Source organism: Lonchura striata, chromosome 3, assembly GCF_050655825.1.
Source record: "Lonchura striata isolate lonStrDom1 chromosome 3, ASM5065582v1, whole genome shotgun sequence".
In the NCBI taxonomy this organism is placed as follows: Eukaryota; Metazoa; Chordata; class Aves; order Passeriformes; family Estrildidae; genus Lonchura; species Lonchura striata.
The window spans coordinates 28,787,087-29,192,239 of NC_140705.1; the positions used below are offsets into that span (position 1 = coordinate 28,787,087).

Consider the following 405,153-nt stretch of genomic DNA (forward strand, 5'->3'; position numbering starts at 1 on the left):
ATCTCCAAGAAGCAATAAACACCTTGAAGGAAATTTCATTGAGATTTTGTTCTGAAAAAGGGCAAAATAAAATAAAGCTCTGAGAAGACAGGCTCATTGAGGTATCAGTGACATTATGAAAAGGAAGATATGAATTTGTTCTCTCACTGCAGCCTCACCTTAGTGAATAAGAATAAAACAACACAGGCAGGATGGGAAACACTCCAATTTTCCTTATCACACAGCTGAAACATAGGGCTGGGAGAGAGACTACCCTGAATCAAACCTACCTGCATATTATAAGGGACTGTATAATATGAAGACAGTAGGTTGAGTAAACATGGTTGGTTTTACAAACAAAAGAGGAAACACCCATGACTTCACCACACAAATCTACTCACACAGGACTGAGTAACTGATAGTTATGCCAAAACCCTACTTGGTTGCCTAAGTACCGTAAGGATAACAACTATGGAGAGCTAAAACTTCATGGACAGATTATTCTGGAAAAAACATCACATATTTGAAAAAAATCTGCAAGAAGAAACATTTCAAACAGATCTGCAAGAAGCCAGTCCAGCTTTACCCTATTTATTGCCAAGAGGCAAGCCTTTTAAGTAGTCAAAGACAATGAACACCTTATTCTCTGCCTCTGCACAAAACCAGTCGCTTGGGAAGCATCTTTGCATCAACAGGGAATGGCACTAGTAATGAAAGAGGTAAAAGAGCTCCAATAGAGCACACTCATATAGTAAAGCAGTTCAATAGGAAATTGACCTTTTCCTCATTGAACAACAGAGACAGCAAGAATGTGCATCCCAAATGCAGATATATGGCATTTAATGCCATTCATCTTTAAGAGGAAAAGGGGAAAAAAAAGACACATGGCATAAAATTTCTCCCTAGAAATCAAAAAGAACAGGGTCTGGAAAGGAAGTTGGAGGTCTAAGCAAGCACAAAGGAAGTGAAGAGAGATGGTCATCAAGCAAGTTCAGTTCTCAGCTGCTGTATGAAAAGGATTAAATGGCATCTCTTCAGCTCAGAGCAGCCATGCCTAGAACACCTGATTAGCCTGGCTGGAACAAACAGCATCCAAAAAGAGAAGTGATAAGGAAGAAGTCCTGCAGAAAAGAACTCGACACTGCATGCTCTATTCTTTCTTTTCTTGGATGCAGAGGCAGACTTGCCCTGTGAGAAATTTGACAAAATATAAAGGGCAACCTCTCCATGCTCAGGTAAAGTAGTAAAACATTTACTATGACATGAGTTCCTCTACTTCTGGCAGTCAAAGACCAGATCAATATCAGACTTCCATTGTAAGTAGCTCTAAGAATATGGCTCTTCTTTTAGAACACCATACATTTTAATTTTAAAAATTACACTTGTGGGTTATACCTGCTGTTTTAGGCTGAAGACATTAATGGATTTGTAAAGTTAATACTGAAGTTATGAACTACTTTAAAAATGGTGCAGCCATCTTCTAAAATGTTCATCCAAGTAATGTCTTTATTTATTGCTGTTGGTTAAGTTCTATAGTTCCTAAATTATTAAATCCTACAATTCTAAATTATTCCTTTGTCTAAATCACAGCCTAAAAGCCATTTTAATGTTCTCACATAAGTTTTAGGTGATCTTTCTCATACTCTTTCCTATTCAGATATGGTCTAATAGAGCATCCAAAAAGTAAGCAAACAACCCTCATAGAAAAAAATATTTATTACAGCTTTTTTTTTTTATATTTCTGTACAGATAGGAAAAATTTCTATTTTAGTTTTCAAAAAATATACTTAGTTGAAAGGAATTTTCTTTCTGTCACCTTCCTTATCTGCACTATCCAGGTATTCCTAAAATTTTACACACATGCAGACAAGCAAAGAAATTTTTTCTTTTGTATGTCAGTAAACAAAATGGTAAGACAGAAAAAGGAGATGAAGGAGGACTTATGACATGAGCTAAAAGGATGTGCAAACACTTCAGATCTTTCTGCTTTTGTACTTGTGAATAGGAATGGCTCTTAATGCTAGACTCTAAGTTGATGAGTTAGGGGACAAAGAGGAAGCATCCCAAGGTTGATAGCTTATAGTGATGGCATTACCTTTCTTCCTCGGGATAGCTCCAGTTGTGTGCCAGGGCTTGAATCTTCCCTCTAATTACTTCCTGACCCAGTGAACAAAACACATTGGTCACACATCCAAATCTTTCATGCTGTGATTTACTCTTCTTTGCAGCACTATGCTGGGCCATTAGACAAATCATCCATAGCACTCTCTGAGACCATGAGTCAATGAGTTGGAGTATTGCCAATTCACAAAAGTCCTGCTAAAACTAGCTGTTAAAAGTAATTCACCAGAGGTCCTGAATTTCTAAAATTATCGGAACCAGACTTTAAAGGTTCCACATAATTTGCAACGGCCTTTGCTACCCTTTGGAAAGCAATTTTAAAAATTACACTTTTTAAATAACCCTTTTAAAAAATGCCTGCTACAAATAAGGTATCTCCCTTTTCATGGGCCCCCAGCAGCCAGGAGAGCCAACCCTGTCCTGGGGGCATCAGGCTCAGCATCTCCAGCCGGGAAAGGGAGGGCATTGTCCTGCTCTGCTCTGCACTGGGGCGGCCTCACCTCGAGTGCTGGGGGCAGGTTTGGGCACCACAATGTAAGAAGACATTAAACTATTAGAGAGTGTCCAAGGAGGGCAACAAGGATGGTGAAGGGCCTTGAGGGGAGGTCATACAAGAAGGGTATGAGGGCACTGGGTCTGTTCAGCCTGGAGAAGAGGAGATTGAGGAGAGATCTCATTGCAGTTACAACTTCCTTGTGAGGGGAAGAGGAGCAGCCAACACTGATCTCTTCAGTAACCAGTGACAGGACCCAAGGGAATGGTCTGAAGTTGTGTCAGGGAAGATTTAGGTAGGATATCAAGAAAAGGGTCTTCATGAAGGGGGTGGCCAGGTGCTGGAACAGGCTCCCCAGGGCAGTGGCCACAGCCCCAAGCCTGGCAGAGCTCAAGAAGCGTTTGGACAGTGCACTCAGGCACAGAGTGTGGCTCTTGGGAATGGTCCTGCACAGGGTCAGAAGTTGGAGTCAATAATCCTTGTGAGTCCTTTCCAACTCAGCATATTCTGTGATTCATGACAAAAGTTACCATTTTTACTTGCAAACAAGACCATCTGCAACTCTAGATATAGCTAACCTTCACTTTTTTTGGCCTGTTTCATTGCCACTGGGGCAGGGAAGGAGACATGCCTGCATAATCTACTAAGGCTATAAAAGGAAATCTTGGTTCATTTACTGTGGCTTGATCCCTGCAAGTGTTCAAATAGTCTTTTGAAAAGAGAACTGATGAATTTGTTATACACATACCACTTATTGCAATCAAAAAAAAAAAAAAAAAAAGAATCCAGGCCTCCTAAAGTCTCATGTGGTATTCAGTAAAAGAGATTAATTCTCCAAAGTCAATACTATTCTTAACATTCAGAAGTTCTGCAATGATGTAGATACGAAGTATGGCTGTAGGCATAAAGAGCCAAATCTGTGATAGAAAAGCAAAACTAGGCTATTCTTTTTTTTTAATCTAAGCAGTAGTTTAGACTGAAATTATATTCTCAATAGAATTTAAATCAGTATTCAGGTGAAATTCTTCAGCACAACTATAATGCTTTCACACATGGCATCTAAGGAGATGTTACAAATAGATTTTTGCAAGGTACCACATTTTTGTATCACTTCTTCTGAATACCTTAAAAACCCAACTGTATCATTAATACCTCAGTCTAAAGCCTAAGATAATCTTTAACAATGACAGATATAAAGAAGGGAAGAAAAAAGTATTTAAAAAACAAATGTGTCATTTAGTAATGAGCAAACATATGGGGACTTCTGCTTAATTTCTACTTGAAAATACAAGTCCCCACAGTGTGAGACTGAGCAGTATTGGAGCAGAAAACATCTGTCTGTGCTACAGGTATCCCAGGCGATGTACATCATGATTGAACTCCATTATTGCTGACATTTAAAAGCCATTAAAGAGAGTGTTTTCATTCTTACCACTTACAGTCAACTATTGGCAAAGTCTAGCTAGGGTGAAGAGTACAAATTTGGAACAAGATGAGGACAGGAAGGTTATAAGGGCATTCGGGCCAACATGAAGCATTTGTAATGGCTAACAGAAACATGAATATGTCTATATGTATGTGTAAAGGCTATTACAGGCACACACAGGCATTGTGGCACTAGTCGTGATCACTCTACAGCGAGCCATGGGTTCCTCACTTTGAGTGTGAAGATGTTAGAACCTAAGGAGACTGTATCTTTAATTGATGACAAAACGTGAGACTGAACAGATGATGAATCAAGCCAAAAGTGAGAACTGACAGAATGTGAGCAGACAAAAGAAAGGCGTTTTCAAGAGCTTTACTGCAATGTAGAAAAGGGTAGGATACATTAAAAAAGTAATTTCCAGCTTGTGTCTACTGTCTCTAGTCTTGCCACTGGGCATCACTGGAAAGAGCCTCCCTCTGCCCTCTTTTGCAGCCTCCCTGTAGATATTTCTATATATTGATGAGATCCTCCTGAGCCTTCTCTTCTCCCAGCTCTGTCAGTCCTTTCTCATATGAAAAGCATCCCAGTCTCTTACAGATTTCTGTGGGCCTTTAGCCATGTGGCCACTTGAATCATTAGTGTTTCAGTTTTCCTGTACTCTTTTGCAAATACCAGGATCTTTGTCTCTATATCTTTTTGAAAACTGAAGATTTTAAGCCAGTGAAATTGCTACACTATTTTCCTGTTAGAAGATCAAGAAAAATTATCTTCAATTACAGATGTGCTGATGATTCTTGTGATGTACACCAGCCCTTCCCAAACAGATTTGAAATTGGCTAGAGAATACAATTATCCCACACTCTTCATACTTCAAAGCCTGTCCAAAGCCCAGTGTATACATAGGAGCTCAAGTACATTTGATTTCCTGATTCTATGAGGAAGAGCTGGGGTTTACTTTTGCATCTAGAAACTGAAGCACAAACAGCTGCTGGGAGTTGCGTTTCATTTGCAGCACATTCCTGCACAAACTCTGTGTAGAATAATGTTACATGACATTTTAAGATCAATGTTAATCTTTGAATCAGAGCAGAGCCTTCAGGAAAAGAACTGACACTCAGGAGACACAAAAGCCAGGCTTATATTCTCTTTTCCTAGTGATAATTTTGTATTGTCATTACACTTCTTAAGAGAAATGAAGCTGGCCTGTTTTCCTGACCCTTCAGACAATATTTTCTGGAGTCAAAACATTTGTTTTCTTCCTCTTTAAATAAAATGGGATTACAAAAAGAAGTGAAAGGTTTTTAGAATTATAAAGTAGTCTTCTGCTGCTCATGAATTCCTACAGTAACAGGAACTGAGCACATTTGACATATTTTCAGTATAATGTATTTCACTTGAGAGCAAAAATTTTAGTTATAACATCCCTTGAAACAAAGCAACTAACACTAGCCTTCACAGTGAATCATCATAGGGCAATAAGGAAAATGTAATGGGAATTTTATTAGTCATTCTGCACAAATACATCAAATGGCTCAAGGAAGACAAAATATAAAGAAGGTGCTGTGTATATGCCATTGGCTTGAAAGCAATATTGGATCTTCATTTGCAGTGATAAAACTCCATACAAATAGAAGAAATTATGACAAGTACTGTTTTTCACCCGTCATCACTTTAGCAACTCAGAACAGAGTTAAATTGCTCTGCAGCACTGAGCAGCATTTGAGACATAGGAATGGTCAGGCTGCTAGCAAAACAGGCTTTGTTTTATCTGGTGTTTGATTTCTGCATTGTTGGTCCTGACCCTTCAGTAAATTATGCTCTGAAATTAGTGCTGGGAGCTGCAACGAAAGGATGTGGCCACTCATCTGTTTCTTCACAAACTAGCAAAATCCTTAATGGTGCAGTACAGAGAATTAAGGCACTATATGCAAGCATTCCATCACCCAGTACCTGGTATGGATTTACACAGGCTTGAATTACATACTTTAGAACCCTGCAAAGCGAATAGGGGAAGTAAGTTAAGAGTGGAATACACAGCTGGATTGCTTTCTAATTAGGATCAAGGCAGGTATCCATAAGTAGTGACAAAGTCAATCATATACAATATATAATTTTTTCCTGAAATTTTAGGGTACCTGAAGGAAACAGTTTTAGAACCTGACACACTCTAAGACATATAAAAAGATTTTAGCCACAGCAACCTAGGGCAAAAGAAAAATTATTTGTGTCAGCATCATAAGGTAATAAATTAATTCAGGCAGGACACAGCAGACATGGTGTCAGTTCTTTCCTCAGACTTCTCCCACCTCCAGCAATTCTCCTCTCAGCTGTTCTCTAAGCACAGCACAACTGTGTAACTGTGGAAGGGCAAAGGGAAAAGCACTTTTTGTCCATCCTGTTAGCAGTAAGACACCACAAAGCAAGAAGTTACAATACAGAAAGCTAAAAAAAAAAACCAGCTAAAAGGCTCCTGTAAGCCTCACACATTCTCTCTGATCCCAGAGAATCTCAGAACAGTTCAAGCACTGTCCCACCCCACATGTGGAATGGCCAAGACAAGCTTTACTGCCAGCACGTTTTATCACGCAGCATTGCACAGTACATTCTATTGAAAGCCAGGTAAATATACTTGCACCAACACCAGCCCCTTTAAGGCTTTCACAGGTATCAGACCTCTCAGAAATGAGCATGTCACTTTTATCATTAATTTCAGAAATAAATGATGCAGATAGACTACTTTTCCAATTTGGACCTGAAGTACATGATCATTTGCATTTGTGACTTAAAGAGCCCAGATTACTCCCCTGTGCTGTGGCCGTGCTGTGCCATACTTGCAGAGCACCAAGGCTATCTCTGCTCCTCATGCTGCTCCCCACTGAGCAGGCTGGGGGTGAGGCAGGATTCCAGGAGGAGACAGGACAGCTGACCCCAACCGACCAAAGGGATATTCCATACGATATGACATTGGTATTAACAATAAAAACCTGGCCAAAGAGAAGGAGGTAGCAGGAATCAGGACACTCCTGGTTATGGCTTTTTTCTTTTCAAGTAACCATTACACATGATGGAGCTCTGCTGTCCATGAAATGCCTGAACATATGCCCGCTGATAGGAAAAAGTGAATAAATTCCTTATTTTGCTTTGCTGTGCAGATTGTTTCACTCTTTAAATTGTCTTTAACTCAAGCCACAAGTTTTCCTGGTTTTGCTCTTCTCCCCTCCATCCTGCTGTGGAGGGGAGGGGAGAGGGGGAAGAAAGAGAGCAGGCAACTGGGTGGGTGCTCAGCTGCTGACCCTGCTCAGCCCACTGAGGCTAGGCCAGAAAGACTGGTATTTACCTTCAGTAGCTATGGGCACTACTGAAACAAAAGAGTGTACACCTTTTTGTACACCTCTCCTTCAATAGCTATTGGCTTTGATACAGCTGAGTAACTTCAGATAGCAGAGGCTGAAACGCTGACTGAGACTGCCACCAGCCTGAAAGAGAGCACACAACTGGGGTAGCTGAGGACAAGGCTACAGTGACAGTAAGACCAAAAGGAAAGCCAAACCCAAATCTTCCAGGTAAGGTCTTCACCTACAGTCATACCCAATCGATATCACCATGCATCTTTCTCCAATTACTATTAGTCATGTCTAAGAAGTAGATGAATCTGTCTAGGCTGTAAACCAATTAAATATCAAACAGCTACATCGGATTGGCATTGTGTCCAAACCAATAAAACTAAAGGATGTGAAGGGAAGGAAAAGAAAAATCAAAAACCTGAGCTCTTCACCATGATATAGCGACTACTTTAGAGCACCAAACCATGAAGACCAGACAAGTCAAGGTTTTGGGGTTTTTTAATACCTATTGAAAAATTCTGAAGTACTCAACAGAGTGATACTTTAGTATCTAGATCTCCATTATGGAAACAATACACTACAATACAGATTCTTCAACAATGTCTTAGAGTAAAAAAATAGTGGACTACCTCTTCCAAGCTAGAGAAAAGAAAAATGTTTTCCTATAGTTCATTCATATAAATTAGAAGTTAGTTGAAAATATAACAGTAAAAGGCAAACCTGTACACAAGTGGCTGTGGAATGATACCAATGCATCTTTAGTTAGGCAACAAAAGAAGAGCACAGATTTTAAGAACATAGCTTTCAAGATAAATTTGCTGGCTAGGATAGCTAGGAGACAAGGATAGGGTGGGGTGGAAGGAGATTTTTCCAGTTACTACAGAATGATAGCAAAAACACAGGTAGAAAAAGAAAATAATCCTTTAGCAGACAAAGGATGAGAAATCATGAGCTGTTCAGCAGCCTGAAACTTGAAAAAAAACAGTACATGAAATAAAAATAGGTTCAAATTACCAAATGTAGAAGACTCAAATGACAAAGTCTGGGATAAAGTGAGAGACATGTTTCTTGATAATAATCACAAAAAAATTTCAGTACATGAGAGTTACTAGAGGAAGTGCAAAGAAAGTGAAAAGAGAAAGGAGACAAGAATTCTGTGTGGAAAAGGAGAGGGAAGGCAAAACCCAGCTGAATCAGTGGATATTGAGATGTTTTAGAAAGTATTAGACATTATTATCATCTCTGAGTTTTCAAAATTATGGCCTAGAAAAATATTTGGTGTGACCCACACTACAGCTCTCACCGTGTTCTTTACCTTTCTTTTGCATTAGAACTGATGAAAATCAGGGGCCTGAAGAAATTCCAGAAAATATGGAAAGTGTCATTATCTGCCTTTCACAGGGGTACAAAAAGGAGTCAAAAAAAAAAAAATACCTTGAACTCAATTCCCAAGAAAAGGCTGGAACATACAGTCAAGCCTATATTCAAGCAATGCACAGACAGGGAAGATTAATATTTAACCTGTCAAGAGTAAGTCATTGAATCAGTTGCATTTTCTTCCACAGCATTTTTCTGTACTTTTATTGTATACTTGGTTCTATGGATAACATCTTGCTATCTTAACTGAATAGCTCTTACTATCAGTGTTCTAATGTAAAAACAGGAACATGAGTGCTAATTAACAGGGGAGGGGAAGGGAGGGGGATGGTATACCTCTTAAGTGCAGCACATTATCACATTTTGACTTGCTCTACATTATTTGCTTAACTTTCAGAAATTCTGTCACAAAACAGCCTGTTTCCATGAGTAATTTTTTTGTCACTGAAACTGATTTACAGCTTTTCAAAGATTTATTTTTGCCCCAATTTATCTTGGCAGTCACCAGCAGTGGATATTCAGCCTTGCTTTTCCTTCTTAAAGATAAATCAGTGGAAGTCACAGTTGCAATCTTTTCTTCATTTGCTTCTAGAAAATATCTGGAAAAATGATAAATTTCTTGTTGAATAAAGCAGTAAAATGGGACATTAACATTAAATGGGCCACTTCTTTCTATAGTGTGAATTCAACCTCTGAAACATGCATAACCTATACACATATAAATGCTTTAAATCCCCATGAAAATACCACTAGGCTATAAAATATAGTCCAACTAACAATTATTGTCCAATCTCTTTTTGTCATGGTTTGACACTGGCCCAGCACCAGGCACCCACAAGAGATGCTTGCTCACCCTCCCCTGCCAAGCTGGGCAACAGAGGGAAACTCACTTCATGAGTGAGATAAGGACCATGAGAAATATTTCAAGGGCAAAACAGGTTCAACTTTAGTTGCAAAGTGAAATTTATTACTAACAGAGAGTCAGAGGAGGATAATGAGAAGTAAAATAAGCCCTTATAACACTTTCTTCTCCCCAGCCCCTCCCTCCTTCCTACCGACAGTGCAGGAAGACAGGGCATGGGGGATGGTCAGTTCATCACAGAGATTTTCTTCTGCTGCTCTGGGAGAAGAGTCCTTCCCCTGTGAGGCTGTGGGGTCCCTCCCACGGGAGGCAGCTCTCTGTAAGTTCTCCAGCATGGTCCATGAGCAGCAGCCAGATCTCACTTGCTGCAAACGTGAGTCCCTCCCACGGACACACAGTCCTCCCAAACCTGCTGTGACATGGGTCTCTCCTCCATGGGGTGCAGTCCTCCAAGGACAGGCTGCTCCAGCTTGGAAACAAAGGCCCTCTCTCTCCACTGGGTGTCCCACTGGACCACAGCCTCCTCCAGGCATCCACCTGCTCTGTCATGGGCACCTCCCCCACAGGCTGCGGGTGGATCTCTGCATCCCCTGTGCATCCCCTGGGCTGCGGGGGCACAGCTGCCTCACCATGGTCTCACCACAGCCTGCAGAGGAATCTCAGCTCTGGAGCATCTCCTCCCCTCCTTCTCCACTGGCCTTGGTGTCACAATGTTGTTCACCTCACATGTTGTCACCTTCTCCTCTTCTGACTAGAAGCAAAACCTATGACTTTTGTTTTGATTGTCTTCTTAAATATGTAATCACAGAAGCATTCCCAACCTTTCTCATTGGCTCAGCTTTGACCAGTAGCACGTCCGTCTTTAGTCATCAGGGATTTGCTCTGCCTGATGTGGTGGGAAGCTTCCAGCAGCTTCCCACAGGAGCCATCTTTGTGGCTCTGCTGCTACCAAAAACCAGGCCATGCCAAACCAATACACATTTACACTCTCACCTGTAAGGAGTAACAGAAAAGAGAGAGACTACCAGGAAATCTTAAACAGCAGGTTAGAAGCATTGTTCATGAAGAAGAGACCTTCACAAGACAGATGTTAGTTAGAGATACAGGCTGTGTGCTGTGCTGGTTAACATGTTTGCAAGACTGCCTTTAACAGCACAAGCATTTGGAAGCATAATGCAGGATTTTGCAGTACTTTGCAACAGGCACCTTTCTTCTAAAAAAAGCATAAGAACAGGTTAGACATAGAACATCCATGAAAAACTACATAACTTTCCTAAACAACATATTCCAAAAGTTCACAATTCTTGCCAAAGAGTTCACAGTTCTAGAACACTTATTCTAGAAGTTAATCCAGCCTGTGCCTCCAAGTCATGTCTTGACACCTAATCATTCCTGTTACCCTCGTCCCAAGAATTTTATCTGATTTGCTCTCAGGCTTCTTAAAGGCTGTACCAGAGCAGCAGGATGTATTCCTCCTGGTCAAGTCTTAACATTTTTAAGTGGAAAAATGATTTCGCAGTTCTTGAAGGTCAGCTACCCAGTTATGTGTTCCCATAAATTTTTTGCGGACTGAAAAAAACTGTAGCCACAAACCGTACTTGTTCATCTTGTAATGCACAGTAATTTTCAGAGAAATTTCTAAGCTAGACCTAGTAGCCATTTGTTCTTTATTTTGGCTCTGGTCACATCAACCATTCTTGTCATTTCTCAGAACTCCTAAAAATTTCATTGTCTGGTCACATCAACCATTCTTGTCATTTCTCAGAACTCCTAAAAATTCTTTTTTTTTTTTTTACTCCACAGCACTTGCATTCCTCCTCTAACTTAAACTATTTGCAGGTTTATTATATCTATTCTATAGTTCATCATCTTGGTCCAATTATAATGTTACTATAGTATAACACTGAATACAAGGAAGATGAAAATACCCAACCTAACACATTTTCCTGGGTTTATTAATGATCAGTTAATACTTTTTGAGTGCAGTTCTCCAATCACTTCTGCATTTAGGCTCTAAGAGGTTCCCTGAGATTGCTTATCAAAACACTATCAGGACTGTCAAAATACCTTTCCCTGTCCACAGTGCCCATACATTTCTCAGGGTAGGAAACTGATTTCAGTAAATCTATGGCAACTATTACTTATGTGCTGGCAAGCTTAGAGGTACCTATCAACTATTCAACTATTTTTTTCTTGGAAGCTGATGGGGCTGGCTTTTTCTGAATACTATTTTCAGCTCTACAAGTGAAAGAAACACTCAACTTGCTCTTTTTTTCAATGTCATGACACATCATCACTGACTTACCCAAAGGAGCTGAGAGAGTCTGACATTTTGTCAGCCTTTTTTTGGGCGGGAGGGGAGGTGGGACAGCTTTTGGGCAGGCAGCAGCAGAGGAATCTGGTCCATTTTAGAACAAATTCAACAGGCTTAACCCAAGTGGTAGTATTTTACTGAAGTACCTTCTTAGTATGTCCCATCTTTATACAAGGCTAAATTTTACCTTTTCATCATTAGATTAAGTCTTTTAGGCACCAGCACTCAGGAGTCAGCTAACTGACCCTTTCAGTGAAGACTGGCTCAACAAAACTGTAGTAAATCCTCTGATGGCCTTAGGCAATGTATGTTGAGATTCCTGAGTTACAGAGGAGTCCTTCCCCATTTTCTGATGTTCACAGGATTATCTTTTACTGTAATCAAAGCCCTTCCCTTTTAGTTTTGTCTCAAAGATGATTCTGAGCTCCCCCTTTAGGCATGTAATTGAGCCTGACTTATTCCATAATAAGTTCTGAGCTCACCTGCTCAAGCAGTGCAAACACACTAGAATTCTAAGGAACTGGCAGGCAATGACAAGTCAGCTCATCCATCTCATCAGCTCCTTGTGGACCCTCAAGGATCAAGTGTGCACTGCAGTGCTTCAGCACAACTCAAAAAGCCCTTTGTGGTGACCTGTCAAAAAAACCTGGCTTCTCTCTCTGCAAGTGACAGCTGTTCACTAGTCCATGCAAATCTGTTGCTCTCTGGATACCTGAACAGCATGGAAGGGATATGGGCATAGCCAAGGCATTGGCAGAGATCTGCTGCATCTTTGGGTGAAAAATGTCATGTTATCAACTTGCCATTTAGATCACGTTTATTTCAAGTCATCATATGGCAAAACATCCCAAAAATATTAAACAAAGAAAAGTAAAAAAGACACCATATATTAGCAATACAAATTATGTAAGACAACAGAATGATGACAGACAGAGATAGAGAGAGAAGGGGTAAGAAAATAAACCCTTGGCAACCAGATTTCCCTAGGACATAGGTCTCCCTTGGCTAGTGTGGCTAAGACAGCATCACATCCACCTTAATATCCAAGCCTGCTATCCTGATACAGACGTTTATCTTTGTCTGGTGGAACACCTTAGTTGTCCTTCTGGAGTCTTACACAGATGGAAAACCTTTCTTCAGGAGCCTTCCAATGTGATCACTTGCTGACTGTCCTGAGGTCAGTCACTATCCTTCCCCAGATCATCACCCCACTCCACTCACGCTGTAGCTCTCCCTCCTTCCTGCTCCCTAGCTTCTCTTTATTTTTGATATTACACTAGCAAAGTCAGGGAGCTCACAAACAGATTAAGCAAGCACTGCATGCTGCAAGAATATACAGAGACAGTCCCTTTTGGCAGCATGACTCAATTTCATATTCACCCTATTGTTTCCTTACATAAGGGACAATTTATGATTATTCTTAATAGAAATAGGTAGTTTCACTTCTGCATATATACTTTTGTATTTCACTAGTTAAAAAATTGATTCAAGAGTAAGTACTCTTTTTCATAACTGCCACTTCTGAGAATTCTGTATAAATACAACATAATTTACATTAAACTTCATATACTACACCAAACTATGCATTTTATTAATGTTACAGAAGTGTCCACATGATGCTTCACATTCTTATCTCTGGGACAAGATGAGATATAATGGAAGTTATTTTAATACCTTGGCACAACCACTCCCACCATAGGAACTTTTAAAAATTAAACTCCATTGCTGTAGAAGAGCATTTTTTATCACTAAGAACTAACCACATGAACATATAAGATGCAAACAATATGACTTATTATTTGCTCTTGGAGGAGAACAACTCTACAGCAAAGAACTAGAAGTGCTTTAAGGATAGTTAAAAACTGGCTATGACTTGCTGGAGCTGGGCAACTTCAGAGAGAATCTGACAAACTCCTGTGTGAAGCACATTAGAGAGTTTTATTTTTTCCTTCATATTGATGACTGCCACTGTAGATGACTGCAGAGCAGGATCCTCTTCAGCACAGCAGGAACAAGAGCAGCTAGCTGAATCCATTACAGTATGGAGAACAGCTCTCATCCATGCAATTTAACAGTCCAGGCAAATATGTAGTTTTATAACTGCAATGTTATAAAACTCACACAGGAGCACTACAGATTTAGGAGTACTGGCATATTTAAAAAAATAATGATGCTGTATGAGCTGTGATGAAATGTAAGGGAACTTTTTAAAAGTACATCTGTTAACTAGCAGCATAATCTTTGCAGTTAAAAAGCTCAGGATCTGCAAAAGACTCATCAGGAATGGTTTTGGAAAGAGTCCAAACAATACACAGAGAGCAACAATAGGGCATAAGGTACAGCCAGAACATATAGTTTCTTTTATCCGTGACTTAGGAGAATTCAACTAGATTATTTAAATGAAGCTCCAAAACTACTTGAGGATAAATTTTGCAATGTTATTACATAAAATGAGTGGATTCCTCAAGGCACTTAAAGATCATTTGCCCACAGGACTGAAGTCCTGAAAAACCATTTTAAAATATAGACTGAAAAACAAATGGAAAATCTTACATCAAAAAGCTTAAAAATTTGTTATTGGAGAATAGTGAGTTAAGTTTTACATTTAATTTAAGTGGAATAGGTAAATCTAAATAAGGCCTGTCAGAAACACATGGAATAAGACTAAAAGTAACACTATCAGGAGTGATATGCTACATTTTTTTTATGAGATGAGCTATTCAATTCAAAATATCCCCATCGTATCAGACACCTCAGAGTTGCTGCTACAAAGATTTTTTTCAGGCACTGGCCTAAAACAGGACACTAATATGAAAACATTTCTATTTCAGTACATTCCTTAAGACAGAAATCCACATGCATGAAGAGCAGCCCTTCTCCACATTATTCATCCAGCCCAATGATAGATTTGCCAAATCTGAATGACGTACTTATCCCTGTGTCTTTGGCATGGGACCTGGGAGCCTTACTGGGAACTGTGAACACACATCCAGCAAGCCTGTCAAAACAGGGCCTGTTCACACATTGCTAAGAGGATGAGACAGAACCATCCTCACATGATTTCTACCGTGGCACCGGAAATCTGTGGAAACAGTTGAAAGGCATTAAAACAGCTCCTTGCTCCACTGTAGGAGGATGCCAGCTTGTCAGGATGCTGATCTTGAGATTTTTCTGAAACAAAAAATAGACATGCTTCATCTGCAGAAGACAGGACTCCTCTTGGTAGGACGCGTATTTCTACTGTTACCACTTGGAACTGTCACCATTTGTCTGCTCAGCAAGCCTTGCGCATGAATGCTGGTTCCACACACCTCACGTGGTAGCACTAGTCCCACATAATGAAAAACCTTTTGTTCAGCAGGACAACATAGCTGGATGAGCAGTGAATGTACTTTTCAGTGGAACTATGTTACAATACAGCTTTTTTTTGAGCCTGGAGGACCAATCTAGCTACTCTTGGAATGCCTCCAAGACCAGAAAAATTATAATTTGGTGCCAGCCAGGTGTGCCACTCTCTAGTCAGACCACCACTGCCACCCTTGCCTTGTGGACACACCACAGAGCAATTTGTTATAGAAGCTGCTGCTTCTGCTTCCTTTTTTGATGCCAAGAGAAGTCTGCAATACATCCAACTAAACAGCAGGGACAAAGTTCTCCTGAGGATTCAAACAAAAGCTTGTTTCACCCAAATTGAGGACAGTGTAATGATCTAGCAGTACTGGGTAGGTATTGCAGCCAGCCTGAACAGAGTGTATTATCTGTATTGCAAACACATCAGATATTAGAATATCTGTAGAGAAGGACATCTCTGAATATACAAGGGACCTTAACTACAGATTATCTAGAAAATTTGGTAACCCAAACCATGAACTAAGTTTCAAAAATACCTGGAATAAATTTGTTCAAATTAAATGGCTCAGTTTTCAGATAGGACTTGCTCAGACTAAATTCTGCCCACATGTTTTAATCTACCTTTGCTATGAATGTGAAAGAACTAAAGTGGAAGGTCTAATCATCCAGGATCAACACCCACTCAGCTTCTACCAAATGTTCTTCTTTGCCACATTCCAAAATAGGTGATATAACTCTTGAGATCTAACTCATCAAGAATATGATTCTATGATTCCATGAAGAGAATCACATAATGGTTTGGATTAGAACAGAACTTAAATGTCATCTAAAGTCTAACCTCCGTTGTAATGAGCAGGGAATAACTTCAACTAGATCACCTGACCAGTGATGGACTAGAGAAATCCAATTCTCTGTCAGCAGTGAAAATCTTCCTATAGACCAAAATTTAGACACCTACAGACCAGGTTTAGGTCCTGCACACCTGTAAGCAGCAAGCTCTTGTCTCAGCACACAGCTTTGCTTTACACCATCCTGCAGCATAAATACTCCCCACAATGCAGATCAGCCTAGACTGAAGCAGCACTAAGCTGTTAGATAGCAGACTGTCTGAAGTATGGATCTCTGTGGTGTAAGCTTTAAATGTTGTGGATCTATGACATGTGAGAGTCTTTTCTCTCAACTTTTGTCTTCTCCATGAACAACTGCTTCCTACAGCTCTCAGCCCCTTCCAGAATATTGTCAGGTACCATCTGGATAACTTCTGAAGCAGGAGAGCACAAGACTAAGAGTCTGAAATTAAAAAGTCTCCATAAAAAGACCCCATTTTCTACTATTAAATCTCTTAACTCTATGCTCAAAGATAGTTCAGGAAAGATTACAATAATCTACAATCAGTTCTGACAGTACCCTTCTGCTGCCTCTCAGAACCAGTAGACCAAGTAAGTCTGAAACCTGTTCAACAATTACTAAATTAGTCAAATATTACCTTTTCAGAAATGCAATTTCAAATACCTAAAACTGATAGCATTTTAAACTCCATTCATTAAAAGTATGTTTTTAATATATTTAATTACTTTATGAACAGAAAGGAAAACAGTTGGATTTATATTTTCCCTAAGTACTTCAAGCACAAAGCAGCATGTTCCAAATCCCCTAGGATCTGAAACCCTTGATGTTTTCAGCAGGAGCTCCACTCAACATTTCTGAAAAATCATACCCTAGAATATTCTGATATCAGTCTCTGCACAACTAAAAAGGCATATTTCTAGAAAGGAAAATTAATAAAAATATTTCTTTGATACAAAATTCTGAAAAAATAAACTAGCTGCCTCATAGTTTGGAAAATCAGGAAACCTCTAGAGTTCATATTTTCCAGTTATGATTTTTTTTTCTCCATGCACTAGAAAGATACATCCATTGTTAAGAAAATAACTTCTATGTTTAAAAAAAAAAAGCTATTCTAGATTCAGGACTTTGCACCTCAAGATAGAACAAAACACTTTTTAAAATATACTGAAGTTTTCTTCATTAGCCCATTCCAAAAGAACATTCCATGCAAATCAGATATATTTGTCAACAGCATCTTATAATTTTTATTTGGAAAGATAGAAAAGTGCAAATCTATATAATTATTGTATGCTACCTTTGCAAACTTAAAAGTTTAAAGAAGACTAAGTAAAACTCAGAATTCAAAAACATGTAGATGTGGTACTTAGGGACATGGTTTACTGGTGGACTTGGCAGCATTAGATTTACTGTTGGATCTGATAATCTTATAAGACTTCTCCAAGTTTTCTAAATGATTCTATAATTCTGAACTTAGGATGCAAATGGTACCTTTAACTTATGTACTAAATGCCAGAATCAAATATATTTAAGTCCCAGGACACTCTTTCAAAAGCCTAATATAGTGATAAGTCCACAGGCTGTAAGTTTGGGAAGGGGCTTATGTGTGTGAGAAATACCACAGTCATTCACACCAAGTCCTTGTTGTCCTGACTCTGAAGTACCCTTGGCTGAAAAAATACTTACCACAAGTGGTAATATCAAATGTCATAATTAATGTTTAGGCAGTTTAGCAGAACCAGAGGTATTAACTCAAATCTATATTTTATTTCCTTGCAGGAATTTCAGTAGGAACTACACACTTGTTCAGCTTCACATCTGCTTAGAATGTCTCATAATCTCCATTTATATGCAAGACTTTTGGATTCTCATGATAATGATTTTGAAATTGTCCTTCAAAAATGCTCAAAAAAAATTAAGCTGTTTTATTTTATAGGCAACCTGCATTATTTCTGTGTGAAAAAACACAGATGTTTATAACATACAAAATAAGGATTTACCATCAATACAGGAGGATCACAAAACTTTCTACTTACTAGTCCTCTATAAATCCAAATTCTTCTGTCTGACCTCCTAAATACACTACACTTCTAGAGGTAAATCTGGAAGACAGCTGTAAATACAGCTCATTAAATGTGCTTAAATTGTCTGTTTATTTAAAAGAAATATCCCTCTTTAGAGCTATAAATTTGACTGAAGTGCTATCACTCATCCAACCTCTGAATAGAAGGAAGTTAAAAATAGTCCAGCTTCCAGAGAATTTCTGTAACAACCACATCTCACTAAAGCTGAAGAATTTCTGATCCATTTAATTATCCAGAATTGGCAAGTGTCTTAATTTAGAAGCAGAATTTGGTTTAGAATATTAATAGAAAATTATGTCTTGCCACAATCAAAACAAGGCTTTTACTTCTTTTGGGAAGTACATTCAAAATACACCTTTGTAGAAGAGATAGTGATTCTCAATTTAATTTCTTTGCTTTGCTGCAAGAAAAATGACCTTTAAGAAGGTTACAAGAAAATAGATCTATACAAATGTAGGAATTACTTTAATATGAACTATAATCTTTAACCTAAGATCCTGAAAAATGTTACAGCCTGAGTTTTTCAAATTATTTTGATAATTTTAGAAAGGGATAAATCTTTTTTCCTTTGATTTATCTCAGAAGCAAGGCTTTGTTTTCCTGCCCATGCCCAGAACTGTATGAGCACAGTCACAAGTCTGCTTACTTACTGGAAAAAAGTTACTTTCTACACTTCATCAGTTACCTCAAACACTTCAAATGTACCTCTGCTATACACAACAGCATTTAGCATTATTTTAGGATAAACCACATAATAGTTTCTACAAGGGGTAATGCTTTTCCAAGCTCTGTCAACACAAGTTTGAGTTGGCCTACAAGGCCAAATAACAGCTGAAAACCCAAGAAATACAGCAATAGAAGACATCTCAAAGAAACTGCATAGTTATGTCTACACTGATTATTCAGAAGCAAATCATAAGCATTGAAAAGGTTTATTAGCTTTCAGCTTAAATAGTCAAATTCTCTGAACATGCAATTACCATCCTTTGCAGCATGACTCTCGCACAGGTACACTCTACCCAGAAACATTAAAATTTTCACTGCAAAAATCTCAAGCCTATCCTGCAATCCTGAAAATTAAAGCAGAAATCCCTGAAATTAAAGCAGAAAACACAGTTAGCAGATATTTCTTTTCACGTTTACCAGGAAAGGCTTTTCACTTGTTTCTGACAATCAGCAGGATATCTGCAGCACACTTTCAGCTTCAGGTATGGAACAAGCAAATGATTACAGGCTTTATCGTACTTATGACCTAGAACTCTGGATAAACTAGCAATCACTGTAGTCCAAGCAGCAAGATGAGGAACTACTTGGCACATGTTGCTGAATTCTATCCAACATACTCCTAGTGATCTTAGTTTATTTGACATGTCAGCAAAATTTACATCTCTCTAGTTTCTAAATGGTTGTGAGCCTCCAACATGGTAGAATCTAACTCAAGAAGTGCAACAACAAAGGTAATAACTTAAGGCAGGTCTGACAAGAACAGTACAGAAGTTTTGAAATTTCACAATTCAGAGATGGATTTTAAATATTACTCATTTAAAGAAAGCAGTGAAAAAATTCCCATGCCTTTTAGTGACTTTAGTCCAGAAAACAAATCTCTGAAGAATCAGTTGAAGATAATAAATGTTTGCTTGCAAGGTAGAACACTATTGTAACATGTCTGCAAAGTTTAAATTAGCTCCCAAAACTGCAGAAAACTGGAATATCATTTCATATTTAACAGCTAAATGAGGTGAGATGTGCTGCTATAGCAGCACTGTAATTTTGCGGATGAAAAGTAATTAATTGTTTTATCTGCAAGCATTTAAGACTGCACAAGAGACAACTAGAATGAAAATATACTGGAAATTCTTGAAAGTTCCTGCAAGTATTGATCAAAGCCAAGTATTTTAAGTCACAGCTATCTTAAACTTCACTGCTAGTTTTCTTGACTTGGTGATAATGGATGCAGAAAAACAGAGTTCACACAGTAAACTTCTTCTAGTTTAACACCTCTAGGAAAACACCTCTAGTTCATTTTAAAGGCACAGTACAGCTAAAGTCGTCAAGTTTCCATCATATGAAGTATTTAGAAATGAATTCTTGACTGCATATTCATTACAATAACATTAGTGCATGGAAAATCCTTTAAAACCTTGTCAGTCAAATGGTTCATTGAACGCCTGAAAAATTTTAGTAAGGATGTGGCAGGTGATGAATAATTTTGATTATGAATGCTGGCAGTTATTTACTGCTTCTATGACAGAGAGTGACAGCAAGATGTCTGAAGTAACTTTTGAACTCTTCTAGAGAAGCCTGCTTCTTGATAGTTGCAATTAACAATGGTCTGCTTATAAATCTGATTAACACCTGGATTAAAAAAAAAAACTCGTACTTAGTGAGTCCTCCAATTAAAAAAAACAAAGTCACCATTTCAAAGGCAGATTGTTGTATTACTGTACATAGATTATTTAGACAGGAAACAGAACTGGACTGGGGAGAAATGAATTGAAATTAAGGAAATGCTAGAAACAGGAGAGATCTATAACAAAATGTACCTAGGCACTGGCCAGGCATCTTGGCCAGTGATCCTCTAGGCCTGCACACAGCACAAAGCAACTGCATGGCACCTTCCCAACAATCTTCCCCAGATGAACAGGGATTTCCCCAGGGCAAAGTTAGGGCAAAACAGATATAACTTTGTAAAACTGTGTTACAAACAAACCTGTAAGAGGAAGTGACAATTTTTGGTTAAAACTGCAGATGACAAATGAATAAAGCCCACAAAGAAAGGACATCTGAGCCATTAACTTTATTTAAATTAGCTCATATAAGTTTTCCACCAGGGCATCTGCAAGTAAGTATACTCCAAGTTCTTGCTATGCTCTGGATGCAGCTTCCAGACAGTCAACATCACATTCTACCTTCTGTTTGAATTACTTGAACTTCTTATAACTAATTCCTTGCAAGTTTCCCCAGTTGTCATATTTAAATAATGTTCAGCTAATTCTAGTCAGACAGCTAGTCAAATTTCAGTACATACTCTCAGTGTTTGAATACATTTCTCTTTCAAATGACACATTAGTAGCAAACAGACTGATAGATATCAGCTGAGCAGACCTGACTGCATATTTTCAGCTTATGAGCCACCTACAACAGCAAGAGATGGACTCAATGATCCATATGCATCCCCCTTCCAACTCATATTATTCTGTGTGTGATTCTTACACATTGCCACATCAATATTTGTATTGCTGAAGCAGTTGGCACAGAAGGTTTGTTAAAAGACATCAGGTTTTTTTGTTCCTATAGTCCAAACACCAGTTCCCTGTGTTCCTGCATGAACTACACAACTCACTAAGACCTCCTCCAATCCTGAAACTAAATTAGAATTCAGAAGTTCCTGAGAACCTGCTGTTCTGAAATACTGCAGAAATAGGCAGATTGTTCTTGAAATAACTTTAGTGTTTGCAAATATGAAAGTAGGATATAATATTAATAACTACCCTACATTCTAAAAGCCATTTAACAATTAGTCTTATAAAAAAGACTACCTAATAACCTTTCCATATGCTTGCATAGACTATAATGTCCCTCAGGTAGCAAGCTTAAAAAACTTGTCCTTGTAAACATCTTCTCTTTCAGAGTCTGTCAAAGGATATATGAAGATTTTTTTCATCCTTAGAAATATAACTCAGAAACTATATACCGAAAATAGCATTAATTTACAAAAACAACACAAATGACAAAAATATTTCTGCACTGTGTTTATATAAACATATTGGTTTGTAAACAAATTGACAATATTTACTTTAAATATTGAAAGAACTTCAAACCAGACAATTTGCATTGAGGAGAAAAATAAGTTAAAAATTAACCACATCTTAATTATTCCATTGGTTATGACTAGATCAGGCACCTGGAAGTTTCAGAACAGAACTGTACTAAGACATTGCAACAGTGCTGAATATAGTAATTTCACTAGGATTTCCTCGGAGAGAGCAAGAGCCACCTCATAGTTACCTAAGGATTTCCATGGTAACTTAGTTGAGATCAGAGTATGAAAATTACTTATTTTTCAAAGACTGGAAACTCACCATTTAAATTATATTTTTGGCATACTTTAATGGACAGTCTCTTGTTAGCTCTAGTTTTATATAGAAATACCAGCAAAACAAATGCAAAAGTTAAGTCAAGTCCGTCTAAGAGTGTAAACTTCATCCAAATCTTTCCTGCACTATTTGCACTGTTTTGCAGGATTTTAGTTGTATTTATGAATAAAAAAGTCCTACGAGTTAAACATTAAAGTATTTAAGAAAATCTAAAAAAAAAAAAGAAAAAGCATTGTAAATTACAAAATACATAATTACAAGTTACAACAGTTCATCAAATTATACATCATAAGTTTACACATATGGTTAATCATAAAACAGTATTTTCTATATATTAAAGTTAGCTTCAACATTTGTTCTCATTTAACAGTGATACTCAGTGACATTCAGGTTTTTTTATCGCTTTAAGTGAGTACACTCATTTCTTTTATTTTTACAGGTGCAAAGATGCTTGTCTGGATATGAGCTCCACATAGGCATGACTCTCAACATAATTTTACATTTTTCATTTTGAAGGCAAAAGGCTGTCAATGGTAATACACAGACAGTTCATCATCACTCATATCTGAATCGTCATCATCTACTTCACCTTCAATGACTGATTTCTTGCCTTTGCAGCATGAAACAATTAATCCAATTAAAAAGACCTGCAAATTTAAAGTAGAAAGTGTTACTGTTATTCAGTTCAGCGGCATATAAGGGTTATATAAGTAAAACAAATTGTAGTGTGGGGATGCAAATGATGCAAGGACAACTACTATAAATTACCCAACTCAATTCAGAGATCTCCGAAATGCAAGTACTTACTGCAATGAATGCCCAGTTCCCAAAGTAATAAGCTGCACTGAAGAACCAAAATTTATGAAGAAAGAGGTACGTCCGAGTGACAATACACTGATCTAAATTGAAAGGAAATAGTACTGATTAATGCAGAACAAAAAAAAAAAAAATTCAGCTAAATATCATATAGTAGGATCATATTTTAGCAATATTTAACTCTGCAGAACAATTATACTCTATTACATCTAATTTACTCTCCTACCAAGGAGAAGGAGAAGAATTTACTGTACTACCGAGAAGGTATACAAAAGGGACACTTGTTATGGGAGAGTGACTGTGACAGGTAACACAAAGCTACAAGTTATATATGTAACCCTATTACTACTGGGACCAATTTCTCAAGCAGGTGTGTAAATTATTAACTAGAATCTGTCCAAAAGGGAACTCATTTCCCATTTGATATAAACCACAGCCATACAAAGCAGGTTCTGGATTAAAACACATTTCAGAATTACAAAAAGCTGTGTACTGGGCCTTCTGCAACCCAGATAACAGAAGCCTTATTTGTACACAAGACTTGACCATACTGGTTAAACCTTAATCCTCTAACAACAAGAATATTGAAGTAGGATTTTCTGATGTGACTATATTTTTCTTCATTTCTAACTAGTAGATTTTAAAATTAAGAATCAAATTTCCAAGGAATTTTCAACAAGCAGATAAAGAGCATAAAGGCTTGTATAGAACACTGAACCTGTGGCGTTCAAGGGGTTAGGCTAGAGGATGGCCAGCAGGACACACAAGCCAGTTCATTAATCTCTCAAATGCAAGGAAGGGCATGTGCCAAGTTCATGCTAAGGTAAAATATTATTCCCTGGTTGGTCTTTTTTGGTTTTTTATGCTTCAAACCCCACCTAAAGCCCACTTCAGAGCAGGAACTGGTGTACAAACATGTTGAACACCAGAGAAGGTAAGCAACCCAGAAACTGTTTGTCCCTCAGTTGGGACCCCAGGTTGGAAATATTCCCCAGGTGCAGTTGAAATAAAGATCTGCCTTCTAAAACTGTGAGTGATACACTATTTACATAGTTACATAGCTCACTTTTAACAGCCATCTAAGAAATGCTGGTGAAGTGAAGCTACTTCAGAACTGCAGATAATATATCAGATAATATTGTCAATACCATCTGCAGCTCTCCAGCTGGTTACTTGAATTAAAAAACAACTGAAAGACTTTCAGATGGCACTTTATAATAATTGGATTAAATAGATGATGATAAATATTTTGGAATAGCTTGACCTTGCGAGAATATTTCTATGCAACATTACAAGAGCAGATAACTAAATTTTAGCTATTGTTTCTGAACAAATGTTACTTAATAGGCTGACATGACATTTTTCATCAACTGATTCTTCCATATGACTCAATTTAGAATAAGTTATAATGAATAGCCTGAATTAAGATAGCTACTTGCTATCCAGAATGATCAATGTGAATACTAGAGGTATCTTGATTATGTAGAACAAAAGTACACATGGAAAGCCACCAAGCCTTCAAAAGAAACCTGCCACCATTTAAAAAATGCAACGTATTCTATGTATCAAGGAACAAAGCTAAACAGCCAGGATTCAAGACAAAACAATTTTTAAAATAAAGAATGACAAGTACTAATAGTCATTACTACCAGAAGAGTCAACTATTTTTTTTGAGTCCACTAATGAAGTTTTTCATTATGGTACGAAATAGTTACACTTAATGTACTATTTTCAAATTTAGGCTTCTTCAGGAAGTGAATTAACTAGTTTATGATGAATTACAATGACAATTCAGTTCAAAGCCAAATATTAAAGCCTAAAACATGATTTTGTGCACTGAAAACTCAAATTATGAGAACTTATTGGTGAAGATTGTTTTTTATGCAGCTATAAACACAGTGATCTTTCACAAAAGCACATAGAAGGAAATAAGTTTCTTAGGAAAGAGTCACAAATTGTTGTGAACAATGTAATTTATAAGCACTGGCATTATTTGAAAATCAATACTGTACACTTGTTTTACCTCTTCATTGATCAACTAGACAATGAATCAGATTATACCCTCTGCACATCCATAGATCAAACTGGGGAGAAATAAAGAGGTCCAACACACTAGATGGTCAGATTTAAGAAAGGGTTATTTTCAAGCCCCTTGAAACAGTCCTCAAAGTTGAACAGAGACAGAAGCCCTGCATCTGGAACAAAGTGACACCATGCAATAGCACAGGCTCAGGGCTGGCTAGATAAAATTCAACTGTGCAGAAAGTGACCTCATCTCCCCGTAGACAAACAGAACACGTAGTTACTAGTGTTCATCTAGAACTCAGAAATGTAACTGAATATCAGGCTTCGCTATCGGGAATACAGCAAAAGTGCACAAAACTGAACAGTTCTTCCACTGTGACAAACTGCATGTGCAATGGTGCCATTTTGGGCTGCCCAGTACAAAAGCAGCACTGACTTATTGAAGCACATCTAGTGGAGAACCACTGCAACAGCTTAGAGCACACAGCTGCCAATTAAGATGTGTTCTTTCAGCTTGAAGTAAAGATGTTAGCACGTGTGTCTTACTGCTGCCTCAGCTATCTAGTGAGGGCTTACAAAGTATTGAGATTCCTCCTAGACCTGCATAACAACAGAACAACAGATGACAGAGCTGCAGCAAGAAATACACCTATTAAATAGGAGAGGCAATCAGCATAGGTAAACATTGAAGCAGGCTGTCCCTCAGAAATTCAAAGCTGGATGGACATGAGCAACCTGCTCTACTTGCCCCTTTCTGGGGGACTGGACCAGACTACCTCTTCAATTCTGTGTATGCTCAAAATCATTACATGAAGGTAGATATTGACACCACACAAATCTAAATAACAATGATATTTTTGGATGGAAAACCCCAAAGTGAGAATGTTATCCAAAGACAGATGAAGTCAATGTCCCCCTGTTTCAAGCAGTAACTAAGTTTTACTTCAGATATACTCAAAACTACTTCTAAAGAAAAAGTTGCATCCTCACTGTGCTTGAACACCTAAGCCCTGCAAAATTTCAGACCCTAGAAGTATTGAAGGCATAGCTTCAGGTATCTAAGAATACTTCTTTCATATAGCCTTGCTGCCAATGAATCAAAATCTGCACTGCAAAAAGCAGCTGCTGTTTGAAGTTTATAGGTATGGCTTTGGTGACAGACCAACTTGTTGAGACAACGCAAGCTTCAGGAGTTTCTACAGGAGGATATTAACAGGTACATTAAAATTTTCCCCATTTTGTACCTATCATCTCACAACTTAACATCTTGGTCAATATTTCATAGTGTTCAGGTTACTCCGGTGCTTCCAAAGTCGACAGAAGTTTGTTAAAAATTGTATTTCACATATCACTTCCACATTTCTCTGGAAACAGAGTTGTGGAATAGCAGCAACAGCTGTCCCAGCCACAAATACAGGATTTTTTTATTTTCTTGTTGGCTAAACAGCAAGAAGTGACTACATTCTTAATTGCCCCTTAGTCATTAGTTTCTACAAGTGTTTTTTAATATAGTATATGAACATATCCCCACTCACTCCATATTCTTATCTGCTGCAATATATATATATATATATACACACACACACATATACATACAGAATTAACAGTAGCCTCATTCAGCTGTTGGAGCCTTTCTTTGCACTTGACAATCCAGCCCCTCCACTGCTGCTACTTCTCTGGTTTCACAGACTAAAATTAATCACCTAAACAAAGCTTTTACAACTTTTGTTGTGGCATTCCATACCAGTTATCTTTCTCTTACCTAACTTGTCCCAGAAACTGCTTAAATTTCAATTCATCGCTCATTCAACTTTCACAATAATGCAAGCATTAAACAGCTTGAGCACCACTTGCTTCAAGGTTAACTCTGCCATTAAATTACACCTTTGATCCCATATCAGACTGAAAAGCATATTGGAACACATACTACTCACATATAGCAGAGATCTGAAAATAATTCCCAACTGGTTATATGTAGCTACATTAACTCCCCAGAGATGTGAATCACTAAGCTTCCAACACTTCAAGCTGATGGCACTTTGAAGTACTACAGAGCACAACAGAAGCATGAGTATCAAATCACTCAGATGTTTCAGATGTTAAACAGCAGTTTGCAGTTATCTAAAATCTAGGTCTAACATACAAGCAAAAAAAAGCTGCCTGCTATTTCATCCCAGTTATCTGGCTTTGGTGCAGGCTTTTTTATTTTTGCTTAGCTGGAAATGGTAATGGCACCTAAATGGCACCTAAAGTAGACCTGTAGGACTCCAAAGTCTAGCCAGATAAAGTCTAGTCCAAAAAGCTACCTTTTGGAATCAAACCCCAACAAAGGAAAAGATTTAGCAGGCTTAAGTAGAGCCAGAAACCTGGAAACCAGGAACTAATGAGGAGCCTGGAAAATCTATTTGGGACAAATTATTTAGAAAGAAAACTCTGGTGTTTTTAGAGTGCTTCAAGCTACAGGTACATTTGGTATGATACTTCTCATGGTCCATCTGCAAATCAAACACAACTTGATATAAAACTAGACAGACAAAAATTATGCAATCAATGTGAATTGGTCTGCTTTTATAACAAATACATCTGATTTTGTAACAAAAATTATAAGACTGAATAACCAATAGATATTTCCAGTTATTTTACAGTACGTGAGCAACTGCAGCAGGCACAAAATTTCTTGACGATAATTACTCATTATGAATGTTTATATTAAGTGGCTTGAGAATTTTCAAGTCCCATCAGTGCTAGCAGGGCTTTATAGCATAAGGAGGCTTCTATTAAGATCTTCCAAGATTCTGTGCTGAAAGAAGAAAAAAAACCACTAATCAAAGTTTCTTAATGTCAAATAATAAAAATAATGTCCTGTTGAGTGAAGTAGGTGTTACATTTCTTCCCCAAAAGCCAAATTTAAATGAAGTGACATGTAGGAACAGGATTTGCATTTATGTATGAATGAAGGATTTAGTTCTGGAAAGAAGATTCTGTATCTTACAACTACAAACAAACTTTAGCTAAACATAGCAAAAGTTTTCACTACTTCCCTCTATACATTCAGAGAGCCTGTCAGTCCTTTTTTGGCCATTTTAGATTTGGAGTTCATCCTAGCACAGTTATGGCATTATAATGCAAAATTTCACCCAGCTCTAAGGTTTCTATTTCACTTCGGTTACAGAGATTCTGTGAGGGTGCCAAGATCTGCATGTATTAACTAGGTGAAGAACATTTAAGGAGATTTGAAGAGCTAAACCTGATAATCTCAGTTTTTATAAGTTTAAAGGATGACTTGATTTTAATGTTTATTAAGTACTCTCAAGTGAGGAAAATACTAATGCTACAAGTGCATGTATAAAGTGAAAAGGTACAGCATTAACCAGAAGCTAAATCTGAAGCCGCTTTAATTCCAAAGAGAATGCCCAGTTTCTGCAGGGAAGCAATAAACCGCTGGATCAGCCTGCTGATGGAAAGAGTATTCTCAGTGCTTTTGTTGAAAGGAGATATCCTTTGAAACATTGTGTACAACTCAAGTTAATTACAAGCACTGGCCACATGGGTTTAAGGACAAACCGTAATGGTACTTCACACCTTTGAATTGCCACCTCAAACTTGAAGGTCTTCAAGAGGCATTTTCTGAGTCTCCCTTGAAAACCTTATTTTAACACAACTAGAGGCAAACAATTACTTTAAAGATATAGCGAGTGATAAACATCAAAGGACACACTCTAGGGACGAACAGAGATGTAAAACTCTACAAAGAAAGCAACAGACAGCATAACCTATTATTTTCATTCTTATCAAAACCTCTTCCTTTGGGAAAAATAATTGTGGGAATTGACATATCTAGACCTGCATATCAGTGAACAATGTATTGCTAAAAAGATATTTACAGCACACTTAGCTGTTCATATTGTTGACAGGTGACAAACAGGGCTTTCTGTGCTCAGACATGCACTACTGTGCTTTTCTATATGGAGTTCTTATGGTTATAGAGGACTTCAAAAGTTTTAGGTGTAAGTACAGATTCAGGGTAAAGTACTAGTGAGGTCATTCACAAAGCAACAGGAAAATGGAACGTACCCACTATAATCCTTACTTTTTTAAGCATTTTGTATCTTTTCAAATTAATTAATTTAAAACAATAGTTTGGAAGTGATAACCTACATTCATACATCTCTTCATACAAAATTACTAATACTGAGGGTTCTGAGCAACTTGCTTGTGGTTTCCCTTTCCATGCCTCCTGCATTTCCCTAGAAGAGAAATGCCTGTTTTGGCATTTGTATTTGGGCCTCCTTTCCAGGCTGAGTAATGTCTATATCTAGTCTTTATTCAAGCAAAAATAAAGCCTGAGGTCCTGAACATTTTGACTTCTAGCTAATAAGAGTGTCTTAGAAAAAAAATCTCATTTCTAAAGCTTTGAAATTACTTCATCTGTGCCACCTTCTTTCTCACTTCACATGTAGTTCCAGGTCAGCACAAGTCTATGAAAAAGGCCTAGCAGGAAGACTTTACCCAGCATGTAAGAGGCCTTGGGCAAGGCTCATTTCCTCAATGAAGGAAAAGAATCCAAGGGGGATTCAGAGCAAGTTATGCATTTAAAGTAAGTAATGCTTTTAAACTAGATCTTTTAATCTAGAAAGAGGCAGATCATGTTTATCAGATCTCATAGTTCAGGCTTGCAGCTGAGTCATTGCTCATTTACATTAAATCCCATTAACCTGTTAAGCTAAACCTATACCAAATTTTCAACACATTAGTCCAGCTGCAAGAGTTTTAATCAAATAATTGAACTTCTTTGCTTTACCTTATACTCAACTGAGTTGTGGACCCAACATTTCAGCTGTCATTAGCCTTGAAAACAGTCATCAAATGATATTTTTGCCCAACTCTATTGAACACTGAAAACTAAAGCTTATTTTGGCTATAACAAATATAACTCGTAACAAAAATAACTTGCTGCCCCCAAAAGACTACTTAAAAAGCCTTTTAAGTTAACTAGAACACAAACCTTTTGTGCAAGATGTTTAATTAAAAAAAAGTACTTTGACTTAAAAGATGTACCCTACTGTATTATTTTTTGTCTTCTATTCTGTTTCATGTAGTTACACTATTATGGCCCTTATCTGAGTATAAAACAGATTTACCGCCTGCATATCAGGAGTAAACAGAGACAAGCTTTGCTGAATGAAAGCAGATAACAATGCTACTATATATATATATAAAAAACTATAAATCCTCAATAATGTGTTTTCTGTAAGATTGCATTTTAATTGCCTTGTGTTTCTCCAGGAAGTGAAATTGTCCTTTGGACCAAGCAACGTTCGTTTGAAACAAATCTACAGGAAACACTGCCCAATGCAGCCTGAAGTATTAGCTACAGCTTGATCAGGTCTCTTCTACCATCTCAGAAAGAAAAAAATAATTTACTTAGTAACAGGAAATAGAGATCATATCTCCCAACATCTGAGCATTCAATAAGACAGCAGATGACTATAAGCTTATCTATCATCACAGCCATTAAAAGGTCATTGCTTGTTTTAAGGAAAAACACCTGTTAGAATTAAATCAGTTGAAGTGGAACAAAATTAATTTAGGAGACAAATCAATGTTTGCATTTAGTTACAGTTCACTGGTTTACACAAAACCCTAGTACCAAAGAAGGCAATTCAAACTGCAAGTACTTGACCAACCTTCCTTTATCTTAGTTATTTGCATCTCTTTTTGCTCATGTCTAATATCCTTAAAAACAAGAAATTGTATTTAAATGTTTAGTTCCTACCTTTGAAATAAACCTGCCTTGTCAAGATGCTCTGTCTGATCACAGAAAAAAGCAGCATCTATTTCTCATTAGTTTTGTTACCAGCTGTTAAAAATTGCAGGTATTCCAAGGTAAGGATTACATCTCCAGTTTCTAAAACTGACTGGATTAAACAATCATTGAAGTGTTATGACTGATGCAACTTTTAAGTTGATTGTTACAAAACAAACTTCTTTCAGTTATAAAAACACATGAATGGCCTGAATGTATTATCTACTGTTAACACAACACCACTTAAGCCTTTTGATCACACTGATATTCACATTTTAGAAATATCCATCCATCTTAGCTCAGCACAGGACAGCATATCAACCTCTTCTCCACCTCTTTGCTATTAAGAAAGGAGACTGATTCAGAGATAGCCACTGCAACAATATGATGATGATGACAAACCACAGCCATCATTTAACAGATCAATTAGTGTTCAACCCATCAGAAGACTAGTTTTAAGCATCAGCATATTAGTTCCATTGATAAAAGTAAACTAATAAAGAAAATCATGTGAAGTAGTAAAAGTATTCAAAAAATATAGTATGGGTGAAATTGAGTACATTTATTTAAATCCAATCCCACATTCTATAATTAAGCAAAGTCTGAGGAAATCAAACTATTTTAATTTCTCTCACAAAGGTCAAGCTAACCAGCTTATCAATGCCAGTGAGCTTTCAGCAGATACTGGCCAAGTCAAGAAGCTGCTTACAAGAAAAAAAGATCTGTACAATTTGGTCAAAAGTGATCTCTTTTTTAAAGGCAACACATTTGCTGTTCTACATTTTGCCAGAGTTTCTATTTTTAATTACAAAAAACAGGACAGCTTAAACATTATTTGAACAGTTATATTTGCCAAAATATCTAAATACTTGAAACTGCATTAAGTCTAAAAGCAGCCATCAAAAAATGGATTAATGATTTGAAGTATGGGAGAAAACAGGGGGTAAAAAAAAAAAAATCACCCTTGGGAAATGCTATGAACCACCAGGAACAACTAACACATACACTAAATTTGAAGATAAGTATAAATATAAGGCAACTGCCCTGCAGAAGAGACCTGCCTTGACAGACTCAGAACAAAGAACTAATGGTCCAGTTACCTCTACTAGTACCAAAATAAATTAATATTTTACAAGAACAAAAGTAGAGAAAAACTGAGTAGCTATTAAGAACTTCAAGAAACAGTCAAAAAATCAGGTGTTACAGAATACTGATAAGAGGAGAACACAGGACAACTATTTATCTTTTTTATGGATCAAATAACACTGTAAAGCATTTTCATAAGGATAGAAATGCACACAGAATACAATTGCTGCTCATACAGAGGAGCTAAATTTGGCCAGAGTAAAAACAATTGAAGGCTTGGGTTCAAAAAAGTCTGGACCATTCTGAAGGCTATAAATTTTATGCTGAGATCAGTGTTAGCAATCAATACGATAGTACTCTTTAAGGTCACAATCAGTATCGCAATGGCTTCTGCAATTCAAACTGTGAAAAAACTGTATATATGCAGAGGGAAAAGAAGTGTAAAGGAAGACTGCAAAAAATAAAACCAGCATGATTTCAATTAGCTTGGTTTTTTAATGAAACCAGGCTCAAAGTTATTCACAGCATTACTCAAGTTTCATAAAGGAATAAGCAGTAAAAATGTTACTAGTCTCTGTCAAAAAGAAAAAAAATCAACATAAAGGCCTGCAGAGATGGAAAATAAAGGAACATTCCAGCATTATCTATCTGCTTGCTAGTCACTACTCAACTCCATAACCATAAGACATCTTCTGCCCAAATAACAGTCAAAAAGGGGGCATTTAGTAATACAGCGGAGAAAATTTATCGTTTTCTATAATTTCCAGCATAACTCTAAGAGAATTAGAGAGAAATACTCTAAGATTTCTAGTTCTACTGGTATTGTTGCTCATAGAGGAGCCCACATTTACATCTCATTAAAAATTATGTTAATTCTCTTATCTGTAAGTTTCCACTGAGACTCAAGTTCCGTCTGAGAATCTCAAGGTCTGAGAAGCTCAGACCTTTGTTCTCTTGAGTATCTTAAACAAATACAATACTTACTTGTCTGCATGTCTGTACAATAAACAGAGGGAAGTGCACTTTCAATGCACCAGCTGGGGTTTATTTTTAAGATCTTCTACATACACATTAAAGCAAATGTGAGATTTTAAAGTTAACTGGAATGCTTTATTACCCATGGTTTCTACTAAAAATAGTTATTACTTCAAATGAATAAAGTAAGCTAACTATACATAAAAGCTTCATTTTAGGCAAATGAAAGCCATGAAGACATAGACATAGCTGCTTACCACAGCTGAGCATGCACCTATCACATTGGAAATACAAGGGACAAATTCATCTTACCTTCAGGTGCATCTGCATCACAGTCTTTAGACACAAGTGTCACATTCCTTGGCTGGCCATCAACTGTCTTATTACTCTGCATTATAAATACAGAAAATTAGTACACTAGTCTACCAGAAGTGGTCTTCCATAGACAATGCAGAAACCAAACATATTTTCCAGTGAATTAACTTCAAAAAACCTTAAATCTCTTAAACTATTCATAAGTATTATTTTTGAACAGCATAAACACAGTAAGCTGTGAGCAGTAAAACAAATCATCTCTAAGTATGATTTCATTAACAAAACAATTAATAGCTTGTGTTCTTTTTGAAAGCTTGTGAAAAATATACTTGAGCTCTAGAATTAAAAATTTTAACTGTGCATAAAATTAATTTGAAAATCAACTTTGGTGATGAAGACACCACAGAAGTGTTAGAATTCATAATGATAATGAATACAGTTTACTTCTGGTCTAAAAGCCAGATGGTAGCATGCAACATACTTGGGACTGCCAGAATGGAAGAAAAATTATGCTTAAGTGAACTATTGAAAATCCAAATGTACCTGCTTAAATGTCCCAAATCTTTGGAAAAATGACCCTTTCAGGGAACATGAACTCTGTGTTCCACATTTTTGAACAATCAGTGAATAATTTTAGCAGAGTCCAATGTAAATCCTTTGCACTACAGTGATTTTTAATACCCTGATTCACTTTAAAGGGTCACATAGCTACTTGTACTTACTTGCACCCTCATGATTTCCTAAACGGAAAATCCTCTAAAGGAATCAGTAAGAGTCAACACCTTTTCTTCAGACTGAAAGAAGTTCCTTAAAACATACCAGCAATCAGTACAAGCTGGCACATTAAACTAAGCTCTAACTTCTCTGAAGAAGTTTATCAATATTAAGCAAATTCAGCTTTCACTTTGAACAGTCAAGAGAAACAATTAAATGTCTATCCAAAAAAACAGCAATTTGTACATGCAGTTAATTTTGTTTTGTGCAAGGCCATGAAAGTGGGGAGACTGCCTTAAAAAATGGATCTAAAACAAATATGACTTAGTCACAGGGATCACAAACAAAATAGAATGGGTAGACAATCAACAGGATAAGAACAGAACACATGACATTTCAATCATTTAGTGTACATTTAGCAGTTTCCCATCTCCAGAATGTATTCCACCTGGCTGTCACTATTCCAGCTTACACTGCTCAGTCACAGCAAGCATTTTTTTCAAAAGAACAGTATCATACCTTGTAAAATTCTATGGTGTACACCAAAAGCACAAAACAATCACAACATAGCCATTTCAAAGTTTTGTCTTCCTTATCTTCATTCACTTTACTATATTAACATAATTTTAAACACAATAGCTAGACCTGTGGGCTTTCTTTGACAACATCTATGCTTTTTTCCAGGTCTTATATCACTGTTCTCCATGAACATTCCTATAATTTCAGACATTTTTAGTACAAGTATTACCAGAGTAAGCCTTCAGTTATCCCATCTACTCCAAAGCTGAAAGCAGGATGCCTCAAGGCCAAGGATGATGAAACTATGGACAGTAACTCAGTATGTATGCTTCAAGAGCTGAACACATTTTGGACACTTCAGAAAATAGGGTTAGGATACAGCCTGTTACACCTATATGATTAGTTTTCTTCTTATGTTAAGGATCAAGATCTTGAAAATATCTGCTTCCACACTTAGCCATCCAAGGGATGATACTTCTGGATTCCTGCTGCTGACAATGGAGACACTCTGGGTCCTGCAATTTAGTTCCACTCCTCCAAATTATCTATGGGATGACTGAAGAAAGAAAGTGATCATTGCTGTTCTGGTCCCCAATCAGGGAAAGGTATCCATGTTGCTTATGGCAAGTACTGGCTTTTTAATTCCTGTCTGGGTCAACCAAGTCTTAAAGGTCCACTGGGTACAAATATCAGCAGGCAGTGGTCTTTCTTTCAGACAAAGGCAAAATAGCCCTTGACCTTATTGAACAGAAATAGGAATTATACCTCAAGTACAGGCAAAGTTATGCCTTTATTAGAAAGTCAAGAAGGTGACCTGGATATAGATACAATTATTTCTTTGTGAAAGGTTTTAAAAAGACTCATTGCTGATTAATAAATAAGACAAATTGCTTCAAGAGGTGAAACTAAGCTACCCTTGATGTCTGAAGAGCTATGAAAGTTGAGCAAATTACTACAGAGGGATTCAGTTTGTATGGGCACAATATCCAGAAGAAATTTTCAAATGTTTCCTACAGACACCACAGCTGAAGACATTTTTGATGAATTGGGGTCACATACTTTAAATACACCAGTGCTCAGAGTTAATAAAGCAAGTAGCCCAGGTTTAGTTAATGTTAATTGCCTCACAAAAGCTCCACTTTCAAATATATATATTCAGTTAAAAGGAAAAGTTACCAGCACCTTCTAATTAAAAGCTCTTGCCAAGAGTAACAGTTTCCAAAGCAAACAGTCCACAATTCATATAGGAACCTAACCTATCCCATCCATTACTATAGATTGTGATAACAATTTATTCTGACACATTACTAGATTTGGGATTACTGTAGAGCAAAGCAGAGGGGGGAAGTGTTCCTTTTACACAGTCTATGAGCCACTAGACTGTCAAACTGCCATACATCCACTAATGCTTTCCTGGAATAATGCTCATTTATTGCTTGGTTCTTACACACTGTTGGTTTTCAGTGGTGTTATTCTAAAGGATTAAATCAACAACAGTGTGAGAGCACAATGAAAACTTTGCCTGTCAAAGTGAGCTGGTGCATAGGGTTCTCATCATCAGGAAGCTTGCTATGTATAAGTTCACTTGCCTTGCTCCTGGTTATGTTCCTGGACAGTCCTAAATCCATAATCACCAATTCCATAAGTCTAAAGAACATCTTCATTAGTACCTCCACAGAAAAATACCTTGCTTCTCTTCATTCCCAGACTCCATCTCTCCTCACTTCAAAATGTCAAAATTTAACATCCAACTTCCAAGATAGTCGGACAGAAAATACTTCTGGTACATTCTGAAATACTCAGAAAGGATGTTTTCAGAAAACATTGTACCTTTTTGGTATGCCAGAGAAGCCCAGATGTAATTTACCAGCATCTTTGCATCTCATGTTATTTTAACAATAAAACCAGTTTCTACTCAAATTAGATTATGCACTTTAAACACTGCTCTTTGAAATGAGACATAAGCTGAAGACCCAGGATGCCTATCTGGACCAGAACGCCTATCTGGACCAGAACATCTTGTAATCCTTTAAACAGAGAGCTGCAGCTTTACTCAGCCATTCTAGCTAATCCTTCTTGCAATGCTGGCGAGGATTACATTGCAATAGCTGCAAGAATGACAAGAGCCTTCCTAATGCTGTGCTCTATTCTCTTGACCCTTTTTTCTCAGAAATTATTAATTTATCTTCAGATAATTTTTGTCATAAATAGCTAACATACAAGTGTTTGTTAAGTCTCAATCCTTCTGCCTCCCTTAACAGACACACATTTTATTTAATTCATAAAGCAAAACAAGCAGCTAGCTACAGCTTTTATTATTTGTTTTTCTCTTCAAATATTCCATGCTATCTACAAACTTTATCACAAAGTTCTAGGTAAACACACCTAAACTGACTTTCATCTTAGCTTCATGCTACTATTACCCTAATTCTGACAAGTTGAGCCAATGCGCACCTAAGCATGTTTATTTTCTGCTAAGTATATTTAGCATAAAATCTCAAAAGCCATTCCACATTCTAAATACCAAATATTCATATTCCCTACAGTGAGTATATTACTGTGGCTGGATTGGTATCAGGATGACCAATTGCCCATTACCAGATCATTAAAACGTAAAGACAGCAGTAAAGTAGCATTTGCTGAGAGCTCCACTTCCTGCAGTGACAATCCTATCACACCCACACAGTTAAGTTCTCTAGCCTATTTAACACTAGTCCAATTTAAATTTCTCCATGTAATCCTTTTGGCCCCAAGAATTCTGTATCCACTGTTTAAACTAAGAGAACTGATAGTAATACATTACAAAAAATACTCATTTTTTGCAGCTGAAGGAAGTCAGGTGTTTTGTTTGTAAAGCAGGTGTGTTCTCCTCCCACAAGAACATCCTCACAGAGAATTACAGAGAGATTCCAGAAGCTCAAAGCAGCATCCAATCAAATCAATCTCATTTAAATCTTTTTTCGACCACTCCAGCTCAACTGTTTTGTCTTTGTGACATTTAAACTCAAACAGCACACCAAGGAATCTTGACTTCACTGTGCCTGAATAAGCAACCAGCTCATGACCTGGTTAGCTGTCTACATTTGCAAGATCAGATCCAATGAAGTCTATCGCTGTAAGATACCAGACCTTAATAAACAGCCATCCATGAAACCTCTCAAGATGCTTCTGATATCTAACCTTGAACTTCCCCACAAATACGCAGGCTGCCACTCAAACTAAGATGCAATACAATAATTTAATTCTTCAGGTACAGAAGATGAGAGACTTAAAAACTCAAAACCTTGAAATACACAAAAGTGCCAATAACAAAAGCAGAGATTAAATTTTAATTGCTTCATTCTGTAGAATATTTTACAGTGCAAGAACTGCATGGAGTTTCATGAAGTTGGACAGTCCAAGGTGCCTGAAATGTGATTAATCTGCATACACTTAGCTCCAGTCAGTTTATTATTTTCTACTGTACCAAGTTATCTTTGTCATAATAAATATCATGTGGAACAATACTGATTTCATTCTGTACTCAGCCTTACACATTCAAAATAAACCTCCCTGCAGTCACTCAGCAGCCTAAGCAGACCAGTACAAAATCCAGTGGAAGATAACAACTGTCTTTTCAGAAGGAGTAAAACAAACCTCAGCTTCACACTAAGTCTAGAAATGACCCAGAAATTCATTTGCATAATACATAGTGAAATCAGTTTCTGGCTTGTATATTACCAAGAGACCAACTAGTATTTTAAAAACTGCTTATCAAAGCCTCTTCAAAAACTGAAAATGCATCTGACTTTCAATGTTTCTGTAAACAGTACATTTTTAATGCAGAAAATTTAAACAAAAAAAAAAGCACCTCACCTGTACCAGGTATTTCTGGCTTCCATACATTACATACTGTGGGGCAAGACTGTAAATCATGTAACTTGTATGAAGAACTATCAACAGAAGTATCATACAGAGAAATAAGAGTGCTTGAGGTCGAGTTTTTCCTCGTCTGATTTTATAAAGCTACAATCAGAAAAACAAATATTAACACAATGAAATAGTTATTTTTTCTGAAGGCATTCAAAAACATCTTTAGTTGAAATAACTTTTAATTCTACTGACAGAAAGTGGGAGGTTGCTTAAATTATCTTCTGGCAACTTAATTCCAGTGGTTCAAAGTAGGTTTTCAGGTGTATTTACCTAAATTTCAAAGCACAGCTATTTAACCAAATTAAGTTCTATTTGTATTAATGGCCCAAAAGTCTGATAACTTGGTAAAATGAAACACCTTCCAAAAGCAGTGCAAATGGTACAATAGGCTTTTAACACTCATTAGGCATACAGACAATGCTATTGGCAACACCCCATATTTATGAAGCAATACAAAAAATCTTAAATACATTCAAGAGCACATTTTTTTAATATCTGAGTATTAGAAACTAAACTCTTAAATTACCCTTGTCCAGAAGAACCATATTCCCATATTTCGAATCCCTGCCATTGAAGTGAAGATAAAGTACATAACAATGGTTGTGATAAGAATATAATCAAGTGGAAAAACCTAAAACAAGAGCACACATAGTTAAAAAGACAAGGAAAAAAGCTCTTCTCCCACTCAAAACTAAGTAGCTTCTATAGCTTAGATCTGAAGTAGTCAGAGTCCCATTTTAAAGCTTTACATAGCTGACTTCAAATATAGCTAACATAGCTTGCTGCTAATAGAGCTTAGACAATTAGTTTGGAAAAGCATTAAGCATTTTTATTAATTTAAGACATGTTTTAATTTTGAAGGGTTATGTGTTTCAGACGAAGAAATACTTATTTTAAATACGCCCACAAATGACAAGTCCACAGTGACAACAATTATTTTAGGACTATTTTTCTGATCATACTCACATACAAAACTCATATTTACATTAATAAAAGCTTGAGATAATATTGCAGCTGAACACTACTTTTCTCAGTGAACTATAAGCTTAGATGTTCAATAGTTCTGAAAGCCATGGGGAAGCAATACACTGTGCTGACCCATTATACCAACAATATAGGAATACCTCAACTGGGAGGGGAATAAAGCACTAGCGTAATATTAAAGCTTTTATTTTCCTCAGTTTACTCCTCATATACTCAAATTCGTATGTGAACTTGGTGCCTTTCAGCTCCACTGAAATTAACTGATACATGTTTTTCATTGGGTTTGCTTCCAAGACTCATGCCTTACTATAATATAGCCAATGTTGCATATTTTTCAATGTGCAATATATTAAAAAGTGGGAAGCTACATTTACTTCACTAAAAAGGCCTAAGCTATCCAGAACACCAACTAGAATGTATGTAGAACATGGAACAAAGTTACTTTTATTCTGTGCACAGTAACTACAACTGCTGTCCATTCTCTGTTGCCACTGTATTCTCATCACATCAAAATCAGTTTCAAGCACCACCTTCCTTGCCCAAATTAGATTCCCTTCACCCAAGATTTTCATATCAGCACTAGAAACTAAAAATAAGGAAGTTGCTTTACTTTTATTGAACACATTTAAACAATGTTGTTATAATTAATTATTTGAGGAGAAGTTTAAAAGGAAATGGAAGAACATCTTTATATATGTACATCACCACTTCTTTACTTACTCTTTGAAGAACTGGTAACAGCATATTCAATGGGTTGGTCAGATTAGTTCCCAGAATTATAAATCCTGAGTCGAAGCCAGCTGAATGCAGAGCTTTGTCCAAACTGCAGTAATTAGAAACACTGGGTAAGTACTGTGGCTCTCACAGAGCCTTGTCTTTAATTTTAAACGGGCAACTCAAAAGAAAAAAAAAAAACAAAACAGAACCAATCCCAGAGAGTGACAGCTGTCTAACATCTATACAGACACATGCTTTACTTTACCACACTCACTGCACTTATTCTATGGAAGATATATTGATTTCTCCATCTCCTCAGCATTTTTGCTTTTCCCTAGTTTAGATCATAATGTTTATTTTCCCAGTTTAACATATCAAAAATGCTAATATTTGAGACCTTTGGTTAGTGTCAATCCACATTGAAATCTACCAGATTTGCAGCTGGCTATGTTGCTTTTGACACCATAAAACCATTCTGATGTAATGCACATCAAAATGGATTAAACATGTCATTTACTGCAAGATTAAGCACCTGTTACCCAGCCAAAGAAGTACCTGCAATAAGATTCATTCAAGCAAGCAGAATACCTCTATAATCTGAATTAAAACTTCCTGAACATATATGCCTAATTTCTCCACTGAATCAGAATGGTTTCCCACCTGAAACATGTTATTTCTTCCGTTTGTTTTGGTACATTTTGCTCCATTTCAATATATACTATTATAATGAGAAGTGCAGCTGTATTGACAGAAAAGTAACATTGAAAAGGAGGCTGAGAAAAACCATCCATATTTTTATATAAGAGCAGAAACTAGGTAGTTTAAATGGTCAAGGAAAAAGCTGAAATGCACTTACTTTGACAAGAACAGAGAGACAGTGAAGAGCAATGCCACAATGATGAAGAATACTCCCCACACAATCTACAAGTAAAAATTTGAAACAATTTAACTGAAAGTGTTTGCAGTTGATCCAAGAAGTGAACACTTGCCTTCCTTTCAATAATAAACTAATGATCATGGAGCACTTAAGAGCTTAAATACACTTGAAACAGTAACTTTTTGGTAAATACTTGAGAGAAGTACTCACAAAACTTTAAGTGTGTTAAACACATCACATGCTCCAGTGTAATACATAAATATCCCAATGTCAAAAGTGACATTAAGAGATGACACATTACATTTAATGAAAACAGCATTTAGCAGAATTTACAACCTGTATTCTCTATATTATGTGGAAAACCTTAACTATGTACATGCATTTATTTTTAATTAAAGAAATTAGAGATTGGTGCCTTGACCACCCCACCTGTGTGCTCACATTCCAACAGAAGGCAACCTGTGCATGGCTTACAAGGAACATCTCACCCTTCCTAAGTAAAAACTCCTTCTGTAGCACTGTTGTGAAACACACAATGACAAAGACACTCGGGAGAGATGAAAAACTCAACCAAGCCCAAATTCCAGCTCTTCGTTAAAACACAGTAAAGTGTTTTTATCAATACCATCCAAACACAGCACTTGAGCCAGGAATTGATTCTCCAAGCTGTCTGAACCACAACACCTCCTATTGTGTTTCTCAGGTTATCAGCTAGTTCAGGAAACTAATCTTCCTCCTTCTGACAGGTTTTCACCCTCACCATCTTTTCCCTGGGGAGTTTAGGGGATGATACACAAGAGATCCCAGATAGGAAACACATCCAGTTACAGTTCCAACAGTTTCACTGTATTTTCTTAGAAACCCTAGTCATGGAATGCAATCAGATAAGTGCACTGAACTTCCCAAAACAACATTTTCAGATTGCTAGACCTGAGACCTAGGTAGAGTTATTTAAAAATTCTATGCAGGTACACAATGCATGGTCTTCCACATGAGTGAGGGAGTTTCAGAGTTTTTATTAGCCTTAAAACTTGGCACACAATCATCATGAAAATGTTAAGAACATCTGCTCATTAAAGACTCTCAGAGATACAATCGTATTATTGTTCATTAAATTCTGAAGATAAACTTCCATCTGCAAACTCTAGCACAATATTAGAATATCACTTACAGAAAGACTCAAATTATGTAGGTCTTATTAGACATATTTAGAGATCAACATCAAGGTAAGTATTAAATTTTGCATTTCCACATAATTAGATGTGGAAATGCAAATTTTACCTCTCCACAGCAAACTCCTACTAGGTATTAGCTGTATGAGAAATAGATATGCAAAACCAATAGAGGCCAAGAGTCTGAATCTTGTAATTCTCCACTACCTTCTGCCAGCTATGGCCACTAGACACATTATTTGTACCTCCTCTGGAACATGCCTGTATTCTGAAGTGACATCTAACATACAGAAATGTTAGGGTTAGGGGTTTGCCTCCTATCCCTGCTCCCAGATCAGTCAAGCTAAGCTATTTCATCTGTGGATAACTCTGAAGTGTTACTAAGATAACAATGGAATTTCATACCTAATTTACTCGGAGCAGAAACAATCCACAAACAGTTGGTACTTGTTTGAAAGACCTCAAAAATAACTTCCAAAAATTGTTAATATTGCCCCTGTAGACAAGACACCAGGTTCAGCAAAAGAGGTACTGCTCCAGACAATGGAGCAAGACATTTCTACCCCAGCCTGTTAAGAGGACTATGCTGGAGCAGATAACCACACTTAGACCATGGAGACCCCAGATCAGAACAAGAGGATATTTTCTAAAGGAAGCTGCAGCCCACAGAGATCCCACATGTGCTTCTGAGAGGAACTACAGTTCATGGAGTTCACTAACACTGGAACAGAAATGAAGTATGAAGAGGAAGCAACAGCAGAATAGAAGTGTTATGGACTGATGGCAACTCCTTATTCCCCTCTCAAAAGGAGTTGAGTCTTGGAAAGAGTAGGTATCCCTGCTCATGGAGATCTCAAAACAGGGCAGTTGATTTCCTTATATTACCTTAGGTATTTCCAGTTTGCTCCCAACAGCTGTGAAAGTACACCATAAAAATACAGATGCAATACTGCCAAGTTATTTTTGTTGAGCAGACTTCCATGCTTCATATCCTATAGTCTTGTTCACATATAGAATACATATTCCAGAGTATGTTCAATGTACTATGTACTCTGGAGTTTGTTTTCCCTAAAAAGTTTTTTAAAAATTCCTACAATATACTACATTTCTCTTGTTGCTTAGAGTATCAGATGAAAGTGTTAAGAATCCATAAAAAAGGAAACATCACATTTTGTAGAAAGAAATTAAGACTAATTCAGTATTACTCAACAGTCTCACATTGGCCAATATTCAATACCCTGGAATCTTAAGATGTGCAGTTTTTGACTGAATTGAAAAACTAACAGCTTCATCTTTGAGCTAGCTTTGAGTAAAATAATCATCAAATGAGGCTTTTGACTTAAAGAAAAATGTTTTGCCATCAACAACAAATCACAAATTAATAGACACTTAGCAGTAATAAGCCAGTTAAAGCAAGAGCATTTGAACACACTATACAAAGACAATATGATCATAGAAGTTTGAATGTAGATACTATGCTAACACCATAAAAGACCTTGAAGATTAAGTGCAATTCCGGAACCTATTTTGTTCTGTTACTCCCAATAAGAGCCTGCAACTCCCATAAATTGATCATCCCAAATACAAAGCAGAAAAAGGATTCTCTATCTAGTACTTGCTTCACAGGAAATGGAATTTTTCTTGAAGTCCGAGAAGCAGCCACATAACTGAACAGTTAATATCCAAATTAAAGTCACTGAAGGTGAAAATGTTGTCAAACAGTAAGCAAAACTCCTACATACTTTCTGCACTTCTACATTGACCACAAGTACTACATATGGATAGCAAACAGATTTTTGCCTTTTCTTAAAGCTCAACTGAACAATTCACAAGTTATTATCTGCAAAGACATACCAAAGGTGCTTCAAGCAACACTAACAGTTCTGCGAGAGTTAACATGTAATTAAGTGATAGACATTACCACCTTCACAGGACAGCTCTAGTCAAAGTAAACAAGTTCTCTGACATGCTTCATAGCACACCCATAGTCTAAGAAAAATCTGTCAGGAAAAATTATCCACCTGCAACTCTGCTTTAGTCTGTGATTCATGAGTCAACAATTCACAGTGACTGTCACAGTAACTGAGCGAATACAAAGCTTTCAAACCACAAAAACAAGGAGACACTGGAATACCATCCAGACTGTAGGTGATAAGCTGTAACTAATGTAATTGTATGCCTTCCTGTGAGAACACAATGAAATGTTCATGTCCCAGAGACAAAATATGGCAAACATATTTCTCAAATTTGAGCTTTATGTGAAAAATTGTAGAAGCTTAATACTTAACACACAAGCTGTATTAAGTATTTTTAAATCAAAAGAAAGCCTCCAAACCGTTAACATGAATAGTTAGGGATATTTGTCCTTTCAAGGAAAGAGCTCAGTCTCTATTTGTAATGTATCATAGCAAGATAACTCCACTAAGAATTGCACACAGAAAGCTTTTGTTCAATGGCAATTTCAGCCTGTCACCTTCAGCACTCAGCATTAACAGTAGCAATGACAGAAGAAATTGTTTACAACCCACAACCCCAGCTTTTCCAAAAGCAGCCTATAGTTGAAAGTAATGCAGAAATGTCTTCCTACATCCAGTTGGCAAGAAATACTTTATTTGGCAATACTTTTCATAAAAGTACTAGTCTTCAAAGCCTACTGAAAATCAAAATCCTAAGATCAAAGAGACCAAGATAAAAGCTTTACCCTAGTAACCATCTCCTTCACATTGGTTAAGTATCATGACATTAAGTTCTATTCAGCTAGCTTACTATTTATCAAGTAATTCCTTGGCAAGATGCTTGTTCTAAATACATATATTAAAGTGTCATTTCTGCTGGACACATGTAATTTAGATTAACCTAAGCTAACAGACAGCTATAGAATTCTTCCTTCTCTTCTCATTTTCATATGTTTGATAAAAAAGTAAGATATTCAGATTTTCTATGGCAGTAGCACTAAAGTAAATCAGCAAGGATTTGTTCATTTTTAATCTTAATCAGAGCTGAGACAAAGTAGAAAGTTTTCCAACAGCTCAGAGTTCACTATATTGCGCAGTACTGGAGTAAATTTATAAAAAAGCGTTGATATTCAGGGTGGTAATTGATAAACTTGAACTGTGATTTATGTGGGGAAAAGGAAGTTTGAAGTTACATCAGTGTAAGTATCAAAGAGTGAGAAGTTTTACCTTTAGAGGTCGAATAGCTTCACAAGCTTTTGTCCACCAGCTTTTCTCAATAGACTCCAGATGCCTCTCTCTCCTTCGAAGTGTCCTTAATCTCTCTTCTAGTTGTTGTAAAGTCCGTCTATCCCTCGATGACAGAGGACGACCATCTCTGCACTGGTTACAAAAAGAGTGTAAAAGATCAAGAGTCACCAAATAAGAAAATAGACTTGACAGCTACCTAAATTATTTACACCAACTCTAAATAATTTCTAGTATATAATTCACACATGTATAATTTCTATGAATATCAAGAAGCTAAAGCACAAAAGTCACAAGCTGCAACAAGAGGAATTCCTATTTGGTGGCAGAAACCACTTTTCACAATAAAAATTTTCATAAACTTTTAACAGGGTGGATAGTCTCCATGGCTAGAAAAGGTTTAAAAGCATAGTCATCTAAATAACCTGAAAAAGGTTCATATTTTGTGTGGAGGGTTGAATACTGATTTTCAGGTCATTTCACGTTAATTTCCATGATTAAGCCTATATATCCAACTCAGCACTCCGTATTTCCCACATTCCACTTGATACTCAGCTATGTTACTTGAGCAAGAAATATAGGTCAAATAAGAAGTAAAATCACCCCAAGAACTAGTTGAATGTACCAGATAGTTTGATTATTATGTTTAAGAATGTATTTTAATTTTGAGCCTTTACACTGAGCAGGACCCACTATACTCTGCTGTAAAGTGAGTAGCATATCCACACTCGGTTATTTGCTATAAGCAAAAGCAACAAAATGGATATAAGGGAGCTAAACCAAAATTGTTTCTAACATTGATGCTTGCGTATCACAAACTCATATTTGGGGAAAAAAGATTCTTTTATAGTAGGAAATGCACTAAAACTGTATTTTAAAGCCTTGAAATTCCTTATTAATTTTCCTCATTTTAAAGGATCCTTCCTACAAATATCAGTTTTTATCACTGAAATTAAAAAAAATTAAATTTCTCAAAAAGACTATGACCACATTATAGGCATACATAACACTTAAACTGGAGATCACAATGTACTTTCAATAGGAACACATGCACTATACTGTATAGCACCTCTGCGACTTAAAAAGGACTTTTTGACAACAGTTCAAGCTCCCAATCTCAAAGTTCAACCTTCAATTATTTAAGACTAATAAAATAAATCTACCAGATATACTAACAGTACAAAAACATACTACATATTGAAGCTCAGTAGCATACCTTCATACTTTAGTTTTTACTGTATAGTAGTCTCAGTAACACTTTCTTCACAACTTAATGCACATATAACTGAAGATCTAAAACTTCCATTACAAAATGAGGCAGAATCCATAAACCAAGATCATATTAAAATATAAACATAAATTAAGAACTTCCTACTTTTTGAACCTAAAGTTTCACCAGCTGAACAATAAGACCAGTTGTATGCAAATTACCATAATCCAACAAGGTCTTCTGTAATAAGTAATGATCCATTTGTCACAACTTTCTCATACTGATTCCAGTAAGGGATGCCTCTGTTGCTGTAGTACTTTGTGCAAAACCAAAACATGATAATTTAAACAGACTACTTTTTAGATTTCTTTAGTCAACAAAATATCTTGAACACTGAAGATGCCTACACTGTAGAGGTAAGCCAAGTACCAAAGGAAGATTGTTGGAACTGCTTCAACATCTGAGGTCTACAATCACAGAGCCCAGAACAGCATGAACAGCACAGATGGACTGACAGGATGGAAGCGAGGCACCTCAATGTCACTTTTTCCAATAAAGGCTGTAAAAACACTGGATTCTGTTTCTGGTAGAAGACTAAGTGAGGTTAATATCTACAAAGCATCTCTTCCATCCAAGCAAGCCTGGAGAATCTTGAGTTTAATTTGTTAACACTTACTAGCTAAACAGAAATAACTACTGCTGCAAGACTAACAAAGAATGCAATCACTGCTACACGAGTGACCACACATGTTTCAAAGTAACTCAAATAACTGCAAGTTCTTAATTTCTGACTTGCTGTTCTTTCTGGAACAGACTCTAAAGCATGACCATGAACTAGTAAGCAAGGAAAACAATCATCAAGGAAGTGAGAACAATGAAGACTTTACCTTTGATTTAATCCTCAATAAATGTTGTTCCACTTCTTCAATATCTTCAGTGTTCTCCAAACGTTCGTAAGATGCACTGGTAGTTCCCTTGATCAAGTTTAGAGGCAAAGCTGACATACCATAAGCCTTAAATAAAAAGGAAACACATACTCAATTTTTCTGCCATATATTTTAATGTGATAAGGCTGCTCTATGTTGTAGCTATGAGGTAGCACAACTAGGTGTTTTTTTATCCCATCTCTAACTAAGGCATCCAATTCCTTTCCCGTTTTGAGCAAAACATAATCATGCTACTCAAATTCCAGCATCCCACATCATTCCAGTGGTACTTAAGTGTCTCATGACCACTCAGACATGAATTAAGATGTCACATAAGCACAGTACACTGATGAGTTATCAAACTAGCCCTTGTTTTTTGTAAATCACATAGCTTCCAGAAACCTTAACTTTCCCATTTTAGATCAAAATCAACATTTTGTGCAATACAGAAGTTTATAGAAATTGAACATTAGTAGTTTTAGAAGCAAAGTACATGCAATTTCTTTGCAGCCAGTAGTCTTCAAGTTGCTTTTTAATAAAATTGAGTTGAAACTACCTAATTTAGTAAAACTAAAATTCTGCAGAAAAAAAAGGCAGCAAAAGCTCTGTGAAGAACTGAACTCTGTTACATTCCAAGACTGCTTAGACACCCATTCACATTCATAAATTTTGTCAGAATTTATTCCTCATTACAAATTCTATGTAATTCAAAGTGTTTTGCCAGCTTCTACATCAACAGTACACCCAGATTTTTTCAAAATGAAGTCCATAAGCTTTCCATTAACATAGAAAAACATATTTGAGGCAAGGTAAACAAGAAAATTATACTACTTTCTCTCTGTTACCCTATGATTCTCATGGCTCAAGGCCAAGACTAGAAGTTACTCCAGGCAGTTTAGACATTAGCCATAAGCTTGTAATTTGTTTATTGTGGATGATATGTTGCTCTTAGCACAGAGTTCAGCAGGCAAGTTCTTTTCTCCCTCAGCAATTAACACATACAATTTTACTAGTCTTTGTTATCTGAACACTTGCTAACTTCAGATGAAGAATTGTTTAGGTTGAAAAAGACCTCTAAGATTACCCAGTTCAACCAGTAAACTAACACTACAAAGTCCACCACTAAACCATGTCCCTAAGAACCAAGTCTACAAGTCTTTTCAATACTTCCAGAAGTTTGAAGAGCAGTTTTCTAGATGCTCACAGAAATACCACTCCCTCCTTCAAGGACAGCTTTATATTTCCTACTGAGAATAGATCTAACACAAATGCTAGTGTGTTAAAAATGTCACCATACATGCTGTCATATGGGTTTTCTGTACACAAGACAAGATTTGACCTGCTTAGAAACCTACTTTGACGTACTGAAGTCTCATGCACTAAACCCAGAGCAAGGCACTGTCTGTTTTTTGATTGTATTTTTGAATATGCTATAACTTAGTCTAATGGGAGAGCTGACACACATTTATACACAGTCAGAGTCCGGGCTATCTCTTTTTAGATTGTTAAGCCACTTTGACACCCACAAGGCTGCAGATATTGTCTACCTAGATTTCAGCAAAGCCTTCAACACCATATCCCATAGCATTCTCTTTGAAAAGCCAGTTCTGCCTTGGACAGGAGCACTCTTTGCTGGGTTAAGAACTGACTAGATGGCCAGGCCCTGAGAGTGGTGAATGGTCCTGCATCCAGCTGGCAGCCAGTGGTGTCCACCAGGGATTTGTGCTGTCCCCAGTTCTATGTCTTTATTAATGATCTGGGTGAGGAGGGCTAGTCTACCATTAGCAAATTTACAGATGACAACTAGCCGGGGGAGAGCATTCTTCTGCTAGAGGGTAGGAAAGCACTGCAGAGGGACCTGGAAAGGCTGGATTGATGGGCCCAATCAAATGATACTAGGTTCCAGGTCCTGCACTTTGGCTACAACAAACCCCTGCAGTGCTACAGGCTGGGGCCAGAGTGATTGGACAGTGGCCAGGCAGAAAGGGACCTGGGGGTACTGATGGACAGCTGAACAGGAGCCAGTGTGTGCCCAAGTGGCCCAGAAAGCCAATGGCATCCTGGCCTGCATCAGCAAGTGTGGCCAGCAGGACCAGGGCTGTGATTCTTCCCCAGTACTCAGCAGTACCTTGAGTGCTGTGTCCAGTTCTGGGCCCCCAATTTGGGAAGGATGTTGAGGTGCTGGAGCAAGTCTTGGGGAGGGCAACAAGGCTAGTGAAGGGTCTAGAACATAAGTCTGATGAGGAGCATCTGAGGGAGCTGGGGTTGTTAGCCTGGAGAAAAGGAGATTAATGGGAGACCTTATCATCTCCCTCTACAACTCCATGAAAGGAGGCTGTAGCCAGGTTGGCCTCTTCTCCCAGGCCACCAGTGACAGGACAAGAGTACACTGTCAAACTACACCAGGAGAGGTTTAGTTTGGGCACAAGGAAGAAGTTCTTCACAGAAAGAATGACTGGGCCTTGGAACAGGCTGCCCAGGGAGGTGGTGGAGTGACCATGCCTGGTGGTGTTTAAGGAAAGACCAGATGTGGCACTTAGTGCCATGGTGTAGGTCAACAAGGCAGTGTCAGAGCATAGGTTAGACATGATCTCAAAGGTCTTGTCCAACCTAGCTGATTCTGTGATTCTGTAGAAAGCACTCTCCCACAATCTCTTCTCTAGGCCAAACAAAAAATTTGTTCAGCTTTTTTTTATGGATTGCTCTCCGCAACTTTGTAATCATGTCCACAAGCTTTCATTGGGGCCTCTATAGTTTACCCATTTCATGACTTAGGTGACCAAAAACAGAGGATTTCCAGATGTGGCTTTGGAAGTACCAATTACAATGGGAATGTCTATGCTCTTGCTGAGGCAAGCCCTGGACACTATTTCTGCTGCAAGACACACTGCTCTATCATAATCACCTTGCTGCCCACTAGGACCTCCAGGTAATTTCCAGCAGAACCATCTCCCAGCTGATCAGATCCCAGTACTAACAGTTACTTGCAATAAACCCATTGCAAGAAACTACCTTAATATCTACTAAACCTGACAATTCTCCCATCTGTCAATGTCTGTACAGTGGCTCTGTTCTGTTTTACCTACTTCTCCCAGTCTGACATATTTCTCAAACTATATAACCACTCAACCCCATCACCCAGATAATTTGTGAGGACTAAATAGTATTGGGCCCATATTGACCCCAACAAGCTCACTCAGGTCAGCTAGAAGCATAACTACAAAATTCAGGGGACATGTGAACACCATACAACATTGTCAACTAGAAGGTAGGTTGCAACTTATCTGAGGTCCCTCTCTGGAACACAAAACACTTCTAGCCAGTGCCAGTATGCAGGACCACGTAAGATTACTATGACAATGTGCCTAAACAACTTTACAAACCAGAGCTTAGAAGTAATTCAATTTTAACATCTGAGGTTTCCACCTGTTCTTCAAACAGCTAACAGATCAATTAACATAGCAAGTATTCACTCTATGAAACAGTTAAGAAATAAAATCCAGGGCTTTAAAGCTTAGTCTAAGTATCTACAAAGAAAACTACAACTCTCAAAGTGATGTATTGTTTTACTGGTTTTGAAAATGTGAACTACATACTTGAACATCAAACTTGCTCCAGTGACAAAGGCTGTCTAAGGTCCTTCCCCAAACACAAAAGATGCTAATAGATGATTATGCAAGTAAGGCTCCTATCATCAGTGTAAAAAAAGGACACATTGGTCCTTCAAGATAACAATATACAGAATGAAGGACAGAAAAATGAGTCATCTCATGTGATGTGTCACAGGTCTGAACAGAAGCTGTATTAGTTCATTTTCAGGGCTGCATTTCCCTCCAGGCTGATAAAGTTCAAAGATGCCCTGGACAAAGTTTTAATCCCCTGGTTAGTACAAGTGTTAAATTATTCAAGGGCTATTATTTTAGGCATCTGCAACTCAACAAGCAAACAGTGCATTGAGGATAGCAAAGGAAAACAGACCAAAGATGTACACTGCAGCCAAGAGAGGGATTAGTCCTGAAACAAACTGTGGGTTCAAAGTTTGGAATATTAATCAAAACATATAAAAAAGAACCTTTAAAGCAGTTAATACAAGTTAATTTATGTACATGAATTTATATAAAACAAGTAATTAATTTTTGACATATTTATACCACTGAATCAACAAATTCCATGACTTTTTTTAGACAATTTTTTGGTCTAGAATTGTTACATCAAATAAGAGACACTGTACCAAAGAGTAAAACCAGACATCCAAATGTAATAGTCAATTACAGTATACATGCAGTTTTGTAACATAGATTCTTCAAAATGAACTGAATCTGGTACTAAACATTAAGTGTTCAGGCTGGTATATGATAATAAATGTTGCAAGCATAGGTCTCTAAGGCCTTAGGCTCTATCTCTGCTTTTGCTTGGATGCCAGATCAGCTTCATTGAAACCACATTTTTAAGTAGAAAAAAAAATCTAAATTTATAGTTAAGTTTATTTATAGTTAAACCAACTTATTTTAGAGATGTCACTCTTCTCTTGAATCACCGCAAGTGATCAACACAAGAGATAACCACTATCTTTTAGCTTAAAGGCTGGAAAGCCAAATCCTAAGAGCTCACTACCTATTAACTACAAGTTAGAAGCATCATCCATGAGCAGCTGTCTTGTTCTCATTTGAGTTTCTGTCCACAGGCATCTCTGGATAGCTGAAGTTTTTACTTCTAGACTTTTTGAAGCATAAGACCTTCTATTCTAAAGGATAAGAAGAAAAACACAGAACAACTTACTGCAACAGAAAACCCAGCTTCCCAACCCTATTAGAACAGTCTAAACAAAGCTTTTGAGACTCCTATCTTATTTTTTACTCAAGGAAGCAGTAGTTCAGTCCGACAGTTTCTGAAAATAAATCCATCTAGAGCAGGAGCCTGTAACTCCCATGAATGCAACAAATAGATCAGTACCTTTATGTAGTACCAATTGACACTGAGGAGCAGGAAGAAACATGCTCTACCTGTTCTCTGAGCATGCCACTGAACTCCATGCTCCAGACAGAGCATTAAATACCTTATGAGAAACTACATAAGCATTGTGTCTAATTTGCTTAATCTCCACTTCTGCTGGGTCCCTTTCCTTCTCATCCTGCAGCAGATTCAGCCACTCGTGTCATTAACAGTTAGGGTTTAGAAGGAAGAGTTGCTGTTCTAATTCGTAGTCTCTTGCAGACTCAGCATGTTACAACACTCGAGACTTGCTATACTCACATAACCTATGGCCAGATAATGGAAGTCTTCCTTATTAGTTGCTTGCTATGCTGATAATAGTCACTCAGAAATAGAAGGCAGAACATAAGTAAAGCTGCAACAAGCTGTAAAATCATGTTTTACTGAAGTTGTTACATCAAGCAACTATTTCAGGGATAAACTCTTGAGTATTAAAAATATCCAGAAAGATTTTCCACTGGAAACCATATCCTCTAGTGTAAGATTTCTAAATTGCACAAACTATGAAAGAATATCACCTAAAGGGAGCATTAAGGTAGGAACACCTAATCAACCACATCAGCCATAAGTACATAGATCAGCTGAGAGGAAGACAGGAAACCCCATTAAAACTAAATACAGTAAATTACTTTAAAATACAGTTAAATTACTTTAAGCTGAACACCTACCACTAAAAGCCTGAAACCATTGGGCATTATAATTTAAGTGGAAGTTGTTTCACTTTCTAATCTGCTATGTTCAGCTAATAAGATATGATCAAATTATTAACCTGTAGCCCAAACAAGATAATCTCTCCTTGTTCGAGGAAGCACAGAACAAGTAAATTTTTTCTCATCAGCTTGGTGCATAACCAGAACTAAAAATGAAGATCGTTTAACAGCTTTTTCTGAAGAAATAAACTTGTGATTTCAATAAATTATCAAGAAGTACTTGTGTAGCATATCAGAAACACTTCCTACTCCATTTATTATTAGGGGTCTATATATCATGCAAGTGGCTTTAAAGTGGTTATCACAAGATATTTATCTAGTCTTGGGCAAGAAATGTAGAAATAAACATTGACAAACATTTCTTGCACAGCAGTGCCCTCTAGCGAAGTCACAAAAAAAAGCCAAATTAAAGAGAACTCTGATAACCACCATATAAAAGGCATCAGAAATGTTCTCAGCTTTAAAGATAAAAATATTCAAATTCCTATTTTCTTATAACAGCTTATTTCAATACCTCACCTCAAAGTGTGACCATGAAAGACAAAATGCTCAGTTCTACCAACTAGACTGACAAAATTGCATCTATTCAATTTAGAAACAGCTGAACTATTTCAATATATGCAGTATTTAAGAAATACAGTCAAGTATGAGAAAATTTTCTTCAATACAGACGCTCCAGTTAAAAATCCCCTCCATTTAAATAATTATCTGAGTATAGACAATGCTTTTATATAATAGTAGCCTAATTAGATTTTATTTGAATTATGCTCGAACCACAAGGGAAGTCACAGGACACCTTTTACCCTTCACAAAAATTGACACAATTCAGTTGCTTATATTGAACAGTTTCCTATGGATACAAGGCATTCTTGCCAGCATTGCTTCCAACTGAGCCCATTGGTCAGTCCAATTAAACAGCCTCAGGGGAGGTGCACTTTCAGGTGTCACACCAGCACAAGCAACACTGAATTTGTCTAAGAGGGACTCCACTTGGATTGAAACTGTACATTCTCTGTGCAGTTTGACTGTACAGTTATCCTGAAAAGTAATATGACCTCCCAAGGACTTATCACCTGCTTTCTTCTAAAGCCATGTCTCCTATCTCTGACTACCTATTCATACTACCATTCAGTTCATATATCTTCCCTTAAATTATGAGGGATAAAGGAGAAAACCTAATAAAAGCATCTGAAGATGGCAGACTCCCATTGACAGTTAGCTATAAAAAAAAAATCTAAAAAACTCATGCCATGCAGCCTCAAAAGTCATTCAACATATTATCTGGTGAAACTCCATTTTTTGTGGGAAGTTTTAGCACTCAGTCTTCAGTTGTTATGAGAGAACATAACTTTTGAATAACATTGTTATAAAAACATCTCAAAGCATGGAGCAGATTTACAAAACAGAACAGGTAGGTTCACTATGCCAATCCTTGTATGATCTGCAGTATTCAACATGAATCTTGCACTAAGCACCTGTTTCATCATTTCTCTGTCCTTAATCCTTACAGAAGCCTGCTATACATTCACCTCCATTTCTCACAATAGTGTTTTCTCTCCACCATACAGACTCATTATTTGTCAGTATTTAAGTGGACAAAAAAAAAGCTGTCATGGTTTCTAAGATACAGAAGCCAAATACAACAGGCTCTATACTACAGCTGTTCTGCTAGACACTGAACTTGTGCCTGCTGGACAAAACATCTGTAAAAGAGTTAACTCTGCTTCAGTTACAGCACTGACCATAATTATTTTACCTAGCTGTCATCTATACTGCTCAATCAGGCATAGAAAGGTATTAACAACCAAAAGATTAATCTACTTTCCAATTCTAAAATTTTAAAGTACAAAACTCTAATTTATCCACCAGTTTAATATCTGCAGTTCTACAACAGGGTAGTACAAATCAAGTGGTTAAAACAACCACCAAACTGGTTTGTTCTTTTGGTTATTTATTATTTCATAGTGAAGTGAACATAATGAATGAATTACATTTCTATTTCAGAATTGGCACTGAAGTGATTAAACAATAATACCATGAATGCTCCTAACATCTCAATTTCTCAATAACTGTTTGACATCTGCTTAAAAGAATAACACTAGTGAATGAGTGCTTTTAAGATTAGACAGATTTTAAAAGGTTTTAAGCTCTTTGGTTGTAAATAATGTCAACTGTGGAAAAGTAACTTATAATCAAGACAAAAATTAGGTGTGAAAAGGTCATTACACTTATGAGTAGACAAGCTAAGCTTTCTAACATTTCTTCTTTCAGGACAGAAAAAATTAGCATTTTATAGTTCCATAAGAAATCAAATAATGCTTATTAAATGTTTGAAAAAATTACAAAGCAAATTATAATCATCCTTCAAGGACATGCTAAGTGAGATGCACAACATCACTCAAAAATTAATCTGCCTATCATTGTATGAGCAACTCTTTATTCTGTCTCAAACTCAAATAGTAATCTCGAGCTGACTACAACTATTTTTTTAATACCTAAGGCCATGTAGAACCATTTCAGTGCAAAACACATTAATGAAAGAATAGATACAAACTACATCATCTGTGAAACTGCTTCAAACTCTTCCCCCAGCCAAAACCAGCATAGCACTGCAGGCCTAATTTATCATTTTCTTGTTACTATTCCATACTTAGAGACAAGGAAAGCTTTCAGTATAAATCACCAAGGTTATAGATTTGCAGAGACCCCCTGAAGATCACCTATTCACATGTCTTACAAAACAATTTTAAGTATCAAGCATTGTATTTCAGTACTATGCATTACATAATGCCAAAAAAGTAGACTTTGATAAAGCTTGACAAAAAAAGCAACTACCAATTAAGGATTATGTTGAGAATTGAGACACATCAAGACACAGGTCTAAGTAATGTTGTTCATTTAAACATAGTATGTACTTGAGAAAATGAAATATGTTTATGCTCTTGCCAGTAATATTAATGCATCAAGTGAACATTTGTAGACTTCATCTACATTATTCACCTACACTATTTTATTTTTTCCCCTTAAAAAGTTAAAAATTTAGCTTACACAAGTTGCATCTTTCTCGTCCCTTCCTAGTCTTCCAAATAGTCAATTAAAATCAAGAAAAGATTATTCTTCAATGTATTCAGGAGGGAAATCCAACAGTCAGTCAAAAGAAACATAACTGCAGCTTTTATGTTTTTACATCTATTTACAAAAGGAAACAACTTTGCTTTTTGTCCAACCAAGTTGCAAAGTTACAAAATAAAGGAAAAAGAAATTTGCATTACTTAGATTAAGAATAGGTATTAAAAGTTTGGCTGTTCCCTTACTCCGAATTGGCAGTCTCCCTTTCACTAACCCAATGAGCTTCTGAAAATTGCCACCTATCAAAGTACTTCACAGTTATTACTATCTTCTGACAGAATAATCTTGCACAAGCTAGAAGTTATTAAAACAAAACTAACTTTTTTTGACATTGTGTCGTTTTTCAGAGTGCCCAGTGCACTTTTTGAAACACTACCTGTACTGAGGTGAATAAATCATAGTAAGAATCTAATAAATATTTTCTTTTTTTTTCCCCACAAATTAACAGCTGTGATGGAATAAATAGTTGTCCAACATGAGCTAAATAAGGTTCTAACAGTAAAACCAGTATTGTAGAAAAAATTAATCCAATAAAGAACCAATCATATTGTCAGTCATTGTCACCTCAACTGTTTCATAGGCTAGACCCAAGCTTAAATAGAAGACATCTCACACCATGAGGTGTTGCAGATGATAGATAAATATGATTGTTCATAAATAATACAGTCAGGATGAGACCAGCTCTCCCAGCTAGCCAGATGACACCCCTGCCTTTGGATGGGTCCTGGGGTGAAATGGACTGTTCCATCCCACCCCCCAAAAGATGTGTGGTTCACCCCACACCTCTATCTCTCCCTTCAAACATCAAATTGTCTGTAACCCCCTTGGCCCATGCCTTATTCCAACCCACCTAGAAGCCCCTTGATAAGCTCTCTTGGAACCTCTTCCCCTCTCTTGGAACCTCCTTTTGTCTCTCTCCCCTTCCCCACCCTCTCAGGCCCAGCCACGTGCTGTGCCTGGGAGCACGAGACAGGACCTTCCTGCACCCCCAATAAACCTCTTTCCCCAAGAGCAAACTTCAGAGATCTCTGCCTCCATTCTTCAACACCGTGCAAGGAGCGTGCTATTTTCCTCAATGGGGTACAACACAGTGGGACCCATTGGTACCACTGTAAACCCTGCAGATCCACAAAGCAGAATGCCTGAGGTTTGGAGGGACTCTGGAGGTCAACCAGTCCAAAACCTCTGCCCAAGCATGGTCTCCAAGAGCTGCTTATCCAGGACTATGTACATATGGCTCCTGAGTATTTCCAAGGAGAAGTCTCCACAATCTCTCTAAGCAACCTGTGCCAGTGGTCAGACACCTTCACAGTGTTTCAGCTTGTGCCCTCTGCCTCTGGTCCCATTCCTAAGTACCAGTGAACACAGCCCAGCTTCCTTCTCTTCATACTGTTCCTTCAGATGTTTGTACATATTGGTAAGACTTCCCCTAAGTCGTCTTTTTGTGTTGGCTGACAGTCCTAGCTCCCAGCCCTTCTTCATAAGAGGAAAGTGCCTTGATTATCTTTGCAGGCCTTCACCAGTTCCCCTTCTATAGCACCATCTTTCTAGTACTGAGAAGACCAGAACTCCAGATATGGCTTCACCAAAGCTGAGAATAAAGGCAGAGTCATGAACAACCTGCTGGCAATACTACTCCTAGTGCACTTCAGGATACCTTCTCTGCAGCAAGAGGACATTCCTGGCTCACAGTTAACTTGGTGTCCACCCGAACTCCCAGGTCCTTCTCAGAGCTGCTTTTCTCCTGAGTAGTCCCCTTGGATATGCGCATATTTATACCTCCTCAGCTTTGCATGCTTCCTTGCTGAATTTGATTATGTTCCTGTCAGCCCATTTCCCCAGCCTAGCAAGGTCCTTCTGGATAGCTCCAATATAAACTCCAGAGGGTATTCTCCCAGCTCTGTATCAAGTTTGCTGAGGGCTATCCCCCATCATCCTGATCATTAAGGAAAAAGTTGAACAGGACTGGAACCAGTATCAATCCCTGGCATATTCCACAAGTGGCTGCCCTCCAACTAGACCTCATGCCACTGATCACCATCCAGTGGGTCTAGATATTCGGTCAATTTTAAATTCACTTGACTATCTGCTCATCCAGCCCTTATTTCACAAGACTTTCTATGAGGATCTTTTGGGAGAGGCTCAATGTGAACTAGATGTACATTTTCCAAACATGGCGAAGCCACATCACCAACAACGTATGTTAGCCTGTTACAGCAGTATAGTGTGAAGAGCTGAAGGCTGACATGGGAAGTATTACTCTGAAAATAGCTTAGCTCAAAAGTGTTCTTCAGAATAAACTTTTTGAAGCTTCAGAATTAAATGCTATGGAGATCTGTCCATAAACTTGCTTCCAGAATTTTGAATTATGTTTAAAAATTTACTGCAGAAATATGAATAAGATCTAGAAGCAGCAATAACTTAAAATGTTACATACAGTTAGAAAGAAGTCATGCTGTTGAAAAACACTCTGGTTGAGTATGCATCTAATTGATTTTTTGGTTTCTTTGGTCCTAACCTGTATGCTTGCTACAGTCAAAGCTTTTTGGAAATTTAGACAATTCAGTTCTGTGCCCACATCTTAAAAAGTAAGTACCTTAGGAAGAATAACTGCTCATTGGAATGACCACAAAAAAAAAACAAACAAACAAAAAAAAAAAAAAAAAAAAAAACCAAGAACCAAAAAAACCCAACCAAACAAACAAAATGCCCAAAGCTAAAAAAGCAAAAGTTTACAGGGCACATGTAAGGAAGCAACTTGAGAATTTACTGTTATGGACTTTTTAATAAGGTGAGACACTTGTCAAATACAACAAAGATGTCTGCTTTAATTCATTGTTACATACTACTGCCAAAATGTCTAGCCTCATGTAGACACCTCTGATCTGGCTTTGCAATCAAGTGGTAAAGAAGCTCTTTTTCCTGTAGAACGCCAACACTACTGGAAAAAGAATCTGACTCAAAAATCACACAGCTCACAGCCATTCATCTTTATAGCCTAGAGAAATCACTGTTTCCATATTCTGCAGGACTGTCCCAAATATCACCACATGGGAAACTAAACAGAACAAACCAATTTATGTTCCATTTAAAGTATGGAGTTAAAATCCTCTAAATATTCCTTTTATTTATGGAGTATTAAACTTCCTTGCAGCTCATCTTCTCATTTGAATGACATGGTGTTAAGAAATACCATAAAGCATTTACTTTGCTCCTTTAGTCAAATATTAGCTCTTGACTCCGGAAGATATTTCCTAGCAAGCATAAAACTTGAATTAAAATCTAATTCTTTTAAATAATTATTGCTTTTTAATTGGTACCAAGTACATACATAATCTTCTGTATTAAGTTATCAATGCAAATAGTTGTGAATTTTCTCACTGACCTTTTTTTCAAAAAGCAACTTTTGCACTAACTCCTTAAGCTGGTAATTTCCATGCTATTACCCTCCCCAGTGATTTAATTTAAGGGATTAGAAGATGCTTTCAGGATCAGTATTTATTACTAATACCTCCCAAAGCTTTTAACTAGTATTTCACAGAAATCGAGGAGATCAGGAACTTTTCATACCAAAGAAGTTTTATTTCTTTGGCAATTTCAGTTTTAGCAGTGTATTTCATCCTACCCCATTCAGATGCTGGGGAAAAGCTCGCAACTCAAAAGCAAAACTCTGCATTTTTCCTCAAACTGTATGACAAGCTCTTCTCTGTATGTATCACTTGATCAAATTTTCTGTGATTTTGATGTTTGAAGCCATAGAAAATAGAACCCAGCAATCTAATATAATGACAACCCCACTGAACTGTAGCATTACCTACGTATGTATCACGGCCAGTAACGCAAGTGCTCAGCTATCCACAAATCTGGTCCAGCATGATGCTTCCATTTATGTTGTCCCTCAACTGTCACCTTCACCCCAAATCCCAACATATCAAATGCTAAAACACAGTATGATCCGATAAGAATTCTGTTCTTCATTCCATTAACAGCTCACCATGTACTTCAGAGTAATGCCTCAAACCAATCAGGGCCTTGAAAGGCCCCAAACACTGGACTGATGCTTAAAAAATAGGTTTTAACTAGATTAGTCCATGGAGTACATTTGTTAGTTCCATAATTTAAACTGCAGCCATTTACAATCTCAATAGCACCACCCTGCTGTATCTCTCCTCCTGTGGAAGCAGGAGGATATGCTTTCCTGAAGGAAGGCTAGGCACACACACATGCTGAAGTGAGCTTTTGCTCTCTATTTCTACTCAAATTCAAGGCTATCTGCTGACAGTGCAAAAGCCTTTTCCTCCCAACTTCTCACATTATTGTATATTACCACAACACAAATTCAATTTTAAAACATCCATAATCTAATTCTTCATGCTGAAGGCCACAAAAACCAGTACTGTTAACATACACTTAACTAATTGTAGAATGGATAAATTGCACTGCCAGGGACTTTAATAAAATCACTTGATTCATCTCTTTCATAGTTTCATCCATAAATAACATTTTAAGATGAAATTGGTCAACTCCAGTCATAGCACTCCTATTTATTTTTATTGTTTTGCGTTATAGTAGGCATTCAATATAAAACCATTTTTAATTGGGTATGAAGGGATTTGCTAACATATTACTTATTACAATACAACCTTTATTAGATAAGCATTTAGCACAGATTTTTTTCTTTATAGTGAATGAGTAATAGAAGACCAGATATACCTGTTCTCAATTTCCCTTTAACAACAGAATAGCAAACTTTGGCACTGAAACAGGCTGAGGATATGCAAAAGTCAGGGGAAAATCAAAAATTTTCAGTTACATCTATACTACAAATCCTCAACTCTTCAATGTGTAAACCACATATCTGAGATCACCACCATTCAGAGACACAGGAACTCTGGTACCACACATGGTGTCCCCATTATTCTTTTTTTCCATCACCTACTAAGCATTTGTGGAAAATTTTGAAATAGGTGTCTTTGTTCTTGTGTCCACTCTTGCATAACAATATTCTCTTTCTGTGTGTAAAATCAACAACTAACACCAATGATCGAAGAGTGGTGTGATGACCAAACACAAAGATCTCCCACCTTTAGAAAAAGACAGAAACAATTCGATAGGCAGCAGAAGGCTGCCTGAAAAACAGACATGTCTGAACTCATGTCTGTCTCATCTAGAGGTGATTTTTTTTATAAAAGGTTAATACAGCAAAAAAACCAAAACACCCCATAATTCAAAGACATGGTAAACAACCACAATAAAACAGCCACTCCTTCCAGAATCGTGTTCTCCTACTCTGAAGTAGAGCAAGTGGAGTAACCCAAACTAGCAAAGACAGACTACATTCTGAGCCAACCTCTCCCTGAACTTTAGGCAAGTGCAACAGGCCAAAAACTTTTCATTACTGAAGCAATTTTTGCCACTGGGATCAGTCCAGCCCATGCTGCTGCAGGTGAAAATAGGTTAAATGTGGAAGCCTGACCATCACTGCTGGTGAGAAAGGTGTTTTGAATGCTCTAGAGCACAAAGAGAACACTGTTCCATCTTGGAGAACAGACCTTCTAATAGGTGTTTTTCACTGTCTGTGACACATTTGTACCTCAGTCCACTCATATATCAAAGCCAGCTCACTGTTTCAGCCTAAGAGTCTACAACTGCCTGCAAACAATGACAAAAAACTCACATCAGACATAGATAACAACCCACTCCTGTGTGAGCTCATGCCCAAAACTTCTATAAAATAGCTCCTCCATTTCTCCCACCCTCCTTAACACCTACTGTAAAACAGAACAGATAGTTCCAGAAGGATGAAATACAGCAGTTAAAAATAAAGGAAATCAATATCACACTTCAGGCATTTGCATAGACAGCTCAGTTGAAGTTTACAAAGCAACAAATTAGCCCAAAAGTCTTAGTAATTAAGGCATTCAGATAAGAGTTCTCATGCCTGATGTTTCACCTCATCATTCAATATTTGTATAAGTTGTAAATACAGTGACACTAAAGCAACAATATTGAAGATTTAGGCATTGTCTTCATCTGAGAAAACACAGACAACACAGGACACTGAAGTTATTGAACATGGATTTCCAGGTTCTACATATTTCCAGGTTCAGCTAGCGTTGAGGAGAGAAGCACACTGTGATACTCAGCTAAATGGTGCCTATAACCAGTATGGGTTCAAAAATAAGTAGGCAGTAACACTGGAAGTAGGAAATATGAACAGTAAATTGAAAAAATTCCAAGAATCACATAATCATTAAGGTTGGAAAAGACCTCCAAGATCATCAAGCCCAACTTTGATGGAATACCACCGTGCCCACTAAACCATATCACAAAGCACCACATCTGCTAAGGTTTTTGTTGTAAATTGTTTACATTTCAGTCAATAATAAAGTTGCTTTTTTTTTCATAATCTCACATTTTAAATGTTTACTAACAGTTCTAAAACCCATACTTCATTGTTTGAACAAAAAACTGATACTCTCCCAGCCAAGGAGTTTTTTCTTCTCCTAGTATCATGGCTAATAACACTATATGTGCTCACCAGCAATCTGAACAAGAAATTAATCTTTTCTTCCATAATTAAGGGAAACTAATTAAAATCTGGCACATTATTACAGGCTAAGTGGAGGTCTAGATCTTTTTTGACCATCACATGATCTAGATGTCAGCAAGCTAGCCTGAATAATTTAATGACCCATGCCACTTTAAGAAAAGGCTTAAAGTAATAAAATTTACCATCTTGGTCAGGTTAAAGCACTTTGTCAGTGAGGCTGAGAGCAATTCAGCTCACCTAAAATACCCACGAGTTGATCCACCCAGTTGCTCTCCTGTCTACTACACAGACCCTAATGACCACTAAGCAGTCAGGGTTCTGACAGATCTGTGAACCTGTACTGAACTGCCTTCCACAATTCTGCTCTAACTTACACCAGCTGGAGAGACAGAAAATCATTAGCTATACTTGTTACTCATTTGAGAGTCTAAAGGCAGTATTTCATAAGCACCTGACCCCCTTTACTTCTTTCTTAAGTCCTTTTCCAAGTTTTATACATTTATAGTTTGCCTGAAACAGACACCACCTTAGGTACCTATGCTTCAAAATAATTTACTACATAAGTTATTCCTACAAAGGCACTGAGAATTCACTAGCAAAGCTACATGGGAAGAACTATGTTAGAGCCAGGTTTCAATGGAAGAAAACATTATATTAGCAAGGACACGAACTTAAAGATAAAAGCCTGTCAGAAAACCAGTAATTTCTGAGAAACTTTAAAGCTTTGTCTGTCATCAGCCAGTTATCTTAAGCTTTTAAGCTTCTTCTTTGTTGCAAAATTTTACCTTGACAACAAATTTAAACATGTAGCATTACAAACACACTGATTATTCACTGAAAGAAGAAACAGAACAAATTGGGAAAGCAAATGACCACAAAAATTAAATGTCAGCCAAAATCAGTTAAAACAGTTCCTTTTCTTTGTATGTAAAAGCAAGAGTCAAGCAGTTAAACTAACAACCTTCATCATACCATTTACAATTGGTAACAGAATGAGCTCTTCCAAATCCCTCTCAGAAAGAACTGCAGTACTTGAGCTCCATATCAACTCTAGGTTATGCCACAGTTCAATGAATAAAAAAAGTGCAACATTTAATTCTCTGTATCAGGGTGGAGAAAAAGGCTTAAGAGCAAGTAAAGTCAGTGACTGTGTTACAAGTCATAAGTAATGTGGCATCCCCTTGCACAAACACATCAAAATTGAGTCTGATCTCTGCTTAGTACTAAAACAGTGGTCCTTAAATTTGCAGCATAAGGTTAGAATTTAGGATGAATATTTCAAACCATTAAAACCCAGACCTAAAGACACTGCTGAATCTTTTTAGGATGGCAAGTTTTCCACACAGGTAGAGCCAGTGATAACCACAAGTATCATGAAGGTAAAAATCTGAAAATGTTGCATAACTTACTGTGTAAGTGATAGCTGCCAACATTCCAATCACAGTCAAGGAGCTAATGGAAAATGAAAGTGCAGTCAAGCCATCTGCAAAAAAAAAAAAAATAAAATAACCTGTTGAAAATACAGTAGATGTATAAGAACATTTCTTCCTAAATTAGTTTCCAGAATATATTTAAGTTCCTGAGAAAGATGAAAAAGATTAAAACATAGTTACCAGTTACAATTCAAATGAAAAACTTACCTAAAAGAGCTTTTTGACCACAGCAGATCTTTATCCCGAACTGCAGGATCCAGGACTGACTTTTGTTGTTTTCACAAGCTCACAGAAGTTACATTGACCCAAATGGTTGAAAAGACACTAAAGAACTTTCTCCCACAACTGTCTAATAACTCTTCAAGACTTATTTCTGGCCTCCCCAGGGTGCTGTGGTAACTTGCACAACATTAATGTACATTCTGGTTTAGCATAATCCAGAATCAGACAAGCATGGATCCTTTAACCAATCAAAAAAATCCTCAGCTTCGCTCAATGTATATACAGAGCAACAAACTGGAAAAAGTTCAAGGGACTATAGAATTACTGTAGCCTCATAACTGTAGTAATTTAAAGAGATAGTAAGAGTGACCAAATAAAAAGGCATTTAACTCCCTAAAACCTTCCACATAATTCTTCAGAACAGGTCTGTCCCTACCACACAAGGCATCACAAGTGGTTTGGTTACTTAGTAACATTGAAACTTAAGTAAATTACAGAAATTAATCTTCAGCAAACAATTCCACATTTGTTCTCAGTCATAACCCAAGTTCACTGTTTTCCCTCATCTCCTCCCCTCTAGTTAATTCAAGAACTTACAGTAACTTTTATTTCTACTCACACAAATACACCAGCCTGTTTCCATTCATTAGCTCGTTTCCATTCTTACTGAACACAGCACTAAGTCACAAACTGAGAAATCATAACCTTCCTATGAGAAGCTGCACCACTCTTCTGACCAACCCTACAGGCCTCCTTCCAAAACCACCAAAAACTAACAGAATAGCACAACCAAATCCAACTTCACTGCTCAAATATCTCCTTTACTATTTTTGCTAGATAATATCAAACAACTTTGCTAGAGCTAAAAGCAATACACTCCTGTGTTTCAATTACTACACCTGTGTTTAAAACTTACTAAAAAAAAAGGAGAAACCCCACAAAAATAAACTTAGCACTATTTTCCCTTTAGTAGCTGTGAAAATTTGAGTTGTTTTTGAAGTTTAGGGAGAAAAAAAAGTCCACGAGTGGCCCCTATTTATAACATAACATAACACACAACGTACTTACACACCATATTTGATGATCCTCCTGTACAAGTATTTGAAACCAACATTCAATATCCACTTTAGAAGTCTGAACTGTGCTCAATGCAACATTAAGAAACTAACTGGCTGAAAAATTGATAATTGTATACCAGAAGTATATTTTGCCTCAGTGGATGAGTTTGCATTCCTTTCATAGCCCCACAACCAACTACCAAGTGATGATTGGATATTTGTTCTACGTCTCAAGCTCTTTGTATTTCTTGGGCCACTACAGACAAAGCAAAAGGGTAAAGTCATATAAAAACAGGACAATAGGTACAAGTAAAGACAATGGGCAAGCATTTTGTCCTTACTTCTCTAGCACCTGGAACACAAAAAGAACCTTTTGCAGAGTTGCTGTCCATGGAACAGCTCTATGAAAATACAAGGGACCTCTGTATGGGAGTCTTGGGAGGCAGCAATCTGAAGATAAGGCAGCAGCATGCCCTACCAGCATGGAAGTCCCATGGCATCCCAGGCTGTATCAACAGCAGCATGTCCATCTATTAAAGAAGGGACCATACAGTGCAACCAGTTCTGAGGCCTCTGCTACAGGTTAAGACTGATAAATCTGAGCAAGCTAAGGGAAGAACTACATTGGTTGGAAGCTGAGCAAATGCTGAGCAGAGCAGCTGAGGGAGTCAGGCTTGTTTGGCCTGGAACAGAGGTTTGGAGACACCCAATACAGCCTGTCTGCTTAGCAAACAGGTGGAGCCCAGGTTCTTCAGTAGTGCCTAGCTGTCAAGTGTGAGACAACTGGGTGACAGCAAGGATACCCACAACAGGTAAAAGGAGAGATTTTTCCACAATGAGCTCTCCAACCTTGGTGGGTTTTGAAGAGCTAGGTGATGAACCCCTGAGCAACCCAGTCTGATCTGACAGCTTTGTTCTTGGTGCAGACTTGAATAGATGACCTGAGGTCTCTTTAATCTGAATTACCCTATGAAATTACAAGTCTCAAGAGAATAATGCTAGAAAACAAAAATCAGACTTTCACATCCCAACCCAGCATCTTAATCAGTTTACTTTCCTAGAAATAACCATAGACTATACTGTATTTCATAGCCAAGATAGAGCCCAATACTTTGTTACACTCATATCAAAGTCACCTAGAAAAATTAGTTTACACCTCAGCTCAACCGTTATCACAACCTGTATAAACACTTTAAGCAGCAATTTTTCCTGAGCTGTTATAATCTTTGCAAAGCAAGAGAAACACCAACAAGCAGATAGCCACAACATTCAATAAACTATGGATTTGTCCTCCTCATCTCCTACACCTACAAGCACAGATTACAGCACAGAGCATATTATGATTAAAGACCCTGCAAGGACATCAAAGCAAACAAGAAGGGCTTTGAGTATTTAAGTGTCAAAAGGAAGAAGAGGCAAAATAAGGGATTGTTGATGAGTGGATCAGGGGACCTGGTGAGACAGGACTTTTCCATGACAAGTTAGAGCTACTGAATGCCTTCTTTGCCTTAGGTTTTTACTAGCAAGACTGTACATATAAAGTTGATGGGCCCTGAAGGGATTAGCCAGCTCTGTTAGTGTATGGTATATGTCATTGCAGGGAACTTTTACTCAGTACATTATTCCTAGAATAATGCAGAATATGACTAAAGGCTTGTATGATTATATCCTAAAACATTCACACAGAAGCCAATACTCTAATGCACATCAAGAAAGAAACAAAGTAATGGAGTACTTATGCATTGGGATGAATGTTTGTCAAACAACTTTTAGTTACCCTTTTTTGAATACATTTCAAAAGTGACATCAAGTTTGTCTTAGCTCACCTGTAAAACACTTCCTTAACACCTTTACCCTTAAAACATACCCTGAGCTAAGCACATGAGCTACATCACCTAAGCGTTAAATACTATTCCACAGTTTGGCATTCTCAACAGCTCTTTACAGCCCTAAAATACAACAAATGCAAACAACAATTTTAGAAGAGGTCAGTACTGTAAGAGCAAAGGGAAGAAGTTGTAACACCCACAGGACTTTCCAGTCTAAATAGACAGAACCACTCATCTCATTTTTACAGTGAACAGCAGTACTGCATTTCATCAGGTAAATGATTGAAGACTGTCACAACATGATACACACTCACCATACCCTGAAAGTCAGTGACTTCAGCTTCCAAGCAGCACTTAAGAGCTGAGTTAAGTGAAGACTATGGAAGAAAGCATCCTCCTCTCCCCACCATAAATGTCAGGAGACATAACACTGGAGTACCTGCTGTCAAATGGGGACTTGTATTTAAAGTACAGAGAGATATGCTGGCAGTATCTGCTTTCACAATAGTCCTAATTTTTGTTTTTCTCTGAACAAGAAGTCTTATTGTATAGACTTACTGTAGGTAAGCAGTCAGAGAAAAATTAGAAAACTCCCACCAAGGAAGTTAATTATCTTGCTCAGTCAATGAATGAGTGGCAGAGGTTAGTAGTGCAAAGCTCAGAACAAATCTCAAACTTACGACTACTTCCAAATTCTTCAAACAGGAGCTTCACTTTTTCCCACTCTGTGGAATTCTTCTTGTTGGGAATATCCAAAGGAACAAAAGCACTGTAATACAGAAAAAATATCTTTCTTACCCTAATTGGTGAAAAATAAGAAGAATTCTACTTCCAAATTAAGAAAATAGAAACCCATTCATTCCTGAAGAAAAGGAAGTGTTTCATTTTGTTCACATTATCTTCAAATGCTGCACTTAGATCAGCAGAGTACATGCATGTGTGTGTACAGTCAGGTCTGAGGTCAATGAAAAAGTGATTTTCTATTTGTCCATCCTAAAAGACACGAGGACTCCACACTCAAATATAATTAAAAGACATTAATATGATTTACTATCCTGATTTGACTCATATACAGAGGAGCAAATAAACTTTAAGCAGCAATTGAGACAAATTCTTGTATAAATACACACTTCTGAAAGACAAAATAAAAGAATTAATGATTTCTCAAACAAGCATTGCAATATAAAGGGAACTGTTTATCTTTCATTATTACAACTAAACACATCTTCTCCATTCCAGTCTTTGTTCTGTAGTTGGCCCAGAGAACTGAGATCCAGAGAAGTTCATTAAGATTTTTTTGTTCTTCCAATAAGCACACTAGAAAAGAATGCTCAGAGAATGATGTCAGGTAAAACAGTCCCCTAGCTGAAAGCTTCTTGTTGTCGGGGTCACCATCTAAAGTCAAATCATAAGAATAACTCTTTACCACCTGTACGGACAAAACAGCTGAATTTGTAATAGCTGGAAAAGCAGTGCCTCCATACCAAAAAAACACTGAAACCGTAGCTTTGAGACATGAAATAGAATGTCTACAAGTCACAGGGAAGACAGATTTTAAGAGAAACATTTTAGGCAAACAATGAAAGAACTCAAACTTAATTCCATAAAGAATGTTCACAAGTATCATTTGGACTTGTATGACAAATTGATATAATTAGTACCACATAATTAGACCCCTGCTTGAAGTCCCAAACAAATACATATATTCCAGGAGCAGTCTCAAAGTCCAAAGTATATTATTTTGTTTCAAAGGTTAAGGCTAAACCAACTGTGTGCACATATAATCATCACATCAAAACCAAACTGATACTCTGCCAAAAAAAAAAAAAAAATCAACATTTTAAGTCATTATTTGAATTTCTAATGATAATGTCTTGACTGTGCAAGAGGCAGACTGAGGGCTAGCATTTGCTTAAGCTGACATGGTTGTTGACTTAGGATTTATGCCTCTAGTAGTAATTCTTTCTGTACAACAGCATCCAGACAAAATGAAGACACAGTATTAAAATCAAGTTAGGCAACATTTCTACTTACAAATGATAAAAAGAAGTAACTGCAGGTTTATTTGCTAAAAATGGTTTAAGGAGACAGAATATAGCTCAAGTCCTTTTTATTTTTGCACAACTACAGATTTGCTATTTGTGGACCACACACAGGGAACAAACAAGATAGAAGAACATTTTAGGATATTTATAACTTGCTTCCTTTCTTTTTCCCCTGAGAAAATAGTCTCAGAAAAAAAAAAAAGAATCCTACCTACAACCAGCATGTCAAAGAACACTAATCAGAGCAGAGGCTACTGAATACATTATACTCTTCAATTAGTACTCAGATAAACTTTGACTGAAGGAGATGGACATCTGATTCTGCTCCTGCTCAAGTTCCATAGGCCCCAGAAAGGAACACAGGAGTTATAAATGCAGGTAATGCTAGCAAACAATACAGCTCAGCTCTGATGTCTGATACTTGGAGTTCTGGACACGAATCAAATTATTAACTGTGGTAATTTTAAGAATAGAAGCAAATAGCTATGCTGTTCAAAACACATCCTGGGTAAATTATGATTAAAATCTAGATCAATATCTAGACTGCAGAACAAAAAGTACATGCAAGACAAGCAGTTTAAAACTATTCACTCTCAGCAGGGCTAATACACAAGTGTAGATGGATAAAGTTTGATCCTTAAATCAAGAGTGCCATTAACTGTCATCCTTAGGAAATTATTTTTCAACATACCAGATTTAGACTCATTTCCTTAAGTGAGTTCTGCTGTAATATAATTTGCATAACTATTTATAGGATAATTAGATATATTCATAGCTTTTTAAGAGCTAACAGTTCTAGAAAATTTAAGGTACCCAGTTTAATTCTAAACACTGACAGCCAGAGAAGCATGCATTTTGGAACCAAATGTTAATTACCCTGAAACCCAGCCTTTTTTTCATACTAGACTGCTTCAGGGCTCCTTAATGTAGATTGCAGTATGTCAAGCTCCTTGACAAGCACATGACACTTAGAAGGAATAGAGGGAAAGTGCCTAACTTATAGGAAGGGAAAAGTATAAGTAAAAACTAGTTCAGAGCATCCCAGTATAAATTTGCCCTATACTCTGCTTTTCATGGTACTCTGCATCAAGTTATTTGTGTGCAGAGGATTTAAGTATTTCAGACATGCACAGTTTTGCCAGACAACTGTTTTGTAACAGACAAGTAAAGTAAGAGGTACAAACACTACTCTTTATAACAATTTGGACAATAACATCCTGCTCACTGAGCTGTTTTATCAAGTCAGGAAAACCTCCAAGACTATGTGGCACAAAACAGATTTGTTTCCCAAAATAGGCACAACCATATCTAGTGGAGGAAGGGCAACATCCCAGTAAGAAAAAGACACTCAAACTCTGAGTTTAATATAGCTTTTATAATTCATTTGAGGACAGATGACCAGGAAAGAGGCAAAAAACTTGCTTATGTAGACCTTTAAAACTATTTAATGATAAATTATTTACTGACCGCTTTTAATCATACAGATTACTTCCTAAACCAATCAGAATGGAGGCTGTCTGACTGAGACACTAGTGAGGTAAGCACAGGAAGAAAGACTATTCACTAGGCACTCACCAGGAAATATTCCTACCCCTCCTCACTCTCAACCTGTGTGCAGAAGCACTCTAGTCCATTAAGCCTAGACACCTAGAGTAAAACCCAGTACATAAAATTCCAGTCTATTTTAACATTACTCTGATCCTAACCACCAGTGTGAGAATCCTCTACTACTTCAAGACTAGTCTTCACTACCACATTCAGTCAAACCACTCAGAAACTTCAGCTCCAATGTGTTTATCTCTTTCTGATCACACTGGACTTCTGTGGCCACTCTCTGCCCCTGCTATGAAAAAAGCTGACTAAGAGAAGTAACTTCAGAAAAATCATACACATAAACACTGAGATATATGCTATTTCATTTATACAAAACAATACTGGAAATAGAATTCACATTTTTCTTCAGCATAGTCACCTCAGTTGCCTCTAAAACAGAGCCTTTTCTCCTTGAAGGGAGTCTTGCAGTTTCACTGAAAAGGGCAATACACATACTGGGAGGGAGGAATGAACATGCTTACACCTACTGAGGATTCAGCTGACACTTACTAGAGACACCATCAAGATTTCTAAACTGGATGTGTTTTGTATAGTATTCTATATATGTATTGTATAGATAAATGTATCTATACCTACAATGTGAGCTGACAGAAATAGCTTTTGCCATAAATTTTAGTAATATTTCTAGACAATGATTAAGGTAATAAACTCCTACAATATCTTATAAGAGCAAATACCTTACTTTCATTTAAAAGGACAAGACACTTGATAGAAGCATACCTTTTAACTTTTATCAAAACTGAAACACTATTCCAGTAAGATGGTATAAAACTGAAGTGTTAATTTCACTTTAGTTTCTACTTCACACTCCAGTACTTTGATATGGATCATTTTAGCACACATTTTGCAATTTTTACCAACTTGATTGCTGCAGTCAAAGTGCTAAAAAGTTTATGAAACATATCAGAAAGATTCAGTACTGGTGTGCATGTCATGCTTAATGGTGATCTGAAATCCATTTTCTCTGACTACTTTGAGATTCAGAACAACAGTACTTGCTACAAACAGATTACTCACTTCAGTAACATTTTCCTTTTAAACAGATGCCAGCAAAAGCATACATACAAGGCACAATTAAGTCAAATATAACATCACACTACACTTACATTCTTCAGACAACATTTCTGTTCAGGAAAGTATAAGCATATAACATCAAATAATTTTCCTAAGAAGCTGTTTTGCAATGTCCATTTCAGGAAAAGGACTTCAGAAAAGCAAAAAACTATTTGATAAACATAGATAAGGACAAATTTTTTACTACCTGTTGTACACTGAAGTATTAATGTAGTTGTGTCAAAGCCACCACATCCTTGATACCAATTCACACTGCAGGTTCAGTCAGCTTGGAAGCATAAGCATCCCCACAATTAAGGAAAGAATTTTATCTTCCAGTAAAACTCTTACTTTTCAGGCATATAATTCTCAGGATACTTAAACCCTATTAGTGATTAAGCTGATGTTGATTATACAGATCGAGCGTATCATAATTTACCTCTTAGAAACACAGAACTCTGATAAACAAATCTTGCATAGAACGGTGCTCAATACAAATACTTACCCAATTAACAGAAGAACTGCACAAATTGTGATGAATCCCAGAGTGTATTTGAGTGCAGTTTTAACCTGCTGAATATTAAAGACAAAGATAATACATTGACAAAAAATTAATAAAAAGGGATTTGTGCAAACTATGAAGAACTATACTTAGCATAACAGGTATTCTACAAAAAAAACTCCATAATGAGCATGACTAGTTAGATATCTAAGTTATAAGCACACATTCTTGAAGCATCCCATAGCTTGAGAACTGTCAACAAAGAATTCTATTTTCATCATAAGCTATGCATTTGAGCAGCTGTGGCTGGAAGCCTGCATATATTCAGTGCAAATACACTCAAAGAAAATACTACTAATACTTTCTATCACGGCTATTATTAAAAGTCTTCTTATGTTAAGGTTACAACTAAACAGAAGGGAAAACAATCATGATTAATTGATTAGAAGCTTCTTTAGAGAAGTATTTTCATTTGAAATGTAGCACCTTACTGGCATGCAGTTACTGTATTCCTTGGAAGATCTCAAGCCAGTGTATTACAAAAGTAAACACTTTTGTAATGCACTGGCTTGTAAACAAGTTTTTGTTAGCTTCAGGTAAATGACTACTGCCTACTTCAAGAAAAAAGCAAACACTAAAGTAGAAAGACACGAAATTTAAGTACCTATTTCAGAATCAGATCCATCTTCCTATTCTCTACTTTAAAAGCTGTCACTATATATGGCTTTTATTCCATGGAGTCTCCCATAAGAAGTTTTAACTTCCTGTGTATGACATCTTCCTCAAAAGATTTTTTTAGAAAGTTTAAAGACTTCATGAAGATGCAGACATTAATTACTTATCTCACTAAAGTTTCATTTCATGTGAGACCTCTGTGCTTAGACTAGATGATGTCAGACTATGTCTTACTAAGAGCTGCTCCAGGATTTTTATGAAACTATAGTAATAGACTTTATATATTACAATGTTAATGCCATTTCTAAGTTAAAAAAAAACATTTCTGGTTTCATGTTTTGGCTATATTAATTTGTCATTTCATTGCTTGGTGCATTTGCTAGAGTAAACTTACTGAGCATGTGTTGCCATCATCTTCTTCCTTCTCCTCATAATAGAAATAGACAAAGGGAATCCACAGAAAGACACAGAACAGAATGATCGAGTACAGAGCTAGGAGGAAGAATTAAATGAAGACAGTTACATTGGCAATTCATTTACTACACAGTAATTCAAAGGAAATAATAAAACATTCATTTCCTCTCATTCTAGCTCTTAATTTCAGGCATTGAAAACTTAGTAAGATTCACCAGCTAACATACAAACTATTACTGTTTTGTGAACTGCAAAGGATTTTAAAGTGAACCCTTTCAGACTAAGGATTTCAGCTCCATCTTCAATTCAGCAATAACAAAAGACTAAAAGTAATCAACTGTATGCAAGTGATATACAATACTAGCACACTACCTTAAAGCATAGTGAATAAAAGCAAGCTAAGCCACCCAATAGCATGTTGCTCAAAAAAATGCATATCAAATGGAATTAATTTAAAGCTATTTTCATCACTAGACTCAGTATCAGATTATCCTATTTAAAATAAGTACATCATGGGTGAAAGACATGGTTGTTATTGACCTCAATTCACAAAACAAAACAAGCTGTAGCAATGTAGTATCATCAATTCATGGTCCCTTTTTAAAAGAAGAACTAATTGGAGAATGCAAAAGGTATGTAACCACATAGCTACTAAACCAAGACAATCTTACTATCCTGACACTTTGATGCACAGGTGATCATAAGAAAATAAAAGGTTTAACATGTCTTAACAAATACTGTCAAGTTCTGAAGACATTAAGACAGCTGGCCAAAATCAATTGGAGTGACTAGCCAATGGTATGAAAAGAAAAGACCAATTTCAGGTAGAGAATTTCAAGTTTAAATCTTCAGCTCTCTATATTTTAAGTTGAACATGCTTTAGGACATGATTATTTAGTAGAAATCCTTTAGTACACCATATTATACGATGAACATTGCAGAAGTCCATTAGGCAATTAAAAACTGAAGCAGCATGTTACAGTATTTGCAACCTGCAAGAAAAGTATCCTGGAATAGTTTATTAAGCGTTCAAAATGTCAGAAGTGATAAACAATCAAGACTGCTTGTGTTGGAACAAAATTGCACCTTTAGGGAATTAATAAAAGTACTCAGGACCACATAAGTCCTGTAATCTTCATGTTTGCCTCATTTTACGTGACTAATCAACACCTTTCCATATACACATATATATGCCATTAAAGCCTTTCCATAAATACAATCATTCCCAACTTAAGTTTGTGACCTCTTATCTTGGCTAGTGCACTCCTCATAGTGCTCACGTGCCCCAAAGAAATCTACCTCAGTATTTTTTTCCTGAAGTTGCTATAGAAGCCAAATAAAGTATCAACACATAAAATCTAAATATGAATCACGAATTATATGTAAATAGAATTCATTCTTTGGAAAAATATTTCAAAGTGTTAAAGGTATCTACTGTTTAGCTTGAGTTAGTATGGCAATGCAAGAAGAGAAACAAGTTCTCAGTTCATGAACTCTCTCATTTGCCAAGAGCAAATTCAGTGCTCTTGAAACCTCAAACTCAAAAAAGAAGCCTTCCTAGACATTCTACAGCAGTAGTCATACTAGTTGACTATTGCGAATATGTGTGACTTTCAATTTATGTTCTAGCACATTGCTCCCAGAAAAATTACTCTAATCAGGAAAGTGTTTCTGTAGATCAACTCCACAGTATTTGTCAAGCACAGCTACAGATGTCTCATAGTACTGAGAAGGGCTTCCTCTAGAACTAGACCATAAAAACATGAAGTCATATTTAACTTACACTTAGTTCCTAGAAGCCCAAATTCTTGCGTTGATGACTTGGTGTCAATGACTTATCAAACATTTGCAGTAAGCAGACAAAACTCCATGTAAAAATCATCCAAGTAATACCACTTGCCCTTTTGGATAAATTCTTACTCTAAAAACTTCAACCTAAGAATGACTATACTTTTGCTGACTTAAAAAGGAAATGGAAAATCTAAAGCTCAGCATAAATCAAAGCACACATGAAGAGACCCCATAAAATTTAGCACACAGTCCTTGCCACACTGTAGCTGGGAGTCATCTAACACATGTAGGTCAAGATCTTGGTCTCTCTCACAAGAAGGTTAGAATCTATCAATAATACCCTTTTCACGATACACAAAATTTCATCAAAGGACACTGAACATCAAGGTGGCTCCAACAGGTAGTATTTACTCACTAAAAGAACTACACAACACCTCCAGGTTACTGTAAATTGTTTCAACCTCGTTCTTTGAGATACAAAGCAAACTGTGTTGGACAGTTTTCAATTATAACACTTTCTGAAAAGAGTTTTCCCTCCAAACTGACATGCTTATTTAGAGCATTTGCCAACCACTGATCATTGTTCAATCACTAAAGTATTGTGAGGCATGTTCTATTACATTTAGGCTTAGAAATAGTAACATACTAAGCCACTATGGCTTCAAAGCATTATTTGACTTGTTTCCTAAGAAAAACTTTTAGGCTGCTAAAATCCCACTTCAAGATACACAGAGGTACCTCATTTACCATTCTACCAACACAAACTCGTTCTATTTCTGTATTAGTCTAGCCAAGAAACCAGGTGGGTATGAGAAACAACACTTTTCATGGGGGCTAACAACTATGAAAAAAAGCAAAAAAGCTTTTCTATATTTAGTTACAGCTTTATCAGTAGAAAGCAATGCAAGTAGCAAAATTATTAATATTCTAAAAACAGTTAAATTCCAGTCTCCAAATTCTTGCCATAATTACAAGTAACCTGGATTGAAGGACAATGACCTAAGTGTACCAATTCTTAATACCATAAATTGTCAGTACACCTACACAAGTCAAGTAGGATCTATATAGGTATCTCCCCATTTTCAGGAGACACAAGAAAATATGGGTATTCATGCTCTTAAGTACAAAAGGGTACTATTCAGAAGTGAAGGTACTTCACTTCTGCTCATCCTGTCTGTTGAAAAAAAAAAAAAGCCACATTCAAATATTTTCTTAGGAAGACAGCAATAAAAGTGGAATAATATTACAATGGAAGAGTTGCTGAACTTTCTCCTCAGCAGTTATGTCACTATGCTGCAACAGCAGCAGTGCACTAGATGATGTAGGAGAGGCATTGTGTTCTATATATGATTTTTGGAGACTTCTGAAAAACAAGTTACTGTTGTTGTTCACTTCAGCACAGCTCTAGTTACAAAACCAGTTATGCAAAGGTGTATCTACTCAAGATGACAAGAGAAAAAAATTTAAAACCATGTTTAAATCTCTACCACCATCTGGAGGATATGCTATGAAATAAGACATTTTCCTACAGTATTTCAAGTAGACCTGTACAGAAAGGCCTAAAACAAAGGCGGTTTTCCCAATTTAAGTTTAAATATTTTTCAAAAATTAGTTCAAGATTGACCAAAACATTCAGCTAGCCCAAAACACCTTACAGAAATTCATCAGTCTCACAAATCTATAGCAAAAGTCCACAAAAGAACTTGATTATTCCACCTTATGAGCTGTGAAATATTTGGTCTGTTAAATAAGACTGTCAAACTACAAAGAAATCAAATATGAATCAATTCCACTATTATAAAGTAAAGACTCTGTGTTAAAAGTTCCTTTTTAAAAATGGAAGTCTTCTTACTACTTTTGACTTTATTCATTTTTATGCGGAGTCAAGCCAATTCTAGTTTGTCACTATCACTGGCATGCAATAATTAATCTGTAATTTAACAAAGTAAGTCCACTATTTTAAATCATTTCCTGATCTAAAAAATATTTTCAAAAGAACCACAATAATCTAAAAGAAAAAAATTCAAGTCTTTGGAAATGTGGCCAAAAGCAGGCAACCACCTCTGAGTTTGCACTATTAACTGAAACAAACATTTCACCCAAACTGTGCTGAGCACATTTTTATATTCACTACATATATTCAGTAGTAGTAAAACCTCTCACAAGTTTCATAAGGACCACTAAAAAACTGATATAAGACTACACAGAGGTTTGCTGAACAGTTATTTTATTTCAGTGACTTTTTAAAATATTAGTTCTATTCAGGATTACTACTTTTGAATCAACTCCTTTATGCTCCTCCACAGTAACTGTTACTTGGAACACAGTAGATGCTGAATCTGAACACTTAAAAGTGTTGCACTCACTGTTGCATTAACTTTATACATGGTGTAATATACATATATATATACAAGTTTCACACTGTTGCATATGTTAGGTGCTACAAAGGTTACAGCAGAACCATGCGTTTTTCCTTAATGGACCACTAAATACACACACAGGAAATATGTGAACCACAGATTATACAACAGAAACCTTAGCCTTTTCAGGAACTGCCTTCAGGATGTTTGCATTACTAGGGGACTCTTGAACAAGAGAAAAAATATTCTCTTAAGAGCACTAAGACTCATGTTTAACCAAAAAGGGATAACCCAATATGACCTCTAAAACTTCATTACTTCACTTAAAAGTCCTATTATTTGAAAAAAAAAAAAGCTAAAATACTTACTGTAATACCCATAAAGTACAGTGTCTTCTATTTGTCTTGAAACATTAGCATCAGCCCAAACCTAGCAAAAAAGGACAGAAGCATTATTATCAAATGTTGTAAAAAACTACATGAGAATCAACCACTCAAAGACACAAATAGAGGGAGAGTGTTAAAAATGCTACTTCTAAAGAATTCCATACTAGACTACTGCCAACTATGAAAACCACTGGGCGAACAGGAATAAGCAGAGAACGGTTTCACAAAAGGAAGGTTTTAGACCCAAATGAACATTAAGTAGTTTTGGCAGCTCCCATAGAGGTTCTGCTAATTCCCGGAGTATCTTTATAAGAGTCTCTGAAGATAATCATAGAATGGTCTGGGTTGAAAGGGATCTTCAAGGGATCACCTAGTCCATCCAGCCTGACACAGGCAGGAACACCAGGTTGCTCAAAGCTCCATTCAACCTGACCTTGGAATGCTTCTGGTGATAGGCATCCACAACTCCTCTAGGAATCCTGTTCCAGAGAACCATCAATGTCACGAACTTATTCTTTATAGCTAATTCTACACTCTCCATTTAAAGCTGTTGCATCTTCTTCTGCATCTACAGGCCCTGGTCAAAATTGCTTCTACATCTTTCTTATAAGCTGTCACTATACAGAAAGGCTGTAACACCTCCACAGTACCTTCTCTTCTCCATGCACAACCACCCCAGCTCTTTCAGACTGTCTTCACAGGAGAGGTGTTCCACATCTGATGGTTTTTGTGGCCTTGTTTTAACAGCTTTCTTGTGCCATGGCCACACAGTTGGAAAAAGTACACAATGACAACACTTCCATCACAGAATAGCTTTGTTTAAAATTTGCACATACAGATGCAACAATATTTAGGCATAAAAAAAACTTCTTATTATGCTCAGTTATATATAATTCATTAACTTTTATTTTTATTAGTTATTACATCAGTTTAAGCTATCATCTGCCATTTCAGAAGTACAAGACTTCACTTTTTTGTTTGACGAAGACTTGAATTACATGAATATTCAACTTGGAAATATCTAATTTTACAAGTCAAGTTCCAAGAGTACTTATATCCCTGATATGAACAAAAGCAGAAGTAACTGCACTACTTAGTCCTGGGGAATGATCCAGAGACTAGAAGCAATGAAAGTCAAACTGCAACTCTTAACTATGCTGGAAACTGCAGTCAGCCAGATGGCTGAAATCAAGTTCTTGTGCCCATTCCCTCTCCTCCAAGAGAGGAACTACTGGTTTAAGGAAGGTAATTATTTTATGACAATCGTTGGCAGACAAACTCAGGGACTGAATACAATGGTCCAATGCTGCCAGTATAGCTTAAACATATTTCAGAATTGTTCTAGTTTTGTGGGATCCAATCTATATGTGGTCAAGAGCAAGAAAGTAGTTACCCACAAGCAGAATTCTTTAAAAGCTAGAGAACACACTAACATAACTGAATTGGTGAAAAAAAAAAAATGCAGTACTGTCAAAGCCTTTTTCCTTTCTGTATCCAGGCTTTGTTTCTTCAAACTGATAAGATCAATCCCTTTTAGTTGTAAAGACACACACACTAACAGGGAGATATGAAAATGCAAATAAGCACACTACTTAAACATTGCTCCCATACAACATAAAGACACTTTGGCATTTGGTTTAGCAGTTCTCTCAGAATTGCATAAAGTAATCTGGCATATGGGCTTGATGACATATCAAGAACACATTTTCTATTACCTCAGAAAATCAGCACCAGTTTCCTTTTTCTTACTATATTAAGACTTCCAGTAGGTCAGTTTACATTAAGATTTTAAAATTCACTGTATGAACTAAATTAGATTATCATCCAGCCGGAATTTGAGCAGAACAGTACACATCCATTTTGACATCTAATGAGCAAAAAATAAAAATGAAAAATATTTTAGCAGAAGGGGCAGAAGCAACACCTGAAGTATCTGTGAGGTACAGAATAAGTTCAGTTTGTGAAGACTGCCAGGCTAACACCCAACAGCATTTTGAAAAAGAAATTTCTAGACATTTGGATTAAAATACACCACAAAAGAATTGATTACAATAAGTAAGGAACAGATACATTTAAGTTGCCTCATGTTAAATATTAAGAAAATGCTTTCTTTAATCAAGCCTAAGGGAAAACCAAAACTGAAATGGACTGTGCATTACTTGATTCCAAGTAGCTACCAGAAAAAAGATCTGTCCTATGAGCAATGGAAACATTTAAAATGCACAAAAACCAAGAACAAGCAAGAAAAGCAGCAGTGAGACCCAGAGTTTAAGAGGCACAGCCACTGTATAGAAGAGGTAGCTAGTAATAAATACAACACGGCTTAGCTGCCCAAGAACTGCTTCTCCTTCAGCTACAGAAAAGCACTTTTAACCCAATACAGATGTAGAACTTTAAACATTGCAATTGCTTTTTATTTTGCTTTTCAAATTAAGGTGCATACAGGATCCGAGTATTATACTAGGAAACATACACTACACCATATTAAAATAGTGAGCTGCTACATTACACTAAACAAACTCAAATTGCAAATGTGTGCATTTCACCATTACTTACATCTGCCTCAGAATATAAACTTTGCATTACTCTGCATAAGAAGGATTTGTAATGCAAGCAAATTCAATGGTATATCATAATTATTATGTCAGCTTTCAGTCAGCTGCTGAAGCCCCACACTTAAACAAACTAAAAAGCAAAATTCTAACTGGCAAATTATCCATATGCACACACCATCAGCAACTCAAAGGCAGTAACCAGTTCATCTGAGCTGTTTCAAAGGCTAGTGAGAGCAGCACTGCCTTGTCAAAAGCAAGTGCTGCTACCTAATGAGTATCAGAGCTCTGACAGTCTTAGCATCTCTGGCGACATACTAAGCTGCCAGGTATAAGAATTTACTCAACTAGCACATCAGGACTCAGCTGAGAACTCATTTGGACAGCATCCTAGAGCTAGTCTTTTTCTTTTCCATTAATTACAACCCAAGCTTACAGTATATACAGCAAATGGCTTAGAAGCACAATAGATTAGGGAGGTGAAAACTCATACTGCCTTCAACAAACAGTTTAAGGTGTGAAAATGGAACCATAAATTCTCTTAGGACCTGCAGAAATCAGGCATTCTGCACTGTTATGCTGTTCTTCATTTTGTTCCATGCAGTTTAGCAAACATGTAGCACCTTTAAAATACCTGTACCAATGCATTGAACTGAGAGACAAGGGAAACCACAAATTGCAATGATACATGCTATGAGCATGATGATCCAGGATTAAACTATTATGCTTGAGTATTTTGTAACCTAGATCACATTAATAAAACATGTAAAAAGTACATATGCTAGTAAAACGTTGCTATGTAAGTAAAGATGTAAAAAGCAGCTTAAGACACTTAAAGCTTACCTAAATGCTAAATCCAAAGCAAAGCTCCCTTAGAAGATTAATTTTATAATCAAATTCATGGAAAATTAGTTACAATGAGCACTTGCTCCTACATTAATCATTGAGTAGTCTTTCTTCTCCCAGCAACTCTGTCCAGTTAGTGACTCATGTTAACATATTTTAACAGAACAGTATTATTCAAAATATACCAATAACTTCCCCACATAAAACCATTGTAAATTAATCTGACTTTCCACAGTTTTTGGTGAGGAACAGCCATGAATTTCATTCTTTTTTCATTAAATTTGACATTTTTACTGTCACTGCTGTAAGACTTTCATGAGTACCCAGGGAAGCTAGCTCCCATTATCTACAAATGTCCCTTAAAGCTTAAAGTTATGCAACATTACAGGTCTCAGTATTTGTGATGTTTCATCAAATGTAGATGAAGCACTCATTCTGCTTAGCCTCTCCCAAAGCTTAGGCAACAAAAGGAAGATGCAGTATGAAAGACTGGAGTCATAGCATGGTTAGTTATGAAGAAATTTCCTATCCAGATCTCAGCTCTTCCAGCCTGTTACCTCCAAAATGGGACAGCACAAGGATTTTGACTACCAGTCGGAAAGTAGCATCCAGAAACATGCACATCTCAGCCCCATCTGCCTAGCAACAATGTTTTGGCCAAGTATTATTGCTTCATAAGTAGTAATTCTTACTCAGGAAGACTGCATGGTCTCAGTCAATAATAACTTCTCCATTAGCACCTTTCTGAAAATAAAAACCCTGGACATTTCTAGTGGTTTTGTATTCTGAACAGCTACATAATGAGTTGTTCCCCTCTTACCCTCCCAAGATGCAAAAAAACTTTAAATGGTCTGCAAAAAGTACCTCCCATTAAGCAGATGCTACTATTTGAATCATTAAGAGGACAACTGGCTTTTAACAGCTCATGCAGACACCCAAGGCTTGTGAGCATTCAATCTTAACCAGACTGAAAGAAATGCAGCTGGCTTTTAACTTAATATAGTAGCAAGAATTCATACATTTCAAAAAGAAAATGAAAGGTTTCATCACCTTCCCTGCCTTCTGCTAAAACAGTAGGAAAATGACAGTACAATGGATGTGAACACCCTTGTTTCAAGCAGTCTTCCTGCTGCAGGACTGCATCAGCTATGCTTTAAATATTTATGAGACTTGTAGGTCAAACTCAGAAAACTTGGGTTCCAGCAGCAACATTACGTTTTTAAGCTATGGCAAGGTTTTCTTTTCCTATGTGTTAGTTGTAAGTTTTCAGATCAAACAGATCAGATGCAACTGGAATCATTCGAAGTTCTTTGAAATAAACTAAAGCACTGACATTGCTCACAGTCAAAACCTTCAAGCTGCAGTGGTTCTGTTGAACATTATCAGGACTTCACTTGCAAGGTAATACTCAAGTTTTTTATTATCATTAAACCAAAATCCTCCTTTCCTACTTAACAGTACGAGGAATCAAAGTAATCCCACCCTCCAGAAAAGGTATTACAGTGAATTCTACTATGCAAAACTTACCAATACCAAACCTGCTCAATTCACTGAGTATAAAAACTTTAAGATAATATTTGGTAAGTTTTAAAATATGGTGAGATACACCATTATGTGCTAAATGCTACAAGCCACTTTTACCATAAATGATAATTTGTAGTAATTGAAAGATGTATGAACAGTATCTTAACAGTCCTGTTGAAATGAACAAAGCCTCAAGGTAACAAAGGCTGACTGAGACATAGCATACAGCCCTTGTCAAGGAAAGCACTTCAGAATACATCATGGAAAAGGGCTACACAACACTTTAAAGTGAATTCCTCCAGAAAGAAACATAATATTCACAAGCTTCAGAAAAAGATACTCTGCTTGGGTATTACAGTTTAGTCAATCTTTGTAGCCAGGACATACCATCTTCCCTTGTCACAGAACACACACAAAATTCACAATGAGAACATTGAACCATCAAAGCCTTCAATTTAACCTCTGCTGTTAGTGTAACGTGATTCTCCAGGTTTGCTACAAGCTTATTCACCTTGTATACCCTCAGCTATATTTACAAGTTGACAGTAGGGTCAGATACATTAAAAAATGAACTGAAAGTTCACATATAGTACCTCTTTCAAGTTGAGCACCCTTGTTTCTCATAACTTTTAACATTGATACCAGGAATTACAGCTGGGAAGTAGAAGAAAAAATTTTTTAATTAGAATCTGGGAAGTGCCACTACTCTTTTGGCATCAGCTCTGAAATCATCCAGTTGGAGTTTTTTTATTAACTACTAATTTATCTATAGAGAATAGCATCCACATCTGCTACCTGGATCTCCCTCAAAAAGTCACCAAGATTAAAGACTTAACTTACTCTGCCCATCCAAAGACACAAAGGTTTCTTGCCAGTCACAGTCCTTCAGACCCCAGCATCATTTATAGGATCTTGGAAGTGTTGGGCTTGAAAGAACGGTCCAGTAATCTTCAGGAAATATTCTAAACACAATTCAGTCTAGCCTACTTGCGAAGCAATGGCAGGAAAGAAGGACATGTTACCAAGGGCAGTTTAAAAGCTTTAACAACTCATGAAGACCACAGAATAATACAAAATACTGAATTGAAAGGGACCATCAGGATCCATCAGGACCACCACTCCCAGTCCTGTGCAGGACATCTTGTGTCTCATTTTAAGATGTTGTCAGCCTCCTACCTCAGCATTAGCCCTGAACTGAAATTACTGAATCCATAAAGCTGTTTTTACCTATAGGTTTGTAGGTGCTGACTGATTTCAAATTCACTCAACTTAGAAGGCCAAATTACTATTTCTATACTATAATTTCAACACCTATGTTTGGATCAAATGCATTAATGTCAGTAGATCTCATGTTATTTCTACAAAGCTGGAAACTCAATTCAGCTGAGACTTAAAAGACACAGAAGAATGCTTCTTTAAGGCAATATGGAGCAACTGTATTTCAACAAGCCATGAGAAGTATCTACAAACATTAGGATCTAAGCAGGACAAAGAAGCCTCAAAAGCATAGGCAAAAAAGTACTTGACAAAAAGTCTTTATCACAAGCATGAAGGTTTGCTCTCATTACAATTTTTAAATAGCATCTACCCACCGCCCCATATCACAGTATGTGTCCATTAACAAGGAGATCAGTTAATGAAAAACAGCATTATAAGTAGTTTTTCTTCTAGTAATTGTATTTCCTTAACTAAATTTGTAGTGACTGCATAACCACCTTTGATGACCTGTTCTCACAGGTTTGTTTCTAAACAGGCAAAGTATACATTAGCAAAAAGGTGTCCTTTGCAACAGTGAATTCTGCTTAGTCCCCCCCAATGTGCATTTTTCAGCTGGACCCCATTGCATCATGGTTATTTCTCTAGATACTTAGGCTCAATGTATTTAAGACTATTATTTTCATTGAATTGCTAGAACCCTGACATATGAAAGTTCTCTTCCATCTTCTATAATGACTTTAATTCCAAACAAGCAAGATCTAAAAAACACAAACTTCTCAGAATAACATTGAGCAACAGCTTAATTTATTAACCCTGAGCAATAAAGATGACAAAAAACACATCACAGCTCAATTCTAAAGGTTTCTCATTACTTGCATTTATATAAGCACCAACCAAAAAGCACTGCACTAGCTGCAAGCTAGTTTTGAAGCATTACACAGATCTGGCAAGACCTATATCTTCCTTTGGAAGTAGGGCTGGAAGGGAATACAGTCCGGTGTGCAGGCATTCACCCTTCTCCCACTCCATCATTTGTTTCAGGATCATAACTTTTACAAGAGATCCAGTTAACCTCCAAACCCAAGTAAGTTGCTACTCAAATTAACTACATGCTCCAGTATGACTTCTTGTTACACACAATGTCCCCACAAAGACGCAGAGCCAATACCTTCAAGAATTCTTCTTGAAAATTCAAGTAATATTTGAAGCATTGGGAAGATCTCTTCCAGAAATACTTAAGAGCAGATGACAGCAAACACTCATCTAATTAGGAACTCATTTTGCATAGCAACCCCCTACAGTTTATAAATGCAGTAATTCAGCTAAGGCTTTATCAGCCAAATAGAGATATTACTACTGCATTCCCCTCTGCCAAGAGTTTCTGCAGCTTTCAAAACGCTTGTTAATTCAGGCTTTACATTGCAGGTAGATTACCACAATAAATCTTTAAATGTTCCAGTACTAATTTTTCTTGCTGACAGAAAAGACAATTAAAATAATCCTAAATTACAAAGGGGCAATACAGTCTATTTTTGAACAAAAGGCAACAAATTTTATTCTACAATGCCCCATCATGATGAACTAAAAAGCAACACTTAAGCCATTTGTTTATATCTTCAGGACAGTACATTCACTCTTATGCACAAGAGAAGGAACAAGCACTTGGAAAAGAGTAGAACATCTGAGAACGCATAGAAGCCAAAACTAAAATCTAGTTCAAATACAAGATATGAGTGCTTTATGCACAGTACTTGTATGCAGTTTTGAGAAAACTCATGTCACTAAAACAGGTATTAGCACTGGTTTCAGACACTTTCACAACCCAGGAGCATCCTTTTGCAACACAAGTGCTTGTTCTGAAGAGGCAATTAACATTTTTTAAAGTCCATACCTTAAATGTACCATTTTGGTTTTTCATGTATGAGACCAAAAATATGTCCACTGGCAGGAGTGCTGATGTGATAAGAGCAACGGCCAAGGCAAAAATTGCTGTTATGGTAGAAATCACTTCACTTTCCCGCCGACTCTGATACTTGCGCACATAAATCCAGCAGAAAATTAAAATGGCCTGAAATACACGGGAAAAAATACTTAGGAGTTGTATATAGCAGTGTTAGCAAATAAGTACTGATGTTAGACCCTGTACGTACGACTGGTATAGCATATCTTTCACTTTAACACTCGGCACCAGGGTTATACTGACCACACAAAAGTCACTCTCCCTTAAGAGCTGCCCGAGCAACACGGCCAGCGCTCACACCCGGAGCACGCGGAAACACGAGCAGCGCGGCTCGCCGGGCAGAAGGACCCGGCAGCCCCCGCTCCCCGCTCCCCGCTCTGCCCCGCGGCCCCACCGCCGAGGCTCCCGCGGGAGCCGCAGGGCAGCACTCGCGGCGGGGCAGGCTCGGGGGCACGGGCGAGGAGACCGGAACAGCGAGCGGCCGAAAAGGACAGCAGCCGGCTCAGGGGAGGGGAGGCGTGAGGGCGCGCCGCAGGGCGGGAGAGCCGTCTCTCACCAGCAGCGCCAGGCCGAAGAGGCACCAGCCCGTCAGCAGGTCGGACGCCGCCGCCGCCATCTTCGCCTCCGTCAGCGGGAGCGCGGCCGGCCCGGCGAGGCGGCGCTTAAGGCGGGGCGGGCTCGCGTCACCGCGGCAACCGCCCGCGCGCGTGACGCCGCGCGCCCGCCGCGGCCCGCGCGGCGCCTGCGCTGCCGGCGGGAGAGCGGCGATTGCCGGGGCGGAAGTGACGGGAGCCGGCGGCCCCGGCCCGCGGCACAGCGCAGCCAACGGGGGCAGGGAGGGGGAATCGGGGCCATGAAGAGCTGTCCGCTCCTCTTGCTCCCGAGAAGGGTTTGCCTGTCCTTCCCTCCTGGGGCCGGGAGGCTGAGACAGGCCAGCTCTCGGTCTTGACCGAGGGACAGCGGGAGGGGGGGAAGGGGGTTTGAGGAAAGGCAAAAGGTGCGCTAAGAAGTATCAAGCACTTTCAGTCCTTTTGGTTTTGCTTCTTGCTGTAAAAGTACCTAAAGCAGGCGTGCGGGCGGTGCCGGCGGGCCGGGGCCGTCCCGCGGGGCTGCGGGGAGGATGTGCGGGAGCCCCGCACCTCGGTGCTCCCGAATAGTGCCGAACTTCGGCAGCATCGCGGCCCGGTGGGAAGCCTCGCTTCGGGACGCCTGCCCGGTGCCCGGCAGCCGTGGCCGGGAGGGGTGTGGGGCTAGGCGGTGCCTTGCGCAGCTCGCTCCCACGACTGGATTTGGTGGCACGGGGAGTGGGAGACCCTCATCTGCAAGGTGCTACCGCGTATCTTAGTCTCTACTTTGCTCTAAGTGCTGCATGCATGCAGTCATGGAGTCATCACGTGGGGAGAGACTTAAAGTGGCCGATTCCGACCGTCCACCCGGCACTTGCCGCTCTAACCCCTAAACCACGAAAGCGCATCACCCAGCACCACATCCGGACACGTCGTGTTGCATCCCCAGGGATGGGGACTCCACCACCTCCCTGGACAGCTTATTCCAATGCCTCACCACCCTAACAGTGAAATTTTTCCCCATATCTAATCTGAATCTCCCCCGTGTCAGTTTCGGGCTGTAAGTTTGGGTACAAAGGGGTTTGCCTGCCTGCAGGAGTGCCCAGGGACATCCCGGGGCTCTGTCCGGAGCGGGGGCTGCGGTGCCGGGTGTCTGCTGGGTGCGCAGGCAGCTCTGGGCTGGAAATGTCTAAGAGCCTTGCTCGTTCCTCAGCCTTGGTACAAGGGACCCAGAGACCTAAGCAGGCAGGGGTGGCCACATTCATGTCCTGAAACAGATTCGTTTCCTATGTTTCCATTTGCTGTGATAACAAGTGTACTCGTGCCAAGAAAGATGAGATTGAAATTCAGACTCTCTTGTTTGTAGCCTTGTGAGAAGAGACTGATTTGAGCAGGGCGAGCTCAGCCTGGGAGGAATGTACTTCCAGGTGCTGTGAGGTCAGTCAGGGTGATGGGAACTCCTGGTATCAACAGTGTTCATGAACCAAATGTGAGGTCAAGGTAAGTGGAAGGACTCCTTGTGGGCTCATAGCCTTGAGAGATCTGTTGATGAAAGGGCAGTGAAGAGCCTTACCCAGACTGGATTTTTCCCCTGCTAAGACTTTGTATGGGGGACCACTTATATGGGACAATAGTGTATGGTGGTGCTTGCAAGATGTATCTAGGGCATTTTAGACATGTGCTCAGTTGGACAAGTTCTGATGTGGTGGAATAGCTTTGTTACAAAGTGGCTGATAAGTTTTCTGGGCTTCAGTTTGTTCAGTGTTGTGACAGCATTCACAAGCTATGAGTGGGGTGACTGGGGCAGCAGGAGTTCGGATAGGCTTGCAGCTTTTGCAAGAAAGAGTCCTGTGTTTGGGAGGACAGGAGAATTGGAAGCTTTGGCTCAGAGAAGCGGATGCATGCTGTATTTCTTAATTTGTTTCCAGGGCAGTGTGAAAGGCACTGGCATGTGGCAGCATTCATTAAACAAGTGATAATGCAGCTGACGAGGGCTCTGGAGAGCTTGCAAACCTTGCAGGTAGCTACCTGCAGGGGCTGTGCTGACTCATGGAGGGAAATGTTGCTTGCAGGGGCAAATACCTGTGCCATATATTAAGTTACTGTGAGAACAGTGCAAGTGGCAGCAAAATGGATATTCACAAGGTGCTTGGATGGTTGGTTATGGGTGCAGTTTTTTAGGTGAGCTTGTAGCATTGCAAGGAAGGGTCTGCTGGTGGAGAAGTGGTATTTTTGGGAGGCTCATTCTGGAGGGGCAGGTGTTTGTGTCGTGTCTTGTTTGATGTGATGGAAGGCACAGTAAGCAGGTGGCTGTGCAGTGGCAATGAGCTAAGTGCATAGTTCATGACAATCCAGGTGACCTTGTAGTTTGATAAGAAAAGCAGCAGATACTATAAAACTATAATTAGTTACAGGTCAGTAAGCAGATTGTGTATGTCATTTTAGTTGTTGGAGGTTTAGATTTTTTTCTTTGTATATTTTACTATTAATGTGGGTGTATTATCTCTATCACAGAAAATATTTTCCTGGATGTCATTACTATTAAATATTTATGTTGTAATTCAAAATTGCCTAAGAACCCATGAAGAATTAAAACCCTCGAAGAACTACATTAAAATATACTATTCCCAAGAGGGAAGGGAAGTAACTTGCCCTTGGAGTATATAAAGTTTTTATGTTTTGTACAGCACACCTTTACCAATAAAATATTGATATACCAAACTTGTAACTCTTTAAGAATTAACGCTGCTGTTAAGATTAAAAAAAAAAAAAAAAGAAATAGCTCTATACTACCACAGTTCTTTTTGCTTTGACTCAAATGGTAACATGAATATTTAACTTGAGATAGTGAATAAGACTTAAGTGTACTTCAGCATGACCAAAAAAATCTTTTTAATTCTAAACAGCTGAATTAATATTGTTTAAAAAAGATTTTTAAAAATCACACAATATTATAGAGTTTCCACTAACAGAAAAATCCAATCTTTGAATCTTTTGCTAAAATCTTCCTATATTTTTGCAGTAAATGCTAATAATAAAGAAATTCTTATAATTCTGTCAGATCTATTCTTTTTTGGTAAATATGGTTGATAACCTAGTTTTAGTTGGGTAGTGGGCAAGGTTTTCAAGGTTTCAGTAAAAAGTGTCATGTCCCTGTGTGTAAAATGATTGCTGTAATTCATTGTTTAAAGGAAGAACTTCAGTTTTTATTGCAATAGAAGTAATGCTTTTAAGTACAGTGCAGGCAAAATTGAAGTTTTTCTTATGTTACCACTATGGTATCTGAATGTGTTTGTTTTTTTTTCAATATCATGTCACCACTAGCATTCTCAATGTTTTTGCTTATTCCATAAATTCAGGGTTTATAAATTCAAATTATTTTATCCCTTATTTCAATAAAATTAGCAAATTTTTATCTGAGGAGTTATCTACAAACAAAACTTAGAGGATCAATTTAATTTTTTTTACCATTGGGTGGGACACTGCAGATGTCAACTACACCAAAAAAAACCCTCCGTTTAATGGCAAAGTTAGTGTTTTTTCTTTAAATGTTCAAATAATGACCTTTTTCCGTACACATTGTGCCAACAAAAGTGCTATAAACGTAAGTCTTAAAAATTGTATTCAGTTGATGCGTTGGCTCTAGTGAGGAGGTGGAAATTTCACCCATTGTTACTGTTCTGTAACATGCCTGTATTCACACAGCTCTTTACGTAAAAGGGTGCTCATGGATAAATTGGAGATCAGATTCCTGAGTACTTACATTGTCTATTGACAGCACTTTGCTTGAAGATACATTGGTTAGATGTTTCTTGGCATATCAGTGTCACTGTTGAGTCAGGGATGGAAAGAAAGACTCCAGTCTTCAGAAGGTGAAAGAAGGCATTTAATAGAAAGTAGTGTGTCTTTTATAACTCAACTTGATAAGCTGAGACTTGATTGGTCTCAAAGTGAAAACCTCTCACACATTGGTGAACTATGAATAGCACACTCTGGAGAATCATATCTATAAACAACATGAGCAGAAAGAGAGATAATAATTGTTTTAATCATTTTCTTTAAGTTTCCCAGGCTCAGCCTGGGAGAAATTATCTCCTTTCTTTGACTGAACTGAGAATATCCACATATCAGGGCTGTGTTTGTGTTTCTCAGTTACTGTAGACAGTTTCTAGGGTGGCTGGATGTAGTGTCCCAAGTCTACCTGCATTTTACTCAATTGCAGTGTTATGTCATGGAGTGAAAATGAGCAAGGACAGAACAAAATTTCATAAGGCAGTGGGTCAGTAAGACTAATCAATGTGAGACCATGGGTCAAGAAATAAGAAATGAGACAACTGGTCACTACCACAGAATATTTCCACCCTATACTAATAGAAGAGCAGGTGAGAAGAACAAATGTACTTTTTTCTGCAGAAATTTAGTGCTTGAGAGAAGGTAGATGGTTGTGGTATGAGCCAGCTAGTGAAGTAGCATCATTAATACCAAAGTTATTGATCAACTACAAGCTGAAAGCTAGTGTGGTGGCACACTGAGTGCATGGGATCCTCATGATCAGCAGTGCTAGTGTTGGCTGCAGTGCTGTGCACCAGTGCTGTGTTTCCAACAGCCAGGTTAAGCTAGCGTGGTGTATAGAAAGATCTCAGTAGTTGTCCCTCTTGTGCTGTTCTCTCCTACACTTCAGTAGTGGATGTACCTCTTTTTGTGCCTACACATAGAAATTTGTATTGTGCTCTTTCACACTTCTTTGCTCTTGCTAATAAAAGCTTTTCATCAGGATGCCATCATGTGCAGCAAGATCAGTGAATGCACTAAAGAGTGGTAGTGGATAGAAGGACTTGTGTAGGGAATCATGTATGGAGTCAAGAGTGAGAAGAATTCAAAAAGTGATTTCTGTAAAGGTTTTCTGGGCATGTTTGTAGCAGGGGTTGATAACTGCAAGATAATAATGAACTGTCTCTTTAAAAATTTGTACTGTACATAAAAAAACGGGGAGGATTTTAGCAAGTCATTGAGATAATGTGTGAATGAAAATAGAATAAGTCTGAAGAGAATGCTATTTCTGTATTCCTCAACAAAACCTTATAGGCATTGTGGTGGTAGTAATCAGTGTGAAAAAATAAAGAATTATATCACCAGACTTCCCTAAACACCATTCTCCTTTCCCACACAGGATGGGTTATACAATTCCAAAAAAAAAAAAAAAAAAAAAAGGATTACAATAATTTTGTGTTATAAAGTACATAATTTTAAAATAAACTTTAATTATATTGTTTACAAAATAAAATCTTTGCCTAAACAGAACCATTATAGTAATTCTTACGTATATAGGAAATTAATCCAAACTATAGAAAATGTCTTAGGTGCTATTTAATAACTTGTGGAATTTACTTTTACTAAAGTATTCATATGGTAAAAAGACAGAAAAAGAAGATGATCGGTATTATAGAAATTAAAGTATATGAAACAAGACACCATCTTCATTTTGACGAGGACAAGGGATTAGAATCATGCTTGAGCTGGATAGTGTACATACCAACAGGGAGCAGGTGCTCCTTCTCGCTTGACTGAGCTGCTCGTGTCACCACTTGATAATCCCCCAAGTTTGAAGGGGGCTGGAAGTGTGTGGCCTAATGGCAATGCCATAATTTAAAGTTCCCTTATTAACTCTACTTTTTTTTTCTCATGTTAAAAGAGAAGATAGTGAAACTGGGTTTAGCAATATTTGACAAAACATATCATGTTCTTATACTTGAAGTTGTAATTATTCTTTATATTATGTGGCTGAATCCAGTAAAACCTGTAAACCTGATGGCACAGAACACATTGGACCTAGTACTCTCTAAGTACACACAATTAACCATTGAGAATAGTAAAAAAATTCTTTTAAGTGCTTCAACTTCTGTGAATAAAATTGACTGCAACTTCTTGAAATGTCTTTTGTTTGATGTGATGCTGTAGTTCATTTACCACTTCTGCAGACCAAGCTAGATTTCTGAGACTGGTGTGTCATGCACCTCTCTTCCATCACTGTACTTCAGTGCTTACTTAGTCTTACTTAACCAGTAGCACAGCTTTAGATTTCTTCATAAATGCCATTTATAGTTAATTTTCACTCTGTGAGTTTGATTTGCTGCTGTACCCACAAACTTGGGTGTCATTTATTGCTATTTTAATATAGAAAGAACAAAGTGATGCCATTTTCATATCTTTGCTGCTTGTATTGTTTCCTTATCCTAAAATTTTACCTTGTTTCACAGTCCTTAGTCATGACTATGTTTTCAGATTTCTTTGATTTAATGCAGTCTATATTTCTTTTTCACCAAGAGAAACCTCATTTTCCCTTTAAACATTTTAAATATCAGTAGTTTATACTTATATAAAAATATTAGTGGTTTTATCAGTGACTCAACATTTACATTAAAATAGGGACTCAACATTTACATTAAAATTTCAGTTTGACTTCTACTTGGTTTAAATTATCTCAGTTCTTATTTTGGGTAAAGATAGGGAAGAAAACAGTTTTCAAAAGAAGTAATGATGTCATGATGAGGAAAATAAATGGTTCCATTGGTTTGAGAATAAGGTTTTCTCAATATTTAGTGGAACTGAGGGGAAAAAATGCATGAAGTGGGTAGACATAAAGTGGTAGTCTCCCCAGCATACACATCAGCACTGGCACACGTTTTTTTGAGTGGCCCAAGTCAAAGGCTGAGTCACCATTTTTGGAGCCTAAAGATAGGCTTTCTTTAGTATCAGTTCACTTTTTCTGTCTATTTACCATGTCCTTTTCAACAACAGTTTTATAATAAATTCAATAAAATAATTTATATAAATAATTTTTATAACTTTGTGTAATCAATATATATATTAGTTGAAGTACTTAAAATGCAGACCAGTCCCTAAAACTTGTGACTTTCTAACGTGTAAAGAAAAAGCTGTCATAGTTTGGGACTAGTAAACTCTTAATGAAAGCCCAGAACTGTCACAAGGTGGAGAGCAATATAGCTAATCTGTGCACTAAGATGTGTGTGTATTTTCTTGTTGTGGTACTATTGAAGAAGCGTAAACGGGTTTTTTCTTTAAGTTTTTATTTATTTTGGAATAGAGGTCATCCTTCTAGAGATCACAACATGCAAATAAAAATAAGTTGAGTCAGAAATTTTGAATTAATCAATGGAAAAATTTAGAGTGGTTTTCTTTTCATGAATTACTAACAACTGCATGGTAATGTTTATGGAGGTTCTTTTTTTTTTATTCTTGGTTCCTTGGTTTCCTTACTTGAACAAAACCAGAATTTTAAAATAGGAGTCTGAAGGCAGAAGAGGTGATTAATTTTTCCAGGACATAGAGAGTGTAGGTTATTTTCTTTAAGAAGGGCTGTAAAAACAATTGAAGCCTTCAAGGCTTTCATTTTTTTTTTTTTCTGAACTCAATAATTAAGAGCTTTTCTGAATGTAAATTATAGTTCTGCATGAAGTGTTAAGAACAAAAGTAATGTGAATATCCACCACAGAAGTGTGTGAACATTCCCACAACAAAAATGAGTGTGAATGTTTTTTTTCCCCATGAAACTTTCAGCCTGCAGTTTTCAGAGGAAAAAAAAAGAATACCACAGCGTTTTTATCACAGCACTAATCAAACAATGAACTGACTCCTTTATCATATTAGAACACCTACAGTACTGTTTTCTGCATGTTTGTCTGAAATTATTAAAGATACTGCTAGTCTTTTGTACATGGGAAAACTGGAACCAAGGCATAAACTTGGAAGGAAAATATTTGGAGATCTTCCCAGGATGCACTGAAGAAATACAATGGAAAGTAAGCAAAACAGTAGATTAAATTCTGATCTGCTTAATTTAATGGAAAAGCTGTCACTAGGTTTAGCTAAGTATTGATACTGCTGGGAAAGGCATAGTGTAATCATCATTATGCTCCATGGACAGTGAGCTGCTTTGATGTCAGTGTCAAAAAGTTACACAGAATTTTTGATAGTTCAGGGAATGACAAGTGTGAGCAAAGTAAGGAGTACCTTCTTGTGCAAAGAAAAAAGTAAGTCATTTGGAATCACCACCTTGGAAAATATGCTGCTCAAGGAGAAGTGATAGAATTTTAAAGGTTCTGACTGGCACAAAGCACAGAGAATAGAAAACAATTAGCCATGTTCCTATCAAAAAAAAATGTGCACAAAATATATCAACAATCAGCAGACTTAAAAAGAGAGTGCTTCATAAAATTTAAACAAAAATATACTCTTAACATAAGATGATTTGAATACCAAGTATGCATGTGTTAAAATTTAATAGAGAAATTCATGGATGAGAGGTCTGTCAAGCAGTATTAAGCACTAGTACAGGGAAGCAGCTTCCAGCTCAGAAGGCCCCTAAGCAGGGGACTGCCAGAACAAACAGGATTTGTAAGGGAAGATTGTTAAGCTTTCCCTGTTTTCTAAAAGGTTTGCTGTTGACATTAAAATGTCAGTATAGGAAGCCATACGGTCTTTCAATCATTTCACCTACTATCTCTCAGATAGTTCAGCTCAGTATGCCTGTTCTAGGACATCAACAAAGGCTGGGGTTTGTCAGTTTGATGGAGTTAGATGGTAATCTTCATGATAAAGGTGAATTTCTTCTGGCTCAGAAGACTGATTCAAAGCCATCTACATTATTTAAACCCAACATATGGACTGCATAAAGAATACTGGGCATCAAGAGCTGTCTAGCAGCATAGAAGAGGTTATTTTTATAATGAACAGTACAAACAGGTGAGCCTCATCTCTCAAAATAGCCCTTAAGCCCAGGAGAACAAGAAGTTGCCTGTTATTTCAAAACAGGGAAAAAAGTAGGCTTAATGCTTCCATATGTAAAGAGACATTTGATGAATCTAATTTTCTCAGTTCAAGAAACAGACTGATAAACTGGAGTGGGTTCAGGGGAGGGTCATCAGGGTGTTGGACTGTGTAGTACTTGTTTTGTGTGGAGAGGGGAGGAAGCTGGGCTTGTTCAGCCCAAAGAAGAGGTGGCAGTGGGACCTGAACAGCAGGCTGGCAGGGAGGCTGGCCAGACAATGGAGTCAGTGGGGTACAGTAGGAGAAGTGACAGTGGACATACATTAAAATAGGAGGATCTGACTGAATATACAGGCAAACAAAGTGTAACGATAATTAACCAGAGGAGGGAATAGCCCGGATAGGATTTGCAACATCTATTCTTAAAGGTTTATAAAATTTGACTGATAAAACCTTGAGCAAGCTGGTCTGTATTCACTGTGACCCTATTCTGAGCATGAGGTTGGATGAGAAATGTGCTGAGAGCAATTTCTAACCTGAACACATAGTGATTAATGCCACTGCCACATCAACTGTATTTAGATAGAAGATAATATTTTGGAGAATGAAAAGGAAATCATTATCCTCAGCAATTACACAGGAGTTGGATAGCAGGGCAGTAGCACAAAGAAATATCCTAGAGAACAAGAATGGCATGGGATTATAGCTGCTGACTGTGAAGATTTATCATTAAGAACTTTTTGATCAATAGTGGCCTAGTAGTAGTTACCTCTGTAATTCTGACTTCACAGAAGAGCAAAATATTCTATTTTCTGCCATTTCTGTCCTATCTAAAATGTATGCTCCATAATGATGTGGATCATTTATCTCTTAGTTTTCAGTGAATATGGATGCAAACAAACACTGCCTGTAACCTGAGACAAAAAATTTAAATACATGGAGTCAAAAATAACTGATTCTGGCACTGGAACAGGTTTCCTAGAGAAGTTGTGGATGCCACAATGCTGGCAGTGCTCAAGACCAGGTTGGATGGAGCTTTGAGCAACCTGATCTAGTGCAAGGTGTCTCTGTTCATGGCAGGATGATGGGAGCTAGATGACCTCTAAGGTTCCTTCACACCTAAACCATTCTATGATTCTAAATCAGCTGTGCAGAGTCAGGCATGTGTATGTGCATAGTGAGGAGCAATCTCAGAGTCTCGATTCAGTATTGAAAGTTTTGGCTTGTATAATGTTTATTCCACAAGACCCAAAGGAATTCTAAGGTTTTAAACTACCACTAAGACTTAATGTTGCCTGTACCCTGTAAAGGAAACAGCAGAGATGGATGAATGTTACAGTAATACTTTTCCTTCTATGTTTTTGACAAGGATTTAGTTTAATGTGCTCTTCTTGTTTCATTATTTCCTGCAGGCAAACTGCTTTTCTCTTTAGGTTGCAGTTGAATAATCATTGAAGGATATAAGGGAAACAGACGATATTAATAGAAGAAGAGTGATATAGAAACTCACAATTTTTTAATCGGTGACTCAAATAAATAATTTAAAATCACTCTAGAATCAGGAAGCGCTGCGATTTCAGGTGTAAGAATCCCGTTAAAGTGGCAGAAGCCTTGCTGGGCGAGTCGGGGCATCTTCCGCTCTCGTCCAGCAGAGGGCGCGCGCGGTGCAGGTCTCCGGACCCGGTGAGCGTCACTCGGAGAATTTCCCATTTCCGCACAAGCTTTAGCGCAGCAAGAACTTCGGGACTTGGTGCGTAATAGATGAACTATTTATCTTTCTAAAGTTAACTATATAGCAGTTTTAAATCCAGTTTTTCAAAACTGAAATGGATTGTTCCAAATCTCGCTTTTTTTGTCAAGCTCTGTCACTATTGATGGCACCATTGCTTTCCAAAGCATTCAAGACTATGATTCAGTGCCATCATAAAAATTTCCATTACTGTAGATATGCACAGCTAGAGCTTACCTAAACTCTGCTATTTCTTCACTATAAATTCAAGAAATAATTATTTTCTATTAATGTATGACCAACTTACCTAAAATGTTCTTCCCAATATTTGTACCTATAGCATTTTCATTATGAATTCTGATTAACCTGGTAATTCAAGAACAGATGGAAAATCATAATAAGTATGGTCCTGTTGATCTTTTCATCTTCATCTTCCAGTTTCTGTTGGTCTCTTATTTGTTACATGACAGACATACCAATAGGAGTTTGTACAATCCTCTATCTCTTCTTCATATTGGCAGATCCCAGTGATTGTTCTCCCTCCCTTATTCCAGCAACTATTTTGCTTTGTCACAGAAGTGTTCAGTTCATTTGCCGGATTCTGTCCCTATTTTTTTGGTACAAAAAAAAGTGATACAGATAGTATTTTTCAGTGCAAAACACTAGAAATGTACATATTTTTTGTGAAATGATGCATGGCAGGTATTCACTTAAATGATTATGTGCCACTAAAATTGGACTAGTTTTGTAAGTAAAGCAGGTCTGCAAACAGGGTCTCAGCACACATGAGAGAAAGCAGCTCTGAATGATAGTAGCATACTATCCTACTTGATAGTAGTGACTAATCAAATATTTTTGAAAAATAAGCAGTTACAAGTTAGATGAGGCATTGCTAAGCAACTTCAAAATTTGTTTCAATCCTGCTTTTCCCATTCCAGTTTTCCAGCTGTCAGAAAAAGAATGCTCTCAACATGTACTTAGAACATTCCCTTAAAATTTGGAGATGGCTGGCTTGCTGCGAAACTATCACATTACTGCGAGATAAACATCATTAAACTGAGTGCAAGGCTTTGCTTTCCTCGGCTAGAAAACATTGTGAACAGCTTGCTGTTGACGTGAAAATGATTGAGTAGGAAATAATGGTATGTCCATTTTTGTAGGGCAGTTAAGATTGCCCAGGAAAAAGGTGATACAGTGAAATCAAATATAAGGTTTTATTTATGGGAGCAAATACTGCAGGGTTAACCTTACTGAGCAGCATACAGCATTTTGGGAAGTTGAAACTTTTTAAGGGAGGTAACAATAGTTTCACACACACTGGGATGGCTTAAAAAAAGTTGGGATTTAACAGAAAGAAATGGTAAGTAGCAGTAGTGTAGCTGCATTACTGCTTTATATGGTATTGATCGTGTAACTCTGCCATTGTGTTAGCTTCCACTGTCCAAGCATTCTGCTTGCTAATTGATGTCTATGAGCAGGAATGGTTCCAGAAAAAGACTCAAACCAACCAAACAAAAAGCCCACCTACCACAAAACCACAGTGCTTTGTAGCAAAAAAACAGATGAAATAAAACAAAAGCTCCTCAATCCTTCTTTGTTATTCAGAAAGAGTTGAGAATGGTCTAAGTTTGTACACAGAAATAAGATTTCTGATATCATAACACTATTTAACAGATAAAGGCATATCATAATCAAAGCAAGCAGTCTCTTTCTGATATATTTATTTCTTAATTGTGCTCCCTTCAAGGATGACAGGAAGCATTTGCCATACTTTCTGTTTAGAGTGAAATCCTGGCTTCACTGAGGTGTCCACCACTCCTAACTCACAGCTAATAGCTGCTAAGGGGAGGTCATAGAAGGCAGGTGTGACATTCTGGCCCAAATTAGTTTTATGCCAAATAATGCACTGACTTAGTGAATTCAAAATTTCAGTCTAAGTAAAAAAACCTACCAAACTTCCCATGGTCAGCAGCAAAACAGAGGTGTTTTATTTGCACTGACTTTCTAGTTCTCTCTTGCTCATTCTTTCCAGTGAGATCCTAGAGTGGAGGTATATAGCAGTGGCATCCTACAGGCAGCACAGGAGAGAACAACTATGTGCTAAATACGCAAATCTCACAGCAGAAGACAACGTCATTAATGGAACTGGGATCAGTACTGTGGGAGAAATTTTATTTCAGGAAAAACAGCAAGAAAAGGAATGCCAAATTTATTTTTACATAAGGATGTTTTTAATATTTTAAAAAATATTTTTGTTTTTAAATTAACCATGTTAACATTATTAAGTGTTATGTAAGCAGAAATTAAGTTGATGAAGCTATTTTCAGGGGGGGTTCTCATTGTACTATTTTAATAATGAAGGGTATTTCTTCTATTTTAATTTTTTCCTGACTTGTGTTCTTGTTCTTAATGCTAGTAGGTTTTCTGTAAATCATTGTCAAATGCACTTCTCAACTGTCAAAGTTATGAAGACATTTTAATACATATTTTAACTTCAGAGAAAAGAAGCTGAAATATAGGGAAAGATGGGGAAACTATGGTTCCGCATAATTATGGATTAAATATTTCTTAAGGCATCAAAAGCATACCCCTTGGCTGCATCAGAAAAGTGAAATCCAATCCTTAATTAAGTCTGGTTTATAGGGGTTTTTTTTTGTCCAGGCCCACTTACACATCTGGAATGAACCATATAATGATGCTTCACTCTTGTCTCCATTTACTAATAAACAGAAAAACTTACAGGACTCTAAAATTGAAAACATCTTAAAAAAGAACTGCCTTGCATAGTATTCTATGCTGAAAGAGGTTGAATAAATCTGATTGCATCAAGATTAGCTTGTGTTTCATTAACAAAGAGATGAAAAGGTATCTAGCCTAACCCATTTGGCTAACCTTTATCAAAGGATACCCTAGTATCTTAATTTTCACTTCTGTTTCTTTCTTTTTCTCTTATGGCCTCAGCTCCTGACTGTCAAACTGGTAAATAATTCAAAGATAGAGTAGGAAATCTGTAAATTATTCGATGCTTTATATTTTAGATATCTTAGTTTAATAGGTGAGCAGTGATAGCCTCCCATGTGCTAAATGTCATCCTGCCTTCTGCCCCATTTCCTTGTATAGTTTTCCTTGCCTCATCTCTCCAGTCTAGAGAGAGCTGTCATCATGCAGGCAAGACAGAGGACTGGGGAGTTTGATGGAACAGTTTTTGAACTCAAGGTGATGGCAGTGACATAGACTGAGAAGTATTTAATTCTTCTGAATAAACTTCTGACACAAGAAATTACAGTAAGGTAGGGATCTGAGCAGTTATGACTAGCTCTCAGTAGTGCCTGGATCTAAAATGCAAGTGGAGAATGCTCTTTTACAAATTTTAATCTTTAATACTCTGATAAAATTACAGAAGTGGAAGTCCTCCACTGAAAATACTACTTAATTTTTTATCGTCTCCTAGATAATAAAGTTAGATTATATTTAAAAAGGATATGCACCTTTGCTATAGGCCAAGGTAAGTCTGTGCTAATGAAACTCTTGAGGAGATCTGCTCCAAAAGTAAATGGAAGGCCTTTATGTAGATGTAACTGGAAATTCTTATTTAATCACGTCTTCTGCAGGCAATGCTTGTGGAATATTCATTTAAGTCCTCTGTACATAGAATATGACTCAGTTTATTAGTATCAGTCCAATTTACTTTGTGAAAAATGTACATAATTATAAAAATGTGTTGCAGAAGTATAGCTCATTTTTATAGTTAACTTTCAGCCACAAAGAGTATAAATATTTCTACATAAGACTACCTTATGTAAAGATATCTAAAATCATAAAGTTTATTTAAACTGCTTAAAAGTCCATAGATTATATAAAACCTTTAGTCACACCCAGATTCAGTTCAGAAACTAAGGTGTCATGTTGAATTTAAGAACACTGTCACTCTAAAATCAAGAGAGATACTTATAAAGAACAATTAACCCCAAATCTGTATTTTCCAAGGGAAATTATACCTTTAGTTTAGATATCTCAGGTGCCTCACATGACTTGCATTCAGGTTTCAGCCCACTTGTTTGCTTACACGTGTAGACAGAGGCATAGCTCACTTCTACAATTCCCTTGGCCTGAACTAACTGATAATGTTTAAAGCTAGATTTAAACTTGTGATTAAACTACTTTTTGTTTATGAACTCTGTGGTCTTTGCACCACAGGAGCACAGAAAATCAAGTGAATGTGTGTGTAATCCTTTGTCTTGCTGTAATTCAGAAGTACACTTGGATGTAGACAGCTTCTTTCTTTGTGCACGAGTAACACTTCTCCAGAGGTTTGCTGTATCCCAGGCAGACATGGGATACACTCAGACTCCCACTGATTTATGTAGCAAAGCTCAGTACTAGGGAGGACTCTGAAGGAGGCTTGCCAGATTTGTCATTTGGAACCAGGCTAGTCTAATTTGGCAGTCAAACACAGGATCTGATTGCAAGAAGTAATTCTGTGGGAATGATAAACCCTGTGTAACAACAAATGTGTGCCTCATTTTTGGTTATGTATTGTTCTTCTTACAGACCTTCTGTGGCTAGAGGTTTTTTTGGTTTTGCTTGTTTGATTTGTTTTTTTCTTTTTTTTTCCCACTCCTGCCATCAGGCTTAGTGTATTCTGTTTTAAGCTACTCTTTTTTTTTTTTTTTTTCTCATTTTATTCTTCAGGTGCCAAATTATCTCTTGAAGTAAACTTTAAAGTTCCCTAAAGACCAGTGAAGTATCTGTAACTTATTAACAGTTCCTTAAATAAGTAACCCCTATTCTAAGTCCTGGGAAATGGAACAATATTGAAATAGGAGAAACAAGCACAATGTCACTGATGAATCTTTGAGCAACTCAGTCCTAGAACAGTTTGTGCATTCTTACTTTTTAGCAAATCTGACCTTTTAGTTTAAACACACCAACCAGAATTACTTCTTCACAAATAGGTTTGAAAGCATGTCAAGCTATGATTATTCATACTAAAAAAAATTGGACAATTTTAATACAAAAAAAGATGTTTCTTTGTGAAAAGTGTCTTCCCTGTGTAGAAGACCAGAAGATAAAGAGCTGATGTGTATGTCTCATGCACTGATAAGGGTGGAGCCAACCCAGGATTGTTGGAAATAATATACTGTGAGAAAGAACAAGATATGGCTGGAGAAGAGGTGGGGGTGGGGCATATGGAGGTGAGGCAGCACTTTTCTGGGGAAAATGTCCTTGTTTCGGCTCCTGGAAATACATACCATGTAGTACAGCACTGGCACTGGAATGAGGTGAAGAAGCTGGCATGGACTGTAAGGGAGGATCAAAACCACCCAAAGTTACCTGAAGCCCTACAACCCATTTCCAGAAAGGCCTAGAAGAATGAATTACACATGCTAACTGATTTACTTAGAAAGAAAAAATCTTAACTCCAGGGCTACAAGGGCAACAAAAAAGTATCTCCACGAAGTCTTGGAGCGTCAGCTGGGTCAACACTGGAGCCAGGACTGGTGATCCCTACTTCCTTTCCTTCCTTTCCTTCCTTTCCTTCCTATCATGTTCTTACCCTAGGAGGTCAGGATGTGAAAATGTTTGTCATGTAAAAATATAATCTCACTAAACAGTTGCAGGATGCCAGTCTAAACTGTTTGAACATCGGTGGTTCCAGTGTTAATAATTGGTTCCAACACAATTAGTCCATGGCTAAGTTTACTAATAAGATTTAGCTGGATTCCCCTTACCAGGAAAGGGAAGAAACCAAAGCAGTTTGTAGCAACTCCAGGCTTCATCAAAATGGCATGTTCATGCTAAATCACTTGGCCTTGCTTCAAAATTAAATTTCTCCATTGTGTACAAACCAGTTCTGACATGCCAAAAAGAAACAATTTAAAGATTGAGGCAAATAGTACTCTTGATACATTACATGGCTACATTTGTTTTAAGAACCTTCCATTTATTTAAATAGTGGCCTTTCTAGGAGGTAGCTTCCTAGTAAACAGGAAAATTTATTTGAATTGCAGTGCATAAACACACAAATAGTCATGCAAACATGGTCTGATAGGACTTTGGGCTGTCATCTTCTATTAGTGCTGAAATCTTCAGCTCCCAAAAATACATAAATACACAGGGTGATACAGGATGTTGACTTGCAATATGTATAGGTCAGCAGGCTGGTTTAGAGGGCACATGACAGCCAGATCTTTTTTTTTCCTTTTCCATGTACTTCAGTCTTACTTCTAGCTGCAGTCTTTTAGACACTATTGAATTCAGGGTTCTTTTACATCAGAGACCATAACTAGATCACTCTAGGCTTACACATCAAGCTTGCATAAATCAACAAAACTACTTTCTTAAAAGTATAATGGTTAAACCCTGAGAACATTACTCCTAGATGCAAGACAAATAAAGTATATGAATGCAGAGATACAGATTAAATATGCACTTATTATGACTTTTTAGATTATTGTGCCTATTTATTCAGCAATAAATGTAAATAAAATACTTGTCATTTTAATATTTCATTTTTATGTTGCTTAACAGCACTGAAATAGCATAATAATAAATAGATCTGCATGAATTTAGAATCCTGGATGGGCAAATATAATTGTAGCTACTATGCTGATAAAACTGATGGTCACTATATATCAGTATGGCATATGCAAATTTAAAGAAGTTACTTTCTGAAACTATGAAACTCCTTATAACTGGACCTAAAAATTGATTATTTATTATAGTGGTATTCAATTTTTAAATACTATTAGGGCAAATTAGCTGGCTAGAAAGTACATAACAGTAAGAGACACTGGCTAACACTGAGACTTGAGAACTCTTGGACATGTTTGTTACAATTTAAAATCTATGCTTCATCATGTTGAAATTAAAAGAAAACAGGCACAGAGTATTCTCTGAGCTGAAATAATACTGCCCATTAAGCCTGCAGGTCTTACACAGCCTAGTCTATTTGTACGATCTTAAACTTTGCAGATACCTATTTTTTGCTCTTCACCTTCCTTTTTCTAATATTTGCATTATATAAATTTTAAATTAACACATTTTACTAATTTATAGATGCTTTAAGACTGTGTGTAGGATTTTACCACATTCATATAGAAATATTGGGCAAAAAGCTATACGTCCCAGCAAAGCTGCCTAAAAACCTGGCTATGACCTTTTCATTATGTGTAATGACTTTTAAAGACACATAGATACTTCAATTTAAAACAAGCCAGAAGATGTTCTTTGACTTGTTTTGGAAAGTCACCTTTCAGCTCTTGTCTTCCTTAATCAGATGTCTGGCAACTTTTTTCTTGTGCAATACAAAAGCCACCAAAATGTATGTATTTTCTGCTTTACAGGTAGGGCAGATTCTATTTGAAGGCAAGAAGAAGAAGAAGAAGAAGAAGAAGAACTGTGGTGAACTTTAATTTTTTTTATTGTGTATGTCTTTGGTTCATGAACCAATAAAGTTGTGGTAAGCTGTTTAGGATAAGGCTACGTATATATATACATATATATATATACACGTATATATATACACACACACACACATATATATATATATATATATATATGTATTTATCCATAGGAAGAAAAAGGAAACTGTGCCTTTCACAAGATCAGGAACATATTAATGCTATTAATCTTAGCATTGTTTCTCTAAGCCTGGACTGATATTTTACTGATTTCTACCAATCCAGAAGTTATTCAGGTTTGAATAACTTAGCATTTGAATTTTTGAACTAACATTTTAAAGAGTAGTATATACTGAAAAATGTATTTTTCTGGAATAACAATGAATACTGTTCAAAGCATATGATACAGATTTTGGCATGTTTGCATCTGGCAAATATAAGCAATATATGATGACATTGATTTTAAGACTAAACATTGTGAATTAATTTTTTTGAGATTGGGTTTATCACTGGCATTGGAATTCAAGATAAAGAATGTATCTTTTTTTTCTTTTTTTTTTTTTTTTGGTGGTTGCTGTACCATTAAATTTACTACCCATTGGTTATTTTAGGACATGTTGTAAAGTGTCAAGGAGTTGAGAAAATGCCTGAGCTAAGACAACAAATACCACAAAACTATGATGATAAATATTCTGTCTGTATTTTTTATTTTTGTTTTTTAGTTATTTTGGCCCCTCTACTGAAAATCTGAGTGCTGCTTAACTATGCAGTAGAAGTAGCAGTTGGGTTTTTTCTTTTTGTCTCCCATAGCAGAAATGAAGTGACATCCAGCTTTTCTGTTGGCTTTGCTGCTTAGGAGTGCTTAGTATGTGTGCACATGCATATAAATAATTCCCTCCTTATGTAGTTTTTGCCAAAGTGCCCTCATTTGAGTGACATTTTTGCTCCATTTACATCAATGTTAAAATTTCCATTAACTTCCCTAGGGCTGGGATTCCACCTGTTTTGTCTAAGTTCATCACAGTTCACCATGTATTTAAAAGCATTTATATTTTAATTGCTTCAGTGGAATGCAATTGTCGTGACCGGCAAATCTTGCAGAGGGCAGAAAGGATCATCTGGCAAGGAACAATGCCACATAAGGGCTTACTCAACAGAACAGAAATACTGAGCGCTACATTCAGCAAGAAATTGCGTGGTAAGGGGCATTACAAATTAATCTCCTTTTACAAAACTTTTTTCAAGTAGGATACTGCTGCTGCTTTTAAAGAGTTTTGTCCAAGTTTACAGCTTCATTCCTGCATATGTGTTGTTGTAAGCAACAGTTTAAAATGTGGGTCTAACAAGATGGAGAAAAATCTGTTAACACCACACAGAGAGCAAATTATGCAACTTGGCTGGTTTGGATGTCTAATCATGACAAAAAAAAGTAATAAAGGGTGAAAGTGAGTGTTAGCAATAAAGAAAAGTTTTCTACAAAAAAGTCAGTGCTTTAGCCCCCCAATTCTCTCACCTTTTCCCTCTGCATCTTGCCTGCAACTGCAGCTGTAGTAAAAGCTGTTCAGTGGAGCAGTTTCGCCTTGGCACAGGAGATGGAACGTTCTCTGCATGTCTGTGCTAAGTATGGCTTCAAACCTAAACTTCTCTACTTTCTGCTTCTTGGTGTATTTTCCTTGACTCTTTCCTGCATCCAGGTCTAATTCTGTCTTCTGCGTGCTTTAGCTAAACTCTGAGATAGATGGAAAAATATGTTGCTGCAAAGACAAGATGGGATATCATCCATTGGCTGCTGCTGCTTCAGCTTATCAGTTTTTTCAGTACTTCCCAAATTTAAAGCAGATAAGACAATGTATAGACATTTTCTCTGGAGTGCATCAGTAACTGCAGGTGAGGAAGTGTTTGGGATTCCTATGATGTTACTGGGAACAACAGATGTGTCACCAGCTGTGGCTTTGTTTCCTATATTATGGGAGGCAGAGAGAAACCATGTTTTGGAGGTCATGACAGAGGTTTTTAAACAGTAAGGTTTTTCTTTTTTCCAATTTTCATGTCACTAGTCATTCAAACTATTTTTAATAATGTGAACAGTGTTGTCCATAAATACGTATGACGGCAGTCCCTAATGTGGTGCTTCTCAACTAGTATAAATCCCTGTAATTCCTTTCATTTATGCAAACTGGAATAATCCTGTTAGGTTGAAGATCTGGCCCAGAGTACAGGAAGTGTATGTCTTAGTCAGGGAACATAGTAGCAGTTTCTAATTCTTCTACTTACTGCTTTCATGGAGATGTGAAGTGCTTTCTAAAGTTGACATGGTCCAAATAAGGTATTTAGTTTTCTATTTGTAGTGTCAATATTTTGCAAGGGGAGCAACATCCTTGCTTCACAGGAAATAAAGACTGTATTTGGGTCTGGACCTTGAAGCATTACTGAAATTATAAGAGGCAGAAATATTTCTTTAAAGGATAAACTGATTGTTTGTGCAAACTCTTATGCAATTAAAATGCTTAGCTACTTCAGAGCTTATATTTGATTGAAATTAATGAGACTGTTTATATTCATGTAAAGTAGATGAATCCAGGTATTTAGGACATGTAAAATGAAGTAAAAAAAAAATTAGAATTTTGTAGCTTGAAAGAGCAATGAGAAATGCAGTTCTTCTCAAATTTAAATAAAAAAGAAGATGATGCCTTTTATTATGGGCAGAGCTTTTACAAAGGGTCTTTCAACTGAGGATTTAACAACCCTTAAACATAGAATTAGGGCTCAACACTGAGGCCTTTATCAAATGAACAGTCTGAAGAAGAATGCTCCGATGATTTGTCAGCTGTGGGATTTGGCTCCTGCACCTCACCCTGAGAGGTAAGACAGCTTTACTTTCTATAATTTTCAGAATGAGCAAGCAAGAAGTGTGACTTGCCTAAAGTTACACCACAAGCCTGTGGCAAAGCCGTGGAATAAAACACCCCAGCAGATGTGTACGTAAGCTGCAATTTCATCTTTCTCTCATGATTCTAAGTTGGGAAGAACAACAACTGTTTTGAAATTCAAACCAGGAAGATAATCATGTCTTTCCATGTGATTTGTTGGTTATCCTGGCTAGTTATCCTGATTGAAATGAGGAAACACTGAGGAAACAAAATCTGCTGAGTGGGTGGGAGGATTTTGGGTATGGGAGCTGGGGGTAGAAGAAAGTTTACCCTATATATTTTCTGATCTGAAGATCAATTTGCTAAACTGATATTAAACTGATAAATTTTCAGATGACCACCTTCCTTTTTTTCTCCCATCAGAATAATTCAACTAGAAAAAGGGAAAATATGTCCTGGATATAAATAAATAAATAAATAAATAAAGAAATTATATACATAAGGTCTTCTCTCTGTGTTCTCTATATCTGTTTCTAGCTGGTTTACTTTTCTCTGTCCTATCTGGTTCACATCTTTAAAGTGCAATACAGAAAACTGCCACAAGCACACTTGGAGAACCTGACAAAAGTGCATTTTGGCAAATTCAGCTAAGAGCCAGTGGCAGTGCTTAGTCTCACCATTTCATCACTGACAGATGATATTACAAGTGCAAGAACATTCAGGTTTGTAAACAATAGATTTTAAAAGGCAAGACAAATTTCTGTAATTCACTGTGCATTATGGCATCAGTGCCATAAATAGGTGTACTCTCTTGGTTGCTTGCATGGTTGATTTTTAAATTTGTGATTAAGTATATAAAAGTATATAAAGTATGCTTACATTTAAAAGATAAAAGCTAGTTTCTGCCAATGTAATAATGTACATAAGTGGTTCTTCACAGCTAGAAAACAGATACTCTTTCATTCATGTATTCATACCATGGCTGTCTAATTTATGGAACTGTTGAGAGGGTGCTTTTAGAGAGGTAGGGGGTAGGAGAAAAAAAACACAAACATTTTTTACATTATTACCTGACTTGGGATGTACACGTATAATTATGTAAAATCTGTGCTGGGTGGCTGTTTGTTCTTTCTTGCAGAGTATTCTGCGCTCACTGAGTGGGAGGGTCACACTGTGAGACTAATAAGGACAGAGCTGCATCCCCCTCTACCACTCTTTGGAGACTCACTCCAGCAACTCCTCGGCACTACAGCAGCTTTGTACAGGCATTTTCAGTGCTTCTGGGGGACACACCAATAAAAAAAATAAAGGTAAGCCACTCACTATTTGTAGTCAGTTATCTAAACGTATTACGTGTGCACACTCACACACACTACACTAAGCCGGCTTGTTTTGTGGTGTTTTTGTTCAGGGGTTTTTGGTTTTGAGGTCCAACATTGTCATTTAAGCTTATCATTGCTAATATTAACTATGTCTTATATAAACATTATCTATACCGTAAGTTTTTAACGTACTGCATGCAATCAGCCTGTGCTATAGTATTCTGCTCATGATTGTGTAAATACGCTGTATATGCTAGTGGTTGACTATAGGTGCATGCCAAGATATGCAAATAAAAACAGCCCTGCTAAATGAGCAGTGATTCACAAAACTGATTAAACTGTTGCGAATTGCCACTATGCTGATTGTGCATATATTTACATGTAAAAACCTACCTCGCAATTCGCACGCGTGCCGGGCGGCCTGCGCGCAGTTGGTGGGAGCGCGCTGGTGAGCGAGCGGCGGCAGGGCGGGCAGCGCGCTGGGGAGGGGGCACGGCGCCGGCCGCGGCGCTCGGCCGGAGCGCGGGGGCGCCGCGGGCCCATCCCGGCCCGACGGCCGATCGCCGCCCCGGCCCGCGGCCGCCCCTCACCTGCCGCCCCGGCGCAGGTGCCCCGCGGCTCCGGGGCTGCCCCGCTCCGCCCGGGGCTGCGGAGGGAGCGGCGGCGGGCGCCCGCCCCTCGCTCGCTCTCCGGGCGCACCGGGCTCCCGGCGCCGCCGGCAGGGCCGGGGGCCGGGCGAGGCGCGGAGCCGGGACCGGAGAGCGGCTCCGGCCGCGGGGCGGGGGCGCTGCCCGGCGCCAGCCCCGCCGCGCCGGGCGCTGCCCGCCTGCCTTCCCGCCCGGCTGTTGAACGCTCCCTCCGGGAACGCGGCTCGATCCAAGGGAAGCGAGGCTGCCGGCACTGCCGCGTTAGCGTCCGTGCTGCCGAGGGCTCGGGTCGCTCCGGTGCGCGGCTGTGCGAGGGAGCGGCGCCTCCTGGAGCGGCCGGCGGGAGGGAACCCGAGCCCGGAGGTGCGGCGGCAGTGACCGGGTGGCGGTGTTGGTGATCAGAGCCCTTCAGAAAACCAGAGCTCCGGAGCGGCAGCCCTACTGAATTCCCGATGCCTGCTTGTAAAGCAGGTGCAGGAAATGAAATGATAATTTATTTGAACATGCATTCGCTTTGCTGCTGGTGGGAAGACTAGAAAAGTTAATCGTGATGTAGTTGCTATCAGTACGTTACAGAATAGCTTTGATGATGAATAAGGTGCCTTGCGAAAATAATTATAAAAATTGCATCTTAGATATGCGATTTCCTTTTCTTACAGAAGATGTGACTAGAAAAATAGTAGACATTTCCTGTGTTTCATTAAATTAGTGTGTATTTATACATTGCAGTTGGCTTGGAAATAAGCTTTTGTCTTCTAATGAGAGTACCAGTTTATGTTGTTGAAGCCTGTACTTTTGTGAGATTTAAACTAAAAATTCAATATAGGCTGCTCTAGACACTTTGCAAGGTGAAGAAACATTGTATTTTGGTTTCTTTTGTGGATGAATTAAAACAATTGCATGTTGCCTTTGTTCCATTTGAAGACTACTTCAGCAGTCACTGTAAGTGTTGTGATACCAAACAGTTTAGCTAATGTTGAATGAATGAATGTTGAAAAGTCATTTGGGGAGAAGTGTAAAAGACAATTAGTAACTACTAATGAAATGAACATTCAGTGCCTTTGCAGTAAATATCTCCAAGTTAGTATTTCTAAGGTGTTACTTCTGAGTTTATAATAAAGAACTAAAAAGGAGTATACTGATCATTTCTTTCCAAACTGGCATAAATCTTTTTTTGTAGAGCCTTAAACAGATAAATTATACATTTGCATATGACTAGCAATTTCCTCTTCACAGTTAAGAAGTTCTTGTTTGTAGTATTCTGACAAGGTGATAAGAATAATACAAGTGAGAAGAATAATACAAGATTGTTCTGAATATGCTTATTTTTTTGTTTCAGATTTATAGCTGTTTGTTCACATGTGTCCAGGAGGAGATGAAGTACATTGGATCCTGCATAGTTTGGCTTTGTATGGCAGTCTTCCTCCTTCCTGTTTCTACTTCTGTGGCTGTCAGTGACCAGACAGGTACTTCCATTTTTCATGCCCATCACAGACCAAAGGCGTAAATCTCAGTACTGAAAATTTTTTAGCAAATAACAAGAGCACATAGAAAATAAACAATATGAACAGATACAATTATACAAGGTTGTTTTAAATCTCTTTTCTGAAATGAACTAAGTTTGAAGCAGCTCCAGAGCAGCCTTTCTGCTTCCTGTGCATGGAAGATTCATGTTTGGTGGTAATTGTAGTTCCTAGGAGTATCATACAAAGCAAGATTATAAATCAGAGTTTGCAAAACTTTTGTGAACAAAATCATGTGGCTTCATTGCAGCAGAGCAGTTATCACATTGACCTAAACAATCTAATGCTCATGTTAACTGCATCTATACTTAATCCTAAACTGGGTCATATGTTTCACACAGAGTGAAAAAAAATCCCTTTTTCCTAAGAAAATGGGGGAAAGAAATAGGAGGATATTGTTTAACTTAAAAGCTGTTACCTGTCTTCTGCAAATTTTCTAATATTTCTCTATTTTCCTCTTTTTCTTACTTCCACATGTTATCTAGTGTTCTCACTTAAACTCTACATTAACCCTCCAGAATGTGGTAAATTCTGTCTGAAAGACACAACATATGTGCTTGTCAAATATGGAGCATCAGTTTTCTAGAATTTCTCAGCAAGTAGTTCAACTTATTATAATTTTCATACACCTATTAGCAAGGAAAACATGTTTATTGCTCTTTAAATTGAGTTGGTTTTTTTTTTCTTAAAAATAAAATTAACTCTTGGTAACATTGTTCCTTTCCAGAAATCTTATTAAAGATACTAAAAACTACAAACACACAACAACTTTGAATATTAGCAACTCGTTTGTAACTCAGGCCCAAGGAATTTAAAAGTCCATGACTAGGAAAATAATCGTTTTACTACCCCTGGAAAATATAAGCAGTAATAATGAATAAATAATAAGTGTAATGTGTGGGCTCTGAGGTAATAATAATGCATTGTGAAGAGCCAGAATTTAAGTCAAAGTCTTTTCCCCTTATATTTTTAGGGCAGTGAGGCTAAGTGCTCTGCTGATGAATTATTCTTAACCCCTCTGAGAGAGCAAGCCTACATCATTGCTGTGAAATCATTCTGTCTGAAAAAAGAAAAATAGGTTTTATTCTGTCATTGCTAGGTAGTGGGTTGCAGAAGAGAAGTTTTTAAAGTGCTAAAATGGTGCAAGTACAGAAGGTTCCTTAGCAATATAGATTGAAAAATGTTAAAATTCCAGGAAGTGTTGCTTCTTTTCTTTTATATTTTTTTCCTTATGAAATGATGCCTTAGTAAATGTTGGGCCAGCCACAGAAGATGTGGCAGATACACAGAACTGTGAATAAACAGTTTATCTGAACTGTGTATTGCGTTCTGTTAGAAGTTTGTAGCTAAGCAGCCAATGGTAAAGTTGCAGTTTTCCTTAGCATGATTGCCACAAATAGATCAAATATGGGTCCAATTGAGCTGCTAGGAAGAAAAGGAGAGGTTGAACCTCTCCTGTGAATAACTGAGGGTGTGCACTTGAAAGAGGCTTCTTTAGTTTGTGGAGTTACAGGCAGATGGTGAGGAATAACAAGCTGCTAGCTGCCAGCTTGAGCAGCTCTGCCAACAGCAGGTGTGTGAGTTAAGCCCAGATATAAACTCCAGTTGATAAGAGAAAAGAGACTCTACTAGACTTTGTAGGGATGGTTACCGTTGTAAAAAGAAATGCGAGTTATAGACCAGAAAGCAGGAGTTGGGAAAGAATGGACTCAGGAGCAGAGCAGTGGTAAAAGTGGTACAGATCCTTCTGCCAGCCGTTTGTTGCTTTGCTCTGTTCAGCTGAACCAAACCCTCCATGCAGCCAAGTTGTCTTGTTCCATTTTGTAATTTGTATGCAGGTGAATCTGTTACAAATTTGAAATCTGCTTGCTTCATGGAGAAAGCAATATCTAAAGGTTTTGGGGTTTATTTTTCCTATCTTGCATTCAGTTGTTCTTTCTGGGGCCTTTGTTCCCTCCCATGTACAAGTTCTGTTTAAATCAGCATCTGTGCTTCAATATCTGCCTAGACAATCTTTCTGGTTTTCTTCCTTCAACAGCATTTATTTCTCTGGGCTAATATTGAAGCTTTTCCAGCAATGCGTGTTTAGGTGGAATCTGAGATTAGTTTATTACATCTTAAAATTTCTCACCTACTTGAATCTAAAGGAATGGCCTCAAATACATAGAAAAGTGTAGACTAGAATTAATTTGAGGATAGTGAAAGAAAGACATGTTTTAGGGGAAGGATTGACTTGTGTGCATATGTAAGGGAAAGCTTTCTGAGCAGGCATGCTGAATATACTTTGACTTATTCATTGGGCCAATATTGTAGTAAATAAATACCAGTGTTGACAGAAGAGTCAGAGGCTGAGAGGGTATGCTGGATCTTCTTGGAGCAGTCATCCTTAGGCTCTGAGGTGCCAGTAAGCATTAGATTCACATAGAGGATTTCTTTCAGTTCTCATGTTTTGATATGATTAGTGTTCATGAGAAGGAAGCACTCTCTTCTCATGATGGAGTATAGCAAATCTGAGGGGAGGGATTTCAGGAGTTTTCCACAGGCACATTTTTGATCTCATTGCAAGCATACTTTCTTCATGTTGTCAACTTATTGGGAATATTGGGTTTGAGTGTGGACGTTAGCTCATCCTGTAGTGATACATGAAGTTCAAATTTTATCATTCCTGACAGCTTTATATTAAGAATATTACTATTCTGTCTCATTCCAGATCATTGCTTCTTTTTCAACTTTCTTTTACAATTAGAGCTTTTTAAAGCCACTTGCTGATCCATGAAAAGTGTAGTATAAACAAAGTGCTATCAGGGACTATCAAGCATGGTGAATTTTCCTTGTCTTTTGATATGGAATGTGCTGTGAAAAGTATTGGTTATGGATTGTGATTTTAGATAGACACTTTAGCCCAAATACAGTGAGTGATTTCAAGTATACAAATCAGTTCAGCTTTTTGATTTTAATCTTTTAGTGCAGCTAGATACTTCTCCAGATCAATATAATGACCCTACAGTATCTCTCATATACAATGTCTTCATATTCCTGATATTCCCATCTGACCTGGCCTTGAATGTTTCCAGGGATGGGTCATCTGCCACCTCTCTGGGCAACCTATTCCAATGTTTCACTGCCATTGTTGTAAAGTCTAGTCTAAATCTAACTTATTTTATTTAAAACCGTTACTCCTTGTCCTGTCACAACAGGTCCTGATGAAAACCCTAATTCTCAGGAGAGCTGCCCCAGTTCTCTGATTTTTTTTTTTTTTTTTTTTTGTGTGACCTTCTTTTGCATCTATTCCAGCAGGTCCACATCTTTCTTGTTTTGGAGCCCTTTCTTGTGTTGGAGTTGGATGCAGTAGTGAGGGTGGGGGTTTTTCATGAGAGCTGATGGGCAGAATCACTTCTCTTGATCTGCTAGCCATGCTTCTTTAGATGTAGCCCAGGAATATGACTGACTTTCTGGGATGTGAGCATGCATTGTTGGTTGATCTCCATATTTTCATCCATCAGTCCTCTCAAAGCCTTCTTGTCAGGGTTGCTCTCAATTCCTTCAACTCCCAGCCTGTTTTGATACTGAGCATTGCCCTGACCCTTGTGCAGCATCTCACGAGGTTGTTGAACCTCACAAGATTCCCATGAGCCCAATCTCAAGCTTGTCCAGGTCCCTCTGGATGACATCCTGTCCTTCAAGTGTGTCAACTGTACCACTCATCTTAGTGTCATCTACAAATGTGCTGAGGGTGCACTCAATCCCTTCATCTATGTCATTAATTAATTAAATAGCATTGATCCCAAATGGGACACTACTTACCACTGATTTCCATCTGGACATTGAGGAGCTGACCATTCCCCTCTAGATACGACTGTCCAAACAATTCGTCATTCTCTAAGCAGTCCACACATCAAATCCCAGCCTCTACAATTCAGAAAGATTGTGGGGACCATGTCAAAGGCCTTGCAGAAATCTGGATGACATCAACTTGTCCATTCCTTTGTCCACTGATGCAGTCAATCCATAGCCACTCAATGGCTCACAAGGTCACTGAGTGAGTCATGCAAGACTTGCCCTTGGTGAAGTGGCACTGGTTGTCCCATGTAATATGAAGTCCTGCTTGTTACTACTTACTCTTCTTCATGGGAGAATGTAGTTCTCCAGGGAGCCTAGCTTGAGTATCCTAATCCTTGAGATCTGTTGCTTGAATTTGTTATTTCTGCCTGCCAATGTTGCTACGTTACTTCATAACCATCTAAATAGTCACCAGACTTGAAGCTGACTTCTTTACTATATCATGTTTTCGTCATTCTTCCCACCCTTGTCTTAATTGACATATACATTGTAATGTAATATAATCTTCTTTACAGAGTAAAATAACAGAATACAAAAACATCACATCTTCTTTCCTGGTGCCTATATACTTGAGGCTACAGATATGTAAGAAATCTGAATTCTTGACCTTGAAAAGAAGCCAGCTGGATCTGCTTATCTTCATTAGGAATATGTGGTGGACTCACTGGATATCATTGCTGATATTTGCAAGTGTGTGGCTAGCTCTGAAGGAGTTGCCTATGTGTGTTTATGAAGCCTGATCCAGTAAGAGTATGAGAAAAATCTTGGGTAATATGTGTTTCTGCCTGAAGCTTGAATCAACACAGGATATGGGTATACATTAGGTTGGGCTTTGCTGTTTGACCATATTCATTGGGATGGTCATGGCAGTTTCAGTGCCTTTGCAATGTGCATGTCAGTGGTGGTAGATGGCAGCTAAAAACTTCACCTGAATGTGAAGTTTAATTATAAACATGGGTACTCATGAAGTGAATCTAGCCATTACAGGTTTCATTAATCTGCAGAAGCCAAGACTGCCCATTAGAAGTTACAGTTCCCACTCAGGAAGTGCACACAAGAGAAGTCTGTAAGAGGGAGACTGAAGCACATGCCATAGTCTCTTCTGTCCGCATTTGAATGGAATGGAAAGCTGAGCACAGTGCCTAGATGGAAGCTGCAGTGTGCTTCAACAGGTGTCCTGAGCATTCCAGGAATTTGGAACGTGCATGTTGCAACGATATGTTTAGATGCAATGCCTTTTTTTTTCTTTTTTTTTTTTTCATTATGTTATTAGAAAACAAAAAAAAATTTCTTACTAATCTTAGCAGTGAGAGAGAAGACAAGGATCTATGATGTACCTGCTTGGTCTGAATAAATTAATATTTTCAAGATTATTGGATTGATTTTATATCAATAAGCTCATAGCTAGAACTCATTGATTTATAAAGACCAAGGCCAAATTTTTTGCATAGGTAGACTCATTGATTTAAAGATGTTAACTTGACCTATGATACCACTGGTTTAATATGAATTTTTTTAGTTCAGTCCACACAGATATGCAGTCCACACATGTGCAGAGCAATCTAGTGTATGAATGTAAGCTTCTTCTTACTTTCATGAATTTTATAGTAATGTATTTTAACAGGCCAGATAGGTTCATGGTTTCCCACTGGATTAACAGTAAGGGTTTATCTTGTTCTTTTTCTTTCCTTAATATCTTCATGTAGACCTTGTCGTTCAGCTTCCAACATGTTGAATGGGCAAATTGCCTGTTTTGTCTCAGGCTAAAGAAAATTTAAGGATCTGCTAGCAGTCTAAAAATCGTGGAAGAGGTTAACTATACAAGCTGTAACTGCAGAAAGAATTTTCATCACTCTATAATAATGAAAGTTGTCAGTCCTGGTATGGAGAGAGTTTGGTCTTGTTATTTGAGAGTTTTCCCCTAGCTCTATGGTAAAAGGAATAGTGCTGAACTGAAGGAGTGCACCAGCAGCATGCAGTAGAAGATTCACTGTAACTCTTTCAGTCTATCTGAGGATGCGGAATACAAATAAATAACTAACACTTAAATGGCCTGTCTATGCTGTTACTGTTATGCCACTGATAAAAATAGGTCCAGTCTGTGGCATGTGAGGAATCATTGCTATCATCTGGATAACACAAAAATTAAGGCTTGAGTCTTTATTTAGACTTAGAAGAAAATGGCTGTGGGGAATAAACTCAAACTTTCTAGTCTTTCACTGCTTATGTAAGCTAATGCTGAAAAAAAAAGCACACTTGTGTCCCAGGCTCTCTACAGCTTACATCAGTTTAGGGTAAAATCAGCAATAAATGCTCTTTGTCTGTTCTTCTAAGTACTATCAAGAATTTAACCAAAAAGAGAATCTGCCTTGAAATTTATTGAATATTTTTGAAAAAGCCCTTTAGAAAACATGTAGATTTAAGAAAAAATATCTGTCCATATATGTCTGACATTCTTCTGTGACTTCAGCCATAAATGGCTTCCTTTACACCAGGTTATTTCTTACAGCTATAGCTATGTAAATGTTCCCTAACAACATTCATTGATTTAGAGTGGCTGTGTATAGAATTCTGTACTTTAATAATCTGTATTTGATTGAAAGTTGAGGTTTGTAAACTAAAGGGCATCTAAGGTGAGCCTGTTTCTGTCCCATGTGTGTATATATCAACTGGTGTATTGAAATTGCTATGTTACTGTGTAGTTCCAGCAAATGCTTTTCTCACTGTATAAAACTTCCTGCTAACCAAGAATGATGAAAGATTTCACTTCAGAGTTTTCAACATGAATATTCTTTACAGTTCAGCGTCTTTTCTGGGGAATGGGAATTTACAGTTTGTCATGCATATATTTAATCTCATTTACTATGAAACTCTATCTGTACAGGGAAAAACATGCATATCCATGTATTTATGGATCTATGTGAGGGGAAAAAAAATGTATTCTCTAAGACCCTTAGAAGTAAATTAATTTATCTGTGATGTTACTTGCAGTAGTCAATTGTTATTTTACATGCGAAGCACATGGAAATTAATGAATCTTAAAAAAAAAAAGGTATTTTGCCTGGTCTATTCTTTAAATATTTGACATAACTTACATTAACCATATTATCAGGAAGTGTCTTTATGTCTGTATTAGATGATATCATTTCACTTTTGCTAGTTATTTCCAATTAGCCATTCTTGGTCCAGATGAAATACTAAAATATATTTAATAACATTTAAGAGTTTTGAAGGATAATATGCTTTCTACATGACTACAGAATGAATGACAAATTTCATGTGCCTTAAGGTTACAAATATGGCTATTTTTAATAACAATGTTTGGTCTGGATGCTCTCATGAAACATTCAAATACAGATGATCTCCAGGTTAATGTTAGGACATTCCTTATTTTTTTCATTGAACTAATGGTTCAGAAAGTGCCTTGACCTTCACTGTTCAGCAGCTTCAGATACACTTTGGACATCTTCTCAGTTGCATCAGCTCACAAATCTCTGTGCTTGATAAATTGACAGGCCAAATATCATAACTTGGCATCTTTAATGTGCTAGGTTTTTTTTAGAATTTAGCAGGGCTATTTGCAAAACTTGTTAAATAGCAAGCCTTATTTCTGACCCCTGCACAAAAGTGATATTTTCCTGTATTTCCTTCTTAAAAGTGGGCATTCCTGTATATCTATTAAAAAAGAGCATAAAGGACTTAATGCAAGTAAGAAGTAATAATAATTAATATTGCATATTAATAATACAATGTCTTATCTAAGGGTTCATGTAGATTTAACTTCAGTTTACCATGTTCCAAATTTTAGAACATTCTGTTTGCTTACCAAAATACTTTGGTCCAGACTTACTCTCCTACTTAATTTTTGTGCTTTTTTTCCCCCAAAATACAATATTGTTTCATATTCATGAATGGGGGAAAGTATTTTCTAGTAATACAGTGAGAAATACTAAAAAAACTTGGAACAGATATTACTGCTTTATAGAGTGTTGTAAATGGAAACAGCATGGTAAAAAAAATTAATGGTTTTCTTCTGGCTATATTGTTTATATGAACTTTAACCACAAACAGTTGAATTAAAATGTGATGCAAAATCTATTTGCTTATATATTGGAAGTGTAGTATAAAATCTGCTCTTGTTTAAATTTTGTAATTTGGTTTATTGCTGCTTTTCATATCCTAAAGCAACAAAGAGAAACATTCCTGTCAATATTACCATAACTGCTATGATAGTTCTTTCAATTCCTCTTAGTTTGATAATATTTTACCATAGATGCTAAACTGTGTTCTCTTGAAGGTGCTGTGTGTCCTTTAATGAAAACAGCTGCCCATCATCTCAAACAAATCAACAGAGACAGTCGTGGTGTATCAGGTAAATGACCAAGCTAATATGGATATCTGTATTAATTAGCTGGTAATGATTCCTGGATGTAATTATAGTCTGACTGAAGCTGGCTTTCAAACTGAAAGATTAGGACAGAATTCCATCCCCAGGCACCAAAAGCTGCTGCTGCTCCCAGGAAGGTGGCATTAAAATCAGAACATGTTTTTCCTCGACAGTGTTGGTTCAAGTTTGGCAGCCACACTAATTTCCATGTTTTTTTCCAATCACCCTGCATTCTTGTCAATTCAGATGAAAAAAGGCAAATTAATTTTTCAGGTTTTAAAGTCATCTACCAAGTGACTTTTGTATGAATAGTTCTAATAAAATGAATATTGAAAGTTTCTCTGACTTAAAGTTCTACTTTTCAGAATAGCTTGTCAGTCTATATTCTAGAAATGCTAATATGTTTGTATTCAAGTATGCTAAAATAATTATTTACTTATGGTTTTTAAATTTCATTATAATTGTATCATATTGTGTTCTATTTTACAGGGTTTGATCTGGCAGAAAGCTTTTCTTTAAGGCAAACATCTTGTGGTGGGGAAAAGATTTGCTTTAAACTGGGAAGTGCACCTCTCATTAGAGATACAAGGTAAGATCCTATTTTCATGCTTAGCTTTTAAAAGATAGAGCTCAGACTCAATGCTACTAATTAACTGAATCACTGAACATATATCCAAAGAATGCCCCAGAAAGCAGTATGGCTGTGTTTAGACTTTTTAAAGGTTTTTTTCTGTGGGAAGCATTTTGATTTTAGTGTGCTTTCCTTCTGGAATCTGAGAATACCTAGATAGTAAGTTAATTGTGAATAGCACTTTCTCAAATCATGATTCTAATACTGAAAATTCTACTGTTAATGCATTAATATTTATAAACCAAAGGAAACATATAACTTTCACGGTATGACAGGAAGTATTATACTAATCTCCCCACAGTGAAGTTGTCTGTTCTCTCTCTCACTACTGCTGGCAAGATTAAAAAGAGAGAGAGTATCACCATTTACTTGAATGTTATTTTTTTTATTTTCCCTGTATTCACATTTTGTCTCTGAGCAGCAACAGAGTAGTGGGCACTCAGTGTAGAGGAGAAAGTAGGCAAAATCCTGTTCTGGCACAGGGTGGGATGAAAAGCAGAGACTGCATGAAAAATCAAAAGGACAGTGAAAGAGAGAAAGGCACAATTGGATTGGATGGACTTCAGTTTGCATAGGGACAAGGAAATGTCAAGAAGCAGTTAGGAATGTAGTTTCAAGTTCCCTGAGCTCAGTGGAGAGAGAGGATCATCTCAGAGCTTCTTGGTTGAGATGTGCTCTGAGTCATGGGACTGTGGTTTCTGTACAGCGTGTTCCTGCGATGATGAGAGAAGCAACTGTATTCCCATGTCTTCAGGTTGGGTATTTTCTGTTGCAAGAGGTCAGGCTCCAGCTTGCCTAGTAAAAAAGCACACCTGGTCCTTGGACTTCCCCTTTGCTTGGATCCTGGGCATAGCACAGAGGGCCTGTGAGTAGCATGAGGCCAGGGGGAAGGAAGAAGAGAGTTGGAGGCACCCAGACACAAAACAAAGGGGTCTTTGTGAGAGGAGTGTGACTATGGAAAAAATTTATCTAGCAATTCAGAACAATTAGGTTCTCAGAGTTTTTCTGATATATTAGATAGTGTAAGTGAAAAATTTTATGCTTGTGTAATTCTGCAAAATTAAACTAATAACTTTTTTTTTAAATACAATGGATGGTAGCTATTGAAGGAAAATTAAAATTGACTGGGCAAAATAACTTGACACAAAGAGTGCTCTTCCTTTGTTAGACCTTTCCAGTATTGGCCAGATTGTCTTTAGAAGATTAACAGGAGATAGTAGGTACCACCCATAAATGTCTTTACTAAAATTATTTTGAGACATTTTTAGTAAGAAAACTTCCCTTTAAGAAAATAATTTTCCCTTTTTTTTACAAGCTTTTTTTCCAATTTATGGGAATTTGAAAGAACCATGAGACCATAGAAAGGTAGAAAATCAAGGCAATAAAAAAAGTGGAGCAATTTTACTTTAGCAATAAGAAGTAATGCTAAGAAATGTATCTTACAAACTCTTTTTTTTGAAACTGTGAGAAAATCAGTGCCAAATTGGAGCAGAGAGGAGCTAGAAATTGCAAAAGGGTTAATTATTTAAAACTCATATTACATTGAATTAAAATTATTGATTTAAAGCAATGATTTCTAAGAATTTCTGACTGGTTTCAGAAGTGGTCTGAGAGGTCATGTTGACGTTGAAAAACATAAAGCTTTTTTTCATGGTTTTATTTAGTAGGCCTGAATACGAATGTCTTTTTTTCTTCTTCTTCTTTTGAAAACAGTTTATTAATGAAAGCAATAAAAATGGGAACTTCACACCATGGCTGATAGCTGTGAGCTAACAAAGCCCTAACTGTCAGCTATTGCCAGGAAATTCACAACAGTTGTTTTGCTTGGGTTTGTTTGGGGTTTTTTGGGTTTTTTTTGGTTTTGTTTTTTTGGTTTTTTTTTGTGCTATGTATTTTTTCCTATATTTTATGTCATCAGCTTTTTGAAAGGAGAGAAAAATTACTAGCTAGTTTTTCCTCGTTGTCAATGTAACTTGGGCAGGGGCTAAGGAGCTTCAGTAAGGATTAAACCTGGAAATGTGGTGGCTTGGCTTTTGTGGTCTCCTGGTTCTCATATTCCTCAGTGTCCCTGTTATTTTCTTCTGTGCATCCTCATTAAAGAAAAAAAACTAAAGAGAAAATCTTTCTAGTTTTCCATAGAAATATGCATCTCTAATGGATGAAAAATTTAGCTGGATGTAGCCACTGAGATGATGATTAATAAAATGCATATCAATGCTAATATATGAATAAAGTTAGGCAGAAAATTAATATCATGTTATTGATGATAACAAGGTACAAGATAAGATTTTCAGTCAGCTTGCAGTGCAAGTAAGTAGTACCTCATACATATATCTTCCTGAACAATACAAGGGTTAAAAGTATTTTCAATAACATTCAAGCACTGCAGAATTTCTAAAATTAAATCGTTGTTATTCAGGGCAATAATCTTGCTCGTCCTTTATTAACCTTTCTTCACACAAATGCATGTCATTAAAAGATGAATTCTATTCTTAATTATTTCAGTTTGTTGAATATAAAATGACTTTCTGATATTAGGAGAACACTTAGGACAAATAGATTTTTAAAATTTTGTTTTTAGTGTGTTGCTTTTTAAACTCTTCTGAAGTTTTATGATTTTTTTCTAAAATAAGGGCAGATGGCAGTGAGGAGCATAAGTTCAGGTTTTGGGTTTTTACATGGTAGGGTTACAATAAAGGATAGTCAGAAACTTGGGTATCCGTCATCATAACCTTATAATTTACTATCTCAGTTACCCATGTACAATATCTTTTAATTAATTATTTTTATTTAAACCTGCTTCTCTTACATTATGTTGCATTGTGTGGTTCCAGACTCTTTGTGTTATTAGATGGCTTTAGGGATCATTCTACCTCAGAAAATATTTCAGTAGACGTGGTGTACAGTAAGCAGCAGAACAGTGTTTGTTATCCATCCTGCAGGAAATTGAGAGTATCTGATTAAGCTGACTAGCAAGTATCAAGTAACTGGCACATCTCCTCTTGCATTTCATTCATTCAGTTGTAGTGTGGGTAATAGAAATCTATGCTGTGCCATTTTTCTTCTCTGATGCCATTTTGGTTTTTTCAATGGACCTGGAGTAGTGTTTCACCTATTTATATGTTGTAAATAATTTACAATGCACCGTCAGCTTGGGAAATTGATTCTGTTTATTTATGTTGGACTTCAGCTGTAGGTCTTTATCTCTTTTTGTGATGCAGTTCTGTATGTATTTTGTCTTGTGATAGCAGATGGATAGCTCTTATGCTTTATGTAAATGACTGTAAAATATTAATGTAATGCCAGTAATACTTTCCTTATTAAAACTGTGAATTGCTTATTGAAGTTCTTTGTGAACTTTAACACAAGTTATTCCTGGGGAAAGCAGTGTAACAGAGCTTTTGAGTTATAAACTCATAGCAAAGTACTTCTAGGCATACAGTCTAATTATATAGTCATAATCACACCACAGAGTCATAGAATAACAGTAACTATATAATGGTTTGGTTTTATCTCAACAAATACCTTATAGAGTCATATTTCTTTTCCAGACTTCAACATGTACTGCCCATGTAGTGTATTCCAGAATAGCACAAAGTTTGCTGACAAAGGAGAACAGGGCTCTGTGCTGGTAGTGCTCCTTTAGACCTGCCAGCAGTATTCAGTACTTCTGGACATGAAGCCTTTTAGGCTAATCTTTGTTCTTCAGTTGCCTTAGAGTAAATAGCCTTATGATGAATTAATTTCACTGTCTTTCTCTAAAGATGCATCAGACACCAGTTGTTCCTCATTTGCACTTTTCTGGGGTGCTGGTTTTTTTCCTCATTCGCACTTTTCTGGGGTGCTGGGCTGTTTTTCGTCTTCTGAAAGCACCAATAAAGGAGATAATAAGCTGATTTTGACTGAGTTTCAGAATGTTTTTGAAATTAATGTTCATGATTAGCAAATCTTCATGGCACAGTCACAGCTTTCTTATTTTGTAGTTTGTTTGGCTTGACAAACCATATTAATTTACTGAGGAGATTATCATAGCTGGCTGTTAAATGATCTGCGTTACAGCAGTTGGGATTACTCTCACGACTCTTTTAGGAATTCTGCCCCTTTCATTGTAAGATACTACGAAAGAGCTTGGATTTTTACTGTATTTGGACTACAAGCTCCACCAGCAAAGTTGTTACTCACTGCTGCCAGAAGAGCTGTGGCTTGGGCCATATTTCAGAGAAAGTGTTTCACCTCCTTGGGATGTCTATTTACTGGAGGAAGAAATACTGTTCCCACTTGCCTCAGTAAATTCCAGGCAGGAGGATTCTTTCTGCAAAGAACACAAATTGGTGATGAATAATATTTATGTGGGATTTTCTGTTTGTTTTTAGTGGTAACCTTTTTAATTGCAAAAAAAAAAGTGGAGGGAATTCCATTTTCCTAGAGCAGAGCTGGCATCAAGTGAGGGGGTTTCTGTGCTCCCTGTTAAAAGCCTTTTCATAGCTAGCAATTTTCTTTCTCAAAGCCACCTATCTCTACATGATTTTGTAACCATTTGCTTTGGTGTCTGTATCTGCTGAGACCACTCTCTTCACCAAACTAAAAAATACTGGCTTCCTTTCATAAACTTCCGCTCTCCATGAAGGTCCTCATGGGCGTGATTTATTATTATTTTTGTACATGGCATTTGTTTTGAACTGCAGAATTAGTTTCAACAGTCTTTTTGAAAAACGTTTTAGGAAGTTTTATACCTATTTCTTATAAATGGTATAGAATAGATACATGTGATAACCACTGGTTTCCAAAACAATTCACTGAAGACTTTTAAAGTATGACTGAAAATGGCAATGAGGTGTTATCCCAGTTTTGAGACAGTAGTTACAATTATTCAAACCAGCTTTTATCTGTGCTCACACAAAGTCCTGCTAGCTTTTGGTCTGTTAAAATATTAGATGGTTATGCAAGAAAACACCTCTCCTTTACTACATCACGTATTTATTTGAGGTCATTTCAGCAGTTGGAGCCAACAATGCTAAGACTGAAATGTCTGGTATTTTGGTTGCAGGGTATTTGTAAGAAAAAGGCCTTGCCTTTGGAATTTGCTTCCTGAGTGTGGGAGCCTGAATGTAGTACAAATTCTGATGTTTCTTCAGGTCTTTTAAAGTAATGGATCAGAAGCTGTAGGGATTTACACTTTCTTTTATAATGAAATGGTGGTTTTTGTGTTTATTTCCAGAAACTTAAATATTTAATCTATTTTAGAAATTAAAAAAAAAGGAGAAGACAGTGATTATTGTTGAAAGAAGAAATTGGTGTTGTACCCACCTCAAAAATACCAGTTATTTAATTTCACAACTAAGGAGAAGAATGGGGCTTCTTACCATGTAAAATGACAGACCAATGCTTCTTTTAAAGAATAATTACCTGTCTGTGTCTTTCTGCATTTTGGGGCTTGTTTCTACCTGAAAATTTACAAGAAATATGGCAATTTTTATAAAATTCAACATACAGCTATTAATGGATTCAATATTCAACATTCAGGTATTAATGGATTTTGATGTCCATATTGAGTTTGAATCATCCTACATTTAACATGTAATTTACTATGCAAAAAGAATTGGGAAAACAAAGGTAAAGACAGAGGTGATGGAGGGGAAGAGTACATTTAAAACTGTATAGCACTTACATTAAAAGCACACTGTGAGGGAGCAGAGAGTTAGAAAATCTTTTTTAATCAAGCTTCTGACTGTAACAAATTAGAATTCTTTGATCTGTAGTGTCTTCCCCTGAGACTGGAGCACTTAGTGGAGCAGTGTCATACCAGCTGAACTGGTAAAATACTGTTGGATGAAGCAGACTTCATCCTTTCCCTTTTATTTCGTAGTGATTATATTCTTGCTGTAAAGCACTTGCAAATAAAGGGAAGAGGCTTTTTGTGAGGTGTGTACTTGAAGGGCACTGCTCCACAACAAGAGTGTGCAGGAGACAAGCTGTGTTCTTGTGGAATCCCATGTGCCTCATAGCAGGCAATAAACAAATCCAAATAAACAAAGCCAAAAATATTATTTGGAAGAAAATAAAAATAGGAGCTTCCTTTCACAGCACTCATCTCTCAGCCTCATCTCACATCAGCATCAGCCTCTGTTCAGCAAGGCTGGCAGCTGATCCCTGTGGCTGTGTCACCTCAGGAACAAGATGGACTGCCCCCAACCCCAGAAGCACTGCCTTTAGCTAAAACAAACCCTGAAACTCTACCTCGAGTAGAGTTAACCTTAATGGTTTAACCTGCCCTGTGGAAAACAATCCAAGTGTTCCGATTAAAACAACAGCATCTGCAATTTCACTTTTGCTATGTATTCCTGTAGGGAATTCCTTTCTATTTTCATCTGATATGGACGCCAAAACTATTTTTCAGTTTTCTTGTTTAAGATAGCATAGATTTTCATAGATACTACAATTGCAAGACAAAGTTGTTGGGTTCTTAGAATTCTAGATTCAGCAGGAGAAATTTACCTAGATGCTTCTCAATGATCCTTGTTCAAAACCTTGGACACAAATTCTGAAGAAGGTTGTTCAATTTGCCAGTACATTAACTGAAGGAGCCTTAAGTAATTCTAGAGTGTGGGAACTTTCAGAAAAGTTTACACGCCTCTTACTACCTGCCAAATATGCAAATTTTTAAAATCTTTGCAGTGTTTTCTTGGTTTATCTTGGCCACCTTTTTTGAAGCACGATCTGTCAAAAAGGAGTACAAGGAGGATGCAGATATAAGTCTTTAACAAGGTCTGCATTTGACAGTCTTAGAACAGAAGTGCGGTTGCAAAATCGGTATAGATGAGGTTTTCTGGAAATGCAGAATAGCTGTGGGTATCTACAGCCATGCTGTGTGCAAGGCCCCAGAATTCAATGGTGAGTACTGGGCATAATGCACGCAGCTGAGGATACGCTGTAGCCCCATTATGCTGTATATAGAGACTGAAAGATCATTTCTCAGTTTTGCTGATTGAGCTGAGAGGATTCAAGTGTCTTTATAAAATGCATATAATTTTTCTAGCTGAAGCAATGGTGTCACATGCTTCAAAAGTAATTTATCAGCCATTAGGAAAAAAACCAAAATGCCAAACAACCATGTAATAAATCAGATCTTTCTTTTTCTGGCTTTTGTGATTTAACACTGTGTAATCTAGTTTGCTTTAGCTATGCTGTCAGGCATTTCTCCTCTTAACTAAAGTTGCACCGACAAAAATATGTTTGTGTTGATATATCTGTGCTTATACTGGGGCTTTTTGTTTAAACATGTCGTAGAGATACCATACCCTTCCCCCACCTTGCCTCTGAGTTTTTAGGTTTTATATCTAAAAATAGTTCATGGTCTGTCTCACAGTGAAACTGTCTGGTGTTTTTTCATTACCCTGATTTTCATTTATTTTCATTTGGTTCTGAAAGATTTTTGGCCTCTAGCATTTCTATGTGGTTAGCTCTTTGCAGTTTTTATCATCATGCTGTAAAGTTTTTTTTTTTGTTTCTGGAAATAAATTGACAAAATTTTAAAAATACTTCTTTGATTTTAAATGGACGGTATGGTCCCTGCTCTGCGTTTTTCACTTAGAGGTCTGGGTATCAATTTGAGTTCAGTCCTAAGTGTACAGAGTTTGCTGATTGCAGTCTTGCCTGTCTCAAGTGAATATTTGTCATGCCACAAACTCATTTCAAAACTTGGAATGATTTAATAAACTTCAACTTGAGGAACGATCTGTAATCTATACAAACAAGATGTACAGATATTGGTATATTAACAGAACCACATGCAAGAGATCATGTTATTTTTGGATTTAGTTAGTGTGACTAGTTCCAGTATCTCAAAATTCTATTTAAAAAAAAAATCCTAAAAATACTCTGGGATTGGGCATTACAATTTAGGCTTTGAATAACTTATTGATTACTGTTCCTAATATGGCATTGTGCTTCTAGTTTTCATAGGAAAATTCATGTATCTTTTATTTTAGGGATTAGACTACTAATTATTTATACACATAAAATTAAAAATATTAAGTTTGAAGTTCTTGATAAACTTTGATTTACCTCTTTGACTAAGTTTTCTTTGTGAACTCTGCTGGGAGTTCTGCTTAGATTAGATATTAGGAACTTTTTTTTACTGAAAGTTTTGTAAAGCATTGAAACAGACTGCCCAGGGATGTGGCGAAAGCCTTCTCCCTGGACGTGTACAAAGGCATATGGATATGGCACTTAAGAACATGGTTTATTGTGGACACAGTGGTGGTGCTAGGTTGGACTTGATGATCTTGAGGGTTTTTTCCAGCCTTAACAATTCCGTAAGTCTATGATTCTGTGAGAGTTTGGTAAGAAATGTGTATGCTTATAATCTGTGGTGAGCAGTATTGATTTACGCAAATACTTTTGAGTGCATATCCCAAAAATATCCATTGATTAAGGCATGTGGGGTTTGCTTTGACCACTCCTGAGTAGTGACAACACAAATAACATTATTGAGGGGCCATGACTCTACACACCTTTTTTTCCTGTTACTGGATCTGTCTCTTACATGAGCAGTTCAGAATGCTAGGTGACTGCCAGTTTAAATTAATCTATGAAATTATACAAAAAGTATAATAGCATTCACCAAGAGTGTATACAATAACAGGATCTGATTGCCAAGGCTGCAGGGAAAAAATGCCATTCTAGCCCAATTTTTGCGCTGAGGACACTCCGTGGTGGATGCACTTTCAAGTACAGCATGTGCAATTGCAGCATGAAATTCCTGCTCTTGCTCAGGATGGACATCTAGCAGTGACTTGTACAGAATTAGATAATGCTCACTCATTTTATGGGTAAAAGTGGTATTTGGAAACAGGGGGATTTGGGATGTGAATCTTCTCTTGCAGTAGTTTGACTTTTTTAATATCTCCTCGAGATTAAGTTGCTGAGAATTAGAATGTTATGCATATGGCATTATATTCTAATATGAACTGTGAACAATATATGATAAGGACAGTAACTAATAAGTTAATCATATGGACACAGACACTGAAAGAAAATGTGATACAAAAGGACTAAATATAAAATCTAAGTTCTAGCAGGACTTTAGTAATGAGGCTGTATATGATGACTTGAAGGTCTGAAAAGGAAATGCCATCAAATATCTGTTAAGTCAAAAAGGAGCATAAATGTTGACATTATTTCTTTTTTATTAGGCTATTTTTCTTTCCAGAGAACTTTTTTTAAAATTTAGAAAGAGATAAATAATTGCATTACTGTTAGCATGTGGAGACAGATACGCTATGCTACCAGGAAATTACATAAGCTTAAAATTGGTTTGTTGTGAAAGTGTTAGGAGGACTAAAAAAACACTTTGTGATTCAAGATAGCTGATATGATTTCATGGAAAGGAAAATCATGACTCATTAACCAATTAGAGTTCTTGAAAGATCAAAGAGTTATAACATAGCCTTGCTTCTTTTTTTCTCCTTAAAAATAAGAATTCATATTATGCCTAAGAATACATTTCTTACAGCATCCTAACTTTTTTAATCACAATTAAGTGTCATCTTTTTAAAAAGCTTATGCTGACTATGTTCTAACACACAGATAAATGTGTACTCCTACCCAGCCGGCTCTAGGTGATCCTGTGTGAGCAGGGAGCTTGGAACAGATGACCTTCAGAAGTTCCTTCCAACCTCAGCCATTCTGGCATTCTATGATTGTATTATAAGCTATTCTGTAAATAGTTTCTCTTCCTTAAGAATATAGTTTCCCATAATATTTGGTATGTAATTCCACTGTCAACCATGCAGATCATAGGGTAAGAGTGAATTCATCCAAATGTAGGTTTTGTAATGGAGTAATGAGGGAACCAAGTACTTCCTTTTTAAAATTTCCAAAATATTTTTTTCATCTCATGGCATGCTTAAATGTTACAATTTTATTTAATGAAAAATAATGATGATAATAGCAATATTTTTTTTACTGTTGTTACTTTTCTACTTTTTTGCCTACTAGTCTCATACATATGCTAGGTAATATAGTGTTCTTAGAATTTTCATCAGCAGTACAGATTCTAATCTCAGTTTTACTGTTGAAAAAGGTGATCATTGTTCATTCAATTTCTGTTATTTTGCATGAAAATTACATGGATGATTTCACGTCAAGTTGTTGTTGTTGATGCATTGGTTTAATGCAAAGCTTTTCTGCTGTGGAGCAGTGAGCTTTCCTCAGTGTTTTGAGGAAAGTTTGTGAATTCCTGCCATATCAAGCTTCCTTGCTTGGTTACAGACTTAGCCCAATTCCCCAGGCCGAGAAGGGCTCCCGGTCATATTCAGTGTTCTTTCAAGTTGGGTTTGATGTTTCATTTCTTTTGATGAAGCTTGGAATTTACCTAAATAAAATGTTTATTGACTTATCCATATCACTGCTTGAGGTATCCTCTCAACAACTCTGTCTTGAGCCAGATGCAAGACCGCATCTCTCATTTATAACTTTGGTTTTTGTTTCTCTCCTAGCACTTTAAAGGGAATACCTGGACCTCCTCAGCTGGATCTGATAGTAACAGGGTTAGCAAATCACAGGTCTTTGGTCCATTCTGTTAAATATAGTTATGACTCAGCAGATAGCAATGTGGGTATTTTTAAACTGCGTTTATTTTTAACCCCACTTAATCTGTAACTTAGAAAAACTAACATTGTTAGAGAAAATGTGAGAGCTCTAGGCTAAGCTGTACATACTCTTGGTTTGGTTTTTTTGTTTTTGTTTGGTTGGTTTTGGTTTTTTGAACTGGACATTAGTTATAGAGTCTAAGTCCTGAGACTTAATAAAAATAATTTCTAGTCTCTGAAAATGCTAGTAAGTTCTTCTGATGTGGTGCAAATAAGGTTCTTGATCATTTCCTTTCCATACTGATTCACTTAAAATTTGTGAATGTTCACAGTTTTTATATACTGTAAAAGAGCACCTTATTTATCTAATTATCCTTCTAAGTGTAAGCAGAGCACCAGGCTTAAATATGCACAGGCTAGTCGTGCTATGTGTAGGGGGTGTTAAAGCAAAAGCATGTTCTCTCTGTAGCTTCACTCTTGCAGCTGACAGCTACTTTTTCAGGTCTGACCCTGCTATCTGGTGTCATTAACCTTCCTTCTTACTCAGATCTCTTCTGTTGGTACTCAATCTTCACTACTTGCACCTTCTTTTTTGGGGAGATCAACTGGAGCCAAGGCAGGTAGATACACCCATTTATAAGAGAGTTGTAGGCTCTAGTGCCTTTGGTCTTGCCTGTGCTGTTTTTCTCAAGCACTTCTGCCTGCTTGAAACTTCAGCCAGGAATGAGTTTGTTTATTTATAGGCAGTCCTGCATGCTGAAGAGGAGGAGGCTAGTTATCCAGACAATTATTTAGGGTTAGCAAAAAAAAACACCCCTTAGTTTGGTGCAGCTGCACTCCAAACAGCTCCTAGCTCTCCCTTTCCACTGCCAGCCGTGCTGTTAGGTTCACTGTGAGTGCTCAGCATTTTCCTAAGAGGGATGCTGCCCTGTGAGGTGGTTTGCCCTTTACCATCAGCCAGGGTTGTCTAGGACGTGGCAGAATAGACCCGGGGAGGAAAGGGAGAGCCTTTCCAAGTTCCAAGTGTAATCAGCAGTTCACTTTGCTAGTACTTGTTCCTTTGGTTCATTGTAAAAAGCTACCAGACATTTGGGATGGGGTTAAAGGGAGACTAAACAGGAAGAAATTGAGTGTTCTATGGAAACAACATTTTTAAGTTGGGTAGCATGATGTCATGCAGGAACACACAAGGTGCCTTCCAAAACCCCAGTGTGAGAAGTAAAAGGGTGTGAGTGTCTCAGCATGAGGCTCTGCTGGAGCTGAGTCACCCTCCTCTGTATCAAGCTATGGAGACCATTGTGCAATCAGTTAGTGTCTCTATGTATCTGTAGAAATGTCTGAGGACAAATGGATGCTTAGATTTCTTCCTCCTACAGGGAAGATTATATGGATATATAAGCAAAGTAATTCCTGATGTCATCCCTCCTTTCCATAGTATGAAGTGCATTTTCTCTCTGTCTTCATGCCCTCCAATGGACAAATTGTCTGTTGTAGTTTGAATTTTCTTTATTTTTCCAGATAACAGCAACTACTTAAATATACAAATATTTAATACTGTACATATAGGTCTTGCTTCCTACAATAGGATAGGAAGCATATAAAAATGTATGCAGAGCATTTTTCTCTTTCAGTTGCCTGCCATAGGTAACCATAATTTTTTTCATTAACATCATCAGGTTTCTTGAGCAGCTGAATAATTTCATTCCACTGTAGATAATCATATTTAGCATAAGAACTTAATATCTCATTGACTTCAGAGTCTGACAAATAACAGACTAATAACTAGACCTGTTGTGTTTGTTCAGTTTCTGGGGGCTAACTGGAAGGATCATGTGAGATAGAAAACAGCTCCTAAAATGTCAAAATAAAAATATGGGTAGATGTTGAAAGAAATATCCAAAGTTCCTCTTAAACTATTTAAAATTTCATCCTCTTCTCTTGATGGTTGCTATCCACAGCTTGCTTTTAGGATGTTGAGAACAGAGAAGTGGCATTTTTGCATGATCTCTAAAGGCCAAATATCTTGATTCAATTCTTGAATGAGCTGAAGACAATTTAAATATCTGTCATTCTCTTAAGCACGTCCTAGTTTTACATTTTTTAATAGAGACTGTATCTTTGGAGACAATCACAAACCACTGAAGAAAAGGACAGATCATCACACTTCTCTGGATTCTGCCATTAATCTCCAAAGAGAAAATTTTGTTCTGTTGGTTTTTTTTTTTTGTGTATGCTGCTTGTGAGAAATGTCAGACTCTAAGTTAATTTTTCTTTAGGGGCAGTTGATTTACTAGTGTGGTTCTGAGTAAGAAAAGCACTGAAGGTTTCTGGGATGAAGGTTTCATGCTGAACAATAAGACCACGTTTTCATGAGTGCAGGATGGTTTCAGTCCCTATAGTGAATCACAGAAGTAGAAACCTATTACAAAACTGGAGATGGGGGATGCACGTGTCTGAAGTTCTACATGTCAGTACTAAAGGGAAAGCAGAATGAGGTATATATCTAGAAAGAGCATAATTCTCAACAGGAAATTATTGGAGTTCAAAATAGATTATTTTCTCTCATTTATTTTTATATTTTCAGTGTAAATGGATGTTGCCGCTACTTACACTGAACACAGATCTCGTGTTTGGAGTGTTTCTTTTGCTTAGATGGCCAGCGAACAAACAAATTGAGAGATGGGGAACAAAAAAAGAAAAACATGGGTCGCTAGTTTTTTCACACAGGTGAAAACATTTCCTCTCCATCTGCTTTCCCTGAATCATGGAATTGGACAACACTCTTTTTTTTTTTTATATCCCTCTGCCCCATGCTGCTCAAACTAGCAAGTGTGTAACTTCATCAAAAATGCTGAAAGCTGCCTTCCACAACATAAGACTCCAAAATTCTTTGTTGACCTGAAATTTCTAAAAGCATCATCAAAATTCAGCAGAATTCTACTTAGGAAAAAGAGAAAAAAAAATGTTGTATTTCCTATATCTGTTATTATATATTACTGCTTTTAATTGTCTTGTTCTTTTTATTGCTGATTTTTTTCCCCAGAAATTTAAAATACACAGAAATAGGCTAAACTTGGAAAGCAGACAGTTATTGTGATATCTTTAAAATGAAAGGAAGATTCACCTTTGACTTCTTTAGGGCCAGGAGTTCACCAATAATTCCTGTAAATAAGGATACAGAATACTACAAACCCTGGGGTAAAAGTACCTTTCACAGGCATCATGGTTTTGGTATTTCTGTGCCTCTTTCAAACCAATATTTTTTCAAATGCCCTTTAAAATTTTGATATCAATACAATTGACTTTCACTCCAAAATTCCTGAACAACCTGTACATTAAGAGTCAGCTAATCTATACCTGTTCTGTAAATGAAAGCAGTGACGTGCCGAAGTATATGAAATATTAGGTAAATCCCTCTTCTCAATGTTAAAATAATCTGCAGCTTTTCTTTCAGCAGTGCATTTCATGAGTGGGTTGAGCTCTCCCTAAGTAATTAATAACTCTTAAGCTGTCTGAATAGTTTCCCTTGAGTTGCATCATATAATGTGTCGTATGAAAACAACTTGAGGCCTAATGTAACATGAAACTATACAGTGCATCTTAAAGTGATTTGAGGAAGATGGATGGGAAGGAAATGATTTCTTATTCTGACAGAAAAGACAGCTGTTCTTAGCTTTTATTTGAAAAGAATTTGAAGTATATTTTCTAGTCAGGGATTGGTAAATTGTTCTAGTTAGTTGATTCCTGTTCTCCTGTTGTATCAATCAAGTTAGGTAAAAAACTGAGAATTAAAAATATACCAGTTTGTTGTAAAAATATGAATAATAATGTGGAGATTTTTTGTATTTGGTCCATCTGAGCTTTACTTTTTTATTCATAACAGATCTGAGTTTAAACCCTTTGCAAACATGAAAAAGTTGACACTTCAGTGTCTCCATCAATGAAGTATGAAATAAATCATTACCCAACACAGGAAAGTTTTTTAAACTAACTCCTTGAGCTCTGGTCACCAAATTATTGTAACATTGTCATGTTACAAGTGACATATACCAGGTAATTGTATATGTCAGCTGGAAAAGATATCTCTTGCCATAAACTCAAAACATCTCTCACTTCACTCTCAGGAAATGCAAGTTGGCTCATCTTTCTCTTCTTGGAAGATATACAGCAAGCTGGAGGCTTCATTGATACTTGTAAATACGGAAGTTTATCATATACTGTAGTGTATTCTCATTCGATATGGAACAATTGGAGTTCATAGGATTCAAAAATAGATACTGCTTTTCCATTAGTGCTTTTTTTAAAAATAAAAACAAAAGGTAAATAAAGGATTGCCTTACTAAATTTGATATGGGTAACTCAATGCTGCTTTACAAAGATAGAACTCAAACTGTTTATAGCATAGTGAATACACAGTTAATTCATTCATAATTACTTCTTTTAGTATGCTAGCACTAGAAGTTCCAGCTGGTATCTGCATTTCAGAACTTTTGAGGAAACAAATTAATAAAGAAAATACTTTACCAAAAATCATTCTATACTTAATCTTTATAAACAGTGGAAGGTATGCACAAATACAGTGGTAATATTCATGCAACATTCTTATAACTGCTCTTCTGGTAACTTCATAATGTACAGCCATAGTATACACCTGTTTTTAGGAAAAATTATGGCTACATTTGGTGCAGTAAAAAAGAAGAGAATGCAGAAAAGCCTTTGCAATTCTATGTATACATATGCTTTGACAGAGTGGCACACAGTTGTTGCAAGAACATGTGTGTTTGTTACCATTCTGGCTGCATCTGCCTCATGTTTCAACCAGTGAAACATTAAGACCTGAATGTATGGATTTGTAACATATCTATGTACAATCTAAAACCTTGTATTGTTGGGAATGTTCCTGCTGGCTATTGATGGTCTTCTCAATTTGCCAGCTGAGGCCTCTGTAATTTGCAGTACATCTCAGTCCAGCAGACCAGGGTGGTGTAAATTCAAACCTCTCTATTCAGTTCATGTGCTTCAATTCCTGCTATTGTTTTCAGTAGTTTCCACCAAGTGTGTGCTTTGCTTTGAGAACACAGCACTCCATTTGTCAACTTGAATTTTTTATTATATACTACTGACAATACGGATAGAGGGAGAGAATCAAACTGTCGAAATTCCACCTAAAGTATAATTTAATCAGACTCTGGGCGCCTGAGTCTGAGAATAATTCAAATTGCCCACTCTCAAGCACCACCCAACCCCTAGTGGCACCTAAAATGAATAATTTTGTACAACTGATTTCCCCTGGCATCTGGGCATAAATTCCAGGCATGCTTAGAAGCACCATGGCTTAAGCAGACAGGCATGTAACTCCCACCCAAGTTCCATTGTGACTGAAAGATGTGTGTAGAGATGCCAGAACGTTGCCCATGTCCCTAGGGGCACCTAAACCATTGACTGTGCTTCAATTACACACAGTAAGCTTGGACAGCATTGGATTCAACACAAACCACAGCAGTCAAGAGTGTTTTGAGTGTGGAAGAGGAAGAGAGCACCTTTTTAATAGCCTTAAAAGTTTGAGTAGTCATGTGGGAAGGATGCCTGGTTTGGTAAGGAAATTAAACAAGCATGTGAGAACTTAACTGTTGTTCCACTGAGAAGGATATTTGCTTTCCATGGAGAGTCAGATATTTTGCTCCCAACTCTGATGATGTAATCTTGTTCAGACACTGTTGTCCAAAAAGGCATCTGGTTGAGAGATCAGATGTCAAGGATACTCTCATCCGCTTGTCTGTGTTAATTTGTAAGTTTTTTTGTCTTTATGGATAAATTCGCCCACTTATCAGTTGCTACCCATATTTCTGTAACATCATAACTTGCTTAAAACCTATCTTCTCTCTTACTGCTTTTGGTGAGACATCATGATTTACTACCTTAAGTTCATGCTCTCTGTTTGTGCTGTTTGTACATCTGTAAACATTGAGGTGAGCTTGGTAGGTTTCCTTCACCCTTTCTGTCTCTTATTGTTTTTATACTGTGTCATGTGGAAAGGTTAAATACTCTGTGTTGAAGTACTTTTTGGGTTGTGGATGTGTGGAACAACTTGCTTTTGAATTTTTTATTAGTGTTTAATGTTGTTCCTTTATTGTTTTCACCTTCTACATAATAGCTCATAAGGTTTCTCAGGTTTTAAATGTTTGTAGATGTGATCAGATGAAGCAGTATAGTAAACATTCAAAGAACTTCTGAATTTCAAATTCAGTATTCAATGAAAATTTGGTTTGGCTTTTCTCATGTTCCAATGTGAGGTTTTATGTTAAATTTTTCTTTTTGGTGTTTTATTTTTCTCATCAAATATAATTATATTTATTTTTTAAAACATATACATACTCTACCTATTTTTGAGGATTTTTAACTGATTTAATACAGTAGAAGATGCCATGGCAATAATACTTAAATATCACTGAAGTATGTTATTAGTCATCTGTATCTAAGTCACTTCAATGCTCAATGCATGCTTTTATATTCTTTTACAGTCACTTTAAGCCATTCAGGGAGCAAGAGCATAGGGAAAATTCTATATGGTAGCAGATAGCCTGCTGGTTTTCTGGATATTTCATCCCATTATTTTGTTCTTTTTCATGTTCACCATCTAGGTAGAAGGGTTGACTGTCAAGTGTATACTTTAAAGTATCTGTTAACAATTTTTTGGTCAGTAGAGAATTTCATATAGGCACCAATGATAACTCTTGTCAAAATAAAGATACTGCTTCTGTTAGGTTATATTTCTGGTACATGGTAGTTGTATATTAAATTTGTGCTGTTTGTTGGCCAGATACTGGAATAAGTTTCCCAAAAAAGTTGTGGAATAATTTTCTTTCTAGATACTTCCAAAACTCAGCAGGACAGGACTTACAGTAACCTGATAAAATTTTCAGGTTGTCCCTACTTTAAGCCCAGGGTTAAATCCTCCAGAAGTACTTTCCTACCTAAGTTATTTTTGGAATCTAACTGAATTTATCCTTTGTCCAATTCTGTTTAAATCTTGCCTCTTTAGTTGACTTCACTGAAATTCCTTAGGAATTAATTTGATGTTGTCTGCTTTTTTCACTTCTCTCAATGCAGTTTTCTTTGTCAGCTCGAAGGTAAGGGAAGTTAGAGTGAACTCCTGCTGGTTTTTGTAATGCTGGCCCATACCCTAGCTCTTCTCTTATTTCCTGAACGATTTGGTAAATAGTTAAGGAAGGTGAATTTATATTACATGTACTCACACAACCAAGCTTATTTGAGAAAATTCTGCAAGAAACACAATTTTAGAAGACTTAATACTGTCATACATCTAGACGGCTGTGAAAGTGTTAGGAAGGCATGCAGTGAAAAGTGATGGAGTTGGTGGGTGGGTGTGGGTGTGTAGAAAATAGTGCCACCTTGCCCAAAGACTGCTTCTGCTTGACTTCCAGGCCTACAGTAAAAATCATGGTTTCCCCTCTTTTCATTTGATGAAGACAGTTACTGATAATTTCTTTTCCACAGTTGTCTGTCCTTTGTCCATTAATGTGAATTCTCCGGTGTCCCCAGTATGGAACCTAGCTGGGAATGTTAACTGATTTTGGAGAGCTAATCAAATGCTCCCATCCACATCAGGTGCCAGATATCCTGTCTAGCTTACAGCTGTAAGCCTGAGATACCATCTCAGCCTGACTGGAGTGCAGGAAATCATAGGGCCGATCCCACATCCAGATAGCTTATTGTTCTGCAGTCACACACTCATTCCCAGTGAAGGTATTTTTTTATATAAATCATGAAACATGTTCTTTATGCTATATTTGAAATAAAAAGTATGAAATCTAGGTCTAAGTACAGCCAAGCCTATTCTCTTTTGCCTTGCCTTTTGACATTCCAACATCTATAGCTGTACACCAGCATATAGGTCCACTAACAATGTGGGACAGCAGCCAATTTAGTTCGAGGATAAAACAGGAATCAGCTGTGGGAAATAAGCCAAAGAAGTGTGATTCCCACGTGAGGGACTTAAATAGGTGCTAGTCCATAAAGAAGCTCTTTGGCAGGATTTAGAGCAGGCTTCTCTGCACAGGAGGCATTTTTCCTGAGCTCCTAAACGCAACAATGTCCAGGAGGGTTGTGGGGCTATTGTTTCATCACCTGTAGTGCTCTGCTCTTTCTTTGCCCCCACCTTTGTTGTTTGTTTTATTTTGTTTTGTTTTTAAGAAAAGCTTTATAATACATTGCTGTATAATTGTAATCCCATCAGTATTTTTTTTAGAATTAAGCCATTTGCTTCATGTGACTGTGGGAAATAAAATGAAGGAAATTTTTCTGCTGCGTGGGGGGTCAGGTTTCCTGAACTCTGATCCAGGGAATGCTTTTTGCACCATGGCTAGCTGATTGCAAACAGCAATGTGAATGCTTTTGCTACTGCTGTGTTGTGTAGAGATCTCTGGTTAAAATTTTCTCACTTCTGTCTTAGAAAATAAATAATTTGAAATGCAGAACTTCAAATTAAATAAGTTGATTGTACCAACCTAATTTATTTATTACATAATTAGTGTATATTTAATAGTTACCAAAGTCTGTAGAGTTGAGGTACAGATTTCATTTTTTGTGAAATAAAAACTTTTCAAATGGTTCATGGAAGTGGTATTGAGGTGCATTCTGTGATAGGTCAGACTTTTTTGGAGGCATTGACGCATCTTAGGTGAGAAAGTAATAACAAAATCAAACAATAGTAAATCATTTGTTCTAAAATACATTCCTTATTTTTTTCAAGCTTGCTTAAGTCCAACTGTTCTGATGTTCAAGATGTCCGAGTCATTGCCCGTGGAGGTCACTGGATCAAATCCCTGCTCAAAGCAGGACGAACTTGAAAGTTAGATAAGGTTGTTATGAGCCCTATCCAGCTGTGTTTTGAAAGTCTCCAAGGATGGAGATTATTCCACAAATCCTCTACAAAACTTATTCAAGTATCCCAAGCAATAAACTGGGAAAGGACATATTTTAAAATACTTCCATGGGGGACATTCACTTTGCATCATTTCTTTTTAGGCTCCGATTTGTATTAATCACACATGTTAAAAAAAATAGAACGGAAACTAATTAAAAAACTTCCAGTCATTTATTCTTATAAAAAGATTAAATTGTACTTTTGAGAAGAAACACTTCTGAATGGTGAGGTCTGTGAAAATGTATGAGTGGGAGCAAGTGTTTGGCTTCTTGTTTTCACCAGGTATTATTTCTGTTCATTCCTTTTAAGCAGTGCTTGTTTATATAAGAATAACAAAAAATCTTTTTCCTCCCTCTTGTTCCAGGCAAGTATTTCCAAATGGGCTTCCTGAAGAATACTCTCTGGTTGCTACATTCCGTGTACGGCGAAATACCAAGAAAGAGCGTTGGTATATATGGCAAGTTTTAAATCAGTATGACACACCTGAGGTTAGAGTCATCTTTGATTTATTTCCTCAAAAAGTTTCTTTTTTCCTGCATGTAATATGGCACATGTAATAATGGATGTTCCATTAATGGATTTAGCTAAAGTTTATATGAAATAGACAGACTGCTCCAAATTAACTTATAATTTGTGGCAGGAATGACAGAAATTTAGCAAAATTTATTCAGTTTAGACTGCAAAATAGAATAAATGCATGCTTTGATTTATAGCTGATATGTATGTACCAAGTTCCATTGAAGAATGCTTCATAACATGATTCTTGCCCAGTGTATGTATTTAAAATATTTTTGTTATATATAGTTTATTTATTTGCTTCTTTCTTATAATTTTTAAATAACCACTGATTTTATTTTGTCTTGCTTTCAGATCTCTGTCCTCCTGGATGGTACAAAAAAGGTGGTGGAGTATATGACCAAATCCTCTCAGGGAAATATACTGCACTACACTTTTAAGAGTCGAGAAATTTATCCGTTGTTTGATCGGCAGTGGCATAAGCTTGGTATTAGCGTGCAGTCAGGGATCATTTCCCTCTATTTGGATTGTAATTTAATTGAGAGAAAGCAGACTGATGAAAAATTCACCATTGACTTGCAGGGAAGGACACTGATTGCTTCTCGTGCTGCAGATGATAAGCCTGTAGATGTGAGTAGAATGAAAGGAAAAACAGATAACTTGAAATAATGTTTTAGCCATGCTTTTACTAACACAGTTGTAAAGAATCACATAGATAAAATGTTCAAACCCAGTCATTATTTTTGAGTGTGTATTCTTAATTTGAAGTCCTTAAGTGTTTTTCTCTAAACATTATTCAGTGATGTAGCATCTGCTAAGAAAAAGCTGTTGCCAAAGTAACTGCATAGAACTCATTCCTGGTTTAAGGAGTCTGTTTTTCTGTATTTAATTGGGAAAAAGAGACACCTAATTACCACTGATATATAATTTCTATGTTTAAAGGTAACTCGCAGTCCTAATTATTTTCTTTCATTTTTGGTAAGATTTATTTGTAGATTTGTATCAGTCATCTGTTGCACTTTGATTTTGATAAAGGGAGGACACAAAATAATCAAGAATTACTTCTGAATTGATGTCTTCAAGGGTAATTCAGCTATGTAGAAACAGGGGCACATTGTTCACAATTGTCTCTCCCTTACCCAAAAGGGAAGGATTAGGAAGTGACCAGAGGTTGTTTCCTGCAGCCTTTGGTGCAAGAATTACACAATGAAACATCATAATATTCTGGGCTATTTTGTGTCCCAGGGATGCTCTCTTCTGTTTCCTCATGCAGGGAGGAAAGTAATTTGAAAGCAAGTAATTTGAAAGCACAGCAAGTAATTTGAAATCTTCAGGAAGTCTTAGTTGGTTTTAAGTACAGTGACATGCAGATACCAAGTTTAGAGCATCTGCCTTGGGGATTTTAGTGACCATCAGAAAGCTTCAGCCATGTTATGTACGCTGTAGGGTTCCAGAGGAAAATAGCACATTATAACTGCAAGCTAACATTGCAGGAGGAGACATTTTTGTGGGGCACTAAGTACTTTGGCCAGGACTCAGATCTCTTATTTCATGGAGCCAAGCTCATTCTTTGTTTTATTTTCTAAGACTTGAGTTTAACATTATTTGAAATGTGTCTACTGTCTTCTCATTTCCAACTGCAGCAGAAAAAGCATGTTTTTTCTGCTGGTTGCATGGTATGGACTGGATAATTCAGAGTGGAAGTTGTCAATTGGGATTTCCAAGTTTGCAGGAAAACATGGGCTTAAAGCTGATGAAGGCAGCAGAGCAGATCCAATTACAATGGTCACTTTTCTCAATACCAAGTGCAAGAGGGAGATTAAGAGGATATAAAACTGATGCAGAAAGAGAAATATGAGGACAAGAATAGCTAGTTAGAATTTTACTTACTTCTCATCATTTCAATCCACCCTGAGTCTCTGAAGCGAAAGCCTTATATACAGAATTTGTGATTTTTGCTCTTCAGGTGATTTAGTGGCAATGTCCAGGAAAAGTTCTGTCCAAAGGAATAGATGCATGTGATAGAGAGTTTATAAAATCTTTTTTTTTATTTTCCTGCAGAGGAAAGTTACATTCCTGAAGAGAAGTTTTGCAGAGGATGTCTAGAAGGCTAAAATGTCTGTGTAATATAGAAAATCAATAGAGATGGATGCAATTTAAATGAAAATAAATGAAATCTAAAATGTGATTTACATCAAAGTAATAAACTGCATAATTTGTTCCTTAAATGAGGAGCCATATAATTGTTTTGGATTTTCCTTTCTCTAGCATTTCAGAAATATGCAGTGTTTCAAAGAGAAGGTTTACTAGCCCAAGATAAGAAAAAGCTGCCACAATGCATAATTTTTTACACCTCATATTAATTTCTTTTTTATTCCTTAATAGATTGAACTTCACCACATAGCAGTTTATTGTAATTCACAACTTGCAACAGAAGATACATGTTGTGAAATATCTGCAGACTTGGTAAGTTATCGGTTAGAATTCAAATGTTAATACAAAAGAAATTGCTTTATTGTTTCTTGCTAAAGAAAATTTCAACAGAGGTGATAGTTTAATTACCTCCTAAAAATGAATTCCATATCTGCAGTCAAGATACATAGTTTTTTGCTGCCTAAATAAATGGTACAGTGGAACATCAGCAAAAGGCACTAGGTGCTGCTAGTGCTTTTTAAATGCATTCCTTAACATTTATTGTCTAATTAGTAACTGAAGAAGCCTCAGAGAGTAGGAAAGAAATCACTGTGATGGCTTGAGAATGGTTTCCAACAACAGAGGCCATTTCAGTAACAGTTGCGTCTTGTGAAGCTTTACAGATGATCTAAGCAAAGCCCATGAAAGAGTCTGCATGACAGTGGAACAGAAGGAAAATAGGATGGTGTTGACTTTTCTTTATTTTAGTACACTAAAATGGAGGAATGGGTGTTTAATAACTGGAAAGTTGTAGTGGTAGGTTGATGGTTGGACTTGATCCTACAGGTCTGTTCCAACATTGATGATTCTATGAAATACTTTCTTCTTTAGAATGCATATGCAGATGTGTATATATTATTTAACATGAGGAAAAACATTCATTTAAAGAGTTTACTTTTCCCTCTTGTTTTGATAGACAAGAATCAGTGTGAACTGGAAGACAGCAGAACCATAGCTTGAAGTTGTAGATGTAATTATTTTGCTCAATCTAACCCATTAAAAAAAAAAAAAAAAAAAAAACCAACCAAAACACAAATAGCCTCATAAAGACATTGTGTTTAATTATTGACCTGCTAGTTGTAAGTAGTCTGTAAGATCAGACTCCTCTGAAACAGTGGATAGTGCCATCACCACCAAGGTTGTAGTCAGCAAAAAAAAAAACCCAGAGCATGTAGGAGGACTGATTGATTACATCTACAAAGAGATAGGGGAAAGTGTACCTGAATGAGAGAGAAAAATCTGCCCAAGAACCAAAGAGCACAAGACTGCTTGGTGCCCAGACTCACGAAAGAAACATAGTCTAATTTCAGGGGGGAAATTTCAGTTTTAACAGTGATTAATAGTTCAACTGTATTTCTAAATATATCCTTGATAGTAATGCAGACTTTCTCTTGAATACACAACCTTACTCAAAATGGAATGAATGAAATTTCTCTATGTTCCACTTTGTGCTTGGAAATAGAATTTATTGAGTAATTACGACACAATAGTAAAACAAAACAAGAACAAAACAAACCTGAATTATATATGAACACAAAAAAGCTCAACAATAGGCTTTATCAATAGTATGTAGATATTCATGCATCTACGTAGCTGAAAGCACCACCAGTTTTGTTTGTATGTCTTATGTTTAAGATGTAAGAAATAGTGGACTACTTGTTAATGACTTTCATATTAAAACTAGCATTACATTTTCTGACTTTTTTTTTTTTTCACAACTTCCTTACCCACTATAACAGCTACATTTTGAGTAATTTAACGGAAGGAATTTATACTTGGATACAAAGTTCTATGCTAAGCAGAAAATCCTGTGGGAATTTCTCTGACAGAAGGCTCAAGAAAAAACTTCATTACATCTTAATGAGACTTAGACTTACTGAGATTTAGCAGATTCTGTTGGCTTGTCCTGTAGTATTTCTTCAGGTTGACTCAGTTCTTAGAGTCACAGACAGGTAAATCTTGGCTTCAGGGCTTTTTTGCTTGTTTCCAAACTATCTATGCCAGAAGTATTTAACTACCCCCCAAAAAAAAAAGTTTTTCTTAGCACTCCCTTTTTTTTTTTTGTTTCTCTTAGGGGCAGGGCAGAGAAGAGATTGAGACTATGCAGTACTATCTTTTTTCTTTCTCCCCATGGACATTTTCTGTTTCACTACTTCTAATTTTGGGAGATTTTATTCCTCTTTATTCCTCTGTAATTTGGAAGAACGAAGTGGGACAGTCATATCAGTTTTAACTGGCATCAATTTTAGTACAGAAGGATCTCAGTATCTAGAATTCATTTTTTACAGCTTTTTTCTCTGTTTGGAAATTGTCACTTTCTGTATATGGTTTGTACAGGAATATTAAAACAGAAGATAATGTAAAACAAGTGGTTGGATGGGGTATTTACCTGTTAACCAAAGTGGACCAAAAACCAGAAAATCTTTTCTTTTTTAGTGCCCCCATGAGGAGAGGTTACTAGCTACAACTTCGTCACCAGTGTCTGTTCATGCCAGCAAAATATACACGCTTCCAGGGATGCAGCAAGAATCTACACAGAGATGCTACTGCATTCCAAATAAAGTATAAGTTTTTGTGTTGCTATTTAGTGCATCATACTGTTTAATCCTGTTGGATATAAAAACAGTTGAGTTGGGGTTTTTTTTTACTTTTTTTTTTTTTTTTTTTCAGTCATGAAAAAATCTTACTGGTTTGTAGTATTGTAACATACTTACATTGTATTTCCCAGTTAAGAAACAGTACATTTTAGATTTAATTTCAAATTTAATGTCAAGTTAGAGATGTCAGTAAGGTTTAATTGTTTGAATATACACCCAAAAAAGTACCATGGTAAAACTAAGAATTATATTTAGGCATCATATTTAGTATAAATATTTTTACTTGAGAATGAATTATATTCTACATAATGTTTGTTTTAATTTAATACTTCTCCTGGGTGTTGCACTATATTTATTGAGTCATTTGCTTTTTTAGGCATTTGGGACAAAGACAGGAAACCTAACCAAATACATTTTAGATCTGCTTTGTTGACATTTTTATTTCTTTTAAAATCAGGGAGAAGCAGGATTGCCAGGAGTAGCTGGTTTGCCAGGCCACAAAGGAGAGAAAGGTGAAAAGGTAAAATATCACTTGAATTCTCTTTTTCAAGCCTTGTCATTGGCTTATCTTTCTGAAATAGGAATTATATGGATTCTGTTATTCCTGAAAGGAATCTGCCTGAACACAGAGTAGATCCTTTATCAGTCAGTGTCTGGCTCTGTGTGTGAGCTCCCTGCCAGGCATCTTACAGCTTCCCCACTTTGGGGTCACCTCATCAATTCTGGAGCACAGTTTACCTGCCTGGGAAGTACATTCCTCCCCAGCCCTGTCACTATGCCCTATACAGAAGGCATATATATAATATGACAAGAATTTTTCCATATCACATGTATACATCACTGCTGATGGACACAATACTGTGTGGTGGAATCATCTTTGCAATCATCAGTAGGAGGATATGAAATATGACCTCCGTATATTCTTTGACAACACTCATACCTGAAACTGTTAATTGTGAAGAGAGAAGAATCTGACATTGGCAAGTGTCTAGGACAGGCCAGTTGGTCCTTTCCTTGGGCCTTTTCTGAATTTTCCTGTAATGCTTACCATGATATTCTTATGCTATGTAGCTTGGAATTTCCTAATAATATAGGTCAACATATCAGATGATTTCCTTTCACACTCCATTCCTTAAGTTTTGTTGGGGGAATTAAGGAGGAATTTTGTTGGAGGAATTTTGTTGCTGAATTAAGACATGTCTGGGAATGTGTTTTCCATGTGCTATTAGAGGGGGAAAATTGAATAAACTATTGAAAATCTGCCACAAAGACAGTGAGGTAGGAATTGAGTTCAGAGAATGCAGTGTGTGAGGAAGATGCCTAGACTGTCCTAATCCAGAGGTTAGATGGAGGTATCATAACCCAACATCCTACCTTGCAGTACACCATTTAGTATGTGATTAAATTGTTTGGTAAGACAGCCAGGGCTGTTCCTGTAACTGTAGTATGTGGCTGAAAAGGGTCCAGTTCTATGAAGCCTTAACTAGACAGCTGGTTAAAATGAAAAACATTCCTGGACAGTATATTACCCCCCACCACAATTCCTCGCCTCCCGTATATATTTCACCTTTGACACAAGCTGTATTTTTAGGTGAAAAAAAAAGTTCAGTCACATTAGTTTTTATAGTCCAGATGAACCTAGAGGGACTGCTGTCAGTTTTCAGGCCTAATCACAAAGTTTTGATCTGGAGTGTATTAAGTAATTGTCAGTTTTTAGTTTTGCTTATGCTATCAGCATAGGGAGTTTCCTAGCATTTGTTTGGAAAACAGTTCTGCTCCTGACCTGATCCATTTAGATCATTACTGCTACTAAATTGGGAAAACAGACTTCACAAGTGTGATTTTTTTTTTTTTTTTTTTTTTTTTTCTATTTAATGTCCCAGCCAATTAGCAGTATTTACCATGCTAGGCATAATGCCTCTAAACAAAGCATGTAAGGTTCTGTTCTCCCACTTGTTTTACAAAAAGAGCCTCATTGCATGGATTCTCTGTGCATGGAACTATCTGAGAGTCAATGAACCCTGCTGCACCCAGAAGTTTAACCTAAAGAGGGTATATTGACATTTATAAATGTCCTTTCACAAAATTAAATGAATTAGCAGCTTAAAGTCAGGGGTAGTACACCAAACAGGCAGAAAGTTACTTAATTTGAACTTTTCTTATAATTGACCAGTACTTGTTACTTCCTAGCTTTGCAGTGGGTGGTTTTTTTTTCTTTTTTGGGGGATGGGGAAGGGGGGTTAGATGGAAGTCACAGTATGACTGTGATCAGGATTGGCTCACTGACCTTTGGGAGCAAACAAATCTTGTGTTAAATACTGCCTGCCATGATGGAGCTGAAAGCAACATTCTCTGAGATTTTAATACCATTTTTCTCATTGACTCTGCATTTACGCAAGTTTTCAGTAACACTCATTCTCAATGACGGCCTTGTTATATCAATAATTAGACCTGAAGAGGCAGAAAAGCTCCAGAACATTCCAGACATGTAGGATACATGACTTATTGTCAGATTATGTAAAGGAAATTAACAGACTCTGGCCGAGTGTCTTGTATTATATTATACACAAAATAGGCAGCTTCTTGATAACTTTGCTGGCCAGTTATGAAAAAAACAGGTCTTCTCTGAGTTGTGTGTGCTTCCTAAGCACATGTTTCCTCTTTTGCTTGTGCTCAGCTTCTTATTTTATTTTTTCTTTTGTTTCTAAATCATATTAGTATAGGCATCCAACTAACTATATTTAAATGTCTTTGCCATTGCAGTATCTAAGTGAAATGTTAATTTTTTACCTTCTTTAATGACAAATTTATATTTCTGTTGATATCATCTCCTTTTCAGCACAATAGTTCTTATTCTTTTATTTTGCTTTATCTCATTCCAATTTCCCATTCACCTTAATTAATTGTATGATTGAATTTGCATCTTTTTTGTTGCTATGGGATTGACAAGGAAGTCTCTACTGACAGAGATTGATATTAGGCTATATTCAAGCCCCTCAAAATTGCCCTTCTCTTCAGTTTAACATCATTGTTCCCTAAGGTCAGACTGTTCAGGAACATCTAAGCTATCACCAGTGTAAAGTATGATAACTTAGAAGAAATTTTAGACAATTTGAATTTAATTATTAGCCTATGTCCACTCCATTCTTGTACTCTTGGCTCATCTTAGCACCTCTGAACAGAGGTACTTTGGTCTGAGCCAGAATTCAAAGTATATTGCAGGCCAAAAGGACTGGAGTGCCATATTTAAACTGGAACAAGCATTCATGCAAATATTGATATATCCCTGGCAAGCTGTGCATCTGAATGCACAGTATCATCATTGATCCAAATTATGCCATTTGTGTGAATGACCTTCCTGTTTGTATACCTGGCCTTCCATTATGACTTCATGAGGACAGTTCTTCACTCAAAACTCTTATCTCGCATCCTTTGGGCATGAAATAGTTGATTTCTTCTGCAGGATATTTTTGCTCTGAGATCAGTTTCTGCAGCAAGGAACACCTCTTGTTCTTTAATTTCTCAGCTATTAAAATTGAAAAAATTGCCTGGACAAACTTTGTTTGCTACTTACTAAGTGTACAATTTGGACTATCCCTAAATAATATTCTCTATTATTCTCATGACAGCTCGATTATTAGTACAGTGTATTTCACAAGTTGCAAATGGACACAAATCAGGTGGAAGTCTCCTGTGATTTTAACATATTTTGATATCTGCTGTGGAGTTGGGTTTTCTCTTCTGCTGATCTCTGTGAGATGTTTACTGTGTTTTCTATTTGGTTGCAATTTGTACTACTTCAACATCATACTACTCAGAATCTTACAAACATATTTGTTGTTAGCAAATGTCTTTTGATAATGTTGTAAAAATCCTGTTTTGTCCTCAGTAGGTAGAAATTCTTCAGAAAGACAGAATATGGGTGACCATAATTGGAGTGATTGCATATATGCTGAATATACAAACTGATTTTCTCTCTCAAGGAGGCTAAGAAAATAATTGTGTTTTCTGCTTTTATTTCTTTTAAGCAGACTGTGCCCATGAAATATTTAAAATTGAGATCTAACATAACTAAGTATTTGTAAATAACATTAAATCAATGCTAGCTGTATTAATAGGTCATTGGTTAATACTGAAAGTGAAGTAGGGACCAAAAAGCCAGAGGCAGATTGCTTTCAAATATTAAAATGCCTGTTGATGCACACCATGGAGAAATTTATTGCTATTCAACTTCATTACTTTAAATTTTACTTAAGAAAAAAGACATTTGAAAGGCTATTTTGGGATTGGTAGAGATAGGTTTATGCAATATATTACTGCACTAGGAAAATATTTGTAATATAATGATATGAAAAAAGATCTCCTGGAGATCAAATGGAGTGTCTGAACTGTTCTTTCTGCCTATTTTCCTTGCTAGTCTTTCTTTCCTGCTACTCTGACTTTCCTCTTAAAATCCAGTCGACTTGATTCCACCTAAAGCACATCTATTGTACTATGCAGCCTTGAGAATGGTTCCAGTCTTTGTTGCTGAGGTTATTGATAGGGAACTAGAAGCTGGAATTCAAGAAAAAGAAGAAAAATGAGCAAAACATGGCTGGCTGTCAGTTATGACAAAGTCAGGAATTGCCAGTATACTTAGTAGAATAAAATCTTAAAATAAGCAGAATGAAAGACTTCATGTTTCATGAAACACTAAGAATTTATGGATAGTCACACTTATGTTTTACCATATAATCGCCCATGTTATCAAATTAAAAAGGGAAAATATCATTAGCAATGCAACAATTTTTTTCTTATAAAAAATTCTGAAATATGACTTGTCTTTGTTACCATATTTGCCATTCCAGTACTCATCTCAGTCCTGAGTTTGTCTTCCTGAGGAGTGGAGATGGTGGCAGCAAGTCCTCACCACTCTGAGGTGCTCAGAGGTGTGGGGGAAGGTCACGCTTCCCAGTGGGGCCATTCCAGAGCTGAAACAGGAGCAGGGGAGCCAGCAGTCACTGGCACTGGTGCAGTACTTAAACCAGTGACACCCAGCTCAGGCCTTGGTGAGGCTGAGCTCCAGCACTGATGGGACAGAACACAGCTGGGGGCTTCTGGTGGGAGTAGCAGGGATAATACTTCCTCGTCTATATACTCTCTGGAGGTCCCGCAGTATCAGGGAAACCCTGGAGTGATGCTGCCTTTGGGATGAGTTTTCTTTCTCCTAACATGTTCTCTGAATGTGAATTCATTTTTTGCTAATAGACAATTTTGTTTTCTGTTTGTTTGGGGGTTTTGTTTTTTGTTTGTTTGTTTTGTTTTGTTTTTTGTTTTGTTTTTTGTTAACCTGGATATTTCTGGTCATGTTGTGTCCTGGTTTTATTTGGGACAGAGTTCATTTTATTCACAGTAGCCAGTATGAGGATGTGTTTTGGATTTGTGTTAGAAACAGGGTTGATAACACAGGGTTGTTTTCATTATTGCCAAGCAGTGCTTGCACAGTTCAAGGCCTTTTCTGCTCCCTACTCCACCCTACCAGCAAGGGGCTGGGAGTGCACAAGGAGCTGGGAGAGCACCCAGCCTGGACAGGTGACCCCAGCTACCAAAGGAATATTCCATATCCTAGACATGGTGCCATGATCAGTGTATAAAGAAGTACATAAAGCAGTGGGAAGAAGGAGGAAGCAGGAGGACATGTGGAGTGACACCATTTATCTTCCCAAGTCACCACTATATATGATGGAGCTCTGCTTTCCTGGGGATGGCTGAGCAACGGCCCTCCCACAAGAAGCTCAGTTGAAAAGGACTTTCACTATCACCCTTAGTAAATCCTGACAGTACATTTACAGCTCATGGTTCTATCTTTGGCTGTTGTTGCACTGTGTGTACCTCATAACCTATAAATTCCAGCCTTGTACTACTACTGTTCACCACCTTACAAAGCTGTTTACCCAGCAACTTATCTTTCACTTCTGTGCAAGACTCTAAGACCTAAAGAAGGAAAAGAAAATACCATTAAAAATATAAAAATATTGAAAATGCATTTCCTATATTTTTTGTTTTAGTCTGTGGCACTGTTACTATGAATATTATTAGATATCTATAGTGTCAGATACTAATATTCATAAAAGCATGAAAAACTACCACCTTTCCTCATGTACTTATTAAAATCACAACTAGAAGATAGAAGCATAACTTGCAGATCTAATTTGCAGTGGAAAATAATTGTCTTCAAGTTGGGGAGTCTGTCTGCAGTTAGTGGAACAGAAGTGTAAACATACCTTGGCTAATTGGCTAGTAAGTTATACAGGCTAAAGGTTTCCTGGCATGTAGCAGGCTGTGTAAATTTAGACTACACAATGTATAAAAATACACCGCTGAAGGTAACAAAGTGGTACTGGTCTATTAAAATACTGGCAAGTGGCAGAAGGGAACAGAGGATGCATAGATAAGAGAATGACTCTGGGTGATGAGATAAGGTAACTTTTACCTCTCACAGTGCCAGTGGATTCATGCTATTCACACATACAGGATTCAGGATTTTGCTCTATTTTTGAGACAGAGCTGTTTAATATCTTTATCCATGGTCTGAGTGAGGGTTCAAGTGCCTGCTCAATGAGAACAAGTCCTATAAGGAGTGACTGAGGGAGCTGAGGGTATTTAGGCTGGAGAAAAGAATTCTCAGGTGTGACCTTAATGTTCTCTACAATTGCCTGAAAGGAGGTTGTAGGCAGGTGGGAGTCAGGCAGACAGCCAATGACAGGACAAGAAGAAATGGCCTCAAGCTGCGTGACAGAAGGTTCAAGCTGGACATCAGGAAGAATTTCTTCATTGAGCAGGTGGTCAGTCCTTGGAATGAGTTGCCCAGGGAAGTGGTGGAGTCACTCTCCCTGGAGGCATTCAAGAAACAACTGGACATGGCACTCAGTGCTATGGTTTCATTGACATGGTGGTGTTCAGGCAAAGGTTGGACTTGATCTTTGAGGGGTTTTATAACCTTTATGATTCTGATACGACTCTTGTTGTGGACTTCTGGCCAAACTTACTGCTCAACTTCAGAAAGGCTAATAATTCTTTCTCAACTTCAGAAAGGTTAATAACTTCATTTCAGACCAGAGTTGTAATGTTATTCTTGCTAGAGAATGTTCTTTTCTTGGTATAAGTAGGCACACCTAATGTTTCGTTTTGTTTTAAAATGAACAATACAAGGTTTCAGTGCTTTTGTTGTATTCCTCTGGAATCCACATTATTTTTATTTTAAATTTTCTAAACCTTACACTTTACATTATTTAGCAACATTTCTGTCATTTTTAAGACTTGATTTTCCATAACTTTCCTGACCAGTCAGTCATTTTTCTCTCAAAACTAAAATTTTCATATAGATTGCTTATGATTTGGGGTTTGGTTTCTCTAAAGGGGTAAAAGGGAGGGAGAGAGAAATTTAAACAATGCCTTTCAAAAATATTGAGAGCACATGGATTTGTACAATGTCACCATGTTACATGGTGAGCTTTCTCAGTGCAGAACTGGAAATGCACCCTCTTGGTTTCCATCTTCTATTGCAATGAATTCCTTTAAAATTAACAGATTTGCTTTTATGGAAATGTGGCTATGCAAGTATTTGTCTGATAAAGTACTTAATTGATGTTATAGGTGTTTAAAATGCATTTATTTTGCTAATTTTAGTGTTACATGTAAGGCATCCTCCCCCACAGTGGTTGCATTACTAAAAGTTAGGTAGAAGATGCTTTTCTATTGAGTCTGATGTGACCCGAGTAGTTGTTGTTAACCTCAGAAGTCTGTAGAGCTTCTAATTGATCAATTTTTTTTGTAGGGTGAGATGGGTGTGAAAGGACCAGACGGTGTTGCAGGTCTGCCTGGTGAAAAGGTATGTTTGTGTTTGTTGAGTTGTGATTTAACTCATGGGAAGTGTTCACTATGTCAGTGGCTTCTCTGCAGTTGTGTACAGAAATGGGAGGATAGAACATGTCTGTTAGAACCTTAATGTCTTACCTGCACGGCCGTGTTTTTGTAGCACACTGAAAAAGCTGTTCAGATCAATAGTATTCTCTGCAGATGTGCATGTTTGGTGGGGTTTTTCCCAAGAGGGGGTTATACACAGAGCTAAAGGAAACTACTTGTTCCACCTGCTCAATTTGTGGTCTGCAAGCTTAGATAAGAGCTCTTGTGCACTCAGCTGTAAGCTTGGTAGAGCTTGAGATAAACACCACTGACTTCTTAATCAAGAATAGTCATGGCTAAGAAGGCATGCCAGCCTACTGGTGTATTCAAGGATAAGATTCACTTAATTTCAGAATATTAGTGTACCAAATAAGACAATTGTATGCACTTATTGGGTTTGGTGCTACTTACCTGTATTAGACGAAGTTATAAGTCTAACATCTAGAATCTTCAGTATAGAGACAACCCTCATAACACTGAGGAAACAGCTTGTTGTTGTCAGGCTTAAAATCCATTAAAATCTGGATTTACATGACATAAAACTGTGAATTTGTCTTTTATTTTTACTTACTATTTCTGTCTCAAATTGTGTTTTTTTTTTAAAAAATGGGAAGATGTATATTAGCAAAGTTAAGAGTAAAAATCAGGGTATTTGTTGCTGATGTTAAGTTATATTGGTAGGCAAATGGAGAACAGGCTGCAAAGATGTTCAAAGGAATTTGCAACATTGAAGAACTGAATTGCCAAGTGGTATGTAAAATTCAGAGAAAGCAATAGGCAAGTGATGCAGATGAAGAGGAAAACAAAAGAAGCATTATGCATTTCATGCCAGACTGGACTATCTATTACTGTTCAGGAAGTGATTTGGAATTACAGAGCAAGGAAAACATGGACTCACTGTTTGGCACTAGTCAAATTACTAGGAAGAGAATAGAGAACAAAGCAAAAGACTTTTAATACCACCATTTTATACAGTTCCGGTTCTCACATCTCAGTGTGAATCTTATAATACCAGAAAAGATTCAGAGGTGTCAAGAGTGATGAAGAGTGCCAGACATCTTCCAATTTAAGTGTGACAATGTGGACTTCAATCTGAAAAAGGCACAATTAAGAAAAAACCTATCATGTTCTGTTCTCTGTACAGTCCTGAATGGAGCAGAAAATATTAATAGGGATTTATTTATTTATTTTATTCTTCATTGTGTGAATTAGACCTATCTGATAGCAGGTTCAAAAAGGATAGAAAGAAAAGATAGGCTCATTCTTCCTGCTCCAATATTACAGTTTGAACACTACTACAGAACTTGAAAAGTCTGAAAATGTATTAGAAAATTAGTGAAGTAAAATTCCACTGAGTGTGTCAGTCTGCTTGTACTTCAAGAAGCTGGAATCTGGGAAAGCCACAGGAGGAGTCTTTATGGCTGCCCTGTTATATTTTTCTGTAGACCTGTGTTGTTGCCATAATTGTAGTCCTGTAATTGATTGGAGAAACTTTTGTTTTGATCCAGATAGACAGTGTTTTACTTTACCGTGCTCCTAGATGTGAATTAATGGAAAGAGTTATTGTAAAGTGTTGTAGATTGAGATTGATCTAGAATGAAGCTGTGTTTTCCCTTGGCTCTTTCCATAGCTCCTACTCTGATGTTATCTTGCTATAAACTTACCAGGCTATGTTACGTTTCCAGTCCAAGTTATTATTATTACAGTTTCCATGGTTAATACTGTTTGGGTTTTTTTGCTAAGCGCCTTGCAAATTCATTGTCAGGCCAAATCCCAAAGCTCCTGTTAGTTTACATGAAGCTCAACAGTCAGATCTTATTTAATATCCAGACATTGTACTTTTTCTGAACATTACAAGTCTTTCAATTCAGCCTATATAAAATACGAATTCCAAATGAACTGCAAATTAAAAATGAACTACCATGAAATACAAAGCTGTCAAAGCTTAAAACTTCTAAAATAAAAAAAAAGAAAGCCAAGTATTTTGTACATGCATAGCTAGATGAAGAAGCTGAGACCCAGCTATCCAGGTTCTGCTCGCCAGAGTAGTCATGCTTGTGTGGAGTAGTGCAGTGCTGTGTACATTGGCTCCTTTCTGCAGCTAGAATTAATATTTTCCTCATGTTGTAAAGGTGCTAACATGTTCTCTCCCAGGTGATGCATCAAGAAACAAGAATATATACATTTGTAGAATCTTTTATTTTTGTGCTCCCTGAAGTGTGGTGTTCCAGATGCTGACATTGTACATAGAGTTAAAGATAATGAAGTGGGGAAGCAGCACCAAACCTGTCTGAGTTGAGGAAGCATTTGGACAAAACACCCCCAGGTGCAGGGTGGCATTCTTGGAGTGTTCTGTGCAAGGCCAGGAATTGGACTTGAAGATTCTGATGAGTCCCTTGCAACTCAGCATATTCTATGATAAAAATACCCTAAGTGCTGTTGTTTGCAAAGGCATCTCCTACATTTCAGGGTGTTGAGGTGCAGACTGTGCAGTGCTAGGAGGGCATTCTGAGGAGCTACTGCTGTTTATGTATCTCAAATACTTCAGCATGTTATCTATTGTTGGAGATGTTAAATTGCTTAGTATGGATTTTCTTATGTTTTTGCACTGTGTATTTCTGAGCTTTGCACAGGTATGCCCCTGAGTCAATAGCTAGAAACAAGAAGAAGGAAAAATAAATTATACTTTTTAAAAATTTAAGTGAAGATTGAGGCTTCAGAGAACAGAGATGCTTTTGATAATACTCCTAAAACCTATCCACTGCAGTATTCCTTTGCTTATACTTCATTCCCTGGGAAAAGGTACTGAAGCAATAGATTTTACTCATGTTTTTATGCACAAGCAACAATATCAATTCATTTGACCTATTTTAGATGTTTACCGTAGAATGAGATAAACTTGGCTGTTGAAAATCCTGTTTCTTTAGACTGATTATCTCAAATATACCTGATATAGTGAACACAAAACTTAGAATAATACTATACAATGGACTTTATTACTTCAGAGAATCTTAACAGGAGAATCTCCCAGAATGGTGCTTGATGCTCATATCCTTAATTTTCAAGATGTGGGTGAATGGTGAGACATCTGTGAGTCTTTATATATGGCTTTGACTTTCAAAGATCTTAAGTCTGAAAATTGTTCAGTCTGTCTTCATATGTGACACTTTGCCTTCTGTCACTTTCAAGACATACTGTCACTGACAACGTGATTTCCCATTCACTAAATGCTGCAGTGGTTTTGCCACAGTCTGCTGGCTGATAGGTGCACAAGTAAGTGGTGTAGACTTCTAGGAGGCTCTTGCCAGTTAATAGGTTGGATCTGCTGAAGGCTAATACAGAGAACAGAGTTTAAGGCTTGGTGACTCTAGGGTAACATAAGAATAGCCTTAACACCCTAAAGAAACCAGAGGAATGTTCTGGCCACAATTCAGCAGTTTTGTGGATTTTTCTGATGCAGTTCTTGTAAGCTGCCAATGTAAAAAATGAGGTTTTCATCAACTGGTGGCACACCACAAGATGCCTGTTGTCTCATCTGCCTTTGGGTTAAAAGAGGTCAGTGTCATGGTGCTTATGACCAATCTACAGAGTCAGGAATCTAACACAGACACTGCAGAGCCCTACCTCAGGCCCCAAAGTCACAACACAGTAGATAGCACCATTACCTATGTGACTGTCTATTTAATGTCCATCTATCTAGTTTCTTCTCCCCATCCTTTCTCAGGACACTGTCTTAAGAGATTTTTCTTTTAAATAGTAAAACCTACTTGGGGCAACAGGATAAACTCTTGAGATTATCTGAGGAAATAGTTCTGAGGCATTTGTTTATAATTTTAAAATCAGAGGGTAGTAGTCTTCCCTTGGAGGGAAATTTGCTTCCTTTGTAGACTATCAGAAGAGATGGAATACAGTGGCACGATCCCTTTCCTGCAATCAGGACTGATTTGTTGCTCAGCCTTCTAGGCACTCTTCTTCAATGTATCTGTCAAACTATGATACAAGAACAACTGGAAGTTGTGGTTAAGCAGACTCCCTATATATATATGAGACCTTAGGCTCTGTCGTTCTGGCAATGTTCAGCAAAGGCTGTGAGTACAGAAGAAATGTGTTGAAAAAGCACTGTGTTAGCCTACTTTTTGGTGATCAGCAAGTGAAACTGCCTCTGGATACACTTCTAAAGCCATTTAATGTAATGGGATTGTAGCCAGAGTGCTAGTTATGGCATGAGAAATTAAATCTGTCCCTGAAGTGGAGGTTTGAGGTGACTGGACTGCTTTAAGATATAATATGACAGTCACCTATCTGCTCCAGAAATCAACTAATCCTGATCTAGCAGTGAGACTCATTATGGCAACAAAAACTGATTGCTCAGCCATTAAGAATGGCCTTTACCTATCTCTGCTGTGTACAGGGTCACATCACTGGTGTAACCCGAGCAAGGTCAATACATCACTATAAAGTATTTTTTATAGAGTTTAATGATTTTTCTAGTGTTCCTGTACTACTGAAATGGAGAGGAAGCACTTTTGTTGGTGTGACTCACAGGCTTCTCCCTAACTGAAGTCATAATGTCATCTTACTTCCATACAAGTTGAATGTGTGCAGGTCCTTTCCATAGCACCCACTGGGGGATTGTTACAGACCTCCGTGACGTGTGTTTTGTGTTGGGTCTCTGCACAAAGTATATCATGTGATGGATCCTTCCACTACTTACAGGGGGGCTTATAAAAAAAGAGAGAGCTACCTTTTACAAGGGCAGATAATGATAGGACAAGGGGGGATGGGTTTAAACTGAAATATGAGAGTTCTAGATAGCATGTCAGGAAGAAATTCTTTACTCAGAGGGTGACAAGGCACTGGAACAGGTTGCCCAGAGAAGCTGTAAATGCCCCATTCCTGGAAGTGTTAAAGGTCAGGTTGCATGGGGTCCTGAGCAACCTGGTCTAATGGGTGGCATCCCTGCCCATGACAGAGGGGTAGGAGCTAGATGATTTTCAAGATCTGTTTCAACCCAAGCCTTTCTATGATTCTATGATCTTCCCAATAGGGTGTATTTCCAGGCTTTCCATACAGTCTGACAGCACTTTGAACCATGATTAGAAGATCAAGTCCTCAAGCCTTCAAAATGTGTTAGACATTTTCTGAGGATAGGGGGGAAAAAATATTCCACCAACCGTCTGATCCCAGTGTTCTCACTTACAGGAAGCTCATTTTTTACTTTCCTTCATAGCTTTTTGTAAACTTGAACAAGCTGGGTTTAATTTTCCTCTGTATAGTCGAGACTTTATTTTCCCTGCACTTCTTGTGACACTGATCCAAATAAGTTAAATCCTTTCCTTCTCTTTGCTTCTGGCTCCATAATGCCATGGCAACGAAGCTCCAAATTGAAAGTTTATTTAAGTTCTGGATGCTAAGTGATGGAGTCCTGTTTGGGTTACAGGGTTATTTTTTGCTGGTCTGTGATGCCTTGACAGGTGGTGAATTTCTCAAGCATTTTGGCATATACATTTTAGGGGGTAGACAATCTCCGTGTACTTGAACTTTAGCAGGAGAGTTCCTGGCTCTGAGAGATAAGCTTCCACCTGTGGCAGGTACTTTGTTACAAAGTATTAATCCTTTTGGGGAGCTGAGGACCTTATGGTTCCCTCCAAGTACCTGAGAGGAGATTGTAGTGAGTGTTGGCTTCTTCTCCCAGGTAACAAGAGACAGAGTAAGAGGAAATGGCCTCAAGTCACATATGGGGATGTTCAGATTTCATACTAGGAAATTTTTCGCCAAAAGTGTGATCAGGCACTGGAGTAGGCTGTCCAAGGAAGTGGTTTGAGACAATATCCCTCTGTGTTCCAAAAATGTGGCATTTGGTGACATGGTTTAGTGGTGGAGATATCAATGTTAGTTAATGGTTGGACTCAATCCTAGAGGTATTCTTCAACCTTAAGGATTCTGTGGCTTATGTGTGTTATGAGTTCTGACAACATGATGATGGCAATACGGCTCAAAGGACTCAAAGACTTAAAGGACTCAATGCTTTTCTGACTTTTCTATTATGAAAATATTTTTCTTCTTTATTAGTGACTACATTCTGAAAAATGAAATTGACGTACGCAGTAAGGTAATTAGAAAATTCAGATTTAACTAATTAAACTGGATTTGTCCATTCTCCTTTATCCAAACCTCTAGAGTAATTGCTTGCTCATGATACAATTAATAGTGATGGAAACCACAAGCTTCACTTTGTGAAATACTTGTGACAACATTCACTTTGAATATTTGACTTTCAAATTGCTTAACTTTATTGTCTTAATTTTTCACATAGATTTTTTGCAATCTATATTATGAACACTATTCTAAAATATTAAATACATTGAGTAAGCTTTTTAGAATAGCTGGTCTTGCATGTAAGCTTGAAGCAATGAGATATTCAATGGTGTGCATTTGCTACTACACTCTATAAATGCTCTTGCAGTATATTAATAAAATAGTTTAGACTAAAAAGATAAAGAAATGCTTATGTAAATTAAAAAGTGTTTATTTCTACCCAATTTAAATTTATATTCAGTATATTTACCAAATTAAACTGGTTTTGTCCATTCCCCTTTATCCAGACCTCTCTAGTAGTTACTTTCTTATGATTCATAGTATAAAATTCACAGTATACAACTCATAGTGACAGAGATTGTGTAAAATCACATGTAAAATGTGATGGAGATTGACGTCAGACCAGAAGAAAAAAAAAGTATACATTTCAAGAGCTCTACCAACTGTATGAGTGCTATTTGTACTTTGAGAATTGAAAATGAGATTTACACGAAATGAGTTTTACATGAAATTATTCAGCAGGCATCTGTAAAAAGATTACTTCATTTTTTTCAAGCACATGTATTTGTGATGATAAGCCAACAAAATGTACATGAAATCACATATTTTGTGAGCTAGAAGATAATAGTACTGGTATAAATAAAGCTGCTTGTAGTGTTGTTTTTCTTAATTTAACTGTGTCCTATGGTTATCTGGAACTTCAGTTTTCTTAAGTCCAATACCTGTGCTGTCTTCAGTTTTAGCTGACTTGGAAACCAGACACTGATGATTTCAGTTCTGATAAATTTGATTATCATTTTGGAATAGGGTTCTCTTTATATTTGGAACAGGTAAGGAAATAATTAGTAAAAGGCTACTCAAAATGTGATATAGATACCGTTTGTGGTATAAATGCTATCAAGATAGCTTCATGAACAGTCCACTTTGCATTGCCTGGTGGGAAGAGTTCTCCTTTCCCTTAGTGGTACCTGAGAAAATGAGTTTGAAAACAGCTGCATTATAAGATTTTTTTCAGTATAAAATGTAGCTTAGAAATGTCCTGTGCTTTGTTTTCCAATATGATTTAATTTGTATACATAAACTTAAAATTTTGAAAAAAAAACCAACATAATTCCATGCTAGTGTAGCATGTGACTTCAAATTGCTTTCAGAGATGTTTTTAATACACGTCTCCATCCTGAGTTACTACAGGGTCAAGGCTTCAGGGCTAGCTGCATCATGAAATCCACAACTGGAAACTTGTTAAATGTACATGCAAATAAAAACCTCATGAACATCCTTGTGACTATTGATCTGCTTTGTCCATTGTTCCAGCTAAACCTTATAAACTAGAATTTTCCAGGGCACATTTGACTTTGCAGAAGAGCCATGGATATTTGGCCTCTTGTGCCAGTTCAGCATATGCTTCTGGAGCATTAATCACTCATGTAAGTGTACAAATCTGTGGAGACATTGGTGTTGAGTTTTCAGTAATGCAGTCTTTTCCTAGCAGCTGTCTTGAAAGATCTCTGGACATACTGCCGTCCACATTTCATGTCCTGTACAGATCTTTGACAGGGATCAGGATACTTCTGAAGTAGCTCATCAGTATCTTTGAGAAAACTTGCAAAATGCATGTGGAGCACTGGATAGGTACTGCTTAAACCCATCTTACTCAGTTTATCTGTCTTTTATTCAGTGCTATCCAATTTATGAGCTCCCATCACTGCTAATCAGTTATATTTCAATATTCTGAGATCATGTATGAACATAAATTGTGTTAGTTATTCAACTTTTGAAAAATATTTGTGCTTCTTTGCTCTGGAGTCTCTAACATAAACAAAATAACGTAATCAGTAACAGAGGAAAAATATTCGACATCAGAAATCTTTTCAAAGTAAGGGTTGTGAGCTGTAAGAATGTGGTACAGTTAGAAGCTTTCTTACCACTGAGTTTAAAGCTTTCAGCTTGAGAATTGCTGATGAGGGTTGGTAAATCAGACAATTGGATGCCATCTATTACAGCAACAAATTCTCTACCAGTTTTGTATTCTTTTTGTGTTTTCAGTGATATCTTGGTGTAAAATTAGTATACATCTGATTTTAAGCGATGGATGCATATGAAAATAGTAGGTCCCGATATATTTGTGATAGGTATGATTAAAAATAAAATAAATTATCTTACTTGGAAATTACACTTTAGATCATTATGTTTTCCAAAACTTGTTTCATTGCTTCAGCAAGTATGGTTCTTGCCTGCTTGCTCTTGCTCTCTCTTTAGCATTACAAGAAAGTGTTTTGAATAGCCTTTGATCATAAATTTGATTCCAGAGAGCTGTCTGCTGTGCTGACTTATTTTTGCCTTATTAGGTGATTTTTGCAGTTCATAACTCCAGGAACTGTTGAGCTCCCGTTTTTCAATTCCTAAAGCTAAACGACAGCAGTTCAGTTCAGTTTAGTTCTCCAGAGAAAGCTCTGTGGAATCAAATTACCTGGCGTACAGTGACACTGCTTGGGTGATATTCCCATTCTGGAGGGAAGGGTGCTGGCGACTGCTGTAGGTGTTGGTGAGAAAAGACTTCATTTTTAATGAAAGAATCATTGCTTTTGAGGGAAAGAAAATATGCTTCAGTCCCATCTGAGGAAAGTTACAGCATTGTCTTCTGTGCTCTCATGGGTTCCCTCAAAATCAGATTAGTATGTCTCAGTAGAACAGAAGTACAAATGTGATTTTGGAGCCAGACATTGCTTGTATTGCTTGGCATCAAAGCTGTGTTCTCCTGCAGGCAAGTGACGCTGGTGAGATAAGAGTGGGAGGTATATATACCCTCTGGGATCTGCATTGCAACTGCAATAACCAGCAGAGCGTGCCTCGTCCTGGGGGCCTGGAGTGCAGCAGCTGCCTTTGTGCTGTGATGCGAGGTGTGGCCAAAGCAACCAAAGGTCACCATTCATTTTCGAGGGCTCTGGGATACAGGGAGCAAAGCAGAGCATGGCATAGTGCCATGCAGGGCAGGCCTTTGTTAGCCCCTTATATAACGTGGAAGTAAAACATAATGCAGTTGTTAAATAATGCAGTCATTAAATGCAGCCCTTTGTTCCTTAATCAGAGTCATGAATACTCTAGCTGAGTCTGCTTGGCTCTGGGGTTCTTAACTGTGTTTGAAAAGTTTCAGTCAGGACCTTATAGAGCTTAAAAGGGCAAGGGGAGGCTTGAGGATCCTTCTTCAATTGTTCATAAATTGTATTTATTGGATTCTTTCTGGAAGGTTTCTGTGTCACATAGATTTTAATCTTGTGTGTTTTTTCTCCTCATTTTTTGAGGGCGAGGGAAAGTAGGTTTTGAAACTGATATTCTGAACATTCCACATCTCATCAGAATGCAGAGCTTAAAGTACCCATTATTGCACTGTAAAAGTTGGCAGCCGTGTGTTGCAGGAAATGGGCTAACTGGGGAGGAAGGAACTTTCTCACTGTACTGCCACATTGTACATCTTGTCTGACACATTTTGCTTAGTTTTGTCTTCTTTTAAGGCACTAGGTATTGAACGTCACAGAATATTCAATTTTTTGATCTGATGAATCATTGATTTCTATTAGGATAATGATGGATAACTTGTATTTTTGTGCTTCTTTTAAACTATATACAAGAGTATTTTCTGCCTGGATAATAACTTCTATTATGAGTAGAACATTATTTTTTTTTAATTTTTTGTTTTATACAATAAAAAATTTATACATAGTACAAATTATACAGAGGTTGTACATAATACTGTTGGCTGCAGTTACCTGTGGCCTGTTAACTCTCCTTTTCCCCTTTTTTAGTGGGGAGTTACACTATTAAAATTTAAATAAATGCAGCTCATGTACATTTTTAATGTCAACGACTATATTTCTTGTCTCCAAACACACTAAAATGGTAGCACAGTTTTTATATTCCAAATTCAATGTAAATTGCCTTTTTAAATTCACAGGTACCAAATTGTTGGAAATAAAAATTCCATTTTATTATATAGTAAAATCGTTCACAGGTATTGCAAACCAGAATGTATTTTTGTTTTTTTAGTTCTCACTGCTAGCCCGTATTTATAAACACCTAAGATCCATACTGCATGTTTCAAGTCTAAACCGATTAAATTAATGTGACACGCTGAGACTGGGCCAAGACTTGTCTAATCAGCAGTCAGCACTGTTTCTCTGGCATGAGGCTCCCAAAAATAGAAACACAAGAAGTCAAACAAGTAAGTGGAAGGGCACTAAAAGAAAAAGTGCTGCTAATTCCACTGTTGACTTTTTGTCTAATGGATTCTTGTTCCCAGGCCACACTAAGTAAAGCAACTGGCACAGGGTGTGCTCCTGCAGATGGCTCAGCAGTGACACACGTGGCCCAGCTGGGTGACAGGTGTTTGGTTTGTGTTTAACAAGTACCTCACACAAGACAGACTTTTATTTTTTTTTTACAGATACTGAGAAGCTAATCAGATAATGCTTTTTCTTCAGAATTAACATCCCTTTCACTATGCTCCCTTTCTATTTTGTATGACAGCTCTGATTGTCTCACACACATGAAAAAAACATGATGTTACTTTGAAATAAGACTCTACATAGGAGAAATTATTTCATAATTAACTTCTTTTAATAGTTGTAACCTTTAGTTAGTTGTTACCTTTACACATGGAAGATTCACAGCATATTATTTGTAGCTATTGACAATAGTATCTCAAGAAATAATTATTTAGCTGTCCACCTTGCAGAATGAAAATTCACTTTAAAAGTATGAATGGAAGGAGAGTGCTAGGCTTCTGGGCTGTGGCCATATACTCTGTGTTGGTATGCCTTCCAATAACATAACAAGGTTTTGGGACTTTCTCAGACAAAGTAGCAGAAACCTGGAGTAAAATAAATTCCCTGTCCAGTGGAGCATAGAGTATTGATAGAGGTGCGCCCAAGGCCATGAGGGAAGAGCAAAGGTGGGAAACTATTTAACAGATGGGAATTGTCTACAATGTGGACAATGCTATTCCTTAATGAATTTTTGAAGCTTTGTTGTAAGCTGCATTACTGCACATTGCATAATTGGAGCAAGATTGTCTCAGTGGCAGCCTGGGGGGTGGGAAGGGATTGGTTTTGTTTTGATGAGAAGAAGGCATTTGTTAGTCAGTGCTATGATAGTAGCTCTGCTAGCAAAGGCAGCAATGAAAATAGAAGAGTAGCAGGATGATTTTGCCAATCACCTTTGATTAATGGGAACCTAAGTGGGTAGTAGAATATGTAATGTAAGAGTGGCTGTGGCCATTTTGTCTTCCCCACCCCATTTCTCCATACTTTGGTCTGAACATTTTTGTCTTCTGGTATAAAATCTATGAGTTGAAAAAAAGGTAATACTTCAGGATCTATTAAGAAAACTGTGTGACTCTCTGTGGTGACAGGGTTATACTGCCAGTGCAGTATAACCACTCTGTCAGTTTGTCACACTGTACTGACAATACTTCTGCTGAACGAGAATTGGAAAGGAATGCAGAGTAGTGTTGATTCTCTAAATAAACATTAGGCTTTAATGAGAGGATGGTTAAAAACTCATGCAAAAACTTGTGTCCCTCGAATAGCAGACAAGTTGCTTTCTGTTAGGCAACCTAGATGAAGTATGCAGAGTAGGCTAATAAGCTTCAAAGAGGTTAAGAAAAGGCCTGAAAGGGAAAATTACAACTCTGCTAGGCTGAGATGTCATCATTACCCATAGAGGTGGTCAGAACTTGTGAAAATGAAGACTTACCTTTAGGGACCAGCTCCTGGGCTCCCATGTTGACAGTAGATCTCCTGATCCCAGACTCCCAAGTTAGTCTAGATGAGTTTGAGTACTAGATATGTGGTTATCCTCTTAATCTGTCTCCAAAACACAGTAAATGTCAAAAGCATTGTTTTGGAAGTAAGGAGAGGCATTTATTGGAAAGGCTTAAAAATCTATGTGTAGGTGGAGACCTGGAAACTGTACTTTGAACTGCTTTATTTTTCAGTGGTTGAAAAGAGATTTGTGGCTATAAGCACACTAACAATATGGCATTTCAGGAAAAGTACTGATGTGATTTAGTTCTTAGATTAGAAATTTCAGTCTATATGCAGTTCTATTTGTTTCTGATTTGGCCTAAATTATTACTTTTTCTACTGCTTTTTTGCATTTCATATCTGTGTGGTTAAACATTGAAGTTAGTATTTAATGGTCTATGGGTCTGACTTTTTTAGCATAAACTTACATTTGTACCAGCTGAGATCTGCCTTCTGAATCTTCAGATTATGGGACTAGATACTGATGATGATGATGATGATGATGATGATAATAGTTCTCTTATAAAGAATAGCTTTTGAGATGTAAAAGGTTGACCTGTGCTGTTTACATTCCTAATATAAACCTGGAGTTCCAACTATTATGTTGAATATAATAGTCATAATACATTATATTATTTTTGAAATACCTCAGCAATGTGTTCATATCGAATAATACTTTTTAACATACATTTAGCATTATTACATTTCAAATATTATTTGAGCAAGGCCAATTAGATTACTTTCCAGTTCTGTTGAAACTTTAATAGGATTTGGATTTGCTTTAACACTATGTTATGGTTGGATTAGCAGTAAATTAATAGATGGTGTGTAGGTCAGGCAATTTTCCTTTTGACAGAGCTGCTGTAAGGGAAAAAACATAGTTGCAGTAAACTATCAGTTGTCCATAAGTATAATATCACTTCAAACTTTTTTAAACTGTATTGCCTCAGGTAATGGAAAAACTCAACTGGCTAGACTTAATTTTTAAACTGTTCATCTATAAGAACTTTTAAGTCTTTGAGAATTTTTTTCAGCCAGAAGCCTATTTGCATGTTCTCACTACTCTACAGGAAATGTTCTTGTGAATTTTATTTGGTTTTTTTTAATGTTCTGTGTATGATGTTGTAGGTCAAATGAACTGTATTGTTATCCAGCCCATGTTTAATTTGTGTCTGCACTGTATTTTTAAGTTGTCACCTCTTCAATGACATGCAATAGCAGTGAATACCATTTGTAATTGCCAAAGGCAGAAAGACCTGATGATAACAGAGGCTCTGCTTCTGCTGATACTTTTTTGATGGCACAGAAGCCATTCCTTGACATGCATCCCAAATACTTCAGTCTGTTTATTACCAAAATAAAAAATGGGGGGAAAAAAAGGCAGTATACCCGGCTGTAGCTGTGCATGTCAATAAATGGAGTGGTCCTTTCATGTTTGGTTTTCAGAGCAACTTCTCTGATTTCATCTTCTGGGTGGAAATAATCTGTGGGGGAAAATATAGGAACAAACTTTTGACTTATGTATGTACATTATGCATGAAAATATGTTTTATGTATTTGATTATAGATATTGTGTGATTTGCATGGTTTTTGAGACATTCTTATATCAAGAAAAAAAAAAAACCAAAAAAAACAATGCCAACTAAAGAGATCACAGTCTGGAGTAAGGAGCCCTGTGGCAATGTTCTCTGATGCTCTGAGGCTGCTTACAACTGATTCTTTAGTCTGAATATAAAGCATCAAAACCTAGATTTTCAAGTGACATTTAATTTAGAGTATATTAACATCGAATTGACTGAATGAATAGACAAGTTGGTCTTGTCCCAAAGATGGGTAAAAGGAAGGGATGGGAATGAGGAGGATTGGCACCTTCTGAACTCAGTCTATGTTATAATATGCAAATAAGATTAGTAGGGTTATTGCCATTTGCCTTTCTCTTGAGCAGTTACTTAACACGAGCCCTCTGACATGCCCTGACCCCCTTGGCCAAACATTGGTGCATCTGCTCCCCTGGAGCTACTGTGGAAGCAGGACAGAGCAAAGGAAACAAACTATTTACCTGTCACATCGGGTTATTTTAAGGAAGATCTTACTCTTGCTCACATGGATCAAGTTTGGAACAAGAACTCAGGAAGTGCTGCTAGCTCAGCAGTAACCAAGAGGGAATGAAAGGCTTGGTAGATGCAGTGAAGCCAAATTGTCATTATGTTCAGCAGAAACTTCTTGACACGACTAATCCAGGAAATTCACGGAGCAAATTTTAATAAATATATTTTGAATACATTTTTACATAACTTATATTCTATTGGATGATCCTAACCATTAACATGAGCCTGTTTAAATAAACAAGGAGATATTCCAGTAGGCTAAGAAAGGTGTCATATAATGGACTATAATTGATGTGAGATTTTTATCTGTTCAAGGCAATGCTCTGCCCCTGCTGGTGGCTGTGCACTGTCTGGGTACGTGCTCCACGGGGGAGGATGCTGCTCAAGCCCACTGACAGTAAATTGTTGAACATTCCGCTCCATTTCTGCAACTCTAAAAATAGTTGTCCTCATTTTAAAACACCAGGCTATTAGATTATTCCCAGGGTCTGGCATACTTAGACTAATGGAAGGCACATATCCATAAATTATCAAAACACTTAAGTAGTGTTTTAACGTGCTGATTTTGCTTCAGTTAAGAAGAGTTTCCTTGCTAGTAACCCTGGAGTATCAAACCTATTTAGTAAATAAAGCTACTGGCAGTGCCCCAGTAAATTTAAAAATAAAAATGTTAAGTTTTCATATTGAGAACAGAGAAGCATTTGATTGCTTCTTGGTGGTTTGCTTTTTTTTTTTTGGGGGGGGGGGGGGGGGGTTTCTTTATTTTTTTTTAATTTCATAGAACCATGTCTGAAAAATGCTTAAAATATTTTACAGTAATTGTTTCTCTTTCCCAGCCTTGAAGAGAATCTCATGAAGTTCCAGTATGTTTGCCATTATAAATCTTGTTAGTGCCTAAAATAGTCCAAATAGCAAAATGCTATTCCAAGTGATTGATAAAAGTTTCTTTCAACACTTGTTTTTTTTTGGTTCCATTTCTTTTGCTCTCTTTTTTTTTTTCTTGTGTGTGTGTTTATATAATATGATTCCTAATTCATCTTTTGCTCCGATATTATTTCACAGTACAGGTAATAAGGCTCCTGATAAAGTTCATATGCTTGTATGTTAAGATAGCCACTCCTTTTATTTTTTCAATTTTTCAGTCTGCAAGTCCTTTATTTGGAACGGAAAATAGCTAAATGTGGAAATCAAGGTATACAAACTGATGTAAATCCCTTCTAAGAATGATGGTATATATACACATACAAAGCATCTTACTCTACCATCAAAATTCTTCTCTAATTTTATAAGCTGTTGCAGTGCAATTATAAACTGAAAAACTCAATAAATTATAAGTATATTAAGGACCAAGTATATAAATACATTACATATTTCCAAAACAGGTAAAGCAATCGCAACATCAATCGTTTTAGATTTAATAAGAATCAATACTGATGATATTGATGTCAAAGTGTATTTTTGCATTGTAGTGTTAAAGAAATAGTAATCCGTAGAGCACTGATTAAACAATGCAAGACAAAAGACCTTGTCTTTGTAAAAAAAAGCTGTGATTGTGTTTTGGGGGTGTTTTTCTAGTTTACAGTGATCCAGTATAGCAGGGAAGATGAAATTTTATTATCTGGTAGCAGAATATGAAGAATTTTTCACAATCCATCCTGTAAATCTAGAGAAAATGAAGGGCTAATGATTACTTGTAATGAGTATTTAGACTTTTCCCCCAGTATGCTACCATGTATTGTTACAGACAGGAGCTGGAAAGAAGAACTCCACTGTACCATACGTGGAGTTACAAAAATTGCATTTTAGCAAGCTGTTTTAAATTTTATTTTAATTTTTGTATGTCATCAGGGCTTTGTATTTATTTGCTTAATTATTTATATCATTCTGATGAATAATCATTCTTTTATTGGCTCTTTGTTTTTAAGAGGGCCTGCAGTTTTTCTTTTGTCTTTGTTCTTTTTGTGTCTGTGAGGCATTTGTCTCCTACTTGGCTTGGAATTGAGCAAGGGAACTTTCAAAACTTTCTTTGGTTGGTGAATTTTGGCATGGACAAAAACCTCAACTGGGTGATTTACAAGTTACTAGGCCCAACTTCTGTCAAGAACATCAAATCCATGAATGGAATGGAGAAAGGATTTAATTTTAGATTCTTTTAATAAGACTTCTAAGCTCCTATTAGAAGCCATACGAGCAGAAATGAATTCTACCAGAATTCAGCTCAGTAACTATAGTTTAATTATGACAAAAAGTTAAATGTATTCATGGTGGTACATTTCATGAATCTGTAAATGGAGGGTGGTTCTTAGCTTTGAGTGGCAGAGCCAGGTTCTCACTAGGTCTGTAATTATTTAATACACCTTACTAAGAAAGAATGGAAAAGGCAATTACTGCAATTTTTAATATTTTAATTCCAAATGAGATACTACTAGGCTTTTAGCTATATATTTTCCTTGTAAAGCTATATATTAAATGCAGAATTGAATTGTCTAGCCCTCAACTCAAAGTTCTTGATTTATGGTTTTCTTTTGTTCAAATACTCCTATTCAAATATTGAGGAGAAAGTTTACTGTGTTGCTCAGCTTGAATAGTTGCCTTTTAAAAACATTTTTGATTAACAAGGCGTTTGGTTTTACTTGTGCTCGGTTTCTGTACGTAACATTTAAGCATTTGTTCCCTGAATGGAATTTGCAAATTCAAATAAGATCCTTAATTTCCATGGTCAGTGTAAGGAGAAAGTCATTTAGGAGCCAGGGGTGACAGTCAACTGTACAGATGGCGTACTTTGCTCTTGTTTTAAAACATCAGTTAGAGGGCACAGTAAATTAGCCCTCTATAAAACATATAAAACATTCACTTGGGAAGTAGGGCAAGCCTGCCAGGTTGCAGAGGTTCAAAATTTGCCTTTCTTCGTGCTGAGTAAGTTAGGCACTTGGAGATGAAGGAAAGATCTGAAATGGCCCTTTGAGCAGAGCCTAGAAACCAGCAGTCAGCCTTTTGCATACAGCTCCCTGTTGGACCTAATGGTTTGAGGGTAGGTCCCTGTGTGCTCAGTTGCCTGAGAGGTACTGGGCTGACAGTGAAAGCCGTGGGACACTTGTTGGGGTTTTAGCATGCAAATGCCTTCTGGACTGTCTTCTTCAGAATTTGGCCTGAAATGAAGATTGAGAAAGCTTTTTGTGTGATCAAAATTCTCTAAATTTTGTTGTCCAGTTGTCTGAAGCAACCTATGTCTGTATCTGCTACAGAATTAGGTAACCTGTAATTGTTAATGGCCTATTATTTTGAAAGTGAAAAACATATTAACCAAATACAAGGTAGGAGATAAATAACCCTAGAAATAATTCAGCTATTCCATAGAAAAGGAATGAGAAACAATACATGTCCAGATGCCTTTTTCTCTTAATTTGAGTTAGATCTGTAAAATGATGTCTCTGTACAGTTTGTTTCAGGGGGAAACTGGCTGAGTAGGTGCTCCTGGCAAACCCAGTACTACTGGCTCCAAGATAGAAGAGAAACCAAAAAAATACTCCCCAAAAAATAAAAAAAACTTTCATTCTAATCATTTGCAGTTTCAACATCCTTTTTGCCAGCTGTCCAGTATCTACATAACTGGTACTTGAATTACATATCCAGTTTCTGAGTTATATAATGTGACAGAGGAACTTCAGTATTGACTTCTCTTTCAAAAAATAAAGGACATGGGGGGCTGGGGTACAAACCTGCCCCACAATATTATTTTGAATTAAGACCAGTTGCCTAATTCTTCAAACTGTACAGATCTTTTCAATTACAAGATTACAGACTCAAAAAATTTAAATTTGAGAGTTTTGAGATCTCAGCAAAATGAGAGGAGGAGCAACACTTCTTCCACTTTTCCATTTTAATCTTTTGCTCCTTTCCAGAAGTGGAATATTTTAGGAAGGCCAGAACTTGCAAAAAGAGACATGTTTATTATGGACTGTGCTGGTAATACTTGTTAAAATTGCCTCTTTTCATGGTCAGATTTTTTGTTGATTGCAGGTGCTTTTAATGGCAAATATTTGGAATTAAATCTTAAAGCCTGTCCAGCTAATTCCTTTTAGAAAATTGTAGGGGAAATAGTTCTGCTGCTTCAACAAATTAAGAGACCACACAAAAAATTCCTAATTATTTTGTTATTATTAAAATTCTGAGAAAATGTTCTGCAACATGACCTTGGTGCAATTTGTGTATCTTTAGGGCAGACACTTCCTGTAATATAGCACAAGGGGAAGGAAGGAAGGAAGGAAGGAAGGAAGGAAGGAAGAAGCTTATTTTCTGCAGATAAGGTAGCCAGCATTTTGTTCGGTAGCAAGATTACCACAGTCTATCAGTTTCTACATTCAAAGCCAGGATCCCACTGACTTGTACTGCAGACATATTTAAAACACTAAAAATCAGATCAGCAATACTGCAGTGATATCAGGACAAGCAATCAATGATTGTCCATGAAAACTTGAAATGTTTTGCCTAACTTAATATGAGAATTTTGCTGCACAAAGGAGAATTTAAATTAGCCATACATGTGATACTTTTTAAATTTAACTTTTTTATTTCTGCAGCATTTGAATTATTTGAAGTTACTAGTGGCTAATACTGTTATATTTTTTATACTGTCAAGTGGAAATTTCCTAAAATTTATCTACATTTTGCTGACTTTGTTTCTTATTTTCTCTATTTTGGATTTTTTTAAATTTAAATATGTGAAAAAAAAAAAAATAAAGACCTGGGCTATTTCTGAACCATAAGGCATTGTTGATCACTAACATTGGTACAGGCAATAACTGACTTGTGGAACAGCAGCACTGATGAAAATAATGGGGATGTAGACATGAGACTCAATTATGAGCTAACAGCATTCCCCTACTGGAATAAAATAAACCACATATTGGACTATATAATTAGAATTGCACCTAGCAGATCAGGGGGTGATATTTTCACTTCTTTGCTTGGATGTGCTGCTGGTATGCTGGTATACTGAGTCATGTTTGAGGGAGTCCTCCACCCTCACTTCCACAAGAGATGTGGAGAAACCAGAGAGGGTCCAGCAGGGAATTAGTTTATGTTCAGGGGGCTAGAAAACAAGAGATCTGAGGAGAGTTTCAAGGAGAAAAAAATTTTGAGTTTGGCAAAGAGGAAGCCAAGGAATGATTGAAACTGTCCTGCAAATCTGAGGAGCCCAGCTGGTTAATCTTGGAGGACAGCTACCTAAACCCCAAGAACACTCCATGTTGTTATGCAGGGAGTTGAGTGGGTATGGCAGAAGGCCAGCATGGATGAACAAGATGCTTCTGGCTGACCTCAGACAGAAAAGAAAGTAAGCAGTGGAAGCACGGGTGAGCTACCCAGTAGGAACATAGAGACACTGCCAGAACATGTGGTGATGAAGTTAAGAAACTAGAAACTCATCTAGAATTGAAACTAGTAAGAGAGTTTTAAGGGCAGCATGGAGGGCTTCTATTAACTGTATCCATAGCAAAAACAAAACTGAAGGAAAGGTTGACCTGCTGCTTAATGGGTGGGAGATGTGGAAAAGGCTGAGAGTATCCAATTTTTTTTCACCTTGGTTTTTTCCCCTAATAAGTTTTGCCCTCAGGCCTCCCAGTTATGCATGTTAGCAGAGAGCGTGATGATGAACCACTGGCCACAGTAGACAGTGTTAAGGAGCACTTAAGCTACTTGGGTGCTTGCACAATACCAAACATTATGCATCCAGGAGTGATGTGAGTTCAGGGTTGCCTTCTGTCATTACCAAAAAGTTATGATTACTAGGGAAGGTCACTGATGACTAGAAACAAGCCAACCTCATCCATCTTCAAGAAGGATCCATTGAACTGCAGGCCAGTCACCTCCACCTCTGTCCCTGGAAAAATTATGTAGCAAATCCTGGAAGCCGTGTCTGAACAGAGGAAGGACTAAAAGGTCACTGCAAACATCCAGCATGGATTTACCAAGGATATATCACATTGACCAACCTGATTACCTACTCTGAAAAAATGACTGTCAGTGTGGATTAGGGAGGAGCAGTGGATGTTATATAGCTTGGTTCCAGCCAGGCTTTTGGCCTGGTCTTCAGACACATAATTGCACTAGAATCTGTGGGGTTCTAACTGGATAAATGAACAGCAGAGTGGGTGGAAGATTTGGGTCAAAGGTGGAATGATGTTAAGCAGTCTGACTGCTGCCTCATAATAATGTCAATTGCCATGAGGCAATACTGGATGTTATTTAAAGTCCTTATTAATAACATGCATGATAGGGTTCTCAGCAAGTTCGTGGATGCTATCAAATTCAGGGAAGTAGTCAGTGCACTAGAAGGTAGAGAAGGAACAATACTGAGAAATGAGCTGTCACAGAGCTCGTAAAGTTAAGCAAAGGAAAACACGTGGGCCTGCCTCTGAGAAGTCATGTCTGCCTGCCTCATGTCACAGTACAGGTCAGGTGCCAAATTTCTAGAAAGCAGCTCTACAGAAAGGGAGTTGGGAGTTCACTAACAAGTAAAGGATGCCCTTTGTTTGCATAAGGCCAAAGGCATATTGGGCTGCCTTAGCAGGTGTGAGTCCAGAAGACCAGGAAGAGTGATTGGTGAGTGCTTGTGTGACCACATGTGGAGTTCTGCATCCACTTTGGAGCTCCCTGGAGAGGGCAAAGAGCAGCTCCTTGGGGTGAGTCCAGCTGAGCTCCACCAAGACGGCCAGGGCTTAAAGCCCATGATGTAAGAGGGGAGGCTGAGGGACATGGGCTTGTTCAGCCTTAAGGTGAAAGGATTTGGAAAGTGGGGTGTGGTGGGTGATGTGCAGACTCATTGCTGTCTGTAAATACTGGGTAGGTGTGGAAAAGCCAGAGTCAGACTCCTGTCAGAGAGGCAATGAATACAACCTAAAACTAGAGAAATGTTGACTCTATCTTAGTATAATTTTCATGTAATGAATTTGGGATTGTGTAAAAACACAAATGAGAAAGTTAAACGAAGAAAACAGTTCCACAAATTTTTTAGAGTGTTTTTTAGAGTGTCCAGCTGTTGGGAAGAATGGGAATCATAGAACAACTCAGGTTGGAAGGGGCTTCAAAAGAATATGACACAATTTTTCGTAAAAAAAGGAAACTAGATTAACTGAACATAAATCATATATATTTGCAAATTGTTTAAGGAATTAGCCTCTTATTTTTAGGTGAGGACATACGAAAGTTTATTTCACTAGATACCATTTTCTATGCTTGTTCTTGGGCTTACTTCTAAAATTGAGCTGTTGATTGTATAAGCCACCCCCTCTAAAAGAAAAAAGTGAAAGGCAGCCACTGTAGGAAGTGATGAAAAGTCCAGAACTATTTGATAATTTATACTTCTTCACACCTCCAAATCTTTAAATTCAATTCCCAGATGTGTAGTACATGATCAGTACAAGATACGTTACTTGAAAGTTTTGACAAAATTCTGCTACAAATTTTGCAAGTTACAGCCAGCTGTTCTAGTTAACCTCACTTAAACCTTAGACTTCTATTTAAGGAGATTACACTTTCTGAAGGCTGAAAGCATGTTTAGACATTGCTCTATTTTTTTTTTTAAGGAACTTTAAAAACACCATCAGCTTTCATTTAGATATTTTCCACTCTTTTTGTCTACAGAATGTATAAAAATCGTGTGTGTTGTACTGAGGCCATGAGACAGAATTCTGGAGACTGGAAAAGACATGCAAACTATGTCCTTCTAGATGATTTGAGGGAAAAGTAAAAAGTTTTCATTTTTTTAATTAGGTAGTTTTTGTGCTGTCTGTATATAATTTTGCCCATCTGTCTTCTGTATGTCTCACAAAACATGCAAGTATACATTAATAAAAACCTAGAGCAGGTGATATTTTTGTGTAATATAGACAGACTGCAGATTGCATTTGATGAAGATGTTAACATAGTAACATTGTACACAGTGATCCTTTTCTGAGCTAAAAGTTAGGAAAATCAGAGCTGGAAAGAGTGTTATAATAGGCCTTTTTATTGAAATACCATCAAACAAAGAATTCAATCTGCTGAAATAACCTGAGCTTGAGTTGATAGTTTAAAACTCAACCTTCTGTGTTTTCTCTTTCTTTCTTTTTGTTTGTTTTTAATACTTGGGTAATTTGATATGCTTTTCAAAGTGAAATAAATTATTTTTCATAAATCATATCTGTATATTTTTTCAGTTGATCTGGGTAGGAGACCTTCACAGTTGACTAGTTATATTTAAAAATTAAAATGAAGGTATTAATAGGAATAAATGTATTAAAATTGGTTCTGCAGAAGAATAGAAGTACTTTAATAAGCAGATCTAGAGTCAATAAATAGTTCAGAATTTTAAATCTGAGAAAATCCCTTAGGATGAATGGAAAAATAAATTACTCTTATTAACTGAAAAAAACTATGGAAAGTCATATTATATTTTGTAGACATTTCACACCTTTTTGAATGAGAGACAATCAGCATCCAAATTACTTCATTTTTGTCTCATAATAAAAGTTCAGTGCAGTAAAATTATTTTTAAAAATACAATTACTTGAACAATGTTCGTTTGAGATTTGTATTTTATCCTTTTGTGTTCCAGGGTGAACGTGGCTTTCCAGGTAATAAAGGTGAAGAAGGTGAAAAGGTAAATTGTTCTGTCCATGTAATTTATTGGTTTAACTTCTTGGTTTAACAATATGGTATATGGCCAACCAGGTAGAGCTTTGTTCTGACTGTCTACCTTAACCCTTTAATTAATAAAATTCTTAAATTTTTGACATATAAATGCTTAAGAATGAGAAGTTCTTTATGCATTTGTTGAGTGCTATCGGGGCTTCATTTAGATTTTTTGCTCTAAGAAAATTTTTGGAGGAACCAACAGAGCCTCTTCGGTGGCATGAAATAGTTCAATAGCTTGTTCAATAAAATGGGAGCTAAACTGGCCTTGTGGAAGGCTGTCCTGGCTGATAGAATGCCAGCATTTGGCAGCATCAGATGATGCCACCCAGTCTTCTTGTGTTACTTTTGACAAGTAAGTCTTCCTAGGTCATCAAAGGCAAAAAAACTTGTGTTAAGGGACAAGTGGAAGGAAGAGCTGGACACTAGCTTGTCTAATAGGAATTAAAGTAACAGTGGTGATACTTTATGGTTGTAACTTCAGTGTCTGTTTAGTGGTTTCTCACTAATTTTGTCTGGTCTGGATTAGGCAACCTGAAATAAGAATATTTTCTTAAAACAGGTAGTTTCTCTGTGCTTCAGCCCACTGTCTAAAAAAGGGTGCAGAAGAGCATTTCTGCTGAATTTATATATCATAAAGATGAAGAATGACAGAAGCTGCTTTTCTGGCAATATTCAGACTGATGAAAATAGAGAGTAGGCGGCAGCTTCTGAATTTAAAAAGGTGTAATATATTTGTGAGTTAGGCTGCTTTGGACATGGATATATTCACTCACCCACCATACCTCTTCAGAAGTGTCAGACAGCTTTCCAGTGTTCATATTTTACAGAAAGCATGCTATGGATTAACAGAATTGAAACAGATTTAAAATGTGGAGTTTTTTTTAGGAAGAAGTATCCCAGTAACCAAGAAGGAAGAAGGATCAGAAGTAAAAACCTGCATCCATAGCAACTAACATATATAATGTGAGGATTCAGCCTCTGAAAAAACCCACTTGTTAAGCTTTAGTGTTTCTAACTCCAATGACAGATCTTATTTCCTTGGTAGTATCATCATTCATCAGTTTTGAAGGGTTTGTGGATTTTTTTTCTTTTTTTTTTTTCCTCCCCATAATTGCTCTGCAGCTGTGCTGTGCTCTCCTCAAGTTTTATGTATAAATTGTGCTTGAGCACAAGCATAAGGTTCCAGCTGTTGCTGCCACTCTCTTTGCTTTATTTCCCTTATTTTAAAGCAGAAATAAAATGGCCCAACCACTGGTAGTCACATTTTTCTGATGTGGAAGCTAAACAGCATGCTTAGACCATTTTTTTTCTTTCTGTCTCATAAATTCAGATGATAATTAAGAGGTCCCATTTAAAAATCCTTCCAGTATTTATTATTATGTTTACTATTATTACTTATTAATGCTGCATTCAACTGCCCTTCAAATCAAAGGAAATAAGAGTGGAAGGTTCTTTGTTTACCAGTGATCACTCAAAAATAATTTGGGCTAGTCTCATCAGCAGCTACACATGATATTTGTGTGGGAAGCATGTGTTTGAAAGCTATGGGAAGTAGGTCCTTAGCAGTTATTCAGTTCAGCTTTAATTCAAATAATTATTTAAGAATAGCAATGTAGAGTTTCAGCTACTAAACTGCAGTATAAAAAATTATCAACACATTTGCATTTTAACATAGCAGCACAAAATGAAACAGTTATACTACTTCGTGTGTAACAAACATGATTACAAAGCTTGAAATGGAAATTTTTCCTATTACCAAAAATTCTGCCAAATATTGCACATTAAGGAACAAAATTTTTGCACACACTATTTTGCATATCGCCTAGGGTGGGGCACAGCTACCTCAGTGCAGGGTATTTGCCATTCCAGTCTCCCTGCAGAAGTACATGGAAATGAGCCATCCTCTACTTTTGGTTTAGTGACCCTATAATTTCTTAGGATTGAATACTTGATACCAACTCAGCCTTATACCTCGTTTCATCAAATGAAAATAGTTGTTTTTTTGTATTAGGGTCTGCTTTGGCAGGGCAAGCCTTGTGGACACCACAGAGGCGGAGACAACTGAGGTGACAGCGTGTGATCATTTGTACATTACAGTTATGGGAAGCAGCTATAATGTAAATTATTGAGGGAGATTCCTTTATGCTGTTTAAGGGTTTCTCTGCCACACTTGGTTCTTCTTGAGGAATCCAAAAGTCTTGTTTTGCTTTTGGTCATGGCTGAACTTGGTTCTCTCTTAGAAAATCAAGTAGTGGTATGGGAAGTACAGACTGTGAAGGTGTTATGTTACAAGTTTTCCCTCCAAGGGAAATATACTCTCACTGTGAATTTATTTTAATTCTCCTTTGTATTCTGTTTTCTTTGTGTCTCATAATGACACTCTTATATGATAGTATTATAACTGCAACAAAAACATTGGTTTACCCTTTTATAGCATGACTGAAAAAGTATATGCTGAGAGAAGTTTTAATTGGTTTGCTGCCAAGTAGGCAAACTAATCATGGGGATGTGTTCTCCTTCTAATACTGCTTCAAATTTTAATTTTACAGTATGGGATAGAAAATATGACTATTACATTTCATGATGATAGGAAGTCAGAAGGTACTGATAATAACTAGAAAAAAGCTTTAAAATACAGAATGTTCTTGGTAAATCAAAGATGTAGCCTGAAAATAAAAATGAAATTGCAACTGAAAGACTAAGATGTTCCAAAGGAAGTATTGTCTGCAACACTAATTAAAAAATCCTATTAAAAAGTGATATTTGGTGTTGGCATGGCTTCAATTTTACAGATTTTGAAGTGCAAGTGCTGGGAATGACTGGTGCTCAGGAATACAGAACCTTTGAGCAAGGACTGCATGATTTGCTCTTAGTGTAGAGTCAGTTGAAAATATGTGAACAGTCTTCAAATACATAACATTGCTGCAAAGGAGGAAAGAAATGGTCTGTGTGTGTGTCTGTAGTGCATGCTGGGCAGTGGGCTGGAAATGCAGCAAGGAAGATGCTGTGTAGCCATTAGGAAAGGGTTTTTAATTTTAACACTATTTATTACAGAAGTCATTTCCTCTTGCAGTGGTATGCAGTTTTTATCCTGGTAACACAAAAGAGAATAAACTAAAGACTTGCTACATGAAAACACATGACATAAGATTATCTTAAATGACTGCAATTTTCACTTAATAACATCAAAATTATGCAAGGTGTCCCTTACATTTATTTCAAATTCAATAAGCACAGAGAACAGCAAGAACATTTCTTTTTGAACATACATACTTGTTTGTTTTTAATGTCCAGTTAATCATTTTCTGTGATAGGACTGTAAAGCTCTGGAACAAGTTGCCCAAAGTGGTTTTCTAGAAGCAAGTTTTCTCAGAGATTTTCAAGGCAAGCCCTGAGCAATCTGGCCTGATTACCAGATTTGGGTCTGGATTTCAAGATCTCAGACCTATCTTGAAACTTGCAGAGGTTAAAATCTTATTTATTATTACTTATTCTGATACTAGAAGTATGTACATAACTTGGTGGTTGGAACAGACCCAGTGCCTGTTAGCTAGGTGGAAAAAGTCCTATGACCTAACACTACCTTATTAACTGGACCATGGCAGTAAGTACCACATCCAGTCTTTTTTTAAACACTTCCCAGGACAGTGACTTTACCACCTCTCTAGACAGCCCATTCCAATGCCCAGTCACTCCTTCACTTCTGTGAAGTACTTGTCTAATGCCCACATTAAATACCCAAATTAGACAAATAACCTCTAAGATACCTTTTTCCTTTTTTAAATCTGCAAATAATTCTCTTTCCTCCTGGTTATTGCTTCCTTTGGTCACTCAAGTTGGTACTCTTTAACCAGGTCTCCCACTTTTTCTGTTGTCTATATTTCTGGTTAGAATATGTATTTTCCTTAGTACACTTTACAGATATGATTCTTTCTGTAAATGAGCTAGAACACTAAGAATTCAGTTTTCTGGGACACATGAAATGTGAACTCCATATATAATTTTCAATAACATTTAGCAGTCATTATATGTGGAACAAATCTGAATTTTATTTGAAATAGTGATGATGGAAAAGCCAACACATTTACATGTTGATTATATCTGGGCAAACATTACTTGATTGTCACTAATAGATATTAGTCATTTTACAGACCTGGGAATCCTAAATTATTTCCTTTGCTTAGTTTAGCTATTTCAAAATGCTGGTATAAAATCCCTCTTTGTGTTGTCAGAGAGGCAAGGTGTGCTGTTATATAACAAAATCACAGGAGGACTTTTTCCTTCATAAAGCATATTCCCTTTCTTTCACACTTGAAGTAGAGGATTTTAAAACTGGATGTCATTGGACCTGAGCTATGTTGCAGTTTGTGTGTTGTGATATGCACTTGTAAACACTTGATCTCTGGTAAAGTTAGTATTTTGCTATAATTCTGTGATTAATATTTCTCAGTAAAATTATATTAATTAAAAAGTTACATGTATTTGAATAAGGGAAACTTTGAGAATAAAACTATATTGATATTTATTATTCCAGAGTTTCATCCTTTTTACATTACACATTGTGTGTCTTAATTGTGATTTCACCTGTTTATACATATGAGAAGAGAGGAGGAGTCTGGGGCTTGTCCAGCCTAAATGTAGAAAAAAAATTCATTTGCCCAATTTTCTTCTAAACGCAGGATGTTCTTTGTATATATTTACTATTTTCTGAAGTACAATTTGAATTATCCCAGGAAATAGGGCTTCATCTATTTCCTTTAGAAGACAATTCCTAATAGATCTTAGTGTCAAGAAGATTTCCTGGAGGTTCAACATTTTCTACTTCATCCTATCACACCTAATAAAATACTCCTCTATCTACCTTCTATCCAACCAGAACACAGAGTGCTATAAACTTCCAGGGTGTCCCCAGGTGTAGTCTTTTTTTCAGTCTTCAATATGCTTTTCTTAAATATGCATCAGGAAATGAAGAAAGAATCACCTTTCCTAGATCTAACATGCTGGTTTGAAGGTAGTCATTATTTAGCGTTTCTAGTATTTTAATGTCTGTATCATAAATTTCAGTGGTAAAAACCAGACGACTCAAGTACTGGGGAAGCTTCCAATTTACTTGAAAAATAGAAGCTGTTTTGCGTATATGGAAGACAAAGGTTTATAATTATAAATACTAAAAAAACTACAATTAAAAGAAGCAGTTAGTAACACTGTGTATTAGTAGAGTACTTTTATTTATGAGATGTAGATTCTACTAGAAATGCTTCACTCTGAGCAAAAGGCTAGAAGAGTAAATTCCATAAACTGCAAATCTTCTTGTATCCACGGGCACTACCTGGTCCTAATGTCTTTGGAGTAATGGAAGAATGTGCAATTTGCATTATAGTCCTGTTCTCTTGCTTGTTTGGATGTGAGTGGAGTTTGTGCCACTGTACTTAAAATTTGTCTCTTACCTGTGTTAACTGAGTGCAGATACTTTATTGGGTCAGGGAGATGAATATTTGAAATCCTTGAAATCCTGTTTCATGCAGGTAAGACTGAATGCTTTAGCAGCTGGATATAAATGTAAACAGAGATTTTTCATATTTGTCTCCTAATGCTATAAAGAGAAATATACAAGTTTTCTCTTTCTCATCTTGTAACAATTTAGTCACCTCTTCGCCCCTTCTTTTATTTCTCTCCCTGAAATAATGCAGGCACGTTGGCATCCTAGTAAACTAAGATTACCAGGGTGTATCAGGTAGTTCTGTGATACTTGGCTTGATCTGTTCATATTCCTGTTGTTTAATGCTCTTGCCCTTTGAAACAGGCTTAATCAAAAGTGTCTGTTGGAAATAATCCCTAGCTTTTGAACTGTGCCTGGGAATTATATGAGGAAATGCTAATTGGATTAATTGAAATGTCTGAAAAAACCTTCACAGCTGGGGTCTATCAATTAAATGGTATAGATGACCAAGTTCCAACTCCCAAGATCTGTCACTGTTTAATTTACTTACACATGCCCATTTGGTCAGATTAAAGGTTCATCAGGCTCAGCATCCTGTTCTAATGATAACCTGAAGTGGTGCTCTGGGGACAAGTGTAAGGACAAAGTAAGTAAGTATAGTACTCTTCCAGACTTCAATGATTTGAGACTGCATCTCAGCAGATGTGTTTTCAGTGAATTTAGTAGTTTCCAATTGATTTTTCTTCCACTAGAAAGTACAGTTTTCTCCTGGATTCATGTAAACTTTGAGCATCTGCAATATCCTGTGGTGAGGAATTACACTGTTTATCTTTGTGTTTGAAGAAACACTTCCTTTTGTTTATTTGAAACGTGCTTCCTCTTAATTTGATTGTGTCTCCTACTTCTTTCAGAAGGTTCCTGTTCTCCTTTTCAGTATCAATCGAGAATCAATAAGCTTCTATTACACATTCCTGAGCTGTCTCTTTCAAATTGAAGAATATCAATTAGTGTCTCCTGCTATGAAATATGTTCTGTATTATCCTTACTAGTTGCTTCTGGATATTACTGAGTTCTGTTCCAGTATTTAAAGATGGAAAAGACAAGAACTTCAGTCTGTGTAATATCACAGTGAAATTCTTTGGTTTATTCTCTGTACCTTCTTGTCTCCCCACAGGCACTTTTCTATCCTCTCTTTAGCTTTGAGTTGGGTCTCAAGATCTCATTCTTGATCCTTTTGAACTAGTCATTAATAGTCACTCGATTTAGGAAGTTGTGTTTGTATTCACAGGTGTTATTGCTACATAGGGGATAAAAGGATTTTACAATCTTCATAATTTGATTTATATCTACACTGAAATTCATTTGTCCTTTTGCCATGTAATTTCATCTCATAATGACTCTATTGAGTTTTTCATAGTTCATCATCATTTGTTTTATCCTTTATAATTTAGTGTTTTGACTAGATTGTTGTGTTCTTCAAAACAGTTTTCTTTGAGTGTAAACACTTCAAGTCTTACTGAGAAAAAGATTAGCGGAAAACTGATTTTTGTAATATGTAAATGCTGTTGTGGACTCTCACCCTCTTTCTGCCTTGGTCTAGAAATGTAATATTTGACAGGTGTGGAGGGCTTTTGGCATTGAAAGGTATCTTTATCTTAAACTCTGAAAATGGTAATTTGCATATATTGAATACAATTGTTCAAAAGCAACTTGAGCCTGACAGAGTTCATACCTCTGATGATCCCTGTGAGTCCTTTCCAACTCAGTATATTCTGTGGTTCCGTAATTTACTTTGGACCACAAAGCTCTCCAAATTCCAATTGCACCCACAATGTAGGAAGCTTCTTGCATGGTAGGCCCAGATGTGGATTTCTGGGCAAGAGAGCTCACGTGTTACTCTGCAAAAACAGCCATGCCTGTTCTGATGAGCTATCTGGGGTATCAGAAGCATTGCAGCTTCCTTAGGGGGCATTCTGTTGAGATATGAGGTTTAACAACAATGTGAGCAAAGTGCTGAGTCCTTTGGATGTACTGCTTCCAGTAATGGTGCCTTCTGTGCCACTTTTGGAGATTTCTGTGAAGACAATCCAGAGATGGATGACTGGATGTTATTACAGCTGTAATAACATCAATTTCTCTAGAAAGTACTTGCTAGTTTGAAAATGAGACTGTAAGCTTTTTGACTGGTAGCTAATATATGGTAATTAATTTAAAATTAATGTAAAAATTCTTACTTGTAACACATGGTGCACATTTAGCAACTGAGAACTGTTGTAGAGGATTATTCTTTATAAAAAAGGCTGTACTGACAGGCATCTAATGAGAAGAAGAAATAGGATAATCTAATAAACGGTATTGATGCTGCAATATTTGAAAATAACATTTAACATAAATTGCATACATGCTTATGAAGCCTTGTAGCTCCTGTTTAGCCTGATACTTTGAGACCTCTTTAAAAATTCTTTTATTTAATATTTATAAAATAGGCATGAATGCAATGATGTGAATTTGGAGATGAAATTACAGAATCATGGAATGGTTCGATTTGGAAGGAGCCTTAAAGCTCATTTAGTTCCAATCTTCCTGCCACAGGCAGTGACATCTACTATACCAGGTTGCTCAAAGCCCCATTCAAACTGGCTTGGACACTTGCAGGGATTGGGCAACTTCTCTGGGCAGCCTGTTCCAGTCCCTCATTACCCTGACAGTAAACAATTTCTTTCTTTAATTTAATCTAAGTCTATCCTCTTTTTCTTAGCAAATTTAAGTCAATGGGCTCTGTATGTAAGCTTTTGCAACTTTGAGTGAGAATTGTTTTCAGTGAGGAAAAGGATTAGAATTCATGATGAAAGAAGAAAAAAATAGTTACAGACATTGGTCACTGTAGAAGAGGAGTTGACAGAAATGTTTTCATCAATATACTAAAAACAGAACTCAGTGTGTGCATATGAGGAGGGGAATCTTTCTCCAGCCACAAAGACAAATGTGGATGTTGCTACTGAAAAGTCAGCAATATACATCTTAAAGTATATTTAAGTTCCAAAGCACTTTTTTCCCCTCCACTTAGCAGTAGTTAATGTTTATTAACGTAATACTGTCAGTGATAAAAATGGTCTTCCTCCCAAACCTCCTCCTTTCCAGTTGCTTCTTCCTATCCCCAGTGTCCCTGTGCACTGCTATTGCAATTGTTTGTGTGATTCCTAGTAAAATAAACAAGTCAGGGAACTGTTTAGACAAAAAAAGTGCTTCTGTTTACTGGGTTTATATCCCAGCACATTCTGTTTCTCCAGACTGGTATGTGGCTATTCTTCAGCAACCAATGTAATTCAGAAGAATAGGCCTATTTAAGTGACTAAAAGGTTCTGCAGACCTATACAGATGACTTTTGGGGTTGGAGAACAACAGTATAATTCTTTTTGGATGAAGCTACACTGAAAGATGTACTTTGGGAACAAGCCTAAGGTGCTGCAATTTCTAATGGCTCTTGAATTAATGAAACCAGACTAGAGCTACTTCAGTGTAGGTTTGGAATAACTCCAACAAAATACAGTGTTAACATCTAGTAGTCTGTGCCATTTTCTCCATAAATCATCTCTTTTGTGCCACACTCTATGCTCATCTGGACATAAATGAAAAATATTTTGAAGAAGACCTGGCATAACATGGCATGGAAGTCAAGGGTATTAAGACTGTTATAAAGGACCTGCACAAAAGTTCAAGAATGATAAATTGTACAGAAGGATGTGCTAATGTAGCTAACCCAGTCAGCAGCTTTATGATGCTACTTTTTACAGTATGCATATTTATCACCTTTGTATATTGTTAAATTTTAGTTTAAGAGGCCAAAGAATTGGATTAGAAGAGCAGCTAATTTGCAACACCTGCTAAGACTTTCTGTCACAGCAGGTCAAAAGTAGGTGAAGACTGAGTTTTCCTAGATGCCTACAGGGAACATATCGCTGATCTTGGTATGCTGAGGCCAGTATATATTGTGCACAGATAAAGAAAAAAACTTTATCCTGGTAGCCTGTTAAGTTTTATGTACCTATTGAAGGCTAGCAGTAAGTTAAACTCCTGTTGTCAGTAGCTGGCCAGTGGATACAGTTCAGATTTTGCAGGATGGCCTTTCTAAAGATAATTCCTCCCATTCAGCAGCAGAATATTGTCCTGCCTATTTACTCTAGACCCATTGGTTTTTCACCCTTCACAGTGGTTTAACTAGAAGAGAAATGTAATTTTTTTCTATGGATGCTATCCATAGAACCTATATGGGCTAATTGTATGGACAGTTGCCAGGAAAGTGGGAGCTGCTTATTACAATCCTCTCAAAAAGGGAGAAAACTTCCTGAATTAAATCTCTGTTTACTAAGTTTTGCACAAAAGGCAGAAATTTTATATTTTTCTAATTACATTTTGAATTGACCTTAGTGAAGTCTGACTGAGCAAGGTGGGTGTATTTTGAACAGATCAAGTCTCCACCTCAGATAAATATCCATTAGGAGACTGAACATACCATGTCTTTTTATCAGGGTTTTTGTTAACTCTATTGAAACACCAGTTTCCTCTTATAAAGTGTGGATTTCTATGACCTTAATAAACTACTTACTGTAGTCTAAGAAAATAGAGATAACTGATACTGCTGTCTGTGTAGTCCTGATGAAGATGGTTAACAGCCACAGCTACAGACAAGGCTAATATTCTGGTTGTCACATGACACAAATAAAGCTAGAGGTGCAGTCTTTGGCAGAAAAGATGTAGCAGCCCATCAGCCTGTGCAAACACTCGATGTGGCTTTAACAATCTGCAGAACATCTTTTAGGTATAAATAACAATAGCGATGCTCTGCCAAAACCATGAAAGCATGTGTGTCTAAAAAATACTACTCTTCTGTGAAAGCAATACTATTTGTCAGCTGATGTCAAGAACAGATTGGCTTTCAGTTGCCTTAGGAGACAAGCCCTGAAAAGAAACTAGTTTATTCCTCCTACGGAAAAATCTTCATTCAACACTAACACCAACCCGGTATAAACAGAAACCTCCCCACTAAAAGGCAGATAGAATTTTAAACAATTGTAGCTGCAAGTCAAATCCATTTCTAGTATTTACTTAAGAAATGGAAAAATCATCTGCTCATTAAATGAGACGGTTTTTTTCTTTTTGAGGTTTTAATCTATTGATAGATACACAAGATACCTAAGGTTGAAATTACTGGGAAGATGAGTGAGGGGAAACAGAGCCAAATTCAGCTATTAGTTTTCTTCTTGAATAATATAAGAAAAAAACTGTAATAGCTCAGGGATTTGTGCAAGCTGAGACATGTATTATGATTCCCTTGTGTTAGGCAATGTACAAAGACAGAGTGGACCATTTATTTAATCCAAGGATTATTATAACTAAAATGTAACATTTAAGACAGAAGATGGATACCTGCAAAACAACCAGACCTGACTGGCTAATTCAGCAATTGATAATACAAAAAATGATGCTACATCTGTTGTGCAGATTTTGTGTTCATACACTAGAGGAATATTTAGTTGAAGGGTGTGGTTATTGCATGAAAATAGATGGTATGACCTTGTGTAAGCCTTGCACTGCCAAACTGTGCACTGAGTTTTACATTCAGATGTCCTGATATTTAAGTATGTGTGCATGAGAACCATCAAAGGAGAAGATAAATGGTGACTGGAGTTTTAACTATGACAATCCTAATGGGTAGGTGAGAACAGGATGAGGGAGTATTTGTGAAAATAGCCGGGATCAAAGTGGATGCTGTGTAGAGGGAGAAAAAACATTTTGCCTGTGGTGTGGATGTGGATTGTATCTGAGAGACTCACTTAAAGATAATTCCAGTTCTTGCTGACCAACAGAATCAGTGTTTTTTACAGTGATAAAAAGAGGAAGCTTCCTCGAGTAAAAAATGTTGAAAGTGATATTTAAAACAATTTAAACATAGATTAGATATGAGGTACTGGAAAGTTAAGACATGCTCTTGGCGAGGAGTAAAGTCTGGATGTAACTGATGACTCACAGAAATGATTGTTGATTTTATATTTGCAATGAGATTAGCCAGAGATGCTGTAGAAGGAGAGGAAGACTGGACCATGAGTATTCCCTTTATGGCCTCTGCATGGAAAGATGCATGTATGAGTTGTCTGACTGAATTCAGGAGTCTTTGTCGTTTGGAAAGCCTTTTGCTTTTGGATTATGAGGAAAGGTATAGCACAATAAATTATATGCAGTACATCTGTTTTTAAACTGAAATGGTATTCTGTGTGTAGAATTTATTGTAGAATTCAGCCAGATGGAGTGAGTAAAGAATAGAATATCCATTACTATTCAGAATGATGGGGTGGGTTTTTTTTAGTTTTTAAAACATATTCAGGGTCTTTCTGGGGAGTTAGACTACTGTTTATACCCACTAAAGTTTTTGCACAGAAGTACCAAGCAGGATTTGAACATGAAGATCACCATGAAAAAGCTTTGTGAATCTTCCTTATAAACATATTTTGCTAGACTGATGATACTTCCTGAAGAGTGTATTAATATATTCAAGTGAATGTTAAGAATACATATTATCTAGCAAACTGAAAGTCTGCTTTCAGATAGCTCATGCTTTAGGTTGTGGTATTTTTCTGATTTCTATGAATAAAGCTTTAATATTGGGTTAAGAACTTTTCTATCAAGTTAGGTCTGGGAATAGATGATCAAATAATCACCATAATGCATGGAGTTTTGATTGTTGATTTTGTTAATATTTTTCTCCTTGACACTGAAAGTTTTAAAGGAAAAGAAAAAAGAAATTGAAATGGTCATGACAGCATGAGCCATAGCAAGATAGCATACAAAGCAAAATTTGCAAAATGCAGTCTAAATTTCATGTGGCGGAAAGAAAAGTAGTGTGAGCATTTTAAGCATGATTAAGACTTTATGTTGGGATGTTTATTATTGAAAAACAAACAAAATGTGAGATTGTGATTAGATTTGCATATATTGTAGCAAGGAAGAATTAGCAAAACTCTCAGTATTTTTCTTCTTATGCTGCCTGATATCTATTACCCAGAAGGATCAATTTGTGTCTTTATATTTCTTTTATCTTAACAACTCTCTTAGATGAAAACGTGTTCTGTGTATCTTATCTTTTTGACTTATCACAGTACATCAGAATCCCTTTTATTATTCATTTAATTAATGATCTTTAATGATCTTTAATGTCTCTGGTCAACAGTGGGAAATGTTAGGCAATCTCTTAGATTTCCACAGGATGGGGTTATACTGAAGATAGTAACCAAGAAGAGATTCAGTAAGGAACACATTAAGAGATCATAGGAATCTTCACCTGTGTTTTCAATAAGGCATTACTGGTAGCCTTGCTGTGGCATTTTCTAGATGTGAAATAATAGAATCAGACGTTATTTAAGACTTGGTTCTCAATCATAGTTCTGTAGCTTATATTATAAGAGTTTTTAATAGGACTGTGACTGAGGACACTTTATTACCTGTCAAGGTGCCGTGGAATTTTTAGACTGTTTTAGAAATCAGTGTTTGTGGATGCTGCCATGGGAGTTGAACTTTCATAAAGAATGTATGAGAAAGAAATGTATGCCTAAGCTACCTGAGTGAATATGGATACAGTTCTTCAATCCAAAGAGATTGCTAGCTCTTCAGAATATGTTTATCAGTGTACTCCTGTTTTACCTGTGTTATTTGGTTTAATTTTTATTTTGCTGCTCTTTGTCTCTGAACTCATTCAATCATTGTGCTTGGCAATAATGGCACATGGACAGAGCAAACATCTCAGTCATATTGTTATTCTTTATATTGTTGGCATTTGTATTAATGTTTGTCTGTCTTTCAACACCTTCATGATAAAAGGAGTTTTGACTCCTTAAGACAGGTACCTTCAAACACTGTAATCTTTACTCAGCAAGGACATCATCCTAAAAAAAGTTAAAACTATTTTGATATGTGACTTTAACACATTTTTTAAGAGAGAGTGATCATAGCAGAACCCTGGAGCAGTGGGGAGGAGTGGGGAGGAAATGTAACCTGAAATTGTGTTCAGGGTTATATCTGCCTCACTCACAGGAAGACACACATACAATGGAGCATCGTCAAGTCTGCTTAGAGCATTCTCAAGCAAAATCTACAGTTAAGGCAAATTAATTCTAATCTTAGATCATTACAGTACTTCTCTGCCTTTTTAACACAAATTCCACACCTTGATGTCCCACTTCTAACATTTTTTCCCATATTTGAGATCCATCAGCATGTCCTGTGTTCATTCTTTCCTTCTAACTATTTTTCACACTTTCTGTCATTCTAGTTTGAAGAAGAGCAGAAAAATATGGTGCCCTGAACTAGCTGTTATTTCTTACTTTTCTCATCAGTGGCAAGGAATCCAGAATAGTTGGGGTTTTTTTTAGCTTGCATTTGACAAATGGAGAATGGAGTTTAGCCTTTTAAAAATGTTTTTGTATTTTTTTGCTTTTTCATTTTGCATTTCTATTTTAATTTTGCATTTTAAGGTTTTTCTACAAAGAATAAAAGTGGATGGCTGCCTCATTCCTGCTGACAAAATGAGGCAGTTCATTGGTGCAGCTTTGGAGCCTTGGGCTGGCCTGGATTCAGACTGTCCTGTGCCTAAGGTTTTGCCTTTAGTTGAGGTGGTGATTTGCCTTTATGTGGCCTCTCTGGATAGAAATGCTTAGAGCTTACTTAGGAGTGTGACATGTGACACCAAACAGTAGTTAGCCATTGTGAATATTTTCAGTATTGCTCAGTCTATGTAAAAAAAAGCAGGATGGAAAGATCTTTCTCCTGACATGGTATCCAGTATGTTCAGGCACAACACTTTTTAAGACTCTTTCACAAGACAGCAAAGGCACAGTTTGGAATCAGCTGATTTTTAGTCATTGTTTCTTGATAAGTGTGTCTAGTGAGCTGTCTGATTTCTTTAAAGCTTTGGGATCACCTGATTTATTGGTTTGTCTGAGAATCCTAAATATAGAGGCTGGGGAAGACACAGGCTTCAAGGTGACATCCTTCCTGACCATCTCTATTGATTTTTGTTTTCCATAATAGAAGTGTATTTCTGCAATGTATTATGCTGTCCCCTTCTGATCCTGCTTAGGAAATACTCCCATGTTACAGGTTACAGCCTGTTTGGAAATGAGCTTCATGTGTTACTCTTATGTTTCCTTGTATAGTACCTGCCAGTCTGGACTGAGTCAAAATCATTAGTTTGCCTTGTTTTCCACACCTTTTAAATGGTTCAATCTCTCAGCAGTCCTGAGGTGCTTCACCCTGTGTATTGCCACTTTCCTAAAGCATACTATCCCATATTTTGTGGAAGATTTATCCCATATACTGTGGAAGGTCAAGCAGTAAGAATATTATAGGGGTGGAGCTCTTCATAACCCCAGCTCTTCAGACATCTATCAGAAAATCAGAAAGAAACAAAGGTTGGGTTTTTTAACTGTAGATGTAAATTTTTTTCATTCATAACTTACTCAAGAAAAATCAACAAGCATTATTATGAGCTGAGATCAGTTTAAAAGAAGCTATGGAGAAGTGGTCACAAGAAAATAAAATTAATGTAGAACATTCTGCTGAGCCAGAGCTGTAACATAACAGGAACATAAGTATTAAAAAATTACAAGTCATAACTGTCTTAAAGATATGAAGGTAAAATCATGGAGTTTCAGAGGCTTAAAATTATAATGTGTCCACACTGATTTAGTGGAATTATATAGCTTGTGTACTCTGGAGAGTAATTGAGCAAGTGTTAATTAACAATGGCACTTTAAAATTCTTCCAAAAACTGACACCAGAAATTCCTTATTTGTATTATTAACAGGGCAGTGTTGCAGAAAAGTCTTTATCTGTTTAGTTCAATTTTTAGGTTGTGATGTATTATATTTCCAAATATATTACTTTGCCATTCTAACATGGGGGGAATAGTGTGCAAGGAAAATGAGGCAATCTTAAAGCAGACAAGTGAGTTGGAGGCTGGTACTCTTATTCTGCAGAGGCTGTGCAGGTACCCCTGGCCCTAAATAAAGAATGCTATAACTGAATTTAGTGCATCCACTATTACACACAGCAGACAGAGCCCCTCCCAGCAGTTGTTCTGGAGCAACCCCATCCGCTTGTTCCATCAGGGTAATGGAATGCAGAATTCACCCAAAGAAATACAAATATTTCAGTGTTACATCGGGTTAGTTTTAGTTAACTAATAAAAAAGGCTTGATGCTTTCAGAGTTTTGTCATCCTATTTTTGCAATAAATAGTCTTTAATTGTCTCATCTGAATGTAATATAAGCAGGCAGGAGCACTTCATATAAAGTGACATTAATGCATTTTTCTCTCTTTTTGTTATTCTATAAGGTACAAAGTCACAATGTTGATTATTAACAGCTTCCTCTACACTGCAGAGTAGCTTCAGCAACTCTGCAAATTGGCTAGACTTGAAGCTGTAAATTATGCAGTATAGTGTGCTTCATAAAGACAGAAATGAATATGACTTGGCTCAGTTCTTGTGAGAATAAATTGTAAAAATTGGGCCCCTGTTTGGTTTGAGTTCTGGCTTCATAGAGAACATCGTATGGACATTCCATATGATAGGCTTGGCAAGTACAAATTGTGTACTCCATTAAAAATTGGTATGTTCATGTAAAGTTGCTCGCCTGGCAGAAAGCCAGAGGCTCTGCAGAGGTCCAAGGCTCATTAACAGGGGGTGTTTTTTATCATTTTGTCAAAGAAACTGAGAAACATCTTATATCCAAATATTGTGTAAATCATAAGGAATGGGGGGTTTCTTTCCTCCTTGCACTCACCAGCTATGCTTCTATGTGTCTAGAGCTGCCTGGTGGCATTTTGAAATTACTGTCTGCCTGCTGGAGAGGAAAAGGCACGTTCACCAACATGTACTGCTCATCTCACAGCCAGGCAAATGATAAGTGGGGCTGAGAGGACAGGCATCTTTTATTTGGGCTCTCTGTTCAGCTTTTTATGGCAGTGTAGGTGTTGCATAAAAAATTATGACAAGATAGTTTTACCTTAGGTCTCCACCTGTGGGATGATTAGGCTCCTGCATCCACCTATACATCAAGGCATTTAAAGGATGCTACTACTTCTGAAGGAAATCTGTACATATTTGTATCATTTTTCTTAAAGTATGAAAGCAGATACACAAGCCATAGGAAAAAAAAAGAAAACCTGCTCCATAAATTGGAATGATTTGTAAATATTCTAGAAATATATTCAGATAAGGAAATATTATGTCAAATATATGAATTTACCTTTATAACTGTTGCAAGATTGCAGCAGTGTAATCTGATGCTAGTTGAAATATTCTGAAAGCAGTATTAAATGTTCAGTATGTCACAGTGATGAAAAGTATAATGTCATTTTTGCAGTTCTAAAAGTTTAAGTGAGCTATTTAAAAAGAACAGTACACCTGGGATTTCAACTGGGTTATTTTTTTAAACTGACAGTGAAAGAAAATTACTTTCTCAGCCAGCATCTTAATCCATAGAACAAAGGATTCTATAGCTTAAACACACTAAAATAATAAGTGTTAAATTCCTGTAGCTGTTTGGTGTTATTTGAACTTTGCAGTAAACCTCCACCAGATTTATCTGGTGGAGGTTTTTTTTGACCAGTAAGAAAGGGAATACTTGAGGGAAAACCTTAACTGTATAATTTAAACTAACATGTAGCATTACGTTTCTTATCAACAAGATGTATTAAAATGGAAAAAGTGAAGCAGCAAAGCCATCTTGGGAGTGGGATTATTAAATTCGCAGTTTGCTGCTGCTAATTTGTTAGTAGGCTTCAGTTGTTCAACAAAGCTCATGCACTCACTTTGCAAAACTGATTATTAGATGAAATGCCCTCTCTCATTGCCACGGGAGAAATAGCTCTGAATCAGGGCTGTGTCACAAATGCAGTTAGCTGAATAATCTCAGCTCAATGCCATTTACCTAACAGAATTATGAAGATGATGCTGATATAATGAATAGGCTTTGCTCAAACAAATGTAGTCCCCTGGAGATAATGGAAATTCAGTGAAGAGCCCTTTGTTTTTTTTTTGTTTATATGAAGAGCCTGGACTCTAATTAAGTCAGTCCTTGCACTACTATGAGAAGTATGTTACTTTATGGCTACTTATTATGATTTGACAAACTTCATTTGAGGGACAGAGATTCATTTATGGAGCTCTTCAAGCTTGTTGCTTCTGGAAGGTATTTTCTCTTAAATTATGCTTCTTTAGCATGTGTATTTTATTTGCTTTGATAAAATATGTCTTAACTAGAATAACATAGTTGTTAGAGTTAATATGAAACTGAATTCTTTCATGTATTCTACACAGATTATTGTGTTTTGTAGTCAGTGTTTCATGAGCAAACTCAGGAACCAGATATAGTCAATTTTGAAGGAAACTTCCTGCCATTTTTTTTCTTTTGATTAATGATGATGTGCATATTCATACTTATAAGAATTTTAAGAACAGACTTTTTTTCCATTTTTCAAATGCAAATACTGAATAATATACCATTATGGGTCAAAGACAAATGATAATACTGAGGACTTTGTAAATAAACATTTACTTTAAGCATCTGATAACAAAACTGAATCTCAGAATGAAAAAAAAATGCAATATTAAGATTATGATTTTCAATACAAAACTGTTCCCTGGTGTAAATTTCTGTTTCACTAAAATATTCTTGAAACACTACAAGAAACAAGAATGTTCTTCTGTGGTGAGTCTTTATGGATGTTCAATGACACAATGAAGTACAGAGAACTATACCTATCAGAGTGCTAGACATTTTTCAGGGACATCTATTTGGAAACAATTTCTGTTGGAATGTAAGAAATAGTTTTGGTTGTGAATTCAGAAATGTACATGTAGAACAGACCAGAATGATAAAATATTTTTGCTGTTAAAAGCATTGTGGGTTAGTATTTGTCATGAATATATATAATAAAATAAATATTAATTCTTTTAGGGTGAAAAAGGAGATAAAGGAGAACCAGGACCAGAAGGCCTTCCTGGAACAGAGGTAAATGGAACAATAATGAAAGAGTCAAGTTTAAAACTTCTGGATGAGTGGTTAAGAAATGCAATTCAGACTTTGTGTAAGCAGTGATGGATTTAGAAACTGGATCTCCCTGGAGATAAAGTTTGCTTTATACCCCCTTGTCCTTCTCACTCTTGCCCTTGATGGGGGTTACCCTGACTTTAGGTTTTAATGCTGGATACTCTTGCAAAGTATTGCTGTTGAAGACAGAGAGCATCTCCCAGATGGGGAATGACTGACATTAGGACTAGAATCCAGATACAGGACTTGGAAAAAACATTCAGTAATACTTTTTAAAGCATCTTTTCTGAAAGAATAAAAAGGTCAGCATTTAACACAAATATACTATGGCAGTGTGGCTGGGGCTACTGAAAATGCAGTAACACAGGCTACAAAATTATGACACGTTTTACATTACCTGGCTTTTTATGCACACAAAAAATATTTTTCCTGTTTTAGGTAATTATAATTTAATGCTGGGTAAATGAGGCTACTTTTAAGTAATAGTGGATATCCTTCAAGTGAGTCCTACATGCACTAAGCTGAAACTACATTTAGGTATTTGTAGAGGTATTCTCTTGTAGCCTGTCTGTCTGTAAAGGTGAACCGTATGAACTCTCATACATACATATATGCTGACAGCATGGAAAAAACACATCTGTGTTTCTTTCCATAGCTCTGGTGACATTTCTGTCTTGGTCTTACATGATCTTCTTTACTACATGAGATCTTGTTCCATCAACCTTTTAGGAAGAGTAAGGTATACCAAGTATCTGATTAACTCTAGGACATACTTACCATAGTGGCACTGTGAAAGTGAAAAATACTGAACACTTATATTTTTAAACATTTACTGAACTGTTGCAATGTGTCAGTAGATGGTAGATTATTATTAAGGGAACTGTCATTAAAACATTAAAATGGAAGTTAAACTGCATATGGCAGTATAGCATTGTATTATCTGAAACCATATATAATTCCTTTTTGCAACACTTAGATAAAATGCTTTGAACTCAATTATCACTTTGTATGGAGTTATCAGTCCTTAAATTTACAGGACTGTGTATCATTGACTCCTAGTTTCTATCAGGGTCTCTAACTTGCTCTGCAAGCAGAAATGTAACATCTGATATTTCTGCAATAATCAAGTTAATCTACTTACATTGGTGTAATCTGCACTGCTGTATAAAAACAGCCTGAAAACACTTAAAGCTGGTGGCATTGCCTTCTGGCAGGTGTTGCCTCTGCCTGGGGGAGTGAGGGTTTCCATCCTCACAAGAACTAGAAGATGATGACTGAACATTTTTTCTTGAACAAATGGTAGAAACATATTTGAATGTATTTTAATCAAAATCATAAAAGTAGGTGTCACAAAAAACTTTTGCTTGCTGTTGCTAACTTGTGTTTTCTTAGCTGTACAGAAAGTTCTTGCTAGAAAGAAGTAGCATGACAGAGGGGAAGCCAGACCTAGTTTGGAGACTAGGCTGTAGTGATGATATACCTAGAAAGTTTTAATTTCCTCTTCTCTCACTCGTGCTTACTGGCTCAGTTAATCTCATTGGGAACCAGGTTTCGAGGCGGGAACTGTGAATATGTCTAAATGTTTCACACATCTCCCAGTTTATCTCTCCAGTAATCTGAGCCAAGTTCTACTATGCTGTGTCCCAGCCTGGGATATTATTCAAAATACATCTGACAACATGAATACTTGCTATAAATACTACTACTGTGGTTGCCATTGTTTTTAGTTTCCTAAGGAGTAGTTATAAATAACTTAATATATTACTAATATAGCCCTCCTGTAGTACACGCTCATGTCTCTAAGCATGGTATTTGCTTTTATAGGTTGAACAGTCAGTTTGCTTGAATAGTATCTCTTTCATCCCTTGAGACTCTTTTAGCCACTTGACATAAAATGCAGGTGCCATATTGCTGCGACTAAAATCCTGTAATTTTTTTTAGATGTTGTTTCCCTTCACCATTCTTTTCGATATTTTGTTTTATATTGGGTGTGAGACCTATTTACTTTTGTAACTGAGAAGTTATGAGTTGTCTGGTCTAGTGGACAAGGTGGTTATCAGTGAGAGGTTGGACTCGATGATTTTAGAAGTCATTCCCAAGCTTAATGATTCTGTGATTCTCTAATAATTCTGTCATTTGTATCACTGTATCACTGTAACAAATGGAGCTTCATAGACACACTATCTGAAAAAAAAATGATAAAAACACTCATAGCCTGTGTGGAATAAGGACAAATTTGCAATGTGTATATATCTGTTGAATATGTTCTCTGTTATATCCTTATGTCTGCCTGTTGATCTGAAGTGAAAAGAAGATCTTTACCACTGAAACTTTTAGACTTTTTTTGAGTCATGTTGTTTTCTTGATCACTGGTGCAGGTAGGAATGAATGCCATGGGATACTGCCAATTACTATTTTCTGACTTAAATTAAATCCTTTGGCAAAAGTAAGTCAAAACAGCAAGTTTTATTATATCTGTCAGCATGTGTCATGCATAGCTGGTGGAGGAATAGTGTCTTTCTTGTAAGTGGGGAAAAAAAAAAAGTAAAACAAATCTGAAATTAAAATCTAGGATGTATATTAAACCAAGTGTTTTACTGGTTATTTTTATTTCTCTTACTGGGGGAAGTAATGCCATAAGTGACTTTTCTAAAACTTTTCTACATAAAATTTTATTCTTTATGCTCCTGGGATAGGATGGACCTCTTAAGTTCAGTAAGCAATAAAAGAATCCCAGGTTTTCAATGGAAAGATGGAAACCATAAGAGACCTTTTTATTTTGATGCTTGTTGGAAAAGGTAATCAGAAGTATGATAATTTTTAAAGGGATCCTGCGTCTTGTTATAATAGCAATAGTTGTTTATCTTCACGCCCTCAGGACCTGCCTGTCTAATCTTGCACTGTCTTAGTATTAGCATTGCAATACTAAGAGTCCAGTGAATTCTAGTACTATACCAGTTTGAAGTTTTTGGAATTCCATTAATGAGAAAACAGCAGTATCAGCATTTAAAAGTACCTGAGACATAAACTGAGAGAAAGTATATTGTTTGGAGCTATGAAAAAACTTTGCTAAATTAGAAAAGTTATCCCAGCATATCCAGGTTGGCATTGTACAACTGACTTTGAAGCTATTGTTGACTTAGATTTTAAGGTTGCTCTGTGAAGGAAATGTAGTACTGCTCTTAGTGGTTAGAGTATTCCCAAGCTCTGTTACTCAGTAGAGATAATTGATCTGATCTGTAATAATGGGGCTGCACATTGTTGGTTAGAGTGTTGAGTTGTGTATGTATTTCCAGTATAGTAGATAATATACATTGAACCAGATTACTCTAATGAAGGCCACAGGATTGAAAATAACAAATTACATTTTCCCCAAAAGGTATATTTTAGAGTTGAAAACCTGTTGTCCTGAATACATGATTGCAGTCTGACTGCATTTTCCATTGTCACGTGCGCAGCACAGTTTATGCTGTGCAAATAGATGCAATTCCTGTAGGCAACATTTGGCTCCTGCAAGGAGCTGCTGGAGTCTTCTGGTTTGGGTCCAGCTGATCTTTGCCATTTTTCATTGAGAACAGTACCTGGTGTCAGCTGGTGGTACATTTTACCTGTTTTATCTGTTTTTCATTCATTCCACCAGAAGTACCGGTCATCCCCTCCAAACAAAAACACTGCCTCTAATTTAATCTTTCCCTCATTGACCTCAGTTCACACTCTTACTGATATTTGTGATATACTTGTTCCAATAATTTCTCTGTTGGTTGGAAATTGCATTAAAGTTATCAGTCTTATTTTATGTATGTATATAGAACATTTCTCATTTTTGCTGTTTCCAGTATTATTATCTTGTTAGCTTTGAATTGGTCTTCTATATACATATTTTAATGCTTACTTTACATTTTGGTTTCCATAGAGGACCCATAATGTAAATTTATCATGACCTATAAAAAGACCAAGCTGTAGTCCTTTTAGAGAACAAAATGCTTCAGCTTAAGACTGTTCATGAACTCACAAATGTATATTATTATATTGGTCCTAAAAAGCTAGAATTAGACAGGGATAGAATTCAATACCCAATTAATTTACTCTCTCTTATAAGAACTGCTGAAATTTCTAATCTGTACCTGAATTTCTGGCAAAATTGGTAAAATATTCCTTAGATCAATAGAAATTCGTGTGTTTTCAGAGCTGACTTTATTCTCCTAAAATATTGCAGAAAATGAGCTTTTCTAACTTAAGGCTTGGTCTAAAATCATCCAAATTGTATCTGTTTAGATAACCACATTAATTTTACTGCAGCATCCTGTTCTGGTCTTTGCCAGAGACAGGATACCCTACTGTACTGTGCTAAAAGCAGATTTGACTTGGCACAGGAATTCTTTCTTCTTATGGCATTTCAGAGACAGTGAGCCAACAGCTAAACCTCTCAGCAGCTTCACAAAGGTCACTGTAGGGAAGGATAGGCATGGTGCATTCCCAGATGTGCTTTTTGCAAGCATTCACTATGTCTGAAATTTACTAAGATTATAATATTTTTAAATGCATAAATAATGTGTAGGCAAACTAGAAATTCTCATAATGAGTCTGTAACATTGGATCCTTTAAAATTCTCCTTCAAACACTATAAAGTTTCCTGTAAAGCATGTAGTTTCCCCTTGTCCTTTTTATTTGAGGTCAATTGCTATGGCCATCATCTCTGCAGTATCTCTCAGACTGCACACCTCACTGAGGTGCCCTTGCAGATAAAAGTTTTAAACACAGCAATTAGGAAAAAATAAGGTTTGTAGTTTGAAAGTGCGTGGCTGAGGCTCAGCATCTTTCATCTGCAGTTGCATTTTCTATTCAGTAGAGACACACAGATATATGTCACCATCTGTGAGTTGCACATTTTTTTTGCCTTATCTTTTATCTTCTGTAAACATACAGCCTAAGAGCTAATTCCTAAACTCATAACTATTGTTCCATGGCTGATTTGCTATTACTGATTTTGAACCAAATCCATACAGTTTGCATACCTGAAAAATCCTTAAAATGGCTTTAAGAGTATGGATTGGTTGTGTTTTATGCAGTCTTTCAGAAGGAGGCTGAAAGTAAAATGTAACAAATGGAGGCAATATTAAAGCTATGTCATAAATATGCAGATTGTAAAAAGAAAGCAATTTTTTGGCTTGGTTTTTGAATCCATCTGCCTATTACATTTTTTAAGTTCAAACAGCAAAACTACTTCTGATTTAACTATTACATATTTGGCAAGCCTAATAAAGAACAAATCAAAGCTAAATCAGGGGTATTTACAACAACCACAAATTTAATCCAAAGTGGGTACTTAAATGCTCATATAGTTCTAAATGATGTTCCTTCCAGATGGTGAATTAATGTAATTTTAGCAGGAAGTGAAGTTGCACAAATACGCAGTATTTAGAACACTCATTGATTTCATGTTTCTGTACCCACCAAGGCACAGATGTTAGTCACCATTTTCGTGCCAGTTGTCTCTATCTTCCTAATAATTGCAAACTGAGGAAGAGAGTTTGCAGGGACAAAAAAGGGAGTTGGGAAGAACTTTAGTTTGTAAGCCCTAGTTCAAATGTAAATTAATTTTTTCTACCCTTGACCTATTTAACCTCTAGAATAATAAAGATGGTGGTCTGCTTGTGGAGCATCTTATTATGATTATGATTGGGTCTCATATTGCCTCCATTGTTGCCGTTTCATTTTTAAGTAAAATCTTTTAACTTGTAGAGGTGTCTCTGACTTTCAATACACACAGTCTCTCATGCCACTAAAGCAGTAGTCAGAGGGAAGGCACAAGACAAATCTCTTGACTTAAATAAAAATGAATTTCTGGTAGGTTGGTCCAGCATGATAATTAAGTTCATTCATTGCTGTAGAATGGCTTGAATTTGCTAGGCATATTTTGAAACCATTCATTTTTCCATGTGTTTTGCAGCAAGGAGAAGACAACAAAGATTGTGTGCTGGGTACTATAGATATTTTATGGGGATTTTTTGGGTGCTTCTGGTGAGGACTTCTTAGTGGAAGAGTTGTATAACAGATATTGTAGAGGGTAGATTCAGATAGGTGTAAGTAGGAAACACTATATAATGAAAACAGTGAACACTGGAAAAGGTTTCTCAGAGAGGCTGTAGATATCCCATCCCTGCAAACATTAATTAATGGGTTGGATAGGCTCGGAGCAGCCTGATCCAGCTGGCAATGTCCCTGTTTGCTGCAGGGGAGGTTGAACCAGGTGATCTTGAGAGGTCCCTTCCAACCCAAACTACTCTGATCCTGCGATGTGAAATGGCTGTGTATGCAAAGTGTAGGCAGTACTAATTGCTTGTCCTGTTGAAGGCAGAACTAAAGAAGGAGGTGTGAAGGAAATAGATTATTTCTCTAACTGCCTTTGTGAATACCAGTGAAAATGAGTGTTGGAAGGTGTGCAGCAGCTCTGAGCTGTACCTTCCTGGAGCTCATCAGTTCAGCACTGCTACTTGAAACATAAAATCTGCAGTTCTCTGACCACCTCTGCCTCTTTTCCAATTTTAGCAGAGTTCAAGTGAATGTACTAGCACTCTCTCTAATGTTCTATTTTATCTTTTTTGGCCATGCAAGACTGCAAAAGAACTTTGCATTTCTACTCAGTACTTACCATAATGGGGCACAATAAAGTAGATGGCTTCGTATGTTTAATTATGTGTTGAAGACACATGTGGTTTTTGATAGATATGTGTCTGTTCACAAAATAATGAAAATAAAGAATTTTGAGATAGCACTAATAACATGATAGAATTTTAAGGTCTATTTGTTGAGTCTATACTACTTCACAGCGCTACAAGATTTTGTCCCAGAATTTTTCACAGATGACAACAAATATGCATTTCTCTTTTTGCCCAGGGACTAAAAGGCGACCCTGGTAGTCCTGGTGCAGATGGTCCAAAAGGAGAAAAGGTACCTTTTTAAATCTATTAAGTTGTATGTATATGTAAGTGTGCATGATATTCCTCAGTTTTGAACACGTTGCAGTAACTGTGTGTGGCAAACACCCACTGCTGCCATTTGTGCAACTTAAGGGTTAAAGTTACAGGTTAAAGCACAGGCTAACTGTAATGCAAAAGACACCATTACAATGAATTTTAAAAGGAGTTCTGAGCAGGAGGCTAAATTTGGTGTTCTGAATTGCTCTCTGGGTGCACTAATTTGCTCCCATGAACTAAGCCTGAAGGTCTCAGATGTGATTTGTACCTCGATGACCTAATTCTGTGAATATTCACAGTCAGATTTCTTTACATATGTGAGCTGTCACGCTGCCTTCAGCAGCCACCTTGTGCATGTAAGCTGCAGCTTGTAACTTGACATATGGAAATGTGTTTTGAAGGATTGCTTTTTTAAGCTATGATTCATTTATGCAGAGGCCTGGTGCTTTCTTTTCCCTTTAACCTGTGGTAAACTGTGTATATCTCTGCCATTGCTGGAGAAGAATATCACTTTATTCACATATTTCCATAATCAACATGCTTGATGATTGCAGTGAAATCACTTCTGCAGTGCTGCATGTTCTCTAAAAGGTCTAGAGGTTAAATATGTATAACTAAAGAGATTGTTGATTTACTTCCTCTCCTGTTTTAACTAGGGAGATGCAGGACCTCCAGGACCAGCCACCTTAAGTGTGAGTACATGTAAAGAAAAACAACCAAAAGAAAATCTCTAAGAAATGCTGCATGTTTTTAACTAATTTGCAATGTGAATACTCCCACTAATAAATCTAAAAGTCAAGTCCCTTTCTTCATAGTGCCTCTGCATTTTTTATATGAATTGTGAAGGGAATTCTATTAAAATAAAAAAATAAGCAGGTTTGAAACATCTTGCTCCTTCCAAATTCTAACAAGGATATTATCTTGTTTATTAGAGGTATAAATAGTACAGACTTGTTCAAGTGAAAGAATTCCTTTGTTATTTTAGAGAAAAGCATTTTTCAGTAAAAGCTTGCAAAAATGCTCAATGCTTTTAGGGTATGGTATTCTGGCTAGATACTACTGTATGGATGGTGGAAAATATTCCTAATTTCCTTGCAGTCCAGGCCCCAAGCATGTACAAAGCCTGAAGAAAACACTCCAGGGCATGCCTTGTTTACTTCATAAAAGTAATAAATCCTGTATGAAGTCTATGAATTCTAGTGGTTTTGCTCAAGAACTGAGATGAAAAATCCTTCCCTTCAGAACAGTCTATTTGGGCAAAAACAATTCAAAATGGTGCAAAAGAGTGTGGCAAAAATTAAAAAGAAAAAAAAAGAGAGAAAATCTTCCAAATTCCAGGCTGTACTTTCACAACATCAATAGCTCTTCTCCCAGATGCAGTATTATGAGCCACATCTATACTATTCATATTACCCATATAATCCTAAATAAACTTCAAAACAACTGTTATTCATAGCATAAATGATTATACATTGTGTTTTCCCTCCCTTAATTTCCAACACTGTAGCAGCAGGATCTCCATTAGAACTACAAACATTGAAGACCCATAACATAGAGATAAATTCCACTCTTCAGGTGTCAAAAATAAGTTGCCATGTTTTAGAATACTTGTTTTTTTGATTATGAATTTTAATATCCTGTATCTGTATTTCCTGGGAAGAAGCTAGTGTTTTGTCCCAAGATCAGTGACTTTTTGCTGCAGTTCATATCTTGCTGGAGGTAAACAGGTCCCTTTATCTCCTTTAGTTCTTGAGTATACAAACTGTGTTAAGAAGAGTTAATATTTTATTAAAATATTATTAGTAACCTGAAATTGTACTGTAGTAGATGCATTGGAGTATGTCTTGATTTAGATAGATTCTTACAGGACTTGAAGGGATCATAGGAATAGGAATCAGACATGTCTGAAGATAAGACAGGAAAAAACCTGAGGATATCTATTTTGTGTGTGTTCTAAGACCATAGAACAGTCTTTTTGAGAAATTTTTATGTAAATGATTGGGAAATTAGTATATCTGTTCTGATAGAAGTACCTGGATATGTTAAGTCTCTTTTTTTTTAATGTGTTCCTTGTCTTAAGTTGTGGACACTTAGCTTTCCTAAGAATCACACTCAGAGGTCAGTAGTATGATATCAAGAATCAGAGAATATGCTGAGCTGGAAGGGACCCACAGGTTGGAAGGGATTGTCAAGTCCAACTCCCTGCCCTGCACAAGACCATCCCCAAGAGTCACACTACATGCCTGAGAGTATTGTCTAAATGTTTCTTGAACTTTATCAGATTGGTGCTGTCCCCACTTCCCTGTGGAGCCTGTTCTAATGCTCAACCACCCTCTAGGTGAAGAATCTTTTTCTGATGCCCAAACTAAACCTCCCCTGACCCAGCTTCAGACCATTCCCTTGGGTCCTGTCACTTATCACCAGAAAGAGGAGATCAGTGCCTGCCCCTCCTCTTCCCCTCATTTGGAAGTTGTAACTGCAGTGAGGTTTCTCCTCAGTTTCTTCCAGGCTGAACAGACCAAGTGACCTCAGCTGCTCTTCCCTGCAAGGGCCTTTTTTCTCCTTGTGGCCCTCACTTGGACATCTCTAGGAACTTAACATTTTTTTATATTGCATTTCTTTGATTACAGAATGCTTTGGAAATGTTTCAGTTCATTGATTCCAGCACAACAAGGTGTCTGTGTGGTACATTTACTGATGGTCGCCTTTACACTTTTTAAAAGAAAAGGTTTGACTTTTAGGAAAGCAGACAGTCTTCAGAGGGATGTTAGTAACTGATGTAGACAAGAGTGAGTGTTATGGGTTTAGCAGTTTGAAGACAGATTACAGCAGAGTGGGAATACATGGCTCAGCAGGAAGGCTTTCTCTCTTGACCACTGTAAATCGTTGTGTGTTTCTCTTGGCAAGAGCTAAAAGAAGATTAATTACATGAGTGATGGTGGCTAAGGGAAAATTCTGTTTTCAGAGTAGTTTTATTTGTGTGACTTCTGTGTGGCTGTGATTCTTGAGATATATAATCATGAAAGGAAGATTCATATCATGCTGTGAATAAATAGTAGGTCAGATAATATCACAGTTCATATGTCACTTAATGAGAACTTACTATGTCAGAACCATTCATGCTGTTATAGCCAAAATATGATGTAAGTGTTTCATTTATGAGTCCTGTTAAAGTTTTAAAATGTTTCATTCATTTGGGATGAAGGCATAATATCATAAATTTATTCTCTGCTTCTAGTAATTGTTATTTTTTTCCTAGTGTGAAAATTATTTATTTTTATCTAAAAGATAAATGAATTTTGCTGGGGGGCAGGGAGAGAAGTGAAAATGATGACACACTGTTAGAACTAAGTCCTAAGTATGACTTTTGGGCAGTAAGGAAGGGAATATTAAAAGGGACCAGGTTTTGCTCAAACTAGACAACTGGGCCTGGGTCATCAACCTTCTGTCCCAGTGCAATTGCACACAGGTGGTAAATGATGGCATCATACAGAGCTCTACTGCCTTGTGCAATTTTCCATTCCTGTGTGTTTCCATAGATATCATACATCTGTGGAGTAAGCTGAATGAGGTCTATCATATATTCTTATTTCTGTATAAAGTAGACCATCAGTAGTGTTGTTCGGGGTCAGAATGTTCTCCCCATACACAGATCTGTACCATGCTTCCATCCTTAGCACAGGGAGGGTGAAGGCTGCAAAAGACTGAGGTTGCTTCACTGCAGCAGCTGGTTGATCCAGGGAGAATTGCCTGTAGGTAATCTATACAAGTATGTAACAGCATGCAGTAGAAGTTCTTGGGGGTTTTCTATTTTTGTTTTTTTTTTTGGGGTTTTTTTTTTTGTCTGTGCTACTGACATCTGCAAAAGTCTAAAAAGATGTCAGTGACTCTGTGTCTAAAAGTGTTTGTGCAACCCTTATGAGCAGGAATTCCACACAGCTCAGAAGTATGAGCAACATAGGAACATGAGAAAATACAGAAGAGAATGACGGGATTGGTACTTGGAGGGAAAAATATATTTTTAAGTGTCCAACTGACAGACACAGCCATTATAGTATGGAATGAGGGAAACTTCAAGGCAGTATGTATGGCAGAATTCATAAATACCCAACAGCTGTAGCAACCTATTAGGTAGATGAGCATATGCTAAATTGCAAAACAGGCAAAACAATAGCACTACTTTTTAAGATGCAAAAATTATTTTATGAGTTTGAAATTGAAATTTTATAGCTCAGAAAGTGCATCTGAAAAATAAATTAGAACTCTGGATCTTCCTGTCTGATGCAAGTTAACAGAAAATTTCACACTGTAATCCTAACAGTATTAACATTTAACAAAACTTCTTACTTGTAGCAATAGCAGAGAATTCAGAAAGAGATGGGATTAGAATCCCATGTGGTTTTGTGCATTTATTTAAGGTACATACATAAGTCTTGTTAATACAATTTTATCAATCATACATGAAGAATTAGAGAAAAGAAACAGCATTGTAATGCAAAATATGATAATCTGTAAGAAGAAATATGTCATAAATTTTATAGGATTTACATAGAACCCTACTGAAATTAGCCATTTCAGTAGTTCTAAGTATATTTGTTTGACTCAGGCATTATTCATGCAAATACATTTTATTGTAAATTTGACATATATATGGGTATATTTGATGCAAAGGATGCAAAGTTTTCCTGTGTTTCTGTGAATCAGTTAACACTCCCCAAGTCCAGGTATATGTATGTATTTTTCTTCTCATTTATGGTGGTAGTTTTATGGGAGTAGTCCAAAATCATGACTGATTCTCAGCCTTTTTTTGTACTGTCTCTAATTTCTCTGCTATGTTCTGAATTGCTCTGTAAGTAGTAGATGTCTCTTTAGTACCTTTCAGGTGTCTTATGAATAAATGCTGTGATTATATTTTGAACTTTTCTCCTGTATTACATGCACTTTATGAAGCAATATGGGAGATGTTTAAGGCTTAAGTTCCCTGATAAATTGTACTGTAGCTGATGAACCTTGAGAGAGTAAAAAGGAGGGATTGTATTGCTCTGTAGTGTGGTTTTGCCAAGATGTGGGATTTAGAGGCAGAAGCTGGGGACTGTGTTCTGCAGGGTCACAGCTGGCTCCGCAGCTTGCCTGATCTGGTATCCCCAGCTTAAGCCTGTGCGTGCTGTGTCAGAGAGTGACAGGTGAGGGAAGGTAGCACAGCCATCTCTTGTAAAATATACGATAACTATTCCTCTCGACACTCGATACACTGCTTTTAGTTCCTGGGGAAAATGAGCGTCCGTCCGTACGTTCCTGCGAACCTATCCCTTTCAGGAGTTATAAAATAGTCACCCAGATGGCACCAAGTGTTTACTCAGAAGCGAAGGCTTAAGTCAGTCACAGACAGAAGTCTCCAGGACTTGCTTACTAAACAGATATTTGGAATGTTGGCTCCTAGGTCTGGTTAAACCGATCCGAAGGAAGCCGGTGCACAAGTGCCGTGTGGAGGCGGCTGTGGGAGGAAGTTGCAGATTCAGGTCTGGGCAAGCTCCACTGTAACTTATGGCTCTCCCCTTCCTAAACAAACATCAGCTACAGATTGCACAGCTTTCTCCTCAGTTATTCATCAGAAGCCAAAAAAATGGACACACATTCTCCAGTAGTAAGCAACTCAAATAATATTACCTTCTCTTTCTTTCCACATCATGATGTGAAGGAAAGTAATCCTACTTAACTAAAGAAAGTATAGAATGTAAATTGAATTTTCATTCTAAATCTCTTATTTTCACACCTATACTTTAAGGAAAATCTGAATTTTATCTATCTGAGCTTTTTTAATGCAGGTGTATTAATTCCCTGGAAATACTAAACTGTTCAGTTGTTTTTCATTAAATATAGTGATCACTTAAGTTCCACAATATACCTTACAAATATTCTCTTCTTCAAAAAGCATTTTTTAATTATGGGAGCAGGTTCTATTAAGATTATCCCTTTGTTGAAATAGAAGATGATTTAGCAGTTACAGTGCAGTTTTTATCTTCTTTATGCAGTAATACTGATAGTAAAGGCACAAGTGAAGATCGAAGTCTTAACCTTACTTTTAATTTGTTTTTTACCCTGATAAATTGGCATGAATGTGATTTCTATGTCCTTCATTAGAATCATGATTTGAAAATTGTCCCATATGCAGTACACATCAATGTAATTAATAATTTTGATTTAGTCCTCAGGATTTTGATTATACTTTTTTGCTTAGCAAATAAACTTATGTTTATTAAAAGTACTAGGTTCATGAATGTAAACTTGTATGAAATTACCCTTCCAATTTCCCTTTCAAATTATTGTCTCTGAAGGAAAGTACATTTCAAGGTTAGTCAACAGAGAGAGCTAAAGAAATGGCCAAACCCAAAGAATGATGACATCAGTGAAGAATATATTTTCTGTTTGCTCCAGTAATAAATGATCAAGAAAATGTAGCTTGTCATGTTTTCTGGCAGACTGAAATACTTCTGCTAAATGCTGTCTCCTTTTCTCTAGAAGAAAATGGATTGAAAGCAGTTTAGCAAGAAAAGTGGTGTAACAACAGATCAGTATGGTCACTGCAGTAACTTTAAGGGCTCAAGCAGGTGTAGAAATCTTTCCAGTTGCTGTCTCAAGGTAACTTTTGTAATGATGTCACTGAGATCAGGTAGTGTTTGAAAATGCTTAAGATAGAGCTAGTCTAATTTCCCTCATAAATGGTAATACAACAGGAAATTAGTAATCCTTCTGTGATTTCCCTGTGCCGTTTTTCCCATTGTAATATATTTGTAACAGTGAGGCGTGTCTGCAAGCTCTGCAGGCTTCCGTGTGGGTGGTGATGGACAATCTTTTGGACAAGAAGAGGAAACTATGGTAATTGTATTTTAAGATTTCCCCCTTCCTCACCCTCCTGTTTGGGGTTCAAGATAGGACAGCATCACATAAACTGCCTTGAAGACACCTGAGAAACCAACACTTTGGCCATCTTGACTGGAGGGAAGTTATTAATATTTCAGTTCCTTTGCTTGCTGAGTGTGATAGTCTGTTTTTACCTGAGAGGAAGTCATTCATTTACACTCAATATGTAAAGGCCAAACACGAAAATATTCTCAAAATAAGGTAGAAGGATCACAATGACCTGCACAGTAAAACTTACTCTCTACAAACACCTCCAGATTAAGTGGATACCTTTAAGACCTATTGAACTGCATCTTGCTGCATCCTGTCTGGGATGATGTGCCACTCTTACATCAGTGCAGCCACAGCAGTACCATCCATCCCACAAGCAGTGTTTGGGTGGCTGGAGAGTGCTCCTTGAGTCAGTCATGCTGCAGTTCTTCACCCATTGTGTTATGTCAGGAATTTGGAAATCTGTGGTTACTTTCTACCTGACTCCTGATTACCATGATTCCATGATGCTCTACTTGTGGAGTTTACAGAGGGATCATTTAAAATGTAGTTCAATAATGTAACAGTTTTTTCTTTATCCTGAACAAGGACTGTGTTTTAAAGAACTACATCAATCACATGCAATAGGAACTGCGTGGCAGTCTGCTTTTTTAAATATTTCAGTGGTGGTGTTGTATCAGTGGAACTATACCTTTCTGTTTATAAACATAATGTTTTGAAATTGCTTGGCAAAATCATGTATGTTACAGCAGAGTCTTTTTGAAGTAGCAAATTTTATAATTCTAAAAGCTTCCATATTAAAATGATTAAAAAATCACCTATTCTTACATTATCACAAGGCATTTCTGCATACCTAATTTAGATTTTTTCTCTGTCTTTATTTAACTCATCTCACTAAATTACATACATTTTCTCCCTGTCTAATAGCATTTATTCTGTAAAAATTGAGGTCATGTGTTTGCTGGAATTCATAGTGAGGAAAGTAGTGAAAGTAGTGGGTGAAAATAGATTGTGTATAGAGCAGACAAACCAGTCTATAAATTAAATAAATTTTGTGGTTTAATTAGACCTCCATTATTATTACTAACATTTGTATTATACTTAATTTTTGTTGAGAATGAAATGTATTCCAGCTCAAAATGTATTCCAGCAACGCTACCTACAAGTACATAGGGCAGCAGTCTACCCTTCTGCCTCAAAAACTATCAGCTGTGTTTTGAAGCAACTTTCAGAATCCCAAAAATATATGTACTTGTCTAATATTTTGCTCTCTTGACATCAACCATAATCTTCTGTGAGAAGTAACATGGATAATAGCTTTAAGTAACCTCACTATTTCACTTTAGCTAGGTTTTTTCCTTTTTTTTTTTTTTACATTATTTTTTTCACCATGGGGTCACGATAAAAACTTTGGTTTTTTGAGAGTATGTTCTTAGGCACTTTCTCTGAGTTATTACATTTATGAACAATGCCTCCACCATGTCTCTGCAGATGCTTGTTGTGATGTATCTGGTATTTAAAAATGCTTTTGTACCTGCAGAGTCACATGACAGCCCTTCTACAGTAAGTGGCTTCTGATAGTACCACACTCATACACTTCAAATTAACAGCTTTTGAAACAAAACAGCTTAACTGGCAGAACTGATTACTGATTTTTCTGTAACTTCCTAATATATTTTTCTTCTACTGTCTTACTAGTTTTTATCTCCTGATACCTTCAAAAAATACTGGCTCTTAAAGTACTAAAATGTTATTCAATACAAATTCTTTTAAAAACTCACTTATTCTATTGCAGCATTTTTAAAACTTGTTGTTTTTTCCTAGTTTCTATCAACTTAGATTAAGTTTTGATGATATTTCATTTAAATATTTGTCTGCATGTTTTTCACAGTGTGGTTGCTTTTTCTGTTCTAGGTTCAAACCAGAATATTTTCCCTTGTCAATCCTTCCCTTTATGATTTACCTCTTATAAAGGGATTCACAAGTTTCTGCTCTTCATTTACAAGATTTTGTACAACCCTCTTGTGCCTACCAGTGCACCATGTATCATCTCACTTCATAGCCACCCTCACTCATTGTAGATGAGATGTAGATTCTCTAAGTTGCAGTTGCACTTAAGAATGTCTCCATTTTACTGGCTTTTCCCCAAGCTACGTGGTAATGTTTGAGACATTTCCACTTCATGTTTCTCAAGCTTCTTCAGGTACATTGCTCCAAGGGGCTTGCTTGGTCCATGACAGGAACAAGCTTTATAGACTGTGTATGTTGTTTTAATTCACTGTTCCAAGAAGTAGGTAGAGATCTGCCACTTTTCAGCCTCAAAGGTGGCCTGGCAAAGTCAGGAAAAGCCCATGTGTGTTAGGTCACCTCGAAGAATGCATCATATTTTCCTGCCAGCCTGATGTCACACAAATAGGCTGTTTTTATACCTCACAGTGCCTTGTGCTGTTCCTAGACATTGTTCTGCTCATTACCAGAGCCATGCTTTTGCCAGTTCAAATATACCAGAGTGACAGTGACACATAGTGAATGATTTCAATTGCCTTGCAATACTTGAAGGGCACCCATAAGAAAAGTGAGGACAGAATTTAGCTAAGCCTGTTGAGAGGACAAGGGATAAAACTGAAGGAGGTATTAAACTGAAGGAGGGTCAATTTAGATTAGATATAAGAACAAGTTTTTTTACAATGACGGTGATGAAACACTGGAACAGATTGCCCATAGAGTTGGTGATGCTCCATACCTGAAAACATTCAAGTCCAGATTGGTTACGACTCTGAGAAACCATTATGTGTTTCTATGATCTTAATGGCTTTGGCTGTTGTTTACCTGGGAGTTTGTACTTGTAGAATAGATTGTCTTCTGACGTAAATGTTTTGAACACAAACCACAGCATATCCCATATACCACTGGTAGACAGAGAGATGGATGGATGGGTGGATGGATGGATGGATGGATGGATAGATATAGATAGATAGATAGATAGATAGATAGATAGATAGATAGATAGATAGATAGATAGAGGTATGCATATTCAGTCTATATTCCATCCCTTTATCTGTGGTGGTGGGCTCCTCCAACCTACTATGCTATCCATGGCTGGAGGGAGCCAAATCTGATCTTTGATCTCCAAAGGAAGATCTCCAGAAATTAAATAGGAATGCGACCTAAATAGATATTACAAACATGTATTTCTATTCATTGCCAAGTTCTATAGGAGTTCAATGGTAGATGTTTTATTCCTCCGTTTAGACAGAATACACTGTAGAATGTTTCTTTTTTTTATTTCTCCCACAGGTTTCTTCTGCAGTTATTTTTTCATTATCTCTTTCAGTGAATGTTGAGCAAAGATAGCATTGCTACGTCATTACTTTGGCCAAGTTACTACAGTTTTAGAGCTGTGTTAGTTAACATGGCCTCTGTTGTCCTATCAATTTTTAAACGGAAGATCCCACTGAGGTTGGTGTGAACTTTTACCTCAGTTTCAATATCAGGATGTGGCTCCTTGTACAGGGGAGTCCTCCCTGCCTAGTTACCAATTGTACACAGCTCTCCTCCCTTTCCTTGAAGATAAATCTCCTTATCTGGTTCCTTTTTCTTGACAATAATATTGTAAAGAGAAGAAAAAGAATAAAAGTACTCCTTGGATAAAAAATGTTGGCTATTAATTATCACTATTGTGCAGTTGCATTCTTGTGTAATTCTTGTCCCCTTGGAGCCTTATTATACAGATATGTGAGGCTAAGTATTTCCTCTCCATAAAACGGACATTACAGGTTTTCATCTCATTCCCTTGCATAAAGTTGTCACTAAAATTAACAAAACAAAATTCCATCTCTTCCTGAATTCTCAGAATTTCTTCACAGAATTAGAATATTGTGAACAATTAGACAGAACACAACAAGTTCCACACTACCTAGATGAGAAAGTAAAGAAGCTTTACAGAGATCACATTGATGTGCTACTTTATGGGTTTGTATATGCATAAGCTACGTACCTTGCCCTGTAATTAACTTACCATTATATTATTTTTTGGACACATATTCTCATGCATATTTTAGTTCCATAAACTTATGGTGAAATACGGAAAGGTTGTGTATCAGTTTTGCAAAAGATCCTACACCTTATCCTGTTTACATTATAAACTGAAATGATAGGAGAAATATCCTATAATGAAATACTGCCTGAGATATATTTTTAGCTTCAGTATTTGAAAGTGGAGAAATGGTAGCAGTGAAAAAGCTCTTGAAATGATCTATTCTTTTTAAAATTGAAGTCAGACTACATTCTAATCAACTTAAAACTTTACTTGAAGATATAATGAGCTAGTAGCTTTGGAATGCCTACTTACTTTCTCAAGTTTATATTGGGAATTAGAGATCCTAAATGAACTTCTTAAATTCATTTCTAGAAATCTGCATACTTTAAAAAAATCATGATTTTCAGGATGCCTCAGTTGGTCCTTATTGGTTCAATAAATATGTGTAATTGATTCTAAGTAAAGTGTTTGAATTTGACTAAAGATACAATTCATGCTGAAGCAATACATAAAGCTGAGTAATTTTAAAGATTTTAAAATTTTAATATTTCAAATTCTTAAATAAACAAAATGTAAGTTCTCTGTGTGACATCTCTCTCTAAAAGTATGCAATATAACATGCAAGGCTTTTTTTTTAATTATACAATGCAGAACTGTTACATATTCTTTGCTTATTACATTGAAAATTATTTCACATTTCTTGTTGCTATAATGGAAATTGCATTGCTTCCTCAAAGTAATTTTTTAAATTGTGTTCCAAGGTGACTCATGGAAAAAGCGGGGAGTGAGGGGAATGACTGTTTAAGTTGTTCTGAGATGTTATTTGAAGGCTTTATGATTATATTGTACAATAATCAGAGATAAAATTAAAGCCCCAAAGCATCAGAAGTGGTCTGTGATTCGGTCTCTGACTGAAAAAGGCAGATCCTTGCACTGAATTCAGACAGAAGGCTCACAGGTCAAGGGTATATTCAAAACATTCAAAGCTCTGGTGCCTGTTCAGGGGAGACAGGGAGAGAGAAAAGAGACACTAAAGTGTTTTGAAAAGCCAAGCCAGAACTGCAGAGGAAGAAGCACAGGGCTGGTTCTTAGGATCCAGAGAGCATAAGGCCTTCTGCTATATTTAGTTCCCTTTCCTTGCCTTCCCCTCCCCCTTCAGTGCCTATATTTGAATTTGAGTTGTAGAGTAAGTTGTCTATCATTTAAAATAACTTTTTTTGTCAATTTTTTATGGCATCCTAACTTAACAAGATAAATCACTTTTCAATTAATATTGTACTTAAATATAGCTGTGCTTAATTAGTGCTGACTTACTTCCTCTTTTCCAAAGGATACAGCCTTTATATGATGGAATGCGATTAATAATTATTGTTTGGACTTTTTTTTTCACCTTAATATAACATTGAAGGAGTTGTTAGGAATAGACAATTCTTATTATTAGAAATAAATACTTGTCTTGCTATCTGGATCTTTGGTCTTGTCTTACATTCTATAGAAAAATAGAGAATGAGAATAGCACTGAATGTTATAATTATTTAATGTTTGTATTTTAAGGGTTTGCTGGAGGGTCCCCAAGGTCCACCTGGCAAAGAAGGTCAAAGGGTGAGTAAACTTGGTGAGCAACTGGTCAGTGTGCTAACAGCTTGATGTGTGACTTCTGCCTAAACACTAATAAAAAATGGTAAGGTAGCAGCTGAGTATGAGGCTTGCTGACAACAAACTGAGCCTTGACACTTGAGGTTTCTCTTCAGTTGAAGGAGATTTAACAATTTCAACCATCTAAAGTGTTTTCATGACTGGCAGAACAGATGTATTGTACTGTGTTTAGTGCAGTATGTTTCTGGTGTAATTTTAACTGAAAAAATATTAAAACTTTTCAGTTTTCCTTTTTTGGCAGGGGTGAACTATACTTTGAAACATCTAAGCTATATAAAGATATGCATTTAGAGTCATTATCTAAAATATTAGCAGAAACCAGTTGTACTGACCCATTATGCAAGTGTCAGTGCTTATGTGTACAACATATATGTACAAAAGATACTATATGGTACTGGGGGGTCGTGGGGGGGTGGGGAGGGGCCAGACAGAATTTGCCAAATACATTAAATAAACCTTTGGTCATTTAGAATTTCAATATAATTAAGTAACTGACTGACTGGTTTCTCCATGTTCTGTTTTTACTTTCCCTGACTTAATGAATTTGATAATTCATTAGAGGAGATAACAAATACTTATGATTGTGGTATCACAAGAATTAATTCACTGTTATAAATTTATAATCTAGTATGTTCCTAAAATTTCAGGAAGATATTGTGACTCAAGCATTTTAATATTTTTACAAATAAGTGTGTGCCAAATTTGCAGTATTGAAGCTGGGGCTCAATAATTCTTGGTTTATTTAGGCATCTTGATATTCAATATCACAGTTAAAATATCTGAAGTAAAAAGATTAAGTGTTTCTCATTATTGATCTTAGTAAACTACAGTGAATTTCTAAAGGCTAACTGAAGGATACCAATAATAGTAATAAAACTAACAGAAGACTAGCTCTTGAACAAAATGAGTAATGACACACAGGCCCCAAAGTTATGTTTTATGTTGGTTGTTAAGTTTTAAACATAGCACCAAATTCCATTTAAGCTGAACACAAAGACACAAAAGCTGAGTTTATTTCTGCTTCTCACTAAGGATTGAGAACCTGGTCAGAAAAAGCCGGTGTAGTAATGCAGAATTCAAAGCTGTGTGATGAAAATGTTAATGAAGCACATTTACTAGCATATTAACATCCTTAGTAAGAATTTTATAATTATCATTACTATTACAGTTAGCAATTAAATATATAGGGCAGTGTGAAAAGATAGTTGTATCCTCTTTTAGCATATTTTAGACTTGTTCTGTGGAGTACTGAATCTGCAAAAAGACATGTTCTTTAGGAACAGTTATAAACATTCTTGTGTTTTAGAAACTTCACTCTTGGAACTTCGTTTTTTGTGCAAAATTTCAGAGTTAACATACTGTATTATATTTAATGATGGATAAATTGCTTTGGAAATGGTGGATAAATTGATTTTCCATTTTGCAGTAGGAATTAGTAGGTTGATACTTTCATCATGGACATTTTCCTACTCACACATAAAATTGAGCTGCTGTCACACTCCAGCCCCTATAAAAATGAGAGCACTGATGGTTTTGTAATCTCACCATGCACCCGGCTGCCTTGAGCCAAGCAAGGGGAGCAGCAGACTGTGGAGTCCCAGCATCTGTCTTTACCTTTCTACCAGTGAGATGCTCACAACAATACTCCTGCTGGCCACTCCCGTCCAAGCATTAACAACATTGTTGGCAGGCTTAATTGAACTCCCATGTGCTTTTGCATTTCCAATACATTTAATTACACAACAACATACCGTTTGTAACAAGATCTCTGCTCTGTTTAATGACAAACAGGACAGTGCTCATCTAATGGCTATTAAATGCTCCTTTTTATTCAATTATAGATGTCATGTTGCTCTGTTCTACTTTCAGCAGATCCTTCAAATCTTTCACATTATATGAAGTTATTGCTTTTCTCATGGGCTGTCTTTTGAAGATTAAAGCATATTATTGAGTGCGTAATTAGCTAATATTTTTTTTTTCCAACATATTATTCAGACCTGAAAGCAATATTGTGTCCATTCTCAAGAGTGGAACTGCAACATATTAGAGGAAAAAAAGACACTCAGAAACACTCAAAAGCATCTGTTAAATTTGGATGCCACATTTTGAGAGCATGAACTTTTATTTTAAGTTGCCATTCATACATTACTTGCTATATTCAAAATTTAATCCACCTACATCTGGAGCATTTTTTAGTGTTCAACTCTTTTGAAAATTGGTCTTAGATTAATAAAGAATTGAGAGGACAATCATATAGCATGTAACTTACAAACCTCAGGATACATACACATTGAAAGAAGGAAATGAGGAGAATTAACAGTGTTCATGGTGATATTGAAGAAACATATATAGAAGGCTCAGGTTAGGGCTAGTGAGAGGTAAATAGCAATAGCAAATTAGTAGAAAAGCAAGAAAGCAAGGAAAACAGCATGCATTTGCATTTTCAGAATGTTTTAAGTGAGGTTTGTTATATTAGCCGAGATCAGAGTTTAATATTAGAACTACTAAGAAATACCAAACCCATCTCCCTCCATTCACTAAAGAGGGAACTAGGAAAATTGTACCCTTAGTGAAAGGAATACGTCTGAAACACAGTATTTCTTTTACCTCACAGGAATAATCTGCACAAAAAACTACATCATGAAAGTATATATAATAATTATTATAGAAATAGAGTAAGTGTTCCTACTGTTATAATAAACATAAAAATAACCAAACTGTAGTTTTTGAGTTCAAAGTTATGTCAACCTTAAAATGCTTATTCACATATACATCAAATTGTCTTAGAAATGCAAATCTACATCATTACTTAATTAGATGATGTCAGTGGTTTATTTATTTCAAGTAAAAAGGGGGATCAATACATTTTTTTCAAATAAGGTGGTAACAGCTTTTTTCTGATAGATGCGCTGTAGACAGAGTTACTGGTGTCATCAGAGTCCATGTATAATTATTAAAATACTGAATATGTCACTTTATGTGTCTTTGATATATTATACTGTATATACAATATAGTAATGCACTATATTACTGCTGTATGGTCATACTGGGTTATCATCTTACTCCCACATCAAAGAGCAGTTTAGGTTCTTACTTGTTTAAATGATGGTCAGCAATGGAAATTGGTGGCAGAAGTCTGAAATATCTTCTATCCAGATATCCTAAAGAATAAAAAGATTTGCAGAAAGCAGTACACTAGTGTGATGTGTTTACAGAAATGTAGTGTGGGGAGATCAATCAGAAGGAGAGAGAAGCCCTGAAAATTCAGTTTTTGTAGCATTAAAGGACCCTGTATCAGGATGGCCAGGTTCTATTTTTTGGCTTTATTTAACAAAAAATTGCAAATTTGCTAAAAGGTTTCAAATAACGAAGTCTTGGAGAGCAATCAGTGTGATGACAAATAAAAATTTGATTCATAATTATATTATTTCTCTCACACAACTCTAGTAGCAACATGCATAAATATTTCTTATCTGAATAAACAAATGGATTAGTAGTCTAATATTTATCAAGAGTATTGGTTGTGTCTGTAAGAGTAGACTCATCAGTTCCCATTCTTTCCTCACTTGTTGTGACACCTTTCCCTCTCATCTCCATTATTTCCTCTCATTGTGACTGGCTTATGCAGGAGAGTAGCCTTTGTGAGTAATGGGTACAAAGAATGATCTTTAGACTTGTATATCTTGCTTCCTTTGCACAGCACTAAAAAGAGGGGAACAGTTTTGAGATCAAGCAAACAAATATTTTTAAATTTTGCATGTTTTACTACCATGCTTTATATACACAAAAGTAACTTCCTAGAATTTTTAGTAGCACTACAAAAAATCTTAAAAGATATTTAATGATTCATCATATATTGTCCATCCTTAATTAGACTGTTGTTCTGAAGGCCAAAGTAATTGTCATGGCAAAAGACATCATAACCTGGTTACATCACAACCTGGCCAAATTCAAAGAGCACACAGTGAACCTATTTCTGATTCTTCAATCAACCTGAGACTTATACAATACTCATTTAAAGGGCTGAAATAACATCATCAGTGAATGTAGTTAAATTTTGTGTGAGCATGTCCTTGTGTTTTTCCTTTTGCCAAGATACTCACTGCCATTCACCACTCACACTTGTTAGTCAATATTGTGTTTTCCTGTGGCCTCAAGGAGTCCTCAAACATTTGCTCTTCTTAAAAAAGTCTAGTGTTTCCTCTTGTTCTACAAGTCATGACTTTGTATAACATTTTTTTAGGGTTTTTGATCTTTAATGGAGTGGTTTGTGTTAGACATGAGACCTTACTCAGCAGGAGTTTTGGCTTTTAGTTCTGGTCACAGAAAGAAATGGGCCAGTAGAAACAGCTACTCATTCCTGCATGAGAAATACTAGACTGCTCTGTGAGCAGGGGCTACATTCATACAAAATTTTTCAGTGTCCATCACATTGGCTTCAGGCATGTTACTGCTGCAGCAACTTGATACTATTATACAACTGCTCAGAATGACATCAGGAGCTTCAAGAGGTAGTTACACATTACTCAGAAAAGTCCCTGGTCCAATATTACTAACCCACAAACAATACTAAGATTGGGTACCAACCTAGCATTGCATGGAATTTAAACCACAGTGGACTACCATGCCATCTTCCTGGATTCTTGTGTTGTGCAGAACTGTTACTTTTCTCAGTCATCTTCCACTTTCTAGGAAGATCATCTTTTGCAGAAGATGAGCTTTTGGGGAAGGCTCAGTGGGAATCTAATCAGTGTGTAAATATCTGATGTGAGGGAATAAAGAAGAGGGAGACACATTCTCCTCAGTAATAGCTGGTGACAAGAGGCAATGGGTAAGAAATTTTGCAGAAGTCCAGTTTCCACTTCAAAGGACATCAACAACAGACTGCAAGTCTCCTTGAAGTTTTTCTTGCAGTGTTTCTTGTCAATCACACATTTCAAAATATGCATTTTATTTTACACTGAGCATGTATCTAATCCTCTATTAGACTTCAGCAACTGGGTTTTTAATGTCTTCTTTATACTGAAGAAGTATTTAGAGTTTTTCTCTACAATCAAATCATCATTGCATTAATTTTTGAAATAATTCCACTAGGGTCCTTCAGCTCCCATGCAAAGAATTTTCTGAAGTCTTCAAGTCTTTTGCCATGTTGCTGTGTATTCTTAAAAGATTCTACTACCTATAGCTTACAGGCTGCACGGAGCTTTCCAGACTGTCTATAGTATATAAAATGTAATGCAGTTTATATTTCCAAAATAATATTCCAAATGGTTTGGAAAGTAATGCTTCATTTTAGTTGGATATCTTTGTAGCAGTGATTTTCCCTGAAATTGCTGCATTTTTTGTAAATAATATTTTTTTCTGAAAATTATTCAATTTTTAAAATATAATACTGCAGTGAATTGCAAAAAATTTCTTAACATGAAGGATCAAGTCAATTTTACTAGACAGCGATGCTGTGAAATCAAGACAGGGTGATTTTGCATTCTCAGCTGGCCTCTAGAAGAGCCAGGCGCAGCATGCAGCTGAAATACTCAGGAGCCTGTGCAGCAGTTTCTGCTTCTTTACAATCCTCTTGATGCCTTCTTGAGCTCCTAGGCACTTTTTCTGGGATTTTGGCAATTTTGGGAAGCCTCTGAGGACACTGAGGATGCTTGTTGCTTCCAGGTGAGGCTAAGGCAAGGGTGGCTCTGGCAGCTTCTGACAAACTCTCTCAGCTGTCCTTGAGCAGCAGTGCCACGGCAGGCAGGTCAGGCTCCTCCTGGCCTGTGCCAGGATGAGGACTCTGAGGAGCAGTTTGTGCAGCCATGGCAGAGGCAGGCAGGAGATGCAGCAGGTGGCTCAGCAGTTTGTGCAGGAGGGCACAAAGGGCAAACCTTCTGTGTCCAGCATGCACACGCTTAGAGATGGTGGTCACAAGGCACAGGACCCAAGCGCTGCTGAAGGAGCACTGACAGCTGTTTGCTGTCAGACTTTCACACCCAGATGGAGGACACAGCTGTCTAAGTCCATAGAGACTCACACATTACAATCCTCTGCATTATTTTGAATGTTCATGGTGACTGGGAGAGGCTCCTGAAAACTGGAAAAGAGCAAAAATCATTTCTGTCTTCACAAAGGAACATACAGGGAACTACTGGCCAATAGGCTTCAATCCCTGGCAATGTGAAAGAGGAAATCTTCCTGAAAACCATTTCCAAACACATGGAAGACAAGAAGGTGATTGGGGTAGTCTGCATGGACTTAAGAAAGGAAAATTTTGCTTGACCAAATCATTGCTTTCCACTATGATATGACTAGCTAGGTGGATGAGAGGTAAGCAGTAGATGCCAACCTCAGCTTTAGCAAAGCCTTTGACATTATCTCCCATTATCTTTGTACACAAGCTGACAAAGTTCAGGTTGGATGCATGGATGGTGAGGTGGATTGAAAACCACCATCTTAAAAACAAGGTCCAGAAATTTTTCATTAGTGGCACAATGTCCACTTGGAGAGGAGTCATAAGTGGTGTACCCCCGGGCTGCTCCTAGAGCCACTGTTCAGTGTCCTCATTAACAGCCTGGACAATGGGGCCGAATGTAGCAGAGAACTGAGGCAGAAGAAATAAAGGGCAAATCAAGTTCAACAAGAGCAAATGCAAAATTCAGCATCTTGGGAGGAATAATCCCAGATATGAGCATGGACTGGAAGCAAACTGTCTGGTAGAAAGCTTTGTGTAGAACTGTTTGGACAATAAGCAGGCCATGAGCCAGCAGCAAATCCTTGTGGCATAAAACAGGGATCCCACAATATCCCAGCCTGCATTTGAAAGAGCGCTGCCGGCAGGTCAAGGGAGATATCCTTCCCCTTTGCTCAGCCCTGGTGTGACCACCTCAAGGAAGATACAGACTTCCTCAGGGGCATCAAGGTGCAGCTGGAGAAACTTCCATGGAAGGAGACAATGACAGCTGGGACTCTTCAGCCTGGAGAAAGCTCAGTGGGAATCTAATCAGTGTGTAAATATCTAATGTGAGGGAATAAAGAAGCAGGGGACACATTCTCCTCAGTAATAGGTGGTGACAAGAGGCAATGGGTAAGAAATTAAAAAAAACCCAAAAAAACCAAAGCCCACAAAATTCTATCTGCCCAGAGAAGTTGTGGAGTCTCCATCTGTGGAGATATTCAAAAGCTGAGTAGACACAGTCCTGGACAATTGATCCTGCTTGAGGACAGGGATTATCCTAAGTGATCTTAAGACTTTCCTCCAACCCAGACAATTCAGTGTTTTTTATGTGACTAGCTCTTGCTTATTCTCAGCATAGCTAACAGCTTCATTTTTATGGATTAATACACTATTTTAAAGTCTTTTATATGTATTTAAACAGATTATTTCTCTATCATGGTGGTTTCCCTGTTTCCAGTGGTGAATCAGGTTCAAGCATTTAAAAATCTTTCTACAATATCACAGCCATATCCTTGACTCTTATATTCCTTGGGATGTTGCAGGTGTCCTGAAGTAAATATTTTTGAAAGAACTTCCTTATTTCCAATAGTTGTGTTTATAATACCAAATACTTCACTTAAGAGGAAGTTATTTTAGCATTATCTTAGTAATAAATTAAATACCTCATAAAACTAAGAATCTGTTGTCATATCTAGTATTTCAACATTGATTTCTCTAAAATTACATTTCTGGAGGGACTCTATGAAACTGCAATATTTGCCTTATGTTAATAATCAGTCTACTCTCTAAGATTACAAGTTTTTCTAATCAAGCATGAAGAAAGTTAGTTTGACAGAGTAGAAAATCTTCATAAATAAATAAATGTAGAGCTGTTAGGTTTTCTTAACATAATTATTTAGAGTGGCATCAAAATTAATTTAAATTCAGATTGCATTTATCTCATTTATAGAACTTAAATATTTCTTTGACATAATTTATTTTCAAGTTCAGTGAGTAAATGTTGTACTTAACCAATTATAAAACAAACCTTACAGAACAATGATAATGTCTGCATTGCAGGTCAGCCTCCTGACACAATGCAAAACATTTTCTTCACAGCTATATCTCTGGAATTTTGGAATCTCTTTTAATCTTCTCAGTCCTTGACTTTGATGTAAGTTGTTTTTAAAAAGGCAAGGCTCCAATCTTATTTCATCTTTAAGTTAGAGCTCTGTATGTTCCTTCACTCTGACATTTAACAGTCCAAAATACTTAATGTAAAACAGTTTTTCTCTCAGAAAGTCTCTACCTTGAAGTACATGTCCAGTAAATTAGGATACAGCTTAAAAATATTTATTTTTTCCACTTTAGCATTTAAAAATGGGATGAAACAGTTGTAATTTACAATGCTAAAAATAGATTTGTCAATCAGAAAAATTCTTCTTTTTCCCCTTGTCAATTTCCACTGTAGAAATTAAAACCTAACTTTTAATGGAATGGCGGAAATGGTATAACTTTTAAGAGGCTCTTAGAATTTCAGACTCTTTTCCAAATACTCTGTTACTAATATTTCTTTTAATGTCTGTTGCCGTGTTCTTTTGAGAGTTTTACAGTTCTTCTAAAAGTTTTCTGTGCCTTCTGATGTTTACATATTTCTACTAGAACTTTTCACACTGTTCATAAAAACAACGATTGTTTTGCATTCTACTTTGTGGGTGGAGAGAAGTGATGAACTGTTGGTTTGACCAGTGTGGTTGGAGAGGTGGCAATTTCATCCTCCAATCCACTGTCACTTTTAATATTCTATATATAGTGGAGTCAGAATATAAAATCTCTATTTGGTTCTTTTTCTTCCCTCTTTTACATCACATGCATCTGTGAGTTATTTCATGTCATAGGGTGACAAATGTCTTTTAGCCAAAGGTATAGAAATATGAAAGAATAAGAAATTATATCTAATAATAAAAGTTAAGGTATAAACTATCCAAATATAGTTGAAAATTATTTCTTTTGTTTTTAAATAAAATTGAACTTTTATGGATACACTTGAAAAATTGTGATGGATTTTGTCTAATCATTTTTTGGCAAAAGAGGTCATAGCATTTGACTTCTTGACATTGCTATGCCTGTTTAAGGATGTTTTTGTTTGTTAAGCACATTTCAGTTTTATGTAGCCTGGCTAGGAATCCCTTTAAGCATTTTATTAATGTCATAATAAAGAAACTAGAGATTTTGTAAATCATTCCTAAAATTATTTTGGAAACCCAAGATTGAGTGCTGGAAGGCTTCTGCATCAGTGAGGTGCTCCCTACTTACTTTTCTCTCAAAACAGAGGATTAGGCTCTGTGTGCTCTATTCTTTGTGAGCTGTGTTTCTATGAAAGGTTTTAGTGGGGTATGATGAACAGACTTGCACTTGATTTCTGCAAGCATTTTAATTTTAATTTCTTTCCTTCTGGCCTTATTTCTTATGATTTTGTTCAATTTAACATCTAATACAGAGGTTAATTTGTAATGTACTGGTTACCGTAATACATCCTCAAGGCCAAAGTTAATAGGATTGAAAAAGAAATGGTACATTCAAATCCTAACACTGTATTACTGAAGTTAACAAGGTTTCATTTTCTGCAATGTAGATTTTCAATCTAGGGGAGAGACTATCCAAACTCTTGCTATAATCTGAGTTAGTGTAGGCACTGGAATTGGCACTTGGCTGCTTGGTGGCAACTTTGGCCGTCTGGAGTTCTTTAACTGCCCAGAGCTCAATGTGGCTGCGTTTAGGTACTCAAGGTGCTGACAGCCATCTGTAGGTCAGGCACAGTGAGGGGTCCTTTACTCCCCACTCACCTCCTGTTATATCTGTGCTTTTTTAAGTCTGGTTAACCAAGGATTAACCAAGAGAATCATAGTTTAGCTTGGCAAAACTATTACATAAACCTCATTAATTTTGCATAACAACTACAGAAGTTAAGCCTTTAAAGCCCAGATTTCTACTTTTCTTAGAACTACTTCTTGTTTTGAAATGTGATGATGTGTTTCAAAAAACCACTAATTAGCACTATCCCTTGAAAATTCCCATGGGTTTATTCTAAGAACGTTTACCTTCATACTAAAGTGTAGAATCTTTAAATTATTAATTCCATAAATTATGTCAGTGTTCCTACACAACTGCTTGATTTTATCCTTAAATAATCTGCAGCTTATTTTTAAACACTAGTATTAGAGATCTTACTCCTCTAAAGTTAGAGATGTGAATAGATGGATATGGCATGGTACTGCAGAGGGTTACAATGCAGATTTTGAATTCTTGCACTGTGTGCTGGACCTGCAGCAGTGCCCAGGGTCAGCAGTCAGAACCAGAGCACAAATCCTGTGGGAGGATGACCAGAGCCTCTCTTCTGAACAGCTTTCCATCTCATGTCAGGCAAAGTTCATCAAGTCATTTCAATTCACAGAATGGGTGAAGGAAAAGAGAAATAAAGAATGCAGCTTACCACATACTTCAGCTAGGCACTCAGCTGGGTTTCCTGAAGCATGTAATCTCTCATTTGCTTTATTTTTAGTATTTTATCTTATTTTGCCCCTAACCAAGCAGTTGATATTTGAATGATTTGTCATTTGAATGATCTAGCTGAAGTCTGTCCTTTGGGAAAGAGGAAAGTAGCCTGCTGTACACATCAGTCAGGGCAGGAGTCAAGGGAGCAGCATCCAATATCAATAACATTTAGAAAACTTTTTATTACATTGATTGGCAGCAAAAATATATGCAGCACAAAGCAAATAACCAGCAACTGTTTTGGTCTTCTTCAGGTATTCTAAGTAGCATTAGACAACTTGTTGACACCACATATCGTTTTTAAGTGAATGTAGGTGGTATTGCATTTTTTATTTAGTTAAAGGAACAATATGATCCTAGGACATTTATTTCTATTTTGAGTGGTTTATAACCTCAATATTTGCTCAATGAAGCTAAATGAAGGTAGCAAGCCTCCTGTGTGGGCTACCAGCCCTCTGCACAGCAGAGTGGCAATAAATACGGCTCTCATGGGGCTACCAAGACCCACAGCTGAGCAGGAGATGGGAACTTTGACTCTCTGCTAAGCCCATTCTATAAACCAGAGAGGGCACTGAGATGTTTTTCACTTCTTTCTTGCCAGAAGGATGACTCAAAATCAAAATGTAAATATTTAGTCATGGTCTGGCTCATGGTCTGCCCAAGGCAGCATCATAATGGGCTTGTCAAAAACATTCTTCTAATTGTTTTAATTACCCTGAACAAAAACATAAACCAATTTTTTCTACTTACACTCTTACTATAGTATATATATATTTTTTTCCCCTGCTGATCCTGAGAAGTCAGCAGAAAGTATTCCTAATATTGAAGTCTCTGTATCTGAAAGGTATTGCTGAAAGGTAGTGGCCTTTCATACATTTCTGTATTAAATTTAAAATACCAGACAGTTTACAAAGGTGCTTGGAGGCAAAAAAGGGACTTTTATTACTCTACAAAAAGCTTATGCCTCATACTGATCTGTGTGGTTTTGCATGCAACATTGCAAAATTGCTAATAATATAATGATGGGATAAAAAGTGGGGCAAATGTTTCACTGGGTATGTGTTCTAGTAATTAATAAATGATGGTAAAAATAACTATCCCCAATTTTTTTTTTATAACTGGATTTTTTTTTCAGAAAGTTCATCAAGTTTTGTCTTTGTTATGTCATAAATCACATTTTAGTTCATCTTGTAAACAGAGATAAAATTGCCTTCCCAACATATTCCATGTTTTCCTGTGTAATTAACACCTCATTCACAGTTGTGTCTGCCAATCAAAGCCCTGTCTTCTTCCTCCTGACACTTCCTTGATACTTTGTTTAGACGGCTGTGACTTTAAGTGTCACCCTCAGGATATTTTAGATAAGTTCAAACAGGAAAAGGAGGGTGCTTCAAGAAGTCAACACTGTAGATGATTATAACTTGGAGGGACTATTTTAAAAGTATGGAGTAATTTATCTTCGTTTATTACATTATTACCTCTCAGTCTGTTTTTCCTACTTTCTAAGGGAAGTTTACTGTTTCTTTTTTTTTTTTAAGTCAGGAAATATCAGTGTCCACCTGTGTTTCCGAAGCAGAGGTCAGTCCAAAAGTACAGATGTAGCTATCCACAGCTCCCTTTGCTCGTGCATGTGTGGCCAGGCGAGCTTCTCAGTTGCTCAGTGAGCAGCATCAGTGAGCTGACCAAAGTCAAAACCTACTCCACGTTAGCCCAGCTGAGCCCCCAGCCCTAGCTGGTCCTGGGGCTGCAGGGAGAGTGTTACCAGCACAGCAGAGGACGTGCTGACGGTGGGTAGTAAGGGCCAGTAGAGCCTTGAGCCTAGTCTAAGCACCTAGTACTGTATTTTGGTTCTAAAAATTTACCCTTAGCTGCAGCAGTTACAGCCCTGCATGTGCAAGTACTGGTGGGATTAAACAGCTCAGCACATAACATATGTCTCAGCTAGTTAAGACCCAGGAATCTGATGCTCCAAACATGCTGAGGTGGTTTTGTTTCCTGCTGACTGGCTGAGGACGTTCATAAAATCATGGTGGCAGTGTACATGTTGTATGGCACAGCCCAATGGCTGAAACACATCCACACAATCTTTGTTCTTTCTTCAGCTTGAAGGGATTGAGATACCTACCACTCTCAGGAGAGTCCCTGGCTTCTAGGCAAGAGGTTTCCCTGGAGAGCTGCAGGATGTGAGAGGGATTTTCCACCCTTACTGACATCCCCTCAGTATAGATCAAGATTAATGAAAAGCACATCATGAGAGAGCTTTCCTACAGATCAGGGCTCTCACCTGGAAAGAGCAAAACTGGATTACACTTTCTGTTCCTGAGAATACTTCTGCAGTCTATGTGACACTCTTATTTAACAGACTACAGAAGCATGCTTAGAAGTAGCGAGCATAGCTTGCAGAAATATCCCTAGGTGTTAATTGTGAACCATCAGCCAGAATTTTATTTTTTTCACTTTTTAAGCCAAGTTTTTACCAGGACACCCCCCACTAATGTTCAACATTAATTTACATTTGCCATATGCAAGGGAAAAGTTTACTCTTAATGGATACAGCACTTTTTTCTTTGGCCTTTTCACCTAGATATTAGTTGTTCTCAGCTGTTGTTTCCAAAAAATGTGCATCAGATTTCAGCTTGGCAATAAGGATGTTAATTCCTGTAAATTACTTCCATTTTTATGTTGATCTTCCTAAAAAAAAGCATATGTGAAAACAGTTGTTCAAGCAAATCTGTACTAAAAAATTGTAATAGTTACATATGCATGTGTTTTTTAGAAACTGAGTGCAAAATCTCCCTTAAGTAGACTTTTATGGACTTTATGTTTTATTGCAAATGATTTTGCATGTGCATTATATATACACAGATGGTAGTAATTGCACAAAGAAGGTGAACTGTTTTTGCAAATAAATCTCTGGCTTTTGTGCTCATTATCACATCCCAGAGAAGAAGGTACGTATATTTTCTAATTGGGTTATATTGCACATATGTACATCCCAAGCTCTGCTGTGTTCATACAAATATCATTTCTTTACACCTCATCAAGGTACTTTGTAATAATCCTATCAATATGCACCATATGTAATAACCACATCAATATGCGATATTTGAGACAAAATTTTAAAATGTGACCACGATGGAGATGCAAATATAGTTTGTTAGAACTATTAAAAGCAATCCTAAAACTACTCATATTAGATAGTATTGCAGTCACTGATATAGAGTGTTAATTTTGAATGGATTTTGTTGAGGTTTTTTTGCTAATACATAAGGCAACAAATCTTTTCTTAGAATTCTTATTCCAAATCAGTCCCTAACCACAGCATTTATAAATGTCTGTTGTAATTTTTTTGTTTCCAGGGGAGACGAGGCAAACCAGGCCTTCCAGGAAAACCGGGGCCACCAGGACCTCCTGTGAGTAACGAATGAGGGGAATGGGAAATTTTCACTCTGTCCTTGGACTTTGTTAACTCTTTTATAGCAGGTTACCAGATGATAATTATAGTTCAAAATAATTGATCTGTGTGTACGCTGCTGTATCAAACACCTACTACTGGTAGCCTTTTGTTGCAGCATAAATAAAAGAAGTGGGTCTGCAAGTAGGAGGGACTACACAGGAGGGAAAGAACAAGGTGGAAACTTCAGCAGAGGAAGCAGAAATCGGCATTTCAAAGAAAGACTGGCCATGTATGCTAGCTGTGAATATTGTGCTTTCATTCCCTTTGCAAAATGCATGATGCTTCGTAGAAGAAGGGATAATTTCTGTCTCAGAGGGGTAATTTAAAAGATGAAGGACTCTGTGAAGCATGTGCCAACTGTCTGAATGATGGGGAGGATTATACCCAGCACTGGAATGAGCACTCAGCTGTAGTTCAAATGAGTTGACTGAAGAATTAAAAAGATTAAGAAATACATGACATTATGAAAGGATTTGTAATATGAAGAACTAAAGGGTTTAGCTCAGATCTAAGAGGTTTGGGATTTTCTTTTTCTTCTCTATTAAAAATAAAAATAAAGGATTTAAAATTCAAGTCAGGCATGAATGTATATTAGTCTTCAATGAAAGCAGCCCTTTTTTGTTAGAAGAAGACAGTCATATTTGTAAAATTCTCTGTGCATTGTATTATAAAAATGCTGTCATGCACAAATGCAAAACAGCTATTTGTGGATTAAGTAAACTTCTGCTGCTTTACATTCTTAATATAAAACAAAAAAGTTATAATTCCTTCTTTTGCTTACCTGGATAAAGGCTGGTGGTTTATGCATCTGAACACTTGATTCAAATGTTTCAACCTGGTCTTACATGTAGAGAGGAGAAGAGAATAATGCACTGCTGCACAGGATACAATGACTAAAATGAAACAGATGTCATCTACCCTCATCCAAAACAAAAGCTGCATACATTTCATAAATAATTTTTTTTCTTGAAAAACGTGTTTAGAAAGAGGCATTTATGATGGAATTCATTTATCCTGCATAAAACCAGTTTAAAATCCCTCATTTTCACTGTTGTCCCCTGCATACAATCATATTGAAGCCTTGCTTGTTTGAGTCTTTTGCACAGTCCTAATGCTGAAATGATATTGCAGATTGCAGGAGGCCAAACAGATGAATACAAGTGCCAAATATAACCTTTAAAGGATAAAAAAACAAACTATAGCAGAGGTCAATGTTAGACCTAATCTACTTAGCTTTTTGTGAGCTAGTGAAAAGCTGTTTCTGCGTTACAGATTTCTGCCAGCCTAGATTTGCTGGCAGGTCAGGCTTGTGAAGATGTATGATCCTTGACACATATACCAGAAATCTTGAGAGGAAGCTAAGTTGTGTTTCTATTACTGAGATTTATCTCAGATTTTCTTGCAGCAAGTGGAAAACTCAACTTTGTCAGCATGGCAATGTCACTACAAGGAACTCTGTATTGGGTAATAGCCTAGTACTACATACAGAAAAGCATTCCTTAAACAGCCACGGCCTAAATATTGGTTTAAAGTATTTGTTTCTGGTGTAACTCTCTTGATGCACTCCTCGCTTTGAATACAGCTATACCACCATCTTGTGTTCCTCTTCCATGGCTGAGAAGATAACACGTAAAAAAGGAATACTCTAAAAGCAGCAATGCCTGCTAACATGCATTGGCAGGATCCCCATACTTCAAGTGCCACAGCTTATATGCACCAAAAAAACTTTAACAGGATCCATCATTCTCCTCTCTTTTTCAAGGCTCAAACTATATTCAGTTTTGCTGTGCTTCCAGTTACCTTTCTTCCCTAATAATAAGCAGCTGCTTCATGCACATGGATGCATTGTTAGCTCTTACTCTGGCTTTTCCAAAGTGCAACAGAACAGTCACACCTGCAGGGTGATTGCTGGCATAACTTTGGCCTACACAGGGTACAAAATAGTTAACAGATTGAATATGTAAAAATTAGACTCTCCAGTATAAAAAAGTTTGTGTTTTGGCTGCTGTTTAAAAAAAAAACAACAAAAAAAAAAAAACGTTTTTTATTGTTTTTGAGGAAAAGAGATTCAGTCATTAATTGTTAGGGCAGCTACAGCATGCACTGTGTGTTTGAAATTAATAAATTTACCTAATTTATTTATCATTTTATGCCATGGTGTTGAGTATTTCATTTAGATATTAGTCAAGTGCTCAGTACTGACAAAAAAAAAAAAAAAAAAAACACATAAAAACTGTGATAAGAAAATACAATACTCAAAGTATTTATTATAAAGGACAGTCCTAATAACAATGTGCACATGTAGGGATTTGTGGGGAAAAGACTGGGGTAAAATTAAAGAAAACTGGAAAGTTACAAAAATTGAAGTCAGCATACATGCTGTGCTTTCATGTGACTGAAGTGTAAAAGCATCTGCTAACAGTCAAAAATCTACTTGTAGCATGGCAGCATTTAAGACTGTTCTAATCTTCTTTAGATATCTCATCTTTTTACTTTTTTTTCCCTAACCTAATTTCTGGGGATTGTTTTTAAAGTAAAATTAATGCTTGGTGTGAGTTTCTAGTCCCTTAACATCATCTGCATAGCTTTGGTTAAAAACGTTTTTCACTGTCAGAAACATAGATTGATTGGCATCTGGTAATGAAACTACTCAGTTAAAGTGGGATTTTCTATGAAATTTCTCCCAGATATCCTTTCTTTCGTGTCATTTTTTTCCTTATGCTTTTTTTTTTTCCCTCTTTGGAACAAATCCTGTGCTCACAAAAGGCAAAGAGTCAATAAGGATTTTTATTGATCAGCTATAAAAAATATTTTTGTAAACTTATGGAATATATTCTTCCTTTGTATTTGTGTAAAGTCTATTACATATTATAGATTTTTAATGTGTTCGTTGATTCTCTTCTGGTTCAGAATTGGTAGGATGCATCCTTGCTGTAGTTTTTGAGTACTGTTATCTCAGTACAGGAGAGCCGAGATTTGTGCTCACACCCATCTCAATCCAGCGGGTAGCAATTTGTGCTGAATACAAGAATCCAAGTGGAGCAGTAGCTCCCTCTAGTGCTTTTTGACCTTTTCTCTACTTTGCAAGCTCCTGGATAGCAGTAAAAATCTTCTGTTAAACACACTATTCACTTTGTTCTCACAAGCATTCTGAAAATTATGATTGTAAAATCAGTATCTCTGTACCTTTCAAATATATTTTATGTATTTGCCTACTTTCATTTTCTTCTAAAGTCTTCTGAAAGAGAGACTGTCACATTCTGTTACCCTGCTCAGCATGGCTCTTCACTGAAATTGAAATGCTGATTTTATGAAACAAAAAGAATTACTATGATAATAGGATGCTTTAAGGTTGTAGGAATTGCATTTTGATCAGACTGCAGAACTGAGCTGATTGCTCTCTTCTGCTATAGCTGCTGACTAAAAGTCTATAGAGTTCAGCAACATGGATGGGGTCCCCTGATGTCTGTCACTGCTGAGGTTGGGGGTTTACTAATTATTTATTTTTACCTTTAAATGAATCAGCAGGTAAAGCTATTTACATAGATGGGCTAGAGAACAGAAAAAAAGGAGTTTTTCTCATTTCTCCAGTGAGGGTTAACTTTATCTTTACTGTCCTGATTTTCTCTGTCTCTACTGGAACTGTTATGACTGGAGCAATTCCATTTCTTAATAGTTCCCATTTTAGTGAGTTAGCTTGTTTTTAAAATCAGGAGTGCTAAGCTAGAGTTGTGCTACAGACTTGCACCAGTATTAAAAAAATTCTTCCAGATGAGTCTGATTTTTGTCCAGTTATTCTTTAGCTGAAGTGAAACGTTATTAGCACAGGTTTGTAAAGGTTAGAAGCATGAGGACTGCCTGTTCTGGCCAAACACAACCTTGTCCAATCTACCTGTGGCAGAGATGGAGAGAAACTGAGCGTGTGTTAAATCACAGGCTAGTAAACTGTAATCACAATTATTCATTCTTTAAACTGATACATCCAAAGCTAAGCTATTGTTTTCACCCAATAGATGTAATTGATTCATTTCACAATTGCTATAACTTTTGAAGTTCATCATTCAGTTTATCATTTACCTTTGCAAGAGGCTGAACTTCCTATTTTTTATCTTCTCAAGTATTTTGTTTGGAAGATGAGCTTTGTGTTATTCGCTAGTTTTAAATTAAAATAGGGTTTCATTTTCGCCTGCATTGCATGTGATGCAGTAGAGGAGTTTGCTTGAACTTCTTCATTTAATTACATACACATTTGGTGTTGTAATTCAATACATATGTCAGTGCCCCCACACTAGTTATCTTAAGTAGCCAGCAGTTCACTTTGAGGAAATTTCATTTCCTCTGCCTTAGGAAGTATTGTCATTCCTCTACCAACATTTTGGGAGTGAGTGAATGTTATCGCATAATTACAATAAAGAAAAAATCAAAGTGATGATAGGTGAAAATTGTCAGTAGCATTTCTGGTTTTCCTGGATTTTCAGCTGCTTCTTAGAATAATATTGGAAACATTTACATTATAGTGTGGGAATGGCTGGCAAAGGTTGGTCTTATTGCTTGTTTCTATGCATTAAGTTTTTTTATCCATATCAAAATGTAATTTATTTATTGTGTCCTATTGTGGCAGACATCATGTTTTCATCATTCTTTCCATTTGCTCTTCGGAATAGTTATGCAATATTGTGCATCTGCCCTGATGAGTTTCATGATGTTCTGCATTAAAATAAACAGAAAAACAATGTCTTATTTTAATTGGCAGGCATTAAAATGAAATACAGGGATAAAGTAACTGCACTGAGTCACTTGCAGGCTGTGTTCTCTGAATTGGCCTCTTTTTGAGATGCAACCAATGCAATTTACTTGTTACCCATTTTATGCATGGACTGTGAGACTGGGTAGATTTTTTCAACAGTCTCATCTTTGCAGAAATGCAGGTGAACTATAAAAGTTAAGGGAGGAAAATATGTTGTAAGCCCCAGTAATTTCACAGTTTGGAGCTATTTCCCTTTAAGCACCTGTGTTTCTATTCCTGCCTTGTCTGTAGAAATAACATCTGAAACCTGTTTGCAATTTTGGAAAACAATCAGGACACATTTTCAGTTCTTTTTTTATTCATACAACTCTACTCTGTGTGCTTCACTTCTCTTAATTACACAACTTGATATTAGAAAAAAAAGGAAACCCTGCTCAAGTGAGCTTCAAAGTGGCAGATGTGCAAAGTTCTCATTCAAAAGCTAGAAACTGCTGGTACAATAATTCTTCAACTGTTGTTAATTTCATTGCTTCTTCACTTTAAAACCAATGTTGCTGGGGTTTTTTAGTCTGTAGAGACTTCAGAGTAGATTGTGCAACTATATTAATGAAACTGTGGAAGAAAACTGTGGTTTAGGAAAAAAAGTCTTTATTAAAGACTGTTGTTATACATTTGTTTTGCTAGTTTTTTATTGTAGAAAAAATTATGGAAATATAAAATTATTACATCTATGTCAATTTTTGGAAAATGAAAATACTAAACTGGTAACTCAAAGGCTGTGGCATAGTCAAGAATGCAACCCAAATACCTAAAGTTCTCCTTGACTGTCTTAGTAATGAGACATTCTGGGGATTTTTAAGGATATTTGTTTTTCAAAACTATGTCAATATACTTTTCATCCTGACAAAAATTATTTATGTACAAATAATATCTGAGGGTTTGGGGCTGATGACAGATACATCATTAAGTTTCTCCTGAGTTGTGTGACTGCAGCAGTTTCAGTTGTGGAAAATCAGTAAAAGAAGTATGGTACATGATGTCAAATGCAAAGGGAGAAAAAGTTCTTATTTTGGACTCCTTGCAGGAGTTCAGAATTCTCCAGGAATCCTGAGTTCAAGGATTCAACACAGCAGGTTTACAGTGTCAACATTGAGATGTCTAGGCAGTGTCATCATACTTCAGTCCCAGTTCTAGATTGCCAGCTTTATTATGGATATCAAAGTAAAAATTCTGCCATTAACTTCAGAAATCAGACTGGAGTGAGATCTTAGTGAAAACATCATGATCATATTGATCTTATTATTAACATAAATTTGAAGTGATAATTCACTTTGAAATAACAGGAATGCACTTTTGTCTCTTCCAATGTAGGGAAGAAGGAGGGAGTGAAACACATGAGATGTTTCATGTGGCCTCCAGGTTTTCCTAGTATCCACACTAAGACAAAAACTGCAGAGGGTAAATTGTAATTATAAAAAGTCCCAGAGGAGTGCTCTTGTGCCCTGTCTATATTACATCTGGGTAAATCAGGCAAAATCATTTACTTTAATATATTGTAATCTTATTAGTACAGTTAAATGTTTCTTACAGCCATCATGAGTGGTTGTTTTTCATATTTTCATTATTCATATTTTCATATTTTCATTATGTGAAAGCTTCAACTCAAAGAGACTAAATATGGAAATTTAATTGAGTCTTAGTTCGTAAGAACTGGCTGTACTTTCTGTGTTCTGCTCCATCTACCAAACTTAAAAATCTCATTGAGGGAATGCTTTTTGGCAGAGTATGCCTAAAAATGGGGGGATTTAATGTTCAAACATGTTTTTTCCCAAGCACATTTTTCAGTGTTTCTGTCCTAAATGTTCATTTGGTCAGGAAGTTCCTTTTTCAGTGTTGAATTTCTTGATGAAACGTGTGTTTAAGTAAAAACTTACAATGCTAATAAAATTAGAAATTTAGTATTCTGGAGAATTCTGGCTTTCCTCAGTTTCGCTTACTGTACTCTCAGGTTAAAAACTTAGCTGTTCACTGACACTGGGAGCCACTTCTACATTAAAACTTGTGCTTTGAGTTGGTGGAAAGAGTTTTAAAATGCTGCAGAACAAGAATGTTGTTCATACCAGAAGGGACTTGTATTAAAATTTATACGGATTTCATTTCTGCCTTCTCTGACTGACCAATTCACTTGAAAATAAGTTGCTGGCTTTCAAAATTCAGAGATTTGAAAATTACCTTTCTTCTTTCTCTGTGCCATAAAAAAGAAATAATGAAGCTACAGAAGATAACTTACTATACACTCAAAAAAAAAAAAAAAAAAAACCAAAAAAAAAACCAGAAACCTTTTACATCTCCACTGCTCTCTAAAAAAGATTTACAGACATAATGATGCATATTTTTCCATATAGGGCCCATCTGGACTAAAAGGAATCCTGGATTCATTGAACAAACATTATAATGAGGTATGGAAATTCGATTTGGTATCTGTGTGGATTTATGACTAAGTAGTATCTAAGTTAGAAATTGCTACAGTTTTGATTTCTGTTGGCCACATTCCAGTTTAATTCAAAAGGAAATTTCTCTCCTGCCCACTTTCTGCATCCCTTTGCAAGCTCCAGTTCACACTCTAGTTACATACTTGCTGTGTCCTCTGTCTTGCTGCCATGTGTCTTGCCTCCCATCCATCTTCTACTTATTTGTTTTTGATTGGTAAAACTCAGAAAGAAAATGTGTGGACCACCTTGCTGTTAGTGTGAAGCACCACCTCCCCATTTCTAAACCTAATTGCTTCAAACTGTACTTGATGTTTTTTTCTTTACCAACTCTGTCATGATTCTAAGAGTAAAATAGAAAGACAAGGAGGCATAATTTTGAAAGGATCTGCCAGCAGTCCATGAGAATTGTCCTTATTATTAGTATTATGGACTAATAAAAATATTGTGTCAATTATAAAAGCTCCTGCAGTTAAAAGAACTTAAAGGACTAAAAATGTTCAAATTGCATAGGACTGTGTTCAGCTTGACAGAGCTTTTGCATTCTTACTGCAGGTCTTTCAAGTCATTTAAGCTGTGGTAGTGTCTGCCTTTGTATGAAAATAGAGAAGTTTGCTTAACTGATTTGGGAGTATGTAACCTCTCTGATGAGAAAACATTCAAAATTCAAGATGCACTATTGCAGCATTATTTCCCTAGTACAGTAGTTAATGTGTGTATCACAACTTAAGTCATGCAGGTCAAGCCTGGAGGGAATTAATTTATTTTAATATTAGAATGCATTAACTGTACATGAATAGAATGCACATGTATTCAGGTAATTTTCTAATTTAACATTCCCAGATGAGTGCTAAAATCTTTCCTTGAACAGGGATTGTGGTGTTAAATTCATGTCAACCATACCTTTCCAGCTGCTTTTATCACTGAAGTGATTTCTCTGATATTAACTATGATATTTAATCCATCCCAAATCAGTATATCATCTTAGAAGCATGTCTTAGGAATTAAGCATAGAGCATTTTTTTATGCCTAGAGAGTTTGTTTCTGTATTTGGTCTCTTGCTTCACGTATATATGTTGAAGTTTTATATATTTTGGGTTTCACGTTTGGTTTCCTTACCAGTTTCTTTTTCCTGCCAAAGAGCTGTCACTGATACCAACACAGTTTCCTCTATTGATACCATATTTTTTGTAATTCATTCCCCACCTCTGCCTTATCAGTCTCTTTAATCCTGTTAGTCCCCTTAAGGTTAATTCTGAAAGAGGAAATACAAACAGTGATGAACTCCGGGAAATGGCACACATCTGTCTCCAAAAATCATGTTTCTTATAATTAGAAGGCTCTAAGTATTCTTAAGGTGGCTAATATTTCCTAATTTACAAACTTCTGGAAAAAATGTAGACAAGCTGGTACGAGTCTATAAATTAATTATCTTTCAAATCCTGGATAGCTTATCAACTTTCTTCTTCCTTCAGCTGTCTAGTTTGAAGATTTTAATGACTCTGTCATAAGCAATTAATTGTTCAACAAGCAAATGCTGGTTTATTCCAGATGAAAGAGGAGCTGGCTTTCTGATTCAAGTAGAAGGTTCTAAATATGAAAACTTTCATTTAAAGTTGACTCCTAGAGTCAAGTCTCCAATAACAAAGGTATTAATTCCTATACATTTTAGGATGGGATTGAGGTATTCCCATCAAGGACAAGGCAAAGGGGTCTTCAAATAAAAGAACAGGTTCTCTGCTTTGCCTTTGATTCACTTAGGTAGATGTATGTACCAATAACTTTTCTTTTCTCCATGCTATTACATATTATGACAGAAGCTGATTTTTGTCCCCAGCACCTTGGAGACATCAAGCAGTCTTTCTCATTCCAGCATTGAACTTGCTGTGTGCCTCAGTTGTCATTGGTGAAATGATATTTGAGTGATATTCTGAGGTTTCTGAGGTTCCTTACAGCACAGGGAATGGTGATGTCATCTTCCATCATTTTATCCATATTCTCAAGGATGTCACAAGGTCTTCTTTCAGTTTGGTGTTTAGAATGTTTAGCTATTGACCACATTTTAGTTGTTATAACTATTTTCACACCTTTTTTTTTATTTTCCTTGAGAATATTAGTATGACTTCTTTGTGTTGGTATTTCTGGGAATCATGAGAAACCGATACAAAGAAATGTAGTGGCTCTTAAGACCCATCATAATTAACAATGTTTTTCCTGTTTCTCTAATTTCTCTGTTCCTTATGAGATTATTTGCAATTTTCCTGATTGCTGTATGGTAATTTCTGATTGCTGTAATAAGTATTGGTAATTGCACAATATATTTAAATAATTTATTGCAACCAGGATTTTTCTGGGTCAGCATCAATCACTTTATCAGAGGGATTTTTAAGGAGGCTAGAGTGCAAGCCTTTAAAAGCATAATTTACTTGAATCATGTATACAGTGAAAGAGCACTATAAATACAATTGCTGATTGCAGCAGCAAATTGTGCTGAACAGCAAACCAAGATCAGCAGTCTTTATTTAATGAAGGTGAGAGGAACCTGTCTAGGATAAGTAGTAGCATTGATCCTTAATGGGGTGGGAGACAGTACTGGAGCATTGCTTCCATCATTCTTCCTGTGTTTTTACAGATGACTGTTTTTCTATTTCTTCTTGTTATGTCTTTTGCATTTTCAGCATGAATCAGATGCTTTGCATGTGTTCAATAAACGCATTTTGTTATCTTCTTTTGCCAACAAAATGGTTCTGCCCTGTACGTTACATTCATTCCTTCAGAGATGAATAAATGATGCCTCATGATTTGTATCTATATACTCTCAGGCCTCTGTTATCTTTACTTGAGTTTTCAAGGCCTCTGTTTGGAATCCTTTTTTTTTGCCAGTTTGCCATACGTAGATATAAGGTCATTTAGCCAAACTTGCTTCTAAGTATCTTTGGAAAGGACATGTAAACCAGTTTAATAAAAAATGTTCTCCAGTACATAAGAATAAAAAATTAAACCAAAACAAAAGAAATTGACACTACAACACAATCTTGTCAGGAAATGTTTCTGAATAATTATAATTTGTAGTAATTTTAGATTATTATGGGATAATTCAGTCTTAGCTTTTTAAGGTTTTTTCTTTTGTGTGTGTGTGTGTGTATGTGTATTTTACTTGCATTTGGTTTTAAAGGGGAAATTACCTTCAAAAATTCAAATAACATAACGGTAGTTATTTGGTCTAAAAGTCTTTTTCTTTTCTTTTGTTCCATATATGAAAAAAAAAAAAAAAAAAAAGCACAACTCAGTATAAATCATAATTTGTAGTGTTCTCATGGTAACAGACACCTGGATTCTCAGTCCAGTAGTAGCCAACTGCTTCTCATCAGTACTCAGGTTTCTGAGTGTCTGCATCTTGTTCTGAAGGTGATTTTGATAATTAGTGTACTCAGTGTTGCAAGCCTTAAACACCTAAATCCATCAGGAAATTAGCACTTCTAAAATAATTATTGATTTTTTTTTTCCAATTTATATTCAGTTACCATCTTCTGAAAATATTAACATAGTGTAAATGGCACATTTATTCATTGTGATATTTTCCCATTTTAGAGCTATGGAAACTGGGATATGGCAAGTGGAGTTGGCTTACTCAGGGTTCCTGCTCACCCAGTAGCATCTGTTCTGTGATTGGGACTCCCTGGGTCTTAACCGGAGCTCATTTTTCAGGGTTATTGGGGTTTTGTTTCTTTTTCCATTGTCATTGCAAAGAAACATCTTCCCCTTAGGAAGTCTGACTTTATGAAAGGGAAACCATATGCTTTGTGTTTTATTGTGTTTTTACCTTGTACAGAGAATAAATAAATGCAATGCAATAACAGCTGAGCAAGTATAGAACCTGAACTTTCTAGTCCTTAAGTCTGTCTTCTTTGAGAAGCAATGTGAGGAGCCTGTTCCCTCTCCTTTGTCTTACTACTGTAGTAAACTTAAATTAGCTCTAGTTTTTTACATTTCATGGTGCTCAAAAGTAAAAAGCTTGTTGTTCTTCTTCATAAAAGTGGGGGGTTTTCTTTTTTTTGAACATTCTTGAGAAATGTATTGTAACAAGGAGCATAAAAATATGTTCTTTGTGTTGAACTTAAAAATCATAGATTTACATAGCAATAGTCAATAGACATTTCCCTTTTATGCTTTTGTTCATTTTCTGCAAGTGTGGCAGGAGTACTGCATAGGCATTTAATATTATTCCCTTTTTAGTAAATTAGGACTTCTGAATTTACAACTGGTTAGTTACAATAAATTGCTACTGTAAATAAATTGTTACTGGAAGTAAATAGTGGCGTTTTCTGATCTTTATGGTGATATTTCTTTCCAGAGTGATGCAAGACTACTAAGAGAACTTGGGACCCTTGGACTTAAAGGCCAGAAAGGAGACATTGTAAGAATTTGGAATGAATGGAGAAGTTTCAAAGTGCCTACCCAACCTCACCCTGCCACCCTCCACACAGTGGATTTTATTTGATTTATCCCAATGGACTTTGAAGGAATAGATTTTTGAGATGACTGGCACTTTGATCTGTGTAGACCAATATCCAACTCATCATGCTATACTGCAGTGGCAGCAGGATAACTCCTCTAGTATAAATAGAAAGGAGAAATGCTGAAAGAATTATGTATGGTTTCTATAATGCCATCTGAGAAGTCAAATAGCTGTCCTGCCAGTTACGTGGGAAAGACTGAAAAAGTTGAAATTCAGAAAATATTTTGGATAGTAAATAATGAATATTTAAAGCAGTTACTCTGTAACAATGAGGCTTTCTATACCAAAAATACTCATAGACAACCTCTAAAAATTACATGCAAGTCTAATTCTGAATCAACACCATATGGCACTATATTGTTTATAGTTATCTGTTCTATATAAACAGCTCACTGATATTTTAAAACTTGCATGCCTTTCTAACTTTCAAGAGAAGAGACAAGTGCTCTGGATATGTGACAGAATGGACAACATTTTATTGACAAGCATGCAGATCTTCTATAGAAAACAGTAATTTAAATTCACTTGCAGATGTTTAAGCTTGATTTCCATTGTAACAACTGTTAAGATTTTGTGGCCCACATACAACAAAATACAGTTAAAGAAGAGGAGGGAGTTATTTACATTTGCCAGAATACAAAGATTTTAAATATCATTAATTTTGTTAAAAGGGTCAAAAAGGAGACTTGGGAATGACTGGTGCAAAAGGAGAAAAGGTGAGTTAATTCCTCTACTTCTGAGCTCATGTATTTACTAGAAGTTGACACAATGTACTGATTATGAATGAAATCCTGCAAAATGTACAGGAGATCAACAAAAAAATGCTTGTGTATGGAAAAAGCTGTCAGTCTCTAAATATTCTTTGTACTTTATTCAAGCCATTCCTTGAGAGGGTATTTACATAGGCAAGTAAATTTCCCTGCTCTACCAGCTCACAAAGTCCTTAGCTTTAAAAATATTCAGACATTTACTTAATACCAGTTTAAATTTATTTTTATATAAGTTTATGACCAGAGGCTGCCTCATTAATTAGGTGCCAGTCATAGTTTTTCAAGTTGTGAATGTATAGATCTTCTATATCTAGATGAAAAAACAAGAAGCTTTAAATTATTAAAATTTACAAACTAGCATTCTAATTTAGTATATTTTAGTTTAAGCATAAATTTTTCAGTATTATTTGGGAAGTATTATTTGGGAACAGACTTGTATTTTACTTTTCTAGGAACGTATGTTATACATAGTTCTACTGATTAATAGGTGTTTCCCCATTCGCTGTGAGGCTTCTTGATTTCTTTGTTCATACCTATAAAAATAGTTTTCATGCAGGCAGAAACAGTATTTTTACTCCCTTGATATAACATATTTATGATTTTTTGTCTTATTAAGCATCTGTGTTTCAGAATTTTTCAGATTTGGACTCTTGATTACTCTCTTTAGTTTATGTTCCTGACCCTTCTTTGTGCTCCTGCTTGAAAGGATCATGGATGTCATGGTCTTGGCATTAAATCAACATCATCTTTCAAGTAAACTTTGTAGTACATATATTTGTATTTTAGACAGGTTTTAAATAGCCACATTTTCCAGGACTCTTCAGCAAAACCAGACATATATGCTTTTTATCATTTTAAATAAATCTGTTAACCTATTTTCTACTTTTCCCTAGGGAGAGCCTTCTGTAAAAGGGGACAAAGGAGACCCAGTAAGTATAGCATGTTTTGAACTGCTGTGAATAATGTCCACTTGAGATTACTGTCATACCATATTCATTCTGTAATTCTTTTCTTTGTAGACATTTGTTAGATGCAGGGATTACATGGGATAGCATATGTATTGTCTCCTTACATGTGCACCAAGGTCTCCCAGGTTATAAATAAAAAAAAAAGGTGTCCTGTTTTCATGAACTGAGTTTAGAGCACATGCTTTCTTTATTCCCTTTAAGTTCTTTCTTTCAGCTTTTCAACAAAGTTTTATGTGGTGTGAACTGTACTGTTTTGATGCCATCAGTGTGGCATTTAACATCAGGCTGTTCTCGTACAGCCATTTTCTTATTTTGAGGCAGATTTTCAGAACACTCATTCTGTAAGGGTCTCTTTGCTTATGTTACATATTTGTAATTAATTACTATTCTCTCTTATGATACTTGACAAAAGCTAGTTATGATTTTTAATATAAAGCTCAAGGTTGCTGAGATATTTGTGGTTAAGGTATTATAATAATCAGAATAAGTCCTACTGTAATAAAGTGTGGGTTTAGAGGTGAATAATGGGTACCAGAAGAGATGTGAAGAATAGCCTGGAAATAGACTGGAAATGCTCTTCAGGAAATGTAGTGTTTTCAAACACTTTTCCTTTAATTGGGAAAACTTGCAAAAAAATTAGGTTGCTATGTCTTTCAGAGTTTGCAAAAGGCATCAGAAATTATTTCATATTTTCTCAATATTTAAGTTTGCAAACTGTATTGCAATATTTTAAGGTAGCAAACTGAACTTTTATTTGATCCTACCTAAATTTGTAACTTCTTACAGTTGTATTTACTATTTTCAGGGAGAGACTGGACTGGAGGGATCAAAAGGAAATAAGGTATTTTTGGACTTGTGTATACTACGTTACCAGTATACATAGATGATGCTGAGAGATACAGCAGTAAACTTGGGATTTTTTCTTTTCTCAAACAAAATAATTAGGGTGAAATTGGAGATCCTGGACCACCTGGTCTTATTGGAAATCCAGGATCAAAGGTAAGTGAATGCTATTTCATCCAATAACAATTGCATTCTATATAGAAGAGGAATCTGAAGCTATCAACTCTTTAGCTACTATTAATAGGCAAAGAAAGCATTTATCAAAAGTTTGTGCTTGGATCAAGCCAAACATAACATTTAGGTTTTACATAAAATTTACATTTTACATTCAGTTCTTGCTCTCAGTGTCACACAGAAAGGAATATTCATAAAACACTCAGGTGTTATTTTGTCACTTGAGAATATAAGCACTCGTTTTGCAATTAGAAATCCACTGGTAGCTGGGTGCATTCTCTTTATGCCTTGGTGAGGCAAGGAGCAACCACTACCAGTACTTGAGTAGCTCCTTTGTTTAAGCCTGTGAGGCAACAGGTAATGTTAAGGCAGTTATGGCCTGGCTTTGAGTCTGTCCTCATAGGAAAATCTCAGGAAGTATGGACTGGATGAGTGGACACTGAGGTGGATTTGGAGCTGGCTGAACAGCAGATACCAAAGGCTCATAATCATGGCACAGGGTCTAGTTGGAGTCCTGTCACTGGTGTTGTCCATCAGGGTTCAGTCTTGTTTAATTGGTTCATCAAAGACTTGGGTGAAGGAGCAGAGACCTCCTCAGCAAATTCCCTACAACACAAAATCTGGTAGGAGCAACCAATACCCCAGAGTGCACCCTTTCAGAGGGATCATGACAGGTTTGAGAGATGGGCAGAGAACTGTCTGGAACTCAGCAAAGTGCAGAGTCCTGCACCTGGGGAGGAATAACCATAGGGGACAACTTGCTGGAAAGCAGCTCTTTGGAGAAGGACCAGCAGATCCTGATGAGCCAGGTGGGCTCCACCATGAGCCAGCAGCGCCCTTGTGGGCAAGAAGGCGAATGGTGTCCTGGGGTGCATTAGGAAAAGCATGGTCAGCTGGGTGAAGCAAGTGATCTTGCCCTTCTACTCAGCCCTGGTGTGGCCACATCTGGAGTTCTGTGTCCAGTTCTGGGCTCCTCAGTACAGGAGGGACATGGAGTTTCTGGAGCAGGTCCAGTGGAGACCAAGGATGACTAAGGGATTGAAGCATCTCTTTTACAAGGAAAGGCTGAGGGAGCTGGGCCTGTTTAACCTAGAGAAAAGTCAACTGGAAGGAGACCTCATCACTGTCTATCAGTATCTAAACAGCGGTGTTGAGATTTCCAGGCCCTTCCCACTGGTGCCAAGCAATAGGACAAGAAGCAATGGGCAGAAACTGATGCACAGGAAGTTCCACCTGAACATGAGGAAGAACTTTCTTACTGTGTGGGTGACTGAGCAATGGAACAAATTGCCCAGGGAGGTTGCAGAATCTCCCTCACTGGAAGAAACTGCAATGTACAGGAATGATCCTGCTTGCAAAGGAAGGCTGAACCAGATAACCCATTCTACAGTGTGGCTTCTAACTTCCCTACAATTTTGTGAGTCTGTGAAGAAAGAAACTGAAGTACAAACATTCTTGAGGATCTCTCGTGACGCCTTGAATTGTATCAAACACAGTTAGATTTAGAAACTATTTAATCCAACTGCGACCCAACAATATTCATTGCTGGATAGTGTCTGAATTTTAGATCATGAAAAGAGGGCCCAGTGAGAATGGATGTGGCTATAGAAGCCTCAAAATTGTTGTTGTACAAATGATTCTTGAAATCTTGATCTGTTCTTTTTTTAATGTCTTTCCCTTTAGGTATTCCCTTTGTACGTACTTGTATTTGCTTTAGATATGTACTTTGGATTTCGTACATATCAGTCCACAGGACTTACTGAACTAAATCTTAGAGTAAGGGAGAATGAGCAAACTCTGTACTTTTTACTCCATGTGGAAAATAATTCTTAATGCCTGATGTTTTAATATATTTATATATAGGAATGCTTTTCACCATATTACAGTAGTTGATTGACTTTTACCTCAGGTGCGTATTATATCATTTCACAGGGACTGCAAGGCCCTCCAGGACCTGTTGGACCCAGGGGACTGCCAGGAGAAGCTGTATGTATTGTGCCATTTCTCCAGCTGTAGCTGTGGTGCATGAGCAGTTAGCCAGTGAAGCAGTGCCACAGAACTTACCATAGCTGCTCTTTTTTTGGGTGGCACTGTAGCTATCAAGTGTTGAAGCACAGTAGTATGGGATACCTCCCTCAACAGGCCATTATCTTGAGTTTCAGTACACCATCTATAACATACTTCTGACACTGTTTGACAGCCTGGAGTGGATATTGGGGTGACAGACATGAGAGCTTTCACCCTTCTTGATTGTCTCTCCCTTGTTCCCCTGTTAGTGTTATGTTCGTTGGGTGCTGGCTTCCAGCCTGGAGCTTGGCTGGGATGGTTAAGCAAGAAGTTCTCTTGGTTTGTGTTGTGCATCTTCTCACAGTTACCAGGCCCAGATGTTACTGGGCAAGGCTCCCAGAGATGCAGTGTGCTTGTGGGTGTGAAACTGGTGGGTTGGGAGTGCCAAGGAGTGGTACTTCTCAGCAGAGTTGGTATGTCCTGTAGTCATTGTGGTTTTGGGTGCCCCACATTCAGGTCTGCCAGCTGATTGGGCAAGGCCATGGGGAGACCCTCCTTCATGGGGATTTTAGTGCCCCTGTAACAATTATGCCAGTGGGCAGCAGCCTGATGGGTCTCCTGGCTGTGTGGGATTTCTCAAACTGGTAGGCACATACCCCAAGATCCATCATGCTTGTAACCTTTGTGCCTCTGTGAAGACCAAGGGTAAAATGTCAATCCAGTCTGGATTCTCTAGGAAACACCTTAAACTATTAATCACCATTATATTAAACTTGAAAGTGCCCTGGGTATTTGATTTGACAGCCACATATAGCAGAAGCCTCTCCTGGGGCAGTGACTGTCTGTCTCCCTTACAAATTATGGCACAATCCCTCTTTCAGTCTGCCTAATTCCCTGTGTTTCAGTTCACAACACTAGTGGTGTCACATAACCTAGCAAGTGGCACCTACCCCCTCTTCTTGGTTCTTGTACCTCCCTTCTTCTGTAAACCATAAAATGGTTTTTAAATAGCGTTTTGGAGGTAAGAGCGGTTAGATCTGAGAAGTGGATCAAGAAAAGCAGACAATAAAAAGCTTAGCTTTAGCCTAGTAGTTCAGCCACTCAAAAAGGACTCGGATTTCAATAATTGCTCTGTGTGTGTGGTTTTGGTCTTCATCTTTTTCTTACCAGCAGGAACATCTAGAAGCTGGTGTGCTGCATTTTGTCTTTGGACTTTCCATACATGCCATACATACATACATTGTGGAAGAAGATTCATATTTTGAACAGACTTTTAAGCCATATACCTATTAATATTAAAATACCCTTCTGAGTGGTACAGAATTAGCAGACCTTTTTTTGGTGACCTATTAAAAATCTTAGGGATATAAGCAGGTTGACACATAGCATACAACATCTTCAGCTCTTGACAAGGGAAAAAATAACTAGTATTTAAATTTGCATGTAGTAATTTTATACTGTTACTTGTTGACCATTTTATTGTCTTTTTCCTACTCAGTTGAGGCATGTTTTTTCAGTGGTGTCTGATTTACCTACCATCTATTGAAAAGTTTGCAAGCCTTATCTGCTGTGCTTCTTTTTATGTATAAATTACCAATCCTACTGTGAAAGATAACAAATACTCATTTCTCTCTTGCTTGTGTTGCCATCATCCCTCTTGAGTTCATAGTTGCTGCTTTTGATAGTGCTGTTCTGATGGATCTTTAATCAAGAGAACATTATAAACAGACAAATACTAATTATATGTTAGTCCTAAATCTCAATGATCCTGAAGACTCCTATCTGTGCACACAATTCTAGTATGTAAAAACATAAATTTAAATGTATTATAGAGACATTGTCCTTAGCTATAAGCTCCTTGGTTTTTTATCTTCTAAAGTTGAAACATTATAGATTAAAAAATATAATCATTCATTTTATGCAGTATGACAACAATTATGAAAGTTTGAAAAATTGTTTTACATTATTTTACATCATCAAAGAGTCATCTAGCAGATAAGAATTACTTATTTTCCTAAGAAACCACTTGAGCTTGGTCCAGTCAAAAAAAATAATTTGGGAAATCCTTAGAAAAGAAGAGAGAGAAGGGAGGCTGTATGTATTTATGCCAGTGTCAAAAGTGGGTAGGGTAGGCCATGATCTTAGTAAGCATAAATTTTCATTTCCATCATGATTTTGTGTTGGTATAAGCAGAATATTCTTCATTAGGGTACTTTCTTTCTCATGCTTTTAGTTTGGATGACTGGGTGAAATGAGTAGCTGTCTCTATTAAGTATAGAATGCAGCAGAGAAAGCAAACACAGCTGCTGAGCATTCACTACTGGCACGAAAATGTTGTCATCTGTCATATGTCAATGTGCACAAAACTGTGTTTTACACTGAGAAGAAAAATTAAAACAATGTGTGTTTCCTTGTCTTTTTCTTAGGGAGTTCATTTTTCAGTCCAGCTTATGTTTCATACTTAGATTTTACTGTTCCGTTTCGGCAATTTTATACTTACTGTTAAAATTACTGGTATTCTTAACAAAATGGTTGACTAAATAGTTGGTTGAATAACATTGAAGAGTCATGGAAAAAAGTTTTCTGTAGTTGTTGCAGTATTGTGAGAGAACCCAATTAAGCCTTACTGGTTTAATAGTTTCTATTTAGATTTTAATATTTTTAATTTATCTTCATTTCTCTGCATTTAGAAAAATCCTTCATGAAAAGGACAAGGGAAAATAAGTTAAAATCAAAATGTGAAAGATGAGATTTAGACAAAAGAGAGGATGAAACATACTTTATTTACTGATAACGTTTGACTGTCTATTACATATCTAAAACATTTAAAGGGATTTGTTGGATTAACTATTGTGAAGGAGAAGAAATTAATTGAGGCTTTTAAGATACCAGTTTGAATAATTAACTACTACAGGAAATCATGCAGCCCTCTATGGGCAAAAAAGATGACACTTACTTAAAATTCAAATTTTTATGTGCTACTTCTTTCCTAGAAAAACCAGTTGATTTTCAAGACTTAGAACTACTTTGAAATAGAACAATTAAACCTTTTGATCTCTGCCATTCTCCCATTATAGGGTCCAAAAATAATCTTTATTATTACAGTTTAATTTAAAGAAAAATTATTTATATATTTAAAGTAAGGAAGCATTCATTAACTTGCAGTCGTTAACATTTGGGATCAATACTAATGCACAATAAACATTACAGTGAAAACTAATTTTCATCTGTATTTTTATATAACCATTAAGGGTGTAGCTATAAAAACATACCATTATATTTGTATTAATTCCAGGGCTTACCAGGAGATCCTGGGGTACCAGGAAACCCAGGAATTAAAGGAGACAAGGTACGTTTAAAGTGTTTTTAATTAAACTTGATATGTTAAAGCATTTTAAATTTTCACTTCAAGAGTAACCTTCCATTCTTCTGTAGTGCATCTGTGTGGCTGCTGTGTGAAGTGATTTTAAAATGTACCAGCAGCAACCCCCTGTGTCTTGGAGAAGAGACATCTCTGCATTTGGAGATAGTTCAGGCCAGTTTGGCAACCCAGTTGCTCTTTAGATGAATAATTTAAGTAATATTTCAAAGAGATTGGACTGTGCCCTTGCATTAAATCTGTGCTGTGCAGAAATGTCACTTCAGGTCCTGACTACAGAAAACCTTTTCAGGGTAGTGTCCTACCCAGACTAATGTGTAAAATCCCACTTCACAGTCAGACATTTTCTTCTTGGCAGAGCTCTAGGGCAGCTACACTGGCTCAGATGTAAGCTAAGGCTGGATCTCCTTAGGACATTGTATTTTGCTGTGTAGAAATCCCTTAGTTAGAATTCAGCTGCATCAGCAAGAGCTAAAAATTATGTGTCTATATACTGAATGTAAAGAAGGAGAAAAAAGATATCCAGGTGTGCTCTGAGCTGTGTGATGTGTTGTGGTATTTATACATTGTGAGGTACAAGGGAAAGCAGTAAACTCCAGTCTGAAGAAGTGAGATGAATGAAAGAAAGGCAAAGAAAATAACTGGAACAAGGACAAAAATGTACTTATATTGCAAAATGGGAAGTGGTGGATTCAGAAAGAATCACAGAGGATGTTGCAGGAACCTGTAAGAGACAAGAGGACAGCATAACAAAAGGCACAATTTTACTGCATAAGCAGCAGAGTTTAGCGAGAGGGAACAAGAGACACTGCATGTGTTGAAAGAACAGCGGTGTAAAGAGGAATACACTGAAGATCCCAGGTTTAGCACTAGTGGTTGATAGCTGGGGAGAGACAGCTGTTGTTTCAGCTGTTGCTATGAATTAGTTGGCAGGGTTTAATGACAACTTGCATATTAGGAGCCTGGGGAACAAGAAATGTAGATGAGATGCATTGCAAGCATGGAAAACCAAGAGAATGCTAGTTATTATTAATGGTTATGTGATCCATGTCTCCAATTCTGTAACTTTTTGAAGGAAAATATGAGGGTATTTTTTCTTCTCTATATCTTCTCAAAGTACTGGCACTTTCTATGATAAACTTGATAATATTTAGGGTTTTTTTCATAGGGGAAAATTCTCACATTTCAATTAGTGATTCAAATTTATTTTGTAGGGTGACCCTGGTGGAATTATGGGACCACCTGGACATCCAGGTCCAAAAGGTGATATGGGGCCTCCTGGACCAAGTCTGCCTGGAACACCAGTAAGTCCATAATCTGAAAATACTTTCCTGACTTTATTTTCTGCAGAGGAAACTGGGAAAGAATTCTCATTGTGCAATGAAAGAAATCACAGAATGGTTTGTGTCGGAAAATACTTTAAAGATCATCTAGTTCCAACCCCCTACTATAGGCAGGGACATCTCCCACTAGAGCAGGTTACTCAAAGCCCCATCCAACCTGGCCTTGAACACTTCCAGAGATGGGGCATTCAAAACTTCTCTCAGCAGCCTGTTCCAGTGCCTCCACTCTCACTGTAAATAATTTCTTCCTAATACCTAATCTAAGCTTAGTCACTTCCAGTTTAAAGCCACAGAGCAAGTATTTTTTATTGTAATTTCAAAATCAAAATATATTTCACAGTGGTATTATAAGTGCACTAAAATACAGAAATAGTGTAAGTCTACTAGTCTATTAGTGTAGTCTAGAAATAGTATATCACATATGATCCTAGTGATACTGGCACTAACAAGGAGGATATGTACACTTGTCACAGTTTATTTCTAAGGGCTGGCTAATTTTAGCCATTAAATTAATCTAGTATCTTGGATTTCAAAACATAATTTGTTTTTTTTTTCTTGGTTTTTTCGTGTTTTGTTTTGGATTTCTTTTAGGGTCCAACTGGTGTTCCTGGAAACCCAGGTCCAAGAGGGCCAAAGGTATGACAAATGCATTATTTCTGTTTCTAAAAATATTTTAAAAGATAAAATGATAGTTTACATTTTCAGAGCTGTTGTGATAGAAAGCCTTCTACTTTTCACAGGGAGAAAGAGGCCTACCTGGTGTACAGGGAGCACCTGGGGAGATGGGGCCCCCTGGAATAGGCATTCAAGGATCACCAGTAAGTAAACCAGCACCCAGAATTTGGGCTTCTCACTGTTCATCCCTGAGGAACTGCAATAGGCAAACAGAGCATCATGAAAAGCCATGAACTCCATCTGGCCTGACTCCCAGCTCCCAGTTTGCTTCAAGGGTTGCTGTGCTATTTAAATTCCAATGTGTAGCAAGTTGACACAGACATAGTAAATAATCTGTACAGCAAAAACTGTTTCAGTAATTCAGCTTGTTTCCTGAGTTTCTTTCTTTTTAATGCCTTTAAATAAAGCCACCAGCAGTGCCTTCAAAGTACTCAGTAAAAAAATTTGCTGATGTTGATGGTGTGCCTGGTGGGTGGTACATGCTACTGCAGGAGTTTTACTCCAGTGACTGAGGCAATCTCTCTTCAGTCAACCAATGTGTATTCAGTTTATGGACAGTGCTCTGGTATAAAAAAGGAAATATCTGTAAAAGGTGACTACGTATTCACCCTGAATGTCTTAATCTAAAATAATAACGCTTAAAGATAATCTTTTCTGTTACAGTATTTTCAAATCTGAATTTTAAAAATTACCCATATATACCTAAATTATCTGTTTTTTTTCAAGTGCTGATTAGATTTTCTAGTAAATCTTCTTGCTAAATACCAAGTTTCACCATAGATCAATAATTTTTGGAAATGCTTGCCCTAAAAATGGGCATTCACAAAGTCCAGAGGTCTCTAACTCTGGCAAAATTATGTGTGGATTTAAAGACAAACCTTAAAGCAAGACTTTCTCAACGTGAAAACTGCATAAATATTCTACATTCAGCATTTTTTAATGAAGTTCATCTCCCTTATCCCAGAAAGTGTAGCTACTGATTATTTGGAGTTTTCTTGCAGGGTCCTATAGGTCCAACTGGATCAGCAGGTGTGCAGGTAGGGTATAAGTTTTCTCTTTAATACAAAAAACATTAATTTAGTTTAAGAATTTTGCAGGAAAAGTATTCTTATATTCTAAATGACCTTTTGTTCTATCAGGGCCCTAGGGGACCTCCAGGATTGCCAGGAGCTCCAGGTACCCCTGGTATTAATGTAAGTAACAGTTTTTTGTATATACAAGAAAAAGTAATGTGTACCTCATCAATGATTTAAGGCCATTAAGTTTTACATTTGTTTCTAGGGCACTCCAGGAAGAGATGGAAAGCCAGGACTACCAGGCCCTCCAGGTGATCCTGTACGTATGCAGGGAAAACTTTTGCATTTGCTTTGGTGCAAATATATTAAATTTACGTGAGGTGAGATAGCATATCAAGCCTATAAGAACCAGTGATATGAAGATAAATTAAAAATACTTAGTTGGGAAAGACAGGAAAACAGCCATGTTATGTACGTGGCCTTAATAAAACTGAGACTGTCTTCATGATGTTTCTTTAAGCAAGAAAAAATGCTTAAAATTAGTTACCATGTAGTTAATGCTTACCAAAATCATGGATCTGTGTGTCACTTAGCAGATTATTTTCAAGCTTGGAAAGAGAGGTCTCTCCCATGCTCAGTTCTTGTCAGTGATTTAATTTGATTTGGGTAAGTAGATAAAACTCTGCAGCTGGAGTGGGAAAGATTGCTTGCTTTTTGAAGATGTAATCAAAATTCAGAGGCTGTCTGAAGTCAACAAGATTTAACTTGAGACAGATGAGAATAAAGTGCTTAATAAGGAAAACCAAAATCCATAAGTAGAATAAGTCTGGAAGGCACAGCACATTGTAAACTAAATGGAAGTAAAATATTTGATGCTGCTATTAAACAGACAGGTCTAAATGGTAAAACTCACAAACAGGGTAATTATTGCCTTTTGCTCTTCTCTTTGGAAAGAACATTTTTTCCAGGAAGATGTAGCAAGCAGGAGCAAATCTGGAGAATTAAGGCTGTTTTAACACTTTCAAAATCCCGGCATAAATCATACACTTATTGAGAGAGCAGCACACAGATGTGTGGCCCTGCAGAGTGTGTTTGCAGTCAGGCTGGACTTGCCTTGCACTCAAGCAGGGAAGCTGTGTGGCACACAGCTGGCTTGCTCTCGTGCATGTGTGCCCTCTGCAGCTGGGGTTCCACACTGAGGGTTCAGGGTTCTGTGCCATGCATTGTTAGAGCAGCTAAAATAAGAACATTAGAAAAGAGGGGAGACTGGGGAAATTACAGTTCTAGTCCAGTGGGAAGACCAACGGGTGATATGGTAATAGCCTGCCTAGCTGAAAAATATCAGAAGGAGAAGGGTGAAAAGTCAGGCCATGTAGGTTTTTGGTTTGGATCTTGTCACAGGTTTTTAAGAGCAGCTGATCCTGTCTATGTAGTTTACCTCTGTGAGAGGATAGACTCACACCTTACATAACTCTGTCCTCAAGTTGTGCCAGGTGGTGTTGTCTCACCCTAAAAAACAACTGGGCATGCTTTCAAGGGTGGTTATGCTACCCTATTGATGGTGTGCTGATTATATTTCTGGTTAATTATATTCAGCAGTGCGTCTCTTGAGCTGATCTTTGACACTCATTGTTATTAACTGGCAGTCTTTGGTTAAAAAAAGTGCTTATATTTTAGTTTTCTTCTTCAAGATGGAAAGAATTGAAACAGGGTGAATAAAAAGTTACCTTATTTTGAATGTCAGATTTTATAGTATGCCCAGGATTTATATGATTTTATATTTAGCAATTGCCAGACAAAATGAGAATTAGTAATTGGAGAGTCTGTGAATTAAGTTGATGACAACCAGGGCAATGAGTTTTTAACAGGTAGTCTTTAAATATAAATTAAATGGCAGGTCTTGGAAGTCTGGGATCTGTTTCAGTACAGTATAGATCCACGGACTGTTTTTTAAATGGCTCAGCTTTAGTATTGGTAGCAGTTTAGTGGTGGCACCAAAGAGTCATGCACTAATTATTAATATTTAAAAGCAGATAAAAATACTACATATGTTGCTTTTGTTGCTGTAACTGGATTATTTCCAGTATCTGAGCTAATTTATTGAAGTTAGCTTTGGCATCTCCAGAATTTGTGCTACAGTTGACAGTAGAGTCAAAGTCTAGGAGAAAGGAGAAAGAAAATAATTGAAGATTATCAGGTAAGAATACAAGAAATTCCAGTAGCATTAAGCTGTCACTGATGTGCTACAAAAACAATATTAGTATGTTCAGAAGTTATGCTGTTGTCATGGTTTGAGATATTTCATTGCATTTATAATTAAGAATTACAATCGATAGGTTGAATAGGCTGTGATATTTAACTATATCTGAAAACCAGTTTTTTCTTTTTAGTTTTCATTAAAAAGTAGATTGAATCAACATATATATATATATAATCAGCTCTATGTGTAGTAATATAAAGTTTAGAAGCAATGAAAACACATCAAAATTTAAAAATTTGTAAAATATTAACTGCAGATGCCTTTGTTAATTTCAGGTTGCACTTCCACTTGTGGGAGATATGGGTGCTATACTGAAGGTAAATTTTTCAGAGATTAAATGGGATTCTTTTGCTATAAACATGCTTTTTAAACATGCACTTGAGAGCTTCTGTAGGTTCAGTTCTGACTTACAGGGCTAGTCTAAAATAGTATTGTGAATTTTTTTTGTTTTCTTTAAAAAATACTCAAGAAATGTGTTTTACAGAAATTTTACAAAAAAAGTGTTTGAACAGCAAGTGAGGTAGTAGCCAGCAAGTGCCTGTTCAGCACATCCAGCCCACAGTAATTGTTACAAATATACCCAGTTCTCCACTCTACTTTGTAGCATTAATTTCAGTAATATACCAAATGGGGGAAATAGTCTAGAATTTCTAAGATATTATTTTGAAAAATAATGAAATTTGGAGGGTTCTGCAATATTCTGAAATGAAAATTGTGCTCAGGAGTATTCCAATATGAAAAGCACACATCATGTCTACTGTCCTTTATTAATACATATACTTAGGGTTTATTGACTTTCTCATTTCCAAATCTGATTTATTTTAGGTCTTTCTTTTTGCTTGTAATTGTACTGGTTTTTCTGCTGTACATGCTCTTCTTGTCAGGGCTCTCTCTCTTACTGCTTCTTTATGCCTCATTCTTCATTTCTCAGTGTTTTGCAGTTAGCACTTCTATATGACTGCAATTTAGCTGGCAAATGCTTCTCTCAGCAATGCAGGGGTCATTTACTTTTAAATAACTACAGATTTGAAGCTGGGGAGAGTAACAAGTAGCCTTCATCTCTAACTAATCCTTGAAAGGAAGATGCTCAAACCTAAACACAGGTGTGTCCGGGACTATCCAAAGTAAAGCTAAAAATGTGTTAGCATGATTTGAGTAGAGAGTGTGAGATGGGGAGGAAAACAAGGGAGTCTCTCTGAACAAGGATATGGTTTAGAAGAGAGCAAGGACTGAAGAGAAGCTTTGGGGTAAAATGGAGGCCTGGTCAGAAAGGCAGGAAGGAAACAGTGTGCATAGACTGGTCTGCATGGATCAGATCTCTGTCATAAAGATATTTATTTGTCACTTTGTCTTCTGTCTGCTCCACAGGGTGATCCTGGCACAAGAGGTCCTCCAGGCATTCCTGGAAGAGAAGGACCAAAAGTAAGTTTTGAAGAGTGTACTTTTCATTGCTTTGTTTCTTGTTAAAAGCAAAAGGACAGATTCTTACCTTTGCGAGACATGACTTTTTTGTCTCATCCATATCCCTGTGGCATTGGGCAACCTAAAAGCTTAAAAGTGCAAATGATTTTTATGTTTCAAGCCTTTTCACATGTCAGTTTGCCTTTTGTCTAGGTTGAGTGAGCAAAATAGCCTGAGCTGAGTCCCAGGCCCAGATAGCTTTTCTGTGTCATGCCTGCATTAAAGCTGTCTCAGATCTGACTGCCCAGCAGTGCTTTGATATCTGTAGACTCATTTTAGGTGAGTCAGTCAGAGAGAATCCTGCAGTGAAGAGGCAAACGTCTCATGTGTCCCTCAAGCGTGCGACACAGCTGAGCACCCTGTGCCTTTGCACCCTGCTCCCATGGAAGCAGCACAGCCATTTCCCTGGGACTTGAAGTGTCACTGGCATCCATCAAAATCCCACTTCATTGGAATCAGATAAAAAGCCACATGGCTTGAGATACAGATATCTCCTACCATCGGGACTAATTCCACGGAAGTCAACTTTCTCCATTTCAGCAAGCATTCAAACTCCTGGTGTTAATGTCTCCATCTTAAGGTCTTTTGAGTATTTTGCCTCCTAGGAACAAACGACTCATTTCCTTTCACCTTGCTGGGAGGTTTATTTGAAATCTTTCAGATAGTTTTGAGCCTCTACTTTATTTTTTAGGCACTATGGCTCTAAGGACATCATGCTAGCATTTATTGAATGTATATAATGTACCCTACAAGCATGAAATTCATTGTTCTCTAATAGAAAATATTTGTTTTGAATATTATGTTTTCATAGGGAAGCAAAGGTGAACGTGGATTTCCTGGGCTTGTGGGGGAAAAGGGTGATGAGGTAAAATTTCTTCATTTCTACATTCTTATCTGAACCTGTGTAAAGGCCTAGACTGAAAATGAAATGAACAGAATGTCATTTAGGTCTTTAAAACTGCTGAGATAGTAATGTAGGGCTATAAATAGCCCTTGATTCTGATTTTTCAATAGGATTTAATATTATAATTAAGTTAAATAACATTGATTTGATTTTTATTAGTGAATTTTTGCTCATTTGTATATTTTAAATCCTCACATACATTTAAGTGCTAATCTTTAAGGATATAGGATACAGAAATAAATAGGCTAATGCCAAATATTTTCAGAAAATACTTCATGTCTATAACATATTTGCTTTCATTTTGTTAATTCCCCTTTAGACTTCACTTTGGAAAACTTTCCATTAAGCAAATAATCTGATGGGAACAGTAATAGCAGCAACTACTATTCAATGGAAACTGAAAAATATTTGAATAGGCTGAATTTAAAGTATTTACAATATTTTGCATATTTTATTACATTCTTAGAGTTATTTTTATGTCTTTATAGAGAAGAGAAAAAAAGCCAAGTGACTTGTGGTGCCAAATCCAAAATAGCTGCTATAGCTTTATTTTCAACTGAAATATTTGCAGTTAACATTTCAAGAGTGATATCAGTGCAAAAAAAAAAAAAAAAAAAAAAAAAAAAAATCACCACAGCAGAAGCTATTAAGTAAATTAATCTGGATAAATTAATGTATTTCTTAGTGGCCTTAGCCAACTGAGGAGTTAAAATAAGTAGTCCATTAAAAAGTATGTGGTGAGCATTTTGAAACTCCAAAATACTTAACTGGGATTAAACACATGCTACTCTCTTTTAATTTAAGAGTGATGGTTACAAGACACAGCACTTAGAAAATACAAAAGGAATTTAGAGTGTATTTATTGAAGGGTTTGTAATTCTTTATAAGCATGTCACATTTCTTCGGCACTAAGGCCATGATAACTTTAGAATTTTTAAAGAGTAGTAGAATAAGTGAATAGTTTTCCCAAAAAAAGGGATCCTTGGCTTACAAATCTACAGTTATATATGGAAATAAAAGATGCAGCTCCTGCTACTGTTTTGCCCCAGAATGTAGCATGCTGTCAGTCGAAAGTATCATACTTATTTTTTCTTTGGTTTTGTGTGATATATAGAGTACATTACATATATTTGACATATATATTACATATATATTTGGTTTTACATTAGATATAGAGTTCACACCTCATGTGCCTCCTGAGGTAGAATTCAGAACATATTCCCTAAAAGGATGGGACAGCCAAATGCAAATTTTATTCAGAATTTTACTTAAAAATAAATGGGAAAGTAACACATACTTTGTGTGCCATATAGGATATCTCTAGCAGTCAGCCCTAGGAGGAATGAGGCATTAACAAAACAATTTTGACAATTCAAATACTATTATACATAAATAAGATATTGCAGAGAATTAAGAAGGTAATAAGGTAACAGCAAGTTTATGACTGGCAGATTTTTTAAAGGAGTCTAGAGATAATTCATTGTATATTTTTCATTAATGCTGTGTTTATAAGTTCATTATTCATATGTTTCTTCACCTTTTGAGAGCTGGTGAACTGCCTTAGCTGTGATATTTTCAGTGTTTTGCAGCAGCTTTTGATAATGACATGGTGAAGGTGCAAGTGAATCTTTTTTTTTCAGAAACATGTATGAAAACATTATAAAAGTAACTTCTTTTACAAATTTCAATATTTTTATTTTGATCATTTTTTTAGAATGGGGAGAAATGGGAAGAAAGAGAAGCCTACCTGAAGCCCTTTGAAATATGCTCATTAACTTCCATATGCTCTCCAATCACCCTTTAATCTTTGTTGAACTTGTTATCTTCATTTTCAAAGCACTTTTTTTTTTCAGGGGAGGTTTTTTTAATGTCAGTAGTAAAATTACAGAAGATATTCCTTTGGTTTCGTATTAATTTTTCATATAAATCTACCATCAGAGTAAAGGAGTTCAAAAGGAACAGAGAGCACATTAGCAGTTACCTTGCCACTTTGAAAAGCTGCAGAGGTGGATCAATGTTTTCTGTGTGTAGGAGCAAGAAAGAAAAATCAATGTCTCTCCATCTCTACATTTTTGCTGATTTATTTCTCTCCAAAGTTTTGCCCTCAGTTTCTCCCTGAGAGCACCAGTTTCAGGGTTCCTGACCTCTGTGGCTTTCTAGACTGCATGGAATGGCTCCTTAGACATTTCTTCTTAACTATTGCATTTCAAATGAGAAATACGCCTTTTTCTAAGGGGATTTTATCGGAGGATGGACAGATGAAAATAATCATTGCTTGGAAGAATCTATTTCTCTTTGTGGATTATAGGGAGAACCAGGAGTGTTAGCTCTCATTAGTACATCACTTTTGCATGTCTAAAATTGCACTCAAGCCTGGTGTGGCAGAGGAAGGATGCTCAGTGACATACAGGCTTGTCTCAAATCCCACCTCTGTCTGCTGTAGTGAGTTGCACAGCTGTGTGTTTAGTAAGTGGATACTGGAATCCATTGATTTTCAGACAATCAAATTGAATGCAAGCAGGAAAGTGGATCATTAAATTCTATGTAAAATGTCATGTTCAATTACCAAAAAGCCAAACCAAAAATGAGGCAGAAAGTACCATTTCATTTAGATAGCATCAGGTAATATTGAGAAGCCTGATTAAACGTCTTAGAAAAAAAAGAAGGAAAAAAGCCTTTTAATAAAAGAAAATAGAAAATTAATCTCTTAGGAAAAGCTTGAAATGTGTTCTTATCTGCACAACTAAAGACAAAACTATTTACAAAATACAGGTTAAAAATGTGAAAGGTTGAATGACAAATGGTGTTTATCACTGAAGAAAGAAGTTGCCTCTAACCTGGTTCACTGATAACCTGGTTCTCTTCCTTACCTGGTGGGGTGTTTAATTTTTTTTTTTTTTTTTTTTTGCTATCAAAAATAATGCCTAAATTTTAGAAGAAAATGCACTGTAATGCAGGCAAAGTACTGCTGGACATTCTGAATATAAGTATTTTTGAAGTATAAGTGGGAGAGGAACTAGACATGTGCTCTTTTAATCTCCAGGGTCTTCAAGGTGCTCCTGGACTGCCAGGTATATCAGGACCCAGTGGCCCATCCGTAAGTGTGTGGTATCACCTGTGATCTAATTTAGTTCTGTAGGGTTTGCTATAACTGCCTAGATCTAGTCCTTTCTTTTATCTTTTAGGAGAGTAATAATAAATTCCTACCCATTCTGGCTCTAGTGTAGTAAACTATACTGCTGTTGATGTTACTGAAAATACCATAATTGTCTGGACTCAAAGTTTATGGAACTTAAATAGATTTTAAGTTTTGACATTACTAGAGAATCTGTGAGGTTACATGATATATGATATGCAAACTTGCAGTGAAATGTGTATTTTTACCCAAGTTAGAGTCATGTTAGTAATAAAATCTAAAAATAATTCCAGTTAGTCATTCTGGAAAAAAAAAAACAGTGCAAAAACAAAGTAATTACTTGGTTTCACAATTCAAAACCAAAGAATGAGAAAAAGCTAACAATATTTAAAGTCACTGAAATTTATCATTAAAATTGTTGGTGTTACTGGGAGAGGTCCTCTTTGAAACGTTTTCAAATATTCTTTTCTACATATGGGAATTACATTAGTTAGTACAATCATTATCTGTTCCTCGGTTTCATGACAATACTAATACTTCTTTCAAAAATTATAGCACATTTAAGAAGTTTAATGTGGAATACATAAATTGGCATTTAGCAATACAATGTGATTCTCGGCTGGATCAAGATGTGCCAGTTAGGGTCACCACATTTAATTTGCCAAGGTGAAAATGCAACAGTGAACACAAGTCTTACCCTTCAAAGGACTTGTTAGGAAGACACTGCTGTTGTATCAAAGAGAAGAGAAATATTTAAACCTGAAGGAGAACTATAATTAGGCACCAAAAAGCATGTTTTAAGAACTTAGTGACACTGCAAAAATATTGTGTGTCATTTTTTTCCTAACTTATACAAACAATTCTGTGCTGTGCAGGGAGTTCCAGGAAGACCTGGACATCCCGGTCCAGCTGGAGCAAAAGGAGAAAAGGTATTCCTTCTTTTTATTCTTGCTAGAGGTCTGTAAAGGTTTTGCAATCCCATTACACTGTGTTTTGGGGTCTTTTAAATAAGTGCAAGAGTGTAACAAGAATGTGGCGCACATTTCAGATTTTGATTTGTGTTTCACTGCAAGTACTTTCCCTAAGCAGTGCTGTGCATATGGGTTTATGTTTTGAATTGCAGCCCCTGTGGTATATTTAAGTTGCAGAGGATTTTCTTTAGGCGTAACACATTATGTAAGGTTTAAGAAAGTGAAAATATGTTTCTGACCTAGAATATGACTAGTGACTTCTTGCTGTGCTTCCCATTCTTTTACCAATATTATATTCAAAAGTAGTTGTACAAGCACTGAAAGTTATTGGGTGTTAGTTAATCTGAAAAAATATGTAAGCTTCCTTTATACTTAATTTACACTCTCTTTGCACTACTTTTTTCAAAATTTTATGTGTTCTTTTATCAGGAGCTTGATATTATCCGTTATAACTAAGAGGTCAAATTCATTTCTTGGATACCTCAGATCAGAGCAATATAGCAGAGACAAACTGCTGCAAAATACTTTCTGGGACAAGTTCTACATTTTATGTATGAATATAGCTTTTCTTTCAGTAGTACTCTGGAATTTTCCAGGCATAGCACTGCCACATCCATATGTGGGATTCTAATTCCCTACCAAACTTTGATATGAGTAAGAAAGAAAACTATTTTGTAAAGCTCTGAAATTATTTCAGTATAAAATTTGAATGAGAGTTGTCTCCTTGCAGATCATGGTAACAAAAATTTACCTCACTTATTTCCTTTTTATCTAACTGAATGCAAAACACAAAACATTGATGGTTCCTTGTTCACAATTCACATACAATGGGAATGAGAAGCCCCTGCTCTGCAGCTCATGTCTCCTCATTCTAAAAGTGCAAAAGTCACATGGCTGAAGAGTAATGAAGTAAACTGAAATAAAGCCCCAGTAAATTTCTCCTCTGTCCTTCATCTGGGACACACTTGAGAATTGATTACATAATGTGCTTTCTAAAATAATAGGATTTTAATTTCCCATGAAGCTCTTCAAATCACTCTTGGGAGGCTGATAATTTCTAACAATTAGCAGGGCCATTTGGAAATTATCCTAGTATAAATGTTTATTAAGAACTATATTTGGCATTGAGCACTTAGCTTGATTTTTGCCACCCTAGAAATTTTAGATTTGTGACTTAAGTGTATCATTGACATACATTAAATAAGATCCAACAAAGACAGTGAAAGATTCTGACAGACTTGTTCCAAATTATACAGTGAATTTATCTGAATTGTAGTGATGAGATTTTGAAAAGATGTTTGGGAAATTTTATGTTGAAACCTTTGCAGCTCTCTACTATCCACAGACCCCATGATTCTGCTGGAGAAAAGTCTCAGCAGCTATGCTCTATTTAATATAGACAATTCAGTACACAACAGCAGAACAGGCCAGAGATACAGGTAACAATAGATGAATATTTTACAGCAAAAAAACCAAAAATATATTCATTTTATCTCTTAATAAGGAAGGTTCTTTAAAAAAATCTTTATTTATATTCAATATGTTTCTAAGGTAAACTGTATTTTTGAAATTGTAGCTCTTCTTTATTTACATATGAATGATCAACTGAGGACTGGCTTTTGCAAAATAATATATAAAGCATAAAATGAATGTTAACTTTTATCATCCAGTTCCTTAGAAATTAATATTAACAACTTTTTTTTTTTCCTCTCCCTCCTGGTACATATGAAATATTTCCCAACCCAGGTTACCACTGTTGTTTTGCCATAAGGAAGTTACTACACATAAAGCAGCAAGTAACTAACAAAATAAAAACTAGTAAAAAGTAATGATTTATGCCTTCCCTAAAGCTAAAGCAGGAACATTGCAGGAGCATTTATTCTTGATATTACCTGCTCTTATTGTCTGTATCTCTTGTTTATTGTCATTGTGGTCATCATAGCTTGAGTGTGGAATAGATGTGGCCAGTTACAGTAAATGAGTTACATCAATCTCTTGCTGTACTAGGGTAGTGAAGGTTCTCCTGGGAAACCTGGACCACCTGGGCCTCCGGTGAGACATTTTGTTTTATATCTTGAGTTTATATTAGGAACAATATGCTTGTGGGTAAAATGTAATGTAATATAAAGAACTGCATGTTGGTCTAATAAAAATTAATATTGCAGGAAGGTAACAGTGTCCTTTTTCAAAAGGTTTCTCTACTCCATTTTTTTTTCTCACGATTCATCACTGTTAATTTCATCACTGAGTAAGTTCAGATCACTAAAGCCCTCTAAGAAACCCCACAAATTAGTTAACCTTGGTATCCAATATTATTAGAGTAAAATTGACAGCTTGGATACCTGAGATCAGAGGACTTAGGGAATCTAGGCAAAGTCCGTGGAGCTCACTAGACTCTAAATTAAGTGGAACAGTACCTAACACCAAAATTTATTCTGGAGAATTGAAATAATAAAAATGAAACTATGATGCACACTGATTTACAGGTTTCTTGGTTTATAATTTTTTAAAAAGTACCAAACTGTATTGGTGTGTATCTTATGTTCTTTGAGAATCTGGACTCTTTGGCAAATTGAGAACAAAATGGATACCGCAGCTTTGCTGAACTACAGGACTTGAACAGGGCAACAGTTCTGCCTCTCTAATTCATAAGTGACACTTACTTGATTTTTATGCTTTAAAGGGTATGCCTTACAATGAAAGAAATGGAATGAGCAGCTTATATAAACTGCAGGTATTTCTCTTTAATGTTAATTGCTTTTTTTTCAATTCCCACCCAGTTTTAGCCCAACTCAACTTTTAAACTTGCTGTTACAGGGGGGAGTGAGTGTCGCGAGTTATCCAGGTCCACCAGGACCTCCGGTAAGTGCTACCAGAAATCTCATTTCTAGTAGCTAATGACATAGAAACAGAGGAGGGTTAGTTTGCATGGATTTTGATTTTATTTTTGAAAAATTTAAATAATTATATGATTGGTATGTAGCATACATACTGTGATTTTATATTTGCCAAATACTTTAGCCCATTTTGGAGACCAGCTTGTTTTGATTAAATAATTTCATCCTAGCAAGTAAAGGCTGCAAAAATTGTACATAATTTGGTATTGGACTCTTTAGTGAAAGTATTTTTATACTAAAAATGTGTGATACTGTACTTATAGTTCATGGAGGCATAGTTTTGAAAAGGTTTTGTCATGAACGAAATTTGGTGCCAGAAATGAGAAGCTCAGGAATTCTGATATGAGTTCAGTCACTGATTCACTACATGTCACTACAGTGCAAGAAAATGTGTAAAACTAAGTATTTTATTATGGAAGTAATATAGGGCTGGTGTCTTTTACACTGCATGCAACACCTTGCAGCTGGACACTGTTGCTTTGGTTCTGTGGAACTAAAGATGTTGTGCATTTATTTACATTCTCCTCCTTTTTAGCACCATAGGCAAGTTCTGTTTGGAGATGATTGTCTCTTTGGTAACCACAGTTATGGGCTGGCAATGAGCAACAGAGCTGTCTTTCTCTGTATTCCAGAACAGCAAAACAAACCCCAAAATATTACTAAGATTTTGTACTGAATTGATCAGCTGGGACTGGAATGAATAATGATTCTAAATGCACTGCATTAGCAAAGTATACTCAAAATGCAGTCATTAAAAAACCCATCTTATCATGTAACTGTTATTTTTTAAATGTGACTTGCTTTTTGCATTTTTTTTCAGGGTCCAAAAGGAGATCCTGGAACAGTGGTATGTATTTATTTTTTGGTTTTGATAGAGAATTCCCCAAGTAGTTTGACACATGGTACTCCTGAAGGACAATAAGAAACCCAAACCTCTCAGCAGTGACAACAAAACATGGAGTTGTAAGACGTTTTCTAAAACAGTTTAAAAATTTGTTTTCAAAAAAATTCACAAAGCTTCTTTTTATGTTTCACCATAATACATCTTTCTGTACCATCACCTAGCTCTGTAATTCTGTATAACATCTTTCATCAAATTTAAACCATTGAGCCAAATACTCACACAGAGCCTCTGGGAAAAGCTTAACTTGTAAATAAGTAAAATGAGGCATAACAAAATCTGTTCACCTAAAAACTGGTTAGCTGTTTTAGTTATCTCAAATTAAATAATCTGCTGTTGCTTGCCCTTCAACATTTCCCACATTGAGTAAAGAAATTCTAATGTATGCAATCTTTTAATTAAAAAAAAAATTAAAACAGGGAGACCCAGGACCAATGGGATTACCAGGACTGGAAGGACTCCCAGGGGAAAAGGTAGGACTCTTAAAAAGATGGCATGATTTCTTAGTAGCCACTAGCTACAACTAAATGTTTTCTGAAGCCTTGTTTGGTTTATTTTTCGTGTGTAAGTTAATGTTTCTGTAAGAAAAAATATTTGCATACTTATTTATATTTTCCTTTTTTCCTTTAGCATGGGTGTAAATAATATACTCAGCAAACACAAAATTTCAGTTTCTGCAAAGGGAAAATTTTTGTAGAAGGCCTTGTAATATTCTTGGTAGGATACTACTATACTTGATAGTAATATAGTTAGTACATACACTGTCCTATGTATGGTTCCTGTTCCCTCTTGAATATCATCTTATGTTTACAGTGTCTCTGTCTTGTTCTGAGCCTTTTGCTTTCTAATTTTGGAGCCTGACTATGAATTTAAAGAAAAGCTTTTCATAAAAGGCTAAAAAAGTCGAGATTTTGGTATTAATTTCTAAATATAGCAAAGTACAAAACATTTAGCAGACAAGTAAAAACAAATCTGGAAATAGGTTTTCTGTCAGCAAAATCATTTTGATTTTTGCCATATCTTCTAATTTAGGAAGAAAAAAGAGTAAATTTTTTTGAAAATGAAATGGTTTTCAGCTTTTGGAATTATGCTATTAAGTTACTTCATGCAAAAGTACTTTACTGAGACTTATTTTTTATCACAAAGAAATATAAATTAAAAGTTTCCCTCTCAATATCACTGTATATTCCTCCTACTTTCTCAGTCAGGGACAAGATCTAAGGTAGTTATACTAGATGCTTAAATTACATGAAATGGTTCTTGTTCTGGAATTCTGCAATTTACAAGCAATTAAGGATTTTAAAGATTAGTGTGATTTAAAAATGAACAAGCACAGGGAGACATTACAGGTCTAACAGAGACAAAGTGGGGACAGGAATTAAATAAAGGGAATAAGCAATGGATCAGATCATATAAACCAGCTGAGTGCATGTTTGGCCTTCTCCCAAAGTAAAAATATTGTTACCATAACTAAATTTGGTCAGAATTTCACATTTGTGGTGCAAATAAGTGAACAGAATCTCAGAGCCTGACAGTCCCAGCAGTATAGTGCATGCCAGATTTTAATTTAGAGCCATGATGCTCCTATGTGTAGCAGAATACCATCTTCTACAGACAGCACTGGCTGTAATTTCATGATAATTTCATGAACTGCCTTAAGAACTTCATGTCCTCTAGGTAAAATGTCCCCTCCCTCAGCTGTGCTGACAGTAGCTGGTGGAGCTGTGCTGCAAGCCAGACTGCTGAAAGGACCAGAATAACCCTGAAAAGAAAAAAAATGTTGTAAGGGAAGTGTTAGGCATTTCTAGCTTCTAGGGGAAAACAAACAAACAGACAAAAATCTAGCTTCATAGGCAGCATATAGAGAAAATACCACAAGTCCTGGGTCTGGAATAACCACTGGGGCAGAGTGCAGGCTCCAGACTGCGTGTCCTGCCTGCTGCAGGCACTCAGTGCTCCCAGCCGCTGCTCCAGAGGCGCTGATTGTGTTCCTCACTGGGTGTCCAGAGCAGGACAGGCTGAGCTCTGTCCTCTAAGCTGCTTCCTCCCAACACCAGGTCAGACATGCATCTTGTCATCTGTCACACTGTGTGTAAGGGAGTTAAGTGTTCCTAATCAACACCAGTATCATTGTGTACCTGAACCAAAATTATGAGGATGAGGCAAACCACCATTACTTATAAGAATAGAAACCAGAAATCCTAAAATTCTTGGGGCTCTTATGCAGAACACAATGTGGCTGTAGCTATGTTTACAGAGCTTTAGTATATCTGCTCCATAACCCATAACATAAACCCATCTCAGAAAAATACTGTCCTGTTAGTATGGCTTCAACAGTGCCTGGGGTTTTCTGCCATAAATTCAGAAAAGAGGAGCCTGATTTTTTGACATTTGTAACCAATGTTACAGTAACAGAGCATAGTGTTGCAGACCAACACATCAGCAGTGGGTAAATACTTCTGGGTAGAGTTTTACCACTTGTTGAGCTCTATCTGTCTGCTTTGGATTACAGTGCTGTTAAGAAAGATGAATTTGTCCCTGTAACTTGTCAGTTCCTGCCAAAAAAAAAACACTGTCCTAGTTTAAAGCATAGATGAAGGTGGCTGTGTGCTATAAACGAGAACCCTTGCCCAGGGCCATGGCACAAGCAGAGGACATTGGCTTGTAGTAAATGGATAACTGGGTAGCAGGAAAGCAAAAACTTCTTTGAAAGGTACATCATAACTGTGGGTATGTTGATATGAAAGTGAATTACCCTGTGTAAATTTTGGTTATTGCCATGACCGCAAATTATAATTATTTGGAGAACTACAGATAAATCAGGGACTTTCCATCCCTTTTCAAGAGAGGTCTTGCGCAGGAACAAAGGGAAACATTACATGAGAGAACCTAAACAAAGGATTTTGGTTACTTGCTCAAGTCTGTATAATGAGCCAGTGGCACAGATAAATATTAGCATTTAGCCTGGCTCTTGTCCTCATTTTCAGTTCACTTCCTTGGGTTTTAATGGGAATCCATCAAGAAACTTCTAGTTTGATTTCTGTAGTTTAAACATAGATTTATCTTTTCTTTAGGGTGACCGTGGACCAGCTGGAGCACCGGGAGTGTCAGGGACACCGGTATGTATATTCTTTAAAGAAAACTCTGGTTTTAAAAGCTGAAAAACAGGTCAAGAAGGGTGCTGAGCTGTAATCTCAGTCACTGTGGAACACCAGTGCTTGGCTTATGTTTTATTCGTAGGTATGAAGATTATGGGTTTTCTCTAAATAAAGTAGAGTTTTAATAGCAGCAAGGATTCATATTGCTATTAAAATGACAATAGTGATTGGAGTGAATACATGATAAATCTGGAATTCAAAGCTGCATAAGCTTAATTAAGAAATGTGAGACTCTTCTCATTGCCTCTGTTTAATATAGATAAAGACATTTTTTGTGTTCCTGGGCATGAATAAATTTCTGAGCATCTTTCTATCACAAAGAAAAATCATGAACATTAGTTATTGCAGCCCACAGGGATCTGCATATCAATTCGATCAAACATTTGCTTTAGGGGACTGCTTTGTCAGCTATTTAGATATGATATCCAGAGAAGTTTCTGAAAGTCACAGAGGAACTTTGTTGTAGGTGAAAGTAAAAGTAACTAATAATAAATTGAAAATATAATTATTCCTAAAGGAAATGAAGATATTAGATTGCATTCACAGTTTAATAAAAAAGTTTATCCATATTTCAGGAGGCAATATGTAGTTATTTATATGCAAATAGATTTATTATTAAATTTTGGCAACTACCAATACATTCAGGAGCTGTTTAAATTATAAATATGTGTTTCATGAAATAAAGAGAAGTATGTGTCTGCACACTCCCATTTCCATTAGCCACAGATTTAGTCTATTTATGTGAGTTCCAAGAGAGAACATAATCTTAAATAGCCTCATTTCATTGGGTTTTCCTAAAAGAATTCCACATTTAAGGGGAAAAATATTTCTCTGCGTTTTATAGCAGATGTAAGAATTTCAAAGTTTGTTGTTCTGAAACAGATTTTACACTGTTAATAATAACACTGCACAGTTGTGCATGACCTATGAATTTCCCACTGGATATGTCCCAAGTTATTGGATGTTCTCTATTCAAGGTGGATACAAAATATTTAATGAGGTCCCTTCTTCACTGATGGAGTTGCATTCTGTTGACTATATTTAGTTCTAATAAAATCCACTGAGATAAAATATTTTCCCCTGAAATAAATTATTTGTTTTCTATATGTTTTATGCTAAGGAGTTTTAATCAACAAAATAATAGATATGTAAGATAAATTCTTTTCAGTAGTCTAGGAGGAGTTTGAGATATATCTACATATCTTGCTGGGAAAGAATTTATCTTCTGTACCCGTCATTATTCCCTAGATAGAATAGTGGACCAATTTTCCCATATGGGAATATAAACCTCTTATTTTCACTTTGGTGTTTTGCTGAGATTTTCAGGGAAGCTTGGACTGAGATCCTGCAAGCATTACCACCAATGCCTATTTCAACACAAACCCTCAGTACTGCTGTTCCCAGTGTTGTCCCTGGTGCTGATGGGTTTGATCTCTCACTTGTACAAGTCACCTGAGGATCTGCTCTAAGGATACTTTCAGGAAATGTAGGTTCAAGTTGTTAAAAGAAGGGCATCCTACAAAAAACAGACATTTAAAATCAGCATGATGTCATAAGAGAGGATTGTGAATTCTGGCAGAGTGAACATAAAATGACAATAAAACTGGCCAAAAAAAGATCATGAAGAAAATTTGCAAAAGATGTTGAGTCAGTAGTAAAGTCATACACAAAAAAAAAAAAAAAAATTAAAATTCAGGATGAAAAATTACCTGAAGGAAAAAACATTGATTTTACATATACACTGAAAAACTTTGCTCTGACTATGACTTCTCAAGGTGTAAATTACAACGTTGTAATAGAAAATCTCATAAAAGCATCTCAGTATTCGTGAAGGGTAAAGAAAACCAAGTGACTGAGTAACATTTTAATGCAAGAGCCTGTTAATTAAATATGACAAAAATCCAGTAAAATATTTCTTTTTCTTTTCTTAAAGCATTAATGAGCAACACTGTGAATATTTCTCTCATATATATTTATATATATGTACTCTCTTATTTTTGATATGGAGAAAAATTTTACTTGGCTTCCTAATAATATGAATATGTAATATTCTCTTTTTTCAGGGAAAGCCCGGATCTCCTGGGTCCCCAGGGTTGCCGGGAGAACCTGTAAGTACAGATTTGAATTCTGGATTCTTACAATAGCAAACAAATATTTCAGACACCTGATGCAAGATTTTTCATGCAGATTTATATGTGTGTTTTCTTCTTTCTTAGGGTGAAAGAGGACCTATAGGAGATATAGGCTTCCCTGGTCCAGAAGGGCCACAAGGAAAACCAGTAAGCAATTTTATACTGAATATATATTTTGTTACAAAAATATATGTTTTAGTTTATCAGAAGTTACAAAAGAAAGGACATTACATCTTGTTTTATGTTAGAGTAGATAACATGTGAGGAACACACAGAGCTGCACTGCTCAATATTAACCATCAAAAAAAAATGCTTTGTACTGTGGTGTTTTAATAGTTAATGTTACTGAGATATTGCCTTTAAAGGACTTATGAAGGTCATTTGGATCTTGTTGACATAAAGTTTCCTCTTGTACTTTTTCCAGGGGGGAGAATGTGAACCCAGAGACTCAACACAGTCAGTAAAGGATGGGGTGACAGAATAAGTTCTCAGTCTCAGTTTAGATAGAGAAGGGTGTGCTTCATGGCTGAATAAACCTTGAGACTCTTCTGTATACAGGTGATGCAATACTGCAGCTGAGGCATTTACTGTTCACTTAGGAGATGTCTAATCTTCTTTCTTTATGTAATAAAAGTGTGACAGCAGTGTAGTCAGCACTGTCTGAGCTAGCTGAAAAAAACCTAGTTTATATTCTAGAAGGGGTTCAGGAAGGGTAGTGCAGGACTCATTATCTCCCCTGAACCTTGGTGTTTTGGGGATGAGCATGAGCAGCAGACCTCTGCAGCTTGACAGCACATCTCCATGTTACACTTCTGCCTTGAAAGAAGACACAGTTTCTGTAGCTACAGCAGCAAATTAGCTCAAGGTGCCTAACCTGTGCAAAACTCCACTTTGGAGTATATGAGGAGAAAGAAATATTCCTGCTTCTCTGCTCATACAAGTCATCATTTCTCACTCAAACAGCTGTGAGTTTTCTACATGTGCAGATCCATAAATATCCCACTAAATTAAACACTGCCAGAGCATTTATCTTGCAATTATCTGGCATTGTACAATTGTTAATATACTCTGCATTATTTTGGCCCATACCATCTAGGACTCTCAGATCATGCCACACTCCAGTCTGGAGTATAATGTGGGTCTGGAGCAGTTTCCACCTATGAATGCAACCACCTTCTTTGGGGAAGGAAATAGCTTTAACCCATGAGGCCAAAACTGTGCCATACTACAAGTCCTAACAACCAAAGACTGAATCTGGATTTGTGATAGTAAGACATAATCTCTGTAAGAGCAGAAGGGTAATTTAGCACCATGGCTGATATCTAGAATAAAAGGAATCTCTCCCATGGTTGTATTATGACTAACTGCTACTGAAAAAGTGCATGTGCATGTACAAAAATATTCCAAATTTGCAAAATTTCCCTGTAATTTGTCATTTAAAGTTCTATGATCATTATATTTGGTGCACATCTTGATGCTCTTTGTATTTCTATATTGTAGCCACACACATTGCTACTTCTGCAGCTTCAGATCATTCACTAATACAGCACTAAACACTGAGCTTTGCCCTTTATATTTTAAAAACATGTAAACATATTAATTTTTTTTCTTAGGGAATCAATGGAAAAGATGGATTGCCAGGTCCTCCGGTAAGAAAAAATGCTTTTGTGTATTTTATTCCTCACAGAAATCACAGCTGTTAGTCCTAGGCAGTTGCTTTCCATTCTGCTAACACATGAATACACAACAAAGCTTTCAACTAATCAATTTATCTTTTTTCAAAAACTATTTTTCAGGGTGCTGTGGGGAGACCAGGAGACAGAGGACCCAAAGGAGAACGTGTAAGTCCCTATTATGATAATTTTTTTCTCATTTTTACTGAGCATATAAACACCTCATCAGCACCTATCTTACTGGCAAAATCAAGAAAATAATTCTCTGTGAACTTTAAGCAATCACCTAGACGTCTAAGAGGTTTAGTTCTATACACCTCTTCAAGGAATTAGAGTTTATTTGGCTTCTGCATTTAGAGGAAAACCACATTTTTTAGACTTTCTAACACAGTTGGCCTGGACAGTGTAAATTGATCAATAGGCTGAAAATTGGAAAGCAAATAACCCAGTTGTGCTGTTGTCAGACTTTACAAAAGCTATGATCTTGCCCTTTCTATGTCACAAACACAAGTCATGTTTTATATAAAGCGAGCTTGGGCAGCAGGAATGACAGTGCAATGCTGACTGCTTCCCAAACTCTTCAAACATTTTTGTTCATGGTAACAAGGTCATGGTGGGCAAGAATGATTATGGGAGGTGAGATATGGTCTTCTTATAACATTCCCAAAGTCTTGATGTCCTAATTACATGGCTACCACATTTTTTTTGATGATTCAGAGAAGTATCTCCCTGCTTAATCTGGAAAAGGAGATGCTGCTTTATGACACTGAAAAGACCATGAGGGTTTAACAGTTATTACAATTATCCCTTAAAAATTAAATGTTTGCAATGTTCTGGTTTTGCCTTTAAGGACACAGGTCTGCATCTGTGGGAGAGACTGCAATGATTACAGAAAATAAAGTCAAGGTTTTCTTGCAGCCATTATTATTACTGCTGTACAGCATGTTCCTTCAGTTTGAGACAAGCTGTTGTAGTTACAGAAAAGAGTAGCATCAAAATTGGAAGGACAGAATAAAACTCTTGAGGTTTTCTTGTTCAGTATGAGAATGTCCTCATAGAATCCATTTTAAAAAAGAGTAAGCCACCTGGGCTGAAATATATCCTTTGAGTGACTAAACACTGCTGTTACTACTACTTTATAAAATGAATGACAAACTAGTTGAAAACATGTTTTATACCAACCAGTTTTCTAGTGATTTCAACAGATATATATGCTTGGTCATTTTTTGCTGTTATCTGCATACCTTGATCACAGATTGTGAACCTGCTGGAGTAGAGCAGGTAGAAACACAGGAAAACAGCAGTTCTGTGTGGACAGAATTTGGTACAAGTTAAAATACAAGAGATAGGAGGACGCTAGAAAGGAGAAAGGTGCTGCTTTATTCAGCCTTAGGTAGAGATCACAAAACACAAATGTTTTGTACAATTCATAGTGGAGAGTTTAAAGAGGAATCTAGAGGAATATATGACCTAGTTTATGAATTTTTACAAGGACCTTTTTCAAAACACAAAGAAAACACTGGAGGCAGTTAAAAATTGCATGTTTGAAAAGTTGCTTTAGTATTTGATTTGCCTCCTACACACTGGCAGCCTGTAAAACGTGGGCTGTTTAGAAGAAAAGGATCATCTTCACATTGGCATAGCACCATGATTCTAGAGAAACCTGCCTTTTTCTTTATCTCTAGTAGAAGAGCTATCTGTACCTACTCTGCAGGGTTATAAACCTGAGAACTTATATATCACAGAATCATGGAAAAGCCTGGGCTGAAAGGTACTTTTAATCATCAAGTTCCAACTACCTTGCCATGGGCCTTTCATCAGACCAGATTGCTCTAAGCCCAATCCAACCTGGCCTTAATATATTTTCAGCGTTAGGGCATCCAAAGTTCTCTGGATAATTTGTTCCAGTGCCTCACCATCCTCTTAGCAAAGAATTTCTTCCCAATATCACTTCTAAACTGACTTTTTTTCAGTCTGAAGCCATTAGCTCCTTATCCTGTCACTATATATCCTTAATAAAAATTCTTCTCCAGCTTCCTCCTAGTATCTTTGGGTACTGGAAATAACTTAGATTAACTATAATTTTGTGTAAATTAAGACATAAAATAGCAGGCTTCTAAGGAAAGTTACAGGAAATGTCCTGGTGTCTTTTGCCTGTGTGAATTTGAGCACCTGAATTATACCTATGCCATAATTTATATTTCTAGATGCTTGTATAAGAGCTAAAATCTTTCTATACTCAAGTTCTGTCCTTGAAAAGAGGATAGCACAGAGTCAAGCTAATCTTTTTGTAATCGATTTCAACATTAAAAGTGCAAGAAAACAAAATACATTTTCAGAGATGAGATTCAGCCTGGAAAATCATCTTCCCTGCATGACTCAGTCTGTTTCTGAACAGGCAAGAATTTTCTTTTTAGCATTCTCAAGTGACTTTTCAGTCTTGTTCCACTATAGGCAATGGTTTTCTTTTTGCTTTTATTTTACACAGGGAGATCAGGGTATTCCAGGGGACAGAGGCCCACAGGGTGAACGAGGGAAACCTGGCCCATCAGGAGAAAAGGGGGATGTGGGTCCTGTTGGCCCTCCAGGAGACAGAGGCTATCCAGGATCACCAGGTCACCAAGGTCCCCCAGGTTCACCAGGACCCCCAGGATTTTCAGTAAGTAAATATAAATTTATCTTAGTTGCTTGTGGATTCAGTTATGAAGGTAACATGGGCTGAGCAGTGGAAATTCTACTGAGAAATAGCACAGTATTAGAAAAAACTAAGAATTTCTCTCAGATAATTTCAGTGTACATTTAAGGTGAAAAAAATAATACTCACATGATGAAGTAATTATTTTAAATTATTTTTTAAAACATTTGCTATGGATAAGATTTAATTATTTATTTATTTAGTCACTGCACATCAATATGGCTACTCAGTATAGTTAATTTTCATGTTTTCCATAAGATTAAGAGCTACAGTCTGAGTCTTTGCAACTGGGAAAGAAAAGGAGGCAGCCAAAATTGATTCTCAATAGAAGAGAAATCAGCATTTAAAAAGACAATGCAATGCTGCTTGACAGTTGTAGATATCTTGATTTGTCTGCATGAGCACACAGGCACACACATCCATGTTATGGGTTCTTTTTAACCTCAGTCAGATAAGGTAAAGCTCTAAAACACTTTTCCAGTGAAGTTACCAGCGCCATGGTTCTCTTCTTGTCAACAGTGCATCAGAGCAAGTAGTCACCAGGATGGGTGAGAAGCTGGCAGATGCTATGCAAAAGTACAGCAGATTTTTGTCCCTGGACATCCTTACTGACTTATTCCATACTCATCACATCCTTGTCATCTTGGCAGCTGGGAGTGCTTCTCCCACTTCATGCCACTAGTGTCTTTACAACATTATAATGTATTGGCAGTAAAGTGGCCTTTGCAGTAAAATAAATAACACAAATATATTAAAACACTTATCTGTTGGTGAAAGGTTTATATTTGTAATGCTAATTTAGGCATTTCTTATTTCTGTAGCATCATAAAGTGTCCTCTGTATATTCTGTCTGATACATATCACTTTTCTTTTTCCTCATCAGGTTGATGCAATTTCACTTGAAGAAATAAAAAAATATATCAAACAAGAGGTTCTTAAGGTGTTTGAAGGTAAGAAAAGGAAATATTATACTACTAAATCTGAAATTCTGCTCTAAATTTCTTGACAGGTCATCTAACTTAGATTGGACTTAGCAAGTACCTTTTTGCTGTAGCTATGTTTAACAAGTCTACTTTAGTGATTCTGTTCAAACAATGAGAAGTTAGAGTATCTGTTAAACAGAGTATTTCCTTATGTAAAAGGTTAGCACTGAAGGGTAATCTGCTCCGAATCATAATAGCAAACAGAAGTATGTGTCATTGTAGTTACCTATATGTATCATAAATTACTGCAGATACTGCTTATCTACAATATACCATTAAGATATTGAAGTGTTGCTAAAGCACAGACCATAGATATACCTAAGTATTTTGCCCACTTAGTGGCTGACTGTCTAAATAAGAGAAAGGTTTGAGAGCCTTCAGTCACATAGGTCTAAATTGCTGTGCCGCTTTCTCAGCAAATATCCCTGCTGAATTCCACAACTCCCTGCCAGACCACCATCTTCTGGCACAGTTTTAGGCAAGTACCAGATTCAGCCAAGGCCTTTGTATTATGTAAAATTTCTTAGATGAGTCCTTACTCTGAAAAGGAAATATTTCTCTTCCCCAGCATTCCTTTAGTCATGGTAGAAAAGCTGTGACTCAGATAGGTTTCTGAAACAAGATTCTTCTTGAACACCCCTTAACAGTAGCTGCTCTTCCATTGCAAAATGCATTTCTTGTGTCCTCAATATGCTTTGTTATTCTGTCATTAATATTTGTGGACAAAAGCCATCTTTTAGAGATAAAAGAAATAAATAAAGCTTGAGACTTCTTAACCTGTTCAGGCAGTTTTTCACTTTATAACGAAGCTATCATTTTGTGTATTATCACCTTTCCCCAGGGTGCTACCCCTCAGAGTTTGACCTACTATGTATTTCAAGAGCAGCTTGTTGAGTGAAGTTACCTCCTTTATCCATTCAAATAGAATGGTAACAAATATTTAGTCTATTTACAAAAAGAAAGCATTATAAGGTTCCCTGCCTACAGGGAATAAAGTAGTTTTGTCTTTATAGCTATCCCATTTTCTACACCTTGCTACTGTTCACACAAATTTTTCAGTTTTGGCATTGTTTCATTTTGTTTACTTTCTATCACCTTCCTTCTTTTTTTTTTTTCTTAAATCTTAAAACTCCAGCACTGTAAATACCTGCTAAATTGTGGAATGTTTAGGGGTTTAATCTGGTATAAATGAGACAGAGCCAAGGTTAGTACCTATTTTACCTACCTCTAAGGAACACTAACATATTACCAAGGGCGCTTTATCCCACTATGAACATTTCTACTCTGAAATATCTGCAATTAATAATCTTTGCTGAGTGCTTTCAGGTTTTTTACAACTGTTTTTAGGGTTCCAGCACATTCCAAGAACAGTTCACGGTATTTAATCTCTACTTTGCAGTTTAATATGAGTTACAAATATATAAGGTAGCCCTAATTATTCTGTCTATGTGTTTTAAGTACTCCCACATCAGAAGTCATTTGAAATATTGGAATATGTTAGCAATAGAGAGTAGTAATAGAAGCTTTAATGCAAATTAATTCTCATTATTTCAAAGGGTAAAGACTCAGACATGAACCTGAGTTGGAACCAAAGGTTTCAGTGCTTATTGGAGTGCTTATTGGGCTTTGGGATTTTTTTTCCCCCTTTTTTGCTAGCAGTTGTCTTATCAGCTCTTTCTTGTGTTTAATGAAGAAAGGATGGCTCAATTTGTATCCCAGATGAAGCTGCCTGCTGCAATGCTTGCCTCCCAAGCTCATGGAAAACCAGGGCCCCCAGGAAAAGATGGGTCACCAGGACCACCAGGAAAGGATGGTTTGCCAGGGCCACCAGGAGAACGTGGAATTCAAGGTAGGGATTTCAAAATATGCTCCTTTTAGTTGTATCTTGAAATCCTTATACACTTGCTAATATTTATTAAGTAAGCCAGGATTACCTATCTAGCTTTCTAATGATTAACTTTTAAACTTATGTACTTATGTTTTTCCAGACCACATCTAAATATTAACCCATAGTAAATGTGTGGATTTTACTGATTAAAAACTCCTAATCAGTGCATTTTATTCTAATCAGTTATAAAGTTAATTATTGACAGATATCTAAATCTGACAGAACTACTGTTGCAGTTATTTTTTTTCCACAAAATACTTGAATAAGGAAGAAAAACAATGCCAATGCTCTTGCTATTTAGATTCATCTTCATATTGAGAGGCCAGCTTATTTAAGAAAGAAAATTTGATCTCCTAGTCTGACTGCTCTCAGCTCAGATCCTGAGAAAATACAGGGCAGGAAAAACTTCTTTAAGAAGCAGTGAAAACTGAAGTATTACTAAATGAATTCTTCTTATGGTGAAGGAATCTTATTTTCATTAAAAAAAAAAATCAAACTAACCAGTTTTTCACTAAAGGCATCTACTATACCCCAGACTGTAATTTGTGCATTGCAATGCACCTGGACAGTATAGGACTCACATTTCTGTGAACTCTTTTACTGCAAAATTAGCTCTGAGAGATCCAGATTCATTGTAGTTGTGCTCTACTGTAGAGCCTTTCAGAGATTAAAAGGAAAAGGAGAACAGACTAGAAGGAAAAAAGAATTTATAGATGAATAATATTTTGTGGGTGGGTAACATGCAATTTGCAGTTTATCTGTAGGTAGTTCTTTATTATCTTTTGTTAGTTTGGTCTGCTCTGGAATCAGAGCAAGTCAGACTGGAATGAAGAACATGCCAGAAAAGCTGAAGATGTGTGGATCCTAAAGCTATCAGAAGAATAAGGACTTACTAACATTGATAAGCGCAAACCACTGACAGAAGCTTGAAAAATGTGATGAGCTCAGAATGAGAAGAACAAGAATAAAGGATCAAAGAAAACAATAAAAGGCTTAGAATCTTACAACACTGACTTCATCGTTACCTAAACATTCAGATCACTGCAAATAGTCACCTTCAATGTCAGTGCCAGATTGTTCAATGATGATGTATATATACTGGATAGTCTTAAACACTTCTGGGAAGAGAAATGTTGCACTAGATTTCATTTCCAGCTAGTGAGCATCAAGACTAAAAGATGATAACTATGCTTGAAAAAAAAAATCTGCTTTTCCATACCTTATACTTAAGTAAAATAGTGCCCCATGTACACATGATTTCCATTTGTTTTACCAATACACTGAATACTTGTTTTTCATTAGTAAAAGGTAAGCTAAGTGAGAAGCCTTTAATTCTCTGATACATCAGAAGATATAAAAAATTGCACTTCCAAGGAAAGAAAACCAAAAATTTACCTTGCCTCTTTTTTATACTGCGAATAAGAGACCGTCCTGTAAGAGGTGCACACTTCCATGTACCCTTCACGCCTTCCCCAGTTGTGCCTGTGCATGTTACTGCTTTGTGCAAGAGTAAAAAGAAATTCAAATCTCTGAGCAGATTTAGAAGTATCTTTTTATATTCCAGCTATGTCTTCAGCCATAAAATACATAGCAAACAAGACTTCTTGGTGAAGCACATTAAGTGCATGTGTGGCTGGGCCCTTTAAGGTAGCATGCTGTGTGCACAAGTCCTAATACAGACTTGGTATTGACTGATAGACACTTATTATATTTGTCACTTGGGTGTAGGCCAGACTGCAAACTCCAGGGATTTGCTGTGTGCAGCAATATGTGGCAGAGTGAGTCACTTGTCCCACACAGGCAGTGAGAAGTAGATGCTTTCAGCAAGCAATTAACAGGACCTCTGTGAATATGTCCTGTTTGTGATGCTGCATGCAGAGCCTGCTAGAGCCAGATGCTACTGTGTGTCTGGAGAGGTGTTTAACTTCATTTGTGGATTCACAGGGGTCCCTCCATACACCTTGATTGTGGTGCTGGTTCCCCTGGAAACTGGTCAGGAATGAGATTCCAACAGAATCTCCTCCTGCACAGCAAACTAATAGGTAGAGGGTTAATCTCAGAAGCAAAAAAGACAGATATTAACTTTTGGACTTGTAGGCATGGTTTTCAAAAACTGTATTTAAAGAATTGCTAGACTCTCGTACATAGAGTCATTCCCTTCTAAGGAAGACCAAAATTTTTACCTGCTGGCCTTCAGCAAGGTTGTTCATAGTTTTCCTAACAATCTTCCCAGTGGTTCAGGTAGATATAATTTATAGGATGGTCTCATTTGAAATAGATAATGCAAGCAAAATAGAATTGCAACTTAAATTGTGAAACACATAACTGGTATTCAAATAGTTAATGGAAGATTTTTATAGACATATATATATATATTCATTTCAAAAATAACCTATGCATCTGCACCTGATGCTCTGAGGCAGGATTAATGGTAAAATGTACAGCATCTCCATAAGGGAGAACAGAGAGACTTTACTCTGCATGAGTTTTAAGCAATGTTGTTATCTTCTAGAGAATTAGAGAGTGTATTTCAAGACTTCACAAGCACGATATATAAATGCCATCCATCTGCAAAGTTTGTCCTGTGTTAGCTCAATTAACTCCTCTGACTTAACTGGATTTTTAAAATTGTAATAGTAAGGGAATTTTGGTCCATTAGATGAAATGCACCTTGTGATAATTTAACAACCCAGAGATCCTTTATGTTAATATGACTTGATTTGTTTTTCAATAGAGAAAAGATTCCATCCTAGTTTAAGTTCACACTTTCTGTCAAATTGCGGATTTTTTTTTTTTTTATAAGTCCTCATAATTTGTGGTAGCCTTAAGGAATCAAAAAAAAAAAAAAGCTCAGCTCAGAAAATTAAAATACCATGCAATGAATAGTGAAAGCTCCTTATCTTTATTGGAAATCTCTGTTGTAAAGTTTATGTCTCTTATTATAATTACTAATTTGTATGGTGGAAGCATGTAGAAACCTTGGCTGACATCAGGAACCCATTGTAGTGGATGTTGTCTATACAGTCACTCTTCTGAAACAGCCACACTGGTTTCAAGAGATACCTCCTGCAAAATGTTCTCTGCTGTGGAGGTTAAAGTTAACCTGTTTTACTTTTATTTGAAACCGAGCTGCTCCCTCTCAGCTGAGAGAGCTCTAACACACAGAAGGAACTCAGAACATGTATTGGTGGCTGGATGAGAAGGCTTCATCTTAGCACCCTCTGTTGCTTTGCAGTCTTTTTAAGAATGCAGAGTATTTGCACAGTAAAACACAGTGGACACTGCTTTCATTGTTCCCTGTGCTGGTAATCTCTTTGCCTTGTATTTGTATTAAAGAACCTCAGATTTCTCTAGATACTTGACATGTTAGTTTCAGGTGCTGCATTGTCCATGCTGATGGAAGAGGGTCTACATGATACAGGCGCAATAGCTTCTAGAGCAGTTTAAATACCTTTTACCTCCAAGTTCATGGACATGAACTTGTGTCATTTCCACATAGAGCTGAGGTTGTAGCAGTAGTGACACTTTTGACCGTGATATTTGTGGCAAGCACCAAACTGAGAGCTGAATTTCAGCTGTTATTACTCATCTATGAACAAAGGCTTATCTGTATGAAAACAAACTTGCTACATACTGCTACCAAGTGTTTACCATACTGCCCATGTTGGGTACGTGTTTGTAGTAACAGACCTTTGGGGTTGCAGAAATCATAACGCTCTGAGTGAAAGGCTCTGGTAAAACAGTTACCTTTTGAATTAAGCAGGTGCCTCTTACTAGAATTGTAATTCTACCAGAAAAATTAGATGGCATCTTATATGTGCCTTTACATTAAAAAAAAAAAAAAAAAAATCTGTTTTATGTGTATGGTAATATTTCCCATTGACCGTGTATGAGTTTGTCAGAAAGAAGGTGATATTATCCTCTAGAGGTCAAATCATGCCCTGCTTCTAAGCAAAATATACCTCATTAAAAATCAAATATTTTCTGCCAGAATTACACATTACATTGTTCACATTGTTTACATGTAAGTATTTTATTAATATTCTTGCATTCTATCAAATAAAGCCTTATTGTTAGACAAGGTATTTGGGAATTTTTATATTAAACGTCAGTGCTAGCAGAACTTACCTGCCACCATGTAAAAACTACACCCTTGCATGTGTACTTGGATACAGCTAGTAATGGTTTGTCAGTACCCTGGACCATACTGCTCTTTGTCCTATTGTAGGGGTGATTTTTTCCTTATTTTCTTGTGTTCCAGTGATGTTTACAGAATCATTCAGTCTATCTCAGTCATTTTCAATTACAGTGTGTGACAGTAGTGTGTGCAGTAATATTTATCGTGGGGATTGTAAATGTGATGTATGGTACCTTTGATTTCTCTCTCTTCTCCATAAATAAAGAAATGCAAAATAAATGGTTAGTTGCAGCACTCTGTTGTAAAATTAGAGTTAACTGGGTTTGTAGTGGGAAATGCATTGTAACTGTTGACTGTAAATTTAAAGACATTGAGAAATATAAAATAAATAGGACATGTAATGGATCCTGTGATTATATGACTGAGCTTTTCAAAAAGCAGCAATACTACAAGTTGCACAAGATTTTTCAGAACAAACCAACTTGATGTAGTTATAAATATTACTGTGGTCATTGGGGAATAAATCCAATACAAATACTTGCATATTCCTTTTTCTTAGTCTTTATAGCTTGTGTGTGTATATGCCTTGTACAATTCTGCTTAACATAACTCAGTGACCAGAATGCATGGTTAATTTGAATTTGGGTTTCTGTGAGATTCTGTTGGTTTCCTTTAGTTATGTTATGTTATGTATAGCACCCTGCATGCATTTTGTAACTTTTTTGCCTCACAGTAATTTCGTTGACATGGTGCTGAGAGGAGTAAGATGATGGATGCTCTGTTTTGAAAGCTGGAATGATTGCAGCAGACTTTCTACTGGAGTGTATAATGAGCTTGTGTGTAACAGAAAGCTTGAATGCTCTGTGTACCATTCCTACTGCAATGTGTCTGTTGTAACAACCCTGAATTGGTACCCACAGCCCTCAAAGTAATTTCCTTCTGGAATATCCTGTAAGGCAGCAGTGTTGCACAGACCACAGCACGCTGACAAGACAGTCTTTGCCATCCACCTGTCAGTGCCAGTTAGTCTTCATGGGACATCAGGTGGATTGACACAGCAGTGCTCTTCTCTTAATTCAAACTAAGGAACAGTTCTTCATGAGAGGAAGAACTCAATACTTTATTGTATGGCATAGGTGATGCTAAAAATATACTGGTACCTGAAGCAGGAAGATGTTCATTCAAAATGCAACCAGAAATCAGCAAATTAATCTTAAACTTTTGCTTAAGCATCTGAAGTGCTAGGTACAGAAGAGTTTCCTTGTGAGCCATTTTGAAGTAAGGGTTTCTGGCAGGTGTCTCCTTTAAAAATGCCTTCATCTTTTCTCCTGCATAATAAAGGTATACTCTTAGCTTGAAATAATAAGGAAAATATTTTACTGATAGCAACAAGTCCTCTGCTCTAAAGTTTCCAACTAATACAACTTTTTAAAAACAGTTCAAGGAAAAAGAAGCAGGGGTTGAGCATGGGTTGCAGCACTTGAGAAAGTGGAAGCGATTTAAATAAATTCAAAACTGTGGCCTGTGAAGAAAAAGGACTCAAGTATTCAAAATATGACTAGTAATCACATCTTGTTAATGATATACAGCTATTGGGTCAAAGTAAGCTTCAAACCCACAATCTGCACAAGGTCCAGAGATGCTTCGCTCCATGTGAGGGCAGCTGTGCAACACTGGCCAGCTGGTGGGGGACATCTGATCATACAACTACCAGTTTAAAGTCTGAAAAGAGCAAGTGTAAGGATTTATGCAGAACAGAGAGGCTAAAATCTGCATTTGGCTCATTAGTAGAGGAATTTCAGGTAACCTAAAATCTTGGGGAAAGGTCCAGCTAGTGAACAAAGCAGGAGAGCCCTTTGACAGATGAAGTAACAGTTACCACTAGAAATGCTCATATTTTCCAGAAGGAATTTATAAACTTAAGAGCTGTCTCAGGGGGAAAAAAAAAAAAATCTGAAAAAGAGAACTGAGCATGTGCTTTCCCAATTATATTTTTATATTTGTCTTGGTAATTTTGTGTCAGCAAGATATACAGAAAATTGCTGCCTAAAACAAGAGGGTGCTCTTATTTTCATATCTTTATTCTGTGTAGGTTATAGAGGACAGAAAGGGGAAAGAGGCGAGCCTGGAATTGGACTGCCTGGTAATCCTGGACCACCTGGCCCTGCAGGTACAAGTCTCCAGATCTATTTCTGCTGTTGTTATTGATGAACTAACAGGCCTTTCTCCTGTTTTTAACGCTGGTTTTACACTCCTGCTTTTCCTCGCGAGCTGGATCGCAGCGTGAGGTCAGCCCCACCTGCCTCCCTGTGGATGTGCTGGAGTGCAGCTGATGAAATGCAGGGCACTGCCCATGCTCTGGTGAGGACTCTGCTAATTGTAGCTTTGTTTTAGCAGCTGCTGGCCTGCCAGGCCCACCAGGAGCATCAGGCTCACCAGGACCGCAGGGGCCACCCGGACCCAACGGGAGGTGCAATCCAGCAGATTGCTACTACCACGTGTCGCAGACTCACTCACGCACCAGCAGGAAATAAAAACCCTCTCCCCCAGACACTTGGGTTCACGGTCACTTTTCACTCTTTCCAATAAGTTAATTTAATTTTTGAAATATTTGGTGCATTTTTTTTTTCTTCTCTCGACACTGCATGGCGTATAGATAATTTGTAAGGCACAAAATTGAGCCTTTTTCTAGGTTATTTGCAGTGTCTTAATGATGACATGATGTCATATATTTTCCAGAGTGCATTCCATGTGTTGTTTCTCATATTTATTTTGCTTAGGACAGAAAATAGGCCCAAATAATTTTCATAAACTTCTTTTATCTTCAAACAAAAAATATTTTATTATAACTTAAGGCATTATATATGCCTCCATATGTAAGCTGGCTTTATTTTTCTTGCTGGTGGTGAATTTTAAATGGAAAAAATACATTTCTGAAGTTACAAAGCGTACTCATTCATGGCAAACACAGGACCTGAGCTGGAGCACTGGGAACTCCATTTAGACTAAACATTGATGTCCCTCAAGGAGGCTCCAGCACACCTTCCAAAAACAGTCTGCCATGCTCCAGGAATGCTGCCCACCACTTCACAGTCACATCCAAGATGGCAAAGAAGGAAACAAAGATGCATTTATGGTCTCCTTATCCCATCCAACAATGAGCTTCAACCTGACTGGAAAATCATCAGGTGCAGCTCCAGGAAGTGTCTCTCCTGACTGGATTTTGTCCCAGCTGGGGGCTTGTATGTTCCTTTAGTCGTGGTTACACCTACCCCAGATGTTAACGGCAGGAGGCTGCTGACAGTGTTCTGGACTGAGAGCTGGCACACGTTCTAACCATTATGTGGACTGAGTAAGGGTACTAAGGCCTGGAATCAAGCTACTCTGCATTAAGTCTGCCTACAGCAAAGGTGACCCCTTTCTTTAGAGCAGAGTCTGGTGAGTACATAGTCCAAGAATGGAACTTTACAAGTCTCTAATCTTGGTGATGGCACTGTTTCCTCTTCCTCCTGCAAAATTCACATGCTGAAATCATCTTGAAAAGAACATGGAATCTGAAAAGTGCACAACTCACAGGTCCTATTAACTGGTGACAGAAAATGTATTGAGTTCAAGAGAAATTTGGAAAAAAGTACAAAACCCTTCTAGAAAGGTGTAGTACTGAGAGCAACAGCATCCAGTTTTCAGGCATTCAGTAAAGGCTGCTGGAACAGACAATGTAAATGATGAACAAAACAGAACAATGTGTAAGTCCTGTAGAGTTCAAAGGGTTAAGCAAAAGAAAAGCTGAAGAAAATCAAACACACAGATGATCTTGAAAAGGAGTGAGTAGAGGTGGCCAGAATTTCACTTCTGATTATCAGAAAACAGATGATCTTAAGTTAGTCCTGTGGAATTTTGTACAGTGCAATAGGAAGTGAAGGTGCTACTTAGAGAACACAGACATCTATAACCTAGAACTTCAAAATGCACCTGGTAGTATTAAGTCATATTGAGGGCTCGTATCCCATTGTTTGGAAGTCAGTCACATCAGGCTAGTTTTGATAACTTTGTTCTTGAGCAGTACTGAGCTACCAGGGAAATATTCTCAAACTGGATGTGCTGGCTTCCAGAGAAGCTGTTGTGATACATGAATCTGGCTGACTTCTGGGTATTGCTTAAAAGCAGTTAAGGAATGACTGGTGGGAGTCTTTAGCAAAAGAAGCACATTGGCATTTGTTCTGAATAGAGTTCCTAGCGCTTGCACCGAGAGCAGAGGAGCAAGATGAGAGCAAGAGGTGACAGCATTAACTCAGGCAGCAGCTGGGGCACTCAAGACACTTCCTGAAAGGGAAATCAAACATCCCTGACATGTTCATTATATAGGTATTTGGAGGAGAGAAGGTGCTTGCTACAAAAGGATGTTAAAAGAAACACAGGGATGGCAGGCTGAGAGTAAACACCTGGGACAGGAGAGGGCAGCAGGAATGAGGACAGCAGAAAACCTGTGGCATACCATGAAACTACCTCCTGAAGGAGCTGCACTACACCCTGCAGGTGGGGACACCTTGGGGAGTCAGGGTGCTTTATCTATTGTTTGTGAGAATAGAGTCAAAAGCCCACAGGAGAACCCAGTCCTCCTCACTCCTCGGGAAGCAATGGCTGTCCCTTCTGCAGGCCAGCACATCCTCTGCTCTGCAGGCAGCGGGCGCCTGTCCCACTGGGGTGAGGGTGCATTTGGGACAAGTGGTCCTGCCGAGCTCAGCTCAACACAAGCTGCTCCCAGTGCAGAACTGCTGTGCCCATGGAGCGTGTTTTGGTTTGCTCTGTGGAGCTGATCACCCTGCAGTGCTGGTCCTCAGAGCGCCAGGGCTGTGGGAGTGCTGGCAATGGGCGGCAGCTTGAGCCCGAGCACTGAGGCACCGGCTGCTGCACGGGCCACGGAGAGCACAGCCTGGCACCAGCACATCTCGGTGTCCAAACATGGACACCAGAGGAGCAACAGCCCCACATACTGGTATCCATTCTCTGAAAGGAACTGCTGGTCAGGTATCTTGCATAAACATTTTCTTTCTTTCTTTCTTTTTCTTTTTTTTTTTTTTTTGTTTTGTTTTGTTACTTCTCTAGTTATTCCAATATATGTAATAATCTAAACATTTTTTACTTCATAAGTTAATTTTGAACTTCATTTTCTCTGATAATATTGAAAAGGGTGCTGTCTTGTGGTAGTACTTATGTGACTTAAAGGTTCCCAAGCAGCCCCATCCTGGAAGGCTGTACATAGACCATTGCACCGCATTGGTGGTATCTGTATATTTTGGGGCTTTTAGCTGAAACCCAGCATCTGTTATCTGCCAGATGCAATTGCTGTATTTTAATTTACTTGAACTTATTGCGAAGCTGAACACTTTTTATATTTGAAGAAGTTTTATTTTTTCATCTATGTTTCCTACAGATGCCTTTTTCTTTTTATAGGCTCAAAGAGAAAGGTCTTTCTAAAATGTATTTGAATGCTTTCAGTTGATTTGCAGGTAACTTTGGTAATTATCTTGTTGCATTATTTTTATTTTGCTAAAAGCCCATTTTAATTTTCTCATGTGAGAAAACGGGTATTTTTTTATATGAGCGATCTCAGTACCTATTTTAAGATGCCACATTCTTCACTGGGGTAGAACAGAGCTAATCCCAGCTTAACTTTACTTCACACTGGCTTGCTCCTAATTTGCATTTTTAGAATTGAAAGTGAAATGTAGCTGGAAACATGTGTCTGCATGCTTTTCAGGTTTGTCCCCTGAAATTTCTTTGCAGTTTCAGACTGATGTTGTCTTAGTTTTTGGGCAGGAGGCCAGGGAGAGAAGAGGGGATGCGTATCTATTTTGCAATTTACTTTATCAGTTTTGTATCTGTTTTGAGGAGTTCATGCTGCAGTAAGCACTGCAAGGAAATAAACACCAGCGACTCTTTTTTTTCCAGTAGCATGAGGTCTTTTATTCTGCTTTGGGTTTGTTTACATGCAACAAGACTCAGAAGTGAAATAACTTCAACAAAATGTTTTAAACCTTTTTTAAAAGCTCTTTAAGCTTTATCGTAGTTCAGGGTCAGACTTTTATATTTTATGGCAACTTGCTTTATCACCTATTAAAAATGTGTTGGCATTTTCTTTAAATAGCAATGTACAGAACTACTCAGTTTTCCTAAAGAAAGTATAGTCACTTGCTAAGAGGGAAGCTTTCCTGAGGCTGCAGCAGACTTCCTGCTGTCCACATGGTGGATTGCAAAACATCCTTTCAGTACAACAATTACAGCCCAGGCATAACTGGCCCAGCAGAACAAGAAGTGACCCAGCCATGTGTATTCTCACAGCACAATAGTCTGTGTTTCTGATTTTGTTCTTGAGACTTACTTATTTCTATTTTCTTTCTTCAAATCTCTTCAGTTTTGCATGGTGGTATTTGCAGAAATACTGCCTTTCTTGGATAATTATTGTAAGATAATATTGCTAAGATTTTATTTGTGTTTATTATTATATTGTGTTTTATGTATGTTACAAAAGAATATGTTGTGGTGAGATATCTCATTTTCAGGCATCTTTTATGTCCCCTGCAATGAAGTTTGTCTCCAGGGGAGGAGGGACTCACCTATGGTTTAGTAAAACCTTAAACAGCATCTGATGTACAATTGGGCAGCAGTGCAGCCTGGCAATGTTTTGGGAACCAATATTCTTACCTTAGGTTGGGTCTGGTTTCAATGTTTAAAGAGCACTGGGACACAGAAACAGGATTGATTATCCATCCTTCCCTTACATTTTATGATTGTGGGTTATGACAGGTGTTAGAGATGCACAGCTTTGTTAAATAAGTGGGGGTTTTAATTAATGGATTATAACACAAAATATTTTGGGTCTTCTTTTTCACAAGGGTGAAATGTTATTCTTCATGTCTATGTACACTCATTTTTTATTCTCTTTCTTTTCCTAAAATGTTTATTTGAAAGTCTTGTAAAAAAAACCAAAACCCTGGCTAAATTAGCATTTTATAAACCTGTTTCTCCAAACAGACTACATAAAACCAGTCCTTAATCTTGCATTTTACCAATGCAGTAGAAATGCTGCTCTAATGTGAGATGTTAGAACAACAAAAGTAACTCAGAAATCAAAATGTTGCTGTTTTGGGGTGTGTTTTATTGTTTTATTGAGTTTTTCATAGTTTCTGAATGTACCAAGTCACACATATTTTTCCCGAAATCTGATATGTCCACTACAATTCAATTGTACTGGATGGATGTTTAAATCACCTCCATGCACGTAGGTGGGTGTAGGCCATGGAGAACAAGTTTAACCATGACCTTGTCATGGTTGGTATTTAAGTGGAAAATTCAAGCTTCGGGATACTGTAAGAAAACAGGGTTTTCAAATATTAATTGCTAACAAACATTACATATTCTAGACCAAAATAAGTTTTTAGCTAAAAAGGTTAGAGTCTACATGTCTTTTAGCAGTTTTCTTTCTTAGTCTGCTATTCTATAAACACATATGCATTTAATTACTAACTTCAGTTTTAATGTAAATCTATTCTGTCTCCAGTCAGTGTTTGAAGGATTCTCAATGACACACCTTGGTGTTTTGTATTTTTTCATTTCTGGATTGTATGCAGCTGTCACTGTATGAATCACAGAACATGACGACTGGTTGCTTCCTTCTTTCCTTATACTTTTGGTTTGCAGCATTTAAGGTTCAGTTCAATGGAAACAGATTAAGTGGATGAAAAATAATTTCTACATTATTGTGTGGCCATGTACATCTGAAACAGGATGCTGGATGCAAATGGAAATATTTCACATACCTTCTGTTTGTGACTCTGTCAAAAATGTCAGCCTTTTGTTCTGTGTCAAATCACAAGAGGGAGGTTGCAACTGCAAACAGGAGAAAGGAGAGGCACAAAGCCACTGCAGTGAGCTCTGGGGAGAGGTCAGGGTGGATTGGCTGAATCTGGGGGGATTGGGTTTTGACCCCAACTGAAGTCAGGCTTGTGCTTCCTAAGCCTGATGAAATTTAGGGCTCTACAATCTGGATTAGAAAACAAACAAACAAAACCACCTAAATGCAAAACCATGGTCTTAATACGTATATAATTTATGGAAATTCATACATTATCTGAATGCAGATAATCTTCCTGCCCAACTAGGAGATAATCACTTTTATTCAAGAAACTGATTCACTGAACTTTAGGGAACTGTAGGAATTTTCATTTTTCTCTTGCTGCCTAATTCTCCCTGGAGGAAAAATGCTGATAGCATTTTAAAGGACTATAGGTAATAATTTCACCACTAACTTGATTTTCTTTCTTCCAATTTCATAGTGACTTCAGAAATTTTATTTTGTTCATTGTCTGAAGCTGCCAGGTATACTCATCCTTTTGAATGCACAGGCAGCAAGCAAAACAGAACAGGAATAACAAAAAATTGAAGGGAGGGAATAAAACTGAAGCTGTAGCAAATCACACAGGAGTAGCTTGCCCTACAAAATATAGATATTTCTTCTCTACCTGTTACCCATGAGCAGAGGAGATGCAGCAACTGCATTTTTAAGTAAAAAGGAAGCAGTAGCTATGTGGCCAAAAAAAATACAGTGATGAGCAGGTCAAGCAAACACATTTCACACAATTATCTAATCAATTTAACGTTTGCAAAAATGCAGTGTTTGTATGTGGAGCACAACTGCTGTGTTCTACAATGATGAGCTAACACTTGTCTGAAACAAAGTGTTTATTGGGAAACCTGGTTTCTTGTTCCTTCTGTTCTTCAAGTAACCTTCAAAATACTATCTGTTAACACTTTTCATATTTGAAGGAAAACAAATTTTGTTGTAGATCTGTGCTTGGCTCTGGGTGATATTAGATCATGACTAAGGTATTGAAGGACACAAAATGTAATGTAATCCTCCTTAGCCTTGGTTTCATACATCATTTAGGAGCTCCAAATAGTGCTCTAGACCTTCTTTAACTACAGAGAATTTTGCCTTTGTGAAACATTCAAGATTTTTTGGTAGCAGTTTATACTAACTTGCTTGAACCCAGTGATGGCTGAGGCAGAAAACTTATATATAAACTCATATGTTAATTACATGTGTATATAATCTATAAATGTATAACACCTCCAACTCTTAGCTCAATATTTGGCAGGAGTGTTAGGAATTCTTGCTAATAGAGTGATGGCGAATGGTGTTGATCCAGCTGGCCTCTGGTCACTAGTGGAGGTCCCCAAGGCTCAGAACTGGAGTTGGTCCTGTTCAGTGTTTTTATCAGTGACCTCAGTGAGGGGATTGAGGGCACTCTCAGTCAGTTGCAGACAACACCAAGCTGGGTGAGAGTGTTGATCTGCTGGAGGATAGGAAGGCTCTGTAAACTGGGGAGTCTGGACAGGCTAGATGGATGGATGATGAGGATTGCCCTAACCCATGCGTAGGACCTTGGCCTTGGCCTTGCTGACCCTCATGAAGTTCCCATGGACTCCCTTCTCAAGCCTATCCATGTCCCATCCCTTTCCTCCAGCACGGTGATCGCACCGCACAGCTTGGTATCGTTGGCAAACTTGCTGAGGGTGCACTTGATCCCATGGTCCATGGCACCAGCAAAAACATTAAACAGTGCCAGTCCTAATACGGACCCTTGAGGAACTGTCTCCACTTGGACATTGAGTCAGTGACCTCAACTCTTTTAGTGTGGCCACCCAGGTCTGTCTGTCAAATCCATGTCTCTCCAGTTTACAGACAACGATGTTGTGTAGGACAATGTCAAATTCTTTGATAGATTATATCATTCCCTCTTCTTTCCTCCATCACTACTATAACCCTGTCAGAAGGCCACCAAATTTGTTGGCAGTGCCAGGTTAATAGTCAGACTCAATGATCTTAAAGTTCTTGTCCAACTGAAAAAAGTCTATAAACTGGTTAACATTATGATTTTCATTGGGTTCCTGCATATACTGAAGTAACTGAGGAGCTAAAATATGTTTTTAGCACACTGCAGTTAAACCTCCAGAACTAGAAGTGGTGACAGAGATCATGGTGGGTAAAATATTCTCACTAGTCTTCTGTTCAATAAATCTCACAGAATTTTATGATGCTAAACCTGAAGGAGATGAGAACAAAATTTATTTGGGATTTCACCAAGATTTCAGGAGCATCTGATTAAAATTGGTGGCACACTAACAGTGGCTTGTGAAACCTCTCAGTCTCTTGGCACTGTGTATTCTAAATTTATTTTAAAATATATTTTTCTGCATTACCATAATCAATTCATCTTTATTTTAAGTTCATAATCCTGTCTTTATTTTCCAAATCTTTATTTTATTTGAATGTGCTGTTACTAAAAATTCCACCTCTGGTATATTATGATGCACAGTCTACCATTTGTCAAGTACCTCTTTTCCATTCTTGTGTAAGATTTGGAATTGAAAATTAGATTAACCTACGCATCCCATAAGGAATTACAATGGGCCTGAGGAGTTTTTCTTCAGTTTTTTAAGTTAAAACTTGTGAGTCAACTTGAAGGCAGAAAACCTGTCACAATCTTAAGATGTCCACTTTTAAAGATTCTGCATTGAATTGACTCTCAATGTTGAATTTGTTTGATTGTAATAATTCTTATTTGAGTTTTGCATATGAATATTTTTGCTCCTACATGAATTTCCTTCCATTGTGGAATTTTATGCATTTTACAGACTATATTTTCTAAAGCACTTCACAATTATAGTTAAATGTGGGGGGGGTTTGCTTATTATAATTCCTATGATTATGCATTACATACAGAAAACAGTATTTTCATTCTGTTATCTGGTGACATTTTTTTCTTTTCAGCAGTTTTACACACTTTATAGTCAAAATAAAAGTTTGCTGGTGAAACTACAGGGATTTTTACTAGTGTTTTATTTGTTCCACTATCCAAGGAGTACTTTTCAGGACTCTGCCCCAAGTCAGCAAAAATTGACCTAATTCAAAAACTTTTGAAAACCCATTTATGTATTCCCAAGCCCCTCACCTTGTGTGGATTTGTTCAAGAATTAAATTCTTTGCACTTGCCAGTTTTGGTGACTTCTTATAGTATCAATATAGGAAATCAGGCTTAGTTTGAGGAAGGTTTAACTACTAATTTTTTCAATAATTCCTTTTGGAGCATACATTATACCATTATACTTTTTCCTTTAGTGTTTAATCTTACATGTTACATGCAAAATGCAATGCTCCATGGATCTTGTTATTTCTCTCTGTTGTCACATGGCACCGAGTGTTTGGAACATGATGAGATGGTTAAGGGCTAGGAGAAAAATCAGTGCTTAAAACAAATGTGCCAAAGTTTGCATAGGAGAATTTGGATGACTAAAAATTAAAAGAAAGGGAAACATCATAGGGCAGTTTCATTGTTTTCTTGAATAAAGTTCAGAGAGGTAAACTCAAACCACAAATAGTTTAATTTATATAGAGAGGAACAGAATACCCACATTGCACATTTTCTTCTAAAAACTAAGTATCTAAAAAGAAGGCAACTTGGGCCATCTAATGGTTGTCTTCTGGCTGTTCTGGCAAGCAATACTGAATGTAACCATACATGTAAAGAAATTATTTATTTGGAGGTTTGTAAACTTTTATAGGAAACATATATTTCTAGGACTTAAAATTCTGCTGACAGTGGTTACTAGCCTTTTATTTTAATGCCACATATAACAAGGCAAGCTGCAACGGGCTTCATATGGAATTACAAATGCAATACAACTTGGAGTCAAAAAACAAAGAGGTTATTCCACATGGGTTATTTATGGCAACCCTGTGATTGTACCTTTACAGATATTGGCAGCATAAATAGTGTCAGGGTGGTGGGTTTCTGTGATTGAATTGAAGAGCTGAAGGAGGCTTAGCATATTCTGGGCAAAACACACATTAAGTGACTGTGCGTGAAGAGTATGTGCTAGAATTTATTTTATAAGTATGAAAGAATAGATAAAGCTGCAGAAAATAAAATTATCCTCTTTTATTTGATGTCTCAAGACATTACTTCACTGTACATCATACATAGAAATTAAGTAGGGGAGGAGGAAAAGTCACAGAAGCTCCTTATTAAACAAACTCAAAAATAAAAATAGACAAGTACCTTTTATTTCCCCCCAAAAGGAGAAGGCAGAAGGCAGCACCTATGTATTTCTGTAAGCACCATTGTTCCAGCTGGTGTTGATAAGCACTCCTTTTGGAAAAATGTAAAACCACTGTGTTAAAAATACCTTACTGAAACCTTGGTTGAAAGGTTTGTCCGTGTCTGCATTTCTCCTTTGTGATTTCATCCTCAGCTGTCCGTGCAGGATGTAAATTGATGCCAACACATGGTTGCACTCTCAGGGCCCTTTCATGTTCTTCTCTGCTCTCTGTCCCACCTGCATCCTGCAGGACGCTGGCTCGCAGTACCCAGGAGGGCCAGGAGGGCCAGGGGGACCGGGAACCCCAGGCTGCCCGGCCACCCCTGGGGGACCTCGGTCACCGTCACGGCCTTCCCTGCCGTAGCTGGCTTTGCCCGGTTCACCTGGAAAAGTGGATGCAGGGCTAAATGCTGGCAGCATACATCTTGCATAGCAAAATTAGCAGCCTGTCCTTAAAAGCTGTATGAAGATGCTTTTTCACCGCTCTTAGGGAATTCCCAAAAGGGGTGCTAACTTACAGGACAATTTTCCTCTACCTGACACCCAATCTGCGATTCCACAGCTTCAGCAATGAAATTTCAGTCCCAGTGCTCTCCAGGTGTACAGTGCAGGTCTGCCACTGTACAAAGCTCTGCAGCGTACTCTACTCAGCCAACCCTGCTGCCACCGATACCTAGGGCATGGTAGATGCTACTTGCTACCACAGAATTTCATTAGCTCTCTGGCAAAAGAAATACCGATATTTTTTTCCCCCACTCATATGGAGGGGGAAATAGATGTAAAGATTGGAACTGCTGAGCACTAAAGTAGTTTATATTTCTAAGTCTTCAGCAAAGAAAGGAAAAACAGTGATTTCAGGAAGCCTCTTCCAGTGATAGATTTCTACAAAAAACACCTCTGAGTTACACAGACATCCTTGGGATCAGTAAATACTAAACTGTTTTTTTCCTTTTTCACAAGAGAACAAGTAGTTCGTCTTGCTAGATAAACACAGAAGTGTACTGTAGAAATACTGATGGAAATAACATGTTTATGTTCATTCGCTGGCCACTAGAGGCCAGCTGTGCTTCATCCATCAGCAGGAATCTCTCCTGGAGCCATGTTATATAACACTGCAATTAATTACCACAGAAATAAAATAATATCCTAAATTATGAGAGGAGACTTTGAAGGTTGCTGTGACTTCCAGTGACATAATCTGGAGGTTATGGCCTTTTTTGTTTAATTTTTATATATAATTATATGTGCATATAATATACATAAAAGATATATTGAAAGAGGCTACTTTTATTCATGTGTTTGTAACCGCCACCTTTTTTAATGCTTTCTTTACATTTTTCTAATCTTTCTTCACTGAGAAAAATTAGGAGCTGGCTTTTTGCTTTTTAGTTTTAAAGTCTGATTTCTGAATCAGCATCTATGAAGTAAAAATTACAAAGCCCTGCAGTTTTGGAGTTTATTGTTTCATGGACTCCTTTTATATTTTCAAGGCAACTTGAAATATCAATTCTGAGTAAATTTTTAGTATATATCTTCTTTATCCTCACCCTCTTATATTTACCTGGAAGACCTCTTGGTCCAGGATAACCTTTCAGTCCTCTGCCTGGAAATCCTCTTTCTCCTCTTTCTCCTGGTTCACCTAAAGCAAATTCATGAAACATTAGTTACAGTCTGCCTGGAGTATCAGTTTTAGTAAATTCCCTTTCAGAAGTGAACAGTTAATAAATAGAGAATTCAGCTGGTTGTATATATTCTTAGCATCTTTCATTGATGCCCTGACACATATCTGTGTAAAATGTTTACGATTTGATTGGGATTTTTTAGCCATTTGAGTCACACTCAGAAGCAGGTTGGGGGGAAAGAAATCACCTGCAGCTGGACAGTAAGTACCACATGAAATATGTCACAGCCCATATAGCAGGAATAGACCAAAGTCCAAGGATCTCAGGATATTTGGGATGCAGACTAAGGCTACTGGCTTCTGCAAAACTGTACCAGCCCAGTTAAGAAGTAAAAATTCTCAAGTGTTGGTCCTTGAGACAGGCAGTGCAGAGGAGAAAAAAGGTGGCTACAGATGACAGATGCTGTTGATATTCACATAAGGCTAATTTTTGCCTTCACAAAATACTTTTTTTTCCTCATATAATACTGTCATGGAGACTTTCCTTTGATACACACCCAGAGTTTTTTCAAGCCCATATTTTGCTCCAAATCTGAATCATTTTAGTAAGAGGAAGGGTTTTTTGTTGTTTAGGTTGTAAAATTCAAATTCTGTTCACTGTTATCTGTGAATCTATCTGAACTATCAGGAACTCAGAGTGAAGCACTGAGAGTTTTCAGGTTGGCTGCCATGTACCATTATAGCTCTTACACATGAGAGCATTCACTACTTCCCTTGTATCTGTAATGATATTGCAAGGTTTACTCTAAGGTAACTCAGAATCTGATGACAGATTGTGATAGCTTTTTGTCAGTTATGATAAGGATTTTTTTTAATGATAAGGTTTTTTTTGTTTTGTTTTTTTGGGGTTTTTTTGGTGTTTTGTTTTTTTTTTTTTGAGGGGGGAGGTTAATGCTCTGTTTATTTTTTTCTTTTAATATTAACACAGTGTAGCCTGCTGTGTGTTGAATCAAATTTTGGATATCCCATACATCATCTTTGGATTTCTCTTTCTTTTTTCTTCTGCAGATGACATTAAATTGAATTAAATCAGCAACAAAGCTCCAGCAACAATGCTCTTAAGTTTTGCTTTGTTTGTATTCTGTTCCTTCTCTCAAAGATTTTCCAAATTTCACTTTCAAATAAAATTTGAATCAAAAGTAAACACCCTACTCCAGCAACAGACTAGCTTTTTGCAGAAAGACAATTTTTAAATAAGTCCTTTTTGGAAAACAAATGAAAACCACTGCTAAATAGAAACTAATATATAAATGGTTGTCATAAGACTTTGCAGAAAATTCTACCCTGTAATTCTTTGGAGGAGAATAGAACCTCTCAGTGATAAGCAGAAGATATTTACTTAGATCAAAGATTTTGTGTAAAATGTAAGTCAATTTTATTATGGATTTGTCCTTTCCAAAGAATCAATAGACTCTGGCACCTGGTGAAATGATGTTAAATGGCTTAAGTATTATATGCAAATAAAAAGGTAAATCATTATCAGTCTTTTGTAATGTGAGAAATTCAGTGTGCTTAGAAAAGTAGACTAGATTTTAGTAAAGTAATGACTGCTTACATCAGCTCTTGGGGCCATAAATCTTGCAAAAGTTAGGTCAACAGCCAGGCTGAATGGAGCACAGAGCCACTGCTGGAATCACATGTGGTGTTTGTCATCAAATGACTTCTACAATGTGAGAAAGGACAGGCATCTGCCCTGAACTAGAAGGAAGCAGCTGAGTCAGGGTCCTAATATAGATTCTCATTCTTGAAGACTTTTGAGGTTTTGTGGGGTTTTATGTGCTTAAAAGCAGATTTCTAAACAAGTCTTGGTGAAGGCAGGCCAATGAGCCCTTTAATTGCTGTGGTAACTGACACAACAGTTACAGCAAACAGTTCACATTCCTAACTCAGGATCTGACAGCGTACATCCACAACCTATAGACCAAGGAAGGGGGCAACAACAACAGCAAGACCAAAATAAACAAAAAGAAAAAAAACCAAACAAGCCCTGAAAAACCAAAACTGAGGCAGTCACCAAGTGAAAGCCAGTTAGAGAATTTCTTACCTTTAGGACCTTTACGACCAATCTCACCAGGGGGACCTTTAAGGCCAGGCAGGCCACGGGGGCCAAGCTGTCCTGGAAAACCATTTTCACCAGCAGGTCCTGGAGCACCTGGTGGCCCTGGTTGGCCAGGAAGACCTGGAGCACCAAATTCTGGCCTCCTAAGGCTGGCTGCCAGCTGAGCTAATTGTTCTGCAACGAGCAGGAGGACAGAGTTATGGAGTAAGTGAACAAGAACAAAGAGATTCCCATGATCAATGAAGAAGAATATATGTTCACTGCTACAGGAACCAACAAATTATACTACAGCCCCTTCCTTTATTATACCGCTATTTATAATGTTTATTACAGTTAAGGTATAGAAGACATTTATCCTACTTACAGAGGTTTTTTTTAATACCCTGTTGAGTACAGTAACAACTACTGAAAATTTTTAAAACATGAGCAGCAATTTCATTCTGTAAACTCTTAACATTACAGAGGCATAATAAGTTAAAAGACATCTTCAATAGCAAGTAGTGAAAATTTTCTTTTGTGTTTAAAGGACAGCATAAATTTTTAAACTCAGTAAATTCCATGCACCCAACCATATTAGAAAAGCTTCAGATTTCTGTGTGTGTCAAGAACTCATCAAATTAGGGTTAATTTAGAGTATCTCTATATTGCTTTAATTTTAAAGTAGGTTATCTCCAGAAACATCTCTCTGCATTCCTCTTCTTTTCACCTATTTTGCACAGCTTGCTGAAGTCTAATAGCAAATACAAAAGGCTAAAAAGCTTTCAGTGAAGTTTGTACTTTTATGTCTGTAAGCACAGCAAGTGATTTGAATACAAAATGTATTTCACACAACTGCTCTGGTCTATGGCCTGCTTACCACGGCAATAGTATGGAATCAACAGGCAGTTCAATGAGGCTACAAAATAAATATAAATAAGGGACTTCCTCATGCTGTGTCCACATTCACATGTGGATTTTCCACCAGGTGCCTTGCTGAGGCCATGCAATTTATTCTGGGTAAGCATGGGGAAAATCTCGGTTGCCTCCACAGAAACGGATGATCCCAATTTAAATACACAAGAAACATCAAATAGTTTTTAGCCTATTTACCTTGCATGACTCTCATGCAAACCTGCTTAATGTGCTGATCACTTGGTTCTTTTCCCTGGGATTAAAAACAAGAGGGTTTTAATAAAACAGTTAATGTCACACATTTTATGAGCATGCTTGATTCAAAAAATGCTGTCAATAAACAGTTGTCACAGTTTAACCCCAGCTGGCAAAACACCACACAGCTGCTCACACCCACAGCCCACACCCATGGAACAGGGGAAGAAGTTTAATAAATTGAAAGTAAGAAGATGCAGAGAAAGGGGTAGGAAAAAGGGGTAAAGGAAGAAGTAAATAAAATACAAAAAAGATAAGATATTGCAAGTGGTACAAATGAAGGCATTTGCTTGCCATTCCCAGAAGTTTTCCCTGGTTACATGGCTGAGTGTGATGCCATATGGTATGGGATATCCCCTTGGTCGATTATAGTCAGCTCTCCCAGCTGTGCCCCCTCCCAATTTTTTGTGCACCTCCAACCTACTCACTGATGGCACAGTGTAAGGAGCAGGAGAGCCTTTGATTCTCTGCAGTGTTCATGAGTAACTGAAACATCACAGAATGGCCTGGGTTGAAAGGGACCTTTGAAACCACCTAATTCCAACCCCCCTTCTCAGGGCCCCTTTTAACCTGGCCTTGAACTCTTCCAGGGATGGAGCCTCCACAACTTCTCTGGGTGACTCATTAGTACCTCTCCATTCTTGCAGTGAAGAATTTCTTCCTAGTATCTAATCGAAAACTATACTCTTTCTCTTTGAAACCATTACCCTTTTTCCTGCTCCCATCAGCATGCTACAATCATTATTTTCAGCACAAATCCAAAACATAACCCCATACAAGCCACTATGAAGAAGTTTAACTGTATCCCAACCAAAAACAGTCCATGAGTCACTAAGAGGTGTCCCAGCTCCTGCAAGTGCAACTATTCCAGCTGATGTCAACTTAACTAGCGAGGTAAAGTCTGAGTGATGCTCCTTTGTATCAAACACAGTTTGGTTTCATGCACACTACAGGGGTGGGGTGGGCATAAGAAAACAGAGCTGAACTGAAAGCTGGGGCCCCAAGGATGCAGCTATGGACAGCCCAGGATTGCTCTGGTGTGCACCTCTGTCTGATGAGAGGCACACTGTACTTCAGACTGCTGTGGCACTTCAGTTTGGCACATGCGCATGTAAAACAAGGAGCAGTGTGAGTGAGGGATAAAGGTTCAAAAGATACCAATGTCATGAAAACATTACTTACAGCTGGACCTTCACTGCCAGGCAGGCCTGGGGCACCCTGCTCACCCTGCAAGCCTCGTGGTCCAGGTAAGCCACGTGGCCCTTCCATGCCAGGCAGTCCCCGACTTCCTTCAGGCCCACGGGAACCAGGGTCTCCAGGATTACCAACCTGACAAAGAGAGGAATTTCAATAGACTGCTGTACTAGTGATATACTCATTCTGACATCAAAATGGTGACAGGAGCACAAATGCAAAGAAATTACTGCCAAAATGCAGTTGTTCAATATATATATATATTTTTATTATTTAATAAGCAACTGGAGTCAGTAGTTGTATGAATTTTAAGAGGTCTGTACTCTTACAGGGGAGAAGTGGAAAAATAATCTACTCCATAAAAATAAGTAAATTGGATAGTGATGTGCCTCAAGATGGCTCTCCACCCTCATGTATGTTAACATGGAACATTTCTAGACCTTAGGTTCTGCTTAAGGTATGAAAATTCCAGCTCCCTTCTCACTCCAAATGCCTTTCATGTCCTTCTCTAGAGGGTACCACGGTATGAGCCTTTACTGTGTAGCCCCAGGCTGTTTGGGAACACGCATTTTTGCTTTGTTTACTCTGCCAGAGCCAGAGCTAGTTCTAGGGCCCATGCTGGAGTTTGCTGGCAGAGGGGAAGGAACATCCTCACACCAACTGACATTGACAAACTGCCTGAACAGATGCAATGCTGCCTTATTTCACTCAGGGAAGGGGTAGAAAGCTATCCCGGACCCTGGAGAATGAAATTATTGATGTGACTATGTCAATATGTCCACTTAAGTACACTGAGTAAACAAAGCTATAGCTTCTGCTCCAGTAATTTAACTAAGAGTTATTAAATATCATGCAGAGGGAGACCTATTCCAGCAGGCACCTCTGAATTATTGTATTGGGTTTGAGTGGCAATGTTCTGGTAGCAGGGAGTCAACAGGTGTGGCCTCCCTAAGAAGCTGCCGAAAGCTTCCTCTGTGTCCAGCAGAGCCAGCTCTGAGACAGACCTACTGGCCAATGCCAAGCCAATTACTGATGATAATAAAGCCTCTGGGATAACATATTTAAGGAGGAAAAAATTATTGCCCAGAAATAATTGCATCCAGAGAAGAGCAGGGTGAGAATAGTTGAAATGACCAGTTCTAAAGACATTGAGGTCAGTGCAGAAGGCGGGGGAGGAGGTACTTCCCATTTTTTTTTTATTTCCCATTATCCTACTCTGACTCTGTTTGGTAACAAATCAGTTAATTTCCCCAGGTCTCTTTTGGCCATGACTGTAACAGGTGAGGGAACTCTCCCTGGCCTCTTCTCTGGGCCCATGAACTTTTTGTTGTATTTTCCTTGGCCAGCTGAGGAAGGGAGTATAGTTTTGGTATATACCTGATGTCCAGTCGAGATCAAACCACCACAGTTGCTTTCAATACAAGTTAATTTACTTCTAATAACCAATAGTAGAAATAACAAAGAAAAATATGGTACAAAAGAAGAAAAAAATTCCACCTAAAAAACCCAAAACAAGCAGGAAAAAAAAAATCCTACATACTAACGACTTCCCAAATCTACTGGAAAAAAAAAAGAGAGTAACACCCTCTGAAAGAGATACTAAAGAATAAATTACTCAGCTGTGGTATCAGTTAAATCCACAAGATGGGACCATTTTGGTTCCAGCTGTGCTAATCCCAGACAGCCGGTGGCTGTCCCTGTCAGAACAAAACCCAAAGGACATCTTATGCTTTGATAGATATATTAAGAAGACAGAATAATTGCTTTTATGGACTATGCAACTGGGAAGCCATCATTCCTTTCTTCCCCAGACTGGTGAGTTATCATGTTCCCAGACAGATTACTCATTCCTGTGACGGTACTCACTGAGATGGCAAGCACCCTAGGCTCTCATCAACACAAGAGAATTTGAAAAATTTAGGTGGATATAATTTCAGATTTCTCTTCTAACCTATCTCTTCCTCATGTCCTTCTTGTATGATCTTCATCAGCAGTAAATAATCTTTAATTTTCATTTGCTTAGCCCAAAAGTTACCCAAAACACTAATAACACAAGTACAAGATTTTTTGTTATGCTCAGCCTCAGCTCCCCATAAGGAGAACTATTGGTATTTTAGTATCACAGCTCATACTTTCAGATGCTGTAACAATCCAACTCTTCAGTGATCCTGAAATAAAATAATGAATTCAGCTCTCTATTTTTTTATGTGACATACAGGATCCCACTCACCTTCCACATCAAAGCTGTCATTTTGCAGTAAAATAAAACAAAACAAAACAAAATAAAAATAAGATAAAAACACAATAAAAATAAAATAAAGGAAGCTGGGCTATAAATACTTCTAGTGTCACAGACATCACAATCCAGCTTTTTAACAGTGGCATGCAGCCACTGCACTGAGCCTCCTTTCTATCCAGCACCTACTGTACAAAGGGTGCATTCATTTTCTTGAAAAAAAATACTTTGTTGGCCAGAAAACTTCTGCTGAATGATGCTTCTCTTTTATGGAGTTAGAATCCAGGAAACTAATTCCTTTTCAAAGCTAATTCATTTTAATATTAACTGTATTCAAAATTTAAACAGAAGAAAAGCTGCTAAAACTCATTCCATTTAACTGGAATAAAGAGGTCAGCTTGTTATTTGCATTTTTCTTTCCTTAAATCAGAAAACCATCTATATGATCTACTAGATCTCTATATTTCTGTAACAATGCTATTCGTTATACTTACAGTTCCCTTTGCTCCTGGTAGTCCCATGTCACCCTAAAAAGAAGACAAACTATATTAGAAGATAGTCTACTTACCACAGACACTACAAATGCAGTAAATGTGGCACAATGATTTTTCAATATACAAAGAAATTTCATATATTTAGTTGATTTATGCAAAATTTCCCCACAAACAGCTACAATTCCTTTGAGAATTAAACCTTTATTTTGAGTGGGTTTCGTACAATTCTTTTCTCAAAAAACTTTCCATAAGGTTCAGATGAAAAAGCATGTTTGTTATAATTGGTTTTGTATTGCTTTCCTTGGAATTAGACACATGGCTCTAATCTCTCAAACACAGCTACATCACAGGACAATCTTAGATAGAAGATTTCTTGGAAACCTATAAAAGAAGCATTTTTTTAACCAGGATTTTCTAGTTTCTATGAAGTGACAGAACTATGGATAGTTCTGGTGCTGTGCTTAGTGCTTGAAAAACTGCAACAGAAACTACCTAAAGTTCTGTGAAGAAGCCAAACCCCCTACAACTTCCTATTTCCAGCAGTCTTTCTCCTGGCTTCAAAAACAGCAAAATCCCTCCATCACCTGACTGAGAATAGCAATCCCACTATTCAGGAATTTTTAGATTTTCCTCTCAACTTTAAAAAAAAAACAAACTTTCAAAATCTTGTAATTACCTGTGAAATAGATTAGCATAACACTGAAGAAACTTAGAATAATTTCTGTAAACTGTACTTTCCTAGTTCCTAAATGTCATTGGTGAAATAACTGGTTTCCAGTCAAAGGAATACGTCATATGAATACGCCATAATTGAAATAGAAATAATTGTTATCCATTTAAAACCAGACTAGCTGCAGCACACTTAAACAACCCATAATATTGCTTCCTGGGAATCTGTACAGTGATTGTAATGCTCCGTTACTGGACATCTATCTCACTAAGCCTTTCAAATCTCAGCCTGTGGGAAAAATACACTCATTTCCAGGATACAACCTGGCTACCATTCTTTGAACAGGGAGCAATTTACTTCCCTTAGAAAGATCAGTTCTGGCCTTGCTGGATGAGGCCCCATGGGAGCCACTGGACCCATGGGTTTCTTTTTTGGCAGGTAAACAAATCCTCTTTACCCAAGGATGCAGGACCCAGGCATTACCAATGTCAATTCACAAAATGCCATACTCCTGGCAATAGATAGATAGATAGATAGATAGATAGATAGATAGATGCAATATCACAGTGCCACAGCCTCTCCTCTTTTTCCTCTCTCTAACAGCCAGTTGCAAATAATATTTCCAAAGAGAAAGTCAATAAAAAATATTTCCTTTAAGTGTGAGTCATTAAGGATATTTATTAACTCTCCTCCTGTTTCACCTGAATTAAACTACTTGCCCATCGTCACTGCCTCAAACACCAAGAATTTGTGTGCCTGTGTATGCATGCATATAAATATTTTTATACATAAACACTCTTCTATATCTAGAAGATGTCTCTTCTGTATCTACATACAAACACAGACACATCCTTTTTTTTCAAGTCAGTCTGTACTACACTGTACACCTAACATAATCTGTATATTTCAGTGCTTTCCAAACAGCAGGAATTGAGTAATTAGGCAAATAGAACTGCTGTACTTTGCAAGGGCCAGTTGGTATAAAACTGAAATATGCCTTTCAGTGATGAAAACATAATGCTCGAAGCACTCCAACAATAGTTTATATTTTTAATTTAAAACAACAACTAATATTATATCAGGTAAAGGAAAAAAAGCGCCTTACTAAGTCACCCTTTTCTCCACCATCTCCTTCTGCTCCAGGTGCACCCTATATCAAAGAAAGATGTACTTCAGTCTTCAGATTTAGTCAATATTATGTAACATTTGGTACTGTGATTTTCAAGTCTCATGATCTTTAACATGACTTACCTGTTCACCCTTAGGTCCTGGTTCACCCACCGAACCCTAAAAGGTTAAAGATTAATTTTTTTTTTTAAAAAGTCTTCAGAATTTTAAAGTTCAGGTTCTAAAGCATACTAAATGTTATTTAATCCTATAAAGCTGCAAATTTTTAAGAATTACAATGAAAGCAGTTAAATCTTTCTATGTAAGTTATGTGAGAGAGTGAAGTACTAGTATGAAACATATAATCCACTACCACACTGTACAGTACCAATTCTGACTGTCCAGTGGTACATCTCCCCTTTACATGGCAAATGCTCTTGCAGCTGCTACACGGCTGCTCTGAGAATTGCTTAGAAGCTATAAATAAATAAATCCAGTAAGTGTACCACTTTTTCTAGCACCATTATATATTCCATATTGCTATAGGCTATACTTGCCCTGCTAATGTGTGAAAAGCAGAGAGACATCTACAAGTACAATCACAATCTTGTCCTGTGTGCTGTTTAATTTCAAACATTTTTTTTTTTCTAGAGCAAAACTATTAAGTTTTCAGAACAGTATATCATTTAGGAAAATCTTTTTGTAGTTGTATTCTGTTAGAAAAGCAGTCACACCATCCTTTTAATATTCCTTCCAGTCTGTTCAAGGACAGGCATTGCAAATGAACTATAACTGTGAGTGATAATCCTGGTGCTTGCAAAACAGACAGAGATGCAGCATTCTCTCCCATTTCAGAGATCCATTTAATTCACATAAGATATAGGCATACAGACTGGTGTAGCTTTTACAGAATTTAATAAATTCTGACATGTTCTCAATGTTCTTGAAGATGAAGAGCTAATAGTAAATTATTCACATTACATTCTGACTTTGACATACAACACTGAAAGTATTTTGTCTGAAGTGTTCTCAACATTGTTTCCCAATTACACAAAAAAGACATTGGTTTCCATTCTAACATTATTTTGGGGGTTCTTTTTCTCCCCTTACTCTTCTTTAGAGCAATAAAATTGCCAGTAGATAAAGCTGACATAGAAAATATTGCTTTTGTGAGCCCATCCTGCAATGTTTGTATAAGCAAATATAAAAATCACAACTGAAACTACTGGAATCAATACTACATTGACTCCAAAAATTGCAATGGAGGAAATAAGGCAAGATGTCAAACTATGAAAATACTCACTTTACTGTCTATCTGTTTTGCAAAAGTCCCTCTCAAATCATACTCAAGAACTCTTTGCAAAACTGCCTGACAGCATGATCCAAAACTGTACCAGGGGCTACTTTAACTACTTAGCAGCACAAAGGATCATGTTGCAGTGCCAGTGGCACTTTGCTTGGTGCTGTTTTAACTGACTACAATAGACAGAGCCAAGTGTAGGAAATCAATCCAAAATACCTGACTCAGAAGCAGCCTAAGTGGTGAATGCTGGGGTCTGGCCATTATCCGTGTTGCATGGGCACAAGCACGCCCTCAGATGCTCTGAAGCCTAAGCCATTGCTCTCATGCTGCTTTGTACTGCTCTCTCTGCTAGCCTATGCCAGCTGTGTGCCTGATGCACACAGCTCCTCGCCCAAACTAGTGGCAGTCTGCTTCAGGCTCCAAAGGAGGCAAAGACCTAGGCTGTGTCCTCCTTTTCTAACCTGAGAACCCACCCAGGCACAGGGTGACATGGGGAGAACTGATCCATGTGGGCTTGGAAACAGGAACACCGACCCTGCCATTAGCACATGATACTACACTTGCAATATTCAATCATTATTATATCCATTGAACTTTGTCAGCTCTCACTTTTACATATTACTTCAGTAAAAATAATTCTGGTGGTATCTTTGGTGGTGATTTATTCTTTAAGTGGTCATCACCTGCATGTAGACAAGACGCCAACAGATAGTACACAATATTTAACAGCTTTGGGATCAAGAATGAGTACTGATATATCAAATCCATGAATTCTATTGGCTTCTGGCTGCTATTTGCATCAACCCTTACCATGCTGATAAACTACACAACAGAACTTTATAGTATCCCTGTGTACAAAATCATGAAGTCTTGAAATCAGAAAGTGAAAAAAGGATACTTCCGCCTAGAATTTACTCCTAGAAGGGGCTGACCCAAAGATTGGAGTTAACAGGCTACAGAGACTCTTATTTCCAACCTGACAAGGTTGGTTGTGTAAGAATGGTGCAGTTGCAAAAGCTGAAGGGAAGAAGAAGGATAGAGTGGTACAATGCTCTCCAGGCTTGTGACTTGGAAGAGATACTGCAGGTCAGAGCTGCTGGCAATGTTGCAGCCATGCTAAGCATGCCACAGAAAATTCACTCCAACCTCTGTGCAATTGAAAAATAGAATGTGAGTCAAGGATAGAAGTGGAGAGCTAAAAAGTATAATTCGTAGCATAACACTTTGGACTTTAAGGTGTTTGCACAGAGCATTAAACTGATCCCAGGTTTTCAAAAAAGGTCCAGGTGTAAGTTAGTGTCATCTGCCAGTTAGATACTCAGAAACCTCCTGGCTGTAGCCTGGATCTCTCCAGGTCTGTTTACAGCATCCACATTCTACTTTTTATCCTAGAGATCCAGACAGTTTATATGGCAAATGAGCAAAATCAAGCACCTTTGGAGGGAGGTTGTCAGCACTGCAACAAATGATAGGTATTTTCCTTCTACCTTTGTTTCCTCAATACCTTCAATCTCCCTCTGGAGAAGTCTAAAATATGAATCATTACCAATCTAATAAAACAGACTGCTTTATGTCAATACTTACATTTGACTAGAAACATGTCCTGATCTCAGCATTAAAAGAAACCAAACAAACATGAAAAAAAGAACCTCAACAACATCAAAGACTTAGAAGATTGCTTTTAAGTACCTGAATAGTGTTTTTTAAAAAACCTGCCAAAAACAACAGACATCCCTATCCAGAAATCCTATGACATACACTAGAAGCATACCAAGGGCAGGATTCCTCTGTTCAGCTAAGACATCCTACAGCAGTTATGCCCATGTCTGACTAACAGTCCAACAGTCCCCTGGTTGTCAGGAGGATGTAAGAGGCACTTCACAAGTGTAATTCATTTAATACTGATGTATACATGCCTCAAGTAAGGAAGACACAGTAGAGAACTTAATGTTTTTATATCAAGGATGTCAGAAGTTTGGCAAGTGAATTCCATCCTTTGCAGTCTCCTATAGCCAAGAGAAGATAAGAAACATCTCTGGCTTTATGTACTGTCTTCACTAACATATATTGAGCAAAGCACAATATATTTTGCAGTTATTGGGCCCTAGAGCCCAATCTTTCCCTCTCAACAAAGTACTTGAAGTGCTTATATCCTGTAATTCTGCATGTCTACATAGTTGTATCAATAGTTGCATTAACATGTGCATTTCCATAGCAGGTCCTAAGACATATGTAGCAAGCATCACTACTACTGTAGGTAAGGGTTGAAGTTGCAAAGTTCTACAGTGACCACAGACCCACACTGACCATTTCATATCTGGCTGTGTCAATGATTTTCAGTATGACTTAAGCCTTTAAATAACTCAAATTTTAAAAACCAAAAGAATATTTACACCAGTAATCTTATTCTCTCCCTTAAGTGGCACTGTCAAGAATTTCCCTGTACATGTTTATGAGCTACAAGTAATTAATGGGCACAGAGAGCACCACTTTGAAGCAGTTAAAATATATACATACAAAACAAGAAAACAGATATTAATTCATGGAAAAACTGAACACAGTGCTCAACTTGTTGTGTTTACTCCTGATACCAAACTGCATGTATGAGTGCATTTCTTACCCGGTCACCTTTACCACCAGGAAGGCCTGGAGGACCAGGCAGTCCAGGAAGTCCAATACTCCCCTGGGGACCCTGTGAAAATAAGCCAAGGATGTAAACTTCACCAATCTTGTATAGAATGAACAAGGGTCATACCCTGAAGCAGATAGGGCAGAACCTGATTCCCAGAACAGACTTAGCTTGATGAAAGAGGATTACCTGATGCCAATTGGGCTGATCCAAAGTACAGCACTCGAAACAGAATCTTAGTAGGAATTTATTGCTGACAATCACAACAGAAATGACTTACAGGGTTTTCTACCCCCCAGTCCCTCAACGACAGACTGGTTCTCTTAAAAATCCTTCCCAAGATCTTGCACTCTGCGATTTGCACATTCCTCTGTAACAGTAGGCTCTTTCAGCCAAGACCTCCCCAGCTATGCTTCTGACTGATTCTGTGTAAATACTGCTGGAACTCTGGTAAAAGGTGGCATTCATAATGTGCTCCATTCATTAGTTTCACGTAGCTGTTAGCAGAAAGCCAGTCTCTCACTGCTCCTGTTCCCAGGAGCCCACACAGGAGTGTGCCACTCAGCTTTGCATGTCATAGGATTTATGGGTTTATCAAGTAGAAGAAAAAGTCACACACATCTCCATGTAATTTAAAGCAGTATTTTCTAATATTAGCACAGTCACAGAGGACTGAAAAAGAACCTGAACCACCACTCATTTCAATGTTATTTTCAGTTCCCTGCATAGATAAATGAGTAAGTGTAGTTCAGATGATACTATAGCTCCTTGAAAGTAAACATGAGTACTGAATATAGAAATAAACTGCTTACCAACTTCCCCGGTAAACCTGGAGGACCTGCAGGACCTGTCTCCCCTCTGCTGCCCTGGAAGCAAAAATAGAGGGACAATATTATTTCCTGGAATTCTTCTTGTGATCTGGGAATAAAGTATGGGGTTTTTTTTCCTTAATATTAAGTGATTTACACTACTTAGCCGTAGGGTTTAATTGAAACTTCTTTTTCATGGTGCAAAAATACCATAGGCATTAAAACCAGTGAAACTTTCTGAGTAAACATTTTTAGTTGACAATGCCATATAACCTTTATTTGGCATTAAATTATTCAAGTAAATAATTTTGTTGAGTGATTAAGCAAAATTAAGTTCCCTTCATGGGATCACACCTGAGAGTTACCTGTGACAAGCACAATCACTTCACTATGACAGCTCTGGCAAGCATGCTTAACTTTAGGCTTCTGCTTAGGTTCATCACCTGAACTCCTATATGACCACATATTTAAAGCACCTGATCCCCAATGCACAAATGTGAAAAGTGAATACAGAAGTAATGCTTAACAAACTCATATAGGTTTTAAAAAAGTCTAGAGTGTTATAGTGAGAGGTAACTTTTGAAAGTCACCATTTATAATAGTGATAAGCATAAATATGTGCTTTACTGCATCTTTATACCTTCAGGCATGTTTATCCATTCAGATCATCATATTCACATTAGTGTTACAATTCCATTTCTTAATGCAGCCATTTGAATAGATACTCTGGGTAAATCTGACATTGAGCCAAACTTGCAAAGACTTTAAACAATTTTTGAGCTAAAGTACCTGTCTCAAAAGATTTTGTCTCTTATGATTAAACTTTGCAGAACAACTCAATAAGTTTTATAGCTTTACTCTCAAATGTACAGACATATCCCTGGACAGATAAATTCAAACAATGTCCCAACACAAGCTTAGGTCTCACTTATTAAACTCTTTAAATTCACTGCTATTTGCAATAAAAGAAAGATTCAACATTTAAGATCATAAAATGTCAAGAATTTAAGTTATTAGTTATTCAAGTTGATAAACTATTTTACAACTACATAGACAATTTTAGATTAAAGCAGATTTTAGCATTCTAGTGCTGTGTGCAATGGATAATTTTAAATACAGGGGGTTTTTCATAACAAAAACAATATTATAAAATGTTGTGGCGTACTTAATAAAAGGAGATGGTAGACATGGCCTTTTACACTAGGACACAAATGCAATGACAATTTCTCACACAAGCTTAGGAAAGCTAGAACCAAACATAAACAGACTTTTCAATTAATTTCCTTCAAAATATCCTATGGTGTTAAAAATGTCCATTACTTTAAAGCACTTTCCATTTTTATTTTTTTTTAACATAGAAAAGCGTCTAGAAAAGGAAAAATGTCTCCTAACTCACCTTCATCCTATAACGCAGAAAATGCATTAAAATTTTATTTAATTACAAAATTCTGACTACATCTCTGACCTGGAATGCTGCTATATTTCTGATGCAGGAAAGATGAAGACCACAATTATGATCAACATTAGAAACTTGTTTCTCATATCATTTTCATGAAACTCATAACAGTCATTCATGACTCGTAACAGTCATTGCTTTACAGAGATGAAACAAAAGCAGTATAATCTTCAGACAGTTAAAATCTTATAATAAACCTCTTAAGCACAGCAAAAGTTATGCTGGTCACACAAAATTCAAGAAAAACTTTCATTTTATTTCAATTGTGGAAAAAATTCTTTTGTCAAATGCACAGCCCAGCACTTTGTCTAACACAATGCTTTTCTAAGGAGGCGAAGAAGGAGGTTAGTTTACAGAAGACCAGAATACAAATGCATAGTATTTCCTTGTAAACATTGACATTATGTCTGTAAGGACAAATTATTTCAAACTGTGGGCCACCACTGAAAGATCTGCAGTGGTGTTTTAGCAAGTAAGAGAGTAACTGGAACCCAAAGAATGAAGAATCCCATCCCTGGCATAACTAGAAAGACTGTAATGCTTCCTCCAAGTTACACCAGACCAAAATGGTCCTAGGATAGGTTATATAGGAAGCTGCTTCCTCATAGTGCTGATAAAAAAAAAAGGCAACTTGAAATGTCCTCATGTAAACATTTAAAATGCAACATAATTCATGTCCTAGAAGCACCTACATTTTCCCCACAGCCTATAGGAGGGTTCTGTAACAGCTGGTTCAAGTGTTGATATCTGTTCTTGGTCAGATGAAATGTTCCTCTGTGCTGTAAATCACTATGGGCAGGAATTAGAGCAGAGGCGGTTTGGCCCTGTCCTCAGCCTACCTTCCTTCTACAGCAGCCCTCTGTGTAACAGCACATAGCTTCAGGCCACCCACAAACCAACAGGCATGCTGCACTGGTTTTAACAAAAAAGACTACCAGACTCTGCATGGTTTTCTGCACTTTTGACACACTTCAGAATCTGTACTTTTCCTAGAGGTGAAACGCTTTCAGAGGGAAAGAAGTCACTCTAGTTCAGAGTGAGCTGAGGCAGGCTTGTATCCATGCTGGTGAACATTCCATGCCTCTAGGAAAAGGCACATGCAAAGGGTAAGAGTGAAATGGTAGCACAGCACTGCAATCTGAACACCACCAGGATGCAGCCCTTCCACAGATCCTGTGCTAAACTCTGGTTACCACAAAATTTGCCTTCTCTTTGTTTCAAGGCACAATGGCTGAACTGTTCAATTTGTTTAAAGATTTAATGTCTTTCTCACAGATCTGTTATATTCACCTTTTTAACCTAACATGCATAAGATGATCTTACAGTATTTACAGCTGACCTTCCTTTAACTAACCTTCAGTGAGGTTTTCATCCTCACTGAAATTTTGAAGACTTGATCGTTTTGTAGAATTCTCACTGTTACAGAATGCAATCTCATGCTAAGAGAGTTTCACCGACTTACTGATTTCTTGTTCACCAATTGAATGGAAAAATAATAAGAATGAGAATACATTCCAGGTAATTGGCATCTCACTTGGTTGCCCAGATAATTGAAACAATAATTAGAATCACTTGAGATGTAATCCACAGCATATACTGTAATGACCCTTTACTTAATGGTTTTTACTTTAAAAAATTGTTATCAATTATAAGTAATTTGTTATATATTATTAATTATATGTCCTAGGACTGCCAAAGATAATTAAATCTGTGTAAAGAAGAACAAACAAAGTACATTTTGGATTTTTTAAACTTCATATTCAAAGTTTTTTGCAAAATGTAACCCATTTATCAACTACATTCTTATGAGACTTAAACTTATGAAATTTTTGTCATGCAAAATCTCAAAGGAAATACTCATTTAAGTTCAAGGATTTATCCACAGAAGCATCAATGGGACTCTTTGGCCCTCAATACAGTATTGAAAAGCATATAAATATGTAAACTAATATTTGATAGAGAGTAAATATACAAGTAACTTTCTCTGAGACTTTAAATGTAACTTTGCAACTTTGCCAGAGAAATAATTAAGTCTTGAGGGCAGAGATCTTTCATTCTACGTCTACAGTGTTAGCTGAAGTCCAGGGCAGCTTTGAAACACTAGCTCCATAACAAATCCATTTTTTTACCCAGGTTACTGTCTACACAGCTTAGGAGAAGCCAACATTGTGATATCTACTGACATCCAGTAGGTATCATGCCCAAAATGCAAAGAAAGTTGTTGTTGGAGGAGGAGGGGTAAACAAAGAAGTATCAGACAAGAACCTGGCCATGATGTTTAGGAAGACAGGGATGGATACCAGGAGAAGAGGCTTGGAGCTCATAAAGTTTGACTTGGATATGTAGTCTGCAAGCATGACAGAAAAAGTGCTACCCTGTACAGACCATGCTGCAGAACTGGGCAGGGTCAAAAGGTTTAGTCACATTCATCCAGAGGCTTAGGTTTACTGGATTAAAAGTACCTGCCAAGACTGAAATGTGCTTTTTCCTCTTGACTCTGCTATAAACATTCTAATGTTAACCAACCCCTTTAGCTCTACCTTGAACGTAAACTATGACAGCACTTGTGGGACATGTCTGAATTTATATATAATAAGAACATTTGTTCACTAATTCCTAAACATAGCATATAAACTGAGACAAGGACATTTCATCCTACCATTAAGAGCTACAGAAAGTAGCATGTTATTTCAGTTGCAGTCATGTAAAAGGAATATGATAGAAAATCTACATTTTAGTTACTGTAACTAAACTGCATAGGGTAGCCAAAGTAACCTTTCAGCATAGGCAGGACAGAAATATCTTTAAAGACCAGAAAATTATTTAGCTGAAAGTAATTTAAGATGCTGAAAACAGCATTCTCCTCTAACTTTAGGTTGTGGGACATTTGAGAAGTAAATCCAAGGTACTCTCCAGGTTTTCTTTTTATTGTGAGGCACTTCCAGAGAGGAAGTCAGCCCAAATGAACAGGGCTCCTCAGAAGTCTCTCAGAGGGGCTATGGTATCAAATCTTAGGCAGCTGGATATCTAGTCTGTGTTGCTAATTTTGGGAAAACATATTGTTTCCTAATTACAAAGCAACATACATGAATACTGGCCTGCACATACATCAAGTTTGCTCAATTAGCTAGACACATATTGAACTTTAAGTGATTACTTCAATACTACAAGCTCTCTGCAAAACCACAGGATGCAATACAAGCTCTAAAAATGTTAGCAATTTATAGGTTAAATAATTGAAGAAAAGCAAGGGATGAAAAAGCAGAGGCAGGGGTCAGTATTTTCTACAGAAACTAAATTAGATTACTAAATCTCAGAAAATATAGAAGAAAATGGTTAAGCAGCTTAGGGAGCATGACTAAATTCCACTAATTAGGAATGACACTCTCACATTTGATAATTCCTTCCCTTGGCCCACCTGCCATGATGACCGACTTAGAAAGGTTTAAATCACAAATGAGTTTGGTAATTACTTGGTTGGAACAATGTGAAGCAAACATAAGGTTAACCAAGAGTGGAGTGGAGAATATGTTTCATTTAGAAATAAAATGCAAAATTTCCACATTGCTCCAGTTGTTTTTCCAGTTTATTGAACACATGAATAGCAAAAGGGTTTTTTCCCCCTACCCACTCAGTTGCAAGTTGATTTTTTTTTTAAGGAAAAGCAATAATAGACTAAAATGGTACTTTTTAAAGCAAGTTTCTCTTAGGGATCTATGTCAGAGGTGAGGAAAAAGTTTCCTAACACATGAGTTTTCTATGTGTTTTTAACTACAGCTAGTAATCTTGTTTTCAAATATTTAGTGTCTGCCAAGTGAAACAGTGAAAGTTTACAGATTCACAGAAAGCCAAAATTCGAATCTTCTGTTCAGTAACAATATCTTCCAACTGCATTCCAACAGCTGTTTAACAATAAAATACACTGAAATTGCATGATTTATGACAGAGGACTCTACAAATTATTTGGCAAACAGTACAAAAGTATAATTTGTCCCACAGAGACACTGATGATAGTGCTCTCTTGTGTAACCTTTCAAAAAAGTACACACTAGTTGAAGTGAAAATTTTTTTCTCAAAAATGTCTTTTGCGAGTAGAAAAAGATGAAAAGCCCCATGATTTTTAAATGTAACACAAATGTAGGAATGTAGGTTTTCCCTTAAGCAAATACCAGCCTGCTGGCCATATTAGCAGAGTCAGCCTTGTTATCTCCCCAGACCTTCCCCAGATGTCCTTTCCTCTGGAGTTCTGACCCTCCTGGAGCTGCCAGCCATGCTGTCTCACACAGTTGCAATGCAAAGAACAGGGGTAAGTGAAATAGGGCAGTGAAGAGGATTTCATGTGGCTGTTGCTGTTTAACCAATATATTAGGGGATTGCAATTCCCCATATCCTGCAAAATATCAAGGTTTTTTCTTTCTCCAAGGAATAAGCCCAACCCCTCCTGACTTCTACCTGTGTCTTCTATAGCAAGAATAAAATGAAGAAAAGGGGTACAGGAGAAAGGAAAGAACTGAAGATAGTTATAAAGTGGATAATTCAAAATAAGAACTAGGCCAAGAAAAATATTTGAATAGTAACCATAAACTCCTCATGCTTTGAAAGTGTTTGGTTGTGCAACTTTGGTCTAAAACAAGCAAGTGTTAAAGCTGAGGGAAAATTTTAAATTATGAAAGCAACAAAAGAAAAATTATATTTTAAAATTCTCTTTAGAACAATTATACTTGATGCTTTTCTCAACTTATTGCCAAATTATCTAGTTTTAGAAGTTTGAAAGTCATACCACATAGAATTATTTAAACAGTAGATTATTTTTTCCCTAGAAATAGAAGGCCAGAATCCTGAAAGCTGAAGTTCAAATGTATCTGCTACATGTACATGCTGCAGAAGAAAGAGAAATAATTCTTTATTCTGCCCTGAAAATAAATATTGACTCAGCTTAGACCAAAGCTCTCTGAAGTTCAATAGTTCAACACTGTGTCCTTCCTTTCATAATCAATAATTTGCTTCCTTTCTACATGTTGCATTGACTGAAAGTTTTCTTTCTATGTTTGGTTCTAATGTTTACATGTTTTCCAAAATGAGTGCACTTTGTAAACACAGAGAAAATAAAGGCAAGGAATCCAGATGTCTTGCTGGTCTCTAGAGTGATAAAAAGAAAAATCACTGTATTTAATCTGCTTTAAGTATTTCAGTTAATCTACAGGGTTACTAATAATTAACCTTGAGTGTCAACCCATGTTCTACAGACTGCTGATTTTGTAAATTCATGTTCACATTGAAAGGATTAAAAGAATAGTTCAGCAGATTACAGTGCATTATCAGAGTGGGCAATTACTTTGGTCTGATTCAATTATAATTATTGTTCCTGTCACAAGTGTGCAGTATCAGCTTAAGAACAGGGCTGAAAACCTTTTTGAGTGTATCCAATACTTTTAAATACTAAGAACAAAAATAAAGACACAAACAAAAACCTGTTTGCAAGTTGGGTGTTTGAGAGGCTGAAGATACAGGTATTCCATCCTAGTAAATTCCCTGATAATCCCCTTTCAGGGATTTCATCCTTAGGCAGCTGTGGACAGCAGCAATGCAAAGACTGTCCAAAATAAACATGATATCATGAATTAATGCATCTAGCACCTGATAGTATAAACCACAGAAAAAAAAAATCAGAAGAAAATAGAATCTGTTACTTGGCTGACTGCTGGTGTGTGTTTAGGAGATAATTCAGAGAAGATATACCTGACCCTTATAAATATATCACAGACAGTACCTCACTAAACCTTGTATGAGAATAACTTACAACTGCATGAGCAAAACTTGTGTCATTGTATTATAGCAGAAGCTCAGAAAATTCCAGAAAATCATCACCAGAGTATCAGTGGCAAGAGGGAAGCCTGGAAAAGCAATTGCTTACAGAGCTTGAAGCCTGGTTAATGTCATCAGAGTAAATATTTGTACATGAAAATTTTCTTAAAATCACTGATCCTCTCATCCGTCTCCATCCAGAAGGATTAACAGCAAAGGGAATTTAGACCAGCCTTCAAACCATGTCAGGTCCCCTCTAGAGAGAATCAGAAAGCAGTACCCAGCACTCTACAGTATCCAGCTGTTCTTTGTCCTCAAAACTGAACCTTAACAAATACCATCGGTTCACTTTTCTTAGCAGATTTATTTCCTGCAGCAAGCTACTCACCCAAAGCAATTTTTCCAGTCTTCTAAATCTTTCTAGTGTTGAGGAAAATCTCCAGGGAAAGAAATTACAACAGCAGTGTTTCCAATGAAAGATAAGTGCTATTCTTCACACCACTATCTATGTTAATAATGCCAACCAGACTGTTGCAGTGGAAGAACAGGAATTTGTTTCCAGCTTTTTGTCACAAACCACACTTATTCCCTCTGTTTTGGCTTTTACTCAACATATTTAAATACAAAGACAAGAAGAATATAAACAGAGGTTAAAAATTTAACTTGTCACCAAAACCAATCATAGGACACTAGTGGACATATATTAGACTGTATTTCTCTATGTGATGATGCACATCCTCTTGGTACAGAAGGTAAAGAGGTAAAGGTTTTACCACAAAAATTAAAACTTATGATAAATAATAATTTTACCTTGTGACTATAGCTTCAGTAACCCTATTTTGAGACACTGCAATTTTACATATTCTCAATTAGAAATTTACTCCATACTTACTGGTGCTCCCCGGGGGCCTGTTGGACCTGCTTCTCCCTCTGGGCCCTGTTGACCCTGTTTTGGGGAACAAATTTGAAATGCAACAGATTTGAAAAGTGATTTTTTTTATTTTTAAAACATTTTTCTAGATCTTTTTCATAAGAGTAATGGTTTTACCTGTTTACCAGGATTTCCCATTAACCCTGGCACCCCAGGAGGACCTCTATTACCCTGTTGGACAGAAGATGAAAAATATTAGCCAAGCCAATGGTTTGCTCTTTCATTTTAAAATAACAAATTAAAATAAGTAAAGCAAAAAGGTCTAAACAAAATCAACCTGTGTTAGTTTTTTAACTTCCACCTTATTTTTGGTGTTCTTTTAACTTTGAACAAACACTTCTATCTAATTTTTCAAAAGTCAGATTTCAGTTCCTTTGCTGTCTATCTGCTGACAAATCCTAAATAGATTTGATTGCTGCTTTCAAATCAGAGAAGTCAATACTACTCCATGTAATTTCAGATAAAAGTCATGTCTCAGTTTAGTTTTCTTTTTCAATTGCTTACAGCTAAACTCAAACATCATTGTCTGAAACATTCCATGGTCTCAATCATACAACAATTTTTTAAACTAAATTGGAATTGATGCAGCAATTTGGTGCTACCCAAATAGAGATAACAACCCCTGTGATTGAATCAGTTTAGGGTGGTTATAAATTCTATTCTTATCACGAGTTTCATTTCAAGATGTAGTGAGGTAGGCATATAAAAATCTTCCTCTAGCAATGATTTCCACAAATTTAAAAGGAAATGGCCTTTTTAAGGTATTATTTAATACCTAGAATAATGAAAACCAAGTAATGCAGCACATGAATCATGAAAATGTACAGGCCAAAGTTGAATAAAACCTGTATTTAATTTCTTCAGCCTAAGGTTTGTCTCTTAACACAAGAGAAGGCTAGTACAATTTCATAGAATACTTTAGATATTTTAGCACTTTATTTGTGCTTAAGATAAGAAAGAAAATACTCAAGACATTTTACCTTTGGGCCAGGAATGCCTTTCATACCTGGAGAGCCTGGGAAACCCTGAAAGAAAAAAATATTTACATTTATTTGTTGTTAAGGTGATTGGAAATGGTGTTTAAAAAAAAATTCTTTCTCATGCTTGAGTATTTCTAATCCTTTTATTTGATATTAGAACACTTTTATTCAATAAGAGACCAAGCTTGAATTCTTTCTGCTTACAGAGTAACAGATAAGGAGTATTATTCTTACTTCATAAATTGCAAAAGCAGCATGGATAAGTGAGGAGTTTCGACTTTTTCTGTCCTAGACTAGAAATACATGCTTCTTCCAGTATGCTGAGACTGGAGGTGCTAAGTTTTACCTTTGGACATTTTTCATTCCCTCCCCACTTCTCTGCAACAATTCATAGCAAGTATGCCTTTACTAAATCGTATTCCAAGCTTAAGAGTTCACTTAGTATTACAAATTTATGTCCAGTTCTGTTTTAAAACATCTCCATCACTGTTCCTCACAGCAATTACTCCTATAGCAAAGTGTTTTAAAGAGGTTTCCTTAAACTTTTGACAATTGGTACAGTTTTCAAATTTAGTTAATGCACGAGGATTACCTTCTGAAAGAGCCCATAAAGCACCAGTGATTCCCTGTAAGTTCCCCACAGGGAATACACTGGAGACCTCCAACCCACTCATGAGTGTGATGCATTCCAGATGTTCTGAGCCAGCAGAATATCAAAGGATGATTGTTCATGGAAGGTGTGTCAGACCAGCAGCTCAGCTTTTCCTGCTCAGTTTGGGAATAGCTGGGCCCTAGTCAATACAATGAGACCAGCCCTAATTATGGGGTCACACCACTGGATCCGCAGGGTCTCAGGTAGGAGAAACACGGGAAGAGTCACATCCTGGCCACAAATGTTTTGTGAGGCCAAGTTCCCCACAATGGCATCCTAAGGACATCTAGACTGTTGTGCAAAGGTTTTGCATACACAAAGCAGAATTTCCCCTTGCATTTACACATACTCTCCCCCTGAGCCTTTTGCTTAGATTTTCACTAGAATTACTCTAACATCAGACTCAAATCAACCAATACACAGCCTTTGTATGATTTGAACTGAGCCTGCCTTTCAAAGGTAAAATACTTGATACTTACTGGCAACCCCTGGAGCCCTGTATCACCTGGAGCTCCAGGTTTTCCTGGTTCACCCTGTAAAATATTTTAAGTTGTAATTTATGCAAATCAAACATGATGGATAATTTTATTTCTGAAACACAGAGCTGACATACTTTTGGATCTGTAGTATAGAAATGTTAAATCAATTACCCTAATAATGTGCATAAAGCCATGAGCAGCAGCCACAAATTAATGAACAAATCTAGGGCACTATCAAAGCTTATAAACATGCCAATTGTGTCTTACTTTAGCTCCAGGCATGCCAGGGATCCCTTCACGGCCATCAACTCCTGGTAAACCCTTAAAAAAAGAAAAAAAAAATTATTGTAACTTTGAAAATATTTTGCCCAAGCACTAATATACAAAGTAGAATTGAATGAAGCAAATAAATTAATTAAATATACATACAGGCTCTCCTTTAGTCCCAGGGAGGCCATTTATTCCTCTTGTACCTTGAGGACCCTAAGAATAATAACAATATTTAAAAATTAGGCTAAATAAAATTAAATGGCCGATTAAAATAATATCAATGCATACTCATTCAGATACACATTATTTGGAGAGTACCAGTTATGCACTGTTCATATGCTATTAAGTAACTAATGTTTGCAAGTCAACAAGAGTCAAAATTTGTCTGTGCTCACCCTTTCTCCCTTTGGACCTGCCTCTCCTAGTGGACCTCTCTGTCCTTGATCCCCCTACAGAAAAAAAATAAAATTTTAGAAATAAAATCAGAATAAACTTCCTTCTGCTTTTCAGCTAAAACGCTAAGAAAATCAACAAGTATAATTCACATTTGGTGAAAGACGACAACTCAAGGTCACACTATATTTTAAAATGGAGTTTTTTAAAACTGCAGTTGACAGTATATTTTAAAAAACACAGCTCAAGCCATCACGACCTGAGATTTCAGGAGAGTCAAAGCAAAGAGTGTTGCACTTGTTTAACACAGAGTTACAAGCATAAATTCCAGCTATGGAAGCAGAGAACAAGGAAAAATATAAGAAAAAAAAAAAACAACTAACCGACCAAACACCCCAAACAAATAAAACACACACACAATAAAAACCTCCAATAAAAATTGCCCAAATCACCCTGTACAGGTTTTGTTCCAGTTTGACACCTGAAAAATTCCACACCACCCTAATGCACAGGAGGAAGAGGAAACAATAATATACTAAGAAGCTAAAATGTGTTCATCTACCTCAAATTCTTTGGGAACATTAAGACATTACTGACTTGATGTCACTGTAATATCATTTATTCACCTGTGGGGAATCAATAGAATTGGATTAATCAGAGGCTTCTTTGATCCACAGCTGCAAAGTTGCACTAGCTGGAAAGAGTTTGGATAACCCACACTCTACTTACAGGTGCACCAGGAAGACCTTGGGGACCAGGATCACCATCAAGACCACGAGCTCCCTACAAAACAAATAGATAACACAAGATATTAAAGCAAACTGCTGGAGCACTAACAACTTATGTGTCCTCCTGCTTTGCTAGGAGCTACAAAATCTCTACAGATAAGAGGGCTTTATAGCTTCAATTAAATAAGGCAATCAATTTTTTCATTTATCCTGTTTTTTATGGAGATATGGAAACAAATATATTTAAATATTTTAAAATATCAGTCAAAAAACAACATTCAGATGATTCTCTAAAAAATATAGGAAGGAAGTAGATCTTTACATGCTACTTCAAAAAAAATCTGTGTCTTCTTTAATAATACTATATTCTTCACCACATAATAACAGAATAACATCAGAATATGCAGAGAAATCATCAAGTGCAGTGCTGCTATTTTTATCACTTGTTTCAAGGAAACAACGCAATCACTACCCTCTAAATAAATGTAAATGCAGAGAAAAAAATTGTTTTAAAAAAGATTTAGAGAGAACATGGAACTCTTTAGTCAAACAGATGTAGTAAATGTTTCAAGTAGACAAAACATTACAGAAAATGTAGGCAAATAACTACAAAGAATTAGAACACACAAAGACCAGAACAGCAAAGATAACAATAGCTTAGCAAATATGTCCAAGATGTTAAGAAGGATCATTCGTGAGAAGATTCATAATCAGGAGAAATTTTGATGTTGTCTCCAAAGAAAGATGATCACAAGATTTGCATGATTTGACTTCTGAAGAAGGAGACAATGGCAGTATTGCTATGTTCTACTCCTTTCAGAAATTATTGGTATATAGATTTAACAACATCACAAGACTAGAAATGTAGCACCCAGCTTTGAAATAACAGACAGAAACAATTAGACAAACAGAAGGAAAATTGTCCAGCGAAGTAAGAGCCCACAAATATTAATCCCACTGACAGCAATTTAAGACACAGCAATGTCAAAGAATGAGAAAAAGAACAAACTCTCAATAAAAACTCCTGACGATAACTGGAGTGATGATGGAAGTAAAGGCTTTAGGAAGATACAAATCACAGGAGGGAGTATTTAAGTTTTAGCTTTAATTTAAATGTCCTATAGTTTATAATTGTTATAACTTGCTATCTTGCAAACTACAGACTTGCATACATGCAAAAGTACCATAAATGCAAGGACTGGGGGAAAGTAGTGAAGAGTACATGTGCTTCATCATTTAGAAGGACTGCGCTACCTTTCTTCCTAACAAGATGTACAGTAGCTATGGAAATACAGCTGACAGGAGAGAGAAAATGCAGAGGAAATAAAGAAGAAGCTTAAATAAGCTTTTAAAACATTCAGAGTTTTACATTTTTTTCTTAATATAGGCCATTTTATAGAAAGAAAGATTAATACTCACTTTGGTACCTTTAGGTCCCATTATACCAGTTATACCTCTGATACCTAGAATGCCCTGAAATAGAAAAGTATATTCAAATTATGCTTAATTCTTCTCATCAGAACCATCCTACTTTTCAGACAGAAGACTCAAGAGTTCTAAATCCTTTCTTTACTATTATTTTACTATTTTCTTAGTACTAAAGGAGAAGTCCAACTGCTGCTGTATTAGAATTCTTAATTTATATGGTAATTTGATATTTTACTAAATTTAGAATTTTAGAAATAATAACAGAACTATCAGGTTGTATTATAAAACCACAAAAACACCATAAGGATAGAAAAAAGCCACTGATTTTTCTTCTTGGTTACCTCAGAGTTGAAGCATTCTCACCTGCAGATTGTGTGAAAGGAACACGTGATGGCCAAATTTGCAAAAGTTGTAAGTTGTTTTAAGTGAGGGATTGGACAGATGAAGGAGATTTTACAGAGTTTCAGAGGCAAAAGAGCTAGGTTTTTGAGAGTACAAGTGCTAATTTTATGTTTCCACCAAGAGGCTAAATTGAGTAGACATCCTAATGCAGCAGCACCTATCATATCTATCATCACAGCTGTCATCACTTCCCTTCAAAATAGTCTTGTGGGAAATTTGGCTCCACTGTCTTCCTCTTCCCAAGAGACTGACACTGCCTGACATGTCTCCTCCCTGCAGAGACCAGACCCTCAGCCACAATATGCTTGTCCTGCAGCTGTGTTATTGAAAGAGCTATAGGCACTTCCCCAGAGCTTGGGCAAGCCCACTCCTTGAGCAGATTCTACACTGGCAGCCTCTACTTGCTCCTCACAAAGCGGGATGGAATTTTGCACAGAACACTTGAAGCCTTGTCAGCTTAAAAGGTGGGGAAAATAATGCAACAGACTCTACAGCAGCCCCACAAGGGAGATGAACACAGTTTAATCCTGCTTCTAAGAGAGCAGCTGGAAGTAGGCACACTGTGACATCCAACACTTTCTATCAAAAATGACATCTCTCCCAGGGTGGCTGTCTTATGCAGATCTTGTCAGTGGAATACATTGGTTGGATTGTAGGTACTGCATTGGAGACTGGATACTTAACCCATTTCATTCATTTATGTAACGAGCAGATAAGAAGATACAGCAGTCTACAGGCTCTCCATCTGTGCTTGTAAGCATTGTCTGTCCTTTTTCACACGGACTATCTATATGATATTGCTTTTTGCATATTATGAATCCTAAATTGTAATAAAAAACAATTATTTTAGAGTTTGTATGGTGACCAATTGGTGATACAGTCAAAGGTTATGAGTAATGCGTAAAAAAAAGGAAAGTCAATCTTTAATTGTTTTTTAATTCTACTGTGTTATTTCAGTGATTGAAGAACTTTACCAAATCAAGTAAAATAAATTGGTCCCCACAGGCCTTTCAGACAGCAGAAGCTGCCTCTTACACAAGTACTTTGTCTCTACCAGGGCTGCAGGGATACCTTTTCAGGATCAAGCATCAGGAGGAATGGACACTTTCCTTTATTTAGTCTGTTCTTTACCTTTTTCTAGTCATAATCCAGAGGTTTATGTTGTCGTATGTTTATGTTAATAGATAATCTTGTAATTTAGTCATGTGCATGAAGGTCTGCTCCTGTATAGCATCAAATCTGGACGGCAATGGCATTAAATAAATACTTTAACGCCTAAGAAAAAAAGCATGAGACCCCATCAGAAAATAAACCATAGAAATTAAGGTGTCATGCCTGTTTGTCATACTTAAAGTGACCTCTTTATTCTGTTCCCTAGTCCTTTTCAGTCACAGTTACCTCACAGAGAACAAACTGAAGTTGCTCACAAAAATAAAGCACAGTGATTCAGGACAAGAAAATAACTAGATATGATTGAAGGATGCTTCTTATGCAAGGCAAAAGACAAAACAACTTCATCCTCAAATCTCAACTAAGTCTGAATTTCACAGCTGATTGTGTTTCAAACACAATGAAGTCAGAGTCATCAAAATTATGAAAAGGAAGGTGAAGGGCAAAAAAATTCAATTGTTTTCACAATCCAAGCACAACACAAAATTTAGGACATTTAACAGTTTTTAAAGTTAGCCTTTCTATAGAACTATATGGAGCTTTGTGTCAAGCAATAATGTAGGTTTTGGGGGTCCTTAAAAAATTCTACTTTGATTCATAGACAATATGGCAGAATAAAGAGAAAGGTGCATGGAGGTCCTGTAATATCTGTTTTCTTAAAATAGTAAGAAAAAAATATGTCATTATGAAGAAAATTAGTAACACTTTAAAAGGAAATACTTTACTGGAGGGCCTTGAGCTCCCACTTCACCACTGGGTCCTTGGTCCCCTTCTTCACCCTGGGAAAGCAGAAGGAATACATCTGTAGCCAATCCATTCCATGCATATTGCTTTGTGACTGTATGAGGTGAATTTCTTACTTAATGTTTTCTGTCACCATGTCCTGAAAGAAATCCAAATAAAATCACACCACTTCCTCAGACAGATACTCATTCAGATTCACACTCAATATTACTCAAATGGGTAATTTTAGAGGAACCTCAGTATAAAGAATAATGATGTTTTACCCTTAATCTCTCATTCAATTTTTTTCTTGACATTTATGTCTTTAGGATTTTGTCAGGAACTGTAGTAACAGGACAAGGAATAAAGGGTACAAACTGCAAGAGGGGAGATTTATGTTATATAGTAGGAAGAAATTCTTTACTGTGAGGGTAGTGAGACACTGGAATGGGCTGCCCAGAGAGGTTGTGGATGCCCCAACCCTGGCAGTCTTCAAGGCCAAACTGGATAACGTCTTGAGAAACCTGGTCTAGTAGGAGGTGTCTCTGCACGTGGCAGAGGGGCTGGGACTAGATGATCTTTAAGGTCTATTCCAACCTCTAAATATTCTATAGTTTTATAATTTCTTGTTCTTCCAGACTAAAAGTGCAAAAAGTTTTCTCTAATGATCTTTCCTACAACAAGCATTAACTGAGGTAGTGCAAATGTGAAAATTTCTTATAAATATTTCAATATTAAAGAGGTTATATAAAAATTTTAATTCAAATTAAACACCTTGAGAGTTAACATTTCAATTTTCAAGATGAATCAGATTTGGCCTCTCTTTATGAACTTAAACTATGTCCTTTCCCTCTCAAATATGTTTATTCTTCATTTAAGTATTCATCTGTACTGCAGCTAACTTGGTAAATTAAGGGAATTATCCTGCATTTAAATATTTGAAACTCTTTCAGTTAATAAACTTAGCTTCAATTGTCCCCATAAGTTCTATAATAATTAAACTGAACACTCAAAATAAAAAGCAAGAGGAGAATGATTTGTGCATCATAATAAATAAATAGTACAGGTGAATAGAGAATAAAAAAGTGCCATTGGTTGCTCTGGAGCACTATGATATGTAGTATTGCTTCATGCATTCTGTTAAAACAATTAATAATTATAACAGAATATAATACTGTTTTTGAAAGTGAGGCTAAACTACTATTAGTTTGATTAAAACTTCAGCGGTTTTTTTCCTCTTTTTTAATTTTACCTTATAACCTTGTTTTCCTGGTTCACCAGACTCTCCTTTTGAACCTTTTTGCCCCTAAAATAAACACAAAAAAAACCCAAAATAAATGAATAAATATAAAGACTATTCAAAAGTAAAATACAGTTTTCTAAAACAGACATAGATTGCTCAGAGCTGTCTTGCTGTTTCCTCTCAAACCCCATTCACTACTCTTTCCTCACCTGTCTAGGAAACATTACATATGAAGTATGTCTGCTTCTGGATCTAACAAGGCTGCATTTCTACGCAGGTAAGTATTTCTTATGTTATGCCATAAAAATTTCCAGACACCAACAGTATTTCTAGAAACCAGCAAAGAATATATTAAAAAAAAAAAAATCTTAGCTAAAATGAGACTCAAAACATGTTAATTTCAATTTAGTATGTTACGGGTCTCCCAGGAAGGAAAAAAGAAGTCAAAAAGATTAAGGATCTGGAGGAATATTTAGAGTTTCTGGAGTCAGACAACAAATGATCCAGGAAGTGAATGAAGCAGTCCTTTGCATACCCTAATCCTTTCAGGACAACACATAAATTTTACAGTGAAGATTAGAGAAGCACAAGATTTCAATAACAAGAGGTTATTTTGGCAATCAAGAGTTGAACAACCACAAGCAAGCACAGTGATGCAATCTTTTTTATAACAGTGCAATGTCCTTTCTCAAGTCAGTAATTACCCTACCCAGTACCTTGAGACATCACCTCTGGAAGGAATACTGGAAAAATGTTCTCTTACCTTCATACCCATTAAGCCAGCATGTCCTGGACGGCCAGGAGGACAAGCACTGGGACACTAGAAAAGCATTCACACAGTTATTACCACATAGGCCATATAAGATTGTCTGAGATTACTTAAATAGAAATAAAAACATGGACAATAATCTTACCAACAGGTCGCCATCTTGCAGGCCAATCGTTCCCTAAATTAAATTAAATTTATCAAAGTCAGTAATACAGAAATAACCAGACATGACTCATTAGGCAACACAGTAATTAAACAAAACTACCATCTAAACCTGGAATGAGAAATACAATCAACCAAAGGATCACTCACATGAAAGACATCTTAACTGTAGGATTTTATTATAGAACTAGAGATCCTATCTTCTAACTTAAAACAACTTTTCAAAAAAAACCCAAAATATTTCTCTTGCTTTTAAAACTACCTCAAATATACTTTCTGTTAAATATAGAATAAATATGTCCAAACTCCATTAGTTTCCTACAGAAACCAAGGCAATTTCTATAATAACTTAGTGCCATTCAAAAGATTCAGGTCTTTACAGAGAAAATTATTTTTATAGGGAAAGCAATTTTCCCAAAAGTATTGGTAAATGACAGTTGCAATTAACTAGATATGAGTGTACAATAAGATTGACTCAGTGGGGGAAGGCCTCTTCTCATATTAAATCAAATACTTGATGGAAGCTAACAGGAGGTTTATGAGGCACAACAGAGAGAAATATTATTTCACAGCAGCAGCTGGATTCTCTGAAGCCTAGTGGGAGGGATCACACTGTTTTCAGAGAAAAGCACAGAAAAGTTTAAGGAATGAGCTCCTTAAAAATTGTCCTCCTATATGCAAAAGGATTTTTAAAAAGACAAGAGTATTTAGGTCCGTAATGTCATCAACTGGAGTGGGACTGTGACGCTTCAGAAACCTAACACAGACAGAACTTTAAGGAATAGAAGCACTATATGCCACTGTTGAAAGCTCAATTCCACTTATTTCTAAACTACTCTTCTCCAATTTACTATTAATGTTTTTTAAAATGCCCATGCCAGTTCTCTGGCAACTTTCATGAAAACAAGAAACATGGCATAAATAAAGCATATGTATTTAGGGTCTGTCCCTGTAAAGTGGGGTGAGGAGGCTTCCAGCAGAGGACTAGTACAGCTTTTGAAAAGATAGCAGCACAATGCCTTTCCCAGTGGTTTGCATTTCCCAGCCCCCAGACTGAGATGTGTCTGCCAAACTCTCCACTTTTTTTCTCTGGGCAGGTAAATTGCCATAAGATAAAGGCATAACACACATCCCTCCTCCCAAGAGGTTAAAAAAGGTAGCTGTTCCCCTGGAGAGGCAAAACACTTTCTTTTATTCCTTGCAAGTAGCAGATCTGATTGCAAGAAAGACATCAGAACTCAACCCACCTGGAAGTGAGTATTTCTGTCTCACGAGCCAAATATTCTTTTCTTCTCCTAACAGAGAAAAGCTTGCCTCTACTTAAGTAATACCAGCGAGACCCAACAAAGATTACATCTACAGTATTATGATTCACAGGGGAATTTAAAACCTGCGTATTTGCAGTTTACAGAAATGGGAAGGCATTATGACAGAACTTATAAAATTTGCATTTCAAACTACATTTTATAATCATCAAGAGTGGAAACTTGCTTTCTAACTGGAAGATCAAAATCTTTCTGCTATCCTAAAGTATTCAGCTGTAGAACCTGGGGAGAAGTTCTGTTCAAGCAGCAACAACACAAAATTCAGATGTTAGCACACATTAAACATAACACTTACTGGAGGACCTGGAGGTCCTGGTAGCCCTGGGGGCCCTCTTTTTCCCGGATCTCCCTTAAAAATGGTAAAATAATTTAGTTGATTGATAGTAATAATAACCAGCAGTCACATAATCAGAGCATACAGCAACAGTGAGAAATTAAGTGGCTACAGAAGGACAGACTGAGTAGGCAGTTAAAACATCAACCCACAACATGGCTCCCAGAACAGAATGGGAAAACTATTTTTTTTTTTTCAGTAGAATGGCAGCCATGTTATGAATAGGAGTTACAAGAAAACCAAAACATTTTTGCCTGCTTTAGAAATCTGAAACATCTGACCACAGGATTATCTATGCACTCCTCCTCTATAACTGCTATAAAGACATGAACAAAAAGAATTCTAGTAACTGGCAAAAGTAGATAGAGGAGAAATTCCTCTTGTGCTTTTTCAGAGCACAAGAGGAATTTACCAAATTAGAATTTTTTCCTGTTTGTGAAATTTTGATGCTGAGTGCTCTCATAAGTAAAGACAATGTGGAACCTCTGCAAATTATTTGTTTGAAGGTTTGTAATTAAGCTGGATTTAATAATTAGACAGAGACCACCTTTTCATTTAATATTGTCATTTCAATATTACTTTTTACATTTCAGTAAGTCATAAATACAATAAATAAAATTAATATAGAAAAATTATTAAGTCTCAAAATATGAGAGCTATACAGCCATTCCTTTCCATGCACTGTATAATTACATTGTGAGACACATCATAACAATGTATTATGGAGGCTTGGGATATAAATGGATTCAGATACTGACTGCATTAATGGAGAAAGGTTCACATGCAGCTTTTGTAAAGGCATCACAGATGCAATTTCTGATTCAGTCTCTGAACTACCAACTAACTGCCAAAATGTGTGACAGTGTGACAGACAAATGCCATTTTATAAATCGCCTGTACACTTCCCTTGGTATTCATTCTTACCCTTCCTACAGACAAGACAGTGAGCTAGATGGATCATCTTCTGAAGCAAATTTGCAGTTTTTAATATTCTTTTTTAATTCATTTGTATATTTGCATTTAAAAGTAGGTTTTATTAAGAAAAATTTTAATGCTATTTCAGATTTCAAGTAGAAAAGCACCAACAGGTTTCAACTTCCATTTCAGTAAAGTGTGGTGAAACTGAGTGCACAGTTCAGTAGTAAGGTCAATTGATGGAGCCACACTTAAAGTGAGATGGAGAGGAAATACTGAATTGTCATGTTCACTGGTATGCAAATTAAAATCAGTAGTTTAAGTAGTTAAGGTTTTCATTTCCTGTATTTCTGCTTTTTGATTTCAGCTTTCCTTGAATAAGAGATGTAGAGTATGGGACACTCTGAAACATTTAATTCTAATCTGACAAGTGGCCCTGACTTTGTGCTATATGTTGTTCTTATTTCTGATGAGCTTCAAACATAATCCAGTGATCACTGCAGAGGAAAAAGAAGTTTGAAAATGCTGTGATAGCCCAGATAGTATTTAGATGGCCCATTTTTCTTTAAGTACCTTCTAGCAATTGAATAAACCTGCATTTTCAGCAAATACAGTAGTACTTACAGGTGGACCAGCAAGACCCACTTCCCCGGGAAGTCCTGCTGCACCAGCTGGACCCTGCAACAACCAAGATAAATAGTATTTTTATACCATATAATACCTATATAACAAACATCCAAGGACTGAGAACATGTAATTCTCACAAACAAAAAACCATGCCTTCAGACACCAACATTCTTGCCCCATATACCATAGACCTACACAACACCTCAGGGTGTTGTAGCTTCAGGGCTAGCTGAAGAAAACATACATAGACATAGAACATCAGGATAAAGCCATCTCTTTTTTTCACTGAATACTTTTAATTACAGTAAAATAACTTTTCTAAATATTCCAACAGATTAATTGAACAGTATACTTATGAATTATAAAATTGATACTTACAGGTGGTCCAAGAAGCCCCTTGCCCTGTGAAATATGAAAAAAAAAAAGAGATCAGAAATATCGGGAGGGTTGCAAACCTAGTAAAGCTGTTTTCCAATAATAGAGTATTTCAGGAAAAAAATAAGGTGTAAAACAGTCCTCATTTGATTCTGCCAAATAATTTTGAAATCTTGTTTAACTACTGTTAAAAATCAATTTTATTATCAGGTAATTGGTGTCAGTAGAGAATATTAAATTACTGTTTAACTTGCCTTGCAGTATCATTACATATATTTATAAACATATTTACTCCCACAAGGGAATGAAGACATTAAAGGCTTTGTGTTTAACTAATTATCGAGTACCATGACAAACATACCTATGCTATAATAATTTCCTTCTAAAGGTGCATTTGAATTTATAATAAAAGAGAACTTTTTTCTCCACAGTGCTCCCTGAGGCCTAAATATATTGAACTTACAGTTTTTGGTAATGAGAAAGAACACAAAACTTCTGTTTACACTTTCCATCAGTGTTGTTCTGAATCATTTTAACAAGAAGTGTCCAAGATACAAATACGTTTCTGCCTATTTGGATGATATACTCCCTCTAAGAAAACAGATCCCTCCATCTTGCATTATTAAAGCAAGTAGAAAATTTTATGGAGAACAGTGTTGGTGATATGTATGAAATACTAAAATACAAAATCCCAAATATACTTAAATATTCAGGAGATTTGACATAAGACACCTGGGCTGAATGTGAGTAAAATACCACAGATTATCAATCCAGTATAACACAAAGAAAATTTCAAGCATTCATCCGAATCATTCCATTTTAACCATTTGATGCACAACAGAAAGTAAGCTTGCATAACCTACATAATCCCTTTGCTATTGCTTCACACTTCCTTGCTACAATTCATCATATTACGCATATCTATATTTGACTATACAAATCAAACTATCACTGTATCACATATTCAATATTATAACATCCCCTGCCTCTAAAAGAAGGAAACCACCTGCTTGCAGGTCTCATTGGAGTACCCCTTCCTAACACACCCCCTAACAGAGGCAGGGAAGGTCAGTGATACCAAAAGAAGCAGCGACGGCTACTGAGTCCAGCCCACACTGTCCCCTCCTCTGTCCACTGCACTGCATCTCTTCACCTTCCCAGCAAAAAGCAGGGACTCTCCCCCAGCAATCAATGCCTCCTCACACAGCTGCACCACCCTTCTGGCCAGGAACTCCCTACAAGCAGACCAAGTTGTAAAGCTGAGAGCAGCTCCAGGGCCATCATCAGTAAGGACATAAACAGAGCAGTTCAGCAGTTCCTGTCCCAACCAGCCTCCCATCTTCCTTCCTCTGTCTGTGTCCTAGAGGGAAAGGCTCTCCACACAGCCTGGCATGCCCAGGTGCTTGCTGTGTGCTATGGAGGTGCTCATCTGACCCACGGAGCACACGGAGTGCACAGACCTGGCCAGCAACCCAGAGTCCACCATGCCCTGCCTCAGAGGCACCTACCCTGTCATCTGGTAAGTACCCCTGCCATCCACCACAAAGAGCCCGGTGTTTGCAAGTGTACCCTGCGCTGGACACTGTGTTTTAGTAGACCTTAAAATATTTTCAAATTCTCTGTCACTAAATACACATAGTCCTCCCTATATGCCACACGTGTAAGCCACTAGCAAAATATCAGCTCATAGAAAAGCTAGAGGGAACTAAAAGAGACAATGGACTGAAGAGTGCAATCATGCACTTAATGTAACACAACCCCAGGTCCATCTACCATGACAGGTGAGAGACATCAGCATATTTAAATTACTTGAACAAAAATATTACTTAAATTAATCACAAGAATTCTAAGAACTTTGTAACCTTGTCCTTTAAAAGATTATCCACCAAAGAGATGAGACAAAGAGAATAAATTAAAACAAAATTATGAAGCAGGAAAAAATGTAAAAAAAGGGGATGATAACATTGTCAGGGTACATTCTGGAGAAGAAAAGGTGACAGAAGCAGAGAAGCAATAGCTGTATATAAAACTTTTTGTCCTTAATATGCAATCTTGAAGATAACCAAAAGTCCTAACTTGGCAGATAAATATCACTAGAGGAGCATGAAAAACAGTGATAATAATTTAAAACTAATTAGTGTTGTACCCAAGGCTTCTGATTTTCTGCTTGCACTGAGCATTTTAATAACTTAAACAAGAGGTTTTGTGAAAAATGAAGTCTTTGGATAACTATCCAGGGACTACTCCACTTGCAAAAAGCCGCTGACAGTATTCAAAGCAGTGCATAATTACATCTAAGCACTCAATTAATCATGTAGACAGTATGCAGATTCATAATTGTGCTCACTATGTTTCTGGTAAATGAGCTTTCATGGATCAAACCAAAGAAGTGCAAAGGTTAAACAGCTTGCTACATTTCTAGTAAGAGCTTCTCCAAAAGTCTCTGAATCTGAAAATTAGAGCAATGGCACTCCAGCACTACCATTTCTACTTGGGTTTTTTGTTTGTTTTGTTTTTACAGTAGGTGGGCCCTGTTGGGGTTCTTGTTTGTTTAGGTAGTGGGGTTGTCAGGTTTGTTGTTGTTGGTTTGGTTTTTCATTTTTGTGGATTTTTTAAGTAGGTATAATCTCACTAAAGGTCAGATGACCAGTACTGGCCATTTTGAGAATCTTCCAGTAGCTGCACAATTTCTTCAGTGGAATACAGCTATTCATCAGAGGAAAAATTGTATTTATACATGTTTTCCTAGGAGATTTATTTTGAGCATTAATCTCTCTATATGGACTCAGCATGTATGGGTTAACAACTATGGAGCTACAAAATCAATCACTAGGCTTCTTCCTAACAAGTGAGGCCTAAGGATAAATCTTAATAAGTAGAAGGGTAATGACATTACTTGACTAAGTATATCCATATTTTCTCTTCTTTTAAATAAATTGAAATTCTCTTTTCCTCATTATAAATATTCCCGTGGATTCACCTGAAAATACAAGCTTCACTTGCTTATTAAGCAGAGGCAGAACAACTCCAAAGGCAATCCCTACTGAGGTTCACTGAAGCGTTATCACTTTAGGACTGAAAGTCTCAGGGCAAACAAAATCACTCAGCTTTGAACAATGGTCCAAAATCTCATCAGATTTATTGCTTTTACAGTCTCAAAATATGGTGACAAAAGTCCTGCTGCTCTGGAAAAGAATCAGCATTCTACCTTGACAAGTTGGTCCAGTTTCCTGCTTTCCCAAATTAACATCTCTACCTCCGAATTGAGATTAACCCTCTTTATACATGTTCTACGCACACACTTACTCTGGAAGGTCTTAAATTAATCATTCTTGCATTCTTCTGTAAAAGGTGAGCTAAAATTATGTACGTTTTCCCCGATTTAGTTTTTCTTTGACAGGCTAAAATGCCCCGGTACTTTATCCAAGTATTTCAGTAATTCAGTTTTATTTGCCCATTTTCTCCTACCATAAAATTACAGAATGGCTTGGTTTGGAAGGGAGATTAAAGATCACCTAGTTCAAATTGCCATGAGTAGGGACACTTTCCATTAGACCCAAGTGCTCAGAGCACAATCCAACTTGGCCTTAAACACTTCCAAGGATGGAGCATGCAAATCTTCTCTGGGTAACCTGTTCCAGAGTCTAAGCACCCCCACAGCAAAGAATCTCTTCCTAGTATCTAATCTAAACCTACTCTCTTTCAGTTTAAAGCCATTTCCCCTTGTCCTGCCACCACATGCCCTTTTAAAAACCCTCTCTCCAGCTCTCTTGTAGGGTCCCTTCAGATACTGGAAGGCTGCAATTAGGTCATCCCCAAGCCATGTCTTTTCTAGGCTGAACAATCACAGTATTCTCTGCCTTTCCTCATAGGATAGGTGGTCCATCCTTCCAGTCATTTTCTCCCATATCATCTGAGCAAAAACACCTGACAGAGTTTAACTACCTCTTCTTTGCATCTAGCTATTGTAATGTGCATGGCATACAACCCGGAAATTATTTCCCCATCTAGTCGACATCAAAAACAAAAAAAAAAAAAAAAACAAGCAAGCAAACAAACAAACAAAAAAAAAAAAAAAAAAAAGAAGAAGAAAAAGAAAAAACCTCTAACAGAAAAATGTAAGGGGTTTCAGTCTACCTAGAACCCACCTCAATTCTGGTATTTTCTGTGACTAAATTCAACTCATATATTGAGCCTGCAGACCAGCCAGCCATTATATGACCTATTTTCCAAATTTTCGGGTGAAAATGAGCATCCATGAAAATTAAAGTGTCCACAAAGTGATTTATCTTGAGTTTGAACATGTCTATCATGTTACACCTTCAAGAATAACTTTATCATTTTCTCTTTGGCCAACTATCAAAATAATTGTTAAATATACATTTTTAATGAGAATTATTAGGAAAAGGTCAAAAATACAAATACACAAGAAATGTTATACCGGAATACCATACCTCTTCTATTTAATTTAAATAATTTCTCCAAATTAAATCTAATTTTTCATTAAATTTTAATTATATGCATTCTTATTATAATTTATTCAAATAATCTTGTTATTTACTCATCTTCCTTGAGGTTTTTTCCTAAGCTAAATTCCTACATGCCAACCATCATTCACTTCTTTTACCAGCAAAACTCCTAAAATTTACAATTATTTTCAGCCCCTAAAAATGGATGTTATATCCATCTTTGTGCTAACCAGAACAGTACTCTTTGCATGTCCTTTCTGATATTTTGGCCTGTTTTCATTCAGAACTGCAAATAGCACAAGGAGTCTCACAGAATTTACACTTCAATGATGCCATTTAAACACATGGCAAGAGGTTGAAAACAGGAATAACTGTAGGCTCCCATATGCAAATGACACATGGGCTCTCATCTCCACAGCATTTTCACAGAGATGGAAAAGAATGCTATAAGTCCAAAACTTGGGACTCCATCACACATGCTCCTTTCTTTTCTACAGCATGCAAACCAAACATAGCCTTTCAGTAATATTTGTACACTTAGATATAAAGACAATACGGTTCCCTAAAGTACTACTTCAGTAATTTATGAGTTCTTTGAAACCCCAGAAATAGTTTTCTTTTCTTCACTACATTTCTTCACTACATTTAGTGGTAAGAAGCCTTCATAATAATACTTAAGATGTAAAAATCCTCTTTGTATACTAAATGCATTACTTACTGGAAGTCCACGAGCACCTGGCTGTCCTGGCTCCCCCTTTAAAGGATAAAAATTGAGTTTTTAAGAGGCGTTAGCATCAAGTTTTGTAAACAATATACAGGAAGATATTCTCTCACCTTTTGGAGGATATCATTTAGTAGATATAGTCTGCATGTATTATTTAATTCATTAATGCTGTGCTGGTTTCAGTTGGTGGAAAGGAAAGACTTTCTCAGTATTAAAAAGATACAGCCTCTGGCTGTATTCCCCCACCCCCTAAAACTCAAACATGCTTGTTACTCTGACTTCTGATTTATATTTCATTTGTTTAATTTATGATGAAACCAGGTTTCACTGAGCTGGTTCACGCTGCAGATTATGGTGGCACAATTGCAATACAAGATGGAAAGGGCCTCAACTTTATTGAAGATGCTCAACCTTAATGTCAACAATGTAATGCCAGCCACCATTCCTTACTGCTGGCTGTGAGAATGGAACCTTCTTCATGCTGTTTGAAAAGGGCCCAGTACATGTGTATCCCATAGGTATGTCAGGATTGTAAGACAGGCAGCAGCATCTTATTAGTCACATAGAGACAAACAAAAATGCTGCTTTGAAAAAATGCATCATTCCATTAATAATTTTGTTCCTACCTTCTGTCCTTTTGGTCCTGGGGCTCCACGTGAGCCATCAGGTCCTGTGAATCCCTTTGGAAGTGAGTTATACAATGTTAATTCAAGGGTTATGTGTTTTTCTTAATCACAACAAAAACCATTATGTAACATAGAAAAACAAGACTATTAAATTAAATTAGTAACTGCAGAAGCCTTGCAATCCAAATATTTATTTACATGTACAGATAGAACTGCACAAGTTCAAAGTGCTAGCTTCTAGTGACAAGCATCAGTGCTGTATCTTCAACAATTACATCACAATTAAATAAAGCAAGTAATTAAATCTCTCTCTTAAAAGGAGATTGATGAATTTATTTCATAGCTAAGGTTAAAAACAAAAACTGTCAGTGTTGTCCATTTCCAATAAAAGTTTCATTGACAACAGCAACATAAAACAAAAACCCAGAAAGCTGCCATGCTGGACTTCAATTTACCCTTTGAACTTGTCTATTTGGCTAAAATTATAAACTAACCATGGTATTATAACCAGGAATTCATTTGGATTTCTTATTTTTCCTTTTGTTTCCAATTTTATAGTCATCTTATATGGTTTAGAAATTTCCTGATATCCTGAAGAGTTTTTGTTTTACATTTATCTATTAGTTTTATTTATTTGGTACACTTCCACGTTTTTGGTATGCTTCCAGCAATTCAATGTTCACACAATTGTTCCAACAATTTGATTTTGAAAGCTTACACGATCATTACAAGCAATTACTGTACAGTACCTTTTTACAGTCTATTAAACCTGACATTGAAATAATTTTTCAAATAAAATGCAATTTAAAAAGTCAGAACTTCCTCACCAATTAAACACAGAAGGTATTATAAATCTAAAACACCAATTAAAGTTTGAATGCACAGTGGAAGTAAAATAAGGTCTCCTTTTTTTTCTTCAGGTGAAAATAAAAAAGGTTCAGTATTTCAAAGGACTGTCCTCTAGCATTACATTTTCACTCATCACCTAATATGAGGGAATATACAAGTGTGAACAGATGCCAAAAGCTGAGCTGAGTTTAATGTGTTCTGTTTCATGTGATTGTGTTCCCGTTAATTTTGGCAAGGAAAATAAAATTATGCCTTAAGTGAAAATTGTGAGGCAATGACTTCTAAAGATCTGCTTATAGGGGTTGTGGGCCTGTATTTTTTTAGGAAGATGTGAAGTGGTATGAGATGTCATTCACAAAGCCCATTTCCTCTTACAATTTGAACAGTTTAATTAAAGACTCTTCCAGCTCCATGTCCACTAAATCTCTTCCCAAAAGCAAATTAAATATTAACATCTTACAGCATTGCAACCTTAAATAGATACTAGGCTTTCTCATTTATATAATTTGCAATACCCTCTAACACAGTTTTATGGTATATAACATTTGTTTATGATATCTTAAATTTTTAAAGTTTTAAAAGCTTTTGTAAATTAAATATAAGCTTGTCTACCTCTTGGCATAACATCTAAGTACTAATGCAACAATTTTGCTTCATAACAAGAAGTGCTTTTTAACAGCACTCTCAAGAGAGAGAAATATGAAGTGTCCAAAAAATGTTTGAAGGCATTTTTATAGCCACAAATTTATTCAAGAGGTATGACCTAACAGGCCATCAACACTAGATAATGTTGAAAATTCAGTCTTCTCTATTATTTTTGACAGGATAGGAAGATGCATCAGCTGATCTTCCTCATGCCCTCGCAGCTTTGCCCTTCGACCACAGGTGGCTTCCAGAGGCCACAGCATGAGTCCTACTGCCCAGTGCCTTCTCCAGGGCCAGGTGACAGCACTGACAGTCCTCATGCTTTATTTATTTATTCTTGAAGAAAACAAATAGACGGAAATTATAAAAAATCAAGTGTACTCACATCAGCTCCCGGCTCTCCAGGTAACCCAGGGGATCCTGGTTTGCCTGCATCCCCATCTGGACCCTTCAGGATTTAAATGGACAGTTAAGCAGGTTTCACAGAGGGAAGCAGAAACAAAACTCAAAATTTCTTCTCTAGCAGAAGCAAATGAAAAGTAGCTGAAATCACTTACCGGTGGACCAGGGGGGCCCTTTGGGCCTCTCTCCCCCTACCAAGATATGAAAAAGAAGGTATTAGAATGGTCAGAACCTTTTATGGTCCTTCATGGAAATAACTGATTTACAGATTATCAGAAATAATCCTGAACTCTTATTGTAGAAAATAAATATTAAATCAACATAATTGCTATAACAGAAATCATCAGAGAAACTTCTGATGGTAATCAAGGGAACATATGTAGTGGCTTCTATCAGGGATAATGCCACAAATCCTTATCATAATTTAGTATGAGTGGGCATCACTATGTAATCCCTTTTGAGATTAGATTTATAAAACCCTTACACCCCATTAATGGCAGATAAACACAGCATATGATCCTGATTACACAAAATAAATAATCCTGAGTTTTCTATGCCAAAAATAATCTGAAAATCTGCTTCCCTCACTCACTCCAGCCTACTACAGAGCATGAGACCCATCAATTCCTTCATGTATCTGCAGCCAAATTCAAACTCCTGAAGATCATAGGCTGTCAGATAATGCAGATACAGCTCAAAGCATTTCCTACTTCCTAAGCAGGGCATGGGAAACACTTACATCAATGCCATCAATACCGGGAACTCCTGGTGGCCCTGGTGGACCTGGGGGGCCTGGTGGACCAGGGGGGCCTCTCTGACAAGGAGTAAAAAAAAGGAGCAATTAGAGCCTGGCAAACCATGGAGCCATTCTGAGAGGACCAGCACATTTAGAGGCTATGGGCTAGTCAGGAGGCCACAGCTGTGACAAGGACCTGCATTCTCACCCCATGTATATCATAGGCCCTATATCCTGTTTTGACTGCCACTATGAGGACTGGCAACACTGCCCTCACCAAAGAAATGGGGAAGGTGCTAAACCCTCCTCCCTGGGCCCAGCCACCCTCCGGTGCCCACAATGCTGCCAGAGCCAGGTGGGCTCCACTCCCCATGCAGCAAGATCTGAATGCCCCACGGCAATGACAGGGTGGCAGAAATGTAAGTATCTTTGCGAATCCAACACGGAAAATCACTATACTAATTACTCTTTCTGCCAACACAAAGGAGACAGTTTTCCTTAGAGTTCATACTAGCAAAGAAAATTTAAAACACCCCTGCTTCACTGACGGGCTCAGCAGTTTCCCCTGGCTCCTCGGGATTGCATTAACATCTACAGAGGCACTTTCTCAAAGCGCCGGGCTCCCGCGGGGAGGTAGCAGGCGCCGCAGCCTGTGGAAACTCAGGGAAAGGCAGCTGCAGGTCTCCGTGCCTATAATGGGGGGCTCTGTTCTCCTTGGAGTGAGCTCTGCCCGTGGCCCCACAACGGGGCTCTGTGAGCAGGAGGCTGCCCCGGGCCCTGAGCCTGGTCCCTTGGTTCCCACAGCGCTGCTTCTCTGGACATATTTCCTCCGCACAGCAGAATTCCCAGAAATATTCCGTCCGGCGGCAACTGCATGTGGAGCCCAAGCCCCGGCGGTGTTACCTGTTCTGTGCCCGCCTGGCAGGCGCGCAGGTACCACTGCCCTGCGCTCAGTTCGCATCCGCAGCGTCACCCGCAGCTGCTGGGGGGACACGGGACAAGCACCCTCGGCGGGTGTGCGCCAGGGCACGGCAGAGCAGCCTTCGTCCCTCTGCACCAGCACCCCGAGCTCCGTCCGCTCCCTCACACTTACCTCGATTCCCGTCTGGGTAACCTGCGAGGGAAGAAACATAAAAAACAGTAAAGCAGAGCCAAAGTCAGAACAAACTTACTTGAGCCAGGACGAGGCAAAGCGCCTGCAGGAAAAGCCCCAGGGGCAGGAGGCGCCGGGCCATGGATGGAGGGAGCAGCCTGAAGCTGCCGGGGCGGGCGGGCGGAAGGTGAGCGCGGCCGGAGCCCCTCCCGGCTGCGGCCCGGCCCCGGGCAGGGTCGCGGGGATTGGAGGAAGGCTGGCGGCCGGGCAGGCGAGGACGGAGTGCCAGCAGCGCCTTAACCCTTTGTCCTGCTGCTGCCGGGTCGGACACCGACCCCGCCGGCCCCGCCAGCCCCCCGCCGCCGGGCTCCGGTGCGGCGGCGATGCCGGGGGCGGCCGCGACAGCCCCTCCGGCTGCCGGGCACAGCCCCTTCGCCCGCCGGGCACAGCCCCTCCGCCCGCCCGGCACAGCCCCTCCGCCCGCCGGGCACAGCCCCGCAGCCTGCCCGGCACAGCCCCTCCGCCCCCCCGGCACAGCCCCTCCGCCCGCCGGGCACAGCCCCGCAGCCTGCCCGGCACAGCCCCTCCGCCCGCCGGGCACAGCCCCTCCGCCCGCCGGGCACAGCCCCTCCGCCCGCCCGGCACAGCCCCTCCGCCCGCCGGGCACAGCCCCTCCGCCTGCCCGGCACAGCCCCTCCGCCCCCCCGGCACAGCCCCTCCGCCCGCCGGGCACAGCCCCTCCGCCCCCCCGGCACAGCCCCTCCGCCCCCCCGGCACAGCCCCTCCGCCCGCCGGGCACAGCCCCTCCGCCTGCCGGGCACAGCCCCGCAGCCTGCCGGGCACAGCCCCGCAGCCTGCCGGGCACAGCCCCGCAGCCTGCCCGGCACAGCCCCGCAGCCTGCCCGGCACAGCCGCCCGCCAGCAGCGGGGCAGACAGCAAGTCACGGAGGGGTTAAAATGAGGCGGTTGCTGCTGCTGCTGCTCTGGAGGGTTGGATTTCTAAAAGCACCGAATATCGGCAGGTATGGTAAAAAAGAGCATCACCGGTCAGGAAGGGGGAGAAAAAAATGAGACTCCCGTGGGCTGCAGCGGCAGACGGAACAGGATGGCACAGGACAGCACAGCACAGGGCAGGTCTCTCACCCGAGCCGGCAGCTCGCCGCAGCCTTCGCGCTGGGGTCGTAGGGGGTCGCAGTGGATCACCATCCACTGGATCTCGAACTGGCAAAGGAGAAAAGATCATATTAATTCGGGTCAATGGTCGCTCTGTCCGAATGTGTAAGAAGTGGAATACTAGCACACTATGAAGAGGATTAAACGCTAGGTATTTAATGCCAATAGCTACAGGTGGAACAGCACTTTGCCTTGCATTCCCCCACCCCTAACTGTGGAGGTCTTTTAAAGAGGGGACATAAACCAGCCGACGTGCTGCCACTCCTGAAATCCTCTTTATCACATCTCTACTGTCCTGTTTGCAGTCAACTCAGTTTCCAGAGTGCTGAGACTGGAACACAACAGGAGTGCCCTTGTTTCTTTTACCTGTTAACTGACACCACCATCTCTGAGCCAATTCTTTGCCTCCTTTATCCACTTGTTATTTTCAAGCCATCATAATAGTAGCCAATTGAGTGCCATAATATACATATGAAAGAACTAATTCTAATTTAATACTACAAGGCAGCCATACAATACCAACAGCCCAAACAGGAGTAAGTTGTCAACAGTATCCTCACACTAAATCCGAAACACAGCTCTGTACCAGCTATGAAAAGAAGAAAGCTAACTCTGCCTTGAGGCTATATAAAACAAAAGTTGAAACCTCTCAACTTTTTTAGAAAACTAAAAATTAAACTCTTCTGGTGGAAAAGTAAAAGATGTGACTGGCTTCCCATTGATTTGGGAGAGGTGAGATAAGGGCAAATATGTTCTAGCCTTGCTGTCAAGGTATCTTTTCCCTTGCCAGTATTTCACAATGATCTTGTTGGTTATGTTAAGATGATTTAAAGGATGCCATTATTTTGAAGACATCTCATGTAGGTGTTCTACCAATATCAATAGACAGTGTTATTAAGGATTAAGTACAGTCATAAAGTTTTCAGAAATGAACCTCAAGTAATTTAGGGGTAATCATAAAGCAAAGGTATTAAAATGTAACCTTTTAAACTCAAAGGTGATGTGCTGGTTTTGCCTGAGGTAGAGTTTATTTTCATGGTAGCTGGTATGGAGCTGTGTTTTGGATTTGTGCTGGGAGCAGACTTGATAGCACAGGGATGATTTTGTTATTGCTGAGCAGTGCTTGGACAGAGTCAAGGCTTTTTCTGCCTTTGACCCCACCCCATCAGCAAGGAGGCTGGGAGTGCAGAGGGACTTGGGAGGGGACACAGCCAGGATAGCTGATCCCACTGATCCCATACGACATCGCGCTCAGAACATAAAGTTGGGAGAAGAAGGAAAGGGCAGGGGGAGGTTGAAGTGATGCTCCTTTTTCTTCCCAAGTCACTGTTACATGTGATGGAGCCCTGCTTTCCTGGAGATGACTGAACACCTGCCTCCCATTGGAAAGTGGTGAATTAATTCCTCATTTTGCTTTGGCTGTGTGCATGGCTTGAGCTTTACCTATTAAAGTGTCTTTACTTCAATCCACAAGTTTCCTTACTTTTACTTTCTCAGTTCTCATCTCACCATGGAGTAGAGTGAGCAAGTGGCTGTGTGGGGCTTTGTTGCTATCTGGAGTTAAACTACAAAGAATGTTTAAGACCCCATAGGTCAGTATTCCTGACATACATTTGTCAGGATTCCTATAGGATTTCTGTTTCCTCTTCATTTCTTAGTCAGCACAGATATAATTAACTGTGTCTGGTTGTTCACTGTTTTGTCACCTTAAATTCTACAGAAATTTCTGCAAATGCCCACCATCTTTGCACATCTCAATATCAGCCATGTAATTCAGCTGTCTTATTAGTGTTTTAGTTGAGAGAAGTGAAGGTTAGGTAAAATGCAAATGAGACCTAAATACGTAGGGTAGTATTTTCAGTATAAAGTCAGTCACAGGGATGCATTTAGCAGTTCAATAGGGGCTACTGCTGGCTTGGTGATGATCCAGGGGAAGTCACCCCTCCTGGGGAAGTACAACTCAGCTAAGCAATTTTTCATGTGAAGATTTTCTACGATACCTTGTCAAGGACATCTATGTTTCTTCCAAGATAGGTCTGCTGTCAACATTTGTACATATATCAAGTGACCAAGAATAAATTACATATATTTAAATGCATCTCATTCCAGAGCTATTTTAAACATGTTTTATCCATTTTTTGACATCTCTGAAATAGGTTTTTAGAGCTTCTTTCTCCTTGCATCTTTTTTTAAAACCTTTGAACATTACAGTCAGTTCTGGTGTTATTTGGCTTTCCATAGCTAAGGTTCAGCCTTCTGAATGTGAAATTTCACAGGGTGAAAAAAAACAAGATATGACTTTTTACAGTACACATACACAATCTGTTCTATGGTGTAAATTAATCCCTGTTAAACAAATATTGACAAGCAGCTTCCTCTTAGATAATTCAAGTCATGTAGTGGATAATTCAAGTCATGTAGCTTCCCTGAGCTAGTTAGCAGCATTAAATGTCAATTAAATTATGACCAAGATTCCCTTCTAGCAAAGTGTTTAATATTGATTATGAAAAAGACATGGTAATGCCTCTGAAATCACAGGAATTAAGGCAATTATATCATCTCACAGAAGTTATAATTTGAGCAGTAAGAAATTAATCCCCTTACCTTCCTATAAAAAACATGTAATTTAGAGATTAAATTCCTTTTCAGTTTTGAAATTATGTTAATCTTATCTTGCTTAGAGTTTATAATGGATTACATTAATTACTTTTAGATAAAAAGTTAAAACTTTAAGATATTTTATATTAAAAAAAAAATGCAGCTGTGAATCTGTGTAAAAATTTGTCCACCATAAAGCATTCCAGATATCCTGGAATAAATCTTTGTAAAGGCTGAAAGGCAAGATGCAGTTTCTAATGGAACTGTGTCTATTATTCTCCTAGGCACTCATAGTAATAACAAGCAATAAAGAATCCCTTTTAAAATTATGTGTGTTACAGTGCACCTCTGAGAAGTTGACCTATTCTGCAAGATAAACAGGGCCCTCACCAGAATGCTGCAAAAAAAGAATAGGAAACACACAATTTATGTCCTTTTAAAATTCTACGACTGGAAGTAATATACTTTAACAATGCCTGGGAGTAAATTAAAGGCTGTGCCTAGGGCATATTAAATAACCAAGACTGCTGAGATATTTAAACTTACATTCAAGTAAGTTAAAGACTAGAATAGCCCCAAACATATATTTATTTAGTCAATTTAAAGAGAAATAAAGTACACAGGCTAAACCAGAAATTTCTGCAATATAAATAGACATTTAAAAATTATTAGTCCATCTGACCATGTAATTTCTTTATCATCATTTCAGAGGATATGGGCTTCCTAAATCTTCATTATTGTAATATCAAGTAGAACCACTACCATTGCCTTTTTGGGCTTCCCAGCACAGGCTATGCAACTCAGTAAAATAAGTCCTAAGTCAGTTCTGTCTAAAATAAAGTGTAATTTTAGACATCCAAACTCATTTTAAGAATATGGTGTCATGCTGACTTTCTGTCTTCCCTGATAATTTGTTCCAGTGCTTCATTATTCTTTTGGTCAAGATGCATGCATCATACTCATTTTAAAGCCTAACTCATGCAAATATTTTACTTTTTTCATAAAATATATTTCATACAACCAAATCTTCCCAGAAACACACTAAAGCAATAAAAAATATTTTGCATTATAAATGGAAAGTTATAAAAATTATTTAATTCAATTTTGTTCTTTCATCCCTAAAGGAGGTTGTCCTATAATTACGATAGATCCACACTGGTGCCTAAAGATGTACAGTCTTAAACACAGGCAAGGCAGAACATAATGACAGACACTTCCCCACCAAATGCCTGAAGAGCCCTGGGTGACCAATGCTGCTCATTTTTATACCTTGCTGAAAAGAAAAAGTCTCTGCAAAATGCAGGCTGGAGAGGAAAGAGGATAAGATTCCAAATTGCTCTTCTGCTTTTCTTCACTCTTTAATCCTGGCCAAAGGTCAGTCAAAGTACCAACAGAAGGACAAGGTGACCTTGATACCACATCTCTCTCCTCATTTGTCAGCTGCCATTGGGAATCACTACTTCAAGAGGCAAAGGAACCCTGCTAGTTTTTAAAGGGATGACTCTATGTCTAACTTGAGGTCACAGTTTGCTCTAGCACTGAATACCAGGTGCTGTAAAATTATTAATACTGATAGATTTATCTGCACGTAATCTATCTTTCTGAAGAGGAAATCAGTATTGGCATAGAATTTTTTTCATCCTACTAACATGCATAGAATATATCTAATGTGTAATGTTTTCATCATCCCATCTATCCATTCATCCATCAGTATTGCTCCGAGCAGTTAGCAAAGCTAAGATACATATGTTAATTTGTAATATTCTAATTTCCACACTATCAGCTCCAGTTGATTATTTTTATTTACATTTTCAAAGACTAGCTCTTGCTTTCAACAGAATTAGTATAACTTTTCAACTATTTAAATTTCGTCATCCACATTGATAACAGCATGTTAGATAGATCCCTTCAGACACATGGGGCAGCTTTCTGCTGGCATTCTCATGTAAAATTGATTTCAATCCAGTACAATACAGCAACTAAACATACAGAGGTGATTAAATATTATTTTCTTGTAATGTCTTCCCTTTCGGATTTACGCAACACTGGTTAACCTGTGTCCACATTTTTTTGCAAACAGTGTGAAATATAGTTTAAAGTTGTCTCACTTCACTCTTCTACTTCAGAGTTGTAACAATACAGGGATGTCTAGGAATTTTCATTATTGAAATTTAGACATAATCTTGGTCATCTCTTAACTTACAAGGTAGAAGTACAAAATTTTTAAAAAATACAGCTAGTACTTACCTACCAAGGACTTATTTTCTGCAATTTCTGCTTTCAGAAATAATTTAAACATGCATTCCACAAAACAAAGCCCCGTATTTAATGTAAAACACTTTTTGAATAAATAAAAGATTTTGAAACTTACCGGAACTGAAATTTGAGGGTTATTTTTAAGTTTACCAAGCACAGCAAAGCCATCAGTGTTGATTTTCCCTTTCGGTTTTATGTTTAAGGACTCTATTTTAATACAGTCAATAAAAAGCGTGACACTGTTTGCTTCCACAATTATCATAAGCTTGTGCCATTGGGAGTCAAACAAGAAAGGCAAATGTAAAAATGATGCTGTTTGGTGTCTTCCATCTGCTCCTTTATAAGAAAACTCAACGCTTTTCATTTGACCATTGAGATTCACTCCAACTTGTTCTTTTCCTGAAGAATCCTGAATCTGCCAAATAGTCCAGTATTTCTGAAGTGTGGCCCCAGTCATCCGAAAGGTAGTTAGAAAGGAATATTCATCAGGCAATCCGTTGGAATATATGGCACTGTGTAGGATCAAAATACAGTACATTTGTTCTGTATTTGCTCTGAAAAGCTCCACATATCACCACAGAGTAATGAGAAACCTTTACTCAGTGGTACCATATCTCAACCGTTCATGTACCAGTGCACTTCTGCATGCTGAGCCCCAGAACAAGGTTTTGCTAATGGCAAAAGAACTGGTTCAGAAGTGTGGGTTCTTCCAATGTTTTACAATTTTTATGATAACCCTTTCTAAGAATAATGGATGGAGCAACAACTAACTCCTCTTCAGATACAGAAAGTATATCCTACAGTTGTCCTATTTCCCATTATTAGACTTACAAAGTTGGTCAGCATAGTATGACTTTACAATGACCAGGGAGAAAGTGCAGATCTGATTTGATTTTGAAGACATAAGAATGTCTTTTGCAAAAGCATTTTCTTGTTCAGACTGCCAATAACCCTTTTGTTAACATATAAGCTATCACTTCAGCAGAAATCATCGACAAATATATGGTCAGAGCCCACACTCAAAGTGTATTATGTCCTGTTACATTCAACCACAAGACTACAAGTAGCAGGGAACAGATTTGACACATATAAAACATTTCATACTTAAGCAACTCCTATAAGGTGGGCTTTGGAAATAAAAAACAGGTAGCACTGGCTTGTCACAGTGCAAAACATTTTTTATTTCAAATGTATCACTGAATCTAATACAATATTTAAGAAGTAGGCCTTTCCATAATTATTCTATGGATCATAAAATGCTAGTTTCATATCCAGTCAGCATCAATACGTTTTTTGCCATCTACCCACATTTAAGAATAGGTTTAAATAAATTTATTAAGCATGAAGATATGCATAGCCATTTTGTCCCAGCTTTCATTAGGCTAACTTCTCAAACAAATAGACGTCTTGAACAAAGATGATTTTTGAGTGGCAGATCAATCCTATCTCAGCAGCTATTTAAATAGGATTAGTGAATCTCAGGATCTAGGCTTTGAAGGGGGAAAAAAAAAGAAAAAAAAAACTGTCAGCTCTCATTCTATATGCATGATGACTAATGATTTAGAAAGAGAGTACTTGCAGAAGCAATCTCCCTAGTTTGTAGTTCCAAGCTGTAGTGCAGCTGTGCTCCAGCAGGCAGCGGCACAGCCTCAGCAGATTTCAGCGAGGGCACGGCAGCCTGGCAGCGGCTGCAGCTTCATCTTAAATAAAGTACCCTCCCTGCTGGTGGTTCTCCCCTTCCCCAGGAGCCTTTGCATACACTTGAGAGCTGGCTTTAAGGAAGGGGAATGTTTCGCTGGAAAGTTTAGCTCCTTATATAAGGTGTGGAGATATACAAAGTTGGAAGGGGGGGTTCTTTGCCAGTATCTTTAATCTGTATGTGCTTTGCTATAAATTGTGTCTCTTGACTGAGGATGAAGTCCTGCCCCACCTGGTTTTGTTTGATAGGATTTTATCTAATTCGTTGTGTTCTGTCATAATTTATTTTCAGTTTGAATCTTGCCCTCTCAGAAGCAAATGTCAGCTTGTGGATATTATAGCTTTCCTTCGGTTTCAAGCACTTTGCAGTGCTTACTGTACCCTTGTGTTAGATTTCTGGCCTACACAATAAGCATATATATTCTCTTCTGCTCCAGGAAGATAATTCTTCTCCCTATTCAGACATACCTTCACTCTTATTAAGTTTATGATCCAGTTTAGCACATCCTTTATGGCTCTTTGTGTCCTTTCTCTATAATGTCTCTTTTAAAAGTATTTCAGTCTCCTCTACTGCTAAAACCTTAGCTCAGCTGGGAGATTTATCTCTTCAGTTGCTGAATCTCATTTGTTTTTGCAGAAGAGCTGCTTTTTCTACTACCACACTGAAGGTGGTATTAGGTAATCTTTAAATAGCCTCCTTGTGACATTGAGCTTTCTCTGTTAAGTTCAGTGACTCCAGGGTGGCTGATACACTGAGCCTAAAAGCAGCAGTACTAATCCCAGATCTTCTGTGAAGGGGTTTTCAGCATTTCCTTGCACTGCTAAGTTTTGTTGTCATGGCAATACTCATTAAACTGTCACATACATTCTTATCCAACCTCAGCTGACACAACTATACTGCCAAAAAAAAACCCCAAAAGAACAAAAGAAACAAAAAACCCTAGTACGTGAACATACTTTTTGATTAGAAGATTGTTTATACCAGATTGGCAAATGAATTCTTTGCACCATATTCAGCTATAGACTTAGTATTTTTCAAGACATTATATGGGTTATCCCTTTTTCAGACTTTAAAATAGGAAAGAAATATGTTCATTTTCTCAGAAGATATGCAAAGAGAAATAATGTAAGAACTTCTGACATTGGTAAGAGAAAACTAGATTTTAAGAAATGCATATCAAACTCTAAAGATAAAAATTCAGTGTACAAACATGGAAAAGTATTCCCATTTTTAAAAAACATTAATAACCAATCAGAAGAACTGCTGCCTTTAGACTAAAGACTCAGTATCAGTAGCATGACTCAACACAGTTAAGCATGACCCATCACCAGAAAGGTACTCTGCAGGGGACTCTTACTGTAAGATTTGTACCTATAATTCTACAAGAAAAGCAGAGACATATTCTCATCTCAGCTACTCCAACAGTAATGATCATTTAGTGGTTTAATTGTATTTCAGAACATATTCCTTTCAAAGCCTGTAATCCTTATATAGGCAAAACCCTTCCAAAGTCAGCAACTGAAAATGCTAAATATTTGGAAACCATGGCAAATTTAGCATGATATTTAAATAAACAAATGTAGAGAAGCTATTCCTCCTTCTCACTGCCAAGTGAAGAGTGAAGGACGCTGTAACTTTATTGAACAGCTGATAGTTCTATGAGCACTCAAATTCTTCAAGGAAATTATTTTTAACATAGTTGTTTCCAATTCCACTGATTTATGGAAAAGAACCAATCAATTTTAAATTTAGCTTCAGGTAAATGAGCCAAGAAAGAATTTATATGGAAACATATTTGAAGGCCAAAATCCAGATTTATTTCTGACCTATTTCCTATTCACTTAAAATTGTTAAGGATATAAGCCATCAGACCTTTTTATTTAATTTAGGGGTTTTTTTCTTCAGTTTGTAAGAAAGTATTCCAGTCCTACTTTCCTTGTATACTTGTACTATTATTAACTGCTTTAGTTGTTTTATGAATACAAGGTTAGGTCAATTTTTTTTTTTTTTATCAGATATTCAACTATTTGTCTAAATTTTTAAAGTATTGGAGGGTGGGAAGATTGAAACATTTGTAGTTCATCTAGGGGAACTTTTTAAATATGACTATTTCTTTTAAATCTTTTTAATAAATACCTAAGACTTTCACTAATCATGTATTTTGAATACTTACCAGGAAGATTTATTTGAGATTTCAATGCTAAGTTCTACCCAGGCTTCAATACAACCAAGGTAAGTCATCTGACAATGGTGAGGAAAGCCCTGACCCATCCCCCTGACCCAAGGATTCACCAAGAGCAGAAGACTATGTTAAAAGCTCAACTATATACCTATTCAGGTTCTACAGAGTAACTTTGTTTAATACACTTGGGTTGTTTGAGTTAATTTCTTAGGTGAGCTCCATTGTTCACTGACTTAACTTAGTCCTTGCTAAATAAAGATTTTAGAAATCTTAGCACAGCCCACTGGAGGTGGCAGTGGGAATTACTGTGGCCATTCTCATGATAATGCAGTACCATGTGCCCAGGGTTGAGGGTTCTTTCAATCAACAACTGGAGACATGAAACACTTGTGTCTGGAGCTGCCTAGAAACACAGCTGACCTGGCACACACTGCCTGGCAGCAACTGAACAAGCAATAACAATAAAACTTAGCTCAGCACTTTTAAAAGCATCTGTCCTAAGTCATTAACCAGAAGCCATTTTTTAGGACTCATTACCCTCAGCTGATCTTTATTCTTCAGAAACTCCCATGGCTGAGCTAATTAATTCTCTTATGACCTAATTAACTTCCTAGCTGCATTTTGTCTTTTCTATTTCAGCATCATCATCAGTGTCTGAGTGGAATAGCTTACACCTGAAGAGCTTTGGTGGCTCAATGTAGAAAACCCAGACCTTTGAGCACATGCACTTGAGGAGCACTGCTTCACAGAAAAGCAATATCCCCAAAGGAAAAAAGGTCAGAACATCAGCCTTTGAAATTCTCTGGATATTTCAAGTTTACTGCTAAAGCTTTACAAAATTCCTCCCTGGTTTTTTTTGGAGTTTTGCATGTGTGTGTGTGTGACGACAGTTGCATTTGTGAAGTCAAAGGTTTAAGATTTCATACAATGCACAAAGATAATTAGCCTTTTTCCTACATATAAAAAAAAACTTATTTCTTTGTGCAAATTTCTTTTTAAGATTTCAATTAAAAATAAACACAATTATTGTCCAAATAAACAGGATTAATTTTGTACTTACTAACTGGTGGACGCTTACAACATGTACACAGATTAAATTGAAAAACTATGGGTTCACCATGTCCAGTGAAAACAGCTATATGTCGTGGCAGTTCCACACAAAGTTAGTCCACCATTATTATTACACCACGCCATTACATGGAGAATACTGTATTGATACTTCAGCAGATTTTACTCTAGAAGAAGCATTTATGGAAATTTATTTGATGAAGGGAGAAGCTAAGTTATGATTTGTGTGCAATCATTTCTATTCATTTTGGGATATACTTCTGGGCAAGCACACAGAGGAGCAAAAAGACCAAGCTACAACTTAGTAGCATTTTAAGGAAGCTCTGTGAGTTTTTCAAAGCATAAGCTATTGCTACATCAGAGACTGATGCTGAGCTATGCCCATCCAATTGAGCTCTCATTCCCATACGATATAGCCACTCTAAAGGGCTCTTTTGCCCTAGTATAATCATCACGTATTAGCCTAAAAAATTATTTCCCTGTTGCAAGCATGTTTGATGAAGACCCCCTCCCCAGTGCTCCCATGGCACTCGGGCTATATCAGCCATGCAGGCCGGGAAAGCCATGCTGGCCATTTTTCCCAAACTCGCTGTATTTTTCCTCCCCCTATCCCTGGATACAGCAGGAGCGCACAGGCCGGAGGGTGACCCCCTGGGGGTGAGCTTCAGCACCGCGGGCAGGGACAGCTCCGGGAGCCGGGCCGGGCGCCTTCCCTTCCCTTCCCTTCCCTTCCCTTCCCTTCCCTTCCCTTCCCTTCCCTTCCCTTCCCTTCCCTTCCCTTCCCTTCCCTTCCCTTCCCTTCCCTTCCCTTCCCTTCCCTTCCCTTCCCTTCCCTTCCCTTCCCTCCCACTGAGAGGGCCGGGCTGTAAAGCAGCTCTGGAGCAGCGCAGCCAGCTCGGACTCTGTGACAGAGGAGCAGCACACTGAGGCACTGGAGTAGGGCTGGGGCTCAAACCTTAAATCCATTTCCTGGGCCCATGACCCCAATGGCAGGAGTCAGCTCAGATGCTCTAGTAAGGCAGTCAACATAGGTTTGTTCAGGGGTAATTTGTGTATATCAAGCACATATTTCACTAGAACCATGTATAGCAATAATTCTAAACGCTCTTAAAAGTGAAAATATTGCTGCTTTTATCTGAGAATCTCGTTTTTAGAGAAGTGATGATCCCATTTGCTGTCTGTGACTGGATTCACACTCATACACCAGCAGTCCTGATTTGTGTCTGGGATGGAAAGTAGGTGTGTAACCAAACACTTAAGCTCTAAAGAAGCTTAATCTGGTGGCTATGAAGGTAGGAGCCAGGGAGGATTGCAGCAAGAAAAGTTGTTAGTGATAGGTGGAGTAAGACAGAAACTCTTCACAATCCAATTATTCCTAGCTGAAACAGTAGTCCAGTTAATGGTCTTGTCAGTTAAATGCTAAATTGAGGCATTCTTAATTACATAAGGTGCTGGAACAGAATCCAGAATTGAAGACTTCCAGACTAAATTTGGCAAAGACATCTCTACCCTGCTGTACTGTCTCTATTCCTCACCAGCAGCAAGTCTGGCCTGTAAAGCACAAACACAATTAGATCCCAAAATTCTGACTTCTATCACAAATTCACTGTAACATGCTAAATAATAATTTTCAACTTTTATAGATTAGGTGACCATAAACCAGGAACATTCATGTACCTGTTACCTAAAGCAAACACACAATGGAAAAGAACCTTAGCTCAGAATCAGTGAGTTGTTATCCTACCTCATCTCTGCAATCCTCACATGCTCAGAAAGATCCCTTCGTGTCAATATTTTAAGAAATTTTTTTTCCCTCTCCTCCTGTTACATTTTCTTTGCCTCCCTATTTCAAATCATCGGCAACTTCTGACATTACTTTCTAGAGGTGAAATCCCTTAGCATCAGCAAATCTTGAGGCACTCAATATCTTTTTAAATTAGGTGATCTAGCTGGTGGGAGATCTACCACTTAAAAAATAAAATTGCAAAATATCTATATATTGAAGCCAAACAAGGAAGGCATTACCTGGTTGGTATCTTGAAGTCTACATTGGGTCCCAATTTATAAGCTACTTGTAGAGAAGTGGATCCCACAACTCTCTCAATAATGCCTTGGGAAGCAGCTTTTTCTATTTGAAACTGAGAAATCAGGTCAAAGCCTGCAAGGAAAAAAAGATACATATCCATAATGTAACTTTCATTTTAATTTGAGAATTGTGCTGTCACAGAGCTGAATATAACCTGATATATTGTTTGAACAGCAGACTTTTCATTAAAAAGTCAGAGTGCTACTTGCCTGGTAGGTCATCTTGGCCAATCCTGATTGTTGGGCAGATATCAATTCTGTGACTGGCACCCAGAATAGCTGGTAGTCCTGCAAAAAAAGGTGAATTTGCTAAGCATGTGCCTGCACATTGCCACAGATCACCTTACAGAATCAACTGAAGTAACTGTCAGATTATTATGAATTTAAAAGAGCTATAAATAATAATAATTAGGGTACATAATAATTTAAACTGTACTCAGTAAAGTAAGAGGTAAAAGAAAATAATAACCTTTTTCTAGAGAACTCTAAATTAAAAACAGTAACTTGATATGCTATCTGATTTTTTTCAAGCCTTTAAATTAGAGTATTATAATAATTCTTCTCTTGCAGAGCTGTTGAGAAATAGCAACAGTTTAAGAAGGACTGCTGTGTAAGGAGGATTTGGGTTGTAACTTTTTGTGGTTCAAGCAAACTTAAAAAAAAAAAAAAAAAAGGCCAGTTACCTAAGTCAACAGTCTCCCTACTCCCAAGGAAATTTAAACAAACCTCATGCCAACTAAATAAGTTGTTGTGAACCAGTTGGCATCTTTTCCATCCTCTCTGGTATTCCAAGCTTTCCCACTTTTCTCTGTGCCAGATTTGATCAGAAAATGAACACTCATGAAATGCAAGGTGGTGGCAACAAGACTTTACAACCCTTTTTTTGTTTACCCAAATGAGAATGTAGAAGAAATTTGCTAGAGGAAGCTAAATCTAAAAATCCAATTTTTCAGAATATTATTTGTCAAAAAATCTTGTCATGACCATAAGACCTACAAGATATCCAGAATTAAGAAAGGAGGAAGGAAAAAGAAGCATTTATTTGAAGAGTTTAAGACCCATGTACAAGTCTAGTACCAAGTCAATCTGAAAAAAGTTAGCAGAGTGTGGGTAGGGAAGAATGAAGCGTGGAAGTTGGAAGGAGAAGCATTTCTAACCTACAGAGAGCCTCTTGTGTGCTGCAAAGGCTCAACCCTAAATGTGGTTTTCCTTCTGACAACATAGGCTTAAAGAGAACATTCAGGTTGACACGTTACACCTTAGAAAAGACCTCATTCTATATTCTTTGATGACACACATGGCTGACATCCAACCATTTACATTTTATGCCCAGCAAATAAAATAGAACTAGTTTATTGCCACATTAGCAGAATATCTAACTAAAAGCACTGAAAGACAGGGAAGGTTTGTGTCCTGTATTTACCATCTACATCCACATTTTAATCCTTACCTTAAAAGTACATCTAATACCAAATTTAAAGCAACACACAGAGCTCTTGCTTTTTTCCTGTTTTTCATTTATATCCTTCTATCCATTCATCCATACATCAGTGCACATAGACAGCTCTCACTTTGTCTGATGGCTAGTTACAGAGGATTTTAGTTTTGAATAAACACAGAATAATTCTTTTGACATTCAAAATTACACAAAGATAAAATGTAGATAAAATCTGTCTCCTTACTTGATTGGTGCTGGATGGTGGCTGAGATGAATGACCACAGAAAACTACACAGGTAAAAGAAAGCTGTAATTTTCCTGTAAACAGAAAGAAAACTTCAGTATGAATCTGTAGTTTCTGACAGGTTCTGTTATTAAATTTCTCCTCCAAGCCATGCATGTTAAACATATAAAATACCACCTAAGGATCTGCTAACAGATTTGACAAGACAATTTCTTTGGCAAGATAATTTCTTTACATGACAATGTTTGATTTTTGTCTTATAATAAAACATGTCAATAAAGCTCTTTCTATTGTAGTCCACTCATATAATGCTGGCAAGGACAGCTTTCACAGTTCTAATCTCTTATTTACAGATGTCTCTAAATCCCACTTGTTCTCTTACCAGTGGCTTTTCATCTTCCCTGCTGGATTTCTTCACTTCTCTCATGTGAATACGCAGGGTATATCGTCACACTGCCTGCTTCCCTCTCATTAGTCCCACAGATGAGTGCAGCAGTGGGTGCAGACGGCAGCTCCTGCCCCACCAGGACCCTGCAGAGAGGGAGGTGCAGGCTGCTGGGCTGTTTTTAATCTTTCCAAGGGAAGGAGGTGGAGGCTGGACAGACGTGTATGTCCCAGTGGGCTTTGAGGGCGGACCTCTGGAGCCAGCTGAATATAAAGAAGCTAAGAGTGCAACTTAAAGTCTGCTTCTTTCACCAGCACAAGGGCAAGGAGATTCAGAAAATGAGTTCAGCAAAGCCAGTCTCTGAATGGTGGGATCTGCTGTTCAGCCAGGCAGAGGAAGGAATTACATGTACCAGGAGGTGTGAGGAAACTAGTGGCCCTGATATGGTGTTAAGAATAAAAGCTCTGAGTAGAAGCAAATCCCTGTCCTATAAAGAAGTTATTTCCATTTCTCACTGATTTACTCATCAGGTGACCTCAGGAGAAGCCTGTCTAGTAACCTCCAAGGCATACGCATAGGCATTGTTAAGCAGACTCCTGTTCTGTTGTCATTGATAAAGCACTCCCTTTCCAAAGAGACTATTACATATGCTCGGACACACAAAGATATTTACTCATATTTGTTCACCCAGATACAAAAAGAGAGAGAGAAACTAAAATCTGTATGTATGCAAAGATCAAGGAAAAGATAATAAATAGCCAGAAGGTCCTCATAGGAACCACAGTCAAAATTCATATATGTATGGAAAAGTATGCTAGGTTGTTCTTATACATCACATTTGTAAGGTTTCATCTTCTCTAGACTACTGATATTCTGGTTAATAACACCTTAAATTTCCAGATCTTTCAAAGTGTGGACTATAGGAAATGCAATAATCTCTGCTATATGATAAGTGTCCAGAGAAATAACTGGGTAATGAACTATCCCCTCCATCCCAATCTGCTGTAAATCACATTCTCAGTATTGGTAATTTCAATGTTATTGTGGTTACAGTTTTAAATCCATTGTTAGAAAGGGTGGGACTTGATCACACACATGAACAGTTTGCCATGAATATCTAATTTTCATGTCTAAGGCAGTGAAGTTTTTCACCTTTCAAGAGAAAGATACACCCAGGGATCCTTATGGTCCAGCATGACTGAGAACATTACATATCAGTACCAGAACTGTCACATGAAACCTCTGTCAATTCAAAACCAAAAAAGGTGAAATATCAGTTTTATCTCACAAGAAATTTGCCCAAATCACCACACACCCGAATGCCTTACTTCCCCATGCAGATATTTCCATTATGGCATCCAATGGTACCCATAGGGCCTGAAAGGAGCTGGAGGAAGAGCAGTACATGCAAGTCACTTGAAACTATAACAAAGGGGAACATGGCATGTGAAGGAACAACAGAGAGCACCCAGGACTTCAAAAGAATACCAGAAGCTTTGTGAAGGAATGGAAAAGAATCAGGTGCCAAACCATCTCTTTTCTTGACTATACGCTGTGGCATTTCCTTTGCCTTTGAGACTGCTTAGTATTGCAAATTTATTTGAGGCAGTATTTAGGAAGAAAAATTAGTAGCACCTTACAGTAAGTTAGCAATATTTTTTGGTACATGGCATGAAGATGTCTGCCATCCATTGTGTCTGGGGTAATTCACACCCCCATCATCCTCTCCTAGAGGGGGAATCTTGTTCAGAGAAATTCAGAGAACATATACTCTGTTTCTGGGCAATCTATAATGTAATTTTGCTTGCATTTCATTGCAGCAATTCTCAAGGGTGGAACTCCTTTTATATCTGGAGTATTTTCCCAATACAAGATCTTCAAAAGACATTTGTACTGAAATAAAAATATGGAAGACATTATGTAACTAAGCTGGGAAAAGATATTTACTATTCTGTTTGTGGGCAAAAGAAATATTATTTAAAAGACTAATAGTCTCTGGTTGCCCTGTGTGCATTTTGATGTCTTCATCTTGAAGGAAAACCCACAATATTTGATTAAATTCTGGATTAGATGTTCTGCTAATAATTATCACATCACCTTGAAAGAGCCAGAAAAATATTAACTGACAGACTAGTGGTAGCAGACTTAATAGCCCCATGATCTAGCCATATTATTCCCATTTCAAGAAAATGTAAACTGGGATAGATGGAGTATGTACCTTATATATCTTGCTGCCACAGAGACAGTTCCCATTCAACTAACATCACGTCTAGCTCATCTGACTATTTTGATGCCACTCTACATCACTTCATAATTTTCTCTTCTTATGAATTGGGCCAGTATAGCTTTTTCAGAAAACCTCAGTGCATAGTGATTGCTGTTTAGACACTTACTCAGGGATTCATCATCTAAACACTAACTGTTCATCTTTTGAATGTGGATTAATTAAACAGTAGGTACTGTGTTCAAATACTAACTCCTGAAAATAAGCTATGTAGGAATGTCATCTCCTCGCATGTGGAGGTGTGCTTGCACACCTGATTTCACATATATATTTCTCAAATATATGATTCCATATTTGTTCCATACTCCTGCACTTCTGTGTAGCTTGAGTTGGAGAACAGGTATTCACACAGCTGCCTCTGAGAATGTGGCTGGAGACAAATAGCAAATGTGTGGACCCAGCTTCTCTTGCAGATATAAAGGTTGCTCTCTGTGATGAAAAGGTTTGCAGCAAGGTGGCTGCAGTTGGAATTTCAGAACGTGCAATCCAGCAAAAATAAAAAAAAAAAAAAACAACTAAAGGCACAATTTAGAGAAGACCACATGGCAGAGAAGGAGGTTTCTCAGCTCAAGCTTGGATTTATAGCATTTTGGGAGTTAAGAGTTAAGGTAACTTGGACCTGGGACTGATCTCATTGACATCAGGGGCAAAACTTGCACTGACTTAAGCGCCTTTTAATTAAACCAACAACAAATAATTAAACCAGCTTCTTCAAGTGTAGGGTAATTGAATTGACAGCAAAACTATAATCCTTGTCAGGTTCCAACACATCATTGGAATTTAACAAATAATCTATTATCCAATAAATTCTTACATTCGTCATAAAAATGTACTTTTCTGTCCAAAATTTTATGAATTTTGGCAAGGGAAGAAAAACAGCTTTTCTTTCCAAGCTGTCAGATGCCATTTTGCATAAAGACCAGTTTCTTTCTAGTAGAGGTCACTCAAAGAAACCTGGAAATTCTTGGGACCAGATTCGCATGTCCTCAGCACAATTCTCTTTACAGGTGAATCTCACTGCAATGGCACTGCAGCCAATTTGTGAACAACTAGGCTGTCCAATGTATTCTACAAAATTCAACGAATCCCTCAGGAGTGTTCGTGGAGCACAAATAGAGATGGTCTCTATATGAAGCCAGACAAACTTCTACCTTAGCTCTATGTCCCCTTGCCATAATAATTCTTTCTGTGAATGAAGCTTGCAGTTCCCATTACCTCTGGATGAAAGTCTATATTGTAGCATCATTCCTATTCTTATTTCTTTCTAGGTCAGAAGATTTGTACGTTGTCTCCAGGGGAGTCAGACAGCAATTATCCCCAAATTTTACAGTCAATGTTTCAGATTATCCTAAATACAGGAGAATTTATTTTCTAGTGGAAAAGCAGAGAAAGAGAAAAGCTAAACAGATTTCAAGTGTAACTATGCTAATATTGCCACGAACACTGTTGTATTTCAGCAGATTATGACTCTGACCTCACTTGACATACATCTGTGTCCACCTACTGATCACACCCATTCTCAAAAACTAAAATAAGATCAGAAATGAGCTCTGCTGCTATTTATTAATTTGTTGGTTATAAAGTGTAGGGAAATTTTTCTCATTTATAATAGCAAATACTATTACCAATATCTGGATCCAAATTTAATGTAACTAAAAACAAACATTTTACCTATGAACATTGGTTCATAGGTAAAAACACTCATAAAAATAAAATTAGTGTATGGTTACTTGGGACAGAAACCAGGCTTTCTCTCCACCTCTCTGCCTGCTTTCCCTGGCCAGACGTAGCATCCTGCCTCCTATCCTGAGCCAAATCAGGCTCCAGCTGCCTGGACCCAAGGATGGGACAGGTTCCCCCCATCCAGAAAGCAGAGGATGAGAGATCCTGAAAGGGTGGGAAAGGAAAGATATGCATATATGGCTACTTGGTTACACAAAATAGCAAATTCTATGGCACGAATTCTGATTTTTGAGGCATAAGGGGGAAAAAAAAGCTATTTCACACTGTTGATGACCATGAGGATTCTGTAAGATTTTTTTTCTAAAATGGCAAAGTTCTCAGATTTTTCCAAAGTAATTTCAGGATTTTCACACATCAGGGCATCACTATATAGTTTCATGCATATTTAAGGACTACCTGAGATGGGGACAGTAGGGTGCATTGTTCATTTTGAAATGAAAGCTGTGATTCAACGAAGTGTGGTATTAAGACCACAGAAAACTGGCACACACAGACCTCTGTATTGAATTGATGAAATCTAGAATATATATTTTCATCTTCAAGACATGTTCTGTATCACATATTAAAAATTTCTATTTTCTCTCTTACGAGAAATATAAAGGACATAAATATATAACAATAACACAATAATTAATACTTGAAGTATAATATTTAGAAGCTTGTAAGTATTTAAATCTCTATAATTAAGGTCTGCAATTTCATTGCACTGATTTTGCTTTCCCAATTACACCTGGTTATTGACCTCAGCAGAGATACTGAGATACAAAAAATGTTCTGGACAGGAATTCATTGAGAAAAAACTAACCACAAAATTTTTTTAACATTATTCCTTTTGTTTTCTCCCAGTGAACCCAACATTATGCCACAACGGGAACAGTGTGCTGCCAAAATGAAAATCACAAAGGAGAAATCAAAAGGCAAATCTCATGATAATTTTCAAAGCAGAGGAAATCTTATTAGTGAGGTCCCACAGAGACATGTACAAAAGCCTGTGTCATTCAAAAGATTCATAAATGTGATCTGGAAGGCAGGTATATAATGGGGCGGTAACATCTGCAGATAAAGGAAGTTACCTGAGCAATAAAAATGAAAATTTGAAATTTACCCAAGCAATAAAAATTGAGCTGGCAGTGTGCCCTTGTATCCAGGAGGATCAGGTATCCTGAGGTGCATCAGGAGGAGTGTGGCCAATAGGTCCAGGGAGGTGATCATCCCCCTCTGCTCTGCCATAGTGAGGCCACAGCTGGAGTATTGTGCTCAATTCTGGTCTACACTGTTCAAGAAAAACAAGGATCTACTGGAAAAGATCCACTGGAGGGCCATAAAAGCAATAGGGAGTCTGGAGTGTCTCTCTTATGAGAAGAGACTGCAGGAGCTGGACCTGTTTAGTCTAAAGATATGAAGAGAGAGAGGGGATTTCATTGATACATTTATACAGCTCAAATGCAGGTGCCAAGAAGCTGGTACCAGACTTTCCAATGGTGCCCAATTACAGGTATAGAAAAAGTGGCCATAAACCAAAACACAAGGTTCACCTCAACTTGAGGAAGAAGTTATTTAGTTATTTACATTGAGGGTGGCACAGCACTGAACAGGCTGCCCAGGGAGGTTGTGGAGTGTCCCCCCCTGGAGACATTTAAAACCCATTCGGATGTGTTCCTGTGTCACCTGCTCCAGGTGAACCTGCCTTGGCAAGGGTGTTGGACCAGATGATCTCCAGACATCCCTTTCAACCCTAACGGTTCTGTGATTCTGTAGTTCTGTGGTTCTGTAATTCAGTGAAGGCTGATGGTATAAATTGTTGGAAGTTCTCAAAATACCTAGTGAGCTTTTCACAAAATAGCAGATGAAATTCCATATAAATAAAGAAGAAATAATAGTCAGTGAACAAGTAGTCCTAAATTTATGATGCCTTCTATTGTTCTAGAAAGTTATGTGTCAGCTGTGATAGGCAGAGCTATGAAAGCATGCCTTAGTGCTCAGTAGTGGGCAAAAAGCACATTGTATATTAGGAGAAATTAGGAAAACAATAGTGAACAAAGCAGAAACCGTCAAACTGCTGTGGCACAAACTGTGGTCAGCAGGGATGATCAAAGGTTTGAACTGGTTTCAGTAGGGAAAACAATTAAATGGATGAGGATTCTTTAAGCCTAAAAAAATGAGATCTAATGAAGTCTAAAAACCATAGGAAAGTGAGTAAAGGACAGTTATCACTCTCTTGCAGAACAAGGACTAAATTTACCAAAAAGAGATGGAAGTCAGAAGTTTTAAAACAAGAAACAAACAGCACTTCCCCATACCACTCATAGGTGAGGGGTGGGATTCTTTTCTGCCACGTTTAGTATTCACCACTGAAAATGCTAAAATTTTATGGGATCAAAAAGAGATACTGGCTGGGAAACACATGGTAGAGAAGTGTTCCTATGTACATGTGCTACATTTACTTGTTTCTCTAGGCATCCACTCTTGCCTTGACCAGAAGAATTATACTGGACCAGATGGACCTTTGATCTTACATGATAGCTGTTCTTCTATTTTAATATTTAAACAATTTGGAATACTGAAAATTCAAAAGGGAAAGACTGCCCTTGTAATGCCAGAACACATTTGAGATGATTTAGACATAGTAGTACTCTTTTAAAAAAGTCAAGCATGGTCTGAGAAGGAAAGGAATATTTTACTTATGTTTCCTAATATTTTCAGAGTGCAAGATACTGGGATGGGAGTTTTGTCCTTGTATCCCAAGAGGATTCTCAAAGATCACCTCACAGACTGGATGTCAGAAAAGAACCCTAAAATGTAGAAGCATAGAAGAATTTAGTCCCTGGAATAGTTCAGGGATACCACCTGGTCCAGACTCCTCTCAATGCAGAGTGGTATTTCAGAGCCAGAGCAGGTTGCTCAGGGCCTTGGCAGGCTGGGATCAGAGTATTTCTAAGGGCAGAGACTCCAGAACTTTTTGGAGTGGCTGCACTGCTTGTGCAAGCAGAATTTCCACTTCTGCATCTTAAAAACATCTTGGGACCTGTTTTTAGCACTCATTTTCTGCCCTCATTCCTCCCTCTCTTGCCCTTGAGAATAAATGTGAGGACTTTCCCTACCACAAACAAGTAATTTGATAGTTATTTTCCATCTAGTTTGTTTAGTTGTAAGTAGCTATTTCTGCTGCAAGAGTGTGAGGTATTAAGTGCTCAGTTTAAGAGCAATGATTAAGAGACGTGCAAGACCACATGAATTCAGAAAAAAAAAAAACAAACAGTTTACAGTGATGGCTGGAAGCTATTTATTCTGGAAAACTACATGAGAAACTTTTCTTAAGAAATAAAACAAAAAAAAAAGAGAGATTCTGAGCAGAAAATATTTACCATCTCTTCATCTTGATGTATGTTTTAATGCTTGACTTTAAAAAAGATCAGCAAACCTTTTACTGCAACTCACTGAAGTAGGAAGGTGATGTGCCTACAGATAAATCCATGTTGATTATGTAGCAGTATAAACCTCTCTGTCTTCTATGTTACTGATGCAATTCTCTGAATTGCATCTCATATATGATTAGGTATTTCCTGTTGTCTAGTGTAAATTAGTCACTCACTCCTGCGAATGTCACAGAACTTGTTTTCTTGCTTTCCCATTTATTTTTGTTATGTCCTATAGCTGGATTGCTGAAGACAACTGTTTTACTACCTTTTTTTAATTCTGATTTTGCTTGCCACCAGTGGGTTCCATGTACAACAAACCTGGTAAGTCTTATTATCCGAAGATGCTATATTTTCTGGGTGTCTTTTGGTTAAATTTCTGTATGTAAGTTTGAAGTATATATTTTTAACAGTAAAACTTCATGTTAATTACCTCAAGATTTCTTACCTTTGCTTACAGTTGAGATGGTACTTTGTTCTTATGCCTTCCTAAACTAAGTATCAATCTAAAAAAACAACCCTCTAGCAAAGGTATTAAGGAAGATGAGCATTCAAATCTAGCTGCTATTATGGCTTACAAATCAAGAATCAGGTGCCTTCCCACAAAAACCCAAAAACCAAGTAGGAATGTGTCCTGTGTACAGGATTCTCATCTTCATCCACAGGAACCATGCACCAAAACAAAAACAAACAAACAAACAAACAAAGAAAAAAAAAAGGTAATAAAAATAACCTTACTACAGTGTTCTGAAACTTCAGACACATCTCCTCATAAAACTTGAGATCTTGCCTGGGTTATGCAGACTGTATTGCATGCTGCAGCTACTTGCTGCTAAGATTTACAGCACACTTTAAATAGTTGAAAAGGAAGATGCATGTTCAAGGAGGGAGGCAGTGGCCTAGGGGATTAGCCATGGGAGAGGACCTCTGCCTCTTCTAGGTCAGCACTCAGCCTTACTCAGATCCAAATAGAAGTTATTAGTATTGCCTGTCTGCTAGTCCATGTGAAATGAATTAATGATCCCAGGCCAGTCCTTGGCAGACAAAAACCCCACTGCAAAATCATTCACCCTTCTGGAAGCTCTGTAAGAAAATAAAGAACTAATTGGGCATGGAAAATGAACTACCTTGTCTCTTCCAGGCTAAGAATAAAACCAGGTAGTGGGAACAGTTGAGCAATTAGCTGCTTGCCTGGAATTAACAGTTTTGAGGATAATCGACTTTAAGGGAGTGCAATATCTCTCAAACCCTTGTGAATCCATCTGGAAAACAAAAGTAAAAGTGAGCAGCACTCTATTTAGTACTACACTCAATATTTGAGACAGAGGGTTATATTTGAATTGTTAAGACTTGTTTAGATTTGTGTTAGCAATTTGAAGGATCGTTTTAGGTCTGATCTCTCTTGGGCCAAATCTTACTGTACAGAAGAGCAGAAACATCCTGTGTGTGTTGGGGTACAGTGAGTTTGCCAAAGGTGTGACAGAGACTAATACACTAGTTCAGTTTTACAGGGGTTTCTGGATTTCCTTCAGTCCATCCCCTGCCCAGAGGAGGGCTAATCTGAGGTGCTGAAGACCTGACAAGTTTTGTTATCTTCAAGGATGGACAACTTGTTCCACCATTCAATTACTGTCTCACATGGATACTTCATAAATATCCTTACTTCCAGCATTGCAGCTGAACTACTTAGCTGTCCTGGAGCACAGAAATACTAGCAAAACTGCTCAACACAGTCAGCATATAAATATGGGAGAGAACCTTTTCTGCATTCACTGTCAGTCAGGCTATCTCCTGTAGCTCTAGGACATTTCTCAGAGTATTGCAGATGCTTTGATGTAATTGAGAATAATACTCCAGGGCACTGAACACAATTTTCAAGGTAATGCAGATCAGATTTGACACACAGTGTCCTCTGGTTCTGTGAAATTTCAATAGATTCTTTCAGGAAATTTCCTATTTTCAAGTTATCTGTGTCTTTAAGCCTCCTCCATAATCTCATTTAATGCTGCCTGTAAAAAAACTTTTTTTAGGATGAATTCAGGTCTATATTGGAAAAGCCTTTCCTGGCATAATAATGACAGAGTGTGGGATTTTTATGACATTTTTATACTAGAAAAGTTTCAGTGTCTATATATACACAATTATACCAGATAAATGGGCTTTCATCAGAACTGGCATAAGTGAGTCCAAGAAAAGCAGAGCTTCATTGCAAGAAAATTATCTAAACTGAGAACTTTTTTCCAGTATGAAGAGGACACAAATAACCTGCCTGTGGCAACCGAATTAGTGAACTGACTTATCTGTCCAACAGATGGAGTTTCACAATCACCAATGTTCAGATTCTCACACTATGCTGTTCATTCATTATAAATTAAATTAGTTCTAGCCACGTATTAGTACTGCTTGATATTGATAATTCCAGATGGATATATGCATAGATGAATTAATTATTGGCCTTTTTCATCATTATGAGTATTTAGGTTGTTAAGACATACAATGTCAGTTTCTATCTTTAGTTATATTGCTAAGGAATTCAAGACAAATGATTTTTTAAATTTTTGCTTTCAAGTACTCTAATATTACCTACACCTTGCTTAAAAACAGTTTTTCTGCAAAAATGTCAGAACAATTAATTCTGTCAAATACTAATAAGCTTTACATTCTTGTGTCAACTCTTATACATCGGGTATAGATGACCTTTCATTCTTTTCTGCACTCTGCATATTTGGAAGAAAGAATAAAAACATGTCAATGATTGTCTACCTTTTAATTACATAAAAGATATTTAGTTAACTTTGTCATTGTGATCCCATATTTTCTATAAGCTGACATCTCTTATTGGCTTAATACTGTGGATTTTGAAGAGTTTTAATTTGCTTTGCAACACAATAATAGCTTTATCACAAGTGAAAAACTCTGAAAAACAAATGCAAGTGCAACAGCCAGGAGAGTGATTATAGACTGAGCTGGGATAGCTGGATAAAGAGCTGTGGACTGATGGCCATTCCCAACCTTACCAGTGGAAAAAGATCCATTCCTTTGGCGTTTAGTTCCAAATTCCCGTGTTTAAGTCATGCTCCTTTATTGTATGCTTGCCTTCTGTCCTGATGACTCTTGCATCACTCTCTTCATAATGTGTAGCCAAGAGCACACATGGAATGGCTGGCCTTCAGTGACTCCATAGATGGAAGAAGAAATTGAAGCTTAATCCCATATGTGCTGGACATCTAGGCAGACTTGTGGGGTATTGCTTACAATATAGGTGTGGTGGTGACATCACCTGTAATCACACTGATTGTTGGTTTGAAAGGCTGGAACCTGATCATTCTTCCCAAGATGAGGTGTGAAGGCCTGATCACCAGGGTGGTCTCCATGTTCTGGATGCCAGAGGTAGGGAGAAAAATGACCCAGGTGTTGAGTCAGATACTTGAGCTCTAGCTGAGGATTTTAGGCATATTCCTGTTGATTCCCAACAGGCATTAAGGTAGATCTATCTCTCTTTATACTCACTGAGTTATTCCACAGCCTGGATCCTTTTGGAGGAGGAGAGCTATAAAATTACAATTTTGGGTATGTACGAAGTTAAATCTCTTGCTTAGTATAATCTTGCTAATTCTTTTTAAAAAAACTTGCTGGGCATTTCAGTTGTTACATAATCTTAACATTCAAACTAGGAATTTCCTGGGAGAGTTATCTTATGCTACATTTTGTACAAATGTTTCAAACCAGTATGGAAAAAAACTAAACACACTGAAATGGGCTTGACGGAACACAGTTGTGCAAGAGTCTCCAGGATTTCCCAATGCCTAAACATTTATTCAACCAGCTATCATAAACTAATAGAAAAGCTAAAGAAAATAATGAATTGACTAGCATTATCCATTCCTGGCCACATCTTTCTGTTTTGCAGCCAGGGTTGAGACACTGCAGAGGGTATATCCTTGATAATGTTTAGAGAAGAGGGCCTTGGAAGGAGTCTGCCTGGAGTAGCAAGGACTGACAACTCCCTGGAGGTCCCCCAGGACAGTTCTGGCACTGCTGTGGCATCACTGGGGAAGAGCCTGATGGCCCCAAGGGTCTGACATGTGGTCCTGACAGGGCAGGGGTGAGGGAAGCCAGGCTGGGACAGTATCAGAAGAGAAGTAACTCCCAGGTTGAGAGAAGTGATTCTTCCCCTCTTCTTCACTCTGGTGTGACCTCACCTGCAGTGCTGCATCTGCTCTGTGGCCCCAACATAAGAGGAATGTGTCCCTGTGTGCAGGATGTGAAAAGTCCAGAGCAGGACCCTGAAGACTGCTCAGAGAGCTGGAGCACTTGCCTGTGAAGACAAACTGAGACAGCTGGGGCTGCTGAGCCTGAAGAAGTGAAGGGTCCAGGGACACCTTAGAGCTGCCTTCCAGCAAGGTGATGGATGGGGCTTTGAGCAACCTGGGCTAGTGGAAGGTGTCCTTGCCCATGGCAGGGGGTTGGAACTAGGTGACCTTTAGGTGACCTTTAAGGTCCCTTTCAAGCCAAAAAACTAGATGATGGTGATGATGATGATGATGAAATATGGACCTCACCAGAGGCCTCAGATTTTTAGGTGATACGTCCAGAGTCACCAGATCTCCCTGCAAAAACCTTAGTGCCAAACCCCACAAAACAATTTTAATATGCAAAGGAATATACTCTATCCACAGGGAATAGCTTGTCTGGGAGTGACTTTGTCTGCAGTTATGCCAACTGATTTAATAATTGAACCCGTAGTTCAATAAGTATTCATGGGAAGTAACTCTAAAAAGGGCTAGTGTTCTGGAAGCAAAACACACAGCTTCAGGATCTGAGATGGATGGTGATGAGTGGGGTAATTTCTGGTATCAAAAAGATTAGGAGATTGAAACCGCAAAAACATAAGAGTAGAGAGATCAGAAGATGGTAGATTTAAGAGAAACATTTTTTGCTTTTTCTAGAGAAAAGCCTAAACTTTTGTCAGAGCATAGATATGAGCAAAGTAAAAGAGAGGGAAAATTTAAATGATTCCCAGGATGTGATTCATGAGTGAACAGAACCTTGGAAAAAGGGTATTTTCACTCTGTGTGAAACCTTGAGTCTAAGAAGTCTGTGTGCTACCCAGACTGTGATGGAAACTACCCCTCTATACATTCTAAGGTCACTGTCTTAGAAAAGCATCTACACTAATATAATTGTGCACTTATGTCCATGAGCTGCCTATAAAACAATAGGAACAAAATTTAAGCTCAGAGGGCTGCTAAGAAAGATTGAAAGAATAGCTGGGGAATGGAAGAGGAGACCCATGTGAACAGCCTGGAAAACATACAAAGACAGAAAATCAAGAAATAAAAATCTATCCAGAATTTAAAAGTCAACAAGTATGAAAGGAAGTATGAAAGGAAGACAGCATAAAGCACTTGAAGCCCTGCCAGGAAAATGGGTGTTCAGATTCTTTGCACTGTTTCTGCTGCAGTTGTTCTGTGAAGAAATACCAGTGTTTGGAAAACCAAGCATGTTTACAACATTTAACAGATTTATACATTTCAAAGCATGGAACTAGACATTTCACTACTGCTATCTTTAATTCTATTCCCAAGTTAGTCCCCATGATGTCCATAGAAATCAATGGAAGAATCTCTATTTTCAGAGATGTAGACAAGACTAGGATCTTGCCCAGGAACATTTATTTCAAAATAGCTGATTTGCACCAGATATGAAAGCCCCCTGAATAAGTAATGGATTCTTTCATGTACCTGCTTGGTCTGTGTGTGTTTTGACTGCTGCTTGCACAGCAGATGCTGTAAGAGCTGCTGGAGGGAAGACAGAGAGGGCAGACATGTAGGTTAAACATAAGCAGTGATGCTAACAGGGTTCGGGCAGTGCCTATTCAGTGAGCTCATTAGATGTGAAAGGCACTCTGCTGTGAGACAAGCTTATGTCTGACCAAATTTTTTCTACTGAACACAGAGATATTTCAGAATTTTTTATATTGTTCCCATGGAAACTTTCCCTATGTCACTCACATTTTTCTTGCTGCAGGTCACATCCTATTTCATCTTCAGTTATCATTATTATTATTAATGTAGATAGTGGTGGCTATATGACTGCCTTGCAGATTGCATACTCCTATGGTCACCATTTAAGATGAAGATATAATTGTCATAATTGCTAGGATTTAGCTGTCATTCACTTCCTGTATACAATACGGCAAGGAAAATATTCACATGAGCATTGTTTGCCAAAGCAAGCAGGCTGTTTCAAGTACAATGGTCTAAAATAGCATCAGATGTGGTTTGCATAGGATACTCTTATTCCAATGTCTGTCATGTTCTGATTCCCTGTACAACTTGTGAGAGGTCATTAATTTTACTCAGATGGACCTATTACATGGTAAAATCCACTAGTCAATTTGCTGCTTAGTGTTTTAAAAATCCATATTTGTGGGGGAAAAATAAAAAAGGTCAGTTGTGCTTTTCTTCATTTTGACTAGCAACATTCTAGCTGTAAATATTTTCAGAGAGATGCTGAAGTGTTCCCACTATGTTCTTCTTTTTCCCTTTATTCCTACCAGAAGATTTTTGCCTGTTGGATGCCAGTTGCTGTATCCCATGATAAAGCAGTTTTGGGTCTTCAATGAGTAAAGAAACATATTGTAATTGTGTGTGTGTGTGTGTGTGTGTGTGTGTGTGTGTGTGTGTGTGTGTGTGCATATGTATGCTTTCGAATAGATGCAGTTCCGCAATTACTTGCTTAGAAAACAGTTTAGCAAAATATCCCTCAGAGAGGAAAATTATATGAATCTGTTGATGAAAAACAGTTTAAATCTGGCCAAGTTACAGCTTGCTGAAAATAACTTCTTTCTAAAAACACAATTCTTTAGAATAAGTAGTTAAAATTGAAAAATGCTGCATGAGTGCACAGCTAAGAGAATCACCTATTTTCTCCAACAGCAGCTGTTTCCCTAACAACTCACTGTAATACACAGCTTTTTGCTGCAGGCCTTACCAATTCTTTCTAATAAACAACATCTTGTGTTTATGTATATCAAATATGTAACAAGATAGGAAAAAATAGTATACATTTATATTTAAGACATAGAAACAGCATGCCAGTGCGTATCTGTGCAATTCTAATGGATCAGACTGAGATTTGGTCAGGACTGGTTCCTCCAGTTTCTACAGAGGACTTTACCCTGGCTCCTTTGTAACTTTAAGAGGATAGAAAACTCTATGTATTGACAATGAACTATTGTCAATTGTCTGCTACAATTCCTTATCACCCACAACAGAGCATGAGATACTGACAGGCAAGGAGTAAGAAGTTAGGCAGCAACTCCCACAAAGCTGCTTTTCCTGTGCTGAGCTAGAAAAGGGGAAATTAAATAGTAAATTATCTTCTTGTTCTTTCACTATATTGCAGCAAAGGTAGTGCCAATGTCTCGCTTTTACATGTACTTTTAGGATATTTTTTTATCATCTATCTTTGTCTTCTTGCTAAAATATGCAGTGCCACTATTTTCAGCCTCTCTTCAGTGCAGATATTGCTTCACTTTTGTCATTTTTCTCATTCTTACATAAGAATGTCACTTTGTCATTCTTTTCTCATTCTTACATTCTTACAGATTCTCTGAGTTAGGTTGATCTGCATCATACAGAGTATGCATGTGAAATTGCAACACTGATTTGGCTAATAGCTGCCTTCTCTTCTTATTTGAATTTTTTTCCTCCTGCATCTTAACATGGCTTTGTTTTTCAGTGCTTGGATGCTTATAAGTGTCATACAGCTCTTGCTATAATTTGTTCTTTTAACACAGGATGTTGGGCTCTTTTTCTGGGTTTGTAGGAAACAGGAGGCAGGTGTCTGAGTGGGAACACTTTTAAACCTCCAGCCACAGGAGACCACCCATATTGACGACTGCTTAATTATCAATGGCTTCATTGTCAGATGCTTATTTTTCTAGCATTCACTGAATGTATTTTTGTAGCCACAGAGAAGTTATCACAGTGGAAGAAAAAGATATTTTGAGAGAACACTACTTTTTGGAATTTATGCTTTATTGAAATTATTAAAATAATAATATCAGAATGAGAAACATCACTCCTCCCACTTTATGTATGCATACTCCTTCTATGCATCTTCAATCAACTAGATTATTTAGTGAAAGAGCATATCCATTATCCTATACTCTTTTTGAAATGGTAATAAATTAATTTTTTTTAATGTAGCTCAGACAGAAATCAGGCAATGACACATAACTGACTGTACATTTTATTTTCCTAAAGCAATGACCAGACAAGACACACTTTTGTTAGATCTCTTTCTGACTGTAATAGAAGTAAGGATGCACAACTCATCATGCAAGATAAGACAATGATATATAATAATAAACTGTTCTATTTGATAAATATATCATCACCATTGTGCTACCTTTAAATACTCCTCTTTATTGGGACTAAGATCAGACACAGATCAAATAAGTTAATTATAGTGTCACTCCAATCGCCACAGATCCCACAGTATTATAAGAGGAATTTATTTAAACAAATGTTTACCCTAAAGAAAGACCCAGGGGACACAAATCTATGCTTTCTTGGAGGTCTCTCTATGGGATAAGTCAACCTGTACAGTGTCCAGGAAAGGAAAAGATATTCAGAAATAAACTGGGATTCTTTTAAGAACAATTCACTTAATGAAAACAAAAATGTTCCTGAGCCATTTAATTTCCATTAACTCTAATTAATCAGAATTGATTTTTCATCATTCTCTAACACATTTAAAAGTAAGGTTTTCCTTTTAAATGCATTTTAAATCCAATCTATTTATCTCAGATGCCCAGAGTCTGCCAGCTCTCTGTATTAACTCCAGATCTACCGTGTCTCTATCCATTGACATATCCCATACATTTGGTTTAGATTGTAACATCTAAATTTCACAAAAAACAATTTGCAAAGACTTGCATAGCCCAGGGCCCTTATCATCTATGCATGACCATCTAAGCTAATTTTAACTTGCAGAGTTTCTGAATACTCTACAAACCCTTAGTTGCCATGGAAACCCCTGCACCTCCGTGTGCACATATAAAACTTCCACAAAGAAATCCACACAGGGAAATAGTGCCTGTTTTTAGGTTAAATGCTAGTTAGAGGTTGTGAATATTGCAGATCTCTAAATCAGTATCTATGCATTTCAGAAAATGATGTGGTTTCACCCACAACAGAATGAGTGAAATGATACTGGCTGAATGTCCTGCAAAAAAGAAAAAAGAAAATCATGCTCTGCTATTGTCAGCCTGAATAAAAGATTTGCAAAATTTCCATTTAAAAAATGACCATTTATTGTAAAAGTCATCTTGTCCACCATTATCATGCTAAGGATAAGCATTAAACAGAATAATGTTGTTTTCACTTGTCCTTGTAAGAAGTGATTTTTCCAAGGCAAACAGGTAGCTGTAATTTTGAAATTATGTCTTAATAATAAACACATCAGTAAACATTTTCATACTGATCTGAACAAAAATCATCAGCTGAAATAAAAATGCAAATCGACCCACAAAAAAGCATTACTCAGTGGCCATAAATACGTGTTGTTTCTGGTGGCTTTTTTAGCAAGGCCAGACTAGACATAAGCAGCAGAGGCATACCAGTGAAAAAGGGGAGAGAGAAGGAATGTGAGCCACCAAACGCAGGTAGGACTCTTCCAGACGTAGATTAACATGGGGGACCATTTAATGCATGTTTATTCTTTCTGCATTGATTGTATCAAATGGTTAGGTCTGTGCTTTTCCTGCCTTCACTTTACATTGAAATATATTTTAAAACATATTCTAGGATATTATAAGCAGGAAAAAAAATACATAACCAATGTAAATGTCACAAAGACTATCCCTTACATTTCCACTGCACTGGTTATAATGTTGCCTGAACTGTTTTACCTTTTACCAACTTTCTGGACTTGGCTATTGTTGCAGTGCATTAAATCTAGATTAAAATTGATGCATGTCTGACTTCTGTCCCTCGTATTTTCTGACTGTTTCAGAGAGGTTGTTAAACCCTTCTTTCTTTTATTTCTACATTTATACATGGGAGACCACATAAGCTATTTCCAATGGCTACTTTTGGTATAAAGAAATTGTAAAGCATTGCAAGCAGATAAAACAATGTCTATTAAGCATTATTGAAATGAATGGCTATGAATATTATGGCTAAATCAAAAAATGAAGAAGTTTTTTCTTTGTTTTTTATAGTTTTAATCCCAGTTTACATTACTTCGTAATTACTTTGTATCATATGAATTTTAATCAGAATGGTTGTAAATATTTTTTTATGTAAGATAAATAAATACGTGTGGTACAGAACTCACTAGAGTCCATTAAGAAATAACACAAGAGATAATCCGCTATCAATTTCAGAAGATTATCTCTTCCTGATAAGATACTTCTTTATTGATTTCCTGCTTACTGAACTCCCCAGGGTCTTTGCATAAGAGATGCATACCAGCTTTTAACTAATGGCATTACAACATCAATTCCACCTTCTCTTTCAACAATAAAATTTAACAAAACAAATGATCTGTGAGGGAACATCTGCTGCAGAGTATGGAACTGCTCTATTCACCTTTATGTTAATGGACAAAGGTCATTAAAAATGGAAAACTAGTCTTTAGCACTTTAAATATATTTTATTTGAAAATAACCTCACTGTTTTGAAAGTATTTGGTATTCTGCATATGGGATGTGTTTATACAGCTGTTTTTCAGTCCATAGACTGACAATGACATCAAATGCAGTAAAAACAGAACATACAACAATATCATCATCTCTTTCTTACAATTAAAACCTTAATTCGATCACGAACAGAGATGTAAGAAGAGCATTGTGATATGTTAAACATATTATGTGTGCTTTTAGAAGTAAGACTTGATTAGCAGTCCTTATTCAGGTCAGTTGCCCTCTTAGCCAAAATGCTACAAATTCAGTCATCTAGCTGAAAATACACTACACATAATAAACATATAAGCTTTATAAAGTTATTTTTAGAAAAGAAAAGTGACTAACATGCAGAGGCCTGAATCCTGACTTGACAAGGGTCACTCTTGATTTCTTTGCTATTAACTTTCCTGTGAAGGAGGGTGACTCAGTACAAAAACAGCAATGTATAGCACAATCCAAACAAATTCCATTCAAAACCATGAGGAGATGTTCCACATAATAACAAACCATAACAGTATAATTATATGACAGGGAGATGTATTTCATTTTGGTTTTACAGTGAAAAAACTTAGGGAAACTAGTGTACCAAAGATCAGGCAATGCAACAACAATAAAACCAATACCCACAGTCCTGAAGACTGCAGTTCAGAGAAATGAAATTTTCGTGTTTGCATCATGCTTATGTAGGATGTGAAGCTGACTTGCTTAACAATGCTATGAAGATGCAATTTACTGCTGTTTTGAAACAAGGTGTTAGGACATTTGGTCTTTGTGTTCAAGACACTGACTTTCTGAACAGTTTGAAAGATTTTGTGAAGTGAAAAAAACACCAAAGGATGTGTCAGGAGATATCCTAGTAGCTCATGGATAAAAAACTATTTTTAAGGGGTGCGAACATTGCTTTTGTCTTTTCTCGTGTGTCTGTGCCTCAGCCTGCATCTGGATTCATGATGCAAAAGAAAAGTAATACGTGAAGAAGAGAAAAGTTCTTCTCCCATAAATTTTTGTTTGATCCAAAGGGGTGAAGTGTAAAAATAAAGCACATGCAGTATTTCCTCTATGGCAGCTATTTTATTACCTTCCTTAGTCTTTTTCTTAATGGTTTCATAATTTTTTCTCTGTGGGTCTTGGAATTCCGGGGGGGATTTGGGGGCTTTATTTGTGAGATGGGTTGTTTTGTTTTGTTGGAATCACTTTGCTAGAGGAGGGAATGGAGGGAAGGAAGATGTCAATGGAAATCATGTTACCATGCTACATTAACTGTAGCTGCTGTATTGGAGAGTTTTTGCTGAACTGAGACCAAAGTGAATCCATTTGGAGGACATAATCTTTATTTCTTTATCTTTTGACAAACAATTATTCTGCTGCCAATGCCAATTTGAATGTTAGCCTACGGTTTTGCTCTTAATGTCTTTAGCTATAAGCTCAGCTATTTAGATTCAGGTATTTTTTCGCTCTCTGGGGAGATGCTATTGAGCCCTCAAACAGCTGAGCAATTCTCTGATCCAGAAACAGTTATGTGCCAAATAATATTTAATAACTGAATGCCATCACAGGGCATCTAAACCTCAGCATTTCAGCCTGCAGCTCATGTAATGCTCATTCTAAGCAAAGCAGGGAAAGTTGGGCTGACTGCTCCAGGGCAGGCAGGACATGAAGGGGGGTAAGGCTGCACAATCAGAGCATGCCAGAGGAGGCAAGCAGCTTCTCACACATCCCAAATGCAGCAACTTCCACACAACCCTTCACTCTACACTAGTAAAGTTCCTCTTGCCATTTAACCCCAAGAGCTCTTGCATGTGCTCGGCATGCCAGTAATTACAAGGTGTTTCAAGACTACATCCAGTCTAGATTGCAAATGTGTTTCTCTACCTCCCTCTCTGTTAAGTCATTGATCACTATGACATTGACGCCCTCTCTCATTCCTCCATTGTCCTCTCCTTTTATCCTTCTTCATGCAAAGATAAAACTGCTTCCTATCTTCGTATTAAATCTTCTTTATTCACATCCAGATACCTCCATTCATATGTTGCAAATGGTTTTCTCATCTCCTCTCCATCATTCCTCTTAAAACTTCAGGTCCCAGAAGCAGAAATTGCTCATGGGTGTCCAAAACCTAACTGGGAGGATCAGCACTACTCTAAAACTGCTGCTAAAAGGATATTTGTAATAGTGAAAATTGAAGATTGTCGTTGAGTAAATTTGCTGGTGATTTGCAAATATAGTACTGAAAAAGCCCCCAAGGCAAGAGTAGAAAAGCTTAAAACTTATAACAAGTTACTCAATGATACACTGACACATTACAACATGCAAGGAAAAAGAAATGATTGAAATCTTGAACAAACTTAAAAGTAAAAATATGACAGATTTCAGTACTGAGCTATTCAGTTAAAACATACTGATCTTTCTCCTTTAAAATTTTGGTAATCTTGTAATAAAACCTACCTCAAGCAAAACTCAGCCTGCAAAATGTTTGTCTCTGAGAAGTAAAACCACTCCTGTCGAGTAAGGCTGATAAAGTTCATTTGTGGCTTGTCACAGTGAATAGACACAGTGGACTGTGACGTGAGACAGCAGATTAGATGGATGAAGCAAACACTTTGATGGTTATCATGTGTACAAGGTTTGCCAAAAGACCAGGGCAGCTCCTTTGTAGCAACTCACAGTTCCTCTAGCCTGTGCACCTGTCAATGAAGTTGTAAGAGTAGTCTGTTGCTTCCACAGAAGTCATTTCAAACATTCACTGATGTTTCACATACATCAAAAGAAAGTAAATGACATACAGAAGAACAGTGAATTATGGCCTGAGAAACTACATGGACTTAGATTATCTTTAAACACAGGCATTTGTTCATGTGCTATTGTCTTATACTGCTAACTACATTCTCAGCAGCTGTGATGTGTCACAGCCCCACATGATTATAGATGATTAAAGAGAGATAGATGTCTCTTAATCCACATTTTAACTTTACTTTTTTTCTCTGTCTCTTCTATGTGGTCTTACTGCACAGCCTCTCTGCCTTGTCCTCATGATTGCCAACTTCTGTCATGGATTTTTGCCTTCCTGCAGCCTCAATATTGGGCTTGTCCTGAAAGTATGGGAACAGCTGGGTGTAGGCAGGAACAAGCAGTCCTACCCAGCAGGCACACCCAGCTCTGGGAGAGGAGGTATGTGCTACATGGGTATGGGCTTCTATGGCAAAAAGGCAGTGTCTACAGACGAGAGAAATTCAGCCATGTGTGAGTAAATACAAAGAGCAGCAGACACTGCTTCACAACAGACACTGGGAATTGGCATTCAATATTTTTTATTTTTACTGTTTCTATTTTCATTTATGCTGACTGTTAATTATAAAGCTTTCCAGACACTTTCTTCACGTTTTCTTTAAACCACCTCTGTTCAACTGTCCTCAGCATTACTTCTTTGTTACCTTCCTCTCATCTGGCCTATTTCCTTATCTTTTTTCCCTATATTTATCTCTCTGTCCATTAATTATCTTTTTAAAAAGTTAGCCTCAGGAACTGAAACATCTTTCTGTTTTGCTTCACAGAAAATGAATTGAAATTTGTGGAAATAGCAGGGTATTTTCACGGAGTTCCTCTACTTGTAGGATTTATCCTTTCCTCAAATGGTTTCTCTCTCTCTTGACTATTTTGTTTGTAAAAACTAAAAAATGTGAGTTTTTCCTAAGGTGGTTTGCATGATGATGGCATTTGGTGATAAAAGGCCATCCAGAGTGGCCTATAATGCTCTTCCTGTTGCTGTTTTTCAACAGTGTAATCCTTAGAATATACAGATTATATTAGAGATAACTGAAGGCCTGTCATAGACACTACTCCAGTTAAAAGGTGATGAAGGTGTGAATAGAGTCCAGCTCATTGCTTACCATAGTGGGATAGAAACTTTTAGCCACCTGATGATCATGGAATATATTACTCACAAATACATGGTGTGTGATCAGGTAATTGTTTAATATATGCTGATGCCTTTCATAACACATGATCAGGTAATTTAGAGGATGCAAGTAGATGTTGAAAAGGCCAAAGAAAATGTGGATACTGACACTGATACCTGTACAATTTGTGTTAATTGGCGAAGGTAGAATTCCAACAGCTTTCATTAGCGGTGTTCCTCCAAGCTTCATCGTTGCTTTTCTTCTTATTTCAGTTTCCATGCAGCTCAGAAAAAAAGGATTAACCATCAATAGCAAAAAATTAAATAAAACAGTAAGAATGGATAAGATCTTTCCTTATGTGAACAGATGACTATCAAATGCTTTAGTGAAAGGGCATTTAATATAAGAATTCTGAATCTGTCCACTTCCTCCAGGGCTGAGCTCAGTGTTACAAAACAGCCACTTTTCCATCTCCTTCACACTGCCTCACAGATAACACAACAACCACACTCCTGGTGGGCTTCAAATTGCTTTTTGGATGCAGATTTAAAAGATAAAAAGCAAAGAAAAAACCACAGTTACCACAGGCTGCAGAATATACAGCACAGCTGTAGATAGGCATTTTAAGAGAAACCATGGAGTAAAAGCCAGCTGCTGCAGGGTGCAGATGGCAAAGCCCAAACCAGAGCCCAGGTTGCCTTTGTGGCAGCTGTCACACAATACTCTGCAGCTGCTTCCTACCCCAGCTTCTCAGGTTACCACTGAATGCATAGCCCAGCTGATAAATATCTTTAGTATTATTGTGGAAAACTAATTATTTGTTTACAAGATAAGACATGCTTGCCAAGTTTGTATTCGGTAAATTATGAAGTCTGTTTTGTCATACTCTGGTTTTGTGGTTACAAAGTAAGTTTTGGTAGCTAAAGAAGTGTTGCAAAACAGTGTCATTAAGCAATCCTGAATTCACAGTGTACAGATACAGACCAATTCCTGTTTAGTTTTAGGTAAGTACATACAGTGAAAGAATACCATTAGCTGAAGTTTTCATGCTGTTGCATATGTCATAAGTTCATGGGAAAAACAAGTCACTACTACTGTGTCAAGAGAACATGGCAAATAAGTGGCTCATACAGTGCTCATTTGTTGTTCTATGAAATCATTTCATGCTCAGATCTGCTATAGAGCCAGAAATCCTAGCCTGTACTAACTGCCTGGCTGGTAGAGCACACTCTGACCTGGGATACTCTAACATTGGTGTTCCCTTTCAGTACAGGAGCAGCATGTTTTGCCCTCCTCTCTTCTTTTGTGCATGCAGCTTTTGGCAAGGTCATTTTAGGGATAAGGGAGGTAGGAGGTGCACCTCAAGGTGCTAGTTTTTAGTTGTTCACAACAGGGACCTTATTTGGGAATTCAATTGCTCTCTTCTAGATCTCATAGCCTAGTTTCCTCAGGAAAAATGAGGTTTTCCATGAGTTTATAAAGAATGGGTGAGATGAGGGAAGGTGTGGTGAATAATGGGATGCCATTCTGACATGGAGGTGACCTGTGAGGATCAGATGTGGGTGGAGTTCACAAGACTGAAAATATCCCCAAGTTCCCCAGGATAGACTTGCTCTTAGTTTTAGTTTATCTCAGGCCTGGGACCATTCTGTTTTCAGTGCTGCAACATCCTTGGGATAAAATCCTGGTTTTACTGCAACTTGCTAACTCCTCCAGTCCTCAGCAGGACTAGAGTTTTAGCCTTCATTGTTTTTTCTCCTAAATGCAGATACAAGTGTATACAAAAGAAAGAAATGAGAAATATTGCTATTCTATGCCTATCAAATCACTGAACACATATAATAAGTTTGTTTCCCTCTACTCAAACCAAGAACTGAAACTTAGTGTTCCTTTTTATATAAACTGAATACTGTGACTTTCAAAGGAAAATAAAAATGTGGAATTTTTTCATAATAAATTTGTATTAAATTTTTGAAAAATACACTGTACAATCAAAACTTTTATTCAGAGTTCTTTACCATTTCTTCTTTCTGAATGTCAGTATTTTTGTCCCAGCTGGGGAAGAGAACCATCACAGAAGCAAAGAGAAAATAAAATATGAATAGTACATTTGCTGTACTAGCAATTTTTCAAAGTGAGTAGGTGCGTAAGTGTGTTTGGAGAAAGACCTCACCACTGTATATTGTATTTATTCACTAATTATAAATGTCAGATTTAATACCAGATTCCTAAGAATCCATCTGAGTTTCACCCCTGCCCCACTTTTTTCCTACATCTCCCAGTGTTCTTTGTACTCTACCTGAATAGGAAGGTGAATACATTACTGTTTTCACAGATGACAACAGTGAATTTGTTATTCCTCATCTTTATTCCTAAAGTCTGTCCCTTTAATTAACCAGATGAAGTTACCCTTAGTTCAGAAATTCTAAAAAGACCTGATTGTTAGCTTTATTTTTTAAAGTATAAAGCCAAGTCTATTGTGAAAAATATATTATAGACCTCTGAAAGTAATTTATTCCCATTTAAAAATAAATATTAAATTATTTTTTAAACCTTAAATAATAAACAATTAAAATATTAAGAAATATGTTGTATTTTCATAGTCCTGATTCTAACTTCTGATTTCCTTCCACTCATTTTAAATCTTATAAAATACAGAATTTTTTTTTAAGTCAAACCCTTAATTTACATAGTAAGGAAATAGTGTATCAATATTATAAAATCCATATACTGTATCCTTCTGAAGGTGATATGTCTTTGCAGTGCTTGTTTCACTATGCACACACTTTAATGCCAGAAAATATTAACATTATAATAGCTGCAAGTATTCAATAAAATTTAGACTGTAAATTATGACTGTGTATTACTAAAAAATTAACAAAAAAGTCCTATACACGTCTCCCTTGTAAGAAATTAAACAATATGATGTAGACTCCACTTTCCCTGTAGTTTATTGTAAGACTGTATTTAATGCCTTTGCTGTCTCAAATTGAGCTTGATACCTGTTCAGTCCTTTCAGGCATTTATAGAGATACTTAAAATCTCTGCACATATATAATGCTTTTTTGGCTAAAAATGAAACCACTACCACACTGGGTTTTCAAAACTACTGAAGTTTTAGGCATTCATGTGGTGTGGCCTGCAGTACTTTGAGGAAAAGCCATACAAGTTGTGAACAGCCCAGGTGGTTTTTTGTGAACATTGAGATACATGAAATGTACACATCTGTAATACTCAAAGCATGGAAGTACATAGAAAATAGACTAGAGTCCATATGCTACGTCCTCTTTGTTTATATTGCATATAATTGTGTTTAGGATTTTTTGTTAGCAGCACTGTGCTCAACTTATCTTAAAATCAGTGTGATGAGAGCACAGCCTTATCCTGTGTGGTAACCACATATCCACAGACACACTCTGGGCCTCCTAATCTCTTAGTTTATTGGAGGCATAAAGGAGCTGAGCTTTTAAATTCACAATGTAAAAAAATCTTCAGAGTATGTTAGAAATTCTGATTTTTATATTTTTGTGAAAACTAACGGTCAAACCTTATGTGACGTTTTGGTATCACTGTTGTGTTGTATTCTTTCTATACTACTATAATCATAGTTCTGCTATTAAAAACTTCTAAATTTCTTTCTTTAAGTAAAATATTATATTTTTAAAAAACATAACTGAGGGAGTTTTAGGTTCAAATCTCCTTTTTACTACTGTTTTTGCCCAGTGAAATATTCATACATATAGGATCTGTCCTGAGGATTGCCAACTAGCCAGCTCTTGCTGGATCCTCTTTTAACCTTCCAATTCAGTTACACTCTAAAGCTTTCTTTATCATACCAATATTTTACATGCAAAACTCATGGCACTGTTATTTTCCTCCTTTCCTTTAAGGTGAAGTATCACATGATACAGTTGTTATACCATAGTGGTCATTCACTGGAGCTACTCTTACCTTTGGTAGAACATTTCTCCCTGTTTTTAGAATTGAGTTTTGGCTGGCACTCCAGATCCTACATAATATCTTTCAGGAATGTTTAGGACATTATGTGACTGGTCAGGGAAAATTCATGCCAAGCACTGCCATGCATACTAATTTCTGACAAACACAACCTTTTATCTGTCAGCTCATTGCAAGCCCTGAGAAGTCACTACAAAGGAGGATCCTGTTGACTGGAGACTTGAACTTTGGAGCCTGTGCAAAGCATGAAGGAACATATTTGTTTTCATACTGAGATGGATTTTCATGTAAATCACAAGGTAAACAGGGAAAACTGAAAAACGGCTGGTTTATTGGAAGAGACTTGGAGTCATTTCCTGCTATTACCAAACTTGTTCTCTATGAAGCTGGTATTTATAATCTTGATGCTGGCACTCATAGCAGTCTGTTAAGAGGTTTGAAAGATCTGTTGTCATGTTTGCTCATATTCTATAATAGGTTTTGGATAGATGATTTCCACAGGTTTAATCCATTTTTCTCACTCAAAGAGAGGGTGGGATTACCTGCTTGAGCCAAAAAGGATACTCATCACAGAGATGTTAGAAAACAAATTATTATTGTGCTCATGATCCTGTCACTGCTGTAATAAAGCTGGCACTACAGTTTTTACCTAAGCCAAGAAGTTGAGATCATTTTCCATAAACTGAGATGAGAAAATTCACAGCACACTGATGTTCCAAAAAAGAGATTTTTTCCCCCAAGTTTGCTTGTTAAATGTATAGTTTCTAAGTTTATCCATAATAATGAGAGATTGATTAATCTCGGTAATAAATTCTGAGACAGTGGTTCTGGGGCATAGATTTCTTGAAATTGCTGACCAAATTATTACAGAATGTGTAGCTGAAGTTTTGAGCATGTCTTATGCAGAGGTAAATTACCATTTTATTTAGCAGTGTGTTGAAATAAAACTGCTACATAGAGAAACCTGTCTTCTTATTTAAATAATTATAGACTTACTTTTTTTTTTTAGTGCACCCGATGGCAAAAACTGCACACTGTCAGTAACACAAGGCTATCTTTCTGCATAAAGTAACTGGCTGCATTTTAATAAATAAGTTAAAATAGTTCAGAGGAATGTGACAAAGGCAATTAGACTAAAGAAAAGACTTCCACGTGAATAAGAAATTAAAAGTTTGAGTATTAATAGACATGAAGTAGACTTTTAAGGATAGGCTATTTGCCAACTGCAAGCTGTGGGGATTCTCCCACCTTCCCTACTCTTGAGGATCTTTGCAGGACCCCAGAAACTGGAAAAAATGTTCAGTCACTTGCCTAACTCTGCTGTGCCAGTCCAAAATTTGCCTAAGTCTCTTTAACTTAAAATGCATACACAGTCTGCGCCTTTTACCCCATATAATCTGGAAGCACCTTTTTACCCCCTTCATAAACATATTCCATGTTTTAAAAGTTCACCATTATAGTTAGGGAAAACTACTGAGACCCCTCAGATGTGTTTGGCAGAGCCCACAGCCTACATCTAACCTGCCTGAGAAGTGACCACAGCCTTGTAAAAGCTGCTCTCCCCTCCTTCTCCTTCAACTGCGCTTGAAGGTGATGCCATTGAGAAAACAGAAGCAGAGAAAGGGAGAAGTGAGTCCCAGCTTACACAGTCTGGAAAGATCCCGAGGACTCTTCCTCCTGACATGTTTGCATGGCCACTGCTCCCTCTGCCAGAGAAAATCCTCCAGTGTTGGTCTCCAGCTGCTGAGGAGTTAGTGGCACGTGGCTTGTAGGTATGTGGGTAAGCATATTGATCTTTCTTAAAAGGATTTCATGGTGGATATGGCAAAGGATGACTGATGATGGATGCACCTGAGCTAAGGGTTTCTGCACACATGTTTCAAGTCTGTCTACTGCTCTCCTTAAGGGACAATATGGACATAACTATTATCTATTTCTTACTGTTAATATAATACTTGCATGAGTTCAGTTGTTATTTTCTGAATTTACACAAATCCTCTTTCACTTGGAATATATGAATGACCTTTGAAGATATATTCTATATGAAAAACTAGGCAATAACACTAGAACACTCTTTTAATGTACTATAAAAGTCAAAAAATGAGCTTTGTTACCCCAAGAGAAATGACGTTTCTGGCCTGAACTTTTACTTTAGAAATGCCTCAATGAGGTATTCCATTCAATCATTATATTGGTGCAAATGAAGTACAGAAACCTTTTTATATCAGCATTTTTCTTATCTCTTTAAAATACTATGTTCTGTGCAAGACAGCGTTTAAGAAAATACAATACAGAAAAGCAGGTGTGCAAAGATATGTGTATGAAGGAGGTGAGCACAAGTTCTCATGCCTACACTACCAGCATTTTTACTTCTTCCACAATCTCCACACTTCCTCTGTCTCTATCAGGCTACCAAGCCACACCATATCATGCAGAAATGCATGCTCACAAATAGCTGCATGGGTGCGCAGGAAGCAACCAGCATGAAGTAGGACAGTTGTGTTGATAGCAATGGCAGCTCTGCCCACCCTCTGTGGGTGAAAGCAGACACATTTAGAAATCTAGGACAACAGGAAACAATGGCTCACTAAAGCATAGGTAAGAACAGACTGCTCATCTATTAAGTCATGATTCATTCACGTGACAAAGCCCCATATCAAAACTCAGGGTAATTACTGTTGAGTCATGCAGACAAGGAGACCAGCTCAGAGCTGGCATAAGGTATTGCCAAGAAATGATACAGCAGCAATCACCTGGGGTGGGGAGAAGGGAGGTGCCACTTCAAAATCTTTGGAAAGGTCAAAGGCCACACAATGAGATCAAACTACCACTGTTTATTTTAAAAGAAAGCATTTTAAATTTTGTCTGGATATGAAGAAAACCTAAAAAATATTACAAGCTACCTGTTTGGTATGCAGCCTGATATATTAGCTTCATTAGGAATAAGCTGTTCTGCTATGTCTATCTCTGATATTTGCTTCCAGCTAAAGAAGGAACATGTACTGTGAGAATAAGCAGAAGCAGAAGTGAGAATTTCAGCAACAGTTCCATGTAAAGCTTGGCCTTTCTCTGGCTCTGGAGAGGCCCTTCATGCAAAAACCTATCTGCTCACATTTTCTTGCTCTCATTTGCATGGTGACTTTGCAAAACTGTGAAAAGATGATTTATGCATGACGTACAGGAGGGCTGGCTATGAGTCACAGTCAAAATGCACAAGTTCATTTAATGGAATGTTCCACACTACACTACTTATTATTTGAATTCACCGACTTGGTTGAAAATTCTTCCCCTGCTTTGCACAGCAAACAAATAACTGGGAACACAACCACATGTCTTCAGGAGATTTGTCCTAACACAGTGAGGGATGAAATGAAGTGTGCTTTGGAGAGCTGGTAGCCCTCAGGAGAGTGCAGGATGTCAAAGTGTTCTGTCAGCACTGCCTAATGAATCGAGTATTTCTGGGTGTGCCCTGTGCAGCAGAGGCTCAAAGCTGATGCAGTTGCAAGGGAGGGAAGTCTCATTCCCAGGCTGGGGGGTGCTGCATGTCCTCCTTGGCCTGTTGCTGCTCCTGTGTGCCAGGATGGAGCCTGTCACTCTAGACCAGATTTTTGTGGATCTTCAGCATCTGTTCCTTTCTCTATCAGGAGTGAGTTGGCTTTTTAAACCAAGATTGACAGGCATCCAGGTTAATCCTATGTACGTTCATTGTGAGGGCTCCCCATTTTCCTCTTTTAAATGAATGGAATTCATAGGAATGCATACACCTTGACACAATCATTTAAGGAAAAAACACAATAATCACCAAATGCATAACATATTGAAATAGAAAAGGTTTAGTAAGATTTCTCTCTTGTTCATATCGAAGAGATTAAATACATTTTTGGGGTAGATTTCCATTATTACTCTGAAAGAAAAATTAATTTTTTCAGTCATTAGCTAAAATAATACTGGTATATATAATACTGGGAATACTGATTCGAGATTTTGAGAATCTGGAAACAAAAAAAAAATGCAAAATTAAACAATTCATTCAGAAGTCCTTATGATTAGCTTTCCTTACCCCTCTGTAGAAAGTTTATGCTGCTGCTGGTGGCTGAGTCTGCTCTTGGAGGAGACTAAAAAATCTTGATCTTGCATGGAGACAGGGAACTAAAAGCTGTAAAGCTGACAGTAGGACAGAAATCCATTTACTGGCTACTCTAGTCTTCTAATCTCTTTTTTTCCCTTAATAAATAGAAAAGTCTCATTTGAACATATCAGAAATACCTGAAAATATGTGTAGAAGATAGATAATCTTTGCTATATTACAGATCACTGATGCAGTTTATTACCTATATATTGTTTTTTATCTGTGTACATTGTCTATGAAAGTAGTAGCTAAGAGAAGTTACAAGGATAATTTTTTCAATAAATCCTCTCCATTTAAACTGTATTCAAAAGAGTAACTTCTAATATTTTCAATGTTTGAAATGCATGTCAAATAAATCCAAATAACATTGCTCATGAAAATCTTTCATCTCACTAAATTAATGAAGAATTTCTGACTTTTAAGTACCTATTCAAAAATGCATTATCTTGTTTTCATAATCTTTTTTCTGTTAGAAAAGTGGGTGTCATGTGAGTCATTTCTTTTTGAGTTGCATAAGCCAAAGATTTGTGTATGACAGCTGGTCAAATTTACTTCCCAATTAATATAAATAACACAAATAGCTACTTTCCTTAGTTAAAAAAAAAAAAAAATCCTTGCTATACAGTACATAATATACACTCAGACAATAAGGGTACCAAAAAACAACAAAGATAATAAGGGTGCCAAAAGACAAGCTAGAATTTCACATGTAATCTGAAAAGATATACACTATCTCAAACATTTAAATAAACAAGGTTTTCATCCAAGAAAGAGAAGATAAATTATACAAAAAACCTTGGCAGAAAATTTTGAATGGTCACTGCTTGTTTCGAGATGAAAGCATTCAAAATATTACCAGCAGGAAGTCTCCAGTAAGAAGAAACTTCAATAACCTTTTAAAAAATGCAAAATTGGTGCAAAGAAAGAGGCATGGTCCTGAGAGCAGTAATGGGCCTGAGTGTCCCTGCCCACCTCCCTGGGTGTCCCTGCTCAGCAGCCCGTCACCCTGGAGCCCCCATTCCCTGCTGCAGCGATGCTGTGGCAGGGCTGGTCCCCAGCACCCCACCCTGGCCATGGCCCTGCTGAGCTGGGTCCTGCATCCTGGCCTGGCCAAGCCCATCCCCAGGAGGGGCTGGGGCTGGGGCTGCCAGACCCTGGGGACCCTGCCAGGCCCCTGGGGACTCCCTGCTGCCACTCCATCTGAGAACTGCCCCAGGTGCCGGTATAGCATGGCCACATCACAGGGCTGCTTTCAGTTCTGCAAAAACACAGACCTACATCCCCCAGCCAGATTTCTTCACAGAGCCTTTTATTTTTTTAATCAACAAATTTATGTTTAAAACACAAACATATTAGAAAGCCAACCTTTCTGAGGTAAAGAGCACATACATGCCAATGCAGAGATTTCCCATCCTTCCTCTCAATCAGAGAGCAGCTGTCAGATTTTTGAGCAGCATCTTAACAGCAGTTGTCAGATTTTTTGGACTATTTCCTATTTCCAGTATCAGGTACCTTCATAATCTATTGTTATTAATGTATTTTTAACTTCCAACAGAAACTTCTATTAGGCAGTCAAATTAATCATAATGTTCAAGGCTTGCCTAGTGCTTTTAACACAGATTAGAAAGAACTACAGGGAAAGCTGAAGCAAGTGAAAACTGCAAAACAGAGCACCTGGTGCCCCAGAAGCAGCCTCAGGAGTGGAAGGATGCCCTCCCACAGCTGCTCTCCATGCTCTGGACAGTGCCACACAGCACATCTTCATCCCATGGGTTAACTTCTGACTCCAGCTCAACTTCTTGTCAGTGAGGTTCCCTTCTGTAAACATATTTTCCACCCAGTCAGTGTCCCAGTTTCAAGACTGTGCAGTATTTTCACATCCTGGGTGCAAGCCACTACATTTATTTTTGGTGAGCTTCATGAAGTTTCTCTTTATGAGGTCTCCAGCCTATCAACATTCCTTTTCAAGGCAACCCTGTCCTCCAGCACATAGACTGTTCCTCCCACTTTGGTGCTGTCTGCCAGCTTGTTGAGGGTGTGTTCCACCCTATCATCCCAGTCATCAATAGACATCAAAGTAGAACAATTTTGACCCCAGTAGCAGGAAACATCATTAATTACTAGACACCACCTTTACTACGAACACCATGAGCTCATTCCTGCACCCATGTTACAGTCTACATGTCTGGAAGAAACCTCCTCAGTTTTTCTGTTAAGATGCTATCAGAGAATGTGGCAAAAATCTTGCTAAAGTCAAGGTCAATGACATCTACTGCTCTCTGTTCACAAGGCCAGCCATTTCATCACAGAAGATATTCATGCTAACCAGGTATGGTTTGCTGTTCATAAATCCATTATGGCCATTCACAGTCCCTTTCTGGGCCTTCATGCACATGGAAGTTTGCTCTGTAACCTTTCCAGGAACTGACTTGGGGCCAAGTGTCCTGCAGTTTTCCTGTAGATGGAGCTTCCTTTGTGCACTTATGAAAGTGCCTCTTTCTTGTCACTGGGAAGCTCCCCTAACCATCACACTTTTCAAAGGTGATGAAGCCTAGTTCCTGCAGCATGCATTCTGCACTTATGGATATCTTTACATCTAAAGTTCTTAAGTATCGTAGTGTGCCTCTCCTTCAAACTCAGTCAGTCAGTAGAGACCCAGAGATGTCTGGGGAAATACATGCTTAGTAAAGACTGAACTGAAGAAGGTACTTATTTACCACCTATTTGTGGTTTTCTTGTTCTTTTTCAACCACCCCGTTCAGCTGACAAGGTACCTACAGAAAATGTTTTTTACATTGCTCACCAGGTTTAATTCCAGCTGAGCTTTGGCTTTTCCCTGCATGCCTGGGCAATGCCTCTGCACTCCTCCCATGTAACCTGGCCCCACTACCACCTTATGTACACTTTAGCCTTAGTAATATGCTCTGCTTTCAACCAGGCTGGCTCCCAGTCATGCTGGCTAGATTCCCTGCTCAAACATATTCAGGAGTTTTGGACAAATACAAACTATTAACTTATTATATACAAGCCTTTTGTTTATAAAATATATAGATATTAGCAACAGCTATTTGGAATAGCTTTGAGGTGAACAAGCCAAGAATATATCTTCTTTGTCATCCAAATTAATCAATAACAATAATTCTAAAAAAATCTAAAATTTTTCTTCTTCCTAGATTTCTCATATTTATTTCTTACAACCGAGTATTTAAGTCTTTCCTGCTTCCTTTGTGTACAGATGTACAGATAAAGTAACATGCCATCAGCCTGTGTAAGTAAAACATGGTAAATCCCACAAGTAACACACCTCTACACTAGTAATCTTAACTATTTTATTGACTATTAGATATTCAAATTGCTTAACTGTTTTATCTTCATTAGTCATCTATTTAATTTTATTCTTGTAAGTCTTTTATTCTAATACACCTAATGTGTTTTTATATACCTAATACATTCTAATACAGCATAGTGCAGATAAAAGTGTTGTGCTCATAAAAGCTATTGAGTCACTGAGCAGTAGAATCATGAACATTTTTATGCTTCATTGTAACATCATAATTCAAACACAAATGACATTCTCTCATTTGCTTTGACTGCAGTGTAAAATAATAAAAAAAAAAAAAAAAAGAAACTTACCAAAAAGAAAAAAGTTTCCAAAGCATTTTCTTACAAGGATTGGAAAAATCCATAGAAACCAAATCAAATGAATCATGAGATAACACATAATTATCTTTCAGCTCCTTTATTGTCTGTGTTTATGGCATGAAGGTTTTTCACCCCATATACTGTATCTCTCTTTAATCATGCATTCTGCCTTCCATCACCTCCTCACATCTCACAGACTGAGCAGGAGGAGGATGTGTCACTGTGAAAGCTACACAGGTAGCATTATAGTAAGGACAGCAATTGGGAGGATTAATTTTTCTTAAATGATGTGTGGTGACTCAGGGCTTCTGTTTGGAACTACTCCACCTTTGAGATGAGAGCATGAAAGAGAAACTGTCCCATCTGAGTGCCCATGGCCAGACTTGCATTCTGATTTTGGCACTGCTGTGTCACATTGACCCTCACCCCAACAGTCCTGCCGGTGTAAAGGAAGTGTTTCAACCTGACCACCCCACTCCCAAGATACACAGCAATTTATGAATGTCAGAGATAATTTCTTTAAAAGATACATAGAATAAGTGGGTTGCAAAAAGTTACAGAATCCAGATACTTTCACAGTGTAAGCTTGTAGCTGCAAGTCTGTCCTTGAGCTAAAAGACACATGGTTGCAGCGTCAGTCTTCTGAATCCCCTGTGCTTGTATCAAGGCGGGGTCACTGCCGTCAGCCTAGAGATGCCTCATTTGGATTCCCACTGCAGGTCTTGAGATATGTTTAGTAAATGGATATTGGTAAATCCAGTCTTTCACGCCTGGATGTGCTTTGGTAAAGATCAAAGATATATAGAAATGGATTATCATCAGATGCATTCATGGCTGAGTCTTTGAAATTAAAATCTCAAAAAAGAAAAAGGAAAATGTATATATTTGTTTGTATATGTATATGTTTGTCAGCTGCAGTGGGTATCTGAGACTGACCAATAAGGACAAGGTTTTTCCTATGTGCTCTTACGAAATGTATGAAGCAATTATTTCTGGCGTTATACATGTGCTATATTTAAGATTATTTAGGCTACTGAAACTGTAAGGTATGTTCCCCCACATCTTTTTCTACTTTCTCATACTGATGCATCCCAGATCTCATCAGTCACTCTGCTCAGAGCTGGGGGACACCAGCCCAAGCTGTGGATTCTCCTGGAGGACCCAAGGACATGGAGGCTCATTGCTACAACCATTTTCCAGAAATCATGATTCTAAATAATGCCAAAGTGCTTGTATGCTTTTGGGAGCAGAGGGTGGGTCTGCAGTCATGTTATGAAACTCAGGACAAATATTCACACATTTATCCATCAGGAATCTTGATTCCCTGAAGATGCGTGAGGTAGAAGTAAGGTGGGTTTCTAGTCTCCTTGTCCTCCTTGCAGGATCAATACTCCACTTCTTCCAAGTATTGAAGTGGGAGCCCTATATCCATAACTTCCCAGGGCCAGATCAGCAGAGCTTATGCTGGTAGCTCAGTGGAGGTTGACAATGGGACACTGGCACCATGTGCATGTCACCTGGGCAGAAGGTGGTGCAGATGAGAAGCAGATGTTACATGAAGCCCAGGTGCCTGGACCCTTAACCTGCACAAGCACATGTTGGGTATTTGGTTCTCTGCTGCTACTCTGAAGTGGGACAATCCTTGTTTCGTAAAACACTCATCTGTTTTGCACCTTGGATTCAGTGCGCTTCACATTGCTCAGGAAGCCAGACATTTCCAGGGAAGACCAATCCTGCTGTTCCTGTGCAGGACCAAGAACATGCATGAACAGTAAAGCTGCTGATCCCAGGAAGTGCCAGAACGATGATGTGCTCAGTTAGCTCATTCAATTGAAAGACTGAGGATGGTGTGAAGCATCTTGGCTGGGATGATGTGTGTCCTTTGGTAGTAGAGCCAAGGGCCAAGTTTACTTGCAGACTGACTTGCACACTGACTGAATGCTTCCAGAGACATAATCCTGATACTCATCCATTATTTATCAGGAAAAAAATTATAAATTATTCCATAAAATTATGCTCTTCACAACACAAATCAATTATTAAACAAAATAAGAAAGTAAGAATAGCCCCAAATCTCTGGCTGTTGTTGTTAGGGTGCTGCATAGAGCACTTAAAAGTCTGCTGTGGCTTTGTGTCTGTCCATTCACTAGCACTGTCGAGGTATAGAGGAGGTAGCAGCCAGTCTGAACCCAGTGCTGAGTGTGATTAGCAGTATTTTCTATAATTCAGACTCTTTAAAAAAGTTATGAACCCAAAACCTGCTCAAACTCAATTGAAAGGTTTCCTTTGCTAGGATTTTAATTCTCTTTGTTTGGAGAATTAAAATCAAGGTGCAGCTAATCCCACCAATGCTTGCATTTGTCCTAAAGTCTTTGGCCATGTGTGTTTTTACCAGAACAATTCTTTGGATACATACAGTTGTTACTTTTTGTGGACTAAAGTGGGCTCATTACCTAAAACTGTTTGGATCCACCTGCTAGTAGTATTTTCATCCAAGTCCCAGTCCAGTGTCTAGGTACAGAAGATGTTTCCTAGAATCATGTCTTTATCTTACATCAAATATTATTAAAAGTTGCATTATGAAAAGTTCTTCTGTGGCTCTGAGCTCTGATTTCTCAGACATCAGTAGTTTTCTTGTCCAGACTATGCTTTTTTTTTTAATATTAAAAAAATGTGGTTTTGTCATGTTCTTAGTCTTGATTTTCTTGCATAATTTGGCTTCCAGAGAACAATTGGCAACTGGAAAGCAGTGTTTCTAGCATAAATATTTCTCATAAAATTATATTCTTTATTAATTGTTTCTTTCCCTTCAGATTCATTATTTTCCCCTCTTCTTGATTTTCCTTCAAATGCACTTTCCTGAAAACTTGGCAGCACCATGTTTTCTTGACATTGCATTGTAATTCTGATTTTAGCTATTCTCATAAAAAAGAGAGAATATTTGTGCTGAAGAGTGGAGACCAACAGAAACATGAATATCAGAACTGGGAATAGAAATATCACCAGAAATAAAATCTTCCTTTAAATGCTCTTAGTATGGGAAACAACACACTGAATGAGGAGAAAAATTCCTATTGTCTAACCATGCTGTAGAATTTCATGAAGGCTTTCTTAAGTTTATTTTTGCCCCACATCCAAGCTGTTTCAGTTTAGCTTTAAAAACGGAATGTGCTTTCTTTCATATTTACATGACCACAGTGCATAGTTTAGGTCTCAGCTGCAGCCAGACGAGCAATTCTAATGCTACAAGGACAAAAAACATGTATGCAGGCAGAGAAGGTTAAAATTAGATGGGCTCTTTGCTACTTGTCACATGCTGTTTTAGATTGCATTGGCAGCTCTATGTATGCTATACTATAAAAAGATTAGTCAAGCCAATTAAAGGAAAATATTGAAATCGTAACACACTGGAAAGGAAAAAGAGAAATAACTGTGTATCATTAACAGTCCAAATATTTACCCTCAAGCATTTTTTTTAAAATCTTTTATTGGTGTTTTGCTCACTTTATAAAAACTAAAAAGTTACAGTATTTAATATAGTACTTAAGAAAAAAAAAAAAAAAAAAGGTGACTATATTAGAGTACAATGCTTCATAGAAAGGATAAACAGTTAAAATTAGTGTGCATGATCATCCATGGAAACCTATGTTTGAATGACTGATTCTAATAAAAAATATGTATACAGTAAGACAAATCATGGTGACACATGGCTACATTAAACAGACACAGTAAATCTCTCATAGCACCTGTAGTTTATAGCTCATAGGACTGGGAGGGACTGGGGCAGAACCTTGACCTGACAGAATTCTAGCTGCTTGATAAGGTTGATTTAAGTTAGAAAATAATTCCAAATATTAGGGAAAATACTCCACATTTAAAAATAAAAACATGTAAAAAATAAATCAAACAAAAAAAAAAGTGTTTTAAGATCATAGTTGTATCTAATTTTCAATCTTTACTGAACTAAAAAGTCTACTATTATATTGTGACTCTTGCAATACATGGATTTTATTAATATTTGATTAACACATAAAAAAATGAAGAGTAACTTCTTTAATTATTGGATGATATTTCAGAAATCAAGTCTTAAATTATCTGTGATAGTTAACTATAAGATTTTTAAAAATTATTAATTTTCAATCCTGCAGGAAAAAATGGTGGGTCATATGTTTTAATGAAAAGTTTTTGCCAAAAGAAAAGACTTTTAATGTAAAAAAACCTAGTAGTTAATTTAGAAATACAGAATCACTTTGCATAAGCATTTTAAAATTATTTCATATCTTGCTAACCCTTAATTTTCAAAAATCATTCTTTCTTTAAGAAAGTTTTCTGTATTTTTCTTTTCACAAGAATAAATCAGTTATTTGAAAAAATGATATTTTACTACATTTATAAATCAGTTACAAGTAAATTTTATTTTTGTATTTAATTCTGGCTTTTTCTGGTAGGTGGAAAGAGCCAAATATTTCTATGTAAAGTTCACATTTATTCAGAATGTATTGTCAAAAGAAAGGCCCATTGTACTCAGTGTAGTGAAAATTCAATTTCAAAATTGAATCAGTTTATATTTCAGTAAATCAACAGATAAATAAGTTTAATGTAAAAACAAAAGAAAACTAATAAAGCAGGATGGGAATTCATTACAGACTGTGCCAAATCCCCTCAAAAATAGTTTTCCATGAATAAAAGTTGTAGGTCTTACCTGAACAGTTAGAGACTTTAAGGACAAGACAGAAAAGGAGTCACAGTTAAAAGAAATTGTAAAAGGTCAGGTTAGTACTGTTTTGAAGAAAAAGAGTTTACTAAATTTTCATCATTTGACATGAGACATGTTTTTTTCTACGATGTTCAGACAGTGCAGGGAAATTAGAGGTTGCTTACAGATTGTTCCCACTATGCTTTTTATATGCTATGAAGCCAGATCTTTACTCATGAGGACTCTTTGGCAGATCAGGAGGAAGGTGGGATCTAAAGATGAATAATGATGTCTGTTGCTATCATGCTGGCATGGTAGTGTGGAGGAATATGTTAGAAAGGCCTTGGGAATGGTAAACTGAGGAAAAGGATACATTCATGTATGCCCCATTGTTTTAGAAAGTCCTTGGGAATGTGAAACTGAGGGAAAAGATACATTTATGTATGCCCCGTTGTTTCTGGGGGGCTTCGCTTCAGCATTCCTCTGTAAACCCCCTTCTCCCCACCCCTGAGCAGTTCCCATTAGACCCGGCCCCTGGGGCGGTTCTGATGTGCCTTAGCTGGACAGTATCCCCATTGTTTAGACCTTATCTCTTAATTTTGCTGTATAAAACTGTATCTGGGCAATAGCCCAGGGCCTTTGGTCCCTACAACCGTTCAGGCAATACAATCTCTCTGGACAAGCATACCATTGGTCTCTCTGGGTCTCTTTATCCCGAATCCTAGCGGTGACCGAGGCAGCGCCGCAGCTCGGACCGTGCTGACCCAGACGCTGCCTGGTGAGCCCAGGGCAGCGGGACCGCGGAAAACCCCGGCCCCGGAGGGGACAGCTAGCCGGAGGGTCCCGGGGGGCCGGGGAGGGCCGGGGGACAGCAGCAAGTGACCCCTGAAAACCTCAGATATCTAACAGACTTCAGAGTGAACTCCTTACATGCTGACTGGTCACTACTACTTAAATGGGCAATGAAAATAGTCTGAAAATATACTCTAAGCCATAAATATACACATCATTTTTAAAACTGAAAGTAGTATATTGTTAAAGGGATTAGAATAATAAACAGAGGAATAATTACTGTGTTTACCAAGGTACAGTGTACTCTTTCTAAAACATCATTCCTTGAATAGTAAACAGTTTCAGAAGCTTCAAAAATATCTAAATAAGAAATGGAAAATCTCCAAGACTTAGAAAGGAAAAATGGTAAGAAATTACTTAAGTAGTTATTGACCAACAAACTCATAACACAATCTTCAACTACATATATCAGGTTCCCTATTTACAATTCCATTACATAATCTAACCAACATTTCTTAAAATATGTGCATGGTCAAGATTAGCAGATGGCCATCTTTCTCTGTTCAAAAATGTCTTCAAAAGCTGATCTTTGAATAGCAGTTGGCAGGAAAAATATGCAGATGGCTGAAGTAACTTTAATGTACATCCATTACTGATACTGAATTAAATGTAATAGATAATTACACATCATAATCACTGATGATTAATTACAAACAACAGACATAAAATATATGTTAGTTCTTCAAGTGGACTGCTAAGGAAGCTGGGCATTGAAAAAAAGATTAAATCCCAAAATAAATATGCTGCCGGCAAAAACAAATCCAAGGAAAAATCCATAACTAGTCAATACAACAGATATATCTTGCACTGTAGCCTGAAGGTCAGTCATCTGTGACTCTGAAGGCATGTCAAGAAGAGTGATTTGCTTCAGCTGAAAATAAGTCTGCCCATAATTGAAATATAGCCAGTCTGCATTAAATTTAAATCCCTTTTATCCCTTCAGAAAAACAGGATATAAAAACGGGCATAATAAAGAACAAAACAATGGAGCATGTATTAGAGAGCTGAAAGAACTTTAGGTACCTATGGTTGGACTACAAAGATATAGCAGTGGTTCTTAAAACCATTCAAAACAGTCATGGACATAATTAAATTACAAGTTGCATTCTGGACTGGTGTATCATCTATAGCACTGTGTCAGAACTGCAGAACAAATAGACATCTATCCTTTACCTTGGCCTATTGGTCTCCGGTGCTACCTAATGCCAACATCACACAAGCCCTTTCGGGTCCTCAGAATCCTCCTTCAGGCTGCTACTAGTGGTGCTAGAGTTTGTGTGTCCCTTTAATGTAATAGAATTCCTCCCCAAAATTGCTGAATCTACACATAGATCAAACACAGAATCAGCATCAAGGTGATTCTTCAGCTAAAATAATTTCTTGCCTTGATGAGAGGCTTATACTGTATTATCTACATCTTTACTTAAATACATGCTAATAGAGAACAAGGGAAAACAGGGGGATAAATAAACCAATGTCTTTCACTAAACTTTTATTAGAGGAAGTTTCAAAAGAATATGCCATGTTTCCTTTTTCAGTAAGGATGTTCCCTTTTCCTTTTAACAAGCAATTGTACTCATAAAAAAGGGACCTAGTGTGTCTGCACCACCCGGTTTATTATATCAGTTTGTCTGTGGCATAGTAGTTATTGTAGCATCTGAGCACAGCATCAGCCATAACAGTTTTACCCTAGTGTGATGAACAGAACATTGATTACCTACATGAACTTCAGCCCAAGGCCATTTCCAATGTTTACTCACATCTTCCCAGTCACCAGCCTCAATTGTCAATTCTACTTTTGTCACTACAGAGGTGACGTCCTGCAGAAGCTGAAAACTTTTCAAACAAATAACCCTATCCTGGTCCCATAGGATTCCTGGGTCTGAATTTGTGATTTTTTTTTCAGTTAAAACTCTGAAAAGGTAGAGGAGTGGATTAAGATAGTGCACACAGGACCTGCCAGAAGGAAAAGATAGCTGGAGTTCAAAGAGCTATGGTACTTACCTGTCTACTGACAACATATTTTTCCTATGGGAAAATCAAGTTTCAGTAATTGTAAAATTATCAAACTGTTCTAAAGAGTATTAAAGGTGAAGACTCCACCCAGCTTCAGGTTTAATCATGTTTTGGTTTTGTTTAATTGTAGTTCCTAGGCATACCTATTTTGAAATTATATAGTTTTAAAGTATTTGGAAAACAGTGAAATTTCTTTACTTTCTCAACTTCCCATGTCTCACAGACTTTTTTTTCTATTATTGTTTTCCACTCCACATTAGTCCACTCAGACTTACAATAAAATTTTCTTGAGAAACTTCACTTGCGAAACATCAGGAAGATTGAATGTACTCACTTACTCAAGAGAGTAAGATTAAACCATCTCCACTAAGTTGGTGCAACTCTAGTTGAGAAGGAAGTTACCAGCTCACAATTTCAAAACCAGCTGTCTTATTGAATAAAATGCTGGATTAATGAATTTGATATATGATTACAGTGGATTGCATCTGACTAACTGGACCCATGACTTATAGCAATATGGCATAAGAGTAATTGTACATGAATGACACATTTTTCTGATATACTTTTGTAGCATTTCAATTTGTTCAACTGCCAGATGATAGAAACATAAAACTGGGGATATGGAGAGGAGAAACTGAAATGGGTATTTAAATCCCTTGGACTATATTATCACTCTGACATTTTAAGACAATGAATAATCCTGAAATCTGAATTTCATGAATGTTACAAGAGTTTTGCAATTTAATATAATCTTTATAATAGGTGAAGGCAAGGCATGTTACCAAATATATTGAGTTGTCATGATTTATATTTTGTGACTTCTCTACTTAAAGGAGAGATATAAATTGTGTTTATGGACCTGAAACACATATTCCTGTATTTATCTTGAGAATAAAACATACTTGAGGCTATTTAACATCTAAAAATGGCTCTACACATTATCTCTTTTGTATTATACCTTTATATAATTTTGCCTCTGAAATTTACAATATATTCAAATTTCCATTAAAAGTTTTATTAAAAAGATAGGATAATCTTTCTGATGGATAGCCAGTTTCACTAAAAAGCATTAAGGATTTTCTGCAGAAACAGATAGCAGTGATCAAGTATAATTTAAAAAAGATAATTAAATCATTAGGAGTTAACCTTAGCCATGCAGAATTTTTAAGCAAGAACTCTAGATGCAATGCAAGAAGTGCATTGATTTAATTGCATTTTTTATACTCTTAGTCAAAATGTCAAAGGTATGCTCTGAATTGTATATTAGCTGATGGCTTGATTACTTGCTTGTAATAATTGTATCACTCATCTGAAAATACTCTTCTGACATTTAGCTTTATTCTGTTTGCTTTTTAAAGCGAGACGTGATTTAGCTGAGACAAAGAACATGAAGTAGGAAACATATGGAATTAATTATTTACTGCATAAAACTACATTTACATTTAACTGTGTTAGACTAGATCAGCTGGGGTTTTTTAATTTCTACAGGCTATGGATGTGGAAGATATCCTTTTTGTATTCATCTGCCCTCTGCTTGTCCTCTGTGCTTGCTTCCACTGCTGCTGATCCACCAAGAGACATCGTCACGTTTCCCTCAGGAGTTCCAGCTCAGCACTGACTGTTTGGATAGCCAGGCTAACACTTTTGGTCACCACATTGTCCAGACCAATAAAAGAGGTAGTGCTAATAGCAGATTGCTGAAGCTAAGACATTTTACTGCAGATGAGAAGTCCTCACAGGAGATATTGCTGCAGAGCATGACGATGCCTTATGCAGAGGCTTTGGAAAGGATACATATCCACAGCTAAGCTTTCATATAGTGTGGGCAAGTCATAATCTAGCTAAATTACACCTTTCAGTGATGATATTCCCATACAGACATAAAATGCTTTGGTCATACAAACCCTGAAAATGTTGTGCAAGATCTAGGTGGGAGCTAGCTCTCAATAGAGCAGCAGAGCGCAAATCCTAACATGCTCTGAGTTCTGCACTGGATGGCCAGCCATGCTGGATCTAAGGTAGTATCTGCTTTGAACTGTCTAGGCTTGTTCAGCAGAGAAGTTGGCCTGCAGGCCTGCTGACAGCACAAAGGAAATTTCAAAGCTGGATTTGGTTGCAACAGATACTTTGTTTGGGGTAATATCTTTAATATAATAATCAGTCTGGAGAAGACAAGGGTCTAGGAGATCTTGTAGAAGCCTTCCAGTACCTAAAGATGGGCCTAAAAGAGAGCTAGAAGGGGACTTTGCACAAGGACATGTAATGATAAGACAAGAGGGAATTAATTTAAATTGAAAGACAGTAGGATTAAATTGGATATTAGGGTGAAATTATTACTGAGAGGGTGGTGAGGGACCGGAACAGGTTGCCCAGAAAAGTTGTGGATGCCCCATCCCCAGAAGTGTTCAAGGCCAGGTTGAACGGGGCTTTGAGCAACCTGATCCAGTGGAAGGTGTCCCTGTGCATAGTAAGGGGTTTGGAAGTTGATGATCTTTAGGGTCCCTTCCAACCCAAAAAATTCTATGCTTCTATAATAATACAGTTCCATTTTGTACTACAAGTGGACTTCCAACAGTTATTATTAGGCATGGATAGACAATTTCCTATCAGGTTCCAAACAGACTGCATTCTATTAATTTCACTGCTTAGTGGTTAATATTAGCAAATAGTATCTATTTCCTAGGCAATTAGGGAGGAAAAAAGTGATTGTAACATCTTCATATTTCCTGCCACTGCTACTTGTTCCCGCATGGATAGACATGATAGAGGAGAAACATTACACTTATGTCCTTAAAATTATTATGTCTAATATATTACGTAGCAATTTATAAAAATTAATAAATTGTCCCAAGTAAGTAAATTGAAAGTCTTCCATCTCTTTAAGTTATATCTCACTTCCCACAAGATCTCACTAGATCAGGGATTCAAGTTTCACTGTGGTGCATGCCATCCAAGTCCAAGCATGGAGGTTGGAATTGCCACCACGGAGCTCCTCACTCTCAAGATCTGAGAGGTGCAGAACAAATGAGCTGTTTTCCAGTAATGTTTAGACATATCATAGTAAATGATTGCAATTTAAATATTTTATATTGTTATACTGAACACTATGTCAAACAGTCAACAGATATGCTGATTCTTCTCCTCTAGCAAGCTGAATTAACATTCATCCCTCTCCCATTGCAAGAGACTGGTGCTCCATTACCACAGCCTACTCAAATACTGTCGATAATTTAAATGCAGTCAGAGCCAAGATAAGATAAGAAAATGGGCAGAGTCATGTTTCCAGTTGCTGCTTTGCAAATCACGAAGCAGAATCTCTCATTCAAAAGAGGAAAAAATAGATAAAAACCTCAAAGTAAAAAACAACAAAGCAATTAAAATGAAAAGGAATAGCTAGAACAAGAACTGGCGCATCCCAGAATTAATTACTGTGTCTGAGTTCAAATATCAAATTTGCTACTTGAATGGTATCGCAAAGGTCCTGTATATCACCTAGTAATTTCTGCACTGCTTTCTTCTGCCACCTTCTACCAAGAGCATGTGTCAGAAAATTAGGCCCAAGGTTTTATTTAGATAAATACAGGAAAATGTATATTAGACTGTATATGATGATAGACATAATTCAATATATTGCTCTGTCTTTTCATCTATACTCAATGCACCAAAGTTATTGTTAAAGAAGTTAGATTTAACTTATCCAATATGGGTAAAATTTGTTGCCAGTACTGTGGTGCTTGAGGATTTTAAAATATATTTATTTGCTGAAAATTAATGTTCTTTTTGAATGCATAAAATAAACTTTTCCTGTTAATGGACACTAACCTCCTTAGCAGAAGTAATTAAAAATACACTGTGATCATGATTCATGAGAAAATAAATACAACAACTAAAATAACCCATGAAAAGTGAGAAATTTAGTGGATATATTAATTTCTGTATGTTTTATAGAAGAGTTTAACATACCCTCCTCCAAGTAATAATACAAAACTTTCAGAAGACCTTTATCCATATTAAAAGCGAACTATATTACTAGAAATTATATCCTATAAAGTGTAGGGCAATAGAGTCACAGAATGACTTACGTTTGAAGAACCTTAAGTCTAGTTCCAGCTCCCTTGCCTTTCATGATCATTGTAATCAAGTGGTTTGGGTTGGAAGGGACCTTTACGTCCATCTAGTTCCAACTCCCTGCTGGGGACAAGGACATCTTCCACTTGATCAGGTTGCTAAAAACTCCATCCTACCTGGCCTTGAAGACTTCCAGGGTTGGACCATCCATGGATGACTGCTGGTTCTTAAGCATGCTAAGAAAAATGTAATTTATAATGGAAAAACCTGTAATTCTGAACAGTTTGGATTTATTATAAGGAGTTGCCAAATGGGAAGTCCAGCAGAGGCAAGGCTGTCTGAGTTCCACACCCATGAGGGACTGCCAGCAGTGGGGCTGAGCAAATACACACACCACGTTTACACGTGGTAACATGGCATCAGAGGTGAAGAATCAAGTAACTGGTACTTGTGTGTGTATTTCACTGACTTGGTCTCACTATGTGAAATGCCAAGCTGCTCTAGCTGGCACTAATGCCATTTTCACTCTCGTCTCTTCTGATACCTATACTGATCTTTTTCTCCTGTCTTACCTGGTGGTTTTGCTCATGAAGTCATGACAATCTCACCTTCTACTCACAGTACATAATTTTCATGGCTTTTGTGTTACAGATGTAAGCTGGAAGAGGTGACTTCTAAAGGTTCTAAAGGTTCCAAACCTGGGGGAAAAGGTTAATATAGCAATAATTTATTTTGGTAAAACCATTTTTTAAAGCTCAATAATGGTAATTTGAAAATCATGTATTTTAGGAAGAAAACAAAGGGCTTCTGCTTTCCTTCTTCGGCATTTCCATATATAACAGGTAGTAAAGAGGCTGACAGGTACAGGATTCATGAGTATATTTTTCATAGGCATGGAAGAAACCATAGCACTCGGTCCATTTCCATGGAGCAGAGATTACAAAACGAATTGAACTGGTAACAGAGGCAGGAGAGAGAGAACACCTTAGAGAAGAATTAAATCTCTGCTAATGATTGCAGGCCATATATATTTGTGTGCCTGTTCTCCTTTGTTTTGCAAACCTTGTGTTCTTGGTCACCTCACTCAAAGTGAAGAGGACCTTACACAGTAGGACACAGAGAGGGCATCAGCTCTGAAGAGAAAGTAACTGATAACCTTCTCTCATTCCCTCCCCCTCCTTCCTTCCTTTGTTTCTTTCTCCCTTTCTTCCTCAGAAGACATTTTTGTGCTGTATCTGAGTGAGGTTCTGATAACTGGCCTACCCCTCAGAACTTCACAGATAATGCATGCTAGAAGTCATTTAATACTAATTGGAGATTACTTAAGGCATAGAGGCCTGATCCTCTACAGCAGAAGCATCATTAATGTAAGTGCAGTGATTGATATCCCCACTCTGTATCTGCATTTGGCTGTAACAAGCAATTCAGCTAAGAGAATTCATGTTCTCTAACCCTTGGTAACATCACTCACTGCTCTGTGGAATGCTGTCAGCCAATGTATAGTGAGCATTAAAATATGAAACAGTCTAAACTTGGAAACATTTCCCAGTACAACTCAAGCTGATGTGGCAGGGAAGGTACACTGAAGGTCTGTATTCTCTCCTATTTCACTCCTTTCTTTCAGAAATACCACAATGAAAATGGGATACAAGCAGCAGTGGGGTCGAGAAATTTCTGCCATGCTGAAACTTTTGCAGGGTTTAACCATTGTGTCATCACTGCTCAGAACTCTGTTGCTTTTGCTCTGGAGCTTGGCAAAACAGAATGAAATGAATTGGCCAAGAATTGAGTGTTGGCAATTCAACTGTTGGGCCAGCAGTCACAGATGTTTTCAAGACAGCTCATGTTGTGCTGTTCACCACTGTAGTCAAAACTAGAAATATTCCCCAAACAGTTGTCTTTATTTGGTTTAAATGGATGGTTTATGGGCTGAATGCATATGTATCACCAGATGTGAAACTAGTAAGCACAATAATAGAAAAACCCTTCAGAAACTTGAGGGGTACTATTCTGTGTGAAGGGGTTAATGGAATACAGGATGCCTTCAATATCCAAAGATCTGTTATTAGGTTCACGCCAATACTTTGTTCTCTGCAGCATCATAAATGATGTGTCATGCCAACCCTGATTTTAGGCAATGCAAAGAACCATCTGCTGCCTTGATTGCAGATGCCTTGTCCTGACAAATGCCAACAGGACAAGTGGCAGCGTAATGGTGCTCAGGGTACCGTGCTGGAATATGATCCTGGATGACTGACAACAAACTGGGTCTGTTTGCTTTCTTGTTTGGATACTGGGCATGATTTCCGCTTCATAATATCTTTGTGAACAAAGAAACAGCTTTGCAGCCACCAAATACTTAAAGCTGTCAAAGGTGCATTGTCTGTCTCAGCAAAGATCATAAGGAACACCTGTATGTATTTTAATTCCCCATCTTATCAGTAACATGTTTAAACACATTCAATGATCTTAAAGTTCACTGGTGCACTTGCCTTGTATTTAAATCAGCATTTTTTAAGGCATCCAATGTGAGTGAAATAGCTCTCTGACTGTGGTGAAAAATGAAAATGTTGCATATAACTTTGTCACATTCTGATTTTACACTATTTTGACCTTATTCTTATCACTAGCATTGAAGGAATAAATCCTGTTGCACATGAACTTGATTGGGGGAAATAGGTTTTTGTAAAGTATAATATAATTAGTTGCAGTACACAGCCATAACTGAGAAGTAATGACTTTTATCTAAAAAAGGAATCCATTGTGCTAGCTCAATCTCTGAGACAGTCAACCTCTGCATATAGTAAAAGTCTAGAATAGAATTGTTTTCCACAGGAAAGAAACTGGCAAGTTGATTATTAATGATCTGTACATTAGCTTTCAAAAATATATATGAATGTAAGGACAAGGTCCTAGCAGGAAGAGCAGTGTTTTAAATCCTTTTCAATAGGCTGAAACTTCATAAATACTGTGATGTTCAAACATAAGCATGGAGAAAAGATCTTCCTGAAGAAAGGAAGCCATCCACCTGTGTAAGCAAAACATTCCTGTCCCTTGTAATATATTGCATTCAACCACTGTCTGCTGCTAGGCTGAAGGGTTTTCCCATCACTGCAAATAGAATAATAGCATGAGCAAGGAATAAAGGCTGAGCAGAACTGGCCTGTAGCATGGGAATAACATCCTCTGAGCACTGCTGCAGAAGCAAGGGATTGTACGACAAAACCCACCCACAAATTTCACATTCTTTGTGCAAAAGAAATATAGGCAAACCAATCATACCCCATGCTAAGGATCACTGCCCTCAACTCTCTCAAACTCACTTTCATCCTTCCTTTTCCAAAGTGAGGAAAGGGTATTTTGAACTAAGAATGATCCGACCAGCCAGTATGGGGGGTTGCATGAAAGGGGAGGTTGTGATGTACCTTTGCACACATGCCAGTTGTGGGCATGTACCCATTGTTACGTGAGGCTCGTTGCTCACAGCGCAGTAGAGCCGGTGGCCCGAGCCAGGTTGCTGAAGCTGTATGGGGTTTCTAAAGGCAGATTTATTGGCAGCAGTCCTGAGGGTGACACATTCATGTTGACTCAGAGCACAGCACATTACTCCCATCAATACTAGCTCACAGCTCTCTGCACCACACAGCAGCAAGTAGTACGCTGTACCTATTGATTCTCTCATACTTTGCATCCTCTTTACCCAATTCTTGCACTCGTGTCTAGTTATCTCAACACCATAATAAGCTCCTCAGTGTGTAGAATGAATACTGGACAATCCAGTATTCCACTTCAAAGAATTAAAACATTTTCTTCCTTGCTGTTGTCCAAATTTGTATCTCAGGGTCATTTTCCAGCTAAGTAGTTGCACAGTATTTGTCCTGGCTCCTATACCAGTGGACAGGATGGATGTGCAACAACTTGTGTAAAACACCATTTTGATCTGACTTTAGCAACAGTTAATTTAATTTAGCAGTGACAGGATAAGCTCCTTCAGTGTTTGGTTTGTGTACACAATGGTAAAGTATCTTTGTAGGCATTCAGGAAAAGCTCTGTTAATGCAGCCTATTCTCTGAGATGTTAAAGGAAGCTTGCTTTGGATTTGTACCAGCAGTAAAGACACACACCTACTTCTACCTCTGTTGCTCTGGATAGGAAGTGGGATGGGGAGAGACAAGTTATTTCCCATTTCAGCTACACCTGCTATGATGAAAATATAAAGATTAGACCCAATGAACAGGCAACCACAAACAGTCAGAAAACCAATTACTCTTACTGTCTTGACCAGACATTAGTAAAAGCCATTATCTTGACTGGAACTCTTTTGTTTACCTGAAAAAATATACTGTTTTTTTCCCATAGCAACACTTTAATAATCCAAAAGACCTGGCAGTCAAAAAAAACCCCCAGAATTAATTAATAAGTTTTACTTGCTTTGTAGCTGTCTCAGCTTCTTGGTCTCATGTTTTCCAGCCTACTTTTATAAGTCTAAGAGCAGCAATGCCGGATTTCAAATGCCAGAAATTGAGACTTACAATAAAATAATAAGAAAAAGAAAATTTTATAGCAAACATGGCAGATGACAAGGACCTTTCTTTCATTTTATTTGTGAGTTGCAAAATTTATTTTGTGCCAAAATTGGCTGAAGTAATACAGTAGCATAAAATTGAACAATAAACTGAAAACACTTTTTTTTCTGTCTGTAAGTGGTAGTATTTGTATGACTTTTGGTTGTGAGTAGAAGTTATGATGCTTTTGCTCATCTTTCTTTATAAAAAGCATATTACATCATTCCACTTTGGCAGATATTTGAACCACCTCCTATGTCAGGTAGCTGAAGAGAAAAAAAAAAAATGTTCTTCTGTTGGAGATACAAAATGGCCTACCCTAGACACATCATCTCACTTTTCTCCAGGGCAATCAAAACCTAAAACACTTTTAGATTCAGTGGAGATGAGATGGCTTCAGTGGTTAGTGAAATTTGGAAGCAGACTGACTGTAGTAATAATGAAAGTATTTGCCCTCAGATGCAACTTTCTTTTTCACCTTGGAATGACATTTAATGCTATGCAAGAGCCAGAAATCTTCAGAATATTATTTCTCATATATTAACTCAGAAAAACACAGTATTTTATTGCAAAAGCCCTTTATTTCCTCTGAGTTTGTTTAAATGCTTGCCTGATATTAGAAAAACAAGAAGTCTCTTTGAACTTTGTCTCATTTGGACTTTTGCTCCTGGAAATGCAGGATGGCATTTCACTTGTGTATTTCCATTTTCATACCTTTCAAATTATTATGATCATTAGGATCTTGAAATCTCAGCATTTCAGAAGTTCCTATCTAAGCAATTGTTTCTCTTTCAAGATAGCATTTTTAATCCAAAATATAGGTATAGCTGTGGTAGATTTAAACAAATGACCTGACAGTACTGAAATTGTGCAATATGATTTAAATTTTGCAAAGATGCATTTTTTTTAACATTTGAGGTTATAAACTTAACAGAAGCTTTGGAAAGAATCAATGAAAGAATCAATGAAAGACCATCAGGATATCTTAGTGATTTTCAAATTCTAACTAAATATTAAATACAACAGTTTAAATAAAAAATAACACACAGCTGTTTGTATTAAAGCCTCCTACTAACATGTTCAAAACCAAAATATAGATTTGAGATTATGTACATTACATATTTTTGTACTCCCATGTTTTAGAAACTTCATTGTTTACTGCCACCAAAGATGTACACAAAGCTTTTAAAACATTTCTACTAACAGATGTGCATTTTCAGGAAATCAAGTAAATAAATGAGACTTAAGATTTAATTCACCTTCAAATCTCAACAAAGTTTCTTTTTTCCTCTATTTTGCTTGGGTTTTGTTTGTTTTTTTGGGGGTGGTATTTTTGGTTTTTTTTTTATTATTATTATTATTGTTTGTTTGTTTGTTTTTAATGTGATTGCAATCACAATTGTGGGGATCTCTTGTGCCAGTCCTATAACAAATCAACACAGGACTCATGCTCTTTAAGCTCTGGCCTCAGGGCATACATGACTGTTTATGTCCTTGACAAACACAAAAGAGCAAAGGAGTGAGCAAAACAGAGTTGAATCTCAAAAGTTTTTCTTCTTTTTCCTTCCATCTTGTCACACCACACTTCTCTCTCTCTCTCTCTCTCTCTCCTCTTTTCAAGCTTATTATGAGAGCTGAGTGCTCATTTGAACCATCAGTCACATGCTGTAGAATAAATCCATATGGATTTATTGTATTGCTGTGCTTCCCAGCTCTCAGAAGGATATATTCTCATTTTAAAAAGAACGGTGAATCTTATACTACATATTCAAGCAGAAAAACACTTTACACAAAAAACAATGATAAATAGCAACATAGAAAATGGGGGGAAAGCATCTTAGTGGAATATTTTAACTGTT

General features: G+C 37.2%; 3 protein-coding genes across 11 annotated transcripts; 1 reads left to right on the forward strand and 2 right to left on the reverse strand.

Annotated features, from left to right (window-relative positions):
* Positions 1-20,975: 20,975 nt before the first annotated feature.
* LMBRD1 (LMBR1 domain containing 1) lies at positions 20,976-87,054 on the reverse strand. Of its 3 annotated transcripts, none has more exons than XM_021530150.3 (16): positions 86,971-87,054; positions 86,346-86,522; positions 78,297-78,357; positions 73,758-73,855; positions 72,692-72,756; positions 68,155-68,243; positions 64,342-64,415; positions 47,510-47,635; positions 45,395-45,547; positions 41,020-41,084; positions 40,167-40,269; positions 38,989-39,093; positions 38,406-38,555; positions 33,315-33,390; positions 23,102-23,193; positions 20,976-22,941 (listed from the first exon to the last, which is right to left on the reverse strand). In XM_021530150.3, the coding sequence occupies exons 1-16, from the start codon at positions 87,028-87,030 to the stop codon at positions 22,822-22,824; spliced, it is 1,614 nt and encodes a 537-aa protein (XP_021385825.3). In that variant the 5' UTR covers positions 87,031-87,054; the 3' UTR covers positions 20,976-22,821. The 3 variants fall into 3 exon arrangements, with proteins under 3 accessions (XP_021385825.3, XP_021385824.3, XP_085432512.1); XM_021530149.3 differs by having other exon boundaries at positions 72,692-72,759; XM_085576386.1 differs by lacking the exons at positions 20,976-22,941; positions 23,102-23,193 and adding an exon at positions 23,223-27,935 and having other exon boundaries at positions 72,692-72,759.
* A 128-nt stretch (positions 87,055-87,182) lies between these two features.
* Positions 87,183-290,884, forward strand: COL19A1 (collagen type XIX alpha 1 chain). 6 transcript variants are annotated; one of them, XM_085576381.1, is made up of 55 exons: positions 87,184-97,517; positions 104,843-104,924; positions 105,966-106,097; positions 107,793-107,877; positions 108,307-108,491; positions 108,908-109,079; positions 111,078-111,204; positions 119,399-119,473; positions 119,978-120,077; positions 140,023-140,146; positions 140,529-140,804; positions 142,560-142,640; positions 144,804-144,929; positions 145,422-145,484; positions 152,781-152,834; positions 175,732-175,776; positions 194,265-194,318; positions 201,255-201,308; positions 201,991-202,026; positions 213,840-213,887; positions 227,778-227,831; positions 235,028-235,081; positions 239,466-239,528; positions 240,302-240,346; positions 241,294-241,329; positions 242,174-242,209; positions 242,314-242,367; positions 244,318-244,371; positions 247,688-247,741; positions 248,986-249,075; positions 249,706-249,750; positions 249,855-249,932; positions 250,791-250,826; positions 250,929-250,982; positions 251,071-251,124; positions 253,341-253,382; positions 254,434-254,487; positions 255,338-255,391; positions 258,474-258,527; positions 259,442-259,495; positions 261,545-261,589; positions 262,221-262,271; positions 262,355-262,399; positions 263,255-263,281; positions 263,755-263,808; positions 266,410-266,454; positions 268,557-268,601; positions 268,710-268,772; positions 270,239-270,274; positions 270,422-270,466; positions 272,787-272,957; positions 273,877-273,943; positions 275,670-275,825; positions 282,095-282,172; positions 282,400-290,884. In XM_085576381.1, the coding sequence occupies exons 7-55, from the start codon at positions 111,114-111,116 to the stop codon at positions 282,534-282,536; spliced, it is 3,357 nt and encodes a 1,118-aa protein (XP_085432507.1). In that variant the 5' UTR covers positions 87,184-97,517; positions 104,843-104,924; positions 105,966-106,097; positions 107,793-107,877; positions 108,307-108,491; positions 108,908-109,079; positions 111,078-111,113; the 3' UTR covers positions 282,537-290,884. The 6 variants fall into 6 exon arrangements, with proteins under 6 accessions (XP_085432508.1, XP_085432504.1, XP_085432507.1 ...); XM_085576382.1 differs by lacking the exon at positions 175,732-175,776 and having other exon boundaries at positions 87,183-97,517; XM_085576378.1 differs by lacking the exon at positions 108,307-108,491 and having other exon boundaries at positions 87,183-97,517; positions 282,397-290,884.
* A 1,097-nt stretch (positions 290,885-291,981) lies between these two features.
* On the reverse strand, positions 291,982-355,676 carry COL9A1 (collagen type IX alpha 1 chain). Of its 2 annotated transcripts, XM_021530152.4 has the most exons (38): positions 353,329-355,676; positions 352,947-353,020; positions 351,475-351,552; positions 351,205-351,337; positions 344,346-344,742; positions 339,347-339,424; positions 338,204-338,224; positions 337,114-337,188; positions 336,530-336,565; positions 336,358-336,420; positions 334,479-334,532; positions 333,847-333,882; positions 328,663-328,686; positions 328,282-328,335; positions 326,704-326,757; positions 325,067-325,099; positions 324,916-324,972; positions 324,162-324,215; positions 322,912-322,965; positions 320,606-320,659; positions 319,188-319,241; positions 318,461-318,514; positions 318,225-318,278; positions 318,063-318,116; positions 317,796-317,849; positions 316,665-316,709; positions 315,802-315,855; positions 315,646-315,699; positions 307,496-307,549; positions 306,675-306,746; positions 302,896-302,931; positions 302,750-302,794; positions 300,975-301,007; positions 298,233-298,379; positions 296,994-297,048; positions 295,890-296,078; positions 293,726-293,803; positions 291,982-292,547 (listed from the first exon to the last, which is right to left on the reverse strand). In XM_021530152.4, exons 1-38 carry the CDS (start codon positions 353,340-353,342, stop codon positions 292,363-292,365), a joined length of 2,760 nt encoding a protein of 919 aa, XP_021385827.3. In that variant the 5' UTR covers positions 353,343-355,676; the 3' UTR covers positions 291,982-292,362. The 2 variants fall into 2 exon arrangements, with proteins under 2 accessions (XP_021385827.3, XP_085432511.1); XM_085576385.1 differs by lacking the exons at positions 338,204-338,224; positions 339,347-339,424; positions 344,346-344,742; ... (2 more) ...; positions 352,947-353,020; positions 353,329-355,676 and adding an exon at positions 338,283-338,573.
* Between the last annotated feature and the right edge of the window lie 49,477 nt (positions 355,677-405,153).

Bases quoted from the DNA above. Each gene is read 5' to 3' on its own strand.
- LMBRD1 (XM_021530149.3), bottom strand. From the start codon at position 87,030: ATGGCGGCGGCGGCGTCCGACCTGCTGACGGGCTGGTGCCTCTTCGGC. The intron at 86,523-86,970 runs GTGAGAGACGGC...CGTGTATTTCAG, and splicing joins TCTTCGGCCTGGCGCTGCTG to GCCATTTTAATTTTCTGCTG. The intron at 22,942-23,101 runs GTAAGTACTTGC...TTAAATTTGCAG, and splicing joins GGAACTGGGCATTCATTGCA to GTCTTTTTAATTGGATTAAT.
- COL19A1 (XM_085576378.1), top strand. From the start codon at position 111,114: ATGAAGTACATTGGATCCTGCATAGTTTGGCTTTGTATGGCAGTCTTC. The intron at 250,983-251,070 runs GTAAGTAACAGT...ATTTGTTTCTAG, and splicing joins CAGGTACCCCTGGTATTAAT to GGCACTCCAGGAAGAGATGG. The intron at 275,826-282,094 runs GTAGGGATTTCA...TATTCTGTGTAG, and splicing joins AGGAGAACGTGGAATTCAAG to GTTATAGAGGACAGAAAGGG.
- COL9A1 (XM_021530152.4), bottom strand. The intron at 319,242-320,605 runs GTGAGTATTAAT...TTTGTTTTGTAG, and splicing joins TGGGACCTAAAGGTACCAAA to GGAGCTCGTGGTCTTGATGG. The intron at 302,932-306,674 runs GTAAGAAATGCA...TTAACCTTTTAG, and splicing joins CTGGTGGTAAAGGTGACCGG to GGTTCGGTGGGTGAACCAGG.